The sequence below is a fragment of the Pseudopodoces humilis genome, chromosome 3, assembly GCF_049639895.1.
Source record: "Pseudopodoces humilis isolate 2021_Gansu_Grassland_sample_001 chromosome 3, ASM4963989v1, whole genome shotgun sequence".
NCBI classification, from domain to species: domain Eukaryota; kingdom Metazoa; phylum Chordata; class Aves; order Passeriformes; family Paridae; genus Pseudopodoces; species Pseudopodoces humilis.
The window spans coordinates 56,502,192-57,064,761 of record NC_142202.1 but is presented as its reverse complement, the minus strand read 5'-3'; the positions used below and the strand labels follow the sequence as shown (position 1 = coordinate 57,064,761).

At 40.3% G+C, this 562,570-nt stretch overlaps 8 protein-coding genes and 1 long non-coding RNA gene across 35 annotated transcripts; 6 read left to right on the top strand and 3 right to left on the bottom strand.

Annotated features, from left to right (window-relative positions):
- The first annotated feature begins 50,893 nt into the window (after window positions 1-50,893).
- Window positions 50,894-63,297, top strand: IYD (iodotyrosine deiodinase). The gene is made up of 5 exons (XM_005518397.3): window positions 50,894-51,185; window positions 57,292-57,486; window positions 59,498-59,657; window positions 60,876-61,032; window positions 62,730-63,297. The coding sequence occupies exons 1-5, from the start codon at window positions 51,005-51,007 to the stop codon at window positions 62,910-62,912; spliced, it is 876 nt and encodes a 291-aa protein (XP_005518454.1). The 5' UTR covers window positions 50,894-51,004; the 3' UTR covers window positions 62,913-63,297.
- A 62,351-nt stretch (window positions 63,298-125,648) lies between these two features.
- PLEKHG1 (pleckstrin homology and RhoGEF domain containing G1) lies at window positions 125,649-252,140 on the top strand. 5 transcript variants are annotated; one of them, XM_014263668.2, is made up of 20 exons: window positions 125,649-125,838; window positions 138,110-138,194; window positions 163,568-163,642; window positions 205,506-206,038; window positions 222,912-223,012; window positions 227,524-227,593; window positions 234,578-234,624; window positions 235,111-235,261; window positions 236,248-236,379; window positions 238,809-238,991; window positions 239,080-239,175; window positions 239,291-239,377; window positions 240,857-240,890; window positions 241,335-241,430; window positions 242,640-242,678; window positions 243,167-243,189; window positions 244,090-244,308; window positions 245,391-245,498; window positions 246,312-247,983; window positions 248,950-252,140. In XM_014263668.2, exons 3-20 carry the CDS (start codon window positions 163,594-163,596, stop codon window positions 250,050-250,052), a joined length of 4,743 nt encoding a protein of 1,580 aa, XP_014119143.2. In that variant the 5' UTR covers window positions 125,649-125,838; window positions 138,110-138,194; window positions 163,568-163,593; the 3' UTR covers window positions 250,053-252,140. The 5 variants fall into 5 exon arrangements, with proteins under 5 accessions (XP_014119143.2, XP_014119141.2, XP_014119142.2 ...); XM_014263666.2 differs by having other exon boundaries at window positions 125,770-125,838; window positions 138,110-138,178; XM_014263667.2 differs by lacking the exon at window positions 125,649-125,838 and adding an exon at window positions 126,136-126,166.
- Window positions 252,141-253,136: 996 nt separating this feature from the next.
- On the top strand, window positions 253,137-397,072 carry MTHFD1L (methylenetetrahydrofolate dehydrogenase (NADP+ dependent) 1 like). Of its 2 annotated transcripts, XM_005518641.3 has the most exons (28): window positions 253,137-253,205; window positions 253,648-253,732; window positions 256,404-256,454; window positions 256,549-256,602; window positions 259,207-259,331; window positions 260,444-260,544; window positions 261,456-261,580; window positions 268,727-268,838; window positions 273,466-273,545; window positions 274,271-274,368; window positions 278,166-278,339; window positions 286,045-286,181; window positions 287,419-287,465; window positions 288,307-288,414; window positions 289,316-289,390; window positions 290,747-290,849; window positions 294,043-294,119; window positions 298,868-299,008; window positions 305,554-305,622; window positions 312,795-312,906; window positions 332,718-332,857; window positions 334,543-334,584; window positions 335,605-335,705; window positions 336,122-336,299; window positions 349,018-349,125; window positions 350,505-350,657; window positions 390,326-390,434; window positions 394,099-397,072. In XM_005518641.3, exons 1-27 carry the CDS (start codon window positions 253,201-253,203, stop codon window positions 390,413-390,415), a joined length of 2,691 nt encoding a protein of 896 aa, XP_005518698.3. In that variant the 5' UTR covers window positions 253,137-253,200; the 3' UTR covers window positions 390,416-390,434; window positions 394,099-397,072. The 2 variants fall into 2 exon arrangements, with proteins under 2 accessions (XP_005518698.3, XP_087909334.1); XM_088053208.1 differs by lacking the exons at window positions 253,137-253,205; window positions 259,207-259,331 and having other exon boundaries at window positions 253,717-253,732.
- Window positions 395,556-402,170, bottom strand: LOC148184653 (uncharacterized). Of its 2 annotated transcripts, none has more exons than XR_015772181.1 (3): window positions 402,058-402,170; window positions 397,468-397,587; window positions 395,556-395,691 (listed from the first exon to the last, which is right to left on the bottom strand). It is a non-coding gene; the product is annotated as an uncharacterized LOC148184653 (long non-coding RNA). The 2 variants fall into 2 exon arrangements; XR_015772182.1 differs by having other exon boundaries at window positions 397,468-397,590; window positions 402,058-402,134.
- A 29,979-nt stretch (window positions 402,171-432,149) lies between these two features.
- On the top strand, window positions 432,150-462,454 carry AKAP12 (A-kinase anchoring protein 12). Of its 3 annotated transcripts, none has more exons than XM_088052700.1 (5): window positions 432,150-432,287; window positions 441,631-441,817; window positions 452,930-456,660; window positions 457,430-459,333; window positions 459,863-462,454. In XM_088052700.1, exons 1-4 carry the CDS (start codon window positions 432,150-432,152, stop codon window positions 459,329-459,331), a joined length of 5,958 nt encoding a protein of 1,985 aa, XP_087908826.1. In that variant the 3' UTR covers window positions 459,332-459,333; window positions 459,863-462,454. The 3 variants fall into 3 exon arrangements, with proteins under 3 accessions (XP_087908826.1, XP_087908827.1, XP_087908828.1); XM_088052701.1 differs by lacking the exon at window positions 432,150-432,287 and adding an exon at window positions 432,854-432,958; XM_088052702.1 differs by lacking the exons at window positions 432,150-432,287; window positions 441,631-441,817 and adding an exon at window positions 449,273-449,355.
- A 13,091-nt stretch (window positions 462,455-475,545) lies between these two features.
- ZBTB2 (zinc finger and BTB domain containing 2) lies at window positions 475,546-485,826 on the bottom strand. The gene is made up of 3 exons (XM_005518401.3): window positions 485,784-485,826; window positions 481,810-481,993; window positions 475,546-479,824 (listed from the first exon to the last, which is right to left on the bottom strand). The coding sequence occupies exons 2-3, from the start codon at window positions 481,980-481,982 to the stop codon at window positions 478,462-478,464; spliced, it is 1,536 nt and encodes a 511-aa protein (XP_005518458.1). The 5' UTR covers window positions 481,983-481,993; window positions 485,784-485,826; the 3' UTR covers window positions 475,546-478,461.
- A 7,284-nt stretch (window positions 485,827-493,110) lies between these two features.
- On the bottom strand, window positions 493,111-513,586 carry RMND1 (required for meiotic nuclear division 1 homolog). 5 transcript variants are annotated; one of them, XM_005518403.3, is made up of 12 exons: window positions 513,525-513,586; window positions 510,391-510,905; window positions 506,390-506,498; window positions 503,438-503,513; window positions 503,046-503,085; window positions 499,979-500,079; window positions 498,610-498,716; window positions 496,541-496,605; window positions 495,601-495,677; window positions 494,348-494,468; window positions 493,531-493,647; window positions 493,111-493,291 (listed from the first exon to the last, which is right to left on the bottom strand). In XM_005518403.3, exons 2-12 carry the CDS (start codon window positions 510,889-510,891, stop codon window positions 493,259-493,261), a joined length of 1,347 nt encoding a protein of 448 aa, XP_005518460.2. In that variant the 5' UTR covers window positions 510,892-510,905; window positions 513,525-513,586; the 3' UTR covers window positions 493,111-493,258. The 5 variants fall into 5 exon arrangements, with proteins under 5 accessions (XP_005518460.2, XP_014119183.2, XP_014119182.2 ...); XM_014263708.2 differs by lacking the exon at window positions 513,525-513,586 and adding an exon at window positions 512,277-512,411; XM_014263707.2 differs by lacking the exon at window positions 513,525-513,586 and adding an exon at window positions 512,073-512,228.
- DCPH1 (damage control phosphatase 1) lies at window positions 512,490-526,208 on the top strand. 3 transcript variants are annotated; one of them, XM_088052378.1, is made up of 7 exons: window positions 512,490-512,863; window positions 515,143-515,248; window positions 515,783-516,024; window positions 517,505-517,670; window positions 518,615-519,337; window positions 523,776-523,839; window positions 525,505-526,208. In XM_088052378.1, the coding sequence occupies exons 1-6, from the start codon at window positions 512,490-512,492 to the stop codon at window positions 523,821-523,823; spliced, it is 1,659 nt and encodes a 552-aa protein (XP_087908504.1). In that variant the 3' UTR covers window positions 523,824-523,839; window positions 525,505-526,208. The 3 variants fall into 3 exon arrangements, with proteins under 3 accessions (XP_087908504.1, XP_087908506.1, XP_005518462.1); XM_088052380.1 differs by lacking the exons at window positions 523,776-523,839; window positions 525,505-526,208 and having other exon boundaries at window positions 518,615-523,282; XM_005518405.3 differs by lacking the exons at window positions 512,490-512,863; window positions 523,776-523,839; window positions 525,505-526,208 and adding an exon at window positions 513,727-513,794 and having other exon boundaries at window positions 518,615-523,282.
- Window positions 526,209-526,328: 120 nt separating this feature from the next.
- On the top strand, window positions 526,329-561,926 carry CCDC170 (coiled-coil domain containing 170). Of its 13 annotated transcripts, none has more exons than XR_015772302.1 (14): window positions 526,329-526,479; window positions 526,565-526,699; window positions 530,095-530,143; window positions 533,486-533,617; window positions 536,552-536,808; window positions 540,371-540,515; window positions 542,259-542,444; window positions 548,685-549,002; window positions 551,760-551,960; window positions 553,190-553,363; window positions 554,146-554,388; window positions 555,284-555,520; window positions 559,265-559,748; window positions 561,549-561,926. XR_015772302.1 is itself a non-coding variant. In XM_088053759.1 (14 exons), exons 5-14 carry the CDS (start codon window positions 533,534-533,536, stop codon window positions 559,460-559,462), a joined length of 2,043 nt encoding a protein of 680 aa, XP_087909885.1. In that variant the 5' UTR covers window positions 526,329-526,479; window positions 526,565-526,699; window positions 530,095-530,143; window positions 533,029-533,147; window positions 533,486-533,533; the 3' UTR covers window positions 559,463-560,367. The 13 variants fall into 13 exon arrangements, 12 of the variants coding, with proteins under 12 accessions (XP_087909885.1, XP_087909883.1, XP_087909882.1 ...); XM_088053759.1 differs by lacking the exon at window positions 561,549-561,926 and adding an exon at window positions 533,029-533,147 and having other exon boundaries at window positions 559,265-560,367; XM_088053757.1 differs by lacking the exon at window positions 561,549-561,926 and having other exon boundaries at window positions 530,095-530,122; window positions 559,265-560,367.
- The last annotated feature ends 644 nt before the right edge of the window (window positions 561,927-562,570 follow it).

Below are 562,570 nucleotides of genomic sequence, written 5' to 3'. Positions count from 1 at the left end.
TGTACCTAAAAAGCAGGCCTTTTGAGTAAGTATAGCTGGCAGTGTCTGGTTTTGTGAGAAAATGAAGCTGTGCAATGCTCTATTTTTCTGAGCTAATTTAATTCATGCCTCCTAAACTCCAGTTAACCTTTTAATATAGGTTTCACAGTCATAAGGAAAGTTTCAGCAGCTTTGGGGAATTTTTCTACCGCTGGTTTAGACTTTAGAACCAGGCACAAAATGATTCAATATTGGAAAAAGGCTATAACTTCTTTTTAAAATTCCCCTCTTTAGAGTTGTCTTAAAGGTATTTCTGTTTCCATATCAACAATGTACCACAGTAGTGCTTGTTTTATAATGGTAAATCCTTAGAATTTTAATAATTTACCTCAAGTGTCTGCTCTTTCTTTTGTCCTCTGATGTGCCTTGGCCAAGAGCTGATACTTAAAGTATTATTTCTTCATCTATGAAGCTGTACATCCGGCTCAGCACTTAATCACTCTGAGGCTGGATTTTTTTGTGCTTGGCACAAGGACAATGTGTTTAAAAATATATGTCAACTCAAAATTAAAAATTTTAATGCCAGGGTTGAGTGAAGTGATAATTGTTTAACATTTTCTTCTCTTGTTTACCTTTGAAAACTGAAAAACCTGAGTGCTTCCTTATATTAGTATGATTTTTTCCAGTTCTAATCTTGTTGGCTTCTTCTTAATTCATTTAGTACTTGTATTTCTTACAGTTTTTATTTGTAGTAGCATTTAGTATCTGCTCTTAACAACTTCTCACCCTCCCTCAGAATTCTTCTCCTCTGCTTTCATCCTTTTGCAACAGAAATACAGGTATGTCAAAATTATGTGACATCTGCAGCACCAGCAAAGATAACTAGGCAGGGATTCAAGAGACATCAGATAAATCAGACTAACCCACAATATTGCAGTGTTTTCTTTGCTGGAGAAAGTTAGGCTATCATGCCCAGCCCACTCCTGAATTTCACTTCTCCTTCTCCCGCAAGCAGACTCTTCCCTAAGAGAGTGGTTTTTATTCTAAGCACCAAAAATTGGTGTTGTTTAAGCACCAAAAATAAAGCACTTAAAACTCTGGGATTTGGTTCAAAAATCCCAGATGGAACTAATTTTTGAGGTTGGGTTTAAAAAAAAATAAGTTTGGGGCTATCCTTGGTATCCAACCACTCAGTCTTGTTAATTAGAAATTGTGGATCAACTATCAAATATTCAGGGAGGCAGGGATCCCATATCAAACAGCAGACATGGAATATGCTGACCTTTCACTTCTTTTCAAGTTCCATCACTGTCTGAACCTTGCTCATCTCAAATGCTCAAGAATTACAAGGCAAGTAAAATAGGCACTCTGAGGCTGTGGAGTCCTGAATTTTTTATAATGCTTTGATTGTTCCTTGAGTTGCTTTCTCAGGGACCACTTGTAATTTGTTCATAGTGTTGATGGGGGACTGAAGCTTCCTTTCCCATCTCCAGCAATTTCAGGAGCAGTAAACCTCTGTTTTGAAAGATGCTGGGCTTGTGATAAAAGCATTAAAGTCAGAGACAATCGGAGAAATAACATCTGTAGATGCTGGAGCTGACCTTACTCTTGATCTGCTACAGTGCCCTTTTTGATGCATCTCGTGTAGCCCATGGAGCTCTCCCTGTGCTGGTAGAAGTTCAGGCCTGCTTGTGCCCAAAACCCTACGAGGCAGACAAGCTAAGTAAAATTAAAATAAGCTGGTGTCACTTGGTATTAGATGTAGTTGACTCTTTATCCATTTCAATGCACTCACTTCATTAGCTGGAAAGCCACCTTCATTAAAAGTAGGTTGGTGATGGGGGCTTTTGTATATCACTTCATCCCTGCTTTACGGCAGTACACAGGGACCCTGGTGGAAAAAAAGCTGTTCTTCAGTGAGTACTAGAAACAACCAGCTCTCTTTTTGGTATAAATCGTTGAGGACAGAGAAAAGAAAGCTCATTTTTAATATGTGTTTAGATTGAAAGTGAGTTGCAACACCCTGAGCAATTATACTTCCAAATTTTGCCCTTTGGGGACAGAAGAAGGCTGTCATATGCTGGGCTCCCTGCAAATCAAAAAAGTCTTTTGAGTTCTTTTCATTTTTAAAAGGGTCACTTACTGAGAGCAAACAACTCTAATAAATGAATAGTAGTTGGTGCTCAAAACTTGGCAGAAGGTTTTAGAGCTGTGTAATGGCATTTGGGAGATGGACACAAAGCTTTCTATATGCCACGTTTGTGGGGAGCTCCATAGGGGGAGCAAACTGAAATGACAACATTTTCATTATAGCCTTTTTCTGTAAATGACAGGTGAGGTGTGGGGCTCATTTATCCACAGGTCTTTCCATCAGGATCTGGGACTACAGCAGTGCTGAGGGGAAACAGATAACCAGTGGTTACTTTCTGTATAGAACTTTGGACAGGGATTATTTTACAAGATTTCTGTGAATGCTGTTGGGAGCTAGTCAAATGAAACTGTTCGTAGGAACCCCTCCCCCTGTTAGGGTAGTGCAGGGAATTGAAAGGGTTCCTAGAGAAAGACCAGTCTGCATGGAAGGGCAGGGGATCCCACCTGTTTGTCTGGTGCCAGACAACTTGAGGTTTAGCCAGAGGTAAGTGCATGAAAGACTTGAAGTTATTTACTTAGACATTGCAAATGACTGAGCTCTTGTATTTAAAGGCCACAAAATACTTTTCCCCCTATTGGTATTAATTAAACAGGATTTAGTTATTTACTTCATCTGTCATTCTGGTGCCTGCTAACCTGGTCAAGACTGAGATTTCTGTCCTATCCATCCTGTTACAACCTAAAAATCTCTTACTGTTTGCCATTTTGTCATCTGTCTCCTGTGCTGCAGATATTGGAGAAGTGTTTTCCACAAGAAGGTATAAGACAGCAGTTTGCATTAATCCACTGCCGTGAAACTGGATGTTAATTCCTACTACTTGTATTATCCCTACATGGATCATGGCAGTGTGTTTAGGGAAAGCGACTCCAGTGAGCTCAACCTGCCTACTGGCTCCAGTTGGGCTCAGGTGAAACACACAGGTTTTCATATGTTCACACCTAAAGTGGTGTCAGCAAGTCCCACGGCTGAACGCCCAGGCGCCTTGTGACGCCCTCCTACAGATCTCAGGTAGGCCTGTCACCAGTGGTGAGTCAGCAGCAGTGTCAGGGGCAAGGAGCAGCGCTTCCTCTCCTTCACAGAGCTGCTCTGGACAGTCAATGTGCCAAAAGCTTTGTGTAAGACAGTCTGCTGCCTTTAGGAAAATAAACACGTGAACTCTCCTGCATCTAATATTAGATCACATGGTCAAAACAACGATCAATCTCTTTGAAGGAAGGAAAGGAAATCCTGATGCCCCTCGTAAACTTCAATGGTAGTGCTTCTCAGGACAGGCATCTAATGGTATATCAGTATTTTTCCTTCCTTATTCCTGATTTCTAGTTCCCTAAAGGACTGGAGTTGGTCCTTTCAGCAGCTGACATGTCAAAAGCGTTCAGGAGGAAACTACAGGAACCTGGTAGTGACTTGGAAAAATGAAGCAAATCTGCAGGGAATCTCTTGGCTGATTCAGTGACTTTCTAACATCTTTCCCTTCCAGCTGGGCCTGCCTCCTGGTAGCAAAGGCCCTGTCTATGCTGAACACATCAGAGACAGCACACTGACCTCTTTAATTTCTGAGGATTAATGAGGTTTTACTGCTTAAGGTAAACACCTAAATTAATGCTGAGGAGCTTTGATCACATTTCTCTATCTTTTTCTGTCCTCCATCACCTCTCAGTTATGACTCACTGGAAGGAGTCATAAATAATCTAGTGTTTTTAATAACTCTGAAAAAATTGAACTGTGTTGTATAAGATCATTTGTGAAGGAGGAGCTGTGGCAGCTGTAACAAGTAGGAATCCTGCTGAGGCACTGTTGTTGTTTGGGTATATTTCAAAGGTTTAAATAGGATTAAGGTATTTATTATTATTAATGGGAAAATAATCTTTATCCCTCCAGAACATTAGAGATACACTTTTTTTTATGCCATGGAGGAATACTCTATGGGCAAATACAAGGTTCTTGTAGTCTAAATAGTCAGGCTTGAAGCTTACGCAGATTGAGGATTTTCTCTTACTAGCAATACACACTGCTCCATTCTGCTGCAACCTTGTTAAGGACAAAGGCTGAGGCATTCATAATAACTGGTGATTTGAAATGCCTTGATTTACTGGTGTTCCACATGGGGCACTTTAAAGGGACCTTCATTTTTAGGGGAATACTCTTCACAATGTTTCACACCTGGAGCACTATAAATTTGAGGCTCCCTGCTTGCTGCTTGTTCTTGAAAATCTTTGGAATATTGATGGATGAACAAATAGCATTTGCTTAGATAAGAAAGTCTGTGACTGCTTGGTGCTATAGCATTAAAAGTGGAAAAAAAAAGAAGATGATAGGCTTTATGGTTAAAGAAACTTCCATATTCTGACAGGATAATGCTAGTATCTGATTTGTAAGGCAGGCCAAAGGCTTTTTCCTCTATAGAAATCTTGGGTTAAATTAAAAAAAACACCCTCTCAAACTACCTTCTGCTACCTGAAGAACTCTTAAAAATTCAGTAGGTAGCATTATGTAAAATACTCATTTTACACTGGCCACTGCTTCTTCCTTTGTCCCAGGTGTGGGTGCAGCACTTTCTGCTATTTGAAGTGAGGAGAGGTGCTTTGGTGTGGTTGCCTGCCTCAATTCAGGACATATGAATATTTTTTGCTGCAGAGGATGCTCTTCCTGGTGTGTGGAGCAGAGCAAGGTCATCTGGAGCAGCCTAAGGAAGGGAATAAATCAATGAACCAAGCAAAGGCAGTAACTAGCTAAGAATAAAGAGTCAGTTCAGAGCAATGTTCACTATCAGCAAACAGAGCTTGAAATCCTTAAGCCAAATGTTGAATTTCTGAGCTCAGGACAGGCCTGGAGGAAGTGGAGTGGTTATTGGATCTCGGGATGCTGTGGTCTGAGAGAAGGTCAGCTTCAAACAGTGTCTGCTGACAAGTGCAATAGACAAGCTGCTGTGTGAGCTGGCTTTAATGGACTTGAATGAAATAAGAAACGTTGGACCCTGAGTGTTGTTAAAGGGTTTTGTGTATGAAGCCATTATGTCTTGGGTTTGTAGCCTCACTGTTTTTGCCTGGCTTGGAGATGGCAGAAAACCTTGTGTAGCTCTTTCTGACCTGCTGGTGGGTAAGAAGAGACCTGAGTGCCTGACTGCAAGGTTTCCAGCCCAGTGAGTAACCTGAAAAGAACTGTATTGTTCAAATGCACTATTAAAACCCTATAGATACTCTGGGAAGGAAGTAGTACATATGAGGTTTCTTGAGTGCTTAGTCTGGTTTTAGATTAATTTTTTCATTCTCTCATTTCAGTCTTTGATTAATTTAATTCTCTTTTATTTTAACTGGCTGCTCTGGTTAGGTAATGCTGCTTTGACACACTTGCTTTCAGATGTTGGTAGCATGCACTGGACCAGGGCTTGGTCCAGCTCAGCAGAAAAGTAAAATAAAATATTTCTGACTATTATAGAGAAAGTCTCAGATTGCTCCCTGCTGTGCTTGCCCCCATGGGGCATATGCCACTGTTTGTCCCTTTAGCCTTCAGGCTCAAGTGGCTGTCCTTGACATTCCTCACCCATCCCTGACCCTCCTGCTTTGGCAACTCTTCTTTGCTCACAGGGAAGGGAAACTGAACTGCCTCCTGCCTCGTCCCCCTCCTGCCCCCAGGGCTCTGTTCAACTGTAGCATCTCAGTGCTGTACAACACTGCGAGGAAGATGTGCAGGTCTCTGGCCCAGCTGAGAGCTGGTGCTTACAGCCAAGCAGCTGCACAGCATCCTCCTGTGAGGAATTACAGGGATCTCCCAAGCTATTACTGCTCTGATGCACCTGTGTGGTGTTCTGGGGATTTCCCGCTTGGCAGGGAGGAACTTGCAATACAAATGGGCTTTGGCTGCAATAAAGAAAAAAACCCGCACTTGGTAAAGGATATTATCTCATCAAACTGTGATTTAGGCTTGCTGTTCTGCCAGCAGTCTTCTGTGTGGCCTTATGAAAGTTGCTTCTGTGCATCAACCCCCCTTGCACTAATGGTCCAGGGCTGGTTTTGTCGCAGGGGTATTGTCAGGATAAATGCAGCTGAGGCCACAAAACATTGTGGTGGCATAAAACACTTCACTGTCTTGATTGACCAAATCCGATAAGCAGGATGTCTAAGTCAGCTGACTCACATCACAGAATGTCTCACTTTCACCTTGATGAAGTAGATTTTCTTAGTTTGCCTGGAAATTGTGTTGATATTCTAAAGCAGAAAGCAAAACCAACCCCAAAGTCCGGTGCATAGAGACAAGAAAGGTTATTTTTAACAGTGTGGGAAGTGCTGTGCTTACAAGGCTAATGCTACCCACGGGACGTGCCTTGCATTTTGCTGAACAGAAGCAGAGCCCTCTCAAGTTACGGAGCTGAAGGGAAATGGCAAGCTGGTGTGCTAATAATTCCCATGTTACTATTTTTGAAGTTCTGCCTGCCTTGTCTGTAGCATTGTTACCCAGCAGTGCCTCCTGATGCCAGGTTACTTCAGGCAAAGTTGGTGTTTGCTCTTATATCTGTATTAATTTACTTGCTTTTTGTTTGCTTCCCTTCCCCTCCTTATAGTCTTAGGCACTTGAACATAAAAAAAGAGATAAGCTTGTGGCTAGAAACTTGAATTTTACAAAATTCAAGTTTGTTGTCTTGTTCAAATTCTCAGAGCTGTATTAACAGAGTCCCAGCACCTTTAGTTGTGGGTACACGAAATGACTCCTGTGAATTTATTTTTTTTGCCTTGATGGCTCAATGCTTTCCTAGTCAGCTTGTCTGTGTAAACACCATTGAACGTGTTCAGACAAGCTGATGGGTCAAATAATTAGAGGTACAAAGCTCCTTTTCGCATGCCTGCAGTGGTCCCCAGTGGAGGCTCGCAGGGAGGCTTGGTCTGCTGCTGTGGGGCTTGGTGGAGCCTCTGCTCTGCTGGCAAAGCTGTCTGGGAAATGTGGTTCCCTTGCAAAGGCTCTGGTGATATGTACCACAGCTGTGAGGATGCCCCTGAAAGAACAGCTGCTGGGGAGCAAGGAAGGCAGTTATTAGCAATAAAAGCTGAAACGTTTGTGAGAGTCCCTCTGAAAGAAAGCACATTTTCTACAAGACTGTGGAAAGCCAAAGTACAGCTTGTCCTCTGCAGTAACGCTGTTTCTTACCCCTTCTATGCACAGGGAGACTCCAGCACATGCCTTGCCTGTCACCTGTTGGTGCTGTGATAAAGCATCGCTCACCTGGAGGCGGCAGGACTGCTGACTTCTGCCGTGTTCCTACAGTGACAGGCAGCCTTCCCTGGTGCGTGGAGCAAATAGGGAAAGGAGGCAGTTCATTTTTGGTGTCTCAGGGGCAGAAGGTGTGAGAGGGAGAGTAGGGAGGTGAGAACAGAGAAGTCCTTACTTACTGTTGAGCAGTCTTGCCGCAGCCTCTGAAGCCCCTTGCTGTAGTCTCCCATCTGCCAGCACACAGAGGTGTAATATAGAGGTTATACCAACGCACAATTCCAGGCTTCATTTTTATTCCACAGGGGCTTAAATTATTTATGTGCAGCACAGCAACAGCTGAACCTGCTGTTAGAAGGTACCTTGTAGGACCTTTTAAAATATTTAGTACTTACTAACAGAATGAAGCAAACAAGCAGGAGTAGCTAAAGTGTTGAGGATGCACTCAATTTTTAAACAGTTAAAACAAATTAGGCAACACTTCAGATGACAAGTGTGCAAAGGCCATTTGCCTCATACCAAGAGGTCTGCACAGTGACAAGAGACCATCTGTCTGATCTGGATTCTTATGTGGGGCTGACTGCTCAGTTAAATGGACAGTGCTCTTAGAATGATGATACTGTAGATTCAGCTGCTTAGCAGCTCCTGGATCATCTTTTGGTCAGCCACAATGTGAACCAGGCACTTTCCTTTATAAAGATGCATTTGCTGTGATCAAATCTCACTGTGGTATGTCCTTGTAGACCTGTGCTGGAGCTTTTGCTCTGCCAGCTTCCCTCTATTTTCCCTTCTGCGTGGGTGGATGTTGCCAAAGCGAACGGATAGTGATCGTGCTTCTTCCCCTGGGCAAAAAAAAAAAAAACATTCTCTGGCAGCTTTCTTGATTTCTTATTCCAGATTTGTGTTTATCTTATCAATATTCATGGTGCTCTGTCTATTCTCAGGGTATCTCATAGGCCAGTGTGAGACTAAGTAGCTTTAGGAAAGCTCTGTTCTCAGTGGGGGCTGTGAAGCAACTGGACTTGCCCAAGATAATGCTGAAAGTACAGGGCAGGGGGCTTTGTCTCCAAGTTTGCTGGATATGTTATTCTTCCTGGCTGCTGCCACAGGAGCTCAGCACAGTGTCCCTCCCACTGTTGGTGGTGGCATCTGGAAACAGGGGCAGCCGTCTCTGCGACTTTACAGCACCTGGGTGGGAGGAGTGGGTATGACTTACTGACCTCAATCTTCCAAGAAGATTTCTTGGACTTCCAATGGCTTTTGTAGAATGTAAAACAGTGATCTTGGGTCCGTGCTGGGAAGGAGGAAAAAACCAAACAAACTCAGCACCCAGCTCAGGGCTGGATGCAGGAACAGCCCTCTTTTTAGAGCATCTCTTGTCTGTCCACTGAAGCCAAGGGTCAGGAATATCTCTACCAGAGTCAGAAAAGATTGTTGGCTCTGTGGCTGGACTGAGGACATCTCTGCACCTGGGTCTGGACTGCCCAAAAACAGGCTGCCCAGGACAGCTGCCAGCCATAAGGATCAGGGATGAGGTTAGCACAGAGGACAAGGGGGAGAGCAAATGCGTCCAAGGGAAGCACTGCACTTGAGCTTGGCCTCTCCCCACAGCAGGAGGGAAGATAATGTGCAACACTGGATTGCTCTGGAATAAAATTATATGGACAAGAGTTTGTGTCAAGCCAGAAAAGCTGTGTCTGAGAAGGAAGATGAAGATAGGAACTGATTGTGTGAGAGAGGTGCAGAGGAGAAACAGGTGAGAACAGCTTGAGATGAAATGAAAAGAAAGTGGAACAGAGTTACAAGCAAATGATATCAGATGTAATAAAAATCTTAGCAAGGACTAGGAGGCATAAAATGAGGTGTGACTGAGGGAAAAGATATAAATATTAGAAATAAATTAAAAATGTCCCGGGCTGCAGAGACAGTGGAAGATAATACAATAACATTAAATAGAGCAAGCACTAGCACTCCTTTGGCAGGATAGATCAGTGCTATATTTATTTAAGTAATGAAAATACACTTCAGAGTTGCTTAAAAAGATTATATGGCCAGAGCATAGTGAGTATTGGCTGCAATAGCTGACAGTAAATAATTACAAGTGGGAGGGCTAGAGTTACTAATTATGGAAATTTCCTGACCTTGCTCATTATAAGATGTTCATTTTGGTTACTAGGCTGTATGACTGGGCTGTAATTTTTCATGCCAGCTGTCTGCCCCAGGCTGAATATGTCTGAAAAACAGCATTTCAAGACAACTGGGACGAGACTTGGGATCATGAAGAAGATGGAAGTGGGGACAGACAATAGGAGTATAAAAGCATCCCCTGTGTGCCTAAGGATGAAATCAAGAAGACAAAAGCCCAGCTGGAGCGAAGACTTGAGGCAGGCTTTTAAGACTAACAAAGAAGGAATCCTGCAGGTATGGTAGCTGCTAAAAGAAATTCAGGGTAAATATGGATCTGCTAACAGAGAGAGGAGGCAGCCATGTTTGACACAGAAAAATAGTTACAAGAGTGCAGGACCCAAATCTCTCCCCAGTATAGGGTCAGTGCCGAGGGGCAGTGACCACAGGCTGCACCATGGGGTGCTTGGGTTGGAACCAAGGTAAAAAGTGATGTGTACTGCATAGTAAAGCTACCCAAAGGGGTTTTGAAGGTTTTTGGGGCCGAGATATACAAAGCTGTGACTGACTTGATGTGGCTTTGCTGGTAGCCCTGTTGTGAGTGGGGTCTGGACTGCCTTTCAGCCAGCATCTCCTTGGTTGCTCTGAAGCTGTGGTGGAGAGCATTGCTGTGACTATGATGGTAAAAGGTAGGATGACTTTTTATTTGAGAAGATTTAGTGTCTCTGTATTTTCAATTAGAAAGGCAAAAGAGGTCAGGTTTTGGGTCATGGTAGAGGACCCAAAACTCTGTCCACCAAAGCAGCCTTTACTTATAAGTCTATGATGACAACCTGAGGTTTTCCTCTTTGACTCTTACTCTGCTGTCAGGAAGCATGTGGCATGGGCGAAATATCCCATCTTCCCTGGCACTGCAGATGGTAAAAGAAGCAAACCAGGTTGGGCTTTCAGTTGTGCTCTTCTTCCAAGTGGCAGCAGTCAGCTGCATATCTAAACTCTGGCAGGCTCTGCACGTATTTTTCCCCATTTGACATCTGAATGCTTCTGACACACTTGGAGACCTTGGAGGATGACAATCTTGAAAAACATTGGAGGAAGCAACTAATTCTTTCTCCAGATCAGGGATTAAGTCACACTTCATGCAGAAAAATAAAGGTGAAACCAAAATAACTGCAAAGTAAAACCCAACAGTTCTGTAGTAAATAAAAGGAAGTGTCCTTTGGAAAAAAAATATGTCACATAATAAAACCTGTGCAGTTTCAATTACCCAGGTTGTGGCTGGTGCCTGGCAGTCAGGTTTAAGTAGGAAAGATCTCTGCAGCAGTCTTGCACACCAGGCTCTAGTTTGCTCTGAAACCAGGAGAACAGCATCTTGGTAAAAACAGCACTGGTGTATTTGTAGACCCCCTTTTAACTTAGCAGGCCCTTGGCATGTGAGGAATGGGTGTAGGCAAACAGGAAATGTACCTGTATATCTTCTGTCTGTAGGGCAGAAATGTTACCAATGTAGTTACAGGAATTCAGAGATGTGGTTTCAATGTAGTGGGTCAGAGAAACAGAGCCCAGCCAACCAAGCTGAAGATCTGAATCTTAGCAAAAAGTAGAGGATATTGACTTGCTGCCTCCTGGAATATCACTCTTGGCCAACCCATAGAAGAGAAAATCCTTACGCAGGTTTAAAGTCAGGAACCAGGGCAGAAAAAAAATGTGCTGTTCTTGGATTAGAGAAAAATCACCAGAGGAGCTTGTGGGGTCTGTGCAGTTCAGCAGATTTCTATGTGACCTGGAAAAGGGGTTAGCAGTGAGCTGCCAACATTTGCTGATGGCATTAAATTGTTCAAATTAGTTAGAAGCAGAACCAGCTGTGAAGACATGTAGAAGAACCTTGTAATAGTGGGTGACTGAGCAAAAAAAAAAATAAATTGCATATGGCATTCAGCATAAATGAATGTTCAGGGATGCATGTAAGAACAGAACAGTTATGACTCCACATATAAAATGATAACAGCTGATAAAAGCTGAGGGAGCAGGGAGATATAAATCAGGAACTTGATCTGGGATTACATCAAACACCTGACACATTGGTAGTGATCAGTACTCTGTGATAACATGTTAGGGAACAAAACAGAGCATACTAGTTTTGGCAAAATAGCACTTTTGCTCTGACTTGACTAGATTGGTTTCCCAGGTTTTTTCTTGGAGACCAGACGATGAGTGCTCACAGCCTTTGGGCCATTCCCTTGTCTCAGAGAGAGAATGGGGAGAGCTGATAAAGGAGAAGTTTCTTCGTCTAGTATGTCATGTAAATTTTCCTTTGATATCAAGGATTTGTTCCTTGATTTGTTCCTCTGTCAAAAGAAGCCAATTTTGCAATGTGTGGATGAACATGAGCCCTCCAACAACTGCTGTCCTATTCTAGTTCATCTCACCTCAAAGGTTGAATGAAGGATCCCTGTTAAATGCAGTAAGGACAATACAGGTGAAAACTGATATTGGGGTGAGGTTATAGCTCAGGATTATCTTTAAAAAGTGGGAATCTTCAATAAGATGCAGTAAGGAGTTCTTGGAAGAACAGATGAATAACATTAGTGGAAGGAATACTTGGAGGTCATTTAATCTAACCAGTCTCTGAAAACAACATTTACCTCAACATCAAAATAGGTTGGTCAGGACCACTTGTGATGCAGTGACCATGTGGATCACTGTGTCTTGGCTAGGCTTGTGAAGTAATGAATCTTGCAGGGTCAGGGTTTTTTCTTGTATCTGCTCACCTTATCTGTTTTTCACTGGGGCTGTGATGTTGGCAGTTTATGCAGGATGTTGAGACAAAAGGACAAGTTAAGTTGCCAGCCTGGGCTGGGAGGGTTAATGGCAAATAACATGCTACAAGCATAGCACTTTAGGCTCTTGAGAGAGGAATGATTGGTAAGACTGACACCCAAGTGCACTGCACAAGGAAGGCTGAGGAAAATTATCAGCTTTTCCTGTCCATAAGGGCAAGTCCTTGCCCAGCTGTTGAGTGGCAGGGGGACCACTGATTGATTGTCTCGTGTGTTTTCTCTGGTTGCTCTGAGAGTACCTTTCCTAAGAGACATTATCTGTGGGCCTTGCTGTCTCCCAGAGAAGCTGAGCAGTATGTGGGCTTTAGGTGAAATTCCTTACTGGCTTGGAAAAGCCAGCTCTTGGTCCCTGTGGGTCATATGTTTTCAGCTTCCCTTACTGTTGTGTTGACCACTGCTCCCAAGGTAGTTTGTATTGGGAGTCAGGGTCAGCATGTGTGGGGATTGGGAGTGGTGTTCAAAGACAGTAGACATGTGATTATGTTTCAAGTACTTCTTTTGAGTGCCTTCTCCGTGGTTTGTTGAACAAGATGAAGAAGCACAAATGAAATTAAGTACCCTGTTTGTGTCATGTCCCTTCCTAGTCCGCTAGCTCAGCTTCCCTAGCCCAGATGTGCTCCTGCAGCTTCTTGCTGGTGAGCTCATGTGGCAAAATTAAGGCTGTGGATGACCTGGGGCTGAGGGCAGGATGGTGTCCCAGGAGCTGGGCACAGGGGGCAGCCAGCTGCCTGCTGCTCCCCAGCTGTGTTCTCTGCTGTGCCCAAACAAAGGCTCACGGGCTGGCTTTAATATGTGCAAACTTTCTGCCACCTGCTCACAGAAGAAAAAATTAATATGCTTATGCAATGACTAAATCATGCTGTACACTAATTCCTGAAGAAAATGTTGATAAGAGTGCTTTGAGAAAGGCTTTTAAATATCCTTCCCAAGTGACTAAAGGAATTCCAATTAGACCCTACATGTCATTTTCATTTCCCTTGTCATTGCTGTCTAATTCTGAAAAATGCTTCCATCTCTCCTACTTTCATGTATCATCTGCTTTTCTTATATGTCCACCCATAATCCTGGTGGCTGACATGACAGCTATTTCCATGGCAAGAGCATTACAGATTCTAAAATATCTTTCACTGAAGTAGCACTATTATCCCTGGTGGAGCTGTGCAAAATGAAGTTTTATATACATCATTTCATCACTTCATATGGTTTTCTAATCTCACATTGTGCGGTTCCTGGTTACCACATTTCACGTAACTTGCTGGGAAAAAAAACCCCACAACACTCCTTTTTTTTCCTTTGTGGTTTCAATCTAAAAAAAAATGTTTTTGGCTTGGAAGTATGATTTATTCAGGGTTTGGATTGGAAACAAAGCTATTCAGCATTTAAAAATGTTAAGAAAATGTCTCTATGTGCTAAAATAGGTTTATTTTGGTTTGTGTAACAGAAAGAAAAAACCCATCCAACCCCTCTGAGTTTTAGCTAGACAGCTTTGCATTTAATTACTTCTATCCCATGCATCTTTACTCTGAAAAGTAAAAATGAATTTTTGTGATGAAGATTTTTTATTAAATAATTGTTTTTTCTGCCATTGAAACGCATCTACTTTTTGCAAGGGGTGTGGCCAGTGCTGAGCACCGAGCTGCAACACTGTGCAGTAGCTGCTGGGATGCTGTGAAGGGAGCACAATGGCCAGGCATCAGGATAGAGAGGATTTGTATAGGCTGAATGTTAATGACTCAAACTGCAGTCTTTCCAAGGCACTAGGCTCAGCTTCTCTCAGGATGGAGGACAATGAACAAGAGATCTTCCTGGCCAAGTGTCATGGTTTTAGTTCAGCACAGATGTGGGGGGAAGGTTGCTGCTGAACACTAGCACTAGTTTGTTGGGTTTTTTGCAGTACCTGGGATTTCTTTGTCCTTGGTAATTAAAAACATGTCTGTGAAATGAAGGAATGATGAAAAATATATGATTACTTCTTTGGGTGTTGGCTTAGGACAAAAATGGTATTTCCTAGAATTGTCTAATAGTTCTGCTCTGTGACTGAATAAATATTGTTTAAATTGGATTACTACTGCTGCAGCCTCCTCTCGAGAGGAGAGAGGAACTAGAGTTCATTTGTTGGAACTCTGCTACATTTGTTCTTATACAGTACTGAGCTTACCCTTGGCTGGTTTCCTATTTAATTGCTGTTGTTCAGGAATAATTTCACTGAAGGCAGAAGACTGACACTGCAAAATAGAGCCAAAGAGAACTAAGTAATGCACAAGGACTAAAAGTCTCCTTATGCGTTACTTTATTAATATGCTTGAAAACTAAGAATATAATTTGAGTCAGTAAAATGTTCAGTGAGTCACTGTTTCATAGCCCCATCATATTGCCAGGGGTGGCTGTGCAATTTGTATTTTCCCCTGGAGAATCTGTGAGCTCAGTCATGCCCAAATCAGAAATACTTATGTATTTAGTCTATATTTGAGTTCATTTTTATTAATCCAAGGTTAAGTATGGATTGCCCTTTTACTCTGTGGCATTACATCACTTGAAGGAAAACTTTTACTTTTAGTTGTCCTACATTTTGCAATGTGTAGCCCCAAGTAAAGGGGGTATTTCACAAGCAGTAAGTACATGTTTTTTGTTAAGACATGCACAAAAGACATCAGTGAATGATGTTTGAAACCACTGAAATCTAAAGTGAGTACTCCATGAAATTCTGGGGGAAGTCACAGCATGACCTGTCTATTGCTCTTGCTGGCCTTGGATCCAGGGTGCAAAGAAAAACACGTGTCCAATGGTTTAAAGGAAAAGGAATTACACAATATATGAGGGCATGGCACAATGTACTGTGGCACTAGACAGTGTCCTTGGTCATGCAGACGAACATTTTTGTACAGGGGAAAAATGTTGCATTTTCAAATTCATATTGTATTTGAAAGAGACCTGCAGATATGGTAGCTGTGTGAAAAAGCAAAGCAAATTTGATTACATGTTCAGCATCGAGACTGCCTTCTTTTGATGCTTTTGTATAGATGCTGAATGCTCCCAAAAGCAGAGAAGTTATCCTACAAGGCCCTTAATCAGTATGCTGAAAGTTACGGGTTTGAAGAACTCCTAATTATGACTTTAGAGATAGTTATTACTGATATTTTTTTTGAGATGCCTTATTTTGTGCTTTAAATAACATACAATGAAAAAGTGCTACAAATCTAACTTTAGAGAACTTGTGACTAATATTAAAATATAGTAGATAACATCCTTGATCCCAGGGGTACAAAAACTTCTGGAAAAGATTGTCAGAGCTGTGATGTAAAGCCCCAGATTATTCTAGAATTCATCTAGATTTTTGTGAACTTTTTGCCTGCCCTTCACTGCTGCCCTGCTTAGAAAAGCTGATTTTGCCATGATGTGTGCACTAGGGGTAATCCAAAAGAAAACATCAGGCCCAGAACTTCTGGCTACTACTTCCATTTTCACTGCTACTTTAGAACTTTTTTTTTTTTTTAGTAGCAGCTGTGTCTAGAATCAAATTGATTGTCTCTGCTCTGGAAAAGTGGCTTTAATTCTTCCGTATTCTTCCTTTCCTCAGAGGAAGTACCATCTATTGTCTACTGTAACTAACTGTGCCAAAGCATCTCTGTTTCCAGTCTGGGATCCCTTCCCTGCTGTTCCAGGGCAAATCTCACATTCCTGAGCAGCTCAGTTTGGTTGGCTAAACAACAGATGTTTAAGTGCCTTGCAGTATCAGCAGAAGTGACACAGAGTCTGTGCATAGTCCATTCCCTACAGAGGAGCAGGGTATGCTAAACCCAGCATCTTAGGGGGACTGGGGAGAAGTTGTGGATGTCCCACCCCTGAAAGCATACAAAGCCAGCTTGGATGGGCCTCTGAGCAACCTGGTCTAGTGGAAGGTGTCCCTGCCCATGGTGGGGAACTTGGAAATACATGATTTTTCAAGTCCTGTCCAACTCAAACCATTCTACAAATCTATGATATTTAGATGGGAGAACTGGTCCCACCCTCTCATGATAGTATCCATCTGTGCCAGAGTCGAAATGAGGGGCACATGGATGGATGAACCTTGGCCTTCTAGCAGGATGCTTGCCTTGCAATTCCTGTTGGCAAAGAGCCTTCACAGGGGAGATGACGGAACAGAAAGGTAGGATTAAAGTGTTTTAGGAAATAAGGACACTTCTGGGACAAGAGGGACCTGTGCAGGCTATGCCATGGTTAAAATGAGGTCAGGCTGTGCCTCTGAAAAAGCTGAGAAGGAAATAAACAGATTGGAATGAACAAGGAAATGAGGCTGCCTGTGGTCCCTCTTGGCCAGCAATGCTCAGTGACAGAGCTAGGGAAAAACAAACCCCTGCTTTTACAGGAGCACTTAGTGTTTAAAAATTAGGATGGGAGAATGAGCATTCCTTGGCTCAAATGGGAACCCTGGCAGAGCACTCATCCCAGGGACACAGTGGGAGGAGTAATATCAGTGGGATATGGTGTTGCCAGGCTACCAATCTTACAGGAAAAGAAAGCAGGACATATTGGTGGGGGAGTGATGTTGTATTTGAAGGATAATATGAAGTGTAATGGCATAAAAATGTTCCAAGGAAAAGAGGCACGGAATGGAACCCCTAGTTAATGGTGGCATGGTACTGACAGGCCCCTGATTAAGGACAGGGACTGATCATCATAACAGGACTGGGCTATGTGAGGTGAGAGGAGCTGCAGTTTCAAAACAGGCAGCAAAGGGAGGGGGGTAGTTGTGCTGGGATTGATGCCTTTTCAGGGCAAGGTATGGAGGCAAAAAAATTTAACATACAGAGTTTCCTGCTGTGTAGAACAACTTGCAGGAGAAGGTACTGATCTCTGTTTGGACCCAAGTGGCTCATGAGACCTACTTCAGGAGGTAGCTGTCTCAACATGATTAGATTTCAGCAAAAGCAAGCCAAGTGAATTCAGAACATGAATATTCAATTTCAAGACAGGGTGCTCTGTGGAAATGAGGCAATTTGTCAAAAAAGAAAATAAAACAACCTTGAAGACACTAGTCTAGGAAGTGAGAAAATTGAAGCTTCTAAAAATTACAGTATTAGAAGTTGAGGTAAATTTTGCATTGCAATTAGAAAGAAAACATAAATCCAGTAAAATCCCTTCAAGGCTTAATAAAGAGATTGAGGCTATCACAAAAAGTGGATTGATATTTAAAAAATGGGAAAATTGTGCAAATTAAGTGAGTCCATAAATTATGACAAGTAAAGAAGAAATTAGGAGGACAGATAAAAACCCTGTGAAACTTGAAGAGTGCCTTGCTAATGATGCTTGAGTTGTTAGTGACAAGTTCTTCAAATGCATAAGAACTGGGCAACCAGACATGGGATCAATGGGACCACTTGCTGGCCAAAGGTGAAGGTGCTCTCAGCACATTATATCCAAGAACCTCACTCTATTTGCATGTGCCTTTGCTGCTGGGAAGATTCCTAAACCAAATTATTTTAATGATTTTTTTTTCACAGCAGGAAGGTCAAAGGATCCAGAGGAGGTTTGACTAAGGAGGTAGGTTAAGAAGTTCCTACGACTAGACGGCATCAAGACTGGACTTTGGAAGGATCTCCAAGGTGCAGTTACTGCTCTTCTGCTTGTGTGGCACACTTGTTACAAGTACCTGCCATGGCACCAGGCTGGTGGATCTCCCTTGTAATTCCTACCTCTCACCCTACCTTTGGGGCTGGAGAGGATCAAGGGACATATGGTGAATCTGACTTCCGCCCTTGGCCAGTTAGTGTTGGCAAAAAGAAGGTCACTGGAAGTGTGGATGAACAGAGCTGGCTTGGGAAGTCTCTGTCACTGCAGGGAGATACTGCCTTGCTGCTCTTCTCAAATTCTGTACATGCATCAAAGAAAAATGATAAAAAATTCTAGTTGGTGCACTGTAGCTTGGATCTTTCACGTTCAGAATGTCTAGAAGGACCATGGCTCTAACACAACAGGGTGATTCTAGTGCTCTCAGACGCAAGAGTTAAACCCTTGTAAACCTTTGCAAAAGAGAATGAGTTCTATGATGCAGGGCACTGTGCAAAGTGAAGAGCTGCTGCGGGCCGCTGCTATGGCGTTGCAGTCTTTCTCCTCTTGGAGTCTACCTGCTCGTTATGCAGATAAATAAAGCCTTCCTTTCTCCAATTTTGTCTGCACACTGGACAGAGGAAAAACTGTATCTGATCCCTGAGAACTTACATCTGGTTTGCCCAGACTGACAAATCACCAAATGCAGTTTGCTTGCTGTTAAGGATTGGCAGAGATGTCCCAGCAAAAATGAACTTACAGAATGCTTCAGAGCAGCATGTGTTGTTAATGAGAGTTTAATTACCTGGGCATTTGCTGAAAACAAACATGCCAGAACAGAGATGGTTCATCCAATTTTTAGTATACTGGTGGAGAATTGTGATACCAGGTGGTAAATGCAACTGGGAAGAAAAGTACTTAAAGTTTTATTTCTCACTAGAAGGAAGAGTTGAAAAGTTTATTCTAGAGAGAAATTAATATGATGATGATCATGAAATGATACAGTCTCTCATCCTCTGGATGAGGTGACAACAGTCAGGGTCCTGGACAACGAGAAAATTACAAGTGTGGTACTGATAATTAAAACAAGGGAAGCAGGTGAGTTATTTTTAACCTGTCGCTTCAGTTCTCTGATAAATTCTGAAGCAAATAATTATGTGATGTTTTGTAGGCACCCTTGAGATAACAAAAGATAACAAAATAAAGATTACTGTTATGAATTTGTCAAGAAAAAAACTGTTTAACCAGTCTTTCTTTTTTTTTTTTTTTCTTTCCTAAAACAGCAAACCCATTGAACCCATTGGCAGATAAGAAAGAATCAGCAGGAGCTGGCATTTGACACTCTTTCACATGTCCTTATAAGTAAACTACAGAAATATGGTCAAAATTAAATTGTTGAGGTGTAGAATCAAAATTTATACAGTACCCATTTTCTCAGGTGGCATCAAAGGTTTGTAGTCAAAGTGATAGGACAGATCCAGTAGGGGTTTGGGTAGTATATACTCATTTTTTTTTCTCCTTTTAGGATCCCAAAGCATTTTGCTAACTTGAAGGAATTGCTGGGAAATGGAGACTGTTCAATAGGAACAAGCTCAAGGTACTACTTGTGGGTAGTTAATAAATGGAAGCAGTCAATATTTGCCCTGAGGCAGTCTGCCAGAACACGCACCAGTCTCTGGAGCCATGAGAAGGGAGGTGAGTGCCTGCTACAAGAGGATCTGGGGCTTACAGAGAAGCACAGGATGAACTGATCACCAGCTCCATGTGCAGAAGGCCAGTGCTGCAGCTGGTGCAGGAAGGAAGGTGAAAACCCAGGAATCAACCAGATACCTGCTGTTGCTATTTCTGAATAGGCCAGGGCAAGAGCTTTGCACCTTATTTTGGGTGGTGAGAATGGAGAAAAATGAGGACTGCCTCAAAGGATGAATGTGTAGAAACAGTGAGAATGATTAGAGGGCTAGCAGGTATTACCCACTGGGGGAGTAGTGAGATTGGTTAATTTAAGGAAGCAGTCTTTGAATACGTGAAAGGCTCTTGAGACGAGGAGGAAAATAAAATATTTCCATAGTTATGGTAGTTGGGGCAAGGGGTAGGGTTATGACTCTACTGGATATGAGGCAGAGATGATTCAAATAAGACACAGAAAAACCTTTCTAAAAACAAAGCCCTAGAATAGATTCCAGAGTAGCCGTGTTTGTGATGCCTCATCACTACAAGAGGTTAGCCAAATCAGTCCTGGAAAAGATAGAGGTAAAAAGTGACCCTGCTGTGGGACAAAGTTATTCTGTTATTCATCCTATGTTGTCCTGACTTCTTAATTTTAAATTAAAAAAATTTCTGAACTGCATTCCCTTCCTCTGTGCTCTATTTTCTGTTCTCTTTGATGTGATATGTTCTTTGAATAGCGCTGCTGATTCTTTTCTGCTCATCTGTTTTACCCAATTCAAAAATCTTAGAAATTCTTTGCATGACACTTTTATTCCTAGTCTGCAATAACAACCTGATACTTGACACAATAATCACTGAAGAGCACAATTGCTTCAGTGCTTGATGAAAATCTCGGCAAATAGTTAAGGAATTAGAAATACCTCCCAGTGTTTTTCTGAGTATCCCTTGGCTTTTTTTTTTTTTGTAATTCTATCCTTTAAATATTTTATACTTCATCTCTTCTACCTCCACCTGTTTTATTCTGTTCTCCAAAGCCAGTAAGTTCATTAGGAAGGCATATCTTGTTCCCTTGTTCTTGTTCTGTACTTACACAGTCCCGTTCCCTCTTCAAGCACACTGCTTCCCTCAGTGTTGCCTGGGCTAAGTAAGGGAGGATTTAATGTAATTATTTAGTGAATTTGGAGAGAGCTTTACATTGTTGGTAACTGTGACTAGTTTAGTTGTTTGCTGTATGTCTGTGTGAGCAGAAGGAGTTAAACAGATAAAAGGCTGCTGTCTGTCTCCTGTGTGTGTTGTTTTACTCCCACGGCAATTTTTTACCTTTGTTGACAAGCATGTGCCCACCCATTCTTCCTGTCTCTCTTAGGAGAAGACAGAGCAGTGAGTCAACGTGTTTCTGTCTTCTGTTGGGAAGTATTAAACTTTCCACAAGGCTTCATGTTGTGAGATAGTCCGGTGAAGCATCTATTCCTGTCACCATGACCTGGAAGTTTTGTATGGAAAAATTGCTTCCAAATGTGTTCAGCCATTGAGTTCTGTTTCTGAAAAAACCCCACCTTTTAATCTGCAAGACACAAGGGACCTGTGTTGGAGCCACCTATTTTAAGCAGACTATTAAAAAGCTGTAGGAGGGTGTCTCACAACTCAGGTAGGGTGTTTCCAATTAAAGGATGAGACAGGAATGGGACTTGTGTGAGCAGGAGGCACAGTATCCTGTAGCAGGAACATCTGTGCCTCAGCCACCCCAGCTAAGCACCTGGATGAGTTGTGATGTGCGTTGCAGAGTGTGGTTGAGAAGATCTAAGGCACTGGTCTCCTCATCAGCCTTGGGAATGGCCAGCTGCAGCTGCACCTCTGTGCTGATGAAAGCTATAGAAGACAAAACAAGCTTGCAGAAAGGCAAATGGAAAGAGCAGAGTCTTAAAATATTTGCTCTTCCCTTCTGTCAGGATTTCTCACTTCTGGAAGTGAATGGGATATCCCTATGAGATTTGGCTTGTTTGCAGGAGGAAGTGAGTGTTGTGCTCTCTGCTGCATCCTGCACAAGGACAGCAGCTCAGGGGAGGACGAGAACACAGCTGAGCATAGAATAACCAGAAAAAAAATTTTGAACTGCTGAAAGCCATGAAAAATCTCGTGTCTGTCCTGAATGTTAAATTCACCAGTAAATCCCTCTGGGGCCATTGCAGGCAATTTGCCCTTGGGTTTGGTGTGGCTGGTCAGATTGGCCACTGCTGTCCTGCTAAGGCAGCTTTTCATGGAGGGGCACATGGGCTGGGAAAGGGTTTTATTCTCTGCTCAGTCCATTTGTTGCACAGCTACACTGAAGGCAGGCCCACGTAAGATTCAGTAGAGTGGCTTTGACTGGAAAAAGGGCTCTGCTGCAGATGGATGGGTGCATCTGTTCAGTCTTCACGCTGCAGTGGTAATGTTCATCAGGGGTGTGACCCACTCAGCAGATGTTGTTGTTTTGGAGTGAGCGTTAACATTGATGCCTTACTTATTGCTAGGTTTGATCAACGATTTCAGTAATCAGGGAGGAGTCAGTGCTTATCTATTGAGACTCCTCAGTAAAGCAAAGTATGACAGATGATAGACCTTGATGGGTAGTAACCCTTAGTGTCCTTAATAAGTGCAAATCAATCGTATTCCTTATCCAAAGGCAAACTAAACAGCTGCCAAAAGAAAGGATCCTTACACCCCAAAGTGTGCCAAAAACAGGTTGTACAGAGAGCACAAGCACTGGTGGGACCAGGGAATTGTAGTGTGCAGCCAGGATGGAGTGAGCATGTTGATTTCCAGCACAATGGGAGCACAGAAGCCAAATTGGTGTGAACTCCAGTAGAGAGAGGGAGATTTTTGATCACTTATTTTCCATGAGTCAGCTCTTCTGACTGTTTCTGTCTTGGAGGGTGAGGGGGAAGGATGGCTGTCAGAGGAAGCAGAAATTAAATTACAGCAGCTTGGGATAACACAGTAGCATTTGATGTGGATTCTGAGGCTGAGATTCTTATAGAGATCACAGCTGGCATCAAAATGTCTGAGCCTGGGGAAATGAAAATTATTTGTGTTGCTTAGTTCTTTGTGACAGGGAGTTTAGTTCCTCATATTCTAAAAATATGCAAGACCTCCCCCCACTTTTAACAGCATCATTTCAACATAAAATATTTCCCTCTACACAACCTTATTTCTCAATGGGTCCTCTTCTGTAGATGCTATTTTAACTTTACCGTACAAGAGACTTGTCAAAGCATTTCCCCCTCTAATATTCATTATTAAATATAATTTAAATTGACTTGAGAAACAGTTCTGTCAGCTCTTTAGCACTGAATTCTCCTGGTTTTAGGTTTATTTATTTTTTTTTTTTATTGAGGTCGTTTGTGTGTTATAACAAGATGCTCATTCAATTATTTCAGAGAAGCAAGTGTCTCCATTCTGGGGTTTTACTTTGATTAGCACCCACTACAATGCTTCTGTGAATTAATTCTTTTAGTCCTCAAGAATCTCACACTGTTCAGACACTGCTGTAGGAAAGAAATGGACCTCTTCTTTCAGTGTGTGCATTGAAGTATACAGCAGTGTTTTACAGAGTGCCTTAGAAAAAGCAAGAAGTCGGGGACTTTGTGAATTGCATTCATAAAACCACTGGACTGGCACTTTGTGATGCTCTCTTCTGGGTGACCTGTTGCAATTCCAGGCAATAATCCCTCCTGCTAAGAATGGCATTCAGTGTGATTTAACCAGATCTGTTCCCATGCAAGGCTTCCTTCCGCCTGTGTGAGAAGGGAACCAGGCGCAAGTGTTCAGATTCCAGGACAGAAGAGAGCAAGGGGCTGGTGCTGGATATGGGGCTCAGCCCATTCTGTAAGAGTGCAGAGCAGCAAGCCACTGTTGGGATCCAAGAGGGATGGGGGAGAGGGTGTGTGTGTGTGCAGGTGGATATGTAGGAAACAAGTACAGACTATGATTTTGCAGGAGGACTGCTGCATATCCACAACTTGCTGTATATTGACCTTGGGATGCACTGAAGGCTTCCCCTTCAGAAGAGATTGCACAGCCAAATACAGGAACAAGTTATACATTCTGTACCTGTTCCATCACATTCAGATGCATGAATGGGTGAGGTGTGCTCCAACCCCTGCAGCAGCTTCTGCCAGCTTAGTCCACAAGAAATGATACAGTGCTTGTATCACCTTGTTAGAAGCTTTTACCTTTTCCTATTTATGTTCCTGTATCTTACTTGTTTCTCTATCAAATGTGGTGCTGCATTTTCTAACCATGGTGGAAAATGCTCAGTGTGCTGTTCAGTCCTTCTTTTTTTCGTCACAAGAACGCTGCTTTAGACTTAAATATCTGCACTGAAGTAATGTGAGCTATATATTGAGTCAATGACTGCTAAATAAATGAGGCTGTAGTTCCCTCCACAGTAAGTGTGAATTATTCCAGATTTTGCAAGACCATCTGTATTCCAGACTTATAGCTGAACTTAGTGCAGAATATGCTTGATAGACAATAGTGTTATTAGATAAATCGAGTGTTAGCAATAGGCTGTATGCTTAATTATGGTAGCTGGCTGCTCCTAAAAAACAGTGAGTTGTTTGGGATGAAAGTGTCTGTGTGATAACCTTCTCCAACTTCTTGCAGATCTTGAAGTTGGTACAGCAAAGCAGGAAAATGCCCGCAGCAGAGCCCTGCTCAGATGCCTTATTTATAGGTCCCTATTAGGGTTTTATGTTTTGACACATGGAACAACCATTGACTGACTTGCAGGATGACCTCCACAGCCACTGAGCCACAGCTCTCTGAGAGGGCACTTAGAGATTCTCTGCTGTTCAGTTGGCTTGGCTGTTAGGTTTTTGTTTTCTTTTTATCAGCCAATTTGTATCAAGTGCCCTGTGTGTTAACATGAGGCTGAAACAGTGAGGAAGCAAGATGTGCATGAAGCATCCTGGAGATGTTTTAGGCTCTCTGTTGGTACTTGAAAAATACATTCATTCAAAAGTGAGCACGTGGCTTTTTTCATGGTCCTGTTCCTTGGGATTCACTTACTCCTACATTCACTTGCAACCCAGTCAAATCCTGTCTGCTTCTTCGCAGTCTCTTCCTGGTTTGCTTCAAGAGCCTGAGATGGAGATCAGCTTTCTGGTAGGAATAACTAGGTTCTGCAGTGAAGGCCGTCACCAACAGTGGGCTTCACAATAGGACTGGTAGTAGAAGGATATTACACAAGTGTTTTACATTCCAAAGCAACTATTAGAGTTTACTTTTAAATGATACCTGCATAATGTCATCTGTTGCATTTCAAGACTAGGGCTAAGAAACCGTCCAAGAGTCGCAAAACCTGACTGTAACAGGGTGCTGCACCCTGAGGACTGGGAATGAAACTGGAGGCTCCTTCAGGCAAAGTTCCACTGGGTGTGTTCAGGAAATGACCTTGTGCCAGCTTCTTGACTGGCTCTGCAGCTACATAACCAGGCTTTTCCCCCTGCTGAATTCTCCTGACAAACTTGTGTTCAATGGCAGTGAGCTATGCTGTCTCTCCCAAACAGCACTGACTGAAACCTCTGTCTCTTCATCTCATTTGCCCATTTATGTGAAAATATCAGGTTCCTCTGGCATTGGATTTCTTCCTCCTTCACTAATGTTTGTTACCATGGGGACTGCTAATAGGAAAAAAATCAGTGTAAAACAAGTAAAAGATGAAAACATTTCAATGTTATGTTCATGCTATGCACTGAACATTTAGTTTCCTGAAGGATGGAAATATGAGTGGTGATTGTTGTGTAAATGCTAAGTAAGGGGAGGTGTTGCTCTTGACTTCAATATATCTGTCATCATAAAAGAGTGTTCTGGTACTTTTGCTTCCATGTACCCTTTGCCATATAGTAGTGGGATTTCTCTATCGAATCGTATTTTTTCTCAGTTTCAAAATACTCATAAAGTGTGTGTCAGTTAGCTGTGACTGGCATTTTTAAGGTAACAAAAAAATTCTGCAAAGTTTCAAAGAGAAAGAATACTCAGATCTTAACCAATGACTTGATTTGATCTGAGGTGAGGCAAGAGTTCAGAAATCTGAAATAATTTTTTAAATTTTTTTTTTAAAGTAGAAGTTGTAGATGACTGAAAGAGATTTCAAGAGTGAAATTTCCACTTTTCATTATTGCATAAGATTCTCCTCCTTGGTGGTGGCTTTCCTACAGAGGAAAAATTAAACAGAAAGAAGAATCTGCTAGGAAAAATTTCAGAACAGACCAGCACCAAAGATTTGGTATTTTGCTGGGGCTGCTGGTAACTCTGCTAAAGAGTGTGGCTTCTGTAGCTCCTGTGTGATGTGAGGAAGGGATGCAGCTCTGGATCTTGCCTCTGCAGACCTGTGCCACACTGCCATGAGGCAAGGTAGTGACCACCCTCTGTCTTTGGTGCCAAGCTTGTTCAGACACTGATTTTGGGTTCTATACAGGCTTGGTGCATGCTGAGGGAGTTGAGGAGGAAATGGGAACATGTTGAAGTATTCTGGTTCAACCTTCAGCTTGCCCTTGGGATGTGTTAGGTGTGGGTTTCTGGTCTAAATTTAGCAAATGGTACTTACAAGGTTAAAAAATCCCCATGTCCATCTTCTCCCCCTGAAAAAAAAAAATACGCATACACATGTAGAAAAAAAGGGTGCAGTGGAGAATTTTTTTTTTTTTTTTAATGCCTGGTAAATACCTATATCTAAAAATGTGATTTAGAGCTCTGCTCTTTTCCAGCAAAGGAGAAAATGTATGTATGCTTTACCTGCTCAGCCCTGTTTCAGTTTTGTATAGAATTTCTTCCAGCTGACCTTTCCCAAGTTGACATTTATGTTTTGAGGGATTCTACATGAATCCCTCAGACTTATCCTGCCTCCTTCTGTCACTAACATCACAGTGAGATGGCTAAGCCAGCACAGAGTGCTTTTTCACCCTCAGACTAATGCAGAAGTAAAAGTTGGAAGTTAAATGCTGTTACCCAGATTGAAATTAGTGAAGACAAGGCCCCACATGCCAGGCTGTGTGGTTAACAATGACTGATTGAAGAAGGGCAGGGTTTCCAGATGGAAATCCCTGTTCTTGATCTGCCTACTTTTTCAGGGGGCTTGCAGGTGGGGCTGCAGAGTTCCTGCAGTGGATGTGTTCACTGGTGCAGGATGAGGTGCACTCCTGAGCTATTCTGTGGGGTTCCACCTAAGGCCTCTCACGTCTCCTTGCCCAATCCTTCAGCGAATGCTTCCAACTATAGTTCAGCCCGGGGAACCTTCACATCCAAAGAAAGTCATCCCAAGATCTAAAATATTTAATTTTCCCCTTTTCATAACAGGAAGTGAAAATATGCCCTTTTTCCAGTGTGGGTGGCGATGGAACGTATCCTGATCCAAGAGCACTTTTACAATCCCAGCTCTGCCCAGTGTAACTAGTTTGAATGGCTATTTCCAAAGAACTATGAGAAATGTTTATGGGTTTTTTTGTTATTTTTTTTTTCTAATTGCATCTGCTATAGAGAACCTTCTTGTTGCCTGCCTCTGTTATTGATATAAAGCTCTGTTAAGGTTTTTTAAATGTACGGTGTTTCACTTTTTATATAATAAGAATTAATTCTGATTGAATACTTTGCTTCACTGAGCTGCAGATAAGATGAATGGGGAGCTGCTGGCTAAGAAAAGGCTCTCACAATGTGTTTTAGACCTCTGTGTCCCTGAGCACTTGATCTATTGATGGGTTTTGTAAAGCTGTTTTCCTGCTGTTCTAGTTGCAGGATTTTACCTCATGCTGCAGAGTGCCTGCGGAAGAAAAAAGGGAGGAAGAAGTAGTGGTGACCCAGTTTTTCGCACGTGTGTGCACACGGAATGTCCTGGATGCCCTACAAGTCATTTTTGGTGAACAGTTTTCTTTGAACCGGGGTCAGCCTCAGTTTGTTGCTCCTGCTGATGTTCCTGAGGAAGAGAAGCAGTACAGAGTGGATGGTGTGCTCTGTGTTTGCAGCAGATCTTGTACATTTTTATTTTTTTTTTAAATATCCAGAGCTGTGGTCATGATACTACCTCGTAGCAGGTGAAATTGCGGTTTTAGGGCTGCTTTAGGTATGTCCTCAGATGTGTCTCTTGAGGCCTAATGCCCCTTGGTGTCAGCTCTGCAGAGTGAGGGAGAGAGTTAGTATTAACAGGGCTCTTCAAAAATATGTGGTGGCTAACCCTCAAAATCCCAATGCTGAAATTGCATTTATCCTCTTCCAAATGCTTTCTCAAACCATAAGCTTAATATTTGCTTGCAGGGCAACCAGAGATATTTTTAACTGGAAGAGACCAGGCTGCAGGGAAGGGGTGTTGAGCTCAGGACCAGCAGCATTTAGTGCTGCTTCTTGGCTCCAGCCTCCGTGAAGGGAATGAAAGGCAACTTATTTGCTTTGTCCTTGTACCATTGCAGCAGCTCAGTGCCAGTGACAGCCTCATGACCTCCTAGAGTTCTCCCAGTTTAAATATTTCTTTAAAACAGATACCTACAGGGCTAGATTCCAAGTAGTGTACCCCTTCTTATTAGATATACACCTGTATGGGTAATTTACATTTCAGGCAGTCTCATTATATATTATTCTTGACTGAGCAACTGATGGAAAATGCAAAATATTAATGATGAGCATGATATCCAAAATCTGTACAAATAGTGAATGTTTTGGTCTTATGAGAAATCTGTTCTAATGTGCTAGGCAGGGGCTATACTGATTTGGACCCCACTGTGCAACGTGTGTAGAAAATTATGCATGACTGGCCCAAAGTAAGGTCCTGTTCAGGTTCACAGCAATTGCCATTTATATCAGTGATGACAAAGTTGCAAGGTTGAGGCGTATCTCTCAGCATCTGTTGAAATTACTGGGGATTTTTTTGTCAGATATAAAGTGCAGTTGATATCTGCCTTGATGTCTTCAACATGTTTTCACAGCTGGCATGTAAATACACTTTTAACAATCCTTCCTGCTAACTGGCTGGTTGCCAAAGTAGCTGAATGCAGTCACTGCCCTCTTTGAATCTGGACACACATCTTGCAGCCTCTGAGATGCTAAATAAGTCATGAAGTGTTGCGAGAGTCAAACTAGTATTTAATCACTCTCTTAAAAAACAATTCTTGGAGTTCTTCAAAAATTCCCAGCACTCTGCTCGTGGGTTTCCTGTAGGGCTTCTTGCAGGGGGCAAAAGATCTCTACACAGTAATTCTGAGGTGGTCCTGTGAGAGACTTCGCTAATGTTTTAGATCAGGATCACTGCATTGGTTGCAAAGCTGCACATCATTATGGGTTTTGGTGGGGCTTTTTGGGTTTTTTTATTGCCTCAATAAATGGATGCTATCTGGTGTTAAGGTAGATGGCTAACAAGAGAGACCTGTCAGGAGTCACAGGCTTGCCTGGCCTTCCCTTCAGCAGCAATGGGCTAAGACATCTGGCTTTGGTGGGTCAGGACATTGAGGGAATTATATGATCTGCCTGGCTGTGTGCTCTTTAGGCAGAATTACTTACAACTAATATCAGACGATGAGGATGTCTGGGATAAGTCTCTGTCATAGGCATGACCTTTACATGTAGTAGCTGTCCTTGTTCCAGAGAATACAGTATGGATACTCTGTAGCACAAAAACAGATGTGTTTGAGCATGTTTCAAAGTTGATGTTTGCCAATATAGATGGTTCTTTCTGATCCAGACATCAGCCTTTGAAATTAAAAAGAGAGATGAATGAGCTTTTCTTGTAAATGGGGCAATTTTTACCTCCCTTCCTTGGGGCTTCCTGAGTTTCTAATTAAACTCACGTTAAGCTAGAGTAAGAAAAATGTCTCTTTTCTCTGTGGCTATTTATTGTGATTACCTATTTTCAAACAACTTGAAATAGATGAAAATTACTGAGACTGCATAAAGGCATTTTGCTCTTTTGTGAAATTTCACGGAATTTGGCCTGTAGGCTTAAGAAACCTGTAATGTGCACACAAACACACACACACACTGAAAATGCACTGGCTTTATTTCCACAGAAAAATTAGGCTAAGAAGGTCAAACTGTGTTTAGCCCTGAGGTCAAATATCACACTTCAGAAAATATGCCTCTGTTCTTGGTTTACTTCTAAATGAAAAATATTATTTGTTTCTAACTTCTAACAATTCCTAGCACTGCAGTGTTTCCCTACTTTATTTAAGGTTTTCTGCAATTAGAAGAAAATGAATAATGCAAAAATGGATTTGCAAATTAATAGGTTGAATTTATGGTGCTAAAAATGAGGCTGCATTATGAATTATTCATGTATACCTGAATGAGCACTATCTTTTCCTAAAACGTTTGTGAGGTCCATAAGATTGAGAATTTCTTTCCTCACTAAAATAGTCTTGTTTGGTAGCCAAAATAACAAAAAATTCCAAGATGAAATAGGTTTTATGAGTCATATTCATTAAATATGTAGAAACACAATGATCTGTTTTAAATACAGACTAAATTTGAAAGAAAATAATAGTCTAAATACTATACAAATCGATGTGGATGTTAGTCTTTGCAGAAAGGAGATGTTGTTAAAGGGTGGCATGAATTATTTGTTCAGAAACTTGCATTAGAAGATGTTTAAAAAAGCTCAGCATATTTTATAAAAGGGCAGAAAGCCTATTCCAGCACAACTTGCTGAATGAAATTGCCAAATTCAAGTGCCCTGAGGACATCTACTCAATATTCAGCTTCTGCAGCTCTTCACATTGTTGTCTTCGACCAGAGGCTCTGTAACCACAGGAAGACCTGGCAGAGGAGACATACTAAGTCTTGACTTCTATCCTTCAGATCTGAAAGGGAAAATATTTAGCACTACAAGAATGGGACACATGAATGTTGGTGTACTGACAGACCATCTTTATGTTTGTATTTAGCAGGAACCTCGTGTCTATTAGTCATGAGGCAAATCCAGAAGTGACCTGAGGTGCTCCCCTCTAGTTTCCTCTCTTTCAGGGCTCTGCACCTGAGTGATGTGGTGATGCTGTCTCTGCGAGCTCTTGGAGGAGGCAAAAGGCCTGGAGCTTTCTCCTGGTCTCATTTGCATGTGTGTGGAAGATTCCCAGATTTATTTCTAGACAGAAAAGTGGGCTCAAAGCCTGATGCTGTCCAAATCACCATTTAGGTTTCTCCTATTTAAAGCCAGATCAATCTTACAGCCCTTTTGGCAGCCTCTGCAGATGCTGGGCTTGTTCAAATTAGCTTCCTGAGAAGTGAAAATCCCAAATACACTATGAGTTTTCTTTGTAGTGTCTCCAGCTTCCCTTCCTCTGTAATCCCTTCCACTGGGGTAAAGTGACTCAGTACTGCTAGTGGTAATGAGCAGAGCATTTTGACTGATGAGCACTTCACACTGATTCTGTGATGCTGAGGGAAAGAGCACATAAAATTCCCAGAGTGCAGCCTAAAAATGTTCTTCACTCAAACCACTTTCTTATCATGCTGATAAAGGGAAGGGGAAAAAAATGGGTGTGAGGTTAAATACTGTTCTTCTTTCAGGTTCTGCCTTTTAAGTACATCCTTTCCATTAATAAATATCACTCTGTTTAAGCCATTATCTATGCAGTTAGAGCACACCAGGATTTTGTCAGTGCTGGGGTCCCAGTTTGCCAGGTGCTGGGCAGTGAATGCCAAATCGTTTAAAGCCTAGTGAAGCCAAGACACTATGAATGGACACAGAGCAAACTGCTGAAAAGAAAGGGGAAACGTGAGTGGAAAAAGTAGTTGTGGGAACAGATGTACATTTGCAGGCCAGAAGCAAATGTAATGAAGAGGCTTGGATTGCATACAAACATCATCTCTTTAACTTGCTTTTCTCTTTCTCCCTAGATCTCATCTGATGTGGCACGTCAGATGGACACTCAAGTAGAATTTTATATAAAAGGAATTAGAGGAAGATAAATATTCTATTTGTTACATCTGGGAGACTCTTTACATCTGTTTTTGCAAACACTCATTAAGAGGAGGTTTTCCAAGTGGGGAGAATTGGGTTGATGACAAGATATTGCTCTGTCAATATCACAGGATTTGAAGAAGAGCTGCTGGTTGTACTTGGAGCTAGAAGTAGGGGAGAGGAGCAGTGTAAGCTCTGGACTGGTAACTGCTGAGAAAAGCAATAATTTCTAAATCACTCTTTTTCTAAAATGTGGTGGCTTTGCACTGGGGACACTAACTCTGAAACATCTTGGTGACTTTTTTCCCTTTTGTAATGCTAACCCCTCTCTGAGACACTGGCTCTGGCTTCCTTCTCACTCCTCTCTCTCGTGATGTTTGTCAGTGCTTTTACAGCCTTTGGCTGCTTCCCAGCCAGAGCAGGTTCCCTGCCAACAGAGTCCCCTCATAGCAGCTCAGTTTATAAAGGCCTGACTGCTTTGATGGATGATAAGGCTAAGGAGAATGAAGGAACAAGGGATTTTTTTCATTTTTAAGGAAAAAATCCCCCTCACTTGCATCTGAAAGACACATTGCAGGTAGAGTCAGTCCAAACCTTGCAAGCTTTAATCAAGAGGGAACCCATCGGGGGTGAAAGCTGTTCTTGTGGTGCTCTATGTGTGATACTAGGGGTGGGAGGTGAGAACATGAATACAGGAAAGGTTAGGAAGTTAACAGGAGAGGAAATTAGAATTTTAGACTATGAGAGAAAAACAGTGAATGGAGAGAAGGGAAGAATAATCAGTCAAGGGAGAAAACTGGAACAAAGAAGGAAAGAAGTTGGAAAGCAAAAATAGAAACAAAAATGGTCTGGAAGCTGAAGAGAAGTGCTGGAAGAAAATGAGATTGGTATATATGCATCCATGTATGCACACTTAGTAGAGGAATAAGGAGGAGTTGAAGCCAGGATGAAAAATAAATAATTAGAAAAGACAAAAAAAATCTTTCTGCTGACCTCACTTCTCATCAGTCCAGCTGGTACCGTCTCAATGTCAAATTTAATATTTATGTTTAGTTCTGCAGGTGTCTGGTTGAGCCTCAGAGGCCTTGATTATAATCGTCTTGTGGAGATTTCCCTCAGTGCTCATAATTATTGTGGAACACAGAAGGAAATACATGTTTTGAATCAGTCCAGTGTTTCCTTCATTTTGCGTGTCCTGGCTGGACACTGATGTTAGCAACTACTCTAGCTTTTCCCACCTTACCCTACCTTACCTTATCTTACCTTAACACATCTGTTGTTTATCAGGTATTCACACCTTAAGAACCTCTAGTGCATTGTGAACATCTCCTGTGGATTATGTTTCACAGTCTCTGGCTGTAGAGAAACATGAAATGACACATTCCCTCAGTGTCCATATGATCTTTCCACAGCATCAATATGTCACTTCATTTTGCTCATTCTGACAAAAACCCTCATATGAGTGCGATTACTCAGGAGCATATAAACTGTAACTTATGGGAGAGACTTGTACAGATCTCTTGGCAGGAGTAAACCTGTCCTACATGCCTGTATGCTTGGGTAAAGCTCTCTTGGGTCTTAGTCCTGACTGGCTCGTTACAAACACTGCATTTACAACTGCCTTTTCCAGAGGCAACGTGCAGCATATTAATGGTTACATCATTAAGACTTATTCTATCTTTTTTGTTGCTGTTGTTTTTCTTTACCCCCAGCTGAGGAGGACTGCAGGATTACCATTAATTTAAGGTAACTCTTAAATGTCTATAAATGGGTTATTCTGCCTTTTGAACACCTTTCTTATTGACGCCTGTATCTCTTGGCGCATTCCTGTCCCATTCACCTTTACCGCGATAGCACAGACAAGCGCTCTCTGGAAATGATGCATCAAGTCTTCTCTAAATGTTCTGGCTGTCTTGGATACCACAGAGTTGTCTGTTTCCACACCAAGTCAGTGGTGTTGCCTATCTTCCTGCTGCAGGCTGTGCTGTGGAGGTTGGCACAGGCTCTGCTGCCTGCCTGCAGCCAGCAGGAATGGCCATGGGCCCTGCTCTGCTGGAGATGGCTGCGGCACAGGAAGGGAACAATTCCAGTAGGGAGGGATTGAGCTGGATTGAAGCAAGCTGTGCCTTTAAAGCACAGTGATGTTCTGAGTACTTGCGGTGAATCTGGAAAAAGGTCACATTTTTGCTGTTATCTTTTCCCCCCTTGTTTACTGGTTGCACAGACTGTTACAGTGATTAGATAATGTGTTTATATTAAACCTCAGCCTGGTTTGACTCTTGTTACCCCCTACCTTCAAGGCTCTGTCCCTGCTTCTGTCTTTGGTCTTTCCTAGTTTACAAACCAGTTTCCTTAGGATATAGACAGAACTTTTGAGGTTTAGGAGGCAGTTACCTGCTTAGTCACAGTTGAGGTTTTATGGGACATAAGCACTGGCCTGAACTCTGGATTTTTCAGAACCAGTCCTTGGATTCCAGTGAAGGTGGCAGGTACTCTCCATTCCATGTTGAAATGTAGGCATTCCAGCCTAAACTCTGAGTTGCAAATGCATGCAGATCCTTTCCCTCACTGCCTTGGTGCTGGAAGAATCATGTTTTATGGGATTATGCAGACTTCTGTTTCAATGGGTTTGATGTGAATATCTAATCTGACCTCCTACACTTCAGGCTTACTCCTATAGAGCAAGCCTGAAGGTCATGAAAATAATATGAGAGTTTAAAAAAATATGAGAGTAAAAGTGGAATAAATAAGTTAAGAACATTCTAAGAGTAAAAGTGAAATTCAGTGCATTCTGCCTGTGCTTATTTTGTGAATCTTTGCTTCCTCTATCAATCAAAAAGAGATTAAACTTCCTCACTTGCTTAATACTTGGTTAAACATTACACAGTCCATCAGCTGCAGATAAATGTGTCCCCAGTTACATGGGACTTTTACTAATAGAACTTGAGCTAAGGAGTAGTCATTAGAGTAAATCAAATACACCAGTAAAGTGGCTTCAGCTGAAGTTAGGTGCAGTGCAATCATGGCCCTCAGGGCATGTGGCTTGATTGCTTACAGCCTTGCATGTATGTTTCTATAAGTGCCATTTTCTAAATGAGAAATGTCTTCTTATTTTTTTTATTTTACTTTTTTTTTCCTGTGGATCCTTTCAATTTATAATAAAGGACCTCAAGTACTTTTTGAAGCCTCCTTGAGGGAATTCTATTTTTACTGGGATTTAAAACAAGGGGAATAAATGGGAAAACAGGGAGAATTACTGTGTTTTATCTTGCTCACCAAAATCTCACCTTGTTTGAACTCAGCAGTCAGAGTATTTTCAAACATCAAGGAAGCAGAAAGCGTTCAAGTTTGTGGAATAATAGCCTTAAAAAATTCACAGAGTGCTAAATATTGGATGAACAGCTGAATGAAAATTCCAGACCTAGAATGTGGAAAGATTAGTCAAACTTCCCAAAGGAAATGTAGCTTGAGCAGCTACATTGACTTTCTAAGCTGCCTATCTGTCCTCCCCATGGTGTAATTTTTGAACCCACCAGCCACTTGAGCAGATCTGATGGAAGCATGGGGTTTTAAAAGGCATGGAGTTGTTTCATGTTCTGTGAAGGTGGTTAGTTGGAAGGAGGAACAAAGAGGCTCTGCAGGAGGATAGAAGCTTCTCCATGCAGCTTCTCCATGGGGCTCAAACCCCTTTGTAGCAGGTGCTGCCCTCGGTTCAGCAGCCAACAGGGAGCAGGACAAGGGGGGGATGTGGAGAGAACCAGAGGTGTTTGGGGTGGTTCCAGGGGGCCACTGTGGTGGTGTGCTGAGATCAGGAGGGTGCATGGGATGTAGAACATTAATCATCAGGAGAACAGCTTCATTAATCCTGTTGGGAATGGGGCAACTTGTAGGTGCTGTGTGTAGGAAGGGAGAGGGGTAGTGAATATCTTTATATGAACAATTTTCACGTGTAGTTCAAGACTTCAAGAATGCAAGACATTACTTGAGCCCTCCTCAACCCCTTCCCTGATTCTGCTAATAAAGCAAGATGTCAGGAAGAAACTGGGCTGAGAGCAGAGCAGGCAGGACTGGGAAGGCACAACTGGGACTATGCAGGAGGCACCTAGGAGAAGCCTGGGCACTGCAGCTCAGTGTGAAGTGCCTCAGACACTGCCTGCACTGTGCTGGCCCTGTGGTGGCCACTGGTCAGCTGGCTACAGGGATCACCCAGCGCCACAAACAGAACCTACAACTACATCATGATTGGTTTTTTAGATCTCTTTTTCTGTGGTTGTTGGGGTTGTTTTTTATTGTTTTGTTTTGTTTGGGGGCTTGAGAGTTTTTTTTGGAGTTTGTTTTTTTTTTCAGGGCAAGAAGGTAGGATGCTTCTGCTGAGCAGGAGCAAGATGTCTTCCAGTTACAGCTGCTCCTGCAGAAGCTCTGTCTGGTGATGATTTGTTTATCTTGCTTGTGAGGATTGTGAGAAGGGAACTGAAAATACCAAGTGAGCTCTGCTTTAAGGGATAACCTCTATGATATCAACCTTTTGCATCAAAAATGTGCAAATAGAAAATGACAGCATTATTTTCCTTTCCCTCTTTTCTTGCTGCAGTATGCTTTCTCCCCTGCCTGGCATACTGATTTGCTCGAGAATCCAGGCAGCACTCTGGTGGAGAAAAAAAATCATTAAGTACACACAGGCTTTGCTCAGCACTGTATCATGACTGGACTCCTACTACAATCTAATAGTTTTTAGCCCAGATCTCAAAGTGTCCCATTTTAAAAAATTTCTTTCTTTTTTCAAGCTTTAAACAAAGAAGATGTTCGAAATCTATTTCACAAATCGTCTCATGGATGTCTTAGAGATCTTCCTTGTCCTCATATGTGTCACACAGCTCTTTCTCAAGCATTTTTACATACTTGAGACAGCATTTTGCATTGCCAGGATATTCTGGTTGCAAGGCCTTTCCTTATTTAAACTGAACTTTGGCAGCAGCAATAAAGCTTTATGAAAACCTTGAAATCATCAGGAGAGTAGCCTAGAAGTTGTAATTTAAATGAAAATTATGTTTTTGCTCTTTTGCATTGGGGCTCTTGTGAATCTGGGAGATCTAGTCAAGCTTGCCTCTGCTATGAAATTTTAAAAAGCATGCAATTCAGACAGAATTAGAAAATTTTTAGGGGAAGGAGCCAAGAAAAATGGTAGATTTGACACAGAACCCCAGAGATGAATCAATCCATAAAGAAAGATGTTGAAATTTCCTTATAAGAGAGAGAATTTAGTTATTTTAGAATATAACATTGGTGATGCAGACTCTGCTGACCCAAGGTTCACCCAGCCCAGAGTGCTATTTCTGACAGTATCCATAGGTGAAGACCTATGAGCAAGACAGGTATGTGTGGTACTTGATGTTCTCCCAGCTTTCATGTTTTTGAACTCAGAGACTTGGTGGTGAGATGTGGTCCCAGGGCAGTTGCCCTCTGTGAGGATATGTCCAGCCTTCCCTTGAAGCCACAAAAGCTTCCACCTTCTGTAGTGCCCTTTGTCAAGGAGCTCCTGCTGCCCTTTTTGCTGTTATTTTGGCTCCTTCAAGCTTCAACTGATGACCCCCTATTGCTGGTACTGTTAGAGAAGCAGACAATCAGTCTTTTGCAGACTTTTTTTGTATACACAGAAGTCATCTCTTTCACAGCCTGATATGTCCTACCTCACTCATTTGTTCTTGCACAGCAGCTTTCTCTACCTTTGATCTTCTCTTCTGCCTTTCTCTGAATATTTGCCAGTTCTGCTATAAAGCTTTTGAGGGGTTTTCTTGCTCAGTTGTATATGATTCCTCTGCAATTTTTCACAGCTGGTGCTAGTCCTTACTATCCTGAATAACTTAGTACTCTTGATAAGCTTTTTCACTTCACCCTTTACTAAATTTTCCATAAATACACTGAACAGCACAGACGCCCCCTTGAACTGTTCCTTACTCTTCATTGAGAAAATGTTTCTACTCTGTTTCCTAACTGGGCAAAGACCTTCCATGGATGCTTGGTTTCTTCTAATGCTTTGGGAGATGTTTTTGAAAATCAAGGCAGTCGGTGTCAACCAAATTACTCTTATCTTCAGATCTGTGGATCCCTTTGCAGCTCTCCAGGGAGAGCAACAAAGACCTTCTGATTATAAAAGCCCTACTGACTTCTTATACTCTGATCATCCCAAGTAGCTTGTGTTTCTCTAGTTGACCACTAATTTTTTTTACTATTACAATTCCTTCTAATTGTCTTGCTGCAAAGGCCAGGCTACTTTTCCTGTATCGCTTCTGGTGATTTTTTAGGAATTGGTGTCACTTTGGCCCACAGCCGTGACTGAATGTTGCAATGCAGCCTGGAGCTGAGGAGACGGTCTCCAGGAGCTCAGCACCCTGCTGGTGTCCTGGCCCCATCCTTGGCCAGTACACAGGACACATCACACTGTTCTAAGGTGAAAAACTGTGTGCTCAGAGCAAGAAAAAGTATTAAAGCATACACAGGTAAGACTGGCTGGGTGCTCACTCGGGCAGGGGTGTTCAGTCCCTGCTGTGCCACAGCTTAGTGCCTCTCTCCGTGCATGTGCTGTGGGCGTAGTGGTACTTTCCCAGCTCACAGGGTTAGGGCTGGATAAGCAGACTGGAGACAGGAAGAGCCTTATTTACTACTGGAATCTGTGCCATAGTAGAGCCAAAAATAGGTGGGTGAGTGTACTTACAGTACCAGTGGAGTGTCGCTAACCTTGTGTGACTGTGTGAGGGCTAACATGCTACAAATGTGTTGTGGAGAGGGAGTGGGAAAGCCCTGGTTGAGCACAGTAGGATCAACCTCTCCTCGTGGAAAAGGTGCTGGGTTCCCCTGTCAAAACATTATCTTAGGCAGGGCTTTTCAAACAGGGGATTTTTTGTCTGACTTGACCCTTTGTGAGCTTTTGAGCCCTGCTTAGGATTGTAAACCCATACCTTCAGACATGCTGGTGGTTCTTCATGGTCTGGAGATGAAACTGGGATGGCAGAAAGGGCCTTGTGAAACACAAACTGTCACCGAGGGGAATGTTGGCCACAAGTCTGCAAAGAGTAGTTCAAACTGGCCTAGAGTAGTTATTCCTTATGTTCCACTACACCTCCCATTTCTGTGTGGAAATTACTTTCAGTGGGTGGTGATTTGCAGAAAAAAAAAAAATATTTTTCTACTCGGTATTATGAGAGGTATCTCAGGCTGTCTGAGGCACATTGAACTTGTGCTCTCCCTGCTTCATGCATTGTGCATTAGTCCAGGCACACCTAACAGAGGCATTTGCATGAGTAATTAACTGCCATTTCCTGCAAATCAAATTACTTGGAATTAGAATTTAAAATTACTTTTCAATTACTGAGCCACACTTGTTAGTGAGAGCAATGTTTTTACTGTGCCACATTTAGAAAGGGCAGAGGCTCTTAACTCTTTCAAGAGAGCAATTATTTCTGAGAGGCACAGTGTGTCCAGGGATCCCAACCTTATTTGCTTCACACTGCTAACGACCCCTGGAGCTGGTGATGCTGTTCTCACAAGTGAGACAAATTAATTTGCTTCTTAAATTTTATGAGTGGAACAACATAAAATATCCTTTATTAGTATCATGTTTCAAGGATGGTTGTATGGGCTCCAGTACAATGTTGGTTTTTGTTTTTAAAGTATACAAGCATAATGGTTCAGAGCCTTTTCATGACGGGCTGTATAACTGTATGTGCAGATGCATATATAATTCTAAATGAGAATGTCCCTATTATCACTTAGAGTATCAAATTAAATCACCAATGGAAATGTTGCACTAGTATTAGAGAAGAGAATTTCCTAAAAATATTATTTGAAAATTTACAGACCATGAATTTCCTCATTGTGAAGAAATTCTTGTGTCTGATAGTGATCAGAAAAAATGTCTGTATTTCTGTCTGCCTGAAGCACAAATAAATAATAAAAGGGATTATGTAAAAATGATGCAGCTAGGACATCATATTTTCAAGTTTTGCTATGGGAACTTTGTCTGGCATCAATGCATTGAAGATAATAAATGTATTCATGTTTCTTGATTCCTGCAAACCAAGTCTTGCATGTAACTTAAATGACTTCAGGGTTATCTAGTGTGGTTTCACAGAGTCAAAGCCGTATTATTAATGTCTGCTTGAAGAACACAGTACCCTGTTAACCGTTAATAGGAGTCAATGAATCCTAATTGATTCAGTGGCCAGGGAATATTTGATGTTCAGGATCATAAAGTATTATGAGAACAGACATTAATTTTTGCTATCTGCTGCCTAGAAAAGGAATGGATTTAGTTAAAAGGAATACTAGAAGTACAACTTGTTTTGTCTGTATTATATATAAAGGCATAATGACATGGTGTAGCTAACTTGAACTGACAAGAACAATGAAATGTAAGGTTAAGATTCTTACTACCTTTAATCTTGCTGAGGCTGGAAGTACTGCAGTGCACTAAGCAATAACACTAAAGAAATAAAGAGACCAATTATAATTGTAAACAGGACCATGGAAAAAGGACAGCTTGACTCGTTTCTTATCAGATTTATTGGCAGACTGTTAGAATAATCATAGAATAATCCCTTCTGAAACCAATAGAGGTCTCCAAATTAACAGCAAAAAGAGAATTTGCTAAATTTGTTTCATCTCACCCTAAACGTCACCTTTAATTTAACCTGTCAAGCTGGGGCATGGGTTTAAGGAAGAGTGATGACAGGAGAGGAATTTAATTGGTGCTGCCTTCTTTCTTTTGCTCAGGCCAGATGGTTCTGCTCTGTGGAACCTGCAGTGATTTCTGGAGGGCAATCATAGTATGGGAGGTGATCGGTGAGGGTGAGCTCCTCTGCCAGCACCCAGACAACTTGAGTTAGGGTTTCACTGATTCTAATGTCCTAATTGTAAGGCAAGGCAGTATTTGTGCTGTTAAAGGGTGTTTGGACCTGTGATGGAGGCTGAAAAGGGAAGAGTGTTATGAAGTTGGACATGGGGAAATAAAAGTAGAGGGAAGAAGTGGGGGAAGTGAGAGGAGGATGAAGCAGATGAGCAGGCTGATGATAAATGAGCAGAGCTGTTTGCTGCCAAGCAGCTCCCAGAAGGCAACACTGGGGAAGAGACACTTGTCTCTGTGAGGCCTGAACTTACTGCCTCCTCCTGGGCTATGGCTGAGCTTCTCAGCTTGTGTCAGCATGTTTTCAGAGTGTCCACAGGAGGGTTTGATAAAAGGGTTATGAAGAGTGCAGAAAAGAAACCTTTCCTTAAGCCACCTACTAGCACAATAAGCCCAAAAACCAGAGGGTTATGGCAATTCAAGCCTTTGCCTTCTCAAGAGAAGGCTGACATACTTGCAGAGATCAGAGTGATCTGCCGGAACCATTGCCATGAAAGGACCTGGTTTTGAAAGAGATGAGGATTTAGCATCATCTGAGGTATTTTTTGCCACCATTGCCAGGATGCTGGAACAGCTGAACAGTTGCTTGGATCTGTCAGTCTGGTGTCTGTTCAGAGGCTCATCACACGGTATTGCTGGACAATTAGCACCCTCAACCTTTTCTAATAGAAATAATGCTGTATTAGAAACCAGACAGGACAGTGCTATGCAATATATTTAGACAGTTAAATGGTTAACAACAGAGCTCCTGTTGTGATTCCGTTGTGCCAGTAGCATAATGCCAGCTTCTGTCCTCATCTGACACTTTGATGCTGCTCGGAAGGAACCGCTGGGGAAATATGCTTTCACAGATTGTTAGTCGTACAGCCACAGCCCTCCGAGCCTTGCATAATAAGGCATTGGATGAGGAGGGGGAAATAACCAAGTGCTGGTCACATACCACCTCTATTTTTGCTATCAGCACAACCTCAAAGGCAGCTGATTCTGGGTGGGAGGTAAAGCTTCTCAGAGGTCACCTCAATTAACATCAGGGCTTGCACAGGGGCCCCGCCTGGTTTCATAGATAAAGCTTTGCTGCTTTTTCATTTACTGAGATGAACCTGACTAAAATGAGCAATTGGGTTCTCATGCTGCAAAAAGCCACTGGCAAAGCTCTAAAGCAGGATCCTCTGTGTATGTGTGCACCTGCTGGCAAAGCACAGGATGACAGACTACCTCACAGTTAGCAGGGGCAGGACCAATCTGTAGCACAGAGAAAGAAGTATATAGGTCCTAATTATTTTTTATTATGGAGTGAAATCACACTGAAAAGCAAACAGTTGCAGTCAATACTGAAAAAATGAGCTTATTTATCTTTTTGGACACAGAAGATGCTCCAGAATTGATTAACTGTAATGGACTGCAGGGCACTGATTGCAAGATAAGATATGATTGATCGCTGGTGGGAAGACACTTGGTATTGGGGCAGCACCTTGGCAACCTTTAAAAGAGGATCAGCCACATGTGCAGAACTGTCCCAAGCTGAACTCCACATGCAGTGAATAGGGACTCTCTTGTTGCTGCAAGATAATCTGGGAGCATCAGGCAGGGCAGAAGTCTGTTCTGTCACTGTACTGGTGACGAGGCAAGGTGAGGGCAAGGATGCTGGCAGAATGCCTGGATTTCTAAGCTCACTCGTTTATGGTGCAGATTGTATTTTCTAGAAATACCCATTCATAAGTTTTTAAGTAAAATAACTTCTGTGGAATCTAAGTTTCTTCTTCCTCATACCAATGGCTATAGTGATAATGTATCTGTGATGTGAAGAGTTTCACCGTGGATTTTGCCTATGTAGTTAGTCTGATCTTTCCAATGAATTTAGATCACAAAGACCTAGAGGAAGATTTCAGGTAAGCCCATTTCCAAGCTCTATATGCATAAATCAGATCTAACTCCACTGGAAGAAACCACATGCCAAGTTCCCTGTCTGGTAGAATAGCAAACTTCAAGAAGTTTAATTGTCCCACACTGTTGTATTTTTCAAACAGTCCACTAATATACAGTTTCAGTTTCAGAGAGCAATTGTCTGTAAAGAAGTGTTAGCTGAGTAAAGTGAATTGTTTAAACAGTGCTGGGATTTTGAACTGTCATTGTGAGAAAGGCTGGGATTTTTTGCCTTTTTTTGTTTGTTTGTTTGTGGTTTTTTGGGTTTGTTTTGGTTTTGGGGGTTTTTTTGTGTTTTTGGTTGGTTGGTTGGTTTTGGGTTTTTTTTTTGGTCTTTGGTGGGTTTTTCTGTTTTTTTTTTGTTTGGTGTTTTGTTTTGTTTTGGGTTTTTTCTGGACCAGCCAGGGGAAGCTGCAGCTTCTTTCTGCAGGAGGGAAGATGGTGAATATTAATCAGCCCTATCAGCCCTTGGCAGCCTGTCAAGTGGCGGGTTGTAACCCAAGAGAAGTGATTTGCTGGTTATCTGATGTGACTGGTTAATAAATAAATATTTACACATAGGGTAAAAGTAACAGTAGAGTTGGGCAAGAGATCTATATCTCCTGAGCTCTTAGGTCAGTGATTTGTGTGGGAAAAATGTTTTACTTTCTTGGGGAAAACAAGAGTGGAAATGTCTTTGTCAGGAAATATAATTTAAATTCTCTGTGTGCTTGGGATTTCTCTTTGAAAAGATCGTTCGAGAAAAGAACAAGGTTGGCAATTCTGAGTTCCTTGGCTGACTTTCCAGCCTTGGGTCTGCTGTGGCACATGCTGACCTGACCACCCAGCTATCTCACCCTCCCTGGATACCAAAATATTTGACATGATCAGACACTCTAAAAATTACTCTCATAGTATCTGATGTCTCTAGTTTATCTAAGAGCCGGATTAGGATTTGTGCTGTTCTGGATTTTGTGCGTTGCACGGGCATTTAATTCCCAGCCTCCCTTCACAAGCAACAAGTGGTGGAGCAAGGGAGTGGGAAATACTGAACGTCATCCTTGATGCAGGTGAAGCAGAGTGCCAGTGGCAGCTGATCCTTGGCCACTGATTCTACTGTGGGAAGGGAGGAAGAGTTTCTCTTGGAGGTAATTCCATGAGGCTGCAAAGTCCCCCTGGGGAGATGCTCTCTGTTAGGCTGGGTGAGGAGCCTATGTGGAAACTCCACTATCCAAGCCAACCCTATAGACAGCAAGGTGTGACTCCTGTGAAGGAGAGCAGTGGGACAGGGTAGAGTTAATGATGGACAGACCCACCTTAATGATGAGAGGAGGCTGTGGATGCCCTTGGCAGTAAGGACAGGCCTTCAGACTTGTGATAGATTTCTTCAGGGGGCTAGGAGACGAAACTCATTCAAAACATGTAAAGAGGAAGGAAATAAATTTGAAACAAGCAACCCAAAAAAACCCCAAACCCTTTGAACATTGCTATTTATGATTACGTAGGAATTCAAGGCTTCCTTCATGTTCGTAGCTAGAAACTGTTTTCCTAGATAAAGTTTTAGAGGCTTAGATGTAATCAGCTAAGGAACTCTTCAAATAAGCTAAGCTATGTTTTGATTTGGTGCAAATAAGAAGAGAAGTAATAGGAATAGCTATTCCTGGAACAGCTAAAGCTTTGAAATGCTGATTTAAAATGCTCCATGCTGCCATTCAGCTGTCCTGTCATAGCAGTATGGAATGAAAGACAGTTTTCCTCTCTGTGAACATACAAAAATAAGGATATATTAGCAATTGTAAATAAAAATCCAACTCTAAAAAATAGGGGAGATAATTTTTGTCCTCTTTTACCTTTTACTTTATATTTTTATTCTATATTCTTCTCCCTGTATTTGTTCTTAGTGTCAAAAAGACAATAGCAATGTTTCTTACATAAGTTGCAAAGGACATCCAGTTAGCATTTCTCTGCTGCCGTTACCTCACTTGACATCATGATCTGAAAAGTCTGATCATGTGGGGCACGACTATAAATTTGCTATAAACACTCATTCTCCTGCACCATGAGCTGACAGTGGAGATCTGGGATGATGGCTGTGCTGGAGTCAGAAGCCCAGGCAGAGCAGGTATGGGCTCTGTGACCCTGGGGATGAAGACTGGGAGCCACAGCTGCAGGGGTGCCAGCATGAGGAGCTGTCAGAGTCTTTGCCCAGATCATGGGTAAGCCTTTGGCACAGTGATACCTGTGCTGGCTCTGATAATGGAGCCGCTTTTGGTCTACCTATATAATGTTTCAGCCCCACACCTTGGACAGTATGGTCATACGGAATCTGCCTTTTGGATTTCTGTCCCTGCATTCTGCCCCTGCCTTCCCCTCTTTGGCACAAAATGCAGAGAATGTTTGCTGTGATATTTTATGTGAAAGAGGCTATTCTCAGCCTGCTGGCCCCTGGGAGGACACCATTGCTACTCCCCCTTCCTGTTCCCTAAACATCCCTATTCTGAAAAGGTTTTAACAGTCTCTATTAGGCTGTGTGCTCCCATGGGGCTACTCAGAAATGGTCTTTACTTTTCCCCATCAGCTGGTATCAAAGGTAACTCACAGAATAAAACAGATTTGAACATAGCCTATTATGAGTCTGTGCCTAAAAGAGATTGTGGAAAAATAACATTTTGTCTTTATTTTGCCCCAGATTGGGGCAAATATCTTCCGAGGTCTTGTTATCTGCAGACCCTTGGTGGTCTCCATCTAAGTTCAGGGAAGTTTTTGGGATCTTTGTTTAGAGTTCTGGTGAGTTCCTGAAAACTCAGCCATGCAGCTTTACTTCAGTGAGTAGCACAACTAAAGTCCACCAAATTCCTGCCATGTGGAAACTCACTCCTACAGCTTCATGGTGGTAACATTGGTATAGCAACAGCAAATTTCTTGTTATGCTGTGAATCTGGGGGTAAAGTAGTCTCTGGCTTATTTTCTGAAATCAGTTATAAGTTATTATAGCTTATATATAAGTTATATATAAGTTATCAGTTATAACATATATATATATATATATAAGTTATTTTCTGAAATCAGAAATAGTTTTAAGAGCACTGATCGTTCTGTTGAGAACAACCAAAGGTTTATCTGATAAGACAGGTCCTAATAAACGGATTGTTCTATTTAGAAAGATTCTAGTGAATCATGTCTATAATTAGGTTATTTCTTCTGCCTGTAATGCATAAACACAGGGAGTTTGCAAGTGAAGGGTGCTGTACTGAGGACAAATGGAAAGAATTCCTCTGTTTCATGGTGCTCTGTTGTCTTGTGTTTTTGTTGCTATGGGATGTAATTCTATTACCCACTGTACTGTTAGATTTCAAAAGGGTAGTTCATAAGCACTAATAACATTTGTGGCAATCTGAGCTAAGTAAATGAAAAAGATAATCAAATCTAATGCTCCAGGGCAAGATACCTGATATCTCCAGGGGTCATAAAGAGACCATACAGCTGTCTCAGGGCAAGGGCTGGTTGTATGTGTGAGTGCAAGAGGAAGCAAGAGGCAGCAGAAAAGTGAGGGTCACCTTGCTCAGAAGCACTGTGTGCTGGTCACTGGCAGAGGCAGGAGGGGATTGATAGATATGTCACAGAGATGGAGATGCTTATTAAGCTAATGATATTTTTAGTAATGCTGATACCTAATAGATAAGTTTCAGCTGATCCCAGACATTTGTCTCAATGTGTTGATTGGGAAATTGGATTAAGTAGCTTATGCTTAGCTCATAGTTCTGCCTTGCCCACAGCAGGCATATACTGAGTTGGGAGCTGACTAAGGATGGCAATGAAATAGCCCTTGGAACTTGTTTTTTGGCAAACACAAGCTTCAGTGTGAAACTCACATCTGAGGCAAATGTAGTATTTTATTACGTCTCTAGACAGAGAGACCCAGTGGCGACTTCTTCTTGCTTCTAACTATAAACACAGATTTTTTTGTAGACCCATTCATCACCACATATTGGTACATCGATTGAGGGTCCAAACAGATGCTTCGTGCTCCTTGTAGGTATGTAACTGATAATGTTCAGCAAAGGACATCTGCAATGGGAATTGTAGCCAGCACCCAAAACCATGTTTTCTCTCAGACTCATGCTGTATTTATTGCAAGTACTTCCTTCACCTCTTTCTGCACTTCTGTACTTTCACTGTGAACATTCTTCTATTTCTACAGTTCTCTTTAACACAGATCTGCTTTTCACTACAGTAAGAGTTGTGTCCTAGTTTTGGCCAAGGACAGGTTAATTTTTGGCAGTAGCCACGAGGTGGTAGAGCCTGGAGTTGTGTGCGTTTATCTAGGTTTCTACTCAATATCACGCACGCACTTCATCGGGGGATGCAGAAGTAAGGAACTCTCACTTCCAGGGAGGATGATGTGGCTTATTGACATTACCAATGTGTTTTTCTTCACTCCTCTGGCAGCAGAATGCAGGCCTCAGGTTGCTTTCCCTTGGAGAGGCTTGCAGTACATCTGGAATCGACTCCCCCAGGGGTGGAAGCGCAGCCCCACCATCTGCCATGGGCTGATCCAGGCTGCACAGGAAAACTGTGAGGCTCCAGAAGACTTGCAGTTCTTTGGCCACAAAAGGGGAGAAGGTAACCCAGATCCTCCTGAAGGTCGGTTCTGGCACAAAATAAAGTAAGATTAAAGGACTGCCCAGGAAATCCAGGTTTTTGCAGAAAAATGGCAAGATGAATGTTGTAACATTCTTATGGACGTGGTCAAAACCCAGCAAAATACCAACTGTGCTCCCACCAACAGGCAAGAAGGAAACACAGTTTTTTATCTCTTTTCTGTTTCCAGTAATTTTTTTCTTATCTCAGCTAAGGATATCTGCCCTTTGTTTGTCTCACTGGAGGCAGGGGGAGGAGGGGAGTGGGGGGTGGTTTTCATTTTAGTGGGAGCACTAAATTAGGTAATTCCATTCCTATACCACAACGACTTCTCACACCAAATCCTAGCCATGTGAGGACATCAGGTGCTATAGCCTGTGTGTGTATGGCCAAAGGTAGATGATTAGGAAAAACAAGAATGCTAAGGACTGCATGAAATGGTCCCTCTTTCTATACGTCTTCCTAAGCCTCAGAGACTTCCTAATTTATGTATTTTAACTACCATACTTGGCCTTTGATAGTTAATCAATTCTGAATAGATGTGTTGGATCCCTTTTTGAATGTCCAGGTCTTATGAATTTTCTGTAGCACCCAATAAGGAGTCCTAAGTGTTCTCCAAAAAAGACACTTCTCGAAGTAAAAATGTGTGATGAGCAGGTGTCATTTGCTGGCTTCAAGTGTCCTTGCAGCCTGTGATGGTGCATGGTGCCCACCACAGTCTTGTGCCCATGGGTGATCGTTGTGTGACTGTCCCACCATGGGTCCATCCACTACTGGCATTTGCTAATCACACAGTTTTACTTTGAGGGAAAAAAAAATAAAGGGCTATATTTGATACTAAAGTACTTTTTTTTTTTTTTTCCTTTCAGAAGAACAACAGGTATCCACAGAATTTAATGGGAGACATTAAAGAAAGTATTTTGGGACCAGAAGCTTTTAGTATGATGGTCTTTATCTTTTAGGAGTGGTTACATGTTTTTCATGCAGTAATAGTGGAGTACTTTGATATTTTCAATTGTTGCATTTCTCTCAACATTTTCTAACTTCTTTCTATGTTTGTCAGAAAAGCTCCATTAATTTCTAAGAATAGGGTTATTTGTAAGTTTCTCCTGACTTTTCTGAAACTAGAAAAGCCCCAAAAATTCAGAAAATAGTCTTAAGGGTTTACTATAGAACAGAAGAAACAATTGTAATACATTTTCTTGAATTTGTCATGATAATATTAATCGTATTTCAATAAAGCTTGGATTGAAAAAAAAAATTAACAGAAAAACTGATTGAAATCTGATGTACAAAAATTAACTACTTCCACCCACCCTTTCCCACAGTTCCTCAAGACATCACTATGTTTCTATTTTAAATGTCTACAATATAGAGTTATTTAAACTAATTCAGGTTTTAATTAAACAAGGCAGGCTGGGGTTTCTGTGGGGTTGAAGTTCAACCTAACAATTTTCAATATGTAACACCAAGTAAATTTTAAGTTAATACCAAAGGCACTTTTATTTAACTTTCTTTCTCTGTTCTGCAAAAGAAAAATTAATATCACCTCTAAGGAAGTCAAAGTTATTCTGGAACAGCGAGCTATGACAAACTTTCCAGCATTGCAAATAGAGGTAGTTATTTTAAACAACATCATTCACCCTTCTATAGTGCTTCTCTCTTCAGCACAGACTTGTCTCTTCATAGGATGGATTCTCAGCTGCAAAGCATCCAGGTCCTAATTTATGTGTACATGAATATTCAAGGTTAATATATTCCCTGTGGGAAAAACAGTCAGTGCCATTCAGACCACATTCTGTTTTCCTCCCTTGCCAGAGAGCAGGCTGTTGAAAATGCATCTGATGAAATTGCAGTTCCCTCTCTAGTCTCATTAATTAATTTAATGTTTTTAATTGGGATTAGGTGAAGTACCTCACCCCATGACTGGACAGCTATCAGGTGGGACAAACGAGTTTAAGTATCTACTCTGAATCTAAAAGGAGAGAGAGGATGAATTTACATATTTCCCCACATGATAATTGTTCTACTCCTATAGAGTGTACTGGTTTTGGAGCTTTTTATAAGTGCAGCCCAAGTCAATGACCCAAGCACATGTCCCAGGTCACAAGTTGACTGGAGAGTGGGAAAGACAAGAGTCATGGCTTGGATTTTCAAGCAAATTGTCCTCTTACCCAGAGGTAGATGGAAGTTTATTGCCAACATTACTAGATTAGATTAGATTAGATTAGATTAGATTAGATTAGGAACCTAAGCACAATTTTTGCATGTCCTCTTTATTACATCTCTGATGGATTTCTGCAGTCCCTTGGCTGGTTCTGGGGCCACCCTTCTTACACAAACTCCAAATATTACCTATAAGGACCAGTGCCTACATAAACTGGGGGCCTGTGTGTTGGAGTAGGATGCAGTACAACAGCAATAAATCATTTATTCTCAGTTGGGCAGCTGAGAAAGCCCAGCCTGTGTACAAGCTTTGAGGCAGTTTCATTTTACCTCTAAGCACTTCTGGACAATATGTGCACAGTTGTGCAATTTGCTTGACCTTGCCCTTTTAACACAAGGAACTTGTATTGAAAGAGGATACACGTCTGGACTGTCAGCCAAACTATCTTTGTGTGTGGCCAACCACTGTGGTCACACATTCCTCTTCTTGTCCAGCAACCTGGTCATTAATCTGTGCTTCCCAACACACAGACCAATCCTCAAGGCAGCTGGCAGCATCTGCTGGAGCATTGGAAGGCAGGGAGCCCTCGGAGTGACGGTGTCAAAAGGGGCCAGTAAGGGTGTTCCCAGTGCTGTGAAACTGGTGGGGTGAGTGGTAGGGTATGGACTGAGAACCTGTCAGGATGGAACCTGTACATACCCCAAATTCTCTCTTGTGTCCAGGACCCTTTGTGTCCTCATTTTCATGTTGAGGGAAGGGGACTGTAATGACCCCCTGCAGGTGCCAGCTGCAGTGCTGAGGTGCCCTGGGACTCACCATCTCCTGCTATGGCTACACTCACAGCTGCTCCCACTTATGCCAGGGGGTGCTTATTCAGAACACAGATTTATCTTGCCATGGATGCCAGGACATCAGAAATGGCCCTGTATGGCCTGAGATAAGGCTTGGCAAGGATGGTGCTTAGCAGGTGCTAAGAAGAGCTGATGACACTGGTGAGTGCATGCAGAGAGCACTCCTGCACCCTGCTCTCACGCACAGCACTCTCTGCCATCTGACATTTCCTTATGCAGTACGTCCCAACAGTCCCAGATAAAGAGAGCAAATCAGTGTTGCTGTGTTGGTTCAGTTCCCAAGCAGCTGGCTGAGGTAAAAATGGGTTAAGCATTTAGACATTGACCATTATTGAATTATACCAGGATCCTATCAGTTTTTAATCTTTGGTAAGATGCTGAAGCATGGCTTTTAAATTCACTTATTTTTTACTTTGAATCCTTGAATTCTTCTTGTCAGTTCCCCCAGAAGAACCAGGATGAATACGAGACTCTGTGAATTGCCTCACACAGGCTTTATACAGAGACAATGCTGCTTCTTCACTTATCTGTTCTATTGACCTGTTGACATAACTGAGGGTGGTGCTGTAAACTGATTTGCAATTGGTGATATTTTGAATTCCTGGGGTACGTGTAAGATGCTGACTTTATGAGTTAAACATCAAAGAGGTGCCATTAGGTTTTAAAAGTCATATTCCCAGTTGGCTCTTCTCATAATAACTGTTACAAGGAAGATAACTGGGATGACCCTAACTATAAAAATAAGAGGGGAGAAGTCTTTTGCTTTAGTTTAGAGTTTGAAATGACCTTGGGTTTCTTAAATTTATTTTGCACTGGACAGCATTTATGTGTGTGGTCAGTGCCTCTGCTTGCTGTTTATAAGATATTTCTTCTCAGAAAATATTTAAGCTTGGGCCTGGAGATTTTATAACTCTAGTAGCTGTTTATTAACAGCTGAGCCCATCCCAGATGAGATTGTGGGGGCGGTGTCTGAAAAATAGAAGCAAGATAGGGTGAAGGAATGAACCTTGAGTCCACCCCTTTTTGCTTACTGCTTTGCTGCTCTTCCCTCTTCAGCCTCTCCTTTTCATGAGAAACTACTGAAATTGGAAGAAAGGCTCCACATTTCCATAGTCATGGCACTCTTTTCTTCCCTCACACCAGTATTTATAGCCATTATATGTGTTTTGATTGGGGTAATAATGAAGAAGACTAATGGAGAGAAGGAAAAACGTGACACTAAAAGCAAGCATCCATCTCGCCCATGGGTGGATGAAGATTTAAAAGATGGCACTGACCATCCCTTAGAAGAAGAAGGTAAGAAAAATCTTATCCTAAACACTTTTGTTGTTTGAGTTTTATCTGCTGATATGAATAAAGGAGGTGCAGTCTTCTGGACTTCTCCACAGTCACAGCAATGCTCAGTGCAACACTGCTGCTGTGTCCTGAGCTTGTCAGCTCCCAGGAAGGAGGCAGTCCTCATGTCATGTCATTCTTAGTGTAAGTCTCTGTCCCCTCCAGACCCCATGGATCAGAGTGGAAAAAAAAAATTAATAATAATAAAAATAAATAAATTATATATATATATATTCCCAGAGACCCCTGTCTGATCCTCTGTACAGCAGATCCCAGACCTATGAGGGACTCTATGAACAGTGCAAGGAGAGACAGGAGATCCTGCTGAATTCCCCACAGTCCTTGTTAGTGTGAGCAAAGGGAAGACCTGAGCAGAGTGTTTCTATATGCAAGTCATCCCACTTTATCACTCAGTGCTATGTATTTGGTCTCAGCACAGCTAAAAAGTTAGAAATGGTTTTATTACAGTTTTTACAAAGGTCCTCTGTTTGTGGCTTCTGAGAATGTCAATGACAGCCTTTATGGCAGCTGTGTTGATCAAATATTTAAGAACAAAATGGGGTGGTGGTGATAATCTGTTCACTCAGCTGCATATTTGAACCTGTACAGAATGCCCTTTATTTTCATTAGCTTTTTCTGATTCACAGCTTGGACAAAAGTCCAAGCACAAAATGTACCCTTCCTTCTTCTTACTTCCTAACTATCCTCCATAAACTCACTTTATTTCTTTGTGAAATAAAAATCTACAGAGTTCTGTTCCTATCAGTTTTTTAAAGTTGTAGTTAATGCAGCTCTTTTTCTTTTCTTTTTTTTTTTCTCCTTCAAGCTGGTTTCAAAGGCTTTTTTAGGGGTCTCTCTGGGTTATTTTTCCCCATAATGACATTTTCCCTCAGTCTGCTTCTAGGAATCTTAAAACTTACAGTGTTCTTCTGCACATAGACCTATTGCTAAGAACCATTATAGTTCTCTTCTCAGTGTTTAGTGTACTTTGTGTTAGTGTTGTTTATCTGTCTCTGAAAATAGTTGATACCAGGAAGGGTTTAAACCCTATTGACTATTTTCCAAATATATAAAATTTCTTTACAAATCAGTTCATGTGTTGTATCCTCCTTTGTTCAATGCAAAGTAGATTCTGTATAAAATTATCCCATAATTTCTTTGTCACTAATGGCTTACTACTTCAGTTAAATTGCTGAAAATTAGAATTCCTGTGGTAGTTCAAATGATAATCGTCTTGGACTATAGCTGTTTCTATCAGTTAAAAAATGTAGATCCTCTGCATAAATAAACCTATTAGCTCTTATCAAGGAGTGTCACTGCCACAGTTCCATATATAAAATTTTAGTCTTTTATGTGTTAGTTGCTTTCCCTGTTATTCAGGGAAAATTCAAACTGTACTAGTTTAAAATTGCCTGCAAAAAATTTTTGACAGGCAGCCATGTTGGTCCTGTTACTAAGTTTCATGTGCTTTTAAATAAAACCTTTCTCAATATACCATGTCATCCAATATTAAATTTTCTTGCTATTTTGCTTTTAGTAACAAATAATGATCTTTCCCTTAATGGTGTGTTATTCAAACTAATTTCTTTGTAAAACAGACATGTCTTTTATCTCTAGAAATATTAAAATAATTGCATCATTCACAGGGAAATTTTTCTTCATCAGGGGAAAGCCCAGCTTAAGTGAGAAGAGTAACAATGAATAGAAGAAGAGTTAGTAAGGACCTGCTACTTTGCTAAAGCAAAATCCCTAATTAAGGATCAAAACATGTTAACCTTGTTGTCAATGTTAAGATTTTTACTGATTGCACTAGATGCTCGAATGGAAACATGGATGTAAAAAGAGATTTTTTTTTTTAATAGTAAGAATACCTGCTGTGTAAATTCTGCTATTTTATTAATGCATCTTACTTTATTACACAAGCTCAGTTCTACTTAAATGTCTCAGGCTGGCTTGTGTTTAAAGATTAAGTTCCTCTGAAGAGAATTTGAGGTAGGTAACATGAAACATTCGTAAGGCCTTGTCTAAAGCTAGACTCTAGGGCTGCCCCACGTGGAGAAGCTGAACTTTCAGTTACTTCCTGAACAGGAAGGGGTGGCTGAAGACCAAGTCTTTTGATTCTTGTTCCTGACCAAAGCAAAATCTATTTGCTGAGAGAGTGAAGCACTCTGCTAGAAAAACAGAAAAGCACTGACCTTACCTGTAGCCCCACAAGCCTTCCCTGAAGTGGAGCCCTCAGGGATGTTTTCTGTGAGAAGGACATAACTCTGAGCAGCAGAGCATTCAGTGTAAGTAGCTGAACTGCTTGGGCAGACTCAGTAGGGTCACTTCTTGGCAATGAAGCATAGAATGGTGAGGGCCAAGTGCTCCTGAGCTTGTCTGAGTTGTGTTTCTCAGCTGAAGAGATGGATGTTTCTTGAAGCAGCCAGAAACCCAGTTCTTTCGTTAAGTGCAAAGCACTCAGTCCATTTGTTTAATGCTTTAACTGGCAGTACTTCAGATTTGTTTGCATGCCCATATATCCTGTAACTTTCTTCTTCATTTATAAGATCCAGAATGAGAGATTGTTGCGCTGTGGGTTGGCAAGGACACTGATGGTACACTCTACTTAAGGACTACAATGCAACCCACAAGGTCCCAAATGTTCCATTTCTTCTGAAGATGCACTGCTAGTTGCTTGTGATACTTCTTATAATAGACCTGTGCCACTTAATTGCATTTCTCCTCTCCCCAATTTCAAAGACCTCCCATATCTTAATAATACTACTACTGACATGGATGAGGCAGTAGCAATTTAAACCTCCTTTTCAATGATAGTTCATGTTTTGTATCATTTCAGAACACAGGACTTAGAGGGACACAATGCATTACTGTGTATCTTCCTGTTATAGCAGATACATCTAGCCTTTCTCATCAGCTGAATGAACATGAAAACTGGACTTTTGTTACCCTTTTTCTTTAGCCTTGCTGAAAGGCTGGTCCAGAATTTCTTACCATGGGTTAAAAAACCTCCTCTACCTTTCTGCCTGCCCAAACTTACTTAATACTACTGTATACATATTAAATCTGTTCCATCCTCTTGATGTTAAAGGATTCACTTCCAGCCCTGGTATATACCCTCCTGTGGTTTATGGATAGAAACCAGATTACCTCTTAGTTTTCCTTATTCTAGTTTTTCTCTTTACATAACAGCCACTCTATTTCTCTTAAGATCATAAGAAACCTTCTGCAACTATATTTCAGTTGAGGTAATTTTCACAAGATTTTTATGCTGGGTTCTTTCTTCCAGGGTCTGTGCCTCTCCAACTTGCTGCTTCTTTTGCTTAAGATCCCTGACCCACTCTTGAGGTTTCTGGGATCAGCCTGCTAACCACTATTTATAACCCACTGCTAGGGTAATCCATCTCTTTTAGTTCCCTATTAGTCACACTCAGTTCAGGGCTGGATTCACTACTGGAATTCCTGCAGTGGTCCATTTTGCAGCAGTCTGCCGTTAATCAGAAAAAGAACCCACAAGCTCAGTTACTCAGCATTTAAGACCAAAGATGTGAAAACTTTCTTTATGTACATTGAATTTTTTTCCTATGCATCACGTCTTTACACTGGAAAAGAGAATTAGAGAGGAATTGTATGTTTAGGAAGAAATTCCCTAGAGAAGAAACTTTTTTGGAAAGCAAATGGAGTAGTTTTGACTGGAGCTTCTCAAGGATCAGTCTCAGGACCAATTGTCAATATTATCTTGAGTGGAAAGTGCAAAGTGGTCTTTGCATAAAACCAAGGAGAGTAAAAGGGAAATATCTTAATTTCATACAACTGGAAGCCAGCAACACAGAGAAGTATCAGTGTAGGTAAAATAAGTGGCCAACAGAAGTGAAATGACAGCTTATTGTTCTCAGTGTGAGTTTTTAATTAAGAACTCATGCTTCAAACTGAGTTAAAATTTATTACATCATTTGCAAACTGATTATAACCTCCCATATGGACTGCTGGGAAGAACATAGTCATCATCCTAAAATGTATCCAGAGAGGAATTTCTGGTAGAGATAGAAAAACGGTACTTTTAAAATGAGATTCCATTTGGGATGTCTGAGCCAAAACCATTCCAGATTTACTTAAAAAGCAGGAGGCTGGATGACTACTGTAAACGGGCAACAGAATTGATGGCAGTCTTGAGACTGTGGCTACCAAGGTGATAGACTTGCTAGCTGGATGTCTGTTGTCCATCAAGCAGTGGAATACAATGAGATATAAACAAGACACTTGTGGTATTGTATAACGTGACCGAACAAACAGGAGTATGTCTAAACACAGCAATCAGAGATATAGAGAGCATGCACTAGACAGATGGTGCTGATAATGATTTAAAGTCAGCATATGGATAATGTTAACTGCTAAGAAAGAATGGTAGACACATGGTGGAAGAGAATATATAATAGATTAATTTATTTAAAAAAAATAAATTTGCCAGGAAAGTTTTGGTTTTGTGTATCAGTGCCTGCACTGCTAGGTTTTTCTGCTTCAGCCAGTACTCTCATGTTGAGTGTACTGTGGTTTTCCATTCTCATTAGCCATCTCACCTCTGTCCCATGTTCAAAATCTTTGAAAGTGCATTTCTTTTTTCACTTTATTATTTAGTTGACCTATCTTGACAAAAAAGCAGCTTCACTTCTCTTTTACTTACACAGGAAAACCCCCCCACAACACAAAACAAGCAAGCACTCAACACTATTTTACTGAGTGTAAACCACAAAGGGAGCACTTTCAAGAGGCACCCTTTTACTTTTTGAGAGTGCAAGATGATCACAAAAATAATTTTTACAAGGGGTCACTGCTTTCCATTAACCTGGTGCCAGGTCCTTGTAGACTATGACCAAGAGTGCTTAACACAGGCATGAAACACTAAACGAAACAAATTCTCAGGGTGAATTCTTTGTACATGAAATGAAATGTGTGGGGACCAGAACCATTCCATTTAGATTCAATTTATGAAACTGGATTTATTTCACCCCTTTGCACAGGCTGAGCCACACTTGTGAATATTTCACTGCTTTTAAAATGAACAAAAAACCAGCCTCGTCTCTAAGGCAACTGCATAGTACTAAAACACCAAAGTAATTTCTGTTTGAATTTGTGCTGGAATAATAGCCTAATAGCTACAGAAGAAGACCTGGAATATTTTTTCCTGACTCAGCTCTATGTAGCAGATTGCTCAATACTATTGACTAGTCAAAATGTAGTATTTAAATGGCTTGAACTTCCACATCATAGCTGTAAAAAAAATGCTATTCGTGCCGATTCTAGGAATGTAGGAGAGAAAGGGGCCTCAGAGACAACAAAAGATTCATTTTGTGATACAATCAGAGAGATTTCAGTGAAACAGAGAATCCTTTTGAGTTCTTAAATTAAAGCCAAGAAACAAAATATCCTACATTTGATATGTTGTTATCCTAAGTATAGATGCCTGACATCCATCTCCTCTTGTGCTGAAAGTATCAGGAAACCAAAGAGCTTAACCACAAAGTCACATTTCTGCAGAGCCGAAGCTTGTAATGCTTCTGCTATGAAACATGAATATGGAAGAAGTTGACATTCAGCTCTTCCGAGAAGATTTTACACATATTGGTAGTTAAGCTCTCTCCTTAACTTCAGTAATTTAATTGATTTTTTTTCCTTATTAAACAGCTCAAGAAGGAACACACATGTTCACATTTACTTGCTGAGAAATGTGGTCTGGAAGCCTGTCCACTTTTTCAATGCTGTTTCAGCTTGTAACCCATTTTTACAGGCAGGCTTTCAAGCTGAAGTGGAGAAGGCAATGACTTTTTTGTGGACCCCACTTTCTATAGCCAGCCAGGACCCTCCTGCCTCTTGGTATTTAAACAAGGTGGAGCTAGGGATCAATGAGTTGTGTCAACTGGAACTTTAGACTTTGCCTTACTAGCGGTGTGTATGTGCAGTGCAGTGTATGCCACTGCAGGACAAGGTGCATTATGGTGTGAATGCCAAGGATATCAACAGCGTTCTCCAGGAAAAAAAAAAATCCCTAACCACTTGTATTTTCTTGCAGAGGGTGAGGAAGAGTGGCAAGGACTTGAAGAAAATGTTGCCCATGTCCCCTTCACTGGTGAGCGCTACTCTGAGGCTGAAATGATTAAAAGGTCACAGACATTTTACGAGCTTCTAAATAAGAGGCGATCAGTCAGGTTTCTCAGTGATGAGCCTGTCCCCAGGGAGGTTATCGATAATGTCATCAGAACAGCAGGTAAGTACTGAGTGGCTCAAGGTCTGGGGAAGAAAAAAAAGGATCAGCATTGCTGTTCAACTGTGTAACTGTGAAAAGGTGGTGTGAAAAAGCCAAGGGAACTGGAGTTTTGCTTATGGTTCTCCTAGATTCACTTGTAGCTGGAATGAATTAGTACTCATTGATTGACTGGAAATTACTCAGCTTGAACAACTGTATGTTGGAGACTGGTTTGGAGTACTCCCAATTCCTTTGTATTTGCAGTTTAGCCATAAGGGAAGAAGAGCATTTCAACGGCATGAAACAAATAACTTCCTTTGCAACCTTTAAAAGTTGGTATTTAAAATTAAATTTGTGTAACCACATCAAGACATCCTTCAAACAGAAATATTGAAGTGTTTTCTCGAAAATGTCAATCCATGTGTACTTCATATGCTTTAAAATTGAATGCATTATGATGATACTTATGTGTGGGTTTTGGTTTTTGGGGTCCTCTTACAAACAAATAGATTAAATTGTCTCAGCCATGCAAAATATTTCAGTTGACATAAATGGTTGGTGCTTAATAAAGAGAAAGAATTTCAGTCTATAACAAAAAACCTTTTCCAGTCCTTCCAAAAGTAGTGCCAGCCCCCTGTTGCATATGATTGGAGTGTTATGCTGAGGACCCTAATAGAGGTTATTTGACTGAATGTCAGAAATTGATTATCTTTTTTGTTGTTGAGAATTTATGTGTTTCCAACCATTACTGTCATGTCCTGCCTAATCTCATCTCTGCTTTAGTAACATCGACTTCAGCCAGGAGTGGTTTTGACCCTCATTATTTCTCTTATTCTATCAGCCAGCTGCTGCTGCTATAGAAAATATTCCCAAGCTGCCTTAGAGAAAAGTTCAGTAGCCTTTAGCAGGGTTAATAATCTAAAGAATCTCCACATTTGAGGTGCATTATTTTCCCTTTTAAATCAGTAAGCAGCTTTGTTACTGCACTGTAACAAGTCTTCATCTCCCTCTAATTAACTAGGAGTCATTAAAACACTGAGCATGTTCTGGCAAATGCAGCAAAGCAAACAAGCCTGGCCTGCAGATGAAGTACTTAGTAACCCTGAATGCTTTGGGCTGTGTAGAGAAAAAGAAAACCAAAGGAAGCATGAATGCTGTCAGTTTTTACTCAAATCTGAAGAGAGGCAAGGTTCACAATAAAAAAACATTTTCATATATCAAGAGAGTTCAAGCTGCTTATTCAGTGTTTCTTGAACAAAAATCAGTCCTTAGTATTGTATGCATTCAAGTTCTTCAAATATTTTTAAATGTGTATGAGGGACGAGAGATTTAAGCAGTCTTCTTAATCTATATAATACGTAAACCTATGTAGATATATATTCTTCAGCTTCTGGCTTTTAACCTCTAGGCAGTTAAAATATTTCTCCAGTGGTGTTGGTAGGTGAGCAAGTACAGATTTAACATGTGCACACCTAATAAACACCAGCTGTCTTTGGGACAAAAAACCCAAACCTGTACGCTCTATGGCAGATGTCTGTGTTGTACAGCTCCTTATCTTTGTCAGTCAGTGACAGGCTCCTTCAGGGGGTCACTTAGCCTTGTTTTCCTGAAAGCCATTATTTTCAGTCCTTAGCTAAAAACATGTGTCAGAGTTGGCTGTGTATTCAGACAGAGCTCTGCTTTTGGTACAACACGTTGTAATAACATTACTGTGTTCGTATGAATTGCACCATATTACTGCCTTGTCATAAGAACCACCAAAAAATGAATTTTTTACAAATCTTTAACTTCCTGGCTTCCTGTAAGATGGCAGTATGAAAGGACTAACCTCTGTTCTTCAATGGGTTTTCACATTCTTTGAGAAAGAAATTAACAGGATTGTCTGCCAGAACCTAGTCCTTTTCTTCCCATCTCATCCACTTGCTTTCCTATTGCTCAGTTGGTCAGCCTGAAAGCTCACGAGGAAGAGCTGATACCTTTCATTGCCCAACCTTCTTCTTGGGTTTTTACTTTTCCCTGTTTTTCCATGAAGGTACTTCACCTAGTGGAGCACACACTGAGCCCTGGACCTTTGTGGTAGTGCAAGATCCATATTTAAAACACAAGATTCGTGAAATTGTAGAAGAAGAAGAGGAAATCAACTACAAAAAAAGGATGGGAGACAGATGGGTTAATGACCTGAAAAGACTGAGGTATGAAAAGTTGATTACCTAAGGGGTGTGAAGAGAGACATTGTTTCAGTGTAGGAAAGATTTCTATAATTTTCGGTTTCTTCCTCCCTCTCACTTTTAATATTTTTCTAAAATCCATTTTTGGAAACAAAAACTTATAAATATGCGTAGAATTGTGCCTTGGTGGCTGGTTCATAAAACTGCTTCCAGTAAAAGGGATTACATGCTCTCTATTTTGAAAGTTTTCCAAGCACTTGGCTCCATCATTATTTTTTCCTGTGTGACCTCTGCGGCTGAAACTCTTGTCCCAGATTTTTTTGTTGCTTGCCAAACAGTCAAGCTCCCAAAGTCACTGGAAGCTTTGCTACCTACTGAGGAAGCCCCCAAGGCCTTTCCCTATCCAAGTGCTGAATTATGAAATATTCAATTGTTCCAAATACCCTCCAAAGTCTGACTTGCTCAGCTTCATACAATGGGAAGATATCTATTTAGTCTTGGCTTGTCAAATGGAGAATGTGCACAAAGCTTTGTAGGATTGACTTGCCCTACTTGCTCAATAATGTTACTATTATTCAGGTGCCCAGGTGCTGTGCAAATTTATGCCCTATGCAAACAACTAAATGCCAGAGGTTCTTATGTTTTGACTGAAAACAGTAGAAAGCACTCATTTTCTTGTCTAAATCGTGTATCATGATTTTAATCATGATTTTAAGACCATTTAAGAAATTTGGTATCAAATGAATTGTAACAGGGATGAAGGAACAGAATAACAGTTTTTGCCATTGGAATGTATTTAGGTTTAGACCTTTAGATAAAAAGTTTTGAAGTTTTCTGACAGGAGTCTTCCCTGCAATGACAAAAAAATTGGCACTGCTGGTAACAGGCAAATCTGCAAAATTCCAGGAATTAAATAATCTCCAAGGCAAGTGCTCATGAGGCCAGTTCATAGATAAGAGGTCAAGAACTATCTCTTATTTGTATGCAATTCCACTCTTCAGAGTGAGCACATCAGCTCCTCAGCCAAATTTGTTAAAACTGAGAACCCTATTCAAGCTTTTTTTCCTTTCTGAAATGTTTCTATTTAAGCTGATAATACTTAATCATTTGCAGTAAATGTTCTAAGGTTTAGTCTACTGCTATAATTGTCAGGTACCTTTAGTGCCCCTTTGCAGACAGTAAATGCAACTTACAGGAAAGTGAAAAGGTTGCAAAATAAATGTTTTAAACATGCTTTTGCAGAACAAATTGGATCAAAGAATACTTGGACACTGCTCCGTATCTGATCCTCATTTTCAAGCAGGTATATGGGAGGCTTCCAAATGGCAAAAAGAAGACCCACTACTACAATGAAATCAGTGTTTCCATTGCCTGTGGTATCCTTCTTGCTGCACTGCAGGTATGCTGACAGAACCAACATACTGTGAGTCAATACATTAGTTTGGATTACGTACCAAGACTGTTCTGCCTGAGTGAGGGTGGAACCCAGTCTAGATTTTAACATTTTGAGTCTCCAGGATGACTCCAATTCCTGGCAATATATCCCAGTTTCGAGTTTTAAAGTTATTCTACACAGGACTACATCTGAGAAGGTGATTCCTATCCTCAGTACTGGTCAACAGGAATTAAAATATAATGTAGCTTCCAGAGTTGTCACTCTTCTCTCGGCACAGGCTTCAGCCCCTGTGGTTTCTGCCTTATGCTAACAGGGTTGACAGGCTCTTCAGACTACCCAAGCACTACTGTGTGGTGTCACACTGGCCCCTGCTTTTCAGTAATCCCTATAAAACAGCTTGACACCAAACCGCTTTTAGTATACAATGCTGGAAAAAAAATAAATCAGGGACATATTCCACAGAACAGGCTGTGCTATTTCAGTCAGTCTTTTTGAGGCATTTCTGAAAGTGAACTGATCTCTAAAGCTCAGCATGTTTGACACCAGCCAGTTAGATTTTCTCAGTGGTTTCTCAGTGCTCAGTTCTGCTTCTTGTATCTGATGTACTCACACAAGTGTTAAATAGAGAAGCTATTCTGATAGTTAACCTGGCCTGCCAGCAAGATAACAGCAAGATGCCTCCTCTTATATTAGGCCAATTTCCTACCAGGCACTGCCATTTCTCCTCCATTCTGTTTTGAATGACACTTTCTTTCACGCATTGCTGCTCCTCAGGCACCATTCAGCAGCATCACTATTAGCTCTTCTCCTCTTGAGAAGATCGTAGAGATTACTTAACGAGACAGGTGTATTTCCTGGGCACCTATCCCTGCCTGACTTGTATCTCAAAGCCTCCCAAAATGCTTGCATTGTGTAGACAGAGACTGAAATCCACATGTGCAGCTCTCAGGAAGTGACTCAGCTGTGTGGTCATACCTTGAATGATGTCAGCTCTTTATTGTTTGCCCAGACTATTTAGAGTTTTTGTGAGATTTTGAATGAGAGGAAGCGTGATACATAGACTTATTTTGGGATTCTGATGTAATCCATAACAATGACCACTGTGAGAGATGCCAACAGACTCCTGTGAGAATTTCTGAGGCAGAGGCTGTGCCCCCATCCCTGTGAGGTACAGCTCTTGAGGAGGAGCTCAAGTGTTCACAAGGCTGTAAGGCATCTTCCTGCCAGCCATATGGAAGCAATTACTGAAACAGTTCACTGTATGAGCCAGATTGTAGAATTATGGAATAGTTTGGTTTGGAATGGATGTTTCAAGGTCATCTAGTTAAACCATCAGCACTATGGGATGACATTCCAATCATATCCCCACAACTGCCTCTCAGCTTCCCTGTGGCCATGGATTCCCCATCACACTGAGCACGGCAGGCAGGCTCTGGCTCTACAGCACACAGACATGGCAGGCAGACTGTGCTGTTGCTGTGGTGGAGAAATGTAATGCTCTTCTCTGTAAGCAGGGCAGGCATCTTTATGGTGCCATTGTGGCTGTCAGTAACTCAGGTGTTCTAAAGCCTGCAGTCAGTCTAATGAAGCGGCATTTCTGGACTAGTTGACAGAAGGATGTGCACAGGTGTGGTGGGAACAGCTGCTACAAATAAAGAGCACAGACCTCTGTCTCACTGTCGCTGTCTGTCTTGCTGCAGAATGCAGGTCTGTACACAGTGACCTCCACACCCCTGAACTGTGGCCCCCAGCTCCGGGTGCTGCTCCAGCGCCCAGCGAACGAGAAGCTCCTGTTGCTGCTCCCCGTTGGCTATCCCAAGAAAGATGCCACTGTGCCTGCACTGACCCGGAAGCCGCTGGAAGATATCATGGTGGTGGTGTGAGCCCAGTGCCAGGAGGAAGGAGAGCATCCCTGCTGACAGCTGAAGTTGTCACTGCTGTTTCTGTGCATCTTCCCCGCTGTGTCGCCGTTGCTCTGGCTGTTTATACCACTATTTCTTTTAGTGCTAGTTATCTACTAACAGCAGTGAGCAGCCAAGCACTGTGCCTTGGACAGCTGCTGTTACCTATCTGACCAGGGCATTGTTCCAGGGCATATGCACAATGGCATTTAAGTGACTTGATTTTTCTCATGCATTGTGGGGACAAATTTCTTCTTGAACTGGAATATATATTTTCTTTATACTTTTGTGATTGCCATTACACAGTTATTTTAACTTAAGATTTTTAATGAAGGTTGTATTAAAAGATACAAAGAAGTCAAAGTGAGCTGTCCTATCTTGGTCAGTGTGTGCTGTTTAAATGCCCCTTCCCTTTTACTGTGTTCAGCTGTGTGTAGGAAGATGCTATTTTCCTCCTATTCGGTAGGATTTCTCTGCTTGATTGATCTCAAAAACTTTCTCTACACCAGGCTTTCTTAAAATATTGTGGCTAGGAGTGTACTAGTTTGGGGGAAATTTAGTAGGAACAAGACATACAAGTAATTTGCTTGTTACCATTTATTTGTACATGTTACAGGCACAGTTAGATCATGTGGTAGCTATCAATCGTGCCCCCGGTACTTTGATGCTTCCACTGGATGCAGCTCAGAGGAAACTACTATTCTGGTTATCCTGTTCATACAGGATATTTACACACTGAAACTGCTTTGGAGCCCCTGACACTTGAGAGGCGCTTTCGGGGCTCCACTCAGGGATTTGGAAGGGTGAGCTCTGCCGATGTCTGGGCTGGCAGAGCCCCCTCGTGGGGCCGCGGGTCCCGCCGGCTCCGCCAGCGGCGAGAGCCAAACTCTGAAAGAGACGCGTCCTTCGTGCAGGGCTCCCTGTTCTGGGAAACCTTGCCCACCCTGATCTCTGCTGCAACGTCAGGCAAGCCCACGGAAAGGGATCTGGGGGTCCTGGTCCATGACAAGTTGAACACGAGCCAGCAGTGCCCTGGCAGCCAGGAGGGCCAACCCTGTCCTGGGGGACATCAGGCACAGCATCACAGCTGGGCAAGGGAGGGGATTGTCCTGCTCTGCTCCGAGCTGGGGTGGCCTCACCTCGAGTGCTGGGGCAGTTTTGGGTATCACAATATAAGACATATAGTTGTTTGAGACCGCCCAAAGGAGGAGCAATGAAGACATGAAAGGTCTTGAGGAGAAGCTGCATGAGGAGCAGCTGAGGTCACTTGTTCTGTTCAGCCTGGAGAAGAGGAGACTGAGAGGAGACCCCACTGCAGTTACAACTGGGGGGAAGAGAAGGGGCAGATGTCTGTGGTGCCCAGTGGCAGGACCCAATGTAATGGCCTGAAGCTGTGTCAGGGGAGGTTTAAGTTGGTGTTAGAAAAAGGTTCTCCACCCACAGAGCGTGGCTGAGCACTGGAACAGGCTCCCCAGGGAGGTGGGGACAGCACCAAGCCCATCTGAGTTCAAGAAGCATTTGGGCAATGTGTTCAGCCACCTGATGGGACTCTTGGGGTCAGTGCTGTGCATGGCCAGAAGCTGGACTTGATGATCCTTGGGGGTCCCTTCCAACTCAGGATATTCTGTGATTCTGAGTTAAGTCACTCCTTATCTGAAGTCTAACCTGGTCTAATGGAAGGCTTAGCAGGGGGATTGAAACTCCTTGATCTTTAAGGTTCCTTCCAATCCAAACCAAACCACTCTATGATTCTACAAGTCAAATCCCATTTACCATCACTTGTCAGCAAAGCAAGTGGAGGGGATAACATTTTGCAGAGGTACAAATTTTGGCCTCATAAATGCCTCTGTCAGCCAGTGGGAGAACTATTTTCCTCTTTGACAGAGCATTTTGCTGGTATTTAGCAGATATGACGATGTCTTCATCTGTTGTACTAGCCTGTTTCATGTTCTCAGTGGTAGAGCTATGGCAGCACTAGTCTGAGATCAGCTCTTGTAACTACAGTCAAATAAAATCTAAAAAATAAAAAAGAGAAAAAAGGTAGTCCTGGGTCTACACACTTTCAAGGTCTAAATTCTAGTAAGGGAGATAAGAATGGACTGAACCAAGAAGCCAAGGCTGATCAGCTGCAGGTGCCCAGTTATCAGGAACACACATTAAAGACTTTTCCTTCTGTGCAGGTGCTGCTCTGCCCCATCATATCCCTTCACAAGCAGTTTGTACCTGCTCATACTATTATGTTTGAATTCAGAGTGCATCAACAGAGGGAAGACTGAATCCCTGTCATGTTGATATCCTTCCTACAGAAATAAACTCTCAGCTACAGAAATAAATTGCTTCTGCCTGATCTCAGTCTGCAAAATAGATGACACTCAGAGAAACTTTACTAAATTAATTCAGCTTCAAACAGCAGGAGCTTGCACATATAAGGCTATTTCTAGTGTGGTTTCATAATTGAAAAAACAAAGAACTAAAGCAGTTTAAAAATACACAAAAAAATGTCACAATAACAGGCATTGGTATATACCAATATACCTCTTCAGGCCAAAGGATTAATGGTTGGTTCTTTTCTCTAGTTGTTTATTCTCGATGCTAAGATATGCAAAAACTTAAGCCCTCACACTTACTAGATGGAAAAGATTCTATCCAAAAAGTGTTTCTGGAATAATGAAATGTAAATAAAATAAGCTGTTTTGGTTTTTTTTTTCTTTTTCTCCTCTCTTAAAAATGCTTATTCAAATGGAAATACTTCAATAGTATTACTACTGCTGATGATACTGCAGAGTCTCCTGAAAATCATGCTAGTACTCCTGTTGTAGCAAGCCTACATGGAACTGCCACTGTTCTCTGGTAAGTGCACTGTCTTTACTTAAAACACAGTTAAAAAATAATAAATTTTGCCTTTCCATGCAGCACACTTGAATAAAACAAAGGTTAGCATTTAAATTGTTTTACATGTAACTAGGGATACGTGGTTGGCATTTGTTCAATTTCAAGGTAAAAAATGTTTTTTCTGCTATCTAAATGGACTTTCCCATCTTTTCACTAGTGTCCATTGCCTGTTGGCCTGGTGCCACCCATCTCCAAGTCTGACTTCATCTTCCCTATATCTTTCCATCAGCTGCAGACAGGAACTGTATCTCTCCATTTCTGGCATCTTTCTTCTTTGAACTGTGTGGACAAATTTGTGTGTATTCAAGGATTCTCATTGTCTGAAATTTGCCAGAAATCAGACGCAATAATATGGTGGGTTGCATTTTTCTCTTGAAATCAGGTGCAACACAGTGGGTTACATGACAATCCAGACAATTAAAAAAGTATCACATTGGTTGGAACCCTGGCCAACTGCCCATCTCCTCCTACTGCATGGCTGACTGACCTGGCGTTGGTTTCAGTCTGCCCTTGAACATGGAGCTGGAAGACACCGCAGCTGGTGTTCATTAGCAATCCAGCTGGCCATGCCATGAGGCAGGGAAGCATTACTTCTGGAGCAGCACCACCTTACCTGCTCCACTGTCTTCCTTTTAAGGTAGGTGAGCCAGAACCCAAATGATACTGCTAGAAAGTAATTTTTTATTTTGTTTTTTTTTAATCTTAGTGATTTAGAGTGCAAGGTCTGAGGACTCTGTTACTTACGCTGGTCTTTGTGCCCATCTCCTCCATAGCTATGTGATCAAGTTCAAGATTCCCACAAGTTAGCTGGGCTGTAGTAAGCATCTAAGTACTCTCTGCTTGATGGAAATAGCAAGTTGCCAGTATTTAGCTTATTTGCAAGTAGTTTAAGGCTAAGTGCTGTTATCTTGAATTTGACAGAAATAAGAGTTCCCAGGCACAGTTACTGGGTCTGAGCTGGTCCACAGCAATGTAACAGGCTGTAATTTATAAGCTGTGTGTCTGAGCATTTCTTACTATAGAAATTCACACCTGCACAATAAAAGTAAAGCAACTTCTGGGTGTGAGGAAGTATCAGCTTGGTGCTGTGAACCCCAGATGAACAAAAGCACACAATTCCCTACCTCAGGTTGTGGTTTTGCTCTGACTAAGATGCAGCACTTCAATGACATTTAAGCAAGTAGATGTGCAGTTAGCATCTGATTGATTTATTTCTTTAATTACAACATAGATCTCATGTGCCCATGAAAAATCAATCTTGAGAAATAATCTAGCTTGCACTCCAATGCAGGATTAGCTATACTTGAATGCCAGGTACTGACAAAAAATGAATCCATAGCACTAATAAACTGCTCCCAGCAAAAGACTTGAAAGAAATTAAAATGCAAATGCTAATTCTGCCAGCACATGCAAGTCCTAAGAAGTTTTTTACCAGAAGGGCTCAGCTTCGGCATCATGTTGTGTCACTGATAAGACCTCCATGGAGATCATTAAGAAGAGGTTGGGCTGTTATATTGTTTTTGAAGATCTCCACCCACCTGAGCTTAGTCAAAGTAGAACAGACGTTGTGCTCTTGACTTAGAACTCTCAAGGAATTTAATTATTTTTTTGGCTAACATTACCTATATCAGGCATCTACAAGAGCCAAGCCTTTTCCCATATAGATAGAACTCTGCTGTGCTTGTGGAGTGTAATGAGATCACTTAATCACATGAGAGCTGGGAAACAGCTCCATTCAAATTTAAGATGGAAGAGAGTCATTGAAGCTTGAATCAGTGCAGCAGCAAGTTACCAGTTAAATATCACATCCTGTTACAGGTTGTATATGTGCATTAACTTAGCTACAGGACTGGAACTGAGTTGAACTTGTTCTGATAGAAACAGCAAAGGCATTCCAAGACCCAGGTAACACAGTGTAAGACCTGGGAAAACAGTGCTGATCAGCAAGATGGATAATGACCCCAAGGCATCAGTTACCAAGTTTTATGAGACATAGATTTGAGAGATGAGATGTTTGAAGAACTTTTAAGAGAACTCTTGTAGTTTTTTATGAGGACCTGCCCTATGCCTGAGGGTAAATTCTTGTCTATTACTTGGGGATAGTATCTGGTAACTGAGATCACAAGTGACTCAGCTTGAAAGGGTGAGACCAGTGTCCAACAGTTTTGCCCTACAATGTGACAGCATTGGTGAAGTTAACCTGAGGAGCACCTCTTGCAAATACCAAGTTCAAAGTGTGAATACTGAGAGTCAGATAGACAAAAGCACAGTTGTGGAGACCCACAACAGTCACAGATATGCTTCAAAGAGGATCTGCTTTAACAGGCTGCCTTTTTTTCAGTTGTATATGCAGTAGGGACATGGGTCTGTAGATTATGCACTGGATTTTAACGAAGGTTTTGTGTCACTGTTTTTGTAGTGCAAATGGCCCAAATGTCAGAAGGCTTTTAACATCTTCAAACTATTCCTTTAGCTCACTCATAGGATAGCAATTATTCATTTATCTTGTAGAAGGCTGTCATAGCCAATTCTCTGTGGGAGTAATGCCAAGGTACCACTCTTGGGTAAAGAGAAATATGTTCCCTAGCAGCTTGCTGTGAGAGACATCTCTATGCAAGTAGCATTACCAAGTGGAAAGGTTAACAACAACCTGCTGGTTTTGCCTTCCTGGGGCAAAGAAATAAGAGACAGGAAAAAAGTCACCCCCTTTTCAGTGTGAAGATCTTAGTTTGCGTTCAGTACTAGCGTACCAGTAAACTTGTTCTTTGTGGTTTATGAATGAAGAAAAAAGAAACAGAGCAAGACAAACCACAAGTACCAGGCAATGCTAAGTGTCCACACAAAGGGGTCAAAGAGCTGAGGAGGAAAAGAGCTTTCCCACACTGGCCATTCTGTTTGTTCCTGCTTGTGAACTGGTATGCATTAAATTTAGATCTGACTAAATTTCAGGAGGCTAAGTGAGCCTTGAAAAATCTTTGTCACTCTTGAAATTATGTGTTAAAAGCTACTAATGAGTGATGACTTAGCTGCTGTCAAGGAGGACAGTTGTGGCACCACTCCTCTTTGGTACATGGCCTTTTATTTCTCAGGGTACTTTTTAGACTTAATACAATACAGCAGCTCATTCTTTAATATTGGTCTCCATTTCCCCTTTTGCTGGAAAATGGATATGAGGCACATAGTGGGAGAAGAATAATTTTAAATTCAGTGAAATATAACTATTGGTCAAAGCAAAAAGGTGGTGTAATCAAGAAACAAAGTGATGGAAATTATTTGTAGCTTTATAAATTTAAAAGTTAAGTAATCAAATGTTAAGTGAATAATGGTATGAAGTAAGAACATCCTCAACTTTAAACTAGGGTGAATTATCAATTAACTTTAGTAGCAGCTGATCCTGCAAAAGGAAGAAAAACTTCAAAATGAAATTTTTAAATAAGTTATCTATTTAGAAATCACAAGCCACTGACACTGACTCATTTTGATTAACTTTCAAGAAGCATGAAAAGAATTGTGAATATTTTCTTTCACTGCTTTGCAGACCAAAGCAGAATATGCAAGTTGATGCTTTTAAATCACTAAAAGAGATTTAGGATCTGTTTCATGCTGAACTGTATTTCAGACTGCTCTTGAAATGAGAAATTGTATTTCCAAACTGTTTGCTAGCCAGGATGTCAAGGAAACAACTGATCATCCCTATGTAGGATTCTAGATTGTGTTTCAGTAGGGATAAGTTATGCATTGAATGGGGCATGGTGGCTCATTTCAGTGGCTCAGTGAGATCTAAAAGACAAACATGATGCACAAACCTTAAATACATTGCTCCTCAAATGTCTGTGTTTGTTACAACAGCACCACAAATCAGAGTTGGTTGATGGATGATACCTGACAGGGAGATTTCTTGTTGTGACCACTAACTCTGGCTGTGCAGGTACACATGAGTGTCTAAGAGGTGTATGTATACATGTAAAGCATAGATAAGGACTGTGGCACAGCAGAGCTGTTCTTGCCTCATATGATACAGATTGGTGCTTCCTTACTGGCTGCAGTTTTGCCACTTTCCCAGGAAAAAAAAATCTTAGGCAAACACCAAACATTGCTGGTTTTAGAAGAAACAGAATTAAATCTTGGAAAAAAACACTAAGATCAGAAGGATTCCTAAAAAGTGTGTTGGTTCTTAGGAGAAGATAGGAATGTTTCATACAGGGTAACCTCTACCTATTGTTTCTCCCTGATACCTGGTACAATTTGAGTGCATTCATGATGAAGGAACAGGAGCAAAATAATATCTGCTTCTTGTTTATCTATTTTCTTATGGTTTTGACCTCAATTTCTTTTCTGTCCTTCAAGATTTCAAGTCTGTCACCTCAAAGTATATTTTTGCTATAGGTACTTTTTGGGCTTTGAGCATGGTGCTCCTATTCTTTAATAGAACAAGCAGGAGTACTATGCAAAGTGTGTTGAGCTGGCAGAAGACTCAGAAAAACAGCTGGCAAAGGTCAATAGCAAGATCTTTTACTGTGATTTTTTTTATCTATGTGGGTATAATACCTGAACTCTATTTGATATGTAGCAAAAAGTATTTCTGACTCCAAAGTTTGTCTTCCTTTTAGCTGGATTTGTTGCACTATCTGTTTATAATCAGATGACAAAACACAAGTATGAATGAGATAATAAACAAAGGTTAGAGCAAACTCCTGTCTACTGTTGTCTGTTTTAACTGCCAGGAGAAATCTGGCAGGCACCTTCTTTTCTGCAAATCAAAGTGAATAAACACTCTCTGTGAATATTACCTTCCCATTTAATTTAGTAAATTGTTGATGAACAAATTGCAAAGTTCGAGAGTGTAATTATTTGGGATTAGTAGAGAATTTCTTTAGCCTGTAATTGATATTCTGTGGATCATTTGATTAACAGCTGAAACCAGTTTGTAATTGATGCTGTAATTAGCCAGCACAGTGCTCACTCCATATGAGACTGCAGTGTTATAAATTTGGGTAGACCCAGAATACAGAGCAATGCAACTTGACTGCTAATTAACTTACACTGGACAAATGTCTTGTAGGAGACTACACTTTCACATGCAGGAATTGAATATGGAAGATTTGAAACCAGGCCTGAATCAAAAATTGCCTCAGAATTCACTTAGTTTAATTCTGTGCTGATGTCAGCTCTCTGTGGATTCCCACTTCGTGGTTTTTGCATCTCAGTGGTGGTTCAGGGCAGAATGGTCTAAATGTGACTGATTTCTGAAAATCTGCACGGAGAGTAGCCATGGATAGTGATGGATCCTCTGCATAAACGTTTATGTTTTACTATCCGTGGGGTGTTCCCTCAGAGCACGAGATTCCCTCTTGACTGGAGGCTCTGTATTTTCACCTGCACAATCGTGCAACAGACCTGTATTGTGAGAGGAACGTGTTTCCTTTCTGTCCCTTGGATCCAGGAGAGCAGAGTTCTTCTGTGGGCAGCTAAATGGGAAAATGCTATTTTCTGCATGGATTATTCAGCCTCAACTGATGTAATAGGATACAGTGTTGCCTGCAGGCCAATATCCCTGCCGAGAACTAAAATACCTTTTGTAAGAAAAGAGAAAATTATGTTTTAAATAATCTCTCTTTTTTTTCAGTTTGTTTATGAACAGCATAACTAACCTGGCACTCTTGTTCTACTCTCTAAGGTCTGGATACATAAATGTAATTATATTGTTTAGTTTCTCAGAGAAAGTCTATTTATATGGAAGGAGCTTTCCCCATACCTTTTGGAGATAAAATTTTTGTTTATCCCAGCTGCTCCTAATTGGCAGTAAAAGCGCAGGAAGTGCTCCGGTACATTTGCTACCATTACCTTTGTACCACTAGATGGCAATAGAACATCATTTAGGAAGAGGATGTTTGCCGGGAAATAAGTTTGATTCCTTAAGTCCTCTTACTCCAGTTACCTTTAACCACACTCTGTTACCCAAATCACAGATCTAGGAAAACGCATCCGAGAGATAAAAGCTGGAGTTTTATCTGTGATCAAAAAAGGACAGCACACAAAGACTGAATTTGTCGTGCACTTCAATAGCTTAAGAGCTGACTGTAAATGCAAAGGGTGAAACTCCATCCAAGTTCTGACAGGCTTGTATAGGTGGGGTTTTTCTTTGCTGCAGAAGGGACCCAGTTTTATCTAGTTACCTTTTCACATATTGCCATATGCTCTGCAGAGATACAGATGCAAAGTTTCTCATTAGTTGTTCAGCAGATTGTCAAGTTCACAGGTGTCTTCAAATAAGAATATGGTCATTAATTTTCAGCCATTTCCTTTCATTGATTTAATTTCCCATCTCTTTCCCTTCCTCCTCTGTTGGTCTTCATTTTGTTCTCCAGACCTCTGCAATCCTGGCTGGCCAGCAGCTAAGGCATGACACACAGACACTTGTCCCTTGAGAAACAGATCCAGCTCCAGTCTGCTCAAAGGCTCTTGCTTCCTCATGAGAAACACAAGGCATGGCTGTTCTTTGATTAGAGAGTGTAGACTTTTTTAGTTTCTGCTGTTTGTCTGAGAGAAAAAGGAGATTGTTCCTTCTTTTTTTTTTCCCTTCAGATATGGATGGATAAATCATGAGGGTATTATGTAACATAAAAACGAGAAAGCTGTGGAGAAAAAGCTTTCCCTCCCTCTTCTCCCATCTTATCTCTGAAATAAATCTTCATTTAATCTCTATTTAAAGGATTTTGGAACAAGCTGTGTATGAAAACTAGAACTCCCTCTATTTCCATGAGTGGTGGGAAAACTAAGCCTGGGATTTTAGATAACATATGAAGAAAGCACAAGTCACCTTTTAACATGAAGTGTAGTGACCTTAGAAACTTAATGGGAGCAGAGAAGGGCAAAAAGATCTGGGAGTAGAACACAGGTTTGAAGGCATGTCTGTAAGGCTGTGTCCAGGCTAGATCTGTTGTGTTACAACAAAAATTGTGTCCTGGAGGAAGGTAGGCTTGGATTTGCCTGCAGGTGTGGAGGAATTTCTTGGTTGCCTGAGCAATGAGTCAGTCAGATGCCAACATCAAGTGAAGGAACATTCTCCCTATGGAATATTCAGTCTGGTAGCTAACATACAAGACTGGAACTCCTGTCCATGTAACACTGGATAAATCACTTCCCATATTTTCTCTGTCAATGCATGAATGGTGGGATTTGTGCTGATAATCTACAAAGGAAATGAAGGGGGAAAATTACTAGAGCAGCCCCTGATAATCTTGGTGTGATAATCTCAAATTTGCTGCTTACATCAGTTTTCCAGATTTCATATTCAGCTTATCTGTGACTAAACCTTATCTGTACTCGATCATTAATCACGAATGTATTCTTCCTGTAATAGCTGTGGTTGCTGAAAGGGTACCAGGAAAGTAGGAGACCAAGAAAGGATAGATAAACACTGCAGAAATATTTTAACACTGGACAGGCTGGCAGCAATGAGCTTTGTGCACTTGAGGGAAGAAAACCTGATTTTATGCTTGAACTTAAAATTCATCTTGGATGCTGCTTTCAGCATTTCAGTTACTTCTGAGGAGAATGTAAACACTTCAAGGTGTCTACTTGAATATAGAAAGTGTTCACAGGCAGGGGGTTCTGTCTATATTCTGTGCTCCTGTACTCACAAAGAAGAAAATTTTTTGCAAAGGCAAGGCATTAGATGGAATATAGAGTGTTGGGATTTTTTTTAAGATATATTCATACAAGTTTAATGAGAGCCTCCTTACTATGTTGTTTGTATAATGGTTATATAGGTATGACTGAAATTTCTCCAATTAATGTGATTATTTTGTGTTTCCTTGCTGTGTAACCTCATGTACACTGCTTTGCACTTCGCTTTTTCACTAGAGGCAATACAGAGCAGCTGATGGAGAAACTGCCTTTGACAAAATACCTTTACTTTTTACCTTGAAAGGGTTGCTAAAGGGAAAAATTGAAGCAGAAGGAGTGCTGAGAACTAAACAAGGAGAAGGTCTTAAGAATTCATGGCATATGTGGTAGAGTGGTTACTGTTTTGCAGAACTGTGTTACATGAGAGATACAATTCCACAGCAATTTTACCACCTATTCTTTGGTGTTTTCATAAATCACAGCAACAGGAAATTATTAGCTGTACATGCCCTTGGCAGCCTCCCTGCATGCATACTGACTGCACCTGGAGCTGAGGAGCAAGCCTGCCTTGGGTAGTGTGGATGTGGTTAAAATGAAGGAGCAGAAATCAGAGCGATGCTAAGGACTGCAGGGCTGACCACCACCTCACCCAGACTAGCCCGTGGCTCTTGCTGAGCTTGCATGTGGTGGGTATTGGGCATCTATCAAAGCCTGTGGTGGTGCAAGGCAGAAGGAACAAGTTCTCCCACGTGAAGAAAGAAAAGTGTGTGGCTGAAGGAGGAAATAAAACACTGATCCCAAAGTCTTTAAAGATAAACTCCTATGCAAGACTGAAGCGTTGATTATTTTTAGTGGGGGAGAGCCTAAGGGGAGGGCTTGTCAAAGAGATTAAACCATTGTAAGGAGCAGAGCAGGATTCTCCTGCAGAACTTTCCATCACACCTGCATCCTGATGTGAAATAAAAAGCATATGCATGGAGGGGGGAGGGGGGAGGAATGTGGAGGAGGGAAAAGCTGCACTTGGGACAGCTGAAGTGGTGGCAGTTTGTGATGGAATAATTTCCTATCACTGCTTTTACCCTATTAGCTTATCTTATTCTGATTTCTTTCTGTTAATCCCCTGGATAGCCTCTCAGGGTTGTTTATCATCCTGGGGCAAAATGGTTCCAGCCTGCTCTCACCACTCTTTTTTCCTGCACACAGCGTTGCTGATGTGTCTAAGTATTCAGAAGAGCCTGAAGACAGAGTGGGAGGATATTTTCTCATGCTTGTAATCTCTCTGGGCCCATGACTTTTGCTCAGCACCATTCTGGTTCCCCCTGCTTCTCCCAGATACCCAGGTTGTGAGGAGCAGTGCTGTTATGCTGAAGCAAACAAGGTGCTGCACAGCTGCTGGACATTCATCCATGCTGGGCCAGGTGCTGTCTATCCTTCCTTTTGGAAACATGTGTTTGAGCACTGTTCAGAGCAGTCTGGTCACAGTGGGATGGCTTGGGTGTCCTGGACAGGGTGAGATATCATTCAATGCTGCCCTTTGCCAGCTAGGTTTTTACTAATTTCCTGGTTCTGCTCCATGACTTATCCCTCAGACAGAGGGAAAAAATGACTGGGAGAGTGTGTTTGCCCCAGAGAGAGAAGGTATTTGGGAGGACAGCTGGAGGTTCAGCCAGGTGTTGTGACAACAGAAAAACAGAAGCAAACTGGCTTTTTTTTATTATTATTATTTCTCTACAGATCCTCTGCCTTAGGGTCTTGGAATCTAGAAGAAGAGGCTTGTACATAAAACAGCACCATATATTTCCTAATAACTAAACTTTGGAGGAGAGGAATAAAAGACATATACAAGCAGATATTCCATGTACAGACCTGTTCTGCTTAGAAGCCTATCAACCAAAAAGTGGAATCTACTGGGACTCCCAGCTTTGAGTGGAGAGAAGGTGGAACTGAAGGCTATCTGCTCACTTAATAGTCTTTCTGAATACTTCAAGAAATGTGTCTCTAAATCTAGTCAGAAGATCCCTCCTCTACAGTTTTAACTTTGTGCATAGCAGGTTAATATGACTTTAGGAAGCTCTTTTACCATCACAAGAAAACATTTTTAAGCCTTGTCCTGGAGTATTTCCTCACCCTACTTTATAACCTGAAAAGAGGGATGAGACCCTCTCCATAACCTCTGAAGGGTCCAGTGATCCTAGGTGTAATAAACCCCTCCAGAAATGGTAGGTAAATGGCTGAGCTGTATGAAACTGAACTGTGTCCTTCCCTGTCCAATATAGGCAACTTCTTTTTAAATTTAATTCCATGTTTTTATACAGTAAATTGCTTTCCAACAATCAAGCAAGCATTTAAAAGATTATATATACAATTTCAGGCGTCTTCAAATCCATCACAGATATCCTTGGGGTTTCGTATGCTCAAGGGAAAGCTTTGGCTTTTAAAGATGGAAGAAACAGGAAGAGGATGAGAGATGAAAGGGGAGAGGCTAGTTGCTTTCAGAAATATGGGAATTATCAGACTGTGCCAGACTTAGACTGTGTGGTCTGGCTTGGATACATCAAGTGTAGAAGGGGACTCTAATTATCACTCAGCACACACTGGTGATGTCTTCTCGCTCAGTCATGTAAGCTTCTGGTGTCTGTATAGCTGAACCATCCCCCTTTGGAGCTGGGATCCCTGCAAGTAGAACTAGAACTTAATTACTCTGTTCCCCCTGGGAAGGGATCCACACTCTGACGTCTGATATCAGTCTGAGCTAAGGGAGGAGCAGGGAAAGAGGAGCTGTTGCCTTACTGTGGAACAGCTGCATTTTGGGCTCAGTGCCAAAAGTGGGGGAGGGAAAACTTCTGGAGGCCTGAAGAGATAAAGGCAAATCCCTCCAGGTCTTAGGCTTCAAGAGAGCAACGCTGTGTGTGGGCAGGAGCTGGGATGCTGTGTGGGAAAGATTTGCAGTTTCAGTAGGAGTTCCCTCCCAGGTCTTCATGCAAACCAAGTCCCCTAAATCCCAGGCTTTATCACAGATCTAGGCTAGTTCTCTGGGATGGGCTGCAGAGCTACAGCCTCCACCCCTTTCCACCCACTGGCACAAGATACTGGTAACCTCTGCACTTAAAGATGCACTGCTTTGGCACAGAGGGTCTCAGAGCTGGAGCCAGCAGTGTGGCCATCTGAACCCCTCCTCAGTAACATGAAGTAGCACATGGGAAGCTTATGCTCAGGGCACAGATCTTGGCAAGTCTGTGTAATGTAGCTGCCCCAGCTCTCAACCTTGCATGCTTTATGCTCTGTTGGATGCAAGACAAGGGCATTCCAGCAGGGCGAGCAAATTTAGGGTTCAGTAATACTGGCAGCTGGCTGCCTGCTATGAAGTGAGAGAACAAAGACCATGTATTGTGTTTATTTTAGGGTATTTGAGATCAGAAAAGCACTTTGCAACACTGCATACATGCCTGGGCTTCCAGTGACTTCATTTAGAAGTGTCCAGCCACACCTGGAGGGAGCTATAAAGTGTGAGTTGGGATGACAGCATTTTTTGTAAACAATGGGATTTCCTGGGTTTATGTTTGAATGGTTGGCTCTCTTGGAGGGGGGGAGAACATATTAGGTCTCTGACAAAGTGATGAGATGACTTTCTGTGTTAAGTAATTTATAAGGCCACTGGTTACCATTGAGTCAAAAACCTGCTTCAAATTGAATGGGTTAAGGTTATCCACATGGTACTGTTGAATAAATTCAAATCCCATGGGATAAAATTACATTAAAAGCTTTAGTCAGTTTAAACCATGTCTCTGCCATTTTTATTTTTAGTAAGCATAAAAATACCCTGTAGTGAAACCAGGTAACTGTGTGTTACTTGCAGGAATGTGTCATAGGATTATGTTGTGACCAATCTAAGTGCTTTTTCAATGCCTCACAGCTTTCTGATATATTCTCCATAAAACTTTTTTTCATTTTTTGCATTTAAAATTTATCCTGACTGTCTGATCAGGACAGTATAAATACATTTTAATGAACCCTACAATGAATATGAAGCTCACAAACAATTTAATTTTCATGAATCTCATTGTTAGAGGAATATATTTTTTATATTTATAAGCCACATCAGAAAATTTTGGGGTACAAGACATCACCTTTGCTATCTGAGCTGTATCTTTTATGGCATGGAATAGTAGAGATAAAAATCTTCTTTTCCAATATAGTGAAAGGAAGTATATTGCAGTTAAGGTTGGTATTGTCAGGAGACAACATTTGCTTGAAAATGGCGGTGTATTGTTCTAGCACAATATACTGTAATTTAAATCATTCACAATGCAATTTCTTCTGTGTTTCCAGTCTGTAAACTAAACCAGAAACTGACATTTTAACTGGTACATTCAGTTTCAAAGCATTGAATGCTACACATGCTGTAAGCAAGAATTCTAATTTTCTTGCTTCGTGTAATTTTCATAAGTAGTGGTGCCACACCCCTTTTCTTCTCCATCTGAATGATTTCTCTAACTTTTTTCCTTCATCACTCTGGAAACATATGGTAATATCACTCTAGAAAAATACTGTAATATTGTCACGTTCAATATATCTGTCTCAGTCTACCTGGTTTCACTGTGCCAGGAAGACAAATGAGTTAGAGTTTGTCTTCTGAGACAGAAGCTGCCTGAGGGAACTTGAAGCTCATTTCTTTGCTCTGTACCTAGATGTTCACTGAAGGGTACTTTTCTTCCCTGAAAGCATCTTGTTTAGCTGCACCAAATTAATCTTTGTCAGTTTTGCCTTAAGGTGTTATGCCCTTCCTCACTGCAAGTTTAAACTTGAGTGTGGGGACATGATAGCATAGTTCTATGAATCTGAGCATACCTGGAATGTGCAGGAGGCCTCTGAACATGGGCTTTCAGTCAGCAGAGGACATGCTCCTCAGGATGCAGAGGAGCTGGCCAGAATCCCTGCTTTTACTATTGGTTGGGAACTCACTGCAGAGAAAGACACTGTCTGTCTCCCTTCAGGTGAGATCACTGCCACTCAGTCCTGCCTTCCTGACATGGGACCATGGAGGCCAAATTCTCTTTCAGCTTATGCAAATCATGAGTCTGTTTGTTTGCTTCTCTGTGTAGGTTTTTCTTTCAGCCCCATCTGCTGTTCTTCTACCTCTTCCACTATCTTCCCCAATGTGTCATTCGTTCTTAGTGCCACCCGATTTGGATCTGGTGATTCATTTATACGCTTCCCTGCTGAGTAACCAGCACAAGGCAGGAAAGTCTACCTGATGACTAGTGATTGCTTCTTTCCTATTTTGCCTTTTCCAAAGTAGATTAAAGTCCAGCTTTTAATGGAGAGAAGGGAAAAGAGTTATGCAGTGCCACCAAATTGAATGCTACCTTTGCTCAGCTGTTCTGCAGGTTTTAAACAGTATTAGAAAATGAGACAGAAAACCTATCATGTTTAGACCATATCTAGAGGTTTTTCTCTAGATCTGAGTATCACTATTATAGTCCACATTAACAAACTTCATGATAACTTGTTCTGCTTGTTTTTTAAACCAAGGTTTAGCAGTGTTTTGTTTGTTTCCTGTGGTGACATTTGAGAGATTTCAACACATGGCTGCACCATCTGAAAAAGCCAAGGCTAAAATGGACCTCATGTCACAAAGTCTGTTCTGCTCAGTGCGCTGTACAATGGATTTTCTTAGTAATGATCGTGTGATGGTACAGGCTAGAATAAACCAGTTGGAAGACTGGAGAGTAACTCCCAAGTCTTGTGTAAGCAGCTCAGTTCAAGCTCTGTTTTGACTCCATTCACGAGCCAGCTTCCACATCTTTCTCTCCATGCTTAGGCTTTCAAGCTTCTAGAAATAAGCTGAAGCTAGTGAGCCTGAATGGGCTTTCAGCATGTTCCAGTCAGACAGTCATGAAGTCAAAACTAATGAACATGCCAAGTACAGCACCCACCCCAGAGACTAGATGTGGAAGCTATGTCTTTTTTTGCAAGAGGACTAAGTAATTCTTTACTTCAAAAGCAGAAACCTCAGGTCCCTTCTGAATGGCCTCCATCAGGGTTTGGGCAGGCACAAAAGATGGGAGCTGCTGTGCCTTCAGGGAGATGGCTGTGACTTCCAGACATGCTCTGCTCCTGAAAGATGGAAATTCCTGTTGTGAACTGAGGTAATGTACAGCTTTGAGCATATGGAAGGTGGGAGCTTCTTGCCTCTTTGAGGACCAGTACGTGATTTTTCTTTAGTTTGGTAGGGAAAAAAATTCTGGCATGTCTTTCTGGAAAGGTTGCTGGGCCCTGACCTCCTTTGACCTGATTTAATGGAGGATTTTGCCAAGCTTATTACATGGGATGTTCTTTGGCAGCACTGAGCAAACAAAGCAGGCTGATCACAAATTATCGTTTACACGTACACAGAATGAAATATAAAAATAGCTCTTTAAAAAAATAATTTCCTTTTCACTGACATATAATAACCTTCCTTTAGTAACCCATCACAGACCTCAAGATCAGTATGACAAAACATCTCAGCTTCCTCAATTTTATACCTTCCCAGACACATTATTAACACAAGGCTGAAGAATAATTTTAAAATGTGTATACCATTATTTTTATTTATTTTTTATTTATTTATTTTTAAACTACATTATTGGTTCTACAGATGTACCAATTTTGTGTCTGCCCACCAGTAATGTCAGCCAATATTTATTGATGCATCTGCTTTACCTTTTACATATTCCCACAAATGAAATACTTGGGACATGCTAACATATTTCCTCATGTTTCAGGAAAAAAATATCCATTGTATACACCAACCATTTGCTTTTGAAGTATTAAACCTCAGGATGTTGGCCTGACAGCTACTTGCAGGACAGTGCATTTCATGACATGAATGACTGAGACAACAGGATAGATTAAAAAGGATTACAGGTGAAATTACTTTTCCTTACTGTTTTTAGGCAAGATGTCATTTTTTTCAGAACATTATTCATTAAGTGAAAAGGTGGTTCCACACTTTGGGAAGTAATATTTTAAACTTCTCTATGAGAATGAAAACTATGTTATAACATAACTGGCCTTGGTTTTATTTGAAGAAGCAGTCTAGAAATTCTCCTATTGTAATTCACCACCTCCTTGACAATGTGTATGTTTCTGGACTTAGGACAGTCAATAAGAAAGCAAGTGACAGCAATTTCATTGATGCCATAACAATTAAAAAGTGATAAAATCTCACAGTGATATCTCCCTACTAATAAGAGTTTTTCCATGTTTGAAAGCTAACAAGACTAGAGATTTTTCACCTTTATGAAATATTCTTAGCTACAAGACTGAATAATTTGCCAAATCTGTGGAACAAAAAAACACTAGTGACTGAACAGCTCTTAAGGTTTATTGCAGGATTGACTTTAGTTTTCTTATTTAAGAGGTGTCTACTTCTGACCTAAGGTAACTGCATGCTGTATGTTGACATCAGTAGCATTCCTAAATGTCAGGAAAAGAGACTAAACCATAATTAATTAGCTGACAAAATTTCTAAAGACTTATATGTGAGCTGGTTATTTTCCCTTTACTGTCTTTTTTTTCCATCTCTTGTTTTCTGTTTGTCTGTTTCATGCTTATGTTATAGAAAGAAACAGACAAAGACTCACTTGCCTGGGATCAATGTACGATCCAAGAGATACAGAAATGCAAAAACTTCAGTGAATATGAGGCTTATGTATTATCTGTCAAGCTCTGCAATTTCACCAATAAGTTCTGAATTTCAACCAAATTCAGCAGAAGTGGAAACTTCTAAGATGCTAAGTCCCTAAAAAATATCATGAAAAAGAGGAAGAAGACATAAGAAAAGTTTGAGTTTAGCTCTTATCTTACTTCTATGATGTGCAAGTGTTGCTGTCAGCACTCAGGGTTCTAAATCAGCCACGACCTGTGCTGCGTCTTGCCCAGTCAAATGGTAACATGTGGCAGGGAAGTAGAAGTGTTGTGAGAATCCGGGCTAGGGCATGGAGTATGGGATACTGAGAAACTAGGATCATTGCTGCAGGAGAGATTCTGGGGATATAAGAGCAATCTAATGGTGCAGTGGGAGCTTTGATTATTATAATGGGAAAATAAAAGTCTTTAGTGACCATATGGGTATGCAGAAGACAAGTCCTGTCTGGATAGCAGCTTGGATCTGTAAAACTACTTTCTTCTTTATATCTTTACCCCCTTAATCACCCCATACCTTTATCTTTTTTCTCCCTCTTCTACCTGACAAGCTTCCTCACATCACAGCCAAGGCAGTCATAAGTCAGCTGAGAAATGAGGAATGAATAATTTCCTTCCTTTTGGGGCAGTAGCACGTCACTGCTATGAAACACTTAGGTCACCAGTCTTCCCAGCAAGAACACAGCAAGGACACTGTGTAACCCAACAACTTCAGCATGTCTCCTCCCTTTGGAAGAGCCACTATAGTGGCTGCAAGGTCAGGGGGTTTATATTCTTAGTGAGTGAGTTCCGTTAACTTTTACCTGCAAGATTTCTTTTTCAAGTCAAGTTTTCTCACAAACTTCATGTTTTCAGATACCTCTATAGAATCCTATACTTTTTTTCTGAAATGCTGCAACCCTTCTGAGCTGATACTTGCATAGACATTAGTTGTCAACAGCTCTAAAATGATTTTTAGAAAAAAAATCTAGTAAAAAAAAAGTTTTAGAAAAAAAATAAATTACAGAATCATGGAAGAGTTTTAAGGCAAAGTAAAAGGAGAGTTCTGAACAGAGCATAAAATCACAGTAAGGGTGGTAAATGTAAGGTTTGCATAGCAAACCTGGCCTTGAGATTTCATGACCCATCTTGGAGATGTCAGTTTGTCATTCTGTGCCCAGTTTCACCAGCCAGGAATGAGGTTAGTGCTCCTGTCTTTAGAAATGAAATGTTGCTGATTTACTTAATTTATCTTTTCAGAGCATTTTCACAGCTAGAAGGCACTGTAGAAATATAAATGACTGTTTGGGAATTAGTACAGTTCTGTTACCATCTATTCAGCTCCTCAGAGAGTGCACTAAGGTCTCTAAGAGAAAATGGAGTTCATGTCAGCAGTTGGATGAAACAAAGACAGGAGATAATGGCAGAGATGGATGAGGAGAAGAAGGAAGTATGTGCAGTATAAAGAAAAATATGGGTGAGTGACATCTGCCTGAGAGAAAGAAATTGGAGGTGAATGAGGGAGGGCAGTACAAATAGAAGGTCTGTGACCACCCAGCAGTACTGTCCTTGCTGGAATGCAAATGTGAAGTTGCATCTGAATGAAGAGATGGTGCCAGTCCTTGTCAGAGAGAGGAGGCTTCACGTTTATCAGCTACTGGCACCCTTGTGTGCTCCGTGGCTGACATGCAGCTCATGTGCCCTGAAATAAGAAAATTGTTTTACAGCCTTAGGCTGCTCCTATAACACACTGAACTTGACACAAATCTGTTCCAGTGTGACTAAGCTGGAGGAAGTAAGCAACAGCACTTGTTTTCCTGCCTCTGTAAACTCATCCTGCTTTCTCTCTCTGGCTTACCCAGTAGAAACAATATAGTTTAAAAATGGCCCTAAACTGTAGCCCTTGAGATTCATGACAGACCTTAACAGAATTTCCTCAAGTGTAAGCTGAGGTGATTTAGAGAGATTGCTTTTGCTTAGCTAAAAATGTTTTAAGAATGTGTTAACAGCACATAAATTAAAAAGGGATTGAAGGCTGAAGCTTTAACACTAATGCCACAGGAGAACAAGTCAGTGCAAGATCAAGCAGTTGTGGAAGTAAAATCAAAGTGATGTCAGACTGATTAAGAATAAACCACATCAGAAGTGCAACTGGTAAGAGCCTTAATCATTCAGAGTCAAATAAAGTAGGGAATATGGTATTTCTTAACTGCACTTCTTGGAGAGGTATTTCTGATCAGATTCAGAATAAAAAAAAAGGGCAGTACAATAGGTTGTGGTCCTCAGATAAAAGATGAAGACTGGACTTATGTGGGCTAAATGGGGACATATATGGGCTGTCTCGTGGCTGATACGATGTAGTTCACTCTTCTATAGAATATGTTCTTTCTTTTTTTGTTCTTTTTTTTTTTCATTTCTCCTTTGCATCTGTTGCAGGAAGTGTCTTAACTACAGCAGTGAACTAGATTGTATTTGTATTTTTCCTTTTTCATTCTATTCCATAGAGGGCTGTGTTGTCAAGGAGCTCTAAAACCTGTGCTCCACAGTTTTCAGTGTGGAGAACACTTCTATTTACTAGGCTGGCAGCTGCTGTGTAAGCTTTTCAGTCCTTTTTAATCACTCTGCCTCCTGTAGCAAGCTACTGTGAATTAGTTCTTTGGGGCTCATTATCCAGACTCCTTTACCACGCTTGAGAAGAAACAAGAGGTACTGAAGAAAGCCCAAGGGGATATCCTCTGCTTAATGAATCTCTGCTGTGCATGTAGAGCCACAGTGCCAAGAGGAGGATGGAAGGGTCATGGCTAGGCTGTATCATGTTCTGGATAATTGTGCATGAGAATGGATCAGAGCAGCCATGAAACTGCTTTGCAAGACACTGGAAGTCGAGTCAGCTCTGAATGATAGCAGGAAACAGAAGGATAAGGACACTGAAACCTTCCTTTACCCAAGTCCTCACTCAGGCTGAATGATCAGTAACTGGAAAGAGGAAGGAAAAAGTCCAGTATCTCCGGTTTTTCATAGTGTTTTCTCTGATTCCAGAGAATCTGACCTTAAGCAGCATGCCAAGGCAGGGAGGCAGGGCTCTTCACAAGCAGCAGTGACCCTAATTGACAGAAAAGAAATGTTATTGTATGCCCTTGTACTTCCATTGATGGATTTAACTTACCCAGATGCTGCAGATTTAGAGTTAAGAGCTATCAACTGAGATTTCGAATGAGGGTGTTTACCCCTCTTGCTCTGCAGATGTGGGAGCAACAAAGATCCTCAGCTTTACAGCACAGAAATAATTCTTCCCTGTTCTGCATTGTACTTGCTGCATGCTAATTGGAAACCCAGTGAGAAAAAGTTTTACAATATAATCTTCTCTCTCATTAACTGAATCATCTCAGGTGCAGAAATAGTAGGAAAAAAAGCACTTAAAATAAACGCTGAAGCTTCAAACTCAACACAAACTTCTCTGTAGACTGGAGGTGCATGCTATTATCCCAGGTTTTTACTTCATTAAAACTCCAGGGATTTTGACTCATTAAACTTGGTAATCCCAGGATTACTTTTTAATTGAAGTTTTAGCTCATCTGTTGTGCTGCCTGTTGCTCCATCAGAATTGTGTTCACAAGGAAAAGCATGAGAAAAGGAACCAACAGAAATTTGTTTCTGTGGTCAGTCACTGCCTGGAGCTCTCTCACTGGCTTTTAAGTATCTTGTGAAAGCATGACTGAGACTGAAACAGTTACAGCTGAATAGATTAGGCTGTGAACATCTTTATGAATATGGGGAGGTTCTGTTACAGTTACAGTGTGTTCTTGCAGCTAGCTGCATCAATATGAAGAGTGCAGAGAGGCACACCAGCTGTGCACAACTGCACCACATTCAGCAGCAGAGTGTTTGAATATGAACAGGCTCTCATTTTGGTCCCAGCTCTTTCCTTCTCTCCCTGTTGAATGAATAAATCTGCTTTGTTCCTGTTTATGTGATACAAGTCGGTGAGAATTAGCAGTTTGGAATTACTGGTTTGGGTTATTAACTTGGGCTCATGAATAAACAGAATGACTGCTGCCAGGGAATCATGCATTAATTATCCTTGAGCTATGCTGATGGAAGAGTGATAGAGAACCAGCAAATATACTATGAGCTTTTGACTGTTTTATTATTATTAGCATTAGTAAAAGGAGAAAATTGGAAAAAAATGCTTTTCCTGTCTGACTCAGGACTGTGCAGGGGGCTGCAATTCAAGCACCTCCTCTAGAATGTGAATGACAGATGTGTTATAGTTCTTATTTTTTTGTTGTGATCATTATTAGCCAGTTAGGGAAAGAACAGATCCCATTCTGATATCTCTTGCCCTGGACATCCACTTGGCTTCCATAAAGCTGCTAACTGTGGCTGTTCATCTTGGTGCCAGCTCTGGTAATGAAGTAGTTAAGTGAGACCTGAAGAAAACCCCATAGAAATGCACTGATTAAACACTTCAGTTTTATCTTCTACTGTTCTTCTTGCCTGGTCTTTTTCACCTTCTTCCGGACTCGGCAGTGCGTGTTCTTGTGTTTTTTTGAAAAAGCTGGATGGGAAATTATTTGGTTCAACATATGTTAAGGAAGTGGAAACAGCTGGGGGCCAAAGGCAGAATGTCGCTGGCAAGACAAGTTGTATTTTTATACAGAGCTGTTCAGTTGGGTCTCTTTGTGTAGAGATGTCATTCCACTTGGCCCAATTTTACCTTGATGCCTCCTATTAATCCTCTTGCCTTTGAGCATTTTGTCTTTGTAGTTTACACACCTGCATGTTTATGAATTGTGATCCATTGCAGCTCCTCCTTATCTCTCCTTTTCCTCAGCACTTCTCCTTTTCCTCTCCTACAGCAGTTGCCGCTCCTACAGATACCAGAGGCAGTGAGAGGGGTCTGTCAGTTTTGTCTGTCACCTTCCCAGCCCTTCCTCTTCCCAAGGGCAAGAGAGCCTAGGGTGAAAGCTGGTCTGAAGGAAAAGAGCCAGCCAGCATCTGTGAAGTTTGAAGAGACAGACCAAGGATGAGTTGAGAGGAAATTATTAGGCAAGAGAGAGGATGGGATTTCCATGGTGCTCTGGGAAATGGTCTAATTTAAGAAATTTGCATGAAATCATAATGAGACAGAACTTAAAACTTCAGTTGTATGGATGATTTTTTTTTCTGTATTATTATGTATAATTATATGTATGTATTACATTATTATATATTCTAGGGTGATAGGTTACAGAGCAGGAACTTATAACCACATATTTTGGTGCAGGAGGAAGCCTTAAATTATTCCTTTAAGCAAACAGATGTTACTCTTTTAGAAGAGGAAAAAAACAAAGTAGTAAGTGATGCTGTATCAGGGCAAAGAATAAAATGGTTTCCTCCTTTTTTCCTACCCTTTCTCTGTATGTTTCAAAAATTCCCCTTTGAATTTATTGCCACTTATTTCCAGTAATGAATTCAGCCAAGCAGACTGGCGCATTTTTGCCTGTCACATGGAGATCTTGCATAATGTGGGTGAAGCAAACAGATATACTTGGGCCTTGATTATACCAAGGCCACTTTATATGGCCACAGGGATCACTCTTGGTGTTTTCATTCAAGCATCAAGGACCAAGGCCATTCTGTTACTTCTTCCTGGTTTGCTAAGGAAAATGATTTAGTTGCAGAGCTCTTATTGCTGTTTTGTTACTGTTATGTACAAACCCTTATAGATACCTGGTAACTGAAAAACACTTCCAAGCAAAACATGATTTTGACTATTGGCTTTCATGTGAGAGCTTTGTAGCCTAATTTCTGTGTCAGAGGTCTCATAAGACATATTCAGCATGGAAAGAGTTAACTTTTTTTTTTGTATCATTGCCTCTGAAACAGGAGTTCAGGAGCCTTATGCAGAGGAGAAATAAGGCTCAGAGCCACCTCACCAAGTCCTGTCGCAGGAGTCTTTAAAACAGCCTTCTGATAACCTCCCTGACATAATTTCAAACTGTTCTATTAAGTCACTAACAGTTTTTCTCAGAATCCATCTTTATGTCTTCTAATAGTTTATTTGTTGAAATATATTTAGTATCTTCTAGAGTTCAGTAATGAAGTTTCTATTTTTATGCATTCTATGTGCAAGACAGGGTAGCCTTTTGGTTATGTAGTACCTTTAAGTGAACATAGGAATATTAAGCTTAATAGATATGGCAGTTGCTTTACCTGTTTGGTTTTTTTTATTAATGCTTTGGAGATGTTTATTTGTTATGTATTTATCATATGCAATAAAATATTCCAAGGGCAAAGAGAAAATGGGTTAAGCCAGTCTAATAAGTAAAGCTAGCTACAGTTAGCTTTCCATTGCTTTCTCCCATTAATCTGGCATGGATCTTAGCCCTGGCTGCTGCACCTTTTTTTTTTTTTTTTCCTAAAGGTCCTAAGTTGCAGCTATGCTTTTGTCTGTAATGATAAGCTGTTGATATTGAAGCCAGCTAATTGCTTAATTTCTTCAATCAGATGTTTTCCATTCTAGAATCCTTTGATTTCCTATCAGTCAGACAGTAAAAAGAGGAGAGAGGTTCTGCAATAAAACTTTCAAAGAGCAAACAGAAAATAAAATCTATTTAGAGTCTAACAACATAATTTTTGCCTCCTTTCTAGTTCAAAGGGACAAATTGTCAGCAGCCTCTGAAAAACCAGAACATGTACAAGACTTCATTATAGCCAAAGATTTCAGGAAATATTGACAGATCTAGTTCTGAGGCAGAATTTCCTGCTTCCTGACTTAATGGATAAAATACTGACACACACAAATTCATCTGTCCATTTTGAATATGTGCTGACAGAAGCAGTCTGACTTTCAGAACAGTATACACTCCAGGTGTATGCACTCGGGATGTCCCTGACTACACAGAGCAAGACTCTTGCATCCTGTTTGGCATCCCGGGGGATTTACAAGAGGAAAACATAAGCTGTCATGGACTTGTGATGGCAGAGGTATGAAGGTGACACCCAGTGTGCTTGCAGTGGAAGGAGCATTGTCTCCTGCCAGGCTTCAGCACATTTTTGTCTGCATGAAGAGAGGTTGGCTCAGTGGCTAAACTTTAATAGCAGTAGTTCTAAATGGTTTCTGTCACTTTCTTTATGTTTCTGTTCACTTGTTGCTAACTATCTCCATTCTTTTTGGTCTTCTTTCTGGAGAGACTACATGAAAACCTTTTGAAGGAAAAAAATTCTAAACCTGACTTGACTGTGGCAGCATAATATGCCTAAAATTTTTTTTTCCCTTTCTTTTTTTATTTTCTGTTGTAACTCAAATGGTTTCAACTAGTCCTAAAAATATTCAGCCAACTTTTAAGTACTATGTGATTTTGGGTTTTTCGGTAATTTGGAGCCAGTAGCATTGGTCACGCAAGACCATCTCACCCCAAGCTGTCACAACTTGCAGCAGTTACTGCATGTTGGAATGATGGACCTATTGGTGGAAACCCATGGTTAAAGCTGAACTCAATAGGCAAGGAGAGAGATCTCTTAGGAACATTTTCTGTCTGTAGACCTTTAGAAAAGCTTGATTTATAGGAAGCAATAAATTAGCATTTAAGCTGTCTAGATATAGGTGCCCACTTTGAATTAATTTTGATGGGAGTTATGCCCAGGGGAGCTTTCTAAGTGCCAAAATGCCATTAAAAACACACTAGGATTATCTTTTGGAGGACATTAAAATAAATAGTTTGTTCAGATACTGTGTTGACAAAGACTATTAAAAAAAAAAAAAACTAGAGAGATTTTGATAAAGTAAGATATAGCAAATGAAGTAGCATACATTAGGGGATTTCATGCTAGAGGAGGATAGTTCTAGTCATGACCATGGTGGGAGTGAAAACTTCTGTGAGAAGTTAACATTAAAGAAGCAGCAAAAGTTTGGGGTACGGCTGTGGCTGTTCCACATAACACACATCTAAGCTATGCATCTGAAAGCCATTCAAAAGGCCTAACTTGCATAAGAGTGCCAGGAAACACTACTTTATTTGACATCCTGGCAGCTGTTGTCAGACTACAAAGAAGAAGCAGAGAAGGCACAGAAAGGAAAAAGCCTAAATGTAGTGTATCATCTGGACTGAACAATCTGGCCACTTCTTCTGAAACACTGAAAGCTTAAGGAGTCTTCAAATAGCTAAAGAGCTGTAATTAGAGCCTTCTTCTGAAACATGCATTTGTTTCCCTGACACTGTGCAGCAGAGTTCCTGTTTTCCTGTTGTTTCCTGCAGCATAATCATTTATTTTAAATTTCTTTTGTCATCTGGGGAGATGTTGTCTGGTGGAGACGTGCTTGCATGTGACATTCTTCCTTCCCGCTGCTGTTTTTGTGGCCTCAAAGGTAAATGCAGGATATTCCTCTTCCAGTTCCTTCAGTGCCTCTGCTTATTCCAGTGTCGCTGATCAATTAATTTGCAGTGATGTCAGTTTCCAAAGAGCTGATATAGTTGCATGAAAGAAATGTAGAATAGACTGGCATTGAATTTCCTAGAAAAGGCTGAAACATTCTTCAAGCTTACAGAGCTTCAAGATTACAGAGGATTTGAACAATAACATAAGTATTCCAGGTACTGTACTATAAGTATGATTCAGTTGATACTAAAATGAGATGAGGATGAACATCAGATTGACATAGTTTATCTAGACCCCTTGGGGTCAAGAAGTTTGGCAAGACCCACAGAAGACTTTTTATCATTTGGGACAATCCAGATAAAATTTATCCTCTCTGTGCATGGCCCTGATCTGTACTATCTCTCAAGTCTTCCTTGCTGTACTTCTGTGACAATTATATGACTCAAGTTGCTTAGCGGGTGATATCCTGTATCAGCACTAAGAATTAGAAAGGTAGGAGACCTTCAATTAGCTGCCTGTGCACACCAATAATGATATTTAAGGTTCTTTATCACCTTCTGCACATCATTTCTCTATGGCTACACAGCAGTGATCTGGACTGAGCAGTCCAGTGGATAAGTTGTGCTTAACAAAGCATTAATGGGAAAAGTCTCATTGGTTTGTAAACTGGGAACTGCAGAGAGCCCATTTTAGAATTAGCACACAGGTGTGTTCCTACAAGAAGTGCTTGGCCTGATTTACCACATGACCTAATGACTCATGACCACATGGTTAAACACTGCTGGATAATCTAGCTTAACTTTTTAATAGTTGCAGTAAATCATTTAAGTAAACCTTCAGAAAGGCAGGTGTGAAGGAAGGAATTTCTTGGTTGAGACCCTTATAACATCAAAAACCATAAGACTTACACGAGGAATTCTGTCTTTTGAGATGACATGTAAAGTCTACTTTATTTAAGGTGCTTTCTGAAGGCTGTAACTGATAAAGAAGTTTATGTTCATCAGGACAGAAAATGGGAGGCAGGTGTGTGTGTACACTTTACTCTGAAGAAATGGGCAGGAATTATACTTAAAGATCATGTGGGTTATCTCCTACTAGGAATTCCATGGCACTAGTTGACCTCAGCCTTCATTCAGTAATGCTCTTTCTCCTCTAATGCTGTAAATGACTCTAAAATTGGTTTGCTTCAGCATCACGGGAAGGAGAGAAGGTAGAAAGAAAATATAACTAGTCAAGTCAATTGTGTAGCAAACAGAAAATACGTAGGACAGGTTTTAGGCATATGTGCCCATGATCAACTGAAAAGGATAAGATAAAAGGGCTAGTGGTCCAGTGATTTTTTATAAATGAATTTACCCCTATGGATAATTAACTTTTTTGTACAAAATCTATATTTCAATAGAAAGATATGCAGTCTGAAAAACAGTGAATTTTGTTTGTGATGCAATTGCAACCATTTACTCCACTACTGCATGAATACTGTGATTAGGAGGAAAGATTTTATCTTGTCTCAGTGAAGGTTTCAGTATATAGCTTTGGTTATTGGGAAACCAGCCTGTGAGATACCTGTGAAATGTTGGTAATTTTAGAAATCTGGCTTCTCCTCTCCTCAAGCAGCCTTTGCATATTCCCTTCCTCCTTTTGACCCTAGCATTGTCAACGTGTCAGCCTGCCATCCTAACTATGGAAATTTTCTTTGCGTCTCTCCCTATAAACCAGATCTTCTGTCCAGGTCAAGGACAGCTGATGTGATCACAAACCAACCATAAATATCATTGTCCATAAAGATCTTTTCTTAGGCCCTGTCATTCCTATAGCATTTATAGCAACTGGTAGGGGTTGGGTTTTTCAGTAGGGTCTGTTTTGGGGGAGGGTGTGGACACCAGGCTCTGGCAGAGGAGAGTAGGGAGTTGGAGGTGTGAGTGTGAGCAGAGGGGAGGAAAGGGCTGCCTGCTAGTCTGCAGGCTGATGCTACAACTCAAGGAGGAGAGGCAGGGGAGGCTGAAGTGGTTTTGGTGGTTGGGATGTCAGTGGGCTGTTTGATCAGGCAATACCACAGTACTTCCAAGCAAGGGCCCTTCAGTTGGACTAGGCCTGAGTATTGACAGCTGAAGTAAGACATAAATACAGTGTGGGTGTCAGCGCTCCTTGGTACTTGCCTGGTGCTTGCTTTCTTACTACCTGATAAATTCTATCTCTGTTTCAGTGATGATTCACTCTCCCTGAAGGATAATGTACGTTGTGCTTACTACAGAGAAGTGGCATGTAAATAAACAGTTAATGCAAAGTAGCTGGCATAAATGCACTACTACTTACAACCTGGAAAATGTGACTTTCCAGATGACTTAGTGTATTTTTCAAATTCTTACTCTTCTAGTTGAAAAGTCTCTTCCATTCCTTATGAGGCTTCTTTACCAGAAGCAGCAGGGTGTAGTTTTGCAGTGTGAAAGATGGATGTGGGAGGAGATTTAAGATGTCAATAAAATTCAGAGTAGGAAGGAAAATGGCATTATGAAAGAGTTTATCATTCTTGCTTCCATTACCAAGGCAGGTGAGTGTGCCATGAATCCATCAGGTGTCAGGTTCAAAACAAACAGGAGATAACAGGCTGCTTCACAAGCTACTGCATGTTTAAGTTATGCAATCTTTGGCCACAGCATATCTTGTGGTCCAGAAGTTCTCAGAGCTTCAGGAGCTGGCTTTGAAGGTTCACAGGTGAAAGATGGCTTGAGATTTAAAAGGCACGAATACACCTACCATGGCTTAAGGTGTCTGTCATACACAAATCCCTGGAAACCAAGTATGAAATCTTGCAGAATGTTAGTCTGAGCTTTTCATGCTAATTTGTTCCACCCTGATATCCACAGCTGGCCAGTGTCAAGCACAGTACATTGTGCTAGATGTAATTTTTGATCCATCCTGAATTTTTTCATGTTCATAATCATGCTGTTAGAGGGCACATTTGTACCAGTACTACTGCATCTATACTTGGAGAAGATGGGGATATCTTGTACTGCTTTAACTATTGTCAAAAGGATCTAGTCTTTCTGTGTGGATGAGGCAGCAAAAGGTATTTCAGTAACAGCATGTGGGCTGAACCAACAGTTTATCCTAAATTCTGAAGACAGAAATGCAGACAAAAGGTTTTTTTATACAATCTTCGATAAAAAGATAGAAGTCAGATGTTTAAATTCCAAATGACAAAGAATAATTTTTAGGCAGAATTGCCTTTTTGAGAGTTCAGTGACGTGTTTTGAGTAAAGAAAAACACTGTTTGGATTGTGAAAACAGGGGAGAAAACAGAGACATTCAAATTTGTTATAAGGAAATTTTTATTAGTCTGTGGATACCTGCTAAGTTAATTTAACTGGGACTTCATATCCTGTTTTCCCAGTTGTGTGATTAGGAAAATGACGCTGCTGTTTATAAAGACTGACTGGAAATGTATAACTTTGGCAGGAGATCCTAATGGTTTGCACACTGCAGACACCAGGCTGGAAGAAATTTGGGTGAAGGAGGGAGAGGGAGGAGAGGAGGTTTTCCAGTTACTTTAATTTCTGTAACTAAGAGGAAGTAGAATATTATCCTTTCTCTGATAATTAATGGGTTACAAGTCATTTGCTGTGCACAAGGAGTGGGTGAAGTTGCTCAGACTAACTTACTTGGATACTCTGTTGTGGTGCAAGCAAGAAAAATGGCAGATAAGTCTTTGATCATGTGATTGAGTCAGTTGTTGGCCACATCTGCCTTCAGGCTGGTCAGCAGGACAAGTGTAAACTGCACACAGTAAATCTCTAAGACAGGTTATTGAATATCTATGTCCATGCTATTAGTCAGCTAAAGAGGAAGAAGCCAGGGAAGTTTTCCTAGGCTCTAGAGACCTTCATACCTCCTGTCCAAGACTTTCAGAAACCTCCTTGCCTTATGCCTGTGTATCCTGTGTCCTAACAAGGACATGGAGTCCTAAGGAGGAAATTCAGCAAACCTGCACCCAGCACCTTCCCTAGTACCTTGATCTCCTTTCTTTTAACAGCTTCTCTAAATGGCTTCAAGGCCCCTTAGTGCCAAGATCCTGGAATGTGGTGTCCTGGTAATGACTTCTAACCACAAGAAAGAGCCTCCCTGTCTTAGGATGGTGGGAATAAGGTTCTACCTTTTTTTCACCTGCATAGGCAGCAGAGACAAACACAGCTGTCAGGAAGGCGGCCACAGATGCAGCAGTGATAGCTGAGATGGGGAGTTCAAGTGTCTCATTAGATTGGGAGTGCCATAGGAAGGCGAAGGCTGCACCATGGTCTCTTCAGCCCCAAGTCTAGAGGCAGCAGCCTTGTTTGGCTGAGATTTGAACCTATTTGCTCCTGTGCAACACCCAAAACCCACCAAAAAACACACCAAAACTAGAGTTTAGTGTCCTACCCATGACTCTCCTGCTGCTCCTGTTGTTCCCAAAGCTCTGGATGCAAGTATAAGAACCAGGACAACTGGAGTCAGGATGACACTGTTCAAGGCTGACAGTTTAGGGAACTGTGAGAGCAAGGGAGAGGAGGAGAAGGGGGTGACATGTAGAAGCTTTCCTACGTGCAAGGCTGCTAACATAGCCCTGGTGCAAATGCAATTATGATGTTCTCAAACCTTTTCTGCCTCTCTCTAGCTCAGCATATGGGTAGTTTGAGCACACAAGTATCTGCATTAACCTTGGCTGGGGCCATATGCTTTGAGCTGTCGAGTGAATTGGTGGTGAAGTAAGATAACAGAAAGCAGCAGTCTCTGATCTGGAGGCACAATTTCCACAACTGGGAAGGGGCTTGTGTGATACTCGTGATTCAGAGGAACCCTGACAGGAAACGTGCAGGTTTGGTAAACAAGCCAATAACACTAAGAAAACACCTGGCTACATGTCACCAGTTTTGACCAGTTTTTGAGGGAAACTGATTTCCAAAACATCATCATTCAGCTCAACTCTTAGAGGCTGTGCAGGTTTTGCTCAGTAAACATTGCCTTACTTAACAAAGGCTATTTCTAGGGAAGAAAGAAAAGGCTAGGTATACAGTTGCAGTGAAGTAAAAGCCTGCAGGCAGAATAGCTGACATTCACTTAAAACCCTATAATTCTGCTAGTGAAGAAAAGAAAATGCTCTCAACTGGCAGATGAAATGTACTCTTTTCCTTGTCTTCATGTAAAAGGTCAAACAAAAAAAATCAGGAGGTCAGAAATAAATCAGGAACAGTAAAAATAGTCCTTAAGACACTGCAGTGTTAACAGTGTTTTTCTTCCTGTAGCTTGATCTTGATGCAGAAAAAAAACCTGGAGAACCTGCCAAAGCATTAAAAGCAATACAATTGCATTTTGAAAGGCAATAAAAGCAGACTGTGTGGGTAAAGGGCTGTGCCGTTCACCTTTCATCTCTCTGATGGTCACCCAAGGACCTCCTTTGTGATTATAAAAGGTGCCATTTTAAGACCATTTATGTTGTTTGGGAGAGTTATTTGAACTGTCTCTATGCATTGCTGAGGTAACTTTAATTGGGTTGCTGTTTAGGTGATGCAATTAAACTGTTGACCTTCTGATAGCAAAATATCCAAATGAAATACTTTTGTTTGGGTAGGGGCTGTTAAAATGTATAGTGGCTTATTGACATACTTCAGGTTTATTGACCTAACCTTCTGAAATTACCTTTTGTAATGCAGAAAAGCTTCTCTGTGCCTTCCATTCATTTAACAGACTTTTTCCCCCCTGATTTGTCAGGGGCAATAGTTCAAAGCATCCTTTACTCACTGTTTAGTGAAAGTCCTCCTGGAATCTTGCATCTGCAAAGAAATTCAGTTCTTGAGTTGAACCTTGCCATAGGGTTTCAGTTCTAGCTTGCAGGAACCCAGGTCAGACACAGGGCATTTGATTCTCAGTTTTATGTAAAGAGTTAACATCATCTGCATTTTTTCCACACAGTAGACATGCGTAATTAGAATAGCTTTTCATGTCACCTTGCTAGTTTATGAACACAGAAGGATTTGTGCATTTATATTGGATTCTCTGATTAGACATAGATTGTTTTCTAATCATCTTCTGTTTGGAGCTAACCTCCAGGAAGAAGGGATAGACGGCTGAGACCTGGAATGCAACATCAGTGAGAAGAGGGTCTGTCACTTCATAGCTGTGACTGGCATAGATTAAGACAAATTAAATTAATTTACCTTTTCTTCCCTGGTAGCTGAGGGCAACTTTCCGTTCTCTGAATTTTGACTAGCTTTTTTTCATTACCACCCTGAAGATGATGTCTGTGTCTCTGAAACACACTACACAATCTAGTCTGCTTTCAACATCTATCTACTAGCACTTAATTCTCCATGGGTTGTATCTGTTAGCAACCTGATGGAGAGACTTCTCTTTATGGTATTCTGTCTGCCAGAGCAGTTTATCCTTTGTGGTTGAATTCTTTTCCTTTTCTTATCCTTGGGTTTTACTTTGGGGAAAAAAACCCAAAAAACTGGTAACAGATGGCAGTGGTTTTTCATACTTCAGATACTGACCATTTCTCTTGACCTGACCAACCAGTTTATTTCTTACCCCATTTTCCCTGCCCCTACCCAAAAAAACTTTTCTTGATAATTCAGGCTGCTTTCTGGCTTCTGGAGCATGCTTATTCCTTTTCTTGTGGGCCAATGAAAGCTGGTCCTGCCTGGTTGCTGTGAGTTGTCAGGATATAATTTCAAGTCCTACTCTGAAGAGCTCAATTATGGGAGCTATTTTTTTTCTTCCTCCACCCCCAAGATTTAGCATAAGCCAAAAGGGAAATTAATCTGATGGCCCTTAGAAACAAATTTGTAAATTTTTTATATCATACTTTTGTCACAACAGAGTTTCAAATCCTGTTTTTATGAAATCCATGGAAATTTCCAGCAGATCCAAGTCTGAGGTGGGTGTCTGTAAAGAGTCAGAAAACAAAATGTGGTATGAGTTAGAAACAGAGATCATATTAACTGTTTTCTTTCCAGTTTCCTCTCAACAGAAAGTTCTGTTGTCCCACACATTTCTTCTATGTCTTTTTTCCTGGAAAAAGTCTGGATGGGCAGTAGGTTAGCAGTTACTCATCCCTGTAAGTTCATGTTTTGTCAAATCATTATCTGTGAATGAGGTAAAAAATGTGTGCTTTTACAACTCTCCTGCAAAACTACCCGGGCTCAAGGCACCTCTTCACTGTGACATGTCCAGAGGCCAAAAGCGGTCACTGTAGTAGAAGACCTAACTGGGAGAATATGGACCATGAGATTAGAAGTTTTTTTGACTTAGTAACATGCCTAATTTCCCCTAAAAAGCTAAACAAGCACCAGGCTTGTTCAGATCATTCATCTTTTATGTGGTAATTTTTTTTTGCTTAATCTGTGAAAGTTATTACAGGTTGGAATACATATAATTTATACAATATGGTATTGGGACTCCAGGGAAAGGTACTACTGTTCAAAGAAGAAAAAGTGGGACATCTGGAAAAAATCAGATGAGGAAAACCAGAACACAAGTTGGTGGAATTGCCGCAAAAGTTTTATTTCGCTAAAATTCCTAGGGTGAGCTTGCGGCATTATTCATTTTTACATGCCAATTATCCTTGCCTTTGCATCTATTTATAGTTGCCATCTTATGGACGCCCAGACTGAGAAACATAGTTCTGAACTCCTTCCACGCTCTTGTTTCACAAACCCATTTCATGCTATTTTGGGATCAGACACCTGCAGCCAGAGCAGTGAAGGGACAGCGGAGAGGAGCAGGGCCTCAGAAAGAAAGGAACTAAAATAATTTCTGTACAACATTTCATAAGACTTTGACCATTTCCAAAATGGGATTAATCCATTTTCAGTAGGCCTGAAGAAATCACGTGGCTGGTGCCTGACCAGTTTAACCACAGACACTTGTCAGTGCAGGGGGAAGGCTAGGCCTTGACATCCAGAGTCAGAAAAGCAGCTCTGGCTGCAAGTGCTGCCATTTCCCTGAGCTCCAGCCGCTCCAGGGCAGGTGTACAGAGCATATCCCCCGGATAGCACCGGGCCCAGAGCTCTGGCCATCAGCTGGACAGTCAGAGAGGTCCTACCTGTGCTGCTGGGGTGAGCCCTGGGCCACGGCCCCCCACAGCCCCGCTGTCTGCCCTCCCAGAGCAGGGGCTCGCGGTATGCGCTTGGCGAGTCCAGAGGCTGTTTGGCACTGGAAGCAAACTAATGCAAAACACAGCCACAGTGCTTTCATGTGAGTTCCCGAGGAGAGGCCGGGACGGCTGTAAAGGATACGCACAGCCTTGGGTTTGTTTATGAGGAGAGAGAAAGAGCTGCTGTGGGAAATGGCTGCATCACTGTTCCTTGCGGTGTACTATATGTTGTTTATACAATACTGCCAGGTTGCAAGCACAAACACACTCGTGACAGAGTACCTCAGGAACTGCAGAGCCTCCTTTTGATCCTCTTCAAAACCTAAAAAAGGAGAGAGTTGTTTAAATTTGTGCTACTGTCACTGCTGCTCAGCTGTTTGAACCTTCTTTCCACCCACTTATGTTTACTTCTCTCTGTACCAGTGGGTTTCTAGAGCACATTAAAAACATCACAGGAATGCCAAAGTTTGAAATTGAACAGCTGAGGTCACTTGTTCAGCTTGGAGAAGGGGAGACTTGACAGGAGATCTTATGGTGGTCTACAGCTTCCTCATGAGGGGAAGTGGAGATGCAGACCAACCTCTTCTCTCTGGTGACCACTGACAGGACCTGAGGGAATGGCATGAAGCTGTTTGTGGAGGAGTTAGGTGGGATATTACAATATGGTTCTTCTCCCAAAGGGTGGTCAGACACTGGAACAGGCTCCCCAGGGAGGTCACCATAGCACCAAGCCTGCCAGAGTTCAAAAAGTGTTTGGACAATACTCTCAGGTACATAGTGTGACTCTTCAGGCTGTCCTGTACAGGGCCAGGAGTTAGACTTTGCTCAGCCTTGAGAGTCCCTTCCAACTCAGGATGTTTTGTGATTCTATGAAATCCATGCTTGTCTCTTTGGACGCATGTTTTATAACAGTGAAGATCTGGGTAGTGTGATCACAGTTGTATTTGTAGCAACCTCTGTTGTCTGCATCTTTCTCTCTTTTACTGACATGTTCGTAAGTGCTATTCCAGACTGAAATAAAAAATATTTCTGTTATTGTTTCATAGGATCTTAGCAAGTTTGGTACATTGTGTGAGTCCAGGAGTGTAAGAACTCCTGGCTTTTCTATCCATACTATGTGAATTTAATTTACATTTTCAGATTTGTTTTATTCCCTGTAGGTATTCCCTGGACTCCTCTGTGGTAATTATTTTTGATGACTCCACTAACGCCTACTTCTTAAGACAGAGATGATCTATTTCAGACTCCTCCGCTGAATGAATTTTGCCAGCAATCCACTCATGACTCTGGCAGATGTTTTTCTTTCTTTCCTTCAGGCCAGTAAAAACTTTATAAATCTTTCCTCTACCATTCCAGAAACGTGAGAGCTTCCCCCTTGACACCTGAAACACCTCACTGACCTTGTCTGCATACAGTAGACTACATTTGTACATACTGCAGACACATATTTAGTGTTCTAAAGGGTTGATCAAGATTAGACTAGTATCCACAAAACTAATATTTTCTAAAAAATAGTTACTCCTGGGGCTCATATACCCACAGATCAACAGCTGTCAACTTGATTACCAACTGTAGTAAGTTCAAATGTTTATGTTGGTTGCCCCTGTTTTTTATATAACAACACTGTGTCTCCCCTTCTAGTATGAACACGAGTAGCCATTAAATTAATGGGCTATTTCCACTCATCTCAGGAAACGTTAAGCCAAAGGTGTTTAGAAAATGCATGAGATGCTGCTCCAAATCAAGCCTGAGGCATGCTCATGACCATCTTTCCTGTGTCTGCATTTTGAGATGCTATCTCACTGGTCTGCTCTCCCATTGACGAAGACCTGAAAGTTCAAAGAAGCTACTTCAGACTCTCTTTCCATATGCCCTTTATGCTCTGTTTGGGTGGAACTGGAAAGCATTTGGATATGTTGATTATTTCCAGGGAAAGAGTGAGGTGAACTCACTGTTGTAGTCCATCTCTCCTGAGACTAGGGAACACACTATTTTTTGGAGCTAAGTTTTATTAAGAAGCCAAAGATTAATTGGTTATGAAGACTAAATTATCCTTTCACTTTGTAATTTATTGGAAATCTTCATGGTGTTGTGACCAGAGGCTTTTAGAAGCCTTCATGATGATGAATAATTATGACATGATGAGACATGTCTGAGGAGGATTTTTTGAAATCACTCTAATGTGAATAAATAAAATAGAGATTAATATTCCAGGGAAAATACATAAACTCACAAATCTGCAAATGAAGATTAGCATACAGTTTTGTGGTTTGGTGTTTTTTTAATTGTGAAGCTGCTGGAGTTTTTCCAAAGTAGTAGTATAAGAGGGGGTATTTTGTATCTCATTAACTCTGTGCTAATTGCAGCTTATTTACAACCACTTTAAAAGAAAATTCTCATCAGGGCAATACTCTATTTAGTTTTCTTCATAAAGGAGTGGTGTGGGGATCTCTCCCTTTTCATTCCTATCTAAGTGCCATTCTTTTTCTTCTGCTTCTCAATGAGCCTGCAAGTTGTCTATGTAGAATTTGCGATATTTGACTCTGACTCTGAGTATTTGTGTTGTATTCCTTGGACATGGTATCTCACACCTACCTGGGTGCTTTCTGTGCCTTCTCTACCACTGCAAATCCCAAATGCTTGCATCAGTTAAAAGTTAGTGTTAATGGATCTATGGGTTCTCTCAGGTTCTGTGCAGTGTTGAGGAACAGCCATTAGTGTAAAACTCACAGAAATGAGATAAAATTATGAGTATTTTATTCAAAATCCCACAAAAAAATTAAGAATAACTTGGTTAGGACAACTATAAAATTTGTGTTTCCATCCAACCACAACAGTAGAGTGTAATCAAAATGAAATTTTTTTCTTCCTTCTCTCCTTTTACCCTCTTTGAAAGAAAACATTTAGACCTGTGTCTTTCTGTAGGATTTACTGATAGTTCACATAAGCCAATGTCTGCATTCTGACTTTTGGATATAGTGAGTACCTGTAACTCAGTTTTTAACTGACAACAGGTATTGAAATGCCTGCTCTCGCACAGGAGGCAGTGTAAGTCAGGAGCTGCTTTGTAAAACCAATGCTGTTGTCCTGGTAGTGATGGAAGCAGTAGTAATTCAGGAGACAGCTGTAATGAGAGTGCCATTTGCTTATAAAATGCCAAAAGCTGGAAAAAAACATTACTTACTTACAATTGCACACTGCAACAGGGTGAGATAACGCTGTGTGCTTATTAACCTATTTTATTAATAAAATTGCTGTGAGCATTGTGTTTAAACTATCAATCCTTTATTAAGCCTGAGAGCAGACAGCCAAAGCTGTGGGGGGTGTTTCATGTTTTGCATGACAGTATGCCCAGTGGGGGACACCTGGGCAGCTAACAACCTTCAAATTGTCCACTCTGGATCACTTAACCATATGTCATGGCTGCCTTAACTCACCTCCTCAACAATAGCCTGACTACTTCCACCTGGAGTGGGTTCTCCTAGGAGCGATTTGCTGAATTTGAGAAATTTCATCCCATCTTGGCTTAGTGGGAGTTTTATCTCTGACACACATGAGGCAAGGTTGAGGTTTTGATGATGTGTGAGAAACAGTAACCTAGCTGTGTTGCCCATCTTTCTGGAATGGTCACCTAGAGAGGGCACAGGAGTTCTTGATGCAGAGAGCAGGTACACAATGAGAAAGTGCTGCTTCTTTGCGTCTGCTGTGGTGAGAACACTCCTCTAATCTTTTCAGACTTAGAAACAATGTGTTTACCAACAGCAGAAATAAGTCCAAACCGTTAATCGCTGCTCAGATTTTAGGCTGAATGTTTGGGGATCTCCTAAGCCTCTACAAGTGTTTTCTGCATTTGTCTGGCATAAGAAGAAAGTAGTATTCTACCATTAATACTGTTACTGTAATCCTGTATTATTTGTCCATGTTTTGCACAGTATTGTTCTGCTCCCTAAGGGCTAGGCTTTGGCCAGTGTTGCATTCTCATCACTGAAGGATGGCTTTTGCATCTGGGTTTTACATCAGAAACATGCTCTTCTGTGTGGAACTCATTCAGAAAAGTGACTGAACTGTTTTTCTAAAGCGGGATGCTGTAGTTTTATACCAGCGTGGCGCCAAAAGACTTAGGTTTATGTGTCCTTGTTTCTGGCTGCAGGAAAAGACATCAATACCGAGCACATATGAAATTCTGCCTGTGTAATGACAAATATTCTTTTGCTACACTGTTTACAGTGTAAACTACTGAACTTGCAAACACAAGTTGCATGGGAGATAAGCCAAGGTGATGAAGTCCAAGCAAGATGAGGAAGCACAGAGACTGTAAACATGTTATCTACTATTAAAGGAAACATGTGTTGTAAAGATATAGGGTCTTGTATTTTATTTTGGTAAGAATAAATTGTTTTCTTTCTGATACAGGTGGCAAATTTACCAAGGAAAACATCTGCCAGAGAGCAGAGGTAGAACACTTAACAAAAGCTTCATTATCTCTTGCTCTGCAAAGCAGAAGACTGAATGCTGGTCTCCTGAAGTTTCTGGCAAAACTAGCTTTTTCAATGGCTCAGGTATTTTGCTACCATAGTGACAGTCTTTTTCACATGTGTAGAGAGCAATTGGTTTAAATTAAGAACTGCTCTTATCAGGGTGCAGTTTTTGGAACCAAATTACAGTTACAGTTAAATGAATTAAATGCAAATATTATGAAAAATATTTCTCAGTACACCTTTTAGATGTAGACTAATACTTGGCAGGTTACTGCAGGCATCACTGCAATGCTAACAGATCGCAGTAAATACAGCAGAAGTGTATGTGATACAGATAAGTTTTACCTTCAGAAACTTATGTCATCTAAGCCCATAGAGCTAAGTGAGCACACTAAGAGGAACCAAATTGGGTGTATAAACCCACCTACCTATACCAATTGGGCGTGGGGCAAATCCCGAATAAATATACTCCTAGAAGAGTACTTTTGTTATGAAACTAGGCTAAGTATCATCCATGGCAGATATCCCTGTAGTTTCCTTCATGAAGAGATTGCATACAAAGGAAAACTGTTATGACCTCATATTGTGGGGGAATAGCCTAAGTTCTTCTTTGTGTACTGATTCAACAAGCACTAGTGATCTGTGTTGATCTTTTTCTTTAATGCTTTTCAGAAAAAGGATATCCTGAACTAATTTATACTCTTCATTTGAAACATTGATGGCTGGTATTGAGACTAAAGCAAGGAAGCTGGGAAAATTTGGGGGCTACTGGTGTCTTTGATATATTTCTAGCAATGCCTTTAATGAGAATTTTAATTCTTTGTGAATTTGAAAATAGAAGTGATAAACCAAGTAAGTATAATGAAAACTTGATATAAAAATGAAAAATTTAATTCAGAGATGATAATTTAGACTAATATAGGTTATTATATTAATTGTTTTATTGTCATGTCTAGCTCTTTTTCATTATACATAATACTGAGATCCTACAGCGTTACCGTCAACTTGTAAAGCCTATGGAAAGTGATATTTGCACTGATGCTGTTCAATTCAGCACATGAAAGCTACAGATGATGCCAAAATGAATTTTTGGGGTATCACAGACACATCATAGAATCACAGAATATTCTGATTTGGAAGGGACCCACAAAGATCATAGAGTCCAACGCCTAAGTGAATGGTCTATATGGGGATTGAACCCAAAACCTTTGTGTTACTAGCACCATGATCCCACCAACTGAGTTAATCATGTTTGCATCACCTTTTATTTATTATTATGGTCACTGGTATAAAATGGGCAATTATTTTTTTGAAGTGCAGTTTTTGTGAAGCAAATGAGTCTTATTGACACATCTGATGATCTGACAGATAAATTAGATTCACAGTGAATTTGCAGATGCCACTTGTGACTTTCCATTGCATTTACTGGGAACTGATTTTTAATTCTTTGTTACAGTTTGAAGCAGATAGTTTTATTTGTTTCAATTTTTAAATAAAACTGAGGTGTTTATATCTTTGAATATGTTTACTGCATCAGCTATGAAGCAATTCAAATGGTAACAGTTCTAGTGATCACACTGTGGTATCAAAAACACACAAAAAATTTTGAAATATCAATAAAGTTTTTTAAGCTCAAAAGTATCTACTTGATTCAAATCCCATGATGTGTGACTGTGATATCATTTAAAAAAATATCCAAAATGAGCCATCCCTCACCCTTCATACCAAAGGGGTGACATCATTTCTGCATATTGTATTGATAGTTTTTGTCATTCAGTACAGAGGTCAGACAAGTAAGCTGGGAAAGCAAATTATGTTCCAAAAGGCCACACCAAGTCCCAGCATGAGCTTTTTATCTTCTCTGAATGTAAGATCATAAGAAATTAACTTTTATTCTGTTTTGGCCACCTGTGTTTACTGTAGCTAAGGGACCTATTGCTTTTCTGTTTGGATTCTATTTATTTAAAAGCAAAATGAGAGCAGAAGAGAATAAGGGAAAGATCCTAATACGGCAAATTTGGCAAAAGGTGTCTGTACATTGCCACCCCACACAGTGGTATCTTCAGAGCAGACTGCTGATTGTTTGCTTGGCTGCTTTTATACTGTGCTTCCTACCTTAGGGTATGGCTCCTACAGCATCAGTCTCATTCTTTAGATGTTGTGGAAAATGGCATTTGCATTGAAGTCAGTGATAGTTGAGTGCATACACTGAAGAAAATAAACATAAACATTGCTTTCATTGTCTCTTCCTTCCTCTATTATGTATGCTAAACTTTTGCTATTGTTGTTTTTTTGCTTACAGAGATACCAGGAATACCACTGGAAATTGTGTCTTCCAGTTCCTTCCTTGAAGGAAGGACAAGGAATCAGTTTTTTATTTTTATGTTTTTAATAGTGGAAGAGAACCAAGTCACAACTCTGAAACTTGTTCTACTATGAAAATATCCCTGCTGAGAGCATAGCATGGCTTTGTTTTGCTATTCCACTGAAAAAATCAAGAAGCTGATGAGCAAATGGAAAAATATCTTGGAAAAAAATGATTTTTTCTTATAAAAATTTGCACTTTTATCATTAGAAACGTTTGCAAAAGGTAGATGTCTTTTGTTATGTCCTAGAACAACCTGTTCACTGAACAATATATAACAGTTGAGCTAAATACTGTTTGCTTTTACTAGAGTAGCAGCAGAACGGATGTGACAGTGCCTGTATTACTGTTTGCAAATTCAAGCTCATACTGCTTGCCAGACACAGAATATTCTCTGTATGGAGAGAGAAATTAGTTTCCATTTTTATGCAAATTTTTCTGCTTATTGCCTACAGAGCTCTTCTGTCATATTTGGAGGTACTGCATGTCAAGCATTGGAGAGGCTTTGCATTATTTCCAGAAATCCCACTGAGATATGAGGGGATATGTAAAGCAGTCAGAGAGGCAAATTAATGCTATTTCTTTCTGCCTCCTCTATATTTCATCATTGATTGAAGATGCAATGTGAGAAAAGAGATTTTGACATCTCTAGTTGAAATAGTGCATTTTTCAGACCACTGTTATTTATATAGCTTTGTATGTAAATGCGTTCATTGTTTTGTTGAGAAGACACAAAAGACCCAGCAGAGCCATCTCAGATTGCACTGTGTGGTACAGACTGTGACAGAATGATGAACGAAAGTTGTTGTGTTCAACATAGAATAAGTTCTTCGCTGTTGGAACATTTTATTTTTGGAAGTGGTAGAAGAGACAGGGAAAATAGGGCAAGGATAGAAAGTTTGGCTTTGAAAAGTCTATCAGAAGGATTTCCTGTTTATCTTACAGCTCATCTGTTGGAACACTGTCCTGGGATGTGAGTTTATGTTTCCTCTCCTGCTGAAGTGATTCTCCTCAGAGATGCCATCCCCTCCTAATGTTTCAGAGATGAGAGACTTTTTCAGGGTGTGGCAGATTTTTGAGTCCTGCCTACTGGAACTGCCCCATCAGTGCTGAGCAAGTGAGACCTCAGTTTTTGCCTGCTCCCTTGGGAAGCTGGACTGCCAGGTTCCATGTTGCATGTCCCACTTTGGATGGAGTATAATCCAAAAATTCAGATAACTGTGCTGTGTTACACCTGGGGTCTGAAGCCTCTCTTGAAATTTAGAAATATATTTTGTATTTTTTGTTTACCTGAAATACAGGTTGTCTCAAACAGAGGAAGGAACTAAACAGGTTTCCAGTACCTAGGAGACATCCTCAAATCAGTGGGGAGAAAGAAGTCATGTGCAGCAGTATGGTCCCATGATATTCCCTGGCTACTGTGCAGCCATGTAAGCATTGAATGGGAGACATGGAATGGGAATCTAGAGTTGTTTTTTCCTGCATGACTTTGCCACCTGAAAGCAATTACTGAGTATCATACCTCTAGTTTAATAAAGCTTGTGAGTTTATAATTATCATGGAGACTTTTAGCCTATGTTCATCTTGGACTGAAATGTTTCTATAGTCCCCCAAATATTTAGGAGTGGGAAATACAATTATGTATGCCTGGCTTTCTGAAAAAAAAACAAGAACCCTTTCTTCTACCTCTTCTACTTTTGTTGCTATAACTCTCTTGTTATTTTTAACAGGCCTTAAGCACTTTTGGGGTGAGGTGAGCATGGAGAAAGTATTTGGCTCTACTGTCCACAGGATTTTTAAAAAAGCTTCTTTCTTATTTTTAGAAAATATTTTTAAGTTGCCCATATAGTATGTGAACTCATGAATAGCATCACAAGATGACTATTTCACTGCAACGCAGAATTCCTCAGCTTTATTTGCATCTTCTTTTTTTGGCAGGTTTCCAACAAATGCATGACACTTAGGTATGTAATCCATGGAATTTATATCCTTGCTGTATTTTTGTAGTCTTTTTTTCCTTGTCTATTATTAGTGAATAAACTAATTTTGCTTTCTTAAACAAGTTCTACTACAGTAAAATTCTAAGATAGTTTCTAAGATATTGATGAAAACTCCCCAGGTGATTGGCTGGCTATACTAGAAACCACTCACCAATACTGTCCCTTTGTTAAATGTCTTTGGATTTCAATAGAGGTGCTTAATGGAGACTGCTTCAATGGCATCTGGAATTTTAATTTCTAAAAAATTTGAATGCTGGAAGACTTATAATATGTATAACATTAATTCTACATGACATAACACTTATACAATGTAGTTAAAATATTACCTGAGAGCTTATTATTCTGTGCACTGTATTTTTTTTTTCTTAGAATCTTAATTAAGAAATCCATTTGGTAAGTATATTTTTAATCACTCCACAATTTCATATGGTTGTTTTTCTAAATTTATTCTGAATGTAAAATAGATATAGAAACCATCCACCAGGTGGTTACTTTATATAAACCTAAATTTTTAAAAAATCTTGAGGTTTGGCAAAAAGTATGGTCCACTTCACTCCTTATTATCCTTTTATTGACATAATTACAATGAATTACATTTTCCTGCATTTTCAAATTATGATTTCCACCTGGCCATATTGATTGGTTTTTAGGGTTGTTTGTTTGTTTGTTTGTTTTGGGTTTTTTTCAGTTGGTTGGTTGTAGAGTTTTCTGGTAGCTTGAACTTTGCGTGCTAGAGTAGAGATGGCAGACTGTCCACCATTCCACAGAAATTGGCTCAGCATGTGTGGGAGATCTTAAGGTTCACGTCCTCATTAAATGTTCTCTCTTCTGAATTCTTTTCTATTTTTCACAGCAAATCTATTTTTCATTAGCTTTTCTCTCATTAATACCATAAAAAAGGTCAAACTGAACTTTTCATCTCATCCGGTTTTACTTTTGGTTTTTTGTTTGTGGGTTTGTTTTTTTTTTGCGAGATCAAAATTAGGGAGAAAGAATTTGTCTATCCTTAACTGAAAACCTCTTTTTAGTATCTACACTAAAAACACTGAGATGAAAAAATAGGTTGGAGAGAGTTTTAATCCTTAAAATGCATTATCAAGCAAAACAAGCACAATAATGTAGAAATAAAAAGAAAAGCAAGAGGAGTTTCTTGTCAATAGTTTTTGGTAACTGGAAAATTGTCAGAGCCCAGAAGAGCCATAAAGACTTCATTGTGTCTTTCAATTAAGTTTTAGAGCCAGATAGTTACAAGGCAAATTCATTCTTAATATACAGCCGCTGGAATGATGACCGTAGCATCCAATTAATCAGATGTGACCAAAATGTCAAGATCCTCATAAAGAAATCTTTCACTCATCTGAGTTATAATACCAAGAGATTTTTATTTTTTTGTATTTTTTTTGTGTCTGATAAATAAAGGGCATGGAAGGAATTGACTTATTTATAGTTTCTTCTTATTTCATAGTGATAGTGCTTGCCATCCCTCCCATACAGCTGCAGAGCTCCTTAGATGGGAAAGACATAGACTGAGTAATCATAATGGCTACTAAAAAGGAGAAACACAAAAGGGTTGGGTTCAAATCAAGATCCAAACCCAGCTCTGGTGCCCCTCACTCTCTGTGTAATGTGTTACAATTACTTCTTTTAAATGTAATGTTGAAACCCATTTAAACCCAGATGCTGTCACTGGAAACTCATAAAAACACTAGTTTAAGCAGTCCCACACCAGTTGAGCATCCCATTAGCCTGTCTCAGACAATGGCCAGCACCAACAGCTCAGGGGAAAGAACTTAAGAAACACAACAATGATCCATTCCTCTTTCCTTTCTTCTAGTGATCAGTGCTGCAGGCATTTCCTCCTCTTGATATCACATTAGGGCCATTGTTTAGTTATCCTCAATGGACCTTTCTCCAATTGACTTGCCTGATCCCATTTTGAACCTGCTAATATTTTTCACATCCAAACTTAATTTAGCAGTGAGTCATACAGCTCAATATCTTGTTGTGTGGAAAATTGTTCTCTTTGGTTTTAACTGTTTTTAAACCTGTCATTGGATAAATTATTTTGTTTATATGGCAAGGAATAATGAATAATTGTTCCTTATTCATCTTCTCTGTCCTAGTTTTGATTTTATAAACCTTCTCTCCCCTCATACACAAGCCATCCTGAGCTGAAGAAAGCTTGCCTGCTTAGCTTCAGCAGGTGCTGAGCCATACTTGCAGCCACCCTTGTCCCCCTTCAGAGTACTCCAAGTTCTACTGTATCCTTTCAGAGAGAGCATCACCAGAATTATACCAATACACTTGCCAGATGTGAAAAATGTGCAACAATGGAAGTACTCCAGGACATAAAATAACAGGACTTGTGGCTTGTGGAGTAACTGGTTTGGGAGTTTGATTGGTTTTATCTTGAATAGAAAAATGATGTTTTCATCTCTCTTTCTAAATGAGTTCAAGCTGCTTTACATTTGGACTAAGCAAGCTAGGACTTGCACCAGAATAGGAATGTTCACTCACAGAGGCAATCTACAGTAGCCTTCCATTTAAAAATTTTTCCCTATCCTGTTATACATCAATTTTCATCCATCAACAAACCCTCAGTCTCAGAGCTTTCTGCATTTCTTTCACAGGAGCACTGTGTGGATTAATTAATGCACACTGTTGGTTGAAACTAATTAGTGAAAAAATTTAATTACCTTCAACACCAGTTGACTCTTATCCACACATGTGCAAACTATAATTTCCCATTCCTTTGGGATACATTTCTCATATGGGCTGCACATGTTTCATAAACTGAAATGTGTTGGAGGTTCTCCTTATTCTGGGAAATTTTTGTGGTCTGCAAACCACAGACACAAGCAAGAGTCCAAAAGGCTTCAGTAGAACACAGTCTACTCAAGCACAGTAGATACACAGGTCAATAAACATGCAAGTACTGCACCTAAGTTGATACTAACTACTGTGTGTGCTATTTAGACAGTTAGATAGAGCAGAGAGATGAATTGCCTTCTAGTCTCACTCTGTTGAAGCATTAATATTGTCCATAGTTTTAACTCAGAAGAAGACAACTATTGTCCATTCAGTCCTGCATGAATCTGTAATGAGTTAAATGGCAAATACCACAGGTATTTCTAGCAATCAATATTTATGAGAAAACACTATGTTGTTGGAATCAAAATTGTCATTGTAACAAAACATTTTCTTAAACCAAACATCTAGTACGCATTTTAAGTTCATTTGAATGTTTTTTTCCGCAGCTTGTTGGAGTTGACTCTTGACCAATAACAGTTAAAAACTCTACAATATAAGATAGTGGAACTCTTACTAGGTTCAAGGCATTGAGGAAACAAGAGGGATCTACATGGTAGTGAGCCAGGACAGCCTCAAGAGACCTGGATTTGAGTGCTGATGACCTGAATTATAGACATGGTAATTTTTCACTTCTGATTTTATCTGGTTTGCTCAGCTGTAATGTATTTGCAGAAGACAGCTTTTTTACTACGTATTTGTAGTCAAGCACAATGCAGTCCTCCTGCTCTCTTGGATGTCTGCTAGTCAGATCCTCTGCTGCAAACCTAATAACACAGGGATTTCCTAAACTTTCCTGCAGAGTATCTTCATGCGCCTTGTAATTTCATTATATTAGTAACAATTAGTTAGCTGAAGTCAGCAGGAAGTATCTTTTTCAGCAGAGGAGGAGAGTCCTTACTCTTTGAGCCTTGTTATATTGTTACTTACTGAGCAGTGGTTCCTTGCACAGCTGCTCAATCTAATGACTCACAGATTCTAAGATACAGGAGTCTTGTTCTTGCTATCCTGACCATTTCTACTGATTTATTTCCAGGCTGAGGGCAGTCTAAGTGACTGGCCCAGCAGGATAAATAACTCAGCAGAAGAGCTGGGCAGTCTTCTACTAGGTTAGGGTAGCATCCAGAAGAGTCCAGATGTCAAATGTGTAGTGTAGAAGGGCAGGGGAGAAGAGAGGCCAGAAGAGGATTATACTTCCTCTTTGTTGGCCACCGTAGGAAACCAGGTTTGCTCAGTTGTCCATGGGGCTGCAGCTTAATAAACTATTAATTTGTCTCCAGTTGTGTATTGGAGGCCTAGAAGATTCTAAAACTCTAGGCTGGCCCAATTTCATTCTGAATTTATGCAGTATGATCACTTACTTCATTTACCAGAGGCTCTAATTCAAATGCTGTGTCTCTAATATATCTTGGTTAACAATGACACAGATTAGTAAACATGCTTCCCTGTTGGAGCGATGACTGTCTTCCGTAGCGGGGGAGCAGTCTGTTTTGGTGTTCTAGGAAACTGTTTTCATTTAATCAACAGACTTTGTTGTGCATAGCTGTATAACATGAGACAAAGTTGAACTAATGGTCAGGTTTAAGGTTACTACCAAGGATTTCAACTTTTCAACTACAAGGGAAAAGGTCTTACATTTTTTTTTCATCGCAATCTCTGTCAAAAATGTTTGAATCTGCCTAGAAAGAATTACTGTTTCCTAACTCAGTAAGACCTTCCAACAAATACAAAGAACTGCCTGGAGTTCTGACACCATGCAGATCTGTTTTGTTGTTGTTTATCTTGGTAAACCAGGAGTTTTGTTACAATAGGATGCATATTTTGGCTTTTCAAATGCAGCAAGGAGCACAGGAAATTATATGTGCTGACAAATGGATTCTGAACTTTTGTTAGGAGGAAACAATTTCAGAGCCTCCACTAGGAAAACTCCACCCATCTTGTTATATGGTGTTTGAACCACTAGCTGTTTAATGACTTCGATTATGAAGGACATGCAAGTTTTCTCTTAGAATAGGTTCTTATACTCAGCCCTGCTTGTACACAAAATTTCATGGCTTTCACTAGATAAAAATCACTTCGGTAAATGTTTCAGAAAAAAACCCTACTGTATTTAACTTCACTGTCGAGTTCTGTGTTCTTTCAACATAAAAAACTCCTCTTTCACTATGTAACTGAAACACTGCTGTTAGCTGAAGCTTCAAAGCAATGATAATGATTTCCATAATATATAACATGTGGGTCTCTCCCTGTAGCATCCTGTGACAAGGAGAGGGTCTTTTTCAAACAGGCTTAACATATGCTCTTACTATCTGTTTTTCTTGAAGTAATTTAAAGATGAAGGACAAGGCATTGCCAAGCACAGTGGAACAGAAGATTTGCTCTCCTGTGTGAAGGACGGTCAGGAAGGTTGGTGTCTCAGGGCTGGGATTTCCCATCCATGCTGCATACACTTGGCTGGGCCACTGGCCATTGTTTCAAGTGATATGCTGTGCTGGCTCCCACGCAAGGTGATTTTTTTCTATGTCACATTTACAGAACAAGCTCTTCTCACAGTTTCTGTGATACTGGCTCATTGTGGCTTCTGTGAATATGGGGGAAATTCCTGGCATATTCCTGGACCAAGACATTTGAAGGCCCCTCAATGACTGAAAATGGGACTGAACCTTTCTTAAAAGTACATGAACTGTGGATCTGAGAGTAAAATTTACTTTTTGCTATGGGAAAAAAAATAGTGCTGTCTTGGCTTTCTGCATGGTTTTTTCTTTAGGGCAATGTATATCACATGCATTCTTGTCTTTACACAGTAAAAGCATGGAATGATAGTGTCTGACATGGAGCTGTTGTTCCTTCAAGTTTTCCTTATTTTGGAGTTCCTGCTTTATTAAGGAAGCTGTACCAATCAGGGCACCCCTTCTAATGTTAGACCATGAAAAAGAAAGAAAGAGAAATGCATCAAGTGTTTTGGGACTGAGGCCTCTAGGGAAGAAGTATTAACTTTATTTTGCCAATCTTCTATTGTAGCATTGACTTTGTCTCTTTAAGTTCAGAATATTCTTTGCTGTACTCCAAGGAGAGAAACCTGTGTGACAGAAATGAAGAAAACAATAGAATAATGGATAAACAGTCTAACACTTTTGGTTTTAGAACATCATGTCTCATTTAATCTCCCCTCTAACCATCTTCTCTCTCTCTCTTTCTCCTTGCATGTCAGATAAACTCTTGGAGTCACATATGTCATCAGTCACACATTTTGGGGTGTTAATCTCCTAGGACAAGGAGGTCAAATATATAAGGTATAATACATTTGTCAATATAATGGTTGGCTGGTGAAGTTCAACAATTAATAAAAGCATTAAAACTAGAATCACTCTTTATTGCAAGAATGACACTTACATGGAATATAGTCTCCTTATATAAAGAGGGGACTGCCTCTTGACTTGTTTCCTACTTCCAGATTTCCCTTTTAACCATGGCAGGAAGACTGGGATTGTGACAAGAGGAAGGGGAAACACAGAAGAACAGTTAGTAGCAGTTAGTTTTCTCATGTTTAGAAATAGCCTCTGTGTGCAAAAACAATTGTCAGCAGCTTTCAGCAATTTCAGTGATGGGTTTTGTTTTCTCAAACCTGACCACCCCTTGTTCAACAGTCTTTTCACATGCATCAGTCATGAGTCTGAGTCTCTCAGCATCCCCATGCTGAGCTGTCATTAATCAGTCTGCACTCTGGAAACTGCTTATGAGTCTGCTTATGGCACAGTTTAGACAGCAGGGACCAGCTCTATTTCAGATTATTATAAGTCCAGTAAAGCTTTTCACTGTCCTGTATAAGAGGAAAGATAGAAATGTAAGCTCTCCCAGACCATTGGGAGAACCAATGGCAAGCTGGTGTCAGCCATTCCAGAGAAATGAGTAACAGAGGGTCAAGTCTGATGTACACAAAATTTCATGGTGTGTATACTCTTATCTGAAGTCAGATGCGACTTTTTAATTATTTTCATGTCTTATAACATCAATATAAGCTACTATGCAAGTTCACCAGTGGGGAACAGCATTATTCTGGTATGAAAACACATAGCTAAGATTTGAGACCAGTGCTCAAATTCCAGCCTCACTACACCACAAAATTCTAAGTTACAATTTTCTGTCATTAAACCTCTTCTATGGGTGGTGAAAGCTGAACAGCAGTGAAGACTCAAACCATTGTCACATACTGAGCCATGCTACACCAGGATAAAGTCAAACAATGGAATAGTAAACACTTCCAAATCCCATGTGTGTTACAATGTCAACCAGTGGGACTGCAACTGCACCATGGGATTCTGAATTGCAAGTCCTTTTATTTGAGGGCAAGGGACACACATCCTAAAGAACAGTATAATTTTATCACTTAGTTTATTACATCAGTCCCAAATGCTGTAGTGAATGTCTAGATCAGTTATGCTTTTTCATAACTGCCATTTTTTATAGGGTAGTGCTAAAAAATCTAGTACTTTGGTTTATTACATTCACATCAGAATGACCTACACCCTTCTCAGTTTGGGTGCATGAGAGTAACTGTAGGTGTCTGTTCATATTTTTTATGTTTCTTTGCAGAAGAATTGTTCTGCTCTGCACAGCCCTGTCCTGCACGAGGAGCCATCAATGATTTTGTTGTGGTTATTACATATGAAAATGGGAGAAAACAACAGCTTCTTTCACACTCAAATGTAAAGCAGAGGTGAAAGGAAAGGTTTAGTTTCAGTAACCTTTGCTGCTTCAGCTATTTGCACTAATGGGGGTAAGGTGCTTGGGTGCAACTGCTTTTGCTTTTGAAGACAGTGCCTCGTCCTGTCTCCCTTTGGGGCTGGGGACTGGGTAGAAGTCTTGCTCTGACTGCAGGGCATCTGTCTGCTTTCACCTGTAATCAAAAGACTGATGTACCACACCCAGGCCCTGATGAGGGCTGTCTTCCTTCAGTGCAGCAGACCCCAGGGAGGTGTGGATGGAGTTCTGACTGTCAGGTGGGAGAGAGGTCAGAGAGGTTATACCCAACCTAACCTGGTCTGTTACAAAGTTCTGGGCATGCTCTAACTTTGATTAATGAACTGTTCTGCCCCAAATATTTCTTGGATGTCTGCATTACCATTTTCAATTGTGCTAACTCAAACAAACCAGCAATCAATTAACTAGAATTACAAAACTCTAGGCTAAACAAAGCCATCGTGGAGAAACTGGCTTTCAGCCCAGTATCTGCTGATGATGGGATATGAAACAGCCTATTGATTCTGCAGCTCTTGAATTATTGTACAAAACTAAAAACAATGCTATTTGTCTTTTCAATAGGGAGAGAAAAAAAAAAAAATCCCATTTTATTCAGTACCTCCACTTAGAAAAAGCAAACTACATTACTGAGCCAATTTTTAGAAGGTTGTACAGAAAGAAGTACTTCCAGCACATTACAAAAACTTCATCTTAGAGTTATACAAACTCTAGAAGAAAGGCGAGAACACTAAATTTTAAATTAGATTTGTATGTCCACCTGTCAAAAATGCTGTGCAAACTTTTTGAGGTATTTTTATCTTTCATTGAGAATGCAATTTGAGAGGACAAAACAGCTCTTTCAAGTTTATGTGCTGGTGACTGTCAAGTTTATTGCTAATACTATGATATTTAGTGCTTTTCATCTGGTTTCAGATGACAGAACCCTAAAACGTAAGAAGATCTCAGCTTCTAGTATTCATGCTTTGGGGGAAAAACTTGGAAACTTGAAACAAACATACACAACAAAAATGGCTTAAATAAGAGGACAAGCAAAAACAACTGAAAACATCACTTTCCTAAACCTCTTCTTTTTAATTAATTCTCTGCTCTGGAGGAGCAGTTTCATGGTTTTTCAATATGTGAGGGTTGCCTGTACAAAAAGCATGTGGTAATTGTAAAAGTAACAACCAGTCCAGCTGCATTCCCTGTGCAGAAACTGAGAGGGACAACAAGCCATAAATAGTGGTGTCACCGCCACTCTTTGCCTCAGTTAAGGAGTATTATTATTCTAAACACAAAACAAACTATTGCTTGGGTTCCAACTGAAAGTTTCAAAGGCTCATAAATCTGCCAGGTCAAAGCAAATTTTCACTGGAATTTTTGAAGGGAACTTCTTGAGAGAAATATCCAGTGCTAATTTTAATTTCCTTTTACTACTGGTTTTAACAGCCTTGTCCAAACTCATTTACATTCAAATGTAAGAATACAAGTTTTCCTCTGATTCATCTCATCCTATGTATGCCTATAGCTCAGCACTAGTCTACCAGAGCAAACACAAGCAGAACATCTACAGTGAGTATATATTTTCCTTTAACCCAAAGCTGCTGAGAACTGTCTTTATGCAGAGATTGATGTGATAATGCTGTTAATTAATTAATTAATGATGATGTTAATTACTGATGGGCTTTAGGTAGAATACTGCTGCCTAAGCTGCTGTCTCCAGGGTCCCAGTCAAGGAAGGTGCTTTGACATCAGTGTAAAACTTTTTTAGGTTTGTTCAATAAAAAGTTTGAAAACTGCTGCCAATGAGGAGAGTTGCTGGCTCCAAACCACAAAGAGAAAGGTTTTGATTATTTTCTATTTTTTTAATAAAAAGGAAAAATCCTTCCATGAGAACTCAGCAGACATCTGAGGCAATTTTCAGAAAAATCTGCTCAAAAGGAAGGATGTGTGTATGTGCTTGCTCTCTGACTGCCCTTTCAATAATAATTTTTTCCACCAGTTTTTTCTGCTTCAGAGTATCTTCCCAGTTGGAGAGGCCAGCCTTCCTGAAAGGGAGAGTGGACAGGTCAGAAATTATGGCATTTTTCCTCCCTTTTCTTAAAAACTTTTTTCTTCTAGATCTACCCTCCTGCTATAACATTTAAATGTCTTCATGCATTGTATTCTACATAGAAAACCTGCTTTCAGCACAGTGATTTCTAGCCTTGGGATTTATTGTTATAATATATGGCATTACATGTTTGCTAATATGCAAAAGAAACAGGATGAACAATATAAGATAAAATCTGAGGTCTCTTTCTTTCTAGGGATATTTATTCCATTTTCATGAAATTTGGCTCCAAGCATCAATGAATGCAGTGATAGAATAGATGTGATTAGTCCAAGATCCCCACAAAGAACTTAAAAAATGAGTGGCTAAAGAGTAAGTTGTAGAGTGAGAGAGATTGATCAAGATATTTTGTATTGTGAGAAAATTCTCTTTTTTCCCCACTTGCTAAAACTTTTGCTCCAGAGAGGAATAACTGATCTAAACAAATATTTGGCTTAATTTTTTTATTTTTTAATTTTTTTATTTTTTAAATTTTTTTTGTGGAAGCATACAATAGGCCCATACCATACACTCAAGCCAGTCAAAACACATGGTCTTGGGCCTAAAGAAAGGCAACATAAAAGTATGTGGGTTTTTTCAATTAAAAGAAAGAAGGTAGTAAAAAGGACTACTTTACATAGTTCAAGCGATTAGGGTAGAACAGAAGAACATTCTGCCTCTAACATGGAATTAAATAAAGGTATTTCTTTGCTTGTTAGCTACTGTCAAAAGGGGTCTCATTCTGGGAAACATGCTGAAAGAGTTTTTCTTTGTACACCATGCATATCAGCTGCCTGGTAGACAAAGAAAAATTCTTTGTGACTCTTGTTTTTATACACAAAAGCAAATAACAGTGTCTGCATCTATAGGTATTGCTTTCCAGTGAAACAGTTTGATGTCATACCAGTCCACAAGAGTCAGAAAAATAATTGTTGGTCAGAAAAACAACTATTGTTGGCCATAATAACATGTGATTAAAAGAGATCTTCACCCTGCAGGTCAAAACCAAATATACAGGATTGTGAGCATGTTTTAGCTTTTTGCTTCTTTATTTTTGCTTCTCTGTTTTTCCCCAGGTTGATCCTGCACTTCTGGACTTCTTCCTCTACCAGAATATCTCTTAACCTTATTAACTTAGGCTCTTATTAAAGGGAGCTCTGTGCAGCAGTGTTCAACGCTGACGTGTTTGTCTTATGGAAAGCACAGCTGTGAGGATCTTCCTCCAGGAATGGCAAAACAGAGAGCTACTAACAATAAAAGCAAATTTAGGCTTCAGACACAAATGCTTCTTGCTTTTTTTTTTTTTTATGCCTTGATATTGTGCAAGCTATAGTGGGGTCTTGTAGGTGAAAAGAAATATGCAGCTGGAGGGTGTCAGAGCTTTTTCCATCAGTATCCTTGTCAATAAGACAGCCTGAAACTTTGTTTATAGTCTTTGCAGAGCCATCATAGGCTGAATTAGTCACAGCAGCAAAGCTATCTGCTCACCAGTAGGGAATCTTCATATTACAAACTTTTTGTATAAACCTCATGAGGTTTAATAGCAATTACTTTATACACTAGTAAAATCTATAGATTTTTACAGACTCTAGAGCTTGTTTTTACTCCTTCCAACACTTTGCAAAACTAAGCTGAGTTCCTCTGGCTCCTAGGCTCTTCTCTCTCAGTTTTCTCCGAGAGGCTGCTGCTAAATGTTCAGCATGCGTGTATGAGTCTGGAGGCTTGGCTGGAAGGCAACAGAAGTCTGGGGCTCAGGAATATTGCTGCCTTTCACTGAATCTCTCAGTGAACTTCCCAGAGTGACTGCTTCTTGTTTTGCCAGTGGTATGGTTATGATCCCATCAAATAATTGAACAAGAATGCAATTCCGTATAGTTTATGAATCTTTAGGAAGGTTGGTATTTTCAATCTGTTTCAAATTTGTGGACCCCCGTAAAGTGAATCTAAAGTCTACTGAAGCAAACTTTCTCAGTTATCTTTCCAGGTCTCCTAGTAGTAGACCACATGTTAAAGACCACTGATGTAGAAAAAGATACCTCCCTTCCAGCTGAAATTTAAGCTACGTTTACTCAAAGGTCCAGAACACTCTCAACATCACTTAGATTGTAAATTCCCTGTTATAGGGACCTTTTGTTTCTTTTTTACAAATGGTGCATTCAGTTCATTGGTCACTGTGCCTTGTGAGCATTATTGCAGTATAAATAAATGGCAGTTTTATCTGAGGGTCCTCAAAAATACCACTTTGTAAGAAAGTTTCTCATCACTGGATTTGGAATATTTGGAAATTATTACTCTTACATTTTCAGAAGCAGGATGTGTTTCGTGATGGTTGGTAGACTAGAGGTATGAGGTAAACATTGTCATAGCTGACTGAGTTTTTGTGGTTGCACCCTAAGTTGTACAGCTTTCATGAGAGAAGCCAAGACTGAAAGGAGACATGGGAGTTCATGGAGCACAATTACAGTTGTTTATTCAATTATTAGCCAGTCCTGAAATGACTCACAACACAGCTGCTTAGATTTACAGGCAGTTAACAGACTTAAGTGTTTGTTGGCTTTTTTGTTCAAAGTGATGCAGTGGGACACTGTCCTGGGACAGATGTACCACAGAGTTGAAGGCTTGAGGAAACAGAACAGACTTTTGTCTCTTTCTTACATCAGCCACTTTGTCAATGGCTGTGAGAGAGATACTATTAAAGTGATTTTATCTGTCATATCTTGAGATAGCAGAGTAATCTAATAACAGTATTCAGTGAAACTTGGGCACTATTGTCTCTGAGACACTCAGAGAATTCTGGGATTCTCTGATCTGCTATTTCCAAATATTCCAATTTTGATGTCACTTTAGTAACTCTTGCATCTGTAATAATAATACAGTGTGTTGGCTGCTTGACTGGTGTTTTTTTTTTCAAAACAGTGGTAATTGACATTCAGTCATGCCTCAATAATTTGGAACTGTTTTGGTTACATTTACATTCTAATTTCATACTTTTTATATAGAGAATTGCTTTGTGAACAGAGATAGAATAACCAGTAAGTACAGGCCATGTCATGACATATAAACAAGTATTTACAAAATGCTGCAACACATTGCCTTTTCTAAATGATAGTGTTTCTGATTTTAATTTGGGGTCATTCTCCTGTACTAGACTTGTACATTAAAAAAAAGGAGTTAACAACACTGACCATAACACCTTAGGAATTTTGGGTTTTATTTTTTACTTTCTTTTTTCATTTTCTTCTATTTTTCTTCCTTATTTCATTAGTTCACTGAGATATCTCTTCTGCTCTTAATATCCTTTGTCTGAGGTTGAGGTATCATCTTTTTCCTCTCTTCTGTTTAAAGTATTTTGTATTTTTATACTGCTATGTACAATCATTAAAAAAATCAAAAGCTTCTATCCCTACTGTAGGTAGCAGGATTTGTAAAAATTGTAGGAGATTCTCTGTCTTTTTGTCAATGACAGATCTTCATTTTAGGGCTTGCATCCTTCTTCTGGACAGGCACTGAGTTCAATGCAAGTTCCCATTTGGAGGTTAACAGCCTTCATTGTTACAAGCCCTGATAAAGCTTTAGAGTTCCTTTTCCACTGCCCTCTCTGCACTCATGTAGATAGGTGCAGAATGAAACTACAGTGAGTTTGCTACATCTTTGCTCTGTCTTGATAGGATCTGAAATATCACCTTCCCTTTACAAGTCTGCAGTGGCTGAGAGTGAGTTTTTGGGTGTTACTCAAACTTCCTGAGGGTTGTGATGAATTATGCCCACTGCCCATGGTCTGTTTGGCTTTTGCCACTCATAGAATTTACTAAGAGAGAAGAAAACCTTTTGCTGTGGTAGTAGCTTAGGAGAGCACAGGATGCAGCTTTGATGAGGATTGGGATGGCTGAACAGTGGCCGAACAGTTATCTGGTAGGTAATTTGGCCTGTGTGTTGCATTAGACAGCGATACAGCAAAGGAGATTACAGTCCTCTTAGCTCCGTCTTGGAAATTTGCCCCTTGGGATCCTCTCTGATCCATGACCACAGAACTGCCCTTGCAATCTGCCTGCTCTGCAGTCCTCACTCTCTGATGTGCAGCAAACCAAACTAAATGCAAGGAGGAACCCAGGGCCAGTTAAGTTTGAGAAAAATACTCCAGGGACTAGGTGGTGATCTTGGAGAAGTTAGGGGCTGAATTTAGTTTATTGCTTAAAAAAAAAGTCATGTTTATTACTTATTACTCAGAGGCTAGTTTAAAACAATTAGCCTAATTATCGTGGAGCATTGTGCTTTAAAAGCTACAGCTGAAAGTAGGGAACCACAAGATTTTCATTTTCAAGTAGTAAAAGTTTTTTAATAACCTAGATGAGTCAGAAGAAACCAGTGGTTATATGTTTGAAGGAGTTTCCTTGAAGCTGGAGTCCTGTAATCAGATGAGCTCATCTGCCATCTGAGCAACCTGTATAAGCAGTGTTGAAAAGTAACTCATAGCTGCTGCTTTAAGCAAGTCTAGTATACTCCTTGTTGTGCTCTGAAGACCTTGGACTTGATGCTGCTTTTTTGTACATGTAGACTCACCACAAAGCATGCAGCAAGAAAAAAACCCTTTAAAGAGCATGATTTTGAAGCCCCTAAATAAAACAAGATGCAGGGCTCCTTGTGAATAATCAACTTAAGCCAAAAAGGGGCAACTGCATTTTGAGAAACAAGCACCTCCTGTGTGCCCAGTAAGGCTGTTTGCTGTGCAAACAACTAAACAGAGAAGAGGAAGTGGCTGGAATCCTGCTCCAGCTTTATTTTGAGCTTTTGACTGTGCTGTCCAGAGAAAATGGGGTAAGCATCTTCCATTCTGGAGGGGTTGCAATGGTTCAGCCTTGACTAGTGGCTTTGTTATGAGGAGCATGGAACTAGTGGGCACTTTCTTCTAGAGCAAGATGGCTGAAGGCCAAAGTTTGAGATTAACAGCTCAATTCCAGACTTATAACCTAAAATACTCCAAAAAAAAAGTACTTGGGAAGAAGATGAGCCCTTTTACGACTGAAACATGTTTTTTGTTTGCAACGGTGCAGATGCAAATGTTTTCAGGAATCACACAAAAGAAAAACTTTCTGGAGAAGAACAGATGGGAAATGTAGACTGCTATTATTTATCACAATAAAAAATGCATCATGGTGGAGGTTGTGCTTAAGACCCAAGACTTGTGAGGAATTTGAGACCTGAGTTGACAACACAATCACGCTAGCTTTTGAATTTACCAGAAGCCTATTTCATGAAAACTGCAGCTGGTCTTTGTGCTTTTTTATGAAGTACAGTTGCATTTGTGGAAGATCCAAGCAGTGCTGCTATGTGGATAAGCAAATCTTCTCAAAGATGTTTACTTCTGCATGGAAATGTTTTCAGACAAAGGAGGAAAACCGTCTCCGTAGAAAGATCAAGTTCAGTCAATTCCTTCTGTACAATATTTTGTTATTTTCTTATGTTGACAGTCTTCATATTTGTAACCACTAAACTTCATGCTCCTACTCCCATTCTTTATGCACACTATCTGTTTCCCAAGGCAAGTGGCATGCAAAGTCATCTTGTATTTAAAGTACTTCAACTTAAACTTTACAGTAAGATTGAAAGTAAGATATTTTTGAACTTTGTGATTAAATGTTTTAGCAGCTGTTACTGTAAAGACTTAAATATGCTTCCATTTTTATTTTTTTTCCCACACAGGTATCTCATCAACTTGGAGGTAATGGAATACCTACAGGATACGGACATAAAATAAGTATGATAGCATTTTATTTGATATTAATGATTTTACTGGATCATATAATTACTGGAATGGTTATGTACTCCTTGGCATTAGTGCACATGGAAGAGTGTGTTCTATGAAACAGCAGCACAGCTCAAAAAACCCCCTACACTCAATCATCTTGCTTTGCAAAGCAAATGAGTGTACCTGTGCCTTCCAATTAAATTGTATTGTGGATGGAATAATTCAGACACAAGGCAAGGAGCACATTGCATATATTGTTGTTGTTAACAACTGTTGACTGGGGAGTGCCCAGGTTAATATTATATCTGTTTTTCCTGCTTTACACCCTTGTGCATGGCATAGATGCAGCAGTTTTCTTCTACAGATTCTCCCCCTCACCAAAAAATCAATTCTGGGATGTATCTTTATCTTTTAAGTGGGGGGGGGGGGGGGGGGTGTCTTTATAAGAAGCAGTTTTCTATTATTGTAGGGACAGGCTTTTTTCCCCAGCAGATTCTAACTCAGAACAGATAAACTTGTGCTTCTCCTCAACTGAATGCTGAAATTCATCATCAGTCAGCAAAACTGAAGTGACAGTGATTTCTGTACATTTAAAAGCATTGGTTACAGTTTTGCTGAGTCACAGCCAGAATGAGGAAAACATTAGTACAGTGACTGGTGCAGTTCAGAGCTGGAGATGTAAAGAAATGCTGTGATGTTGGAGAACATATGTATATGTACAAACTTATTGGTAGACCAATTGATATAAGCAGAACTTCTAGAAGGGAAATAATGTTAGGTTATGGATGCCCAAAATAGTAAGCAAATCACTTTCAAATAGTACAGGAAGGGAAGTCCTGGCCACCATTGTGAAAGACACCAACTCATTAGTGGCACAATTTTCTGACTGCCAGAGCAGAAGGAGGGATAGAGAAAAGCCAGTAGATGAAGCTAGATCTCATCTTATGTATGGGGGAAGGCAGAGATAGCCTGTGGTGTGAGAGTGTGAGAGATGCTGTGAGAGTGAGTAGAAAAAGATGTGTGTCAAAAAAGGTGGAGCTGGGGGCAACAGAGACTTGCTTCTTGCCTTCAACGTGCACAGGAGTGCTGCTGAGGGTGACTGACAACAACTGGTGCTCACCCCTGTGCCACTGACCTGGTGCCCAGGCAAAACCCAGGAGAAAGGTTTGCCTGCCTGCAGCTTCCTTGTCAGTCATGCCCTATTACCAGTAGTCAGGTGAATTACCTTTGAAGACAAGAGCTCCCACAATTTGTCCATGTATCTAATTTCTCCAAAAATGGTGGTTCTTCAGATACACTATTTTGTGTTACAGTGTTATAAAGTTTGATCTTTAAACCTCTCTCACTCTTTCTGTAACAATGATCCTACATTATCAGTCAGTTGCCTTAAAACTCAGGGTATTTTGTCAGTCCACTGTACTGTTATTTTTAGCACAAGCAAAGAGAAACCAGACAGACTCATGATCAGTCCTTTGGGGAAACGGAGGTAGAAGGATGAAGAGAGAGGAAGAGACTTCTCCTCTTGAAGATTTTTCCTGTTAGTCACAGCACTGAGGAAAAACAAACTCCATATGGAACAGATCATGTAAGGCCTTTAAAACATATTTGGAGAGACTGTACAGTTTCTTAAAGGAACTTGGAATAGTCTGTGGTTTGGGGGTTTTTCTGTATTTCCCATTTGGGGACGTGTGTGCCTTTTCATTTGTTTTAATCTGGACTGAGTTAAATGCATCAAGCAGTAGTTTGTTTTATTGCCATCTTTCAAAGATTTATTCATAAAGGAAAAACATTCTCTGATTCCCCAAATGAGAAAGAGTTACAAATACTTCACTCCCTGTAGTTTAATCAGAAATGTTTTGCTGGTTTTTTTTTTGCTTTTTCTTTTTGCTTTTCTTTTTGTTTGTTTTTTCACTTTTTTTTTTTTTTCTATTGACTTGCAAATGAAGGCTAACTTTTTGTACCCAGCACAAGGCCAGAGTGTAGTGTACTGAGGCAAGGATGTGTGCTCGGCTGGATGCTGAATTCAGATATGGAGTAGCTATGCAGTGCAGGAGATCACAACCAGTGGGCTGATTTTAGTGGAGCTACAAAACCTCATCTGAAATTGCCTTTTTCCCACTTGCTCTCCTGTCAAAGCAACTTTGTAGAATACCATTCCAGAGTATTAACTGTGGAGTCCAGCCTCCTTTGATCTGCCTTTTCTGCCTCATAGGACAGTGATGGCTCACAGGGAAATAGGAGTGGAGTGAGATTTACCCCTTGGTGATAAGGTTCCTCACCCAGAGGGTGTTAAGGCACTGGAACAGATTCCCCAGGGAAGTGCTCACAGCACCATCCTGACAGAGTTCAAGGAGCATTTGGACAATGCTCTCAGGCACAGGATGGGATTCCTGGGGCTGTGCTCTGCAGGACCAGCACTAGGACTTTATGATCCTTGAGAATCCCTTCCAACTCACAATATTCTGTGATTGTATGATAACTATGCTGTAATTCTGCAATGTCAATAAATGTCATGTGCAAGAATAGCTGTCCTTAAAACATTTGAGGTAATTTTTTTTCTTGAAAATGTAATATAGTCCCACTTATTAAACATAAACTTTTGTTTTGAAATGTGGCCAAATAAATGTGGTAATCTTTTAAAATTCAGCACTGGTCTGAAGACTATTTTGCGTGCATGTTGGGGAAGAGCTCTGGGTTTCTGAATCAGTGACAGAGAAACAGACTCTGACCAAGGTGTTTTGGTGTTTTTGGGTTTTTTTTTTTTAGTATTCCTGTGAGAACAGGTAAGATTAAAGCAAACACTGAAACTTCCTGCTTTTCTGAATTATTGCTGTAATTTCTTGTTTTGACATCTGTAAAGTATGAGCTGTTCTAACCTCCCAATTTTCCTTGCATTTCCCATGCTTTATATTAGCATGAGTAGATGGAGAACTTGTTGTAGAACAAAAACAATACAGCTTTACTAAATGTGAAATTCGGAATGAGGTTTTACAGGAAACCAAGAATTTTGTTAGAGCTCGGAGGACTAAGGAGCACCTAACAGGTATGAAGAATTCAGGCTTTATTTAAAACATTTTTTCTCTTTTGTGTGTGTCTTTTTAATTTATTCCTTTTAAATGCTGTGTAAGTTTAAATTCACCTTTCCAAAGAAGATGACCCAGAAGCCTGCAACGAGGCAGGTGGAGTCTCTATCTATAACCTCTTGGAATTTGCTTCTTACGGGTCTGTGTTTCGTCGTGGACTTGCTCCCTTCGCATTTTGTCAATTTGGCAACTCATTTTACAGAAGCTCTCTCAGACCTGTGAATTGAATTTCATACCTGTGGTGACGGAGAGGAGCCCGTGGGCAGCTCGGCGAGGCGGGGATGGGGCTCGCAGCCGGGCGGAGAGGCTGTGACCTGACACACGGGGAGGGCAGGACAGCCCAGCGCATTTCCCTGCGTGAAAGCAGTAGCGGATTTTTTTTTCCACCCCCCACCCCTTTCTTTTTTTTTTTTTTTTTTTCATCCCCCATTCCCTTTTCCTCCCTTCTTCCCGGGGCTGTAATCCAACTGCTCTCTTTGGCTCCATTCCAGAGACAAATCCGAATGGTTAATCTCTCTTCCCCCCCTTTTCCCAGCCTCGGGGGCTGGGGGCGGCGGAGTAGGGAGGGGAAGGAGAGCAAAGCAAGCCCCAGCCCAGAGCCGGGCCAGGCCGCCCCGGGGAGGGGCTGAGGCAGCGGCTGGGCTGCGGGAGCTGCATGGAGGAGGGGAGTTTCACAGACTCCTCTGCCCGGCCGGGAGGAGGAGGAAGTTTGGAGATTAAGCCGCTGCCCGGAGCTGGAGCGCACGGAGTGAGCCGGGGCGCGGCCGCGGGCGCTGTGAGGGGGACACCCGGCCGGCGCCGCTGAATGGGCTGCGCAGCGGGGTGACCTCCCGCACTCGGGCCCGCACCCCTGCGCCGGCTTCTCAGCGGGAGGAGGAGCGCTGGGCGAGGGCAGAAGACGGCGAGAGGCTGCCGGTGAGCGCTGCCGGGGGCTTTGTTCGGCGGGGCGCGCCGGGGGGGGGGCGGCGGCTCCCGGACCGGCTCGGCTCGGCTCGGCTCGGGGCGGGCGGGGACGCAGCCGGTGTCCCGCAGCCCCGAAAGCGCGGCGGGGGCTCGGCAGGGCAGCGGCGGGCGGTGAGCGCTGCCTTTGTGCGCGCCCGCCGCTGCCCGCCCGAGGCACCGGGCTCCCAGCGCGGCCGCCGCAGCGCTTTGTGCTCCGCCGGAGCCCGGGGCAGCCCGGCCGAGCTGCACCCGCTCAGCCCCAGCCCGGGGGTTTCGTCCGGTTTCTTCGGCGAGAGAGGAGGTACTTCTTTTAAAATATGATGGAATTCCATGGGGCCTCAGGTTTTATGGGGATGCTTTAGCAAATCCCCAAAACTCATCACCTAATTATTTTTTTTATGTTTTGAAGTTAATGAGATTGTGATAAGTATGGCCTAAAGAGGTTTAAAAATATGATTGATCTATTGTTAAGTAGCAGCAGCTTTGATTCTGTGGAGAGGCAGTGGGGCAGAGCTGCCTTATAGGACCCTGAATGCATTTCCCCATATTCTGCACTCGTCTTTTCCCTGCTTTGCAGGTCGTGTGTCCCGGTTCCTCTTGCTGAAGGGAAAGCCCTTCAGATCTCATCCTTCAGTTAGCACTGACAGACCTGAGACACTCGTTTCCTTCTTTCTTCACAAACCACACTGCTCCAAGTGTGAGGGAAACGGACCTGAAACAGACGAACGTTCAGCTGGTTTCCAATGCGATCTCTCTTTAGTTGGCTTTTTTCCTCCTTTGATTATTAATTGGCAGACACAGAAAGAGCTGTGGCCTTGCTTTTTTCTATTTAAAGTCTGCTGGTACTTCATCAGTTTAATAATTGTGCCTAGAGAACCTGATGACTTATAGGTGTTTTGAAAGCTGTGTAATAAGAGCCTACTAATAGTAATCTTTTGCTACTGTTTCATTCTTGGAGGGAGCAGTCTTTGCTGCTGGAGAGCTGCGGTTCAAATTTCCACACGCGTTTGTTGCCCGTGCCTCTAGCTAAATTTATAAAGGAATCCTGTTAGCTTGTGTGAAGCTAAATCTGGCTGTAGCAAATCCTGGCTGTACAATTCACTGTGGTTGGCAGTGCACAATATATAGCTTCCTTAATATTTATTTTTAGGCTTTTTTTCCCCCCCTGGTGTGTGTGGGGCACGTAGTTGTCATAATTTTGGGAACTCTTCACCAGTGTGTGTGTGGGTGCTTTGGGATGAAAACATAAGAGTTATGCTAAGGTTAGGAAATGTATTAATAGAGTTCTTGTCTTGAAAATATGAGAAGGCAGTTTGAGATTGGCCCCTTAATGAATATTGGTATTGTTCTCGGGTCCATGCAGATGCTTAGCTATTAAACTTGGACTCTACTTCTGTTCTGTGTTCTCAGTTGGCAAACTAGAAATGGTGCAAAAGATTCTGATAAAGGGTGCAGTTTTAAACGTGTTTATTTACGGGAATGCTTGCTGTCTCTCACAGACCTAGAGAGCCCTAAGCAAACAACGTCGACCTGTGGCCACACAACTGAGTGCATCTCTGCAAAGGCATGCTATGATTCTAACATTAGGTGTTAAGGTGTCATTTTTCTTATCGTTTTACTTTTGATTTTCCAAAAAAAAAAAAAAGAGGAAAAAAAATAGGTGTGTAGCCAAATAATTTTGTAATTTATAGTCTTACTTGATAACATCTTGCAAAGACAGCACTGACTTGGTTTTTAAGTGGAAATCTTCAAGTAGCAAACCTAGTGTGTTGGCAGCTCTCATCATTTCAGGACATCTGCTAATGTGTTCTTCCTTGGGCAGGATGTGAGACTACAAATTAACTGTCCAGAGGTGTACTTTGAGACTAAAGTGTTTGGTTGTGAGGCCATAGAAAAAGGTAGAAAGGGTTTGGAGTGAACTAACGGAACACTTGTTACCTTTTTGCATGGAGGTGGGGTGTTTTTGTCTAGCTGGGTTTTTTTATGGGGTTGTGTTTTGGGTTTCTTTATAGTTTTGTTTTGTTATTTTATTTTCAACCTTTGTTGTGACCTAAAACATTAAAGCTAGAAGGGAAGTGAAAATATCTGCCTACTTTTCTAATAAGTGGCAAGTAGTGAGTTTGTACTTTTTGCTACGTTATTTGTGTGGGTTGCTGTGTTTGAACCTTTCACTGACACAGTCTTTCATGTGGCACTAGTGATAGTATTTTTGTGAAGTCATTTAGAGCAGTATGCATGTTTGAAAGCCTCCTTGTGTGCATTTATTTGGATTGGGTTGTTGTATACCTGTTGTCCTCTGCCTTTCATATGCTTGTGATTTCTTGGCTCCCAGTCAGGAAAGGCTTTTTAAAGCCCTGCTAACTCTGCTACACATAGGGCTGTAACAACTGACAAAGGCATTTACTTGAAGTAGTGCTTTATTGTCTTTGAATGCAAACTCAGCAGTGCAAAGCTGGTCTATTTCTCTAACCACAGAACACTATCAGAACTGTAATTTGACATTGGCTTCTGTTACTTTTTCTTGTTTGGTGGTAGCATCACCCATATAACTTTTTGGTGAGTATTTTTGAGATCAACCCAAAAATGAGAAATCAAGAACACAGTTACAAAATCTGCTGTTAGTAATTTTGAAGTGTAGATCCACAGATTTGCCTGAGATACTGCTATTGAAAAAAAGTTTCTCTACAGAGATGTCATCTCTAAAATTGTCACTAAAAAAGGCCAATCCTAAACCAAAGCAATCTTAGGGAAGGATACTACAGAATGGATAGAACTTTTTTATCTCTCTTTTTTTTTTTTTTCTTTTAAGAAGTCCAAAATAACAGTATTTGAACAGATACTTAGCACATTTGTTAAAGTATGCCAAAGACCCATTCAACTGTTGATTTTTATTTATTTATTCATTTTCTTCATGCTTCTTCATTGCCATTCCAGCAATTGCTGGGCACCACTGAATTTCTACCAGCCAAGCCAGAGCTGCAGCTCTTGTTCTTGGGGAATGTTATGAGGAAGAGGGACCACATTTCTGGGTGGCAGCATGGCCCTGTCATGTACCCCAGCTCCATAGGGTCAGATGTGCTGGATCAGAAGATAATGGGAAGATCCAAGCTGATGAAAGGCATTGCCATTTGCAAGCTCCATTTAAAAGTGTTTCTCAGGTTAGATGTGTATAAAGCTGTGTCAGTTGTAAATTAGAACAAAGGAATTAATCTGATGTGCATTCCCTTTTGCATTCAGTTGTGTTGGGAAGGAAGGTTGCTGTGTTAAAGAAACATGTTTTATTGACACGTTAAATGAGTTATGGCTTTAAGTTACTTCGCCCTAAATTTCTTCTTAATCGCCAAATATAGTGCACAGATATTTAGCTAGAATACAATAGAAGATAGAATAATGAAATATGAAAAAATGCAAGTTAATAATGTAATGTCAACTGAAGACATTTGGAGAGATGGTAATCCTCTTATAATAAGCTGGATTTTTTTTTTTATTGAGGACAGTGAGGATGTCTTACCACTACTTACTCTAAACAACATTCTGCTTCTGTAGAGTTAAGAGGGGGAGGTGGGGGAAAAGAATTTTTGCAGCCCTCAGCAAGGTATGGAGTGACTGAAGGGCTTGCAGAACTGTTGCTGAATGGTTAATTTTGAGAACCTGCATTAATGTTACTGCACATAAAAAGTTTTAGCTAATAGGACTGTCAAAAAAGAGAAAAAAAATGGAAAAAAGTGTTATTCTTGTAAACTTAAAATGCAAGAGATGTGGAGCCTAGCTTTCGCCTCACTTTAGAAAAGCCTCACACCACACAGTGAGTGGTGGAACCACAAAGCTGGCCTGGGAACAGGAATAAAGGGAATGAAAAGTAAAGTCAGTCTTAGTGCACTGGCAATACTTAAAATTGTAAGTACAGGAGTCTTTTATATACATGGCTAATACAAGAGATGAATGTGAACAGATTGAATAATAATTAAAATATCAATATAGCATGCTTGTATTCACTAATTTTCAAAAAAGGTGTGACAGACTATCTCTTAGTGTTTAAAGTTTCTCAAATCACTTTACGGATATAACCTTTTTTTTTTTTTTCTTCAGTTATGGTTCTTGTGTTAAATAAGTTAGTCTACCCTGATTCACCAAAAGTTGAGTTTATATGAACTTGGTGTGAAATAGGTTTAGCCATGAACTTGATTACAGTACAGGAAATAGAATACAGGAAAAGAAACAGGCCTAGTCAGGGAGGACTGGGGAAGGAAATAGAGGGAAAAACTACTTATACTTATCAAGGAAGCCTGGAAGAAGCAGTTGTCTAAGCCGTATTAGAAACTGTTAAACCCACTGTCATCTGTTCACTGGGGTGCCTTCTGAAGTACCTGTGTGTGGGGGTGGTCACTACCTGTGTTTTTACTAATCAAAGTGCATAGCATGGCTGTGAAAATACAAAGCAAGGTGGCAGTTTGAAAATTTATCTGCTAGAGTGCCTTCCCTTCCCTTCCCTTCCCTTCCCTTCCCTTCCCTTCCCTTCCCTTCCCTTCCCTTCCCTTCCCTTCCCTTCCCTTCCCTTCCCCTTCCCTTCCCTTCCCTTCCCTTCCCTTCCCTTCCCTTCCCTTCCCTTCCCTTCCCTTCCCTTCCCTTCCCTTCCCCTTCCCTTCCCTTCCCTTCCCTTCCCTTCCCTTCCCTTCCCTTCCCTTCCCTTCCCTTCCCTTCCCTTCCCTTCCTTCCCTTCCCTTCCCTTCCCTTCCCTTCCCTTCCCTTCCCTTCCCTTCCCTTCCCTTCCCTTCCCTTCCCTTCCCTTCCCTTCCCTTCCCTTCCCTTCCCTTCCCTTCCCTTCCCTTCCCTTCCCTTCCCTTCCCTTCCCTTCCTTCCCTTCCCTTCCCTTCCCTTCCCTTCCCTTCCCTTCCCTTCCCTTTCCCTTCCCTTCCCTTCCCTTCCCTTCCCTTCCCTTCCCTTCCCATCCCTTCCCTTCCCTTCCCTTCCCTTCCCTTCCCTTCCCTTCCCTTCCCTTCCCTTCCCTTCCCTTCCCTTCCCTTCCCTTCCCTTCCCTTCCCTTCCCTTCCCTTCCCTTCCCTTCCCTTCCCTTCCCTTCCCTTCCCTTCCCTTCCCTTCCCTTCCCTTCCCTTCGTTTTTTCAAGATGTAGTGAACAGGTATAAATTGGGCTGGCAGCAGTTTCCCATGTCAACTTTTGACTGAAGCAGCGCTAATTAACTTTGAATCCTGTAAGTCTTGCTTGCCTGCTCGGATTTTCAGATTGCAAGTGGTGCCAAGCCTCTTCCTGTGAACTTACATTCTGTAGAAACTTGAATGTGAGCCCTGCCCAGATGTTTTAAAACCTAACTTAATGAGCGTTAACATTTAAATATTTGAACCTTCATATCCATTCAGCTCTTTCAGGATCACACTCCAAGCATTACTATCATTAACTACTCTTTTCTGCTGATAAGCTGTGTGCTTCTTTTCACTGTAAGTACAGAGCAGAGATATAAAGTGTGTCATGGGTACAGTGGTTGAATCACCAGCTCATTTGCTAGCTCACAGCCATAGTAGATAAAACCTTGGTACCTGTCTTGGGAAGGAGATGGCTGTTTGGGTTGTAGTAAGGAGCAGTGCTTGGGATAACGTAACAGCCAGTTTCTTTTCATGGTCATGGCTAACATCTTCCGGCATTGTCATCTGGGTGTGGGCTTCAAGGTCAGTTTCTGCCTTTTAATTAACCAACGTAAGAAGTCTCTAGCTCCTACATTTAGTGCGTAGGCTCTAGTGCTTGTACTTTCTCCCGTGTTTCCCCCTGTGTTATGCAAAGTTATCTGTAAACACAGGCAAGTTTTACTCCCTCACCCCCTGTAAACTCTGGTTTGTTAAAGTATTTACCAAGTTTTACCCTCATGTATGTTCCCTAAGATTAGATACACTATCTGCTGCAGCTTCACTGTGATTTCTACATACCAGAATCAATGTGCTGTTTGGGGATTTTCTTTTTGGTTTTGTTTCATTTTCTGTGTTTGCATTGCCTACCCCAGTGAGTCCAGATCCATAACTGAGGTCCCAACACATTTCAGAAAGGCAGAGGCAGAACAACTTGCTTTCTGCTGCTGCCACTGATCTGTGGTACTTCAGTGTAAAGTAAGATAGTGCTTTATGTCCTTGATGTCTGATATGGGGGAAAAAATGATAATTCCTTCTTTGTAAATAATTTTGAATGTAGGTGAGATGAAGAACTATTTATTTGCAATCCTTATCACTTCAGTATGCACAGAGCTTTCCACTTACTGTTTTAAACTGAAACCAAGTTAATAGCAGAAACCTCGGTTTGGCTTACAAGCAGTATTGGTGCTGCCAAGACGAGCATGCTTCATACTTAAGTGCTTATGAAGCTTTCTCACTGTTTGCAGTTCCTTCTTGCTGTCCTGATAAGGTGCCTCATGAGATTCCTTAGAGAGCTGTCACACCTTAGTGTCTGAGTGATGTCATCACAGACTTCACTTGCTTGTAGAAACACTAATTTCTCTGAAGAATCAGCAGTCTTAGCCTATTTGAATGGTAGACAAAGACATATTTAACAATAAATCACTATTGAATTTGGAGAGATACTTTGCCTTCCCTCATACTCCACCAGCATGTGGTTTGCAACATCTTTCTGTCAGTCTTTTCTGGTAACTGTCAGTCTTTCTCATGTTGGCTGAATCTGACGTCATAAATCTCTGATGTGCTTTATCTTGCTCATTCTGTGCTCCTCCTGCCTTGAGGTTGCTGTCTATGTCCTGCTGGCAGACAGGACCACTTAGCCCACTCCTCACTTGATACAGCCGCTGAGAATCCTTGCCTTATCAGGCTGGTTGTACTGTGAAGGCTTTTCTGCCTTATGGTATGAGGAGATTGCCTCCAGCATCTCCTTCTCCTGAGCTTGAACTCATTTAATCTTCTGAGTTTTTCCCAGATTTTTGGGATGAAGCTGCTGACTTACTTTCTTAAACTCTACTTGCAGTACCAAGCATCAGGCACAGTGTAGATGTTTTGGTAAACTACTCTAGAATACTGTGATCTGTTATTAAGTGAAAGCAAGTAATTTATGAGGGTATTAATGACCATTTAATCTCAAGGTTTCTTTTTGATATATAGGGCAGCATCTTGGCATGCTTGTGCTCCTGCATTGCTTTAGATGACATGATTCCTAAATTGGTATCAGAGATGTCTGTGCTAAGAAAGTCAGTGCTAGGCAGATTTCTCAGGGGAAAAGGACAGGTTTTATTCCCTTCAGGAATAGTTTTCCATTTTCTTAGAGTCTGCCAGCAGGGAAATGCAGACCAGAGCATTAAGAAAACCCCATTTTTCTCTTGATGCGAAGGACAGAGTGGTTTGCTAAGGTACAAGCTCTTCTGGGCGGATTTTAGAGCTGATTTCCTGCATTCTGATTCATCCTGATGATCTCACTTCACCTGCAGCAGTGCTCTCCTTAGCAGTGTGGCCTGTTCTCAACACAGGTGTGCCTCCTCATGGCTGTGCATGCTGACAGTGTCACTTGTGCTCTTCATCTTAGAGCTAGGCTGTCCTGCTGCTGCTGCCATGCACACTGCAGATCCAAAAGGAACCACGTTGAAGAAGTTCTTTCTGCAACCCTGCAGCAGAGGATCCTGCTGATAAACAACCTCTGTTCTCTGTGCTCTTGCACTCCTCAGGCCCCTTCAAAGCAGTTTGTTCATCCAAAGCACAGAATAGGTGCTGACTTAGACTCCCACAAGGCCAAAGCAAGGAGAAGAGGTGATTTTATTTTTTTTTCTGCCATGTTTTGGTGAAACACTGATGTGACTGGGACCTGTGATATGCACAGGTGGGGTATGGAGAAGGAAGGTTTTCTCCCAGACATCACTGCATGCTGTTTGGATAGGATAGGAGCTGTGTCTGCTTTTCAAGGAAGAATTCTGAAAAAACAAAACCATGATGATCTCATTTGCTCTCTTCAGAAGAAAAGATGGTCATCAGCCTTTGTGAGTCTCTTTCATCTCATATTGCTGGTAAACATACCTGACACATGCACTTGCTCACCCTGGTTGTGTGCATCATGCAGCTCTTGGAGCTTCTGCAGGGATCTGGATACTAGGGTAATCTGGATGTTTCTTCATTGCTGCTGTCTTGTAGCCATGAGGCGTCTGCCCGCTAAATGTTATGGGTTTTTTTCCCTTTTGCTCTTTAAATCAACATCAGTGTTGCACAAAGAGTTCTTTCAATATTTAATAGAGGATCTGTGATGCCCATCTGCTGATGATTTCAGGAAAATGTGCTGGGTTGGTTCCTTTTATTTGTTAATTATAAATATTGAGTCATATCAGGGGGTGATTAGTTCTGGTATCCGGATCACAGTTACTTGTCTATGCCCGTACTTGCCCAATGCTGACTTCTTTCCTGGGACAGTTTGAGGTCATACCAGGGATGGTCTGGAGTTCTGGCAAAGACTCACTCAGCTGTTGGCCTTGTCATGCAACTCACCTTTGTGCTGTTCATTGTTGTGAATGGGTAGAGTGAAAGAAACTCCAGGAGTGCTGCATGAACTTAGTCCATGAAATTAGCTTAATATGTCTGGGAAAGCTCTCAGCTGATTGCATGTGGAATAAATCCATTTGCTTGGGATGTGGCACATTTTCCATCTGTTAATCGGTTATGTCGTGCAATGAGAAGGTGCTACAGTATGTGGCCTTCCTGTAAAAGCAAGCTGCATTCCTCAGCCAGAAAAGTTAGGCTTTAGGAACTGGCACATAGCTCAGTAAACGTCATGTCAAATAACTTTTTACTTTAGTTCTCCTCCCTGGTGATTAAACTGGCACAATGGTTTGCTGTCTAGCACATGTGAACATCTACAAAGAATTTTATTCTGAGCTTTTCTTAGAAGGTCACTATGTGGATTTGTTTGGCAAGAATATTTGTTTTAAAATGCTACAGTATGTGCTGACACAATTTTGTTATGTCCAATACACAATATAATCCAAGTTGTAAGGATGGAGTTGTTTTGATGTGAGATGTGATTGGAGCCTAGGTGAGTGCAGGAATGTCAATGAATGGAATGAATGTCTTGATATCCTAGTTGAAATTGAAGCAAGTTCCCACCTGCAAGTTCGTGGAACACAATTGCATGTAGTTGGGTGGCTCTGGCTTACTGTGGTCATTTAGCCTAGCTGAGGCAGGATAAGGGAATTCTTTAAAAGCAGAGATTTCAAAGCTCAGACCTCATGATTTGAGGGAACCTGTAACTGGACTAAAGTGATAAGGTTAGCTTTCACCACGCAGAGAGTGTGTAGAACACAACGGTTATGTGTCATTTACACTTTCTAGGGAAACTGAGGTGAAGATAATCTCAATGACTCCTAAGGAATAAAGTAAAGCACCCATCCTCTTACTGAAAGTTATTTTGGTTGCCTCCCATGTAGAGCACACCTGAAAGGAGCACCTAAATTTTACTGCATTTTGAAAGGTATTTTTCAAGCCTCTGGGCTTTTAATTTAACATGATAGTATGAACTCCAAGTTCCAAACTGTTTTTCACAGGACAGCCAGACATTATGGTTCAAGTCAGTTTAAATATCTGAATGCAGGTTTCTTTGGTGCTTTTTTTTTAAGCTGCTACTTGCTTGATGCTTTAACCCTATATGTTTTCTAAAAGTGATTAAGAAGTAAAGCTTTTTGTTAATAACTGTGATATATTTCTAAACTAATTAAGACTATTTCAAATCATGCAAACTTTTTAAAGGTGAAATCTAAATTACAGGACAAATTACAGTATATTTGTTAAACACTTTATTGAAAGGAACATGCAACATCTTTTCTTCGTGATAGCTTTTCTAGTACAAAAGTCCATTTTCTCTCACTGATGGTTGAGAAATAAACCACTGAATTAAAAAAAAAATCACAGGATGAAAAATGCATTTTCCTTACAGATTATCCTGTTATGTAGTATGAAGATAGTGAAATCTGTAGAAAACCTTCTTGGAAAAGTTAAAGAGGGTTGGTAGAACATTCTGTAGCATCCAACAGCTTGTACTTTAGTCCATTTGGATATGACTGTAAGACCCTGTCTCAGATCATCAGTTGAAGGGTTTTGAAAGCCCATTGTATTCACTGGGGGTTAGAGAATATCTCAGCTTTTGGCAAATAATTTTGCCCTTGAACTAAGCAACTGTTACTGATGAAACTACTGTCAAATGAGAGTCTCAGTAAAAAGTTTAGGCTTCTTTGGGGTCATCTAGGTTCCTGATTTTCCTTTATTATATAATGTATATTTTATATATACATACATAAATACATACATATATACATACATACATATATATATATATATATATACACACACACACAAACGTGTGTATATTTAAATGGTTGTGGTTGTATTGCCAGTCTGTTTTTTCTAGGGTTCTTAAAGAAACTGGGTTCTCAAGCAGTTGAAATTGAGTCCTTTGACTGTGGAGGATTTGAGGCTAGGGAAACTTCCATGATAAGTGGAAAGTAGGATGGTAATTATAGGTCACTATTAATTTCTGTTTTGCTTAATTTACTATCTAAAGTACAGTCAGGTTAGGCATTTGAATGTTACAGCTGTTACAGTCTAATCACAGGAACTTGTTGAGACTACCATGTCTACAAAAATTTCCTTCTTCAGATCCCTAGAAATGTTAGTGGAGACTACTCTCTGTCTTCAGTTATTAAAAGGAAGAACTAAGTGAAGTAAATAAAATTGTCGCTGTAGTTGTCACTCAGTGGTACCAAAAGAAAAAAATACACTCTTTCAGTCTGTAAAATTGCCTGTAGTGTTAATTTATTGCTGTAAAGATAGTGTGGAGAAGGCAAATGTATGGATATTTTATTAAAAGAAAATTTCAGATGGAGTAGTTTTTTGTATTTAAAAAACATCTGTAGATGAGCATTATGCCCTGTCAGCAAGATTGAATTGATGGCATTACTGTTGAAGGTAGACCAGTATTTTTTAAATGGGTCTTTGAAATATAAAATTTTGCCTGTTTATGATTTGGTTTGCCTAGACCAAATTAACTTGGACAGTTAGCAGGGACTCTCATTTATTTTGGCATAAGAACAAGCCTTGGGCAGAGCTTCCTGGTCTCAAAAAACTGGTGATGGTAAGAGGCCTCCGTAGTGTTCCCAGCCAGCTGAATGCCTGAGGTATTTTGCCATACAGGAAATCAATTGCAGCTGAATGTGCACTGTTTCCACTTCAAGTATATAAACAGGCCTTATGATGATATAAAAAAGAAGAAAGATATTAAATAGTTTCTTGAAAGTTGAGAACAGGAACATTTGATGTTCAGTTTCTGTGGATTCTTCACTGTCAGCTTTGGCTCAGTCTGTGGCACAGAAATAGCACAGAAGGAGAGGTGAATTAATGTTGGATACTCTAGAAAAGGGTAACGTAAAGCAATGTCTTAGAGAAATGAAAATAATAAAAAAAAAGGTATCCTTGTTTAGCTCCAGTTGATATTCTGCTGAGGCTGGGAGGGGCTACAAGTTTAGCAGAGGGAATGAGTTCCCTGTTAAACTAAAAATCCACCATTTTTATACTTCAAGGCAGGCCAATAAATTTTGCGAGAAAAAGCTGCATCACAGTTCTACCTAAATAGCTGGTTTTTGTGAAGTGGCAGGAGAAACATTATTTTTCTTCGGATATTTATCACACTTTGTTGACCTTGTGAAAATACCTAGATTTGATGGAGGTACCAGGCAGATCACAGTGACCCATTCTCTGATGTACTTTATAGGGCACTGATGTTGCCAGGGAAGTGAGGGCTCATTTGGATAGAGGTTTCCAGGCATTAAAGATAATTAAGTTGAATATCAGCTCTAACAACTTCCAGAAGGAGTGTGGCCTGAAGTCCTTGGGGTTTAGGGCTTGGGAACTTAGCAGTTCTTCCTTGCTTCAGCACAGGCATACAGCACAACCATAGGCAAGCTGTCTGATCTAGATTTTTAAAGATATGTAGGTAGGCAGAGGTGGTAAAGGCTCTTAATGGGATTTTCAGAATCACATTAGTGTCTAATGCCTATTCAAAATCTGACTCCTTAGCTTGTCTGAACTGGATTCAGCCCGTGCTATGTTTTATTCAGCTGCTCTTTAGGTCAGAACGGGAGGCGTACATACGGCAAGCGTGACTTAGGGGGAATAAACTGAGGTGTGCCTAGACCCCTGCTGAGCTGCGCAGCTGAGCTCCCTTTTATCCTTTCTCTAATTCCGTAATTTCCACCCTTCTTTCTACAGAATGCCAGAGATTCAACGGAGGAAAGGAAAAGTGACTTCATTTTGCTCAGCCTAACAGTGATATATTTGGTGAGTGCTCTACCAGGTAAATTTTTTTACAATTATTTTAACTTCTGTTTTTTAAACTTTATTTTAAAAGTGGGATGATGTTTGCTGTTCCTCTGACTGAGAGGATTACTACTGGTATACGGTGAATGTGCCTCAGGTTAACCATGAGGCTGCTTAGTATGCAAATCCACAGTAGGTCACTGTGCTGAACGGGCCTGGCGTGTGGGTTAGCCAAGACAGGGTGTTCCTCATGTGCACGCTATGCTGATTAAATCAAATTTTTTGCTAAGTTAAATCGAGTTTTATGCTAATTAAATCAAATTTTAGGGGGACACCTAAGCATTTTGGGGAGCATAACTGTTCAGTTTTAGTCTTTGTTACTGAGACCAAGGTTTTGCTAAAGATCTGTAGCTGATATTTTGTTTGGTTGTTTGATTCTCTCCCTTTGGAAGTAGAAGTGCCACTTACATGGAGAAACAATGGTCTCCCTATGGGGGTGGGGAGATTCAGGACAACTTTTGTTCTCCTGAGATTTCCTATGTTAGTCTATGTAATTTTAGTTTATTTTTTACTGATTTAATTTTGTTTATATAATCTCACTGCCTGGAGGTCTTGGAGCATCCAGGGAACTTGGGAACGTAGGAAAAGCAGGTTGCATGCCATGGAAATGTAACCTGATTGCAATAACTGATTTCACTCATTTGATTATCTGAAACAAACTGACATTCCAGAAAACTTCACAACAGGGCTGGAAGGAGACTCTACAGAAAATATTAAATAAGAGAGCTTTAGGCAAGATCCCTTTCTCCTCATCTCCAACAAGAAAGACTCCTGGTGCCAACTTAAAGGAATCTTTTCTTCTCTCTGAAAAAAGCAGGTGTTCAGTGGCTAACACTCAGACACTGCTATTTGGAAAAACTTGATGCCTTACAGGTAATCTACTTCACTCCTTCCAGTGCTAATGTTGAAACCAGTGTAGCATAGATAAGTTCATAATTTTTTTAAAAAAGGTGCATTATGTTAATTGCCACTCTGGCTTCTGTGGCCTGCAGAGGGAATACTAATAGGCTATATTAGACCACTAATTAATAATATTATTATTTTACTCTACTGATAGTGGGGCTTGTAATAAAATTTTGTAGTGTATATTTTATGATCCAATTGTGTTCAAATGTTTATGAACTTTTAGGAGAATGGCAACTTTGACTCCAATGCTTTGAGATTGCATAACTGTAATAGAGAGACACTTGTGGGACTGCATAGCGTTAGATTGAAGCTTACATCTGACGAACATTAGTGAGATCTAACTTTCGTTTGGATACAAGGGAGAACAGTCTCTGTAAGTAGAAAAACATTTTGCAGAGGCTGCAAGAGGAAAGACCAGAAATTCCTCTTCAGTGTTTTCCAAAAATAGCAAGGTTTGAATTTGGTTGCATGTTTTAACATGCATTAGAGAAAAATAATTGGAATGACCTAAATTCAGTGCACTAGTTCTCTGTGTTATTTGCTGATAGTTAATTACTAGCATATTTTTTCATCCGCAAGTGTGGCGGGGCTGTACATTCCCATCTTCCACACAGGAAGTAATTTTATTTATTTAGCTTGAAGTTTGTGCCTATCCAAATGCACGCAAAGTATTTGCCTAGTGACCTTAGAATTAATTATTTGCACAACCTCTCCCCCTTCCCTGATCTCCATTTCATTTTGAGTGTGCTGCTTCGCCCTGGTTTTGAGTTGCAGGGATTTTATTGTGTTTTCACGATGAACAGAAAAGCTAACCAGCCCGTCAGACTCAAATAACCTCTTTTCCAAAAGCAGAGATAACATGGATTGTGCCTGTAGCCTGAGATGCAGAGGATTTCCTAAGATTCTTTGGGATCCCTGGCAGACAAGCATTCACTGTGAAGTGCTTCGAAAAATTGTTGTGTCAACAAAACCAGAGTGTGTGGGAATGTATCAACTACGGCATTCAAGGACTAGATGAAGTGCATATAGTAAAGAATTCATTTCGTGGGAAAAAGGAAGAAACACGAAGTATGAGGACTGATGGTCCATAAAAAAAAGAGCTTAATGGTTTAAGCAGATACAGCTTTGAGGGATGGGTGTCGAATCTTACCAAATAACCACCAATAATTTTGCCAGATCTGCTTTACATATCAGGTTTAAATCTGGAATTTCTAAGAATATTTTCACTCTGAAAAACATTTGGGGGCAGAGAGGGAAATGTTTTATAAAATTTGTTTTTATTTTGCTATTATACATTTGACTTATATAACAATATTGTATGTTTTTAATTGTTTCAATAATATGGTGGTTAGAATATCTTTAGAAGGATTAAAATGGGCTTCAGCATCTATTAAATCATAATATGTTGTAGCAGAGAAGGAAACATTAGATCAATATACTTTATTTTGGAAATTCTGCATGAGTTTTAATATGTAGTGTGTTTGTGCTAGAAGTCAATACTTAGAAAAAAACTCCTTGAGCATCTGTGCATCACTGAATGCTTTGTTTAGGTCATGCCTTTAGTGGTGTGAGAGCTTGCAAATCTGTGTGGGGGTGGAGAGGAATGATTCTATGCCCACGTATGAGCTTTTCTGTAAGTCGGGTCTATTTTTGGTATGCAGTGAGGCAGAGGTACAGAGTGAAAATAAGGGTTCAGTCGCAATCTGAAGGCCTGTAAAAGCTTTCCTATTGTGGGAAGTACCTACCAAGCTCTTAGAGCAGTTGCAGTAGTGTCCATGGGAATATTTGGGGTTTAATTTAGCATGCTAGATTAGGGCCTAATACCTTAATTAAGGCTAACATTTTCAATAAGTTTCCGGCAAACCCTTTGTGGCTGACTACAGTTGTGGAACAGACATAATATGAAGCCCATCTCTCCAGGGTTTTCAGTTGTTGGCAGTTTTATGAAAGCTGTCATTCTGTTTCAGAGTGATGAAGCTGACCAGCAAACGTAATCTTTAACAGAAGGATCCAGAGAGCTGACTAGACTTCTTAAAAATACTAATCTAAAGAATTTATGCCAGTGGTGTATTGAAATTCTATGTATCTAGTACATTTAGACTAATGTTTTTATAAAAATTATGGTAACTGTTTCAGAAAAGGCTTTGTTAATTGATAAAATAACTTTTCCAGATAGAAGCTGCTTAATTCTCTTGTCAGTTCCCATGTTTGGGATTTTCTGCTATGAAAAAGAGTAAATAAATTGTCTGAAAAAATTAAAAAAATATATAATTAGGATTTTTTGTAGTTTGTAGACAAAGTGATTTATGTTTTAAACATTTGTATATTAAAGTGTTGAACAAAAGTTCTTATTTTTATTTTTTAAAAAATCCAAAGAAACAAGCTCACTCATGCCTATCTGCTTTTTTCCCCCCTGCCACACTTGCTCAGAGCTGTCAGTCCTTTCCCGCTGCCCTCTCCTATTGTTGCGGTCAAATGACCAAGGAGAAGTGTATACTTCCTTTTGTGTCCTGTAGATAGGAGTTCTTAATTGATGACTGCTGCTTTCTTTCTGGCAGAAAGGAAATGAATGGACAGTAGTGATTATAGCACATCTGTTGTTTTCTGGTGAGCATCCTGTACAGCAGTGAAACTGTCTTGAAGAATACTACTTTTTTTTTGTTTGTTTGTTTTTGTTTTTTCATTTTTTTGGGGGGGAGTTTTTTTTTTTGTTTGTTTATTTGTTTTTGGGTAGGTTGGTTTTTTGTCCTGTTCAGGACTAGTTAATAGAGAGGGTACAGGTGGCAGTATTGTTCCTTTATCACAGGTATAGCTAGAGCAGAAAAACAAATTGCACACTGGAAGAAAATAACTTGCTTTTCAAACAAGTATATTTTACATGTGCAAGTGTGCACACACACACACACACACAATCTTACGAACTCTTCAGGGATGTGCTATGTATTGGTTGCAAGTGACTCCTGTCTGCATAGTTGACTGCACTGCAGATTCAATACTCCAAAATAAAGCCGGAAAAGGCTTCCTTTGGGAAAGGGGAGAAATTGTATAGCATTCATACCAAGGACCCAAAAGCTGAAACATTCACACAGCTTTTACTAAGATGCCATTTCTGAATCTGTGATACCATTGTCCAGCTCCTGCTTGAGCATCCACTGCTTGGTGTGTTGCAGCATACCTCTCAGAAGTGCTGAGGAACAAAGTGGGGAGCTCTGTAGTGTGCTCTTGCTCCCCCAGAGAGGAGGTTGGGCCTATATGGAGCTCCTTACTTGGCTTTAGAGATGACAGGGAAAGAAGTTCTGGGGACAGATGAATGGTAAACTATTGGTAAGTGTCTGGCCTGAGAGAAGAATGGGACTTGATGCTGAGGAGGACAAATGTCTGGAGAAATCACTGAGGGAGGCCAGTAAAGCAGTATAGGAGCCAGTAAAGAGGCTGGATGAAGAGGTTACGGTAGCAGAGTGTACCATAGCTTGTCCTTTCCATCATGCCAGCCATAATTTTTCCACAAGTTTTTCTTTTTAACTTTTGCATTGTAAAGGTGTGAAAGTGGTATGCACGCTAAGCAAACCCTGAGTGTGTCTTCATCATTTTGTTCTCTCTTGCCATGCAAGTACTTGAAAAACTACTGATTGAAAAAGCTCTGTAAGTCTCAATTCTTACCGCTTACTTAGTTGTTCTCTGTTCCAGTTCTTTCATCCTGTTTAGTTGTACCATTTCTTGTAAGCAAAGTGCCAGTGCTCTGCTTTTGCACAGACACATTGGTACTTAATGTAACAGAGTTTATGTTTGGCTTGGGTGCAACTGGCTAACCCAAGTCAGTGGACTGAGTAGTGCTGCCCACTTCCTTGGAGGTTTTTGATGTATATAGGATAAAATTGGGTTTTTTTCAGCCCTTTCTTTTGTCACTTGCAATCCTGAGAGCTGCTCTGTCCCTGGCCTCTTAGGAGAGGATCCCTTAACAAAGGGTATGTTGAGACGTACAACTTTCTCTCCATAGGATGCTGTTTAGCTGGCAGCTTACAGCCTTCCATAAGCTAAACAGGTTTTTCAAATAACAGATGCACCTGGCCACTGGAGATGGGAAAAGTGAGCGAGAGCATTCTGTGCTGTAAATGTACACCACCGTGGCCGAACACAAGATTCATAATACCATAAGTGAATGATGCTGCAGTTAATGTCCCAGGTTTGGTCATTCCTTGATCAGAACAAAATTCAGATTATGAAAAAGCAGGTGATATAACCCCAAATTTAAATTTAAATTGGGTGGGGTTTCCTTCTGCCTGTGATAAAACTGGGTTTTTTTACTCAAAGACTTATCTAAGAATAATTTAAGCATCTAAGTAATCCTTTTGATTTCTGAGTGAGGTACACAGAGACCCTGATATTGCCTCTGAAGCCTTTTAAACATTTAGCGTACCCCCATAGGATTTTGAAATTATCATGTATCTCTTGGCAAGCATTACGGTGTAGCTAAATATTAGTCATGGCAAAAGCCAAGTAATACAGGAAAAACCCACAAAATCATTCAAAATTTATTTGTTCAAGTTTTTGTAAATTCCATTTTATGGATCTCTTATTGAGCTTTATAAAGAGTCCATTATTAAGAAATATAGTATATTGTTAATTAGAGCTTTTTACAATTCTAAGCACTACATTGATAGATTATTCTGCACCACTTGAATTACTTGTGAGAAACACTTGAATATGTGTGTGACTTAATGTATTCAGATTACCATCTAGGAGTTTGCTAAGATATTTTTATTAAGGAATCTTGGCTTTGGGAACAGATGTGACTTCTTTTATCATGACTTTAAGATGCAACACGTGGCTTAAGAGCATCACTATAAATTATTTTTACAAATTATGAAATATTTTACAAAATTTTCAAAGACAGCTCTTTGAGTACATATGCATTGATGACTGTATGCACAAGCCAAAATCCTATTAAAAATTATAAATACTTCTTCCATTGAGGAAGATATTCATTAAAGATTGGTACATAGCTCTTCAGTAAAAGAAACTTCAACAAGACCTTCAACCTCTAAAAGAAAGATTAGCTACTGCTTTTATCAGCATGGACATCGCTTAGAAGAAGCTGAACATCTGGTTTCCTTCTGGGAGAATTATGTTCTGTCCACTTGACCCTCTGTAAAAGTAAATATTTTTGTTAGTTTTGTTATGTAGGAATTTGAAAAAAATATTTAATACACAAAAAAAGCCTTAACCTTTGCATATTTAGCTTCAGTTACAGAAGTGCAGTACATCAAATGATCATATGTTTTTGATTCATGAGTTTCTATTGTATTAAAAATTATACCAGTGTGAAATTTGATAAGAGACATAGCTATGACTTGACTTTTTCTGTTTTCCTTTTTTCTAAGAAAATATTTATTTTTCTCCCTTTCTCCCTTGTCCCCTCCCAGAATTATATTTGTCAAACCACAGATATTTCAGCCTTTGCTTCTTTCCTTCAGCTACAGCTGTAAACTGCAATTCCAGGCTAAATCCACCTGGATTATATTTGTTTACCAGCATAACAACATTTTTAATTTAAGCTTGTAAAGTTCCTTAATAAAGACAGTTGCATGATTTGACTGTGATCAAATAGAGGTTAAGGTGTATTGGAAATGTAGATTCTAATCCTGTTTTCAAGGTAGATTACAACAGACCTTAATATCATAGTTGTTATACTTGTTTCTTCTAAGTAGAAATAGATTTCTTAGGAAAAATGCCCTCCATGCATCACAGGTTTGAACACAAATGTTACTTGTTCTGTGCCGGTATGAGAGTGTGTGGATATCTTTTAAAATACACAATGAAGCCTTTTAACTAAGGAAAGGCATTGGAGTTAATGAAATGTTACACTCGAGAAATGATTTTACAAGTCAAACCAATTAGGAATTTTTCAGCCGAAACTATTTTGTTGGAAAACAACAATTTATTGGAAACAGAACATTTCACACAAGCAGTTTTCAACAAAACTATCAGCAAGGGAAGTTTTTCAGATACAGGATTGTAAGAAAGCCTGTTCCAGTTCCATGGAAAAATAACAATGTAACTTAAAACTCAAGTGAATACTATCTCTCAGGCAAATTCTGTCTCTATTTTTAATTATACTTTTCATTTGAATTAGTCCTTCAATGATCTCTACCTCTTTCTCAGAGGGAACATGGCTATTTTCAAAATTTTACTTTTTATTTTTCCATTAACAGGGAAAGATGGTTTCCTAGTTGATTCTAGACTACCAATGTTCATTTTTGCAAATTGTTCCTATGGAAAAGAGTCTTCTATTGTTTTAAAGCAAACTTGCTGACAAATGGCAGACATGACATGACTCAAGTAATGACAAATGATTCCCTCTGTTCCTTTTCATTCCCCATTTGACATGTATCAAAATCTGATGGTGACTTATCAGTGAAATTAAGACCTACTGCAAATTCTTATAAATTTAATTTGTCCCATTTTTTGTTACTATGATTGGTCTAAACTGTGTTGCTTATGTAATAGTCACTGTAAGTGCCTGTCTCTTTACTGGATGTGCCAGCATTGGCAGTTTATTAATCTTCAGGGTGAAGTAAAGCCTTTCAAAAGACTGTGCTATCAGAGTAGACAGATTTTGATCAAGTGGGTTGCAGTATAATTGAGCAATGCTTGTGCCAAATCTGTCTAGGATCTAAACCAAAAATACAGAATTTTTGTGTTTATTTTGGGAATAGGTTCATAGTTGCATGTTTGCCTTGTACAGCAATATTTATGAGAAATTACATTGAAGTGGACTTTAAACAGTACATTGTAATATAACATGTTACTGTGTCTCTGAAGCACATCTGGTAATGCAAGATGTAAAGCTATTAATTTGGTCAGGACAATGAGTTCTTTATGAATTGGGGCTAGCCCATTGAAATGAGTTTGCTCCTGAATTAATGATGATGGAGGGTGGGGAATTTGGAGTAATGACCATCTGCTGGGTTGCTGATGTCCAGCAGGCTTTAAGGGACAGAGTGACGCCTGCGCTAACATGCTTGGGCAAATCTTAATATCTCTATTGTTAACTAAGCATAGAATGAGGAAACAAAAGATGGATGAAACTATAAAATTTAGGTAATTTTTGCGTTAGTGAGGAGAGTCTTCCAAGGGTTGAAGCTTACTATTATCCTCTGTTCCTGAGAACAGCTTGATTTGATTCCCCCACAGGCCAGGAGAGATGAGAGGCAAAAAAACCCAAATGCTTTTTACTCTGGGGACTGGAGGAGCCCCACACAAGTGCTGTTGTGCTTCATCTCCTGTGGTGCAGCAGTGCATATGTGATAAACTATGAGTCCCCAGCTCTTTATCCCTGTTGCTACTCATTCCATGTACCTAAATTGATCCATGTACCAAGATGTAGTTTAACTGCCTGAAACTAATTCTCATGAAGCTCTTTAACAGCCTTTCAGCCCTGAGAGTGGTGTACATTTCTTGAGGTTGTCAAATCATATTTTGTCTTACCCATACCTTTATGAGACATAAAGATACTTGAGTAAATTCTGTAGTGTAAATAACTGTATAAATGAGGGAGGCATGAAATTCCCCTGCACAAGTAATTTCCTTCCCTGCTTTCTTGGATATTAGTCTTCAAGGTGAGTGGTGTAAGCCGCTGCATGCTTGCTGGAAATGAGATTAGTAGCTGCGGGTTTTCCTTAAAATGAACTGGCAGTACTGGCAGAAAAATGCATACTTCCTTCTGTGTATGTGGAAAGCATAATGTAAACACACATCTATTTATAAGTAGGCATCATACAAATATCTTAATATCTCTATAGTATCATGCTTCCTGCCATTGATCTTTATCATTGAAAGTAAACAAATATTTCTTTTCCTTGATGATTCTTGTATGTTAATCTAGGATTGCAAACCTCTACTTCCAAAAATGCTGCTCATGGCAGATATCTTGAAGATCACAGTGTCCGTGGTGTTCTGGTATGAATGGAATGGTGGAATATTTTTGAAGTGTATTTCATACTCTATATGAAGCACTAGTTTGGATATAGGGTTTTCCCTGCAGTCTACAGCAGCAGGCTCACACTTGGGAATATGTGAAGTGTAGTCTTCTTGGGGAAGGCACCAGTATCCCAGAGGAAAAGTGGAATGTAAAACACTACCCAATAATCAGGCACTGGAGGAACCATGTGCCATCTTCTTCAGGCTCTGAATATGTAGAGCATTCAAATGTTCTTCCTAATAGATTTATTTTCCTTTATTGCAGCTAAAAGTTTGAAAATCTTTTTTTTTATATTTGGTATTTTCTTATAATCTTGCTAAGTAAGCACTCCAATGCATCAGTTAAAGTAGATCTTTGACAGAGTTCTTGCAGGGTAGAAAAAAGAGCAAAACTGCAAAAAAAGCCCACAGAACATGTATGTAGTTGAAATGGACTTTATTATCTATTTCAATTTTAATACATGCTTGAATTGGTAAAAGAAAAATCTATTTTTGTAATTACTTCTCTGAAAAGTGGAGCAGTTCTTTTACTTCCTTAGAGAAATATGCTGAATCTTCAGCTTTAGATATTTGAGGTTGGAAGTTACAGGTTACCTGTTTTAGCTGGTAACTTTTGTACCAAATTAATTAGTCAAACGGTTGAGTTTCTGTGTAAAGTTTGCTGACAGTTAACTTTGGAAAAAAGACAAATCTAGACATACTATAAAAGTTATGTTAATTCAACCCATCAGAATTTACATGATTCAACCTCGTTTCTCAGCCTTGTAGTTTTGTTTTGGTGGGTTTTTTTACTTGTTTGTTAGTAAGAATAATTTGAAAGAAGTACTACCTAGTTTATGTGTTTTAAAATAGATCAAACTTTTCTTACATTTAGGTGTAAAGACTCAAAGATATCAAAAATAACAGGTAATTTTGAAGTTTGGTAGTTGCCTTAATGTTCAGTATTGTTGCTTTTATTAAGTGTCCTGGGTTCTTGTTTTCCTCAAATTGGGGTAGATGTTAAAATGACTAAACAGTTTTAAAGAAGTTTGGCCTTTGTTTTATAGCTACAGTTCATTGCAGCTTCTCCCCAAACTTTAATATCTTCTAAAATAATAGTTTTAAAATGTATTACAGTTGGAGCTAAAAAGAAAACCTGAAGCCCCCAAACCACAAAAAATTCCCTTCCATTAAGGATCTGCTTTACATTTCATGCTGTCATTAGCCTGGTGATACCACAGGGATGCCCAGACTTGAGCTTGTGTATGAAACAGCTGAAGAGGACTCTTCTTGCTCTGGGAGAGCTGGGCAACTGCCTCTGAACTCTCCTTGTGCAAAAGTCTCTTGCTCTAACATGGTGGAAGGAGGTTGGGTACACAGGAGCTGAAAGTTGCAGAGAAAGATTTCTGGAGGTAGAGAGACAGAAAATTATGCTCCTTTTTGAAAGGTTTCTATCTGGTCTGTTTTGAAGGTCAGGCCTGAAATGTATAAGCAAACCCTGCCAGTGCCAATGGCATATGCATAAAGGAAGAGTAGTTCAATTGCATGTAATTATACTTGCTCCTCTGCAGAGTATGGTTGTCTTTTTTTCTTTATTCTCTCTCTGTTCTGCTTTTTATGCCAGCATGTGTTTTTCTGTCTCTGTCTCCATTCAGAGTTCTTTAAATCTTTGAAGTGTGTAATAAGACTCAATTAAGAAAAAATTGTTCAAAACTATGTGTCAGCAAAGGTTTATTAGCACAGGTGGCCTGAGAGAAGAGTGCTGTAAGGTTACACCTGTGTAAGATTCAGATGGGCCTAGGAGTGTTCCCAGGCCTGGAGGATGGTCTATGATGGCCATGTTTGTTGGTGTGATGTTGGGAAGTGTTAGCCTTCTCCACAGACAGTTTCCAGGCACGACTCAGTCCCTAGTGCAGTTCAGCCATCACTTCTGAGAGGTGGCTTTAATGCACTCTGTTTTGGAGACTAGCATTATTCATTACCACAGATGTGTTATTCTGTCCCAGCTTGCTTTTGCAGCCGGGAGCACTTTTTAGGCACATCTAATGCATTAATTTAAGAATAGCCTTTGTTTTTCTAATGATGAAACCCTGCAACGTGACCTCAGCATTTATTCATCGTCACAGAATCTGCAGGTTGGTCCAGAAATCCCGTGAGTGTTTTCATTGTGGGAAACATCAAGGCTCACTTTTTATTTGATGTGAGCACATCTTCTCAGTCAGCATTTCTCTGCAGACTTTTTTAGTCCCTTGCTTGGGTAAGTTTGCTCTATAGAGCTGCTGTTGTTTATTTCAAAGTGAATTTCGAGATGGTTTGTTTTGTAGAGAGAAATGGAGGAGTTTGAACCCAGGAAAGAAGAGTTTGGAACTGACTTGGCACTTGTGAAATTGATATGCCCTGGTGGGTGAACCATTGGGGGAAAAGTGACAGTAGCTTGGTGGTATCTCTGGGAATACAGTACAGGCTGTGGGAACAGTGGCAGGATGAGAGGGAAATTGAGTAACTGACATCAAATTTCAAGGGAGCAAATGCTTATTCCCTCTACTCCTCTAGCTTAAATGCAGTAAGGCTCAGAGGGCTATAGGAACTCATTTGCTGCGTGAGAACCACTCAGATAGAGTGGTTCCCTGCTTTTTATGGTTATATACATAGCTCTGAGTGTGTGTTTGAAATACAACAGGGACTTTTTGTTTTTTTTCTGTAGCCCCACTGAATAGGCTGGCATAATCTCAGAGTGAGGCAGGGCCAGGTGGTTTCCTCGCCCTGCTGTGCCTCTTGCTGTGTTCAGTGGGAACCTGGTGTTTTTAGTATGCAGTCTGTGTGCCTGTGTTCCTCAGAGGACAAAATGTGGGCTAGGCAGCAAGAATGGAGGAGCTGGGATTTTTATGTGCTAAGGATGGTATTGCATAACTTGAAACGGCATTATTGGAATACCTCTGTGTTGTTTCAGTAGATCAGTACTTAATATTTGAATGAAACATTAAGGCTTATAAATGGTTAGTTGTGTGTCTTGGCAGTGCTTTAGGTTTGTTCCCCAGTTGCTAAACTCAGAAGGGTGTTTTGAAGAAAGTTCACGTAAGTTATTTCTTCCCTTTAAAGTAGAAGAAAAGGAACTTTCATCTGAATTCACCGGGCTTAGCTCTGAGAATTCAAAAGGCTTTGGAAACTGGCTGAAGGTCTTGGTACTAACTTGAGTAATATCCCTTTGAATATTTACTTTAATCAAGCCTATTTAGAGATTCCTCACACCCTGTCCTTATTTTTGTTGGTTTCCAGTACTAGATCAAATGACCAATGAAATACAAAGCTGTTTTCTTAAAAATAGGTTCTTCTGGAGTTGTCAGTGATATTTGCTGTATCTGGATTTTATGTTATTTTAGCACAAAATAGGTATGTATTTGCTTTTGTGTTTGAAAGATAAGTCTAAGTTATTTATTTTATTTTCTGACAAGGTGAATGAAGTATCAAAGTGCACAATAGCTCAGACTCCGTGCAGTTGTCGAGAATTACTTACAAACAACTGATTGATCTAACTGTGCCTCTTAGACTGATGTAGAAAGGAAAAAAAACCATTCAGCTGAGGGAAATCACCTTTCCAACTATAATAACTCATAAGTCATGTTATTTTTTACCCCATGTGTTTTTTCTGAATGGAAGTAGTATTTTGGTCAGGGGCCAGTGAAGGTCTGCCTTTGGCGATTCAGTGTTTACTAAGAAATTTGTCTCTTCGGAGCAAGAATAGTGGAGATAAGAAACTTTATATATTTATATAGAAGTGGTTTCCCTAGAAATGTGTAGAGAATACAGCAGTTTAACCCAAAATAAGTGTTTATACAACAGCTTGTCACATGCTTCTGTCAAAATGGTCATTCAAATTCCTTTGGAAATTCTGGCAGGTTAAAGATTGTTACCGTGAATGGTTTCCCTTTTACGAATTTTAGTCTCCTATACTTTCACTTGTGCTGATGATGGGTGAATGAAATAATTTCCTTTCCATTTCTATTCCTATTTCATCTAATATTCCTTATTTATAATAAATCTATTTAATGACTATATATGCATGTGCTCTGACAGAGATTAAACATGAATATAATTTGAAGCTGTTAGTTTCTCTGTGCTCTGCATATGCAATTCAGTGCCACAAAAGCCAGCTGGACTCTGCCTGCTGTTACAGAACTCTGAACTGGGGACACACTTTTCAAAGCTAATATACAGCAAGAGGGCTGTGGCTTCTCCATCCCAACTAGTTAGTGTTCTGTAGATGCCTGCAAATTTTGGCTCTAGAAAGCATGTTGTTTGCAAGCCACGCTTCAACAGTTGCACTCTGGAGTGGCTTGATAAATAGTGGAGTGTTTTTACAGGAAATGTCTCAATCTGAGTTATGAGGCCATTCATTTGGGTAAATTGCAAGGGAATGTACACAGTGCTGTTAGCTTGTCTGTTATTAATTTCCTCTTTTTTAACGTGTGTGCACAGTGTGCATATAAATATATATACATGTATACACATAGATGTATGTATTCCCAAAGCGGGGAGAAGAAGAAGCTGGAAGAGTGTGGAGGGGTCCTGCAGTCAGCAGCCTGAGCCAGGGCTGGGGGGCTGCCAGGTTTGGCAGCATTCAGAGACTGGAATATGTCAGGGCTCAGAAAGCTTTTACTGTTGACTCTTTTATGTGATTTGCTGTGTTGTTTCTTAATGTTGCATACTCTGTGATGAAAACAAAACCTCAGAACTTTCATTAATGATACTTCACTGCAGTCAGAAAGTTAGATGGACTTTTTCTGATGGCTGTGGGCAAAAAAACCCGCAACAAACGTGTTTCAGAGGGCATGCGTAAGTAGCTTTGTTATGCATGGCTGTACTTTGGCTAGCTGCTCAAATGACAATTTCTGGAAAAGCCAACTGAGTATTACTTGTCTAATAATTATAAAGTCTGTGTCTAAACCTCTCATTTCAGCAGTAATGCTGTACTCAGGAGATTGCAGTTGAAGGAAACACACAAATGGGCTTTGTAGGAGCCCATTCTCCTCATGGTGAATCTGTGTCTTAGTCTTTCCTTATAAGTGTAACGGTGTCACTGCGTGTCATGGAGACAAAACTAATGAAGGATCCACATATAAAGCGATAATTATCCATTATTCTGGTTTCAAGTAGTCTTCCCCTTCATGAATATTCCCCTTGTCAGCAATGCCAAACCAAACATTCCTTTGTATCTCCCCCCACCTCCTCCACTTTAACTCTCCAAAAGTTTACAGTTCAAGAGGAAAATATCATTCTTTCTTCTTTACTTGGAATTAACATTGTTTAGGAAAATTTTCAAGAAAGTAAATGGACTTTCTGGACAGTGCTGACATTTTTGTCTTTCATCTGTATGACCTTATTCTGAAAGTTCTGTGGTTTTCTTCTACAGTGAGGTCTGAAGTTATTTTTTTGAAAATTCCCAAGTGAATCCTAACATTTTACAAGTACTTTACAGAAGAGGTGTAGCAGCCTAATGGGAGTTGATGCATACTAATTTCTCTACTATTAGCCAAATTGGAAGAAAAACAACAGTGCTTTAAAAAAATATGCACATGAGAGAATAAAGTCGTGATTTTAGTTTGGTGCAGAGCAGCATTTTGTGGTTTGCTGTTTTTTGGTTTTTGTTTTTTTTTTTGTGGGGGTGATCTTTCAGAAATGTGCTTAAGTGTAGAGAAGAAATACCCCTGAACATATTCAAGTGCTATGACTTTGAATAGCCCTTTTCTGTGTTTATACTCTTGAAAAGCATTGGGCTGTTCTGTACTCTTGGAATATTTGCTTTTGGATGCACCTTATCTCTGTCAAGTTGTCAGGGTTTACATTGCATACTGGTTATGTGAGTTGAGAAAGATGTCATTCCCTATCTCACTGCCTTGACTTTGGCCCTACACAAAGTTAAAATACACACAAATTTCATTCTTCCCATAGATAATAGCTTTTTACTGACCTTAAATCTAAAGAATTTCTCTGTAGGAGGGTTATAGAGTTTTAATTTTAAATGGAACAAGCTCCAGAAAAACCTTCATTATTATCATAGTCCTTTCCATAGTGATTTCAAGAGAAACTACTCTGTGTAATAGGTGCAGCCTGGTGTCCTTACTAAGCAGATGCCAAGGTTGTTTCCTTTTTTTCTGACTAGTAAGTGTGACAAAGTTAGTGAACTTTAGTTTGGTGTCAAGAAATTTCCTGAAACAAATGAAAAATTCAAAAAGGAAATGTCAGAGGGTGAGATGCCTGCAGACATGGTAGGATTTTTTTCGTACCACCATTAGATCCAATTCTTCAGACGTATTGGAATTCATTGGTATATTATCTATCACTGTAATATTTATTCAGCACATAGGACTGGATTCAAATTAATTTAAGGCTTTGCATATTATAGTTTATTTTCATTGTTATTTGACTTATTTGCTGTAATTGGACTCCTTGGGCTTCAACAACTTTGCTTCCTTGCAGCCTGTTTTAATTTTATTTCTTCCACTGTTTGAGCCTATGGTGAGATGATGCATTTGCCCATCAGTGGTCTTTTCCAAGATGATGTTTAGTGATACCCCAAGCACAGGCATCAAGTAAAAAGAGAAGTGTCTTTTAAAGTGCTACACAACCTCTGCAACAGAAAAACAATTTGGAGGAGGCTTACAGCCTGTAAATGCGGGTACCAGGGGCTCTTTACTATATATGCCAGATGCAAGTCTGGAGGGTTTTTTTGGTTGTTTGTTTTCCTTGTTTTTTCTAGTATAAGAGAGAAATCGGAATAAAAGCTGACTCTTAGGATGCTTGCTGGGTTTGCTTGTTTGTTTTTTTTTAATATCTGTGAGTGGAGTGGAACAGCAGCAGCAGACCTTGTCTTTAACCAGAAATCTTAAAACTGTAGTTGCTGAGCACCAGAGGCTTGAATATGAAAAAGAGGGACAGAATGTGAAAAAGACTAAAAAAGGACTTTCTGCGTGTGTGCATCTCTCCAATTGTTTATTAGCCAAATCAGCATCTCTCCTAATTGTAGCAAAGTTCAGAGCTTTGAAAGGAATTTGAGTAATTCTGTGATAAACAATGCTGAAATTCTTTCCTCTTCAGTTTCCTTTTCTTAACCATGTGCACTGTAAAGCAGTCTGCTATTGAAGAAGCTTTACAGGTTTACATCCAGCTCTGGAATGTTTTGGAATTTTATTTTCTTCATGTATTAAGCCAAAACTTTTTGGCCCAGTAGTGAGATTTAAGCTCTGCAGTTCCCTAGAATGAAGTCATAGAATGGCTTTGTTTGGAAGAGATCTTAAAGATCATTTATTTCCAACCTCCCTGCCGTGGGCAGAGACACCCTCCACAAGACCAGGTTGCTCAGAGCTCCATCTAACCCGGCTTAAACACTTCCAGGAGGGATGTGGCATTCGCCACTTTTCAGGGTAACTCCTTCCAGTGCCTCCCCACCCACAATAATATATTCATCTAAACCTATTCCCTTTCCGTTTGAAGCCATTCTCTCTTGTCCTGTCACTACATACTCTTGTAAAAAAAATCCCTCTCCAGCTTTCTCATAGGCTCCCTTCATGTACTGGAAGGCCACAGTCAGGTCACCCTGAAGCCTTCTCTTCTCTGGGCTGAACAACCGCAATTGTCTCAGCCTTTCCTCCTAGGAGAGGTGCTCCATGGCCCTCATCATTTGTTTCTTCAACAAAACAAGACCTAATGCATTTGTATTTCTCTTGAGAAAGATGCAAGAAGTGGGGATGCTAGTGACCAGTCAAAATACCTAATGTGGATTTTAAAAGAAATACTTTAAACCCTTTTTTCCCGCAAAGTCTGAACAGTTACCTGGAGTGTGCAGTTGGAAGGGTGAATGGTGAGCAAGGCAGAAGTGCAGCTGTAAACCCAACATTCAGAGACTGTATTTAGGGTGACATGGTAAAATGACTGCGTAAATTCTGACAGTGTCAGAGAATTTGTTAAGGGGAAAGTGAAGCATTCTTTTCTGGCAACTGTCAGGGTTCTGGCCATGAGTTTGACTGTTATCACAATGTGAGGACTTGTACCCTAAAATCCTGTTGTCTCTTTAGTGCTGTAACTGGTGTATGTGCATAGTGCTTTCTGTGCCATTTCTGCACTTGGTGTATGCATCACAAATTAATGGTGCTGGAAATAAATTCTTGTAACAAAGAAAATGCTGTGAACTGTGCGTTCTTTTCTATGTTGAGGCATTTGGTTTATTTTTAAATAGGTTTGTTTCAAATTCAATTTTCTTTGTGTGGCCCTAATTAGCACTTAACAGTAGAAGTAGTATTATCTAAAAAATGAAATCAGAAAACAGTGTAAGGAAAGCTCAGTTAAAAGATTTTTATCTCTGTCTTTCTAAGTGTCAATAAAGAAAACTAAGCTGTTGGTTTTTGTGGGGTAACTACATGTAATGCATTATTACTTGGGGTTCTTTGCTCAGAAAATTCTTTGCTTAGAATACATTGTGTGCCTCACTGTATGCTTGTTGAGTAGCAGATTTCTTTGAGTAGATGACAACAGTATTTTGTGATAACGATAGCTGTTCTTGGCAGCTATGGCTTGCTACTGCTGTACTCACAATGATCTGTGCTGAGACTTGCCTCTGAGTCCCTAAATATCTTGGAACTGACCTGCTTATCCTGCTTTTCCTTGGTTTTCATCAGTGTACATCAGGCATGTCCTGTGCTGAGCCACTTTATCTAAGTCTGTCTGTTTTCTCAAGCTTAGATTCAAAAGAAAGTGTCTGAAGTTGCAGACCTTCTGTATGTAAGTGAAACATGATCTTCTGATGGATTTTTTTTTTCCTTTGTTCATGTGGGGTTTTTTAACATTAATGAAGACCTGGAAGAGCTGCTGAGATTAACTGCACTGTACAAAGGCGTGAGAGAAGCAATATGTGTATATAATTTGAAAAATACCCAGTGCTTTACAAAATAATTCTGTTCACTCTAGTTCTGGGGAGTTTTAAAATAAGCAAAAGGTGGTGTAGCAGCTTAACTGTCAGGCTGCCCAAGCCCAAGTCCAGACTTGAGTGATAAGCACGACAATTCAGAATGATTTTTAGCCCTCACCCAACACGCTGACCAGGAGAGAGAGACAGGTTCTGCTGCAAACACTCAGTTTTGTCTTCCCGCGGAGCAGCAGCGAGTGCCACCTGCGGGAGCCCTGCTGGAACCGATGCCTTACAGCTCCAAGAGGCAGCATCCCAGGAAAGCGCTGTGGCGGTTTCCCAGCACTACAGAGGGAAGCGTTGGGTTTGTTTTCTGTCATCTTTCTGTAGCACAGCGTGACTGCCCGTCGTTCTTGAGCAAAACTGCGTGTACAAAAGAGAACATGCTAAAAAACATTTTCAGAAATACTCATTAATGGTTCATTTTTACAGATAGAGAAATAACAATGGTTAATTATACTAAGGAATTTCCTACAAACTGTACTGAGATGACTTGAGTTTGAAAGACAGCACTTCTGCTGAGCTGAGAAACAACTGTGAACAGCACAGAGTTAATACATATATTCAGGAAATACATGCATTTCACCAATTAAAGCGGATGTCTTTCTTAGTCAAAGCTTAGGCTTTGAGCACATGTTTTACAAGGGTATTTGGGGAGTGTCAGTCAAGATTTTGATCACTCTTCCTCCTCCCACAAGACCCTGTGGGGAGTTTTCCTCTTTGTTTCACTTGGCATAGAGGCAGCATATGCTGTTTTAGGTAAGGAGCCTTGTGATGTAGTTGGACACAGACCAAATGTTGAGTATGGCTCATCTTTTCAAGAAGTTCTATTCAAAGTTTGAAGGAGAAAATACTGTGTCACATTCCCTTCTAGACCTCATATCCGGTGTTACTTTGTAAAAAATACACTGCCTTGCCGTGCAGACTGAAACATGGTGATTAGCTGCTGAACTTGATCTTTTAGTGGGTTTGGAAGACCATGACCAAAACCTTGGAATAGCACTGGGAATGGAATGGATTCAGAACTGTTGGAGAGATGGGAGGTGGGAGAGGATATACACATAGTGGTTAAACCACAGAGGAGCCAGACAGCTTATTCCTTACATTAGAACATTTATGATATTTTTCACATTCAAACATGGTGAATTACAGCAAACCAGAATGAAAGTGACAAAGGGATTCTGTGATTTGGTCTTTGCCTGCTGGCAAAAAGTTAAGTATTTTGGATTGGAGCCGCAGTATGGATGATTAGGCAGAAACTAGGCAGAGGATGCTGTAGATTAAGTATGTTTTGAAGTGGGCAGGGAGAGTGATGTTATTGTGGCTTTCATCCATTGGCATATGTATAAAGGGGGTTTTGCTCTTTCTTGCCAATGTAGATCAGAGGGTCTTGTTTGGACCAGCTCATTTCTTGCTGCATTTGTCTTAAGTGTCACAGTCACTGCCTTTCTGTGGAAAAGAAAGTGAAAGGATGACCTGGTTTGGGAATATCAGCAAAACGTGTAGCATCTTACCAAAAAAACCACCCCAAATCCAAACCCCAAAAGCTGGAACATTTTGGTATGTGTTGCTAATCTGGGGGGAAAGACTGGAAGAGTTTTGTGGGACATTGTTGTAGAAGGGAAGCTGTAACTCACACCCACATCCATAGTGCTGCTGGAAGGGAACGAAAGGAGCCATTAGAATTCTGTGCAATTCTGAAGGAATAACTATGAGCTTGAAATAACACTTGAATCAAACACTGGTACTGCCATATTACTTAGGAAGGCTGAGGGGTGGTGGTGAATATGAACAAAAATGAGGGCTTGGTTTATGTCCTCATAACTGCTATCCCTTAGGTCAATGTTATTTAGGTTTTCTTTCAGTGTCACTTCTTGGTTCATGTGAAAGAACTGTGTTAGTGTAACCATATAAACTTTCTTTTATGGTTTATGTGACCTGGGATCAAAACTATTCTCGTGGGGTTCAGAGCAGCAATATATCTGCTCCAGAAGGGATTTTTTAGGCAAACAAATGGCAAAAACCAGATCAGGGACAGATGTCCTTGTTCTCTAATAAAGATAATATGCAGTGTTTAACAGTGAAATGTCAAAGTCTAAGTGTGTTGATGTGAGTATGAATTTTACCGTAGCCATCCTTGGAGTTTGGAGTTCATCCTGAAACCTGAGAATGCGAATGCTGGTTTTGGGGTTCTGTGAGTTGTTTTGCATTCAGAAAAGCAACATCCAGTACCATTCATCCAAGAAGGGTGGCCATCTGTGCAGGCTGTCTCTGGGCATCCAATTGTCTTTATTTGTTTACAAAATATTTCATATAAAAAAAAATCTACCAATATGTATTTTGTTTCTACCCCTCTTGCACCTTTTTTTTCTCTGTTCTTGGTTTTTTTTTTTTTTTGTTTGTTTGTTTTTTGATTGCAGCAGGAAGAACTCATCTAGATACTGTTTAAAAATAAACCAACAGATAGCTTTTCTGTTAACAGCACAGTCTGCAATGCAGAATTTCAGTACTTCAGTTTTTTACATGTATTGATGTGTGTATAAGCACTGACTGTTTAATCTGTAAAAGGCTGCATTTAAAATTGTAGTAAAGTATTGTAAGGAAAGATGTATTTTGATTGTGAATAAAGTGATTACAGCACTATCTTTTATTAATGCTGACTGTGCCTGTGGAAGAAGGGGGAAAAGTGTAGTGTCTGTCATTGAAAAGTGACTGTATTTGACAAGTTTTTGAAGAAATCCAGCCAACTTTCTTAGCTCAATTCCAGCTATTTGGAACAAATGTAGACTAGGGGCCAAGGGTTTGTCACAAAGGAGGAGTTCCAGGTTAGATTTTGGTTAGTGATGATCGTTGTTCAACACAAATACATAGCTGGGCTCCATAGTTACATCTGCAAACAGTCCTGTGATGAACAATAGTCTCTTTCAAGTGCCTTGATGCTTTTTTGAGAATATAGCAATAAATTGCTGAAAGAACAAAAGTGAAACAGAAGTCTTCTCTCCAATGAAAATTTGTCCATTAAACTTTAAATGTGAAAATCGTGATTATTCGATTAACAGTGATTTTGAATATTTGGAAACCCTTACTTATGGTTTTCTTTTATTTGAGGTTTTTGGGTTTTTTTTCAAAGTACTGTTAATTAAAGAGGCTATTTGTCTGTGAAACACAAGTAATCCATATTTTTTGTGATCATGCTCTTTTAAAAGTATTTTTTATCCACCCATGTGCTATAAATTTGAACATTTTGCTAATTTACCTACACCACACTATTGATTTAGATGCTGTGTTTAAAGGATTTTATGTTTTTCATAACGCTAAAGCTGATTTGCAGTTTTTAGCAGCTCAGGATTTTAAAGGCAAATCAATCTCTGGAAAGAACAAAAAATTTATTGAACTAGGACCTCCCAGTATGCCTGTTTGGGTGGCCCTAACTGATTATGGCCCATGAAAATGCGTGGTCATATGTCTGACTGGTTTTGGTTGCTGTTAAAGAGTTTTGCTTAACTGAGAAATGTAAACAGTATAGCTGTGTTTATTCATAAATTATCAATGCATATGTATTGCAAGTTCTCTTCCTAGGATGTTCTGTGCTCTAAGCAATAGGTAGCAGTTTTGAGTGATGAATTCAAAAATACAAAGTACCTCATGGACTACTAGAATAGCTGACCCTGAGATTCAGAAACAGTTAAAACTATTTCAATAATTATATTGCAAGAGTATTTGGAAGGGTCTACCTGGAATGTTTTTATAAGGTTCTTAAAAACTTTAGGATATTACTGCTAATAAGATTGTCTAGATAAGTGGAAATTATTTGTATAGAAAGTGAGCATGCATTATTTCCTTTTACAATTACTAGCAAGCTTCTACCCCAAATGCTGCTTTTCTACTGGATTTTACATTAGTCCAGTTTGGCTTTACTACAGAGAGAAAGAGATTTAGTTTCCTTGTCTGATGAATAGTTTTTGTCAGAGATTTCCTTCCTAGATTAAAAGAAGGAACTTTTTAAATAAAGGAATGATCAACATTGTCTTCTGTTTTTTGAATAGTTCAAACCTTGGTGTGTTACAGAAAGCAACAGCAGAGTTCTGTATTTCTTTTTTTTTAAAGTTTTTAGTATATTCTGCAATTTCTAGCAATAGCATGGAACTGGTTTGCATTAATGAGACAGAAAGGGGGAAGGTTATTTTTTAAAATCTTTAGATTTGTGTAGTTTTTAAAGAAGTCATAAAATAGTGTTCTGTACCATGTTACTGGACCTCAGTTTTTAGATGCAATGTTTTCAATTGACAATGAATTGAAAAAGTGAAGACAATGAATTGAAAAAGTGAATAGTGCACCTGGTTGCACTATTCTGGTACAACTAAACTCCTGTAAGCTTTAAAAAAAGCGGCAAAAAAATTCAGAAGATTTCATTACTGAAAATCATTAGAGAAATAGTGACAAGAATATTTGGGGGAAAAAATTCTTCATGGGAAGGGTTTTTCAAGCATTGAACCTGGCTGGCCAGGGAAGAAGTGGAAGCATCATCTGTGGAGATATTTAAAAGACATGTAGATGTAGCATTTAGGGACATGGTTTAGGGGTGGACTTGGCAGTGTCAGTTTAACAGCTGGACTCGGAGATCTTGGAAGTCTGAGAGTTTCTAGACATTTTTCTGAAGGTGCCCTTTTCTAGGCACAGAGGCTGACTTTCTTTAACCTGTTGTAACTGTGTTAAGTTGCCCTTGCTATCACTCTTCGTAATGCAGAGCTGCTAAACTGGTACGTCTGTGGAAAACTATTAGTGGGACTGTAGTTTTTTTAAACTACCATGGATTATCCAAATGAGCTCTTGAAGCAGAGTTGTAGCTGTGGCAGGTCTGAACCTGTTCCATAAATACCTTGGTTTGTGTGCAGTAATTGAATGATCCAGCTTTCAAGTTACTATTCCATTATTAAAAATGACAAGGTCATTCAACGCCCATTTGAATCCTGCTTGGTTTTGTACTGAGAATGATAGGTCATGCTCCATAGGAAGGGATAAGCACAGGAACTCCATTAAACTCAGATAAATGACTGTTGGGGCATGTCTTACTTGCGGTAAAACTGCTTTCTGGTTTTGAGTTTTGATAACAGAAAAGCAAGGCTATCACTTCCTTAGAAGGCCAAGCAGAAACTTTAGACAAGAAAAACTTGACTTATGTAAATAAAAATCAGGGCAGAAGAGGCAACAAAATGTCATTTTTTTCTTACTTTTATTTAGCACCTCTAAAAATATCAGTAAAGAAGCCCAAAATTATTTCTGAAACTACTGATTTTATTTTTTTTTTGTCATTAACATGCCAGTGAGTGACTCTGTAAGCATTTTCATAGTGAAGTTTACTTAATATATTTATTTCAAGTCTTTGCAACTCCAACCAACCAAAACCAGAAAACAAATATGTGGATAATCATGTTTTTCCATTTTAAACATATTGTTTCCTGAATAAGTGATATGAGATTATTTATTTAAAGAGAAAAATTTAAAGAAAATGTTTTTTGTATTTTGAAATTAATCACAGAAAGTAAATATAGTATTTATTGATGAAAATTCTTGTTTCAAATACATTGTGTAATTAACTGGTTCCTATCAAATTTACTAGTAAATCACTGGGTAACTGGAATTTGATTCATAAACCGGTGCAATGTTCAAAGAATATGTAGTGCATCATTGAATGCAGAGCGTTAGACATGAGCTTGCCAAGTTTTAGAATTAGTTGGTGTATTTATTATAGCAAACTGCTTAGTGATGATAAGCATAGATAATTAAATTTGGGTAATCTGTTTGAAGAACAAATTTAATTTTTAATTGTCTTCTGGAGAGTGGGTTCTGTTTTACAGCAGATTTATAAAGGAGTTTGGAGACCCCTAGTTGTTTATAGTTGTTTAAATCTCTGTTGTGGGCACAGGTGTTTCTTCAGTTTGTGGCAGTGTCCAGCTGTGGTTTATGAACTCAAAAACCCAGACCTTCGCGTGGATGAGCATTACAACTATTAATTTGGGGGAGTTAGAGAAGGTGTTTAGCTAGCTCACAGTCTTCAGTAAATGTACTGTTGTGTGAATGAAACATTTATGTTAAGGACAAAGTAATGCCTGGCTAAGACAGGGTGGATTTTTTTCTTGAGTAGAGATGAATTGGCTGATCTAGAAAATCATATGTAGTAGAATTTCCATCAGCTATAAAAATTAATTTCTACCCTAAAATACACTAGTGGATTGTAGCTGCATGTGTGTCAAATGTTTCTAAGTATTTTACATTTTTGTGAATTAAATATGACAAATATATTTGCCCTGGATACACAACTGAAATACTACTTTATGACTTAAACAGCTTAAGAAATCCTACAAATTTTTTTACGGTTTGGTTGTAATGTAAACCTAAGCTCTGGTGGACACTAGGGCAGAAATGTTTTTGTTTTAAGTCTGAGGATAGGATTCAAAACAAGCTATATGAATTTAAAAGCAAAGTAATTTAAGAAGGGAGGAAAAAAGGACCATTTATTTGAGTTCAGCCTCAGTTCTGCTGCAGGGTTATCCAGGGAGGTCTCCCATAACTCTGGATCCAATGGCTGTCTTGAAAACTTCATGCCAAATCAACTCTTTACCTCAGTGTTGTTAGAGACGTTAGAGATGTTTCCTTCATTAGGAATCAAGGCTGTACTGTGAATACTTCCAATGCTGTGCACTCTGTACAGTGCTGTACGCAGCACTGAGCTGTGTGAATTGTCAGCTGAGGTGAAGTCCCTGTCTCACTTGGACCACAAACTCCTCCAGACAGAGAATCATCCTTGTTCTAATTTGTCTTGTCTTGGTGCATCCTGTATGATCCTGAGGCTTTCATTGTGTAAAATGGAGTGTCAGCTTTGCTGGTGATGGGAAAATACTCAAAGGTGCTAGAAAGGAGGACACAAAATCCTAGGCAATGTGTGGTGGCCACATGTTGACCATTGGCCAGTACCACAAAGGGTACATAAGGTTGCTGTAAGAGGAGACATGTTCACTGCCTTCCTGAGAAGCCTTTTCTTCTCTGCCTGCTGCTGTGCTGGAAGAAATATTGATGCTCTGCACTGTAGTAAAGCTTTAAATTAGTGGGTTTTTTTGTTTGATGCAGGCTGATGTGACCCTCTGGATGGTCACTCCATGGTTAATTCCAGCAGTACCTGAGTGTAAATAGCTCTTCCATCCCAGTTCATAGACCTCGCACTAGAAGTTAACTGAGGCAGGAAAATGTATGAAATCAAAGACAGAAGTTCACCAGATGTAATTAGTGCTTTCAGGTATGAGAGGGTCCTTTTGTGCCTGCCTACCTGGTAGTACATCCAACTGAGAGCCTGCTGAATGGTATTGCAGTTAATCCTGAGAGTTTTGTCTGTTTACACTTCTTACATACAAACACAGAAGCGATGAAAGCTGAAAACCCATCCTTCATTAGGGGCTGTGGAGCAGGGGAGTGCTTTACTGAAATGTGCTGGTTTTGATGGAGAACTCTTTCTTTGCTTTGTCCATTAGGTTTTACTAAGCCTGTGTCTGCAGAGATGCCAGATAAAACACCAGGTGCTACAGAGCCTGTGCCCAGAAGTGAAGGTTAGTAGTTCTCTTGCATTTTTTTGACTACTGAGGAAAAAAAAAAAAAAAAAAAAAAAAGAAAGAAGCATTGGGATTCTGTGAAGAATTTTTTGCAGTTAAAAACTGAGTTTCCCTTATTGGCCTTAAATTTAAGGGAGAGCTGAATTAGTATTATATATGCATATTTATCTAGATAACAGGAAATTTACACTTGTCTTTGAGTAACCTCTCTATCCCTCCCTAGTCCATCATCCATGATAGTACTAAAATTTATAATAATGGGAAAGGACCAGTGCACTGCTAGGATTTCAGCATTGGAGAAGATGTTTTGTCCCATTTGCTAAAGAGATATTGTTGACTGAAGCCAGTTTTTTGTATGGAATTCTTTAGTCTCACAGAACCAAAGCTGACATTTAAGATGTGGGTTGATTGATAAAAGGAGGAATTGTCCATGTGATTTTCACTAAATTTGTGGAATCTTGAAATGTCAGACCATTTTGTTTCCCCTCAAGTATCAAACATCTGAAGATTTGATACTTGGTTTCAGGGATAATTCATTCTTTGAAAACAATTGTAACACTGCTAATTTGATTCCTTCCCCAGAATCACTGCTGGATGTGTCATTAAAATATTTTATAAAAATTTGCTATTTCATGTGAAGATTGTGAGGTGTTTCTGATGGTATTGTGTCAAAACTATTGTAGCTCTTGTATATCCTTGCTTTCCAGATCATTTCTGCCCTCACACAAGGGCTATATTAATTAAAATGTGTAGTTTAGTTTGACTAAAGCTTACAGCTCAGGCTTGTTTATTCTATGCCTCAAGACAGATGTCTCAAAATTCAGTTGTAAATATTTTCATGGATTTTGAACCTCAGTTTTGGCATTTGAAAGGCATGGAGGAATGTGCAGCAGTAACAGTTTCAAGAAGTGCATCAATGATACTAAAGAAAGTAATTTCTCTTCATGTAAAGGGTATTAAATTATGCCAAACTGCAGAAGGCCTTTTTAAAATTCACTGTAAAGCTTAACATGTTACTGGGAGAACTCAACACAAGAGGAGAAGCAATTACAGCTTGTCTTTTAAAGACTGAGCTCTCTCTGATTCACATGTTGTGTGTCATCCTTATAAATAAATACTTATGCTAAATGCATTGGAGTGAGTCCACTCGAAGCAAAAGCCTTCAATAAAATATAGCTAATTAAAATGATGGGATTATTCTGAATCTTTCTTTTGAAATCACAGTTACCATTGTATTTTTTTGTGATCAGAGCCCATGAAGTTATTCAAGATTCTGTATAAAATATCCTTGCTCAGTTGGTTAGAGCAGGATGCTGATAATGCCAAGGTCAGCTTTGATCCCTCTATGGGCTTTTCACGTAAGGGTTGGACTTGGTGAAACTTGTGTGTCCCTTCCAACTCAGAATATTCCTTGTGATTCTGTGTGTGTGCTTTAACAAATGCAATGTTTACTGAAACAAAACTTGATTTAATCTGGATGCTTTGTTTTTAATTGCTCTTTAAAAAGTAAATTTTAGATGTTAAAAAGAAAGGTGATCTAATGAATAGTAATGAATCTCACTTAAGAGACCTGTTTTTATGTCTTGATGAAGATGCTCTACCATAGATAAAACATTCTAATGATATGAAGTCATGAGTGCTGGAAGTTAATGAGGGTTTATGTTGGTTTGCTGTAATAAATACATTCAAAGATGTTATGATAATGTTTACTAAAAAAAATGGTGAGACATATATTCTAGTAGCTGCTGCAGCTTGGATTTACAAGATAAACTTTCATAGTCTTTGATCATATACATCTCAATTTACTTAGCATTTATACAGCTAACTGGTATGTGGAAATGTTTTGCTGGTATGACTGAGTCAGAATTGAGAAGTGGGTCTTTTATTTCTCATGATTAAAATACTAATGCTCCTTATGTGCATAAAAATTTAGGTGAACTTTTGTAATTATTTCTAGAAATCATAACATCTTATTACTGCTTGTTTTTTTTTCCTAAAGAAATATTCTTGCAGTCATTGGTTAAAAGAAAAGAAAAAAGTGTATTTGTTGTTACAAATTTCTAACAATTAACCTCTTATGTTCATCAGGGTCAAGTTGGGTTGAGCAAAGTGTTGGCAAGTAACTGATTATCTGGAAATTTTGAAAAAGCCAGTGTTGCTTTAACCTAGCAGTGCCCCTCCCTGCCCCTGACCCACTGCTCCATATACTCCAGTTAAGCCATGAAGCACACAGGAGCAGACAATTGAGAAAGGAGTTTCCTGTAATTAAGTTACTGTAACTCAGTCCTTGACTCGAGGGTCCCCAGTGGGTGGGCAGACTGTTTGCTTTTCTGCCACCTCTTCTGTCAGACCTTTTAGAGTCAAGTTGTATTTATAAATGTCAGTGCTTGCTTTGTGCTATCGGGGGAAAAATCGCAGGACCTGAAGATTCGGTTGTTGCAAAGATGGAAGTGTGTGCATATCACACAGGGAAAAATATTTTTCAAGAAGTTTGTCTAGCTATCAAGGAGTGGTAGACAAACAAATTAAAACAAAAAACTCCTACCATGATCCACATATAACTATTTCATAACTGTTTTCCTTTGGCAAAGCTATTATATTCTATTTACAATGGATGCATTTAGAACAATGTGCTATGTCAATACCAGGAAGTGGATTGAGTGTATTTCTGTTTTAGCTTGCAAAGGAATTAGCATTTGTTCTGCTTGCGTTTGCTGAAAAGTCACTCTTAAACTTCTAGTATAGTTAACCACTGGAAATAAGGCTGTGACAGGAGTACCCCACCCACTGCACAAATTCCTCCTCTCTCCTTTAGAGAGGCCACTGTGATTCAGGATGGCTGCTCATGATGGTATCTGGAGCTGAGGAGTTATTTGCAAAAATATAGGGGAATGATTGTCGAATTCTTTCATTACAAATTATCTGTCTTATAGGATTAAAACTTTTTTTAGCTTAAAATTTTGACAATACTGAATATTTTTCATTTAAAATGTAGTGGATAGTGGATTAATAGTGGATTAATTTTTTGTCATGATACCTGTGAACAGCTATTCATAACATAGCTAGGCTTGCTTCAAAGAAACAAGATGAGGTCTGCCTTAGTATCTGTTTGGAAGATTCCCAGACTTAATTTTTTTGGGATATCAGTTAAGTGCTACCTTAACAGTAGCTTTATGCAAAACACTTAGAAAATGTAAATGGATGTGGGAACCTTTATTCAGTTTCTCCAGTCAACTTGACTGGTTGTTTTTCTGTGCCTTAAAAGTAGGCATATTTGAGGAAGACATCAGGAAGTTAAATTCCCACAAACTCTTCTTCCTTTCCCTCTTCCCACACCAACTTTTTCATTAAGTAAGGGGCATGACTTCCCGCAGCTGGATCCTCTCTTACTGGCTTCATGGCTCACACTTGCATCCTGAAGGAAAAAAATATTACACCTGGCCTTTATGAACAGCCACAGACAAATCCCTGTGGACAGCAAGCTTATGTCATTGTAAAATATCCTACAGCAACAGGCAGTGTTTTTTCTTGCATTGTGTACCTGGTGGCACTAGTGGGAGCCTACTAGCTGTTTCTGTTGCTGCTTGTGATAAGTCTTGTTGGGTTTTGTAACTCCTCTGACTTAGGTTTGTGTTCTGTTTCTGCTGTAATGTGCAACACTGCACAGGAAAAACGTGCAAGCACAGCCCAATGGATCATGCACTTCAAATGCAGTGAAGAAAATAGCATCAGTATTTCTACCTCCAAATTTTGCTGAGGCTGATTCTTTCATGGCAGGAATGCCAGGATATGTTCATATGGGTTAGTAAGTGCTGTGTGCTGCCTTTCATCCCAGTGCTGTGTGGGCTTTCTGTGCATCATGTTAATGTTGATCTCAGACTTTATTACTACTACACCCCTTTTAAAGAAGCACAGGAGTAGCTGGGAAAATGAAGCATCTTATCAAAAGCTTTCTCAGATCTTATGTGACTGTGAAGTTATAGGCAACTATGGTGATAGTGCGCTTGTAGGCTTAATGGTACATCACTAGGCAGGGATGGGTGTGAAAAAGCATGTGCTGACACTGAGTGAGAGAGATGGAACATAAAAGGCTTTGGATATTTTTGCAGGGGGTGGTGGACATTGTGAACTTCCCTGCAAAAGGATACTGTGAATTTTGAAAAATCATGAACTGAAGGGGAGACCAGAGAAAATAGCTCCAAATAAATGAGCCACTGTAAACTAAGGAAAGGCCTTTAGCTGAAAATACTTGGAAGCTAGAAAAATTATGGGGAAAACATAGTACATGATTTTTATATTCTCACTACCCCAGTAATTTAGTCTTCCTTTACCAGGTTTTTATTCCTTAATTACTATTCATAGCCTCAGCTATGAATAGTAGCAGCTTTTAATGCCCCCAAAATCATATCTTGATGGAGGAGGAAATCTCTGTATAAAGACAGTATCTGAAATTCTTATCCCTAGTGTTTAGAAAAGGAGGTGATGAAGCCTAAGTAGATTTGAAATGTGATTGGAAATGGGAGAAATGCGAAGCGGAATGAAATTGGATATGCACACTGCAAGAGGGTGGCACATCTTCCTTTGAGGAAGGGGCTGTAGGCTGTTGTCATAAGGCACAGTGACTCTTGTCATAACTCTAGACATCTGGGTGAGCCTCTGCAGAAGCTGAGCACTCGCAACAGCCGAAGTAAGCTGCTTTGCTACAGCCAGTCTGTGCGCAGCCCCTGTGGTGTGCAGCACAGCTCATGTTCTCTGCTAGTGCACGAGGCATTAAACCACAGCCTTGAATCATCTGGCTGTTTTCCTGAAAGCACTTTGATGAACTGCCTTAGTCACTGGACCACTCTGGCTGGGTCTCACTTTCCTTCTCAGTTGCCAACAGGCTGAAACTGGATGGGCTTCTAATCTTCCTCAGCTCAGTGAAGAGGAGGAAGAGGAGGAGGTGGCTGTCTTGATCTAGGGCAGTGAAGGGCAGTGAGAGGTAGACTGTTCTGGACGTTGTGAAATGTTTGAGTACAGTAAAGTCTGCTCCTCATCAGAAGTGAAGACGCAGTTGCTACAACTTAATGGCGATTAAGTCGCTGATTACAAAGGTTGGGCCATTAACAAGTAGAATAACTTGTTCTTCACATGCCAAGCTCTTTCCCTAGTGCCCTGACTGGCTGGTATCCTGCCAAAGATCAGTGTTCCAGTCATCCATGAATTATAAAAGATTTATATGGCCTGAACTGCTCAAACTTGAAGTTTGGAAAACTATGGAGGGGTTTCTTTATATCAGTGACCCTATTTTCAAAGAATTGCTTGAATTTTTCTGTTTCAATGGTAACTAATTTGTAGTTCTCAAGCAATTAAGAAGTGTAGCACTTGAGTTGGATGCATTTTTTTACTTTTGTATCAATAAATTGCACACAATGTAAAATTATGTGTATAATGTTTCACACATAACGTGCACATATTAAATAATCAGTTTGGGGTAGTTCAGCATAGGGAGGCTAAATGTGGCTTGCATGGAGCAGTCAAATATGATGCATCTGGATGGAAAACAGCTAGTTTCTTTAAAGCCCTTCTGAATCCTAATGATATTAATTTATTTCTAAGTGGATCTTTCAAATCAAGAGAAATCTAAAACAATTCAAACATTCCTGGAGGAGCAAAGGTTCCTTGCTAAAGAAAGAAGTGACGTACTAATTTTCTGTGTATTGAAGTGTAAAAATTCCTTTTCCTATCAGGAATGATAAACAGTGTCTAATTATTGATTTTATTAATTGTTTTGAGCTAAGTTGTATATATAAAATGCTTTGAAAAAAGATTGATTGAACCCTCCACCATAAATATTTTTTTTTAAATTTTTGTGTTATATTTAGCATATGTCTTGCTTACCACCTAAGAAATGTGACGCTGATCCTAAAAAGATTTATTGCAGGTTAAAATGATCTTTTTCTGTTTAAAAATCATTTTAGTACCGTAATGGTTTTTGGAGAGGGCCCCAACCTGAAGTTACGCTCTAATACTGGAGTCTTAGCTGTGTGTGACCTGGACTAAAAATATAAGTGTACTATGCTGTGATTATAAATGTTAGCAGTATGCTTTGCATCTGCTCATTCTAGGTTGGGATTGATAACCATTGCTTCTCTTGAGGTTTCTTTATGGGAAGACTTTGTCACCAAACAGAACAGTTATTGTTGTTAAAGCAGCTTCTAGGTGTTAAATTGCCGTTCTGCAGTAATTGGAACAGCCTAAAAAGACAGTTATAAAGAAAATTGTCCTGTTAGAAATGCTGATTTAAAGTAGTTTCCTTTGCCAGTTTCATGATGGCTTGTTTTCTTTTTTTGGTTGTTTTTTTTTAGTGGTGGTGGTGGTTTGAGGTGTTTTTCTTTGCTATCATATATTCCATGTTATTCTGTGGAAACGTGATCCAAATTGCTGGCAACTGCATAAGTTTAATGTACAGAAAATAAGTAATAGTAACAGTTAGTCTTTCAACAGTTTCTTAAATGTAAATCAGCTTTCATCCCAACAACTGTGCTTTTTTTTCCCCCCTTGAAATTTCTACTATATTTTGTCTTGCAGCTTTATTCAAGTGACAAGCCAGAAATCTGTTTTCAGATTCATTGATTTCAACTCCTTCCCAGCCATATTTCTTCCAAAATAACTTAAAAGACATGGAAGGATAAGAGACAAAAATGGATTACTTGCTACCAGTTAAAGTGAGTGGCAACTCTTAAGATAAATGAGAATATCAAGGTTACATTCTTCCATCTTGTGCTGACCATATCCTTAAAACCAAAAGGTAAAAATAAAGATACAAACACATTTTGCTGTTTGAGTTGCAGCAGCACAGGTGCCTCCTCATCATTGACCTCTTGATTCTGAAGAATTTTGACAGGTGCTATAGAGTTAGCAAATGTAAGCCTGCTAGTAGTAAATATCACTATTTATTGTTGGTTATTTACCGAGTTATATGTCTAGCAGTAATTTCAAACTCTGCCAGTGACATTAGAAGTGGGCTGAGAGGCCTCCATGTCCTAAATTTAAACTTGAGAGATTAATATACACAGGGGAAAGCTTAGTTGTTGTTTTGCTTTTTTAATTGGTTCCCTGTAGTTTTATTTAGCTTATAAAGGGGGGAAATGCTGCTTGCTGATAAACCAGAAAGGGAGGTAGCTTTGATGTTTTATGAGCAATAAAAAATTCTGAAGCAATGTGTCAAACTCCTGAAGTCAACTTCTTGAAGAGTCAGCAAGCTGAGGAGAGCGGGGAAGGGGAGTAAAGGTGGGAGGATGCTTCTGTTGTACTGTGCCCAGATCCATTAGTGGTGCAGGCAAAAGAGCACACAGGATACTTTAATTCTTTAAATTATATCCACATTAGTTTCTGGTTGTCTCTTTGGTCAGAATATGCTGCAATTGTGCAGTTCAAGGCATGAGAAGTTAACAAATTCTTAAAAAACCACATTTGTTCTTAGTTGTGGGTTTTGTGGAGTGGGTCTTAAAATAAATTCCATTACATACATCTTGGCAATTATTCCTGCAACATATATAATGTAGAATGATTTAAAATGGACTCAGCTTCCAGGTGAAGTAAACACTTGTTTTCCCATATGCACAAAATGTAGCCAGTGCTTCAAATGGTGGAATGACCAAAAAATTGATTAAGGTGGTATGTATTTGAGCTTAACCTTTCTCCTAGCAAATCTAGACAGGCAACCCAAATTATTTGGATTCTGTTATGTCTACTTTCTGTTGAGATAAGTTATAAACCACATGCTTGCTCTCAATATCTGTTTGTTAAGAACGGTGGTTATCAGTTTATATATTTGTACTTTTCACTGCATAAAAATTTCATGTTCATGGTTAAATCTTATCTCATGAGAGGGTATGTGTTTCACAATGGAAAGCAGTATTGGAAGAAACAAGTCATGTATGAGGCTAATTGTTAGGGAATTTTGCCTGATGTCTGGCCAGGAGATGGTTCTGTCTGGTCATATCCTAAGTAAGCCAGTGTTTCTAAAGATGGGATGTCCTGCTGTGAGTGTTTTGTGGTTTTGCCATACGAATACAAATTGTAGGCAACAAGAAATCCTTCAGGAAGATAAGACTCTGGTACAACTCTCCCAAAAAGCAAACAGCTGCATTCAAGGTTTGTCCACAGTTAGGATGACTACACTGTAAGTCTCTTGGTATTTGGATCCCAGTCCTAGGAGCTCTGTAGTCACTCAAAAAGGGACACAGAGAGCCTTCTTCACGCTGTAAGTATGATATGTATAAATTTTTCTCATGTCTGTAGTGATTTATTTTTTTTTCACAACTGAGTAGCAGTAAATACATTTTTTTGTTTGTTCGTTTAAAGGCTGTCTAAAATTTTTGAGGCTTTTCCCCTTCAAAGAAGTGGCAGTATTAACTAGGGTCACTGGTCTAATCTTACAGCATTTGGTGAATTTCAAATAGGAAGTTGAAGGAGCCCCAAAGCTGTCCTCCTCAACCCCACCACACAAATATTTTGTGACCTGATGAAACAGGCAAAGTATTTAAAGACCCATTCCATTGACAACTACAAGCTAGGAAATCCTTGTGACAGAAAGGAGACTTGACAGAAAGATGATTTTCTTGAGTATGAAGTCTGTCAGGAACTGGTTGCTCATTTCTCTCCTCAGAAATATTGATGACGAATGTCCTATTTTAAATCTGTATTAGTTATTAATGACTATTGGTTAGTTCTGCTGCTTGCCACCCCTTCTCATTTCAACCTCTTGAAGGAAAAACCTCACACCTGCGTCTTCTTATATACCTGGGCTCCACATCTTGAGGCTTCTCAGTCTTAAATGAGTGCTATAATCCTGGAGGGAGATGGGTTCTTGTAACTATGGAGTAATCCATGGGTGCAAGGAGCTATATGGGCAAGTTGTGTTGCAGCACTGAGGTTTCAGGTTACCTCTTGAAATGGTAATTTTAGGGTCTACAAATAAAAATATTTGGCTCGTTGCATATTTCTTGTCAATGTTGTGCATTTAATGAAGTGCTTAGAAATATTTTTAGTATTTCATAAGAGAAATGCTGAAGAAAAGTAATGTCTGCACTTCACGTGCTGAAAAAATCTAAGGCTGTTAAGAACCTGAGTTCCTGTATTTGTCACAGTTCTTCAGTTCTTACTGCAAGATGTGGCTACAAACAGGGTGACAGGGACTGATGGCTTTTGTGAGCAGGTCTTACATTAATGCCTAAGGTTTTCTAACAATAGAATTTATTTGCTCTCCAAGGCTTCAGGTGTACTGAAAGTACTGTTTTTTTGGCCAACACCCAAAGCTGAAGGGCTCATGATGACATGACAAGCTTCATTTGATTTGGAGAAACATCAGTGGGAATTCACAGTGCTTTATGCTTCTGGGGAACTTGCTCTGTACACTGCTTCCAGAAACTTCTATATCAAGTCAGAAAGCTAGACTTTCTGCTTTTGAATCAGAACAATTGATTCTATATACAGCTGGGCCTCTGCAATCTTCTGTTGTGACTTAAACTTTTGTATCATGTATGGATGCTGTGCATTCATCACAGACCATGACTTGCTCATCGCTTCAGGCCTGGCTGAAATCCACATTATCAATACAGCAGCTCCAGTCCATTTTGCTACACATCTTTCAGACAGATGGAGACGTGGATATGATTCAGATCATGGCTTTGGAGTAGTTTTGTGGTCTAAATCCAACTGTCCCAGCGTGTTCCTGTGCCCTGTGCTGCACTGAGGTCTCCTGGCCACCAGGGAGGAATGGTTCAGCCTCAGAGCTAGCATTGGCCCCAGCTTGGGGCTGTGTTTGTGTAATCAGGGTGCAGGAGAGTGAGCCAAAACCACCAGAATTGCAACACATTTTTAAGTGCTGAGCCCTCCTTTTGGTGAACAGCCTGAAGATAGTGGTTTAGACTTTGTTTGGATAGAGGTACATTTTTTTATGAGCCCTGATGGGCAGGATATGACCCTGCTTCATACATTTCTTTAGTGTTTTAAGAATGTAGTGTTTCTAAATGTTTTGGGGGTTTCTTTGGGTTGTTTTTGGATTTTTATTTTTTACTTCTTTGTGGGTGTTGAGCCTCAAAAATTTTCACATCTTTGGAACTGCTAGACTCTCTGGATGGCTGGCTTCTGTGGACCTTTTTCTTGAGAAGTGGGGAAATCAAAGTCTTACTAAGAATAAAAAATTACTGCACAAGCTTTTTAAGTTCACAAATTTAAAAGTCATGGAACTACTGCTGTGACTGAAGTGTACCATACCCAAAACCAAGTTTGCACTTACCTATTGTGGGAAAATGTCACTGCATTGTTGTCACTTCTGAATACAGACAAATAACTGCCTTTTATAAAATTGTCAGAGTTTATAGGCATATTTACTTTACAACTACTTTTATAAGTTACCCACACCCTTCTCTGCATGTGAATAAAAGAGCTGGAAAGGCCACACTGATAATGTCATACCAGGAAATCTTTAATGTGAAATACAGGGAACATGGGGAGGAGGGAAGATTGTGGGGCTGGAAAAATTACACTGAAAATAATGCGTGGAGGGAAAGAATACAGGTTTTACATCTATTCCTTTTTTTAAATTTTTAAATTTAAAGAAAAGAAATACAGGTTGTCTTTGACATAAACCAACAAATGTGTTTGTAAGCACTGATATACAGGAAGGCTTCTTGGTTCCAGGTTTAAGCCTTTTCAAGTTTCTCAAAAATTGAATGCATATTAAAAAGTAGAAAAGAAAAAAACAACCAGAAAACTGAGCAAACAACCAACCAACCAAAAAAAACCCTGAGTCTTGTAGAGCTAAAAATACTGCCTGTTGACCAGACTTGATCCTGCTTAATCTTTTTCTGACAAGTTAGACATTCTGGCAAGCTTCCTCAAGTCTGGATGTATTCAAATACTGTATTTGGCTGACTTAGTTTGTTACTTTGTAAAGATATATGAAAATCCCAGTTCAAACATTTCAGTCTATAGCTGTTTTTACAATCTGTCAAGAAGCACAACTAATTGATATTTCACTTTATACATCAGATATAATTTTTCTACCAGTACGTTATGTATTTGGAAGTATGTTTTCCACTTAAGCAAGTTCTGCTACTATGTATTTTATCTGAAACACTTCATAGTTTTACAGAACATGTGCTCTTTCTACTGGACAAGGTATAGTAACACTTGGCAAGTCACTAACTTTTTTCCACCTTTTTTCAAATTAGCAATGTCTTCCAGGTCTTGGCTTCTAAGTGTTTCATCTGGCTTTAATGCACAGTCTGTCCCCGAAGAGATGACATCTTTGTTGTCTTAACTTCGATTTTATGAAGAACCGCAAAACCATTACATATGAGACTTTCTGTATTTGAATACCTTTGATAGTTCTGTCCCTTGTATAAAGCTGAAATTTAAAATTATAAAAGTAAAACTAATCAGAACTGTATGGTTTGATTGTATATGTTAATTGATCTTTCTTCCAAGTCCAGTGCTGATTTTGGCAGTAATTCTGCTTGTCAATATATGTATTACCTATTGGATTTGCTGTATGAAGAAAAGTGGGCAATTTTGTCTTCAAATGAGTTTTGTGGATTTCCTGATGAAAACAATTAGCACAGAATCTGCACCTCTTGGAGAGGTATCTAGAAGTTTCTAAAGCCTGGAAGTACTGCAGTAGGCGTGTGAGCCCATCCCCTGCAAAAAGTGGTCTTTGGAAGCTGAAGACCTAAATTGCAAAGGTTTTGTTTCTGGGATCTCATACTGTTTAGGAAGAGATTTAGTCTTTTAAGCAAGAACTTATATTGTAGAATCAAACATGACAAAAAGATTTTTATCCCTAATTGTGCCATCAGTTCAGTCCTGTTTCTAGACTGAACATGTCTGTGTGTTTAGCTTAAACCATTAAACTTTTGTTTGAAGAAATGGTTGAAGACAGGTACCTCTTGACTGTGTAAATTGAACAGAATAAGCTTCTTTTGCCTGTTGTTACAGTTTAGGATTTCTGACAGCATATGTTTCTTATGCCTTATTTTGCAGTCTTTACAATACTTTTTGAAATGTAAGGGCTAGAGCTTGAGTGCATTGAAGTCCTGCACATCATTTTATTTGTCTAGAAGGCATTTTTTCCCTATTCCCACTCGATTAAGATGCTTAGGATTGTTTATAAATAGGGGAAAAGTGGTCCCCCGGTCATTCGTAATTAAAGTGTACAGGCAGAAACTTGGTGAAATGGAATATTGCTCTGTTCCTAAAATAATGTGGAAGACTTTGTAGGAAAAGTACTGTCTCGTTAGTAGACTACACAGGGTTAAACTTAGGCACAGAAATAAGCCAAAAGTTGATTTTCTTCATTTATTTCTCACAAGAAATTCACTTGAAACAGCAGTCCTTGTAATTGATGCAGATGTTCAGAATTCTTTTCTGCTGACATGGAAAAAAGGCTAATCCAGGTCAATCAGTACCTTGTAATTAATGCACATTCTTTCCCCCTTTTCTTTTTAAATCTCTCTTTTAATTTTTCTCTTTTTTTTTTTTTTTTTAACTTTTCTATTCTTTTTTCTCCTAGTAGGGAAAAAGGAGCAATCCCTGGTGCAGGGAGTTGAAAGGGTTAAGCAGAAAGGAAGATAAAAGCTACTTTGAGCTCACTTTGTTGCCTTGAACTTTGGATGCTGTTGAATATAGCAGTCATCTGTGATCACAGGTATCTTAGCAGCTGTATAATCAAAAACTATAAATGTCCAGATAGGAAATTATCCAGTAATTAGAGGAAACAGTATTGAACTGATGACTTAAAGTCACTTTCGTTCTTAAATCACACAGTTGTAGCTGTTAGACTTTATCCTGTGATCTTTTCTCAGTACCTTGGCAGAGTGCTTGAAAACCCTGATAATCAGATTGGCTGAGAGTTAGAAAGGAGAGAAAGACTGGAACTGCTTTTTGTAGCTCCTTGCCAAAGAAGCACCTCCTGATCTAGAGGAGTTGTTGCTTGAGAAGACTGGAAGGAAGCTAAGGGCTGGTCTCTCTCTTACCTAGATGCCTACCTTTCTTTCTTTGTGTGTGTCGTGTTGCAAATATTAATACAGACGCAAGGGAGGGCTCTAGGGTGATTTTGAGTATGTGCCACTGAAATCTCAACACTAATCAAAGCTTGAAAAAGAGCTCAGATTTTTAACTTGGATGGGTTTCAGGATTAAGGAAAAGAAATCTGTGGCCTACTTACTGAACAAATGGGAAATACGTTTTTAGTTCCTGTGTGTAATACAACCCTGAATGTTGGGGGTTTGTGGGTTCTTTTCTCTCCCATTTTTTTTCCTTAACAGAAGAACATTATGAAACATTCAAAAGTGAAATGGGTTGGTTTAAAAGAAAGTGAGATTTTGAAATTTAGGCTCAGAAGTTATCAGTGAAGGTTTTCCTAAAAGTCATGTAAGAGAACTCTGTTTTCAGAAACACAGAAAAATCCCCTACCTCTTGTGTGATGTTGAATAGTTGCTTAGTTATCTATGTATGTGCACACAATATTATCTGCTTCTTCAAAGTAGTCGAGTTGGGTTTTTGTGTATTATGTCTACTGACTTTGTACATGTGACTTGGAGAACAAAATAATGACTCCCAAATTTGCTTGTTGGCATGGTCCTAATTATGACTTACATTACTGAGAAATCCCTTGTCACCTCTTCAGATTCTCACAAGAGATTACTCTTGCTAAAATGCCAACAGTCCTCTTTATCAGTACTGAATACTGAAAACAGTACAGTGTCAAACAGCCTGATGCAAAATAAATTTAAATATTCAGTGATTCACTGGCTTTATTTACCACTGTGGTAAATAAACTGATGCACAGGTGATGGTTAAAAGTTCTAAGGATGCTGCATTTAATGCTAATTTTCTGCTTAAAATATGTTGCTTTTGAAACACTAGTATGTTTTGAAGAGGCGAGTAATCTAGGCTGATTTGTGGACTGCCAACTTTGAGAACAACAACAAAAAATCCCTGAAGAAGCTATGTCCTGAAGCAAATACACAGACACAGACAGAAAATCTGTTTGTTTTCTATTTTGGGTCATAGGTGGTTGGCTCACAGTCCAAGTTACTGTGCTGGTTCTTATAACTACAGAATAATTTTGATTAGTATCACAGAATAGTCTTCTGAAGTTTATTCAGTGTTCTTAAGATACTCTGAGACCTTCATGTCAAGATGTCATAACAATATTTTGTGTTTAAGTCAGGTATGGGGATGGCATGTCCGGAAAGCTTACATGTACTTTGAATGGCATTCCTCTGCTTAAAAACCAAAATAAGTTAGTTTTGAAACACCTCCTGTTTAGCATAGAAAAAGCACAACTTTAAAGTGCTTCTTGAATCAGAAATCAGTATATCTGGACTCAGTACTACAAAATTCTCAGAACAAGACATTTAAGCAAATGAGTAATTTTATATTAATGGAGGGTTTGTAGAGAAGTTGGCATGCTCCTTGGTAAGTACTCACATTAGAATGTCCATCTTGCAGGAAAAGAGCTGTGATTCCATGATACAGCTAAGCAGATTTATCAGTAGTATCATTAGAAAGAACAGTCCCATCCCATGTCTAGTTACATATTCACTTACCTCTTCTTGCTCTCACCCAGAATGCAAACCACAATGTTTCAGGAGCAAGACCAGCAGGAATGTAATTCCTTTTTCATTTGAGGGATTTTTTTGCATGTGAACTGGTTAACCATCCCTGAGCCCACTTACTGCTGGGCTTTGCTGCTAAATATCCATGTTACTTTTAAATACTTTGCAGGGTAAATCATACTTTTTACAGTGGATTTGCCCAGCTTTATTAAAATTGAAGGCTTAATTCAACATTATTCAGGCCTTAGTAAGATGTTCTGCTTCATGCATACTGAAAAAGTGACTGTAACTCATTTTCCCTTCTCTCTGGTGTTAATTCTGTGCTAATGAAATAATGGAACTTCTGGACTCAAGCAATAAAAAACATTACTTCTGAAGCAGATGAGGGGCTGTTTCTTATCCAGCCAGGGCAATTTGGTACTTTTAATGCCAAGCTGGGAAAGGATGTAATGGATAGCTTTACACAGAGCAACAGGCACAGCTTGCAGAGGGAAAGTGGCGTTTTTGTTGGCTCTGGGACAAGACTTTGAAATTTGGGTCTGTTTATTTCCTTGCCTGTAATACTTAAACAAGTCCCTGACTGCCTAAGGAACCTGATAGGAACTTGACAGTGTTCTAGGCAACCCGAAGGGAAGAATTTAATCTGTCATCTGAGGGGAATTTTCTCTTTTCCTCCTCCATGGTTAATAGTGTTTTACTCTGCCTAGCACACTTTGTTCCTATAGTCCCAGATCTTATCCTAAGGCAAGAAAGATGTTGCTGACAATCATATTTTTATAAAGTAATAACTATCCACCACTGTAAGGCTCTTTAATGCCTACTGGTCCTTTCATTACAGGAGATGCTTGCAGTTAGAAGTATGTTAAGTTCTGACTAGGACAGAAAACTGAGGTGTAGTGGCTGGCTCTTTTTCAGGTGAAGCTTCACCCATACTATAATGCAAGGAGCTTGTTGGCAGATTTTGTTGCGAGCTAAAATTAGAATGACAGCTAGTCTTTGGTTAAGGATTTACAGGAGATGGTTGTCATATACAAATATAATCTTTAAAATATTTTTACAGTTATAGTTGGAGACTACAGCTCTCAAGCTCTTACAGGTCTTTTCTACTCAAGCCAAAGGGAAGAAGCATCATGATTCTAGAATCCAGGAGGATCTCTGCTGAACTTCAGATTACAATCCAAAACATAAAGCATGAAATATACTCCTTAAAAAAAAATAAAAATCTCCATATCATGAGCAGGAGAAATGCAAGTGTCATGTTACTTACAGATTAAACTGTCCCAGTTTGGAGGGGTTAATGTGCACATAAACACCAAGAAGAATAAAAAAAGTATCTAGGGGTTTCCTCTGAAACTTCATCCCTTAAAGGTAGATGAAAGGAGACCTTATCCTTGAAGGATTGGAAAATGACGTAGGAAAGTGGACTTGCCTGCAAAATACACCACAAATGTCTGTGCTTTTCAGGAGTAAGTGCTAATTTTCAAAGTCCTGGGATTATATTTACCAGTGATTTGTATAATTACTTGGTTGTATTTAGAATGCAGTGCCCAGACTGGCTTATTCTTTGTACAATGATATTTAAATAAAGCCTATGATTATGATCTGTGCTCTCCAAATCTCTAATCTGTCTGAAGGAGAGCAAACAGGAGCTCTGATTTTAAGGTGTGTTTTTGGTGGGTTTTAATTTTTTTTTATAGTATTTGCTCAGTGGTTGGTATAATCCTGCTTAAAAGGTTTTTTTTTTTGCTTATTGGGCATGTTCCGTCTGGCTACCATTGTTTCATCCCTCATTCATAACTGAGTAACTTAATACTGAAATCAAACAAGTTAGAGTTTCAAACCCAGACAAGGTTTTTTTGTCATCCCATTTTCATTTTGTTTTGTGCAAACAGGTAGCACTTTTGTTGGCTGTTCTGCAGCTAGTGTCACATTGGAAACATTTGAAGCCCATTTTTGTACAGAGTAAACATCCTGTGGTTAGAAGGGCTTAATTAGCTCAGGTGCCTTTACTAGTGGCATATACCTCCTTATCTTGAAAGTAGTGTCTACCAACTAATCCTTTATTTATGTTGAGCTTTGGAATTTCCCTTGAAATGCCTTTTTGTAATCTCTCCCAGTAAAAATGGGAAGTGAACAAAGTGTCAGGTAAACAGTGAGGTTGCTGGTAAGAAAATTAATAATACACATGAATGTAAATTTCTTCTCACTGGTGGCAGGTTGGATGCCTGTGATTAACCTCGGTAGGAGTGCCAGTGATGTGCTTATGCCTGTGATATGGTTTGTTACCTTCTGTTGTACTGTTTTACAAAGGAATCTTTTTCCTTTGTTTATGCATGGGAGGACTGAATTTGTTAATCAAATGTCCAAGGCTATGTTTTCAGTGCTCCAAAAGGAGGAATTGTTCAATGACAATAGCTAATTTGCGATAGCAATCGCAATGTGAAATCCTAGTGAGCACTTGGGTGTCTTCGTCTAAAGCAAGCTGATATCACGGCATACTCTACAATTCAGCATGAACAAAACGGGAGCCTATTCCCATTTTACGATGATGGAACTAACTCAGCTTTACTCCCTTGGCAAAAAAAGGTATCATTTCAGTTTGGTTTTGGTAAATTCTTAGCCCCATTGTGAAATGGTCTTTCTGATTACAGGATTAAAGGTAATCCTAGAGAATCCTGATAGTGGTGGCTGAAAAAGAAAATCTGTAAAACTATTGTATTCTGATTCTCAGGTTTCTGGTTCTATAATAGTATATGATTGCACTGACAACTGGTTAATTGAGAGTATCCCATCACAGGAGGAGAACAAGGAGTATGGCAGAAGTTAATGCTTACTCCTGCCCCATACTGAGAGAAGGGTAGTACTGTAGGGAAGTTGAATTAGGCAGAAGTAAAGAAATCATAATTTTGGCTTTACTATACTCTGCATGGTAAAAGAAGCTTGTAGACATCATACTTGAAAAAGCTGCCTTCATATTCTTTTTTTTTTTAACCCAAGAGCCAGGTAGTTTTCCCATTTCAGATTAGGTCATGGTATAGGCCTTCCTTACAAGAAAAAAATTAATTCTAATCTGTTTTGAGTTTGTTTACTTGCTCTTATTCAAGATACTGCAGCAACAGCAATACTGCTGTTAGTGTAAAATGGAGTAAACTGGGCTAGACTGAGATGATGTATCTCCCTGGTGCAATGGAGGGTGTTTGTCTCTGTTTTTCTCTCTAATACTCCCTGCATACTCCCTGAAGGAAGGACTACATATGTCCATAGCTGAAAACTTTTTTGAGCTTTAGAGCGAGTTAGTGGGAATGGATCCTCAAGCAGTTGCCATGGCCATGGGCACAGGTGTTGGAACTGAAAGTGATCACCCAGGCTCCAGCTGGCAGAAGAGTGCAAGAAAAATGCTAGTTTAGACCCAATAAAAGCAAGTGCTCATGAATATGTTATTTCTGCTGCAAGTTTGACATGTAATGGTAGTACAGAATATGCCTGCTCAGAGGCATTTAACTTGGAATTCAGGGTTGACTTCTTCAGATCAAAGGGGGAATTCAACCAAAAATACTCAGATTTTGAGAGCTCAGCTTTAAAAACTTTTTTTATTGTTATTATTTTTTTTACTTTTTTTGGAATGTTAATAATCTGCACATCTGAATGTAATGCTGGGAAGACTTTAAGAGTGAGCAGGTTCCAGGGGAAAATCGAAAGCATAATAGCTTTTGGTATTCAGTCTCTTGTGGAATGGAGTTGGATCTTTGTTTTTTATCAGAGAAAGGGTCATAACCTCATCAGGCATTCCCTCCCTTCCTCATGACTCCCCAAAGGTGCAGCATTCTTAATTGTTTTTGGCAGATAAAAGCTATGAGGAAGTCGGGGAATATGTTTTATTTTATGTTACTGTCATTAGTCTGAACTAGTTCTTAATCTAAGACTACAAAGACATTGTTTATAAGGATATATCTAATGCAGTTTCTGTTTGTTTTTACTCCTCTAGGTTGTATAAAGCAAATCTTAGATCCTTAACTTACTGAAAATTTAAAATATTGTAAATGCTTAAACTTCAACGCTTGCCTCTTTCTTTACAAAATCATTGAGCTTCAATGTATGTTAGCCTGATACAATGGCTGTATCTATAGTCCTTATATAACACTGACTATTTTTCATATGTTTATACTTGCTAGGTCTATGTAAGAATAAATCATGAAGTGACATGAGGTGTTTCTAAGCAATATAGCAAGTGAACTAAAATGCAAAGCCTTGCTTAGCATTTGATCCTACTTGTGTAAAAAGACTTCTAAATCATACTATCAAGGTAGCAAATAATCTATACTGTATGCTTAGATTCTGTATCTAGACTATACTGACAGTGTATGTTTTATTCAGCATTGAATGTAATGCAACATTGATGGTGAGGACTTGGTGGTCCTGTGGCTGTTCCTCCTGTAAGTTGAGTAAAGTTAAAAGAGCTGGTAGCCCTTCTGCTGCTACATTTGCACCAGGATACAGTCAGTGCCTGCTCAGAAATCAGTAGCTAAGATGGTCATATGACTGTATCTGTCCTTTCCTTGGTGTAAGTGCTGCTTTTAATGTATTGGTCTCTGGTCTTTCTGTTTGTTTTAGGGAATCCCTTTCATGTTTTCACTCTAACATTACTCTGTAAAAATGCATATTTACAAAAAGAACTAAAATTTCTCTGTAGGATAATAACACTTCACAACATTGTCACAACATTGTCTAGGCAGGTTGTGTGATTGTGATGGAAGAGATTTTAATAAAAAAAAAAAAGAGTGGGAAATGCTTTGAGTGAATTCATGGACATATAATTTCTAAGTAAGATATGTTTAATATTTAAGTGAAGAACTCTGCTTAAGAGGACAAGTGAGATTGCTCTGACCTTCATTCTTTGCTCAGAAGAACAAAGTTAAGCATATGTGATAAAGATAAAAGTGCACATTGCTGTTTGGTGAATTGGGGAAACTATTAATATTTGAATGTGGTAGCCAAAGCCAAGCCTGTAAAAATGGGAAACTTAGAATCAAATCAAGTATTACCTGACAGAATAATACTTTTTGATTCATGCAGCTGAAAATCAAACCCTGCTTTCTCCAAGTTCTTCATGTGTATTAGAAAGGTGCATGAAATATATCAAATAACTTCATTTTTGAACACATGTGATATTAAAACCTCCAAATTCTTGTATGCTGATTACAGTAATGAAAGGAGCAAATCTGTTCCTGGTCACACAGAAAAGAGCTGAAAAGACAAACACTGTATTTACTCATGAATTTTTGTTCAGGAACATGTAGCTCATTTGCTTAGTGCTGCCTGAGGGAGGGAGCTGGAAGATGATTAAATCAGGTTTCTGTTTGTTTGTTCAGAGGCTTCAAGTGTTATCACTGGGTTGAGTTTATTTTTCTTTTTTGATCAAAGTTAGGTGCAGAACTGCAGTGTTAAAAATTGCTGTGCTGATGGTGAGAAACAAGCTGCCTTCTTTGCTCCTTCCTCTTTGCTATCCCATCTCCTTTCTCCCCCATCCAGCCCTAAAACCTTCAATAATTACTTTGATGATTGAAATTATGGAGATGTTCCCAGCGGTCCAGACCTGCCAGGACTAATTAAATCTCAGGATTTGACAGTCTTTTCAATTTAAAATTAAGCTTTGTAAAGCCTATCTGAAGAAATTATTTTCTTATCTCTAGGGGCCCTGACTCACTTCATACTTTAATATGATTTCTAGGGAGTAAACATACTTTAATTCACACAGCTGAAGTTTGAAAAGAATTAATGAAAAACCTTCATTAGTTAGTCTCTTTCCATCTGAGCTTCCTTGTTGCAAAATTTGGTCAGAACACTTGAAAGAAGGGACAAGTAGTTTCCCTGAAGCTTAAATGAGCAGTTTGTTGGCCCCCACCCATGATGTATTTTGCTTCTGTTTGTGGGGTGTATTTTAGTAAATGCTGGAAAGCATGTAGCTGCTGATGTGATACCTGCTGAAGTTAGGTTCTGGGAAATGTAGTGAACTTTCTTTTAAATTTATTGCTTGGCATGCACATAGGTGTTTGACACTGAAGGAGCATTCAATTGTAGCTGTTCAGCTTAGAACTTATTCAGTGTATGTATTGCCTCCAATACAGCTAGAACTTATCTCTTAATGCTAGGATGACTTCAAGTAATATTTTGACTCTTTATGAACACTTTACTGAGGTATGCATTGTACTACTGATAATACAAGCCATAGTGAACACAGCAAATGATAGTGAGCAATAATAGGTGTTTTAGAATATGTGGTAATTGCTCATCTGGCATGCCCTGCCCTTTGAACAGCTTCTAGGGCCTAAACTCTTGCGCTCTTTAAGGGCTAGAGTTGGCTGTTTAAATGTCAGTGTGGGTTCCATATTATGCACAGTGCTCTACCCTTTGATTATCTAACATTTTATATGTGTGAAACTGACCTCATGCAGTTAGCATGAGTGTGGCTTTGCTAGCAAGTGGTACCATATACCATTGGGAACTCCTCAGTTAATTTAGATCTCACTTTTGTTACAAACTTAACTCATTGCTTGAGATTTAGGTTCATATTTAATTATTTTTTTTCAAAATAATCTTAAAAAAAGAAAGACTCCTTCTTGCTTGCATAGGTGTATGGCAATGGTGTCTTTTCTTTTCCTGTTGTTTCCACTCTTTCTAATGATTTGCAGCTTTCAGTTTTGGATTAAGAAAAAATAATACTTACAAAAATTAATAATTAAAACTCCCCAAACAAACAAAATGGAAAACAACTCTCTGTTAGTCCATGACTGTTTTTGAAGAGAAGAAAATTTAGTGTTCATGCACACCATAGAAAAGAAGTTAGGCTGATACAATTTACTCTGTTTTCAGTAGAGGTGTCCACTGTGGCTTTGGTGATGCTTGGTAACTTCAGTAATTTAACCATGTGTGTAGAAGAGAGAATAAAGAAAGAGATGTTGTATATATAAAGATGTGCACTTCAGAAGTTTGAGAAGGTTCTGCTTTTGTCTTTAAGTTATTATAATTAATTAATTATAATAATTATAATAATTATAATAATTAATTTAATATACAACTAATTTATTTTCTTTTGGCAGAAAATAGAATTTTTCTTCCCATTTCTCATGCCAGATTAAGTGGGTCTAGGTTGGTGTTGTGGTATGTGCATGTGGTGGGGATGCTACTGTTTAAACAAGTCTTTTCTGTCAGTCTGTACAAGGAGTTTGAGTCCTAAACACAGTGTGAATTTATCAAGCAGCATTTCCCAGACAACTTACGGAAAGCAATCCTGGAGGACTCCCAGACTTAAATAACTGAAAGTTACTGCTTGCTGTGCCTGCAGCCCTCTGGAATTGGAATGTAAAACTGGCAGTGGAATAAACGCACTCCCCAAGGAGGCTGAAGATGCTGCAGAGCAGCAGACAGGGAAAAAGAACTTTCCCGAAAGAACGAAATACACTTTTCTTATTTATTTTTTTTCTTAGCCTTATGCCTCTTTGAGGCCTGCAGTGATGGCAGGTGTCCAGCTCAGTATCAAAACTGCGGTTTTAAAATTGGAATGAAAGTCTGGCTCTTAGCCACTCGTTAATCCTGTGCGGAAGGTCTCCAGGAGAGTAACCCGTTACTCAGCTTCACAAGTGCACAAGTAATCACGGTGGGGCGGGGCACAGGGCTCACTCTGCAAGTGTGTATCTGGACAATAACGTTTCTAGGATATTTGAGAAGCACAGCTCCTAATTACCTGCTATTTCTTGTCTAAATTGGGCTGTATGGTGTATATAAAGTTATGCTTCCAGAGAAAATGATTCTGCACTTGATGTAGGACGAGTTTTTTTGGGGTAAGCTTTTCCTATTTTTTTCATCTTTTCCATCTTTCTCTCTTTTGCCTGCTTACTCTAAGAGTTTCCACCAGTACTGAGAGTTCTTTTAAGATCTTAAAACCAGAACCTTTTCTAAAAATTCTGATAATGCTGTTCTGTAAAACTGTGCATGGCATTTTTTTTTTTGTTAATATTTTCTTTTAATGTACCAGTTATATAATGTAAGGCAATAAACATTGAGTGTTGAGTCATTTAAAACAGAAAATTTATTGTCATATTTCAGTCAGTTTCTAAGGTAAGCTAATTTCTAAGAATGAAGTAGCAAGAAAAATGACAAATAGTGACACCTTGTATTTTCATAACAAAATTTTGAGAGGAAGGTCATTCCTGAATTGGTCACTGAGTTGAGCATCGCTGGGATTACCAGTCACTGTGGCCATTGAATATTGTTCTTCTCTGCATGCATGTGTTCTGTCATCTCAGTCAAGCACTTGAATGTCTTTAATTCACTACCTGAGTGAGAAATGTTAAATGCTGTAGGGCCGATTTGATAATCTTGGTAACTGCAGTTTCATGGGTTGACACAGCTGTATAAGAACGAAAAGCTGTTTTACAACCCAAAATATGTTATTTCTGGATGCTTCATTTGCCATTTCTCTTGGGGATGGGGGAAAAGAAGCAGAAGATACAGAGATGTCCTAGTTTAGGGCAGACTAAAAATCGACAGACTTTGAGTGTTGTAGAGCTGCTTCATGATGTGTTTATGCATAAGCCATAGAAGTGCAAAGTCTTCTTTATTTTTATTCCTGTCAATCCTAATGTTGTTTTGTCTCTAGAGATTGATTTGTGGAAGCGTGATGCACAGATGTGAAAGCACAAGTAGTTGTCTTCAGTTAAAGGTTAAGGAGATCATTGCCTCACATACCATTCCAGTTTCCTTTTGTGATTGAAAGATTTGCTCTCTAAAAGTTGATAGCTGTAGAAAAAAAAGTTACTGATTAATTTTATTAAATCCTTTCCAGAAGAATTTTTCTGTTAGCTTGCTGACTCTCTCAGTTCAACACTTTGCCTTTCTATGGTTCAAAATAAGTCACTTGTAGGTCTTGGCCTCCATGTAAGTGATCTACAAAGGATGGATTGAAGTGAAGCTATACTTGTTGTGGGAGAATGTGGGAAGAAAGGAAAAGGATGCCTTTAACACTGCCCAAAGGAACTATCTGTAAAAGAGATGGGAAGTCCCAAAATGTACACCTGAAATCACTTAGGCTTACTGCAACTCAGTTTTTTGAATCAGCTGACATGAAGCGATGTCTGTCCAGAAACTAATGCATCATGTGTGCATTTCTTCACACACAGACACACGTGTTGTTACATTTCCAAATTCCAGTTAAATCAATGACACTGCGTGCCTGAACCTGAAGTCTGTATTTAAATGAGGATATAAGGAGGATATTGTCCGTCAGTCTGCCTGTCTGTCATCAGGTTCTTATGCTTTTTAATAACCCACAACACCTCCCCAGAGCTCCTTTGATAGTTAAGGGCATGGGCATGTTTTCTAGTTGAGCCTGCAATAACCGTCTGTCCAGACCTTGGGACAGCTCAGCCTGGTGGTTTTTCTGCAGCTCCAGAGTGCAGGTACCTTTGTTTTCCCCGAGGTTTCCAGACACTGGTGTGGTGACAGAGGGGATAATTCCTCCTCCCCCTGTAGCCCCTGGGCCGTGTACTCTGGTCACTCCCTCCCTATGGCAGGACAGTCCTGCAGCTGCCCAGCTTGATGCAGGTGAAAAGGGAGCTGAGTACCACAGGACCATTATTACTGGAGTGAGCTCTTAGTGGGCTTGGGGATATGTGGTCCAGAGTGAGAGGAGAGAAGCAGCCCCACCAGTGGGCTTACCAGGGATTTAAAGTGACTCCCTTAGAGTGCTCTGAGACTGAACTTGTCTTAAAATTAAAATCATAAATATATTTTTCTGTCAGTTATATCCTTATGTTAGCATTTAATCTTCTTGCAAGGATTTTAATTAGCTTATAAACCAGGTGACTGTTTAATTACAGCCTGTCAAAAGGAGTAAGAAAATATTTAAGGACTGTTTATTAAGAAAATATTTTTTAAAGATATTTTTCCTGTGTCTTTAGAGTACAGACAGAAAGACAGTAGATGGAAAATGCATTATATTATTGTTTCCTTCAGGGATGAAAATCTTGAATGAGAACAGCAAAAATTCTGGGGAGGTATGTTGTATGTGTATGGTGTGAATATTTTTGCAATGCATATAAATATACTTTAATCATGTTTGCTAGCAATGTCAAGATACTTTGTGCATTTCCAGAACCATGTCTGGGTTTTGGTTATAGTCTAGAGAATACATGTCCAGTTATTGTAATCTTGGACAGCTTTTTGTAATTCATTTATTTTTGTAACTTGAGGCTTTCCACTGCACTGAATACTTACTGACCTTTAATTTCATTTACTGGAGGGTGGGGAGGAAAGAGGAGAAAAGAAAGGCTTTAGGAAATCCCTTTTCCCACCCTGCAAAAGAAGGTAACTTTGTGTTTAAGTCTTGTTTGCGTTTAAAGGTTGTAAGCAGAGGAAAAAATACAGATCATTTTGCATCCTTCATAAAAGTCAAATGTTGAAAGCAAAGTATCAAATATTCAGGAGCATTACAAATTTGATACAACCTCTGGAATAGAGGAGTATTTGAGATTTATAAAATGTTTGTAGTCCCTGCAGAACAACCTTTATGCTGATACATGATTATTACTAATATGCTCTAGTTAATATTTCAACAATGCCCACTTAAGCTGGCTATTTTTTATGATGGATTTTGCTTTGGATTCATAATGTACACACCACATAATTAATCTCTTAAGATGCTTTTCTTCTTACTTAAAGATCATCTAGTTTTCTCAAACTGAAAATATTTCTTCATGCAGATGCTTACTTTTTTGCTAGATTAATTTAATCCTTTTATTTCCATGTTAAATCAATACCAGATATTTAGTATAGTAATATTTTTCTCCGGTGATCCAAAACGTTGAGTTGTCATCTACTTTTCTACAGCTGGAGAAAATCTATTTGTTCATTTCTTAACCTTTTGACATGTCTGTTTTTACAAGCCCTGCTGTTTGTGATGGGGGATTGAAGTATAGAATAACAACTACAGAAGGAAACATCTCTTGTTATGATCAGAGTGTAAACTGTGCCCAATGCAACAAGGGGGGAGTAGGTTTACACAAAGTTTTTGTGCACTAGAAAAAAAAAAAAGAAGAGCCCCTAGTCTTCCTTCACATGATCGTGTGTTGAATTTTCATATGATGTAGTAAAAAGTGAATTTTTAAAAGTTTTATTCACATCTCTCGGACATATGACTGTGAAATTGACTTGCAAATAGGTTAGACCACTGATTCTCCACTGTAAAAGCAGGCTCAGCAAAGTCACAACTGTCTCTTCCTTCTGTTCATGTGGCAAGTGAGATAGCTCTGAAAAGTCAAGACCACAGAGCCCTCTGTGAAGTTGCTGAAATGCCCTTGCCGATGTAACAAGCAGGGAAATGCAGGAGTTTCAAGTGTTTGGAAAGGAATCAGTTTTCAGGATCTGCACACTAAGTGTTTTCTGATGGCTGACCCCAGGCTCAGGAGTGTCCCAAGTCGATGGTGCATGTAGGTGCTGAAGAAGTAGTTCTGCCTTTTGTCTCAGGATATTAATCTATCAAACCTTCAGGCTTCAGCAGCTCAATGGCAGTCCTGCTTTAAACCCATTTGGAAAGCATAGCCATTATATCAAAACTACTTAACCTTGCTGTGGTTTTCCAGTAAGAGTGAAGGGTTGTAATAGTGACACCAGATCAAGCTCTGTCTTTCTTTCTCAAAATAAGTTTTAGCATCTGGCAATAGGTGATTATTATGCATGTATTTATGCCTTATATATAATTAATACAGGGTTGAAAGGTTTTTTCCTCTCCTTGTATCATAAAAACCATATCTGAATGTGTTGCAGTGCCAAAGACACCACAGTGATTACATGTGCTATAAGCACGTGTGAGATGGGTTCTGCACTAAACTGAGGAACAGTTAAGGGTCTATCTACAGCACCAAAAGTATCAGAATGGGCATAGTCCTGTTCTGCACCCTACAGATGCACTAGCTGAGGCTTCTGTTGCCAGTGGGACTGGGCAGCTGTGGTAGAGAGCCAGCCATGCCCTAATACAGGGCTGATGGCAGACACTGCAGCATCACCTTGGGGTTATGCAGACAAAACCAGCTTGTCTTCTAAACATTATTCTTGTGGGCTACTGATAACTAATTACTTTCCCCCCCATTTTAGTAGAGTGGCTATTTTAGCTTCTGATTTAAATATGGTAAATGTTTCCTTAAAACTCACATGGAAAAAGTCCATGTCTAAACACTTTTAAAATTTGAAAACCTTGACTTGCTGCATGCACATACCTTCTGTACTGCTTTGGTGAGTCTGAAGGTTTTTTCTTTTCTTTCCTTTTTTTGTTTCTCCTTAAAATGAATCTATTTCAGATGAGAATGTTGAATTGCATAGTGAATTACCTTTATTTGTGCAAAGTATAAGCTGTCACTGCCTACACCCATTCATCTCTGTAACAAAGGGGGTAAATGAAAGGAGCAAGTGGGAGTGCTAAGGAGGGATTCCTAGCTACATCACTATGTGTAGAGTAATATTACGGGCTCAAAGCAGAACCGGTATCAGCGATATGTTCCTAAACCAGCTATGTTAGCCTGAAAGGAGAAAAGCAAACATAAGAGAAAGGAATGTCAATATGGAGGGGGGAGGGAATGGTGGGCTCCAGTATAACGAACTCAGTGCATACTGCATAATTGTTTTGCTGTTTGCTAATGGTGACTATCAGGTCTTTTATCTTAAATATGCTTCTTGCCACCTTTGGATATGAGAGATAGTACTGACACAGTGAAGCTTGGAGTCTGAACTATCCTTTTCATAGTAAATAGAACTTGATGATGAAAAAACCTCATGGACCTTCCACTAACAAATCTGGCAAATCCCTATGATACTATTTTGCTCCCATCCCTGTATGTCAATGTTAGTGTGACTGCTAAGAAAATCAATAACATGGAAGACCACAACTCAGAATCTTACAAATTGGCAGTGGTTACTGGCTAACAGTATTGAGTGGCTAGGCATTTTGTTCTTGCTTTCCTAGGCTTTCATCCTCTCACATTTCTCCCTGTGCAGTATTCTTCCATTGAAGAGTTATTGGCAGATGCAAAAGTATTATCAATAAGTTATCAGCTGTATCAGGATTTTTTCTTGAATGTTCTTCTAACACAGAAAATCCTTTTTTCCCTGGGCATAAATGAATTCTAAATAAATCACATATCCAACGTATATTAATATATGTTAAATCTCGTGATCAAGCTGGGTTAAATTCTGTACAATCCTCTGGCAGATACATCTAGGAACCATTTGTGTCAATGCTGTTCATTGAATCCTGAAAATTACTTTATATTATTATGCCTTAAAGGGCAAAGGTGATTAAGCCTCTTGTTAATTTCAGTAAATCTGAGCTGTGCTTGTTGGGAGATGCTTTTTACCATTCTCTGGTGATTTTGCCATTGAAGATCTCTTACCCATGGTGATCCACTGGTAACTTCTCTTCTCCCCATCAATGTGCACGTTCATGTCGCAGTTTAGCTGTGGCACTCCTCATCTTTTGATGTTGCATTTTTCTGAGTCAAGATTATCTGTAACAATTGCCATACAAAAGGCAGCAATACGACCACGGCCAGTTTGACTGTTCTTGCTATGAAGTGTTCAGGCCTTCCATGCAAGATGCCTTTGTCATTTTTTTCAATGAACTTTGCTGTAATTTCATCAGGAGGGGAATGTTTCTCCCAGATTGTTTTTCTAACCTTCAAAATATTATGCAATGAATTTATAATTGGCAGGATCTGTGCATAGTTTAAAGGTTTGAAGTTTAAATGTTTCAAGTCCATTAATTTTACATTATAAAGAACATGTATTAACTGAAAAATCATTGGAGAAGGTATTTTAGTATCTTTTGGTGCTCTGTTAAGTGATACTGATCAATTGTAAAAGGGACTTTTACTCTCATGCTACTTGGCTTGGCAAAGAATCTAGCCATTCTTATGGTCTGTGGTATTAAGAGATACATGGTTTTGGATACAGAAATAATTATAGCTGATTTCATCCATGACTGTATTTAGAAATCAGTGCAAAAAAAAAAGAAAAATAGAGTAAACCCACTATCCTTCTCTTTTGCTGAATAAAGTTACTTGAACTGAATCAGCTTGCAAATAATTTCATCATCTTACTAAGTTGTTATGGCTGGTCATCTGTTTGCATTGTCTTACTGACTTAATTACAAAAGCTTCACAAATCTTTTGTCAAAGTCTTTGTTAAGGGAACACTTCAATAGTGACAGAATTTCTGTATAAATGTAAAAGCGATTGCTTCTTAATGAAATTCTGCCTATGTGAGTCATACATTTTAAGTAATGCCAAAGGGGGAAGAGCAGGGAATTGCCCAGCTAAACTTCTTTTAACCTGTGCCTCTTTGCAATAAAATAATGGTAGTCAGGGTTTCCAAAGAGATGAGGGTTTGAAAAGTGAGCACGCCAGCTAATAGCTGTGGTAAGAGGCTGAAGGCCCGTGGAACAATACCAGTGTAGTGGCCTCTCGGTGTGTCTCTGCGCCTCGCAGCTCAATAGTGAATGCGCAGCATTGTTCGGCTGTGAAAAGTCTCGGAGCGCTTGGGATGTCAGGGCAGACCGAGGGAAACTGATTTTCAGCTTGTGGCCTCCTTGTCAGAGGGCTGGGAGAAGCCTGGGGGCTGCTGGCCGTTCCTCACGGCTCCTCTGCTCTACCAGCTTCGTGCTTGTATGTGGCGAGTCTCCTGCAGGGATCTACCGCTCTGCAGTGTGCTCTCTGTGGGAGAGGATGAAAAAGAGGGGAAGGATTTCTTTCCCTCATGATGGGGTTCATGTTTGAATGTTAAGTGAGAGCTTTCCACGAGGGAAGTTAGAAGGCGACATTTGAATATAGGGAAAAGCGTGGACATAACAGAAGTTAATTGCATTGAGGATTTATGGCTTAATGGCCTAAATTTGATCACAGGTTTTGGAAGAAAACAAATGTTTAACTGTGTGGGGGTTTGGGTGTTTTATCAATAAAAAGAGACTCTAGATAAGTAATGAGAATAGTTCTTAAATGAATTTACCTTGTAAGTTCCCATGTGCATTCCCATGTACAGAGTTTTGGTGTTCTTTGCGTAAAGCTTTGATGTTCTCTGTATAAACAGACATAACAATTGTTTTTTACAAAAAAAAACCAAACAAAACAAAACAATTGTTTTTTAGTATGGCTTGTTGGGAAAATCCTGCAGTTCCACTACAGAGTTAATACATCCTCCCCTCCTCAGCCCCCACCCTCACTTGTTTTAGACCACAAAATTGACCTTTGTGGCCAAGTTTCTCCAAGTCTAGGGTGTGTGTTTTGGATTTGAGAATTTGATTTGGATTCTAGCTCTAATATTTTTAAAAGGAAGGATTTGCTACTTCTTTCTCATAGAAAACAGTCAAGTGGAAAACCCAAACAAGGAAAGTGGTGGAACTAAATGCCCCTATCTGGAAGAAAGACAGAGTGCAAAGGAAAAATCTGAGAAAAATGAATGCTTTAGCTGTACTATCTGGATTTAGATAGGAGTCTAAGTTTGTGTTTTCCCTGCCTCTGATCTAAAGATTCATCTGAGCTGTTTACTGAATACCAGTGGGTGTAGATATTATTTATTGTAGTTAACACAAACTCTGAAAACTGGCCAATATAGAAGTGCTTGAAGGCTGCAAAAGAGAAGTAAAATGGTACTGACTATGAAAGCCAGAAAAGCAGATGGATGGTAGCACAGTTGTTATCTACTGTCTTTTCATGAATGTTTTAAATTTCAGCTACCTTGCTGTGAACCACAGTGGTACATTTTTAAGAATTTTCATGCCCCTCTCTTGTTTTCATTTGTCAGGGATTTTTTTTTTCTTCAGATTGACAAAAAATTGCATAATAAATCCAACGGTCCCAGAAATATGAAGATACCTTTTTTTACTAACTTCCTTTGTATGGTGTTATATGTGAATAAAATTCAATTAATATGCCCCTGAATAGGAATGTTAGAGAATTTTAATTCTTCAGAGTCTGTAGGATTATTTTTCTGAAGCTGTTGGTAAGAAAGGCACAGGGACTCTGCAATATATACAGCTTTAATAAAATGACTGATTCAAATTAAGCTTTTTATTGCTCTGATAAGAAGGCACAGAGAAAGGCTTATGACTCAGGAAGTCAGTTGCTGTGAATTATGCACCAAATGTTCCCTGTAACCAAGTCTAGGCCTCTAATCTGTTTGCTTCTTGCCCTGTGGCTTCTGAAGTGTGATTGTTGTCACTGTTAATCTTGAATTCTGATATGTCAATAAGTGTTGCAGGCATTAACACCATCTGCATATGGGTGCAGAGTCTGCACTGCTCTGCACTCTGACTTTGCAGAGATAACAATCTCAATTCACACTTTGCTTCATGAATACAAAAACTCTGAAAGTATTGCTTGTTGGACTAGGAATTTTGCTCTCAGTGGTTTGTCTTCATGAAATAACAGCAAAGAAGTAGTAGGAAGTATTGTAGATAAGGGCCTTAGAGCAGCTCTGAAAGCATTGTGAAGACTTCTTCATCACAAACATGGATCTGTTGGAGTGGCTTTCCTAGGCATGACTGAAAAGCTGACACGGAAGGGAGGGGAAAGACAAGGAAGGGAAATTTCATTTTCATGTAGCCCTGTGTTTTCTTTGTATTGCAACAGGCAAGGACATTGAGAGGGGGGGTGTAAAACATGATGACCATAGTTTAAAAGTACAGATGTTCTCCCCCTGCTCCAAGGGGCAGTTTGGAAAGACCAAATCAAGGTAAATGGCAGTCCTGATGTGATAGGGTCATCAGTAGAAAATAAAAAAGGAAGAATTGGGGTGGCTGCATCTTTTTGGATCTGTTGTTTGTGGCAGCAACAAGACACCTTTGATTTTTCTGCTGTGACCAGTTATTTTGCTGCCATTTGGCAGTCTTAGTCTTCTTGACCTTATTTATGTAAAATTCCACACTTAGCTGTAGAAGCAATGCAGTGAGGAGACATTGTGTATGTTAAACTCCTTTGAACCTGCACATCTGCTTGGTTTCTTTTTATTTATTTACATTTAAAGGTTTTTGAGATGTCAAAGTACTGATTATTGAATTTTGTAAAAATCTGCTGCAGTCATTTATTTAATCCAGAGTCCTTTAACTGTCATTGCATATGTTCCTATCGAGCTGGGATTTTGAAAGAGCTGTGAGCTTACTGTTGTAATGCCACCTTAAAAATAAGACCTAATGTTCACATGCAGGAGGCTGAGCACAAGAAACTGACTTGAAAAGCCAGAGCCAGTCTGTGGTGCAGCCAGACCACCAATATGTCTTATTTCCAACCTTTGTAGAATTTAAGGATTCTTCTTCTCAAGACATAAACATGAATACCGCTTTCTACAACTTGTGTTTTTATTCAAGAGGGGAAACACAGAAGAAAGTTTTCATTTTATTGTAAATGTGAACATCTGTTAGGAGGAGCCTGCTGTTACTATTTCAGTTCTGTTTCAAAATTCTGGTTGCTGAACTTCCTGAGATGCAGAGGAGGTTCCAGTAAGTGGCTTTAGTTTGAAACCAATGGGAGAGATCATTTAGCTGTATTTAAAGAAAAACATCAATTATTTAAAGCTTCTGAAACTCACTTCTATTTGGCATCTAATATTGTCTGCTATATCAGTGCCTGTTATAAAATGTTTTGTTTCATGCAGGATTTTCATTGGAAAGTTTTTTAAGTCAACAGAGAATTTGGTGGCAGAAGCAAACAAAAAACTGTTAAAATGAGTTTAAAAGAACTAAGCTATTTGTGCTAGATATTGTAGTTACAAGTCATATTGAAATTGAAAGAGGTGAGTTGTACAAGGATGTCTTCTTTAGGGTCACAATTTAAGTTTTTCATTGGAACTATCAAGAATGATTCATAGATGCTACGTTTCCTTCTTCTGAAACAGTGTCTCACACTCTAAAGTTTATTTTACCTGCTTTAAAGTGGGAGACAGTTAATAATTTTTAGTCTTAAAAACCTCCAAATATTCTTGGTAAAGCAACAAATGTTGTGTGTTGTGTTGGCTGCCTAGTCAAGACCTCCTATGTGCTCATGGCATAGTGGGCTTTGAAAAGTTGTGAACTTCAGTGGCAACTTTAGCTTGCTTAGATGAAGTTGAAATAGTAGTGTGTTACATGTTGGCCTGGCAGAACATTTGCTGAGAGCAGAAGATTAGTCCAGGAAGAAGAGGAAACCAACCTGATGTCCAAGCACTGTTACAGTGATACAGCATAGAGTGGAAGGACACTAGTAACATGCCAGCAGCAAGGCCTTATCCTGTGTGGTGCTGGGTGGAAGGAAGGCTACACGTGGATTTTCATTCTGGCACAACTGTTTGAGTGTAAAAGTACTAAAACATTCAAGCAGCATCATGTTGAATGCACTTTTTACACTTCTTAATTAAATGCCAGTATGAGCAGAGAAGAAAAGGATGTAAAAGCTTTGACTGCTTGTCATCTAGAGTATTACTCCTTCTTGTCATCTAGGGTGTTATTCCTCCATATGCATTCATATTTACAAATCTTCACTAAATTTTTGTTTGCTCTGATTTATAAAAGAATTGAACTGTGCCTTTTTAAAATCCTTTTTAAAGACCAGAGAAGCAAGCCTTCAAAATTGCCAAGGAGATGGAAAACAATTCTTTTAAAAGGCCTATGAATGGAGGATTGGATCCATATGCTCTGTTTGTGTTGCAGTACATCAGCAGCATGTGATGGCTTGTTCCTTTTGTTAGGTGTCTCTGCAGCACTGTGTACAGATTAAACAGCTACTGCATTGCAGAGAGTTATTAATACATTACATTGCACTTCCAGGGAAGATGTCAGTGTGTCCTTTAGCCTGAATGTACCTTGTGGTTGAGTAAGGGTTGGTTTTTTAAAATTTAGCTGAGGATAACTTACTTTTTCAGTAAATCCTCAGCCAGCTGGCAACTGTGGAATAACATCATTCTTAACCTCTGTAAACTTCACTTATTGTTCAAGGTTAGAAAAGTCAAAGCCTTGTTCCAAAATAAAAACAGGTCATCCTTCTCAAATCTTAATACTGATACACTAAAAATGTGACCTTTAAACCACTGTACATACAATAGAATAAAGCAGGAGATGGGGCAGAGAAAGGTATGCAACTCCTGAAATATAATGTAGATAATCAAAATGCATGAAATACCAGAAAATGAGAAATGGGTCCAACCCATTATTTTTTTGGCATATCTGTGTACTGTTTCATTTGTGATGCACATCACTAAAACAGGAGCCTTTTTGGTTTCCAGTCTTCTGCCCTGGCAGCTCTCAGTGCTGTGCATGTTTAAAGTGATGGATGTTGATGGGGTTGGGGAAATTCTTATGTGTGGGGGAAACTTCTGCTGCCTTACACATGGGGATGGAAGGGAGAGCTATGGTCAGGTGTGGGTGTGCCAAGATGAAAGAGCAGGACAGAGCAAAGTAAGGATCTCAGCTCTGTTTCCCTCTTCCCTCCACCCACAGGAATGGTCATGAGAGCTCCCCGTGCCAGTTCAGACCAATGGCTGAAGTTCACACTGTGGTGCTGCAGCCCCTGCTTTTACCCAGCCCACTGAAAGAGATGTGGGATGCTTTCTGTCATTGAGATTTCAGGACTTCATTGAGTTCAGGAGCTTTGTGTCACCAGTAAATGATGAAGCTGCTGATATTACTTGTATGTCTTAGGACTTCACAGAATTGACCAAGCAGTGCTCTAAGTCTGGTTAATGCTCTACAGGTCTGTCCAGGAATTAGTTCAAACCTGACTTGGAGGTGATAAAAGCTTTGTAGGCAAGGTGGGCACAAGGTATGAGGAAGCCCAAGTCCAGAAAAGTGAATCATTAGCTCCCAACAGAACTATGCATGTGGAACATAGCAAACGTATGGTATATTTGCCATATTCAAGTGATTTGGGTACCTGGGTGCTGCACTGTGGATGGACTGAGAACTTTGGCAGTAGTGTTGGCTATTCTGTGCCTTTGCATGTGTCCAGGACTTACAGATATGTGGTACCTCACTCTAAGGTATTTTGCACAGATCTTGCAAAAAGATAATTTTATGTAAATATTTAAGTATTAAAAAAACCTTCAGAAGCTGCAGAAAAATCCAGATGAGAGCATATCTCAATGATCTGTGATGTCAGCATGGCAGGCTGTAAACACCTGATCTTTTAGCCTGGGTAAAAGGGACTTTCACCCCAAGAGTCCTGATGTTCAGGTCACAGCTTTGCCAGTGGTCTCAAGGCTGTCTTGTCTGGTTTCCTGCTGTAAGGTGTTGTTCAAGGACTGTGCTCTTTAGGAATACTCTGAATGAAGCCGAGGCCATGTCATGTGCAAGGACAGAGGCAGTGAATTTCAAGTGTAATTTCAAATATAGATTGCCTCTTTGTGGGCTGTGTTTGAGCATGCAGCTGTGAGAGCACACCTGCAAAGTGGTGCCAGCAGCTGGGAACTCTTCTGACTTCTTTTGCCTCCAAGCTCCAAGATGGAAATGCTACCACCCCATCCGCAGGCAAAGGAGATGTCAGCTTTCTCACGGGTTAGCACCAGCCTATATTCTTTCTTCTTCTTTAATTTTTTTCACCTTTTCTTTTCTCCTGCTTATCCTCTCACTGTCTCCTCTTTTTTTTTTTTTCCTTTTTTTTCTTTTTTTCTTTTTCCTTTTACTTGTCTTCATTGTGATTTAGCACTTGGATTTCATGTTTTCTTCTGAATTCATTTCTCTTGCCCTTAAAAAAACCCCAAACCACTGAAGCTTTGCAATTACTCTGCAAAAGCCTGTTCCTGTTTATATTAGGGCAGGATAAGATCCAGAATGCTTCTATTTCCCAGGATCATCCTATTATATTGCAAGTTCATGGAAATTTCTAACGTAAACACAGAAATTTCACAATACCAGCAAGTGATTTATTTGCTTTCTGTGCTTATCAATATTGTCTACAAATCAAGCAAACAAATGCTGTGGAAGTGGGGGCTCTATTTGATGTTTGATCAGTGTTGTGCTGAAAAAAATGGAAGCTAGTGGGTGTTGTTCAGTGAAGTGTGCATTTTAAAGTTACCCACAGGGATGCCCATTGTCCTGTCCCTGAATTGCATGATGTCATATGTCACTTAAAGATTGTAGTGATGCCGAAGACTGTTGGTGCGCTGGGAAAAAGGCGATGAGAAAGTTGTGAATCAGGTTTCTGTAAAGCCTTTGTGTTTAGGGTTTTGATAGATAAAAGCTGACTCATGCAATATTTCTGGCGAAGGAGCTGTACAGACTAGTAAGAGCTTCTCATTTTACCTGAGTGCCCAATGAGCTAATTCGGGAACAGCTGAAGTCAGAGCCCGCGCCGCTCCTCTGCCGCACAGGTAGGTCGCGGGCTCTTCGGAGAGGAGCGAAAAATAGAGAGGACTTGTTCAGCCCGTGTGCTAGGAGCCAGAGACATTCCTCAGTGGTGAGATACTGTCGCAGAGGATTTTCCCTTGCAATAATGTTCTCGGGTATTAGCGTGCTTGGTTGTGACAGAGGCTATTCTGCTTTAAATACTGCCGGGGGGGGGGGGGGGGGGGGCAGTAATTGGACCGATAGAAGCACCGTAGTTGGTGACTCTTTTCCCTTGTTGTGAGATTTCCAATAAATGGGATTTCTGTTCCTTAAAGTTCAGTTAAAATACTTGGCAGAGTATCATTTGTGACAGTCCAGACTATACATCTAAACCTGCAAATATTGCAGGATAGTGTGATATTTTTCACAGAGGGTGTTAGTTTTAGAACTGATATATATTCACATACAAAAAAATTTAGTGATTAAAAATCTGCTGACATTCACTTGGACAGGATTCAGAACAGAAGGTATAGGGAGTGTATTCAAGATCATTTGGGATTGGTAGTGGATGGATTTTAATCTTTCCCAGTCAGGAAGCTGTCGAGCGTTTTTGTTTCTCAAGTCCAGTGTTACATTTTGAATTTGATACTGAGTGTAGAAATTGTTCTAAACTACTTTGCTTAATTGTATCCACAGCATGAATGCTTTATTTGAAATATGAAGATATCTCAGGGAAAAAAAACACAGGAAATATATTTCTTGAATAGTCTCATCGCTTTTTTGTAGCTCAGCTCCAGAGGATATGAAGACTGTAATTTCTGGTAATGTTGACTTTGTAGATAACACCGAGGTTAGCACTGAGGTGCTCTTTTTCTTGCCAGGGGAAAGGCAACAGCAATGTTAATCATGAATATAAATTGGCTTTTGAGTTTTTACTTGTGCAGTATGTTGTAAAATTTCGTGTGCAGTAAACAACTTGGGGGAATAAACACCTATATTTAGATAGGACTTGGGGATCTGTAAGTCAGTTTTATATTTAAAGACAAAGCACTTTATCTCTCATCGTATGCTAATGTTCTAGCATAGCAAAAGCTGCAGAGATACTGGAAAACCATTTATCATTACCATGAATATAATTACAGGAAGGAGTATTTTCTTAAAGAAAAGCAAGTGATAGAAGAAGGTTTTGCATTTTTGCAAAATTTTTGGTGAGAACTTGTTTATGACTGCGCAATGAAAACCTGAGACACACCAAGATGGTTGTTTTGCATGTGCCTTGAGTCTTGTAACTAATATTCGAGTTGCCTGTTGGGATGAAACAGTAGTATTCCTTGCCCTTGTATGTCTGTGGAGTAGGGACATGTCATTGTTCTTGCTGGGGAGCGCCCTGGGGTCGTGCCGTGCCAGAGTGTGTGTGTGACACAGGAGCAGGGAGCTTTGCAGGGGCTGGGGAGGGGGAGAGAATAACTGAATTAATGCAAAGGCACAAACAAGAAATGACCTTGTTTGGGGAGCATGTTTCCTTGTGAGTAGGGACAAGTGGTAATTATCCTCCTTTCAGTGCTGAACTAACAAGTAATTACTGTTATTCCTTAATTAAAGTATGCAAATTGAAGATTTCTTTTTTTTTTCTCCCCAGACTGAGTTAAATGCTGTTATTCACAACTGACAAAAGTTCTCAATATTATTTTGGTTCATCCTTGAAAAGGTTCAGTAACCAAAAGAAAGCCTAACAAAAAAAGCAGTGAACCAGGCCAGACATGGGTCAGGGTATAGAAGACTTGCTCAGAGTCTGTGCCTCTGCAGGCTCTGGCAGTACCTTCAATTTCACACAGTGTTTGCAGCCTGAGTTTTGATGAATGCACCTACCCACTGGTGCTGCTGCTGAAGCTGGGAGGATGGGGTGGAGTGGGCTTGTAAATCAGTCTCACAGGGTATGGGACAAATTACTTTCTTTTTATAGTAAGTTTGTATGAAAGACAGAAATCTGTGAGAGATTACAGGGTTTGCAAAGGCACTGGGTCAGTTATGATTCATAGAGAGCAATCCTGGGGGAGCCTGTTTACTCTCTCGTCACTCTCATTAGTGCAGTTGTGAATTTCTCACCGGGCGTTTGCTACAGACCTTAGGTAGCTGGTGCAAGAGTGAAGTTACTTTGTGGTATAACTGCAGAGTAAAACTACTCTTCAGAGTTCTGAAAAGCCGAATACAGACCCTGACAAGAGAAAAGAGGATGGGCATGTGGCTGTGGCAATGAACTCCATTCAACTGCTCTCTGTCCTGATTGCACTTGTGACTACAGAAATCATCTAAAAGCTCTGTTCCTAATTTTAATGGCAAGGGTAATTGTAGAGGTTATTTTCCTACCTAAGTGTTTTAAGATGATCAAGTCCAACTGTTAGCCCAGTGGTTATGCCACGTCTACCACTAAACCATGTCACCAAGTGCCACATCTACACATCCTTTAAATACCTCTAGGGATGGTGACTCCATTTCTCTGTGCAGCCTGTTCCAGTCCTTAACAGCCCATTTGGTAAAGAAATATTTCCTAATATCCAATCTAATCTATCCCCTAGTGCAAATTGAGGCTGTTTCCTCTTGCTTGTCCAATCATTTGTTATTTGGGAGAAGAGGCCAGCCCCCACCTGGCTACAACCTCTGTTCAGGGAGTTATAGAGAGCAATAAGGTCTCCCTGAGCCTCCTTTTGTCCAAACTAAATACCCTCAGCTTCTCAAGATGCTCCCCATAAGACTTTTGCTCCAGACTCTTCCCCAGCTCTGTTGCTGGACACACTCCAGCACCTCAATGTCTTTCTTTCAGTGAGAGGCCCAAAACTGAGCATGGGATTTGAGGTGTGGCCTCACCACTGCCAAGTACAATGCTCAGATGATTTTCTGAAGACAAACTTGTGAAGCCTTGGGAGATTTACAGATCCTGCGTTATTGGGAAGGGCTATAGGTTTTTCACAGCTACCTATACCTGAGGCAGGAACTGAGAGCTGGGCAAAACCAGGGAATGCCCCCAAGCCCTGATTTCCAAGAGCAGGGTGCTTGTTGTAGGACTTGACAGCTGAGGAAAGGGAGCTGCTACCTGGTTCCATGCCATGGTCTGCTGTGCCCTGCCTTTCTTCCACGTGTGCCAGCTGTCTGGGTGCCTTCCTGCTCCTCTGCATGAACACTGGGCTTCTTTGCTGTCAGACTGCACCCTGAGAAACATATTTTACTGGTTGGAGACATAGTGGACAGAATTGTAACAGAACTCTCCACAGAGAAGCCATGACAATTTACATCTGGCTGGGAAAGGAGTGAAAATGAAGTAGAGAGTAACTTTTGAGATTAATAGTCAGGATAAGGCTTTGAGGACAAAACAGACCAAGTAGCAAATACCTAGTTTGGTGTAATTTATAGAGAAGCATATAGGAATAGCACTTTGTATAAAAAATAGAGGAACTTGAGTCAAACCTGTCGCATGCAATTAATTAGCCATGCCTTGCAGGTGCCTGGGGTTTGTGAAGGTCACTGGGAATGCAGGTGTTAAAGAGCAAGCCCATTTTAACTATTAAAACCAATCCTCAGCTTTTTTAATAAGCAAGGACACTGTCATTAAGCCAGAGAATAAGTGGGTTTGCTTTAGTTTTCTAAGGCATGTTAAGTTCTCCTAATGATTCTGGCTACAAGTGCTACGTAAAACCACTTTTAACATTTTTTCTGACTCCAATGTCATTGATGTGAACTGTGTTTTGTTTTTATTTTTTATATTAATGAAAAGTTTTGCAAAGCAAATACTACATATTAATGTCTTTGGGTTATTACTTGAGAGGCAGACCACATGTCAATGAAACAGGAAGAAAAGAATGTGGGGTAATGGAATTTTGTAAGAATCCTTTAATTCCCTCCTAAATGTAGCTAATCAGGTGTTTCTATGTCATGTAATTTTAGTAAAATATTTTGGAGTAAGTCAGCGGAAGTGTTACTCCTGTTATCTTGTTTATCCTGTGCATTTTTCAAGGGGGCATTTTTCATTCAGCAATGTTGTGCTTTCTAACTTGAATGTGAAAAATGATCCAAAGCTGATAACAAAAATACATTCTTTCTTATCAAAAATGTATACTTTCTTATCACAAGTAATAGCAAGTCACACATCACTTTCTGTACCCACATAGAAACAAGAGAATTTCACTGCATTTTTCTAATTTTTTTTTTCATTTTATTGCTTTTTATTTTATTTTGGAATTGGTACTTGATGTGGTTTATTCAAAAAGGATAAGAAAATACGCTTCTGTGCTTCAAAACTAGGGGAACCTGGAACAAAGAAAGGCTGTAGATTTTCAGACTACAAGATAAAACCAGAGGTACAGACCTGCTGAATTAGGTTTTTAATCTAATGGCCAATTTCTAACCCTTGTAAGGAGCAAATTACTCTCGGTGTTAATTCTATGCATCACCTTGAGGGCAATACTTCTCCTTAATAGAAAGCTAATCCCCAATGACTGAAATGGTGCTAATAATTATTCACAAATAAATGAAATCTTATGCATTCAAGATAGGCCAAATAAATAAAAATATTCTTCTCCGGTATTTTATTTCTGTTTGCTTTGGAATTATTTTGAAAAATGGGAGAGTTGCTTTCAGCTTTGGATTAAATCCTCCCCCTGCTCTGAAAGCTGCAGGAGCTGTGTGTCCAGGAGGTTTCTGCTTGTAATTGCATAGCAAGTCTGGCTCAGTTCAAGAAGGGCCACCTTAAAGGTTGGGTGAGTTTGATTTGCAGCTTTATGGTTTCTTTACTGAAACTGTTGTCGAGAGCTGTAATTACTGGTATGAATTTTTGAAAAGTTGTCACTGGACTAAAATAAGGACTAAGCTACTGCTCTGTAGGTGGCTTCAGTATTGCTTTTCTTCCTAAATTGTCACAAGTTTCCCTTTTTCACGGGACAGGCATTATGAAATTCCATGAGTTTGTGGCAAGGTTTTTTTTAGGAGGACATTTTTTACTGAAACACAGCTTTGAAGTGTTGAATTTACCTGCAGCTACTTTTGGAGATTCTCATGCTGCATCACACACAACTTGGCCAGAGACAAATCTGCATTGCATGGTGGACAGTGTCCTGCAGGACATTTTGGCGAGGAAAACAAAGCAGAATTGAAACGTGAACAGGAAGACAGACGTCTTATTTTATTGTTGCACTGATTTGAAAAACAGCTTTGGTTGTTTAGCAGGGGGTAATATTCTGACTCGAGCAGAACAGTTTTAGAAACACTTATTTTCCCAGTAGAAAACTGAATTATTTGGCAGCACTCTTTCCTGTGGGGACTCTTTCTTCAGAAACTACATTATTTTCTTTGGGAAATCATTCTGCTTTTAGTATTTTTGTACAAGCCACAGAGCTGGTAATTGATAACTGCTTTTAGTTTTTTTAAGACTGTCAGCTTTACAGGATTCAAAATGAAGGACACTTTCTGGTATCACTGTTACACTTTCTTGAGGTTTCCAAACCTCCCAAGCCAGGGTCAGGGTTCAGCTGGGAGATAGAAGGGATGGCTACCAGTAAAGTTGTGGGGATCTTTTATAACCTTAGGGAAAATGTTTTGAGTTCTGTTTTTCTCCAGTGCCAAGCCTGAGCAGTGGATGTGCTAGCAGCAAGCCCAGCAGACTGGCAGAAGAAGGATGTGCCAGAGATAGAAGTGTAAGCAGGAGGAATGTGGTGTTGTAGCCCTCATTGGGGGATCCACACAAGCTAAAAAGCATGAGAGTTACAGTAACCCCCAAACCATATTGTTCTGGCTGTCTTTTGACAGATTTGTCTTTTTTAAATAGTTTTGGCTTTCTATGCAAAAAGCTTTAAAAGTATCTGCCATCAGCTTCCGCATTACATGGAGCAACAACAATTAACCCACTTCTTCTGTTTGTTTGTTTGTTTAGATGACTTCCATTTACCTCTTGATGTTGTACCACCTGTGACAGAGGCCCTTGACTCCAAGAAGGAGGAAGATATACACAAGGGGAGCAGAACTTTCCACTATTGTGAAAAAACCACCATGGACCTGTCAGACAGTGACCGTCCTGTCAGCTTTAGTTCCACTTCTTCCTCTGCATCCTCCAGGGACAGCCACTGCTCCTTTGGAAGCAGAATGACCTTGGTTTCGAACAGCCACTTGGGTTTGTTTAACCAGGATAAAGAAATGGGTGCCATCAAACTAGAACTGGTCCCAGCCAGGCGGTTTTCCAGCAACAAGACACACAAAAACTCTGTGGAGCAAGAGGATCCTGAGGAAAGCCTTGAGAAAAGGCCAAGCATGCCAAGGAAAGCAGAACCAAAAGGAGCAAGCAAAAACTGTGCAATATCCCTGGTCACAGAGCCCACCAGTCCGAAGCTCCTCTACGTAGACAGAGTTGTCCAAGAGATTCTGGAGACAGAGAGGATGTATGTGCAGGATCTAAAAAGCATTGTCAAGGTAGGTGGCTTAGTTAAGACAGTGTTAACTGTTCCATAATGCCATTTTTTACATTGTTTGATTTCATAGTAGGACAGATGGACCTGAAAATGGAACCAGCATTTGCTGTTCTTTATAAATCAGTGTAACATTGTTGTTCAAGCGTGTTTCTAGTTTTTATTTGATTAGATAAACCTGAGATGTTACTATAGGTTCATGAAGAAATAACAGAAAAAACATCTTTCAGCTGGCAGCAGTAGTGAGCAAAGAGTGATAAATGCTTTGCAGTAAAAAAACTTATATTTTTATATTTACAAAAAAAAAAATAGATTGCTTTGTGTCCTAGAATGTACAGCAAGAATCAAGACAGCTTTAACTGCCTCTGCTTCTTCATATGCTTTATCTGAAGGGTCTAACTGATTTTTCCCGGCTCTCCCTGAGCCCTAGTCCTGCAAGGTTGTTTCCTGCCTTTTCCCTGTCCCTTTCATACAGCTCACAGCTGCAGTCTAGTCTCTCTGTGTCCTTGGCCTGTAGTATTGAATATGGCATACTTATCTGCTGGAAAATACTGTTGCTTGGCTTTAATATGAAAGAATTCTGTTTTCTTTGATACTAATTCTGAATAGGTGTGGCATTTATTAAGCAGCAGGTGAGTTTTTGTCCAATCCCTAGCCTAACAGTACCTCTCATTTCCTCTTTCTAGTACAGGGAAAAATGTAGATGAGTCCTGTGGATTGTTCTTTTCACTTGGCACTTGTGTCCATGCCATCAACATTGTTCTGCTTTGCATTTTTGATGATGTCAGTTGAGTCCCTTGGCTATTGTTTGTAGCCTACGTGTTTAACACACAAAGAAACGCTTGGTGTGTTGTTTGTAGAACTTGGAGCTCTGGGTAGGTGTATGTGGTCATCTGAGATGGGAGATACAAGCCAGCTGGAGACACTCTCCCCACCTGCAGCTCTAACCTGTGTGGACCACAATAGCAGGGGAAAAACGTGAAGGCTTTGGTAACTTAAATGCATGTTGTGATTAAAACACCAGTACCCCACCCCACAAAGTTCTCAGAAGGGTTGTTGTTTTGGCAAGATTTTACTGGTTTCTGTAGCTGTGGCTGTTTTACTACATTCAGCTGTTGCCCAAGTTTAATTTTGGAGTGTTTAAGGTTGTCAGATGCTGCAGAACCAAGTCAGCTTCTGTGCATAGTAACCACTCACTAGGCATGACTTCCATGGTTTTAGAAACCTTAGCCCTCACTCATCCTCTTATGCTGTAAACTGTACAACTTGAGAAACTGAAAACTAAAATGCGTATCTTGTAACAGATTTTCCAATTATAAGCAGGAATACCAGTAAATGCTTTCTAGAAAATACTTCAAGCATCACTACAGTAGGTGTAGAGTAAATAATACAAATGCATTTTTAGTTATGGAAGAACTGAAGGAATTGTAAATCTGTGAAATGCCTAAGTCTATTTTCTGCAGCAACTAATAATGAATCTAGAAAGCTTTGTCGGAAACTAGGCAGCTTATTTGAGACACTGAGTGGTTGGCAGTGGAGCTTTTCTTAGGTAGGTTCTGAGGATGCAAGGGCTTCAAAGGAGCTCCTTGCCAGATGGTGAAGACAGTGGGGAACCAGCTGCCTCAGCCTGTGTAGAATGTTCTCTTGGTTTCAGGGGAGGGAGGGGTGGCTGGGAGCAAACTTCTTCAGAAGAGCCCATTTTATATGTTTCTCAGGATGCCTTTCTCCATAAGTTACCTTAGCAGTGCTGCAGTAATTCACCCAAGCAAGGGTGGGGGGCTGTGAGAAGATTGGGAAGACTCCACAGAGATCTGTAGGAGTGCTCTAGCCTTATAGAGCTTGATTATCTGGGCCTCTCTGATTTGAGGCCATTCAGTTTGGCAGGCAGATAACCGGTGCTGAGCCAAACTAAGGTGAAGGGAAGCAGATTGATTTGTCTTATTTTCCAGATAAATATGGGTCAGATTTGGCAGCTTTTTGGGAAATGGGATGAGAATGGGAAAAGGGGAGCTGGAGGGAGGTCAAAGGACAACTGCTGCCCAAGAAGTGTGTGGGAACTGAAGAGATACGTGAAGGTGGGAGCTAGTGGAGTAAAGCATAAGCAAGTGAACCAGTGGTAGGTGGAGAGAGAGAAAATAGCAGGAAGACAATGTGAGGAAATGAGTGAAAACCCAGGAAGTGGAAAGTCAAAGTACAAGATTGGATGGAACTGGAGCTCTCTAGCGAGTTTTCAGCTGACAGTCAGTACCACTGGTGGGGTCATCTACTCCCCGCTCAAGCAGGGTTATCCCAGAACACATGGCACAGGACTGTGTCCAGATGGTCCTTGAATATCTCCAGTGAGGAGGACTCCAATACCTCTCTGGGCAATCTGTTCCAATGCTCAGTCACCCTTTCTCATATTCAGGTAGAGTTTCCTGTGCCTCAGTTTCTGCCTGTTGCCTCTCACCCTAGTTCTTGGCACCACAGAGAAGAGCCTGGGTGCATCCTCTTAACACTCTCCCTTCAGGTGCTTCATTGATGAGATTTCCCTCTGTCACCTCTTCTCAAGGCTGAACAGGCACGACTCTCTCAGCATTTCCTCCTAAGATAGATGCCCCAGTGCCCTAATAATATTCACTGTCCTCCACTGGACCCACCACAGGAGCTCCATGTCTCTGGTGGAGGAGCCCAGGACACAGCTGTCCAGGTGTGACCTCACCAGGGCTGAGCAGAAGGGCAGGATCACCTCCCTCAACCTTCTGGCAATGTTGTTCCTAGGGCACCCCAGAATACCATTGGTCATTTGTCCATGGGCCACCAAGGCCCACTGCTGGCCCATGGACAGCTTGTTGTCCACCAGGACCCCCAGAAGCTTATGTACACAGTCTAAAAGCAGTAAGGAGGGCCAGTTGTTTTTTGTTTCAGGGTGGGTTTGTTTTTTGAAGAGGGAGGGAAAAAGAGGAGGGGGGGCAACCTACATACTAAGAGCTGAAGGGGTGTCAGATTGAGGACAGCATAAGGACAAAAAGGGAAAAATCAATAGGTGCTATTTTAAGCACCCTCTACCCCTATCTGAGAATTATCAGTGGAGATGTTGTCTAATGCTTTTTGTCCTCTAGTAGTGGGGATTTGCTGATGCTACATTCCTTGTAAGCAGTAGAAACTTACTTTCTTGTTCCTGATTACCTCCTTGTCTTTAGTCTGCCAGGAACTGATTTCCAGGACTAGCTGAGCACAAATGACCTGTTAACATGGGTGATTGTGAAATTGCATGTAGGATCCTGGTACTAATCATAATGTCAAAAGTCAGCTCCTGAAGAGTTAGGTTAGCACAGTATTTTGGGCAGTGTCCTTTCCAACCTATGTTGTCCTTAGAACATGGAGTTGTCACGCCTGAAGTAAAATACTATGGAGGAATGGGGCAAAATGGAATTTTGTCCTTTTTTATGCTTGTATTGACCTAATGCTGTTAGGTCATTGGTAAGTAAATAAAGTAAAAAGTCATAACATCTGTTGCTTTTTGAGTATGGGTGATCTTAACAGTAACAAGTTGATAGACAGAAGTAGAAATAGATTTCATGGGATGTAGTTAATATGATTTTGAAATGATCCTGGAGAGCTGCTGAGGTTATTCAGTTTTCTTTCCAACTGCTGACAAGAAGTATTTGGGAGGCTTAGGATGAGTGAGAGGAAGCTGTACAGGTGCTATTTGGCACCTTTGCTCCAGGATAAGCATTAAAAAGCAACTTCTTTTCTAGCCAGTACAGCCATTTTGCCTGTGACCTGGAAGCACAGTTGGGTTAGGATTGTTATGAGGCACGCTGCTGTGATTCTTGCACAGGCAAGCATTGCAACAAGGATAGAGTGAACTTTTCCACCATTTGGTATGTTTTATCAGATGATCTGTTAAGGATAATTATAATTTTGAATGAGTGCAGATTGAAGCTTGTTTTGGGCAGGTTTGTGATGAGAAATTTGATACCTCTGCTTCCTGCTTGTGTCATGCTGACAGGTGTACTGGCCAGGGCAAAACTGACTGACCTTTTCCTCTTCAGGACCTAGCCTGACTTTCTCAAGTAGTAATGTCGTTAGAATAGACCTAAACTTCAATTAGAGTCACTTGCTGAAGGGATTTTTGTTTTCCCCCTGAGTAAAATGCTGTCCCTGAAGTTATAAAAAATCTGTGTTGCAATTTTTGCCGTTGCAATTCACAGGAGTTACAAACCCCCATTCATAATGTATAATGTATATAATGTGTAATAATGCATATAATGTATAATTTGTATAAATGCTTGTAACTGTAGAAAGACATAAAAAATTCTGTTTTACCTTTGCAAAATGAAAGAATATTGCAAATGCACTGTTACAATATTTGCATCTGCACTCCTATCAGTAGAATAATACAAGTAAAAGGTCATTGGTATCTATAGAATGACTAGAGGGGACTAAAGTGTGCGTTGTCAGTGTGTTTCACATATATATTTGATGTAAACAGAGGTTGAGCTTCAGAAATCTTGAACTCCATCTGAAATCTGGGAGACTTCGTTTATGTGAATTAATTCCTCTACCCTTTAATTCCAAATGTGACCTTTTTTTTAAAAAAAAAACCATCTCCACTGAAATAGTTGAAGTCTTTGTCCTATCTCCTCTCCAGATCTTTTGTCCCTGGCCCCCTCCTTTTATACTTAAGTCTTCTAATTTGAAAAAGTCCCATTGCCCTCTGCCCAGTCTCCTGCCCATGGTCTTGCTGCCTCTCTGTCCTGTCTTCTCTCAGAAAATCCCATCTGCATCCCATCAGTACTTTGTCTCATTTCCTTACGCCATCTTTTGCATTTTAGTATTAATCTTTCTCATATTCTTCATCTCTGCTGATTCCAGAGCTCTCTCCATAGTTCTCTCAGCAGGCTTGGGGACATATTCATCACCATTCCTTATTTTTATAAGTACACACTCTTAAGTACACAGAAGTCAAGAGGAGGGGTGTCTACCAAGCTTTCCTTGGTTCCCATTTTGTCCTTCCCATCTTTCAGTAGTACTCCTTTATGTCTCCTCTGCCCTGAAATTGTACAGCATGCTTTTCTATACTGTGTGTGGTTTGCAGAGAGTCACTGAGACATGGGAACAATCTTTTTCCATGTTCTTGCCTCAGAGGATCAGATCTGAGCCAGATGTTGCTCAGGCAGCACCTGAAAATGGCAGTTGTGGGTTAAGGCCTTGTGAATTCTGAGCTGAACCTTGCAAAGTACCATTGCTAGAAGTTCTTATTGAGGATATGTGAATTTGGAGTACCCTCCACCCCAGTATGGTCAAAAATAGGGGAATTTACATTAAGGCAGCAAAAGGCATACTCTCAGAAACAAAGTCTCCATTTTGCTTGAATCTGCTGCTATCTCTCCCAGAGACATGAGGATGTGGTTCATGTCCCTGCTAGTCAGCCTGGGGGTGCTTGTCTTCTCAGGGGGAAAGGTCACCAAAATTTTTCAACATGAGCAAAAAAGGGCATTCTTTCTCAAAAAGCCTTGGGGTAATGGCTTTGCTGAAATCTCCTAGAACAACTCATCAGGGAGGCAGGTTTCTGGCATGGAAAGCTTCACCTGAGGTGAACATGTCTGTTGAAGTTACATACCCCATGTGGGGTGGGGGCAAGCCTTGCAAGGGGAAATGTTGGATGTTTGAGGTAGATATGTGTTGGGGCACCAGTGATTAAGGGAAACCCTTCTGAGAGGAAGTCGGTGTTGGAATGTTATTGTTCCCCGTTTCCTGTCTCCGAGTGCTGCAGCTAGAGGACGTCTCCTTCTGTGTTTTAAGCAGTTAGTTAAAAAGATTGCTCTGAAGACTGTGGAGTGCACATTGTCACTTGTGATGCGTCAAGCATAAAAGCATAGCGGCTTGTGCTCTGGGTTTGCTGGATAGTGTTGCTCTGAAAGTTAATTCTCAAAACCTGGGAATTCCAATGTAGCTAAGGCATCCAAATATAGCTAAGGCAACCCATAATGTTTGTTCCCACATTGTAGCTAATTTCTACATGTGACCTTTTTTTCTATGTCTGCTAACCTGAGAAAGATACCTTTGGATTGCTGACATAAGTTGCATGTGAAAATTTAGATAAACAATTTAAATTCCATTAAAAATAAACATTATGTTTTGTATAAATGTAGTATGATTATGCAACAGTGATAAGTTTAACTGTGATTAATATTTGTTACATTTTTGAGCTGAACTTGCTCACTGCTTTTCTTTCTTCCATGAAGAAAGAGCAGCATCAAATTCCGATTGACCTTATTAGGGAAAGCTTGGCTTAAAAGCAAGGGAAGTTTTTTCCAGTAATATTGAGATATGACAGCTCAAACTGAAGCATCTCAGTACATGTCCAAGAGGTCTTGAAGTTTGTGAAGTTTGAACTTCAGAGTTACAGCAATATAAATCAGAGCAGGAATATGTTCCACTTAATTAATTTGTAACTTTATTAGAGAACAATAGTGTTGTGTTTTGTTTCTGGGGCTGCTGTTTACAAATCAGGACCAGTGCAGACTGCTGAGAAGGAAGGTGGTTAGGAACACCACAGGGTAAGTTACCAAATGGTGTAAATAGCTATTCTGGCTACCCTTAAAGAAATACCTAAAGTAAATCAGACTTCTTTCTTCTGATGCACTGTAGGGAAAGCTCAGTTTCCCCTGTGGATGTCTTCCTTAGCATGAGCCATGTTAAACATCTTTAAACAACCTGAAGTAGTGGAAGTATACACAAACTGGTTTTTGTGTTTGTGTAAAACAGTTTTGAATGTGGTTGTTTATGGAACTCCAAGATCTTGAACAAAAATGTTTTTCCAGCTATATATGCTGTAAGCTTCTCATCATATGTGCCCTTTAACGATACCTAACAAAAACAGAAGCAAAACCCAAACCTCATTTTGCTGGGCAGGATGGGAATGGCTCTGGGTTTTCGAAAAAGAGGTTTCATAGCTGTACAGTAGGAATATAATGTGTTGTGGACAACCAGAAGTAACCTTATAAACAATTTGTGTAGTGTAAGCATCTGCCTATGTTGCGGCACGAACAGAGAGCTGTTTGTAAACTAACTTCACAGGAAGTATGCAAAACCATGGTTAAATATACTGAAGCATGGTTTTTCTTACCTGCATCATCACTACTTCAGTCTTATTTCTGCTAGCAACATTCATAAATTTCTTTCATTCACCATGTTCCTGAGTACTTGAAACACACTGAATAAAATGTCATTGCTGCCTTCTGTTTCCTTCACCTGTATTTTGCATCCAGTTCTTATCTTACAGCTGCATTGTAGAAACTTGCTGGGACAGAGACTGTCTTTGTCAGGTGATTGCAGAGCTTCACTGGTTGACTGGGACTGCAAATGTTTTAAGACAGCACAAATGTATAGCCATAGCTTTGGGTTTGTTTTAAGGTCAGCTCTGTGTTTGGACAGCACAGAAGGGTGAGTTACACTGAAGTAATAAATGAGCTGTCTATTAATGTACAGTGAGCCTTTCTTAAGCTGTGGGTGGGAGAGAAGCAGCAGGGAGGGCTGCTGCTCTTCCAGGGAGCCACAGAATTGCCAAAGAGCCTGGCTGCTATTGCTCTTGTCCTCCCTTTTGTGGCAGCAGGGTGTAAATCATTCGACCGTGCTGTCTGCAACCTCCTACCCACTTGCTGAATGTGAATGAATATAGATAAGAGGATGAAAGTTAATCTTCTGTTCCAGAAAGCTTTATTCTTTTGGGAGCGGGGAGGCAAGGGGAAGATATAATTTAAATATGGAGTGTGCCATTTAGGAATGCTGGTGGTGGGCAGGGGGCTCCAGGATCGAAACGCCTTTCCTGTGACTGCACTGAGGCTGGAGTGGGAGGTTGTATCCCTGCCTAGGGGGACGCATAGAGCCCTTCTGGGATTCAGGAAGTAACAAAAGAGAGGTCTGTTCACCTCTGCCCTCCATCTTGTTGTTGCTTACTGGCCGTGGATAAGGAGCTCCACAGAAGAGAGCGGCAGCAGCTCTACAAAAGTTTGTAGAGTAGGCAGGAAAATTGTGAAGAGGTCTGAGAGTTGAGAGGCAGGGAGAGGAAGTATAGCTTATGCTGCAAAGCTTTCAGTAAACATTAGAATGGTTTAATGAGATTATATATTTTTTGCAGAATGATTGGGATTTTGTGTAAAGAAATTTCAACATGTGGAGCTGATATCTTAAAGGCAAAGGCATTTCTGTATTTTTAGCCAGGCCATAGTTTCTGGAATTTTCTTTGTGTATTATACCCATTTCCATTTTGGTCCATGGAAATATTTGGCTACTTTTAAAGTTGTTGTATCACTTGTATTAAATATTACTTGTCAGTGAACAGTGTTCTAAGAATCCATGACCTTTAAGCTTGAATGCTTAACAAACCACATAGTAGTCTCTCTTTTTTTCTGCTCTTACCACTCCTGCAAATTAAGGTATGGAGGTGGCTGCTGTTTTTCCTGGTTCCATGTGAAGACTATTTTGCAAATAAGAGACTTTAACAAAGTTTTTCCTTGCAAACCACCCACTGTAAAGTTCCATTTCATTGCTTTTCATATATTAATAAGAAAAGCCATCCAGAAGTCTCTGGTAATCATGTGTTTACTAAGGTTAAGGTAAACACGTGTTTAGGATGTGTGCAGATTTTCTCCATTTTGCTGGGTTTGCATTTTCATTCTTTGGAAAACAGACTCTTTCAGTTTCCTTTCTTGTGTTTTAAAATAAACATTTCTCTTCTGGAATGTCTCATTTAACTTGTAAGCATATTGAGATCTCTTTTAAAAAAATGTTAGCATTCATTTGCTTTACAAATTGGGGAAAGTTTATTTAACAGGGAAGTGTCTACACCACAAGGCTCAGGTTCTTTTCCTGGGTGATTTGTATATTGGAAGGCCAAATATGCCTTAATAATTCTCAGTGTTTTGTTTGATTATGGTTCAATAAGTTTATAATCAGACCAACTAAAGTGTGTTGTGAGAATTCATTAATAGATGTCCTGATGAACTTTATTTTTTTTTAATTTATAATTACTAAACACTTCCAGCTGATACTTTTTTGAGTACGACTGAGATTACTGAATGATGATGGTGATGATTGATACCAGTGAAGTAGATCTAGAAATCTTTACAGCGCTTCATCTGCCTAGCAACCTCAAACTATTTGACATCCTAATTACTATTAATTATTTTCATTTGGCTGTTTTCATTACTGTAGCTTATTTCTTCTGTGTTTCCTCTTAACTTCAGAAAGGCATTAGATGAGAGAGTCACATAATTCCTTAATGATAGTCAGTAAACTACTAGTAGCATTTGTAATTCCATGATCTCTACCTGTGCTCTGAACTTGCTTCTTACCACACCTCTGAGCAGCAATTTTGAGTTGAGTTTTGAGCTTCTGGGAAAGAAATCCTGTAGCTGTGATGTGGCAGTGGGTGCTGGCTGATAACTGAAGATAAACGTGGGACATGGTTTTAATCGGTGGGTTTCAACTTCAATAAGTTAGTGTGCTGAAGTGTCTGAGTGAGGTTTCATGTGAGTTTCTGTTCCTGGTGATTTACCCGTAATCATCTTTACAGATGATGAACTATTTACAGGACCTGTCTGTGTACAATCCATCAATCACAGTTTCAATTTGAGTGCTTTTAATACATCTCTGTCAAATTACAGTTGGATTTAATTGACAGCCTGCCTTCCAAGTTGTCTCTTTAAGATGGGAGATTTTAGCAGGGAATTCCTGCAGTTGAACAAAGGAATATTATTGAACACTGACTGTGTTTCATTAGAGCAAAAATTCACCATGACAAAGAAGGCAAAAATCCATGAGAGCAGTCCATCCAGACAGACTGACAGTTCAATGCTGGATGAGCTGGTGTCAGGTTTTGACCCACCTAGAGAGCTTTATAGGCACACAATTCATGCTAAAATGTCTCATGGGACACAAGAAGAAAGCATACACTGGCAAAAAGAAAGGACGTAAGACCCTGGACTGGTGGAGTAGGCATTGTAGGGCATGTGCGTCGTCCCACCCCAGTCCTAGAGGAGAGACGTGGCATAGTGCTGGAAATTGATACAGGCATCCTCTGACACTGGGGCAGGGGCAAGAGGATGTGCAGAGCTTGCTTTAAAGGCTCAGGCTCTAAAGCAGCGAGGGGAACTCACAGCTGAAGGAAGCTGTTCTGCTGTCTCCCAGCTATGCACGCTGGTAAGGCAGTTGTCCTTGCCTAGGGCCCCTACGAATGGATTTAGTGCAACAGTGTTGAGGGACCTCTCACTGACAGTTTTCCAGGGCAAATTCTTTAGTTCATTTCCTGAGATTAGCTGTGCTCTGATAGCTTGAAGTCCTGTGACAAGATCTCCTGACTGTTAAATTGTTGACATTGATGTGCCCTAGAAATTTCCAACTTTGTATATGACTGTGCCTGTGCTCATGTCTATATGGGCACAACTGTTCAAAGGCAGCCTAAACCAAAGAAAGTGTGTGTTTTCAAGGTGCAAGGCATAGTGTGAGGACTCAGGAATTCCTCACTGCTAATTTTGGCTGACACATAACTACCCCTGTGGCTTTCCATGCATGTGGATGAAGCCATGGGGACCTACTAGGGGTCACTACTTCCAGGCCTTAGTAGCTGCAAATGGGGCAGTGTTTTAACAGCCATAATATAGGTGAGGAAGACAATTATCAAATATCTGCCTCTCAGGAATAGCTACATAGAAAAAATTACTTTTTTTAAAAAATCTACTTCTCTAGGTAAAATTTAAGTTAATACTGTTAACTTATTTATGAACCCCTAATTGTGTGAAGCGTAGGGAGATCTCTGTCATAATCACCTTAGTCTGCAATGTTAAACAGTGGAAATAAAACCTACATGTGCTTCTCTATTTTTAGTCTTTCCTCATACCGTGTTCTCACAATTGCTCCCACCATCAATCTTTGCCCTTTCTACATGCAGTCAGTCAGCAGAGTATCGTCTTACTGTGTCACGCTTTATTGCCGCTACCCGCAGGCTGCGTGTGAGCCAGCTGCACGTGTAGATTTGCACTTCTGAGGAAGCTGGCTGGAAGCACAGGCGAGCTTGGTATGGATCCTCCACCATCTGCCCAGGGCCTGGGGAGAGGGCTGGTGCTGGCAAGGTGGCCTCCTGCCAGCTCAGAGACTCCACTCTTCTGTGGAGTGTGGGTAGTGAAGAGGAAAGAAATCAATCACAAACCACACCTAGTGTCAGACTGCGTAAAGCAGACGGGTTACTTTGGCTGCTCCCATTTGGAGGGTGACTGGCTGTCAGTGCTGGGAGGTCTTCTCCTTGTCCTTTTCCCCTGATGGCAGAGTTAGTGCTCTCCAGTCATGTCCTCTGACATGTAGGCGTGTCCCCCAAAGCCCACCTGCAAGCCTCCAAACACCCATTTCCCGCAAGGGCAGAGCTTTGCTGCTGCTGACAAGTGGCAGTCTTACATGCGAGGCACCGAGGGATACAGAGCAAATGGAAAAGATGAGGAGGAAGTACATGGAGCACAGGAGCTTTCTGCTCACACTACCGAAGGGAGTAGAGGCTGTGTCTCCAGGTCTGCCTTTTCCTCAGAAAGACCCTGGCTTAGGCTGCTGGTCAGTGACAGGACTGTGCCTTAGTGGGCATTGCCCCAGGTAAGGGCAGGTCATGAGGTTTTTCCAGCTTCAGGTGTCTATATTAATGTCTATATATATATGTCTACCCCCCACCAAATACCAGTAAAAGCAGGAAGTAGGAAGACGTGCTCACAGAAATTTTTTCTTTTATTTAGGTTTCTGGGTTTACATGTAGTCAGTGCAATCATTTTTAGGTTTCAATCCCTTGGACTCACATAGCCAAAGGAGCCAGAGCAAGATAGCAAAGTATGCTTAGTATACAAATGCACATTGCCTTTGCAGAGCACACCAGTACTTTAAATTATTGAAAAGAGCTCCAGTGAGTTACCCTGACCAAAATTCATCATCCTTGGCCACCTGTTGTGTGGATAACTTGCTATTCTTTGAAACACAAGGCATTCAGAGTCTGCTGCTATACATGCTGGATAAATTAATAAATAAAATAAATAATGGGGAAAAAAGAACAGGAAAAAAATCAGGCAGAAGGTGAATTGGTACATATTATAGTTATCTATGTAATTAGCAGAATAAGCACTGAGAAGCATTTTATAGTGTCTATTCTAGTGTACATCTGTTGCCCAGCTTTCTTAGTTTACAAGTGTGTGGCTAGTTCAGGCAGCATGGCTCGAGCTGGCAGGCTACAAACAGGATCCATTTCGTGGCATGGTTTCCTCTGGCCTGCATCCTTTTCCTCCAAGTGATGTGGAAGTGGTGCTTAGGTGGCTGAGGCTGCTGAGCTGTTTCAGAGGTTCTTCTTCTGCACAGCCATCTGATTTTGACCAAACACATCTGTGTTGGGTAGAGGGGAGTTGGGAAGAAAATATGGCCATTAGTATGGTGTATTACCTAAGAGTAAAAACTGCTTTACTAGTAGCACAAATCTGTGGAGTATCAGAAAACCGAGGATCTGAATGATGCTGTGGCACTGCCTGGGTGGTGTCCTGCTAGATTTAATATTACCTGTTCCTCCTCTGTCTGCAACACTACTAGAAGCCAGTGAAGTTTGGATAAATACCTGGTTCTAAATATTTTTGGGTCAGAGACTGAAGTTTTGTGATGTAAGTCCTCAGCTCTTGAACCCAGAGTGTTTTGCTGATATGAGAGACATAGGACAGCTTTACTTTCTCCTGCAGCTTACTTATGCATTAGGAAGCAAAGTTTCCTAGTGGGTAGAATCCTTTTTTGATTCTTTTTTGGTATTGATATTTAATCAAATTTTCAGTCTTGTGTGCCTGCCTCTTGGCAAAGGTGTACCTGTGCAACTACACTGCTCTTTTAACAATTTTGCTTATCTTCTGTGATATTTTTATATGCACACTCCTACCCTGTAAAGGGATTACTAAGAACTTGTATATATGTTTCTTGCAGAGCAGGATAAAATTTGATTCTTGTTTTACAAGGCAGTGTGGCTTTTACCCATTTTTTAAAAATTACTAAGTTAATATTAGCAATAATATTATTCATTTTAATGTGTAATTTTAACATTACCACAGTAATGACTGTCTTATACTATGGTCTAAACAACAATAGATAAAGTTTTGTAAGTTAAGTATGTGTATGTGTTCAAAGGAATACCAAGGTGGCTAGATGAAAATGTCCCACTGATTTGCATTTGATTTCTAAAGTTTGGTCATGGAAATCATTCATCAATGTGTGAAAATAATTTTGCTCATTTTGTGCTTTTCTTGACAATTTTCTCTCATTTCTGATTCATATAATTATTTTTTTTTAGCCTCTAAGGTTAGTGTTTTCATAATTTTATTCTTCTAGAGGTCTTTCTTTTTTGTCCTTTTTTTTTTTTGTTAGTGATTGTGGAGGAGGAGACCGTAGTTAGGATATGCAGCTTCTAGCAGACATTCCTTCTGATGGATTTGGCGCGATGAAAGACAAATGGGGAGAATGTCAAACCCAGCAAGAAAGGCAGGGCAATCTGGCAAGATTCTCCTAATTTTTGGAGAGTTTCAAGGAAAAGGGAGGAGAAAATTGTGCAACACCATGAGAGCAAACCATGGTAAATCAATCTAAGGTGATGGACATTTGTGAGGGTTTTTTTTTTCTCTCTATAAAGTAAGCTAAGTGTTTATGCCATAACTGCAGAGAAGCAATAAAAGGCAAAGGTTATAAACAAATCATTTGGTGCCGACAGAGGGTTCATAGATGCTGACAAGAAACAAATAAAGTGAATAAGGCCGGTACTCTGTTCTGATAAATTTCATTGATTTCTGCACCATGTCATTACGTTTGCAGCCTGCCCTGTTATCTTGTAGCTCCAAGACCTTTCATTATGGCTCCAAATGATAACAGCTGTTGATACACAGCAGTGACTACCATGGGGGTAAAGTACCATTTGCTAAGACATAATTAGGAAAACCCCCACGTCTGGGTAGCTTTGATCTGCCTGTGGTGTTGTCCTTGCAGAAGACGTTATATGCCAATGCTGCATCTGTTTCCTGGATGAGTTCATGAAGCCTTTATGAGAGCACACGTGCACTATAAAGCAGTATAATCAGACGGGTCCCACTGGCTGAGTCATTGCAAGCAGTGTGGGGCTGTGCAGGCCTGGTCTGCAGGACACCGATGTGGTAAGACTGTCCAAGGTCCACCTTTTTCACAAAAACTTGGATATCTGGGGATTTTTGCTGTGTGCCTACTTCAGGCATCTGCTTACACCAATAACAGCAACATAAACAAGTCTGTAGTCTTGAATCAATAATATTGACAAAGATAGAAAGCTGAACCAGGAAAGCAGTCCCTGAATTGTGTCATTTCCTAGCAGTGTGAGGTGAGGTATAAGGTGGTTCTGAATCCTAAGAGTTTTAAACCAGTTCTTTAAACTTGTTCTTACCCTAGGTAAGAACAAATACACCAAGTTGTTTCTGGTTTGTTTCTGATCTGAGGCTGAATGAGGAAGGGGTCCTGAAGCATGGTCCGAAGGGAGCATTTCTTATATTCCCATAGCAGAAGGGAGCACTGGCTGTGGGTGTGTGGTGTACATAGGCTGATACTGGCATATGTTACAGGAGTGCAGGAAAACTGCCAAAGCACCTGCTGGCTGCTGCTTGGCAGCAGCATTAGAAAGGTTACCTGGTTCCCTCTTTCTTACTAATAATTGGTAAAAGACTGAGAAGAGTACGTATGTGTGGAGGAAAATTACCTCAGGGTAAGAGGACAAAAGGAGTAGAAACCAGGTCATGCATATAACACTGTCTACAATACTAGAAATAACTGTGGACTGTTTGTTATTTTGAAGAAACCCAAGCTCCAGCTATGCTGAGATGAATGAATTGTAAAGGAACTCCTCTTTATTCATTAAACGTGCTGTGTGGAGTTACTTACTGTAAGATTTCCATTCCTCTGCAGCCTAACCTTGTCATATCAGTTCAGGGTACTGCAGTGTCCCTGCAGTGCTAAAATTGTTTTCAGAGGATTACAATTCCGCTGGAGCTTTTCTATTCTTTGCTTTTAAATGATGAAAGACATGTCTGTGGTCAGAAAAGCTTATTTGTTTAATACTATTACTGGAGTAGACCTGAATATATTATCTACTTCTGCCTTTGACCCAATGTAGTGCTTTGCTGCAGTCCTGTCTGCCTCACCATCCTGAACCTTTTCACTCTTCTGCAGCTTATGAGTACAAATAAAACACTGAAGTTTCGGGAGCCTGTGGTTGTGATTCCAAAGACTTCCTGCACAAATATATTTCAAGGTCAGGTGTGGGCTCTGAGGCTGTTGCCAGCCAGGAGGGAAGGTGGAGTAAGGTTGGATGCTATCACAGGAGATGACATAGCTCTCCAGGGACTTGTCTGCCTATTGCCACTCATTGCTCTTCTGAAAGACACTGAGATTGCCTTGGAATAGACCTACTTGCTTTCCCCCCCAGAAATACTGAGTTTTGGGGGTGAGGAGGGCTACCTTTAACTGGAGGTGATGACAGAGTGTGGATTACTGATAGGGGGAGGGGAAAGGAAGTTTTGCTGATACCTGAACCTGAATCTTGGTTACACCTCTGGCTTTGCTGACACTACTTCAGTTGAACAGAAGGAGGCTTAAATGCTGTAATTGTTCCTTATGAGGACATCTAGAAGCCAAAATTCAGATCCTTGGTTAATTCAAATCCTTTGTCTTCACAGAATTTACACAGAGAATAAATCTTGGCTGGTGTATATGTTCTATAATACCTTTTTCTATATGACTCTGGAACACAGTTATATCTCAGAAGTTTTCAAGGTCTTGTTGGCATTTTGCAGGGTTCTTTTCTTGCAGCACCCTGGAATGCTGTGTTGTTTTTGGGAGGTTGCCATACCACATTGTCTAGCCACAGGCTAAAGGATTTTATTTCTTTTTATTTCACATTGTTTCAGCTGTTTTCACTTTTATTTCCATATTCCAGCAGAATTTTTTCATGAATGTGGCAGTACATCAGGTTTCTTGTTTCATGAGCTGTAGTTAGTTAAATAGCTTGCTGAATTTGCTTGCCCTTATGTGAGAATTTTAATACCGTAGCAGCAACAGAAAAAAAGGTGACATTGAGCTCTTATCAAAGTGAGGGAAGAGGTGAGAAAGTTATTCTCCCAGAACACTGCTGATCTGAGCATTTTCTAGCTGTCATGTTCTTATTCAAAAAAAGTCCCTGGATGAGAGTCTGTCAAGACTGATGTCTTGTAAGTTCAAAATTAAATTTTTGCTAGATTATATAGCAATGCTATTTGCAGTGTAACTCTATGTGTGGTAAATTGCATGGACATAGATACATTGCGATCTGTCTTCTACATACTCTGCATTCTTCAGGAACCATGATTTTTTAAAAAGTAATTTTTTCAGTGGTTGCTTTTCCGAGCCTCTGTTGCTTGTGTGCTTTCTGTTCTTCATTATATAGTTTCTGTTACTAAGACTGCATTAAATGACATTCTTCATCTCTTTTACGTTTTATTTTGTCTTTGAGACAGCCAGATGATCAATTAAACTGTCACTGTGAATGAAATTTGAAAACATTTGTTTATCAGTAGCAGGAGAAACATTGGCAGTCCCATCTAAGAGGTATAACTTAGCTTTCAGTCTTTTGTTATTTTCTTGGTTTCAGGGAACAGATAAGTACTGTTACTGTTCATAATAGAGTGACTGTTCACAGAGGGGCTGCTGAAGGCTTTATTGTAATAATAAGGTGAAACTGATATTCAGAGTCTCATCTTGTACAATAAAACATAGCTCTGTTTACTGATCTAGGAAAGGAGGAAATGTCTGAAGACCTTCTTCTCTTTCTCTTGTAGGATTACCTTGACTGTATCACTGATCACACCAAGCTCTCCCTGGGAACAGAGGAGCGATCAGCCCTGTTTGGAAACATTCGGGATATCTACCATTTCAACAGGTAAATTCATTTTTAACTAAATGAAAACATTTCAATAGCCTGTGTTTAACGAGAGGGAGCAAACCAGCCAAATTCACTTTTATCACTTTAAAACAGCCAAGATCTATAAATCGAGAAATTACCTAATTTTAATTCTAAGCAAAGTTGGTTTGCTGACAGATTTTTTTGGCAGTTTATTTGATGCATCAAGAGTGGTCTCCCTGTACTTTTTTTCCTTTTATGCTGGGTATGTGCATGAATTTAAGCCTAATCTGCTCTGGGCTTTAACTGAGTTTTGTGCAAGACCACTGTAGAAGAAATTCTTGCCTTAATGAAGAGGTGATTTATTCCTACTATATTAGCTCTTTTTGTGTACCTATGTACATCACCCGGATCTGGCTTCTGTAGTGCTTTATGCTACTAGGTACTCCCTGAATTAATTTCTCAAAAATGTATTCAGGCACCTTTTCTTCATTGAAGTTTTTTGTTCAGTGTCTTTCCAGCCTTCTCTAAAATTCTGCAGATGGAATTCTAGTGTATGTTGGGAGCCTGAAGTAAAATGTCTTCCTTGCATAACTAGTGCCACATTGTATGGGATTTCAGTATCTGCAGTTTGAGGAGCATGCTACTGCTACTTTTCTCTGAATCCTCTCTTACTATAAAAATTACTAACTTAGTATTTAAGGAAAACATGACTATTCAACCAGGGCAGGACATATGTCAACTTTATTGACATAAAGTTCCCAAATCTTTTATATACCAATACTCCTGTAAAAGCTCTCTTAGGTTTACTATAGTTGACAAAACATCTCCCAAACTACTGTGTTCTTTGAAAAACAACAGATCATTTAATTGAATCAAAAGAGGATTCTGAAGTTGAGCACTTGTGTCAAAGATCATCTCCAATGTTTTTCCATCATCATGGGAAGTTACTTTTAAGGGCTTCAGCTGCTGGGATTACTGTTTCATGTCAAAGGAAAGAGTGAGAATGGATCTATTCAGCATTTATAGAAAAAGATGAAATCTAAAGTCTTTTCCTGAAGCTTAAAATAGCTACTGCAGGGTAATGGAAATATGCTTAACTAGAAAGCTGCTGTGTCCTGCTTCAGCTACAACAACTGACTTTACTGAATGTCTAACAGCTGGAAAATACATAGTGGGAGCATGCTAAAATAGGCTCATGGACAGTTTTAGAGCCATGAGACAATGAATGTGAGCTTACAGATTCCCAGAGGTCACAGAATGGAAAAAACCAGTCCTGGCCATTATATTTTCTGATCCTTCAAAAGCTAGAAAGACTTGATAGCTAGGATGCATTTCTGCCAGATTCATTGCAGATATTGCCTACTAAAAGTACTTTCAAGTATGATCAGTTGTTATACAGAATTACTGAGCTGTGCAAAAAAAATCACAGCAGTTAAAAAGAAAAAAAATTTTAGAGATAGTTATGTTAGAATGGTTAAAACTTACTGAAAAGTTGTCCAAAGCATCTAGTAAATTACTAATGTATTTCAGGCCACCTGATGTAAAGTTCTGCTTGGAAATTGTGAGTTCTTAAAACTGAACACTCACTGTAGATCCCAATATAGCTCCAAGGATTAATTTACTCCTGTGTGAAATTTGGCATGTAGCTTCTGAGTCCTAAACATACTCTAGAGGCTTTTTATTTATTCTTAGCTTCAGAAAAAGGTCCAGTTGGAAGTTCTATATTTGTAGTTTCAGATATATTTTGTGAGCATGATTATATAGATTTAGAATTGCCTTGTTTTTCTAAGCTTTGAATTTGACCATTAATCAATAATCAAAGGTTTCAGTCTTGGTTTTTTTTTCAGACTTGTAGATCTGAGAAATTTCATTTCAGTAAATGGGAATTTCTCTCAGCTAAACTACCTAGGTTTTCAAGTAGTGTGTTGAATGGCAAAAATAGTGGTCATTATGGTAACTGCTAGTCCTGTGATTATGATGTCTTTTTGAACAACTATTTCTTTCTGAGTTTCATGGTGGTAAGGTCTGGCTTCTTCTGAGGAGAAGCCATCATAAAACTTCATCAAAAAATCAATGCATCCTAAAAGGCACTGTAATAAGACTTTCATTCATTTGACTTGAAAAGATAACAAATGCACTGTATGCAAAACTATCAGTCTTTACGTTTCCCTCTCTCACCCCAAAGGGGTTAGCATTAACTCCCGATGATGTTTGTACAGATTCAGATTTTCCCAGCCCATTGTAACTCAAGCTATATAGTTCAGTATGTGGTCTTAACTGGCCCTAGCTCCTGTGTCCTGCTTCAGTCTGAATCTTGTTAGTGATCCAGCTGAAAGGGCAAGGAGTTCCTCCAGCAGTGCTCACTCCTGCTCCCTGCCTGCCTGGCACAAGCCAGTTGCAGAGGCCAAGAACTGCGACCAGCAGAAAACCTCTGGATATTCAGGTGAACAGGACCAACACTTTTCTCTATTGTTCTTTCTGCCTCCTGCCAGATACTTAAATGGAGCCTGTAATAATAGTCCTACTTTTTCACATCAGCTTGGTATTATAGGGATTTATTTAAGATTTTCAGGATGCCTGAGCATGACAGTTTTGCTGTTTTTACAGTGGCAGACTGCTCTTACTGATCCTGTTCTTACCATCCAGATGAGACAGAAGAGAGTGCAGTATAGGTAACAAACTCTTTCAAAAACAGCCCTTGCGCTATGGGCTTGTGCTGAAGACACAAACCACTAGTCTATTTAACACATACACAGGGACTCAATTGCATGAATATATAAAATCTTTAAGTGTTCCTCTTCTGTATCATGAAGGAGAAATTATGTGGGTTTTTTGGAGACCGGTAGGAATAAAATGTCAGTCCAGGTGCTACATACTTTAAGCCATCAGGAGAATGTCTGACTGCCATACAGCAGGAATCCTCTGAGCCTGTTGGGCATGTTTGATGTTACTTCCAAAACTTGTGTGTGGGATGCAGTCAGTCAGTATAACTAATGGCTGTGGTCACCATTGCTACAGCTTGTTTCTTTTGCTGATGTAAATGAGCTTCATGAGTGTGGGTTATCAAGCAAGGGTCATATTTTTATTCCTGTTTGAATGAAGGGAGAAATTGAGGTATAGAGGTTAAATTGTCACTGTACAAAGTGACTAAGTGACTGCTGAACTTAAGGTCTTTGCCTGTCTTTGTTCCTTGTGACTGCATGTTAATTTCTCCCTTTCCTTCCTCCAGTAATTAGAGAAGCAAAGAACAAGTCAGGAAACTCTTCTGGTTTACTGCTTTTTGTACATGCAGAGGGAAATTGTGTTTGCTTACAGGGGAAAAGGGTAGTTCCCTAGATACAGGCATAGGAACGCTTAGGTAAAACTTGTTCAGGAAACCAGCTGTGAATTGGGAGAAAAGTAGCCCTAAATGGAAAATTATCTGTGGGAGTGGGAGTGTATTGGGGGCGGGGGGGGAAGAGGGTGAGGAGGAGGAGAAGAAAATTCTTTTCAAAAACAATTTGTCAGAAAACTCAATTTCTTCTCTCCTTTTTCTGAGTATGTCTTTTATTAAGACTGAAAACTCTTTGGATCAAGGAGATACCTTTGAGGTCTTCTACTTGAATTCTTTCTTTCACTGAATTTGCTTTCAAAAACTGAGTTTAATTCAACAGCAAACAGGCTCCCTTATTGCTTTGCTCCTGTTCAATTGAATTAATTTTCTCTTTGGCATGCAAAAATTATAAAATTCTCTCATGTGTTGTTTTCATGCATATAGAATATAAATGTGTATAAATATTCCCATACAGAAAACTTTTTCCAGGCTAGCTATTTTATCAATGAAGAAACACACCAAAAGTAGACTGATTTTCCTGATTGAGTTTTGTAACATTCTTCATGTGTGAGAAATACATCCCCAGGTCTCACCAGTATTTTTCAGAGCAGTTCGTCATCTCCCTTGGTCAAGTAAACCTTGTAGAACATAAAAAGTCAAAAAAAACATAAAAGAACATATAGGACAGTGCTCGTGCTTCAGTAGCTTTTAATTAAAATTTTCTTAGTTTTATATCATGTTGGTTGATATACAAGCTACAGAACTGTCTGACTGCACCACTATGATTATTGTTAAAGGCCTGTCAGGTCACAGAGTTTTGGAATAGTTTGGGTTGGAAGGCACCTGTAAAGGTCATCTAGCCTGGCCTCCTTGCAATGAGCAGAGACATCTTCAATTAGATCAGAGCCCCATCCAACTTGGCCTTGAACATTTCTAGGGATGGGACATCTACCTAAAGGAAGGGGCTCAGCTTTGCTTAGCAGAACAACCATCCTGATGCCTGGAATTTTGAAATCATGGGAATACCATTTCCTTACAGTTCTCTTCTGCCTGCAAATAAACTCAGCTGTGGGGGGAAAAGGGGCATCAAAGGTGTTCTTGTTCCCTTTGTAGAACTCCCTGCATCAACAAGTGATGCCATGAATAGCACAACACTGTCTGGTTCTGAATATACAGGTGTGTCCATTCCAAAGTGTGCCATAATTGTCTTACTTTGTCCTGTTCTTTGTTTCAGTGAACTTCTGCAAGATTTGGAAAACTGTGAAAATGATCCTGTGGCTATAGCAGATTGTTTTGTTTCCAAGGTAAGTCTGCAGCACCAGTTGCAGAATGCTATGGGGGAAATAGGATTAATTGATTAGCTTTTGGGACCTAATCCTGATAGCTTGTGTAATGTTAACCAAGAAAAGTCAGCAAATCTGTGGTAAGAGAAGGAATTTCTCTTAGTAATTGATAGGGATATGACTCTGATTTTCATTTCTAAAAAATTAAGACAAAGGTGTCATTTTCTTCAATAAGTGTATCTGAGCTGGTGGAGCTGTTTATTGAGTTCATTTTCAGGGTTTGCTTTTTTTGTCAACCATTACAGAGGTTCTCTTTTTTACTTGCATCTATTAATGTAGGTGATCAAGTGGTACTCAAGTTACATGTTGTCAGCTTAAAAACAGCTAGAGAATAAAACTTGACTTCATTCCTAGAAAAGGCAATAACATTAACATAGGAAATGTGGCCATATTGTTTTCTGAGAATTTTTCCTGAAACACACAACTATACTTTTAATTTTCTTTTTAAATGGAAAGGCCCAAAGTCTTGCCCTAAGATTCAAATCCCATTCTCTCTGTAATGCTTTGGATTTTCTGAGCATTGATAGGATAGACATTTTGATTTTGTTGGCCAATACTTAAGCCAAAAATATAGAGTGTGTGAAGTTGTTAGGTGCAGCAGAAATAAGGGAAGAAGGTGACCTTCATTGCAGGAAACACAGAGAGCCAGTCAGGGAGAAGGGGAATGGCTATAATGAGTAGGACAACAAGAAATTAAATAATTTAGGCTACAGATGATGCTAGTTCACTGCAGACTTCACCAGAGAATCTGCATATATCTTGAATCTGTAAAGCCGTAATGAGTTAAAAAAATAATGCTATCTCTGTGGTATTTCTGGAGGAAGAGGGGTCATGTAGTAGTTTAAAATTGAATAATATCTGTATAGGTGTGTTTGCCTTTGTGTATTAACAAAAAAAAAAAAAAAAAAAACAAAATGAAAAAACAAACACCAAAAAAACTCCCAAAGAAACAAAAAAGCCAAAGCCTGTCATGTTTTATACTTTGTCCTGAACTCAGCATTGCTAGCACCAAGCACTCAATGTAGTAAGTCTAACACGTGGATTTAGGATTAACTGGACCATCCTCTCATTGTGGTCCAGTAATTTGTTTGGCACTGTTGTGACATAAGGGATTTTATAGTAAATTGGAGTGATGGTACCAGTTAAGTGCTGCTGTTTCACCAGATCTGTTGCTTCATCTGAGTTTGAGAAAGCTGTAATTTATCTAGTAACTGGTCTTTTGTTAAGTACTGAGAAACCTTAGTGTTGGCACCACTACTACAAAAGTAGGATGCATTTTTGCCCCATTGCAGTGGAGTTTATGGCATGTTGTTATTGCTACAAATAGCCTGAATTGAATTGAATGAGAGAGAGAGGGAATGGGATGACAGCAAGTGCAAAGTCCTGCTTCTGGAACAGAACAATCCTGTGTGCCCGCGGAGTCTGGCTGAGTAGAAAACAGCTTAACAGAAAGGATCCGGGGTCCTGGTGGGCAAGAAGTTGTGAGTAAGTCAGCAGAGTGCCTGTGCAATGAAGGCCAGCTGGGAGTCTTTCAGGGTATTTACAGATAAAACAGTTTGGAGCTGGTAGATATTTCTGCTGTATTGTTTACTTATAGCTGGGACCACTGGGACTGCTCCTGCTAGGATGCAGAACAGAGATGGTGCAACTGATGTCCAGGAAAAAATTGTGTTCTCATTCAAACTGGCCAGCTGAAAGGGTCTGTCTGGTAGACTTTCTGGCCATTAGTTCCAAAACCCATCTGCATATCATTGCTTGTGCCTTTTGTTCCCTTGTCAAATGCTTTTAGCATTTGTATTATTGGCAGGCAACTGCTTCATGGCTCAGAAATTGCTAGAGATTGCAGTACTAACAGGCATTTTTTAGCTTCATCCAGACAAGTGCAAACACTTAAAAGCAAAATCAAACAATACCAAAATACCCCACAGTTCTGGTTTTGGCCATGAGGATTTCATTACAACAACTGCTGACTGTCTTAACAAACTCCAGTTGTCCATTCTTGGTTGCTTGTGTCTTCCCAGCACCGAGAAGTGGAAATACAACTGCCTTTTTTGGCACCGTGTGCTTCTTCAAGTCTTATGGGACTTTGGCCATTTATTGTTTCATTCCTTCAAGTGTGTTAGATCTTCACTGTGAGTTAAGCACAGGGATATTATCATGCTGAAGTCATAGCTCACAGCCTTAGCTAATGGATGTAGCTGTGCTGGAGCTTCTTGAATGCTTCCAGTGGAGCTGTGCTTAGGTCACACAAGCTCTGGACCTAGTGCCATTTTTTCACCCAAGTGTGAATATTGTAGGTGTTGCAAATCTTAAGGTATAACATAGTTCTCACTGTAGTTACTATGTTTTCTTTTTTCACTCTTAAGAAGCTCAGTAACTGCATAGAACAAAAGTTGTTTCTTTCTTAGGGTTCCTGTGAAATCACATAAACTTGGTTTGCATGTATAACAGAGCAGTTATGGTTAAAGTAACTCTGGAGCTGGTTGTATAAAATGTTTTATATTTGTGAAGACGTGGGGAGCTTGATTTTTGAAGTTTAGGATCATTCTCTTTGGACTTTGTTATTTGGTTTTGCTCAATAAAATTTCTTGTATAGCATATTATACTTCTCTCACACAATCATACATGACTGTGTTTCCTGTGTATAACTTTCATACTTCAGTAGTAAAAAGCCTTGTAACTTTTAAGGGAAAGGATTATCAAAACACATTTCAGCATACTTTGAACAAAAACACATCATTGTGGATTTGAATCTTTATCTTAACATTTTTGTGCTGAGTGCCCAAAGTAAATAGCCCCTAAAATGGCAGCTTTGATTTTTTAACAGACTTTGGCAATGTTTTTAGTCTAAACTAGCCAGTAACATAAAACTCACTAATCAATAAAATAATGATTCAAAACTATGACTTTACGGAAATGTAAATATTTAATAGCAACTTACAATGTTATATTGAATCCCTCTGCTTCCAAATATTTCCAAATAACTCACAGGTAGATAGACACAAATGAAGAAAAGCATACTTACTTTAAAACCTGCTGTCCAATGATGAATTGCAGTCTTTCTCTTTTCTGCCTCAAGATGCAGATGGTGTGGATCAGTATTTGTTTAACAGTGTGAGATGGCTGTTGCATGGAAATAACCTGCCTCTGAGGGTAGTGTTGTACTAGTTCAGTTTATACCAGTTCTGATCCTCTCTCTTTGTCTAGAACTGTATTAACACTAGTATGTAAAAGTTCTTGGAGACATTGGTAACTAATTGGAGAATGATAAAAAGGTCCCAGTGCAAGCTTAGCTATGGCTTAGTTATTCACACAGAAGACTGTTTATAAGGTTTTTTTGCCAGTTCAGTCTTTCATTTTCATGGTAATGATGCCAGCATTTATTAGAAGATTGACTTCAGTATTCTATACATTTACATTTAAGTGTGTTGTTTTAAAGGAGAGCTGAATTCTGGCACATCACTCTTCTCACTCAGTACCCCAGAAATTCAGAACATATGTTTTCTGAAAGGCACACTAACAGTTTAACCAAGGGGAAAGGGAGAATTACTTTAATCTAGCATCTCATTAGTAAAGAGGAGATCCAGGCAATTGGCTTCAGTTTGCACACTGACTCCAATAATTTTCTCAGTCTCCATTTTCTTTTAAAGTACCTTTTATTGCTATAAAAAAGCACAGTGCACTAAGAGTTGATGGAAGATCTGGAATGTATGTGGAGGAGATGAGCAGTGAATTGATTCCAGTGCAAGGGACTCGTGTAAAGGACTCAAATAGCTGTGGTCTGCTCACACTTGGCTTTGCTCTTGAGAGGGACTCACAATCAGGTTTTTGCAGCTTCTACCACAACAGATTTGGTTGCCCAGATTTAAACTGATCTCTGGAGAAATTCCAGTCTCCATACAGAGATCAATTTTAATCTGGTCTGAAGACAGTTGATGTGAACAAAACTATTTTCAAGCTGAGTAAGTTTAAGAATATCTGAAGAAATACTGATGAGCATAGCTGGTGTTTTCCTTATGTTGTGAAAGTATCTGGAAAAATAATAAATCCATCTTAGTTCTTGTCTTTTCTTTTGCTCCTCTTCTGAGCAGTGCGGTTTTGTTCAGGATGAGAAAGAACTTTTCTTGGAAGTGGCTCTCTTGGCCACTTTCCCAACTTGTTCACATGAATCCGGCCAATACCTGGGCAAGGTGTATGATGTTGATTCACAAGAGATCTGCAAGTTTGAGTGCATATCAACAATCTCATCCTGGAGGCAAAACACATGTACTTGACTTTCTCTTGGCATTGTGCTCACATTGCTCAGTAAAACTAAATGCTCTCTGATGGTTCTGTGTGGTGAAATGAGCTGGAGCAAGTACACACATAAGTGCAGTACGGAATTTGATGTTTTGTCTGTTCAGAAAGCAGGGATGATAGTGAAACTATTCTCAAGGTTTAGAGGTATCAAGGGCATAAGAAACTATCTTTCTTTTTTTTTAATAGAAATTTGTTGCATTTAATAGCTAGACAAAAATTCTTTTAAAACAAACAAACAAAAAACCCATTAAAAGTAGTTCTGACCTTGTGTAAAAAAATCCCTAAACCAAAAATCATACCAAAGAGCGAAAGTGTGAAAAGGCTCCTGGGGATTTCAGACATGCTTTTGATTTTGAGGGGACTGTGCACTCAGCCTACTCTGTAACCCTGAAGTGTTTGGCCTTGTTTGTTTTACAGATAATACTTTCATTGGTTAAAATTTCACAACAGATACTCTTTTCCTTTTTGTTTGAAAAGCAGAATAATCATGTGATATGAGCAGAATAAAAGCATAAAAATAAATTGGCTCAAAATGTTCTTCACTCTGCTTATGGAGTAGTTCTGTAAATTGTATTATTCTGTTATCATAGCTATGGGAATATATTAAAATTTATACCAAAATCCCCTAAACGAAAACTTTGAATTAATATATGCATATGTAAAATAAATTACACTTTTTTTACCATACTGAATTTCACTTTAGTGTTCTCTCTTAAGCACCCTGGCTTATTATAAGTGATGGCTAGTTTGGTAGTGATTGCCAAATAAAATTACAGTGTAATATCTGCAGCTCTCTGAGGTTTTTTAATTCTTCATTTTAAATGGAGAAGGTTTGGAGCTGTGGCTGGGCTTCCAAGCATAGACATGAACTGGCTGTGACACAGGCTCATTTCCTCTTCATGTGGACATGGGGCCTAGGTAACACTGTCACAAAAACTAGCTGCGATGACAGAGTTAGTGCAAGTGTGAAAAACCCAAACTGTGTTTGTATCAAGACTACTTTTAGTTGGTTTCTTGGTTTCTAAGAGAAGAGAAGTTTAATAAGCTTACAGCCCACCAGTGAGCAAATGGGGATCACAATCCCCTGGGGAAACACTTACTAGAAGTTTGCTGGAGTTGTTTTTTTCAGAACAGTGAATACTGAAATCCAGTAAGACATACTGAAATGAATTGCAATGACTTGTACGCCTGCAGGGTAACATCTTACTTTATGCGGGGTCCTTATGGATCACTGCTCGGTGGAGAGATGAATGGCACAACCTGCTCTACCCCTGGGAGAGGGGGACGGCACCAGTGCTGTTGGAATTGGCAAAGGGCACTGCCCGATGTGGCTCTTTCTGATGAATGGCTGAACGAAAAACAACCAAACCCCAACCGTGAAAAAACAAAAGCCACAGCCTGTGTCAGCCCTCTCCCCAGGGGTGGTGCTCCTCAGAGCACTGTGCCTTCTGTGAATGCAGATGTTTGGTCTTGCCATTCACCAGCAATGACCTCTGGGAGACAGCCCCTCATGGGGCACAGCTATTGTGCTGCAGAATGCCAGAGCCCGTTCTGAGGATGCTTTGAGTGGAAGCTTGGGTCTTATTCACTGCTGGAAAATTGTGTTTTATCTGTCCAGAGCGTATGAAAGAAAAAGTGATTGATACGGGGAGCAATTTGCCATTCTGCAGTGCTTTCTTAGCCTTTAAGACTCCAGTAAGCTGCAGAAATTGTCTTGTTTGGGACAGAAGTTCATAGGCAGATGTGGACTCAGAGCACATGGGAATGTTTCTGGAAATCTGTTCTTACATAGAATTAAATAATGATTTTTAAGAAAAAATCTTAGGCCAGAAAAGAAAGGAGTGAAACTCAGACTTTCAAACACGAGAAGCTTATCAGCATTAAGTTTGAGTGATTTCAGTGTGACAGGCAAGTGTTGAAACCCACCCAGGTCTAGTTACAACTTGTTGGGGTAATAGCTGTCTGCTTTCACATAATTTACTTCTTAAAAAATTCGCTTTTGTGGCTTCTAATTTCACGCTTAGACTGTGCTCACATGTGAAAGTATTTATAATTGCTTGAAAAGGGCACACCAAACATAACCTGCAAAACTTATTTCTCCCAGTAAATACACCGGGTACATGGTGTGATTGTTGGGGTTGTCTTGTGCAAGGTCAGGAGCTGGTAGTGGGTCCCTTACCCAATTACAGGTAATCGTAGAATACCCTGAGAATACCAGCTCAGGGTATTCTACAATTCTGTTATATTTATGATATATGTGTGCTTCAGCACACAAAAAACACTACATAAGCCAGCTGTTTGAAGGATGTATGTGCAGTGGTGGTGTTTTTGTCATGTTTTGGGTTTTTTGAGGTTTTTTTTTGAGATGCATAGATTTTCATAGGATACCCTGGAGGCTTTGTTGCAAAGTCACTTGTTTTACCTCTGTGTTTGTTTTCTTGTTTTTTCTTTCAAGTAAAGGAAAAATCTCCCCCCCCAAAAAGATGAAATTAAATTCTGGTTGTGTTAGGACTGTCACAGTGAACATAGAGAATTCATTGATCAGGAACTGAAGGAGGTGTTGTCTTCACATCATCTTTATCTTGCACATGTTAGCTGCTAGTTTGACAAAATCTCAATATATGCAAACTTTTCCTCCCTGTGCAGAGTGAAGATTTCCACATATATACACAGTACTGCACCAACTACCCAAGGTAGGAATTATGGATTGCTTTTCTTCCTTTGTCCCTTGGCCAGTTTGTGTAATGCAAGTTAGACTCTATGACAAAAAAAAAAAAATTAAATTAAAAAAAATCAGCTTCTCCCCTTCCTAAATTGGAGGGAATTAGCCTTTTATGTAAAAAAGAAGGAAAACACATTTTATTTTTTTTTTAAATGCTTATCTGAAGTTTTGTTTAATCTGTTCTTGTGGTTCATTGCTTTACCCTTCTTTAGAAACTGGTGGTCTTATTCTGCAGTGCTGCTTATATAATTCCCAGTAAGAGAGACTAGTTGCATGCCAAGAGAGAGCATAGTTAAATTCACAAGATAAATTTAAAAAAAAAGCCAAACCAAACAACAGAAACAGCAGTTATTAGAATGGGAACCTGCTGCCCCTTTTTACAAGCTTAAAAGGAAGCAATTCTTTACCTGCAGACTTAGGGAAACAGTGTCTTAAAGCCGTACACTGATGTTTTCAGGTCCGTGGCTGTGCTGACAGAGTGCATGAGGAACAAGGCACTGGCCAAGTTCTTCAGAGAGCGGCAAGAAGCACTGCAGCATTCTCTGCCCCTGGGCTCTTACCTCTTGAAACCTGTCCAACGCATCCTCAAGTACCACCTGCTTTTGCACGTAAGAAATGTATTTAGTTTAGGGCTGCTGCACGTCGGAGTTCCTGCCTCTGGTACAAGGCTTGGTGGCTAGAAAGGTTCTGGTTTTCCTTAAATGCTCTTCATTTTGTGGGTATTTGATTTCAACATGTGGAGACTTTCTGGCTTTGTCACTTCACACCATATGCATCTATTTGGAGTAGGGAGTTTTTGATAGTTATTTTAGACACACTGCATCAGTCCTTGCATCCAAATAATTAGCACATGTTTTGAAAACTGGTCTGTAATTCTGAAGTTGTTTGGAAGATTCATGTCATGATTAAACATTTTGTACACAAATTTATTGTTCCAATGAAGAACAGTGTTTTTCCCACATGTTGCAATGCTGGGGGTGGTTGAAAGAAGGACTAAATACATATAAACACCCCGACTGCTAAGAATTTTTTGGAGAGGAATGATGGAGGGAGTGGGAACTCTTTCCACATTCAGTGAATTGAATTAAGCAAGTTTCGGAAATTCATGCTTTATTGTTAACATTTTCCACATATGTTTCCTATTAGAGAGTCATGTTCTAGTGAAGTGTAAAGACACTGATACTTATTTTAAATGCTTGGTGCTTTTCTGCTCTCCAACTGTAAAGCAATGCCTAGTGTAATTCCATCAGGGTTTTGTAAGTGTGTAGAAATGTTCTGTGTCGTAGGAAAGCCATTAAATGCTGTCTGAAAAATCTCCTGTCAGTGTGCTGCACTCTCTTTCTGTGGCTTGCTGCTCACGCTGGCTGCTTCAAGTGTACTTGCTGCTAAACTGACCCCAAAGACTTGACTTTGTTCATCATCTTGTGTTAATCAGATTGATAGCAACCTGCATTGGTAACAAGGGCAGGAATGTTGCCTTTGAGTGATTGCGATGCACAGACAAAACAGTACAGATAAAAACACAGTATTGCATTTGACTGGGGAAGTTCATTTATGAATGAGGGAACTCTGTTTTTTTTCTCCTTTGTCTTAGGAAATAGAAAACCACCTTGACAAGGACACTGAGGGCTATGATGTGGTGCTGGATGCCATAGATACCATGCAGAGAGTGGCATGGCATATAAATGACATGAAGAGGAAACATGAACACGCCATCAGGCTCCAGGTGAGTTCCCAGAGAGATTTTATGGGTGTTTGTGAGCTGATTTTGTCAATATATATGCAATGAACATTTTTGAGTTTATCTTTTCTTTTAATCTTAGTCAGTCATAATTTAGACTCCTGTTGAGCGTGCCTGTGGCTATTTGCTCTTGGAAACCATGGTCATAACTGCTGCAGGAAAATCTCAGACATCTCTAACCTACAAGCAGCATCCTGTAAAGCATTTATTTTGCAGTAATATGGAACTTAAGATAACTCTTCTTTCTTCCTTTCCCTCAATTGTACAGCACTGCTGTACAACCCTAGGGCATGGCTTTGTTCAGAAATCCCGTGGTTTCCGATTTCTTCCCTTTGTGCTGATTAATTTTGTTTTGAGGCATTTCTTTTGCAGATTCTTGTGTAAGTACTTTCCTCTTGGGTTTTAGAAGACTCATTATTAGTTGCTTCGTGAAAAGCATAAACCTAGAAACATGATACTCAGAAAAACTAACTTCACGTCAAATGAAGATTTTTTGAGGAGAAGAAACAAAAGCTACACCCTGAGTAATTTTTGGCATCAAGAGCAAGCTCTTTTGCAGAATTTTTGCTCTCATTCTGTTTTCAGGTTCCTAGTGAATCACACTTCTATGTTACATTTTCAATATTTATATCACTTCAAGAAAATTGGAGGGATTTCTTAGTTTATAAAAGGGAGTAATGAGCTTATCCCATTTCAGAAAGCCAGCCATATTGTGCTATTCTTTGCCCATTTCTTTTTAAAATACATTAAATTTATTCACCCTTTTTGTGGTTTTGTTCTTTTTTCTATTTTGGGTTATTTTTTAATGATTGTTTATTTTTTGTGCGGCTGTTGTTTATGTGCAAGGAAAATTTGACAACGTCTTGCCTGCAGCAGGGTAACCTTTGCCACACATTGCTGGAAATGCATGCTAATGACTTTTAACAACAGTCTGCTATAAATCTGAGTAATTATATTCATCAGTAAATAGGGGTTAAATGCTTTTGGATTAAAAAAAAACTTTTTTTTTTTTTTAATTTATTGAGCTCAGCTGGCAAATGTAAGGGGTTATGGAAAATGTTTATGTTCATAGTTCCCTTTAACAAAGTAAAACCTGTTTCTGCAGCCTTAGGGATAGGCCTTCTGTGGCCTCTCACACTGGTCTGCAAGTACTGCAGCAGCAGTTCCCTGCACAAAGTGTCCCTCAGCAGTGGTGGACTTGATCCCTGTGCTCTATCCTGACATATTGACAAGCTCCTGGGGAGATCTGATAAAATGCAACTTTTTAAAAATCTTTTTTTTCTTTTTTTTTTTTTTTAGCAACTGTCTGTATAGTCCAAAGCGGGCTGCTTTGGGGTTCCTGTGAATGCTTTAGCCTCCACTGGTGCTTCAAATGGACTGGGATGTTTTCTACCTCTTTTCTACATCACCTTTTCTACTATGGGCACTTTTCTACGTCAGAAAACATCTACATGTTTTCTGGGATGTTTTGAAAGCTCTATTATAGTCTAATGTCCTAGAGTGGCCAACTTAGGATGAGGCAATTTGTCCCTGCTTTGCTAATGCTGCCAGGTTTAAAGTCCGATGGACGTTTTTAAAGAGCGGCTTAGCTAAAAGTTCATCCTGCTTTTAGAATTTGATGTCCCATGCTTAAGTCCTGTGTCATTGCCATTGGCAGAAAACACAAGCAGCTTAAGGAAACAGAATAGCCATAGCTAAGTGACACAGTATTGCAAAGATGTTCTTAGATGTTTCTCCAACCTGTTTTTTTTTTCTTAAGTAATACACACTGTGAGAAATAGCTGTGGAGCTACACAAATCATTAATATACGAGCAAATACTCAGATGTTAAGTTGACTGAATCACTTGTGGTCCTTTAGTCTTGTGGGAATCATCTCTTCAATGCAAACACCTCACAGAAGTGTCTTCTGTGATGGGGCTATAGGACATGGACATTGCATTATAATTCATGCAGGGGGAGACCATGCAACTTCAGGAGGATACCCAGGGTGAGAGGGAAATGTTAAGAGGGTTGATTGTGGACATAGAAGAGAGTGTGAGAGAGACTGATGACTGAATTACAAAAGATATTCCGTCTCTGGGAGCAAGGGGAGCAGAGGTTGTGCTCTTTCATTACAGGCTGCCCCAGGGAGTTCAGGGCTCTTTGCTGGGTCCATGCAGAGGCAGTAACCAGGACTCAGGCAATGTTTTAGTTATGTTAGTTTAGTTAGAATGTGTAGGCTTTGCAGGGAGCCTCCAAGCACCTGGCTGCAATGTTACACATAACCTACCAGCCTCAGGATTGGTGCCTGGTGACTTTCTGCTGTTGGATGTGAAACATTAGGAGAGTGGGAATGGCCTCAGATCATTTGGGTCTTCTATTTCAACAAGATCTCTGGAACTAATTTTGGTGGTTTTTCTTTGATCTGTTGCAGGAGATACAGAGTTTGCTCACTAACTGGAAAGGGCCAGACCTCACGAGTTACGGGGAGCTGGTGTTAGAAGGAACGTTCCGCATTCAGCGAGCCAAAAATGAGCGCACGTTGTTCCTCTTTGACAAGATGCTGCTAATTACAAAAAAGAGAGATGAAATGTTTGCATACAAAGCTCACATCCTGGTAGGCCAGAGAGCAGGTGGTAATGTGCTGTCTGCAGGTCTCCCTAAAACTCCTCTGCGATTCACATTGTTTCCTCTTTTCCTTGCAGTGTGGGAACCTGATGCTTGTTGAAGTAATACCAAAGGAACCACTTAGTTTTAGTGTCTTCCACTACAAAAATCCCAAGATGCAACATACTGTCCAGGTATGACAGAAACCTCCCTGCCTACTGGGTAACCTGGCTCATTTCCATATGGTATTTATGACCCTGCATAGTGCAGGCATGAATTTTTCTCACGGTGCCCAATTTTTTTTATCAGGCAAAGTCACAGCAGGACAAGCGCCTTTGGATTCTTCATTTGAAGAGATTAATTCTAGAAAATCATCCTGCTAAAATTCCTGCCAAGGTAAAAAAAAAAAAACAAAAACAAAACCTAACCAACCAAACAAAAACCCAAGTGAAATCACAAGACACCTCCTTGTATGGGTACTAACTTAGAACAGTCTTGTTAGCTGCAATATACAGAAAGTTTAGACTCCAGGATGTTAATTAATGCATGTATCTTATATCTTTAAATGTATACCATAGCAGTGAAGCCATGGGCAGCACATACTTGGCTGCAACTACATAGCTATAATATCTTGGAATGAAGAAATCTCCTACTCTTATTTATGGAATCCAGTCTCAGAGCTTCAGGTGACACCTCCCAGTGTAACATACAGCACCTCTCAAAGGGGGTTAACTCTCGTTAGCCCTTGCCAGGACACAGCAGACGCTGACTTGTGTGGAAACAGGATATTTTTTCACACTGAGTCTGCTCTTGGTTTTTCAGTTTCCCTGACTGTGCTTTCACTCAGTTTTATGCTCTAATGGCTAGAAAATGTTACCTGTGACTGACATGCACCTTACTGTACTGACACGCATTTTCAACAGTGTAACAAAAAGAGACTTTTGGGAGAAAAAAGCTCTAGCAGGTCCTATTGCTAATTCTCTTCTCTTTTTGTTGACAAAGTCTATTGAAGGTATAATGTTTATGCTAGTATCTATACTTACACTGTAAATACTTACTTCAGTTTATTAGGTTGTTAAAAAAATTTACAGCATGATCTCAGCCTTTGTATCCATTTTTTTTCTTATTTCTTATTTGATTTTTATCTGTGGAAAAAAATGTGAAGAATATTTTCTTCTCAGAGATAAAATTTCACTTGAGAAAGTACAGGGAAATAAATCTTTGAAGTTATCTGTACATTTTTAGTTTTTTTTTTGCCTGTCAGAGCAGTAATTGCTGGTTGTGAGGCTTCTGTCGGCCGTTTCTGGAGAATGTAATAGTGACGCCTGGTGGAAAATTACCAAACAGCACCTGCACAAGGGGAAGCATCTTAGACAACATATTTCAGTTTAGATTATTTTCTTACTTAGTAGTTGATACGCCTCCTAAAACATCCGGATTTTTTTTCTATTAAAAAAAGGGACAAATTTTAAGCAATCAGGAGATTCTCTTTATCCTCCAGTCTTACTTAAAGCAAATCATGATCATTTTTTCTTTTGGCACACACTCTTTCTCTCCTTGCGCTGCCTGTGCACAGGTGGGCACACAAGACAAAGGTTCTGGGTGCAGTGAACAACAGGTTTGGTGTGCAGACCTGGAGATAAGCTCTGGTGAGTTCCTGCCACCAAAATTTTCCTCCCCATATGTAACATGTCCAATATACAGAGGAAAACAAAAATGCAAACAAAAAAACCAAATAATGCTGATAACCATGTTTATTAGCTCCCAAATTAAATTTGCTGTTATTTGCATATAAGCTCACTACTGTCTGTAATATGCAACTTGCCCTGCTACTAACAGCTTTAACTTCTTCATTTGCTACTTTTTCTCTTCCAGGCCAAGCAGGCAATTCTCGAAATGGATGCCATACGTAAGTTGGTTCTTTTTCACTTTTGTTCTAAAAATTAACAAAACCATCTTCAGAATTTTGGCTTTAGCTGTTGATGTCATACGAGATGGAAGAATGCCAGGCTTATGTCCCTTGAATTTTGACCCTGCTGAAAAAGGCAAAATTAGATGGAAATCCTGTAGAGTTTGTTGGGAAGGCCCTGACTGAGAAACTGGCAAACAAACATGATGGTGGTGGATAAAGGTTCCTGGGTTAGCCCTACATGGGTAAAGCATTCCCATGGCTGCCTGGGTAATCAGCTACCCTACAGCAGCATACCTTGCTTGTGTAGCTTCAGGCTCTGATGAGGTACAACTGTATTAGGCATAAAGGGATGATGGCACAGCCTCCAAAGAGAGCTGCCAAGGTGTGTGAAGTGCCATCCTTGTCGCTCTCTTATTCCCCATGCCTCTGCTTGTTCCACAGATCACCCAGGCTTCCACTATAGCCCTGAGGGAGAAATGAAATCATCATACCAACCTAAGGAAGGCACTACTCCTCACAGAGTGAGAAGGAAATCAGGTGAATAAACTCATTTATGCCCTAGATGTTAAAAAGGGAAAACAATCTGGGTTGTTTTAGGGGTGGATTAGGCTGGGCACATGGAATTGATTTTTAATCTGCACTCCAGGCAGATTTAACATGGCACAGTATCTCTCCAGTGTGGATGAAGTATCTCATTAACCATTTGCTATTTTGTAATTTATTTTTTTATCTACTGTTTGCATTTAAATTAAGGAATATACATTTGTAATGGTGGCTGTATAAAGAACAGTTGGCACTCTCTATAAATGCATATGCAGGAAAACCAGTCACATTATTTAAATCTGACTTCCCCCCTTACTGCAGTTATTGTCTCAGAAGTGATTCCATCCTGATTACAATAGGCTTATTATTTCAAAACATGACTACTATCTGTACTTTGTGTAATGTTTGCCATATGGATAATAGAAATTTCAGAGGTGGTTTTGCTGACTTTGGGCTTTTTTTTCCCTCCTAGATCATACATACATCCATAATTACTCTCAAAGACATTACCAATGTCTTTGTAGTTGGGTGACTTCCTATTACAGTCCTTGTGTTCCCCTCTTTGTCCCCTTAAAGACATTTCCAGTTTGGTGTGTAACTCTGTATATTGGGAATTACTTAAGGCTTATGAGAATATTGATGCAATGATTTAAGATACAGCAGCATTTGTAGTCAAGTTCTTATTATGTTTGAGGTATGTTCTCCTTTGTTTCTGAGGTGTCTGCACACCTTTCTTGCGTTGGTGCTGCTCTTTCTGTGAAAGGAAGAATACAAAATACTGATCAAAGGGCCTTCTATGTAATCTTCAGCTACTTACACTATCTAAGCCTATCTAAGACTTTGGTTCCTTATGTATATTTCTAATAGAAAACCTCTAACACTGTAGAGCAGTAACAGAGGTGACCAGGTCTTTTGAAAGCAGGAATCTCAGCATGGGATAAAAATTTATGTGTGTCTTGATGAATGGAGGACAACTGCTATTGCATTGAGAAACAAATATGTTCTTTGGTAACAGCTGTAGATTTAATACTTCAACAACTCTTCTGTGTGAGGAAATTTTGTAATAAAAAAATTAAAATCTGGCTTCACTGTGTGAGCTCAGAAGCTTAAAGTTTTACATACATATTATAAAAAAGTTGTCCAGGATGTCCACGGCTTTCTTTGGAATGCCACAGTGGGTAAACGTGTTGTTGTCTTTTTCAGAACCTTCATCTAGAGTCCATAAAGTTTTGAAGTCAAATGGTAAGATACTTTGTGTACTGTTTACCAACCTGGTGCTTCTGTGCTTTGTAGAACAACTGAAGACAGATTATTTTTTCTTGTAACTGTCCCTAAATACATCAGGGGGAAGAAGAGGAATTTGGGGGAAAAAAACAAAAAAAACCCAAGAAAAACCACCAACCCTAAAATGTTCATGTTTAAATTTAATACCTGCTTTCCCACACTTGGGGATTGGTCCTGTAAACATCTTAGGAAATGAACACACCAAGTCCTGGTGATTGTGAATGGTTCCTCAAGTCACAGCAGTGCTGCAAAATCAGGGCCTCAAGAAGAACTCTGGTAAAGCTGATGCTGTCTCTGTTTTATCAGAAGTCTTATACAGTCTGTTTGCTCAATCACTGCTGCATTCAACCCCCTTAGGGGAATTCATAATTGGGGTAGCATTGAAATGGGCATAGTTTGATTGATCACACCAGTTTGATTTTTCATTTATGTGTTTCTGTTTTCAGATGTAAGCCCAGATATGCAGAAGGTAAGACATTTCTTAAATTCCCTGTTTTAGCCCATTCATATGATATTAGAGCACAGTATTTACTGGAGAATCTGCATCTTCTTGGTTGTGTTGACCTTAACACATGACCTTAAGAATGAAAACAAATCCATAAATGTTATTGAGCATCTCAAATAAGATTACTGGAATGAAAGAAGTAGAAATACAGCTTACAATTTCGGGAATATTTTATAAAGAAAAAATCACTGATTCATATATGGTTCTGGTTTATAATGCAGTCCAATCAATTACTAGTGCTATAGGATACTTAAAGTACCAGTAGACTCAAGGAAGTGCAGTGCATAAAAATAGTGTTTATTCTTTGGATCATATTATCTTTGCATTTATTAAATAAGACTGTGAAGTTTCAACTTACTCTGATATATCATTATACATATATACATATACATATATATATGTAAAATGATATGTCACCAAACGGAGCATATGCAGCTTCAGCAGATTGTAATGAGCATTTCTAATTTTTACATTTTCTGTTAGAATTTGTATTGCAATTCCCAGTGCAGTTTGAAAGTCTCATTTTGAATTTTAGGTCTTAGGGTTTTATTTAGGATGGAATTTAAAAAGAGTGTGTGTGTGTGTGTGTGTTTGTGTTATAAATGGAGTACATTAGATATTACTTCATGCCATAATATCGAAGCTCAGGATTCAATGTGAATGGGGTCTTTTGCGTATATTTTTTCAGTTCTAAATATTATATGGAAAAGTACTAATTGTTGTACTTCTTTATAAATATCATTTCAATGCAGCTAACTGACTGTAGGTTAAACATTGCCTGTGAATCAGATCTAAGAGGATCTTAATAAAATATATAATCTCTATAAGCTTCTAATCAAAGTTTCGTGATTTGTTTTTTTCAAGCGGATGGGCATTGAAGGAGCCCTGTTATCTCAAGCCACCAAGCTGGGATCAAGTGAAACCCTGCTGAATTCTAGAAAAAAGGTTTCACTGGAATCCAGTGGGCTGGAAAGCCAGTTTCAAGAGTCTATTGAACCAGCCTACAGTAGTGATCATGATGAAACTCTTCAGACTTCTGCAGCAGAACTGATTGATGCTGATGATGAGGAAGAGTCTGAACAGGTAGGAAAAAGAGGGGAAAAAGTAAAATAATTTTTTTCCTGGGGAGAATGGAAGAAGGATTGAAATTGTATGCAAAACAGGCAGGAATGCATTGCAAATGTTGACAACTTTCTCTCCTTAGAAACATTTTTATTTAGGCTTTATAAAATACTCACTTGGATTTTAACAGAGAAGATATAAAAGCCCCTATACAGGGGGAGAAATTCCCACTACTTGGATTTTACTTAGTCCTTTGCAGTTCTCCAACCTAGCTGTTACAGAAAGGTTTTACCTGTTTCACACAACTGGCTTTTCCTTGCTTCTTCAGCTGATGCCATTAAAAAGCCTTTTTAGACTTCAGTCAGAGAAAGCAAGGACTTGAATATTAAGGTTCAGGCACAGCTGCATGTGATGGGATGTTTCTTGATCTGTGAGCCTCTGGCAGCAGCTACAAATAAATATGTGAACTTGAATATGAGAAGTTTTGAGTTGGATTTCTTAAAATGAGAGTCTTTATCTCTTACTACTGCACAGATGGTAGTTTTTCTTACTCAGTTATGATGTTTCCACTCATACATAGTACCTTTGAAAGACTAAAAATCCAACTTTGTATTAAAGAATCTAGATTTTTAGTTTACTTGGTTTAGTTGATACTGAAGCCATATCCTTGTGTGGTTCATTTATTTTGTGAATTATCTGAAACCAGTTATTGAAATTCTTTTTGAAGCTGACTGAATTTCCTCTTTGAAATTACACTATTTGCATTATAAGTACTTGACAAAATAGTATCTTGTACCAGTGTAGTGCAGTGTCTTGTAATTCTTCCTCTTGCCAAAATAAATAAGAGCAAAAGAATTAGTAAGCACAAAATACCACAAACAAAATTGATACTTAATGGTTACTACTAAATGTGGCAATGATACTTTTAGAGGTTTCATAAGCTCTGAATAATTCTTTTGGCAGTGCTGATGACTCATAAGTTGTTTCATCTCCCAGTATAGGTCCCTGACCTGTTCTAGATCCTAATAATTCCTCTGAACTAGACTCTACAAAGAACTGCAGATTTTATTACCCCTTCCATTTTTTTTTCTTTAAAATCACAGCAAAACTCACTGCAGAAATCAAAAGGGGGAAGAAAAAGACTTAATAGTCAAGCTGCTGAAAATGTTGAAAAACGGAGAAGTCTCAATCTCAATAAATGTGAAATGCAGGTAAGTAATTTTTATTTTTTACTTCTATTTTGCTGTGCATTGTATGCATGTCAAAGGAATCTGTCTTCCCTAGGTTGACAGATATATCATTTTCTGTTTATGTTATGTATCAATGTTCATATCATTAAAATATTCAAATCTATGACAAAAGACTTTGTTTTGGGGGGAAAAACAAGTAACTAACCAAACTAGTCAGAATTAATTGAAGACAAAAGGAATTATCTTTCCCTCTCTCCCCCAGACTCTGGCCAGCAATATCTAAAGCATCCTTTATGGTGGAATTAGTGAGCTCGTGGCCTTGCTGTAAATTAGATCTGGATGAAAACCTACACTAAAAAGAAAAAGAAATTTTTAGTGGCATGTGCTAGAGAGCGTAAGATTCTTTTCTGCTAGGGTTATAGGCAAGGAAAAGGAGAAGAACAAAACTTTTGGCATAAGCCCAGAGTCAGATTAGCTTAATTCAACTGTGAAACTGCAGAGTTAGCATAAAAGGTTTAATCTAACTCCAGCCAAACAAATTTGCCTTTAATTACTCATGCATTAACATAAGCTACTGTCTTGTATTTGAAGTAAGATGTTATTAAACACCCAGAGTGAACTTTGAGCCATGGTAAGGATTAGGAGGCAAAGTATTTTGGCACTGCCACCTTGGCTCCCTCACTCTCTGTTGAGAGAGAGCACTTGCCCTGCCCATCTCCACACGATTCTCTGCTGCAGGACACACTGGTGCTATGGCAGTCCTGTGAAAAGAGGGAATTGCTGTATTATTAGAGGGATATGCTAATGTTACCTGCAATTTTCAAATCTCCACAGAGCTCCAAGGACCCTTCAGATGAAGAGTCAATGCAGTTGAATACTGATCTTCCATTTTCCTGCACAGCTAGACAGCCACAGTCTGCTAGACAATTCAGCACACCCCAGAGCAACTCTCTGATCATGAATATCCTGGGGGGCAGTACCTCTGTCAGAAACATCTGGACGGACCATCAGATCAGGCAGGCATTGTTCCCCAGCCGGCGCCCACCTTATGAGAACGAAGACGATGAGGACGATTACCAGATGTTTGTACCATCGGCGTCTACATCCAGCACAAGTTCAGCTCCTGGTGGAGAAAGGAGGGGTTCTTCTGGGCGTCCTTGCAGCTGGCACTTGGGGCAAGTGCATCAAAACGAGACTTCCAGCCCCACTCGTCACAAAATTGTTAGACGGGCCAGTAGTGCTGGTGAAAGCAACACGTGTCCAGCCAGCACCAGGTATAAAGCAGGGGAGCGTGGTTCTCGAAGGGAAGTGAAGATAGCAGAGGGAAGCAGTAGGAATGCGTATCCTGAATCTTCAGAGGAGCTTACTATCGATGATATTGAGCATGTTTATGATAACATAAGCTATGAAGACTTAAAGCTCATGGGTCTGACAAGAAGGGAAGAGACACGCCGTGGTCCCCGGAGATCCGCTAGAGACTCTCTGTATGAGGCTGAAAACAAAAGCAGCTCAGATTCAACTTCCAAAAAGAAAACAGCAAATCAAAAGGGGACGACCTCCATTCATGCTAGTAGGGAGGAGATACTGCTCAGTAAAGAAGCACCAACTTCAAGTTTGGATGAGCTCAGAATTGTTGAAGACAACATCTATGACACCATACTGCTTCCAGAAGCATCTCTATTGAATTTTAAACATGACCCCTTAAAATCCTCTAAAAGGAGGAGTTTTTTGGAAAAAGACTTTGCGTATTGTGACAATCTACGACATTTTGTTTCCGAAGAGAGTCTCCAGTTCAGTGAAGATGAAAGTCCTTACCATCGTGTTCCCGTTGACAATGACTACTTGAGCTTAGTAGATAGCTCCTCCAACTCTGACTCTCTGTCACACAAGTCTGCAGCAGACAAGCTCTCAGAAGAAGTAGATGAGATTTGGAATGACCTGGAGAACTACATCAAGAAAAATGAGGAGAAAACGAGAGACCGTGTCCTTGCAGCCTTTCCTGTTTGTAAAGATGACATGCAGGAAAGGCTGCATGCTGGTAGCACACCTGAACTGAGTAAAGATGTAGAGTATTCACTCTCTACTCTCTCTCTGCCAGAAACTCCTATTTTCCCTAAAACTGTGAAGCCCAGGGCTGCCACCATAAGTGAGGCTAATCTCAGGCTTGAAGAGAGTACACCATGCAAGGAGAACTCTTTTTTGAGTTTGAACAGGTCTTCCTTCTCCAGTGAGATGCCTTTTGTAGATAGTCCATATGAGCCCTCCAGTAGTGTTCTGTCCAGCACACCTGCAGAGGGCATGGAAAATGACTTGGCTGTTATGGATAAAACAAAGAACAGAGTTTTTATGATGGCAAGGCAGTACAGTCAAAAAATTAAGAAGGCTAACCAGCTTTTGAAAGTTAAAAGTCCAGAGCAGGAACAGACAGCTAGCAGACAACAGAAAATGAAACACAAAGATCTTGCTGCTATTCTGGAGGAGAAGAAACAAGGAGGTCCTGCTATTGGTATGTTAAAAACATTTCTGTACAGATACTTTTCTTCAGTAACTTTCAGTGAACTTTGTGTTCTGAACTGGAAGATTATGAGTTTTCCTCACCTTGGTCATTGAGGATCAGGATTGTTTTTTTTCTGTGTTGCAACTGAAATGAATTTTCTCAGACTGCTTTAACATGAATGGTCCTTTATGTCTCATTTCTTGTTACTTGTTAACTTTGGGAAGAAGTAGCGGGGCAGTGTCAGGAAAGAGCAGTTCGACTGAGGCTGGAAGTAGAAATAATGCCTGGAGCATTACTGGCCTCCCTGCAGAAAAGCAGTTACTTCCTTTAATAGATCTTGAGAGTTTCACTCATTGGTTTCAATGTTGAATTTTCAAGTCGGTCTGCCTTCTAATGAGTCACATACATTTGCTTAGGTACCATTCAGAATCATACCCATAAACATAAGGAATGTTGTCAGATAAGAAAGAGCTGATAATCTTTCTGTGAGCTAATGAATGTGCAAAGTCATGGATATGCAGCAGCTCTGGAATTATGTTTGTCCATGATCAATTGAAACAGATGGAAGATGTGGAGCCAACAGACTCCATGCACCAGAGTGTCATTCTTGCCTTGTGATATTTTTAAAAGCCCCTAAATATCTTATTTACCAGGCCATTTTTAGAATGTTCTTTTCCATTTTGACATGAAACAAGCAGCGTATTATTGGAATCGTGTGCTGCATTGTGTCCTACATGACTGCTCACTGTAGCATGATATTTTATACCTCTTTTCCTCAAAAAGGTGTACTGAAATGTGCATCCAAAGGCCTTTCCAGCTTCCAATGTTTCACGTTACTTTGCAGAGGCCAAATTTATTGACACAACTGAAAGCTGTTCTCTACTGATATTAAGCGTTCTGAGATTTTTAAAATTTTACGTGATTCACTGAAATGCATTCCTTGTCTCCGCTAAGTTAGTTTTCTCTTCTTTCTAGGTGCCAGAATAGCTGAATATTCCCAGCTTTATGACCAAATTGTCTTCAGAGAGAGTACTGCTAAGGTCCACAAGGAAGCTGGGGCCACTCCTCAGGACCCATCAGCTGGGAGGTTTTCCACACCCATGGCCACATGTCCTCCCCGTTCCCAGCCTGCCAGTGAATGCCCAAGAGCAGAAGATTGGCTTTTGCATTCTACGTACAGTAACGGCGAGCTGGCCGACTTCTCTCCGTGTTCCGAATCCCAGGACCCAAAGTCCAAGAATTCATATACAGAAGCTGGTACAAAAAGCAGTTCGAAGCAGTTGCCCTCAGCTGGCTCGGTGCCTTCCCTTCAGATTTCCAACCGTTTGCATGTCCCAGCGCAGAGGTGGAGCGCCATTATAAGCCAACCAAACAAAGAAAACTTGCATCAAGATCACGTCTATAACTCACTGGGGAGGAGAGTAAGCAGTGTAAAACCACAGGCATACAGCAGGTCACAGTCCTCGTCCTCAATAGTGGTCAACAGGTCTGGAGAATCAATTGTATATAATAATGAAATTGATAAGAAAAGGCTTCATTTGAATAGGAACTTTCAATTCAACAGCCATCAAACTCCTGGAATTGCTTCAGGATGTACAGGGCTGGAGATGAGAAAGCAGATCTCTGAAAACTGTTCAGACATGATTCTTCAGGATTCTCAAAAGGTCCTGAGAGTGAACAGAGCCTCCCCTCTGACAGCACAGATGGCCACTCAGAACTATTTTTCTAATTTCAAAGATTCTGAAGGAGGAGAAGGGGATGATGATGATTACGTTGAAATAAAGTCTGAAGATGAGGGATCTGACTTGGAGACTTCTCCTAACCAAACAAGGAAATCCGATCCTAAACTGCGTAACGCTGATGCCGTTCCTTCTGAAACGTTTTGTGGCAAAACTGTCTCCTGTAGCCCTGCAAAGTCTGCCAGCAGCAAACACGCACTTACCCCGTATCTGACTGCATACAGTGATTCGGATAAACTGAATGACTACCTGTGGAGAGTACCATCTCCTAATCAGCAGAATATTGTCCAGTCTTTAAGGGAAAAGTTTCAGTGTCTCAGTTCAAGTAGCTTTGCTTGATGCTTTCAATAATTTCTAGCTGTACTACCTTATCATGACAGAGTATATACTAGGACAATCAGTACTGGCATCATGTATTTCCATAATATTACACTATCAGGCATTGTATTGCAATAGTGTTGTAAATAGATGCAAAATATATCTTTTAAAAATGGTTTGGAATCCTGGATGTGAAAAAGGCCACATGTGCACTGTCTGGGATCTCTCTATAGTGCATGTAAACTTCTCATCTCCTACTGAACCTTCACGTCTCTTCCTTTGTTAGGTGTGTTACCCCCTGATTCTTGCCATCGAACCAGGTGTGATGCCATTTGATGCTTGAACCATTTTATCATTTGGAAACCTTAGTATTTAGACTTTCCATTTGGTGTCCAGTGTTCTGCATCCAAAATACCTGTGTGATTACTCTGCTTACATACAGGAGCATTTGGCTGGGCAGCTTTCTGTCACTGTGCAGATTTCTGATCAGGGTTCTGGTGATTACACCAACAGGCTACATCTGCAATTGCACATACTTTTTTTGCATGTTATTTTTCATCAGACAGATTCCAAATGTGTGGGACCAATGCATATGTTACATTATTTTACAGCAAGCTTCTTAAGTTTTAAAGAAAATCTAGTCCTAGTACTTGTGCCAGGCAGATAGCTCTGTGTCTGAAGCCTCTTCTGCTTTCTGGAGCTGCATAAGAGGCAGAAGACAGGCGGTGGAGGCTTTTTATGAGAACCCGTGGCTATGACACGGTCCTTGCCTAGGGAATGGTTTTGGCATTAGAAGGGGAGCTGTCTGCTTGTCAAGAGGGCTACACCAGTTTTGGTACCTCCAGTGATGGTGGTGTTGGTGACACACAAACAAACTCTGAATAACTTGTAGCTCAGCACCCAGCAGTCAAAAGCTGCTGTGTAGAGTTTGAGACAAAGCCGTGTGTTGCACGCAGTGACCTGCTGGGCATTTGTTCAAGTCCCAGTAAGCCTGTGAGCGAATGAGGGCCAGATTCTTGGGTGAAATACTAAGTGTGGAGCACGTTCGGCCCATAGGGTGGTTCAGTGATACTGCTGGTTGAGTGACAAGCTGCAGCCCCCAGGGCATGCATCTCCCGTAGCAGGAAGTGACCCTTCCTGACAGAGAGGCATAAGAGATATATTTTGTAAATCAGTCAGGACTGACTCTAATCCAATGTATGTACAATAAAAAGCAGCTTAAAAATGAGAATACATTCCATTCTTTTGCAAATAATGCATAGACTAAATGCTGCCGTTTAGAGCAAGGAGAGGCTTTCCAATACCATCTATGCTTAATTGTCCTTCATCATCTTTGTTGCACAGTTTTGGATTCTGTTACTTGAAAACATTGTACCGAAAGGAAAGCCTAGATACATCTACACTGATCATCTTGTGTGACTGTTCTTTTTTGGTGCTTACATTTTTCAGATTACATGGATAAAGCCAGTACCAAGTTAAACATATCAGTAAACAAAGGAATTTCATTGGAATACTATTTTTACTAACCACGTATCCCCTCAGTTACAGAGCACTGTCCTTCCAGAACAGCTGATCATTTACTACACTGGTTACCATGAGGAAAACCAGTGTACAGCTCATTACTTGTAGACTAAGGTTTGAGGACTTGAATTTATTAGAACTGACTAAATTATTTACCACACGTATCTTGCATTGGCCAGGAATTGTTGTTTTGTGGGCTGGTTGGTCATGGTACTTACTAGCTCGTACCACAGGGATCACTTGTTACAGTCAGCACACCCCCTGTGATAGGACCCGTATCTATCTAGTAAAATCCGGCTGAGAAATAATGTTGTACATATTTAAGACGCCGAGGTGTAGCAGAGCCTATATTTATTTAATATAGCTTGTAAAGTATTGTAAATACGGATAGAAGGTAAATCTGTGGACGCACATCTAGATTTGTTTAAACGGCTTTAGGAGAATGTTTAACTCGCATCTCATGCAATCAGTGGAGTTGGGAGGGAGGGGAAAACAACCAACCAACCAGAAAAAGGGACTTGTGCTAGAATTGTAACTTCTCCCAGGGACCATTTCATACTATTTTTAATAAACGTTGAGTACGCAAAAGCTTTGGGTGCTTTTCATTGCGGGGGAGCGGAGGAAGGGATTTACTGGCTTCTTTCTGCCTGTCGGAGCTGACGTTTGGGGGTGACTTGGATGGGGAAAAAAAAAAAAAAAGCAAAAAAAAGCGGAAGCGAAAGCGGGGGGGGGCGGCGGGGGCGGGGAGCGGGGGGGGGCGGGGGTCCATCCCCCGCCCCCCCCCGGCCCCGCTCCCGCTCCTGCCCCGTGCCCGCCGCCGCGGCTGCCGGAGCGCACCGGAGGGATGCGGAGCGCGGCGCTGCGGCGCTGCCTGGCCCCGGCGCTCCCCGCCCCGCCGCTCCCCCCGCGCCGCGGGCTCAGCGCGCCCCTGCCCCGGGACAGCGCCGCGGCGGCGGCCGCCCGGGAAGAGGCGCACGTGGGGAGGCAGCGCCGGCTGATGCAACCGGGGGGTGCGATGGTGTGGGCATGGAGGGAGGAGGGGTGAGGGGGATTTGGGCGGTGCGCCCCCGCCGGGTGCGTCGGGTCGGTTGTCGAGGTGGGCTTTTTGGGGGACCTCGTAGGAAAATGCCCCCCGTTCCCGCAGCACCGCGCCGGGCTTTGGTTTCGGTGGCATTTTGAGGGCGAGCAGAGCTGCCGTCATGTGGCGGTGGCTCAGGTGAGGGGGTGCGCAGATGTGTGCCTGGAAAAAACTTGTCCCTGGTCGCCCTCCGCCCCTCCCCGTCCCGGTTCAGCCTTGGACGGGATCGTTTGCGACGGCATTGCATTGATGTGGTCATTGGCTTCTGCAAGGGTAGGAGCTATCAAAAGTCCATTCCAGGCTGTTCTCTGTTTGTCTTCCTTGCTGTGCGGGACAGACAGACGTATTTCAGGGGGTCTTCTCTTTGCCCAGCTGGGTGTCATCTGCACACGCAAAAGGTAACAGGAGAGCTGGCCGCTACTTACACAGAATTTTTTTTTCCAGAAAGCATTCCCAGTGCCTGGCTGTCACTGGTTTTTCCAAGAAGCAGTGTGGCAAACAGAGCTGCCTTGTCTCCCTTCTGCCAGTGGGTTTTGAAAGGCATCCGTGAAAGTGGCTGCTCTGCTGCTCATGGGGTTGGTGTAGCTTGTGTTAAGCTGTGGCAGCCCCAGCTGTAAAGGCCTCTGCATCTGTCACCTCCCTGGCCAAGGGTATGGAAACGAAGGGTGCACCTGACCCAAGAGCTGGCCAGACAGCTCAGGGTGGTGGTTCACTGCTGTGCTTCTCGTGGTGGGGCTGGACAGGCCTTCTCATGAATTAGCACAGCCTAGCTATAAAGTTTTGGGCATGTCAGAGCGATGCCCCACATACCTATCGGAAAAAAAAAAAATTGCCCTGTTAAGGTTTTCTGTACCTGCCTGCTGTACACCAGCCCTCAGTTCATATCCAACCATAATTTTGGGGATTAAAAAAGTACGTGCCCAAGCATTTTTGTTACATTGATGACTAACACAGGTGTCTGCCGACTAATGTTGGGAGGGTTATTTTGTTAAAGACTTGTTTGTCACTGTGTTGCAGCAAAGTCACTGAGAATGCAAAGAATTCCTTGGCCACTCTTAAGAGAGAAAACCCTCGGCTTGAGCCAACACTTGCCATTATTCAGGTAAAGTATGTCTGTGCACTCACTGGCTGTGAGAGATCTCCTTTGGTGCCATTACCTGTCTGAAACTTCATAAGCACACCACGCAGAAAGTAATTTTAATCCTTTTTTTTTTATAAAGAACGTTGTCTGCTTTATTATAAAGCAAAGCAATAGGATGGGGTTGTTCTATCAGATGGTAGATTGCCCTTCTTCAGGCCTGGAACAGTCACAGCAAGCTTCAGACTGGGACAGCTTTGCAAAGGAAAGGAACAGTTTTATCCCTTCTTCCTTTTGTTAATGTAGTCTTCCCCATTTTAAGTATGGATCACTTTTTCTCACAGCTTGTCGGAGTTGATTAATTTAATGGGTGAACTAAAGTAATGTTCTCAAACCTTTATTTAGGTTGAAGCTTTTTTTTGCAGTCCTGAGCAAAGTGCTTAAATGCCTGAAAATGTGGGCCTTCCTTCACTTCCCACCCCTGAAATAACAATGCCAGGATTAATGAAAGACCTTGTTGCTTCCTGTCAGACATGTTACCTTTGGTAACTACAGTTTATCAATGTCTTCCTGCTCTTCTGAGGAAAGGAAAACCACACTAAAAAGTCCCAGTCAGCTCAGAAGGGTCTGTGTGAAATAAGTGCCTTCTGTGAAGCGTAGAAGTAGCAGCTGTAGAAGTAGCAGCACTTTCTGATGTGAAGGAATCTTGCAGTAGTTGAGAACCATTTTTTTACTAATGCTGTGAAGAGCTTTCCATCCCAAATGATGGTCCCATTTTTGATAGGCAATTTTTGATAGGCAATCAAAATTGGAGATGAGGATTGCTATCCCTGCAAAGCTGGAAGTTTGGGATGAAAGTAGGGATGTTTATCAGAGGGGATCCAGAACCATGCTGGCAAAAATGTTATTGTCCTGTTTTCTAGGGTGGTGGAATTGGTTTTGAGTGGGCACACACTGAAACTCTGACCCAGTAGGTTTTAAGTTTAAAAGCCAGCTGGAAGTATTTTTTAAGTACTGATAGTGAATCTAAGTAATGCGTCAAGAGCTTTATTTTAGAAGGTCTTCTAGTGAGGCTATCTGTATAGGCTCTCCCATCTCTCACCCTCCCTTATAACTGCATTTCACAGAGCCCTCTATGGCTAAAGCTTAAGGACTGCTAGAAAAGCAGTGCCCTGCTTTTTCTCACTCTTGCTCATATCCATCCAGTTGCACCATGATCTGGACTAGGACTACTAGTGCTGCTACTTCTACAGCTGCTACTTCTACACTTCACAGAAGGCACTTATTTCACACAGACCCTTCTGCCTTTAGAGTGAGGGGTCCAAAGTGGCTTCCTTTCAACCACATTTGTCTCCTGGATCTGGTTTTCTGCATGGCCACATGCGTGTTTTACACTGGCACAATGGAAGGGATGTCCCTCTTGTCCCTGTTTACCCCACTTGGTCTGCCTCATGAGGTGGCTGTAGGAACATGTGGCTTAGATCCTTCTGGGTAAAATTCACCCCAGCCCTGTTCTCCAGCTGTCCAGTCACTCTAGCTCTGATTGTGAAGACTGAAGCAGAGCCCATTCTAAATGTGTATTTGTTGGTGCAAAGAAAACTTGCTTTGGTCTACCAGTAATGTGGGCAGAGCCCTAAGATTAAACTCCCCAAGTGCCACATCTGCCCAGAGGAGCAGAGGGAGGGCAGTGAAATTATCTCCTTTGCCAGTCACTCATGAGTAATGTTGGTCAGCATGACAGGGCACCCCGTCTTCGGCAGGTCTGGGAATGAGGAGTTGCAGACTGAACCTGCAGTGGAATGATTTTAGGATTGTCCTTTTCCTCTTGAGTCAACTGGATCTGAATCTATGCCATAATTGATACCTGTGTTGCTTATTGTCCATGTTGAACCTTGGTTGGAGCTGTGCAACAGCAAAAAATGTTTGGTGGGTTCTTCTTAATTTTTTTGATGCTGAAAAGTAAAATAAAGCATCAGAATCCTGCTTAACAGTGGAACTCTTGCCCACAAAGCTCAGCAAAGCACCACTGATTTCCCTGAACCTCCTGTCCTATCCTTGTGCTCTGCCAGCCTATGTGCTGAGCTCTGGCCCCACCTCTGCTGCTCAGTGGGTTTTGATAGAAACTGGTTTAGGGCAGGGACTTTCTGCACTCACACAAAGTAAGTGTTCATCTGCCAGTGCTGCAGCCTCAAGGACATTACAGGGGACAGTGTGGTACCCCCAGGTGCTCCATCCCAGTTAAGCTTCGTGAGCAGTCAGTGCGAGCAGTCCCACTTTTACTGTCACAGGGGAGAGGCTGCTGAGCTGTCCTAGACCTGTCTCTCCTTCCTTGGCACAGCGTGGGCTCTGCACAGTGTCCTCAGTGCAGCAGCTTCTCTGCTGCCACATTTGGGGAGTGGGATGCTGGCAGTGCAGGGAGGTGGGGAATAGAGGGCAAGCCCTCCTTCCCTAACAGGAGTTGCCCCTCTCCATGAAGCCTGTGCTTTTAAACGCTCTTTTTATCACTGTCAGCAGCCTTGAACTATTGGGATTAACAGGGATGGCCTTCTGCTTTTTACCTAGAACTGTTTCTTGTTAGTTTGAATATCTTTAGGCACAGACATTGTTACTGTGTTTCTTGCATAGACACGTGCATCAGTGTACTCATTTTTAAAATGTATTCTTTTAAAACTCAGTTACCGTTTTGTTCCCCAAGGCACGCAATGACCGGTTGATTCAAGAAGCAAACAAGAACTTTGCCAAAGAGGTAAGCTTTAGCTGATACATCTATTAATAATCACGAGCTACTTGCCTTTGGTAATTTTAAGTCTTTTTTTTTTTTTTTTTTTTTTTTTTAACAGATTGGTCTACGTGTTATTCATATCTGTCTTCCTGAAGGCAGCACCAAGGATGAGGTAACTGATGTACCTGAAAGAGTCCTTCTTTTCCATTTTTGTCATGAACTTTTATTTACTACTGGCATTCATTATTATTTTGACTAACCTCTAGTAACTCAAATTTTAGGATTGCCTTGGTTAAATAACAAATATTATCCCCTTACTGGCAAGAGTGAGAAAAAAGAGAATTAATGAGAATATCTGCTGTTCCCTGGCAAGCTGGGGCAGAATCAATAGAGTAATGTTTTGTTTTTGTGCTTGGTGTTTAATCCCAGCTCAGGTATCCTGTCTCCTGCAGTTGCTCTTGTGGCTGCACCTGATTATTGCCCAAATTACTCAGGGAAATTACAGATTACATAATTATGTGGGGAAGGGAGGGGGGTGTTGAATTTGTCTACTGATCTTCTAATGTTTCAATTATGTATTAAAAAACAAACATCCACCCCAAATCACTAGAGGCCTGAATTCTTTACCTCGTTGAAGGCACAGCACTTAAATATAGATAAACTTTTTTTTTTAGGTAACTTTTAAATATAGATAACCATGTGAAAGTTAAACCAGTGAAGGAATGTACAGTAAAAGATGACACTGTTCACAGCTGGCCTCCTTGTGCTTGGCAAGTTTGATAATCCTGCAGGCTTGAGAATTCTGTGTACTGTTTTGTTTTTCGGAATACTTTGTTCTTAAAATGTTACTGCCTTGCACTGTAACCTCAAGAACTGCTTCCAGATACACTGAAAGGAACTTTCTGTGAAGTTTTGTAGATTACAGATAGTCATCTACCCATTTAAGAAGAGTGGGTTTTTTAAATAAAAAACAAATACAATTTGTTGTTGGTAAATGTGTTTTATCTATTGGGTAACACCGTGAGAAATAGGTAAAATCTGGTGACTATGTGGCAGGAGTTGCAGTTACTTTGAAGCAATATCTTAGAAGTGGTCGAGCTCTGTATTTAAAGAGAAATTTGGGTTATTTCTGTTATTTAAAGGAAATTACTCCCAATAAAATTCATCATGGTTTGCTTACTTTCTTGCTTACTCACTATGACAGGTTTTTTCATCTACTAAAATCTACATCTCAGTTATGTTCCCTGGTGTGGGAAGGTGGGAGGGATTTCAATACCACGCACATCTGGGGTTTGCCATAACTTTCTGTGTACAATAAAGGCAAGTTAATAGTATGCTACTTTGCCCTGCATGAGTTATAAGTAATTTAAATGCTGTGATGATGGAAAGCTGAATTCAAGTAAGGTGCAATTAAAATGGAAAACCGAATTACTTTCCCAGGAGGCAGAAATACAGCTTGAAGTTTTAATTGCTCTGTAGACCCCCAGCATGTTGTAGCATATTAATGTTTTTTAAAGAAAAATGCAGATGTTTTCATGTCCATATACTGGTACATCATCCTTTCTAGTGCAATGTATATACCAGCCCTGTTGCTGTCGAGTGCCATAGGACCTTAAGAGAGATGCCTGGTTTTGCCTCAGGAGTCAGGAAACTGAAGAGGCATTTCTGTACCAGTGACATGCTTGTGTAATCTGTATTTAGCATGAAAATAGTAGGTTCTCTTGGTTCAGAGTTGCAGCTAATCTAACTCCTGCATAATTCCCCTAGTTTAATGCTGATTGCATATCAGGTGTTTGGGTAATCGAGTTCACAATTACAGTGAATAGTTTACAAGAAAAGTATTTTAAGAAGGCATGGTATTAGTTCAGGAAAAAAAGCAAACTACTTACAATCCTTTTTCTGTTGGATGTTAATCCAATTCTGTTATAAAGCTTTGTGATGTTTGCATACTGGTCTTATATTATAAGATGGCAAGACATGCTTGCATGACATTTCTCACCTAAAAAAAACTTGGACATGTTTTGTTCTATTCTATTCTTTCTGGGCACAGCAGAATAGCATGGATCAGCATTACACTTTAGAGAGGAAGGAATCAGAGGTAGGTAGTGCAGTCTCAGATGTCAGATATGACCAATTATAAACCACTTGAACTTGCATCTGGTTCAGTACTTGAAATTCATAAGCTTCCCTGTGGTGCCTTTTCAACATAATAGTTCTCCACAAGGCAATTGCCAGCTCTTAGTGTCAGGGTGTTTTGAGAAAAAAAATTGCTAACCATATATGCTGGTTTAATAAAATTTTTTTTTTTTTTTTTTTTTTTTTGTATAATTGTTCTTTCAAGTGTTACAACTTTTTGTCCCTGTATTGGGACGTGATCTGATCCTTTTTGGTTTTGCACTAAGTATTAACTAAGGCGTCCTGCTTCTAAAAACATCTTCCAAAGCTATTACAGTGAGCTATTAAAGCTATTACAAGCTTTTGCTGATGTTTGGAGCGGTGAAACACAAACTGCTTTTGGCAGCATAATGTCACATAATACATATTTACTTTGCAAGATGTTGAGAATAGAGTCAGGGTGGCTTAATTTGGTAAGCCACTGATAATAAACTGAGTAGAGCAGGTTATTGCTTTTTCATTTAGAATTTGCAGAAATAAGCAAGGGAAGCCAAGGTGGCCATAAAGTAATTGAAAAAAAATTACAGGTTTTACCTCATTCTAATCAGATTCTCCTTTTATCTGTTGTTCTAATCTTTAATGCTTTTTATTAACTCCCTAGATTGTCAGTGAAATCTTGAGACTTAATGAGGATCCTAACGTGCAGGGCCTTGCTCTTGACCTCCCAGAAAGCTTATATAGCAGTAAGGTATTAAATGCTGTGAAACCAGAGAAGGATGTGGATGGGTAAGTGGAACACTGAGAAATAGTATTAGCAGGCACATGCCTGATGGCTCTGTAAAATCAGTTTTCCCCTGTGCTTTTCATTAATGGATTCCTCAGTCAATGTGTCTAGCTGTGCTATTGAACAGTGATAAAATTGCCTCTGAATCAATGAGAAGTCATTTGCTGAAGTTTTGGTCATTATCTTTTCTTTTTTTTTTTTCTTTTTTTTTTTTTACATAATGTATATTTAGGGCAGAATTTTAAATTTTAAAGAAATTTAAAAATCTTGATTTACTGGTGATACTTAAGGTATTTCAGTACCTCAGTAATACAAGTGGTAGTCACAAAGTATTGTATTTTCACAAGGAGGATTGATGGAAAAATTGCAGAGACGGTTTTAACTTCCTTACAGCACTCTCTTGTGGTCAGAAAGTAAGCTATAATAGTTTGGACCCATTAGCACAGATTGTCAGTCAGTGTTGAGTTGTACTGCTCTCTGAAGAGACCGCTGGTGTAATTTAGTTTTGTGAGTTACCATTTTGCTGCTTTTGCAGCCTTCCTGCTCTTAGCTGCAGGCTGTTACCATTTTTTTTTGATCCCACTCTCTCTTTTTTTTTTTTCATGTCAGGGAAAAAAAAATCTAAAAATCCTTCAAGTTAGTTACCTTTCCATTATGTGGAATACAGGAGATTGTTAGAGAATGGAACATTTGGAGCATCCTTCTGTATGGGAGAGAGTGGAGTGCAGTGTGAAAACAGCTGGGTTGCCCCTCCTAAGCCAGCTTGGCTCTGGCAGCAGTGGTCTGGTCTCACTGTGGCCACTGAAGTGTTTGGGCCAGTGTGCTGTGGGTAGCCCAGTGTGACAAGCGAAGAGCTGCTGGTGTACTGTGGGATCGTGTCACTCATTGTAACTCAGATCCCTTTCCTGGCCTCTCTTGAGGCTCAGTGTTTGTCTAACTGGGGTGTGGGATGATAGAAATTAGCTGCAGTACATGACTATCAAAGGATTTGCTTTTGTGAGAGATGTTTGCTCTTGGGATTAGCTCTTAGCCATGTTACAAGCATTGCAGGGGATTTATGTTACACAAACTCTTTTTTTTTTTGTTGTTAAATTGCCATATTTTTCCGCTGCAGATTATCCAGTGTAAACCTAGGACGCTTGGTACATGGTGATGTCTATGACTGTCTAGTTCCTCCTACAGTGTGTGCTGTGATGGAGCTTCTTGAAGATGTAGGTGAGTCCTCCTCTCATAATCATTACATTAATTGTAGCTTAGCTATTTTACTCAGTTTTAATCCTGACTGGGAGCCAAATATAATCTGAAAAACCTTGTTGTGTTTTCTATTTTGTGTTGCTTTCCTACCTGACATGTGTTTGTCTCCTGCTAGTGAGGAGGACTCCTGCTCAGTGAGATCTGAATGCTGTATTTGTAGAAACAGGTCTCAGGCCTACAGATTTTGGGTATTAGGCAGGGGTTAGCAGCCATCAGCAGAATCACTTTCACTGAAGACACACAAAACACGTGAGTCTTCCAAACAGAAAATATAGGCATCACTTGGGGGTTTCACTTGACTATTTTAATTAGTGTGATCAGTTGGAGGAACCCAGGTTTGCCTGTCAATTGCTGCTGAGCATATCTTCTGGTTTGGATTGTGTCGTGTCAGTGCTGACACTGAAATGGCAGATTTAAACAAGCAGGTTTGCTGTGTGTGAAGACACTGTTGGTTTAAGGCAGTGTTTCACAAGTTGACTCTCTTACAGCGATTCATAATTGTTGAAACGAGGATTTCTGTAGCAGAACTGTAAACAGGAGGTGAAATGTACTTAGTAACAAACATGAATGAAAGGATTTGTGCAAAATACCAGAAAACCAGAAGAACAGTATTTGCTTACTAGAGTTTAGAGAGTCACCGGGAATCTCCTTAAGGCCTGTGGTTTGTGTCACTGCACGGGCTCCAGAAGAGCTGCCCGTGCTGGCACAGCTGCTGCGGTTGTGCAGGCACACGGCGCTGCTCTGTTCCGAGCCCCATTGCAGCCCCTTCCGCAGTGCTGCGGCCGTGGCTGGCCTGGGGGGAGCTCCATGCAGCTGCTGGGGCTTGTGCCCTGCACTGGGGGTGTCTGAATGACTTCCCTTGTGTCACACAGGTGGGAAGAAGGTTCTGCTGCTGGGAGCGCGCGGGGCAGAGGCTGCTGCCCTGCAGAGCGTGCTGCAGCGCGAGGGAGCCGCCGTCCTCAGCTGCCGCTGGAAAGCTCCGCAGCTGCAGAGTGAGGTGAGTGCTCTTCTGTCTGCCTGGGCTCATCTGCATCCCCACGGTCTGCTCATCCCTGCCAGCTGTCCACCTGACAATCCTGCCCTTCGCTGCCGTTCCCAAGAGGGAGGCAGCAGTCTCAGGTGGCACTGTGGGTTAGGGTCTTTTCTCCTTCCTGCTCGCTCAGAAATGGTGCAAACCATTTTGCATTGCATCTGGCCTTTACCAGAATATTGCATGTAACAGCAGCTGCTCTAACTTCATTATTTTACACCAAGAAAATAGAGGGAATCCAACAAACAAATGTGAGAGAAGGAATCAATCAAACAAATGTTTTAGCTCTCCTTTATGCTTTCTCTCTATGCAAGAGAAATGCCCTCTTTTTTCTCCCGTCCTGTGATACTGCCTCTGCATGAAATTACTTCCACTGGATTTGTGTCCTAAAGGTTTGCAAGTGTTGCTGCTCTTGGGAGAAATAAATTCCCAACCTTTATCTTTGGAGAGAACTGAAAAAGGATTCAAAGAAATCCAGGAGCCTTGAACCGAAGGATTTGCACGGTCTCCCTGGCTGCTTTTTGCAGAGCTTATAGACACAACTTAGAGGATGGAATGACTTCCTGTGAAGCTTAATGTTTGTTCCTTAGTCCCAGATTTCACAGAATGCTCCAGCTGGGGTTGCAGTGTCACTGGGGTACGTGCAGCAGGTCCAGGCTGTGGCAGTGCCCGGAGCTCCAGGGCCAGGCTGCCAGGCGGGGAGCGGTGCTGGGGACAGCTCTGGTGTTGGACAGCCCGTGCCACAGGGTGGCAGCCAAGGCAAAACCATGGCCTCCGGGCTCTGGAAGCGCAGACAGGAGCAGGAAACGAACTGGAGCAGCTGTGATAGAAAGTTCTCTGGCAAAGCCGTGTTTTCACAGCTGTGGATGTTTTTTGTCAGGCTTGTCTCAGCTCTGGGCTTTTAAGTGACTGACAGCACTTAGGAAACATATGGCTCTCTGGGAGATGGAGTGCTGTGAACTTGATCCTTGCCATGTCTCATTCCTCAGTTATTTCTCATTGCTTGGGGTTGTGCTAGGGAACTGCTCTGGTCTGGATGGGTGACAGGGTGGCCAGAGGTGTTTCCACTGGTTCACAGCAAAAAATCTAGATTGGGCCCAGAGCTGCTTGTGCAGTGCTGTCAATAGCTGGAGAGAGTTCTGTTTCCTTCCATCCAGATGCTTTCCCATAATCATGCTTTGCTTTTTGGCATTCCCCATGGCTTACCTCTTGGACCAGGCCACTGATGTGAAACAGAATGGGAGGCCCAAGTTTGAGGCTTTATGCACTTCAGTCTTCTCAGGTTCATTTTAACTTTTGGCAGTGAAATAGTTTGTACTTTGCTTGCGGGACTAATCATCAGAGCCCATAGGGAACCTACCTTCTCCCTCACCTGTGAGCCTGGAGCAGCATGTCACCAGTAATCCCAGAGCTGTGCTGAACTGTCTGGATGTCACTCTGATAGTAAACTCTAGCTCCTTGATAAAATCTAATTCCTGCAGGGAAAACTATCCTATTTCATATTCCCAGAAGCTGGAGAGTCAGAAACTGAGCACAAGTTTCTAACCAAACAATGAAGTACTCTGGCAACCTGTATTCGAACTACAATGTTGTTAGATAACATGATTATAGAATTTATATTTTTCTGCTTGTTTAAAATGCTGATTGTGAGAAACAGCTTTAGTGTTCAGCAGGTTTCTTCTCTTGATTTTTTTATTATTTGAACTTCAAGTAAGAAAATGTGCTAGTTGATGTTTAAGTTTTTCGAAGACTTGAAAGAATCAATTCATGTTTTGTTTTTCCTGCACAATACACTAACTTTTCCTTTCTCTGAATGGGACACCTCTACAGCGACAGTTTCTGTGCTGTTGTTTGGAAATGTAACCTATGATAGCATAGAAACTTCACTTAGGAAGTGAGGGATAAACTTACAGAGTATGATTTTTTCCACGAGGATGCATTTGTTTTGCAGCATATAACAGGAAAGGAGAATTTTATCTTGAGGGCAGGGGAATGTTATTTGTTGTAATCCATTGGCCTATTTGCATTGAAGCAATAACCCTGGCCTTAATGATGTAATGCCTTCCTGAAGTGGTTACTATATTACCTTAGATTAGCTCTGCTGATTTGTTCTTCTTTTTAAAAAGGACAGCATAACAAAAGTGTTTTCTTTAGAAATTCTTCTAATTTAAATGAGTTACACAACACTAAGTTTGTAGGTTTTTTGGATAAGGTTTTGTATTGCTATGGACTTGTTATTGCTTCTCACGCACTTTTGCAAAAATATTTTCAAAATGGTCAATCAAGAGGAAGTATGTTTTAGTCCACATTAGGAACAGTATAAAAATATAGGGGTAGCTCTCCTAACAAACAGCATAATGCTATCTACCATCTGACTTAGTGTGCTACTTAGTGTGCTCCTTTAAAGCCAGTCTGTTCAGTCTTATGTCAGGAAAATGGAATAAAATAAATAATGGTACATTTTCATTTCATTGCTTTGATCTGAAATAATGGACACAGATTCAATGTTCTTTTCCCGCCCCACTTCATGTTTTGTTAAGTTGAAAAGATTACTAATATTTCTTTTTTCTTCCATTTTGACTTCAGTTCTCATGGCACAACTGAGTCATGTCCTTCAGAACTGTTGAGCTTCCTGGGTTTTCAAATAATTAACACTTGCAATAATGCATTTTAGAAGGTTCTGACACATCTGTGCAAAGTTGTCATGAAGAAACATTGTTCTTTTTGCACTGATATGTTCAATGTAAAAGAAGTTACAAAGTGAGAGATAAAGACACAAACATATTAGAGGAAATACTTAAGATGTTACCATTCATGTGCTCTCCAATGCACATTCAGAGCATCGTGCCTGAAGAGCAACTTAGTGACATACTGTTAGGGACATCTCCCTTGTCATTTTAAATGTGACTCCCCGAAAGTCAGTTCAGTATTACATCTGAAGAATGGGAGCTGATGCATTTAATCCTTTCTTGTGTCAGAATTATGATTTCTAGTTTGAAGGGAGGTTGTCAAGTAGATTTGTATTGGGAAAAAATGGATTATTTTCTTGCCAAAACATGGGTAATACTTAGTGTCTGTAAGAAAACAGAATTTTGTTTCAGTCATCTAAATTCAGTCAATCATTATTTCAGCACGTCAACTTTAATGTAGTCCATGTGTGAACCACATCATGCCTGTTTTATGGGAGCTGCTATCCTATAATTTTATTGTAAAAGATGTGAGGTGTGTGCTGTCTAGGTGTAATTAGGAATAGAAAAGTTGTTTGCAAAAGCAAGGTTAAGAAGTGTGAGAGTGGTTCAGTTGGAGTGCTGAATAGGAGTTGCCTTTTCAGGTTGAAAAAGAACTTTTTTGCCATAGTGTGTTTTCCTTAGAGCCAACACTTGAGCTTCAAACTCTTAAACATCTCTTAGCTATTTGCTCTCCTAGTTTTGCTGTCTTGGTAAGACCAAGACTCTTGTTATGGGCAGAAAAATACACTTTGTATTGTAAGCATGAAAGAACAGGAGACGAGGCACACGGATTCTGTAAGAGGAGAGAATAGGGAAGCTGCATGAGCATTTCTAAAGATGATGATGCAGACAAAGTATTTCCATTTCAACATCTTATGCGCATCATCTCTGTTCCTTGTAATTTTGAAATGTATTCCCCTGTCTGTAAGGTAGAGGAGCACTTGCTAAAGTGTGGATCATAGTGGCAGGCTTGAGCCCACAGCAGAGGTGTGGGCTTGATTTTCTCGTGCACTGTGTAGGGCAAGTGCACTCAGGACGACGTGGCAGGGAAAGCTGGAAGAAACCATGTAATTAGTACATGCCTAGGTGGAAAAAGTACCTGAAACTAGTCATTGACTTAAAAAATTTTCAAGATTTCAGAAAGTAATTAGAATTGCTGTGGAACCTGATCTGTAAACTGATGTGCAAAGAGGTTTTTTTCATAAAGAGAGTTGTGAAAGAACTATTAATCAAATTCCTATTCCTCATTGCATCTCTTCAATTTTATACAGCCTAGCTTAATACCCAGGACTCTGGGGGCTTTTACAGTTCAATTGTTAATTTTAATTTTTATTTTGTTTGATCATGCCTTTAAAAATGGCTCTTGTAGCAGTCCATTTTAACTATGGGAAAATGAAAATTTTATGCAGACTTCACAGCAAAATGGAGTTTCAGTGATCTGTAATATACAGCTACTTTGTGTCATTATCATTTATTACTTGGCTGGAAAGTCTGTATTGTTGTTTTAACATTTGGTGTTCTGTCTTGGGAATGGGTGGTGCTTCTTAATCTGCTTCAACTAAAATCTTGGTGGAGAGGATCATATTTTATTATGAGGTAAGATTGCAGATTATTTATTGGCACAGCTCTTCCCAACTGAAAAAATATTTACCGGTGAGAAGGCAGGATACTACTGGACTTTTGTCTTACTTTGTCTCCAGCCTGTTGCCTAGCACATTAAGGAGGGTTTGGCCTGATGCTTGTCATTCCCTCCTCTAGCCAGCCTGATGGAATGGAGCCTTGTTGTCCAGGAAGCATGAGGCAAGCAGCCACATGTTCCCCCTCATGGGTATCTCCTTGACCTTCTGGCTATGGCTGCCTGTAGCACCTGGTTCCTGTCAGATGTGTCCTCTGTGTCCTCTGTCCAGGGGCTGTGGTGCATTTGCTGGGGGAAGTTAAATATGATTATTTCATAGGACTTTTCCATCTCTCACCTCTGTAATCAGTTTCTGATGTAGGAGTTGACCCTGAACACTCATCCGAAGGCTTGCTTCTTGCTTTAGTGATTAAACAGGCAGTCAAAAGGGTAGATTAGGGCAAGAGAGAAAAATCTAAAAGCAAAGGAGGCATGGGCACAGCTTCCTGTAAGTGAAACTAAAATTTCCTAATGGAGGTCACATAAATCTCTTCCAAGGATACGCAAAATTCTGTACATGAGTATTTTGCTTTAAGTGGACTTGCTCTCTGAAGTTTCTGGATATACTTTTTAAGAATACTCACAGGCAAAAAAAATTCTCAAAAACGTTTGTGATAGATACATTTTATTAACTCTGTCGGAACTTTTTCAATAGCTACACATAAAATATTTTTTTCTTTGTGAAATAAGGGAAAGGAAATTGCACTCAGGAAAGCTCTGAGAAATCAGTGTGTCTTTAACCTTTGGTACAACTCTTTGCTGCCATGTGATGCAACTTTTTTCATGGAGGAGGTAGGGCAGGGCAGCGAGATGACAGGTCCATCTGGTTTTCTGCTAAAATTTATGGGTATGTGCGATGCTAGCTATCCGAAACAGTGTTAATGTTGGCTACAAAAATAATTGTGTTCAGCTGTTAAAAACATTTTTCAGCATTAGGGTCGGTAGTCATAGAGATGAGTATTTGGTTCCATCAGTTGTTTTCTGACATTACAGTTACATTGAATCAATTCTGTCATAAGTATGTTGGCTGAACATTCATCAGAATTATTACTTGTTGCATACAGCTCTCAACTTGTTCATCAATTCACGATGCTAAGCGGTGTGCAAAGCTCTTAGTCCTTGTCCCAGAGGCTTTGCATGGAAAGGCATCTTGACTTACAGAATATGATTTATAACTGCTGCAAAAATATGAATTATTTTTTTCCTCGCAAAAAAAAAAAAAGCTGTGCTCACGTAACTGCGGAAAATCACTGTTTTTCTCTGTGTTGATGTTGACTGTTACAGCAGAGATTTCCTTCTTTTGCAGGGCAAAATGTGGCTTCAGCGTGGTATTTTTGGTACATGAGGCATTACAGCATCTTTTTATCCAGATTTCCTTGCAGATTTCTGAGTATAATTTGACCTGACACTGGTCAAGCATTGTGACTTGTGTGGCCTTCCAGGAGTGGTGTGTAAGCTGATACTTGCACCAGACTCAGGAGAGTGACCAGTTTGAAAAAGGCTGAATGACTGTGCACAGGCAATCACAGGAGTGTTGCTGGACATGTGACTGAAGCCTGAATCAGCTCATTGCATTAGTCATTTGTCAAGCAAGTGGATCTTCTCCCACACTTCTGGCTTTGTTTCCACATGGGGATCTCTAAGGAGAGTTAGGTCATCCTTGTGTCCTCTGAGGGGAAGATGGAGGTTTTTTACTTTTCTGCCTTTTCCGCAGCAGTTATGTTCTTCTCCCCTCCTGGATGCTCAGCTGTGCCAAAAACCTGCTATCCTGACAAGATTTGTAGCTGTTCTTTCTCGGCAAGAGTGTTGGGCAGGGTTGTGTCAAAGCACTTTTGGCCAAAAAGGAAGCTGGAATGCCTGTCAGTCACAAATCAATTCGGAGAGTGGCTCACTGAGTTTGTGACACTTGGAATTTATTTGCATTTGTCCAAAATATTACCAAAACTACTGCATTTCTGAAGTAATTTTTACAGTCAGGCTTAAGGCAATGCTGTGTCTGTGTTTTGGTTTTTTGGTGTATTTTAATATGTCTGCCTCTGATGCTGTCCCTTATCTCATGGTGATTCTAAAAGCTGGTAAAGGGCCCTGTTTCAGAGGAAGTGGGGAAAGAAAGGCACTTATGTCTTTGATTATAAGAATTTTTGTAGTAACCATTTTTGCTCCAACATCTACCAGGCTGAGCTAAATGAGGAGCAGTGATTAGCAGACATGAACTGAGAAGGGAGAAAATGCTTTAATTGGAATTCAAAGGCACTGATCTTCACAGGAGGGGTCATCCTGCATCCCTGTCAGCTGGCATGGTTTTCTGCTGTCAGGGAATCTGACTGTACTCTTTATAAATACCTATTTACTGTCTTCAACCCCTCTTTTTCTTAAGTTACTCCAAGTTATTTTGGACTTCAGGACAATGGTAGAACTTTATATTTGGAAGGATATAATCCCCATTAAATACTGATACTTACTTTGACCTCACTCACCTGATCTCACAATTTGTTTACCTAATTTAATTTTAAATGCTGTTCTTAAGTTTCGTGGCAGGAATCAAACTATCAGTGTGGATCTTTCTGTTTTGTTCTTGTTGTCTGTAAAAGCTTTGCTCAAAAGGCTATTGCTGTAGAAGTCTGAATATTTTTAGGATGCATATCCAAATGTGTATTTCTAAGATGAAATGCTTGTTTTGTTTCTGGGGGTGTTTTGGGCTGTCCCTAGCTCCGTCACGCAGACGTGGTGCTGTTCGGCAGTACGAAGCCCGATGATGTTCCTGTGAGCTGGATAAAGCCCGGGGCCACCGTTATCAACTGTGCTCACAGCCTTCTGTCAGGTAAGAGGTGATAAAAGGGAACAGTTCTTGCAAGTGGTGGACAGTGAGCCTTTGAGATGTGTGTGGCCTCTTGGTGACAGCCTAGTGTGGTTGAAAGCTGCATCTCTGCTGGAGGGCCTTTAAAGGTGTGGGTACAGGGCATGTGTGCACCTTTCTCTGATTTGTAAATAGGGAAAAGATGTTAGGTGAGAGAAGAAAGGTTGGAACTGATTCCTCACACCAGGGTGGTTAGATAAGTGGTGACCCAATGGATTCAGAGAGTTCAGAGGGAAGACTTTTGGGTCATCAGATGAGCTATTACATAGTGCTGGTTTGTACAGTGTCTTATCCTGTGACTTCTGTGGACTCACCCAGAATATAGGAAAAGGAGAAGGGAATAAATATCAACTGCAAAGTGCTGTGAAACTGTCTGCAGAGAGTGGTGCAGGGGGAGTACAGAAATCGTGTGTAGTTAAAAAGAGGCAGAATGTCTCCTGCAGTAACTATTCCTAAAAAAAAGGGTTTGGATTAATCTCCTTCCTTCTCCCCTAACTTGTTGTGGAGGGTGTATGTGCTCCATAATTTCTCAGTTGAAAAAATATTATAGAATTTTCTTATGAATAAAATTAAGAAGTTTTCCCAGAAGTTACTGTGCTGCTAGAATAACATGTAGTAATAATAATAACATGTAATTTTACATCTCTTAAGTTTCTTAAAATTCTGTGAAGGTCTTCGGATATTTTCTAGGTTTTTGGTGTGTATATGAACTTGACTGCTCAGCATCCCAATGAGATTATGCTGCAAATGAATAGGAAAATGAAGAAGTACATAGATATCATGACAGGTTAATCTGGGTTTTTTTCTTAATCTTATCACAAGTGTACTAGATTGACATCTATTGGTACAAAATAGTGGAAATGGGCATAAAGCTGAGAAAACCTAATTGCATGGGTTTTAAACTAGGGATATTCCCTAAGGGCAAATTAAGCAGACACTCTATGCAGAGCTGATGCAAAATCAGGATCATAATAAAGCAGCTGCTGTTCCCATGCAAAGCATGGCTTTAGCAATAGATTTCTTTCCTCGTCTTTCATGATATCCTCCTGACTTGAACAGACACTGTGGAGAACTGGGTTATTATTCACTTGATGGTCTGAAGGCATTTGGACATTCATTGTCCACCTCCCGAAGCAGATCTGTGATCCTACTGAGGATCCCAGGGGTGGGTACAGAGCCTTGTCCCTTCCTGATGCTGCACAGGTTGCCCAAAAATAATACATGTTTTCTTTTTCCTGGACTAGTGACTAGGAAACTCCTTGCATCTCTAATGCCCATTTGCTTCCCCTAGGGATTTTTGGATATAAATGTTAAGTAAATGTAAGGCAGGGCTTGGCACACAGGTCTCTTCAGCAGGTACCCAACCTGCTAGTATGACACAGCCTTACATGAAGGAGGAATGGGGGTGAAAAGGAAAGAAATAGAGAAGAGAGGGAGTGGTGGTACAGCAATCATACCTATAAATCAGTAAACCAAAAAGAATCTCCATTCTTCATTTTAATCTTGCAAGTAGAAACCTCTTACGTGGCAGACTTGGGGTGGTTCTGACAGGGTGGGATAAGCCATTCTGTGCAGCCTCAGTGGGCAGCAGGAGTGACTGGACTCTCCCAGCACTGTGTGCTGCCTGCTGAAAGTCCCACTTTCAGACACCTAATTCCCTCCATTGAGGAGTCTGAGCCTTCACAGATCTAAAAGTTAAACAGTATAATTGCATGCTACATCTTAAGACAAATATGTTCATGCCTTAGTTGCTCTAAAGAAGTTCTCTAAAAGAGTGTTAGAAGAACTGCATTACATACCACAGAATCATTCATTCCTAATGCAGGAAATGTAAGATTTGGCATAAGCATATACATTTGTTTGCATTTTTCAAGTTGTAGCAATGCGCTTTGTTTCCATTTTTTTTGGAAAGGCAGCATGAAATTTTTATCGAGATAATTTAAATGGAACTTATCTACCAAATGTCTGTCTGTCTTTATGGTTATGTTTTTGAGGTTGCCAGACCCTTGGAGAAACTCCAAAATTACAGCAGAAAGGCATTATACCAGCTGTAAAAATGTTGGTCTCAAGGCTTTCTAGAGAGGTACACGAAACACAGGTGTCTGACAGGAAGAATGCACTTAGTTTAATTGCAAGATGTTTGTGGAAAACCAACTGTGGAGTAGTTGTGACCTTGGAGAAACAACTGAATCTTACAACTGACTCTTGACTTCCATGGAATCTGGCTGAGGTGCTTGGAAATTGTTCTGGATTTTTTCTTGCTTTAGAAATGTCCGACTTGACATCTGTGGGGTCGCAGGAGCTAAATGAAGCCTGAAAGCAATAATGGTCATGAAGTAACTTTTGTTCTTGCTAGATGGTGGCTAGATTTCCAACTTGTGTGGGTGTACAGGTCATCTAACACACTGCATGGTTTAAAAGCAGTCAGAATTTGCAAGGATGTAGCTGAATGGGGAAATGTAATGTTGTAAATCAGGAGAGTAGAGATAAAAGTGCTCACTCCAAAGTGGCAATTCTTTTTAAAGTATATTTTTTTTTATCAAAAGTTTTTAAATTATCACAGTTTTAAATCATTCTGCAATTTTCTGGCAGTGCAACATCTGCTTCTGTTGCACTGACAATCTTGGAATCAGGTGAGTTGCAGGAATATATCCTTTATATGTAAATGTATAGAAATGAAAATAACTTTCTGAACAAAACTTAAGCATGCCAGAATTATTTAGGATTTGATGTCCAATTCCTTTGGCATCACTTGAAAGCTGAAGCCCACATGGTTTAAGTATGTTAGTGGGAAATTCAGTCATTTCCCCACCTCTTCTCTATTCTAAGCTGCCTGAGCAGACAGGTTGCACCTCACAGCAGCTCTCACTCATCTACCTGCACAATTGGGTATGAGTCTGAGGAGGGAGCACAGTGTCTGAAGTTCAGCTGATCTGACCATAGTCCAAAGCTGAGTGTGCTATTCCACCTTCCATCTGGAAAATTTATCCTAAGAGAGCTGTTGCAATCCTGTGATTGTCCTGCTAACTCTGTGCGTGCATGACTTTCACCTCTAGTTTCACCTTCACCCCTGTAAAAGCCTGGTTAGCCATTTGTGGGGTGACTGTGTAGCATAGGCAGTCTGAGAGAAATAGTTTATTGAAGGGAATTGTCTAATTCTGAAATGTATTTACACACATGCTAGCTCTGCCCTGATAAAAATAGTCATATTAAGCCAAATAACATAAAAAGTCAAAATGTTTCTGTAAAGCACAGCTGTCTGAAAGGGGGTTTTAAACTTCATTCTTCCTACTTCATTTGTCTGTTTGGCAGCTCTCCCAGCCTGGTCCCAAAGCAACAAGAGTCAGCTTATGACTGTAATAGACTATTCCAGTAAAACTCCTCTGTCTAAATCTAAAGCTGAGCATCTCCAGAAGAAATTGTTTGTTTGCTTGTTTGTTTGTTTGTTTGTTTTAATTGCAAGTGTTAATGCAAGTAGAAGGATTTTTCAGACACTTTCTTAATTAGAGTTTAATATGAGGATTGTATCCTTCAGCTGGGTTAACTTTGTCACTGATGTGTAGATGCCTGCTGGCAGGAAAGTTGGAGAAACACATGGAATGTGGCTGAGGGTGTCCGCAGAGATGGTCTCTTGCTCCCTCAGTGATGAGTGTGGGCTGTAGCTGCCACCCTGTCTCCAGTCTGAGTGTTCTGTGCCCTGCTGCTCTGGGACCCTTGTTGGGAGGGATGATTGTGCAAGGAAATGTGAACCTTTTATGACCAGTAGAGAAGGGGTGAACAGAGCAAGAGCCTGACCAGGTCAGGGTTTGCACTTCAGTTCCCCTGTGGCAGAAAGGTTAAAGCTGTCAGCATACAGTTGTTATTTTTCTATTACAGTTATGTCTACGCCCTTCAGAATCTGGCTATGGCCTTGATATGCCCACATAGGCTAGGATGTGAATTTTGGAGAAATTGTGCCTAGATAAAAGTCAATAAGCAACAACAGAAGAAAAAGCCAGAAGGATTACAGCAAAATTATAAAATACTGTGTTTAACTGGGGTAGTTAATGTATGATTTATCATTTGATATATTGCTACTAGAAAGAATTCTAACTGTCTCTGAAATTGAAGTCACTCTGAGTTGTGTAGAATGCCTACTTTCAATATCATGCTGATGAAGATAATTGTTGCTATTTAAAAGGATTTGCATATACTGTTTCCCAGTTATAATAATCCTGTATGGTATTTGTGATCATTTCATTGTTCTCGCTCACTGTAAGTCAAATGTGTATGTCAAAGAGAAGACAGTCTTTACCATGCTCATTTAAGTGTTCTGTTTAAGAATGTATGTAGCTTTTCAGAAACAGCTGTGTGAATTTTTTTTGTGTGAGTTTGTGTAATATGTTTCAGAGCATACAGTTACTCTCTGATTTTCATAGTATATTCATCCTTCTGGGTGATTTCATTTGAAGCCACCTATAATTTTGTCTGTAATATTGTTAAATTTCAAGTCAGCATTCAGAATTTTTTCATTTGGACGTAACTTTCAAATACATGTGCTCCCGCTCAAAAAGGATTTGTGATTTATTAGTGCAATACTTATATTTTTCAGAGAAACACAACTGTGGTCAGCAGAACAACCCTGCTGCTGAAAAGACTGTTGGTTCTCTTGTAGTAGCAATGAGAATGCAGGTTGGTGTACCTTTCATTGTTGTAGATTTGTTGTTCTTTCTGTAAATTGCAGAAATTTCTTCTACAGTTTATATTTTAACCTTTGTTTTGATCTTTCTAACATCTTATCTGACTTCCATTTTAATAGCAACTCTTAATCAGATAGAGTGATACCTATCTTATTTATTACATTTATCTGAATACAATTACATTTAATTAGAGAAAGATAAATTAAAAATCAGACGTCTCTTAATTCTGGTTAATACAGTAAAGCTTGGCAGAAGCACTTGTGTCAATAGGCTACTGTCACTCACTCTAGTAAGACTGTGAAAATTAATTGTATCTGTCTGCATTTTTGCATTATGATGGATAGAGAGTCCAAAAGTTTGTTATTTAATTTTGGAAACAACACGAGACAATCAATGAACAATCAGTATCTTCCGTTATTTTTAAGGCATGAGAGAATAGAAATTCTCCAACTTACCAGAATAAAATGTCCAATTGCCTAATTAGAGACTCTTCTCTGCATGTGTTAATGGAATTGTTTCTTCTTGAAATGTGGTCAAACAATAGAAAAGTGGCTCTTATTTTGTCCTAAAACCATGAAATGGAAAAATTTTCAGTTTCAGGGTTTTTTGTTAGCCTTTGCCATAGAAGTTATTTCAACGTACTCTAGAGATTGTTTGAAGTTAATGTTCAGCATTTATGATGCAGCTGTTGTCTGCTGTTTGCTTTTTTAAAATCAGAACATGGTAAAAAACATGGAGCGATGGATCCAGTCCCAGCAGTACAGGAAGTGGGACCTCCACTGCTTGAAACTGCAGCCCCTCTCCCCAGTGCCCAGGTAAGTGCTTTTTAAAGAAAAAATAATGAAAAATATTTTTAAAAAGAGGAAGCAAGTGTAACAATCTAAAAATATTCTGTGCAGTTTTTAATCTTACGTGGACTATATGTTGTGCTGTTCTCTTGTATGCTTCACCATGGCCATGTGCTTCTGTTTGCTGTCGATTTTTACTTTGATGATATGCATTGGAGCCAAGCTTTATTTTAAGAGGACCTAAAGGTGGAAGGTTTCATTGACAGAAGTAGGAGAAGCCTTGTGCAACACCAGCAGAAATACAAGACAAGAAGTTCCTAATGGCTAAACCCTGATGTAGGAAGGTGTTTAGTTAAGGCTCAGTAATTGCAATGGCATTTGAGTTTGTATTTATTTTCTTCCCTCAGTAGAAGTACTTTCCTCTGTATTAGACTTTTAAATTCCTGTGTGGGTGTGAAAAGCAGGAAGCATATTTATTCTCATAGCCAGAATCTTTTCAATCAGTTCCTGTCATTCACTTCCCAAGGCCCCTGTCTGGGCCTCAGGGATTTCAGGTCTGCCTTGGCACGATCGCTGACATCTCTGACATTTAAAGCAGCCTGAGCTCTTTACTGTGCTAAAGTGCTTTGCTGTGAGTTGGGTGACAGAGCAGGGAACCAACGGCTTGAAAGTGAGGAAAGTGTCAACATTTCTTTGTGCATGTTGGAACGCCTGCTTCTGCAGATGCCGAAGGAACCTCACACCAGAAGAAAGTCAGAGAGAGATGGAACTGCATAGTCTGGAGGAGAGGAGCATCTTACCATTGTGTCTAAATACAATGACACAAAGAGGAACAAAGCAGGCTCTTTCCAGTGGAAGCCAGTGACAGAACCATAGGCAGTGAGCACAAACTGACGGAAGCTCCAGGAAACTCCATCTGAACATCAGGAAATACTTCTTCACTGTGAGGGTGACCAAACATTGACACAGATTGTGCAGGGTGGTTGTGGAGTGTCCATCCTAGGAGATATTCAGAAGCCTCCTGGACATAGGCAACTAACTAGCTCTAGATGCCTCTGCATGAGCAGGGGAGTTGGACCGGATGACTTCCAGAGGTCCCTTCCAACCTCAGCCACTCTGTGATTCTGTAATTCTGAATCCTACTGGTGTCTTTTTGGAAAGCTGTGACAAAATGTTGTATTTTTTAAGCATTGCTTTTCACTGTCTCTTAAAACAGTTTAATGGGAATGGACACAAATGTGATTTACACCAGAGATGCCAAAACAATGAGTTTTCTTTTGTAAGCAGGGGAACAAGGGGACAGAAATGCTTGAGCTTTTTCTGGGCTAGCATGTAACATTTCTAGAACTGAAGCAAAAAAAAACCCTATCCTTAAATAATGCCATTAAAATATGCGATGTCATGAGTGTGATGGTAAAAAAAACTTTCAAAAAAGTATTCCCAACCCTCTCTATGACATTGTGTGTTTAGTACATAAATAATTACATAATTAATAAGTAACGGTGTGTGTATATATATACACACACCATATATATGTATAGTATAATATATATTATATAATTAGTAATAGAACTTGCATTTATCTGCTAACTCTATAGCTTTGTCTTTTTTTCTTTTAAATATAAAGAAACCCTTCAGATAGGAAGTATCCTGTAATAAAATGTAAGCTTGCAGCAATACACCATGTTGTGTAGAAACAGATGGAGTTTCATTGAAAGTGAGGCAAAGCTGCTTAAGCATTAAAACTAAGAACATCTGCTTTTTGATTTCTATGAGATCTGGGCTGAAGTATTTCCAAATATATTGGAAATGGGATGGAAAAATTTCTAACAGTAAGCAGCAAAAAAAATAAATATCAGGTGAGTAGATGTAGAACCTTCCTCCATCTCTTAAATTTTTCTGCATTTTGTAAATTATCACTTTGCATTGTCAGTGATGGACTTCTTGCTTAACAGTTTTCATTCATGCAGAAGAACCACTTTTGCACATCTCCTGCAATACTGAATAACTTAACATTGAATAATTCTGTTATTTCCAATACAGAGAATATATTGTCAGAGTAAAAGAGTCACTTACAAATACAGACTTCTAAGGTCCAGGTATAACCAAATCTTTAATTTCCTGTGTTTTTGGAAAGTAGATTAAGTAGGAGGAAAAAAAAAAACAAATTACCTTTATCATATTAGTCTACATCTTTCTCCTCTTGCTAAATGCATTGATTATTTTAGTAGGAGAATAGTCACCCTGAAAACTTCCCTTTCTTAGATCTTTAAGGGATCACACTGCCACCAACTCAGGAAGAATTTTTTGGGACTTGAGTTGTTTACGTATAGTAAGTTCTGAGTGAAAACTTCTGCTGGTCTTTGCTATGTGGTGTTTGTAAGCCACTCCATCTTGTCTTCTTGTTAAATTTTTATGGCTGTTTGAAGTCGCCCATAAGAAGCCAAAGGTGTATCCTTCTATGAAAGAGGATACACTTAGTATGTCTTTGAAAGAAAGCAGGTTCCAGGTTAGTTCTGTGATCGAGTAACTCCGTGTCCTGTAGTACTGGATTATGTTTGGGTGGATGGTTTTGGGTTTCACTTAGCAGCTGCAGGCTGCAAAAGGGGGACACTTGAGAACTATAAATGAATAATGGAGCCAGTTTAGGATTTTCTCAAAGAATTGCAAGAGATTAAGTTGGCACAGACTGATCATTTGCTGGTGGATGCAGAATGGCCAAAGTCCACACACAGGGCTGAGATCTGGTAGTAGTTTTATGTTCTCTGGATATTTAAGGTCTTACAGAATGTTTGAAAGATCAGGACATGAACTTTCATGCCATTGCCAGATTCTATCTTTAAAATACTGTGATAAACTGAAACTACAGGAAGAAATTTAGCCTGGTTAGGCTGAAAGTAATTTTTTAAGTTGTTTTTGTGGTAATGTGAGCAATTCAAAGCCCAAGGAGACAATTCTTCATATCCTGTTTGCCAGCCCCTAGGCTTCCATGCTGCAGGAGCTGCAGGAGCTGCTACACACTTATGTGGACCCAGTGGGCAACTAGGTCAAGCTCACAAAGGAAAAATCCATGATGGAATATTAAATCCAAAGACCTCAGGTTGTCCAGGTCAGGAATTGCAGATACAGTAGTGTCCCCTGCAGCCACATCCCCTTTGGTCATCTGTGCGCTGCTGCTCGCCCTTGCTGGAGATAGTTTGTAAGGCCACTGGATGTCTTGGCTGAGCCCCGTGCTTTAGACTCCTCCTCTGTGGCCATTCTTAGTTTAGCTGTGTTTTAGAAGTGCATGAGTTGGTCTTCAAATGCCTTGTTTCCTTTAGTGCCCTCATGGGGGAGTAGTGATGTTGGTGCTGCCCTCGGATGAAAGGCGCCGCATGCACGAGCTTTGGGTTCAGAGAATGTGTTTGAGTGACTGTTGGCCAAGGAATGCATGCACTTTTTAGTAAATTGTATGTGCTGAAATATGCTGTGAGGGAGGAGAACAAAAGGGAAAAACAAATCCAGAAACAGACATTCCAGTGGGACATGCTTGAGCATCCAGCAGACACGTTTCTAGCTCGATATGAAAGCATTATGTAATATTTGGAATCTGATTAAACAAGAGCTCTCTGTGAAATTGTAACAATTAACAAACACTGTACGTGATTTTCAATGTTATATTAGGTGTTAGCTAATATTTAGGTTTGGTTAATAAAATGTGAGAGAGAAATGAAAAACTCATTACAGTAACTCCATTGTTGGATTATTTGCTGTTGTTTAGTGCTCTGTCGTCGACCACCTAAGCTGAGAGAAATCTCCTGGCCCCTATTTGTTTTCTTTTCCAGTGATATTGAGATTTCCCGAGCACAGAGTCCAAAAGCTGTTGATGTACTTGCCAAGGAGATAGGATTGCTTACAGATGAAATTGAGATCTATGGCCAAACCAAAGCCAAAGTACGTTTGTCCCTGCTGGAAAGGTTAAAGGATCAACCAGATGGAAAATATGTTCTAGTTGCTGGGTAAGAATGCTATGTAATGTCATTAATGTCTGCTGTTTCCACTCTTATTAATATAAACATGCAACTTACATCTTTTTTATACCCTGCACAAGTAAGAATCTTGAATGTTTTCATCTGTATGTTGCTCTCTTCCGAAAGTGAGCAGGTTTTAAACTTTTTTGAAGCAACACAGCTTTTCTTCCAAACTCTTATTACCAAAGTAAAGTATATTTTATAAAAGGTAATTTGTTCTATGATTGTGTGAAATGTTGGTGAGTGGAGTTTTTCTTGCTGTTTTATCAGAATTTTAAATGTTTAACTTGGATATTTAAGGCTGCCTGTGTTGTGGCTGTTTATAAACAAACATTAACAGAAGCTACATGCTAATCTGTTGATATTAACAATAAATACTTTTTTTATTGAAGAACAGATTACAAAGTTTAAAAAGCCATGTTTTTTCTCTGAAATGTAGACATGTCTCCAGGCAGGCTTATCCTGCTTGCTTTTCCCACGATTACAGCAAATGCAATGCTCAGCAGGAATTATGCACTTCTCTTCTGAAGAGCTTCAGGTTTTTCTTGCATTCAGTGACACAACTTTTCTTTCACCCAGTTTACTAAGTGGAAACTTCTGCTTGTGAACAAACATGTGAAGGTTTTCATTAATATTTAAATTTCAGTGTGTTCTTTGTATTCTGAGTTACTCTATTGGCTGCTTCCTTTTAAATAAAACCACACGGGTTTAAAATGCAGTTTGGCTGATCCAGGAGAAAACTTGTTAACCACCTTGATCTACCAATTTCTCACCTTGGTTAGTGTTTCTCGAACTGCTTTACTGCCTTCCTCTGGGAGCAGCTGGATTTCTGGCACTGTCTGAGATGGAGCTGTTGTAGACTGAGACTCGATGTCACAAAACAAGGCAGGCAAGATATGAAGCTTTCCTCAAAGCTATGTGATAGAAGTCCAGCGTTAAAGATATTCCTGGAGGATGCTGGAGCAGTTAAGAGAAGGAAATAATAGCTGGTTGAGCTTGGTCTCCTTTGGCAGAGTTTTATTTTGGTTTTGGTTTTGTTGTGGCTTTGGAGAAACAAAAATAGGTTTGGTATTTGACTGAGTTTGAAGAAAGTTGCTGCTGTGTATTTTCATACTCATGATGTCAACAGCATCAGTTGATCATCATGCTGCAGACCAATCCAGACTTCCCTAGCAACAAACCTCTCACAGAAGAAGTGAAGATGTCTGGAGGTGCAAAGATAGCAAGTTTCAAAGCCCCATTTGGGTGGATTTTAGTTGTGTCAGATAGCATGCACTAGTGCTTACTTTTCTTCACACTGCTTTGTCTCACATTCTCTTCAAAGAGGGTATCTCAAGCAGTTGTGGCAGAAGGAAGTGCATCTACATGTGGAAGAAATGCAGTTGTTTTGACCAGAAAGATGAAAAGCTGGCAAAAGGTAGAAAATTGCATCCTCTCATAAGTTTACATAAAATGTACCAATACAGAATGGTGTTTCAGAAACAAAGGACTGGGCTTGGTAGCTACCCAACCTGATGATGCAATATGCTGTTATTTGTAACGTCTCTGAAAGTCACTGCATCTTGTGGGTTTAGTGCAAAGCCACATCTGCTGAGGAGTGCCTGGGCAAGGTCGCTACAACAGTGGGAACATTCTCTTCTGAGAGAGTTCAAAGCTTGACTTTGAAATATAGTACATATAAAATATACATTTAATGTGTGTTTATATGCTCTCAGCTGCTCTCCTTTGCTGAAATGGCTGTAGCAGATGACAATGATTTTAAGAAAAACAGGGAACTCTGTCTGATGGGGAAATGTTCAATGCAGTGAAAATCAAGTATCACTGAAGTGTGGAAATTGGGAGTGAAATAGGATCCTCATTTGCCTTCATTCTCTCCCTTTTCAAGGCCAGGTCAACCAGAGCCTGCCATTTGGATTATTATGTTTGCTCACAATAACTAAAGATACTTAAAAATTATTTTAGAATGATGCAGTATAGGTCTTCAGAATAAATATTTTCAGTGTTTCAGAGGAAACATTTAAGAGATTTGCTTATACTTATGGTTCTGGTGGAAATATTTGTAATGCATGATGAGAACTTCTTGTGTGTGTGTGTGTGTATTCAAGAAACTGCAGAATCTCCAACCTTTATCCATGATGCAGCCAGCAACATTTGTGCCTTTTATTGCACATTCAGATTTAAGTGTTTCACAATGTCTAGGAATTTATAAATATTTGCTGCAAATGCATGTCTAGTTTATTACTGATATGCTAAAGAACAATCTTCTTGTTCTGAACAGCAAAATGCAACTAAAATGTACCTTTTTATCTCTGAGGATAGTTGTATTTATGGCTCTTTAAAAAGTTGCTAACTGCAAAGTCTTTTTTGTTCTTCCTAAATGCAAACAAATATGGCTAAGTGTCTCATCCAATATAAACTTTGTATGCTGACATATTGCAGTTTGATTAACAGATCACGACACTCAAAAATAGGATGAAGACTGTTTCTTCATAAATTCCGTTTATTTCTATATGGAGACCATCCTTTTCTCTTTTTCTTTTTTTTTTTTTTTTGTTTTTCATTCTTACTTTTTTCTTTATTTTTCTTTGTCTGTGTTTGGCATGCTATGGGGCTTGTATTAAGACATTTTGGGGGCAGTTATCATGGAGTAATTGGTTCTTGGGCATCAACTGCCAGTAGACAGGATTTTAGTGTGCTGAATAGTATGTCCCAGGATCTGTTAACTCAAACTGCCTCCACTCATTGCCAGCTGAGAGCATGCAAATGAATGCAGCTTGTGCTTGACCTAGGAGCTAAGTTTAGTGTCCAGGGTAACCTAATCAAGCACTCAAGCATGTAGATGGAATATTCACAGGCACAATATGAAATTACAGCTGCAATTTGTTAGAATCTATGTCTCTGTGTGTGTATGTTTCAGCATCTTGTTTCTAAATGCTCCAGTGCTTTGGCTTTTAGTGGATAGTTCTGGAAACTTGTTCACGTCAAAAATGCAAGATGACGAAGAATAAAAAGTGGGAAAATTATGAAATCCAATGCTGCTTTTAACGAGAAATGTGGTGGATTTTTGAATGCTGGAGAATTTAAATCCTAACATTAATAGATTGGTCTGTGATGAACTACCTTTTCAAAAAGGTAAAAAATGGAGGAAAACAAAAATGGATTGTATTTCTTTTTACTGTGTCTCTTGGGCTGCAAGGTGCTTAAAAGCTAAGAAGAAAGGAAAACAAAAATTAGAGGAAAGATACAGGGAAGGATAAGAGGGGAAAATACCCCTGTGTTGATGCCCTGAATTGTCTGACAGTCCAAAGAAAAGTCATAGTTGAGACAGTTGTCATTTATTGGTCACGTCATTACACAGCTCCTGATTGGGATTGTCTTGTATGAGTCTGTAGGGGATTATGTTTGTAGTGGAGGATTCCTTAGTCTGTTCCTGTCTTTGCTCAGTCATTTTAGCTTCATAGTGATCTCTGTGCTTTTGTATTTGGAAGCTCCAGTCACAACCCATGGGTGCCACTGCAACATTGTCATAACCCCATCTCCATGAGGTGACAGCAGTTGCAACACTTCTGTGCTCAGAAATACATTTCTGACAGTTGTCATCTAGGATGGAAGATGTACATAGCTGCGAAATCAGTTGCCCATGGTGTCCATAGCCTGGCTGTGCAGGTTTCCGTGTGGATCACTGGAATTACAAACTCATTAAAATCTTTGACTCTGCTGATACCTAGGAGTTGAACATAGGAAATTTGAAAGAGAATTGTCACATATCCAGTAAAGTTCTTGCTGGAGTCACAGTGGCTGGTGTAGCTGTGAGGAGGTTACAGCTAGTGCAGTGTCTGTCTCCCTGTTTGTTTATTTTCTCTTTGGGAGACCTCATGTAGCTTTCCCACAGAAACAGCTCTGCTGTAAGCTAATGTGATGTATAACAAACAAACAAAAAGTCTGTGTATTCTTCTCTTTGTTTTGATATACATAAAGAGAGAAGGCTTTCCAATGTTATGGAGAACTTACTTTGCCAAGGAGCTGATGATTGCTTGGTAGGTGGCGAGGTTTAAGGCGGAAAATTATTGTGGGGTTTCTGTGTTTTGATTGAAAACATACTAAAGAAATTTGAAGAATAATGCAAATGGCTGTTAAAGTCTCTTGAAGTTCATTAAAATTTATTGCATTTTAAAGGAGGTTTTTCCTCAATTTGCATAAGGTTAAAACACAATTGAGCTAAAGTTAGCCATTGGCAGCTGTAATTTTATACCCATGTGAGCAAGTGACCTAAGCTGCAAGAGTGCAGTAGTGTAGCCAGCAAAAACAATTCAATGTCCACAAAACAGCTTAAGTGGATCATTTTATTTATAAAACCCAATCAAAGTAGAGCAGGTACAAAAGGAAAGATATTTAAAATGAGCTTTTGAAGGAAAATTATTGGAATAGAATTTTCTTTTCATTTCAGGCACTTTTTTTTCTTTTTCTTTTAACTGAAGTTTAAAGCTAAGATTTTGGTGACTGTTGAAACAAATAAATAACTGTTTAGCTCTTGAGGTTTCCTGCCAGTTTAATCAATGAGCAGGGGTGTGTTTCTCCTTTTGCTTTCTAGAAAAAGATCTATCTCATAGAAAACTCCCAGTGCTTTCTGGTTCGTATTGTGTAGTCATTCTAGAATAGGCCAGTCAAGTTACCAGAGAATTTTAGTAACGTCATACTTGATTGTGCGTTGTTTTCTTCTGTGACAGGCAAATATTCTTTATGCCACCAACATGCATTCAATTTGTCAATTGCAGTTCCCTTTCCTTTGCTGGATAGGAGGCTGCATCTTTGATTTTGCTGGTTTCATAAGAGTTGTAAAGAGTCCCTGTGCTGCTGTGTATGCCAGATCAGCCACCTGACACGTTTTGAGCTGAACCAAGTAAATAACTAGGGATGGTGTCTCTGAATTCTTATGAGTGCGAACTTCATATGTCTGATGCTCAAAAATAGAGGTAGCCACCAAGAGGATGACCTGCAAATGCAAATTTTTCTGTTACTGGTGGAGCCATTGTGTGCGCTGAATTTTTTGGGTCTGTGGAATTTTCTTTACTGGTAACTTCCAGTAAACAATTATGGGTGTCTCTTTCATAGTAGGATACTTTCCTTTTGGGTGTTTTGTTATTGTTTTTTCTTTTTGTTTTGTTGTTGTTATTTTTAAATAATAGCTTCAAGAGTTTTTACCTTGATAAGTCTTTGAACAGAGTAATGCCTCAGGATTACTCATATATTCCTTAAATCTGGTTTTAATGCACAGGAGTAAGAGGATCAAGTAAATGAGATTAGGACAAAAGACAAAAGTGAACAAGATAGCAGGAGAAAAAGGGGTAAGGAGAAGCCATGCTAAGAATTATTTGAATGGGTTTGGGGAAACCAGTGCTAGAACAGTAGTCAGAAGGTGAAACTGGTAGTAAAAGTGAGTTAGCCTAGCTGTGGTGCTCTGAAAGAAACACATTTGTACAAAAGTACAAAGAATCACAGGACAAAAAGGAGGCGAGAAAAAGAGTGGTGGGAAAAAAGGAAGCTATCCTTGTGGCAGCAGTAAAATCCTGAGGGCTCCCTGTCCTGACAATGTAGAGATTAAAAGTATCTTTTCTTCTAGGAACTGCAAACTTGAGAGTAAAAGGAATGAAGTAGCATTCTGTGCTCCTGCTGTAGATCAGAAGGAAATAACAAGGCCTAGTATGGATAAAAAAAGACAGTGACCAAAATTGCTTTTGAGAGTAGATAAAGGATATGCTCTAAATCTCCCACCTTTTTTTTGGCTCTACATAGATATTTTGCTAGAATTCTGTGAATTCCTTTTTAAGTCAAAGAAGTGCCATTCTAGGATAATGAAATAGTCTGAACAGTAAATTATTGATGATGTTTTAGAATCTGATGGTTGGTGAACACAATGTTACAAAATGTAGAAAATTGCTAAAACCAAGTGCCCAAAGTAAGTGGCCCATGGTCACATAAGAGTAGTTCAAAGCGTAGAATTCAGGGAATCTCTTACAGATGTGCTTAACCCTATTGATTTCACTGAGACTTTAGTTAAAAGACTACTTTTCTCAACTGTAAATTTTTTTTTAAACAGTATAAAAATGTTTTTTAACAGTATAAAAATGTTAATTTGACTTGCTTCCAAACTACACAAATTTTTCCAGACCTATCTATCCAGGACATCTTTTTTAAAGTAAAAGCCAAGGACCTGATGATGCTGTAAAAGATAGATTTGTGAAAAGTTAACATTTTTCATCTATTTTTTTTTTGTGGGACAAAGAAGTGGTTTAGCCAATCTGTGAACTGACTGAACTGAGCTGATTCTTACAATTACACTGTTTTTGTGCCATTTGAGGATAGCAATATCTTGGGAAAATTACTAGTTGGGGAAGGAAGTGTTTCTAATTAGATCTAGATGTTTCAGCTTGAGTTTTGAGGAGGTCACAGGATAATGGTTCCCCTTTGACGAGGAACCATGTGTATGCTTATATTTCCTTGGGAATGAATATTAGTTCTTAACATCAGCTCACTAAAATACTTCCCTGCAGGTAGAAAAGGTACCAAAGGTATGGTTATACTTTGTCAAAAAGGAAGATTTGTGTGAGAGGTGGTGTGAGCAGAAAAAAGACTGGGACTTTCTTCTTTTGCCAATCAGAAAAAGAAATGCTGCCTCAAAAGAATCATTCCAAGTGCATTTCGGAGCCATGAGATGTGTTCATACCTCAAGAAAGGAAAACAGAAAGAGAAGAAAAACCCTAGCACCCCCCTCACTTTTTTAAGGTGGATCATGAACAAATGTGCTGATGTTGAAAGCAGGGAGACAGTCATTTAAACTGAGGTGTCTCTCATTCACTGAAGGCTGGTGAAGTTCTCTACTTGCAGAATCAGCTGTATTGTCTCTTTATTAGAGGGGGACATATAGAATAGAGTCTCCTCTATGGACAAGAGTCAGAGGTTAGAGTCTCTGATTTGAGTTTGGAGGTCTTTTTAAAATTCTGTCCTGTTTCAGTCATGGTCTAAATATGGGAGCTGTAGCATGAGGTTTTTGAGCTTTTGTATGGACTATGATTGTCATTGTCCCCTATTGCCCTTAAATCTCTGAAACAAAAGCATACAATAAATCATGTTCAATTGAATATAGTGAATTTTGTGTCCTATTTTATTTAAAATGCTGTTGATGTGCCATTGTTGGGGGTTATGGTGACGTGGAAGCTGGAGAGGCATAGTTGAGTTCTACAAACAAAAGTGTTGGTTGTTTAAGTTAAAATATTCTATTATTTCATTCAAAGTTTGAGCAGTGGGAATAAAAGATCTCATGCATTACTGCAGAAAAATATTAATACATGCTTAGAGTATCATGATGGATGGTTTGTTAATGAAACTGGTGAGACTTTTGTGCTGTAATAAAAATGTCTAAATTCAATATATTCTTTTTAGAACTTTTGCCAAAATAATCTTCTCTTTTTCTGCTATCATAGTAAATTGCTTAAATAGAAGACACATGTATATCAGCATTCCAGCTTGAGCTAGGGGCTAACATTGTGGCAGTATTTTTGTGAAGATAAAGTAATCTTATTGAAATTTGCTGTACAAATATTCTTCATTGAAATCAAAAGCTCTAAGTTCTGATATCCTTAGCCAGGCTGACATCAGCAAAGAATTTGATTAATCTTTTTTCCTGTTTTGCTAGAATAACCCCTACACCCCTAGGAGAGGGGAAAAGCACAGTCACAGTTGGTCTCGTTCAGGCGCTTACTGCACACCTTAACATTAATTCCTTTGCTTGTCTGAGACAACCTTCTCAAGGACCTACTTTTGGAGTGAAAGGTACATAATATTTGCAGAATCTATGACCTCTTTCAAACTAAAAGGAAATACTGTTTTTTTGCCTTTTCTAATTTATTTATTCTTTTTTAATTTCTTAATTGCTTCACTCAGTGGATTGTCCCAGTAGTAGCATGTTTGATATTTTAATACATATGTAACTAAGAGATTAAGGCTTCTTGCACACAACTTCCTGTGCAAGGTTCATACCTATGTTCCTGCACTTAACATGTATTGATAATGTAGATAAAGCCTAAACATAATGAAAGGCAGAGGGATGTAATTAGCCATGAGGAATTTTGTGTGAGTACACACCCTTCCAGCCACCCCTCTTCTTGGAGACTCTTTAAATATGTTTCTAAATATTACTGTCTAATTTTTCCTTGGGAAAGGGCCCACGTTGGATATTTCCAAGCAATACAAGGAATTTAGCAGTTATGGTTCAGATGTGTCAGCAGCACACGTTTGGCTAGGTCTGAACCTCCTCTCTCTGTTCTCCTGAGCTGTTGCCTCTAATTGTGGGCTGCTGCCTTTTTGCCTAGAAACCCTATAAGAGCCTGAGGGCCAGGTAAGACCCAGACCAAGCCCATCTTCAATGCTGATAGGAAGTAATGCAATCTTTTTTTTACCATTTCTCAGCTGAAACTGTGCCTAACTGGGCAGGCACTCCCCATCCTCTCTGCTTTGCTTTGCTGAAGTTTAAGTTAACAAGTTTGGTTTCAGCTGGAAGGCTCCTGGTGCTTGGTGCTTCTCAGCTAAGACTGGTGCGTGTGAGTGCTTTAATCCCTCCACTCAGCTTGTGCATAGGCAACAGCAAATTTCTTTGCCTGTTCTGTGAGAGGTAGAGGGGAAGGAGTGCCCAGGCAAGGGTGTGAAGGTTTCATTTGGAAGCAGTGCTTGCTTGTGACTGCTTTGTCTTTCCACCCAGCAGCTGCATGTGCATGACTGTGTCCTAAATCTGGGCAGGAGCAGAGGGTAGCCCTTAGGTAGCCAGAGCCTGTACCACCCATCATGTGTAGGCTTTCATTTCATAGTAAGAATTCCCTTTTTACTACCTGCTGAAAAAAAAAAAATAAGCCAGCAAGATTAATGAAATCATGTTTATTTGGGTGCGTTGCTGATCTTCTAATAGACATCAAAAAGCCAAGAATGCATCATCATTGCTGTATGTTTCACTTTGTGTTTTTAAAGGTAGTTGTTTTTTTCCAAAACTGATGTGAGCATGTGCTTCCCTGTGCAGGTGGAGCAGCTGGAGGTGGATATGCTCAAGTGATCCCCATGGAGGAGGTGAGACAGCCTCAACTTGCAGTCTGTGATACAGCTTAATGGGCATGATGGTATTCAGTTGAAGATTTGACTTGATGATCTTGGAGGTTTTTTCCAACCTTAATGATTCTATGATATTCACAGTGCTTGTTTGGAAATCTGTGGCAGTTAGAGAGAGTCTAATTTAGACTTCAGCAAAATCTCTCCATGGCCAGAGTTGGTGAGGAACCACCTTGACCATGCACAGCTTGTCCAAGCAGGGTTCTAATGTCAGCCCTGAAGTGCCATTAAAACTGACCTTCCAACTCCTTCTGTCAGACACGTAAAAGATGCAGCACCTGTGTAACACAAGTCTTAATTCAAGATGCTCATTTAAGAGTTATCACAAAACTTTGTCAGACTTGGTATCAGCAAAGTTCATGTGAGGCTGTTCTCCTGCAGCTAACAGAAAGCTGGCATATGGCCCCAAAGCCAGGATGTATGCTGTGCTCTGGGGCAGATTCAGCAGTAGTCCACACCTCTGGTCCAGGTCAGTTAGTAGTTAGTAACACTAAACTGATTCAGTGTTAATGATGTAGAACTGTAACTCTTGGCTTCTTATTCTTGAATCATTTAGCAAAGAATGAAGGTGTTCTTGACTTTGTTTGGCTTCACTTAGAGTAGTTTACCATGTACTCAGATGAAAACAAGTCTTTCATATGGCCAAGTGTATTTCCACCTGGTAATCTTTAGCCTACCCTGACAGCTGACTAATCAAAGCTGCAATCTCAAGGAGATAGCAATGATTTGTGCTGCTAATTTGTCATAGTGAATTGAATTAAATATTTTCTTATAAAAAGATCTTGTTGTTTCCCCCTTCTAGTTCAATCTTCATTTAACTGGAGATATTCATGCTATAACTGCTGCAAATAATTTGCTGGCTGCTGCTATTGATGCTAGGATCTTGCATGAGAATACTCAATCTGATAAGGTGAGAGTTATTTTCTCCTATCCAGATGGTGTTTTTTATTTTCAGTTTTTCAATAAACTGCATTTCAGAGAAAAACATGTTGTTTATCATTTTATATTTTTACCATGTAAATAGTAACTTGCTGAAGCCATTTTATGTTCTGCTGGGAGATTTTCCATATACAATGTATTTTTCTAGCAAATAGCTATCAAAAGGTAGTCTTTAAGATAAGGATCTCATGCCCAGAACATTGACAAGTATTTCCTACTGTACTAAATAGTGTAACAAAGCATGTTTTCCCTACCCATAATCCTACTGTTTTCAGTAATTTGAAGACTCACTTTAAAGTTACAAATTGCATTTCAGATGTGTAGTTGGGTATGATATACCTTAAGAGGAAGGAATTATGGGGAAAATAAACTAGATCCTTGTCCCTCTGCTAAATATATTGTGACCTTAAACAAATCTTAACTTGGGGCTTTAAAGGAAAGGGAAAAGACCAAAGGAGCCTCTTCTTTCTGTCTGCAGTATTAACACTGAGCAGGGTTATCATATTCCCTTTGCTTGGTACACTTGTACACAATGTACAAGTGTGCATTTAGGCCAGTTTGGAAATTACAATTGTAGTTTAAATACTTTGGATCTTGGTTAAGGTTTTAAAAGGTTCCCAGTTTAAAAATTAATATATATTTTTTTGGTAAAACAGAGAAAACCAATAATTTCTGACAATTCAATTTTAGACTTTTAAATCATAGACATGGCTCAGAAGCCTGCCACCTTCTCAGAATTGTTTTTTAAGTCTCTAACCAGAAGTCCACAACCTATGTGGTTAGGAAATTTGTACTGAAATTAGGTGGAATAAATTAAAAAGACATTAGCTTTTTATAACTTTTTCTTTCAACTTCTTGTGTGTTTTTTCTAGTCTTTGTATAATAGGCTCGTTCCAGTAGTGAATGGCATGAGAGGATTTTCTGCTATTCAGCTTGCCCGTCTGAGAGTAAGTCATTAATTCTGTCTCTCCTCAATTATGGTGTCTCTTCATGAAATGTATTCTCTTACACAACTTGTTTGAAATTATTTGATGTATGGGACTGAGCTTATATAAACCCTCATGAATATATCAAGTCTAGGCTTTTTTCTGAAAGCATCATCCTTGGAGTAATAGGATCTGGGTCTGATATTATTATTATTATAACTAACATTTTTGCTATTCTTTTCTCCTGAAATAAACCAGTAATGTTTTTAAATGCTGTGTCTCTTCTGGTGAAATGTTAGAGTTTTTTAAATACTTTTCCAATTATGGTATAGTCACATTTGAAAGCTCACATTCTTTGGTTTTGCAATATTTTCTGATTTTGAAAGTTTAATATAGCATATATTTCTGGTGTTTTATTGATGTCAGTTTAATGGTGTTCTTCCTTCAAGGGGTACCTTTGTATGCTCAGTATATTTTTGCATCCCATCTTGCTCCCTGAATTCTTCCAGAAGAGCTTCCCGTGCAATTAATGTGTGAATAACATGTCTGGATTTGAGAGTGCCATTCTGATAAAAACCCAGAGAGGAGCACAGTCCACTAGTGTAGGAGAAAGAGAATATGAACCCCTCAAATATGACCCCTAAGGACAGCTCCAGCTCTTCTGTGGCCAGTTCTGTGTTTGCTGTTGGCCTGTGAGTCCTGGCTGATCATGTTTCAGTCATCGGATGGCAATGGACAGCTGCCAAGGGCACACTTGGAATTCGGGGGTGGAAAGAAGGATAGAGGTAGTGCCAGCTTCTGTTTTGGTGGGGGGAAAGGAGTTCTCATAACATTTTAAGCTTTTGTGCTGCTCAGTTGAATGTCAGTAAACTAAAATGAGGATGATGCCTGCTTGACTCTAAGGCAGAGTTAGGCTCAGAGATTGTTCCATCGGAATTTTGGGATATTTTCAGTTTACTCTTGTTTACACTGTTACAGATAACAGGTTAGAGAAAGAGGGGGATCGTTTGCTTTATTCATAGTATTCATATTCATTCATACCAAATGTCTCTATATTTGAATTGATTTTTCTCTCCACATGAGCTGCAACTGAGTAAATAAAAGTTTGGCTTTATAACTTTCAAATACATGAATCGTAATTTCCAATATAATTGAATTATTTTGCTGTGAATTATTCTCAGTGTAATGATTCCTTTTATCTAACAAGATGTCAACTGTAAGGAAATCACTATGGGATCAGGTTGCATTTTTCTTCAAACAGGATTACTAAGATTGAAACGCCTCACTTATATGTGTGGGGTTGATAAGCCAGAGCAGCTACACCATTTGAAACAAATAAGACATTTCATTGCACTTCTTGAACTTGTTTGTGTGTAGAGGCTGGGAATAAACAAGACTGATCCTGAGACTTTAACAGAAAAGGAAATCGGCAAGTTTGTGCGCCTTGACATTGACCCATCAACCATAACATGGCAAAGAGGTATGTAGTCAGAAAGTTTCACTTCATCTTGGATTTCATCACAATTTATCTCCTAATTTACTTAATTTTACCTGAATCAGAGCTGTTTCTGCTCTGACAGTAAGAATAACCAATTTGCAAGTGGGAAGTGTGGGTTCCTAACAAATACAGGTGCAGCATGTTGCTCTAAACTTGGTCAAGTATCTGCAATAGCTCAAGAGAGTTGGCTAAAATTCTGAAGGATAGGTCTCTTTGACTGTTTAAATACATCCCCAGTCGCTCTCACATTAGGTAATACCTCTCCAGCCATGTGAAAGTGTCTATTCTGTGCATTTTGCAAATCTTAGCCATTCTTTTCATAACTGTGTCTGTTATGGTTCTAGATTATTTGTATTTATTCTTTTTGATTTTGGTCCTCATCCTCCCAAGCTCAGCAGCCTGGGTAGCTCAAGAGACTTAATAGGCTTAAGGGATTATGTGTTTTTCTGATTTTTGAAGTCTCTTGAGTTGTTTGCTTCATTTGGAAAAAGAGATGAAAGATGTGGTACTGTTGCCAAGCAAACTGATATCCCCTCTGATGCCCTTAGACAACTCCCTTCTGTTTTTTCCAGCTCTAGTGCTGGGTCAAATTTCACTGTTTACCTCAATTTCTATACCTATCTTTTTCTTCTTTAGGGAAGTACACTCTGCATAAAGATTTGAGCTAAATACCACTGGATTTTATTTTCTTTCTTAGTTCTCAAACACTAAAGTTATCACTGTTAAATGGAATGTATTGTGATGCTTAGAAAAAAGGGTGAATCCATTGAGAAGGGAGGAGTCTTGGCCATGTTTATTGTGCCCTTTGTATGCATCTCAGACTTGGGATATTTTTCTCAAGATAATTCTGGGGATGTGGCATAAAATGTTTTTTATTAGTCACACAGTGTGTCTGGAAGAGACCTGTATTAGGATAAAGTAGTAATATAAATGTTTAGTGTAATATGACTCCTCTTTTTTATCAGCATGGGTTTGGGAGGAGGCAACATTGCTCAACAGCTGTTAACCTCAAGGGAGTTATTTAATTAATCTCAAACAATGTTAGTGAAATTTCTCTTCCACACAGCTCTATATGATGCACATACCTTAAACATTTTAGAAAAAAAACCCCTGGGTTTAGGAATGGTTTAGATAACTTGGAGGCTGTTTTATTTAGGACTGTTTCTGCAGTCCATATGTCTGTGAAGCTTGTTACATACCAGGGCATTTGTAGGGAAAAAGAGCTAAGCTATTGGATCTTCTGAAAATTAATTGTAGTCTGGACCTGTTTCCATAGAAGTATCACAAACTTTCAGTTCACTGTCAGCTTACACTAACTTGAAAATGTACAGTATACTGAAAAGTGGGAAAGCCTTTTTCTTTCCCTGATAGTCAGATTCTGTTTACATCTCTAGAGGATAAGGAAGTGGATACATTAAACCTAACACTTATTTGAACCTAAACCTTAGTGGAAGGTTTACTTTGGGTAAAGGAGGAGGGAAGATTTGGAGAAGGAAAAATTTATGGCAAAACCAGTTATTTCTTATTTTATTACTACTTAGTGCATCTATTGGAATCTTCTTGGACAGTGAGTGACCACAATGAGAAAGTAAGTATATGTCAGTAAGCAGGAGTTGCAGGAGCAGTTACAGTTTCATGGTGAGGGTGTTTAGGTTACATGATTTCACATGTCCAGATAAAAAAGCTGCTCACTGGCTGTCCAGGCTGGTGGGAAGGTAAGCTCCTGCCCTCAGGAGTGCCTGCACAGACAGGAGAGATTCAGCTCTGCTGAAGCTGTGTTGTGAGACTGAGCTTCCGAGGAAGAGAAGGGAGAAGTTTGTGCTGGAGAGATCAGCTTGCCATATGGCTTCATAGTGCCATGTGGCAGCACAGCTTGGTGCAAGACTACAGCTTCCATGTTCCAGGCTCTGCTCTGCAATTTCTGCCAATGGTGTAGTATTTTAGAGTATATATATAGAAACCAAAATGAGTTGGCCAAATCTGTGTTGCACCATCCCTTAAATGGAATTCCTGAAGAAATTAGGGGCCTAAAGACTGAGTAGAGGGAAGAAAGTATGTCTGGTATTTACAACAGCCCCAAGAGAAATGCCCAAGAGGGGGGAAGTGACTTAAATCTTGGTTTTCTCCCAGCTCACTCACAACCCTGAACTGGAGTTGTGGAACATGAGCATTCAGAGTCACTCTTGTTCTTGGGTAATTATGTCATCTTTTTCTGTACAGACAGAATTTTTTTTTAATCACCAAAAGCAGCAGGAAAAGTGGAAGGAGCTCACTTACCTTGAGTACTGACAGCTTCTCTGGAGGTTCCTGGACTCTCTGCTTATAAATGAACAAGACTCAAATCTACCAGAAGATTGAGTTCATTGCCAAGCTACAGGCTGAACTTATCAAGAGTCCTCTTGCACCCTTTATTTTAGGGTTGGTGCAAACTTGAGCATTTCTAGGACTACAGAGCCCGTAAGAAAAAGCGAGTCTATTTTTTCATTCTGTAGGAATTGACATGTCCCCTTCTCCTATCACTACACACTCCTGTAAAAAGTCTCTCTTTGGACCCTTTAGGTGCTGGAAGATGCTATAATGTCTCCCAAAAACCTTCTTTTCACTAGGCTGAACAGCTCCAGCTCTCTTAGCCTGTCTTCGTAACAGAGGTACTCCAGTCCCCTGATCATCCTCATGCTGTGCAGCTGAATGTGGTTAGTTAGTTTCTGTGACACATGTGAAAGATACTTGTCTGGAAAATCCAATCTGACATCATAATCATCCTTTAAAGAGGAACTGACCAAGTCCAACCAACATCATGCCATCTTAAAATCAATTCTTAACAAGTCAGTGATGAAACAGATGGTTTGAAGTAGACGTGGTACTTTGTGTCTACTAAGACTGATTTTTCTCATGTAGGTAAAATACTAAATTGTGTGTTAGAATACTAAGAATCTGTCAGCTTCGAATGCTGTTCAAATAAAGTGTATTTGATTTGTTTCAACCTGTCATCTAATGGTACCAACTGGAAGGGAGCAACCACGCCAGTGCCGGTGCTGAGATGCAGAAATGTGGCTGTCTGGTTACCCTGTTGGAGCAGTTGAATCTTATATATGTAACAACAGGTTTGTCTGGAAAAACCCATTTTCCAGAGTCCTTGTTAACATGTTTTGCTTTTGCTATTCCCTTATTTCAGTGGTGGATACAAATGACAGGTTCCTGCGCAAAATAACAGTTGGGCAGGCAAATACGGAGAAAGGATTTGTCCGTCAGGTATGTAAAAGCAGTTAATAAATCAAGTTCTGGACAGACTTTGCATTAGAGTCTGAGAGAGTTTTTTCAATTTGAATTGCCATATTGACGTCTGTTGCTGCTGTGTAGTGATCTTGCAGTGAAACTGATGGTGTTAATGAGTGACTGAATCTGAATTTCAGAAATAGAAACCAATGCATATTCTACAATGTGTTGAAAGCGCTTTAAAAAATTTCATGTGTCAGGGGTTTAACACTGTCCTGTGACAAGATGCCGTTATGCCCTCATAAAGTTAATTTGTATGACTTTTAATTTTTTTTAATCTCTGTAACAATTTATGTAGGATACATGTAATTCAAATTACATTTAAATTTAATTTCAAAAATTGTTTAAAAACAATCTTTGTATTCAGAGTTCTCATTTCCCTGTCATGCATGTCAACTTTGGAATCTGAACTGTAAGAACTTTGAGCATGTGCTTGCTTTTACTATGTGGGCTTGAAGGATAGTTCAGAAAATAAGTATATGTGTACTTTTCAGTGGTATGAAAAGCTAACCTGCATTACCATATGAGAGATTGTGGAAGTTTGTTAAGGAATTTACTGAAAAATTGAAAGCCAGACTTCCTCAACACCACCTGAACAAGTGTTCCTGGTGTAATGTAGATAAATTAATTTCTGAAACAACACAGCACGGAACAGCAGTGTCAGGAGGAGTAAATTTGTTTTGGTGATGTGGAGTTGCTCCTAATTTGGTGAAGATCTTGTAATCTAACATTCTGGATCATGAAATTCCTGAAGTTCTGACTATTTTGATGTGAACAGCTCTTGTAACAGAGATAAGGCTTTCACATTTTTGGAAATCCTAGCTGCAATTTTTCTTTATGATTTCTTTAACATTTTTAACATATGCCTAAATAAATAGACCTAAACATATTGCTGTATTTTTTGCAGCAGGTAAAGCAAAGTCAAAGAGAAATCATAAAATCCTAGAGCAGTTTGGGCTGGAAGGGATCTTAAAGATCATCTAGTTCCAACCCCTCTACCCTAAGCAGGGACTCCTTCCACTAGAAATGCTCACTTATTTTGGTTTTGAATGCACAAAATAGAAATTTGTGTCTGCAGCTCAAAGGAAATTCAATATTAGCTAATAGTCATTTCTGATAAAGGGCTGGGGCTACAAAAAATTATATTTGGTATGAGTTCCTTCAACACTTGAGACCTTTTCATGTGTTTAGATTTGTTCAGTGACTCAATATGATTATTCGTTTTAAGCTGGGTTCTGCCAGGCTTATTGTGTAGTGTTTTACCACTGTAATTGTACTGCTGAGTTAAATGTGGCTTATTTTATTATAGAGTAGTACTTGACAATATCACTGTCAAATGTTGCTTCTGTACGTTTTTGGGTAAAATTAATGTTTTCAGCATTGAGATGTTGGACTGATGCATATCCATTCACATTTTAATGTGGACTTAGTGACTCAAGAAATAGAGTTAGCAGTTAGGAAAACTCATTTCAGAGCCTAGCCAGAGATCCAGAGAAAACAGGACTTCATAGTTAACAGATGCATTTTATAAATATTTGGAGTGATGTTCTAGCACTCTTAAAATCAATGACACCTGTGTAAAACGGCAAAGCACAGCAGGCACAAAAGTCTGCATTTTAATGAACAGGGATGCTGTGGTTTCTGAAGAGTATTACATGACTGATGCCCTTGATCCTGCAATTGAATCCATGTGGGTGGATCCTTTCATCAATAGAAAACTGACTTTGCAGCTGAGACTTCTGTCAGCACTTCATAGGTGTATAAAGGTTATTAGAGTTAAAATAGCACCTGCTACTACAGTCTTTTGAGCCTGTTTCTTCAATTAAATTTTATGTCACTCTTTGAGCATCTACCTGGGACTGTTTTTCCCGTCCTTTTGGGTTTATATAGAAACAGTGATAAAAAGTTGGTTTTTTTCTGGTAAATTAGAAGTATTTTACATAAGGGTTGGACATAGATTTCTCAGGCTTATTTCTTGTCTTACATATGCTGCAATGACTTACTGAGGACATTCTCAAATTCATCTGCTTCCAAAGAGGACAGAAAATCTGTTTTGTAATTTCACCATTTCACTTGAATCTCTATGCTGAAAATCTCAGTTGCAGAATTATTTTTCTTTTCCTTGGTATGTAGGATTCTCTGCCTGTGTCCACAGCAGAAAAGTGCTCAGGTGTCTTCAGCAGTTTTGACTAAACAAGTGGGCACGTAGAGGTCAGCCTGAATAGGGCTGTAGCTGTCAAAAACTAAAAGCAGGAACATGGGTTAAAAAAGGGCAGAAGCTCTTAAAGTACCAGGCAAGTGCACAAGAGTAGTGGGGTGTATGTTTTCTGTAGATGTTTCTTAAAAACAGTCAAAGCTCTCAATATGAACAGATTCCTCGAGTATTAGTATGGGATACATCTGCCAGAGGTCTGAGAGAAGCAGCCCTGGGCTTTTTTTCTTACATAGATAGCAGTAGGATGTCAGTTACTAAACCTTATGTAGAATTTAATTGTTGGAGATAGAGAGATTACTAAAGAAATTGCGTTTCTTGATCACTGCCAACATTGCATTCTTATAACATAATACATTAGTGGCTTTTCTTTTCTTATCTGTTTATGTTCTGACAGCATGTGGCCCGAGCTTTACTAACAGTGAATTAGTACAAATGCTACTAATCCATGCTCTTAAAGAAAAGTAAAAACTATTGCTTACATTGTGCTGAAATGCTTCACAGTATGGATGTGTTTCTACAAGAGCAGTGGAACTGATGCCACATATAGTTCTTTGTGCTTTTTGACTTACATATTTGCTCTTTTAATTAAAAAAGAAAGAGGGGGGAAAAATATTTTTTACATTTTCATAGGTCAAGCACAAGACTTAACAGCATAGACACTAAATTTTGAGCTAAAGTAGAAAAAGAATGATCAAATGTAACAAGAATGATTTTGAAACCAGAATAAAAAGCTGTTGGAGGTCATTATAGAAAAAAAAAATTAAAAACCCTCCACAATGCAGTGTTCCTTTTCTCAGGCCAATAAAACTCAAAAGACATCTGGTGATTTTCAGTTTCTGCCACAGAAGAAAAAATCTTGATCCTTCAGGGAGCTTCTCTGAGGACAATGTGAGCCAAGGAACTAAGTCTGTAGCACTGGTCCTCAAATAAATGTAGTGTAATGGAGAATATTAATTGTTAAAGTCTGAGGCACAAAGTGTGCCCTTGTCTCTGATACCTAGCTCTGACATCCAAAAAAACCATTGAATTTCATATAACATCATAAAAACAATTATTAAAGTTAAATGAAAAAAACTAAAAGTGTGTAGATTAGAGAGTTTTCTTAAGTCACTAGGTGAAAAAGTTAAGAATGTAGAGTTTTTTTTAGTTTAGAAAACAAAAGACAAGATGGAAAATTTGGGGTGTTGTCTCTTACTTCTTTCTTCTTAATTTTCTTCTTTTAGAGATTTTTCAGTAGTAATAAGTGATTAAATAGAAAAATGCCACAGTGCAGCACACAGGTGTTGGGTCATTAGGTCACTAAAAAAAATGTTAATTGACTAAAAATAAATATAAAGATAAAAGAACTGTGTATTTCACGGCCATTTTGTGCTATTAAAGCCAACTTGAACCAAAGATGTGGTAGATTGAACTTGTGCAGAAAGTCTGGAAAAGACCTGCCAAGTCTTTTGATAATATATATTAATAAACATGAGAAACAAGAAACAAATGAACCTTTAGAGAATCTTTCCTGAAACAGAACTGAAATAAAAGAGACTCCCCGTGAGGGACTATCCCAGAGAAAACACAGCCCTGAGAAGAAACCGAAATGCCACAACAACAAGTAGTAGTAGTAGTAGTAATGCAACATTAATGAGGGATTATAAGGTGTTTGAAGTTCACAGAATCATACAATATCATGAGGTTAAAGGGATGCATCAAAGTCTGACTCTTGGCCCTGTGGAGGACCATCCCCAAGAGTCACACCCTATGCCTGAGAGCATTGTCTGAATGCTTCTTGAACTCTCTCAACCTTGATTCTGTGATCACTTCCCTGGAACTCTGTGCCCAGCCTTCCACCTCTGAGTGAAGAACCTTTTCCTAATATCCAATCTAAATCTCCCCTGACACAACCTCAAGCTATTTTCTTGGGTTCTGTCACGAGAGAATAGATCAGCGCCTGCCCCTCCTCTTTCCCTCATGAAGAAAGTGTAGACTACACTGAGGTCTCCTCCAGGCTGAACAGACCAGGTGACCTTAAGCTGCTTCTCATACAACTTCCCCTCAAGGTTGTCACCATTTTTGTAACCCTTCTTTGGATGCTTTCCAATATTTTTATGTTTTTCTTGTATCATGGCACCAAAACTGCCCCCAGCACTGAGGTGAGGCTGTCCCAGCTCAGAGCAGAGCGGGACACTCCCCTCCCTTGCCCAGCTGGCCATGCTGTGCCTGATGCCCCCCAGGACAGGGTTGGCCCTCCTGGCTGCCAGGGCACTGCTGGCTCGTGTTCAAGCCATGGACCAGGATCCCCAGGTTCCTTTTTGCAGCTCTGCTTTCCCACAGTTCATTGTCCAGTCTGTACATACAAGTTACTCTAGTCTTGAGTAATCTCAAAAGCTTTAAGTTACCATTTAGAAGTTGTTTGAATTCCAGTGTGAAATTTATCTTTCCTGAGTTTATTCCTAATGATCCCCTGTGAGTATTTCAGCTGACTTTGATTTGGTTCATGATTCTCATTTCTACTTTACAGGCTCAGTTTGATATTGCTGTTGCAAGTGAGATTATGGCCATCCTGGCACTTACCACCAGCCTTCAAGACATGAAAGAAAGACTGGGGAAAATGGTGGTGGCTAATGACCATAAAGGAGAACCAGTAACAGCAGAGGATTTGGTATGTTCAGTGCTGTAGAGACCTGTGAATAACCTCAGACATGTTTGTTTTGCCTTTCAAAGCATTAAAAAGGCAGGTGCATGCCAAGGATTTTGCTTTGAACAGCACAGTCAGATATCAAAGGAAGATCATCTTCTGGGCCAAAACCTGCTTGAGAATGAGAACAAGATGTAGAATTCATTTCCTCAACTCTGGTAACATCTGGTGGAGGAAACCTCTGGTCTCCATAACCTACTTGGATCATTTTCTGCAATTCTTAAGGCAAACAAATTCGGTGCTGGAGGGAGTCAAAGTGCGGGCCCTTATTTGAGAAAGCTGGTAATGTTTGCTACTGTGCTTTTAGAGTCTGCTCAGATCTTACAATGATAGTTACCACATGAATGCCTGTACCACTGAATCAGAATGGAAACAAGCTGTTCTTAATTCAAAGGTTGCTGATAGTGCTTGGGACAGGTTTATTTGTCATTAGATTTTTATGGGTTTTTTCCTCTTTACCTTCATTAGCTGCCGTTTCCTCATTCTCTACTTCAGCTTCTGAAAAAAGTCAGTATGTTTTTTCTTTAAATCACATTCTATCCCATGTATCCGGGCCGTGAGTCATTGAACAGTGGTTGGAAGCTCACACATGGCTGTGTATGGCAGGTTTTGGTGCAGCCAGAGGCTACCAGTTGATGCTGTATGCCAGGAGCAGTCTAATGCCAGCCCACTGGTGATGGCTGCCTGCGTCACACAGGCTCTGGATGTTTTCTCCTGTTTCTCCCTGTTTTGTGAACATCTGCTCAAACTACCTGAGTAATGAATGAGTAAAGCAATATCAAGGCAGTATCCTGCCTTGTCAGCAAAGATAGCAAATCCGCAAGTCAGGAACACCTTCACGGTCTTAGTGGATTTCTGTTTACTAAAGAAATGAAAACATGATATCTAGAATGCCTGGATTTAAGAATGAAATTAAGATAAGGTTGAAAATTTCTAAGTACAGTCATTAAAAATCAAAGTAAATCATCTACTCCCAATTATGCAGGAGACATGAAGTACTGCATTTAATATTCCAGCTACTGAAGTTTTGCTTTTGCTTTTCAATTGTATAACTTTGTCTTGGCCAAATGGAGGGGACTGGGAAATAAGTTACATTATAAGGCATATGCAAAAACTTTAAAATTATTTAGTGTTAGAATTAAAACTGCATTTGAAATACACAATTTTAATTTTGACACTACTTTTCTATGAAGGTACTTTTATTTATTAACACCATAAAATATTTGACCTGCTAACCACTTAATGCTAATTAGCTTGATGAACGAACGAAATGGCTTTTCCATAGGGGCAAAAGAATTTTAGGATTTTTCCACCATGTCCCTAAAATTAAAGTAGTGCTCAGCAAAATGTCTGTTACTAATACAGTTTTCTTTGGCCTTTTTTAAAACAAACTTCCTATGCTTAGTGTCTCAATCATTTGATAGTGTTGCTTGTACTGAACATGTGTTTCTAGTTGTTCTTTAAAGCAGTGTTTTGTATTATAGAAAAGAAAAACTGTCCAGAAAGGAAAAATCATCACAGCCTGAAGGACATGTGTTATGAGCATCTGCAGCTATGCTGCTGCATTGTTTTTCTTCTGGAGGTTCTCCATACCATGCACAGGAAAGACTTGGGTGCATGTCATGACTGGGAAGTGCAGAAACTTCTACCTCTTTTGTTGTGCAGTGTGTTAAAAATGTGTATGAGAACCATGGGAAAAAAGGGAATATGATTTCATGGTTAGGGATGTAAATCATCTCTTTGGAGAGTTCTATTCCTGTGTTTTTTGCAAAATTTTCATGTGGTGTTCTGTCCACACAAACTGATTCTTACTGTACATAAGGAGTTACACATTCCTCAGACTGGTTTAATGCTAGGGAGCTAAATAACAGAAATTTATGGAAAGTGTGAAACTCCATCAAAAACTTTGAACTAGGAGAAATTATTTTCTGTTGTCCCAGGCTGAGCATCCAAAATTGGTGAATATTTTTGTGCTTGATTCTTGTTTGTGCAGGTTTCTCTCTTGAAAAACAGGAACAATTTTTCCTCTCTGAAGACTTACTAATATTGAAGAAGAAGTCAGATGCTGTGGTGTGGGATTTTAAAAATGCCAAAAGAAATTCGCAGTGGGGTTTCTACAATTTCTGTATCAAATTAAATAATGCTTACTTTGTACGAGGGGAAGAGAATAATTATGAATAACCATACTGCACTGGTAAAAGTCTACTGTATAAAGTTGAATCCTGTGGAAACAACAGGAGAAGTATAATCAAAGACCATAACAAGTCATAATTTATATGTACAAAGAAGATAAATTTGTGTTCTATCACGTAGCATTTTATCTCTGTAGCTGGTTTCTTCCCACATGTCTGAGCTGCTTGCAACTAAACCTACCATTTCTAGATTTTAAATGCAGTCTCTACTCTTCCCTTCTTCCCCTGAAGCTTGTGGTGCCTCTGTTGATATAATCCAAGGATTATTTATTGTGAAAATTTTCGCACACATCAAGGAGTTTGATGTGAAGCCATTCTGCTCCTGAATTTCCATCCTCTTTTCAAGTCAGTCAGTGAAGAGGTAAAGCTTTGTAGTTCAGTAAGGAAAGATCTCAAGACAGCTGAACAAACCAAGAACACTGCAAGATTTTAGAACGCTCTCAATGCAGGTTCAATAATTTTGACTTCTATTTTTGTAAAACAAAATCAAGTTTGAAAGCTTGAATCTATCGTAGTCTGTTGACATGGAACGTTTTAGCCCAAAGAACTGCAATTGCATATAGTTCTAAAAAACTTTAAAGGCAACTTTATCATGAGAAATACCACACAATCTGAATAATGGGCCAGTTCTACCTATCACTGAAAAAAAATTCTTGGGTTCATGTTTATATGCTACACAGATTGAATTTATGCAAGTTTAAATATTTCACAGTAGTCTTTAGTTCTTTGAAATCTATGTGAGCCAAAACCACTAAACCTTTCTCTGTGATTTGTTTCCAGATGTACACACAAAATACTTCACAAAAATACAATTGCTCTTAATTTTGACTTTATATGCAATATATTTATCATAATACAATAGTAAAACCTAAAATACACATTGGCAGATATAAACCATATGCAGAGACAGGCTAGGAATAATAGAAAAAAGATAAATTGAATATTTCGTGAATTGAGAAGACTCTTTCCACAAGAGTAATGGATTAAATGTCTATCCTCTGTAATGGAATATGTTGAACTCTTTGCCAAAATGTGGTGCTCATTGTACAGTATTTTGAAGACTTAATTGCTTTTTGGCTTTTACAGTGAAGTAGAATTCTGATGGACACATACCATATTTTTATGTGAAGCTAAATCGGTATATGTGCCCTAGATCAGTATTTCAGCAGATATGAAAAATATTAAATAAATATGTCACTGTTTTTTTAAAATACAACTTCTTCTCAGCTTACTTGCTGTGCCATACCGTTAGCTTTCAGTAATTCCAGGACAAAAAAAAAAAAAAAAAAGAAATAGCTTCATATTTACTTATGTAAATGATCTGTCAGCTAGTGAGATTTTATTCTCTGGTTCATCAGAAACATTGTGAACAGTGTTCACTTCAAACGAAAGGAGTAGCAGTTCTTCTCAGATTATGATTTAAGGTTTTGTTTTTTTTACAGGACTGAAATTGCAGAAAGTATTATTATTTTGTTAGAGACTATAGTTTCAATTGAAGGGAAGTTACAAGTACTTTATTATTTTTCTTATAAAGTAAAGAGTTTTTCTCTGCCTTTCAGTCTGTGTAGCCTTTATTCATTTCACAGTAGTTACTTTCAATCACCTTCCTTGTCATCTGGTGCTGGCTTTCATTTCCAGTCTTGATAGACTTCAGAGACTGCTCCACTGGAATTTGCTTTGAAAGTATTTTGTATTTTCATCTAAGTTTGCCTTTCCTGTGTCACGTGTATAATTTATTTTATGCTCTGTGATCTGTGCTGTCCTGGGGAGCATATCTGCCCTGATGGCTGGTGGATAGATGGAAGGAGCATTATTTTCAGGAATACCTGTGATCAGTTCCAGGAAGGAACCCAGAAAAGTTGAACATATGTATACAATTGATTCAGAGCCCTGCTTCTTTCCTCTGACAGTGATCTAGTGGAAAGCCAATGATCTTTGGGCTCTCACAAGCTTAATTGGTGTCTAAGTGTCAAAGCCCCTAATTCTTTTATAAGAAGTTTATCTACCTCTTCTGAATTGGAAATAGGAACCTGATTCCTTAAATAGCTTTGTGAATCAGATCCAGGACTTGGAGTGAGCTGTAGGAATTGTGTATGAAATACATGGAGGATTGAGGATACAAAGAAATGAAAACTTCATTCTCACAGTCATGTCAGATAGGTATGAGAACCTTATTGTTTGTTTAGCTTCTAAGGGCTGCTCTTGACACCAAACCCGGTTAAGAGCCATGGGAGGCAGATAGACACAAGATATGCCTATTGGAGTATTTGGGTCTTTTTTTCTTTGCTTTCAGCTTCAGATAAAATGAGTTGTGTCCAGGAGGCATGTCTAATATTTCCCAAATAATGCATAAGTAATATCTCCCAAAAAGATAAAATGCAGAGGAAGTATTTTTTTTTACTTCACCATTTCTATCAGATTGGTGAAGACACCAGAAAACAAAGGAGATGGGATTTGAGCTATTATTATCTAGAAGAAGCAGGGGAAGAGGCTGGGGGAGAAGTGTCCTGCTTTTATTTTTCACTTCTTCCCCCAAGTCTTCTTTCCAGTAGGGCTGATCCGTGGCTGCTCAGGTAGTTATTCTTGCTGTTGAACACTTGAAAGACGGGATGTAAAGTTTTGCATTTGGCTGCTTTTTTTTTTTTCCCCTCTAGAAATGAGAATATTTGGCAATATAAGAACCAGGCTGTCTCTATGGAGGTTGTGGAGCCTCACCCATTTTTAAAAAGTTGGAGTGCTTATGTTTCCTTGCTTTTTAATCCTAGCTTCTAAAATGAACATCTTAAGAAACAGCAGTCTAATTCAGAAGATGAAAAACTGTGTTGTTTTGCTATCAGTTTCTCATATTATATCTTTGTGGATCCATTGGGTTTTGTAAATAGTGGGAAATGCAGAGTGCAAAGGAAAATATTTTCCTTCTCTCTCTCTCCCTCACAGTCCTCCAAGGAAACACTTGCTATGCATCAGTAGAAGCCAGTTTTACTATTTTGGTTTCAATTTGGTTTTATCTAAGGCCAAATATTTTGCGTCATTTTCCTCTGAAGTCTATGCTCAGATGTGATGCTCAGAAAGGGGAAAATTTAATTTTATAAAATACTGCACTTAATCACCACATACTTTTATGTCCCTTATCTGTTGCCGTCAAAATTTTCATGCAGACTTTGATTGCTCAAATTTGGATTAGTTGACAAAAGCTGTGTTGGGAATTATAAAGGCACTATTTTTATTGCCTTCCTTTATTTGAATATTACTGTTTGTCTCTTTATAGGCAACTTGGACATTGTACCCACATTTTTCAATCTTCATTTTAAACAATTCTCAGCAGCTAGGGTTTTTGTTTGGTTTTCATGTTTCTTTTCAATACAAAAAATATATTAAATTCTTTTTTTTTTGTGTTCTCTGGCAAGTCTATGAACCACTCTTTATAACACTACTGTGGTTTTTATGAACCATTATCTAGTTCTTTCAAAACACCATCTCAAAATTAAAGTAATTCAAGAATAAATTTGAACATATGCTGGTGGTTTCTAGATAGCACTCTTCATGTAGTCTGATAGTGTGATAGTGATGTGCACACTGTAGCCTTTTTTTTTCTAGAAAGAGCATTGAAATTTGGTGTAGAGGGCTGTCAAAACTTTTATTTATTTTAAGGTCAGTCAGTGTGAAATTTATGCTTCAGCAAAATTTTTAGGGAGGAGTAAGATTTTTTTACGACCAAAATGCAGCTATTTGCTTAGCTCTTTTTGTGCTCTCATCATCACAGTAAGGCACCTCTAACTTATGATGTATTCTTTACCTGCCCCTAATAAACTCTGTAGCTGCTTTCAGCCTGTATCTGTTATGTATATATTTGTACAAGTCTTGAAAAATACCCTTTCTGGTTGTTGCTAGCTATTGATTTATGCTGTTGATTCTGTAATAAAAGAAATACATCTGTCATTTCTTCGAGCAGTTTTAGCAAGCTATCACCTTCTTGATTTCTCAGGTCTCAGTGGCCTTTGGCACTTCATCTTTTGTTACCTTGAACATCCTCATGCTGATCACTTAATTCTGTTTCTGATCTCTCCATGAAATAGGACAAAGGAGTTACCTGTTGCCTTTTAAGGGTATTTGGAATAGAATCATTTTTGGTTTTGACACACTGTAAATACAGGATTTTAGAAGTCTTGAGGTAATATCTAAATCAATTCTTTATGCATCAGTGTAACACTTTGAACTGTAAGGGTTTTTTAACTATAAGTGTAACTTGGAAATGTTGCACCTTAGAACTGACTTCCTTAAAATGTCTCTTGTCTTAAAATGACCCTTGTCTTTTAGGGAGTAACTGGTGCTTTGGCAGTTTTGATGAAAGATGCAATTAAGCCCACACTAATGCAGACATTAGAGGTAAGTATGGCTTATGATGCCTGCCCTTCTCCAACTTTCAAATTCCATATTGTGCTGATCATGCTTCTCTTCAGCAACTGTGCTTGACTTTCAAAGTTCAAGTCAGGGTCCAATCCATAAAAGCATCCTAGCAAATGTTAATTTGTTTGTACTAACTATTCAACCCTATCTGCATTTATCTCTTTCTGGTGGTTTTCTTCCTTTTTGAGATCTGTCTATAGTCATAATTTTACCTAGTGTTGCAAACAAGCTGCAGTGCATTGTTGAGCTGCTTCTGAGCACAATGGAAGGCAGGTTTGTCTTCTAAGTCACAGATTTACTACTATTTCCCATGTTGCTCTTATAGGGAAATGTCCTTTTTGTGTGTTTCTTTTATATGGATGTTCTCATGATGATTCCCACAGCCCAGCGTTTTGTGTGAAAAAAAGGTGCTTTGCTGTGGCCATTCTAATCTGTTCTACTGTTTGTGCCATTCATAATCGCAGGAGGGTCCTTTCAGCTGTTTATACACTTTCAAAAGATGGCTCCCAGCCACCCTATCTTGCCACAGTGCCTTCGTGGACTAAATGAAGCTTTGAGAGGAATGTTTTACACCTTCCCGAAAGTGCTTTCTTCCAAAAGCTTAAAGAATGTAGAATTACTGCAAGCTAACTTTGTGCCTGGGCAGTCTGGTATTGATGTTTTGATGGGAAACTGATGAGCAACATTCAAGGGGAGGAGGAGAAAGAAAAATGAGGAAATAATGAAGCAGCTTTGAAAACAAATGCACTTGGAGAAAAAACAGTGTATTTTTTTTTTTTTTCATTTGACCATCAAAATTACATAGCTGGAATCTTTCACAATGATTCTTGATATGGTGAAAAGTTGAAGAATGCAGAAAGATACCAGTGCAATCACCAGTTGATAAAAATGTCTCATTTTCTACAACATGTTGAAGTGATAACTACCTTTTTGCTTTTGTGTTTAGATGGAGACAGCGTCCTAGTTTCTGAGAATATTAGAAAAACAGAATTGAAGTCTATGTTACTTTATTATAACCATCTTAATTATTTTCCCCTGCAAAGAAAACCTGTTCTTTCATGTGGCTGTGTGAAGAATGTATGTCTGTGTGTGATAATTTTAATATAACATCCAATAGCAGAAACTGGAGGTCACATAGGATCAAGAATGTCACGGTCAGAACTCAGTATTATAATCACCACTTAGATAACATTGTATGTGCTAGGCACCAGTGACAAGGTAGCTTTGATTCTGACTGTTTAGTCCCTCTATTGCACTTTGCATATCTGTTGGAAAAATGCTGTGGTTTTGTTGCAGTGTTGTGAAAGAAAATTATAAGTGTCAGAAGAGATACTTTTGATCGATAGGCATTTGGTTCTGGGACTTGCATGCATTTATTTTTTCCCTGCATTTCTTTATATTCACATTTCTATGCACAAAAATTCCTGCCTTTTATGTGGTAATCTTTTCTAGTCTAATCTCTGCTATGGCTGAAGCATCTGCCAACTTTCATCAAACACTATTGCTTGTTAGCAGGACCCTGACCACATTACCCAAAGATATATTTTTCCCCTAAATTCTTCTCACACAGTTATTTTTAAAACAGCAAACTAAAACAGAAGACTCTTTCATGCTCCACTCCTCCATTTTGAGTCTTAAAGATGAATTTTTGTCACCCTTCAGATACTTGCTGTCTTGCAGACTAATATGAGTCACCTATCCAGGAATGGAGACCCCCAGTTTATCTAAATATTTTCCAAGATAGTGCTGTGCTTTGGCTGATGTCCTTTTGGGCTGTGTCATGGCTCTCATGTAGAATCACAGACCTGCTGAGTTGGAAGTGACCCCCAAGGAACACCAAGTCCAGCTCCTGGCCCTGCACAGCTCCATCCCTGAGAGCATTGTCCAAACACTATTTGAACTCTTGGTTCAGGCTGGTGCTGAAACCTCTGCCCTGGGGAGCCTGTTCCAGTGCCCACCCTCTGTGTGAAAAAACTTTTCCTAGTATTCAACATAAGCCTCCCCTGGCTCAGCTTCAGGGCATTCCCTTGGGTCCTGTCACTGGTCACCCCAGAGAAGAGATCAGTGCCTGCCCCGTCTCTTACCCTCATGAGGAATTTGTAACTGCAGTGAGGTCTCCCCTCAGTCTCCTCCAGGCTGAACGGACCAAGTGACCTCACCACTCCTCCTGCAGCTTCCCCTCCAGGCTGTTCACCATCCTTATGACATTCCTTTGGACACTCTCTAACTTCTTTCTGACATTGTGGCACCCAGAGCTGCCCCCAGCACTGGAGGTGAGGCTGCCCCAGCTCAGAGCAGAGCAGGACAATCCCTGCCTTTGCCCGGCTGTGATGCTGTGCCTGATGCCCCCAGGACAGGGTTGGCCCTCCTGAGGATGTAGTGGCCTGCTCTATCATTGCCTGTGCTGTTGCTGCTCTTGAACTCTCTTCGTTATTTTTAATTCTTCATCTGAATGACTGTAAGAGGTGCTATTTTTAACAGCTTCAGTTTAAAAAAGAAAAAGGCAGGGAACAAGAGGATGTTGTGCCCTGCACACTTGAATAAGCTCTAGAGATCCACTTGTGAGTTTAGAGCCCTCTAGCATGATAGAGTGTAAGCCAAACTAATCCTAGTATACCCTGGGGTGATAGATGTAATAATAATATTTCTTCTGCTATAGTCATCTTTCTGATGAATGTGTGAATTTCAAATCAGAAATGAGGACAGCTGAAGCCTACATTACACTTGAAATAAACCTAATAAGTAGCACCTGAAAGTTAGCATCTTAAGTTTCCAAAGAAGTTACCAGTAATAAGTGGGCAACATAATCCTAATCCCTTCGGGGAGAATGAGTTCTTCATAAAAGTGTAAGGATTTTTAGCAACAGCACCACAATTTGACAACAGTAAAACTAGAAAAAAAATCCTGCAGCACATAGGTGGTGAAAAAACAGAATAGTAAGATTACAGAGAACACAAATATAGCTCAGAATGCACCGTGGACCTGTCTGGCAATTAGGGATACAACTATTCACTAAAGCAGGTCTTCCAGATGACTTTGGGGAGTGGCAAAAAGATTTTTGGGTGAGGGAGAGCAGGAGATCTGGATGGCTGACAGTTGATTTGGCATAATTTGTAAATCATAGTGTCTGTGGGTAGCAGTGACTGGAAGGAGGCATTGCAGAGATGGTAGCCAGTGCAGCTGCACTCCTCTGTGATCTGCCCATGAGCCAGGGGATGGGATGGGAATTTTGTTAAGCCATGGAAATCTGAGGAGTTGCTTCTAAGGGTCTGTGAAAAGGGACACTAACAACCAACTTTGTATGGATGTCTGCATGCACTGGAGAAGAGGCTTAGAAGGTCATAAATCAAAAATGACCAGATGTCAGTCCTGCATGGAACTGAACTGGCAACTTATGTCAGTCCTTTTTTTCATATGTGAATTGATGTGTGTTTTAATTTGCTGATTTTTAAAGAGGTTTCTTGGTGGGTTGCCTTCCGTCACAGTCCTGCTACTCTGACACCAGAAATTCTGCCTGAAAGTGTCAGTGATTGACAGTGTTTTATATGCAGGAATGACAGTAAAAATCTGAAAATGGGAGACACAGGGCACTCCATCTACAATATCTGCAGACTTCAGTGGAGCTTACTTATATCCAGTGCTGTAGAATTGAGATTACTTTGTTTGGAATGTGCATAATGATTTCATAGTGTTTATCCATGTTTCTCATGACAGATTTGTTCTCTTGTCGACTGATCCCTTAATGTTTAGCATTTATTTATACCATGCGTAACAGAGCAGCTGCTCTACGGGACAACCCTTTGTAGTTGCAGGCTGGCTGCTCTGGGGTGGTTTGTTGTGTTACTTTTGAAGTGCCACTCATAGTAAAGATGAGAGAAGGATGGTAATAAGTATTATAAACATCCTTCTGGCGGCCAGATAACTTCAGATATTTATTGACATTCTGGGTTTATTTTCTTTTACTGAAACTTGGACAGTAAAATTTTCTGTACTGCAAACAGTCAGCAGAATGCATCCCAGTGCCATTGCTTGGTTCTCCATATAGTTTGTTAAGAGTGTAGCAAAAATAAGTGGCAAAAATAAGAGGGACAGATGGACTGGCGCAGTCACTAAAGCTGACCTGAGAAGACATTGTTGTCCGTGTTCCAAGGTGTGCCTGAGGCTCCCAAGGTCCTGCTGGAGTTCGCTTTCCCCAGTACCTAAACTTTACTTTTCTTGCAGGATTGCTCTTGTAAAAAAACATTCCAATTGCTCCTCCTTTCCTTCAGAGCTCCAGGGGAGCATCTGTCTATGCCAGTGATTTAGTAGTATGTTTGGATTTCAAGTTAGTCGGAGCCTCTTGACTTCCAATATTTTGGATTTTGGATCCTGCAGTCCACACTCCCTTCCTATCCATGTTGTGTGGATGAACTCCTGGAAACTCAGTAGCACAGGGAATGTAGGAGGAGCCTTCCCCTTCTGGCACCTCTCTTTGCACAGCTGCTGCAGTGTGTGCTGGGCTGCCCAGTCACTGCCTGTGGGTCCCTGCATCACATCTGCCCAGTGTGTGCTCTGGCGTTTGATAAGACCAGCCCTGTGATTGCTTCCCACAAGAAATTAGGGTTTGGAAGAGTAAAATTAGTCTTACTGAGTAATAAAAGACAAATTGGAATAAATCTTATGGCTCTGAGTCTGGTAGCTGAAAATTTGTGGTCCCACTTATTTGAATGCCGGAAGCGTAAATACTGCATTAAAGGAGAAGTAAATCTTCAACTTAGTTTGGTGGAAGTTGTTTGCATTTGATTTTGTATGTTACAAGCTCTTTGGGATAGGTATAACATATTTTGCATAGCACCTATTAATGTGATGCCCAGATGAGAAGCTTTGAAGGCATATGTAGTTCATGTTAAGTTTTTGTGTGTCTGTGTAAAATCTCAATTGTTATTGCAGTACGTGTCCATTAGCAGATAGAAAACAAGAAAAAAAAGCTAACCCTAAGTAAGCACTGTGTGATGATTATAGTGATCTACATCAGTTCTTTTGTTACAGGGCATGATCTCTCCTTCATTTACTTTTTTGGCTCCTGTTTCTACTCTAACATGTACAAGGCAGAGTTTCCTGAGTTGTAGCTTAATTGTGTTGTTCATGGAGAATAGCACCCACCCATGTCTGTGCATGTGGCAGTGGCTAGAAAGTTACTTGTCTTTCCTCTGAGCAAAACAATTAATTATATGTTATTACTTCTAAAGGAAGCAATAAGAAGAGATGCTTTTTGTTGATAAATCATTTTTGTATATGATTTCCAGTCATCATCACTAAATTGTCCATGTTTTTGGTAAAACACAATTTAGAGTAGCTAAACAGAGATTTTTTCCTATGTAGCTTGTTTCCTTAAGACACTGGTGGCTGGGGGAGAGGAGGAAGAACCAACTTGTATTTTATGGTTAATAGTTTCCAAGCTGTGCTTCAGGGGACTATTAGATGTGCCCTGCAGCTGATCCATAGAACACTGTCCTCCTTAACTGGTGTTTCTGGTCAAAACTTGAAAGAGGTTGCCTGAAATTTTGAGGGTTGACAGTAGCTCCTAGTACAGAATGTGAGAATAACATTGATGGAAATGATGTGAAATTGTCTGCTTACCTTTTCTTTAACCAGCTGGGCACTTTAAGATGCATAAATGCAACAATGGGTATTTGTTTGCCTAAGTATTTTGTAGTAATACAGCTGAAGTGACATTCTTCTGTCTGATTGTGTATCCTGTTTTAGAGAAAAAATAGCAGTTAATGTAATCCCACCTAATCTTAATCCCTTTCTGAGGATGCTTATTTTCTGACTTCTCCTTTCCTTGGAGAAGTATGCAAAAAATATAAGAGGGAAGCTGAGAACTGCTTCCTACCTCACAAATTCCCTCTAGGTAGCTAATTTGCTTACCCCTTGCCTCTCCTTTCTCTGGTTTAGACTGGTTCATCTACAGAGTCAATTTTCCCTGTGTATTTGTATGGTGTCCAGTGCAGGAGAATTCAGCTCTGCACCTGGGTTGCCAGCAGCAGTGAATGCATTTTCCATTGTGTCAGTATCCCTGCTGCACCCCAGCACATCCCTTGCCATCTCCAGCTCCTTAACCCTTGACTCTGGTCCCTTGTAGCTTCTGCTGGCTCCTCTGCCTGCACAGGAATGGCTTTTGCAGCCAGTGAGGAGAACAGAAGCACACAGACCTGGAGTAGGGCTGGAGCTGGGCTCTGGTTTGTGTGTCTGCAGTGCTGCATTTAGGGCTTGTTACAGGGTGTGTGCCAGAATAGTACACCACAGTATCAGAGCTGTGGCACTGTGAAACATGAACTAGTGCAAGGAGGGGTGAGGAAGTTGTGTGCGTTTGCACTACTGTTTATTACCTTTCTAAGAATGAAGTAGGCAAATGAGGTCTCAAACACCTGAAATGTACCTGGAACCCCTGAGTTGTCTAATAGCACTTCCTTGCTATGTGTGCTTTGATTTATATGTGACTCTGATAAGTCCAAAAAATTACTGAGTTTCTTACATAGTGTGTTGGTTTGGCCTGGGGTAGGGTTAATTATCTTCACATCAGCTAGTATGGGGCTGTGTTTTGGATTTGTGCTGGAGACAGTGCTGATAACACAGGAATGTTTTTGTGATTGCTGAGCAGGGCTTGCACAGAGTCAAGGCCTTTTCTGCCTCTCACCCCACCAGCGAGCAGGCTGGGGCTGCACAAGATGTTGGGAGGGGCCACAGTCGGGACAGCTGACCCCAGCTGGCCCAAGGGGCATCCCAAGCCATATGGCATCGTGCTGAGCATACACTGGGAAGAAGTAGGGAGGGGGGACATTTGTAGTGATGGCATTTGTCTTCCCATGTAACCATTGCACATGGCACATGATGGAGCCCTGCTTTCCTGGGCTGAGCGCCTGCCTGCCCAAGAGAAACAGCAATTAATTCCTTGTTTTGTTTTGCTCATGTGTGTGCAGTCTTTTCTTTACCTATTAAGTTGTCTTTATCTCAAGCCATGACTATTCTTACTTTAACCCTTCTGATTTGCTCCCCCATCCCACTGGTAGAGGAGTGAGTATTCAGCTGCGTGGGGCTCGGTTGCTGGCTGGTGTTAAACCATGACGTCTATACACTGAATTACTTACATATATTTTTTTGTCATCCAGGGAACACCGGTATTTGTTCACGCTGGACCTTTTGCTAACATTGCACATGGAAATTCTTCTGTTTTGGCAGATAAAATTGCTCTTAAGTTAGTTGGAGAGAAAGGATTTGTAGGTAAGTAAATATTCAGTTTATTGTATTATGATCTGCAAATTGGCAGTGATGCAAATGAATGGGAAAATTAGCAATTAAAAGTAAGAATGCTACTTTATTACTAATATCAGTATTAAAAAATCTTAAAGTGAATGTGTAATAAGCCAAAAGCACTTCTTCCCTTACCCTGCCTTTTGTCACAAGTCCTGTCACCATAGTCCTGTCACCATCTTTGACTCACGAGTCAAACCTATTCACTCCACAAGGTGGCTGATCCAATCAAATGACTGGATTGCATTGAAAGAGGTATCCTGTCGTTCATTCTATACGTATTCATCTGGCCTCACTTGATTCACCAGCAGAAACCATTTTTTCTTTCCTGATGAATTATTTCTCTACCAGTTCTGTAAACTCAGCCAAATCAGAGGTCAGATGTCCCTCCCAGTGCAGAGGACTAGCAGAGACAAGGTGGTAGAAGAAGGATTAATAATGCCTCATCTTGGTGGCTGTGAGCCATCTGGTTGGTCCAGCTGCATTGTCAAACCTTACCATGAGGCCCTTTCGTTCCCATGAAAGCATTTGAGTGGGCAGACTCTTATATTAGGAATTCGGCCTGCACAAGCAACAATAGACACATAGAGCTTACAGTTGCAGGCAAAATAAACTTGTGGCTGAACGATGAACTAGCTTTTATAAAAATTGCTGTGAGTGTTTAAACCTTAGAATTAATTAGATAAAAGGAGCGTTGCAGCTCTGCAGTAGTGATGCCTTTGCACTGCTGAAGCCGTTCTTTCCTGAGTCCTGAACACCCAGGTTGGATTACATTAATCCTAAAGCTGAAGTTTGAGTACCTGTGTAACAATGCTCTTGAAAAGATGCAGCAATGTGAAACATGAGATTTCTTATGCTAGCACCCTTAAACTAATAGTGAAACATGTATGTATATTCTTATGTCACACCTACATACAGGAAAGGGTTGTTTTTTACAGTGTTGTAAAAAGCAATAAATAAAAACAGCTTAAAGGTCTGTTTATTTCCCTCTATTAATCAAACATTCACTCAGAAAAGAAAATTTTGCATTCTGAGTACATTTATTTAATGATAGTTGAATTCCTATTTCACTGGGCCATGTTTGTTGTTGCATGGCTTTGTGGAATGAAGAGCAGAAGAATTAAGGGTAGGTAACATTTTTCATAAGCGGTGTGAAGTGACTTTGTTTCTGCAGTGTGGAATCTTTTCAAGTGAGGAGTCAGTTGTGTATCAATTGAATGAAAGTGTGTTGGCAACAGTCTTAAGTCTTCATCCAGGTTTTGGAGCCCAAAGTGTATTGCCTTAGGTTTGGATTCCCTTCCATTGAGTGCATTCCTCAGGCACAGAGAGCATATCCTTGCATTTCTTGGGTTTTTTTCAGTCTTATCCACCTGTTTGTCTTTAACTCTCTTTTCTGCTTTGTTTGTCTTTGGCTCCAGTTTCTCTGTTGGGAGACAAAGCAGCATAGCTTCAATATAGGAAAACCTTTGTGTGTTGCCAGCTAAAGGCTCTTGTTCAGATTTTATTCCACAGAACACAAATCCCCATGAAACTGGCTTCAGAATAAGACTGCCTTTGCTCTGCAGAGCCAGGAACTTCAGCATGATTTGTAGCCCTTGTTAGATTATTAAAAGCAATAGTTCATAGAGTGGCCTACTTAAATAAACTTTGCAGATAGTTGCAAGTGTAAATATTTGTTCTAATGGCTGTAATTACCATAAGCTTTATGGTTTAAAAAAATACATTTTTTCTGGTAACTAGTCAGAGCACGTGGGCAGAGGCTACATGTTGCACCCACTGGTTTATTAAATGCTGTCCTATCCTACCCTACACAACTGAAGTCTAAAATGACAGCTACAAAGTGTGCACCAGTCCACACTGAGGTGACGTCCATACAGATGGAGGGCCCGGTGCCTTGTGAATCTGCACAGCAAAGCAGAGAGCAAGAAACTCCACTGCATTCCTGCTCACTGTGGAGCCCTCTGTGGCCATTGGAATTCCAAGGGAAAAGCTGATCCTGTAGTTAATTCAGACAGCCAGGGTGCAGGGCAGCTATGGTGCAGTTAGGTAAGTAGCTGAGTAAGTTTATTTACTCCTGCTAAAAGAAAAAGTTTTCACTGTTCCACATTCCCCTTTCGGGATGTTGTGCATTAGATCTGACACTCATTAAATCTTGTATGAGTGATTACAGTACAGTTCTGCCATGTAGGTTAGTTGCATAAGCTCAGGAAAGAGTTCAAAAGGTGCTAGGAATAGAATAAGGTATCTTGCAGAACCATGTGGCTGGGAGAGATATTTTAGGGACCACAGTCTATGAGATTACTCTCAGCTGCATCCAAAGCAGGAACATAAGAAATCTGTGATGTATTCTGAAATTAAATTACTTTCCTGAATATTAGAATAAATATCTTAATATACATACATTAGCTCACTCACCATGAGATGGGATGATGATATAAAATATATATAATTCATCTATTTATTGTTTTATATACTTAGTGCTTATATCTATTTCTTGCTTATTCTTTTTTTTTTTTACTTACACCATATATATTTTAGGGCAGAATTTCCTGTTAAATGTGTGGACAGTACTTGGGAGAATAGCATGGCTTGAATTTGCAATGCAGTTTTACAAACACAGACTGTTTTAACTCTCTGTCCTGGTTTAAGCACCCTCCTTCCTCCAGCTGCTTGTTTCCAGTCCTCTGTTTCACCAGCACACCTGTTCACAGAGCCATGTGACGAGCTAAGCTGGAGACTTGGTCTCCATTGAAAACAGCTACAATAAAAAAAAGCCCTTTCCTTCCCCCTCGACAGACAGTGTCTGGGCAAACAGCTTTGTGTGACAGGGGGAAGATGAGATAATGCCACATAAGATGGTGTTCTTGCTGAAATAAATATTTATAGTATTAAAGTCTCATTTGGAGCTTTCAAGTGCCAGTAAAGCTACTGTGGATGTACTAGCTGACCAGACTGAGCCTGCATTGCCAGGCCAGCTAAGCCTGTCTCCTTTCGCAGCCTGTGCTCAACTGCTTTTGCATGACATCCCAGCAGAAACCTATTGCCCTTTTTGTTGGCTTAGTTTTCTGCTGACTTAACACAGAAGCAGTTCAGCCCAGAGTCACAAAAACACCAGAGCTGGTGCAGGAGAGGGTGAGCTAGAACAGCCAGCAGTGAGAAACCAAACTGTTGTGTAGATCCAATTGCTTGTGTGACCATGTGCCATGGCCAAGGCAAAAAAAGAAAAAAAAAAAAAAAAAGAAACCCTCTCAAAGTGTTCTTTTAAAGTTTATTTTTTAAACCTTACTTTCTCTCTCTACCCTGCATTGCTTGCTTTTCAGCTGGAATGGCATCGTGCTGTGCCTTTTGAGTAGTGTCAGGTAACAGTGATGTAGACAGTCTGCTTTAAAAAAAGTATAAATGAAGTTTAACCATTGAGTCTTGTTGTGAACTCTCCCTAACTGAAGGCATTCCCTGCTTCATTTTCAGGTGAAATCACAGGCCTTCATTAGGTTTTAGATAGCTTAAGCTTTTTAGCTCATCTTTTCCTTTCTCTTTCCTGAGCCATGTTGCTATGCACCAATAACTCGGCCTTTTTGCCCTAATTTTGAGCTCTTGATACGATTTTTGCTACTGAACTTTAGGTGCAATCCTGCAGCTGCCACTGGCTGGTTTGCACTTGTTTTTCCTCTCAGCCTTTTAGCATTTCCCTGCAGATTCCCCCCGGCCTTGCTGTGAGCAAGAGTGGCCCACTGAGGATGGCTGCAGGCAGCTCCTGCGTGGGGAGCGCCCACGCTGTGGCACAATGAATGTACCCCTGCAGCTGTGGGTTTTGTGGCTCTCTGAACTCTGTGGGCTCTCCTGAGCTGTCAGAAATTATTCTGACACATCTCTTTAATCCCTTCGTGTTTCAGCTGAAGGAGAGGAGTTATTGTAAATCAGAAGACAAGTGAAGCATGAGTAGATCATTGGAATCCTAAAGCAAAGTTCTTCTCAAGTTTGTTTCTCAGGTTTGGACTTTGTTTGTTGATGGCTTTCTTTGCTAGTCCCGATAAGCATGTCACATTCAATGCTGAGAGCATGCTGTGCTGGTGTGTTTTGTCAGGGGACAAGAGAGGAATTATTGCAAACTCTTGCTGACTTAAAAGTTCACTTTCTGTTTCTTTCTCTAGTTGGTACACTTGATGTAATTGGAAAGGATTTGTAGATACAGTAAATTTTTATAAGCTAAGTGGTTGACTCTTTTTATTGCGTTGGTATTCTGTTGGTTAGTGGAAGCTAATGATGCTAGCTGTTCTAAGTATCTCTTCAGTACATACAAAGTTTTATTTCAAAGGCTATCCATTTACATACTCTCAGAGCAGACATTGTTTAACAAGTTTATACAGCACCTTATAAAATTGTATGTGTTTAATACACTAAGTGAATAATCTTCAGTAGATTTTTTTTGTCATAAAACACTTCAATACATTTTTTAGTGTACTCTTTTTCCAAAAAAGGAAATAAAGCCCAAATACTTTGGCTAAACTTCTTTTGGCACCACTAGTAATGTGATATTATTACATTTAAATGTCAAGTTCAAGGATTTATTTTTAATATTTTTTGCTTGATACCATTAGAAGGGGATTCCATGCAGTGACCCTCCTGAAAGCTTTAATTTTTAAGAATCTGCCCAGCATCTTTCTAGTTTGCATTATTTAATCTCTGACTTCCTCACTCTTACTTTCACAAAAAACCCCAAAATTTAGTGTGATTGCTTTCCAGTATTTTGTTCTCTGAACAATATGGCTGTTCTTGTTAAAGTGTTAAAGCAAAGCTAAGATTTCACAGTACAGGGTGGTTGAGAGCATTATCAGTGTAGGTGTTACTTGCCTGCTCTGATCAGTGTCTACTGTGAATGAGAAGAAGGATGTTCAGAGCTTTACAGTATTTTCTCTGACCCCATTCATGGTGCAGCTGCTCAAGCAGCTGTGCTGGGCACAGCTGTGACCGTGGGGAGGGGGCAGAGAAGGTGATACTGTGTTAGCTGGTATTGCTGTGAGGCTCTTAAAGTCATGGTCTAATAATATGAGTCTCAGTGGTACCACAAACTGCAAAACAAGGTACCATTACTGCCAGAAGATCTGTGAATCTGTGCTGTTCACTTGTGAGTGGTGGTGCCATTCACATCCAGGCTGCACTTTTTATTGCTTTCCTCACAACTGCTGTGGTAAAAGTAAATTCCCTTTCTTTCGCTTGTTGTAAAGTGGGAATAAAAAAATCGTCTCCTTCTTCATGCTTTTAAAATCTTATCAAATTTTCTTACTAAGTAAGCAGGAAAGTCTTCAGAGACGAGATGTAGTGTAATGTGTTTTTCTTCACTGGCATGAAGTCAGAGTTCCTGCAAGCTGAGTTTGCTTACTGCCTTGTCACAAATAATCTGGGTGCAAATCATGTTTGCATATAGTCTGATGCAACTGGAAGTCAGGTGACAGTGATTTAAACTACTGTCTACTTCTGTTGCAGAAAGTGCTTAAAACAGTCTTGAAATAATTTATGAATTATTAGGTGAAATGAGAGTCAAATCTTTTCTTATATTTTTGTGTGTTCAGAGTCCTTGAAAAAGTTTTGACTCCATCTTGTCACTGCAGATTTCTATACATTTTTTTCTTCTGCTCTTTAGCATACATTGCAATACCAAACTTTTCAGAAGAAAGATTGAATAGAAGAGAGCTGTCCTGAACATTTCTGTGTGTAAGGAAGCATTCTAGCATTGACTTCAGTATCGTATGTCACTGTATTTCAGAGCTGAATTAATTCAAAATCATATAAATTATGCAAAGCTGCACTCAAAACTGAAAGTTGGTATTGATCATGAACTATTAAATTATGTCTAACCAATATTACACTTGGCATAAAAAAGTGATTTTTGCCCAGTCAAGAGAGGTGGTGCTATTTTGAAGACAAAACCTCCTAAATTATGGACTGTCTTGTAGTGAGATTTTACCTTCTTCCCTTAAAAAACCAATAAAACTTAAAAAGCGTGTTGGAAATTGACTTAGTCTTTCCTTGCTACAAAGCATATTTGTGTTTGTTCCCAAATCTGCTGTTTATATCCAGAATTGCAAGGAGCAATTTACAGCAATAAAATAACATGTGATTATAAATCATCAGCCATTTAGCTGAGTTCTCTGTTTTATCTGACAAGCATATCAAGTGCTCTCCTTCATAAACTAACTTAGCTCCAGTTTGAAACCAGCTAGGATTTTTAGCTCCTGCCATGGCCAATTTGGACTCATTTGTTCTTTTTTTTTTTGTAATACTGTGTTACAGCTTAGTCCTCTCTTTCTCAAGTGACAATTTTAATAATACTGCCTCTAGCTATTTAAGCACACATTTTCCATTCATGACTGTGATTGACTTAATATTAATGCTAGGCTCCCAGACTCCTCCCTGATGTTTGCAAGTATGAAATTCCCAAATCATATGTCAGAGTTTTTGTCACCTTTCTCCAATGGCAGTAACTCTTTACCAATAGCTTTTGTTCTGTTTCTTTTCTTCATAAATTCACAGAAACTTTTTCCCATGTGATACATTTTCAAGCTTTGCTATTGCCAATAAACTCCATCAGTGCTCCTTTCTGCTGACATGGTTTAACAAATAGTAAATGGGAGCCCTGGGGCTGGTCCTCTCTCCTGTCCCACAGTTCTCATGTGGTGGCTGCTATTCTCCCCTTAATCATGAAATAATGTTCTTCTAGCCTAGTTTGCAGACCCCTATATGTTGCTGTAGTAGGTTCTTTTGTTCATCATAATTGATGAGATGTTGTCATATTTTCATCACTGGAGAAAGCTTTTAATCTGGCACAGCCTCCCTTTGGTAGACAAAGGTTATATTTCTTACTTATTTCAATTTTTTTTAAGTTATTCTCTTCTTAAAAATCAGCTACAAAACCATCAAGCCTGTAGTCACTCGGACTTTCCCCCCCTTACTTTAAGATAGGTTTTGATTCTTTTCAGGCATAAGGCACCAAAAGAAAAGGAACTTACTTAAGGTGTTGATACAAGTGTTGTGGTTTGTATTTTTCTTTTTCCTCCAGCATTTTGAAAACTCTGATTCACACTTTATTAAGAGCAGTGCATTTAGCTCTTGTGTGTTTCAGGTTTTTAATTCCACTTTTAATATATTGCAGTAACCTCATATCATTAGCTTCTGTGTTTTAATTTGTGGGACTGAAGACTCTTGTAATTTGTTCTCATTTCCTTTGCAGGTTCTGACACTTGTTCCCTAGCATAGCAGCTCACTCTGTCTTTGCCTCTCTTTTAGAGCTTATGTAATTAATAGTGACATTATCTTCTACTCAAGAAGTTAACCCTGCAGGATAGCAAAGCTGTTTATTTGACTGCCTTTCCTCCTAGTGACCAGAAGTTACCACTGTTCTCAGGCCAGATGTCATGTGAGAGACCAGGCATTTTAATTTGTACATTTAGAGAATTTTGAATTAATTGGTGATTTCAGTATGAAGAAAGATATTTTAATGGTCACATACTAGAAAATAATTAAGAGATAGCGTGGCCTTATCACAGTTATTTTCAATGGGGTTTTTATTGTTTCTGGGTGGATGGATGCTTCTCTGTGCCTCACTGGAAAAGGAATTAAATGGTTTTCTCACAGCCTAGGAGCTGTGAAGGAGCACATGGGTGTTGGTTGTGTGCTGAATGAAGTGTCACACCACAACAGAGCCAGCTGGGTCACAAACAAGTGGAGAACTGGGCACGTATAGCTTATTTGAGAAATCCATGGTTTTTTCCCTTGATAGAAGTTTTCAGAGTGAAAACTATCTCACTGCAGAGATGCCGTGAGGAAGATGGTGCCGTGAGGAAACCTGTCCTGTCTCCTCTTTCTGGCCCAGTGAAAGACAAGGAGACAAAGCTGCCGGTTCCATCACTTGCCACCAGCAGCACGCGGTCCCTGATGGAGATGTCCCGGTCTGTCATGTGGCTGTGGCACTGCAGTGCCTGACAGGAGCCATACATCTTATTCCCACTCCGTCCTTGACTGGCTTTGTGGCCTTAAGCAAGTAATTTCAGCCTCTGTGCCTGCACATATAATCCCATTCTTCCCGATGTGTTGTTTCCGTTTATGAACTTTCTTGGGGGCAAAACCTGTCTCGCCATAGCGATCAGGGAGATGACAAGCACTGCTATAACGTGAACTTTAAGGTAACAGGGCTTTTGTAGAGCCATGGCAGCTGCCAATACTTAAACATGCATCTGGAATTTACTTACAAGCTGACATGGTATTTTAATGTCCTGTATGCTGACCTCTTCTGCAACATGTTAGGGATTAACACAACTCTTTCCTCTGGCAGTGATATTCATAAACCAAATGGAGTGTACAACTGCTAAGGGCTATCCATTATTCTCAGTCTCAGGATAGTTACCCAGAGGTAAAAATAGATAGGATCTGTCATTCATTCAGAAAGTAGAGGCACTGCCCAGTTCCTCATAAATAAAATACCATTCTATGAGTAGAAACTGATGACATTGCAACTTCTGTTTATTTTCCCTTCCCTCCCCAACTTAGAAATCTTACCTAGTTTTAAAACTCACAACACATAAGAAGCAGTTCCTTTTGTTCTCTTGTTGCCCACTGATTGTATTCTTTTTATTTATAAGAAGAAAGGAACCAGGGGTTAAAAAAAATTGCAAACAGCAAAACATCATGTGTGCTAGGAAGTTCTCTTAATTCATCACTTGGTAAAGGAAATAAAAGAAGGCTCCCAGCTAACAGCGTTACTTTTGCTTAGGGTTATTTGGCAGAAAATCCATCATCCTCTCTCCATTTCTGAGTATTTCATATTGACTTACACCCTTTAGCAAGGGTCAGCAGGGCAGAGTATGCATAAAGAGTCCAAGTCCCATTTCAAAGGCTGAATTTTAATTTTAGTGGATGGTTTATTTTTAATATCAGTTGAAAATGTTAGTTCTTTATTAGATTTTTGTTTGGTTGGTTTACTGACCTTTTGATCTTGAAACCTAATGTTCTTTTTATGGACAACTTGTATAAGAATTAGGTTTCTTCAGATATTTACGTCATGTTGGAGAAACCAGTGTTTGCTTTTTATTTTCTGACTAGTTCTAAATCTGCAGGCAGAAGTGCTTTGTTTTCTGAAAGCTTTTATAATTAAAATTGTTTATAATGTGCAGATACTGAGGGGGCAGTGTTTGTTTATGTACTTTGTATATTTACTTTTGGAATGGCTGACTTAATTCTTCAAGGCTCCAGAGAAGTCAGTAAAAACATGGAATGTGAAAAAGACATAAATACATGTATTTCCATTTTTGATTACAGTAATTATAGTAGGCAAAGTTTCAATTCATCTAGTACAAATTTACATTTTGCAGAGTTGATTTTCTGCTTTCCGCTAGTATACCATAAGCTCAGGCGCACTGAGAGCTCTGTGTTTCAAAAACTATTGTTTAAAGCTACATTTTCTTATTCAGGATCAGAACTCTGACATGTTTTCTTCTCATCCTGTGCTGCCCTCTCTATGAGCCCAATTAAAATAATGTGGTTTGGGGAAAAGGTTAACATTATGTCTTTAGATGCTCCTGGAACAAAAGTGCAGATTCTAAGGGCTCCAAGTATTTTTATTTACAGATGTTTTGTTTTGCCTCAAAAATTAAGTACTCTATGGTAATACAATATAAAAGAAAAATAGTGTGATCTCTCTGAAAATATGCTAACTTTAAATTGTTATTTTGTTGGGTTTTTTTAGTTTCCAGGCAACAAAGTATATGTATTACTGTATGCTGGGTATTTTAACAGAAAATAATTACAGAAAAATAGTTATTTGTCTTTGAAAACAGAAAGTAGGTTTGTTTACATCTGATCTGATCACCTAATCGGATTAGCTTTAAAGAGGAGTTCAAGAATTCATGTCTAGAGATGTAAATTTGTTTCTAAACTATTTTTAATCATGTTAATGAGATTGCAAATAATGTTAGGTTATGTATGGCCAGTATGATTTGTTAATGGGAAGAGTGGTGTTTTGGCAAATAGCCAAAGTGCTTTTGAAGGTCAGATGTTGACAATATTTGAAAGTGTTCAAAGGCTGCTCTCTGATTCTATAAAATAATACATTAAAAGAAAAGATTAATACCTGAAATGGTATCTCAGGGTCAGTTTAATGCTCTGACATTGTAATTTAATTTTTGCAGCTTTATAAAACTGCAGTTTATTTAATTTCATTTGATTGAGAAAACAGATTAGATTTTACTACAATAAGAGAAAATGTAGGTTTCAGCCTTTTTTAAATGTTGGGTGGGCTACCTGTCTTTTATATGGTGGGCCTATTTCTTGGTCCCTTTATCGCTGGCTTTCTACGCTGGCAGCCTTATTGAAGCTACAATCTCGAGCTCTTCAGCTTTGCTACCTGCAGGAATCAGGCACATGCTTCTAATGTATTTTCAGCCTGGCACTGGCTGCAAGCCCTGAGTGGGAATGAAGCTTCAGGGACAAGCAAATGCTTTACATGCATGAGGACACGGTATCTTTGTGCTGCCTCCATCTACAGCATCTCAAACAGAGCTCCCGAGAGACTGAGTAACAGCTTCATAAATCAAGGGTTGCAGGTTCAGCCTTTCCAAAAGCCAATTAGGAATTCAGTGTACGTTTTGGGGTTCTTCACTGCACAAGGAGCAAGGAAGCACAAAAATGTGGGGGAGGGCTAAAGGATGATAGAGTAGATGACAAGATGATGGCAATTATGAAGAGGAATTGAAAAAAAAAAATTAATAATTTATAAGCTGTAGCAAGGAGGGACAACTAATAATGTAGAAATATTTCAGAAATGGTAATGGGTGGTTTGCAATGGCAGCTCTGTTGCCCTGATTACATGAATTGTGGTTAAGTGGATCAATTCACAATAGGCATTAAAAAATTAGTTTAGCCATGAGCAGTTGCAAGGATTTGTCATGTAAACCAGCAGAACTTTGGTTTTGACTGCATTTTTAATTGGGAATTCCATGTAGGAAGATGGGATATGTTGGTGTGTGACCTTAGTGGCTTCTCTCTCCTCAGTTTGTAATTCTTTCTGTAAGATAAATTACACATGACATCATATCATTTAACAGACACAGTTATTTTCCAGAGCAATTTTAACCATTTGAGTTCCTTTTCCTTATCAAAAAATTATCAGGAAAACAGCAAATATGTATTAATAAATTTATCACAGATCATCAGTGTTACACTTTGAGAAGAGGTTCAAATACCAGTTCTGTATATATTAATTTAAAAACACAGATGATTACAACCAAACTAACGCCCCTGCAAAAGGTATTGGAGAGCTTCCATGAAAAGCTTCCATGATTTCCATGATTCCATGAAGTGCTTCTGCTGCATTTCTCCATGTATGTGGCTATTGCATGAAGTCTGTGCAGCACAGTGGGCTTTACCTGCCTGCTTCTTTCACCCTCCTCTGCTCTTCTGTGGCTTATGTTTTACATTCCCACAAGCAGGCATTATTTCCTGTCTCCTAAAATACTACTAACAGTACCTGGTGTTCTCTGTCTCCATGGAACATCTTTCTGTTTATTGATATCTTAAATTCTGTGTGTGTTTAATACACATATTGCACTCTGTGTACAATAATTTCCATTCTCACAGAGCTCTCCAGCAAAGCTCTTGGGGTGGTCTTGTAGACTAATTTACAGTCTTTGCATCAGATGTTTCCCTGGGCCGTTTTTACATCAAGACAAACTGCTAGTGCAGAGGAATAATACTCTTCTTCCTGGGGATGCATAACTGGAGATGCCCTTTTCCATGAATTTCTAAAATATGTAGTTCTGCTGTCAAGAATAGTGTTATTGGTGTCCTCTCCCAGGCCAATCATGAAAGGAAGGCATTCTGTCTCCTAGCAAAACTTAAGTGGGATAAAACCAGAACCTGATTGTCCTTTTAGGAGAGGGATGCACTCCACGGGTACACAGAAAAGACGATGTCTAAGTCACATAAAGGGCAAAATCATTCTCATAACAAGCAAGTGCTCCCTGGATTTTAGAAGGGCAGGACAGAGAATGCTTCTCAAGGATGTGTCTCGCTGCAGAGTCAGGGGGAGTTCTGCCATGGCGGCTGCCCAGGGCGAAGAGCTGCCTGCACTGTGGGGTGGGCTTGCACGGTGGTGATGGATGGCTCCGTGCCTGGCGTGCCTTGGGTGACTGCACAAGTGACAGGAGCATTGATCATCATGATTCAGCGGCCCTTTGTTGTGTGGCACTCGCCGCAGCCTGGGCCATCACCACCCTTCTGCTGTCTGTGCACAGATGCTTTTTGTTCTGTGATGAGAACGAGGAGAAGCACAGAGTGATTTCCTGAGCTCTCCCCCTGTGCCAGCCATGCCCATCTGAAGGCATGCAAGGGCACCCACAGCCCAGCGTGTGCTGGGAAGAGCTGCTTGAATGGATTTTGTCTCTGAGTTGTGATAGGCTCTGATGGTAGCTTGTCTGGATGCAAAAATTCTGTGTTCCTCACTCACTACGTGTATCATCACTCATTGCCCGACTGTATTTCTGCTGCCTTTCCGGATGTCTTCTTCCAGGGCATGTGCTGAAATGGTGGTTTTTCTCAACAAGAGACAAACATCCCTTTGTATCCCTTCTTTCCTTTTCCACAAAACAGTACAATATTGGTGCTAAAGCATGTGCTGTTTCATAACCATTTGATGAAATGCTTAGAACTTTTCCAGGGAAGAAATTTTCAGGCTCTTTGCCTGCCCCTTGAAGTTAGTATTTTCCAGATGCTTGTAACATGAATTCTCAAAGCATGTTCAAAGTCCATTTCCAGTAGCATTTTTAAGGGGAGCGTAGAAGGACCAGAGAGCCCAACAGAAAGCAGTTTCACTCTGATGAAAGGTGTATTGGTGTCAGGAGCTTCAGCCAACTGCATCTGTTAAAAGTGGAAGTAAATGAAAGTCTGGCAGTGAGATATGCATTGACTAACATGGTTTAAGTCAATGAAGTTTACTTTAAGCCCTTTGGGAAATACTGTGGGTACCATAAGTTATACTTACATATACTCCTTGCAGAATTGTAGAAGAATGGCCTTAAATGAAGAGCCATCAGTGCTGCTGTTAATTATTCCTTCCGTGCAACTCCAAATAAAGAAGTGGTGAGGTTTTAATTTTGTAATTACCCGAAGACTAATAATTCTTTTGCCAAAGTCCATGGTGATCTTTAAAGTATGTAATGTAATTGCCTTATTCCTGTGCCATTAATTGTACTCCAAACGTGGTCATCTGTCTTATGAGCAAATGTTACGCTGTTACCTCAAAGAAAACGTGCTATGAATAGTGAAAGCATGCAACCTAAAATTCACAGTTCTTTTGTTTGAATTTTTCTGGTTAATGTTGTAACAGAAGGAGGTTATAAAAGAGGGAACTGTGTATGTTTGGTTAGTGTATTCAGCTATGCATTGCAATTCATGTCAGGGCCCAGCACTTAGCCTAAGAGTTACAGATCTTTACATGAGTATAGGACACAGAAATTAAGAGAGAGTGACTGTAAAACCCAGCAGAGGGATTCAAAGAAACGTGTAATCCATGAAGCCACATTCAGCTCGCTTAATTTCTATTAGAATGAATTGTTTGTGACTTGAAAGGCATCTTCTGTTTTTAATCTCTAGTAATAAATCTAAATAATGAGCTCATTACTATAGTGAGCTGCAAGAAAATGTCAAATTTTACATTCGAAGTATGGGAGTATGGTTTGACAAGGTGGCTAGGGAAGAATTAAGTTTTCCACTGCTGAAATGTATCTTCCTTCCTTCTCTTGTTTCTGGTGCTTGTTTGAACACGTTCAGATGCTTGTCTGGTCTTACTTCAACTAATTCAAATACAGCCTGACAATTTTTTGGTGCTGTTTTTTTTTGTATGTTTTTGTTTCTGTTTAGCAAATTGTAAGTTTACCTTCCAATTAAATGAATGCCAAAAAAGTCTGGGTAGCAGGGATAGAGCAGGAGAGAAAGGTAGAAGACTTAAGAATGAACAAGAATTACCCTTTCAGCAAGGCAGGGTGCTCATTTGGTTCAGCCACGGGGTAAAACCATGCCCTAAATTGGTGGTTTGGAGGCAGGGGTCGCTGCAGTTGCACTTCTGTATATTTTCAAGATGGGGAGGCAAGCAGAGCTGTGGAGATGTGCAGAGCATGCTTTCTGTCACACAGTGCTACTCTTGCCAGCTCCTGGAGTTTTCAGTTTGGTTCCCACCCTGAATTTAAAATCCAACATCTGCAGCATCCATACATAAACAGGCCTTTAACACCCACAAAAAGGAATTGTATCCTTAATTGTCAGAGGACTGAGGTTTGAGGGTTTTCTTCACCTGTCTGGCTTGGAATAAATAAATGAACTTTCTGTAATTCTTTTTTGTCTATAATGTGGGAATGATCTGTACGAGTCATTGTGCCTATTCTTTTGTTTAATGTATGGGATGATCTTGGAAAGTTAACAGCAATTGATATTAAAAGTGAGTAACTGTGAGAGGTTATGAGGTAACCTTTAGTTTCTCATTTAAAGCTGCCCTGCATTTCAATGGCAAAATCGCTTTCTTATGGAAAAATAAATGTTTCTGAGGAAAAGATTGAAATAGCTTGTTATGGAGTCCCAAGGGAATCAGCACTTAATTTAAGTGTATTCCTGGGAGCCAAGTTTCCTATGCAGCCCTTGCTGCCAGCAGGCAGTGACTGTTAGCCAAGGCCTGAGACTGAGCCAAAGAAGATAATAAATCTCCTTAGAAGGATGGCAGAATGAATTGCCATATCTGCTGCTTCGTCAAAAGCATGGATTGGGTGTCAACACTCAGAAACCTCCAGTGCCCTGACCTCGGCAGGGCAAATCCTGCCCTGGCATCTTTCTTTAGCAAAAGATGGGAAGTACAGATTACATCCAATTAGCTTATGGTCAGTTAAACTTAAGGGAAAATATTTTTCCTAACACCTTTTCTTTTAGACTTCACAACAGCAACATAAAATTCTGTCAACCAATGCAAAGTATTCTCTTCATGGCATGGAAAATGTTCAGGCTTAACATATTCATGTGTAGTGTTCAGCAGTGGTAGCAGTGAGTTCCTGTGTTCCATGGCATCTGAGAATGCGTGGAAAGAAAAATGAACAGGAAAACTCCCTCTGTTGGGGGGATGGGGAGGGGGAGAAAAAAGTATTTGTTACTTTCCAAAATCCGTCATAATAATGGAAGTTCACATCAAATAATTGCTAGAGTCAGAATGGACAAACATCTGGCTTATTCATCCCTAGCTATACTAACAAAAGTATGATATCCTGTTAGAGAAATCACCGATCATCCTGGTTTATTTTGGCGATTGCACACCTTGGTATTTTTCACTTTAAAAAGAACATGTCAGTACTTTATAGCCAGCATATCTCTAGTTCCAGGTTCACAGTTCATGTGCTTCTGTGCCTTTGAGCTATTCCTTTCCTGAGTTTACCAGCAGACAGCTGCAGCAGAACAGATATGTTTACATGTAGGGAGTAAATGGCAACTTGCAGCTCAGAGTTTCCATTTCCTTTTACATTGTTCAGGAATCCAGGAATCCACAATTCGTCCTCAAGCTTCACCTCGTGTGTGTGCATCTGACTTGGCCCTTTATAGTACAAATGCTTTATTTTGACATTGATTTGTTGATACAAGGGGCTGACTAGGGAAAAGATACTTTCACTAGAAATTACCCTCAGTACATATGAAGTTAAATTGTGGGTGAAATAGCTTTTTGAAAAATATTCTAAACATCACTTTCTGCAAGGCTTTTAAGCACTATATCAGTGTAAGACTAATGTGGAACCACTTTATGCAGCTTTAGCAAGATAGATGTATTTTTAGATGGAGAAAAATTACATTTTGTATTAAGAATGATGGTGAAATCTGATTAGCTGCTTAACACACAACACTGTCTATTTAAGCTATTGTCACATGTAGGTGATTCCCAGATGTCCTTGGTAAGGCAGTAATTACATGAAGGAGGTTATGATAATTATAAACCTGAAACAAAACCATCAGAGTGATTTGTTCATCTGAACCCTGAAGCAGAATTAAAGACTCCAGTGAGGAGTTTGTTCTGACTTTACACCACCCAACAGACTTACCTCTATTGTGTAATTTCACCTCTATGGGCTTCTCCTTCCCCTTTTCCCCCTTACCTAACTTTGATATTTTGGGTTCTTGCTCTGAAAGAAAACTATGGTTTATTGATGATTTTGGTAGCAGGAGTGGGTGAAGTAGATGTCACTCAAATCATCTCTAGAAAAATTTGTAGTAAATGTGTATTGTGTTTTGCCTACTGGCTTTTTGAACCAAGGTCCCACAGTTACCCTGATGTGTTAAAATTAGCTGCTTTTGGTCACACTCGCGTGGATGTTTTACGAGAACAAATTAATTGACCTTATTTGACCATTTTGATGAAGTTTATTTCTGATATACATGTAAATTAATTGCTAGGTTTGACATATAGCCCACTCTTAACAGTACTGCAATGATAGTGCACTGCTGATACATGAAATTTTAATTTTTAATCCTCATTCCAATGTTGTTTATGATGCTTAGTCTCTAAAACTGAAGCATAAAATCAAACAACAGGTTTGCACTTTAGGTTTTGCTCTTTATATGACCACACAGAGTCTAGAGAACTGTACTGACTGAAAATTGCACCCAGAAGGGAATCTTTTAGCACTTGTCCAGCTCATCATTGGGTCTTGTCAGTGCAAGGATAGGATCCAGAAGGCAAAACAAGGCCTGGGACTGTAGTAACACCGATCTAGGTCAGTATGTGTTTGCCATGGAGTTGTGTTCTCAGCCTGGAAGTGCAAATACCTGTGTGTTTTCTGTGAGCTTGCTGAAGGCAAATCATCTACCTCTTTACTTTCATTAAAACCACATCAGAACTATGTTTGTGGCCTGGAAATCAAAGCAAGCAGTTAACACCATGCTGGTACCTCTCACAAACCCCCTTTCAAGGCAGCAGCCCGGGTAGCCATGATTCATGGAGTTGGGAAATAATGGCTTGTCAGGGCACGGGATGAACGGGCATCTGGGGGGGAGCTGAAGCTGGGCAGAAATGGATAGGCAGGTAGTAGTGCTTGTGTCATAAACTTTCCTTCAGTACAGCAGAACACAACTACTAAAGTACTTGTCTGTTGCCCAAAATATTATGTGAATTCGCCTGTAATTCTCTTCTATTGACAAACTGTGTATGAGAAATTATTATCAAAATGAATGGACCTGCGTATTACTTTAATTTTCTTTTGTTACATGCAAAGTGATTAGCTTGTCACGTACTGCTTTCAATTTCTGTTGTTACATTTAAAGTGATTAGCTGGTTTATCTCATGATCATTAAATGTAGAGTAGTTTGAAACTTCCCAGTCTGTGTTTTTCATCTACGCTTTCATTTGAAAGCAGGAAACAATCTTAAAGTAATTGTATTAAGTGTTTCAGCACAAAGATTCTAAAATATAATAGCTTGGCATGTTATTCTATCTTCTTACTATTCCTTGGAGGAAATAAAATGGAGTTGCAACTTTCATCCAGGAAGCTTTTCTACTACATCCTGTTTCCTTCCGCACACTGGAGAAAGCACTGACGTTTGTCTCCCTTTCCTCCACTTCCAATGAAGAAATCCCGGTCTCCATGTTGTAGCTCACTCCGGTGAACTCTGATACAGTATTTGGGTTGCTCAGGCAAATGTGAATTTTGTTGTCCATATCCAAGGGAAGATTGCAGAGATCAGAGGAGTGAGCACAGCCCTGGCTGCCCGCACTGCCCCAAGGGTGGCTCGCTGTGTGAGCAGTTGCTGTGGAAGGCTGACATCTCTTCTTCTCTCCCAATGAAAGGCAGACTTGCAATCCCCCCTTTCTCAGAGTGAAACTGACCCTTGGAAAGGCTTGGCATGAAATGGATTAACTCCCTGGAAACTTTGTTTGGGAATGTTAGGAGACTGCTATGTATATGTGCTGGCAATCTCTGTAAGAGACAAATTATTTTCCCACCCTCTCAAGCACTTGGTAGTTTATCTGTTGTTTATATTAAAGATTGATTGTGGTTATATATTCCTAATTCAGGGTTCCCATTAATCACCCTATGCCACATAAGACACTGGAGAAGAGGAATGAGGGTTACTGGAAAGCAGAAATGTGATCCCTGGCTCTGCTTTCAATGTGACTTATCCTGGCATTAGCTTTGCTCCTATGAATTACTGCGTTTGTGTAAACATCTTTTTTTTTTTTTTTTTTTCCCATGTTTGGTATGTCTGTTTTTCTCAGGGCTCTTTAGAAAAAGATGATATAGTTATTACAGTGATCGAGGAGAACATAAATCTTGACACTTGCCATGTTACTATTTCAAGAGGTCCCTGCTCCCCCCAGCAGGCCCACCCCCTTGTTTGCTACTACTTGCTTCCTCTCCCAGCCCCAGCAGCCATTTCCTCCCTCAGAGCAGATCCAGGCAATTGTTTCAGCCTGTGCAAAATGAAGAAGAGGTGGAAAAGGACCAGTGGGGTTAGGACAAATGCACAAAGGCTGGGACTTCCTAAAGTGCACTGGCTGCCAACAGTGAGATGCTTTCTGCCACAGCAACAGAGCAGATCTGCATGTCCTCCTCCTTGACCCTGCTGAAGGTTGCCAATCCTGAAATGTTCAATCAGCCATTTGTGGTCCCTTCACCTCCTAAGTATGAGAAACAAAGCTGCTGGCAAGAGGGAAAGAGAAGGGAATGTACGAGTTTTTACAAGTTGATTTGGGCTGTGACAACATGTTACCAGCCCTGCTTGGAGTCGGGTCCAGAAACCTCTGGAGCAAGCTGTTTTCCCACCCTGACTTGTCTGCCTGACAGTCCCTTCACATCTTTGAGAGGTGTGCATTGAGCCCAGCTCTTTAATATGTTCTGGTGGAAAATCGTTACATCAGTAAATTTTCAACCAACTGGAGATTTAATCCCTTTAATTTTTTTTATTTGCCAAGTCCTTGTCTTTGTCTAATATAAAGAATTTACTTGGATTTTAAAAGAAGCAATTGAAATAATTTCTATTGGATAAATTAGAACAAATTTGCTCAGAAGAGACTGGCATTTAATATAGATTATCTTCTCTCTATTTGTAGCTTCACTAAACATACTTTGCCAGGGGCATCCTAATTCTGCACAGATTTTTCTTTTGAGTCACGTTACATTCATGTCTGCCTTCTTTGGTGCAAAATCCCATTATTAAATTTGTTATTTAACAGCATATTCAACACAGAAATGTGACTGTAACTTCTAGTTTGTGTTTATTACTCATGATCCTCTCCAAAAAAGAAGGAGATCACCACAAGTTCTGCAAACCTAGGAGAATTTAGGTCCATTAATTGTGATGAAAGCACATCTTCAGTAAAATCAAAGGAGGAGGAATAACATAGGAAAGTCTTATGTATGAGAATTTGCAATCATTTTACACATAATTGCACAGAAACAGTGAATTTAGAGGACTAGTTATTTTTTAAATACTGTGGTTCAAACTAATTTAGATTGCTTGGTTTTTCCCCCCATGTAACTACCTTTGATGGCATATTGTACATATAAGAATAAGAGAATTTATTTTTGAGTTGGGAATAGGTTTTTAATCAGACTCAGTAATGTAAATAGACCTCTGTTTAAAAGTTCATTCAAAACTGAGTACTGGTGTGTATTTAAGTGCACTGTATGCTGAAGTAGAAATATCCCCCAGTGTTTAACCAAAAGCATGTTTAATGTGTGGTTTTGTTTTGTTTTTTTAATGTTTAACAGTAACTGAAGCTGGCTTTGGTGCTGACATTGGGATGGAGAAATTCTTCAACATCAAATGCAGAGCATCTGGCTTGGTTCCCAGTGTGGTTGTACTTGTTGCTACAGTGAGGGCTTTGAAGATGCATGGAGGTGGGCCAAATGTAAGTTTTTGCACCTTTCTTGGAAAAATCAAATTGTTGCTAATATTTGAAATAAGTAAAATACCTTGATTTAAGAAATATTTGGGGTAGTCTATGGGGCAGTATTTAGATAACCCTTCTGAAATACCTCATTGTATAGATATTATCACTAAAGTTAATGCTATCTCTAAAATTAGGCTACAAATGAAAGAAGAGGGAGGAAAGAGCTCTGAAAAAGTACTATATCTTGCAGAGCAAGGGAAGTTTTGCTGCACTAAAAAAAAACAAAACTGTAAGAGATAGATATAGATATGTAGATATTCTTTTCCCTGCCTTTTGAAATAGCATTTGTAAGTGCACTGAAGTCATCACAGGCTGGGAAATTTGAGAGCTGAGGAGGAATGAGACGAGTTCAAGTTGCAGTATGAGTGGAAGCAGAGAACGTTGTAATGAAGGTTTTGAGATTTCTTTCACTCCAGTAATGGGTACCCCTTATGTCTTTTTATTTTGCTCAGATTAATTCCCTCGGGGATGCTGAAGTAACTGATGAAATTTTGCAAGTGTTTTCCTGGTGTACCAAGAGTCACCAGTGTATCATTTTTTGCTGTCTAAGCCACAAAGAGATTTTACAGATTACTCATTGTAGAAATGCTCCCTGAATGTGCAATCAGATCAGACTCTGCTAGCCTAGCAGACAGACACTTAACTCCTTGGAACACTTTCATCTGCCCAGCAGCATTCTAGAGAGTGATGCTACCAGGGAAACAGTTGCACTGGGGGAAAATACCAGAGCTGTTTCCACAGCCACAAAATTTTAGAATGCATGGTTTCCCTTTAAGCTAATCTTCTCTAAGAGTTAAAGCTGAGCTACCCTTTTTCAGTCTTTCAGGTTGATATAATGATATAAATTTCTATCACTTCTAATGCATGTTTTCTTTATTTTGAATTATATTTCTCCATCCCTATCGAGGCAAGTATATTTTCACATGTGTTATCACTCAATCTAGCAAAAATAGGACTTAAATATGTCTTAATAACTGTCTCTATTTTTGTCTCACTTGTCTCCTTAGAAGTTTAAAGGTTTCATTTGTTTACAAATGTGATGCATTCATCACTGAGGCATATAGAGTACCAGATACTTTTACTGGGAGGTTAACTATAAAAAGGACTAATGCTAGAGACAAAAGTGAGTAAGTCTGGTGCCTGGGATTGACATTATGTAGTCCTTGGAGATTCAGTACGGTACCCCAGTACCCTGGTGATGCACTTTGCATGTATACCTTTGTGCTTTCCAACAAATTACTTGCATGCAGTTCCTTGCCATGGGCAGTAATTAAAGGACATCAAAGATGATGTTCTTCTGTGTTGCTGTTATTCAGCTGTTGGAAGTTGCTGCCTATTGTCTTTGCACTGCTGGTGTGCTGTAACAACATGTAGAATGAGATCCAGCTGCCTCCCCTAGTAGTCTTTTGCAACTAATTGCTGAGGCACTACCTGTGTCTTGCTACCCAAACACGATAGGAAGCATTGCTATCGTTTGTGTGCTGGTGCAGCTTGGGATCAAACACAAGCTGCAGTCAGGCTATGATGCTGTGTGCACTGGTATGGGTTACCTGGCAGTACAGAAAGCAAGTAAAATTGCACTTCAGACCCTTTAGGGTTATGACAAGTATCAATCTGTGATGACTTTGTTTATTATTACCCAGGTGACTGCTGGTGCTCCCTTGAAGAAAGAATACACGGAAGAGGTAAGAGGAACTGTTATAAAACTTTAAAGAGGTTTTTGTCTAAAGGAACCAAATAATATGGTGTACAGAGAATCAGAACTGCTTCTTGCTCCGGCTGGACAGTGTGCAGCCTCAGGTTTGACAATAGCATGCTCTAATGCTGACATTCAGTGAACATCTCCAACAGGCATTGCCAACAAGTAAAACCACCTCATCTTCCCTCAGCCCCTTTGTGTTACCCCTCTTAGGTGTATGATGTGTGTGACTGCATGATGGATCATAATAAGGAACTGAAATGGCTGAAAAATAACCTTCTTTCAATGGTTTTTCCAGGACTGCTAGGTTTTCAGACTGATCAACATACAGGCATTTATAGAAGCACAAGAGCAGAGTGGTGCAGGGGTCAAGGACACTCCCTGAAATTAATGATAGCAAAACCTGTTAATTAAACAAGTTTAATATGTTTATGCTTTGCATTTGGGGTAGGATGTCACTCTTCAAACAAAGAGTGAATTCTGCTGGTTTGTTTTCTTTGTCACTTCACTCCAGACAAATTCTGGTCTTCTGCTTGTGTGAGGCTAAGGATATGTGTTTTGTTACAACAAAGACAAGGCCTACAAAGTGTGAGGTAAAAGAGTAAATAAGGAAATTATTGTGCTCTGCATCTAACACATCTGTGTGTCAAGCCCCACCCCACTACTGCAGTCTGTTTATAAACTTTGCAAACAGCAGACTAACATCCCTTTCACAATCATGACAAGCAACCAGTCATCAGCTGCACCATCTTCCTGTGTCTCAGAAGAAAGCAATGGGCTCATGTACAAATTCTGGACACTGCTTATTTACTTTAAAATGTCTGATGCTTATTAATTGGAATGAGAATTAATAAGTGTCAGAATACTTTTGTCTGGAAGAATTTCACTTGCCTGCAATTGTCATGATCAGCCCTGTTTATGTTCACTTAAATTTATGGAAAATTCTTTGGCTGGAGAAGACTTTATGTATCTTACCATTTCCATTATTTTTTATTTAATTACACAGAACCTCCAGCTGGTAGCTGATGGCTGCTGTAATCTACAGAAACAGATTCAAATTACTCAGCTCTTTGGAGTTCCTGTTGTGGTTGCTCTGAACGTCTTCAAGTAAGTCTGTTCTTTCATTACTCTTGTGAGTAATACACAGTTCAAATTCCTCATTTTCTTGGTTTTTAAATTATTCAATTTGGCATGAACAAAGAAGCTCTTAAAGAATTTCCTTTCTTCATCATGGATATAAAAATATTTACGTTCTTAGCTTGTTCTTGAGGCTTTAAAACCAACAAGAAAAAGTATATGCTATTGTGGAGCTGATAATCTTCCACGTTAATTAGCTATAACAATTAAAAAATTTTCTTGAAGCATGTAAATGCAGATGCTGCATATAACTGCATTATGTATATTTCACAATTTCTATATATACCTTCTTTACCACTGCTGATGGTAAAATAAGGCTAAGTTTATAAGGTTGTAAAAGAAAACTTATCGAACAAAATAATGAGATGGGGCTGTTTGGTTGGCAGAACTGACTCTCCAGCTGAGGTTGATCTGGTGTGTAAGATTGCAAAGGAGTCTGGAGCATTTGATGCTGTACCCTGCAATCACTGGTCGGCTGGTGGTAGAGGAGCAGTAAAATTAGCTCAAGCTGTGGAAAAGGCAGCCAATCAAAAAAAAAGTTTCAAATATCTCTACAGCTTGGAGGTAAGATTTTTCTTTTTTTTTTTTTTTTTTAAATGAATCCTTTCTGCATCAGAGTTGGGTTTAAAACAAGAAGAACATTGAGAACATTGAAACAAAGTTATCTAAAGTACTTGGAAAGGAACTTGCCTTGGTTTAAAATTATAAAAACTGGAGAGAACAAGCAATCTGTGGCTTGTCTAATCAGGGAGCAGGCTACTTGCTGGTAATGATCATTACTTACTGCATTGAATGATACATCTGATACTTTCATGTTTAACAGAAAAGTATGTATGCAGATGGAACACTCATCAGTTATTCTGGGAGACTTCTCCAAAGATCTCACAGTCACAGTATTCATCCTGCTGGTCAGATAAAAGGAGGTATAGTTGCTGTCTCACAGTCACAGGTATTGCACCAAGTTGTGGCTCCCTGAAGCATTCGCTGTCTGTATGAGAAGGATGTGATACCTAGCATGTCCATGCTCATCCCGCACATCTGGCCAGCCCAGCCAGGGCAACACAGAGAGGAAGCACTGCCCTTACCTGCACCCTCCTGCACAGTGCAGCTCTCAGGTGAACACAAAGGCACAGGTGACCCAGTCCTCTTCCTTCTCTCCTGATGACCAGGTTGCAGTCTGCCAGTACAATATGGCACACACAGTATGTGGGTCACCGCTGCTGCTGCTGGCCCCAGGTCCTCAGTCTATTCAGGAGCAGCCCCCAGGGCTTCTGTCCTGCTCCAGCTGATGGCACCAGAGTCCACAAGCCGCTGGGGTTCGCAGCTCACTACAGATGCTGGGCACAGCCCTTCCCTCACACTCTCTGTCCTCATATGCACACATTTAGAGCAGAGAGCAGTCAGAAACCAGATTTAATAAGAATAGAGAGATCCTCAAGCTCATAGCTCAGTTACCCAGCCTACTGACTGGCCAGACACTTTTATGCACAGCTGACCTCTTCTTCCTCTATTCTCTCATTTTCTTCCCACATTTGTTCCTTTTCAATCCACTTTTCAATCCACATTCTTTTTCCATCTTTGCTCCTTCCACTAAACAATCTTTTCACGTTCTCACAGTCCTCTTTGAAAATCCCATCATAAGGTTCACACGATCCCAAAATCTGCTTTTTCATACATCCCATAGAGTCCCGTGCTGCTGTACAAAATCACTTCCTTTCATTTGCGAAGTTTTCTGATCAAAGAGCTTCCCCATTGACCAACCTTGGTGCATTTCACACCAAGGACAATGGTCTCATCTTCCCCTTGGATTGTAATAGGAAACAGGCAATTCAGTGTGCTCTTAATTTTCACTGATTAGGTTTTTCCAGTGATTACTTTACAGAGGGTTTCTCCACCTATCATTGTTCCTCTAATCCTTGTTGAGGCTTTGGAGCTAATTTGCTTAGCCCTTAGATAACCTAACAAAGGACAGTGTGGTCCAAGTTTCAATCCTATGTCTGCCAGAGTTAGTGACTCTTTTTCCATGCCTTGGAGACTGTTACTGCAGTTCTCTGCAAGGTAACATCACAGCACTGTGGGCTATCAAGAGGGGCTTGGACCCCTGGGAGCACTGGAGGTGCTGGGGTACCCCTGTGTTGGCAGAACATTTGGAGGGACGTATTGCCAAGAAGGTTATACAAATGATTTCTCAAGGCCTTCCTGGCTATCCAAAAGTGGGTGGGTTTAAATCTGAGCAGCCAAACAGACTTCTCTGGCTCCATGGAAGCCCTTGTCAAGTTTCAGATCCTGTGCCCGTGCTACTTAAGTTTCTTTAGAAAATGTTTGAATGCTGTTTTTTTGCAACAGAACCTCAGCTTCGTTCTTTTAAATGGCTGGAAGTTCCTGTTTTGATTCTTCTCTCCAGAAAAAAGTTCAGCCTAAGGTAGAGATGCCCTACAGTCATCTATCGTTCTCTCTTCTCCTTGCTGCGCACCCTGTATCTGTTGCACCCGTTTTATATTTTCTTTCCACCTCCCCTGCTGTTTTGCAAAATGTCAGTAATCCAGCCAACCCATATCTGTATTATTCCCTGCCCTGACAGAATAGATGGAAATATTTTGGAAATATTAGAGCTTCAGCATGTATTCAAGGCGTTTTGCCCATGCAACAATTTTACTGCTGAAAAATGGACAATGTATAAGCCTTTCTAAATTTTTCTCCACTGAGATGCTCTGAAAACTGAGGCTGTCATCTTATGGGGCTTGTGTAATAAAATGGGGGGGGAAAGTTCTTTGAGAAATACATGTGATAGTTTTCCCCATTGGACACTTGTGTTACAGGGATAGCACATTAGCCTTTGATGAGGCTCACACTTAAACTCTGATGTAACTATTCACTGTGCAGCTTACAATCTGGTGGTACAAGTGAGTGAAAAGGATTGGTAGGGGTGTACTCTGCCTATGAAAAAAATCAGCTTGATTTCTACTTTAATGTCTTTCCCAGACACATTGTTTCATGCTGTGTTGCATAAGCAGCATGATTCTTAAGCACAAAGGGAATGAATCACATCTTTACATCAACTTAGTATCCCATAACTTCACACAAGTATTGTAAGCCTCAAAAATACATTGAAGGGCTTTTATAAAAACATATAAAGATTTTTAAATACTGCAGAAAAGTACATTCAGGCCAACAAAAACAGTGAAGTGTAAAGTTCAGGCTTCTGTTTCATCCTTACTGTGCAAAGGATGGGGACTGAAGCAGCTGGAAGCAGGAGAGTGAAACAGCAATGCTGTCATTTTTACAGTATGTAGGTCAATTGGTTACTAGGCTCTCAGAGAAGTGAAGGAAAGCCACCTCTCCCAAATAAGCCTGCCCTGATTTTTTTTGTTGTTGTAGCAATTTTGAGGTGTGGTTTCTGCTGTTCAAAGGGGTAAAACTAAGAAATTTAAGGAAGAAGCAGTTAAATGGGATTCAGACAGATAATTTCTCCCCCTCATTGTGCCAAAAGGGGGTGTAAGTGAAAGGACATAGTTCCATCCCTTACCTGATTGTCAGATTTGTCCAGTTACTTGAATAATATTAAGTCCTGATTGCCTCAAGTTTCACAGGATTTACTGTGATTCGGGCTTTTTTCTGTTTTCTTTCCTTTTGGAAGGTAAAAGAGGGGAAACACTTTGCTTAAAATCACTTCCACTTCATTCATTTATCTGTCTGTCTTCATGAGATTGCTCTACTGTTTCCTTTACTCCACGTCCCCATTTAATCCTTTGATGTCTATGCACCTTGTTTTCATCAGAAAATTTGCTTCCAGAGCTGGCTATAATTAGAAAAATTTCCAACAGCACAGACCACTGTAGCTGTAATAGGTTCATTCAATATTTTGATCTTTTGTTAGAAAGCATCACCCAGGGTATTCAGAAAAAAAAGCTTCAAACCCTTATATGCAAAATTGGTTTATGTCCTTCCTTTCTTTCTTTAGAACAAACTTTGAGCAAACTGTATTATTAGTGTGCAGTCAGACACATAATTAGAGGATAGCCCAGGTCAAGTGGGCTCTCTTTGTTTTTTTTTCCAAATGCATTCATCTCTGTAGCGCTTTATGTAATTTCCAAATATATCTTTGAAAACAAAAGCTTCCTTGAAGGAAGTTTGCAAATCTGTATAATGTGAGAACACTAGAAGAAAGTCTTTTCTAGATCTGTCAAATGCTGGCTAAAAGCTGAGAATCAGCTGTTTTTTTCTGATGTATGTTTATACATTTATACCATCTTGTCCAGTCATACCTGAACATACACAAAATGAGAAATTTTAGACATTGGACACAACACAGTTGTGTCAGTTCAGGACTCAGGCTCTGCTGTTCAGTATCATAGCAAGCTAGTCTAATTAGAAAACTGCTAATTTTATTCCTTGAAGCATCTAATATAGATTTAGAATGCACCCACTTCCTTGGGTGTCATTCCATGACACACTCTTCTATAGTCCCACTTTTAGATGGCTTTTTTGGGTTCTCTTCATTTATTTCTCTAAGCAGGCAATATTTTGTTTTTATCCTAGTGGCTGCTGCTTGTAGCTTGACTTTTTTTCAGTCTTGATTATAGCAAGGGATTGTTTGACATTTGGTATAAGATGAGCAAATATTTTTTGCAGGATTGAGAACAGAATAGCTCATGTGTAGTAAATACGGCACCATTTGCTGTAAAAGTGTAAGTGTAAAGGACAGAAACAGATAGACAGCGTACCCTGAAATGCTTACAATATTAGGAATTACACAGGTCGGGGGGGGATGGTTCAGGAGCAAGGATGAGTTTTCATATCATAGACTTCAGAGTTTATAACACAGCTTAAAATGCTATTGGCAGTAATTGAAGTAAATACTACAGTATTGTGTGGTTTTAGTATGGATTTTTGCCCCCTGTGCACAGTAACCTCTATTAAGTTACTGTTGAGTTGGTTTCTTGCAGAGTGTTTCTCTTCAGTGTTTGAAGGATGAGATTGTTTAAAAGGCCTCCTGAACTCTTTGTGAAATCATCTGTGGCGATTTATTTTAATATATATTCTTGCTACATATGGAAAATATCAAAGTATCAATCCTCTTATCGCAGTTGACTTCCCTTCTGGGTTCAGTTTTCTTGAAGTATGGGTCTTTAAGTTGTAGCAGAAAGCTATTACTCAAAATAAAGTTGACTGAACCATTAAAAATAAGTTTAGATAACTAGGGGGAGGAAAGGAGAGGATGGAAACGCATCCCATTCCCAAATTTCCCTGGCTTCAGTGCCTGTTCTTGATCAGGAGAACGTGGGAAGCTATATTCCTCACTAGTGCACGCCTGTTGAGCGACCTGCCTTCACTATCCTGGTCTCCTCTCTTCTGCTATGATGAACTCTCCCTTGACTTAGAGCAGCTCTCCTTGACCTGGGGCAGGAAGCATAGGTCTGAAGAAGGCAGGCATTAGGTTTTAAGAGATATATTTCCCCTTCCTGCAAGCACCTGCAGTGGAGATAGAAGGAGAAGGACAGGCATTTGGCATGGGGCAGCATCAGCATGTCTAGTCAGTTAGCACTGTCCCCTTAAAAGAACGACATGATAACCTGACAAATATTGTTGAAGAGCCTCAAATCACCGGATTTATGTTGCACTGGAAAACTAAATTGAAGACTGTAAAGGTCACAAATTGGAGGGAAAAGAAGGGGTTGTTCCAGCCTTTCAAATTTTTCAGACGACAACTTTTTTTGACAGTGCTATGCTTTTAGGTAGTATCATGACAAATGAAAATATTTCCAGGTTATACAGTGAAAGTTGATTGCACAAATATTTTGGCAGAGTGCAGTGCATTGCCTGGCCAGCCTGCAGAACAAAGGAGAGCGTTCTCAGCTTGTGACCATCCACTGGGAGCGAGGTTGAGTAGCAGCACTTCTCAGAGACGCATTCAAGCAGTTAGCAGCCTCGGCCCTGGTATTTTTCTTCCCCTGCTGGGAGCATAATAATAGTTTGGGCAAATCTGGAGCATCTAAGTCCAGGGTTTTGTCTGCCCCTGCCTCTGTTTTGCTGTGGCAGTATGGTGTGGGCTGTCACTTATCTCATTCCCTCCAGTCTTCGCTTCAGCTGTCACAGACAATGGGTCACTCAGAGGGGTCTGAGGGTAGCATCGAAACAGAGAAAACTCTACCAGCAGCAGTTCTCTATGCATGATTTTCTCTTCCATCCATGGTTTCCCAAAGCAAGAATGAGCTGTGAGTGATGAAGGAGGAAGAGCCCCATCAGTGGAGGAGAAGGCTCCTTGGTGCATGTACTGGGAGAAGAGGAGCAGGTGGAAGAGGAAGGCACAGTCAAGTAGGGCTTATGGGGTCTGGGTTTGAGGATGCCAACCTCCAGGGGAGTGTCCCAAGGCAGAGTGTTTGCAAACTTCTCGTCTTTTCAATCCCAGTGATTGAGTGGGAGGTGTGGGGGGCTGCCAGGGGTATTTTCTGTTTCCTCCACTAATACCATGAAGTCACTAAGCCATGAAAGCCATCCATCGTGTGTCTGCTGTCACAGCAGCCCAGCATACCTCTGCTCATTTGTCTAGGAAGCAAATAGCTTCTGTTTTGTTCTCTATGCAGCATGGAGTTCAGTCATGTGTGGACCTAATGGAAAGTCTTTAAGTGCTGCTGGGGTGGGAATAAATAAAGTTATGTATGGTCCTTACTGAAACTTTTTCTAGTAATTGATGGTGATCATTTCTCATCCTGAAATGCCAGCAATGCTGCCCTGCAGCGTATGCTGGGCTTTAAACTATTTCCCCCTCCCCTCTACTGCCAATGTAGCAGTGAAGCCACATTAAACAGGAATTCCATAGGGCTGTACCAGCCACTCCTCCCACTCCCATCAAAGAGATTTCTGTGGAGTCTGGACACTTGTTTCACTGAATTGGGTGTTCTAGGGTTGGAAGCTATCTTTCTGCCACTCCATCTCTTTATTTGTGGAGGTAGGCTCTTGACGGCACTGTACTTTTATGTTTGTTTTCATTATCTCCCTATTCTTTGCATAGAACAATTTCCTTAGGCACAGCTGGGGTTTCAAAGTTGGAGAAATGGAAAATAAGTCTCTAAGGCCACAGGCTTAGGTGTTGATTCACAAATTGTTTAGCTTGACTGAAAATGCTTTTCCACAAATTAAAAAACAAACTCTTGTCCCATGCCAGCAAAGGAAGAGGAGTGTTAAAGACTTTGAAATCCTTTTGTCAGCCACAGATCTTCTGGAACCAGAACATACAGATACTTTAATAAATGCGTTTTTATTTTATCCAAGGGAAAAGCTAGAAGTAGGAGTTTGAATGTGCAGAGTCAGCTATTATTTTAGCACTGCACTCTGTCACCCCACACAGCACCTTCAGCCATACTCCCATCATGTTTTCATTTGGCAGCCTTCCCAAGAAGAGGAATGAGTGATGTCTGCATACTGTTTCACTTAGCCAGCCAGCGGTTCTTCTTTATTGCTTTCAGTGAATGTGCAAGTTTAAAAAAAAGTGCCACTGCCTTGAATTTTGAATTATATTAAGAATTTCTGCTAAAACACAAGCAGCTTAGTAACAGTAAGCCCAGAGGTTGTCACCTTATAATTAAACTGGTGATGTCATAATTAAAAAAAATTAAGACTAAAAAAATTGAGACTAAAGTGAATGTTTAAAGTATTTGAAGTATTAAATGTGTAAGTTACAAGTAAATAGTGCTTTTGTGTATTCTCTGGTTAAAGGCATGGGGTTTTTTTCAACAGAATCATAGTTTTGTTGGAGAATAAAGTAGTTTTAAGTATTTATGTTGTATAACTGTGAAGGGATCCTGTCACACAGTGCTGCACTGATGGGCATTCATTTATAGTATTCAATTTAAACTAGATAATACCAGGGCTTCTCTTAGAAATGGGACTTAGCTGCAGCCTAGTGGAATGTAGTATGACTAGGGACTTACTGCTGTTGTCTCTGGCTCTGCAGATGTGTTCTGTTGGTGAGGAAGTCAGGGGGATGTTTAAAGAAGAAGAAATAAAGGAGGAAGAGAACAGGGATTGTTTTCAGCAGTCTCAGGGATTGGCTGTGGGGAGTTAAAAAGATTAACTCCTTTCTCCAGTAGCTGAAGAGCTTAAAAAGTCAGGTGTCCAAATTAGGATGCAAAAGATGGAAATCTTAAGCATAGTCTCAGACCAGATTCCTGGTAATAGGCATGCTTTGTTTCACTTAATACTGACTTTTGGCAGCGAGGCTGATTTTAGGAATCAAAGCCAAGGAGTGTGTCCCTGCCCCAACTGTTTTTTTCTCCTGGTACATTTCAGTGCTCAGATTTGAACAGTTTGAGCAATTCTTCCTGCTTTGCACAGGCTTTGCCTTTATGATGAGGTGGATGTGTGAACTGATATGGGTTGCAATAGGTTTTTTTTCCCCTGGGATGTGTTTTAGCCTGGATGAGTTTCTCTGGTATGTGCAGCTGCACAAACAGCGGTGCTGCCTCAGTTGCACTGGCACAGGGGTGGGTGAGTGTGAGCAACAGAGGAAACAAGGATGAAAGGAAGATCTGTTGTAGCTGGTCCACTGTCCATGGAAATCCTTATCAAGCCCTACATGAAAAAAAGATAATCTGAAGTCAGCTGTTAGAAGTGAAGTAAGAGATGAAGAGTGAAGGAAATGTGAGAAAATGTTAGAAGAAATTAAGCACTATTAAATTACGTTTCAGTTAAAACATTGCTGTCGATAGTTAGGGAGGAAAGAAGATTGTGTAATAAACAGGACCACTTGGCACTAGTATCATGTCTTGCAGGTGAGATGGACTGGAAGTGGGAGTATGGCTGGATGATAACACTGGTATGATTTGGTTTAGATAATCAATACAATCTTGGGAATGACAGGCTCTCACCTTTATCAGTGTGATTTTGTGGTTAAATCATTCTCCATCAAGTAACGAAATGTGCAGCTACTGTTTTTGTGAAAGCAGTTTGTGCTTTAGCATTTATTGTGCTTTAGCCTAAGAGATAATCCTATTTATGGTGTGGGTGCTTGGCAGTGTGTGTGTGTTTGTTCTTGCCTCAGAAGCAGCATATGGCTTTGGTAGCTCTAAATGTGTGAAATTTCAGAAGTGAACATTCTCTCTGGCAGGACTGGCAAGATTGTTTTTTTCTGAGAGAACCCTAATGAGTTGTCAGCAGATATTTGTATTGTGTGGCCCTGTAGCATCTTCTCATATTCAAAGTAAATTTATATTAACTATTTTATGTCAACATTTTCTCAGGAAGCTGACAGTGAATTTGGAACGAATTCTCTGAAGCTGCCATAATTCCTTCAGCAGAAGTACTAATACAGAGTTGCATATCTATAAAAATCAGGTTTTATCCAAATCCATAGTGTCTATTGTCTATCCGTCACCTAATCTTCGCTTAAATGTACTTAGTTGTGCAACAGTCACAACTTTACATAAGGGAACTGAGAAGAGGGATAGCTTTTATTGTTGATCATAAATCTTTCATGCTTTTGACACCCTGAGCATTTTACAACTTTCCTTCTCACCCTAGCTTTCCAGGTGGCAAAAATGCTGTGGAATCAAGTTGCTGTTGATAGGGGTGCATCAACACTCCCCATTCAGATGAGACTTTTCATCCTCCTTTCCTTAAGACTTGGACATTTCGGTGCTGGCCTGCAAACAGTTGCATCAGCACAGCTAAGGGTACAGCACTGGAGTTTGCTAGTGGGAATGAATAACTGGTACAGGAAATTCCTAAGGCCATTGTAAAAAATTCTCAGTCAAAAGAAGAAGTGAGAGATGTTGTCCTGCATCTGGCTTGGACAAGGTTGATTTTTGCAGCAGCTGGAAGGGGGCATGGCCAGGAGGTTATTCTATACCATGTCACATCATGGGGGCAAGAGGGACAAGGAGGTGCTTCCTGGGAGAAGGCATTCCTGGAGGGTATTGGTGGGGACAATGAGCTGGAGAGTACCATTCCCAAACCACAGCAGATGTGAAGTTACTTTTTTAAGCATCTGAGATATGTGGTTTCTGCTGGAGGCATTTGACCAAAGTGTATAAGGCACAAACAGGTAGTTCACGTGGTTTTTTAGGTTTTTTCCCTAGGTAAGTCTGGTATCAGCTGATGCAGAAATACAGCTTAAAATCCCCTAATGATATATTATTTGTGCAATAGGAGTCTTTTTTTCAACCCACTTCTTCATGTGAATTAGCATTGTTGCTACATATGGTGGATGTCTTTGCCCATCGGTGAGACTACTTTGATAGTGAAGTGCTGAATAATCAACAGTTTTGTTGAAAACCTAAAGCTAAACAAGTGTCTTGTAAACATCCAGGTTTCTGCTATGTAAAATGTCTCTTGAATTAGTAGAACTTCTTTTCTGTTAAATACCATGATGGCACTTTCAAGCAAAATGAATTTTTATTTCTCATGTAAAGCACTAGGTGGTTTTAGTTTGGAAAACGTTTCTTTAAATTAAAGTGAAGTTTCCTGGCAGTATTACTTGATAACTGAAACACAGGAAACTTTTTAGTTTGAAATGACCTGTTACACTGTGATTCTAAATAGATAATGCCTTGAAAGTCCCACTAAATACTAGGAAACAGGTGGATCCTTAGGATGGTGGAGTGTACTCCTTTCCCTATTCCTGACACTTCAGGAAGGAAGCATATCTGAGAGTGTGTATGTGCATGGGCTGTGTTAATGTCCACAGCACATCTGTACCTTCCTGCTGGTTTCTGTCTGAGTTTGGCTCAGCCAGGACTCATCTTGCCTCTGCTGAGATTAAATAAGCTCAAACTCTCCTCTGATACCATGCACACATTGCCTCACCTGTTTGTGTGCACATGCCTGGCAAAAACATGACAGGCTCAGGAAACCACTTTATTTTGCCATTCACACTCCCACAACTCCTTCCACAATGGTGATTCTTCTGAGGTTACATCTGCAAAATTTGAGGTGTGGGTACCAACCCAAAAAGTATCTGAAATTCTGGTGAAAGAAAAAACAAGCCAGGAAAAAACTACAAACCATGAATCCATAGGGATATGGTTTGACTGTCCAGCTTGGATTCAGTCATGCAACACACTGCACATGTTCCAGGAGAAGCAGAGTGCCACCAGTGTCATTAAAGCATTCTCCTCTGATGTTAGCCAGAGCCCTGCTGGGTTTCTTTTGGAAAATAGGGCTATGGTCATTGGAAGGGGGCTGAAGGCGCAGTAGTTATACAGCTGTCAAATTAGTTTGAAATGTTTTGACACAAATGCAAGTTGAATCTAAACGTCCATCTCCATCTCAATGAATTTACTGAGGTTTAAGCAGAAAGCTGTTAGTTTCAATGTTGGCTCTCTGACAACAGGGAATGGAATTCCTTTTGCCTTTCCATTTGCCATTGCTGTTAGTCCTTTAGTGCAAACAAACAGCACCCAAAAGGCAAATTAGCAGACATGTTTTGCATTTCTCCCACTGTGTTGAAAACTGCCATGGATATGAACATATTTAATAATCACCCTGAGACAAGTTTCATCTCGTGATGGCTGTCCATGACACTAAGTATTCCATTCAGCTTACTGCTGCCAGGAATTATACCCAGGATATTTGCACTGTGCTATCTCCAGTCCTGATTAGATTTTTTTGCGCTGCTTGGATTCCTGTAAAAAGCCTGATGTTGGGAATGTGACATTATTCCACCCAATTAAGGTGCAGTAATTCTATTGTGAGCATGTTCAGAAAGTGTCTTGTGAAGCTTCTTTAAACTTGTCTTTGAAATTTCAGATCTGAGGGGGAATTTTATCTGAGCCTTAGTAGCTTTTAACTGCCTTACATTTAAGGTACTTGGAAGTCTGGAGAGATTCTTTTCTTGTGATGCCTCTGTTACTGGAGTTCTTTATTGATGTAAGCTTTAATTTTTCTAAAATTCAATCATAAATACAGGGGTATTTATAGCATAATACTAGGCTGACAGGGTCAGCCTGACATAAACCCTTCAACTGATGTATCTTTGCAGAAAAAGAGCTATTTCCAGCCAGGCATTGCAAAAATGTGGTTAACTGTGGAGCTTCCTATAAATGCACCAGATAGAGTTTGTTATTTACAAATTACTTTCTTGCCTTTGTTAGAATAAAATGATTCACTTCTATTTTGTGTTCTGGTGCTTTTTGTATTGCTTGAGATTACCAAACCTTCTTCCCCAAGTGGTTATCTCTCTGAATTTTGTTTAGCACTTATTCCACATGTGTTGTTAATTAAATATGCTACAAGTTACTGATGAGAGATTGCACACATCTCTGGCCATCTATTCAGCTAATAGGCAGCACTGAATTAGCTGAACTCGTGGTAAGATCCCTCTTCCATCATCCTGTTCTATTGAAAGAAGTTAGAGAATGGCTTGTTTAAAATAGGCCAGAGGAGTCACAATCGCTGTCTTCTTGGTCATTGAAAACAAAAGGAAAGAGAAAAAGCAAATAGGAAAGAGTTGTTTACTCTAAATACACAAAAATTATGGCACAAAAAGTAAATGCCTGATCTGACCACAAAAAACTGTTTCCTGAAAATTTGTTAAGGGTTTTCTAACAGATTGAATGTGAGAGTCTGCCTCTGCCTTCAAATAGAAGCTGTGAAAGTATCACTTGTTCAGTTTGAGCTGAATAACATGAGGTGAATACTCTTGGAGACTGGGATTGAATTTACTGACTTGAGGTTTCAAAATGAATTCTAGAATGCTTTATTTTTTGTTTTTTTAAGTGTCCAAAGTGCTTTACAATATCAAAGCTACAATTAAAAATATGCAAGTTGCAAAGGATATGAGATAAGAATAATAATAAATAATAAAAGAAAATCACAATCAAAGGAGCAGTGACGGGTCAGGAATTTTCTGCTACAATTCCTTGCTTCTCAGGGGAACCTTCCCTGGCTGCCTCCTACCTTGCCTTGTCCACTTTTGAAATGAAACTTTTTTGTCTAGTGATCCCTGTCAAGCCAGTGGAGATTGTGCTGTAGGTTATCTCTTCATTCTTATAACTAGATGGCAGCAATTTTCTCCCCCTGCTTCAGGTGAGCGTAAGCTCACATTGTCAACTCTGTAATGCACAGATTGTGCAGCTTCCAAATGACAGAGTAGCTGAAATCACAGCTGTTCATGTACCTGTAGCTGCGTATCATATCCATCACCAGTGCTCTCTGTCTCACGCTTTAGCAAGCCAGTTTAACAAGGATGAATCTAAATGAGAGATTCAGAGACCTCACTCAGCAAACAAAATCCTGGTTTCTCTTGGCTAATGTTCATCCTTGTATTGTTTCCTTGTCTCTGCAGCTTCCTATTGTTGAAAAAATAAGGATCATTGCTCAGAAGGTGTATGGAGCTCAGGATATAGAGTTGTCTCCTGTTGCGCAGTCTCAAGTTGATCGCTACACCCGGCAGGTAAGAGCACCAGGGAATTATGCAGGCTGCTGGATGTGAGTCTTGGGAAGGATCAGGCTTTAAAATGTTCTCAGACTGGAGTGTCAAGCTTTGCTGAAAGGCATGAGCTTACCCATGGTGGTAAATGGTGGACAAATGGATTGGTTTAGATTCGATAGAACAGAATGGTTTTAACATTGAGTGATCTCCTGTGAGATATGAACAGTGCTCAGAATACTTCTGAGATTGTCCATGAAACTCTACTTTCTATGCAGTTTGGGTTACTCTCTTAGACCTGACAACTGCATATCTGCAAAAGTTGCTGCTAGCAAATGTAACCAATTTTAGCAGAAGTGTGTTCATCTGTACCTGCAAAAAAGAGTTTGCAAGCACAGTAAGACCTGTACACAGCTAGGCACATTGGTAATTGGTCCCAATATTTGTAAAATCTTTTGGTCTCTTTCTGTTCCTGTTGCTTTCAAGGAGTTATAGATACTAGAACATGAAATAGATCACCTATCCTAAAGCATGTAGGAGCATGTTACAGTTAGAAAAGTTCTGAAACCATGTGGAAAGGTGAATGTGTATTTTGTAGTGGAATGGCTTCAGGACATAAATGCGGCTGGAGCCTTTCTGTCAGAAAGTAGAAACAATATGTCCAGGAAAAATTCCTGAGTAAACTTCAGCAGCTTGGTCAGACAAGCAGAAGTCCTTGGTCAGACAGGTAGACAGCCATCTTCCCTATAATGCAAACTTCCTGAGAATTAATTTGAATTTTCTAAATAGAAAAGCAGTTTACTTAGTGTACTTGAAGCAAAATAATCCATGCCTTTATTTTTTCCTGCTGTGATTCTCTGATCCATTTTTTAGTCTAAATGTTAATATATTAGGAAATATTTTCACAACTTCACTAAAGAATTGTCAGCACTGGGCTGCAGAAACAATTCCCTGAAGTGCCGCCTCTCCTCCTGGCCCTGTTTGTCAAAGAATTGAACAGAAGAGTGGAAGGTGCCTGACTCAAGATTAATCAATAACTTGGAGACAAATAATGGGTGGAGGGAGCTGCTGAGGCACTTTTCCTGATTTTCTCCCACATTTTCAGGAACTAGTGCACTGGCATTAGTGAAGGGGGTGCCATCACCTCATGCAGGTTTTGTCTTGTTTAAAAACAAAGGAAAGCATCATCTGTGTTTATCCCCAAGAAGACATTATACCCTTCAAAAATTTTGGACTCTGAATCCTGGTCTCAAGTTGGTGTCAAGCTAGGTCATAAGAGCCCAAAGGGAACTGCTGTACGAGAGGTTTCTAGAAGATACTGATAACAAAACAAAAACATAATGTGCCTTTACTGCAATTTTGTAATCGTTTTTCTTTTATTTTGTTTCCCTTTTTTTTGTCAGGGATTTGGAAACCTTCCCATTTGTATGGCAAAAACTCACCTATCCCTCTCCCATCAGCCTGAGAGGAAGGGTGTTCCCACTGGTTTCATTTTGCCGATTACCGAAGTGCGAGCCAGCATTGGAGCTGGATTCATCTACCCTCTGGTAGGAACGGTGAGTGCAAAGTACTCAACTCGGTAACTCCCCTTTCACCCAGCTTGACAGGGAAGTGCATTTCCTGTTTGCCTCTAAAAATAATGTGTAGAGCCACGTGAGTTCTTGTTTTTGTATAATAATCTTATCCTCAAAGTTTTTGTGTCTCTACTTCTATAGGAAAAGATAATCAAGAAAATGCAATATCATATTAGAGCTCTGACTGTCAGGACTGAGAGAATGGCTCTTGCTGTTGTTTCTGTTGCTGTTCTTTTTAGGTTAGTCTAGGGTATTTGGGCACCCTAATGCTGCAGAAAAATTAATTTACTTGTTGTTGTCTTTTCTTATTCAAATTGCAGCCTGTAAATAACTAGTTAGATATTATTCCAAATTTTAAATCTTTTATCCATCATTACAAACCATTTAAATGTACTTTGATTAAAGGAATTGTGTTGGGGAATAGGGTATGCTTATAATAATTGCTCTTCAGCTGATGGGCCTGATCTACTCCCAGTCTCTGTGAACATCACTACTAAAAGTCAGTTATGGTGGGAAGGGGTAGATTTTTACTGCAGAAGTAATAGCACGTTCCTTCTCCTTTTTTAGAGATTTAAACAATGAGGTGCTAAAAGAGGCAATCGTCATCCATTCTTCCTACCTTTCCTTACAAATACTGACTCAGATTAGGAAGCTCCTGATACTCTTCCCCTACAGGCTTACCGAAGTAGCTGAGAAGTGAGTTGGCTCATGCCTTTTGCCAACCATGCACATCTTAATCAAAACAGCAGTGGAATGGCATCTGACATCTCACACTCAGGGTTATTACTTACATGTAGCTGATTCATGGGATGGTGCTAGAGAAGGGATGCAAAAGCCATCGCATTTCCGGAAAGAGTACTCTCCCAGTGTTATCTCATCTTCCCAGAGCACGGGCCGATTTCCTTGTGTAGCAGTACACTTAGGAAAGGTTGAAAGTTTCTAATCTATTGTTTTGAATTCCCTCTGAAACAATCAAGTGTTTGAAACAAGGAAGGAAGTACTTTCTGACCAGGAGGGTTCCTGGAGTTCAGGAAACTGTGTCACTTCAAGTCACTGGACTTGGGGATATGCTTTCCTTCCGCATGACCACATTGTGCACATCCACCAGAAGCAGAGCGCAGCTGTGTATTTAAATTGTGTACGACCAAATTCCGATTACTGGTGACAGGGGTAGAATTTGTCAGAGCCTCTAGTATCTCCTTCATGGCCTGGATTCAAGTTTGCACTGCAAGTTATGTGTCATGAAGTTATGAGAAGGAGTGCATGTGAGTAATGGGCAGCAACTAATTCAAATCCATGAGGGAGTTATTCTGTTGGATGTCAGAATGAAATATTCTCGGGTTGAGCTTTCTGAATGAGTCACACCCTGCATGCTTTGCTATAAACTAGCTGCAGTTCAGTGTCATAAATCCATAGAAACTGTCCATAGGAGCAGTATAAACCAAACAAGTTCAAGGATTACCTCTTTCTGTTTCCATTTAGAACCAAAAAATGCAGTTCTTTTGAAGGGCATTTTGTATATGAGATTTCTTTTTGGAGGAGAGTGTAAAAAATATGTCTGAGTTAGTTAGCCTGACTTTGGTGAGGGGCAGTATTAGCTGTAGAACTTCTCCCACATCCTGAGCAGGGAAGGCAGTGTATGTATTCCAAGAGAGGTTGTAGGCGAGGTACTGTATAAACATAAGATCCCCAAGAGGTAAAAATGTAAATACATGGACATCGATCATTGGTTGTTTGGAAAAATATTGCTAATGCTCAGGAATGTGGGACAGAACACTTCTTGGAACCATCACAATTGCTGCATGTCAGAATGAATTAATGAATATGAATGTATTTCTAACACTGTTACCACATGGTTCTGTCTTTAGAATTAAATTTGTAGCAAGAGGTCCAGTTTGCTCTTTTCAGAGTGGAGAGTTGTGATCATCATAAAACAAACTTTTATAGTCTAATTGCACCACAACTTTTGAAATCACTTTTCTAATTTGTCACCTCCAGATTTTTGTGCATGTTTTTGTCAGCAACTAGGTCTTAGGGTTATTGTTACTTTTTAAGTTGTGCAAGAAGAAATACTTTCGATGTCTAGTTTCAAAACTGAAAGCCTTCCTTTGGCAGTTCTCTTACCAGTAAAGCTATCTGAAAATGTCTGCAGGAACAAAGCAAGTATAAAAGGGCATGTCCTGAAGGCTTAAAGTGGCTGGAAGTCAATGCAATGAGTAGAGGGATTACAGAAATCCCAGTGACAGCATATGGTGAAAACATCCAGTCATGACAGTGGATTAGATTTCTTTACATACGGAAAAAAAGAAGGAGCAGCATATATAAATTTTTTTCTCTTCCACTGCTTGCTGGCTAACTGTATTAATGGAGAGGTCCCTTAATACCTAAAATACTCAGAACCTTCTTACAGCTAAGGTTTTTTCTGATGGCAGGAAAAAATGCTATTTTTCATTAAAATAGTAGTGATAATTCTGATGCTAATTAAATGTCAAACTCCTCGTATTCTAACCTGTCAGAATTTATCAGTAAAGCAGGTTTTTAGAGTTCTGCTCCAATGTAATTGGAAAGAGCATTACAAATGAGAGAGGTAAGTACTGCTGAAACATAATAAACTATCTGCAGTAACGAGCATTTGTAGTTTAGCCTTGTCACTAGTACATGCAAAGTGATGAGATTTGTATTAACCCAGCTCTGATACACAGATTTTTTAAGTGATTTTATTTTTTTTTTTAAACTAAATATTTAGCACATTGTCTTCATATTCTCTAAGCAATATTTGGTTTGTGTTATGGTTGGCTCCAGTTCCCATACAACATGGAAGTCTTTCCAGGAAAAATGAGCTGAGCCTTATCAGAGGAAATCAGCAGTGAAACAAGAGGTGCATTTAATTAACACTGGCACAGTTTTTATCCAAGTTCTCTGAGACCATGACCCAGAGGGCTACATCACTCTCACAGGTGGACTGTTGACATCATTGCTTGGCTTAACAGAGTGATGGCAGGAAAGCTGCTGGAGTATATGTAGGAAACCAGTGAGGTCATTCACTAGCAATGCTTGGGTGGGGAGTTATTAGATCTTTTGTAGTATGTGTGTTTCTCTCCACACCCACCCAAAAAGCCGTAGCAGTTCAGTGCTTTCTCACATTCAGCCACGTTTCCATTGTTCTTTTTCATGTGAGTTGCAAGAATGCAGGAAGGTCACAGAAGTAAAACCTGTTGCCTTTAGTCTTTGGGAAGTGATGCTACCAAATCACTGGTGCAGGAAATAAATCTGTGTTTGAATCACAGTGAGATTTTAAAGAATGTATTACTCTTCCCCAGCCATGCACTTTCATTTCAATGGGTTAAAATTACAGGCAAGGTCACTCTGAAAATATGTGGAGCTTTTGGAGTCATGCCAGCTTCCAAATTCTCACAATGAACTGACATCCTTCAGATATCAACATATCTGAAGAAAAGTCAAGCTATTACAGAAATACTTTTCTCCTCATAGAGGAAGAAGTTGAAGTCTCTGGAACTAGTGCTGAAACTATATCCCCTTGGAATGAACTTTTGTTGTGACCCAGTGTAGCTTGAAATCAGTGTATGGGAGGAACAAAGCTCTAGTTCACTTGTGGGTGAGAACTAGGACTGTCCTGCCAAAATATTACCTGGATGTTGTAAGAGGGAAAAGACCTCACAAGTAAATATTTTTATTAATACTTTCAGAAGGAAAATATTGTTCCTCATTGAACAGATTTCTTCTTTCCTAGTGGTTAAGAGCTTAGCAAGTTTTTAGAGTGTCTCTTGAATATAAGCTGGAGTCCAGGCCACCTGAAGGGAAATTGCAGTTTTTCAGAGGTGCATGATGCTCAGTTTGTCTCCAAACTGTCATTTTGTCACTCTTCTCAGGTGTTTTAATGGGACAGATGAATAATAACTGTTTGATTGCTCAGCTCATCCTGGTGATCTGTGTAACACAGGGTAACATTTCAAAAACGTAAATGATGGTGAGGTCTATATTTGCTTTGTTAAACATTTAGCTTACAGTTCAATTTTATAGTGTTCACAAAGGATTTAAACTCTGCTAGTCAAAAAAATGTCTCTGGGGATGTGGCACTTGGCACCTGCTTTTGGTGTTGTATAGTTGCTGTGTTGTATCAGTGCTCAGAACAGCTAGTTGTGAAAGCTAGGTGCTCACAGACTCTGTGGGCTGGGTTTGTGATAACTGCAAGAAGTGTGTAAGCAATAAGCGTAAAGGGAAGCCATGAAGTTCAACTCACATAGGAAAGTAGGTCAACAATTGTTTAGTTCTAAATTGAAAATTGGTAACAGGAATAGAAAAGCTGCCCTCTGTTCAGTGATGTGCCTTTGTATCTATTACAGTAGGTGTCATCCCAGCAAGGGAGAGAGGTTTTCTGAATTACAAAGGGCGCATCATTCCTGTACAGTGACCAGCTGGGCACACATGGAAATGCTGAATGATGTTATACTTGGTGGAAGGCTGATAAATTATTCAGGATAGGGTTGATGGGCTGGGGGTGACCAGATAGGTATGATTGATGGCTGGAAGTGAGGGTGAGGACAAACAGCTTCAGTTTGTTGTGTCTAAAAGCTGAGAGGTTAGTTAGTAGGCTGAGGCTAGAGTAATAACAGGAAATCCACTTCTGGCCCTTGGTGGATTGCATGATGTGGTTGTGATGGCATTGGGTTGGCGTGAGAGGGGAGGCTCTCTCTAGATGAGGCAGAAATATTCCTAAGTGAATGGTTTAGCTGAAGGGCTGAGGAAAAAGTTGTAGATTATAATGGAATGGTTTGCCTTTGCAAACATCCCAGGTGTGTGGACTTTGAGGTAGTTAAGATTCAAGGATGGCTGTGGCCATTTGTGGTTAGAAGATGGAAGTAGAAGATTGAGGGCAGGATTGGAAAGATGGGATTGGCTGGAAAGGAAAAAACTAGGAGTTGTACCGATGGGAGGAGATGCCTGTGAAAGATTTGAAGACACATCCAAGATATACATGGATAACTGGAAGAGGACACTGACATAAAATCCACAAGGGTTAAAGAGCTTTGAAGATGTTCCAAAAGCCTTAGTTAAAACAATTACATGACCTAAGATCTGGGCAGGAAGGAGTCATGTAAGTAATGAATGTAGTTACAGGAGAGCAGAACATGACTTGCTGATGACTAAGGATTTCTTTAAAATTTAAGAGGAAAAGAGTAGTGTTTAGCTGGCTTGAAAATATTATTAACATTTCTGTAACTTTTGAAAGTGAATAGAAAAGAATGTATTTAAATGACAGAATTCCCATATAGTCTGTGCATTTACTGTTTAATTCACCTGTTTTACACTGATGTGGATAAGCCAGTGCTTGTGGGAAATACAGAGTAAATATACTTTTCTTTGGATCCTTCATGCCATGGCTATGACAGAGGCATATGGTAAGATACTCACAACCTGAAACAACACCCCAAAAACCCCACAAACCAGCCTCTCTTCCACCTCTGCCATATCCTGACAGATAATAAAGGCAAGACACTCTCTTATATTCTGTATAGTTCATGCTGTCACTCTTGACAGCTGTTTGCTAGTAAGCATTATTTAACCTACATCATAATAATGTACCATATATTTTGTAATAATGTACCATATATGCCTCTTCTGAATGAAAGACCATGTCCCATTGCTGGCCAGATTAAATTTGTAGTTTATTATTGCTTTATTCCACCTAACCTTACGTTCCTTGAGGGCCAGCACTTTTCACTAACTTGTAGTTAAAGAAATCAGTTAATGGTTTTGATTTGTTTTCTACTGAGAAGAAAAAGGAAGTTTTGTAGGCGTGTGCTATTCAGTGAACTGAATTGTTGAAGAAAAACCTGGTTTTTTGGGACAGGATGAAATCACTAGATAACATATCGAAGAAGAAAATAGAACCTGTGGTTTGGTAAGCTATTTAATGTTTAATTTTGATGAGACTTTTTCTTACTGTGACCTCCATTATAAGCAATTTCAGTATGACTCTTGTGAAATTATTTCTTTGCATCTGGTGTCCACTATTTTCCAAAATTATTTTCCCGTCTTACCATATTTTAAACCTTGTCAGAGAATTTTTTCTATGCAAATGTTTAAATTTGGTTTTAAATAAAAAGAACATTTTAGTGACAATAATGAACCAAGTGTATTTCTTGTATCAATCAGGTTTCCTTGGTCATCTTTTCCAGGTATATTTATATTAAGTATATCCATAAAAATGTAACATTATGTTCAATCTCTTAGGTCAGTGTTAACCTAAAGTAGTCTATCTGAACAGGTAAAGTTAAAACTTATTTACAAGTACAAGAGGTGACTTTCTTGTTTCACTTTAGCCAGAAAAAGTTTCAGACTGATTCCCTGAAAATGCATTTTGATAGTCTCCCATCTCTTGAGGGAATTTTACCTAGCCTCCTTTGCTTTGCATGTGAAAGGGCATGGAAGGTATGGTGGATCCGAGCAGCTGCAGAGGGATTTCCCAGGCTGGTGTGCCAGGATCACAAGGGCTTGAGCACATGTTTTCAGTTAGGATGAGCTGACTCAACACACCAGCCCCTGCAGTACGGATTCCCTGAGCACGGGCAGTGCCTGGCTAGTGCGGACAAGTTTAAGCGATGCTGGAACCAAGAGAACTCGTTATGCTCTGGAACAGTTTAGTTCATTGTGGTTATGAATGTCTTGCCCTCATCAGAGCTGAGAGGTTGTATGTAATGAACTCAGTGCAGCTGTCTTGGGATTGCAGATGCCATCAGTGTAGGCAAATGGGAATCACCTGGAGTGCATGTGGAGCCAAAGGCGCGTCTCTGGGAAAGCGTCCTTTGCTCAAGGCCTTCAGCGAGCCTGGGGGTCATTAGGGTCCTTGCTCTCTGTTCCAGGGAGACCTGCTTGTGATCATAACCAGTTTGGGTATGTCTTCTATCTGTTTCATTCCCTTGTCTCAGATTTACAGTCCATGATCCCCAATAAGAAAGTATATGGCGGCATCAGTTAAGAAAGGAAAAAACAAGAGACTGATATTCCATATGGAGAGTAGGGCTTTTTAAATGATGTACCTTAGCTTATTTGCTTGGGGCTTGCTTTTTGCAAAGATGTATCAGTTAAAAGTGGGAAGTGCAATTTGGACAGAATCCAGCACCAGTTTTGGACAACTGCCCTTGGATTTTATGCATGACTTCAGACAAGAAATAGGGATGTTGCAGTGGAAATGCAGGCACGCGCAAGTTTGAGCAGTTAGTGAATGCCTCTTGCTGAGTGTTCTGCAGGGCAAAGAGGGAAGCAGGTGGGTGAATCACGGCAGCTTCTCTGTGCTGCAGCAGTGCTGCCTGCCCACCCTGTCACTTCCAGCCTTCTGCTGTTCCTCTGTATAGGGAAAAATTGAAATTATGTTTCATGCTCCCTATTTTTGTTTGTTCGGCCTGATAATCTTCCTCAGTTGAAGAAATTGCAATTTCTGAAAAGGTTCTCTATGGCTCAAATGGGAAATTCAGCGATTCAGGCATTCATTAAGGAAGGAATTTAAAATTTTTTTTAAAACTCCTGTCTACATGCAATTTTTTGAGAGGCTATGCTCACCTAAAGGAAAAAAACATTGTTCTTTCAACATTCTTACAGATGTATTTTTCAAATGCTGATTTGCAAATTTTGAAAGTTTTATTTCCTTGATAACAGAAAAAAAACTTTACAGTTTGGATCAAGTGAGTGAAATTTTTCCAGACTGTCCAGTAAGACAAACTATCTAGCAGATGTAGATAGCTGTATATTTGAGCTTGGCAACTTACTGTTACTGAAACTCTAAAAATGATTTAAGGCTAATAGCAGGAACCTAGCTGGAGGCTGCAAGTCTGTGACTGAACAGTTTTATTGAGTTCCGGATAAATAAGGTGAAAGATGTTTTGAACATAATAATGTTCCCAGCAACTTGCTTTCTTTCACTGAATTGTGAAATATAAAATAAATAGTATGTTAATTAAGTTTAAAGAGGAACGAGTATTTGTGCCTTCTGGTCAAGGGATTATCCTTTTTAAAACAGGAAATGGACTCTGATTTCCTCTTTTTAAGTATTTTCTCCATGAACTTTGTATGACAATGTGAGGTTAAAAATGGGTTATACTTTTACACAGTAAAATATATATCTATTATTAGTTAAGGAATAGTTTTTGCAGGGAAGGAAGGACATTTTCCAGATTGTTTTATATTGAAATAAATGCATCCTGCATTTGTTACACAAAAATGAGAAATTAGAAACTGAGCTTCTCTAATTTATTTTGTCGTGACATGGACTACAGAAGCTATAATACTTAACATTTACTCTTTGTATTAGCAATTTTCTAGACAAGCAAAATTTTGACTTTTTTTTTTTTTTTTTTTTTTTTTTTTAAATATGGAGTCCAGAGGTACAAACTGTAAAGTCTCCCTGACAATTCTGGGACAGGACCATGGATAAAATTCACGATTTCTTGGCCTACAAAATCATGAGATGTTTATGTCTAAGAATGTGAAGAATTAGCATGGGGTATTTCCATTGGAATAGGCTGACCTACATTCTTTGCACAATGCTAAAAGATAAAGTTATGTTGCTACTCCTCCTCTACTCCACCCACCCGCCCACATAAAAGTCCTGAAGTATTTCCTGAGATATTCCTCATATGTCCTTATTTAAAAAAATACAAAAGGTACAAATGCTGGCATACTGAATTTTGGTTTTGTTAAGTGGTAATGGGTTTGCTTTGAAGAGAACAATCTTTCTTCACTTATGAAATGATGAAATGCCATGAACAGAGTGTCACCTCAGCCTCACCTCAAGTCCTGTGTGCAGTTTTGGATGCCTCACAAAAAAAAATGGATACAAAGCTATTAGAGGGCATCCAGAGGAGGGTTATGAAGATGGTGATGGGTGTGGAGCAGAAACCTTGAAGTGCAGCTGAAATAGCTTGGTTTCTGAAATGAACAGAAGAGGAGACTGAGGGGAAGACCTCACTGCAGTCTGCAACTTCCTTTCCTCTGGTGGCCAGTGACAGGACCCAAGGGAATGGCATGAAGCCATGTCAGGAGAGTATTCCCAATGAAACACTCCAAACAGTGGGACAGCTGCAAAAGATCCGAGATGTGGCACCAGACGGGTGAATATTCACTTTTACAGCAAAGTTTGGCTGCTTTGAGATAGTTTTGACTCTTACCTTCATAACCATCCAGTGGATGATAATCCCATTCTAGCTATACCAGTGCTTGACACTTTATAGGTTAGTGCCTGGCAGCTGGACATTCAGTTTTTCTTGAAGTCATATAAAAATGCCTGATACAAATGGAACATTCTTTTTAACTGGTTTCACATTTTTAATAATGTTTTAATAACACGTCAAAATTTGGAGCTAGTAGGCTAAACAGTTTCTCTCTAGGGACTCCATATTTTCAGAAGATAAAATTCTATAATTGCATGATATTTTAGGCTGGAGTGCCTGACCTCGGCATCTTCGTTTAATAACCATGTTTCTTTAGACAACATAAGGAGCTGGGCTTTAGACTTAGTAAGAAAAGGTAGTGACATGAAGAAATTCAGAATGAGCTATGCAGTCATATATAGGAAAGCTGCAATTGGAAAGAAAGTATTTTAGAAATGTTCAAGTTCTGCACAAGCTGTCCTAATTCAACCTCAGCAATGCTCTGAAGACTTTGAGTCTAAAGTTAACCTCAGAGTACATGCTTTCAGGAAAAGTAGTGAGAATTAGGTAATCAGGTCATGGTTCCTTTTCTGCACAGCTGCTCAGGGGCTATTTTTTCATGACACTTTTTTACAGGTTTTTACTTCACTTTTTTTAATTGGAGAATACATGTCTATAGCAGTTTTAAAAGGGTACTTGAGTCCAAATCAACTGTTTCTTGTTTTTACAAACATGCAAAATGGCATAAAGATACTAAGTTTCAATCATCATTTAGCAACCAACACATCAGTGAGTAAACGTGATAGTGTTCAGTGAGTTCAGATAGTGATCAGTGATCAGTGAGTTTGTGATAGTCACACAAGTATCATATCTATCCCCTGCAATCTTCACAAAATCTTGCTCTGCTTCTCCTTAAACTCTGGTTTTACAGTCAAAAGCAGTCTAGAGAGGAACACTGGGTATGTGCCAATGAGAAAGCTGCATTGTTGCATGGGAAAGGATTGCATAATAACACTGCATAATAACTTCTCAATGAAGTGGCAAATCTTCTGTATCTTGTCAGGCACCTACCACGCTAACACCCTAAAAATACTGAATATCAAGTGTGTCTTGAGGTAGCCTTCTGGTTTCACTCTTGCAATCAAACGAGCGTTCCATAAGTGAAAGCAGCAGAGAAATGTAGAAAATGTGTTTGCCTTTTAGTAAATCATCAGTAAGCTCTTATGCTGAGATGATCTGTTTTTGTTACTTGCTCACTCAATAAAAACAACCAGTAGACTGAGGCTGGAAGAACTATGACAATTTGTCACCTGTAGAAACTGTTGTACTGTTTCTAGTCTTTTTTAAGTTTAACTTAGGTAAGTGAAAATAAATCTTCTGGCTTGATTTTACTTTTCACTTATATTTTTTCACAAAACAGCATGAAATTCAACACCACTTAAGAGTTCCTGCTTGGCTTCTTATTTTCAGTCTGCTTTGAGGGGCAGAAGTACTACTGGAGAAGTGAACTTTGTGACACCTGAGACAGTGGAATCTCAGTGATGTTAATTTATATTACACTTCTTTTTCTTCTAGGCAATGCCATCCATAACATAATATGACAAATGCACCCCAAAAAAGAAGTAGTAAACGTCACATAGGTGGTACCACTGAGTTGTTTTTCCCAGTTGCATTTGCAGCACTTGCCTCTTGCTGCTCAGAAGTTACTGCATTTGCACAGCTCTCAAAATCTGCTGGGGCTAAGAAGTGAACTCTGCTAATCTGAGAGTTTGTTCAAGGAAGCTGTATGACAAAAGCTGTGACTTTTTACCTTTCTTCAGTCCATGAAATAGCCCAAAATACAGGGGTCTGTGGTTATTTTGCTGGAAAACAAAGGCTAGTTTGGTATCTTACATGCGGTGCTGTTCATATTATGAGATTATAGATGCCTGACTTCCCTGCTCACAGTGGAGCTCCCTTGTGAGCATCTCCAGGCTTCGTTCAGCCAGTGGTTGTTCAGAAGGCCATCCTGCAGATTTTTTTCACCATCCAGCTCATGGTTTTGGCCCAGATCCAATTTCAGGTTTCCAAGAGTGTTACTACTATGCAGGATATGTGTCTGTTTGAAAGGACATTGATACATAAATAGTGCTCCTGCTCTCCTGTATTTTTACTCTTTCCATAGAATCACACGGCACTTGGCCTTGTTGAACCTTCTGAAATGTCCATTCAAATGCAGCCTCAACAGGGAGTATTCCTGCTCTTGTATGCACTGGATCAGTATCCAGAGGAAATGTATTTGCTATACAGATCAGTTCCTATCCATCTTTGCCATTGACCAACATTTTTTGAGTGGTATCTCTTTCTTGAAAGTGTTTTAAGGATTTCTGTGTATTTATGTTGAAAAGGCATTTTTCCGTCCATCGGTCTATACATGTTTGACTTACTTCATAATGTTATTACTGGAGATGGAGTGCAATGAATGGAGCAATCATCGTGTGAGGTATGAAGAATTTCCTTATAAGTGCAGTAAAATGTAAATTGTGGGAATGAATTTGTTGATAGAAGGGTGCTTTTAGTTTGATCATCAGATATTTCTCTGTAAGTGGAGAGATTTCTGCTGACAGCTGAGAATATTAGGAATCATCATCCTGTTTATCCACATTTTATTTGGATTGTGGACTGCACTGAAAATGTATGCATTTTATAACCCATTAAATCACGCCTTTGTTGTATTCAGTTTTAGTACACATCATTGCAGCAAATTGATATGATTTCATAGATGACCATCATATCTTTATTATAGTGGTCAAAAAATCTTTTTCTTCCTTTTGTTTTTTCAACCTTTTCCACCTCTTCCTTCTCTTTTGTTTTTTGTTGGTTTTTTTTCTCCTTTATTTTTCTCTTTTTTCCTTCTGGGAGCTGTTTTGGCATCTGGAGGCAGTTTTTATTTTGACAAGTTTGATATAAAGGATGGAATGTGTCCAGTTTGGGAAGCAGAAAAGCTAGTGGACACAAAAAAAAAATTGAATCATTGCATTGCAGAAATTAAGACTATTCTTTCTGGTCCTTCAAATAGAAATAGTTTTAAGCTCAGGATATGCATGAGAATAAATTGCAATTAAAAGGCTTCATTTAAATGGAGAGAAATTAGCTATGTTGTTGGCACCATAAAACTTACAGCAAACGAGATTATGGCATACATTAAACATAGAATGTGTAATTTACAACTTCAAGGATCCAGCCAAGAGGAAGTTGTATATTAAAAAAAAAACTAAAAAAAAAAAATAAAAACCCAACAAAACCAACCAATAACCACATACTTGCTGCTCTCAGGATCCTGGACTGAAAAGCAAATGTATCAAAATGTGGGATTTTTCTGTGTGGTCAGAACTTCAAAATGTGCATGCCAATACTCCTGAGTTCATCTGAAGAACGGAGATGTTTCCATGTGCCAGCAACATCTGTGCAGAGGAGCAGGAGCGTGAATACCCTCAAAGTGTGTGTTGTTACCTCCTTTCTTCTGCCTGTTGCTGGCCTTGTCTCTGTGTCACTCAAATCCATGTTTTACTCCTTGAGTATGAAGTGTTCCATCCCTTTGCATTAGTGTCACTGTGTCTTGTTCTTCCAGGCTTGTCGAAAAGGATAGAGGGTGGGGAGGGAGGTCAATTAGAAGTCTTCTGGCTTCTTCCAGGCATGAGTGAGCCAGGGAATGTACTGAGTGAAAGGTGTGTTCTTAATGGTACTTGCTTGAGCAATAAGTAGCTTTTACATCCTAAATTCAATCTCAGGAAGTCCTGAACTTTTCATGATCTTCAGCTCTCTGCTCCAGCTCTCCTTCACATATTGTGTTACTGTTTATGGGCTGGTGTTGCTGGCTCTCTTAATTCAGACGTAACCTCTGGAAACCAAGGCAGTCTGCTGTATTAAGAGTCCTGCCAAATATGATTCTTGGAAGACATAATTTAGCCTTCGCTGCAAAATGAGCTTCCACTTTTTAAAATTGTTTTGGTAAATTGTACTTTGCCCTCCAGTAAAGTTTATTCTGTAGTTTAGTGAAAACCAACAAAAAGAAAGTAGTAAAGCAATTTGTGTGAAGCCTTAAGGAATTTCTTGTGGGTAAATTACTTGAAAAAGTTGATGAATTAAAAGAAAGTTTGGAGGAAAGGTTGCCAAGTGCATAAAATATGTTTGCTTTAATTGTAAAATGAATTCAAACCTTCACCTAACTCCATTTTAACTGGAGATATTTACATATCTCTTTTGTTTGAGCCAGTGCTGTTGGCTGTGTCACATTAGTGTGTCATTTTGCATGAGGTAAAATTACCTACAGGACCACATTAAATGAAATTGCTACACTCATTTGTAAATTGAGGAGAACCTCCAGGTACTCAGAGGAAGAAAATCTGAATCTGTTCTCTTTTTGATGCCATGATCAGGTCTGCTTTTCTAAATAGATGAGTTAGTGTGTTCATCACTAGTGCAGGTCATGGGGAAGCATTGCCAAATAGTTTCTATTAGTTTTGTTCCATGTGTGTAATAAGTCTGATGCAACTTGCTGCAGTGAGAACTTCAAAAGATAAATCTACTGAGGAAGTGTTAAAAACAGCTGCTGTAGGACAGCAGTTTCGTACAAATGATGAATTAAGTTGCAGAAGCTGTTTTAAACCAATAAAAAAACAACAAAACTTAAAGGATTTTTGTAGTTTTATGGAAAAGACTAAGTTAAGAACTAATTGACTATTTTGCGTTCAAAGATAAAATGGGAAAGGACATGCCTGTTTCAGATAAATGCATTTTGGACCCATTCTTTTTCTGTTTTGTGTGTCCTGTGATGAAATTAAGTCCAACTGTGAAAGAATCTATAGGAGGAATAGACTTTCAGAGGAAATCAGCTGCTGAAATTTAATTTTTGTTTAAATCTGTAGAAATAATTAGAGAAAACAATTCCCAAAAAAGAGGGGGGAAAAGCAATCAGGTATTTCTGCCTTTTCACAACCTCTAAATAATGTTATTTTCAGCCCTATGTAATTCTAACAGCGGTATATAATTTGCATGGAAGAAAATATTAATTACATTTAAAATTATCTGGCTTTGAATGCAATGGTGTATTGATTCTTAATTCCATTGAGAATGGGTTTTTAGATGCATATGATAAATTCTTAGTGAGTAGTTCTTTACTGCTGCTTTAAAAATGCAGTTTTCATAAACCCTCAACATCTTTATATTCCCTTCCTTGTTTGCTTTGGCTCTTTAGACTTAGAGATCTTCAAAATGGGAATTTCTCCTAGTTCAGGCACCACAGCAGAATTGTTCCTGAAGTTCAGACTACTGAGATGGATCTTGTTTATACTACATTAGAGATTGTATTTGTTCTCAGGCCTCAGAGAGATATTAGGACTCTATAATATCATTACTGCTGCTTCATTGTTTCTCTCTTTTAGCAATTATCTCCTGAAGTCATGTGCCTCTGGTCTTTGCATTTTGCTGGTTCAATCTCTTGGTTCAGCTAGTGATTTTCTCTGCTTCCTGCTATGTTTTCCCAAGTGGCTTTGGTACCATCCCTTTTTGCACAGGACATATTTCCCCCTTTTTTTTCCAGTCCCTCTCATTCACCTCTCAACACTCTTCTTTTCCTTGTACTGTTTTCCCACATGTCCTTCAAGGAATAGATAGCTTTCCTAGATATAAAAAATAATGTTGCAGCAGTGCAGCAAATCTTGAGGCAAAATTAGGATGAGAAAATAAACTAATTTTCAGCCACTCTGGCGGTCATTGCTGCATACTCCCATGCACCAAGACACACCTGTGCAGGTCACCTCCAGCATCCAGGAATCAAGACAGGTGCTCAGAGCTGGCACCAAGTGTTGGTTCTAGATGTGCTGGTTTATTTTATATCCTTCGGCAGCAGGTAACAAATAATCTTTTGGCTCTCCATCCTGTTGGCATCTGAGAGTTGCTGTGATTCACAGCATCTGGTTGTTTCTCTTGCTGTGAAGGGCCCCTACCTTACTTGCCCATTTTGCATATCATTTCATAGGTAGCATATTATTTATTATCTTGCCTCCAAAGCCATGTTATCAATGTTGGTGTTTCCTTCCAGCTGATAGATTGTAAAAGTTTTGATTTTTCTATTTAATAATTCTGTTTTACATCTCCATTAACCAAAATACGTAATAATTTTCCAAGCAATGTCTCAGTTCTTTTCCAAAAGAAGTTTTTGTATTCATTTGAATGCTACATGCACACAGCTATTTTCCAGTCTTTCTCATGCATTCTCTTTGGATCAAAAATATCTGACTAATGCCTTCAGCTGATAGCCAGGAATCAAGGATATTAACTGCAATTTGCAGACTCAATTACCTAATTGTAAAAGTGGTTGTTGATGTCTTAGTGTACCTACTTATACCTTGAGGCATTCATGAAAGATAAATAAGGTACATCAGAAATGACCTTACATTAAGGAGACTGGTTTAGGGGCCCTGCATATTTTGAAGAGTTTATTTAACTTACATTACAAGTTGCTTCACATACCCTTAGATAAAGGCTGCAAAAAGTGTATTTTAGAAGTTGTTCATTAATGGATGCAAATCTGTTGTCACTGGCAGACAAGCGAGATGTTAGGCAATAGATGTTTACTGTGAAATGGATGTCCTTAGCAACTCCCAAATATGCTATTCAAAATCAATCTGCAGTGCCATTCTTCCCATTTGATAGGCTATCATGTGATATATTTGCAGTAACACACTGTGTCTTTCATAGTGCTTTTCATCACTAATTTTCTGTCGCGTCGCAGAGGACGCACAAGTTAGGTACAGTCCTTGTACTCCGAGGAGAAGGAAATTGTCCATCAAAAGCCACACCACTGGGAAATTATCCGACTTCTGTGGAAATCTAGTACTGCTAGCAGTAGTATGTGCCACTTGAGGCCTTGTTTGAATGATAGTGCAACCCAAATTCTAAAATCCTTTGAGATGTTGAAGCTTTTTATATTTATTCCAAAACATTTCCATAGTCCACTTAATACGCAGGGTGCATTTAGTGATCCACATGTTAACTGGCAGATGCCACAAATGTGCAGATATTAGAAAGCTGCTGACCTGAGTGAGTGTACAAATTCAAACTTATCACATCAGAGAAGGGTGGCCAGTCCCAAGTTAGCTTGGTCTTGAACATAGGAATGGTATAAGTTGTTGGTTTGGGTTTTCACTTATTTTTAGTAAAATAATAAAAATTTATGGTAACTAGAAAGAAGAAGCCCATAAACAGCTAAAAAAATTCCACCTTAAATGTTGTAACTTAAATTTTAGCTGCTTAGCTGCAATCCTTTGGAGGGATCTGTCAATCTCTTAACAAAACTGAAAACAAAATCTTTTTATTTTCCAGCAGAAATTTTCAGTAGCATCTGAGGTATTTGTTTTGCTTTCATTTTGTGTACTAATCCCATGATACACCCTCCAGGCCAAGCAGCTGCAAAGCCTGTTTTTGAAATAGTTTATGAAATGTTGCTACAGTGTAGATGATGCATTAGAGCATAATGATACTCATGGAATCAAGGAGTCATCCTCTGACTCCTTGCCACTTATTTAGCAAAAACTAGGCCTTTTTCAGGCCTTTGTTTCATCTCTTGAAGGTTGTCCTCTATGGGTGATCAAAAGGTAAAGGTAGCCACTGATTCAGCACTGTAGGTAATATCTCAGAATATTATTCATATCTCTTAAGCAAAAAGAAATTTTTTTGTTATTTTTCATCTGTTTTGGAAGTGTTTGGAGTGGCACCTTTCCCACCTTAGCAACAGAGTATTTGCAGAAGGAAAAGTGGATTCACTTCTCCTAGTAGATCTTTAGCATTTACTTTTCAAATCAAAAAGTTGCCAGTAACATGCTCAGAGGGTTTGGTCCTGTACTGATAACTCAATGGAGAATGGAGCCAGTGTAAATAAAGAGTTATGGATACAGCTGAATTCCTGTTTGAGTATCAAAATGGGAGATATTTGCTCACTGACTCCAGCTGCCTTAAGAGCAAGGATAGAGAAGTATGAAGTCTGGAGAAGCACAGGTAAACTGAAACATGCATGCATTTGCATAAAACATCATTTAAAGAAAAATACTGCATCCGTTCATTTTCAGGACTAATTAAATGGGCCTTAAAGCTTCTGCCAATAGATGAGGCATTCCTTTCTAATTCCAAATATTAATTCTTCTTGAAAACTTGATTAGAATTTCAACAAACCCCAACTGCCAGCAAAGCTCACTGTTTTAATAAAGTACACATATTTCATTTTGCATTGTCAGTTTTATCTCTGCCAAAGCACCTATCACCTCATGTTGCCAATCCATTTTGGTGCTGGAAACATTTGGAAAGCTTTGATTTATAGTAAAAACTTGCCCTTCCTTCTAAAATGCCTGTATCATGTTTCCTGTCTTCATGACTATTCATCCAGTCATTCTTGTTCCATTTCATTTCAATAACCGTCGGCTTTTGAGAGACGTGATGAACCTTTTCTTTTGGGGAGAAAACCTTCTGAAGAAAGTTGAGACAGAAAGAAAAAGCAAACATTTTGTTGGGTATGACAGCACGTGGAAAAGACTAGTCAGTGTTTTCTGGTTTCAACACTGCTTGGATGATTTGATTGGATTACACAGTTGTTTTTCCTGGGTGCATTGCCCACATTGAGAGTTTGGTGTTGTACTGCTGTAGAATATGCTCTTTCTTAACAGAAAGAGGATAAGGGCAGAGGGAAATTGAGAGTTCTGCAATGGTAAGGAGGTTGAGTTTGCAAGCTGGATCGTGATGTTGAGATGTCATATAGACCAGGTCATTTATATTTAATAGACCATAAATCAGAGAGTCTGTTCCTTGGGCTGCTGTTTGAAAAACTTGGTTCAGGTAGAAGAGCCCTAGTGCCAGCAGAGTCTCATCAAGTTTCTTTATGAGTTACTGGGGAATGAAGAAGCATGCAGCAGGTGCTGCTTCCATTTGCCCACACACGAGCCACCGCACGTCCATTGCCGATATGCGAGGAGTAATCAAAGATGTTTGTACCGTGAGTAAGCAAAGGCTTACCCAAGTGGTGCCAGTGATGAAGATAGATGCAGCTTCCAGTTGTAGTGCAAGCTGTTGAGGGATTCTGAATGTGGCTTAATCAGTCCATGGTAAAATCTTCATTGCTAGTGTTGCACCTGTTGTGTTAAAGTTCACATGTGTGTGCCTGCATGCTCATGGTAGGTGTTGGGTATGAGTTACCTCCTCAGTTTTGCCATGTAGGTCTGTCTTCTACTACTTTTAAGTAGAAATCTGGAGTTAGCAATTTTGTCCAATCAACACCTTTGGCAAATGTGAGATTGATTGCATTTTTTACGTATTTTTTTCCAAATATGTAATGTCTTATGCTGAAAGCAATGCATTTTCTTCTTTGCTCTGTGTAAGCTGCCTTTTCTATATCGAATTTGCTTTTATACAGCCTTACTTCTTTTTTAGAGGTTTGTGTTTAGTCTGTCATTGGTGCTATATTTAAGATTAATGTTTGTAATGTTGCTGGCATTAACTTGTAAGTTTAAGCTGGCAAAGGAAAGCATTTGCTCCCATCCATTTCAGACAGTGTCAGAGGATTTATTTAAAGTGTTCTTTCCAGCCCTACTCACTTGCTTCTTGGCAATAAACCTGGATCCAAGCTGGATTATCAGTACCAATGTGAAGGACCATGCTTGACTTCCATAAAATTTCTCTTTCTTAATATTTATTCTTCTGCCTTGCCCTGGAGATTACACCATTGAAGCTAAATGTAACTTACAATAGCGAGCACAATAGTACTATCTGTCTTTCTGCACAATAACTGTTTGTTATCTTTCCAAAAAATGTGTGGTGACTAGCCAGACAGCAAGCAAATGCCATTTCATACACCTGTGTGCCAGATGTTTTACAGCTGTGCACATACTGCTGCTGCTGAACCTCCAGCAAGTGTCATGGGACAACTGATTCAAGGAAAGTATGAATTTTTCTCTTGGGATGGGTTGAAATGGCAGGAAAGGGGATGGCTGCCAGTCAAAGGAACTGCATAGCACAATTAAGAAGCAAATCTTTTGGCATCTTGTTTGGGGATATTGCTAACATTGAGAGTTAGCAAAATTTCCTCTGACTTCTTCAGAGCTAAAATATTTTTCATAGCCCCTCAGAGTCTAATGAAATTAAAGTAGGTATTACTGAAATTTGATTTGGTAGCATACAGGTGAACTGATTCTTGTTATGAGCAGCTTAGGAAGAGTCATGTGTTACAAAGCTAGGTAGGAATTAAAGACTAAAAAATTCAAATTGGTTCTGAGGGTAGCTAGGTATCTGAATGTCACAAAGCATGGAAAATCATCTTGTTCAATGTTGGGGTTTTATTCCTGGAATGGGCCTTTCTATTTCTTAGTTCTTATGACTATGGGCCAGTGTGACAAAGGAAGTGGTCCTATCACCACAATCTCCATCCATTTTCTTTCTTTATGACTCCTACAATGGTTCTCCTTTACAAAGTACTTTGCAGCATTCATTTGAAGCTTGCAAAATTCTGTAAGGAAGGAGGTTGGTTTTACTATTGTGTAATCTTTTATTCATCTAGCTATCATAACTCACTGCTTTGTATGTCAGAATGAAAGTTCCAGCAACTGATATGCTGCACATGGTTTTTGTAGCCAAATCTCAGTGTAGTTGCAGCTGGATTCTGTGTCACATCTTTAAAGAGTGGAAGGAGGATATCACACACTGCTCTGGAAATGGGGCCAAGATATTAGAACAAAAGTGGGCAGGCATATGTGCCTTTATGGGGAGAACAGGGAGAGAAGGAGTGTGGTCCTGGAAGTCTGATAGGCATGGACATATTCTGGTTGCTTCAGAAGCTGACTCAAATTTTGGATTAACATCTGTAGTCACTGACCCAAAGCTTCTAATGCTCTTGAAAGTCTGTTTTTAAGGTGATAGTTTCAAGAATTTGTTTACTAGTGTCCTTCCAGTTTGGCAATGAAACAGTTTTTCCTTTGGTTTCTCATTTGGTTTCCCAGCTCATGGAGTGGGACTGCAAGTATGTGATGTGAGAAAGAGAACTATAGCCATTGCTATGATATTGACTTTGGCATGCAGAATTGAGGAAAAGTTCTGTCAAATTAGCATCATGGTAACTCAGTGTGAGAGACATCAATGGTTTGAAAAGAGAAGGCCAAAATTTTATCACTAAAGTACAAACTTCTCCAAAGCTCTATTTAGGCTCTTTTAACTCTTTCCTTCTTTTAACTTTTCCATGCTTTTGAGAAGTGTTGAAGGTAGTACTTTACTAGGATGTGGAGTGGGAGGAGCCCCTGGCTGTGCTGTGCAGTGTGGAGATCTGTGATGGTACAATGGATGGAACAGCAGGCATGGGAAGGACTGCCTGTGGTTCCAAAGTTGGTAGGATGGCCATGAGCAGGGCACTGTGCTTAATGAACACCCTTTGACACATTCAACTACATATATATAGATATATCTACATATCTCTATCTGTATATGTACACATATACAACTAGCTTTTGCTTCTAAAGATCCCGTGGATGTGCTTTGCTTTCATCATTAGTTATTTGTTTCATATGACAAGTCTGTGAAGCACAGAGGATTATTGAAAGCTATAAAATTTGTGTGAGCTGTTTCCTGCATCATGATCAAAATGATCTCAGTTGTGTCTCAGTGGGTTTGATCATATAAATTTATTGCTGGTTACCCACAGTAAACCAGCAAGCTGCAGCTGTGTGACTAGAACTCAAATGAAATTATCCATTTACACTCAAAGTGGATCAGGGAAAAACCAGCTGTAAAATAAGTGCTTTAGTTGTTTTAGTAATTGTTTTAGTAACAATTGCTTTGCTTACAGTGGTTCTGTGATTTTTTTGTAGTTACTACTGTCCGTAACTTTTAGTCAGTGTTAGTAACATTAGGTTACAACTTGATATAATCCTTTTTCTAACCCAAATTACAAAAATGTTGATACCCAATACTGGTCTGTAGTGAAGTGGGAAAGGAACTGTGGTAGAACAGTGTGCTACTAATAGCACCTGATGAACTAGCATGAAGTATGATATTATTAATTTATTTAATGAGTCCTTAGATCCTATGATACTTGAAAGAAGGTTAATTGGTTTCTTACAACATAACTGTACTGGACTGCATTTAAATACATTATTTGATTATCGTTTTCTTGAAATAGCCAGTTCTGAGATTTTTCAGTCCCACTTCACTCCTCAACCCTGAATTTGTAGTTCCTTTTGCTCTGAATCATTTTAAGAGCAGTAGCTCAAAGCACAGTGTTTCTTCCTTTTTCATCCCTTGGGTTAGGTGTGAATGGGTGCTGTGCTGGGCACAGTCCTCGAGCGAAGCAGAATCATGGCTGGCTGACAATTTTGGTGGCAGGTAATGCTGAAAGGTGCTTGTCTGAAGTGCATGATCAACTCTAATTGGTTTGGCACATTTACATTCCATATTAGTTTCCCCTTTTTTCTATAGACCGTATGAAGAGTGGCATGGAATTGTCAGAATTTATCAGTTTTCATTGAACTCTACAATAAAGTTGTTTTCATCACTTGAGAGGACAAGTGGCAGAGGGGGTAGATCAACTTCCCTGCAAGGCTGTGCTGGACACAGCTCTGCCTGACAGGTTACATTACTGCAGTTGGATGCTCTGGAAGGCCCTGCCATAAAGGGAAATGTGGCTGCTGAAATAGTCCTGCTGTAAGTCTCAGGAAGGCAGGCTGGGGCAAACTCAGCCCACATGCTGTTCCCAGTGCTAATTCTCTGCAGAGCGCCTGAGCAAGCTCACCCAAGGTTCCTGTCCTAACAAGACAAAGTACTGTATTGTATATGAAAGGGAAAGTTTTAAGCTGTTTGGCTGCATCCCCAAATTCAATTAATAGTGCTGGAACCTAGAGGTGGGGCATGCATGGGCTTTGCAGCGCACACTGTGACTAATGCACTGTGAAACGCAGGTGAGCAAGCCAGGAATGGTGGGAGCATTTCAACCTAGTCAACCCTGTCAATTTAGCCTCTCACTCATTATTTTGCTTTGGGATAACTGGTTTCAAAAAGAAAGAAATAAACTAGAAGTTTCATATACATTAAAATCATAAACTGAGGCTTATGTGAACAAGGTGGGAAAACTTCACAGAAAATTTTGAATAAAAACAGCAATACCATTATTTTTAACTAGCTTCCTTTTGACAAGAAACCTTTTCATTCACAGGCATTCAGAATAGTGGGAATACCTGCCCACACATACAGTCATGCCCACCTGCCTACACACTACACACCTTTAGTAAACAATTAAGAATGTTTCCACTTCTAGATTTGCATATTCAGGAGAAAATAAGTAGTTAAAATCAAATTTCAGAAACCTTCACAAGTAGGTTACATTGTCAAAAATCTTTGCCTTGCTTTGACTACAGTAAGAAGCAACTGGTAAGCATTAATGGGGATGAAATTCCTCTGTGTATCCTCACATTCATTTTGTTTGGCAAATAAGTTATTTATCCTTCACAATGGCTCCCTTCCTGATTATAAGGGTATCTTTCATCTTTCCTCCTCCTTTCATCTCTTTTCCCAGTATATTGGATGTGTGCTGGAATAGAATCAAATAAAAAAGTTGTATCAATACACAGGGTAATGCGCTTTAGGATTTTTGCATCTTTGCTGGAAAACAAAACACTTTGGACAGTTGGAGAATTATTTCTTTGATGAAATGTTGCAGATTCATTTATTTGGTTGCTTGTTAATTATTTTGATCCTTCTTTGGGTGTTTTCATCCATAGTCTTTCTTAACCCTCCCCTGTATATTTTACACCCTTGTTTCTCAAAAAAATGCTGAGCATTATTTTCATCAGGAATAAGGAGAAGACATCCAGGATTCATCCATTTTACCTTTCTGCTTGCTTTATTTTTAGCTTCCCTTGTGCCTCATTTAGAAAGCAGCATCTGTTTTGCATTCTGTATCACATGACATCCTTTATAACAAGCCACTTTAGAGCATCCTTCCTTAAGTATTTTGAGGGAGGCAGAAGAGACTCATCAGTACTTTGCTGCTTCTTTCTCATTGCACTGTCATGAACTGGTAATATGTCATTTATGTGGTGCTGCTCTGTATTGTCAGAGGACTCATTTAATTAATTTTTATTAACAGTCCCTTAACTGAGTTTTTGAAAGACAGATAAAATTACAAACACAGCACAGGAAGGGCATAGGAAGAATGTCTGGCAGATCTATACAAATAGATGTATTGCTTCAAATATTCCCTGTGCTGCTGAACAAGACATGTAATCTGTAAAGGATTATGTGTAAGAGAGAGAAGGATACTCAGAGTAATACTGAAGCTTGTTCAAGTGGTCAAAGCCAGTAGAAATGGAAAAAAATAAAGTCAGACACATGAAATCACATGAGTGCCTCCAAAGTGCCTCACCCAGACACTCAATCAAAAATAAAATAAAAATTGTCCTAATGACTGTACTCTGGAAGAGAGAGAAGGCTCCTTCAGGAGAAATAGCCAACAACCCACAAATCCCTAAGAGATGGGCATAAAAAAGTGGGAGACCACAAGCAAATAAGGTGTCCTAATAGCTTCAGGTGCTCAGTAACACAAAATGCCCATGTTGCATAAGGATCATCAAGTCCCACAGCTGCATTTCCACTCAATTGGAGACTTATTGGTATTCCTGAGTTACCACTTTGAATTCCTTTTGAATCTGTTTCCAGATAACTTGCTGGTAGGATACGCTGAAATAATACAATTAAAAAATACCTTTTAGTGAATGTGGCCTGTCTTCCAGAGCTCCCATCCCTTGGCTTAATCAGCAGGTTATCCTAATTTGGATGTAGAAAGTCCACCTGCCACAAGAAAGCTGTTAGCTGAGCCAGCTGCATCAGTCAGTGACCACAGTTCCTTATATTACTGATAAATGTGCTGCTGCAGAGTCTTTAGTAAGAACAGATTATTTCACCTTTTTCTGAAGGAAATGTCAGCAATCATTTCAAATTATTTAAATACCATTTCCTAATGTTTTACATGCACTTTACAAAAAGCTACAATTGAGAGACTTGCTTTACTCCCCATCTCTCCTTTACGCAGGAGAACCACGATGGGAGATCTGATGAATACAGACACCTACCACATACATGCACGTGTCATGCTGGAATGAGGTACCTTCAAAATTCAAACAGAATGGCTGCAAGCATTTTTATTCCAGGATAGAAATGGTGTTTTCTATGTAAACTGAATCTGCTCTGAAATGCTAGCTCAGCCTATGCTTACTTTTGTGACTGGGAAACACTTAAAATCACATTTTCTAAAAGGAAAACAACTTTTTTCTTTCCTTGGGTTGTTTAGGCCAAGTGGACCATTGCATTAAAGATATGTTCTAAATTCTGTTTCACTGACACAAAAGCCATGATAATCCAAAAATGTACCTTCTTGTAGGCCTTTCAATATGATTTCCAATAAAGTTTAAAAAAAAATAGTAGTATATGAGATGAATCCCAGATATCTGCAGTTAATGTCTAGTGGTTTCATTTTCCAGGGATATACTCATAAAAGTCCATTTTTAGGGGTCTAAAGTAATCTTCATTTTATGGGGCAATTAAAGACTTCTGTTTTGATGTTGTCTGCTGTTCTCTGTGGGATTGATTCAGAATCGAATACATACTGTAGAGGAAAATTCAGCATGACAGTTTGCTGCTGGCATTTTTCACGGAGAATTGCAGTATTCTCCCAGATGGAAAAGAAACTTACAAGGGAGTTTTATTTTTTTAAAGGTCTGTATTATAGCTAACCATTCCTCTACTTATCACTCCAGGTACATGGAACACTGCCTGGTTTTGGAGTCTTTCCACTTTATAAAGTACAAGTTATGTTAATATTTTTTGACACTTTGAATAAGAAAAATTCTTACATTTTATCAAATTCAAGACAACTGACTGCCCTTTGATTATTTCCAGACCCACATAATAATCAGTCACAAAGGTAATACAGTATGAGATTTAGGGTTTGACAGACGTGTCTACAAATGAAAATCATATTGCTGGAGCTGTATCAGCCCCTGTCTCTCTGAGGGATGGCAGTGCCCTGAGTGCAGGAACATCTTATTTGCTTGTGAATCAGCTCCACAGTGGTTACAGTTTGCTATATTTAGTGTTTTGTAGGTAAGCCTCTGGTATTTTCACTTTGCTTTATATCACTCTAAAAAAACAGAAGTGACTGTCCAGAAGCTGGGTTGAGAAGTGACCGAGGTATTTGGGCAACGAGAGCTAAGGGAGGGATGGCAGGAGCATCTGTCTCAGCTCTTGCTCCAAGTCTTGCTGTCCTTGCTGGTAGCCAGTCCTAAAGCTGGTGTGGTCCCTTGGTGGACTGGGGAGTGGCCAAACAGGCTCCCTCTTGGCAGCAATTTGGGTGTAGTTGCTTGTGCTCTGGAAGCTGTAACTCACTGCTGCCCTGGGGAGGAGCCTGGGCTCCCAGCCCTGCCTGTCTCAGCCCTCTCCGAAAGAACAGCAGCGTCAAGGGCTGCCTTTGTTTCCTTTTAAAGGGGTCTTCACCCCTTAGCAAAGAGACCATGAGCCTTAAGCCTCAGGATAAGGTAGTCAAGGGTCAAAATCTTATGAGAGGAAATGAGTAATAAGGACGTCACAGACCATCTCCTGCGTTATTTGGAGTTGTGCCCTGGGTATGTCATCGTTTTCCCTTCTCTCTCACTGAATCTTCTTTTTTTATAGATATTTTTAATAGTAGTCTCAATGACAGTGAAATGAATGAGTGCAGTACCTGTAAAATGCCATCTTCCCCTTGGAATGGCATCCATCTGTAAATGCACTTAGAACAAACATCTGCTCCCAGAAATAACTTTCTGGTCTGTGCTGGCTTTTTCAGTGTCTGCCAGGCTTTTCATCACCTTCCCCAGTAATCCCAGCAGGTCCACAAAAAAGTAAAGATCCATATTTGTGTGACATTGCAGCCACTTCAGCTGCCTTGTTAACACTCAAAAGTTATAACTGGAGGAGCAATGCAACCCTATTCACAAGAAAGAGAAACTTTTCTGTTGTGAAGGTTATCACTTGTTAGTCACACATAATCCAGGTTACTTCTACTTTATAATCTGGATCCCACAAAAATTAAAATTCATGTAAAGTACCTTTTTCAGCTAAAATTTGAATTGGTGGGTAAGTATCTAGTCAGTAATCTTGAATAGCAGAATGTTACAGAGACTGTCCTACAGCTGCACATTAATATGTGGCTGTTGCCTTCTGAACACAAAATACTGAACTGGGTTTTAAATATCAGCTTGCACACAGTAGTATTTTGCATAGGCTTGCTGACTTAAAATATGTGTTTAGAGCTGATTGATGTTATCAGAGCTCTGCTGTTATCCCTAAATCAGTTTGGCAGACGGTTCATATTCTTTAGCAACTTGACCACTTTCTTTCTCTCCATTTAATTAAAATTTCTTGGATCATTTTTCACAGGAACAGTTTTAAGATTCTTTACATGTTACCATGTTTCTAATATTTGAAGTACTGAGAAGGGCAAGAATCTTTAAGTTGTCATGTTCATATAGAATTTGTATCTGTAAATCCGAAGTCTTGTCTCTTGAATTTATCAAGAATTTCAGACTTGTATTTATACCTGTATTATGTCCCTGTGGTGTCATGCATAATTTAAAAGTTATCTGAAGCTGTCTCCATACTGCCTAGAAACTAGTTTTTCTTTAAAAATATTTTCAGTCAGTGAAGAGATGCTGCCAGGCATTTATATTAATACTTCTATAAAAGAAGGAAGTACTTTCTCACATGTGATTAAAATGTGGAAGTCATTAACGCAGGAAAGCCATTGAGTCCAAGAATTTAACAGGACTTCTGGAAGGTTGTAGCCATCAACAATATACAGGGTAGTAATTAATACAAGGAAGTAATTTGGAAAAAATGCTAAGCATAGCGCTCAAGGATTCAGTTGGTCTTCAGCTATCAGCTCCCAGTTGGACAGAGATTGCTTTGTCAACCTCCATAGTTTCAGCTTTTCCCCGTACAGCACCAGCCCGTGCGCGAGACAAAGCCCTGGGACACGCACATTTGCTGTGACATGGGACAAACACGCTCCCTTCTGCCTGCCTTCTGGCTGATTTAAAGCGTGCAGCCTCTGTAGCCATTGATCACACTGCGCCAGCTTTCTGTGCGTATACAACACCCCGCTGCTCCGTGCACGTAGGAAGCAAGGCACTGGGAGCTTTTATTACTAGACTGAGCCAAATGGAAAGATGATGTTCACAAACAAATAAAGCAAAGTAGATGTAGATACTCCCCTCCTTCTTCTAGCTTTGACAGCTCTTTCTCATTCCTGTGTTTCAGCTGTGGCCAGGCACGTGCTCTGCACTATCCTGCAGGGTCAGGCACAGTTGCAGCAAAGCAGCAGGAAAAGGAAGAACATGCAGTGGTGCACAGGGATGAGAGTAAAGCCTTTTCTGTATGCACCAGAGAGAAATATCACACTGCTGGCACTGCATATCTCAGATTTGCTTTGTGTCTGAGACCCTGAATGAGCTGTGCTGACTGGAGAGCTCTGCTCCAGACTGTAGGAAAGAACATCAATGCCATTGTATTTGGCACCTGTAGTAAAGATGTGATGCAGAGAGTAGACATGGAAAATAAGCGTGCTGCAGGTAATTCGTCCAGAATGGGATCAAGGAATGCTTGTGACAGCACAAATAAGCTCCCTCTGAGTTTGTGAAGCTCTTTGTCTCTTTAATTTTCTCAGGGAAAAAAGAAAAAGCTGAATTTCTTGATAAATTTCACAGAAATAAAATCAATTTAAAAATAGCTTTGCTGACAGTATTTATTCTCACAGTCTGAGAAAGGTAATGTGGAAGATAGATAAAGCAGGAGGAAGATAAAGCAGCCTTTTCCTACAAATAAACAACAAGTAACTTTTAAATGAGAATGACTATATGAATTCCAGTTGCTGGAGGGGATACTGCTGATGAGATTGCTGCAGGATCCGTGGCTGCATTCAAGGGAAAAGCACTCTTGCTCACCAGCAGCCTCTGTTCAAGGAAAGTGCCCAGACAGGTGGGTAGCAACAAACTGCTGAGGCACTGCAGCCCTTCAGGTGAGTTTGGTGCCATCTTAGGGGGATGTGTTTTCATGGGAATGCCTACAGACATGCCGGGAGGGAAGGAAGAAGGCTGGACATTAGCGGATGTGTTAGGGGTTGTGTTCGTTGTGCCTTGGCTGAGCAGTGGAGTTGTAAATGATTTCTTTGCCAAAAAGGAAAGTTCATTACAGACTGCCCTTGTTTTGATTAGGAAGAGTTGGGGGGATGTACCAGAAGAGTAAATAAAGCTTATGGCTTTGCCTGCTAGTTTGTTCACTTTGGCATTAGAGGGTAACTATGTTACCATTCTTTTGTTTTTAGTCTTTTTTAGGATTTACTCTGGATGTGCACGAAAACCTTTCCATGATGGTTTCCATTGTGAAAGGTTTCCACTTTTACAATTTTTCTAGTGCTTGAAATGAAGTTCCCATAGACTGTGTCTGTACTAGATGTTTGTCAGAATAAAAAAAAGCGTTGTGCTAACTTGTGTTGGGATGCAGAAATTCATTACCTACCTTTTTTTTTCTTTTTCTTTTTTTTTCCTTTCATATACTTCATTTGGGAAAAATACTATGCACAAAACATCTGTTTGGCGGTTGGTTTGTTCTTCAAACTGAAAGAATGGGTTTCCAAATGGAGCTGATTTTAATTAGATGGTTTAGCAACATTTTGTTACTTTTGTGAATATACTGTTATCCCTTGTTTTATTGCGGGAACTGTGGTTAGGGAAGTGATTTACTGCAAGTTCATAGAGAACAAATTATGAGAAATGGCAAAAGCTGTATAAAAATGCTGAAACAGCATTCATTATGTAATAGAAAAAGGTGTTGCATGCAGTGTTATTTTTGAATTTCAGTTATATGAGACTAAGATAAGAATCAGTTACCAATTTCAAGTTCCATTATCCTGGCAGCACCTCAGCTCCTTTTGGCAAATCATTTAACCTTCTCTGCTTCCTATCTAACAATTTAAAGGGGTGATCTTATTTTATTTATTTCTCAGATGTACTTGAAGTATTTCATTCATATGTGTAAGTACTTTAAGAAGAATTATATTTATAAATAAAAAAATACACGTCTTTATTATATTATGTAAGGATACACATTTGTAGGAGAAAGATTGTGCTCTCCATCAGTTAACAAAATTTTATTTGATTTCCTTTGACAATTAAATCTGTCTTGACAACTTGTTAATTCGTGGTTGGTTCCCTCTCATGAACAGAAATTAGGGTTCTTAGAGAAACTCCAAAAATCAGTACAGCCATAAGAAAGTTAAGTCCCACATTCATGGCTAGAATTTTTTCCTTACAGCTATTAGTGCTGTTAAGATGGCTTACAAAGCAGCTGGCTCTTCTGAACACTTGAGTTCATCACAAGTCAGTAGCTTTTAGCCTTTTTCAAAGTATTTCTATGTTCCTCCATTTTCCAGGAGAGGTGTGAGCTCCAGCACAGGTTATTCAAGGCTTGCTTTTCTTAGCAGCCTTGTGAAGACTTCTTAAAATAGTGGTTCAATAGACTACAGGAGGAAAATTGCTGATCTAAGTAATATCCTTCTTTTTTCAATTTTGTTCCTCGTCGAAAGGGACTGCAGTACATTCTGGTATGATCCTAGAGGAGGACACACTATATTCAAGTGTGTAATGCCAGAGTTCTGCGGTGGAATTGTGACTCAGAATATCTGATTTAAGCAGCCAGTTTAACAATTTGGCATCCTTGTCTCCATCCAAGCTGGGTTAGGAACAAAAAGAAAGGAAAATGTTTTGAATTCCTCAGTGCAGCTAAGATGGCATTGACCAAGTATATCAAAACAGTAATTTCTCTGGAGAGCACAATTGTGTAGGGTTAGAAAGCACCCATACCCAAAATTACAATATAAAATGCTTCTTTGTCATTGTCTATTTCTTGTTTGCTTCAGTCTGTCATGAAATAGTGTGTGTTAAGTAAGTTTAATTTGTAAAGAGCAAATAATTTAAATTGTTTATGCAAACAAGAAGTGACTTGAGAAAGTAGGTATAGGAACTTGAATTAACGAGGTTAGAGATGCTTACAAGTCAAGGTTTGCACATGATGGCAGTACAATGATAGTGACTGATGCTCTTGGTGCCCACCATGCTTGATCATTCTTTGGAGACAAGCTTCCCAGGCTCTTCTTTCTGACGCTTCCCGTGATACCTACAGACCAGAAAGCAGAACTGCACCTGTGATGTGTACATCCTAGCTCTTATTGTTTCCCAGTCCTGAAAACTCGGTCATGTCTACTTAGATGGGACTAGCAAAGCATAGTCACCTCTTCTACCACTTTTTTTCACTTCTGTTGTTTTGAGGTGGTTTCCAAAAATGTAATACCCTTTAGCGCCACAAAAGTCATCACTGGCACTTAGTTTAAATCAAGTAATGAGACCAAGCCAGTTTGGCAATTTAACAGTTAAAAAGAATTAATTTTAAGGAGTCCTTTGCTATAATTCCGTTACGTCCTTTAGAAGAATTCTTCCCATATATGTACGCTGACACACTCACACATGCACATACATCATCTTTGCCTGACAGATGTTTCCTAGGAAACTTTACTTACTCAGGTATCAGTGGATCCAGTTAATTGTAACCAAAAGGGCAGCTGTTTAGTTAACAGTTATACAATCTTTTTTGATTTTTCCACGTTGTAATTTGCAATGAAGTGACTGGATGATGCTCCTCATGCTCTTCTAGTATGGTGTGCTGAGAAGGGTAAAATTTGTTGCGTGTCAAGCACACACATTTGCTTCACATAGTCTACTGCTGCCACCATCTTCAGCTTCTGGGCTGTAATTGAGGCTTTCTCAAAGTTATGAAGATTTTAACCAAAATGTCGTAGCGAAGATCAGCAGCACAAAGTGCGACTTGCTCCGAGAGTTTGCAGAACAGCACTTCTAAAGAAACACTTGCTACAAAATAAACAGGTTTCAGAGGAAATGAGGGGTGCTCAGTCCCTGAGCAAATACAAGGCAGCTGAGATGGGTCATCCAAGATCTCTCCCGTCCAAATACCACAAAACTTGTTCTGTTTTCAGCAGAAACTGAGCTGCTGGCACAGTTTGGACACCTCCTCTTTACCAGGAGACCCAAACACAGGAGAATTATGTACACATGAACATCAGATTCTTTAAATATTCTTTAAATATTCTTTAAATATTCTTTAAATATTCTTTAAATATTCCCGTTGCTGAAGCAGCACTTGAGTAAAATGCCTTTATCCTCTGGAATATTCCTTCAGAGGCCCATTTCCAGCTCTGTATGATATACTGGACACTTTTCAAGAATGGGAACAGCCCTGGGAACGTCTGACATCAGGGCTGAGCTGCAGGGAAGGATTTCTTCTGGATGAGGAGGTGATTTTGTGCAAGAGGCCGTGATCAAGAGTCCTCTGCCAGGGATTCAGTCTAAAGCCCAAGAGGGAAAGGAAAATCAGGATGTAGGCCTTGGTCAAGGGAGCAATTACTTCTGGAAATGGATTTGAGTGGGCTGGGATGAAGGAAGTGTTCTGGAACAAGTCACCTGGAGTTTTTAGTCCTTATTTTTTTCTCACCCCCTTCATTTCCTTCATGAATGTTTGTTTTTCTGAGGGGTTGTTTGGTTAAGTTGGGTTTTGTAGTTTTCATTTTGGTAGTATTTTGTTTATCAATTAGCCTGTGTAGGGCAGAGTAGTCTGTGAAACATGGTGTGGATTGTATAGAATATGGTACTCTCAACTAACACCATCTATCGTGCTACCTCAGAGAGGTGTGTTTTTCAATTCAAATTTAATATATTGTTTCCATTGTGGTGTTATAACGGGGACCATTTTCTTCTACTTCAAGTGTGGTTTTATAAATTCTAAGATGAAAATGAGTTGAGAGAATTCTGCCAAGAGGAACTGCTGTCATGTATGTGAGTCATAAATATTTTACTTAATTGGGGAAATTGCTCATTCTGTTACAGATTATATCTATTCCTAAATATTTTATTTAATAGCTAGAAAAATGTCCTTTCTGGGTCTTTGGTGCCTCAGCACATCACTAAGAGCAGCATTTGAGTTCCAGTGGTATTACACTGACTGATTCACCAAGAAATCCCTTGCTTCCTTTGGGATATGCACCCACAGATCTCCAAAAGCTGTACTGGACAGATGTGGACTATTGTGTGTGTTTTGTTTATTCCCTAGGGTGCCCAGGAGATCACTTTTGGGTTCAGATCATTTCCATTCAAGATGAGTAATTTGTTGGATCCTGGTAATCCTTCAGAGGATATAGCAGGGCAAAAGTTGCTTCTGCCTAACTTAAGCACCTGGCAGCAAGGCCAATTCAGATTCTCTAATCAATATTCAGTACTTTTAAAACTTCATCCAGATGCTGGGAGCAGAGAAGCAATGTCCATGCATTTTGTTATTGTAGATCCTTTCACAAAAATCGAACAATTGCCAAGAATGTGTAAAACATCAGAGGCAATTATAATACAATAATTGATGCCAGATGGACTCCTGCACCTGATATCAGTCAACATGCCAATGAAAACGAGCCATTTACTGCAAGGAATACTACAGCATATGTTGGGGTAGCATCAGCATCTTTTCAAATACTATTTTAACCATTTTGAAAGCTGATAATGTGTTGAGTTTCTTGCTGTGGTTATTCTTAGATATTGCAGCAAGATCCCTTTTTGTTAAAGATTTCCTGAGAAGGAAATACGATCTTCGCTCTGCCTAACTCTAGTGGCCATTGTCAGGTTTGGCAAATTTTCCTTAAAACTAAAAAGTAAACCATTATTTAAACACTAACTAAAGATCATTGGTTAGCTGCTTTCAGAAAGCAGCTTGTTATCTTCAGGCAATGAAAATAGTGAGATGATATTTTCTTAAACATTATGTAGTTATTAAAGTAATTTTTTAAAAAATATTGCCATTTCCAAAATTTATTAGTTTGTAAAGGTTGATATTAGTTGTAAAGGTTGATATTTTTTGAAGGAAGCATGAACTTGCCTCCACTATGTATCTGCTTTTCCTAATACGGGATTTGGAGGTTTGTTTGCTTTTAAGAGGTGGTGAAAGGTCACTTGAGTATCACTTCAGGCTTTGCTATGGTATCATTCCCCTCTGTAATATGTGGTGGGTGCATGAGATGAAGACAGTATTGTGCATTTTTTTGTTTTGGCCATTTTGTTCTGATGTTCTTCTTGTAATTATTGGGGTGGGGGTGAGAGTGCTGTTTTCTTAACTATTCCCTTTTTTTATTTTCATGTAATTTTTTTTTTTTTCTGTCATTCAAACCTGAGCTATCTTTAAAGTGCTAGAGCTCTGCAGGCTGGAGGAGTTTTCAAGTTCTGTGGAAAAAACTTCAAGCTGATCCTGGAAATACTTAGTATATGCTGCCTAATCTTTCTGTACCCTTTCCACACTGAGTGCCTCTGTGTGCTGTAGGACAGTCCAGTTTGAAGATGAAGTAAGTGACTGTCCGCTGGAAGTGTTTGCACAGTCGCATGCTTCAGGGTGCTGCGGTCCTACCCACCACCCTTGCTGCATGGACAGAGTCTCATGAAGTATTTCCAAGTGTAGGTTTGAAATGGAGAGTGCAGGGACCATGAAGGATCCAGTAAAGAGATCTGCAAACACTTCTCTGGCCATGCAGCACAGTGAGGTGCCTGTTAATCTCTCTCTCCTGCTCCATGGACTGCAGTTCCCCTGGTGCCAGCTTCCAGTGCGTGGCCAGCACCACATGTGCCTGTGGGAGTCATTGGCACTCAAAGCACACCTCAGGGCAGGCAGGACTGGAGACCTGCCAGGATTTCTTCAGAAAGTTATTCCATTCACCTTTGCCTGCCCTGAGACTGACAGATGCAGTGAAGTTGAGCAAATTCCTGGTGGTGGATCTGTCTTCCAGAGCTCTAACTCACACTAGGAAACGTTATTGAAACCCTGAAGCATAGCTCCTTCGTGCTGTGCCTCAGGATTCCAACAAGTTCTGGCACGTTGACCATAATGCATACAGGTTTATATGACTATTTATAAATCTCTTGAGTTTCCTCTTGTATTGTTTCTTGTTTCTGAGGGAGTGTGGGATATGCAATTCATCCCATCAGATTTTATTGAGGAGTTATCCGCAGTCATGTGCATGCTGGATTCTCTTGAGAAACAACATCTGTTTTCTGCAGTATTTCATGTTTGAAATGGTTGTGAGTTGTCGTAGCTTGTTTAATTAACAAAAGGATACAATTAAAAAATGGGAATTACTCATATTTCTTGTCAAACACAATGTTAACTCCATAAGCCACAGAGAAGGGAGGTTTCCTCAATAAGCTATTTGCTGATTTTTCAGTATTTTCTAATGAGTTGTTTGACGTTATTTATGTAAGTACAGATTCCTCTGGTTTTCTTTCTCTATTCAACAGAAACCATGTTATGCCTGTAAAACAGACACTTCTTGTCTTATAGGTGAAAAAGACACTAAACATGAGTTGGATGTGGTCTTTGGGACCATCTGTTTTGCAAATTGTGCCATTGTGCTAACCCTGTTAATAAGGCAGTCTCAAGTTCTGTTAGGATCTTTGCATATAGATAAATGAAAAAAATATAGATACATATATGGATGAATACACGCTCAAATGCAGGATGTCAGCCACTGATAGGCATTTGTATGATAAAAAGAGGAAGCTAAGCAGCATAGCTCCTCGTGGAACAACAACAAACCTGGCTAGCAGAGTCTTGGTGCTTGACTGTATATAACTGTTATGTAGATCTCATGGCCAACTCAAATTACAGGTCAACACATAACTGTAATTTAAATGAAACCTAGTTACTCTTTCAGTAACTTTGGATGCGTTTGTGGAGAGGATGTGGAGCAACACTTTCATATGGCTGTCTTGAAAATAACTGGCATTCTCCATTTGTAAGGAAGCTCATTATGGTGTTTTTGTTCAATCATGTAAGTAAAATTCTGGAGGATCATAAATGCCTAATATAACAGTAGCCTTCAGCCATTCTTAACTGAAATTGTATTTTATCTTCCATCAGCTGCGCATTTCCAGTGGAGTAAATGATCCTTAGGATAAGCTGACTGTAAGACTTGCTGCTCTTGCCTCCTAAACACAGAGAGCCACAGTAACAAGTAGCATTGTATTTTTCACATCATCTTTCTGGAGTTGATTCGCTCTCATGGGCGTACAGACAGTTGCAGAGTTTGTTGAGAAAATGGTCTGTTCCCAGAAAACTAGTTCCTATTCATTCCTAAATTATTTATATAACTTTTTTTCTTTTTTTTATCCCCTATGTGAAGCATTCATATGAATTGCATTAAGCTTTAAGGTACCAAGCTTATGCCTTATATTTTCCTCCTCCCAGGAAAAGTGTGATAGTAGCAGTTTTGTTTAAATTAAGTACTGACTATTTCACCCATCTGAATCCAGTTTGTGATTTTCAGTGAATAATGTGTTGTCATTCTCTGCCTCTTATCCTGTTCTTTTCTCACAGCCTGGCTGTGTGATGTTGCATAGCTACCACTCTACAACCCAAATGTTGTTATATTAGAGTGGAGAGTTGTGCTGCTCTCTGGGCAATATATAGAGGATGTATATTTTATGAGATGCCAAGCAAGCTGCTGTATGACTATAAATTTCTGTGGGTTTTTCTCATGCTGTACACACCTGCTGATTACCAAAGTGATTTATGTTTTCAGCATATTTTCTCTTGTGTTGCTCGTTCTGCTTTTTTCAAGTTCTAAAACTAAAGTAATTTTAGTAATTAGCTATTTCAGGAAGCCTTGGAGAGGTGGAGATAGTCTTCTGGGCACTGTGCAGGTACAGAATGTGCTACAGCCTGGGGGTGGTTGTCTTTCCCCCTCTGTGCACAAAAATGTGGATCCCTTAGGTCAGGGAGAGGGATCCCCCTGGATCATGCCTGCTGGGGTAAAGACCAGCTCTCTTATTAATGCCTTCATTCAGCATGATGGAAAATAGTGAGAGGGAAGAGGATCATCCTGAGCCTGCAGCCATGTGGAAAGCCAGTCAGGTGAAGCCTCACTGCAACCTTGCAGCAGACTGAGCCCTCTTTTCTTTCCTGCCTTTGTGGTTGAAGGAGAGAAATAGAAGGCTGGAGAGGGAGTAATTGGTAGTACTTTCCTCAGGCAGCCATCTCCGGTTGACCTTGAAGTAATGAAAAAGGGATAGAATCTTCTGCATGTTACCTCTGTGTGTACAGATAATGAGAACAGAGAGTAATGACCATAAATCTACTTGGCTTTGCCTGTTTGAAAGTCTGGGCCATGGGAAAAATGACAGAACATATTTTATTTTCAGTCTGTAATTCACATAAGTATTTGTCCCAAAGTGTTTCTTCTGGAGGGTTTTGGGGTTTTTTTGCCTTGTACTTCATTTTATGCGGCAATGGTTTTAATTAGAATAAATCTATTCCCTTTTGTTGACTTCAGTTTTCAACATGAGAATAGTTGTATTTCCCAAACCAGCAATAAACTGGTTTGATATTTGCATTCTTTTAGAATTTTTTTATATAACTTCATTAGTTAATACAGTAGAGTAATACTGGTGTTGAACTGGGCCTATGAAAGAAAAAAGCAAGTCCTAAATATAAAATACATATGTAGGACTTCTATTTAATATTAACAACAACAATAACAAAAAAAAAAAAAAAAAAGGAAAACTCTTCTAAATTAGCTACAGTTTAAAAAAAAATACAGCTTTGAATTTGGGAGTTTGCTTTCAGATGTTGAACCACAATACACAAAGTAACCAGAAAGTTGTCTTTGGCAGTTTGTTCATTCCCCTCCCAGTGAGATGTAATTCATTAAGGCAGTTCCTTGTCAAACATTAACTCAGAAACTAGAAGGAATCTGAGACAGAAAATAATTAAGTAACCCTAATGATGTAGTAGTCCAACTACCGTGGCCAATGGATAAAGAGTAGTAGCAAGGTGTTTTCGTACTTAGCTAAGATGCCAAAGCAATGTCAGCCAACAAATGATGTCATGCAGTCAGAGGCAGGGTTTGGTCAACGCAAACTAACAGTTTTGTCTTTTAATCTTACTACATAAAATAACAAAACATCAGGAAGGACTATATTTAAAAACAGAGGAAATGTACTGAGCCGCTAGAAGAACTTGTTGTTGCATTGTTTTTCCTCTGAGCTAGATCTCAAGTGAGATGGTGGCTGCGCCAGTACTGAGCTCCTGAGGCGCCTTTCCCCTCCCTCAGTATAGGATTAACCTCTGGAACAGCAGCAGCATTTACTCTCTGGAGTAAATGGGACTGTGCTGGGGAGGTCTTATATTTTACTTGTATTCCCATGATGGAGTCATTACATGAGTGTTTGGACAAAGTTGAAGCATAAGGGAGATCCTGACCCCTTCACTGAATATGCAGCAGGTCAGGTTGAGAGAGTGAAACGCACAGTATGACCCAGAGCATGGGGGGCCTGTACGTCTGGCACTCTGGAGCAGCTAGGATGGTGGTCATAAGTTTTCCCTCTTTCCAGGCCAACTATCCTGTTAGGGCTTGCCTTTGGCCAGAGAAAACACTGTAGCTGAGCTGTGCTTGTTGGGGAATTAGGGAGGATAGAGGGAGGAGGTTGCCTGGCTTTGAGCTCTCTGCTGGAGAGCTGGAGGTGATGGCTGGCCACAGTGTCCTCTGGCTGCTCCTCTGGCGCAGCCTGGGGCCTGGTGGTCATCTGGCCATGTGATTTAGTTCATCAGCCAACCAACCCTGGCCACAAAAACATGTATTGACATCTGTGTGTTGAAAAAGGTTGGTTGCAGTGAGTGTCAGAGCCAGCTCCAAGGGGGGGAACATTCCAGAGGTTCCCAGAGTGAAACTTCCCTCTTCCAGCAAGCTGTTTCAGCTCACTCATGAAGACATACCCTAATCTGACCCTTTCTGTAGGTTACTGTGCTTGGAGTGTTACTGGTACTCAAGCCAGTATAATTCTTTTTTCTACACAGCCGTGTTTGTAGGTTTCCTCCTCTGGTCAGGTTAACCACCAGTCTTCATGAACTCTGCTGACTTACTCTGGTGAAAAGTTTGTTCCTCAAAATTTAGCAAATAAGTTTTAATGCTTGAGGACTCACAGCCAACAAGCAGTCAAGCAAAGTTGAATTCCAGGTTTGTTTTGAGAGATCGTAAGGTCTTTCATCAATTTAGGTATTAATATAGGGCCTATTATAGGAGGGGCATTCTCCACTTCCTCCACTTAGGAGGTTAAAATATCCTAAGGGTTTAAGGAGTCATTAAGCCCAAAGGCTGTTTTTAGAGTTCCCTGAATTAGTGGAAATATAGTGAGATATTCAGGGTGTTAATCCAAAGTGACCCAAGTGTATCCAAACTGGTCCTGTTTTAAAACTGTCACACAGGCTCAGCCTTAACACTGTGCCAGTGGTGGCACTGGGAGTGGGGAAGCCCTTTCTGGATGAAGGGTCTGAAACAGAAGAAAACTAAGCAGATCAGAAAACAGCATTATTCTGCCAAACCTGCTCTCCAGACATCTTTGCAAGGGAGAAGAGAGGAGTCCTGAGGCAGGGAGTTGGGAAACAGGGGAACTCTGATTTAAAGGGTCTTAAGCTGTTGTGGGGTACCTCAAGATTTCCACATTAGTCATGTGCCTTTAATTGCTGCTAAAAATGTCAATTTCCAATAATAGTATAAGTAGCCTGAGCAGAGATGTAGTTAACTGTGTAATTTAAATCCATGAAACTATTGACATGTTTAAAAGTATGCAGATGCTAGTGTCTTATGCTAGATCAGGATCTTAATTATGCATAGTTTGAGATAATTGGGTTGCTTTAGCTTCATATCTCAACCTGTTAATTCTAACTACTAAATTAGGATTCAGCTGTAATTCCTGGATGCTTAGTAGAATTATTTCAATTTGCTCCTGACATTAGGTAAGTGTTGTGATTAATTCTGCTTCTCTATTCTGGTTTTCTGTGGGAGAGGTCTGAGTTCAAATTATTATCACCTGGTGATAATAATATCACCAGGTAAATTCAGACAATTACATCTTTGCCCTTTGCTTTGTGATTTTTTTTTTTTTCAGGAGATATAAATGGATAAATGTTCTGGATAAACATTTTGAAGAACAAGCAAGTTCCAATTAGTTATAGAAATTGTTCTTAGGTTGCTGTGCTAACAAAACCTATTTTGTGGCTTTTGATTTCTCTTTCTTGTCTTTTAGAAGCTTATACTTAAAAATCTTTTTAAAAAGTACCTAGTTTGACTTTTTCACCAGAAACAAAAAATATGGTAAAGATCATATCTGTGGTTGAGCCTGTGTTGAACAATCCAACCTTTCTCTTAATCTAAGGTTTACATGTGAGGGTAGACTGATTATCTGCTTACAGGTGCAGGAATATAACTGAATGTCATTGTTCCCACAGATGAGCACCATGCCAGGACTGCCCACAAGGCCATGCTTCTATGACATTGACCTTGATCCCATCACAGAGCAAGTGAAAGGATTGTTTTGAGAGTGACATCCAAATTCAGGTCAGTCAACAGCCTGTATTTTCCTGTTCCAGCTTGGGGGAGGATGTTTGTGCCTAGTATGTGTGTAAGAAAGGTTCTCAGGAGTTTATCTAGATTCAAGAAGGATTTCAGACACTTTAGGGGTGTATTTCATAATGTGCAATTTACCACATGGGTTTCTCATTTGCTGAACGGTGACCAGCACTTTGCTGTTCTCCACTAATGGTGCCTTTTGGATTTCCTGGCTCTGCCAGTTTGGCATCAGGAGGAGCGAGCTCTGCAACTGCACCACTCTTGGCTGTGGAAAAAGCCAGTCTGAAGAAACCATGTCATCTTACCTCAAAAGAAATACTCTTTGATACCACACTCACATGGCAGCGTGTGTCTGTCATTACCTAGATATCATGGAAGATATTTCTCCGTTTGTTCATGAGCTCTGCTTTGTTTCTTCATGTTGTGTTTTCATAGCTGCTGTCATCTCTCTTAAATGGTAATAAGCATTTCAGGAACACAAAGCTGTCCTCTTAGCCTGTTTTTCATGCTGGATTCTCTCCCTTTTCCTCGAAGGTTGCAGTTCCCTCACCACCTCCTCCCTTTCTCTAAGTACTTAATCTTCTCGGTGTCCTGCTTTAATTTTGTGCAGCACATGTTCCTCACTTAAAAATACAAGATGTTATGAAAATATTTCATGCTACTCCATTTTAACCTTTTAACATAGTAAGTGGAGTAAGAGAGAATGTAACCCTGACTGAAACAAACCATGTGTGCCTGTCATGGGATTCTCTCCTTTCATCACTTAGCTCTCTCCCCCAACAGATTGGTCTGGACAGCAAAAGGGTTTTTCTTTTTTAAGACAGAACAACACTGTTACTATGAGCTAATAGGACTGTGATGGGATCCCAGATCAGCCACAGCTTTGAGGTGGATGTGCCCAGGTGCTTCAGCCCTGCTTTAGCAGTCCTTTCTTACTATGGATTGAGTGAAAGGGCTTTCATTTTCTATTTCTGTGTTTTGATGGATTGTTCAGAGGAGGGGAGGGGTTTGCACAGCCCAGCCAGACCAAGTGAACACTTGCCCACGCATTCACGTGAATGCCACAATATTCATGTAACATCTGGTGAGAGCAGATTCTGCCACTTTGTGTGTGCCAGTCAAGACAAGTAAAAAGCACCTAGCTCAAAAGTTAGCCTACATGCACAGGTAATTACCTGTATGCAAGCCACATTCTGACTATTCTGTGGCTAGGTAGTGTTGCACATACCACTCCTTGGCATATATCCCATTTTTGTTACTGATACTCATGATATGTCTGACAGCTTCATGCATACATATTGATTCATCATGTGTCAGCCATGTAATTGCTTCTGAATCATTTGGAATGACTGTAGAATCCTAATGTAAAATCTCTATGCAGATTCACATAATCTGCTTAATTGGGTGTTTACTGCCTAGTCTTACACAAATCCATCCAAACCAGGGACTGATGAGTTTGGAAGAACAACAGTAATTAAGCGGAGAAAATACTCCATTCCAACTGTGAAGGCCTTTCATTGGAAGCTGTGCATGAAATGGAAATGTTAAACTTGGCTTTTAGTCAGTGATGGTGTTTTGTCAGAAGTAAAAAGAAATGCTAACGAAGTCACAAAAACATATTGTTAGGAAATAACATATATAACCAACTGTTAAGAAATTATTTTAATGTCATTATGGAGGTATTGTTGGCATCTGACAATGAATGATTCATTAAGTTTAAGCCTTTTAAAGAAACAAAGAGCTTGATTATATATATTTTTCATCAGTATAAGCACATGTTCATCTGTGTTCCTACCTTTAACAATCTAAATAAATGCTATGAGAGTATGGTAATATCCACTGAGCACCACACAAGACAGTCAAGTGTTCATTAGCTCTAAAATTTATCTGGTTCATGTGCTAGATTTGTACATTGCTAATTTTGGAAGAAGAGAGAAATAATATTCCCATGTAGTCTTTGCTCCCAACTTTTGTGAAGAAGTCTAGTAGCATCCTCTGTTTTCACATATTCACTGAAGTGAACCCACACTGTAGGTGATACTATGCTTTGAGGTCTTTGTGGGTTTGTTTCTGTGATGTCAGATAAAGGTTGGTTTTTTTTTAATTTGATTTGAATTCTTCGGCATTTTAGTGTATGGTGTAATATTACTAATAATATGATGTTTTGCCAGCTCATTAGGGCTGATTCAGATCTCTAAGACATTTTAATTGAAAAATATTTAGAAATTTATGGAAGAGCTGCAGATGTTTCACTATAAACATGCCTGCAGAGCTGAGAACAGTTGTTCTAGTGTGCAGTTAATATCCTCCTCTGCAATGCATATCTTCATCAGACCTGTGACAGAGATACAGGCAGAGGTTCCTCCTTCTCAGGATGCTGTGTGAGGCTCTGGCTGAGCTGAAACACTGGGTGTCATTTTTCACTCTGATTTTTCTCTACCATTTCACCAGTCATTTGAACATGCTCTAAAAAGTCATAGAAGCAAAAACCTTATCATAAAAGTCAACTCTGTTTTTCTTTGTTGACAAATAGGCAGTACTTGGACACACAATATTGCAGGCTCTCTGCAGGAGCAATGTGATCTATCAAAAAATGAAACATTAATAAATATACAAAAATGAAAAACCCAAAGGAATCTGGCTAGTCCTTCATCACTGGCCACTGTCCTATTTAAATTATACCGCCCAGCTCATACACTAAGAAAGTTGAAATTGTTTCCCTAGGAGCTGTCTGTAGAGAGCACCAGTCAGAGTAAGATTTACATGGAGATAAGTCTGCCAATAGGAAGAAATTTAAAAAAAAAAAAAAAAAGATAAAAAGAAAAGTAATATTTGCTCAGTGAGGGGAAGTCACAAACTGGACTTGCACAAGTAGAGTTTGTTTAAGGATCCTTGTGAGCTCTAAGGATCACTCTAATTTAATCAGTGGCAGTAGGTGCCTGCTCTTACTGTGCAGGCTTTGAGTGTCTGGGTTGATGGCAGCAGGGGGAAATTGTTCTCCTCAGCTGGTTGTGACTTCATAAGGCTGCCACTGTCCACAGTGTCTGATGTATTCTCACAGTCTTCAAAACTGGCAGAGCATCAGAATTATTTTAGTACCCAGAATGGATACTTTAGCTCTCAGAGATTTTCTGAACTTGAGAGGAATCCCAGCGCTCTGCCTGTGAGCATCTTCATGGCCATGAAGAAGTCCATAAGAGCAGGAGGCCAAAACTGGTGTTCTGAAATTGCAAACTATTTGTTAGATGTTTTCATCTTAATTTATTCAGATATGAATAGAAAGACCTTTCCCTTACATCCACAAAACTGAGCCTATAAACAAAAGAATTACTTCTTTTAGTCTCATTCCACAGCATTAGCTTTCAGTCACCAACAGTTACTACAGTGATGTGCAGTCTGAAGTCTGTATCATGTACGAGTACATGCATCTGTATGAGTACATATTTTTGTTTCTCACCTAGAAGGGCTATACAGATGAAAAATACGAGGTGCATATGGCATAATTATACATTTTTGTTTATTATGGTGAAGGTGAAAATATCCCATTTCACTGAAGCATTCATTTTAGGTTGTGAAGAGCTTTTTTTTTTCCTTTAAAGAAAGCGAAGATATCTTGTTTCAATGTATAAATTTCTTATCTTTGTCATTTCAGAAGCCTGAAAATTAAGAACTGCAGCTTTCCTGTTTCCTGCAAGTAGGAGACAAAAAGTGAATCTGAAATATTCCTGTTATTTGTCTCTGGAGGAATGTCAAGGTAGACCAAAGAGCAAAAGTTTACTCTTTCTTCAAACTAGTTTTTATGATGAAATATAGCTGTAAGGTTAAAAAAAAACAAAACAAAACAAAAACCAAAAAAAAAACCCAAAACAAGCCAGCAAGCTAAAGTTTTACTCGCTGTAACACAGGAAGCTCTCTACTGGGGCTTACGCTTGTTAGTGGATAAAATGACATTGAAAAACAGCAGTTTTTCAACTCAGAGTTTTTGTCTTTTCTCAGAGGAGTATACAGAAGTATTTCCTTTATCTTGGCTATCTACTAAAAACTTGCATAAACATGATTATGCTGTGTGACCAAGCCTATTTCTCTCTGAAAAGTACACTTTTGCTCCTGGCATTCAAGAGCTGAAACTACACACAGATTAACTGCACATTTTTGAGTTATCATCAAGCGTTGCTCTGGATGCGTTTGGGCAACAGCCAAGCTTCAAGCTAGGAAGACATTAAACAGAGGAAGAACAGAGCATGTATTTTGTAAAAGGTTTTTAATGTATAATTTGTTTCCTTGTTGGGCAAAGATCTTTTGAAACACTTAAGCCATAGCTGTCTTGTATGCATAGGTCTGTCTTTATCCAAAGCGTGTGTTACAGGCTGTCCAGCTGATTATGTGCTTGTTGTGGTGAAGCTGGTTGTTCAGACAGGGCACTGCTCCTTCTGAAGCGCTGTTTTGCTCCTGTTCATGGCTAATGAAGCCTCCTGCTGTGCTGGCTCCCGACCTAGAGTTTTTCCCTGGCAGTATACAAGGGCCCAGTAACAACAGAGGAGCGTCCATCAAGCAGGGATGCGGACAGGGCACAGCTTTTTTCTGCTTCATTTTGCAGGTTTTAACGACCACACTTGTAAAAGTGGAGGGCATTTCCATTTGAAGGGGTATTCAAACAAGTTGAATTGCAAACCATGTGCTTAAATTTGTCTCAGTAACTTTACTTTCCTGGTTTTTCCTAAAACCTATATCAAAAAGCAAGCCTTAGGCACAGGATACAGCATTTAACTTTCCAAGCTGCTACTCCTCAGGAAACTCTCGCTGACTGACTGTTGGTTCCTTCAATAACAAAAAATATGACAGAACAATAGGGTGAATCGAGACAATAGGCCATTGTTTTTTTTAGGTAAAAAGCGGTGAAATAATGATGAGAGAGTTTATTTTCCTGATGACGTTTTCCATCCTGTCGCTTTGCTCTGCTTACGCACATCTGCATGTTATGGGCTTTTGCAGTGTAGCCTTGGTTCCCTTCTGCAGAGCCCCATTTGGAGACTTAATTATCTCAGGAACTCTGTAGTAATTGAGGGGTTTGTTTTGGTTCTTAAAATCAAGCTCCGTTATTTATAAACTCAAAACTATAATTATGGACAGTAGAGCAAACTGGGGACAATTAATTGTCTCTGCCTTTCCTGGAGCAGCACGGAAATATCTGCTGACTGCATTTCAGTGCTATTCATAGCATGGTCCTCCAGCACCACAGGGATTGCTGTGAAGATAAATTTAAATGTAAAAACTAGAGCAATTTAATATTTTATCTGTACTAGACAACAGAGCTCTTAACAGCCTAGACTCTGGGTGCTTTAATTACACTGGGGCATGACAAACATGATGAGTAGAAAGTCAGATTCAAGCTCTCAGAGCTGCTGGGAAGAGAGATTTCTTATATTCTCTATTAAATTGTGCCACAAAACAGAACTCGATGCTATTCATATACAACAGTGCTGTAAATCAGTCCTGCACACACTCATCTATTCAGCCAAGAAATTTTTAGCCAAAATGTTTTGGAAGAAAGTATGTGTGGTTTCAAAACATAGTTTTCCTAGTAGCTTCCTTACAAGAAAAATAAACAACATTTTTCTCCATTTTGTCCAGAGAAATTCAGAAAATACATAATTGTGCCTTTCTAGGAGTCACTGTGGTTCCACTGCAGGTGCACTGGAATTGTCCCCATGCAGTGTAGGATACTATATGTGGCACTGGCTGATTGCCTGTGAAGCTTCTGTGAGGATGTGGATGTTTGAGCAACAACTTTTATAAGTCATCTCAAGCTACTGTTTGACACTTTCTATAGTGTTGTCTCCATCTCATCCCTTCAGGCCACACATGCTGGGACCATTTATCTGACCCATCAGTCTCTCCCTAAAACACCATTCCAGCTCATTTAGTTGAGAGCTGACAAACATCCTGTAATTTTTCTACCATAGTGTGCACAGGACTTGTTATATTGTTTAGATAGCTTCAGTAATTCAAGGAAAGCTGAAATGGCCCACTTGTCTTTTGTTGTAGATTTACCCCCACCCCATCTAGTTAACTAGCTCCAAAATCTCTCAAGCTATTGCATTTTTGGTCCTTTGTCATGATCCAAATGGATTGAGCTACTGGCCACCAGCTGAGCTGCAGAAACTGGCACAGTATGTTCCCTGGGACCACCCTGATTCTGAGGCCTTGCTCCAGAAGAGTTTAACACGAAAACTTTTTAAGATCAGTCTTATTGGTATATGTGTCACTTGTTACATGGCCATGACTGTGGGACTCCTGTTTTTTTTTTGCATCTACTCTGAGCAGCGTTGTCACATGGCAGAACCACAGCTTTATTAAGGCAGCTTGCCAAGCTTATCCCTGCGTTTGCTGAAGTGTGTTTAGCACCATGCGGTTGTTTATAATCAGAAGATCTGCTTTCTGTAGTGACTGAATACTTTGTTATTGCTACTGCTGAACTAATTCTGCAATGGCATTGAAATACTTCAGAATACATGCAACAGGTTTCTTCATTTGTAGTTTGAAATTCAAGCTCCCAGAATTTCAGTTGCCATGAACATGAAAATAAAGTCTGTGTGCTAAGGTTTAGTTTGCACAAGTGGTGCCTGTCTGAATTCATTAATAAATACATCCATTATTTAATATTGTTCTCTCTCTCTCTCTCTATGATCTTGTCTACATAAATAGTGACTTCTTTTTTTTTTTAATTCCTCATAAGCCACTTAGTCTTTGTCATGCCCATGTCTCCAGTTAAACACAACTATGCCAAGGAAGGAGAGGAGCTCAGCCATACTGTGGTGAAGTGCCACAGTATGTGAGCAAAGTCTGGGACTCTTACCTGGCTTCCTAGAACCTAGGAAAGTGTTTGGTGCCTGGCTGTTGCCACAAAGGGCCCTGCACTAGAGGATTGTCCACAGTACAGTTCTTTTGAAGTTGGTTTGTGCTTGGGGAAGGGCACATTAGGCTAACATCCTGTTCTGGTCCCAAAATATCTTGCTGTTACCTTTGGTCCTTGATATGAAGGTCTGGGTCAGATGTAAGGGTCAGATGGACATTTTCCACTTCTCAGTTGTCAGCTGGATTTGTGTGAAGCAGTGTCAGGTACAGGAATATTGTCTGTGGGCTTCTCAAAATGGGAATCAAACACAAGCAATGCAAAAGTTTCAGGAATTATGGGTGCTAAATCATTAGGCCATAATAGAGCAGAAAGCATCCTGGTAGCACGAATTAATGAAATGGGGGAGGTGGGGGAAGAAATAGAGCATTGCAGGCACATAGTGGACAGTGCTCCTGTTTTCTAAATAGCTAAATGAGGTCCTAGCCATGTGATTTGCATTAGTACTGGGTTTTTAATATGCTTCTCATGGCTAGATTTCCAAACAGCTTCTCTGCAATGTTTCAACCAGGATCTTACCCATATGGAACAGGTCTCAAGCAGTAGGTTTGTTCTTGGTGGCCCCTGGGTCTGCCCTCCTGACAGCCACCCAATCAACCAGGAGTGAGTGTAGGAGGCATGTGCTAACTCTCCCCTCCACTGAATTAGTAGGGTGGTGAGGGAAGGTGTTACCCCTTAAAACATGCAGGTTTTTATAGGATTTTCTTCAGAGAAAATATTTTAGAGAAAAAATTTAAGGCCAAGGTATGACCCCTGCTTCAGAGGGTTGGAATGGTAACACTAAAAGCCCCTTCAGACATTTGTCCTGAGTATAGGATTGCTGTGCTATACATGTTACCATTCGCTGCAGATTTAAGGCCAGAGTGTTTACGTAAGGTAAGCTAAATTCAAATATTTTCACAAGTGTGGTCATAATAACAGTTCCCTACTCCATGTGGTTGAGTGTAATGTATTACATACACAAAAGCATGAGCAAGAATCAATTCATGCATACAGCTTTTACCTAAAGTCTTCAATATTTTCTTCCCCAGTGAAATTTTTAACTTAAATCTTTTGTGTAATGATTGGGAGGAGCTAAACTGCTACATACCAGCGCAGGCTCAACTGAGCTAGACCCTGACTAACCTTTTTAAATCAGCTCTGCACTGGATGATCTCCAGGTAAACTGTTCTGTGCTCCTATGAGCTAAGATGTTAGCAGAAAAAGTTAGGACTGAGGAAGCCCAGAGCTGGAATACACCCCCCCCCACACGCCACAGGCACCTTAAGAACTTCACTTTGCAGAGTACTAATAAAAAAGAGGATGTATCAAATACAAGTCATGCCCACTTCTATGCAATACACTAAATCAAGGTTTAAGTTATGACATTTTAAAAGCTAAATTGTTTCCCACTGGGCAATTTCCATCATGCTCTTTCAACTCAATTACCATCAACATCTGGTCAAAGTTACGTTCTTAATGCCAAAGAAAAGTTTCAGCTTTTCGGGATACAGCCTGTTAGCTGCCCATATAGTGCAGCCCCTGCATGTTCTTATCACACACAGAGCTTATATTTCTCCTCCAGAAAAATACAATTATGGCTGTACTTGTACAAAACATGTATTATGTACATGACATGTAGCTACATCACTATATGAACTCCAGGATATTTCCTTCCATTTTCTTTTTTGAGGAAAGGCTGAAGGGAAGAACAGAGAGGAGGGTGTCTGGGACAGCAGACCAGCCCCTACACAGCTTTCAACCAGACAGAATCTCTGCAAGGACACAAAGTCCCTTTATTCACTGGTTCTGTGCTTGGGTGCTACACTATTCCCACACAGCTCCAGCTCATCTCGATCACCTTGGTGCCTCCCTTGCGGTCAGAAAAAGTTATATTTGCCAACCTGTTGGTTTTTTTCAAATGTTTGAGGTAAGTGAACTCTCCCTGAGGGAGCTTTCTGGGGAGAGCAATCTACTCTTTACGACATTAGCTTGAGGTGACTGTTTAATGAGCCAAGCCCTTCGCATCAGTGCCATACAGAGGTTGATTTTTTCCCCTACGTTTAGAAAGCTCAACTGCTGTCAATCAGCATCAGACATTAATACCTGGCAAAAGCTTGTTCATCCAGGATGAAACCTGTGTCTAATTCTGCTTCTTGATCTACTGAAAGTCAGGCAGACTTTAAATCTCAGTCTGTCAGTAATAACCAAGTATCCAAGTTACTTAATTCTCAGTAGTATGGGGAAAATGAAAAATAATAAAAGAAGAAAAACAATGAAGATGGTAAATGAAGGAACAAAGCATAGGAATTAAGTTCACTCTTTTGGGATAGATTTATATGAAAGCAGTTGTAAATCAAGGTGAATCTGAAAAGTAATTTCACTAAATCTCACATAAAAAGTTCCTTTAAGTGGAGCAGTATATAACTTAACACCAACAGTTCTGAAGAAGGCTATATATAAAACAAAAGTACATTTCAAATTGCTGCTGAAAAGGGAACTTTTAAAAATAATTTGATATTAAAGAGATACACTAAATCAACACAATGTATTGAAGTGTAACTAAGAAATAGTAGATAAAGAGATGACCAGCAAGTGAAAAATGTCATCATTTTAAATGATGCTAAAAAAAAAAAAAAAAAGTCTAAAATAGCTTCTGAGATAATACACTTGGAAAATTCATGCTGCTGGAGATGACCAAGAGCCAGCTGCAACCAATAGCAAGGTGCTGTGAGCTGTTTCCCATCAATTCTTCCTCACAGTATGGATTAGCAGATCCCCAGAGACAGGAAGAAGATCTTGCATTGAGCTTGTGCCTGGCATCACCTATAGCAACTGCAGGGGATCAGAAGGGTGGCAGCAATTGCCATGGAGCCCAGAGAGGGGGGAGGCTCCAGGCTCAGATTCCTGTATTTACTGAGTCCTCCTCATACGTGCCTCCTCTGTGGAGGGTCACTGTGACAGATAACCTCACCTTGGCTAAATTTGGACATCTCTATTCCACAACTGCAGTTACTCAGCAACAAACAAACCACACACCAGCCTGGAAGCAGAAATGGGAGAGTTATACCCAGTGTGATTTAAACACGTCTGGGAGCTGTGCAGACAACCTGCAATTATCAAACCAAGAGTTTCAAAAGCTGTTTAAAAGACAGATGGTTTATTTTTCTAACCCTTTGGAAAGGACCAACTGCATCTTCATCCAACACCGTGCTTGGGGAAGGAGTACTTGAGTGCAAAAACTGTTCCCTAAAACATTGCTTTTCTGCTGGTATTAGAGTTTTGTCTCCTTAAGCTCTGACAAAAGAAAAAAGTCCCAAAACCTCACTTTCTTGCAGTGAGAGGATCCCATCAAATATATTTGTATATCTGCAAATGGATTCTTACCCCAAACATCTCTGATGTTCAGGTTTTTCCACTGTTTAAAGACAAGTGGTAGGAACAAACTGACAGGAGAATTAATACACTGTTTAATCCTGTATAAGGGATGGTGAAGTGAACCTACAAAGCCAAATCCAAACATTTAGAGAGACAAGCCTGGATGCACAGGAGCAATTAGGCTTGCATACTTGGAATAACATGTTTGGGGGGGACCTTTTTCATAACTCCTGTGAAGGGGCTGTGATACCCAGCTGTGTCAGGGAGACATGCTGGAAGAGCCATACCTTGCTTAGTGCAACTGAAATGGAAACAGTCCAAGTAACCATTTGTTCATCTACATAAACGAATCTTAAATTTAGCAGCATTTCACCTTTTGACCTAGAATTTCACGTTGCCTCAACCAGCTAGAGTTGAGCCTGAACAGCTACAGAAATGTTTACAGCCATCTGCTGCAGCAGGATAGAAGAAAACCTCGCCTGCATCTAGAAACCAGTGTCTGGGGAACTGTTCAGACACAATCAGCACTGGATCCAGTTGGACTCACTGCAGACATTTGCCATCATGCCACCAAGGCCAAGGGTTGGGCAGAGAACCCCACAGCACCCCAACCTACAAATAGGGTAAATCCTCCTCCCTGCTGCGCACCACCAGGTGAAGATGTATGCGTGAACTATGTGGAAAGATGTGCATGACAGATGTAAAAAAAACCCCAAAAAACTCTCACAACATTTATAAACTTAAAAATGGACTTAAAAATTCAAGTACATGCTTTGAATTCTACACGCTTTATTTAAATGCCAGTGCCCAGCAGGCAAATAGATTTTTTTTTAAAATATTTTCAGTAGAGGTGAGGACTCCAGTATAGAGTCAGCAGGTTATAAGTCTATATTTTTTCTAATAAAAATATTTTAGGATTTAAATATTCACCTAAACCATCCACTCAGATCTGGTACAGATGCTGGCCATATCCACACTGCTTACACAGAACCACTCAGGATGGAAAGGACCTCTGTAGTTCACCAGGTCCCACCACATGCTCAACGTATTTATTTAAATTTCTTAAAATTTATAAGAAATTTCTTAAATAATAATAAATTTCTTAAAATTTCTTTAAGCAAATTTGTGGTTTCATGTACAGATTTAGGGACTAGGTCACACTCTGTAGGGTTGCTTAACATCTGTAAGTTGAAAGGCTTGCTTATTCATGCAATGTGCTGAAAAAGCAAAGGCTTGCTGCAAAGGTAGGATGGCCAGAACCAAACAATCCCCTGGACTGTGGAAGCATGGCACAGCTATTCCCCTACAACCCCTCAAAGGGGCCACATTAAGACCACTAACCTGCTCATTCTCTTGGATGAGTTGTCATAGTCCAAGTCACATCCTGCAGACTTTCAGAGCACTGGCTTAATCTCGTTTCAAAGCACTTGAGGGGAAAAACAAGAAGAAAAAGCCTGAACGCCCAAAAGAAACATCTCTCACTCCAGCCCCCCAGCCCTCAGGTGTTTTAAGTTTCTCTATAACAACGAGGTCTGGCAGGTGCAAGTGCTGCCTACCCCACATCACACCAGGCCCTAAGCTGGGAGTTTTGGTCTCGTGGTGTTTGATGGACTTAGGTGTTTGGATCAGTGGCCAGAGTTACCCTCACCCCAGTGAAGGCAGCAAGGCTGCAGCCCCTTCACAGCCCCCCCCTGTGAAAGCAGACGGATGGGTTTAAACCACCAGCTCTGGGTACCTCAGCCCATGCAGGCAGTCTTGCCCCAGAGCAGGTGGGACAGTGCCTGCAGGAACAACTCCATTGCTAATGAAAGTGGTGGGAATGGCTGAATTGAGCTGGTATGGCTGAATCCTGCCTGCTGTGCCAGCTGTCCCGGCACTGCCTGGCACCATGGAGTCATGGCACCACATGTACCCTGAGGCAAATCATCCCTTAGCCCAGCCTGGGCACAGCTGTCCTCTGTGTCTCTGGGGAAATGCCTGCTGCTCCTGAGGAGGTGGACGGTACCTGGGACTCTGGATGGTGTTCAGGAATGGGTGTCAGGCCTTAGAAATCTGCATGCAGCCACAAAATACCGTGACCTGGCACACAGGTGTTTGTGAGCCCACAGCGGGACTCACGTACCACCTGCCTGCTTTACAAGCACAGCGAGTGCTGCTATTTCCATCCCACTTGCAGCCTGCTGGATAAGCCAGTAGTGCTCTCACCAGCCCATGGTAAGCTTTCCTCAGGGCTCTCAAGCTAAGGAGAAGGAGCAAGGGAAGGGGAAGAAAACTGTAATTTACTCAACAGTAGAGTGCTTTTCCTCTGAAATCGTTATCCTGCTGGAAACTCCCTTGGCATTCAGAAAGTATCTGTGTTTAATCCCTGATCTTGTTCAAAATGCAAAGTACCTTGCCTTGAGACTGATAATTTAATCTCTTTCGGATAATTGCTACCAACTAGACTAACAGCTGACAAAGGTCAAGTCATTGGTTATTCAAAGCAGGATTTCCCCCATTTTACAAAAAAACTTCTACTTGATCTTTGACTTGTCAGCTGCAGCATGTGATTGCTTTCAGCACTGGTAATCACTGCTGGGGCTGCGTGCACGTGTGTGCATCTGTGTGCACACATTTCACACACATAAATGCAAACTGGAAATGGCCTGCTCACTCAAACCTCTGTGTGATACCATAGATCACTTCCAATTAATGTTCAATAAAATTTACATCCTCCACAGCACTTTGTATACATTTGCATATATTAAATTATCCCAAGGTTTACTAAGTGGCGAAGGGAGCTTCTTAGCCTTATTTTTTTTCCTTCTCAAGGAAATTGATTTTATGTGATTGTAGTATTTTTGCATTTTTGTCCATCCCATAACACTGAATCAGTCCCTAAGCAGTAAATTGATAGACAAGTAAATGAATATAGATTTCATGAAAGCAGGGAGATGAAGAAATTAAATGGACACAGGAGAGAGATAAGATTTTTTCCATGGTGATATAGAAATTTATGAGGAATAAACTTTCCAATTTCACTTCTTGCCAGGCTATGCTTTCATTACATGTGATATTTTAACTAACTCATAATTCTGGTTGCAATTCAGTTGCTGTATTTTAGAATCAGGCGTCATACTCATTTAAGTTTGTAAATTAGTTGCAAGGCAATATAATGTGCATAAAAGCCTAAATTGCTACAATCTTACATGTGAAGGCCCTACTCAGCCCTAAAAGTGGGTCTATGAACATGGGATAAACCCAGTGCTCCTTATTGCATCTTATCAATAGAAAATCCTCAAAACAGGGCAAACTGACTTTATTTATTATTTTTAAAACTGTACAGACTGAAAAAAAAATGAGTTTAGAGGAGAAAATAAGCTCAGGACCTCAATGCTGCTCTGATACTCAAATCCCATCAACTTTATTTTAGCAAGGAAAGTTCTCCATCAAAGTCTGAACAATGTACAGCAAAAGTCTCCCTTTCTATGCCAGTTTTCCATACTGGCAGGAGAAATTCAGGACTTCTCTTGCAAGCCCTTGGAGAGACACTGAGAAACTCCAGTTTCCTGGAACAGTAAGAAAAATTAATCTTGGCATCGTTTTTCACATCACTGTTTCCCCAGCACTGTCAGGGGCCTGCCAAAGCCCAGCCACAGAGATTTGACTCTCACCTTCGCAGACCTGCATCCTTGTGCTATCCCCAGGGCTGGTCCCTCTTGTGTGCCCATAGGGATCTCCCTGGTTCCCTATGGTTTCTCCATGGGAGCTGGCCACCAGACACAGACTTTCACTCCTGGTCACTGCCTTCTCTTTGTGGCCAGGATAAGACTTCCACAGTATTTCAGTGGTGCAAGGCAGCTGCAGCGGGAAAGGTGTAAAATCAAAGGGATAATTCACACACTGAATGTGTTATAGAAGTAAAATACCAAATAAATCACCCCTTGTCCTCTCTGAGGAGATGAGGTTAATAATTACATTACTTTTCTTGGCATGTAAGAGAAGATCCATCCTTGCTTATCTGCTCTGTGGTGACTGGGAAAGGAAAGCTGGTGTTATTGCTTGCTGGCCTCTGCCCCACCCATGTCCTGTGCATTCCCTGTGCCCCTGGAGGAACTGGGCAGCTCCAGGGACACATACCCCTGCAGGACTCATGGATCCCCCTTTCTGGGGAGGGAGCACCTTGGTCTGATGCAACAGGAAAGTGCTTCTATTGTGTAAGAGAATAATTTATAAACAGCATCCCAGCCTGAGTGTTTTAATCACGGGAATGTGTGTAATTAGCAATCTTTTACCCGTGATCAATACGTGGACACTATTAGGGCATAATGCAAGAGCTTCTTAGAGCTCTGGGTGAATGCTGCCCGGCAGTTCAAGAGCTGCAGTGGTGAGAAATGCCTCGGCTGCCTCTGGTGAAAGGCTCAGAAGCTGTTTTTTAAAGAGAAGCCAGATTGCCTCTGCACCTGTGGGTGTGCAAAGTGTCAGCTCTTCAGTGCATACTTGTGTCTTTCACTTAAACCATCCCAGATCTTCATTATTGCTACTGCTGCTGCTATAGAAAAATGTTGCTGTATACAAGCTGTACACACAGAAAAGTAGGAAAAGGCAGATCCATCACACAACTTCAAGCTTGGAAAATCATGTTTGTGTGGTTGTTTGAGGTGTGCTGCGTAGCTCTACACTGACCTACAGCATTGCTATTACTTTACTGAGGACACAGAGGAGGGAAAATATTTTCATCTTAATTACAGTCCTGATGTTTATTGCAGAACCATTTAGTGACTGTAAAAGCCAGCTTGACAAACACTTACTGCTCACTGGATTGAAGGACTGAGGAGACAGAAGAGTGAAGAATTAGGCCCAGGAGAATTGCAGGAGGAGACAAAACGCAGCAGCTATTTCTATGTGGTGGGAAGATGAGAGGCACAGTGGGGGCAGGTTGATGTCTCTGTGTGTACCAAGCAATGCCAGGCAAAATAATGGCTCATTTCAGTTGCCTGTTGAAATTGCTGAGAGTAAGAGGAATTTGTCAGTCACCTTCCTGTAGTTCTATGTCTTTGTTGGAGCACAGTTTGAGAAATGAGAGAAAAATTAAAGTAATGACACAATAATTTGCAAAATTCTTCAGCAGAGGTGAAGCAAGAGAACAGTGGGAAAAGAGACAGCAGGCTAAATGAGATGTGCACCATCATCAGTGGAAACAGATACATTCAGATTACAGAAGTTTACACATCTGATTTTTCAGTTAAAAAAATCATAAGGCGGTACTTCTAATTGGCTCAAGGCTGTTTGAAATAGTTTAAACTATATAAAATACTCTGGTGAATTGAAAAACATGTGTGTAAACTTTGAAAATTTGAAATTAGTCTATTTTTAAAATATTTTAAATTTAAAAAGTACATTTCAAAACCATGCAGTGTAGGATAAAACACAGTTATATCTCAAATACTGAAATGCAAAGGTAAATTGAAGTTTTGGCTGACATTTTCAGACTGAAATAAAAATACAAAAGGGTAAAATATGTGTATCTTTTTCCTATTTGCCTAGTCTTGTAAGAAAGCTGGCTTGAACACACCCTAGATATTACCTAAAATCTTTTACTACGGCCCTGTAATCACCTATAGCCTGATCCAAAGTCTATTGATCCGTTTGGAGCCCTTCCCTTGACACCCAGCCAGCCCTGCCGGATCAGGGGAAGAAAGGAAGGTGGGACTACAGACAAGATGCTTAAAGATAAAATCAATGGCAAGGTTACCAGGAATGAGGTCTTTTGTTTGAACATAGAGCTTGTTGGCAGGGATAGACACTGTCACAACTCATGGTCTTTCATCCTTCTGCTTAGATTTTGTCCCAAATCCCTTTTCAGTTCTTGATCAGTGCTTTGATAAAATGTATAGGCTTGATAAAAGACTTATGTCAATTTTATCCTATTGATCCAAGACTCTAAGATAAGATAAAAAATATATTGTTCTTGAAAGATGGGAATGATTCCTTTCCAAGAGATTCCTCAGTCACTGCTGGTAGGTAAGAGGTCTTCATTATCAAAGGCACGTAAGAAGCACTGCTGCTGCACAGGATGTGTCAAATATTTGAGGGGGTTTTATTTAGAGAAAATGTGTGACTCAAGCAAAAGCATCTGGCAGACAGGACAAAACATTTCAGAAATTTATTTTTCAAGATGAAAAATGGAAATAAATAGATCTTCAAATGTTCATTTCAGAACAGGGGAGGATTTATTTTCTCAGCTTTTTATGTTTCCCACAGGGAAATTATAGGAAATGGTTGGATTTCTATCACTTTTTGAATACTCTTAAAAACATTTTCCTGCCTGACATTAATAGACAAATAATCGAACAAGATAAAAAAAAAAACCCTAAAATTCACAATGAAGCCAAATGTCAGGACTCAAGCACTTAGACTTTAATTTTTACTTCAAAATCAGGAAGGATTTAAATATCCACGGTGTAGCAAAACCCAATCCTTTTCCTCAGAAAAGGTATGACGAGAGTTCCCATCAACAGCAGTGGGCAGGAGGACACGGGGGTGAGGGCAGCTCTCTGGAGGAACACAGCTCAGGCCAGGGACTCCGGGTGATGCTCCATCCTGCTGCATCGCCACCTCCAGGCACCCAGTGAGCCCTCAACACAGGAAATGTGAACAAAGGAAAAGCAACTTTCACTGAGCTCAGCAGTCCTGGGAAGGGTCTTGGTGCAGACCTGTTCTGCCCTCTTTACAGACTCAAAGTCTGGTAAAAAGAAAAGTCAAGAAGATCCACCATCCCCTGCCATGCTTGGTGAGACCTTATCGCCTCCTGCCACTCTCAGCAGAGGCAGATTTTTACCCAGAAATATTATTGAACTTTAATTTGAGAGCAACCTCCAGTGAGTCCTGAAGCACTGCTGTTCAGTGATCAGAAGTACAGAAATTTTTAATAGAAAAGCCATCTCTTGGATTGTTCAATGAATGTAATCCACATACTTCACCCTTCAGCTCTGAAGGCCACAGAAGGGTTCTTTCTGCCTTGCTATGGAGTAGCTGCAATGCTTCTGCTTTCCATCACTGAAAACCTGAATTTACAGGTTCCTGCTATTTATAGTCCCTAAAATACCTGACCAACGGTTCTTTTCGTAAGCAATGCCGTCATACGAAGCTTAATTTGCTGAATATGATGTTTCCTTTCCTTTGTCATATTGAATTACCAGCAATTATGGCTTTAGCCTAATGTAATATGAAACTAAGGCCACATAATAATTTACCCAATGAGCTGCACCAACACTGTATGAGCTGTATCTGCAGTCCTGCATCCGAAGCTTAAGTCAGGCTGGGACTTCCTAAAAATGTAAGTAACAAAAAGATACTATATGTGATGGAAAAGCAGATTTAAAGGTCACAGTTTTCATATGCAGCTAAAAAAAGGGAGTATGAAAAATGTAAGCCAATGGGAATATAAATAAGTAAGCCAAACTTCAGCTCATTGTGAGAGGCACCTCTTAATTCCAGCCTAATATTATAGAGATATTTCCTTAGGAGATTCTCAAAAATACTGAATAAAACCTTGAAATCTTTCTGAACAAGGGACTCCAAACATCTGGTATCCCATTTGAAATACCACTTGTTTTTCCAATCACTGAGAGGGGAAAAAAAAAAAAGATAAATGGATTATTATTCTTGCTCACAATAAATACCCTAAGTGAAGAGTCACTCAGCATTTTTCTCTCTCTGGTATTTTCCCCCACCCTTTTATTTACTACCACCAAAAATATTTCAGAACAATGTAAGGGAGGAGGAAGATCCACAGAACCTGTGGCTGCAGCATCTCCAGAGCTGGCCCAGGACCCATGGTGGTACACAACCTCCACAAGACCCAAAGAGCCTGGCAGGCTGCTAATGGAAGCACTGCTTAAGTTGCTATATCATGGGAGTGAATTATTATTTCTATCTTGAAAATAGCTTGCACTTTGGCTTAATGTTCTCTGACAGAGTGACAGCCCATATTCCAGTTCTGGCAAGCTTCTAAAGGCCCAGAAGGTTGACTGAGGACATGAATTTTTAAATACCTACACAAACTTCTTCCGAAAGCAGAGGGCTCTAAGCACATTCCAGTTTTTTCCAATGTCAAAAGTATCCCTTGAGTGAACTCTCACACCAAGTTCCCTTAAATTTGCGCCAGATTTCCAAAGTGCAAAGACTCACAAATAAATGATGGCAGTTAAACATTATAGTTTTGAGTCTTTTTTCAAGTTTGGGTAAAGATTTAGAATTTCTTGCCCCTTCATTCTGCCTTACTCAGGTAACAGAGAGCACATTGCTGCAGTGAAAGAAAAAGGCAAATAAAAAAAGATGTTTCTGTTGTCCCTGTACAGAAGGGAATTAATGTCACAAATGCTTGTTCCCCTTTTGCACAGACTACTGATTTGATACTTGAGTGAACATTGTGAACTTGAATTTTCAGGACTGAAGCAACTCACTTTCTCAGCAAGATGTGCCAGGAAGCCCAATTACAAAAGGACAAGTGATTCATTTAACAGGAGTTTTCATCATGTTGCCACACTGCCTGACCTCCAAATGTGCCAAGATGCTACAATATCATTTAAATTGGGAAAGAATGCCCCTGTATTATCAGGCACCAGATTCACGAGGGTCCCATTATAGCTGTATTGTTAAAAAACCCCAACCAATACATAAAATAACATAAATACCACATACATAAAATAACAGTCTAACTTGAGCAGCCATTATGTTCAATCATATAAACACAGCATTTAAAGACAAACGAAGTACACGCTCATATGAAAAATTATTACACTTCATAAGGAAAATTTGGGTTCAAAAATCAAGATTAAAACCTTGCTGATGCTGATAGCTGTGTGCATGCAAGAGTGGTGGGATTTAGAAGGGAGAATGATATCACCCATTCTAGGTCCACATCACCACAGCCCTCCAAACTGAAGTAGTTTTTTGCTGTGTTAAATTTAACTTAAATCACGTTCTCCCCTCACTGCAGGATCGCTCCTGCTGGAAAGGATGGCCCTGCCCACTCCTTCTCCCTTCCTTCTCCTGACAGCATCTCCCATTTTCTCTCTGCTGCACCTCTCTCGCTGCAGTCTGTCTGGTGCTCTTTTCCATAAACCACTGCCTCTCAGAAGCAGTAAACTGTCAGCCAGAAGAAAGAAGAAGTATTTACTATTACATTTTTTTCCCCAAGGTTAGCTTTCCTTGGGAGAGTGAAATAAATCTCACTGAGGCAGTGAACTCCAGCTCCATCCCTTACCATTTCACTGCTGCTCTTGGGTGACTGGCTTTGTTTCTCAGCTGCTGTGTCACCGGATGAGATTTGTGCATTAGAACCATTTGTTGTGGCCTGCCTTTCGTTTCTTTTCCCATTTAAATTAAATATTAACAAATCCCAGGGGTGCTACCAGTTTTAAACAAAGCCTAAAGACTAAGAAAAGCCAGACCTGCAGCAAAGATATTTTTTACCTGATTAGCTACATCTGGAAATAAAAGGATTCTCAGCTCAATAATTCAGCCTCTTCCTCACCTGCAACAGTAGAAGAACAAACCTTTCTCCTGTCTAAGGAGCTATGCACTGAGTCACCTCAGCTATGCACTGTCCAGTGCAAAAGCTATAGCTTGGTTTTACAGTCGGCAAAGTGTCTAACAATTCCCACAGGGCAGGCTGGCAGGATCGGGATGCTTCTTATCTCACGAGGAACAAAGGAAAGAAGGACCTTTTTTCTCAAGACGGTTAATCAGTATTGATCACAGGGACTTTATGCAAAGATGCTCGGGCAGGGAGCAAGAACAAAGAGCAGGCAGCACCCTCACATCCTGCCTTAAAACAGACAGAAAAGCTTAGAGTTCCCACCCCCCATTTCTCTCCAGGCCAACTGGAGTTTGGACTCCAGACTGTTCCCCTTTGCCCCACGAGGAGGAATGGCAGGAGAGGGGCTGTCGGCAGGCAGCAGCTCTGTCTCCTGCTCCCTTTGGGCTTTTGGCACCAGCCCCACTGAGCTCACCGTTCAACCACAAATGCTGGGATGGTATTTAATTTCCACTGAAGCCTTCACAATGAAGTTTTAAATCCTCCAGCCAAGAGGACCTTGTCCTTAGGCAATCCTTTAACAACACTGACAATCCTGAAGCACTTTTCAGCTTATCCTCTCAGAGCATCTCACACAGTTGTGTTTAACAGTGTATCTAAGACCAGAAAAAATTCCCATATTCCCTTTTTGCTGTGGCAGCAAGCAAGAACAAAAGGGTAAATGCATTGCTTAAGGCTGTACAACAAGTCCTCACCAGCTGAGAATCAATCACCACTTCTCACTTGGCTTTATAACCAAATCTCCTGCCTCAACACAGCAAAGATAGGTAACTATCTCACCTCAGTGAGAAAAAGTCGCCACCATGTCACTCTTTTCCTTCTTTTCAAGCCAGCAGTACTTGCTTGCTTGCTTGCTTGCTTGCTGCACCATGTGATGAGCCTGCTCTACATCATCCCAGGACATGAAAAAGATTATTAGTTTAGTGCTCAGTTACCTAAGGTTGCTATGCTAGCCATACAGACAGACAGCATCCCCATCTCCTGCTGCTAGTGGCACAGATCTCTGCACCACAGCCTCTATAAAATACGCACAACAGCCTAATAAAACACAGGCGTAGCTGTAAGCAGACACAAAGAACCATATCTGTAAAACGGAGCAAGCTTGATTTGTACCAATAAAAGCCACAGGATGCTGCATTTACAGGGAAAGGTACACATGTACTTGATAGCACTGAACGGGAAGGGATGCCTGCAGATGTAACCTTACCAATAGGCTGGAGTAATCACTTGTCTGTAAGGCACATGCATCTTTAGATATGAGATTAAAGAAGTCCCTCTGTGTCTCCTTCTATATTCTGTTTTTCCTCCCTGCTCTCACCATAATGCCTTATAAGAAGTCTTCATAAATCTCCACCTTTCTGCTGCCTTCTTTCCTCCCACTGCCCTTTTTATAACCAGACTTTCAGGTCTTTATTATTCTTTGTGGCATTTCTAACACCAGTTTCTGCAGAGTGACCTCAGACTTTGCTATTTTTAAATAAGTGTAGATGTGATTATCACTTAACCTCCTGATCGTGAGCCATATTTTGACCACCTTGTGCTATGCCACTGGGACAAACCACTCCCACACTCGGTGCCTGCAGCTCCTTCAGAGCCTCTCTGGTCTCAGACACCTTGGGTTTCAGTAACACGTAACAGCGTCCTTAGGTCTGCAGGAGTGGTAATTTCACTTTTGTGGTGCCTTCTCTCCCTTCACTTCTGGCTAGAGATACAGATATGTTCTTTCATATATCCTTTAATGTTCATTCCTGCTTGCTTTTAAATGCAAAAAGTCAAAATATAAATATGGTTTTCAATCTCATTATTGAAAAGGTTTTGGTTAGGATAATGATCTGTATTTCCACAGAAAGGCAGCCAACTACAGAATATGAATCTGTTTAGTATTTTCTCAGCTTGGCTCTCGATTTCATTTAGCAGGGTATTTTCAAACCTCAAACAGCTGTAAACAACACAAGCAGGCTGATAAAGTGCTGCAGACCCATAGTACCCCAGGCAGTAAGTGGGAGTGGGTGTGTCAGACACTGCTTCAGAGTATTCCCAAAGGGTGAAGGACTCAGTATGATGGCTATCATCCCTTAAATCTGCATATTGCAGACTCAGGGTAAGTGTTGCCAGGGAGGCTGTGGATGCAATCCTGCTTTGCCAATAGCTGAGTGAAGGAAGGTATTAACCACCACTCCCCTGATCCTGGATTTCGGTGGGGTCCCACCACCGACCTCTGTGGCCTGTGTTTGTAAAGCAGGTCCGAACATGGGCCCACCGTGCTTCAGTCATTACCTCCCTTCACTGTCGGGTCACCTGGATGTGCAGACTTTACTGGCATCGCATTTCTGTCACACTGGAGCACGTGGTGTTTATGCTGGGTTTGGCTCTCCATCAGCTCCTGCGGGCAATGCACCGTGCAGCAAAAAGCCTGCCCGCCACCCCTCGGAGAAAGCTCTGGAAGAAGGCTGAGCTGGCAGCACCAAGAGGCACCAGCCCAGGGCCCTGCACCACGACACTGCCGGTGTTTGACCCAGCACCAGCTGTTCCAAAACCAGATGAACCTCCTGATGGGGCTGCGGCAGGAGGCCTCTGCTGCACCACCTTTGGAGAGAAGCAGGCAGAGGGGAGCCTGGAGATGGCCAGCCTTGGCAAACCTCCCACCAGGGAGGGCACTGAGGGATGCATCCTCCCTCCTTTAGATTTTAGTCCCTGCTCTACGTGCTTGTGGATAAAGGCAGAAAAGGCACAGCAACAGCAGGGAAGAAGGCAGGATGGTGCTCAGTCCTTACATGAATCCTTATCCAGCAGTGTTTGGAAGTGACTCCCCTGGACACAGAGTTTAAAGAAAGTTTTAACACAGAATATTTCATCTGCAGTGGTGGGTGGCTGAGATACAGGCTGAGGGAAACAAGGAAATCCTCTGGTCTCTAGTACAGATGGTGAAGAATGCTGCCATAAACCAAATCCAGATGGGCTGAATGATGAGTAAAGGCCAGCTTTACCTCTTATCTCTCCAGCTTTGTGTTTCACCATCATGCTAAGTGGCCCCTACCCTTGCAAGTAGCCTAATGATTACTTTCTCCAAAGGGTTTAGGTGTGATTCAGAAACAGAAAGGTGACTCCTCACATCAGATTGAGTTACTGGTCTGAGTCTCTCACACACACACTCACACACTAGGGCCACTGACACCCCACCAGAACCTGTATGTGCACACTGCCCCTGCAGATAAAATGCTGACAAGCATGATAATGCCTTGAAATTGTTTTCCTCTCAGAATCGCATTTTACTTTTTATTTATATAAAAGTATGTGTCACTTTGGAATGCTAGAAGTGTAATGCTTTCATGTAGAAATGTTAGACATCTCCACTACATGCATTAAAAAGCAGTTTCATGTCAAAGCCAAGCAGGTTGTGCAGAGAACCATTAAGTGCCACCATTTCATGTGTGGATGGTTTAGTCAAGAGCAAGAAATTGGAGCTGTCAGTAGGGATGAGCTGCTGGCACTCAGCAGAACCAGGGCCACAGCTGCAGTGTGGTGGGGGGAGGAGAGGAGTATTTGCCACCCATTTATCTCTGCTAATTTAGTCCCCATGATGAATGCAGAATGAGGGGGGGATAAAAAAAGACATCTTTGAATCAGGACAACACCTTGGCTTCCAGAGCATAGCAGGTAGAAACATTTCAGCATAGCTCATATCTGTGAAACCTTTCAAAGCTGTGAACAAGATGCTAAATAGATTTAATAGCATTGCCCCCTCAGGATGCAATAATTTATCTGCTTACAGGTTTTATTACTCACATACAGCACTGCTGAGAGGCCAGCCCCTTCTCTGACAGCACTGTTGCCCTGCTAAGAGCCCAACATACCCCCAGGAAAAAGGGAGGCACATCGTCACAGTACCTGTGCAGACCCTCCCTCTGCTAGCAGACCTGGAGTCTGCACAGACAAGCCCACTTATCCCCAGAGGGTGCTCCTGCCAGTGTCTGGACTCAGGGCTTTGTCACTGGAAGTCTCCAATGGCCACCATACCTGTGGATGTGGCCCTCCTGTCCCTGAGCAGAGGAATCTGTTATCTTCCCATCAGCAACAGCTCCATGGCAGCTAAGACATCCACATATGGATGTCATGGAGCTGCCAGAAATTGATGCCTCTGTGGCATGAGGTCATGCAGCCACAACTCTGCTTGGGGATATTGCACTCTATGGCAGGACAAGCCAAGTACACAGTTAATTATCAGCAACATTTTCCAGCTACTTTATTTGAAAAATGTTAACTACATCTTCTCTCTCACGTGCATGCACACACACACATGTGCATATACACTCCCATGTTCTTTCCAGGAGAGGGGAGAAAATAGGCCAGGCAACATGAATAATGAAAATGATGGCACTCCCTGGGGCCATATTCTCATACAGCTGTGATCCTTGAAGCTCCATTATGAAAGTATCACCTTCTGAATTCAGACATGTTGAAACCCTTTTAAACTGAACTGCAAATTTATGTTTAAATCAAATGTCAGTGCTCTTTCAATTGTGAAAATAGTGTTGTGTCATTAGGCTGGACTATCATTTCCCAGGCTGAGGGATCCCCATGTCATCTACAGGACAGATTGCTGATTCTGCAGCACTCTCCTGATACTCTCTCCTCTGCTATGCTGTGGCCCAGGAACCCGCTCTGCTGCCAAAAGGAGACCAAAGAGATCAGGAGGCAGACACGCCACATGGCCCCTACTCTAGATGAACAAAAATTCAGCTGAAGAAATATTTTATAAAGCTTCTTCTTTTTCTCATTTCCAGTGGGGAGTATTGGCTGGCCTGGCAGCAGGGTTGCTCTGAGGTCAAGATGGAGAGATCAAAGGCAGGCACTTTGGTCTGCAGCGCCTGGGTCTTTGGGACACTGCCAGGACCAGGGCAGGCCCTTGGGAAAGCTCCCGTGGGAGAACAAGGGTGTGCTTGCCTTCCCCCCTCCTCTTAGATGCTGTACCAAATGGGCTGTCCCTTTCCACCACTTGGTTGCAGTGAGAAGGGAGGAGGGAAGGGAACGTCACACGGGAATTTCACGTTTTTCCCGTAGTAGGGAATTAACCTTGCTTATTTGCATGATAAAGAGTGAGATTTCATTTCTTTAATGTGGTAGGCAGTACTTGCAGCTGCTGGGAGGGACACAGCTCCTCTGAGCTGGGCCACCTTCGTCCTGGGCATTGCTGCAGGGAACACTGTGATGGCTGCAACAGCTGTGTGCAAAGAGCAGGAGCAGCAATGCATCACAAGGATAAGCCAACAAATGTGTATGTCTCACTTTGGGAACGAACTGCATCCAGCCTGGAGAGACCAGGCTCCTCCTCACTAAGAGTTCATGCTGTCAGTGATGCTCTTAAGAGGAGAGTGATTATGGTTCTGATGTCTCAGCAGTGACACAGCTATGAGTGAGCTAAAATCACATGCTAAATCAATTTAAGTAGATCAATGTTAAATTGTGAGAGCACACGCACAGGACTCCTCCATATACTGATATGCTTCCAATTGGAGTGCTTTGCCAGGACAGGAATGTTTTAAATCCCTGGCAGCTTCGCTCCCAAAGCTGCTTTAGCTTTGAACGTTTTCTTAAATCATGCATGCCATTGTGGGTAAAACAACCAGCCCTTCCCCAGGATGAAGAAACTACCCCAGTAAATATGATCATCTGGCAGCGTGGCTGATCTGCGTGAGATGCTTCTGCCGACACAGGGATGTTGATGTGGGTTCACAGCTCCTCACACCCCTTGGCTGCCACAGCCATCATCCCCCATGTCTGCAGGGCAGATGTAGCTTTCACAGGGCCAGATATGGCTGAAAGTGAATGCTGCTCCTTTATCAGTTCCAGGGGCAAAGCACGTGGTAAGAGAGCAGAGGGCAGTGGCAGCTCCCTACACCTCCTCTCGGGTCAGTAAATCCTGATCTGGGCACTGTATCTGCGCTGCCAGAGTAGGGCAGTGCCAGGGACAGAGGTTGCAGGTGGAGAGGAGTGTTGGGTTAGCACAGCCACCACCAGGAGCACATCACGGTGTGCCTGCTCACATCTGCAAGAAAGCTTGTATGAAAACGGGTATCTTGGCAAAAGGGAAATCAAGACCCACTAACCAAAGCAGTTATATTGTTAGGACACCCATGTGAAAGCCGATGAGAGTGATTTCTTTCAGCTTAAATCAACATCTACCTGAACCTGTCCAAATCAAGTAAGTCCATTTCAAAGGAGGTATCACAACAATTTTGCTCTGTCTTAATTAAGTAGTTTCAGGTCAAACTGACAATTGAATCAGTGCAAGATGTAAGATAGGCATGAGAATATTATAACCATAAACATGTAAGAAACAGAAGTAAATATTTTATCTTGTCAACATGGGTCATAAAACAATTACCAGAGCTGAAGTGAAACATTTAACTGCAAATAGCATTTTAATTTAAAAAATCATGTAGCTCTGAAGAGGAGCTTATATGATGAAAGACCGGCTTAGACTAATGAAATTGTACTTACGTCCTTCAACCCACAGTTTACTTAAACTCTTAAATCTGTCATGGCTATATCATAAAAACCACTACACACCATACAAGAGTGTAACAATGTATGTAAAATAATAGCATAAGTTAATATTTATCTGGGCAAGCTAATAAAAGTAAACTGACCAATAGACAGATACTTATAATATGGAAAGACAGGGCTGAAGGATATCTGCAAAATCATATAATAATCCTCCTCATACATCTCAAAGTGTTGCCTGAAACTAGCTGTAGAAACACTCATGCCCCCTTCTGCCCCTATACTTGTCCCTCTGTTCACCTTTTCAGAAGATTTCTTTTTTCTAGTTTATTTTTTGTGAACCACAGGTGATTATTTTCAAGTTTGTGCAAAAGCTCTCTCAGACCAAGATGTAAGACCTAACATTTCCAGCTTCACAAGATCATCATGCTTTGCCTGGAATGCCAGATTGATCTCATGTAATTAATATTCCAGATACCTTCAAATATATTCCCTGATTTGGTTAAACTATTGACACATGTAATGCTCTTCTGAGTTTCTGGATTGCAGCAGTACATTCCTGAGTAGAGAAGGTGCCAGATTAAAGACTCTGTTAAAAAGCTTTATGTTATTGGACTATTAAAAGTGAATTAAGCTGATAGTTTAATTGCTACTTCATAATACTCTGCATTTACTTTTTGTATTTTGCCTAGATTCTGTAAACAGACATCAGGTAAACTTTTATTTGTAGCTGAACTTTTTGCAGTCCCTGCCAATTCTGGCTCTCTTGTCCCGACAGAGTATTTCAGTGTGAGCATTTGCAAGCACAACAACACTTGTTGAAACCTGAACAAACAGAACTAAATTAAACAAACAAACAAACAAACAAACCAAAAACTCCAAACCTTTGGGCTTTGGGCTCTTTTTTAATCATACTGATATTAAATTTTATGTGGCACTCCTTTACCATGTTTGTTTATACAAGACAGAAAAATGAGTAAGAAAATATCCAGAAACTGATGGTCACTCAAGAAAAATTACACAGAACAATATTTATTCTGTGCATTCAGAGTTCAATTTTCCTCTTTGGTTTCTGTAACAATTGGGTCAGAGCTTATGAAGGGTTTTTTCTCTGAAAAACGCACAGCATTATAAAATCAGAGCTCTTAGAGGCACTAATCAAATCCTTGCACTGAAGATTAACAGCATTGTAGTAACCCCACATTATCTCATGTCTCTACAGCCTCCAGAGATCCTACCCCACAGCAATGGAAATACTTTAAAAAAATTATGAAGTTTATAATGACCAGGAAGAATAGGTTATCAAGAGCCTAAAAATTTAAGAGGATTAAGACTGCTTTTGCAGAGATCCTCCTGAACAATGCCTTTTATTCATATTACATATCTGTAGCAGAGCACTACGATTTGCTGGAATTCTTCTTGGCTGCATATTTTTATCTAATGAAATGCTCCAAAGTATTTCCTCCCTGGATAGATACCACAGAACGTTACACTGGGACATCACACTGTAACTGAGGATGTCCCGTGAAAAACAGGGTACTCAGCTGTTTGGTTTCTCACCATTTTACTAGCATCTTGCATCAGGTTTCAATAGCCAACAACTAAATTATTCATCTGCTTCATGTGCTCAAGCACAGAGTCATGGATACTCCTATTAAGTCTAGGCATACTGGAAAAATGGTGCAAACTGAGAAAACATTTGCTGAATCCACCCTGATTTCTGTCTCATACAACGCAGGGGCTGAAGAGTGAAGTGATATAAAAATAAACATTTATGTTAACCCATCCATTAGCTTCTGTCACCTGTGCAACTCCTCTAGCTATGCTGCAGTTGTTATTCAGAAGAGCAGGGACATGCCTAATGCATGTAAAGCACCTTGGAATATTTCATTTCAAGCAGAAAATTTTGTGTTATTAAAAAAAAAATCTTTATTGTTTTGATAATCTCTGACTAAACCCATTTGTTTCTGATCAGGGATAGCCAAATGTCTCCCATCCAGGATACCTGGAAAACGAGCAAGAAAGACATTGTAGAAAAATTTTCAGACCTGGAACATGATGGCGTTGAAAGTAAAACCAGCAAAGGGAAAATAAATTTTACTTCACAATTTGAGGTGACCTTGTGTACTGCATTAGCAACACGATGTTCCCTCAGTTTGGATAAGAAAATTATGTGTGATTCACAAAGAAACATTTTGAGCATAGTTGTGCTCGCTAGTCTCTGGCAGCTCTTCCACTGTAAACACCAATACTGAGGATCAGATCTCTGCTGTGAAACACTCCTACAGAACAAAACATCACCAGAAAGCACCACAGGCAGGGTTTGAGGGCAGTACTTTTTCTCACTTTACTAAAACTGTCTAAGTTAGTTCTGCTGTTTGTAAGGTTATGCAAAGTTCAACAGAAAGAGAAAAAATTACAAATTTGGGTACTCAGAAATACGTCAATGATTTTGAGTTGCTATGATCAAGGTTCATTTAAGGTATTCTTAATAATGTGTTGCTTCATGACACAGACTAGAATCCTTTGTAAGAGATCTGAAGTGATTTTATTGAGGCTGAGGCTCAGACTGATCAGATTGTACAGGTGCATGGGGAAGGAGTCCATGAAGCACAAGTGTAGGGGCATTTTGGAACACTGGATGAAGAGTAACAATATCTCTGGAATATTCCAATAAAGACCAGTTGCTCTTGGTTACCTAATGAGAAACATTAGAGTCCTTTCCATGACCATTTGCCCTGGCAGCAAACGCAGTGAAATCCCTCCAACCATCCTTCTCTGCACACCATTCCCTTCTCCTGCTCCTGTCCCTATTTGCCACTGGCCAGGGGAATTGCAGGTGTTTTCCTTATGCAGGTGGTCTCAGGGATCCAGTTCACATCACAGTCATGACAGAAAGCTGAGGGAGAGCAGTACATCATCCTGTGGAGGTCTAACAGGAGAGATCAGGTGAAGGAGGAGAGTGAAAGCTATGAACAGGAGTGGTGGTGCTGTCTTGTAACAGAAAACCTTTTTACTCCCTTTCTCTAAAGCTCTCCGCAGAGCCTGGGGCAGATCCCTGGCCTCCCATGGAAGTGGATGCTGTGCTGTGGAAGGGGTGCTGTGCAAGTTCCAGGCTCCACTGTGGAGTGTGGAGAGATTATTTTAGGAAACTGAAATGTTTCCATCTCTGGAGGTCTTTGAGAACCGGACGGATGAGCAGCGGTCAAGAATAGCTCAGTTACAGCTGATCCTCCCTTGGGCCAGAGAGGCAAAGTTGGTGATTTTATATGATTTTTTCCACTCCTATGATTCCATGGTTGAAGCAGGTCCAAGGTTCAGCAGGGCACCATCATTAACTAACATCTCATAACCAACACTACACACAGTTAACCATCATATGCATCTCTTTTGCTCTTTCATGCAGTATTTCCCTGTATTTGTACGTCTACAAAGTTATCAAATAACCAAACTTCTCTTTCATAGTCAAAAAGCAGTCCTTACAAAAGCTAGGGGCACTTCTTCCCCCACATAAAAATTCCCAGAACTAAAAACTTATGTTTCCAAGCCTTGCAGGGACAATGCAAGAGAATTAACACATTTATATGAGAATACTTTATATACTGAAAGTGCCACTGATGCTGCAGGTACTTCTGTCATGGAGAATAGGAACAGGAGAGAAGGGAATCCTTTTGCCAGCGCTATCCTACGTGCAGGGAATTTCTGCCTCTGCACCACCATCCATCCCTGGAAAAAAAATATTTTTATTGCTGATAGATGGGAAGCCTGCAGCATCCATATAAAGTCTGATACAATTTCTGATCCACTGAGGGGAATAGAAGCCTGTGTCTTTTGGGGAATCTGCAGAAATATGGTTCTGATCAGCTTTACATTGCCTTTGGGACTGATGCACACACCCTGTTTGATTGAAAGGGGTCAGATAATCATGGGAAAAACCCCTTGGGACAGAGGAGTAATCTGAATATCTGTTTGATACTGCAGTGTGGATGTTCAGACAAAAAAATATTGCTTATACTCCTATTTCACATTACTTTTGAGATATGGCAGGTAGTACCTTGGGGTAATGATCAATGAACTTGAAATTAAAGTAATGTTCAAGGTAGTTTAATCAGATGTAGTGGTCACTGAAATAGAGATTAAAATGAAAAAAACCAAAACATAGTATTAGATGGAGGGTGGTTAAAACCTTAGAAAATATTATCACTTTTTCCACTGCCATGTTTATTTCCAGACACCACAAAGACACAATCTGGGGTAGTTTCCAAATATATGCATTGTTTCTGGAAATCAGACTTAAAATACACGTATGTAGGGGAGATAAAAAAATAAAAGCAACCTAGTGATTCTGTCAGCCACTACATAACAGAGCTTAGCAAAACCATACCCTATGAAATAGAGAGCAATTTCATAAACATTCATTGGGAGATCTTTTCCCCTGTAGTAATCTGGTATTGAACAGCATCAGTGTCACAGTGTGGAAATGAAGATAATTTGGTCTGATCCAGGCAAACAGTGCCTCTGCTGTCATCGCTCCTGACTTCACAGTCTCAAGCTGACAGAGGAGTTGGCTTTAACCTGTAATTTTAGTCACATTGGTTGATCCCTGTCTGTAGCTCCGTGGCACACAGTCACACTGAGGCTCACAGGTATCATTTAAATACAGGGCTCAGCCCACGGTGTGAGGGCCCAGCTTGGTACTGAAAAGATGTACAAAATTAAAAAACCCCATGTAAATATAGCTTATCATCTCTGACTTTCTGGTGTGCCCAGCACTTCAGACCTGAAAAGAGTAATTACAAGTTTTAATAATAACTTATTTCAATATAGGTTGGGTAACTTTAGCACAGAGAAGAGACTGCCAATGAATGAAGGAGGCACTAAGTTCCCAGCCTCCAGCTAGAAGGACCACTTGGACCTGTGCTGGTGCTGGTGGAGAGGGGACCTTCCCAGGTGACAGGGACAGCTCTGCCCACACAGGGAATGGACTTGAGAAGACCCACTGCTCCACTGATAGGCTTCCATGTCATGTGTGCACCCATTTGTGAAGAGCTCGTGCTAAGAAACATCTGCCAGGCACATACCATGTCTCTAATGCAGCTGAGAGTCCTCTGGGAATGCTCCAGTCCCACAGTCAGCTTTTGTGGGAAGGAATTCAGTTCAGGACTGATTGTTTTTGAGAGCAAACTTTGGTGAAGTCCAGTGGAGTTTTGTTACCGTGTAGTGTCCATGTTAACTGCTCTTACTCTTAGTGTAGCAGTTTGCACACTGTTGGAGAGAATGGCCAAATGAATTTACTGAGCTTCTGCATGATGCCACTTAAATCTGAGGACAGGTCTGAAAAAGAGAAAAATCATACAAAAGGACTGCTTTTAAGTTTTGCAAGAGGGTTCATATTATGCTGTCAAGACTGTTATTTTATGCTACCATCACAGGATGAGACTCAAACCAGTACTGACAATTGCAGCGGTGATTTTACAACTTCTAATTCAATGAGATACATGCTACAGTCTAGCACCCATGCTGGTACCTGGTCTGGCTTTCCTCAGAGGGCTGCTGCCATGCCTGGAACAGGCATCACTTCTATGCAGGAGAAATATTTCTCTGAGATATCTCTGGTCCCCAAGTCATTGTCTCTTCAGCATCAGATGGAAGTTATTTATGAACCACTTGACGGACAAAGCCCCCTTCTGCTTCGCAGTCTTGGCTTTTGCCAGCACCCACTCCTCAATGGGGTCAGAGAAACAGCTGATGCTCCTCCCCATGGCCTGGATAGACTTGCCTGCTTTAGAGTTCTATGTGTTTTGAGGGACTGAGTCCTTTTAGGATAAACCACCCTGCATGCTCCAAACTGTCTTGCTGGTTCCTGGAAGGGCATCTTGAAATGGTTAATTGTGTTTTGTGAAGACCTATCACCTTTAAGGAGTATCTTCAGCTTGTTTAGTCTTGCAGCCAGAGCCAGGCCAGATAAAGAGGGGCTCATTTCCGTCAGCATTATCTCCATCCCTCCCCACCACCACACATGGGCAGGCACAGAGGGAGGGGTCAGCTCACCAACCCAGCAAAGGGCTATGGGTACACTGATGTGGCAATAATAACTCCTGGTTTTGTCAAAAAAATGTTTCTTGATATGATATCAGCTTAGGTTAAAACTCTTGTGGCTATTTTGCATTCAGTTTTCAACCAAACACTGTATTTTTGAAAAAATTGTTTCCCTTGCCCTCATTCCTTTATCCTCCTTGCTGTCTCTGGGTCTCACTGATTTTCATTGCTTCCTCCTACCTGCCCTTTGCTGTCTTTGGAGTCCATAACCATCATCCATTTGTCTTTTTTGATTTCTTCCGCTCCTGACTTTTTTGCTTCTCTTTTCTCCTTGCTTTCTCTTTATCTTCTCTTTCTTAATTTCTCCTTCCTTCCTGGTTCTGAGATGCACAAAGATTGTTTTCCAGCCAAGCGAGGCATCAGACGCAGGGAAACTAAACCAGGGAAATATTTCTTCTGAATTATTCTGAGCAGCTCCTCTCACTGATGTAAACTATCATTTAGGCAGAGAAAAAAAGGTGTGCAAGCTCACCTTCATCAAGTTAACACTGATCTTCAGAAATTTGTGGTCACCTGCTGACTACTACAGCCTCCTTCCTTTTCTGGTACTGAAATCTTCTCCAGACATTTTTCTCAGAAAACCCTCTTACTCTGCCAGTCTGCTCTAAAGACTTTATACAATTGTCTCCCTTTTGTTTTCACATTGTGTTTTCTCAGCCCTGTGTCCTTTAGTTCTGTACTGAAAAAAACTTCAGCATTCTGGCATCCAATGACTAATTCTAGTGGAGCTAGACATTTTTTATAAACATGGCTGAACGATGCATGTTGTTCTTCGTTCAGGCTCCTTTATGACCTCTGGCAAGCTGCTCATCCAGTGTACCTTGGTCTCATCACATCAGGACTTCCAGATTTTCTTACACTTTATTTTACGGAACCGAAGTTTTAAAAGATAAGGGAGAAATACAGTACTATTATTTTTATCCATTGCCTGCCCCTGTGTTTTTTCTGCTGCCTAGCTTCCATGCAGCTGTTGAACATTTAAGAAAAACATGTCTCCCACTGAGCAAGTTCCCTACAAATGTGAATTGAGCTCCAGGCAAGAGGAAATGTGAGTCCTGAGGTCACTCCTGAAATCAAACTCTTGCCTGGCTGCACATAATTCTGCTGTTGTATTTTAAGGGTGATTTAGAAAAATGTAGTATATATTTCCCACAAAGAGCATGAAAAGAAACAAATACTGGTGATCATGAGATGATCATATGATCCTTCAATTCTCATTGTTTTTCTGGTATTTTCAGTCGTGCTTTTCAAGTCTGCAGCTCAGATCCAAGCAGAGAGGGGGAGAATGTGTGATTATGGAGAGAAGATGACCCGCTGGTGCTGACCAGAGTTAATATTGGGAGGCCCCTGTGCACTCTACATTGATGACTGGAGAAGACTGAACTTTTCTTTCCACTTAAAGATGCTGGAGCTACACCCCCTTGTTCACCAGGGAGTAGTATTTCTGTCAGATATGAAAGCAGCTTCTAATCTGCTCTGACCTTGGCAAGAAATTCAAGTCCAAATGTAGTAACATAGAAGCTGACAGGTCAGCCTGAAGAATTTGAAGTGGGGGAGGCCTCCTTGCCTTCCTTCTTCCCTCCTTTCGTTTGAAATCTTATCAAGGATCACTTCAAGTGTAATGGCAGCCTGACCAGCCCTAGAAATGACATGAGCTGGGTCACTGTCCCTCCTGTTACAGCAGAGGTGCAGAGACCATTTACTGTCTGGGCTGAATCTCTGCTACTATTGTTGTAAATTAAGATATATAAAGGTGGAGACCCATGAAGAAAAGCATTTTACCTTTAAAAATTGGAAAAGTTGATCTATATTTTACATCAGGGCATAGTGCCTTACTGAAAGACTCCTCTCTTCACGCCAGAGGCTCTCTACTTTTTGTCTTCCAAGGCACAGACTCACAGAGGTTGAAGATGGTTCTCACTTGCTCTCAGTGCTGCTGAAGATTTCTGCCTGTCAGGTGTGCTAATGCTGTCTTCTACAAACTACAAAAAAATCAGGACTATAGAAATAACCTATGCTTGCTCTACTCCTTTGCATCCTTTCTGCATCTCTAAGATTTTTCAATGTGCCTCAACAACAAAGGGGCTAAAAATACTTTGAGCTCAAGTCCCAATTTAGGTATTATTTAGAAGTCTGAATGATGATGGTTATCTTTCTGGCTATCTTTCTTCTTGATGTTTTTCTGGGAATGAGCTAATTTTTGATCATATTGGCAGAAAGTTAAAAACTTCTGGTTAAAAGTTTAGGTGCTGCTCGACTTTGTCAGTCAGGTGATCAGACTAGAATTACTATGGACTGCTCACAACAAAAATTATAAATTATGAATGACCAAGGGTATTTAGTGTTTGTATTACTTCAGAAACAGGCTTTTTGAGCCACACCAGGCCCCCTTATATTTGTCATTATATTGGCCAGAACAAAAGCACTTTCCTCCCATCTGAAAATTTACAATCCCATTACAAAGTAGTGTAAACAGCACATCTTGTGGCTTCCCTCAATCCAGTGGATGCATGCACCAGTCCAGGAAAGGGAGGAGGCATTGCCCAGCAGGGGACCACCCTGCACCCCTGGACATGGGGGGCTTACCAGTGAAACCCCTCCACTGACAGGGACACTGGACCACTCTGCCTGGACACCCCCTGCCAGCCTGGGCTGACATGCAGGCGAGGGGTTAAGGAAAAAGAGCTGACTCTCAGAGGTGAAACCTGACGTGTCTGCAATAGATAGCCACGGGGCCCATGAAGGGATACAGGGAAATAAGAAAATAATGTTGCTGAGTAATCAGTAATCACAGGTCAGCCCCACTGCTACCTATCTGCTGTCCCATTTTCTGTAGATGACATGTCAAAGGCATGATTTAATGAAGATTCTGAAGGACATTGCCTCCAGGCATCAGGAGAGGCATAGGGCACAGCACAGATGCTCCTGTTTGAATATCTCAAAAGCAAATTAAAGATGTGGGTAGTCGTGACCACTGCCAGTACTGAAAGATAATTTATAAATACGATGGGTTTAGATGGGAAAGCCAAAGATAAGAAAATAATGTCTGGTAGAGATCCAGAGGTAAGCTGCAAAGAGACAAGTCAAGAGGTAATGGGCTAGGGAAATTATTCTGGGTGAGTACTATCAGAGCAGGACAGTGCTTGCTCAGGCCAGAGGAGGAATGCGACAGTACTGAGACGCAATCTCAGTGGTCTGTGTTTCTTTTTAAACATTTTGCCATTTCCTACCTGCAGCTATAAAGGTCTCCCAAGTGGATTGACCCTGCTTGGGGTAGAAGGAGGAAGAAAGGGCTTCATGGCTTATGCAGTTTCACACTGCAAATGTCTCCTGGCTCAGCCAGGAGCCACAAAACATGATGAGAAACTGCCAGAGGGGCGGGTCTGGAGGGCACACAGAGCAGCTTCACATCCTGGTTCCCATTTATGAGACAGGGCTCCTGAGGGGGATGTGTCTGTCCATGTAGGCAGAGCCGGGTGCCTTCTGGGGTGGCTGTGGGTGTCTGCCCTTGGGGAGATAACAGCCTGCTTGTGCCACCAAGCCTTTGGGAGAGCAGATGGGAATACAGAAGCTTGGCAGAGATTTCAGGCAAAGGGTGGGCATCTCAGGGTGACAGCCAAGCTTGTGAGGGATGGGGATCCCTCAGCAGCAGCGACTGGAAGCATTTTGCTGCTGGTGACAGAGACATATAAAAACATATAAACAATAAAAAATAAAAACATAAATATATATAAATATATATATATAAAGACATATAAAACAATACCTTGTTTTCTTTACCTACTGTACTTACATGTGCACATGTGGGGCAGGCACTGGGCAGTAGGAACAAGAGCTCACTTGAACAAAGCCCTAAGCAACCTCACTTAAGCCTGCTGCTCACCCTGTTTTGAGCAAGAGATTGGACTAGATGATCTCTGGAGGATCCCCCCCAATCTAAATTACTCTCTAAGTCCACTCCAGATTCCAGTTTAATTTTCAGGGTGGTGTTTCAACACCTGCTGTCTCTGAACCCTGCCATTCTTGTTAACATCAGTAGTGCCAAGGTATTTCTAAACAGTCAGTGGGCTCAGTCCCAAGCCACAGGGGTTTCCTCCTGAAGACAAAAGAGCCTCACTCACCTGCTGCTGGGACAATGGGGTAATGGAATTAGGGGGACCTTCTGTGCCTCTTTATCTCTCTTCTCTGGGCATTCCTCCCTTGATGAGGAATTTCCTCAGAGCAGGCCTGAAAAGCTTTTTGGGTGAGACGCATTTATCTTAGCAGCAGATAAAACACTGCAGTGGAGGTCACATTCTTCCATCTTTTCCACTGTGACTAAGCTTGCCTGTAAGCTGGTGTCCCCTGACACCTGCACACCATATTATTTATTCTCCTATTACACTGCATGACTATTATACTGATAACATGAAACTACACTACAACTTGACTGTATCTTTCCCCTCCTTAGCTTGGCATTACAGGGGAATGATGAAACACAGCCTTTTGAGCTTATTCCTTCTTTTCTTATGAAAAGAGAACTCATGTAGAATACTTCCCCTTACCCCCTTCTTTATAAAGCCAAATTTTACTTTTCTTCCTCATTTAAGAAGAAATTTTCATCCAGTGTCACCTTCAAGCTTGAACACTCAAACATTGTCTCCTGGAAACACCAATATATTTATACGGAGGGATCAGAGCCTGTCCAATAATCAGAACTCTTACAGGTTTGAGACGGGACTATCTGGGCTGTGCCCAGGACATGCTGTGAATTTCTTCAGCCAAGCTCCCAATGGGATGAACCTTTGCAGTCTCTTGTGCTGTCCCATGCCCCCGTGAAGAACTGTCCATGGGCAGGTGACAACAGTTAGACTCCTGAAGCTTAACTTATCTGTCCAACACCTCCTGGGAAGAACAGGACAAGTGAAGAACTGGTGAGGAGAGAAACCACAGGGATACTACAGAGAAACCACAGGCTGAGTAGTAGAGAGAGTAGTAGAGACAGATCGGTATTAGAGAAAACTACAGGCTGGGTCTCTCTCCTGAAACAGCTCTGGGTTGTCCAACAAGGGTCTCTGGGTGCTGCAGTAGTGTGCAGCTACTCACTAAATGACACACTTTCCACACAAATATGTGGCCTTTACTGAAATAACCATCAAATCCAAGACCAAAGTAAATTTCTGCTACTAACATTATTTTTAAATTGCACAGTGTGAGGAGCCAATTTAGTTTTGTTATGTGCGACACACAGACGTGTGTCTTTATCCATTAATAGGTCTTTTCTGATACAGATCACCTCTGTGATGTGAACCTATTAGATGTAAAAGTTCTGTTCACTTTATCTGTCACTGTGATTTTTCTGGGATATGTGAGCTCCTGGGAAGTAAAGAAACAGTCTTCTACCAGCAACATTTATTCCTTTTTCATTATTTCTTACTATGATATTATCAATGCTGCTTGAAAGACAACTATTTTTACACAGCTATTTTTGTAACTTTCTTCTTTTTACACTCATCAGTATTTTGTTTAGCTGATACATATTAGCTCCTTAGGCATATCCATATATTTCTAACAGCATCCTAGAATTTCCTATCATAACTGGTCAAGAGAGAGGGGGGAAAAGTTGAAGATTGCAGTAAATACAGCTGAGGTGAAGTCAGAGCACTATATTCTCTATCCAGATCTAAGGTATGTTCTCGAGAGTTTCCCATTTTGAGAACACTCACACGATATGTTCCCACTTAGCTTTTATGCCAAAAATATCCCCATGCAGCTCTGCCACTGATAAAGGAAGCAAGAGCCTTCATGTAAACAGGGTTCCAGGCAGCTGCCAGTGCTCCCAGACACTGTCTCACACAAACCTGTGAAGAGCCAGCCTGGATGGGATATGGAGGAGGCCCTGGCATGCCGGCTGGGCAGGCTGCCCTGTTCCCCATCAGGGGTGCTGGGGACAAGCCCTCCCATGCCCACCTTGCTGCTGACTCCCCATCCACCCTGCCGCTCCTCAGGATCACCCAGAGCGGCCAAGAGCAGCAAAGCTTGTGGCCACTTGCAGGGACCAACAGAGTCAAGGCTGGAAGGGATGCATGGGGAAAATCATGGATCGGGCAGAAGACAGCAGGAAAACATTTCATCAACACAGGCTCACAGACTGAGACATGTGCTTCATCTCTTCTGTACAAAAGCATCAGCAGCGGTTAAATCAATCATAAATGCTTTTGGAAATGAAGCAATTTTAAAAGTAAGTAAATTAAGCCCTGTCCACAGACTCTGCATTATAAATACCATTATGAAAGTTATCCAGCTTTCAGGGGAGTTTTAAAACACTCATGTGCAAGCTGCAACACTGAAAGATTGTCCTGCCATTTGGAAGGTCTGCACCTGCACCTCTTAGAAGGAGTTTCCTCAAAGAGGTTTCACTGGAAATAGCTCTAGATTACATGCCAGTAGAGCTTTAACTATTATCTTTCTTGATTCCTTGGATTCATCCTAAGAACTGCGCATGAATACTTCTGTCAATAGCTTGAATGTCCTCGCCTCAGCACCAACACTTGGTGGCTTTGGAAGAGGACCAGCAGAAACTTGTGTGACTGCACTTCACTGGAAAGGCTGTCAAGAGAAACAGACGTAGCACCTGAACAACACTTCAATTCAGCATGAGGCTGTTCCTGCACTCAGGGTAAAGGTCTGGGCAATAATGACCCCAGCACACAGGCAGAAGGCAGGGAAACACAGGCTGACAAATGCCAGAGTCAGACCTGTAATTCATCGTGATTCCTTCTGTACAGGCAGGGTACAGACCATCAAAAAAGGCAAATTGGGAACCAATCACCCTTTGGACAAGACTGGAGATGTCAGGTATCTCTCTTAAAACTTCCTATGCTAGATGTACGCCAGGAAGGAAAACAAAAGCAAACATATAGATGCAAGGGGAAAGGAGACAGAAGCTGTGCCCATATCAGGGATTATACAGTGACAGACAACAGCTCAAGGCTGTCTGCATCATAAGTTTGCATAAATGTGGTGGTTCAAAGTGGGGAGAAGTTATGAGTGTACACACAAGCCATCCTGTGCTGCTCGACCTTATCACCAGAAAGCCATCCCCAGCACATTTTATTTCACTGAATAGATGTAGCCAAAGACTTCCAGCCTAAAGAAAGTAATTTGTGTTCAGAAAATGATCCAGTGAATGGGCATTGAGGGCCATCTCTGTCAGCTGCAGTGCTTGCAGCATCTTTGCTCTGAGACCGCTGGGTATGGAGCTGGTGCTGCCAGGCACAAGCAGAAGGACTAAAGAGCAAGTTTAGATGGGAGGATGGAGGCAATGCTCTAGCTGCTTGCAGAGAAAGCATTTTATGGTCAATGAGCAATGAAAAGAGAAATGATGTGGCATGTGGCACAGGCCTTGAATTATGGCACATTTCCCTTCTTGAGAAACTCCCTGGCAAAACCCTGATCTCCCTGTGGCACACACTGTTCCAACCCCCGCGTGCCACTGAGCCCCACGTCTGGCTCGCCCCTCTCCAAAGCCCAGGAATCCTCTGTGTCTATGCCTAGGGTCCATGGCTGAAGGGAAGCCCAAGATAGCCCTGCAGCAGTTGGGCTGGCCTGTTCTCAGCTGCACCTGCAAAGGAGCAGCTGAAGGCAGGGAGAAAGGCAGATTTGGTGGGGAATGGGAGGTGATGCTGGCTCTTTCTCCACCAGAGACACAGATGAAAGGATGACAGCCAGGATGGCTGGGAACAGGCTCCTTGCTCCCTATTGTGTGTGCTTGCTGATGGGTGATCCAGAGGTACTGGGTGGCAATGGGTAAGTTCTACTACAGAGGCTCATGCACTACTTAAAGCTCAGACCTGTATCTCCTCTCTCTCCTGAAAATGAGGAAGACTAAGCAGAAAGGGGGAGATGTTGATCCCAACTCTGTGATCACAACATCAGTTTTGTTTTGCTAAACACAAACAATTCCAGTAGGTTCTTGTGTTAGCTAAGGTGAGATGATGAAAATGCTTTTTCAGCCATTGACTTGATGTGTGTTGATTTTTTTAGGGAAAAAAACTGATCAGCATGTGAAGATTAGGCCATTTATAGAATGGAATTTTAACAGAATGGTTTTTTTTCTGAATGAAACAGTGTTTTGGTGGGTGAGGACTGGTTTAAACATTCTAAAGAAAATTGTGTATGTACTCTGAATTCTTCAGACAATTCCTGATTTTAACCATGAACTCTTTAGAGGACAGGTACGTGCATATGCTTAGAAAAAAAAAATTATACATATGGTGAAGAACAGTTAATGGATCCATTTCCTGCCCGTTTGGCACGTTGTGGTTAGTTTAATTTAATGTGTACGCTACTTCGCTGCTGATACCTTTGGAAGAACCAGGTAAGAGTGTGCCTACATACATGCTGGTCCTGCTTTTGTGGCATGGGAAAGATGCTTTGTGTATTGTGGGCTAAGAGAGAAACTACCCTGTTCTTGGCTTTGCTTGCTTATGCCGTGATCTGGCATGAATTGATAACAGGGAACCTATCCTGCACGACAATGAAAACAAACAAACCAACAAACCAAAAAAACAAAAAGACGGTTTGATTTTTTTGTTTCTCTAAAGTTCCTTAAGACATGGGACCTCATATTTCTGCACCAGCTGAAACCTGGACGTCCTTCTCTCAGGCAGGCCCAGCATGACTGAGGTCGGAGCCCGGCGCTGCAGGCTGGTGGCCGCGGAGCCGATCTCCCGGGGCAGGCGGCGGCGGGAGCCCCGCGGGGGGCGAGGGGCGCAGCCCCTGGGCCGGAGCCCCGAGGGTGCCGGCGGGCGGGCGCTCGTCCCGGCCCCCGGAGGGCGGCGAGGGGCCCGAAGAGCTGAGTCAGCGCCGCGGAGGGCCGGGGGCCGGGCGGCGCCCCCGCCCCGGCTGTGCCCGGGAGGGGCGGGGAGAGGCGGCGGCGGCGGCGGGCAGGGCGCTGCCCCCCTTGGCCGCTCCTTATCAGCCCGGTTTGATGCTGCAAGGCGTGTCCGGGGATCTGCTCATGTGATGGAGCAAGAGGCAGGCAGGCGGGGGGACCAGGGGAGGAGGTGATTTTTCCTAGCAGCTCTTTTTTTTTTTTTCCTTCCCCCCCCCCCCCCCCACCTTTTTTTTTTTTTTTTTTAATTTCCCCACTGTCGCGCCCTAAAGGAGTTTGCGGAGAGCCGGGCTCCCTCATTCCCGGCTGTGCCGCTGCCGCCGCCCACCGCCAGCCCCCACCCGTGGCTCCGCACGGCCGCGGGGCAGCGCCATGGGCGCCGGCAGCCCCACCGAGCCGGCCGCCCCACAGGACGGGGACGGGGCCGCCGCCGAGCCCCCCCGCACCCCCCCGGAGCCGCTGCCGGCAGAAGACGCGGCGGAGCCCCAGCCACCGGCGGAGCCCGCCAAGGTAAGGCAGGGGCGGCGGTGTGGCGGAGGGGGGAACGGGGGCGGCGGCTCCCGCCGCACCCCCGGTCCGGGGAAACTTTCCCGCCGCGGCTGTGGCCACCTGCCGTAGCCCTGGGCACCCTCCGGGCCGGGCGCGGAGCCGGGGCGCGGCGGGGCCGGGACTGCGCCACGGCCGGCGCCGCAGTCATAAAACTCCCGCCGGCGGCAGCAGCGGCGGGGCGGGGGGGGAGGGCGGCCGCGGGGGCGCCGCCGCTTTTGTGTGCGGCTGGGGCCGGGGCGAGAGGAGCCGCACCCCCCCGCGGCGAGGCCTGCGCCAAGGAGCCTCCTGACTGCGGTCCTGCGGCCGGATCGCCGCGGCTCTCCGCAGCCCCCCCGCTCCATCCTCTCCCCTCCCGAGGGAGCAGGTGGGAGGCGCGTCGGGGCGCGGCCGGGCGGGCGGCTCGGCGGTGCCTTTGGCTGGGCGCCGGCCGAGCTGTGCCCCCCTTCCTTTCCCGGCCCGGCCCGGCCCGCACCTCCGGGCTCGGGCTCACCTGAGCCGCCGCCGCCACGGGAAGGGGCGGCGGTGCCGGCGGCGAAGGTTGAAGCTTCGGTGCGGCCCGCTGTGGTACCGCATAGGGGGCGAGGGGGAGGGACTCCCGAACTCCCAGCCCGTGGGGAGAGAAGGAGCTCTAGGTATGTGTGATTTAAAATAAAGACGTTGAAGAATTGAAAGGAATTCTTTTACAACATGTCTGGTGTTCAAAAATAGATTATGAATGAACCCATTTATCCCTCTGGAATAGGCGCGTTTAGGGGATTTTGGGACTGAAAGGGAGGTTATGTGCATTTGTGTGTTTACATGGCGTGGCTTTGGGGAGATCGTGAGGGGAGAAGTAATACCACGTTCTGCCGAGATCCCCTTCTTTGGGCTCTTTGGGTTTGGGTGCTCAGAGAGGGAGACTCCAAAGTTTCTGTGACTGATGCGTGGGTGTACTAGAGCTTGAGAACCAGTTATGACTTTGTTTCTTTGACCTTGTGGTTCAGATTTAACTTTCAAGTTGAATTTCCCATAGTTCCTGGCTGCCACTAGACCTCCTTATGCGTGTTTTGACAGATTTGAAAACCACACTGCGAATGAACTTTAAATTAACTAAGATTTGTTTTATTTTCTTTTTAACCAAATAAGCGTTGGGGATTGGTGTTGGTTAACAAAATATTTAGCAGTTGTGTTGGGCAATTTTAGAATTCAGATGATGATGTTTAGAAAAGAAGGAATATATATCGGGCAAGCATTTGGTTACTGTGGTTGTTTAAAATTTAAGATAATGCGACTTTGAAGAAGGGACGTAATATTCATAGCCGTGTTCATCCAGTGATGGGAACTAAGACTCTCTAAAAAAAGAGAATCACGTTAATACTGTTCTCAAGTACAGATTATTATTGATACTGTGTTTTATATCTTCTAAGCTTTAGGAAAAATGCTTTCTACTAGATTTTTTCCTGATTATTCAAGTAGAACTGTTTAAAATTGGGGAAGGTCTATTACCATTTTGCTGCTATAAGGAGTTGTATTACTGCTGTTCTCCTAAAACAGCTGGTTTTGCCTTCCATTACATTGCATAAAGAGAAAAATAATTTTTAATGAAGTTTAGTCATACTTTTTTGTGTCTCATGTAGTCTGTCTTACTAAAGTAAAGTAACTTTATGCAGATTTGTGATGCAGTTTTTCATCATTATTCCTTTGAATATTGAAATATTGAAAAAGCTCTTTGAATTTGAAAATTACCAGGTCTTGCAATGCCCCTGGAGAAATCTGTCAGCTCATTTGTTTGTGGAAGATACAATGGGAATATTTTAGAGGGTGGTCTTCTTTCTTGTGTTTTCCAAATTAAAATGCTTATTACAACACGTTTTGAAGAAAAATTTTGGAAACTGACTTCAGTGGAATCCAACTTGAGTGAGCCTTGGCAAGGCAATGGCGAATAAAGTGCCTAAGCAACTAGTCTTATACAGGCTAGAAAATCTCAGAGAAGCTGTGCTTTCTTTTCTGATGTGAAATCCTTGAAATATTTAATTAAATTTCTTTCATGACGTAATTGCATTTTTTACAAGATTAAAACATCTTCGCCTTTTCTTCTAGAAAGGAACAAATTTATGGTCATTGAGCTGTTTTGTTATTCACATGTGACTCTTTGGCCAGACACCAGTTTTTGGGTGTCCTGGTTACTGAAAGGGAAGGGTGTATGTTTCGGTGCTGCTCACGTCTACAGCCCAGGGACCCTGGAGAGCACTTGGCCTACAGAGCAAGGGATATTTAGGGGTCTTTGGGCGCTGGCTTGTGAACACGGTGGGTTAAATGTGGGCTGGTGTGTTGAGTACCTCAGCTGTTGACCCCATCTTCTCAAAAGTTCCTGGTGAATTACACATAGAGCAGCTCCAGAGTTTCCAGCCTACTACAGTACTAGGATTCAAAACCGGTGGATTTCTGTACTGTAGACTTAAACTCTGGCAGTGGAGGAGCTGCTCCGTCCTTATCCTGCACAGTCACCTACTGTGGGAAGCCCCCTCTGCAGGGAAGTGTGAGACATCCTGATGGTACTAATCCATTCAGTTGCCTGAACTGAATTAATCAGATCTGTGAATTGACACCCGAGGTCCCGTTGAAACCAAGGGGGCAGGGTGTGGTTCTGCAGAAGGCTGATCTTTGTGATGGAGTTACCTCCTTGCTGTTTGAGCAGCAATGCTCTTTTCCCCCTCCTTTTCTTCCTCCCCTCTTCTTCCTTGTTTTGCTTCAGATGACGCAGTCTCACTTGGCTGAGTTATGTCCTAACTTTCCCTTTCTGTAAGCAGGTTAAAATCACTAACCCTTCAGGAAACTGAAATTTCTTCTTGCTGGACCATTTTCCTGATCAGCCTGTGAGTTCATTTGACTCCTATGTTGTGGAGGTGAGATCAAGAGCCAGGATAAGGGCAAGCATTTCTAGCAGGGCAGGAGGGGAAATTAAAAAGCTTCTCCTATTGGTAGCAATGAGCTGGTAAAAACTAATTGAAACTTGATGGGCAGACTGTCCCGAGGATCACGGAGGCCTGAAGCTTGGCCTGAGAAGGATTTACCAGATTTCAATAGTGCTAGAAGTAGGAACAAGATCTTCTTGGTCTTGAAGAAGACCAGACAAACCTTTGGTGTCCTGAACTGACAAAACCCATCAAGATGTCTGGTGAGGTGATTCATATGCTCCTGCCTCCTCCCCAGAGAACTTGCAGCTTCTCCTTTATTGTACATGGCACTGTGCAAGCTCGTTCAAGGAGCTAAGCCCCTGGAAAACTGTTCCAGTTCTTTGGCAAGGTCATTCTCTGCTGATTGAGCAAGATGTGTTGGCTTCTGGGACGCAGCAAAAGCTGTAGGTAAAGGGAAGCAGACAGGGTTTTGTGTCCGGAGTTGGACAGGAAACTGTGTGACACTTCTGTTGGTGGCAGCATGTGACTGGATTGGTTTGGGCATCTCCAATTTGTGAGCGCCCTCTCTGCTTGTAGTAGAGATACGGTTCTCACCAGCTTCCAATTTTGATGCTAAGCATTGGAGATACGGAAAAAAATGCCAGTGGTGCCCTCCTATGGGGTGGAAGGTGACTTCAAGCTGTGTGGGCAGTGGCAGGATAGCTGTGTCATCCTACCATCATTGCAGCTAACAGTGACAATCACACACATGCCACTTTTATTTTATTTAGAAGTTCGAGGTGCCAGCTTTAATACAGGTTTCTTTCTGTGGCTCTGTGGAAGGAATTGAGCTCTGTTGGAACAGCTACCTGAATGAAACAGTGTAAGGAAACTTCCAGAGAGAGAACTTGGAAAAATATGGGCATGCTAATAAGCTGTTCTTGCACCAAAATCTAGGTTTGTCAGAGTTAATATTTTAATGGAGATTGATGACTTGAAAATGTGGTGTGGTGGATTCCTGGCTCACTGGCATGCAAGGGCCCCACTTTAGCAGCAAGTCATTCTGTGTTTTCGGGATGGTTCCCATTTCTGAGTAGTAACCTGATTATGCTACCTGTGTTGTAATGAGAGCAAGTGTTTGCTAGACAGTAAATATTTGGAACTGTCTCTCCTAAAGAGGTTACCAGCTGAGATGTCAGGGTGTCTTATTGTGCCTGACAAATAACAGCTGGGGCAGACTTACATCTGCTGTTTAAACAACTGCGTGCTGATGAGGGAATTGAGTCAGCCTGAAAGTACTATGTTAGCAATGGTGAAACTAAGCTTATTCCAGGAAGGTCCCTAGACTGTCTCTGGGAGCCCTTGCTTGAGACGCTTGGTCTAAGGCTGCAGGGTTCCCCTGGTTCAGCAGGGTCTGATTCCCATTAGATAACTTCTCTTCCACCTGGGGAGGAAGAGACTGGTACAATTCAGTGGTAAGGTTTGGAGGGCTGACCATACCTGTGGAATGGCTGGGGTGAAAGCATAAAAATGTGTTCCTGAAAAAATGCACGGTGGAAATTGGTGTCATAGCGGCACCAAAAGCGTGAAATAACCCCCTAATCATATAGGAGATAAGAGGGAGGTGGTAGAGGGAGTGGCCGGGCACTTTGAAAGCCGAGGCAATTAGCTTGCGTTTGATGTGGTAGAGGCTAAAGAGATGCAAAGAGGAGCGTCGGGGCTTTGAAAGTCCTCCAGGTTGGAAATGCAAGCCTGGGTGTGGTTGCTGAGAGGAGAGGAACGTGCTTTGTGCTCAGCCCTTGTTCTGACTGGTCCTTAGAGCCTGGCTGAGCTGTACCTCTGAAATGCTTCCATAAGGTGGTGTCTGAAAGAGCTGAAAGGTATTGAGCCCTGGGAAGGAGCTCAGCTTGGATCAGGCTTCAGAATAGCAGGTTGGGGATAGCGCTTCTTTCACAGGTTGCAAAAAGAGATGGTATAAATGAATTGGGTGTAGAAACTTCTTGGTGCTTTGGGTGTTCTGTTTTATCCATTTGGATTTCGAGGGTAGTCATCCATAAGGAGGTGTCACAGTGAAGTCAGGCTGAGAATTGGGAGAGAAGAGGGGAGGTGAAAGGTGTGGAGAAAGTTCTTGGCTTTTTTGCAGGAGACAGAAATAAGGTAACGAAATTAAGTGCGCTGTTATGTTTCTTGCAGAGGAAGGGCCTTGTGTTTTCTTCACGTGGAACTTGCAGTATCCCACGAACTTCTCTAATGTTTAGCTCATGCAAAACAAGACAAACTGCTGTGAACAAAGAGTTGGAATGATCCAATTTTTTTCTTTTCCCATGTGTTGGTGTTTGAAGTTCTTTTTAATTAAGCAGCATGTGCTAAGAGCAGACCCCCTGAACACACCAACAGGTCTTTTCCAGAGTTTCAAAATCAAACTTCAGGAAAAATGTTAGAGACCATTATGTTAGTTTGCTCAGTTGTTCAGACAGCTGGATCTGGCTATTTTAGTAATCTAAAGTAGAATCAGTTCAGCAGGATTAACAGAATGAGGCAAAATTAACTCCGGTACGTTTGGGCCTGGTGTGAGGAATCCCTGGAATGATTTGGGTCTGGTACAAGGAATGTTGGGAATGATGGTGATTGCTGGTGGGGGAAGAGGCTGGATGCTGCTAACCCCTCAGGAACAGTGCCTGAAGGAAGCGTCCACTAATGTACAGTGAGATCAGGGACCTGCAGTTCATCCACATCTCATGCAATTTGTCATGTTAATTTATCCATTTTCAATTTTGTATGCATTTAATGGAGTCTAACAGTTGGGCCCACTGCTATATGCAAGATGGAGCAGAAGCTGCTCTTGGTTAGAGTGACTTGGGCAACAAGCACTGTGGATTTTAGTGTCATTAGATTTAGTGTCAAGTGTCTGCCCTTGCTTCCATCTTTGTGGTGAATGTGAGGCAAATATTAAATACATGCAGGATGTGTAGTAATGGCGTGACAGAAGCTGGAGTGTTGCTTTGCTAATGGCCCTTTGTTTTGGGAAGAAAAGCTGAAAGATCAGTGAACTGGATAACCAGTTCTCCTTGGCTTCTCCCCTATTTATGAGACAACACATTCATAAATTAATAATCAAAGGACTGTAATGAATGTGTTCCACAAAAAACTGATAAGTGTTGGTAAACCTGCCAAATGTAGTGTCTCATTACTTGTAGATAAATGCATAAAGATGTACAGAGAGATTCCTAATACTGTTAATTTTTGTCTTTTTAAATTTTGTTTTCACCCATCTCTCTAAACTCTGATGTTGTATTTGTCTAAGCTTTACAACTATTCTCAATGGAATTAAGAGCACTCCTCACCAAATTAGATATAATTGGGCTAAACTGCAGTTTAGATCCCTAAAGAGAAATGAAGCAGTTAATGTGAAGGAAAACTGAAATTAGTTTCTTTTGAGGACTAATACAGTGGGACAGACTGCAATGACCCTCATAAAGAGCCTGAGCAACTTTTTTTAGAACACAAAACATTTTTCTCCTTTTTTTTAAACTAATGATAGTGTTATGTCTCCTTTCACTTTACAAACTCCCCAAAGGTTTCTTCTCCTTTGCACATGTTTTAATTTGGAAAAAATACTATTGTTTTATAAGTTTTGATTATTCAATTATTTAAAGCAGAACACTTGATTTGAAAATCTAAGTTTGCCTTCCCAAGGCCAAGAATCACATCAAACTCTTTCCCAAGAGACTGGTGTAAAAAGGTAGGGTTATACTGCAGGTCTGGTCAGATTTGAAAATACTGAAGTTTTCCATATATTTACATTTTTTACTCTGTTGTGACTGATGGACACTGCTTCCAAAACTGAATTTATGTGCTGAGTGAACAGGGATTATAATTATACTGGCTGGTTGTAAAAACTGCTTAAAATCTTACATTTAGTGATGTTTTATATTCTACTTTTCATACTGGAAGGTATTGCAGATTTAACTCATCCAAAAGGTTATCTGCTAAACCCAGTGACTTCTGAATTTTGGTCTGAAATCAAAAATCTTTAGGATTATATAAAGTCACTGTTTTCCTGAATGCACCAAAACTATAGAATAAATTCAGAGCTGGGGTAATAGTAAGTACTACCATTGTTAATACTTTATTTTAACAGTCTGTGCTCAATTTAAAAAGGAGACAAGCTGTACTGCATTGAGGTACCGAGTACCTTTGTATTCCGGTTCTTTGCAGAGTCCATTGGTGTTTATTAGGCAAATGGTTGACTGTGTCTGTACATGGGACTAGCTATAAAATGGTGTGCTGCCCAAGGGAGGTTTGGAAAGGAAGGCAAAGAAATCTTTGAATAATGTGAGGAATGCTAAGATATTCAGTGCTCTTGTCTTTCTTGTGACTTGAAAGAATTGTTGGTGGTAATTCTGAGAGTGTCATCCTGGAATAGTTATCCATGGCTTTTTCTTCAGATAGCCAAGTTCCCTGAGAGCCAGTCAAGTTAAGATTGTTCTTGTGTTTGCAGGGCTAGAAGTTGTCTTTCAAGAATGAATCAGTAAAACTTACGATTATTAAAAAAATAGTAATGGTTCTCTAACTAGCACTAAATTTGTACTGGAGAATCTTAAAGCCCTTTCAGAATTAGGTTGTTGTTTTCTGTTTGATTTTTAGGCTTGTCTTTAATTGGTTACTGCCATTCAGCTAATGCTGTGTGCAACTGCAGAGGAGCTTCCCAGGGTTTATGTGCCTTTGTTCGGTAGTGTGGTGTCTTTATCCCTCCTGAGTTCCTGTGTTTTAGATTTATGGGAAGGATGATGTGAGAAGTGGGAATGTAATCTGAGTGTTGAGCCATTCCGTATTTCTTCTATTTAATATCTGGTCTCAGCATGTGAAAACTCTGAAGCCAAATTATTCCATCTGTGGTATTGGCAGTGGAGCAGAATGGGATCCTTTTTCATGAGGTGGATTATGTGGCTGTGAAAGACAGCTTTGAGGAGTGCAACAACGCTGGGTGGAAACAATTTGGCTTAATTAAGGGCTTCTGAACTGAAAATTTGGAACCTGAACGCACATACTTCATTGCCTGTGGAAGTGGGGTACGGGTACTGATTCTCCCAGATCTCACCCAGCATGTGAAAAGAGTCTGATGATTAAGAGGAAAGCCCTTTTCCTGGTGCTCTGTCTGTTAATTTGTCTGTTGATTTGAAATTCTATTGCAGCAGGCTAATTACTAACAAAAATAAGTAAATAGATTCCCCCATTCAGAAGGTTTATTCAGAAGGTTTAGGGGGGAGGGGCTTGGGGGAGAATCGTCAGGGATGTGGCATCTTCCTGGTCTCAGTTTGGTGCTTCAGGTGTGTGGTTCTTAGATCCCATCTTTAAGTGTATTGTATCTGTGATACATTTGATTAATTAACAGGGCTCCAATGGCAGTATTTTGGGAGTACAGAAGAGTCATAAGACAATACATAATTAAGGTTTGCTGTTCCACCAGAGGAACTTCAAATCTTTGCTTCAGGAATAATGGTTAATTAGTTGAAATGGATTCTGTTGAAAGATAATAGAATCGGTTGGAGAGTTAGTTCATTAAATAAAGGGTAATCAATAAATTAAAGGGTAATTATGGTATAATGACCACAACACATTCCATACTTCTAAAATAAAAACAGGCTTGTAAAAGTATATTTCTTCTTATAGGGCAAGCCAGTACAAATTCTGAAAATAATTAAACTGTATCAAGTGTGGAAGCTGAAAAACAGATTCTTCTCTTTGCACATGTTAGCAGATCTAGAAAAAGTATTTCAAATGCTATAGGGCAGAGTCCCAAAGAATTGCAAAGCTCTTTCCTCCTGTAAGAATAGTTTCTGCTTAATAATAGAGGTCCAAAAATTCTAGTTTTAATCTCAATTTCACTGCATTTCCTCAGGGGAAATCCATATGTATTCTGCTTTCTGTCCTGAATAATTCAGTTTCTTTGTAGTTGTATTGTTGATGATGATAAGATAAGCACGTCAGTAGAGAAGCAATACCAAAGGCTATAGAGAGGATTCATTCATATATCAGAGCAGTTGTGCCAGACACTTTGAATGAATAATTTCTTTCCATCAGCTAGATTCATATTATCCTGGAGTTTTCCTTCATGGAAGAAACCAATTTCTACACAAGGTTATAGGCCATTGTCTGTAAGACCTGCTTCTTCCACTTATTTCATATGGGAGAGCAGAAAGATAAATAGTCCCAGATTATGTATTCTGTTTTTTTTTTTTCCTCACAGAAGTACTCTTATTTAATAAAGTTAAAATTGCTTGCATGTATATATTCAAAATGAGAATGAAAGAACAATATTCTGTGGGGGCTGGGGGGTGGAATTCAGCCTTATATTGATGTTTTCTTTTTCTTTCCTTCTCTGTCTTTCCCTACTACCATCCTTCAATCAATATTTGACCATGCAGGCTTTAAACGCAAGTTTAGCAGTACCTGATGTTAGTGAAGATAGTGTGGAGCATGATGCCTCACCACAGGAGCCACTGCAGCTGGGAGCTGGTACAGCATCTAAGGAACTCGGTGAGCAGCAGTCAGAGGTGGCTTCACCGCTCCAAGAACCAACCAGCGAGCAAACAGAGTCTGCTGGAACAAATGGTGAGTAAAAACGTGTGTTCCATGGACGTGTCCTGGAGGTCTGCGTGCTAAATGGGATGAGAAGTAGAAATGGGGCTCGACTAGCTGCCTGCTACTGAGCAGGTATTACTCAAGTGATCTCTTGTTGCTCAGGTGCTTCTGTGGCACTGTTTTGTGTGATATGTTTTCTCTGTAGGAGAGAGTTCAGATGACAAAAGGCTTGTGGTGTCAGTGGTGATGCCCACCTGTTCCTCCCTTAGGGGTCACTCAGCTCTGGGTGCATGTGTCTGCTGGCCATCCGCCTGTTAGGAACAGCTCAGTTTCTACTTCTCCTGTTAGTTCCTGCTGCATGAGCCTGTCCTTTCCTTCATAAGACAGAAATCCTTTTATGTTAATTCATTAGTGATATTAATGAAAAATTATTTTGAACTCGCAGGAAGGGACAGGCTGCTAATCCATTTGTTTTACCTTGATGAAAATTCATTTTCCTACAGCTTTTTATTGTATTTGCTTTTGGACCACAAACCTTTCTCATCATAGGCATCCCTGTGTGTTCTGTCTTGGGAACATCTCCTTTGCCTTGCTGCACAGTCAGGAATGTGCTGTTCTTTGTCCTGTGTAATCTGGCAGCCCACCTTTCCTGCTCTCATCAGCATCTTCTTGCTTCTCTCTGTTCCTGTTCACAGGCGTGCGTTGAGAGATCTGCTTCAGCAGTCCTGCTGCCTGCTGACTTTTTTGGCAGGATGGCAAGAGGGAGGGCTGGTTTACAGTCAGAGCAGGCATCTAATGCTGGTGGTGGAGAGCGGGAAAGGCATGGGGACAGGGTAGATGAGGCACTATCTTCAGTGTCAGCCTGCAGAGTAGCTTAAGGCATGTGTGTAATCCTTGGTGTACTCTAGGGTTTGAATCCTGGTAAAAGCAATGCTTCATCACATCTGTAGATTAATTGCCATAATGCTGTTATCCCAATAGAAGGCTACCATATTTTATCTTGAGCTTTTGTGCTTTTTATTTTTAATTTTTAATTGTACCAGTAGGGGCTTTTGACACTACAAAAATGGGATGCAACTTGTTTTATCTTTCATGAAACTCCACTTCTCTAAAATTTTACTCTTAAGTGGACAGGGACTGGGGAGGATACTTGCTAAACAGTCATAAAGGAAGAGAAAATACCTGATGTTTGGAAGTCGTGTCAGAAGATCTCATGTTGGTATTCAGCTTCTGGATCAAGTTAAAGAAAAGGCCATTAAAAGGGCATGAGTTTCAAGTTAATAGTCAATCAAATACTCTGTTTGAATAATCCTGGGTTGTATGGAAATCACATTCCTAGGATATGTAATGAAGAGATGAGAAGCTCCCTCTGAGTGCAGGTAATCACGTGTAACCGGCTGCATGGCATGATGTGAACGTACACAGCATTAGGAATTTGGATTTGACTAGAGTAACTGAAAAACCTTGGCTTCGTTTCGAGAATCATCTCTCCTGTAGTTGTATGATATTCCTATTGTAATCCTGTCTTGTAAGACAAAATCTTGTAATTTCGCCTCTGTTGTCAGTGGAGCCAAGTCTACATGGTAGCATTATTTATGTGAAAGGGAAAGCAGTTCTGTGTGTTTGCTCTTAAGTAAAACATCCTTTTATGAAGGTGATGCAGCACGTATTTGCTGGTAACGATAGCTGAAAATGGCATCATCTATAGAGACAAATAAAACTTGCCCAGTTGAGCACTAAGAAGAGTTCTTTAAGTAAAGGTTATATTCAGATGTTTGCGTCCACTCCTCTGGACCTGGTCCACCTCATCTGTCCTTAGGCAGATGAATGAAGGTGGAGAAGTATCTCTTAGTTGCTTCATGCAGAGAAATCCTTTCACATAGAAAAGTGTTCCATTTTAGTGCTACACTTCATGTTCTCCACTCATTGTTTATTTCACGTTGCTTGCAAGTCCAAACTCAGAAGTAAAGCATTGTGGCACCAAGCACTGAAACAATACAAGTGTTTATCTACAGTGAAGGAGTGTTTATGATTAAAAGTTTTTTGAGTTGGTTGGTTCTCATCATCATCATTATTTGAACTTTGCATTTAGAAGACCACTTGAAAGATGACCTAGACTCATTAAAGCTGCCACTATAAAATTAAATTAGCCAGATATTCTAGTAAATTGGCTAGGAAGTTGGCTCTGACAGTCAGAGAGATGAAGGCTCAAAGTATCACCAGAACTTTGGAGATACTCAACATAATCAATTATAATCAAAATTAAATACTGTCACTATGGTAGGAGGACACCTGTATTAGATACTGAGCCTTTACGTTTTATTTTATCATATTGCATCCCTTCTTTACTATCAGTAGGAGCATTAAATTATTATGCTACAGCTATCTGGAGTAAAATGTTTATGAAACTCTTAATAGAAGAATTTGAAGCAATTTATAAGTAATTAGGTTGTAGAGAATTCTAATTAAAAAACCCTCCAGACAAATGAAAACAAAACAAAAAAAAACCCAAACCAACCCCACAGTAAGAGGCGAAGGAGCAAATATTTTAGTGTGGAAAACCAGAAGTGTTTTGTATGGTTTTGTTTATGAGGAACAAAATCCATGGGGCTTTTAAGCGGCATCTCTTGAGGTTGGGTGGAGGATGCTTTGCGGGAAGCAGCATCGGGAAGGCGTTAGAGCAGCGGGAACAGAAGCGGGCGGCTGGTCCTTCCCTCCGGGGCAGAGGGAGATGGGGGCTCGCAGCGGCAGCTCCCACACGGACCCTGTGAGGAGGCGGCACCACGGCCGGCGCTGGGAAGAGCCGGGCGGGCGGGGGGCGGTCCCGGGCGGGGCCCGGGGCTGTCCGGGACGAGGGGGAGCGGCCGTGGGACTCGGGGGAGAGCCCAGCCCTCCGACAGGCAGACTTCCATCATCAGGCAGCCTCTCCGTCAGGCGTCTCTCCGTCCGGCCAGCCGGGTGCCGGGGTGGAAGCGCCGCTGCCGCCCGGCCGCCTCCCTCTCGCTGCCGTCGGCTGGGGCTGCCCCGCGGCCCTGGGAGGAACCTCGGAGCGGGGGTTGGTGGTGTCAGTGCTGCTTCAGCCATGCTGGGGACAGTGACGATGGCGGGTAAGGCGGTGTGGCGCTGCCGGCACACGCGGTTTGCTCCCTGCGCTCCGTAGCGCCTGGGCTGTGCGGGCGGCAGCAGCATCCCGGGAGAGCCTCGGAGCCCCCAGGGTTACCCACTCTGGATTTCCTAGTAGGGAAGGAGTTAGGAGTTAAAAGGTCTGGCTTAAGTATTTTTATCTCAGTGAGATTCCAGGCTAAGGTTGCTGAAACTTCAGGAAGTGTCCTGTGGCCTCGATCGGACGGACATACGATGTGGTACCTGTGATACGAGGCTCTATGAACGTGGAGGTGATAACTGCGTGTTTTTCTGCAGGATGGGGCTATGACCTGCTATCTGAAAGTGGGGAATAGAAAGAAAAGGTAGTTATCGCACTTGATGGTGCTATTTTACATCAAGCAATAAGGCAGTAAAATACTTTTAAAAGCTAAATTTGGTGAAATTGGAGGAAATAACGGAAGCTTGCATCGTTTGTGTTGTAAAAATACTTTCATGAGAGAAATGAAGCTGTTACTCTGTTGCTGTTTTATCTTAACAAAGCAAAATTCAGAGGGGATTAGCGCCGTGGCAAGGGTGTGTTTGTGTGCATGTATGGGGAGCAGCGGGATCCCAGCCTGCAGTACCAAAAACTCGATGCTGTGTGCGCTGAACTCCGCACATCTTACTTAAGGAATTAGCACGCAAGCCACTGAAGCTGAGCTAACACCGTAAACTAATTGGGCTTTCTGAAAAGATGAGTTTTGGAGGAGTGAAGGATTAAAAGAAAGAACATTATCAAACTGCTGGGTTTGCACAAACTTAGGTCCTTCTCTGGGAGACAAAGTGCTATTATGAAATTTAAATAAACAAACCCCTTTTTTTGTGATTTTTTTTTTTCCTAAAGATAGTTAATTTGCATCGGAATTTCTCTCAGATTGATGATGTATGGCTCTAGCTATCTAGGAAATCTTTATTTCATTGTATTGCTAATTACTCTCTTGTATATTGTTTGCTAGGGCCAGTGAATGAGTTCAACAAATAGGGAGAGTTGATTCATGCAAAATACTTCAACTTTACAATACCTATCGACAACAAAGCCTGTAGAAGTGCGGCTCCATTTGGAGCTGGCCCTGGGGAGGACTGTACGTGATTTGAATCAGTGAGTAGTGGAGGAGGTATCCTACTGCTGTTTACAATAGGGTTTTCATTAAACTTGATGTTTAATGAGCTTATCACATGCTGAGTCTTTTTCCTCAAGGGTTCTCTATTTTTTTTATTTCCTTCTATTGTTAGCAATTAAAGGTTAAACTGCTTTTCAAAAGCAATGTCTTTATAGGTTTGCACAGTTTTGATCGTTTGAGGCTTTCCTTATTTAATAATTCCTGTGGAAGAACCTTGGATTTTCATTGCAGCACATCTGCTTCTATAGTACATATTGTAAGAACTGCATTTAGCTTGTAGTATGTGTTACCATTTCTTGGAAGGAGCAGAGTATTGGTATAAGCTCTGCTTATTGGTATGCAGGAGTGTATGAAGCTGTCATGTGTCTAATTAGTGCAGATGCAGTTTCATCTCCTTTGTGGTGAGTTTGTGATGTTTACATTAGTCTTTATGTGGTCGTTTTGATAAAAAATTTCAATCTGCTTTTCATTGTTCATTAATCATTAGGGGTTCTCAAAAACATCCTAGGGTTTATTGGCTTGTATTGCTTATCCCATCCTTGTTGCTAATGGAGCCATGAATTTTTTTCCCTCTCAAATACCCGAGTGCTAGAGTTGCATCTATCTTACGCTTGGTGAATAAATTTCATTTTAAGAAGCAGAGCTAAGTCACTGAATGTGAGATGTGGACAGCATGTCTAACCATGAAATTTCATAAATATTTGTAGCATGCTGGTTTGGTTCCCAAACAGAACAGCTGTGCTGTTCTGAGAGCAGTTTATTATTGTGAGCATATTTAATGAAGAATTTTTAACTACAGCAACTTTATCCAAGCCATAGCTAATGACCCTTCTGGCTTTAAGTCTTCTGTTTGTTTTAAAGAAAAACTATACTGTTATCTGACTTTTAGGGCTGTTTCTTGAAACACTGAAATGAAAAAAGAAATATCTTCATCTTGAATAAATGAAATGCATAACTTTTCCTGCTGGAATCTGAGAAGCTGGTCTCAGAATTGGAATTTGAGAAGCTCTGGGTTGGAGCAGACAAGTACAGCTAAATCAAAATCTTCTAAAAATAAATATTTTTGAGGAATGTTAGAATGTTACAGCATCACAGCGGAAATGATTGTGTGTTTGGGGGAGGTTTTGTTACTTTTCTGTGATGTCGTTTTCTGCGGATGCTGCTTTTGCTTTCTGAAGGAGCTCTAAGCCATGAAAAACTACAGATATTTTGCAGCTTGTTCCTTTTTTCCATTTTTAAAAATGAACACAAAAGTATGTGAGATTTTTAAACCTAACTCTTCAGTTGCCACTGAAGTACCAGAGAACTGAAGACTAAATAGTACTTGTTTCAAAAGCTTTGAAGTAACAACATGGTTGAAAAGCTCATGAATTGCATGGATGCAGGGTGAGATTTGGCATGCAAAAATCTGTGTAAATCCTCCCTCATTATTTAATTAATCTGAAAGAACTTGCTCCCTGCAATGAACATGGCAAGTCAGTCCTTAGAAAACTGAGTGAATAGAAGGGAGAAGGCCATAGTATGTGCTTTCTATGGAAGAACTGTTTGTACATTGAAGTGAAAATGTTTATGGTGTGTAGCAGGCAAAGGAAGGAAGAATTTGTGAAAAATACATTGTTAAGAAACAGCACTGTCACAGTTGTAGTTAAAAAAATTAAATTGTTAGAACGATAACACGTAATCGTATTTCTGTGTTATTTTGTTACTGCAAAGTGAGTAGTGTGTTTGATTTATTAAACCCAACCTTCTGAAACTTGTGATTAAAAGAATCTGAATCTATGGTATAATGAACAGTTAGTACACTCTGCAGTGGAAACTTTTTTTTTTGTTTGTTTATTTTACTTTTTTGGTTTATGCTAAAGTGCTCAATTTCACAAATAATTCCAAAAATACACTTTATTCTAAATAAATCTGTTCAGGGTATGTTTCATAGGTACTATAATTTCAAGAAGTGTTTTGGTTTTTAATTACTCACTTGTATCAATTTTTATCCCTTATTGTCATTAATGTTTCTAATGATAATTAGAAGAATTGTGTCCTTAAGAGAACCGCATTTGATAAATACAAGCTTGGTTCAGATTTTTATGTGCCTTCTGTTTGTCTCATAGATGTTTTAGAGCAGTATCTGGAGATTTGTTGTTTGTTTGTGTTTTTTTTTCTTTTACAAGTTGTATTTGTAGCAAATCCGGACACAACGGTGACAAATGATTGTAAATGACACCTCATGGCTGTAGCATTTGCTTTTGCTCATGTGAACCTAGCGAGAGACTTGTGTATGTGACCAAAAGCACGATTTGGCCCTAAACACTGAATAAATGGAAACAGCACAAAGTCCTCTGGAGCCTTGCAGTGGCCAGAGGAGTTTGTGAGGTGGGCGCTGGGTGTGTGTCACATCCATCTGAGAGATTGAGAATGCAGGGAATTCATGGAAAAAATCCAGCGCCGTGCTGCAAATCCTTAGGGGGAAAAGTCAACCAACTCCAGATGTTGACAGGGCTGACTTCGAGCTCATGAAGTGCTGTGGATTTAACTCTTGCAGTCAGAGTGCTTTTTGTTAACTCTTTGGCAGCTACCAGGGGAGAAACACATTTTCACTTCTGGAGAGAGGGAGCAGTTAAGTTGCACTGCTGACAGTGTCTGTTGGTCTACAAAAAGAAGAGTTTATTCATTTTTTTTTTTAAATGGGATGAGACAGGAATTCTGTTGTGTTGGAAATACTAATTGTCCAACAGCTGATTAGCATGCTCCTGATAAAATGGAAATAACTGCTTACAGTGGACTAAGTATCTATGAAATGGTGAGATCAAGCACCTTTGAGTCCTCAAAACTATCAGTTTAGAAAGTTTCTTTCAGAATAAAACTTGCAGTTATTAAAGCATGAGCAGCACCTTGATTCAATGAAAAATATTTGAAAGGTTAATTGGTATGTAAGTAGTTAAAATAGAATTTCAGTGTTGGTCCTTAGCCATGGTGGATTTAAACAGCAAAGTGTATCAATTATATGATATCACCCCTGATCCTCATCACCTCCTCTAAGTATATTTTTATTGTATTCTCTTTCTTGGCTAGCACATAGCTGGTAAAGTACAGCCCCATTCAGGAGAGACCTAAGGGAATGTTATTCATATCAGTATTTTACTGTATTTGTTTTGTTTTGTTTTCTGGTAGCTGTTTGGATGAGCCTGTCTGGTGTTTCTTAAAGGTGCTTTCAAAACCACTGAATTAATTCAGAAAGTGCTGGTTGTCTTGCCAGAATACCTGTGGTAGTGACATGCTACAGAACTCTGACCAGCAATGCCTTGTGTAAGTAACTTCTAAGCCTTTCTGCATTCAGAATTATACTGAAAGTGTTTGGGCACTGAAGTGTCATTAATAAAAGCATCACTGTAGAGTCCAACTGCTAAATATAAAGTTCCAGGTGTATGCTTGGATATTCGTGGCGCTTTATCACACAACAGTGGCAGCCTCCTGGCAACATGCAGGCAACATTTCCTGAATGGCACCTCTTTCTTCAGACACTGAGGAAGGGCATCAGAAATTCAGTTTTAAAGAATCTTCCAGGGTTTTAAAATGTTAAAGAGGGAGGCAAAGCAGAGACCGGGTGCAACAGCAGCAGGTCACTTAACAGGTGACAGCGGAATGTTATCTATGTATTCTGGACAGGTTAACTCCTTTGGTGGAATTGAAGGGGTGATGCTTGGGCTATCTGTCTGTAAGTATATCACCTATGCACCATGAGGGAGAGATGGAAGTGTGATGTGTTGTAGCATAACTGTGACATTTCAGACTGGTATTAATAAGATCAATATCAATAATCAATATTTCTGTTAGTTTTCCTTTTGCACTGTTTAGTGAAATATTGCAAGGTAATGTGTCTGCTGGACAGACTCACAAGGAAGACCTAATTGCTGTCAGCTCGATTTAACAGCTTGAAAGCTTATCACTGCCTCTAAGCTCTGTGTTCTCTATTTTTATGATTGCATTTTCTATCTCAATGCATACCCACCCATACCTTGAGATTTTGTAATAGTCACAGCTCTTTTCACCTGCAAAACATTTTACAGAGACATAGTCTTTATCTTAGGGTGTTATAAACACATCATTTTATAAACAGAATAAGCAAAACCCTTTTGAATGCATATCTTAAATACGAAGAGACGCCTTTTATATGCTGGTTTTACATCTTATCTCTCTTTGGAAATGGAATGCCTCATTTATTCATATTCTTTATCTTCCACTCTTACAGTAATTCCATTTATCTGTAACACCTGAAACTCATCTTAAACTAAACTCCTGTGCTCATTTGGGACGAATTTGGAAGGAAACTTCCAAGGGGATGTTTCCTTAAGGGAGTTAGGGAAAATTTAGGAATAAATAAGAAAACAAATGTAACCTTTTTACAATTCTTTTGAAACCTCAGAATTTTCAAGGATGAAGGACATGCATTCCCAGGGAGCGTTTGCAAGAGGAAAGGCAAGTCCATAGAAATCCATGTTGCTGGCTGCTCAGGAGTCCCAAGTGCCTTCTGACCTTTCCACTCCCTTCTGACATCCTGCACTTCTGGTCATTCCCACTTAGACGCAGAATTCCCTACTGGTTCTCAGCCCTGTATTTCAGTCTGCCTTCATCTAACTTGTGTCAGATGGAGATTTTCATGTCTAAGAGCAAGCATGTTGGCATTAATGCAGGGCTGGGACAAACAGGAAGACTCTATAGACCTTGTTTCCAGCAGAGATTCTAAGAGGCCTGTTCCTGAGCAAATTTTTATTCAATGTTGAATGATCAGCATTTAGCTTCATAGCTGGTTAAGCCAAGAGTCATTCTTAGTGTAAACATGCTTAAGAATATATTGAAGTACCTGTTACTAAATAATTATATATGATGATTTGAAGATAGTCTCTGAATAGTGCCTCTAACTTTCTGAATTCCCTTTAAGCCTTTGACAATTTTCTGTTAAATGACACAATTTTATGGAAATGACAAGGACTTCATTTCCAGATGTAGGAATAGATGAACACAGACACAAAAGTGGTTCCTTGACTTTATCCTTGTATAGTCTCAACATACAACTAAATAAACAAAATGTAATGTTTGATAAGAGTTATTTCACTTGTGGATTGTTAAGGTATTTGCAAGAGGCACATTACCAATAGACCAAAAATTCTGGCTTCTTCAAAATGTCTCTTTTGTCTTATCCTTCTCCCTCAAAAATTGCTCGGTTCAAACATCTCTGGTCTAAAATGTTCAGGGAGTTAGCATGTTAGCAGAGGTCAGGCTTTTAATTAAATTAGGAGTTAACAATTGAGGTAAATAATATTAAACTGTTAGATAAAATAAAAACAAAAAGCTTTGCTTATGTTGACTTAAAAACAACAACCAGTAGGCTGCTGATTATGGAAACATAATTTGCCCTCTACATAGCAGTTAGAAGCCAGTATCCTTGTAGATTTTGTTTTACTTATTGTGTAGTTAGTTCCAGCCTTACCTGGATTCTGCAGTGTGTGTGTGCTTCCGAAGGAGCAGCCCTTCAAAGTGGGAACCAGGCAAGAGGTTGTGAGGGCCCTCTGAAGATCAGGTGTTCCAGCAAAGCAGGGCCAGCTGCAGAGTTGGAGACAACTTCAAGGTGGCTCAAGTAAAAACCACATCCTTTTGGGGAAGTTGATGATCACATGCTTTGTAAAGCTGTCTCCTCCTGCCTCTGGACATTGAATTAGCACATGTACAGCTTAAAAGAAAGGGACCATGCCTTCTTCTTCTAGGATGTTGCTGTTCAACATTGAATATTTTAATTTTTTTTTTCATCTTGACACTTCTAACAGGTTTGGTCAGAGAGAAGAGCATGTTCCTTTGTGGCCTTGCATTTTCACCTGTTGCACAAAATCTAGGGCCAAGAACAATATTAAACTGAAATCCTGGCAGCATCCAAGGCCAAGAATCTTTTGGTGTCTTGAATATGCTGTAGTTCTCATCTACAGGCCAGTCTCTGAACTTGAGTTGTCCAGAGGAGCAATAATACTTAAATTATCCCAGCAAGACTTAGAGGGGGGTTGCCAGTGACCTGAAGGAAAAACACAAACTCTCCTCAAAGAAAAGATAATGCAAACAGACACATGAGCAGTGGAGAATTTTACCTTCTTACATGGTAACAACTTCATTCATTTTAAGTAACGTGGAACTGCGGTAGATGTTGATATATTGCATGCATACATGTATGGGAGAATTCCAAAGATTCATGATCTTCAAAGCAATGTATTGTTGTTACACAGATGTTTTGTAGGGGTTATAAGTTTTCAGAAAAACAGGTAACTTCCCATGGGCATTTTCACATCTTACTGTTCTTTTGGGACAGAGCTGTAAAATAAGCTTTCTTTTTTTGTCATCATTTTAGGTCATAAGGCTTTTTTTAAGTTTTGTTTTGTTTGTTTGCAGGTTTTTTCTGTTGAGTTTCTAATGATGTGTCTGTCTGCACTGGAAATGTTTATTGAGCTTTGTTTCAGGAATAATTGCATATATTATTCTGTATAGTCTGTGATAGAAATATTTTTTTTTACTTTATTTTTTTTTTTTACTTTAAGGTAAACTTAGTCACAAACCACACAAAAAGAACTGCAAAATCAGGGTATAGAATTAGCTTGAAAGGTGCATTTGCAAATAAACTTTGGAAAGAATTGTACAATGATATGAAGAAGAAAAATAATTATAGTAATGACAGAACAAAAACTAATTCTTAAAAATGTACTATTAGCATATAGAAAAGGTACACAGATAATAATGCAAATATGTTTATGAATTTATAATAATGAAAAAATAAATAAAGGTGTATTACAACATTAAATTTAGAAAGAACTTAACTAGGGTTTTGTTGTTGTTTTAACAGTTGGACAAACAGAACATTCCAGTGTAACTTTGACGGAAGACACTGAAACTATGGCGACAAATCCATCTGACTTGGGCACCAAGGACGGTGTAGATGCTGAGAAGGAGGATGCTCATTCAATTAAGCAGTTGCCAGCTTTGGAAGAAGTTGCAGAAGATCAGGGGGCAGAGCCACAGTCTTATGATCTGGGTTTTAAAAAGGTTTTTAAATTTGTTGGGTTCAGATTCACAGTGAAGAAGGAAAAGACAGGAAAATCGGAACCAGTTCAGCTGCTTACTGTAAAAAAGGACACACAGGTCCCTGAAGGAGCTGATGATCAAAAAGAAGTCAGCTCAGAAGAAACAGCAGTGCCTGAGGATGTACTCTCAGCAGAAGACCATACCAAAGACATATTGAATAACGAAAAAACAGAAGACGAATCTCCTAAAATACCAGAAACAAATGAGGTTTGTTCTCAGCCAGCTGCCTTAGCCACTGAAACTGCATCACCATTAAGAAAACTTTTTACTCAAGGATGGACTGGATTTAGAAAAAAGAAGAGTTTTAGGAAGACTAAAGAAGATGAACAACAGTCTCCTGTGAAAGAAGAGGAGAAAGAAAAGGAGGGGACATTACCATCTGAAATCAGTGAAAAGGAGGAGAAACCTGGGTCTGAAAAGCAAGATGAAGAGAGGACTGTGACAGCAGTAACTATTGAAGCACAGGAAAAGGAGAAAACTGAAGGTGAAACACAGGAGTCAGAAAAGACTCTGGCAGCCATAGGAGTAGAAGGAAGTGAAAAGAAAGAGGTAGTCAAGCATGATGAGCAGGGACAAAAAGAGGATCTGGCAGCAACAGCTGTAAAAGAAAGTGAAGAGGGAAAAAAAGATGAAGATGATCAAGAAAGGAAACTGGTGGAAGTTTCAGAAAATCTTAGTAAAGAGGAAGAAAAAACTGAAGAAGGAGAGAAAGAAGCTGAGGTGACAGAGAAACCACTAAAAACAAAGTCAGAGGTACCTCTTGTCACTGACAGTGTGAACGGAGAGTTGGAAACATCCTCAGAAGTCCTACCTGTGGGAGAAAAACTGGAGTCAATGGAGAAGTGTGAAACAGATGACAGAACTGAAATAGCCTCTGAAGAGACATTTGAAACAGGATCTGTGGCACTGGAAATTTCTAGTGATCAGCTTAAAAAATCTGAAGGAAGAGAAGGAAGTAAACCTTCTCTACTTGGGAAAGAGACATTAGATGAAAAAACAGAGGAAGCAGAATTGAAAATGTCACCCACAGCAGAAGATGTTGCACAGGGAGAAGCTCTGGATGGAACCTCAGAGAAGAAAGAAAGCAAAGAGTATGAAACAAAGTCAGCTCTGAGTGCTCCTGAATCAAAGTCCTTTTCTACTTCTGAACATTCAGTTGACACAGAGGATAATCAACAGTCAGTCAAACCCACCAATGAAGGACTACAGGGAAAACCTGGCACAGATGCGACTGACCCTGTCAAACCAGATGAAACAACCGCGGAAATAACTTCTGAAGAGGCAGCTGGAAAGAGGCCTCCAGAAGGTATCACAAATGAAGTGGAACTCCTGTCTTCTCAAGAAAAGACTAAACCACAAGGCAGCCCTTTAAAGAAACTCTTTACAGGTACTGGGTTGAAAAAGCTGTCTGGAAAGAAGCAAAAAAGTAGAAGAGAAGAATCTAAGTTAGGGGAACAGGGTGAACCAATTCAGCACTTGTCAGATTCCCCAGATAGCCCAGAGGAACAAAAGGGGGAGAGTTCTGCTTCCTCTCCTGAGGAGATAAATGAAATTCCCTCTTTGGAAAAATCTGCAGATGGAATGCAAGTCACTGAAAGTGAAGATGCCACAATTCCAGATGTGGAGCGAAAAAGAGAAACTGTTACGCCTTGGGCATCTTTTAAAAAGATGGTGACTCCCAAGAAACGTGTCAGAAGGTCTTCTGAAAGCGATAAAGAAGAAGAAATTGATAAGACAAAGGGTGTTGCAGTATCTGCAACTGAAAATGTTGTTGATGAAAATCAGGGAGAAATAAAAGAAAATGGGATTGACCAGAAACCAGAGAAAATTACAGAAGAGCCCAAAAGAAAAGTTGATGCCTCTGTGTCCTGGGAAACTTTTATATGTGTAGGTTCTTCAAAGAAAAGAGCCAGGAAGTCATCATCATCTGATGAAGAAAGCCAAAAAGTAGAAGAGTCTGGACAGAGCAAAGAAACAGCAACAGATGTAGTTCTTACTAGCTCTCAGGAGAGTGATCAAGGACAAGGGAATTCTTCCCCAGAACAAGCTGGAAGCCCATCTGAAAGTGAAGGTATTTCAACATGGGAATCATTCAAAAGGTTAGTTACTCCAAGAAGGAGATCCAAAACCAGAATGGAAGAGAGAACTGAAGACTCTGTTGTGGGATCTAGCCTGGAGCATTCAACATCGGATGGTGAGCCTGGAAAAGATGATTCGTGGGTTCCATTTAGAAAACTGATGCCTGGGCGTAGGAAGAAAAAGTCAGATGGAAAGCCAGAACCAGCTCATCTTAAACAAGCAAGAGAAGACATGGCAGAAACAGCTGAAGAAGATTCTGATATTCCAGCTGTTGTTCCTTTATCTGAATATGAAGCAGCAGAACAGGAGAAAATGGAAGCCCAACGTGCAAAAGATGCTGAAGCGATGAGAGAACGAATCTCAGAGGAAGAGAGAGCAGAAAAGTTAGAGGAGACCCTAAGGATGGAGCAAGGATCTGACGGGCTGGTGCATGCAGTTGCTGTTACTGTTGTGGAAGAAGAAAGGGCAGTGACCAGCATTGAGGAAAGGTCACCATCGTGGATATCTGCTGCTCTGACGGAGTGCATTGAGCAGGCAGGAGAGGAGGAAGAGAAAGAGGCCCATACAACAGCTGAACCGGGTGTTACTGTGGAGGATGCAGTGGTAGCTGCTAAGACAGTGCCAGAGGCCAGAAAGGATGTAAGTGATGACACCGCAGCAAGCGAGCTGGAGCTAACCTCCGAAGCAGTGACTGCTCTGGAGACAGCAGAAGCTTCCTGTGCTGAAGAAACAATGGAAGTGTCCCTTGCCGAGGAGACAACTGAGATGGTTTCTGCTGTTTCACAGTTGTTAGAAACTCCAGATACTACAGAGGAAGCTACACCAGTTCAAGAAGTAGAGGCCACTGAACAAAATTTGAAGGAATTGGACAAACAGACTCAAAAAGTTCTTCATGAAGTTGCTGAGAGAGTAAAGTCAGATGTAACACAGCTGGTTAGTGAAAGAGCTGTGTCAGAAACTGTAATTACAACAGTACAGGGACTTGAGTCAGAACTGAAAGGTGGTGCTAAAGATGTTGTAGGCCAGGAAACTGTTCTGCTTGAACAGTCCTTGGAAAAAGAACACAAAGAGGAAGGCCCCCAGCGAAGTGCAGGGAGCATTCCAGGCCAAAACAGAGTTGAAGAGAGTGTTTTACCTGAAGGTTCAGAGAAAAGTGAAATACTTGCTGCGATGGAAGAAAGCATGGAAGGATGTCAAGGATATGTAGAAGACCATAAAGAGGTAAATGAAGTGCGGAGGACAACAGAGGAAGAAACTTTATCACATGACAAAGAGCTTCACAGCATCGAAGCCATCGCTCCCAAGGAAGAGCTGTTTGCAAAGCAGGAGCCTTCAGAACAAGAGAAACTACCCATAACACAGTTGACGCTGGATGAAACAAGAGATGAACGTGCTCCAGAAGGAAAGCTTGCAGTAAGTATTGCATATAACACAAAGGGTGATTTGTCAAAGAAAAAATCAGCAAGTGGTAGGTACTATTGTTTAGAACCAGGTTGTGGGTATATTACTGTCAAGGATCTTCCTTGTGAAGCCTGAGATAACTGTGTCTCTCACTGGAAATGAGCTTCAGAGATGTTTAGAAGCAGCAGACACTGAAGCTTGTGTGCAGGGTGAGTGGATGCAGTGCCTACAGAAATGGAGTGGGAGATGGTGTGCACAGATGCAGAGGTACTGAAATGATTGCCATTAGGGCTCCTGCACTGCACAAAGTTACTGAAAATGATACATGAACACCTGAGATACCATCCACTGTGAATGGTGTCACATGGATCACATCTGCATCTTCAGTTGTAGACAGAAATGCAGGTGAAGCTGAGGTACCTCTGCAAAGGGAGGACATGAAACACCACCACTATCTCCGGCTTTAAATGCTGTAGTTACTGTGGCTGGCACATTCCTGCCTTCTTCCCCACCTCCTCATCTTCTGGCTTAGTCTTCGTTTCAAGTGCTGCCAGCTGTCCCTTCCTTTAAATCAGTTTTAAGGCTGCCCTTTGTTTAATGAGCTAGACATCCTCAGAAACAACACAAGCTGGCATTTTGGTGAGCTGCTAATCCCCATGTCATCACCTTAGGCTCTTCCATAACTCTTGTCTTTTTTGGGTGTTGCGGTTTTTCACCTAGAACATTGCTGGTCACTCCCTGCTTGTACCGTTTTTCAGAGATGTGTTGCAATTCTCCACAGGTTCAGGACAACACAGAGGATGAAACCTCATCCTTGGGGCTTACAGCTGAAAAGCCTGTGGAGCTTGAAGGAGAGGGCACTGTGGGACCAGAGGGTGCAGGAGCAGTTGTCACTGTGGTCTCTGTTAGAACTGAAAAACAAGATGGAGTTCCTGACTCAGAAGAGCAAGTTTGTACTAAAGGAGGTCCTAGCAGAACACCTGCCCTGAGAGAGGAAGATGATGCTGTGCTCAACAGAGTAGAAAGCACAGAAGTCGCTGTTCCTGTGATTCTGCTGCAGAGCAAGGGAAAAACCTCTGTCCTTCCTTCAAAAACAGTTGGCTCAGAAGCAGCTGCAGCTGCTGAGCAGAGTGTGAGCAATGGGTCTGACCAGGACATTGCAGCAGAAGATTCTGTGCCCATCACAGAGTCACAGTGCAGAGACAAAACAACTGAAAGCCCCTCCAAGAGTGATGAAGCCAAAGGTGGCAAAGTGGAAGGTGCTGTGCTCAAATCTGAAACGTGTTTGGAGAGCACTTCCATTGTTGCTGAGGCTCCCATGCAGATTGAAGCAGATGGGGCATCTGATTTAGCATCAGCATGCCCTGAGATTGTTGAAAATGGAAGTGCTGTTATCGCTGATATAAGTCCTAAGAAATGTGAAACACCCAGCAGCTTGGCTGGAGAAGAGACTGTGGGAAAAGGACAAGAACTTGTAGAAACCTTGAACTGTCAAAGCTTCCAAAAAGAAGACAAGAAAAACGAGCAATTGCTGGAAGGAGCCAAAGAAGTATTTCAGTATGGAAAACAGGAAGCTGTGAGACATGATGAATGCTCAACTGCTGTCCAGCAAGAGGAAGGCTCTGATTCAGCCTTTCCACAGGCTGAAAGCTTGGGGGCTCTGAAAACACCTGTGGCTCTAGCAGCTGCAGCAGGGGGAGAGCATGTCATAGCAGAAATTGTGACATGCACAGACATGACAGCCAAAACTGTACAGCGCTTGGCAACCACAGCAGAGCAAATGGCTTCGGAAGAGGTTCCAGTTTCTAATATTGACTGTTTAGGCTGTGGGACTGCAGAGCTTGGGAGTGTGGAGGCACCCAAGCCTGGAGGAACTTGCGCTTCCATGAACGGAGTGTCAGAGGAGCAAGAGTGGCCCCAGAGCATAGGGCAAGCCGAACTCAATGGTATTCCTTCCAGTCACAGTCTGTCTCCCAGCCACGCGGAATTTCAGCAGCGTGTTGTTGAGTCTGTGATCATAGAGTCCCAGAGTACAAAAATTGTACTGAATGCCATCCAGTCGGCTGTTGACAAACTTGCAGAAACAGAAGAGTCAGCTGCCTTTGAGCCAGAGCAGAGCACTAGGTATGTAGGGAAAAGCCCATCAGATACAATTGTACCTGAACTTCTGGGAAGTACGCAGGTAGATCAACAGCTTCCAGTAAAAGAGGAAGAGATGCGAAGTAAAGAACAAGAGCTCAAGCAACCAGGAATAGTGAAAACTCCTGCCTTAACTGACACAGAAATTCATGGAAATGTGGAAACAACAAAGGACATGCCTTTAACTTCTGAGATGCTGAAAGATGGACAAAGTCAGAATTCTTTAACAGTCATGACAAGCCCTGAAGACATTTCAAGGGAAAGTGTGAGACTTCAGAAATCAACCCTAGAGCAATGTACTTCAGAAGATTCAACCAAAGACATCCTAGACATACACACACCAAAATTAAGGGAAAAAGAGGTTGGGTACGTAATGGAAATCTCAGAGCAACATCAAGGACAGCAAACATGCAGAGAAAGTGAGGAACAACCCTATCACCTACCAGTGGAAGATGGGAAAACGCAAATGTGGGAGGATGACAGTTGTCAAGAAGGAACATCTTGTGATAGACAAAGTCAGAACTCAGTGGCTCTGACGCCTTGAATGTAAGTACCATTTTTAGCCAGTAATTTATTTCTTTTATGAAGATAGTTGTGAGGATCTCTGAATTGTTCTCTCTAATGTGGTGTGGTGGTTTGTTTTGTTTTTAATTGTTTTGCTGAAGGGCTGTCCTCACTTCAGTGGCCTTGGACTTGGCCTATATTTTGGTGTGGTATTTCTGGGAGGTAGTAAATGTATTTTCCAGTTTTCCTGGGTAGGGGAACTCGCAAGACACATTTAACATATGCAATTTAATATCCAAACACACTCTCTAACAAAGCTCTTTTTAAAATCCTAAATGATGTGAATATTGCCTTCCTTGGTAGACCTGGAGTGCCTCACGTACAAAGCTCTTTGCACTTCAGAGGAATTTGAATCAGAAATTACAAGTACCGTTTCTCCCTAGGATATATACCGCACTTGCTTCACTAAGTCATAAGACCTTTATCTCTGAGAGCTGCTTGGGAAAATAGCATATTCTTGGGAAAGTAAGTTGTCATTACTAAAGCTTTTTTACTTTTATCTTTCTTTCAGATGTGCTAAGCATCCATGTGGCATTTGGAGTGATGCCAGTCCTAGAGAACAACTGACAATCCTGCCACAGAACCAGGAGCTTTACTCACTACCCTTTATTCTTGGATGTTAACATCTGTTCATTTGAAGACCTCACCTTGCCATTTTTGTTAGAAAAACAATGCCTTTAATATTGGCTGTATCCATACCTGTGTTCCATTTGAAGGTTATTTGTCTCTGCCCAAAATAATCTATTGAGACTGGAGATGCACCACTGAGTGACTGGGCGGACCACTAGAATTTTTGCCATGGTTATTACTGTCCCCTCATTTAATGTGTGTCCTGTCTGTCCAATCTCCTCGAATCCCTTCACTTGTCCCTGAGTCTCCCTTACCCCTCACATCTTTCCTAGCTGCCTTGATCTGACCTGTGAGTGGCCATAGGTGCTGCTCAGCTTGTGTGTGAGGGGGAAGAGGAGGGCTGACTGATGGGAACACATGAGACTTCTGGATACATCTGTCAAACAGCAGGAACTGGATCACGCACAAATTTTTGAGCAAGGTGCTCAAGTTTGCTGCCTTTCAGTCCCATTCAGGTATCTCTGTCCATCTTTCAGTTGTATTTGTGCAGGCCTGATTTAGTCAGAAATTATTTCTACAGTGTAGCTCGAAAAGAGATGGAAAATACCCTTCCTCTGTTGTTCCAGACTTCAGGTCTCAGGACTGGACTGTAATGTATTGAATATTTATATGTATGTCTTAAACCCAGTTCTGATTTTAATGTAGAGCAATGATACTTCTGTACTGTTTAGGCATTCCCTTAAATGAATATTGTAGAGTAGCCTGGAGAGGAAATTGATACTATTGGAGCAGAAATTGATAACATGTAGTTTCCTATTTATTGTTCCAGGTTTTTCCCCCTGTAAAATCTCAAAAAAATTTGGCTGTCTTGCTTTGAATATTTATATGTATATCCTAAACCCGGTTCTGATTTTAATGTAAAACTGTGATATTTCCAATGACAAAAGGAGAGCCTTGACATGACCCACTTCTCACTTCACTCTACTTCCAACCCTCCCTGCTTTCTGAGAACCCTCCAGACACTTTCGTATCTCACCCCTCTCATACCAAGCTCTGCTAATTTCTGGTCACTGCCCCATCCAACCCAAAGCCTTTCCTTGCCCTGTAATGTCTAACATCTTTCCTGCATACACACTTTCTTCTTCCCCAAGCCCTGCCTGGACTGTTTTCCCTCCACACCATTTTCTGAAATTCTTCCCACTCCGGACAATTCTCTGTCTATTCTGAGGCAGGAGTGGGAAGGAGGAAAAAAGGGACTTGTTGGTAATGAGTTCTGCCTTGAATTGCAAAAAGCTGATGAGATCTTGGGGTTACTGAGCTCTCAAAAAGCTTCATGAAAGGTGGATTGGACTGACAACAGCTGAGACCAGAATGGGTAGGGTGATATAAAGATACTTAGAAGCCCCAAGACTTCTGGGAGTCCTGGGATGTCTGTCCCCAACAGGAATTGGTCCTCTCCTTTGTTGTTTACATTAAAATCAAACAAGGGGTACAAGTCAGTACTTTCAGCTCTGATTTCCAAAGTGAAGGTTACATATCGCACGTTGTGAAACCAATGCCCATCAAGTTGAACAATAGCTCACTCTCATTCCTGTATAGTAATTTATTTTAAAATCAACTTTAGTGTACAAATGCTCTTGTTACGGCAGGTGCTGGCCTCTCCTCGAGGCTGCACGTCCAGCAAGCGATGTGACTGATTGCACTGGTGCGATTGTACCATCTGGTGCTGCCCTGCGTGGAAGCATCAAAAGATTTTTCCTTACCTCAGAGCGAATTATATAAATATTTAAAGCCAAACAAGGTGGTTTCAAACAATCCAGTCTATTCCTGTCCTTTGTTAGCGGCAGCTTTCCCCTTTAGCTTTGGGCAATTCCAAAAACCTCGGTTGATTTCCACATGTTTAGGTTGGCTTGCAAGGTAATGATGCTCTTAATAACACCTCACAAGTGCAAACTTGGCTGAATTTGTACAAACTGTATACTTATGTACCTTAAGCCATATTGCAATAACTGCAGCAGGTAAAACAAAATAACAAAAGCATGACCTGTGTAATCCTGATTCTTACGTTTGTAGCTCCAAAGCTGTTAATAATATGTAAAGTTACTTCTTGTCTGAACGTCATTTAAATAAAGCTAGCTTTACCACAATGTAAATTGTCTGTTGGTAGTAATTGGGCAGGCAAGGGCTTTTAACTTGCCTGTTTTCTCCATTTATCCAGGGCCTAGGTAAGCAATGTAACAAACCTAACTATAAAACAAATACAAAAGCTTCTTTTTATAACTGACAGCTAAAAAACCTGCTGTGCCCAAAACCATGCTAATGGTGCAGGGAGCATGTCTCCACAAAAAGATACCACTTTGTTCCAGTGTATTGCTTTGGCCTCTGAAACTCTCCTCGAGACTGTGACTTACGGCTTGTGCATCAAAGCTTGAAGCTTTCAATAATCCAATGTATGGGGTTACCAAATTTGGTTTTGTGTTTTTAAGGTAGATTTTCATTAATTAAATAAAATGCAACTACAAATTTGTTCTAACCTGTGTATGTGGTGGGTTTTTTTTTTTTTCACTTTGCTTAGTGTAAATTATTTCCTGATGGTTGCTTCATCTTCAGGAAGTTAGATTTGTTCTTGAGAATTCACATTCAGGTTTTGATGTGAATTAAAGAAGCAAATTACAGAATTAAACTGTGATTTGGCTCTAAGTTTCAATAAAATATGCATATTTCAGAAGAAATAAGAACCGGGTACTCCAGCAGACTGAAGTAGTTTTATTAAATTCAAGCTAGAAAACAGTGTTCAGTGAGCCGGAATGAAAAATTAGTAAATCATATGCCTTGCTGGTGTGACTAAAGTATAAAAAACTCCAACAAAGCAACAACATAAGCGTCCACAAAACCTTTGTGTTACAGACTAGCAGATTAAGGATTTTAGGCCCAGAACTGGTATCTTCTAGGCTTCTGCAGCTCTGCTTAGCGAGGGTATAGTCATGGCACCAAAAATCTAGGTGTTGGTTATTTATCTTAGCAGACCTTGGACTTCAGACATGAATTTTTTCCAGCTGTTCATGTTCTGTGGCTGAGGCTGATTAGCAGTGTTTGTATCTCAAGACACATTCACACCTGAGCCAGTTTTGTGATAATTGGTGCCTTCCTATCCTCAGCTAAAATGCTAAATCCCCTATCTGCAAATACTTTGCTGTACTGGTTGCAGCAAGTGCAGAGATATTGGAACACTGCACGCAGCCTGTCCCTCATCTTGCTTTGGCATGGTGTCAGGGGACTCACACTGCAGGGGACTGTTCTCACTGTCTGCCTTTGGCATCTGGAGGTGCAGATTGAACCAGAATCTTCTGCCAGACATTGTACTCAAGGTGTACACAGCCTCTGCTGCTCCTTTTACAAGGTCTGTGCATTTATACTGGTTAGTATCCAGTATCCCTGGACAGGCATCTAACTAGGGATTGGAGTCCAAGCCTCTTGCATCCCGAGGAAGTTTGTGTGCTGTTTCCTCTTGTAGGGCTGTTTTATTGGCAACAGCTCAAGTATCCTGCCTGTTAGCTCAGACTATGGAAGTGGATCTGGCTTTCCCATGCAATCCAGAGCATATGGGAGGCAGCTGTGCTCATTGAGGAACCTGCACAGCTTGGATACAGCAAGTGCTTGGGGATGGGCAGGAGGCTTGCCAAAAGCAGAGAGGATTCCTGAGATGTTCATGTCTGGATGGTGAACACTGGATGTTTGTCATTCGCAGCTGCCACATGGGAAGGGAGCAGGCCTGAGGAAGCTGATGGTCTCACAAGGAAGGATGTGGCTTGGAATGAGGAACAATGTGGAGTCGAAGGCCAGTGGAATTGGCAGTATAGGGTTTGGAGTTCTAATTTGGCAGGGGGATGATGTGATAAAGGAGGGTGACTTAGTTCTGTGAACGTTTTGAGATACCCCTAACAAAGCAGACAACAATTCCAACAACAAAACAAAGCCACAACAATGCTCACACCTGGTGTAGGGCTGGTATCATCTCTAGTTAGGCACTGTGCAGTCCTTACAACAGTAAGAATTAAAGATAGGGGTCTAGTAAAGGCACGTGTCTGTTCTGCTTCAACATCCTCTTGAAAAAATACTATTAACTTCTTAAAATTTAGGAAGCATCTCCTATTCCCCCATGAAAATGACATCCACTTCCAGAGCTTGAAAAGGCTACGTATAAAGATAGAATGATTTGGGATGAATGGGACCTTGAAGACCATCTGGTTCCAGCCCCCATGCAACGGGCAGGGCAAGCAGTGATGATACAATGAAAGGAGGGGAGCAGAAGCCTGATATGTCCCGGGAGCTGTCCCCTGGGGATGGCCTCTGTGTCAGTTTGACCCTGTCCTCATCAACTGTTCTACAGATAGGCCTCTGTCCCTCCTACAAGGGCACAGACTAGGAAGGATAACCAGCACGATGCCTTTTCTCTAAGCAGCTAGACAAGAGGGAATTGTGGAAAACTGCAAGGCATTTGCAAGCCAGTTACTGCCCTGGAAGGCACATCCCAGCCTGGGAGCAATCCCTGCCTTCTCCCCGGTGCAACTGTTCCCCTGGGAGACTCTTCTGTGCCCCCTCTGCCTTGCAGTACTATGGCCTCCTCTCCCCTGCCCGAGCTAGCTGTCTCTACTTTGTAAGCTGGTTCCTTGTGAACTTTTAAATTAATTTCTGGGAGATTTTCATCAGACAGTCCCAGAGGCAGCATGGCAGTCAGTGGTGCCTGTGATTTGCCATAAAAGCAGCTGTATGAAGCAGAAATCCTGACACACAACCGCTTGTACCAACACGTTTCCCTTTAACCATGCCAGGGTAGCCACGAGGGTAACAAAAAGACAGAGGAAGGTGATGCTCAGCTGTTTGTCCAGGGCCAAAAAGAAGTAAAGTTTTCAGGACTGGTTCACTAATGTAGAGGAGGCTGGGAGGTTACATCTCCAAGGAAAGTCTGCTAGGTGAAGATGGGGCACAGGGGAAGCATTATTTATTCAGAGGAAGTTTTCTTAGCCCAATTACATTTGTCTTTTAATCTCACAAATATTGTTTTCACTATAATTTCATGAGCATGATTAAGAATCACAAGAACAAATATGATCTGTCCATTATCCTGGAGCTGACATGAACTCTTCTAAACTAGAATATTTGCTGAATAATCTTGAAAACAGCATTATTTTCTTTGGCATAAGTCTCCCTGCTGGGGAAATGCTTTTATTGGATTTTTGCATAATCTGTCTTGATCCTGCAATTGGATTCTAGCTAATACATCCTCTCTCCTCCCCACAGTAGAGCCAGTTAATGCCTCGCAGATGCAAGGCGGGAACCTGCATCAGTATGAGTGATGTGGCAGAGGCTGGGCATATTGCTTACAGTTCCTCATACAAAAGCATACTTAACTTAAAAATTCCAAACAAACAGACAAACCCCTTGAGCCATTATTGGCACCAGTCAGTAGAAGCAGGCTCATATTCTTTATGGGCTCATATTAATCATGGCAGTGTATTGACTATGTTGGAATTACTGTTTTCTTTCACTCATAGGCAATAGTTGCTTATGAAGAGAACAGATACTTCTTTCTGTAAATATTCTTTAATGTGTCCCAAGGCTCTGGACATTCCTGTTATTAGTTGCTTATTTTTCCAATAGAAGAGGCATCATGGGTTTTTTTTTTCTCTTTCTGATAGGAAGCTTGGATCACTTGGGTAGCATTAAACCTTACAATCTAAGCAGATTAGATGATTTTGCTTAAAATGTCTCAAAATCCTACTTTTAGTTTTGACTAATGTATAGGAACACAGTGGTGATGTTCTATTACAAAGCAACCTGCTGTACTTTTATATTATACCATAGAAAACAGGAACCTTGGCATATCACTGAAAAAACAATACTTGAATTTTGAATTGTAAACTAGGGAAGGTGACAATTAATTTTTCCTATTGAGAGACAAAGTAAAATTGGCAGGAAAGTGGTGGTGGGTGGCACTGACAACAAGCAGAGAAGCAGAAGAGCACAGCTGGAGGACTGTAGGAGCAGAGACCAACATGCATCAAGTGATGTAAAATTGCTGCTACTGGAAACAGAATGTTTATTATGACAAACTTGGCATTAGGAAAAGAAATAAATCAGAGAGGGTCCACAATCTGCAAATCAAGAAAAATATTTAAATGAGTTGAAAAACAATGAGTGCTTTTATTGAACATGAATTTGTGACCTGTTTGCAGGAATGCACATAATATGGCCAACTGTGCCTTCTCAGGGATTAATTGCTCTTTAAATATGTTCAAGCACACATATGAACATTTGAAGTAAGAGTATCTTCACTTTAAAGATAAGCTCTTAGCTTTAAGGTAACACTTAGCAGTGAACCAAAGATAGTGTGAAGATATTGCTTTCCTTTCTGCAAGAGGAACGACAGGTAAGAGAGCTTTTTAAAAATTGCTAAAACCAAGAAACATGAAAGTGTATGGTTAACTAATAATGATCTTTGAAGTGTAAAGCTCAGTTTTCCTGCTTATTACCCGTTTTCTTTAGGGAGTCACCAAAACCCTCTACCCGTCTCCTGCTCTAAATATAGCACACAGACCAAAGTTCAGAAGGTTATGTTTGAATTTTGAATGGGCTAAACTGAAATGTTAATGATTCCTCAGCTTAGAAGAGCCTAAAATAGATTGTCAAGTGGGCAGTGCTGAGGTTAGACTGTTTCAATGTCCTGGTGAAAGATCTGCAGCTCTTTCTAATTCTGTTGTGATCTCAGAAGCTAACCAAACGATGAGAACAGTGTCCGTAAAGTGAGAAGATACTCTGGTTTTTAAGCAGAGAGGAGGAAGACTAAACAGAGGGAGTATTACTGGTGATGTTTGCAGATTTAATATTTTTCAGCCCTTCCAAAGCAGCTCTCTGGGCTGGAGGAGCAGATGGATGTTTGTGTACTTCGTGTGCGTGCACACACGTGGGTGCATATGTGCACCCTCTCTCTGGCAAGGACGTGCTCTGTCCCCTCCCTGGACCTGGGGACAGGGCACTTCAGCAGCTGCACTGAAGCTCAAACAATTGCTTCCCCTTGGCCTTGCACTTCCCTGGCGCAGCTGGAACATGATGTGTAGGGAAGTGCCGCTGTTTCCGCTGCGATGAAATTTCTCTGCCACCTGCTTATCGGCTCACGGGTCTCTCCTGGCAGCGCCGCTGCTGTGTGGAGGATGCAAAATATCCTCTCGAGTCATATTTTCCCTGGTGTACCTGCCCCTGCCAGCCTCAGGATTCGGTGCCTTTGAGTGCTCTGCAGCTCACCATGCAAAGGGCTCTGCTCTCCGGGACGAGCCCGCTGCGGGACAGGGCTGCCAGAGTCCCTCCTGCCCCTTTCTTTGGCTTTCCAGTGCAGCTGCTGGGTACGGGGATGCTGCTGGGGGATGCTGCCGGGGAATCCTGCTGGGATGCTGCTGGGGGTGTTGCCGGGGGATGCTGCTGGGGATGCTGCTGGGGATGCTGCCGGGGATGCTGCTGGGGATGCTGCTGGGGATGCTGCCGGGGATGCTGCTGGGGATGCTGCCGGGGCTCGCAGCGGCTGTCCCCGCGGAGGGCCCGGGTGGCTGCACTGGTGTGACGGCACCATCTAGTGCCGTCCCTTCACACCGCCGCTGGATGCTCGGCCCGAAGGAGGCTCAGCTGGGGCGTCTCTCAAACAGAAACCAGAAGGAAAAATCGACCCGGGTTGCACGTTCAGTGTGCATAGAAGCGCATCTCCTGCTTCACAACACCCCCAAAGGTGGAGAACTTGATGTGGCAAAGGCAGAAACCTCTAGCTGTTTTCTTCCCTGCTAGCTGAAATTGCATCCAGCTGTGGCAGCTGACAATGAGCAAAAAGCAGGACAGAGTGTTGACTCGCATTAGTGATGTATGTGCACAAAACACACATGTGAAATGATGAGCTGCTTTAGTGGGCTCTGAAGGGAAAATACAAGTTCAGCTCTAGATCGCTGGTGTATTTGGAGCCTGAAAGTCTTCAGAGTGAGCTGCAAGCCACAGGAAAGGTGCAGACCAGGCTTCTGAGGCGGGAGGCAGGGATATACCAGTTTACCCCAAAAGCCTTTATCAGCAGATCCAGCAGAAAATGGGCTGCTGAGGCTCTCCTGCTTGGTGGGGTGATGCAGGGGACCCCTGCAGTGTGATGCAAAGGAAGCTGAGCGAGTCATTAGCCAGGGCTAAGTGGCAATGCCTTCCAGGAGGTTCTCCAGCCTGTTTGCAGAAACACCCAGTAAATACCACAAATGGTAAAAACCAGAGGAAAACCTCAACGAAGAAAATGGAAAAGAAAAAGAGCCAGCCTGCCTCTATGTGCAGGGGAGAAAGCAAAATGGGGAAACAGAGAAACACTACTAAGCGGTTGTGGAAAATGTACTTTGACAAAGAGCGAACTGTAAGTCAGTTAATGTACAGACAACACCTGTTTCACATCAATTAGCTGAGTTTCTCTCTTCATAATGATCCTCTGGGATCCATACCCAGGGGTTGTGGTGACAAAGTACAACTTCAAAAAATGTAATGACCAAGGCAGAGGGTTTTAGGGATGTGGTCTCCCACATGGCAAGTGGCAACTAACAGCAGATTATGGAGGCCCAACAGCTGCTGCCAAACCACTCACTGCATCTGTTCCCAGAATAGCTGATACAGTCAGTTCTCTTAATGACTGATGGCAACTATCAGCGTGAAAGAAATGTTTTTCATGACCCCAGCACTGGGGGTAGATCAGATGAGGTTTGCTTTCATCTGTCAGGGACTTCACTACACATTTACTTGTCTATTCCAAAGCTTAAACTGTCGTTTTAGCATATGTGTAGGTTCACGTTCATGCTACATTCCCTGAAGAGCTGGAAATGTTAAAATTTCCACAAGAGGTCACTGTGAGGCAGTGCATCACTGATGGAGGAAGAGGATGCTGCTTCACAAAACCTGCAAAGACTATGGACACTTCTGACAACACAGGCACAGTCAGCTGGGGTAGAGATACCAGCAGAACAGGAACAAGGGCCCAGTCACGAGTTCATCTTTTGGGGAGTCAGATGTACAGGTGGGAGAAAAACAGGTGCTACAAGAAACCCAAAGGTTATCCCTCTCCCAGAATAAGAAATTGGTTATGAGCTGTGCCAGATACTTTAAGATCTTGGAGGGGCATATTCCAGGATTAAGTATATTAATCTGACTAGTCCAGATTTTACTAAAGAAAAATGCAATCTGGGAATGGACCCCACAACTTAAGAAGGCCCTAGCGCTGTTAAAGAAAATCATCAATGTGTTTCAGTCACTGGGACTCATCTGCCCTATGTGGCCCCTCTCACTATATATCCAGATGGGATAGAAGGGATATGGCTGGGGACTAGAGCAAGAACAACTGCCTGGACTCATACAACATCAAGCCACTTTGGGTTCCAAATAGAATTTAAGAATGCAGTCATATGTAATAATAAGATTGCTATAAAATAATTATGAAAAGAAAAAATATTTTGAATAGGAAGCCAAAGATTATGACTTTAGAGGAAGGTCATGAAGCTGGGCAGTGGGGTCATCATGAAGGCAATTGCACTCCCCCTCTAATAAAGCTTTTTGAAAAACGAAGAGCATGAGTGTTTATTTCTGTGGTAAGCAAGGACGGCCTCATCACAAAGCTTTTTACACTTCAGTGAAATCTGCATCAGAGAAGATGGTGGGTGTAGCCTCTCCCTAGACCACTTCCTGCATTTGCTTCACTGAGACCTTTTTATCTCCATCTCTAAGAACTGCTTGGGAAAATAAGATAATCTTGAGAGAGAAGTAGTTGTTGATAAAACTTTCACAATTCTTTCTGTCAGATACATTGGGCATCCATGTGCTGTTTAAAGAGATGCCAGTCTTCAGGAGCTTTATCCATGAGGTTTAATTCAGGGGTGCTGACAGTTACTCTTTGAAGACCTTACCTTTTTATCATGGTCATAAAAAGCAATGCCTTTAATGCTCAGCGTAGCTACACGTGTGCTCCGTGTCAAGTTTTGCACAACAAAGCCAAGATCATGGAAGATATCTCAACCCACTCCCTTCATGGAGGACATCAAGGATTCCTCTGCCTCCCTTTTCCTACCATGGGACAGGGACAGAAACAGGGGTGTGTCCTGCACATGCTCTCAAGTGAAAGGGAAAACTGAAACTGAAATGAAGGAAGATTGAGTGAGAGGGGGAGAAAATCACATTCTGTTTAGTGGCTGCAGTGGCTGAAATATTTGTTTGGTGTCATTCCAGCTGAACAGGCAGTGTCTCACGCCTGCACTCTCCACCAGTTGTTACACTGGCTTTCTACAGCCTCCCTCTTCCTTTGGCAGCTCTTTTGCAGCCCCTGGTTGAGGTGAGAGGTTACCACTCCATTTCTCCCAATCCTAACCCTGATCCTTGTTCTGGTTCTGTCTGGGATAGAGTTAATTGCCTCCCTAGCAGCTGGTACAGTGCCTTGTGTTCGCACTCAATGTAAGAATAATGTTGATAACACGGTGGTGATGTAGCTGTTGCTGAATAGGGCTTACCCCGCTCCAAGGACATTCCAGCTTCCCTCGCTCTGCCGGAGAGGAGGAGCACGAGAAGCACGAGAAGGGGAGCATGGCCAGGACATGAACTGGTCTGGGAGTGCTGGGGTTGTGGCCTTCTTGACATGCCCAGCATGGCTCCTGCAGCAAGTGACTTTGCCACCAAAGTCCCTGTCACAGGCAGTGCCATCCCTGCACCTAACCATTGCTTCAGCAGGTGCTGGAATTCCCTGGGATCTCCTTTGGGATTCTGAGAGCTGGAGCAACTCACCCGTGTAATCTTAACACATTTCTTGCTGCAGGACGATACCAAGAAATGCATCTTCTTGGTCCCATCAGACACTGAAGAGGAATTTTGCCACCCAGCCGGTAGGTTTTAAACACAGACTGAGGAGCTGCCCTTGCCAATAGGACTTTTCAAGCTGGCACCTCTGCAAAACTGCCTGCTTCACTTCAGGCAGAGCGGCTCAGCTCTGTCCAGGAAACCTCTTGAAGCCTGGAGTGTTACTACTTTGGAAACCTTGGTTATGCTCAGTGGCAGAGACATCTGTGCTAAGTGCCACTGTCATTGTATCTCTATTTCCCAGCTCTCAGAGCCGTGTTTAATCACGTTCCTTGACAGCAATAGGAAATAGATGTGCTCATTCCTCATGTAAGAGTCACCACGAAGGTGTGGCTCTGCAAGGGAGTACTGCTGCTGGCAGCTACATGACAGAGCAAATAAATCCTCTTGGCAGCAGCAGCTGCACTTTTTCCCTCTCACCATGCAAAACCTCAGCATCCTGTAGGCACTTAGAGGGAGCCCACCAGCATGGCCAGATGTAGAGTAAACCATCAGCTCACACTCCTGTGCAGTAGTATCAGAAGCAGGGAAATGTTTTCTATGGCCTTGCAATGCTAGATGACTTTCTCATGGGCCTACCAGGGATACAGGAATTGATGACTTTTAATTTCTGTAGGTCAACTTCTTTTTAGAGCACAATGTCCTTTAGGAGAAAGAGGGTCTGTCTGTGGTGGGGGGAAGGGCAGAAAAAACATTAATATAGCCATCATTTCCAAATTCCTAGTGTGCTCTTCTCTTTTAAGACACAGATGCAAATCCCAAGCTAAGATATGTATGACCCTGGAGCTAATGAGAACAGAAGGTAGTGTTCCCCTTCCCTGGGACAAGTGTACCACTCTCCTAAGAGAAAATAGCTAATATAATGTGAAAAACCCCAAAGCAAAACAAAAAAACTCAAACCCCACCCCAAAACAGGAAAGGTGGTGTCCTTGCAGGCATGATCACAGCTTCACGGTTTTTAGGTGGCTGCTTCCTGAGTAACTGCTCAGTTCTTGCAGACTCTCCCCACTTAGTTTGAGCTGCTGTGTCACCACGTTAGCTTTCCACTCTGTGCAGCACAGCGCTGCACACAGATGAAATCTGATCCGTATTTCAGCTGATTCCTTCTGCTGATTCTTGCTTTTGCTTCACTTGCAGCAGATAGGAAAAACTGGTGACATTGTGGCCCTTTGATCTGAGACATTTCCTATATGGCAGAAGAGTGAAGCACAGCAACACTTAAATCCTTCAAGTCATGCCTGTAGTACTTTTTAAAATGAATTATCACACTAGTTTTATTAAAAAGGGCATGAAAATTTTGAATGCTAATGAACTCAGTGAACAAGGATGAAGTTTCTACATATCTTCTTTTTCAGTTCTTCAAAACTGCAGATTCAGCACAAATCAGGACCTGTTCTGAGTCCCATTCTGTTATCAATATCACAATAGTGCATCAAAATGAGATTTAAAAAATTTAATTCTGCACAAGAATGCAAACATATAAAAGAATAAGATTATTATTCTTGAACAACTATTACTGTATATTCTGTGTATATATCTGTCTGTGGACAACTGTGTACCAGCAGCTGGAGTAGTGCTGGTTTGGCAATGGGCCATCGCCTTCCTTTCCTCATCAGCTGCCAATCACATGCTTTGAGTGACTATTTCCCTTCACATCCTTCAAGCACTGCCTTTGGGGTGGAAGGACCTGACTTTACCCCTCTATAGGAAACTCAGAAATGTCCTGCTCCTGCTGGGATGGGAAGTTCATCCTGGCAGCATAGCACCAACAGAGAGGCTGTGGCCGGTGTCCATATTCAGGGCTGCCCAGGAGCCTGTGCTTGTCCTTATCTCGTGCTGTGCTTGCAGCAGAGCTCTAGATCGCTGCTGTACCTGCTGCCACACTGACTCAAGTCAGGAGATGAGAGGGCAGCAGCAGAACCAGGGCCCAGGCCCAGAGCACTGCTGGCTTGGCTCCTGCTCGCTGCTGCCCAAGGCACAGCCCCTGCCAAGGCCCGGCCGTGCCGGCAGAAGTGCCCCTGGCTGCAGGACTGCAGGAACAGCGGCCGTGACTGCTCAGCAGCTTCTGGTGAGCCTGAAAGTCTTCAGAGTGAGCCACAGGAAAGGTGTAGACCAGGCTTCCGAGCTGGGAGGCAGGAATACACCAGCTTACCCAAAAAGCCTTTGGCAGCAGATGTAGCAGAAGCCAGACTGCTGAGGCTCTCCTGCTTCCTGGAGTGACAGAGGGGATGCCTACAGTGTGATGTAAAAGAGGGATGAGCACCCTCACCCTCAGCCAGGCAGCTCTCTTGCTCATAACCATGAGCTTTAGTCAGTTCCTGAGTTAATGAACGTGTGAATTGTTGAAGCAACACATTAGAAAATTGAAAGGTCAGACTAGTTTGTCAAAAGGGAATTGAACCCTGGTTTGATTTTTACCTAATAAGCTCATGAAATAAAGCTTGATTGACAGAGTACATTGTTCTGTGAATTTGAGAGACCCAAATAAACAATAGCAATATGCAAAATAATTCACTGCTGAAACTGGAACTGCACAACACAGTAGTAACAAAATAGAAAATGCTTTAACCGTGTCGTTGAGAGATTAAGGATATAAGGAAACAATGGATTGATCAGAAAGCTCCCTCAAAAAGCATATGAGCTGCTTCAAAATGAGTCCTGACACTGTCAGCAGGTTGGGTACAGGCTGTGGATCTGTGCCGAGGCATGCTGGAGTGCTGGGTACCTCCTCCACAGTCCACAGAGCACTACAATAACTGAACATTTGTGTTAACTTTCATTTTGTGGCTCTGCTTCTCTCCCTCCTGAGCAGATTTCCTAATGTTCCAGGAAGGAACATTCAGTTTTGGCCAAGGCAATAGGCATGGACTGAATATGAGGAAGTCCTGCTGGCAGCTCCTTTGGCACAAGGGCTAAGACACCTGCACCTCAAGGAATGATGACAGTCATTGTCAGCCCCTCTGAGGCCACACTGAGCTCTTGCATCTTGGCACATGTGGCCTGTTCAAAAGCATGGATGCAGCAACATCACAGCACCAGGGCTGTACTGCAGAGGAAATGTGTTATGTGGTTTTGGCTCAATTTAATCTAAATATGTCCTTCTTAATAGCAGGCTTGATAGAAGCCCATATTTAAGGACAGTGAGTTTTTCTAATTTCTAGAGATGATCACAGATCATTTGGCAAATACACACTAAGAAAGGGTGTTGCAAAAGAACTTCTTGCTTCTTTCTGTTTTGTTCTACTTTTGGTATGCATGGGATACCCAGTGGCATTGGGAATTTCTACAAAGGAAAACAAATGAAACGAGCTCTAGAAATGGAAACACTCTGTCTCAGGTAGAGTAACAGCCAGCCTCCATCACAAATGGTAGTCTGTCACCTAGATTTCATAAACCAAAGTATGCTTCTGTAATTAACAGTGTCACATTTACAGTGTTGAAGTAGGAATGTAATTGGTATTAAATTTTATTTTTTTAAAGTAACATGATTACTTCTAATTATTCATAGCTATGAAGTACCTTAAAACATTTACTGACTTTTGGGAAGCAATAAATACGATTCAATGACAGAACTGCAAAATTACTTCCCTTATTTGTGTTTACTTTTTAAGATTTAAAGGTGTGGAAATATAATCAAGGAAAACTAACTTGGTTAAGGATTAATCAATTTGATCTTTAAGTGCTTGGGATGAAGATATCTAAAGAACTATATTACTCTCCAAAAAGGCAAAATACCCAAGGAAGGTAATCCTGCTGTTAGGCAGATTGGGAAAAAAACATTGAGAGATTGTGATGCCACCAGGCACCATAGCACTTGCTCAAGTCTGACCAGGTCTCCTTTAATTAATGTAAAAGGTGTTCCAATGTCAAATAAGTTATTTAAAGTAAACAGCATGAAATAAATATATTTTTTTCTCTTGCAAGTGACAACTTTTTTATGACTGAGGCTATTATTTTATGGGATTTGGAGCTGAAGAGCCAGCCAGATTTTCTAAATAATCAAGACAGCAACTGAAGGCTCTGCAGTGTAAACAGGTACACAATTTTAGGTATTCAATGTTTGCAACACGAGTGTCTTCTGATAAATTCTCCCCCTGCTGAAGCGGAATGATTATCAGACCAGTGAAGGAGAAGTAACGATACAAAAATATTGACAGAAATGGACTGCAAACTTCACTTTCAGAAGGGATACTCCTCTGTTGGAGCAGAGAGATTTGTAGGTGTTTGGTACTTTTTAAGTCAAGGCAGAGATGTCAAGTGACATGCCTAGGAAATTAACTTTGAAGATACTCCTTCGGAAAAACATGGGGCTGAGGTTCCAGCCCACGGCCTTGAATGATGGCAGATTTTCACTGACAGTTCCTGTCAAGATGTCTGCTTTCATTTGGTAGAAAATTCACAGCTTCAGCAAGTGAGCAGTGAATGATCAATGAGCAACTCAGTCACAAATCTCCAAGTCAAACACAGGAATATAAACCCTGAAGTTGTCTCTGACTGTAATAATAATTCAGAGGGTTTAAAGAAATAAGCTTGGAAAAAACCTGCATTTGTGCTGCAATTTCCCAAATTCTTGATGCAGCTGTTAACAACCAGAATATGCTGTTTCTAATTCAATCCAAAGGAACAAAACTGCTTATGAAGTTGAAAGGCAATGAGTTAACATCCCTGTGGAGCATCAGATAATAAAGGGTATTTAAAAGAAACCATTATCATAGCTCAACACATATTAAAAGTCTCTTTATTGTGTTTTTTTTTCTCTTTACCCGACAGTTATTTCAAGAATAAATATCAACAGGTGAAAGTATCTCTGCTGAGCCTGCAATTTCACGTTCCTTGTAACAGCAGGACAGTCATAACCAACTCCTTCCATGACTTCCATGGCTGCTTGCTCCCTGCCCTACCCTGCTCCTTCTTGCTGGGCAGCACACCGGCCTGCAAGGCCACACTGCCCTCCAGAGGAGCTACCTGCCCCAACTGGGAGTCACCACTTCCCATCTTCTACATCCTGGATGTTGCCAGCAGCAACACTGGCTTCAGTGAGGCTCTTCCCGGCTCATCTCCGTCTTTGCACAATCTGTGAGTTATTCAAAACCTTCTGCAGAGCTAAAATAAGGAACAGGTTTGACAGAAAAATAACATTTTTTAAAGACTGGTTGTTATTTGCTTGAGTCCATTTAATTTGTAAGTTAGCAAACATCATGATGTCCAAACAGTGTAGAAGGAGAGGTGAGAGCAAGAATAATGTCTCACAATAAATGGTGTGGCCATGTGCACCCTGACACAAACAGCCACCTGGGGAGTTGAACTGTTGTACTTTTTGCCCTAGAGCAGAACTGGAGCTCTGGAATTAAAAAAAAAAAAAAAAAAAAAGCATCTAAGCAGTAACTAACAGCTGAGGTGGTAGCACCTTTAGCAGCTTCAGTCATTTTGGAAATGAACTTGTGACTATCCCCTAAACCACAGATACCTCCAAAGCTGACATTATCCTGAACTAGAAAAGCTTTATTCTTTTGTTTTTCTACTCTTGAGAGCATTTTGGACTAAGAAAGATGAAATAAAACCCACATTTAAGGAAACTATACTGGTAGACGAAGATCCTAAAGAAGTTTTAAAATGGGCAGCACTAAAATAATTCTGTAAAATGTTATTTTTGTACCTCAAAAGACTTCTATACTTTGAAGTCAATTGATTTAAAACCTATTACTCTAATACAAGAGAGATAATAAAATCAATATCAGTTACAATAAACTTTACAATAATGGTCACATTATAATAAACTGGGAAAAAAATCTAGTACATTGAGACTTTTTGTGCTAAATCCACTCTTAGTAAGCTCATTGTTCACCTGTGTGATGGAGGTTTTAGTCTGATAAACAGAATACATTGCTTGGCTTTTAAACCGATTCAGCAAGAGCTCATCCAGGAAGACCGAATACCAACAACCTTTCACCTTCAACTCAATAAATCATATCCCATTTAATTCAGTTTTTATTCAATGAATGATGTATAAAAACTTACAAATCTGAGAACTTAACTATACACAAAAAGATGATATTCAGTTTAAACGTATACACAGAGAAGAGCTGTGGTTTGTGACTTGCCCTCTCCCACCCCTCCCCCCAAACACACACTGTCTCCATTTATGATGGGGCACTTTTTCTGTCCACTTACACCTTCTGTTGGCCCAGTAATTGCTCAGTGAGCTTCACTGCTGCTGTCAGTTTTGGCTTTTAGGCTACCAGCAAAAAATCTGGGCATCTATATAAAATAATAAAATTCAACAACTTGATTTTTAACACAAAGATGCAGTACTACCATCAGCAGTAACTAAAACTACAGAATTCACCCTTTCAGTTTTTGCAGGCTTTGTCTTGGCTTTCAAAATAACAGGACTCTCATAGAGCAGAATTTCCCAGCCAGCACTACAGATTCATTTTAAAACAACCATGATCCCCTGTTGCTAGAACACTGCTTTTCCTACCTCTTAACTCATGCCATTAGACCAAATGAAATCATGGACATTCCTTGCCTGAGTAAGGGAATAAAGCTTTTCTCTCTCCTTTCATCCAGAGTGACTCAAACCTCTATATGGCTAACAACACATGCATGTGCTGCACTAATGATGGTGCAGTGCTCACCAGTATGCCACTTCTCTAGTTTCCTTGGTAGCTTGGGTGACAACACTTACCTATTGGCTTCTCTTCAACAGGTCAATAAAAATGCACACAGCTCAGGACCTTTCAAATTTGGTTAAAAGTAACCTGTGCAATGACTAACTTTGTCAAACAACTAAAAGACATTCCAGGCTGAATCTGAGAGTAGACGGCCAGTTACTTAAAAAGGATGTGTGCATTTATTTACCTGTACCAAATATACACACAGACACTTTATATATATATAAATCTTTATACATATACAGTATTTTTATATATATATATATATAAAGATTGCCATCACATTACTATTACAGCTACTTAATCAAAATTTGACTAAGTAACGACTTTGCCTGACTCTGCAACAGATACCCAAAGGCATACTTGAAGGAAAACATACAGCTAAAAGAAAACCAACACCCTCAGCTCTTTTTAACTCAATAAACAGAGATTTTTGCATTCCTTGAGAAAAGTTCTGAGGACTTAGGTTATAACCTTAATCAACGTGCATGCGGACTTGTAGAGAGCATGGTGTTTAATCTGCCAGATCTCAAAATGCCTTCTACCAGGGAAACTAAAATACATATATCCTTTGCTTACGAAACTGATACTCTGTTTCTTGTTACACTCATCATTGTATCTAAATCCACTTTTAAACAATCTAAATTTTGTTTAAAATCTATTAAATTTGGAATAACTAATACTATCAACATAGTTAGCTGGATTGCTTTTTCACATGTTCCTTTGTATTAAAATCAATTTTGTTGTGGTTTGATGCAAGAGCTTTTTTGTTTGTTTTGGTGGGAGAGGCAAAGTCCAATTTCCTAATGTGCCAGTACAGTTCTGGTTGCTGAAGACAAAAGGTGGGAAGGAGGTTGCTGGAAAAGATGGCAGGGGTAAGTGAGGTAAGAGGTAGGGGGAGGAAAAAATTGATTTAATAAAAAATGAGTAAAGAAACTTTAAAAAATTGATATAGGTTTCACATTCAGTCTAACAACACTGCTTCCTGCTCCTTTTTGATGGAGGCTAACACTGCGTTATCAGTCTCTGTGGCTTCTGTGTCCCCACCACCTAGCAGAATGGAGCGATCTTCCTCTAGTGTAAAGACAGAGTTTTGATTTTGGCACGAATGTTTGACTACTTCATTGGGAGTTGAAAAAGTTTTGTCACACAAGTTACATTTGTAGGGCTTGTTGGTCTGTACTAACATGTTGTCCATTTGACTGCCTTCCTCAAAAGTACAGAGCTCCAGAGTCTGTTTATCCACCATCGTGTATGTGTCCATGCTCTGGTTTAGGCACACGTGTCTGGCAGCCTGGTTAGCCCTACAAAAGCTTTTGTCACAAGTGCTGCATTTGAAGGGCTTGCCCGTGTGTATGTACATGTGCTCCCTCCAGTGGCTTTTCTGAATAAATTTGCGACCACAGATGGAACATTCGTATTTCCGTCTCTTTACCTCCCTCTCTTGATCTGCCTGCTCCAGATTGTCAATGTCTGCGATATCGGAGGGGGGAGGTGTCTCTGACTGCTGCTGCCCATCAATTATTGGGGAGTCTGAGATCTGCTGCAGCTCGCTGTCACTAATCATCCCTGCTTCAGGCACTTCCATGGCATCTTTATCAGCTGTGTTGTTACAGAGAGACAAAGAAATATTACTTTCTCCCTGCTGGCTAGATGTGAAGGGAACTCCCGTGTGGATCTGCAGGTGCTCCCGCAAACTGCTGCGCAGGTTGAACCGGCGACCGCAGAGGTGACAGGCATAGTATTTTGGGAAGCTTCCATTCCTTTTCATAATGCTTGGCTTGACATGTGCTATTGTGAGAGAGGCAGGCTGTTCATCTGAAGAAGATGCTTCCATATTGGCCTCTTCTCCTGAAGGTGAATTATTACCAGCAGCAGATACCAATTCTGGAGATAGAGAAGATGGCAGTGGGTCAGAAGCAGACATACTTGTCCGGGTCACTTGTGGCAGATTCGCACCCAACTGCGAGAGCTGTGAGCCTTCAGAAGCCTGCTCTTGGTTCATCCGCGATGTCTGAGGCCGTGGTTCTCGCCCAAGTTTGTCGGCTGCTGACGTAACCTTAGTGGGATGTCTTATCTGGTGATCTGCAATCTGAATGCCATATAATGAAGATGCTAATGGAAAGACTTGATCGGGGTGAGAAAAGGTTCCCTGACTTGCAAGGCTGGCCTCTTGAATTAGTGGATATGCATGCAGAAACTTTATTCCCTGTTCTAGTCGAACTGGGTCAATGAGTTGTGGTGCCATCTTCCCAGTGTACATCAAATGCAAGAGATAACTGAAGATATCTGGCTGTATGTCAGTCGCTTTCAAACGGACACATTCACTGAAAGGTGAAACAAAATTATAAATAAGACAGAAGGAAAATATTTTTTTCCAGTTCTAGGTTATTCAAGCTTTGATAAAAATAGGAGGTTTCTACTTAAATTCAAAAGATAGAATCTGCAATAAATATTAAGGGAAATGCTTTACTATAAAAGAGCTAATTTTAGGAGCCACTTGAAAGATGACTTCTTTCCTCAATGAAGTAACTGGCTTGAAACAAAAGCTGTCCCATTGCAATCTATACCATTTTAAACTGCTGTTATGTTGTAAATGTGTTGTCACATATTAATATATTTTGTAAACTGCAGACATTTCCCCCTTTTTCTTGGCTGGATTCAAACACATCTGTAGCTAAATTAAAACCTGCTAGCACGGGACTCTAAATTCACAATCCAATAAACTCTTCTCAGTATTTAGCCCGGAAAACACTTAAAATTCATCTGGCACTTGCCTGCTGGGCTTCTATGTCCTACTAGGGTTTACAGCTACAGGTCTGCAAATGTGTGGTATCACATTGTCCCAAGTGCACTATGATCCAGAAACCATGCAGGACAGGCTGTGAATCCCCCTGGGGATCTGACGCAAGAGGGGTAACCCGTGGAGTCCAGGTTCCTTACACAGCAGAACAGCAGCTTTTGTCCTTAAATAGGGAGGGAGATAGAGCAGCACCAGTGGACTGCCTGGTCAGCCTAGCAGTCCCTTGATTAGAGCACTCAAAAGGAGATGCTCTGGCTGTGATGCCCTCTTCAGCCCAGCAGGACTGAAACCAACACCACCCTCCAGCTCAGAGTGTGCCCTCTGTATCAACCTTTACTGGTTGCTCTGGACTGAGACAGCTACCACTGCTCTAGCTAAAGCTGTGTCTCTGTGCAGAAAGTAAGGCAAGGTTCACAGAAGACGACAAAACAGGGAACATCTTTGTGAGGTCAGTTAGCTGACAGGAGAGGAACCGGGATTCTAATTATTTTTCGTAAGTATTTGCAGCTCCTCTATTAAAAACAGACATAAATAAACCACAAAAATTCAGAAATGGACATGATTGCATGCTATGGTCTGAATGCTCTAAATGCAGTAGGCTACCAAGCTGAGGAGAAAATTATAGTAAATTCTTCCATTTCTTGAGGTGCACCATTCTTGAGCTCTCTCTGGGACTACTTCTGAGTTTAGATATATGACTCAAAAATAAACTTTGCAATGCTATCTTCCAAAGATAACTGTGTGTTCTTGATGGAGCATCAAGACTGATAACATCTGCCTGCAATCCTGTCTCAGAAGTGCAAATGCACTTCTGACATAGCAGTTCATTTCTGGCTAAGAACTCTTAGCCAAAGAGTTAAGTGTGAATCACTTCACCTGAACTTTGTGAGTTAGTTCAAATATTTTGGAAAAAGACAAAAAAATCTTTAAAGTGGTCTAACACTTTGGTGATCTTTTCAATCTCCTCAATATAAGCCTGTGGTACAAAAAAAAAAATCAAAACAACAAAAACCCACGGAAAGAAAAGTACCACAAACCCCCTTATTTTCCACCATTACGTTGTATTTTATTATTTAATTGACGATAAACTGGAAAAAAATGAAACACACCTCTTTCGTAAGTTTATTTCTCACAACCTCCCAGCAAGTACTTATTGGATTATATATAACATTACACAAATGTCAAGAACAGTGTCATGACAGAGTAGAAGATAGTGAGTGGGGGAAGGAAAGTGACTGAGAAAAGAGAGGATCCTTGAAGTATTCAATTGTAGAAATTCAATTTTCTATGCTTTTTTAAGGATAAAGAACTTGTGCTACATTATAAAATTAGCATTAATGAATCACAGTTCAACTTTAACATGTTTTTAAGTGAGGTTCTAGTTTGCAGTTAAGACTGGATTCCACGCTCTTTATGTCCCAACAAGAAGCAAAAAGAACATTTTGTTGCTAGGCTTCTTTAGCTTAGTTAACTGAACAACATTTAAATGGTGAACCTTTTTAGAGTTACCTGGTTTGATGAACAAACAACATCTTGAAGTAGTTGGAGAAAGAAGCGAGGACAGATTTGTGTGCCTTGAAGTAGACATCCCCAATGGCAACTGTGCAGTCACACAGGAAACCAAACTCTCTCTGAGCATTTAGCTGCTGCAGCAGAATAAGTCCATGGTTGGCCAAATCCATTTTTTTACACTCTGAAAAGCAAATGACTTTCATGTAAAACTTAACAGTAGATGCACAGATGCAACAGTAGCTGTCTCTTAACAGATATTTTCTCCAATATTCAGATGCCATACTTTAATATCACATCTTAATCCCAAGTTACTGAATAAAAGATACCTTACACAGAGGCAAGGATTTCTCTTTCATGATGGGCAATGCCATTCACAAAGGTATAAGTAATTTGCCAAGGCTTAAAGAGCAAAGGGGAGCCAGGGCTAAAGTGTTCTGAAAAGGCATGGTGGGGGTACTTGGATACAGAAATATAAATAGCTAAGGAAGAGGAAGATATATTAACAAGTAGTAAAAACATCTATACAGAGTGGGAAAATGTTTTGGTTGCCACTTGTGTGCTCAAATAGGAAAACTGATTTTCCTTTCTGATGTCAGTCTCACCTACACTGGTATGAGTGATACAAACCAATAAAAGACAAGTTAGATACTTTTAACCTGGATTTTCAGCGTCTCTGTATATTTTTCCCTAAAAGTTATGGGTCTACCCAGCTGAATCCAAGCCCAACATTAAAAAACCAAATATTTGTGATGCTTATCTCTCTCTTGGGAAATAACAGATACATACTTGAATCTTCCCAGGCTCAAACAGTGAATTCATTCGCGGTATTGGCAAGCCCTCTGGACTATCAATACAGGAGGGGCCAATCTTTTCCCCTAGTAACTTAGTAGTTATTGAGACCAGCCACAACAGCATTTCATGTCTACCTAGCAAATCAAGAAACTCAAAGGGTGAGAGGTGCAGTTCTGTCCATGGCTAGCCATTGGCACCAGGCAGGATAACAAACAGTGAAATGTGGCACTGACCTGAGACTCCCTAAGCCAGGGCTTCCACAGCCCCTCACCCTCCTGCTGGGCACCTCCTTGTAGCAGCTGCTGGAGGCTGCCCACAGAGAACTACCTAAGAGCTATAAACTTTTTCCCAAGGCTTCAAGGACAGTCTTGGAAGCAAAAATTGGTAACTTTGGGGAAAAAAAACAGACAGGAAAACACATTAGGACAGTTACCCATGGCTGGTTGGTTGGATGGAGGGATGGATGGATGGATGGATGGATGGATGGATGGATGGATGGATATAGGGCTAGTAAGATCAGTGTGGAAACAAATCTAATCAAAGCAAATAGAGCTTTGGGCAAAAAAAAGTGAAAGTATGAAGCAGTGTGTACATAAACATACAAAACAACTAGAGAAGCCAACAAAATTCCTGGCCATGTAATGCCCAGAACAGAAGAGAACAGAAAGAGAATGTGAAACTAGAAGTGGACCAAAAGGTTTATAAAAAGTCTTGGGTGTTTTCCCCTCTAAACTTAACAGCAAGTTATCAAAATTTTAAGTCAGGTTCAAGCAGCTAGTTTCTTTTATAAAGTAAGAGCATGGCTTTTTGGGAAAGAGAACAGAAGTGTATTCCATATATGCCAGTATGTTTAGTCACAGGAGAAGCAAGTATTTCTACTTGCTGGACAGGGAAGAATTCCCTCGTACTTAAAGCAATAACCAGGCTGACCAAATGCATTCCTTTCCATTTGCATGAGATCAGAACTCAGTGGAGACAGGGGTGTAAAAACAAAGAAAGAAATACAGTGTAAGATATAGCTGACTATTTTCTTACAGTTAATAAGAGAAAAAGAAGTTAGGTTTCAGCTCTCTTTACATACATATTCTACTCCCTAAACTGATGTTTGGATAACTAAGTTTGTACATATAATATGGTGTGTTTCTCTCCCTCTCTCCACAAGAGGGAATACTTGCTGTCAGACGGAACAAAAATCATGCTTGGTGTTATCTAATTCTGCAAGATGCCCCATGCAAGTGATGTTACAGAAAATACAGTTTTTTGTTGATTTTTTTTAACCTTTATTTAGATTATTAATGTGTTCTACAGTTTTTAAATTCAGTCTGGTTTGCACTTGGACAACAAAACTTGCCGAGCAGAGCAAACCACCGATGTGAGGGCACTCCAAGCCAGACAAGCATTATTTTCTAGTTATTACCGTCTTTAGTGTGTTTAGTTTGGAGTTACACTCTTACCCCAAACAGCAAGCCCTTCCTTAGAGACCTGAATTGATCTTTTAAAAAATGATACATGTGAACAACATTGTGTTTTGCATGTATCTGGATGATATTTAAATGCACTAGCACTACAGTAATTACACTCTGAGGTAATGACAGGGCAGATGAAAAGAGCGAAGAAAGCACTTTCTATATTATAGCAATGCGTGTGCTCAGGAATTTTACCCTTAGCTAAATAAAATGGTGATTAACACCAGCAAGGCTGTTTCAACGCTGACCGATTCAACATGTGTGTGAAATACTTGTGCCCTGAAACCCGTGGGGACAGTCCTCCCCCGGCCCGGCCCCGCTCTGCCGCGGCTTTGGAGATTACCCAATCTGTTCAGCGCTGGGTGAGAAGCCACGCGGGGGCGAGCCCGTTCGGGAAGGGTGCTCGCTTCGGAGCCCCCGCAGGGAAAAAGGGGCGGCACAAGCCCAGGGTAACACCGGGGAAGCGCCGGTACCACACCGCGGGAGTGCGCGGGGCACGGGGGCCAACCGGGCTGGCAGGGAACAGGTCGGGCACGGCGCTTCCCGGTCTGCCCCTCGCACCCCGGGCACCGAACCTCGACAGCACCGAGCCCGCGGCGCTGCTCCGGCTCCGACGACAGGGGGCACCGGCCCGGCCCCGACCGCTCACAGGCGCGCCGCACCTCCCGCAGCGGCGGCGGCCGCACGGTCGGCCTTCGCCTCCCCCCGGCGCGGCGGGCGGGGACCCGTGATGGGCCCCGGCCCGGCCCGGCCCTGCCCTGCCCGCCGGGAAGGGACGGGAGGGCGCCCCTTCCCTGCCTCCCACCCCCCGCCGGGGCTCTCCCGCCTTGTCCGGGCCGGGGGCGTGTCCGGCCGCGCGCCCGCTCCATGCCCGGAGCACGCCCGGCCCCAGTGCGGGAGCGGACGGCGCGCTCCCATTGGCCGCCGGGGCGGAAGGCCGGGCGGCCGCGCGCCGTTCTCACTGGCTGCGCCCCGCCCCGCCCTCCTCCCGCTGGCCCCTCCCGCCGCCCCCCCCCCCGCGCACGCCACGCGCGCACGGACGGGACGGAGACGGCGCGCGAGACGGAGCGCGAGCGGAGCCGCCAGGGCGCGCGGGACGGGAAGAGCCGCCGCCGCCGCCGCCAGGGCCGGCCCATCCCAACCCGCCGAGGGGGGGGACGGGGGACAGGCGGGGCCGCCCCGCCCCGCGCGCGCCGGATCCCGCTGCTGCTGCTGCTGCCGCCGCCGCCGCCGCCGAAGGGGGCGGGAGGGAGGGGGCGCGGGCCTCAACCGGCCGAGCCGAGCCGAGCCGAGCCGATCCCCGCGCCGGGCGGCACCGGCCCCCCCGGCCCTCTCCCTCTCTCCCTCCCTCTCCGCGACCCACCCACTCCCCTCCGGCTCGGTCCGGCCCTCTCCTCGGTGCTCACCCATCCCCCCCCCCGTACCGTGTCCCGGATGGAGCCGCCCGGCCGAGTCCGGCCCGGCCCGGCCCGGCGGGGATTCACCGGGCAGTTCCACCTCCCGCCCCGCGCCCCCTCGGCCCGCTCGGACCCGGCGGGGCTCGGGGCGCCCCTCGCACACAATGCGGAGGTAGGGCCGAGCAGGCCCCGCCGCGCCCCCGCCGCCGCCGCCTCAGCCCGGGCCGCGGCCGGCGCGACGGGGCCGGGCGCACGTGGGGGCGGCGGGGCCGGGCTGCCCCGCGGGGCGGGCGCGGCGCGGCCGGTGCTCGCTCACCTGGGGGGCGTGGGGGCCGCCGGGTGGCGCCGCGGGGGGCCCCCCCCCGTCCCCGCGCCCGGCAGCAGCAACAACGGAGTCAGCGCGGCGGCGGCGGCGGCGGCTTTTCCTGTCCGGTTACGTTCGGGTCACATGACCGGGAGCGGAGCACAGAGGCTGCGGCGAGGAGCCCCCGCCGTGGGGGAGGGGAGGCGGCGAGCGCTGTGGCGGCAGCGGGAGACACCCAGCCCCCGCCCCTCCCTCCGCGCCCGCCCCACCACCGGGAACGGGAGCGGCCCTCCCGCCCTGCGGGCGCCCTCGGAGCGAAGCCGCTGCTCCCGTCCTAGCGAGGCGCGCTGTCCCTTTAAAACTCCCGGGCGGCGGAGGCCGGTGTGGCCCCCCTGCACCCCCCTCCGCATCCAGAGCTGCGGGATAACGGGGATCGTGGCGGCGTGCGGGGCCGGGATGCGATGGGATGGGATGGGGTGGTACTGTGCCGTGCGGTGCCGCGCCCGCTGCCGCCTCCCCGGCGCCCGTCCGGCCCCGCCGTGGCGGCAGCGGCTGCTCGGTGCCGCCGCCGGGGGGCACCGAGCGGCTCCCGCCGGGCGGTGCTTGGAGGAGGGATGGATGGATGGATGGGTGCCGGCGGGTGCTGCCCTGGCGCTCGCTGCCGGGGAGGAGTGGCGGGCGCAGGTGCGTCCCTGCGCTCCCCGCGGAGTCGCCGGGGATGTGGGAGATGGGGACGGGCCGGCAGCGGCGGGACGCGGTGTTCCGGGCCAACTATGAGAGCCGGTGCCCTCCTCCGCTTCACCCTGGCTGCTCTCCAGGTGTCATTTATAGCAAGTCTCGGTCCGGTGCGCCGGGAAGGGGCGGCGTGGGACCGGTCTCTGTGAAACTGCCCTGGGCACGCCGTGGCTGAACTGTCAGATGGGAGGTTAGAAGTTCAGTTGTCAAAAGGAGTGATTCAGCGTACAAAAGTGGAAAGGTTGGGTCTGCTTGCGGTCTGTTCAGCTGGACGCAGGTTATTTGAAGTGGGTAATCTTAACTTGCCTTTTTAAGGGATGATACAGCTGCCATATGTGAAAATCACATCTGCAACTTCCCACAGTGGCAGATCTGTTTGTGGTGGAGTGTGGAGGGAAGGTGGCTGTAGCAAGGCCTCTGCTGTAGAATAATCCCGTGGTTGCTTATAAAACTGCATAAAGAAATGCACCAACAGACATGTTGGTATGTACCTGGAAACACATGTATGTCCATGATACATGGAAAAAATTGTCAGTATTGCAGAAGTTATTAAGTCAGAGCTGTTAGCATGGAGCAGGGATGCTGTCTTCTACAAGAATCCGGGAGGCCCTTGGATTGGATGTGATTTCTCCAGGCAGGGAATCAGTCCAGGGACAGCCCAAATACATCTGCTAAGCAGAGCAATGGCATTTTCAGAGAGAAATGTTGTCATCATTGAAGACCTTATGGGAAGTTGTTTGGGCAGAAATAGTTAAAGGGGGTTCCTTTGCACCCCCTGCCCTAGAGCCCTGCTCCTGCTGTTCTCCAGTGTGCTTTTTGTTGTTCATGGGGAACAGCATATGCTCCAATGCCAACTGTCTGAATTAGGTACAGATGATTATTACCTTTTTTAAGGTACTTATTTAAGGGGCCTAGCTGTACCCAGGATGTTGTTTCCATGGTAATTAAATAAGATACACTATGGAAAAAAAGGCCCAAACTTTGAACTTCGCGTCTTGACAGCAGGTGTGCTGTTGGGGAGGAGGAATCTTGTATCTTGCACAGATGATTGCAGCCATCGCAGGCTATTTAGATCCTTTTACAGGATCTAAATTGATAAAGGATTAGACCAGTTTTATGTGAGTTTGACTAAGCCGTCTCCCACTGAAATTAATGGATGTCTTGATAGGCACAGCTTGAGTCTTTGCATCAAATAGTTCATGAATATTAATTTATTTACCCAAGTTAAACTGTATTGGAAAAGTGCAGGTTTTTGAGACTAGTGAAGTCTTAAAAAAACCCAACAAACCAACCCCAAAACCCAGCAACTTTTTATTTCAATGAAGCTGAAAGCTGACCGTCTGCTGCTGTTCCAATACTTAGAATAAAGCAGCTGAACAGAACTTAACCTTTAAGACCCATCTTGAATAGCTGAGATTTTAAAAACATGTCCATTGTAGTTCAGCACAATTCTCTGAGTTCTGTTATGTGAGCATGTGGCAGAAAGTTTATAGAGTGTATTTAACCAGTCTACTTGGCAATTTTTTCCCCTCAATGGTTGCCCTTGCACTTCAGTTTTGGAAACTAAATACAAAGTAAAGAGAGTACATGGGCTTTTGAGCTGAAGTCAGTGTTTGATGATCTGTCTCATTCTCCTGGTAGATACTGAAAAAGTGATATAATTTTTAATTTAATTGAGTGGTCTACTTAGGAAAACCAGTGTGTTTCTGTCAGATATCTGGCAGGCTTTTTGGCCTCTTTTTCTATTTTGTGCTGCACTTGCTTACTTGTGTGTTGGCATTCATGTGGGATTTTCCTCTGTGCTGTCTCTGAAACTGGAGAAAAATTAACTTAGCTATGGTTTATTTGTATTATTAACAGCTCATAATTCAGCTTCAAATCACCTTTTTTTGGACTGCAATACTTGAATCCAGCAATAATGCAGTTTCTAATCTTGTTGGAATCTGTAGAAAGAGGGCTGTGTTGAGTGTAAAGTTGCCAAACTTCAGACCTTCAGTACTGACTGACACCTGAGACGTCACCTGTGTCGCAGGGAGTGATAAGCATTCACCTGATGCATTTGGGACACCCAACTTACCATGTGAATCTAAAATATTACTTTTATCTCTTCTACAGAGTTTTGGGTTTGTTTGTTTTTTAGGTTACAATCCATGCACCTGAAATTGTAATAAAAATTTATCCATGTCTCATTAAATGGCATTACTATGCTTTTAGTTTTGACGTGCTTGGTTTTTTCTCCTGAGTTTCTAGAGGTACTTGATTAGGATTTCTTTCCCACTTTTATGACTTTCTGAAAGGACTGTTCAGACTATTTGAGATAGTGCTACACACATCTGAGCACATTCTAGGTGTGATGATGTTGATGACAGGCTCAGTCCCTAGCTTTTGGGGTTTACTTTGGTCTGCATGTACTTGGATTAGAGGCAGCATTTTGTCTGATAAGATTGTATTTTACATTGTAAATGAGCATACTGCTGATGATGTAAGTGTTAATAGGATGACGGAAGTGTCTGCTAATCTGAGTAAAAAGTCACTTGAGCAGTGGGAGGAACTTGATCCAGTCTCAAGTCCTGTAAGCATATCTTCTTGGATGAGTTCAGTTGAAATCTGGAGTGGAATAGCAGATTTTTTTATTGCTATAGTCAAAACCTCAACAGCTCTAGTGATGTTAATTAGGCTCAAAGTGCTAAGATTTTGTGAGTTTTCAAATTTCTCATCATTTTTGAAAAGTAAGAGACCATAGTCGCTGTTCTGGAGAGCTCTTTGCTCACTGCTCCCTGTAACACTGCTGATGCACTCCTAGAGGAGTGGAAACCACGGGGATCTGGGAGTTGCATGTCCTAGGCAATGTGGGAACTGTTCCCCAAAGGTGTGAGACCCTATTTCACATAGGTACAACTGTAGTAAAACATGAGTTTATGTCAATGCTATAAATCTTTTATTAGCACAGCTGCCATTTCTAACACTTGCACTTTTGATTTATGCTGGCAAGAAGGCTTGGTGGCAAATGTGACAGCTGCAGTAGCTTCTTGCTAGAACATTGTACCTCTGAGAGTCTCCAAGCTTTTCATCCAGCACTCTGTCCTCCCCTTGTTAGAACTGTGCACACAGTTGTCCAAGTCTCACCTGTCTTTCAAACAGCATTGTAGGAATGTTGAAGTGACCCCTGGGAAAACTGATATAAGGGCCCAGCAGCAATAGTGGAATGGCTCTGCTTTTTCTTGCCTTGGCTTCCGTGCTTCTCCTTGCCTTGCTGGTGGGGTATGTTTGTGATAGGTGATAGTGATCCCCAAGGAGATCTGAGCTTTCAGTTTTGTTGCCAGTAGGGCTGGTGGTCTGAGAGGTGAAGGAGATCCATGGTGTGTGAGCCACCTTTTGTGTGGGTTGTATGAGGTAAAAAGATGAAGAAATGGATCTTTGTTGTTCTGTAGGCTAAGCTGGTTTTCTGGTATCGGACAAATAGACACCAGAATTGTTTCTACACCTAGTGAACAAAACTAGTTGAGTAGCTGCAGTATAGACCAGGGGAAATAACTATAACCATCCTTTTGTCAGTACAATGTATGTCATTTAAGGAAATGGTTCAACTGTGTGTATAGTTTTTCTTGTTAGGAGACTCATCTCTGTCAGGAATTTTTAGTGTAACCCAACTAACACAGTTCTTGCATTAGCCATCCATTTAGTGCCTTTGGCTTAGTCCGAAATTAACCATGCCCACTTTTAACAGGTGAAGTTCAAATGTGACAATGTCCTCTTGGCTGGAGTGACATTTTTAGTGAAACTTGACTATAAAGTTACAGTAATGTATGTACTTGCATGTTGTTTTCCTTAGAAAAAAAAGGATTCAAACTGCAGTGGTTCCCAAGTGCATTTTTAATATCCACACAGGTAAGGTATTCCAGAGGAAGCAGGTCTCAGTGACAGAGCTCCAGGGATGTGTGTGTATCCATCCAGAAAGCAGAGCTGATGTGAACAGTGCAGCAGAGAGCAGGGATTGACTCTACTCATGAGTGCTGTCACCCCAGAAAAACAGGTCTGGAATTGAGTCACAGCTCTCAGCATTCCTTGCTGCTTTGCAAATAGCTACTCTTGTGACAACTTCCCAGCAGATCTGCCAAAGAAAATCATGTATAAGTTATCCTTTACCTTACCTGACAGAAAAACCACACATAAAAGCAGTTTGCACAATTGGGATCCTTGTAACAAATGATGTAACAAGGCTCCATATGAAGAGATTTTTACCGTTAAGTCTTAATTTTGTTAAAAAGGTTAAAATTTCTGAGTTCTGGATATTTTAGGATTCCTCTGTGGTCTTCCTTGCATATTCTGTATTTATTGCTATTACATCTTCCTTTTTTTTTCCTCCTGTGACCCTTACTGGTTAGAGTACCCATTTTGGTAAAGACTCAAAATGTGCTAACTGTAGTGATGAAGGTTGTTTTCAGCTACACCAGGAGAGCATGTGGTGGGTGAGGCAGGCAAAAGATGGGTGTGTTCTCACAAATAAGGCAATTTAATGTTGCTTCTGATGAGCTTGAGTCTCATCCTGCCCCTGCCATAAAACTTTTTCCTGATCAGGCCATGTGTACATGTGCACAGGCTCCCTAAGGGATCTCTGGCTTGAAGAAACAGGGACTGCGAGCAGGGAGAATTTCCCACGTGCTGTGTGGTCACAGAGGGCTCTATTCCCTGGTATATTGTGCTGTGAAAGCTCAAGTTACCTTCTTGGTGCACTCAATTCCCAGCTTGGTTCTCTATGTGTAATATAGCAAGAGGATTCTCTATAGAGTTAGCTGCTAAAACAAAAACCCCTCAGGCTTGGATGCAGCTGTCAGTGTATACACCATGAAAAAACCAAAGTTTTAAAGGTCTGTTATGGCTTAACTGAAGCTTTTGCGTTTTTTTTTAAACTGTGACTAGCCACTCAATCAATGGAGTAAGCAGGGTTGGGGGCTTGACAAGGAGCACAGTATGACTTTATGCCTGTGATTTGTGCCAAGATAAACTGATTTACAATTTCAAAAGTAAATGTGCTTCTTTTGTTTTGAGGTCTTGGTAACTCTTACAGTCCTGAGACAGAATACTTCAGATAATCAAGACTGGGCACTTCATGCTTTTAGAGAGCATTTAGGAGTCCTCCAATGACTTTGTTAAAACCACTTTTCTTAGTGATGCAGTTGGTCTGCATATTTATATTTTAGCAATTTAACTGAAATACTGAAACATTAAATGTGAGATGAATGGGAACTAATGTCCTTGAGCGTAAGTATTGCCTCAGAGTGGGGGAAGGGAGAAGCCTGAAAAATATTTGCTGGAAAAATGATAATTAAATTGTAAACTAATTTTCTGCTATTGGAATTAAGTGGTGCTTGTAAGTTTTCGTGCTGCATAAACGATGTAATATTCTGTTATTTAACAATGCTGTGCAAGTCAGGCTACTGATGCAGAGCAGTTCCGCAGTGACAAGTCTTTGTCACCGAGCTGTTCTGACCAGTTCACTTCCCTGAGCAAGGGCTATTCCAGAACCAAGACCTCCGGTTACAATATGTTCTGATTCCAATGGAGAAAGCCTACTCTTAGGAGCAGCAGAGGCACCCATGGCAGTGCATTGTAATTTGTGGTAAAAGGATGGGTTTGCAGTCAGACGTTTCTGCTAGCTATGCCTGACTTTATTTTCTCCATTATGTCTGTTTGATGTATTCAGCAGGAGTCCAGTACTGCACTCAGAAATAATACTCTCAGGTGAAGAGAGAACAGTAAGCTACTGCAACTGTAGTTGCATTTTCAGCCAGAATTTAGTCATCATGGCTTGTTAATGATGCTCCAGGAGAAGAGCTTTTAACAGAAACTTTAGGTTCCATTCCTTATTGAATACAGTGAACTAAAGTGAAACAGGTGATAAAACAGCAGTTGTGTACCAGTTTCTGAAAATATATTTAGCAAAAGAAGTTGTAAGAAAAAAAATCTGTGCATCCTCTTGAGTAAGTAAAACTCTGTAGATTAGGAATAGATTAAAAATGAAAAAGAAGAAACTTTTACCTTAGAGGATATTTAAGACATCTTACTCTAATGCTAAGTCACTCCTTGCAACTTATACTGATAAAAATCAGATAGCATGGTAAGGTGGACAGAGAAATTCTGTAAATATTTCTTTAGTTTACTATTTTGCTACAGGTCCCTGTGACCTCTGAGATCAACTAATCCCCCTTCTTTGTGAATACTAAATGTAAAAAAATTATGTAAATAGTACTGCATCTCAATAAATGTATTCCCATACAGGTATATAAACACCACTTTCTGGTGGGATGGAATGTAGTATTAAATATATCTGCCACATAAATTAAAATCATGCCAGGAGAACAAATAGTAATGCCATCTCCAAGCTTGGGACAGTGTCGCAGCTCTCCAAGAATGAGCTGGTAAACATGAGGGAAAACATAATCAGAAATACACAAAGTAGCAAAGTATTCAGCATCATTTTAAGTGTTACGGGAGAAAGCAGTAGAGTCCTTCACCAAAAACAGTCAGCATGGATGAGATTCATCCATAAGTTAGGCCCTCTCTAACATTATTAGTACAGTGGTTGGGAATAATGTTCACAGACTGATTTTTATTTTTTTTTATTTGAGTAGAATATTTAAAGATTTATCAAGATACACAATTTCATGATTCTCCAGAAGTGTATGATCGGAATTTTTCAGGTCTTGTGTTCTCTATTGTTTTGTCTGTTTTCTTCTTCCTGAGTTCTGTCATCAGAAAACTACCCTTGCAAGTTCAAACAGAACCTGTGGAACAGCAAACACACTGATAAGAATTTTTATTTTATTTAAAAACCATTAAACCAGTTTACACTATAAATCAGGTAATCTGAAAAGTAACTGTAGCTACCATTTGAAAGTTGCAAAGAACAAATACTAATTCCCCATGTACATCACATTAATGCAGTAATCTTAATTCTCAAATTATGAAGTGCAGAAAATGTTTGTTATTGTGTTCTTAATACTGGAAAAAAAGCCCCACCAACCTCTATGGTGATTAGTATTACTATCATCCACTCAAGACGCAGCGCGTGCTTTTCATTCAGGTGATTTCGCATTAGGTCTGTCAGCTCCATGCAGTGCTGGAGCTTTTCATTCATTACCTGCAAGCAATTACAAACATCACAAATCTGGACTCAAGAAATGGAATCAGATCACTGAACAGGGAAACACACTCTACAGAACTAGAAAGGGGTTAACACCTATGCAAAATAGAACAGAAAATTAAGAACAGAAAATTCTCTTAAGACAAAATGCAGAAGCAACAAGCTTCAGTATAAATGGACCTGTTATTTCAATAGGTTCCCCAAAAGAATATGAATTTTGATATGCATATACAGGTATTGAAGTGTTTCTGGGCGATACCTACTCATGAAAACAGTCACAAGCAAAAGTAGATACAGCTTTCTGGAATGCCTCAAAATTAAATATTTATGATTGCTGTACCACCAGGCAAGGTAGTTTTGGTGCTACTTACTCTGGTTCAGCAGTAAACTTTATGTCACCCTTCAAGAACTGACATGAATTACCACGTCAGTAAGAAGAATCCACTTCTCAGTTCTTCTAACTATTTAAAGCCTAATTTAGTGGCTCAGGAAATAAACCATTCATGTGAGGCAGGTTAACTTAAACCAGGTAAAGGTGTGAGTGGGCTAAGAACACTTAGAGAATAGGGAGAGTGTATAAAATCGTATTATTTATTTCCTTTCTGCAATTAAAGCACATTCATGGAGCAATTTGTGACCCTGCTGAGCTAAAGACAATTGATGTGAGTGTGGAAGGTTCTCACAATAAAACACTCACCTTAACTCTGCGATTAATGTTGAGAAACTGGCAAGTCTTGTCATAAAGCTCTTCCAGTTTTTCTCTATCCCAGTAGAAGTCCGGTGTTATTAGCAGGTCTGAGCTCAGATTTATACGGTGTCTAAAAAGAATGGGTACTACTGTAGTTCAGGCTTCCTCTTGGTGAATATGAGCCAATATTTACATGCAGTTAAATGAAGTAAGAAAATTTTCCTGTAATTCTACATAGAATATGAAAAGAATCTCCTTTCATAGTAAAAATACAATTGGAGTGATTATTTAAAATTGGTCATATCTCCTGAAACTTTTCTGGGAGTACTCTACTGTGGAACTGTTTTGAACATAAGTGACTTTTGCCTTATGCCAATACTGCCTCCTCAACCTGTCGCCTTCCTTAATTTTCAATACCTGTAGAAAGGTCCCTGACCATGCCAGCAGCTCACTGTAGCAGTACACAAAATAAAAATACAGAACTCCTAAATGTGACTGGTACTGCATGCTGGATGTGTGAGGACAGGACACCCCTCAGAATCAGGCTATGGTGTAAGCTTCATAAAAGCTAAAACCTAACATCTTGTGCCTTCCTCATATTGCTGTCATAAACCTTTGGATACTTGGAACGTCATTGCTGATTAGTGATCAGTCCTTCAAGTAAGGATATAAACCTCAGCGTTTGAAATAGAAATTGCTTTTTTAATTTTACATTGGAGATTGCGGTAGCATTTTTTCCTTCTTTTTTTTTTTTTTTTTTTTTTTAAGTGTTTAATAGTTGTATTGTCAAAGGCCAAATTTCACTTGAGGCAGGAAAAAATATTGCATCCAGTAACTTAGCAGTGGTTTCTGAGTAAGTCAAGGGAAGAACAGAAATCACAAAATATTTTTACCAACTCTAGGTTGTAGTTAGCAGTTTTACCTACCCACCTGTCTCCTGGTATCCTTTACATGCTTTAGTATCTACCATAATTACTAGTTAAGAGACATGTTGCTGGACTCAGGAAGGGAAAAGGGGGTGGTATTTGGTCATTTATGATATACTGCCTCTTAATGGCTGCAGCTGAAATGCCAGTGTGAGTGGTGAGCCAGTGGTTCCCCTTACTAATGTAAATAGCACACAGTCTTCAGTCAAAAGAGGGAATTCTCCCACCCTATCTCACTCTGCTCTATTTAGTGTGTATTCTGCTCTTTGTATCATGCACAATGTAATTTTTACATTCTCTCTAATACAATGTCTTGGGTGTAACCAAAAAAGTTACCTTAGTGCAAAGAGTTCTCCAATTTTCTGCATCACATCTGCATGAGAGAGTTTTATCTTCCTTCGTGACTTTAGAATCTGAAAAGTAGGAAGTCTTCACTGCTTGATCAAGTAACACATACTAGGAGTTAAAAAGTCCAGAGTTCTACAGCCTGAAGTATCTTAGAATCTAAATGCATACTGTACTTACTAACATTTTACGGTTTTTTGCTTAGTGCCTTGCTTCTCTAGCTTTCTAAGAATATCACCATGCAACTGGTTCATCCAGGCTTCTCAATAAATCACTGACTATGTCATCAGTAGCTACAGAAATACTGGGGCATTTTCTATAAATGATTTCCTGAACAAGAGATCATTTGTTTTTCCTTCCTGCTGTTTTTATTTTAAAGTCATGACAGTGTTCTTTTACCTTGTCACTCCTTAGCCTTTTTACAGACTTTCTCCTTACAACAATCAATGTTTTACCATTTATTTCCTTCATATAAAAGTAATAAACCCAACGTTTTCTCTTTTGAAACCTACAAATGTAATTTTTATATACAACATCATATGGGCTTTTACTGTAATTAAGTCCCATGAAAAACTTCTAAGTAATTCACTCAAACTCTTCATTATATTCAAGTCAAAGCACATTATTTTCAGTCCAAGTTAGCACACACTGTGTTTGGCCAGGTTTTTAAATGCTGCTTGTCCTGTTACATGTACATTTCACCAGTAGCAAGTGACAGTGGCATAACATGGGAAATGCTACTACTATGCAGAACCCTACTCCCCAGCCCTTTAAAGGCTGGTGATTTCTTGACCAACCACTTTGCAGGTGTTCTGAGCTTCTCTACACTGATGGATTTACCATCAAATGCTTCTTCCCTCTCCTCAGCTAAATCTGGACTGATCTTTCACAAGTATAGGAGAAAAGGACGAGAGAGTTACAAATAACTCACCTCAGGAATTGATTGGATAGATTCCACAAAATTATCCAGTAATGATTCCCAAATAGCCAGCTTTACTGCAACACAGAGATGACAAAGCAGATGATTGTGAGAGGTACAAATGCTTTCAAGTAATTAAATCTGCCAACAGGCTGCTTCAGGACATGTCAATGCTTACAGACATTATTTGCAGCAAGTTACAGTTTGTACTATATAATCACTGTTCATGTACCAGTGGAGAGATTTGGGCTGGGCACTGACACAGCTCTGCACACAGAACCAGCTTCACCATGAGCGCAGCTGTCTTCTCCAAGTGATCAGTTCAGATCCTGGAGATTTTTTGCTTCAGCTCAGAAGTTGTGTGTCCAAGTGCTCTACTGGATGTGTGAGCCCTCTGCAAACTACATTCCAAGGAGGCTGAAGATAATGAGCTATGCTGGCATCAGGCTGACTTCATGTGGTACCTCAAGAGCCTCCACTGCACTTCCAGTGTCCTGCACAGCTCTCATTCTCCATTAGTGCAGTATTGATGCACTGCTCCAACCACAGAGAGTTAGCTTGTATAGATACACCACCTGTTCCTGTTGAAGTTCAATTCAAACTTGAGCAATCTCCTGTTTTTAGGTGAGTGTACTGTTACTGAAGATACTGACTTCTGATCTAAGGAAGCCTGAGTTCAGCACTGGCATTGGCCACACAACTTCTGCTATGCCTCAGCTTGAACCTAGAAAAATGTTTCTACAAGATGATAATATAACTTGGGGTTTGTTCTTTAGTCCACAGATTACCAGACAAGAATGAAGTAGTAACAGATCAAAAGTTAACCCCATTCAACCAGAAAAAATTAATCAGGGAAGATTTAATTGTCAAAATGATCTCTTCTATGGTAGTAATCAATAGTATAATCTGGTTAGGACACTGCCAGTAAACCCAATGCTGAGTATTTTGCACACTCATCTTTTGAATACAGAGGCCTAATCCAAGTCACTGACTTAAATGACTTATATTAGTCCCTGAAAAAAAAAACCAGCCAGTAAGCATTTCATCTGTCACCCGTTATTTGACAGAGGTTGGTTTCTGCTGTTCATAAATCTATCGAAGGACTATACTTGCATCCTTTGTTTTTTCTGAACATTATCTCCTGGGAATAAATCCCTTGCTTGCTTTTAGGAAGTGCTACTCTTCCATACAGTGGCTTTATGAATAAGAAAACTATAGAGAACAATATGCTTTTTCCTCAACAGCTCTTCCTTCAACAGTCAGGAACCATTTAGTTACACTGCACTCCTTGATCGAATGGTGTAGCACTTCAAAAATGTGCATTCTGGTTCTCTCCTGTGTAAAGGTGCACTTCCCCAAAATATTACTGTAATCCTGGAATTTGCCCTAAAGGCAGTAGAGGTAGACAGACCAGACTTCCCTTAAAGGCTTTGAGGACAACCTTACTGCTGCTAGTTCTTAACTCCCACTTTCTACATCATTCAAGGTCTGAAGCAGGTGTTACTTGCCCAAGCAGCAGCATGACTGGTGAGCCTGACTGCTTCACAGTGCCTCCCACTGTCTGCTACCATGGCTAATAAGCCTGCAAACATTATCTGTGACTCTGGTCCACATATGTGTCACTGATACACCTCCCCAGCTGGGAATAGCTGCTCTGTATCACTTCTTTAGCTGGCATCTAGCTGCTTCTGTCAGAGGAAATGATATCAGTATGAATTACCCAAGATTACTGAGTGGTTTCTAATACTGAACTCTATGCTCATTGTTACCCTAGGATAGTTCTCAAGGGTGGGGAACAGGATGCTCAGTAGAATCTGTATCTTTTGCGAAGCATGTTTGTTAATATGCTTTGTTCAGCTTTAAAATAGTTTACATTGAAAAAGGCAATTCCAATTTACAGAAAACACAGTAAAAGCATTGAAAACAAAATCCTCTCAATCTGAAGCACAATCACTCTTTACACAGTTTGTCTAAACCAGATACCAAGTCTTTTCCAGCCTGTCACTATACAAGTCCCACTTATAATGACATTTCACAAAATCTGTAGCATAGACTACACAGTATGAACAACATTAACTTACCAGAAAGACAAAGAGCATTTGAAAAGGCAAATTTCTGCAGAACAACTTCATCACTATCCAACTCAGAATTTAACAAGATTTGTCCTTTATGGAGCTTTGACTGACCTCTGTTAAGACAAGATTGAAGCACCTTCATTGACCGAGCCACTAGTATAGGAACATAAAAGAATAATCGACAGTGCAAGAAAGGCTGGTTGTTTATTTAGATAAGCCATGCCATATCTGTATGGGTATCATCCCCATCCTTGCATTTTATTCATGTTCAACTTGATGATGTTCACAACAAATCACTGAAAATTAGTTCCTCAGTCTAAAATAAGTATTATGGCCAAATTTTCTAGGTGTAAATGCAAGTGCAGCAAGCTGTGATGGTAACTGTAGCATTGCTGCATACACACAGATAATTCAGAGTAAGCAGGCTGCTGGCCTCTCTCCCACTCTTTAGCTCCTCTGTTAATCTTTCTGTTGTCATTTTCTGCTGTCACTCTTATCAACCTTACTCCTTCCCTCCCTCCTCACTATGATGTTACTTTCCCTGAAACCTCTATTGCATAGGGGGCAAGGAGCAAAGAAAAGGTGACAAAAGACTTGTTCAATTTTTCATGTCAATCTCACAATGAAACATGCATAAGCACAATGGAGCATGTCAAGAATCACAAATTGTACAACTAAATAGTACATGCAGTTTTCAAATGGTGAGGAAAAACCAAACACCTGTCTCCTTATCCGGTTACCTAAAATAAGCTGAACCTCATTAGTTCAGTTCCTAGTATTAACAGTATCCTGTCTAGGGGCTGCTTTCTGGTGCTGTTGGAAAATTACAGGTAATTTATATAATAATTTTCATTGTGAAATATTTCTATAGAGATAATTTTCTTTTCATGATGAAAAAACTTTATTTAACAAGGAAAGTTAACTTGCCAGGTTTATCATCACACAATAATCAAGTTGTAACTTTACTAGGAAATGAAGTACATGCAGAAATTACAACTTTGTGTATGAACCTCAAGGATACACAGAGAAAGCTTGTATAGAGCATCCTCTTTAAAATCAGACTCCTCTCAATAATGCTCATTAGTTTTTTTGCTGTGACATACATAGTTTCTATTTGGCATTGCTGAAGAGTTGTGTGGGCAGGGAGCTTCTTATTTACAAGATCTATTGTATAAGCGAATCCCAAAGGCCACTACCTGCAAGTTTACCAAGACAGCAACATTTTCAACTCAAGATTTACTGTTCTCTTTTTTTTATTTTACTAGTTTGGAAAAAAAGTAAGGACAAGTATATTTTTACTATCTGAATTATTTTTGCTTGAATTTGGTTTAGGTGTCTGTTAGCTTTTATATACAGAATGCCTGAAGATACTTACTCCCCTATTCTATAATTCAGCTCTTCATTCTCCCAATGGACCAGTGCAACTTCATATGGCTGAATTTCATGCTGCTCTAGCACTCGCATGATATTCTTCATCTAAGGAGACAATTGCAGCAATAGTTACCATGCAGTAAATTAGTACTCTGCAAAAACCTTGCATAGGGCAGGCTGATGAATGCAACCTTCATGCTGAAGTTATTTACCTAACAATGAAGAGGTGTGATAAATAATGAAGTTATTATTAACATAATTTACTTCTGAAACTAGTTGTGGTTTGAGAAGAATTTGTAGCTATGAACAACTGCAAGGAATCTGGGAAAACTGAAATGTCACTTTATATGTGCACACATGGAACAGGGTAAGGATTAATCACAGCAGCACTAAGGACAACATGGGTGTATTCAGTATTATAACAATGAGCTGTACTAGATTTTGGCAGATGTCCAAGTGTGGGAATCAATCTTTAGAAGTACATTAGGTGGTTGTTTCTGATAAAATTACTAGTTTGCTGCTAAATCAGTAGTTTTGTTTTTAATTGCTCCTGAAATCAGTAGTCATTTCAGCTACCAGAGGTCAGTTATATTACAGAAACCCTTTACCACTATAAAAATCTGGAAAAATTGTTTCCGCTGCCACATTCACCCCTGTAAATAGTTAAATGTGCAATTTTACTTGCAGAAGTAATCTCACTGCTCCTTTATTCTCCAGCACACTAAAACCTGATGCAGGAAGAAAAGAGCCCTTTTCTCTCACAAAAACTTTCTCCTCTGACACCTGACTTAGGATCCTTGTTCCTTTTTATATGCTACAAGGCTCCCCTCAAAAAAATCATCTGCAATTAGAAAAAATTCTGAACTAAAAAAACCACTCACCTACAAGTTTTTAAAAGGCATTTAGCTACCCAACAGCCAGTAAAAAACCAAACCACAAAACCACAATAGACTTTTGATGCCTAAATTCTTTAAAGAGTTCAATTTCTACAAAGTCATACTTAAAACGCACTCACTTTTTAAAATAAAGATCATAGTTAAATCTTTTAGCACGAAACTGTACCCTATACATTTTTCATAAAGCATATTCTCCAGGGTAAGTACTCTAAAAAAATCTGTTGGATCACCTGCAAGAAGGATTTTCTTTGCACTGCTAGCTTTCTTCACTGCTTTCAAGAATTTTGGTGATACTATCTATCTAGGTAACACAGTAACATTTTTCACTGAAAAAAAACCCCCCTCAACCATACCGCTGAAACTGCTTCTTTTATAATCCTCAATTCAGTATTAGCATGACTAAGACTTGCCAAAAAATTCAAGTCTTGTGACAAAAAAGGAAGGTCTGCTCTGAGACCAGTCACCTCTGCCAAACAGCAGCGTCCAGGGACAGTTCAGCAGTGCAAACCTTGCATTGCTTCTAGGTCCAGCCTAATTTTATAGAAGGGACTAGTTGTGACACAATAAAATTTATTACAAGAGATGTTCTGGAGTCACTAGCTGCAAACTCTTGCTATTATGGGCACTTACGTCACACAATTTCCTTTTAAAAAAACCCTCAAAGCTGGTTTTTCTTTTAGCCCTTGCTATTTTGGTAAGGAAGCTGCTGTGTAACCTTCCTACTCAGGTGTTTGAAATTGCTATTTTGTATTTTAATTTTCTTTTTGTGATCAGTCTGTTACAGTTAAATGTTTGTTAATTTAAAATAGGTTTTTTTTCTCCTACTAGTCTTTCTGGGGTACTTTTGTCCAGCAATACTCTACATTCTGTTTTACTGAATTACTTTCAGTTTCTGTTCTACAGACCAGTTTAGGGTTTTTCTCCTTTCATTTCAGTTCATTAAAGCATATCCAGAAAACTACTGCTTCTATTTGAGGAAGTCGTTTGACTGTGATTTCAACAAGAAGAAAGAGGCATTTTTCCTCCTCTTTTATGAATAAAGCTAGCAAGGGACCAACTACTGATAGTAGTATTGACCAGGAAAACAAGGTATCAAATTTTCAAAGGTATTTAAGCATGTACAACAAAAGGAGAATTTTCAAACTACTCTGGTGGGCTGAGGTGTCCAACTCAAAGGTCATCGGGAGTTAAGTCAGCCATTCTTCAGTAATACTTGTGAATCAGTAGTGCAGTTACAGCCATAGCATCCTAAGTGTGCTACAGGCAAGGTTTGAAGGGAGAGCTGGTATCTTTTTGTAGGACACCTGATACACTGACACCGCCCAAAACATACAGGAAATCAGGAACATTCCAGTTCTGAAACAAAAAGTGAACTTGAATCCAGAAATTGTTCACATCTGTAAACAACTGCTCTGTGTTTTCATTTACCCCAATGAAAATCCTCCTGTGAATTTCTATGCATCTTACACCATTAAATTTCACATACTCTGCCTACAGATAAGGTCAATACTTTCTCTATCTAGAATCCAGTTCAACCACAGTGATAAAAATGCATTTAAAACATTAAAAAACTATAAATATATTCATTAAAATAGACATGCCTCTGGCATACTCTTCTAGGTCAGCAAAATATAATATATCAGCAGCATATTTAGTAATTATACCAACCAATAAAATCTTCCTTCAGGAAAATTGCTGGCTGGTAAAAACACTGAACAGTATTAAAGAGTTCCTAATACTTATTTTTTCTCTTTCAAAGTTATACAAACATAAGTCTTTAATAGTCTTGACTTAAAATGCAATAGAATAGAATGATCCTTTTCTTCTAATGTTTTTTTTATTACATTAGTGCTTTTCAAACAATCATTCACAAGTAGATTTTTCTGATCTACTTTTTCAGGATGTAGAGCTGCAAGATTTTTTTTTTTGTCAGTCTCACAAGATGAAGGTTTCAGATTTTTGTCTTAAGTAGGTGAGTTTCAAAAGTGATGTATCAGCAGCCCACACACTTGAGGGCAGTAGCAGGCAAGAACCTGCACTCATTAGAGAAGAATCAATCCTTTTTTTTCCTTCATAGAAAGATCAATCTCCCAAACAAACCTCTAGCATGCTGAGCTTCGTGAGACTGACAAAACACCTGCTTATGCAGTTTTAACCAAGTTTCACTTTACTTACACTTGTCTCTTCCACATTCCAAAATACAACAGCCCCTTCCCTGTGAATTCAAGGAAAAACTGAGTGTAATCATACTCTTTTAAATGTATTTTAATGGAATACTCAAATTGTACAGTGGCAACTTTTGTCATTGTGAATAAAAAAAACCTTAAAACTATCTTCACAGAAATTACATACTAGTTGCTTTTTAAGCATACTTCAATGAAAAACCACGAGAAGATGTTTTTTAACCATTTAAATAATTCTGATTTTTTTCTTTTAATCATTCTGACTGAACAGTTATTCCTTGAGTTTCATGAGGTAGTATAAGACAATGATCTAGCAAGCTGTACTATTTCCTTCACACCATTACTGTTAATAACATAATGTTTTGAGCATGATTTATAGCTTACCTGAAGAAAAAAATAATGCCAGGATCATCCTCTTTTGCAGATTTCTCAGTACTGACCACCAAAACATTTGCAGCATCTGGTTTGAAATAGTGTAAAAAGTAATTAGTAATTAGTCAAACTTCTAAACATGTCAGATGATAACTGTAAGCGTGTAATTCAACAGTTGCATACGGATACATTAGCCAGTCCCACATTTTATTTTTCTGATGGAAATGCTTGCCAGGGACCAACTACTGTATTGAACTACACTGCTTCTCCAAACTCTCACACTCTAGACCAAATGGGCCTCTACTGGGAACTTCACCAGAATCTTCAGTTAATGAAAGGTAGCAGCTTTGAAGAACAAAAAGACTTAGGAGAAAACTATGCAGACATTGTAAATAACCAGGAACAGAATACAGAAGTGGACATGCAATGTGAGACAAGTATGGAAGTTGTGCACAGCTGCAGAGAAATTGCCATTCAAATCTGTTTGCCCAGAAGCTCTTCTTCTTTTCTATACACTAAGGTATTAATCTGCACTCAAATTGTGCTGACTTTGCTTTGCCAGTCAGAAACTTGAAACAGTGTACCCCCAAGACAGGAGAGCCTACACCTGCGTTTTCCTGCACATCAGAAGTATGCTTTTGAAAAAGATCTTCCACCCACCCTCCTCTACCACCCTTCTGATGTGCACTGCACAACAGTACATAAAATATGAGAGGTTTTGCATTAAATTAAAATGAAAGAAAAGCTCAAAAAATGCTCCTGTGGTACTCCAACCACTAATGGGACATTTGTTACAAAGGATTAGACCAGAGCTAGTCCAAGTAGAATACCCCCAAACTTACAGAATGTGGTTGCTGGGTTTTCAAAACAAGGGTTTGATTTCTCCTCTATAAATCTTCTCCACTGTGCCACTCACTAATACAGATAAAGTTTTAGAAGTCCTGATGTGGTTTCAAACCAGCATGACTCCTTTTGTTGCAGCACTAGTGGAAGCTAGACCAGAAAAGCCCCCTACTTCTAGTTAAAGTGAGACTTCACAAAGATTTTGCAGGGCCTAACAGCTAGGCCTTAAAAATTGAAATGCCTTTGCAGGAAAATCTCAAGTCAAGTGACAGGGTACCAAGTGTTGTTACTTTTGCCTGTGTACAAATTCTACTTTCTGCTTTAGTGCTCAGGCCATAGAGGCCAGGTAGACTGAGGCAGCAGAGAGTCATGACCAAGTATCAGATACACTTTTGCTAATATATGGTTTGGGACCACACAGTTGATCTGAATGATCCCTTAAAAGACTTCTCTTCCACTTGATATTCCAGTTCAGAAACATTGGATGAATAAACAGAGCAGTTTTAGGTGTGAAGTTTGACTTCATCATGGAAGTAACATTTGCCTACATGCTCTCATTTGCCTTTTCAAATACCAGCCATGTCTTTATTTATCCATTCCAGCCAAAACACACACAACTGATGAGAATTTGGTCTGCTTTAAGTGGAAATGCAGGATCTGCCTCTAAAATGTTTTTAAAGAGGTCAAAAACAAGAATAATGCTTTGGAAAAACACTACAAAGCAACAAATTCACACAGTAACTGCTGTTTTAGATTTCTGTGTGGTAATATTTTTGAAAATTATTTTCCCAGATTCAGTGTTTGGCTTTGTAACCAACCACTGCTACATGTACATGCCAACCATCACAACACTTCAGATCTGCTGGCACAATCCAATATCCTTTCATCATTACTTCCTCCAAACCTTTGATAAACAGTACTCATTATGAGTCAAAAACACCATGAAGAAATAAAAGGAACAGGCAAAACCGACACTCCCAGCATAAAATAACAACACTAATGTTTAATTCATGGTCATGCTGGGGGTTGTACAAAGTTTCTATCCCAAAGCTGTGAAACCAGGGTTAGTTTTAATACAAAGAAATTACAAAGGAACATGAAGCCTGTATTCTAGTGGGTATTGTCTTTCCTGTTCATCTTCCAGAACAAGACAATCATTAGTAAATCTCATGCTTGAAAGAGACCCACTGGAGTATTACTGCACTTAGATTATTATTTGAGAGGCAGACAGGCTTTTCATAAGCCCTACTGAAATGCCCATGAACTGCCTGTCCTCCTCCTAGCTTCATATAATCTGTTCTTCCAAAGAAAGAAAGAAAAGGCATTCTACTACTGACATAAGAAAATCACAGCTGTTCCAGAGCATAAGGTTCCTTAAGCTATAATAAGATCCATTCGTTTTTCTTTTGTAATATACTGCAGCTATTTCCAAGCCATACTTTCCAGGTCTTCAGAGATACTTTATATGGAAACCAGAATCAATTATTTTGCTGAAGCCTACCTAAGTGAAGCACTCAACAATTTCTTGGATATACTTGGCCCCATAAAAAAGTATCAACAGCATTCTCTTTACTAGAACTAAATATTTATTTGTGTATCTTTTTCATTTCACTTAGTCAGCAAAGCTCTCTCTTGAATGCTGTCCTCTCCAACTCTGTGATTTACATTAATAGAAATATGGGTACAGAAAGAAGATGCAACACTCAACACTTCAAATTACAAGATCGTTTTGATACTGCACTACCTCACTATTGAAAGATTAATTAAAAGCAAAAAGCAACAGTTAGTGAATGTCTATAGAAATTCTCTGTATCAGTCAATTTCCAAAGTTATTTTTCATGCATGCATATGATTTTTCTATACTTCTGGTATTAATTGTTATGTTGGGAAAAATTATCAAAGGGTAAGAGCAAGAGCCGCTCATATTGCTATTCTGAAAGGTTCTGTTGTGGGGATTTTTAGGCAAATAGAATCTTTAAGCAAAGCAATAATTTTACAGGCAGTATGATATATTCCAGGATATTATCAGAATAAGAATACATAAAGTTATAAAAATTATATCCCTCACCCCTATTTTATTTCCCAAGATATAAGATTGCATTTAATGTTTCAAAAATCTACCTCTAGGCAAACTTGTTATTTCAACATATCCATGTGAAGTCAGGTCATGACAGAGATTACCAAGATGATATTCATCTGCTGTTGCAAAGGCTGTGCACTGCATCAGATTCTGTGCCAAAGGAATAGAGATTTGAGTTAGGGCAAGGCTGAAGCAAGATGGTAATAAAACAACTGTTTGCTTCAAATTTATTAAGACAGTGACAATTTCCATTTGTGTACTGTTCTGTGGTATCATTGCCATGATGTCCATGGTGTACATACACTAACAGGCACACTTGCTCCTCATTAAGTGGGAAAGCAAATCACACACTGAGAATAAGCCAGGTGGCACGAGTGAAGTCAAGACAAAAAACTCTGTGACAGAGCCACAAACATAACCCTTCTTCCCCAAATGCCAATCAAATAACTGAACAGTAGAGCTGCACTTGCTGCTGCTCTCCCATCCCACGGCTTATGACATACTTGGCTGACCACTGAAACCAGAGGCAAGACACCCCTAACAGCAGATTTAACACCCGTGTTTTAAAGATAAATGGCGTTTGACTACTCCAGTCTGTTTATCAAGCAGAAGCTCCAACCACAAACATCGTGTTCTGCCATGCACCAAGCTACTTCTGAGGGCTGAGCCAGTGCAGCACAGAAGGTCACCGACCTTCCGGGCCAGCTGCAGGTGCCGCACATCCACAGCGTCCCTCCCCTGACCTGAGCTGCATCCTGCACCAACTGTGCGGTCTCCACTGACACCACAGTCAGACAGTACACCATGGCCAGCTTGTCCCACTAGCCCACAATCTCAAGCAACTGAAATGTCATATCCAAAGAAATAACTCGAAAAATGATTCTTACTTGCGAAGGGATGTGAGATTTTCTTGATTAATCAAACAAGTCACAATAAACTGATTTGCAAATTCTACTACTCATTTGAAGTGTATTTCTTTGTTCTGATGCCACTTATAACCTACAAAATTGTTTTTCAGTGCAATGTAGTGGAAGATATCCAGAAAGCAATGTCTCACTGTGGATCAGTCACTTCCCAGTTTTTTGTAACTAATACAAATGGAGATGTAACTAACAACAAATGAACAAAAGAACTGTGCTCATCTTCAGGGATTCAGGCCCACAATACACTTCCACCTAAAATCCAAGTTACACTGTCAAATAGCAAGGCTTCAGGAGGGGTTCTGCTCCCTGCAGAGGGCCTGTCATCAATCATTAGAATCACCACCTCACATTTGAACTTTTCTTCTTTAATGTCAACATTCTACTCTCACATCCAAAGCTTTGCTTACACGTCATCTTAATTCAGCAACCACGAGCAGAAAATAAGCTTTCAAAGTAATTATAATATTCAGAGATCAGTTTTGTAGGCATATTCCCACAACTCTGCTAGAAGGCTGAATTAACAATGGAACAGAACTGTGTTTTCAGTTCCCTTGAAGTATCAAGTTTCATTATCACAATTTCAACTGTATAAATCCATTCTCAATCACTAAATAATCAGTGCCAATTATACATCTGAATCTGAAGATTCTTCCAAAAAGCTCTGGTTACTGTAAGTACACATGCTCTGCCATGAAACTCTTCTATCAAGAGTTAGGGAGCAAATTCTCATCTTGTAGTTAGTGTACAATTGGAAAACCTCTATCCTGCTCTCTTGTGCTTCCCACAGTTTATTACTTGGGCTATTCTTCATATCAAGGCAAATGCACTACAGGATTGACCTTCTGTCTTACAGCTGCAATTTTAGTTTCAATGGCTACATTTCTCTTTTAGTTACAACCAGAGGTTTTCCACTAAGCTACATGCCTGAAACAGCATTTTGGATATGAACTACTTTTGGGTTTGGTTACAAAGTGACTTTCACTTACATATTTGCAAAAATCTTGTTTGATAGGGAACATTCGGCTTAGGCATAATTTGTGATTAAGACACCTAAAATATGTGTCCATGGGTGCCAGTGGAGATACAGAGAAAAAAAATCTACTCTAATCATGTGACTCAGCTAATCCTAAAATAGACATGTTTAATGTCTCATCAAACTTAATGCCGTGTTTTCTGCTACATCACTTTCACCTGCAAACTTCAAAAACCACCTGTATTGGTGGTGCTAGAAGGGAACTCGAGCTACTCACCCCCTCCTCCTTTCTGCCTACAGCATTATTGAGATTCTATTCAGAGCAGCACACAGGACGGGTACTCCTAAGGACAGCTAAGTACGTTGACAACTCATTTTCTGTATCATCGTGCCCTCAAGAACTGTACAGGCTCATGGAATCGTAACTCTCCTTAGTTCCTCTCTTCCACTTTTAACATACAAAAAATTTTAAGAAAAAAAACCTGCAGGATGAACTTTAGTCCTCATATCACCACAGGAATCAATCTTCATCTGAAGTGTAGTAAATACTATGTCTTTGCCTGGATTTCAATCTATTTCTATGCTAGATGGCTGTAGTGTTAAGAATTAGCTCAGAGGCTTTTTCCTGCCATCAGATCATACCAGGTTATCCAAGTAGTGGTACCATTCATTGATGGACTGACTAAACCACTTAATTGCTTTCAAGAACTCCTCTATCTATCCTGAAAAACTCGTTGTACAACAATTTATCACTGCTGGTGCCCAGCACTCTGCCCGTAAAAACACATGAAGACCAGTGCTGGGAGGATGGGAAGGACCTCACTCACCAGGAGCTCTGCAAAAGGAAGGTGTCAGGCCCAGACAGAAAACACCACAGATCGCAGGGTTCTCTAACTGAGAATCTCAGGATTGGGCCTGCAACTGCTGTCTCCAGAGGCAGGAGAAGATGGCAAGGAGATGTCCCTTAGGCAATGCCCTTGGCATTAGGGCCTGCAATACTAGAGGCAATTTCTGGCTCAGCATTTTGCCATGCAGAAGCTTCCTCGGGCAGTATATTATTATTTCAGTGTATCAGGCAGTATTTTCTCAATTTCTTCACAATGGAAAAAAATTAAAAATAGCACTGCATATTACTTGCACATATATATGAAAATGTCAAACAAACTGTTTACATCCTATGCTGTCATTTCACAGCCTCAAAAATGTTGTTACTTCGCCCAAAACCAAGAAACCAAGAAGAATCAAACTCTAAATGTAATGTCATAGCATGACTAAAAAGCTAGAAACATTACATAATGTTTCAGGACTTTTTTTCACTTTCCTCTTCCAAAGCAACATAAAAATGTGAGTGGGAACTAAATTGTCCACAACTACCTCTTTATGTTACACTAAAGCATACCCTCTGCTTATCACACAAAATACTTATCAGAAGCTTAGCTATGAGAAGGCAAGCAGTAAAACTTTTTTCTGCTCACATTCAGCAGACCACATAACAGATATATTTTGCAGTGTGGAAGCTATTATTGAAGGCACAATGCTTGTTTTAGTCTCATCCATCATACTACTTTACTAAGAACACCCTGGAACTCTGTTGTTTTAGACTGAGAACAGTAATGCATCTGACACCAAGATTTGCTGTGGAAATCCTATATTCAAGTGTATTTAAGGCATGGCTTGGCTAAGAGCTAACTTAAGGAGATATGGCTACAAATATGCACTGTTCTTCCTCATCGTACCCCACAGTATCTGAAACAGTACGTTGCTGCCTCTCCTCTACAGACCTCAGTCTGATAATCAAGGTGCTATTTCTACACATGGAATGATCTTTCTCAGGTAACACAGGCTACACTTGCACATTCATTTCCCATTTGAAACCTAATCTGAATATAAACTTTTATTTCTGCTTCACTCAAACCTTAAAACTAGGTAGATCTGGATAAGCAAAGAAATGCAGAGAAAGTTAAATTCATTTCTATCAGGTTTTCACTAGTGTTGCAAAGCTCCAACACTAGTGTAAATAATGAAGTCCTTCTCACCAAATAATTACGCTAATTTCATTAAAATGTTCATCTAAACCCAAATCTGAATGTAAATTAAATTGATACACTCCCTTAATGTCACATAAAGTATAAATGTTATACTTCACCTTCATGTCTGAGAGCGGCAGGTTCGTTCTGGATGGCTGCTTGGTCCTCGGTGCCTTTGGTGGCCTCTTAACTGGCTGGTTATTGGGTTTGGGGACAATTTTACCAGCTGATACAACTGCATAAAATCTTGATGATGTGTTCCTAAGCTTTATGATCCACTCTCTATTGAGCCTGTAGTTTTCCATCATCGACACACCCAAACGTCTCCAGGATGAGAAAAAACCCTCCCCACTCTGATAATAAGTATTTCTTTCCAAAGTGGACAGAAATCCTTGGAGAAAATGCCAATTCCTGACTTGCACATACTGACTTGTCAACCAAGGGAACGCAGGTTTCAGTGCATACAAATTGCAAGACTTTGCTGTTCTGTGAGCCGCTCTTTCAACTTCATTATCCGGTTTTAATAGTAGACATCCAGTTTTGTTAAAGCTTTGGCATTGACATATTGTTGTTAAAGTGTGGAAAGATCTCGTCTGAAGGTGCAGAAGTTTCAGTCTCATTTCTTCCCTCTGAACTGTATTTAAAACAAACAAACAAAATCATCCATCAACATTTTGGAAAAAAATAATACTATTTCTCTTATCTAAAAGGTGGTCCATATTACTTTTGCATGTGTTAGTACTCCTCAGCACATCACACTGGTGGAAATAAAAGGATTTTTTTGATCCTATTGAAATACTCTGAGATCAAAACACATCTATGTGCCTGCAGCAGGTGGTGAAAAAACAGAACTGATTGCTGTGTCAATATACAAGCGGGCATCTTTTCCTTTGGCTGCTCATTCTGTGCAGCAGCCTGCACATTTAGTAACCCCACTGCTTGTGAGCAAGCAAGCACACACGTTAAAGACGTGTGAACCACTGTGATATGTAATAAAACAATTAGATTACTACGTGGTTGTATGGGAATGTCACCTACAAAACACACACACTGCTCAGCATCAGCTCCAGCTGCTGTGCCATGAACAGCTGATCACACACCCAGCCCCAGCCACCTGTTCTGACCACAGCGAGAACGGAGCCAGCTCACAGCCTTGCTCCTGCCAGAACATCCTGCTGCTACAGGGACCACCAGGCCTGCCTGCAGAGCCATCGTGCAGCCTGAAACACAACAGTGTCCTTATTCTGGCAGCTCAGACTAAGAGCAGCCCTACTATACTTACGGTACGTTGTGTGAGCTAATAAAACAAAAATATTCAGATTCAGTACCTCAGTGCATGTGTTTCAGTTGCTGAAAAAACTCAGTGACAAGTCCCTGCCCTCATCTGGTTTCCTTAATCAAGAACATTTCCCTTATGACACAAAATCCATCCTCAGCAAATTATTAACAAAAAGTCATTAAGCTGTCTAGTTCAAAACCCTGCCCCTTTGTGAACATTCTTCAAAAACTGAAAAAGAATCTTCAATACTTAAAAATATATTTAACACAATAGTTCAAATAAACATTCGATTTAAAGAGCAAATCATGGTGTGTGCTGTGGAACAAGCCCTCTGTCCTGACAAGGATACCTAGATGAACTGATATTTGGATTAATTTTGTATCTTTACATGCTCTTCACTTGCACGTTTTTGCCCAATTTAGAAGCCTGTTGTTGGCACACTTACTGGGACCAACTACTATTTTAATTTTAAACTTGTTCTGTATTTAAAAAGCGACCCTATCCAGGACAAGGCTTATTTACCTTTTTAAAGGGGCTGATAACTCTTGGATAAAAAAAGAGCCGACAGAAACTATGTAACCCAGGTGGTGGAGAGCTGGGGCAAGGGGTAAAGTCTCCAGGAGTGTGTGGTAAGTGGCAGAAAGAGACTCTAAATGCTTTTGCTGGCTTTCCCAGCCAAAAAAACCTCATCATACCAGAAATTATTTTTCAACTGTACAGCCTTACAGGAAGTTGCAAGGAAAGAGAGCTCATATAGACTGAATTCCAGCGAGGGGCCTGAGCGTCGGACCTGTGGCACCACAGGCACCAAGGCAGAACGAGCGGAACACAGCAATCCACGAAGAAAGCAGGACTAAGGGCGACCACAACGGAACAGGAGGCGCCACCTCCGAGCAGCCGGCATGGAGCTGGGGATTTATTTTCCAACGTCTCCTCGGCATGCGGCACACTTTAGCCACGCCCCATGCCTCCCCGGCCCGGCTTGCTGCGCCACAGCCACCGACACGTACGGATAGGACGGGCCCGCTCCGCCGGCGGGCGGACGGGACCGGCACAGACCAGCCGGCGAGCCCTGCCCTGCCCACGCAGTCCAGATGCTTCCAGCTGCCCCTGGAGCCCGCCAGCCCCGGGCGCCGGGACACTCCGCCTCTTCCCTGCCCCCGCACTGCCGCCCTTTGCTCCAAGGAAAACAGCGGCAGCACCGCCCCCGGCGGCGCCGCGGGGGAAGGGAAGCGAGGATCGAGGGCTCCACTCCTATTGGCTGCGTGCCGGGAGGGGCGGGCACAGCGGGCCGACAGCCGACCAATCGGAAGGTGAGGCCGCCCCACCCGCGCGGGCAGAGCGAGGCCGCCGGGGCCGCCCCCACCGTGCGCGCCTGACGGGCGCCCCTGGCGGGCGCGGAGAGCAGCGCCGCCAGCTCGCGGGGGGCCGCCCCCCCTCGGGCCCGCGGCCTCCACCGCTGCTGCGTCACCCCCGCGCAGCGATACCCGAACACGGGGGGTGTGGGGGGCGCCCGGCAGCCGCCCCGCTCCGGCCGCCATGAGCGGCACCCTGGGGTGGGGGGAAGCACGGGGTTGGGAATCGCCCCACAAACCCACAGGCAGGGCTCGTGGCTCGCCCCAAAACTGCGCCCTCCTCGTGAGGAGCGTCGCGGGGCGCTCCCGCTCGCGGCAGGATCGGAACTGTCCCGCAAGGCGGGCGAGGCCGACTCGGCTGCCCAGACGCCTCTCGCGGCCGCTGCGGCAGGCCCCACCGCCCCGGGATTGTCCCGGGAAGGGCTGCGCACCGCTCCCGTGCCGCAGCGCGGGCTCCGCCGCAGCTCCGGCCGACGCGCGGGGCCGCCAAGGGCACCCGCTGCGCCGCCGGCCCGGCCCTCCTTCCCCTCCCTTCCCCCGCCCCGCGCGCGCGCCCGTCGCCGCCGCCGCGGCGGGAGGGGCGGGGCGGTTCCCGCCGCCGCCGCGCGCCAGCACTGACCTGGGGGAGGGGGCGCGCCGCTCTCCGCCGCGCGTGCCGCGGCCCCGCCCACCGCCCGCCGGGCCCCGCCCGGGGCGGGGGGCCCGACCCCCCCCGCCCGCCCGCCCCCGCGGGGGGGGCCCCGGCCCGCGCGCCAATAACGTCCGGCTGCCGCTCGGGCCCGCTTCCGGGAGGGGGCAGGGGAAGGGCGGCGCGCCGGCTCGCGGGGGGGCGGAGCAAGATGGCGGCGGTACCGGCTCTCCCGGTGTCCCTGTCGGGCAGGTTTAAGGGGTCCGTCACGGCCTGGCGTGCTCCTCACCGGCAGCGAGGCGGGGGGCGGGAGGGAGCTGAGGTGCTGTCTGGCGCCCCGCCGCCGGGGAGCGGAGGTTTTCGGGTGCCGGGCGGGGCCGGGGGGCGGCTCTTGGCCCGGGGGGGCGGGCGGGGACAGCAGCGCCGGCGGCGCGCGGGGCCCGCAGGCGGCGCTGTGGGCGCGGCGCTGCCGCCGCCGCGGTCACCGGCGCGGCCCGGCTGTGGGGTGGTGCCGGTGCTGTGCTCGGCTCCGCGGCTCCAACCCACCGGGTGGAGATCTCACAGTAAAAATCGTCCTGCAGGCCGGGTATGCGCTCTCCGTGGGGCTGGCCTCGTTCTGCTCGTTGTCCTCGTACATAAGCAGCGTTTGGAGAAAATGTAAATCAAGTCTATAATGAAGAGTGCGTTTCTTGTTGATGTGCGATACGTGATAAACTTTGAATAGATAGCTGTGCTCTTGGTTTTACATTTCCCAAGTTTTGCATCTGGGTATCTTAGCGATGGAGGTCGCGTTTTAACCTCGAATTAACAGCAATTTTTCGCTGTTCTGGCAGGGCCAGTAATTTAGCTTTTTCTTGAAAAGACTGCTGTTTATAATCTGCAAAAGCAGGCACAAGAACCTGACCGGTTTGAAATTTTTTTCCTTTTTGTTTTGGTTTTGTTTTTTATTGCTGTCCATAGCTTCAAGGGCATGTAAAGCTACTTCTAATACTGTTGTGTTATAACCCCAGTTGGAAGCAAAGCACCACACAGCTCAGCAGAGTGGGGAGAAGTGAATGAGAAGGGTAAAAATGAGAAAACTTGTAAGGCTGAAGTAAGAGCAGTTTAATAATTGAAATGAGAATAAATCGTAATGAAAGGAGGGAAGAGAAATAGAACCCAAGAAAACCAAGTGAGGCAAATGAAAGCAGTTGCTCATCACGAACTGACTGATGCCCAAGCAGTGGCTCCCTGGCCAACTTTTCCTCTTGGTTTCCACCGCTGAGCATGATGCCATATGGTCTGGAATAGCCTCTGGGTCAGTTAGGGTTAGCTGTCCTTGCTGTGTCCCCTCCCAAGACCCTGTGCGCCCTCAGCCTCCTTGCTGCTGGGGTGGGGTAAGGCAGAAAAGGCCTCTGTGCGAGCCCTGCTCAGCAATACGGAAAATACCCCTCTGTTGTGAACGCTGTCTCCAGCACAAATCTAAAACACAGCCCCCATACCAGCTGCTGTGAAGAAAATTAACTCTACCCCAGCCCAAATTAGCACAAAGACCTTGCATTTGTTTTTAAAAATTGAAGCCATTTCATTATTGCTGACAATAATAAAATATTGATCATCTCTTTTTTAGATCCTTTGCATATTTTACAATTAAAGACAGACTTCCCCAGATCCTCACAAGAGTTATTGATACTTTGCATCGACATAAGAATGAATTTTTTGAAGAACATGGTGAGGTAAGAATAAGGTCCCTATTTTCCCTGATGTTTGTTCCCCTCTAGCCCTTGATACCCCTTCTCTCCCTTGTTTTTACTGATGAGACTTGTTTGTCTCAATCCTTTTGCCTGATTTTTTTAAAAATAATTTTCTTTCTAGTAGCTATTTTCGATTAATTCTGTAAAACACCTTTCTGTCTAACCTTTTCCTTCTGATCTGTCACTTCTGCAACTGCATTACTTACTTGGGATTTTGTGTTGGTGCAGTGTTTGATAGACAGTAACACCTTCTGAACATGACTGTGTTTCAATACTCTCTTCACCTCAAATAAGCAAAAAGTCCAATCTAAAAAGAAGTTCCATAGGGAATTCATCTTAGGATCTTGGATAGGATCTTTGATCTTAGGATCAAAATAAATTTTGTTGAATCAAGCTGTGATTTGTCAGGGACTCTCATAAGGCAGTTAAAAAAACACACATTCCATGAACAGTTGATCTGTGTCTCTACAGGAATAAATGTACAGAATAGGAACTTTTGTTCTCCACTTCTTTCAGAAGGGTGTTGAAGCAGAGAAGAGAGCTATATCTTTCCTCTCCAAACTGCGGAATGAGCTGCAAACGGACAAGCCAGTGACCCCTTTGGAAGATGAGTTGCCTGATGCTGCATTGTGGAACCAATACTTGGACTACCAACGAAATTTACCAAATAGCAATGGAGAACCAAGTTGGTTTCAGTCCCCTTGGCTGTATGTAGAGTGTTACATGTATCGAAGAATCCATGCAGCATTAGCACAGAAGTAAGTATTTGCTGGCTTGGTGTATTATTTCGCAAAATGTTGCTCTTCCCCATTTTTATTTTGGGAAAAAGAAAGACATGTGAGGAGTGAGATAAAGGAAGATCTTAAGCTTTTACCATTTTCCTCATCTTGCACCTCAGATTTAACATTAATACTTCTTAACATTCCCCTGAATTTGAAGCTTATTAATTTTTTTATGCTTCAGTTTTGCTGAGTTGGTTTACAAGAAAACTCTTGAGCTTGGCTGTATAGCTTAACCTTGCAGACTAATGTGAATTGAGATATGAAAATCACCTAGCATTTCTACAAGGTTTGTTGTAGACAATTTTTCTAGAATTTCTAGAATAAGGCTTTCTCTTAAGCCTTAAACAATATGAGAGCCACAAATCTGTTTGGAATTCTAACTTGTTTTGCCGCTTGCAATCAGAAGTTACCATTTGAGAACTGTTTCTTACAGCAGTAGACCTATCTTAACCAGTCCCTGTTGTTCATTCTACACCAGTTTCTTAGTTACAGCAGTGCTTGCAGACCATGTGTTGCATTGAACTTTGGGAGCTGATACTGGTTAAAAATAACTGGGCAGGAAAAACTTGTTATGCTGGTACCATGGAGATGTGCCAGTACAACGTCATGGGATAGGAATGAACAGTTTAAGATCCTGTTGCTGCCAAAAAAATTTGAAAACTTCGCAAGTACTGGATTTACCCTTAGTGTTGTGGAGATGCAAACACAGTACTGGGACTCAGTTTCTACTGGTATGTTATGTAATTTGAACTCTTGTACCAAAAGCTTCAAATATGAGGTTGATCTGCTGGATTGCACTTTAAAAGCTGAGCAGATACTTTTCATTATTAACTTTTAAGTTTCTTGATCTCTGTTATTTAGTTGCTCTTAAGCAACTAAATCTATCAACTTGGATGGAAGTTCAATCATTTGTTGAAAGGTCGTTGTGGAAATATGTCTCATAAGAGATTGGTCTATAATTTTTATATATTACAACATTCTAATTTGTCATGGTAATTTTCTGAAATCATAGTAAAGACTTTCATAGGAATAACTTCCTATCAGTGGAACAGAATTCGGTATGGGAAGTACATTCCAGCACACACAAACATGTTTAAAATCAGGCCAGCTTTTCTTTACTGTAGTTCACTTATATGTTACAATTTTAATTCTCTTGTCTGAAGGTTGGAGTTCAAGATGATCACTGCATGTGCAGTTCCCAGAGTTGCTGTGATTGAATACTTGTTCACATTCAGAATATATTGCTATATAAAGATGCCTTGAATAGTGTCTGTTTTAGCAAGATGCAATATTAGGCAGTTATGAAGATGTGTGAAAATCTAGTATAACAAATTAGAAGTGGAAAATCTAACTAGGGTCTGTACAGTCTAAAAAAGCTGACCTTTGAGGTTCCTCTGCATGTGTTGTAATGGAGAATGTGGGAAGTATATCAACATATTTGTTCTTTTCTTTTTAGCCCACCTATTGACAACTTTGATGTATTTAAAGAAGGAAAGGCTCAAAATTTCTTTGAATCCCAAGAAGCTGTTATTGCCTTATGCACTTACTTTCAGGAACTTCTTAAGAACATCAAGGATCTAGATGAAAAGCAGCTTCAGGAGGAACTGTTTAAGCTATTGCAGGTAAACTGGTAGTACTTAACACAAGAATTGAAAACAAAGAATTTGAACTTCATGTAGAAATTAAGATATAGATCTTTGGTTTGTAAAAGTGTGATGAAGTCCTGATAGCCCTACTGTATTGCTGCTATTCTGAAAATATTTATATTTTGGGTACTTGTATTAAATGTGACACTCTTTTATTAACTGCTGGTCTTCATTGTGTATATGGAAACCCAGCAATTCTTCCTTCAAAATCTCTCAAACATTTTAAGTTAAATTCCAGATGACCTTTTTGAAGTTACCTATAATTTCTTAAAACAGTTAATTTTAGTTGGCACTTTAAATGTTTTTGGAGAAAAAATTAGAAGTCAGTCTGGGTCAGAAGTGGTTTAAAAGCTTTATAATAGCATTATTCTTGGAATATAGTGCCTGTGGATAGAAACCCCAAACTACTGTAGGGTTACAAATAAGTCCATTAGCTGGCAACAGTGTTCGCACAGTATTTGATGAATCTTTACAAAGGGCTCATTAGTAAGTACTTAAAATACATAGATCTAAAATACTTATTTGGGTGCATGTAGTAAAAAAATTATTCTGCTTTTATTATTTCTTTTTCTGTGTTACCACTGATACTTTTTGGAATTGCAGTATGGAGAATATTTCTGTTCCGAGCTTTGTGATCAGTGTGTTTATGTTCATCTAAATCTTCCATCTTTGTCACCTTTGATGCCTGTGTAAATACAGAGCTTTGTTCAGTTTCTTCCACAAAATCTTGTCTATGTTGAGATACCAAGAACAAGAAGTTGAGTTTTATTAAAGCTTGGAAGAATATGTGGAATTAGAACCTTTATTACCTAAAACAAAAAAAAAAGGTAACAAAATCTTCAGTGTATGTGAAATTGAGAATGTAACTACAGTGAGACTTAGTAAATGATGGTTTTGTTTTTTCTTCTTTTTCCTTCTAGGTGTCATTGTGGGGCAATAAGTGTGACCTTTCTTTTTCAGCTGGTGAAGACAGCTCTCAGAAATCTAGTCCCTTGCAATCCCTGGAAAACATGGTACCTTACATCTTAGTGAATGATATGGAAAAAGTTTGGTCACTTCTTGTAAATGCCAAAAAAAATAGAACAGAAAGAAGTAATGTTAGAGTTGACATAATCCTGGATAATGCTGGATTTGAACTTGTAAGTGATCTTGTGTTGGCTGATTTCTTGTTATCATCAAAGCTAGCTGATGAAGTCTATTTTCATGGAAAAAGTATTCCATGGTATGTATCAGATACCACAAAGCATGATTTTAACTGGACTATTAAACAGCTGGGGTCAGCTAATCATATGTGGATGTCTAGATGTGGGATAAACTGGGAGGGCAATTTGAAAAAGGGAGTTTGGGTTTTCCGTGACCACATGTTTTGGACTTTACCACATGATTTTTCCAGTACGAGTGAAGTTGCTCCTGACTTATATGCTGAGCTACAGAAGTCAAACTTGCTCCTTTTCAAAGGCGATCTAAACTATAGAAAATTGACAGGAGATAGAAAATGGGAATACAGTGTCACATTTCATCAAGCCTTGAATAAGTTTCATCCTGCGCCTCTCTGTAGTTTGAGAACACTGAAATCTGACACTCAGGTTGGCCTGAAACCTGGACAAGGTGAACAAATTCAGGCTTCTGAACCTGACTGGATGGTAAGTGGAAAATATGGGGTAATTCAGTTTGATGCTGGTCTCTAGTCAAATAATATGTAATATTCTGAAAGAGAGATTAAGTCTGACTTTAATTGGCTTTCTCTGTTCCACGCTTGACTTCAGTAGAGATTTTTTTTGTGCTTTTTCTTCCCAAGTGATTAGTTCTTTTTGTCCTGTGAAAGACTTTAATGTTGTGCAAAAACTTATAAACTGTCTTTGTATACGTAAATTAATGTGCATTTCAATACATTTTGTTTTCCTAATGTCCAATGTCAGAAGATCTTTAAGATGAATATTTAGTTGTCCTTATTATTTTTTCCTCATCAGTGAGTGAGTTTAATGAGTGAAAGCTTAACAAGTGAAAAATTTGCTTCAGAAACAATTTCCCCAGTGCCACATTAGCGTGAATTTACTTATTTCAGAATAATTTGTGCTCCACGTCATTCCATGCATTGCATTAAAGTTACTATTTTAGAGAATTCAGAAATTAATTACAGACAGATTCTTTTGATGTTTTGAGTGTAGTTTGTGTTACATTAAGTGATAAGTTATTGGGTGACAGCTTGTAAATATTCATGTAGAATTGGAAATTGAATTTCAATTTTAAAGCACAAGTGAATGTTAGCCAGTTTGCCTGAGGGAGAGTTGTCCCATCTGGTACAAAGGTTAGTGGGAGACAGGACAATCTCATTTTAAGAATATTGAACATACTGTCTATTTACAAAGCTCTACCAAAAAAGAAGCACACAGAAAAGCCTTCCCAAACAGAAAATTAATGAGAGCCAAGCAGTTGCATTAATTGGATTTTAGATTTAATGCAGACTTGATCTGCAGGTGGCCTGTCAGCAGTGTATGTATGAGATTCAAGCACTGCTGCTTCCTTCTGTTGAGGTATTTATTTTTATTTTTCAAATGTATTTGCTTGGGGGGTTTTTGTTTGTTTGTTTTTTGAGAAGGTTGCCTTAATTTTCAGGGAGGATATACAGCCCCATTTGCACAGAGAAGTACAGGGTAGAAAAGCATATGGCATACAGGTTAACTGGAGTTGTTAGGTGCCCATTTCTACTCTTCTACCCTGGTCTCAAAAGCTGCTGCTCGTTATGTTCATACAACAGAGATCTATACAGTGGAAAAATATGTTCCAAATGCTGATGACTTTTATTATTTGTGTTTATTTTCTTCTTAAATCTGGAAGGGTATTTTAAGGTTCCAAGGTCAAGCATTCAAAAACAAAGATGCAAGGATTTTTATGAGGCAGTTGTAGGGAGGGTTATAATTTTGAGACCGGGGTTTACTGCTCTCATCTCCTTTGTATCCTTGACTTAATGCTCCTACAGGGTGAATTCATCCTCATCCTTAGGCACCTGACTGAACTGCAGAAATTAGAAATCCAGTCAAGAAAGCTGAAGGTCAGACTGCTGAAGGTTTCTCTGACCAGAGAGAGCTCAGCAGCACTCCAGCTTTAGTGCTTTGATCAAATGTGTAAAGGACACTATGAATCTGTGCATTGGAACCTTAGTGTCCCACCTCTGAAAATGCTGTTAAATTGTTTCAAGTGCATTTTGAAGCAAAAGCTTTGGGTCAAAAACTGAGAGATGGAAGTTGTGGAGTAAGAACACCATACCTTGCTCAGAGAGACAAAATTGAGGACAAAATCTGCTTTGCCTGCACTCAGATTGTTTGTAAGGTGTTGACTTAATTTGCTGGAGAGGTTTAAAAGTGTATAATGGACAAGAAGAGAAAGTCACTGTTGAGGCCACCTTTGACAAATAGATTTGCCTCTTACACAATCCTTACGCATGCTAAGAAACTTGATTTAGTTTTTTACTAGTTGTTAATGTGTCCCTGTGCCCAGGGCACTTTCAGGCTGTTACTTCTGAGACCTCATAATGCAGACCAGAGAAAATTAATAGCATGAAGTTACGATAAATACAGTCCTACAAAATACAAAATCTATTAGGAGATGCAGTGGCGTTTGCTCAGTATTACTGAATTATAAAGATTACTACAAGACATGTAATTCTTAGCTTAGCATGTGAATGCTAATGTATGACATGATGTCATGCTGAAAAAAAATAGTTCTATTCTCCAGCTGATTAAAAGTGCACTTTCCATCTTTTGCCCCTCACAAAGAGAAGTTTGTGGCAATACACAGTTGTGACTATGTGGTTGTGTAAGGAATGCCCAGCCATAGCTTCCAAATGCTTGACTTCTATAGCTGTAATTGCAAAGTGCTGTCTCTAGGCAGAACTAAATATGCAGCATGCTTTTATGTTTGTTGGCTATATTTTTGTAAAATTTTGATTGATTATATGAAAAAAAGAAAATAATAACATCAATGTTGCTGTAAATGCAGTGTTACAGTCCCCCATGACACCACAAGGTTGTGAAGACATATTCCAGTGAGGCACAGTGCTCTGCTGATGGGTTTGCTACAGTTTACTTGAAAATAGGAAATGCTTTTGTAGCTATTCAGTGTTAATTACTCTTTGTAATACAGCTTCATGAAATGGCAGCATGAACCTATTGCTTTTAGGTGGAATTTAAAAAGACAACCTGAAGCATTTGTTAGAACAATAGCATGTGCTATAATACATTTTTATTTACTTGAGTATTTGAGAAAGTTCCTTCTGTATATCTGTGTTACAACTGATTGCCCAAAATGCTTCTACACTGTAACTCAGGAGCTACTGATTTGTACATCCAAATTTTTGAGATTTTAATTTCATATGCCGTTTGAATATTTATGGCAAAATCCAAAGGCATTTTCAGTAATTCTGAGGACCACAACAAAAAAATGTTTTTTACTTTTTATTTTTGTCTTCTACCTTTTGAACAACTGTATTTGTAAGTCAGTTTCATTGTTGATGAAATAGGAGGAAAGTAATGTCACAGGCAGAGTGAAAGGCAGTACACACATCTGTCTGAATACTTGATAAGTTACCATGTAAGATATCTACAATAATTTCTTATGTATATAAGGTTTCTTAAAATAAATTGTTTGATGTGGAAAATAAATTGATTGTATAATTAGAGGCTTGTAAGAATATTGAAATAAATTATATAATTTTGTGCAAGACAGATGTTATACTATTTTAGTGGCTGGTGAAGCCATCTTAAAATAATTCAGGTCTTAGTTTCTGATTTTTTTTTTCTTTGAAACAGAATTTATGCCTAAACAGTTTTTATGCCTAAACCTGTAAAGCATATTTATTCAGTGAGGTTTTGGAAGATACAGATGCAAGAGATAGGTATCATAAAATGTTCTTCTGTAACAAGACAGGACAATAATAAGGAATTTTCTAATATTTACTCTACTTGTACTCTGGTTAAAATTTCAAAACCTTAAAAATAATTGACAATCTCTTAAATGTATCTGGTAATTAATTACTAAGGTTGGTGCAGGTGATGGTGTCATTTCCAGAATCACTTCTAGAACTGATAGGTGCTCCATGTCTTGTCAGCAAAAATGGAAATATTTTGGTGTTACTCTTGCTGCAACTAAAATATTTCCAAAACACTTCGGTTTACACACCTTGCTGGTGTCCCATGAACCATAACTGTTGTTGTTGAAATAGTTTCTTTAAAGTTCATAGTGTTATTTGCATTCATGGTTAACAGCTTGTTCATGTGAACATTTATCTCCTGTGCTGTCAAACAGCATAGGAAAAAAGTTTACTCTGTTGCATGAAAATTACTCTATGAAATGGTTTTAATCTAAAAAGAAACCCTTAATTGTGTCTAAAATAAAAATTCAAAAATGGAATCTTGTACAGAACTGTTGGGTTTTTTTCACTAAAGTTTGTTTGCTTACCAGCTTTCTGTTTACCCAAAATTACAGAACAAAAGCTTGTAATTATTTTTATTTAAGGCAAAATGTAAGTTGAAATTCACCTAACACTTATCTAAGGATTTTAAAATAAAACTCAGAATGTGCTGGTTAAAGTGGTCCTTTTCTTTCCATGTGCTAGTGGCAGAACACATGTGAGGGAAAACATCCTATAACATGGACTGTTTGTTTTCTTGTTTGTTTCTGTTTTGGTTTTTTTTCCCCTAAAAAAGGTTTTGAAAACTTCTGTACATTTTTATTCTTGTTGATATGCTTCTATTCCTTACAGCCTGCAAATAAAAAGTCCACTTATGTGTATTTTTTACATGAATTAAGAATTAGTTTATGGATTAATCCATATTCTGCCTCAGCTTTGCAGTTGTGAATTCTGCAGACATTGTGAGAAGGGGTTTTATTTACAGTGCTTTTTTGAGGTTTAGTTCATCCGGCTTTGTTTCACAGTGGAAATACAAAATGTCCTCTTACAATGACTTAGAGTGAATAAACATATTCAGTACTTGTGTGCTGCTTCAGTTGTATCACTTTTCAGTAAGTGACATAATCATAATCTTTTAGACTCCATTTGAAGAAAAATTTTCATCCTTGCAGAAATTTATTTTTTGTGGGATTCCACTTCTTCCAAGTCTAATGAAGTAAAAGATTAAAAGCTGAGGTAAGATACATCAAGATATATACTATGGGCTTTTTATTTGCTTTCTTTAATGTTAACTAAATGATTGGTCTCACACTACCGTGGTAAGGCTGATGCTTTCCAAGTGACTCTGATGAAGGGTGTGATGATACATTTCATGCGGTTGCATTTGGAATAGATTTAATGTCTTATCTCCCACTTTCCAAAAAAGTATCACTAATTGTCATAGGTCAGGAAGTGCGCTGAGTTTTGGTCCTAGAGGGTTTATATATACACATAATTGTTAATTTTAGTCTAGGATCTGTGTAAAAGGCAGAATAATTCAGAAAAAAGAGTTAGGGTCCAGGAGTGCTCCCTCAAGCTAGCTGAAGGGTTTTTCCACCTACTTTTCCTTCTGTCCAGGGATTCTTGTGTTATCTGCACAGTGGTCCTATTTCCACTCAATGAGTATGTCTGCCCCTGGGCTAAGGTTAGAGAATTTGGAGACAGGTAAATTACTCCAGAGAGAGAAGGGCCTACAACTTGCAGTGAGAGCTTGAGTGTCTTTATGTGAACAAACAGCATCCCCATTTTTCTGTAGTTGATTGTATTCTTGTTTTCAGGTAATCTTGAATTCGAGCAACACTTGAGTGCCTTCATCATGTATTGGATACACAGCTTTGACTGTTACCATAATGTTAGATTGGCCCTTGGAAGTTTTGCTGCTACTTTGCTGGATTGTGATGGGGAAGCAGTAACAGGAACTAGTTGACTGGGGCAAATCAGGGAGTTTTCATACATACATGGAAACCTAAGATCCACATACAGAGGATTTTCAAAATAGCTGCATGGGTTGAGTTTGGACTTTCAAGGACTCTGTGTCTGATTTAAGTTCCTCAAACTGAAAATGATCTAATACAGCAGCAGCAGCAGCTTTCATTTACATGGATTTCTACTTTTTTCCCAAGCCTGATTACTTTCCCCATATATGTATTGCATTTTCACCACCTCCTTTGTCCAGGGTGGGGAAGTCCAGGGTTGTAAAACCAGGTTATTTCCTTCAGAAGATTGCCGATCCCACCACATGTGCTTGTCACAGGGACATCACCACATGACTTCTGGCTTTGACATTTTTTGTACACATCCATTCTCGTTTAGACACCTGCAGAATATCAGCTGGTACTGATTTTTGAGTGTACTAGGTACTGGAATTGGAGTTTCATAACACTGATCAATTTTAGCATCTTTTCTCAACACTGAGCATTTTCATGGAAAGGAAAGTTTGTAGTAATTTTAAAATTATTTTTTCTTTCAAAAATTAGTGTGGTTTTATTAGGTACCTACATTCAAGAGATTTGCATCATTCTCAGGGCTGAGAACATCCTTTCCATGTACTTTATCAAATACATCATGAAGAATTTGATTAATGAAAATGATTCCCTGAAATTATTTAGAATTAAAAAATCTGAAATTAACCCTTCCTGAATTGTTTCCTGTCCCTGTTGAGGAAAAAGAAACATGAAATTTTTTGCAGAACTATACTTTTAAATACTAGTGAACAAGAGTAAAACATTTTAAAGTGTGAGTATTGTGTAATAAGGTAGTTTTTCCTCAGTCAAATGGCTTGAAGAGTGGGTATTAGTTCTCTCAGAGTGTTACACATTTTTATTTTTCTTCATTTTTTTTTTTTTTTTTATTTTGTTGCAGTTCGTCAGAATAAAGTGTGTTTTTTAAGGGCAAATAACTTGATAGATCTGCCGTAAAATACAGCTGTATGAGGACTCTCTCCCCATCACCAAGCGTTCAGAAGCAGCTGAAGTGTAACTCCCGAACCAGCCGTGGCACTGCAGGACTAGGGATGGGGAAGTGCTCGAGCACATTTCCAGGGAAGTTAGCACAAAGTTTCCCAATCACTTAATCCTGCCTCTGCACTCCACTCCCGTAGTAGGACGGATTAGGCTGTAGTCGAATGCTGGACAAATCCAGGATGATATTTTTGTTCAGATTTGCAGTGGATAGTAAAACGTGCCAGATTTCCTCTGGGTTTATGTGAGACAGTCTGTACAAATTTAACCCGTCAAAAATACTTAATAGATTGGGATTGCAGAATGAGGTTATGCTGGAGCAGCATGATCCACGCCGGCAAAACCCTCTGCCTGGGGGCTTTCTGTGTCTTCGGCAACAGCAGTGAAACGCTATCAGGCACATAAGGACAAAAAAAATTAGTACTCCCCCTAGCTTCTGCATTTGCTTCTCTGGAAAACGTGATTAAGTCAGCATTCCTGAGAAAGGTGAAGTACTTTTCGACCTTTGAGTTCAGAAATGGTGCGCGATGGCACTGTCCCCACATGCTGATTAAAGCTCACAGGGTCTTCAGAGAAAATGACGTGCAGCCCCCATACACCCGCAGGTCTAACTTTCTTTTACCGTATACAACCTTCGGTTCCTCTCTTCCCATATTTATCCACTTTAGTTGGATGAAAGGTGAGGAGGAAGAGGAGGAGGTGCTCTTTCACCTGGAGGCAGTTCAGCAGCCATCAAGGAAGGCTGCTTTGGCGGGGGTGCTCCTTTGGTAGGCTCTGGCGGGGGAAGAAAAGCCTCTCTGGGTAATAGGAGCCGCTTCTCAAGTGCCACCTGCTCCGCTCGCCTCTTCTGACTGTGTTTTGAGGTGAATTTTCTCAGGTAAATGATTATTTCAAGTGAAAACAGAGACAACAAACCCCGGCGTTTCTGTGAGCTTCCCCTTGTGACTACTGCTCACTTGCAGGCACCGAGGAGCGTCCCCCTTGCCCGGCAGGGCCCTCTCTCCGTCCCGTCCCTCCCCGGGACGCGTTGCCAGGGGCGCGGCTGCGGCCCTCAGCGGCTCCAGGCCTGGCGGCGGCAGCGGCGCGGCCGAACCGCGGTAACCCAGGGACGGGGCAAGGCGGGAAGGGCTAGGGGATTGGTTTGCTTAGGTCTTGGGGCTTTTTTGGCAGTTCCCCTATTACGGAATAAAGTCTTGACTTTGGAAATATGCCCCCTTTCCTTCCCCCGCTTCTGTCGGTGTTGCTGTAGGGGCTGACACAGGCTGGCTGTGTCATCTTTGTAATACTCAATTTTGTATATATTTTGTAATACCCCCCTTTGTAAGTCATCTTTGCAATACTCAATTTAATGTCGCCTTTAAACACCACCCCACCCCCCCCAAAAAAAAAAAAATTCCCCAAAAAACCAGCCAGACAAAATAAAAACCAACCAACCAAAACTCCAAAGCAAACAAAAAACCCCAACCCCAAAACAGAACTCCTGCAGGTGCAGAGCTGTACCCGGTGGTCTGTGCGTGGTGCAATTGAAGCCCCATGAACTTCAGCTGATCATTATAGCTTATCTTTACAAGTTCAAGGCCAGAAAGATTGTTCTTACTAAGTACTGCAGAAGGGAGTAGCTTTGCACAGATCAAGAATTTATAGTTATCTAAGAATTTCTTCTTTGGATCTCTTCCTCCTTTGAAACTGGTTTGCTGGCTTTGATGTGAATTTAAGGGAGACAGTAGGGGATATTGCTTAGAAGGATCAAACTCTTGTACTAGAGTTATAATACGAACCTTGTAAAAGCTTTGTGTTCCAAAGGATAAACAATTTATTTGTGTGAACAGATTATTATCTCCTGAATAATTAACATCAATTCTGTAATGAAGCTATATTGTTCTGAGACAAAAAAATACGGAATTTTGGTAGTTTGTGGTGGCAAAAACAACGGCCATTATATTAAATACAACTGTTATGACCCAATTACAAACTTTTTGCTAGCACTGCTTAGTGACAGAGTTGACAGCAACCTGCTCCACATTTTAACCAACCTGAAGTCAAATAGTTTGTGAGTGTTGATTTTGGGGCTCAAAAACATGCTGGAAATTACATGTTTATAAAATGTAAGTTACAACTGGTAAATCAAACTACAGCACTAATAAGTTTTTAGTTGTGTATATACCAATATAGTAAAGTATTTCTAGAATATTTGCATTCCGTTGGCTGCGCTAAAGTATAGTAGGCGTTGTAGGAAAACTGCAGCTGTTGGCATTGCATGATGGTCTGTTTTTTAAATCTACTATTTAAGTAGTTCTGTTACAGAAGTTATTTAACTCTATTTACCACTGACAAAGTAAAAACACTAGAACGAATTGTTTGCACAAATCCCTGCATAAGCACTTAATTATGTCTTAGCAATTACCCTTTTTATTGTTTAGGGAATAAATACAGCAGCTCCTTGTTAATCATTTTGAAAAAGCTGTGAGAGAAAGTGTCAGGGGAATTCCAAATTCCTTAATTTGTCCATACAGACAAAGGATGAAGTCAACCAGAAAGCATGTTAAGTAATGTTTAGAGAGGTGATGTGTCTCTCTAATTGCCTCCTGATGACTGTTGTCTTTCATCACATTAAATGCATTTATTATATTTAGATGCAAAGTCACCTCATCCTAAGAGAAAAACAAAAGATGAAAATGCTTTAACTGCTTCTTGTAATAATAGCAGTAGGTAACACTGAAACTTTGCTTGTAATGAAGCTTTGATTTGGGCCCATTAATCAAGCTTGAAATTGGCCTGTTCAGCAGATGAACAGCAGGAGAGATTTTTATCTCTTCAGTAATACCTTTCAATGATTACTGCAAAGGGAGGAGGGTAGAGCTGAGCAGTACCCTTCTGAAAGGAATTTAGAAAATATCTTTGGTAATTTATTTGAGCTGCTGAGAACACTTAAGTTAGTTTTACATGTTTCTGGAACATTATACTAATGCAGAAAAACTCCATAGATGTATAACAATAAAAAAAACCAAACTACTGTGTGTTTCTGGCACTTTACAATGTGCAAGAGCAAGTGACAGAACTGAAATAGTTGTGAAATATTACTTGCAAATTTTGATTTATGTCAATATGTAATTATCAGTACACTTTTTGATCCCTGATAGGCAAACTGGGAAAAGTATTATCTATAAAGAAGGCCCAAAATATACACACAAGATGGCTAATTTGTGAACCCTTTTTTTCCCACCCCCTGATGTGACTCTAGTTGAGGAGTCAGCCTATTCCAGCTAACCAGTGTCAGGACAAGAGGGCACCGTCTTAACCTCTGCCAACGGAAGTTATAGGTTGGGCATTAGGAGGAACATATTTACAGAAAGGATGGTTAGATACGGGAATGGACTGCCCAGGGAGGTGATGGAGTCACTATCCCTGGAGATGTTTAAGGAGTGACTGGAGATGACAGTGCCATGGTCTGTTTGACATGGTGGTGTTTGGTCATTGGTTGGACTTGATGTTCTCTGAAGTCCTTTCCAACCTCATCAATTACGTGATCCATTTTAGTCTGTTTTTGTATGAGTTAACAAAATCTGTGTCACTGTGGAATAGTGTCTGAACCTTCTCATGCTCATTGTTGTGTGTAGCCGTTGTGGTTTTCTGAAGTGATGTTGGCTGGCTGCTGCTACCAAGAAAAATCTGCGGTAGCCAAGTGTGAAAATTTTTCAGCTACCCATTCTTTCCGCTAAGTATTTCATGCTGGATGTCATCTTCTTTCTGGTTGCAGTAAATAATAATAATTAATGATAATAATCATCATCATCAACATCAACTCTGCTGCTGCATTGTATTTTCAGAAGGTAGAGCAATTTCACACACATATACACTCATGAATATTGAATTTGTCTTAAGAAAAAACACTGCAGATTTGGGATATCTCATTTTGCTTGATTTCAGAATATGAACATTTATCACACTAGGATTTATAAAAATCATTGAACAGCCCACTGAGTCCAACCACTGTACCAAGTCCTGTACAAACATAGAGGTAAAAGGGGCCCGCTGGTTACCTTAACCTCCGAGGGGGGAAAAAAATATGTATTTCAGTTAAGATAGACCCTGTGTTATCACTCGGATCCTCTTTAAAGATATCAGTGTAGAAGAGATGCAGGACAAAAGGAGAGGTGAAATAAAAATGTGGAGCACCTGAAAAGCCATGGTGAAGGAAGCGATCATTGCGTGAAGGCTGACTGTGTAGTAGTGCATGTATCCTGGACAAGTCAACGTGAAGGTGCCTGTTCTGGTTAGATGTATGTTTGAATACTGTGGAGACTGTCACAGCTCCTAGGCTACTAGAGAAACTTTCCCATGGTGTTCTGCTTTCATGCCCAGCTTTGCTGATGGTAACCTATGATACAGTTCAGAAAAGCATATCCGTGAAAAAATAATGTCATGTGCCATTGTATTACAAAACTATTTAATTTTCAACCTTTCTTCCCTCTTCCCCCCATTTGTTCTGTAGAAGCAAAGGAAGAATGAAGTCAACAAAGGTTTGTGAGTCATCGTTTTTGGTATGTCAACCCCAATGTCTTTAGGTACTTTGGGAATGGGAAGAAGAAATCCCTGCCCTGAGTAGAGTCTGTGGCAGTGCACTGACAAGTCAGGGTGGTGATGGGTGCTGAAATGTCTGCTGCGGGCTTTCTGTTTCAAAAAAGATATTTTAAAATTTTATGTTTTGGGAAAGGGGTCTGGGCTGTGTGCAGGCAATGGCAGTGATAGTGGCATTTGGCAGCACTGAAATAAGAAACACAACAGGAAATAAAAGAGAAGCTGCCAAAAGCAGAATGGGAGTGAGTGACTTTAACAGTCGGCTGATTTCAAAGTACATGGATAGGTATAAAACCACTGAATGTTATGTAGTTTTGTTGTTTCTGAATCAAATGAAGTTTTCCAAGTAAGGGCTGGATTCCAGGGAGATAAAGGCAGTTATTTTGTAAAAACATCAAAACAAAAATGGTAAACAATAACAAAAATCATATATTGTTGATCTTCTAAAGAACACCGATTACTAATAAAACTGAAGGTCCAAGGAGATACTGCTCTTAACTACTGTAAATACAGGCTTAGCTTCTGTTTAGCATATGAAGTTATATGAAAGCTTCATTTTCTTGCAGGTAAGAGGAAAGAGATCAAAAAAATTAATAATGTGAGTGGGAGAAACACACAAAACCTAGGTTATTTAGAGCTGATTGAGCGTTAATGTACTAAGACTTCTTCTGTCTACTCTCTCTAATTCTTTTAACACTTTATTAATTCTATTTTCCTAACAAAAATCAGTATAGATTACATAATACTTATGAAACATTAAAAATCTGTTTTTTTCCATAAATTGAAGAGTGCCACATCTGCATTACAAATTCTACCCCTATAGTAAAGTCATGCCAATTTAATTGAGTTGTCTGATTAAAGATCAGACTTGAGACTGGCTGATGGCAACCCACAGAAACATAAAAAAATACTAATTTTAGAGCATGCATGTTTCCTGCTAAAAGTATGATGATAATACCAACTTTCCTAGCGTGGTACCACCATGATTAGTTTTATATTTACTAAGGCACTGGAGGATGCAGAGATCAGCCTCTGTAAATCTCACAAAGACTGTAGATGAGTCGAACAGTAATTCCCATTGACTTTGGCACCTGGCTTCATTTAAACTTCTTTTAAATCCTCTGGATGTGTAGCTGCATCTTTAAAGTGCTCATCATTTAAAAATCTAATATGTATGAAAAACATAGATTTTGGAAGTTTCAGCTCTAAAGCTGTTACAGTGATTGTTGCTGCTGAATAGGGGCTTCTTTTCTTGAGCTATGCTCTGAAATGTATTTATTTCACCAGTTTTGAGATGTACTCCTTCTTTCTGTGAAGTCATAAATTGTGTTTTTTTTAGGGAAGAAAAGGAAAAAATCTGCAATCATGCAGTACTACAAACGTAATAACATACATAATGAGCATACCCAGTGTTATTGTTTGCAATCTCCATCCATGGTTTTGGAGCCCTGGTGTATTACAGAATGAGAAAAATGCTGTCTACATTAAAGAATTTCATGTGGTTGTACATGTGAAACAAGCAGAGTGAAGAAAAAGTAAGACAAAAGCAGCGAGGAGATGGCACATACTTTCCTTCACTCCCTCAGAACAGTGATAAAGTGTTGAGAAAATTAGCAGCCCTTTTATCTTCAAGATTATGTGCTGTGTTCTATGTGGCTGTGAGTTTTCTGCATCTGTCAGTCTGGCTTGATGAGAGTGGCCACTCCTTTGTGGAAGAGCACAGCTGAGTGTCTTTGAAGGAGATGAATGCAATTAAACTCGATGGGTCTAATCTAGTGTCAACTAGCACAGGGAACAAAGATTAGAGTTGGTTGTATTACAGCAACTAATCCAAGGTGATTTATCTTCTGCTGCAGTCTAAACTACTAGTTTTTCCTTATTCCTCAGGGATTTCTTTATGTGTTGCATAGTAAATGCTTATTTTACTACATGTTCACCTAGTTGGAAAGCTCCTCAGGTTTTTATTTTTCTCCTATTTGGAATGGGTAGGGGCTGAACTTGTAATTGATCTCAGCCTGGAAATTGATGCTGATATAGAAAAACATGAAGAGAAGATGTCTATGTGTCCATCGCAATACCTTTTTCCAACACCAGTCATTATCTGTAATTTTGTAATTCATACCCAAATGTACCAGGGTTGCAGTTTTGTTTCAGTCCTGTGTGAGAGCTGATGGAGTACAAATCTCATGTTCAGTTCTCTGCCATGTGTGCTCCCAGCATAACCTAAACTTAGGTCTGTTCTGAAGAGGTTGCATTTCATCATTTTTAGTTACTATTGATTGGGGGAAAAAAAAGAAAGCAAAAAAAAAAGCTCTGTCTAGTGAAACTCTACCAAGACTTCAGGTCTGAATTTTCATCTTGAAAGACTTAAGTAATAAAGGCCAAGAAATCCAGCACATTCCTGCTCTACTGTAGAAGAGCAGAACACCACAAAAAGGAGAAAGCTTACTATAGAATCTAAAGGGCACAGCTAAAAGGGTTGTACAAGTGGTGTGAAGGAGACTGTACTAGAAAGACAGAGGCAGTGCTTGTCATGGAATCAGGACTTGAAAAAGAATGAAAGGAAGTCATTATGGTGATGGCTGGGGATGAAAAAGCATCAGTCAGGAAGCTGAAGTTGTGTCCAAGTGAGTTCAGCAGGACCTCTAACCTTGAAAGGTTAGAAGTAAAAAAGCAAATGGCAAGCCAAAAAGTGACTTGGAGGAGCAGACAGAAGTGTCTGAATAGGTATGGGCTCTTCAGCCTGATAGAGACACTGTGGAGGTGAGATATGATAGAAATCTGAAAAATCGTGAGTGGCACAGAGAAGATGGATAGCCATTGCCTTTTTTCAACATTTCTTCTGAAGGAAAAATGAGGGGATGTGCAGTATAACTGAAGACTAAAAACCAAAGTGATTCTTTGCATAGGAGACACCTGAGGGACTCCCTTTCGGTTAAAGCTTACACAGGTTGAAAGAGTGACTGGGTAAGTTTGTAAAAAAGGGACCTTTTGAATGTTACTAAATATATAGAAGCTGCTGGAAATAGCCAGGGCTGAAAACAGTGGGAGGTCATGGGATTGTTGAGGGGGACTGTCTTACCTTAGCACTTGTGTTGGTGGCTGAACTTGGAGATGAAAGTGGAGACTTGTAGAAAAGTGACTGTTTAACCTATTTTTCAGTAAGTGTGTGTTACTCTGGGAATAATACTGTGGAACATTTGGAGTAATGTCCTTGAGCAGCTTAATCAAACAAAAAAGCACTGAAGCAAAAGTGTTAAAAAAATGTGGTGTCTAATGGTTTTGTCTTCATCTTGTCTTCACAGGAATCTCATGATCACATTCTTTTGGATATTCCTGTCTCTAGAGAGCAGATGAATCACTATCGAGCTGCAGCTGAAACTGCTCAAAGTGAACTTGCAGCACTTTCAGTGAAGTATGACTGTGCCCAGTCAGAGGTACATCTAAAAATAATTTCAAATCCTTCTCCAAACGTGAGGATATTTTGCAGTCACCTTATGTAGAGAATAGAAAGCTTGCAGAAAGTCCAAAACTTGCTTTTGCTACAGAACTTTGGGGGTTTTGTTTTTAGAATGTCTGTGTGATTTTTACTTTGCTTCATTCTGTGATCAAGAACTGATATAAATTTGTATTTGGAAGATTTGAAGCAGTGTATCTTTCTGTCATCATTATCTAAGTGCAATATTTTTATATTAAACCTGAAAATTAATTAAATTGTGGTTGTATAAACATTTAGATAGCTATCCTCCTCTTCTTGCTAGTGAATTAAGATCTAGCTGCTCATCTTTACTTACTTCTCCCTTTAATTCAAGTTATAGCTCCCTAAATTTGCTCTGCTTTCATCACCAGTGAAATTGTGTTTGTGCTAATGAGTTGATTGTAGCTAGAGAGGCTGAAGAACACATACACATACTTTTCTACTCTTCCTGCTGTGTAGATGGTGTTTCTCATGAGAGGATTTATTACAGGATAATTTTTAGATTTGTGATATTTTCACAAGTAATTTTTTTTAACATATAACTGGTTAAAGTTGATTTGATTGAAGTTATCAATGTGGGTTTGGTCAGTTTTAAAGTGGAGTAAAGTTTGCCTCTAAAAGACATGTAATGCTTGCATTTGTTTACATACAGAACTACAGGCATAAGTGTCCATTGGCTGATGTCTAATTTGATCAGTTGGTCCTGAAGTTACTGCAGGGTTCTCCTACATTTAACATTTATCCAGAACTGGTGCTTTAAATTTAAATTTTAAGAAGCCATACAGAATCTAATGTTCTCAAACAAAAGAATTTATTACTGGAAATGTTGAATGGCTTTATTGCCAGAAAGTCTGACTGATTTATAGATTTTTCAAGACAGTGCTTGCAAAAGCATAGTCAAAAAAGCAGCTGTTCATGCTCTTGTTAATAAAGCCCTTCATGACCCAGCTAAGGTCAGAGCCTTGTTCTGCTGAGTGCTCTGTAAAACTCACAGTATGGAATTATTCTTGCTTTTTCTGCTGTTGGAACTGACCACAAAGACAATGGAGAGACAAAAAAATACCACATGGGGAGTTGAACCACAGAGAAATTTTAAGGTTATGAACACTCTAAGATACCATAGCTTGGTCCAGCTGCCAAGCAAAGCAATGCTATTGTTCCTTCAGCTGCTCATTTCCTTCCCCACACTGCCCCACCCCTTGTGCTTGTGTAGTTTTTACGGTGCATTGTTGTGTGGATGCAACTGAAAAATAGTTCCTCTCCTTCTAAGTTGCTTTTTAACCAGATCAGTTTCCCAATCTTATTTCACCTTGTAGCCATGTAAGTGCTTCTTCTAGCACAAAAAGGAGGGTGGAGTATGGGAATGAAGCCCATGAACCAAGAAAGAAAGAAAGAAAGCCAAGCAGCTTTTCTCAAACTCAGTGCTGCTCTCGAGTGTCTGATAAAGCAGCGCTTGCACGTGAAGCATAAGCTTCCTGGCCGCTGTGCTGCTGCTTCAAGGGTGATCCTTGTCCTTGATTTCTCAGCATTAGCCTTTGTTCTGTGATTCTCTTTCTCCTCTGCGAGAGAAAAAGTGAACTATTTTCTATCAGTTGTTATTTAAGTTGTTTGTGAGGGAATCAGACAAACACAGAGGTGGTGTGAGAGAGAGGACAGGCGTGTGTGACTGGAAAGAGGAGAAGCAGGACCTACCTTTTCCAAGGTAGTTGCTGTTCTGGTGGCTCACCAGCCTCTCAAATTTCTCTGAGTATCTTGGGTTTGGTCATACTGAAGGACTCCAACAGAGATGTGAATTTCCCATTGTCCTGGATTGCAGGTTAATGTCTTAAATATTTTTGCCTTAAAATGTTTGCCACAATGTAGAAGTTCCATCACTCATCATAAAGAGCAGTTAATTTGGCTTAATTATTTGCCAGTTAATTTTATGTGATAGGACAGAAGTCCTTCAGATTGCATCTTGCTGCTTTTAATTGGAATTGTCAGGAAAGCTGAAACATGCCTTAATGTTTCTTGAGACAAAAATGTCCACTTTAAATTACAGTTAATAATTTCCTTTCCTAATAACAGAAAAAAAAGAAAATTTTGTTTGCCTGGTGAGTCTCCCTCAAGCACAGTCTCCTAGAGAGAGACTGCAGCTTCTAGCAGAAATGGTTCAATGGAAAATGGTGTTTTTAATAAAAAGAGAGAGGAAAATTTAGTGAACTCCATGAACTCTCGGAAAACTCTAGCATCATCCCTGTAAGAGGTCTTTAATATATGAGGGTGATTTTCCTCCTCCTACCCTTCCTTAAAAGGCTCTATTGCTGTTTCTGTGTAAATAGAGCTATATTTAATTGGATTATCATACCCAAAAATAACTATTTGCATAAGATGAGAAGAGGGTGCCTACCACATAGTCCTTCAAAAATGTACTTGCTTCTGGATATGCCTCAAACCATTGAAAAGCTCCACTTTCATACAGAAGGACACTTTACAACTCCATGCAGTTCTAGATTATATGTGGAACTGAGCACCAAATTTGGAAGCAGGCATATAGCAGACAAAAAAGAAGGAATAGTGGTGTTAATAACTTGGCTGTAATCCAGATACATAGGAGACATGAGTTAAGGTTGTGCAGCAGAACTTAAGTTAGAGTTCTCCTAAATTCTGAATTAGGAAATAAACTTACCTTCCTGTAAGATGTATCTTGAAAAGTTGTATTGCAACAATAGCTTTTGTTTTTACGAACGTCTTCCATTGCTTTTTTCTAGTCACACAAAAGTAAAGTCGTGTCCCTCTACTCAGTCTTGTAGTGATAGAAATGTGTTGTCACATTACTAAGCTTGTAGAAGAGGCATGTTATTTCAGGCTGGGAAAACTATTCTTCATTGATTTTCTCCTTTTCCATCTATAGCTTCTTAAACTCAGGTCGAGCATCATCTCTAAAGAAGCTTCTTTTCAAGAACTGAAGGCTGAAGCTGAAAGTTATAAGGAAAACAATGCTAGACTGATGTCTCGCCTCCTGTCTTTGCAAACACGAATCCAGGAGATGGAGGAAGAGCTGTGTGTGCTCGCCACTTCTAAAAACCAGGCTGAGCTGACAGCTCAGGTGGCATATAAGGAAAATTTGGAGCTGAAGGATGAGCTTCATGAGAAAAGTACCAAACTTAAGTAAGAGTCATGTGAGATAAGAAAAAAACTTTTTCTGGGGGTATGATGGAATGGTATAGTTGTCAATACAGAAAAAATAAGTTGGTGGATAGACATTTTTTGCAGTTCTGAATTCTGTTACAGTGCCTGAGTGTGTGGAAGGTGTTAAAATTTGAATTTTGTTTTGAGTTGTTAGTCCATTCATAGAGGTTTGAATGTTTTGTACTTTGAAGGTAAAATGCATTAAACTATAAAGGATAGTATCCTTTAACTGTACTGTTCTTAGCACAGTGTATCAGAGCACTGATCTGTCAGCTCTATCTAATCGCTCATGTTTTGGGTCTGTAGGATGGAGACTTGTAGCAAAATTGATTGGTGTGAAAATATTCCGAACTTTTAAATTCCAAAATCAGTGTCAGTCATATTAATAGACACCTAGACTTTTATAATGGGTTTTTCTGTCCATTATCAGACCAATATTTGTGACTCTGTCAATACTGTCTAGTCAAGAGAGAAGTGAGTGTTTACCAGACACTTTTATTTCTCAAATCAGTATTTTGCACAGCTCTGCCAGGTTTTATGCATTAAAAGTAAATAATTAAGTAATTTTAAAACTTGGAGAAAACAATTCCAGTGCACTTGTTTATTAACAGCTGATTTGCCAGAAGCCCTGCCTGCAGAGTTCAGTCTTACATAATGGCTGTTAAGATTCTTTAAAGTGCTACTTCTGGTAGGAAAAAAAGAAAAGAAGAAGTAAAAGGAAGAAAAAGCTTGTATCCTACTTGCTTGCCTGACTCACTGGGAGAAAACTTCTGAAAAACTGTGTTTCATACTCGCCTGTCATTGTAGTGGTACAATCATTTTTATGGGCATTAATCTCTGCTGTCACTCCCAGAGCAGTGCTGGCTGCTCTCTTTGGCATACAGCACTTGTGTAATCTGTTCTGTTTGTGTTGATGTGTGGTGATCAAGACCAGGGAACTGATCCAAGAGAGAAGTGAGCAAAATAAAAAGCTCTATTTCCACCTCTATGAATCCCAGCTCTGCTTTACTGCGCACCTGGAGTCCAGTGCCACTGGACTTCTGGGAAAAGAGAAGAGATACAGGGATAGTGAGTCTGCTCATTTGGAAGGAACAAACATGTTGGATTGCTGGTGAACGTGCAGTATTTGCTTCCAAAGCTTTTTGTTGTCCTGAGCTAACACATGTCACTTTACACTAACCAGTGTGTTGACTCAGTGAATTTCAGTCACTTAGTCTGGCCACCCTGGTAGTACTTGGTGCATGACTAGTCCTAATTAGGTGTGCAAAAAAGATTTTCACTGAAAACCACTAATGAAAGGGAGAAGAGCAAGCCAGCACACACGAAGTGCATATTTACATTCTATACCTTGGGGATATAGTAAGAAATGTTTGGTGACTTCTATGATTCGCTTCCAGGATGTGCAGCTCTCCTATTGAAATTGGTGCTTTTCTACTCGACATGTCTATTGCCATGGTATTTTTAAAGTGTGAACTGTCAAAAGCTTTTTTTCTTCTTTTTTCTCCTTCCCTTCTCTTTGCTCATTAGTTCTGAAGAGCTAGCAAAACTGTGAAAAAGATGTGTTCTACTTTTTTGTACCTGACTGCCTATTTTCTAGGTGCTCACACCTTTACGGCCCTACTGCAGGTAATTAGATTATTCGTAAAGTTATCAAGTGAGTGCTTTGTACTTCAGATTCGTTATTTTTAGCAGCAGGCATGGTTTTGTGAGTGGATACCTCAATTTTTTAGAGCCACAGAGCAGTTGTGGGGTTGGTGGTCAATCTTATGTAATATTCTGACATATAGGTATGCATATATGGCATGTCTGAGCCTAAAACATTTTCACTTCTGACATATCCGTCCTCACAACAACAGTTTAGCAATCATCTCATGGTTCAGTTTTGTTTGGGCTACAGAGGAAAGGAAGGTGCCCAGAGGTGAGGAAGCTGTGAGGGTGCTTGTGTTCTGCAGAAGGCAGAGCTCTTTTGGCTTGTGGTGTGTGCTGTGCAGCACAATGTCCAAAGCAATAATGAATGTTTACCATTCTTCTCCGTTATTATGCCACTCTCTTTCACTTTGCAGCATTTTCAGCAGCTGTGTTGATCTCCCTCCTAAGGTCATGTGTTATATCTTTTCATAGACTGTTTTGCTTATTGATTTATAAGCATTCAATGTACTGTGTTTGCGCTCACTGTGCATCTCCTGTTGGAGTTTCATGCAGCTCTTTGGTTACGATGCTCTGTTTGATTGCCAGCCTAGAGAGGAAGAAGTCAGAAATGGAAAAGAATGAGTCCAGCAATGACTGTGCCCACCTTGAAAACTGAGAATAGTGCTATGCTCGGATAAGCAAATGAGTTTCAATAAAATATTTGCTCTAGACATGCATTTGATTACCTGTCAGGTCTTGATTTATTATAGAGGGAAGAAGTTTCTTTAGAAAGAACTTTGCTTTTCAAATGGAAGCTCAATTGCTTGTCTTGCAAATTTACCACTACCAATCTACCATGTCTTGAACTCTACCCCTAAGTACCTCACTTGTGGGTGTTCCTGAGAGGCACTGGAGTTGACATTTGGATTACACTAGTAGTTGTTTTGAGCTCTGTTTGGTTGGCTGGTTTTGCTAACCTGTTTCTCTGTAGTTTTCCATAAGTGATATGAGTTTCAGCATCATGAGCAAGATTTTTTTCTGTATTTCCTACTGAATCAGACTGTGTGGTTCTTGTTTGCTGGACCCATCTTTGTCCCTGGCAAGGGAAGGAATGTAAAGACATTTCTACTAATGAGTTAAATTCACTGGTATTTTATTTGGTTGGTTGTTCTTGTAGAACGCTTACAAACTGACGCCTGCTCTTAAGGCTGACAACATGTTTCATGTGGGATATGCATTGCATGGTAGGCACCTGTTGAGTGATGAAATTACTGACTCCCTTTTCTTCATATCTTTGTGGTAGCCCCTAGATGCTGTCTTTTTAAATGCATCCACTTCATGAGTAGTGCTTCAGAGTACTGTGCAGGAAAGAAGTGTCTCTCATCTCTGCTTCTGCTGGCAAACTTCCCTTCACAGCTACTCTGGATGTCTCAGACTTCCATTGGTCCAGAAAGGCTTCTCTTTACTTGAAGTTTGTTAATCATCTCTGTCAGCTTCTTTAAAGAGGGGATGTGAAGTGCTTTTCACATATTTTTGCTAAGAGTTGATGGCTTTCTCCCCTCCACTTACTTTTTTTAGGCTTTTGCTGACACTTTCCAGTTGTAGTATCTTGAGGGCACTATTTATTTGTGTCACTTGGTTCTTGTGTTTTATTCAAATTTGGTGGATGAGATTGGGATCATTGAAGATTTTTTGAAGTGTTAATCAAAAGCAAAGATGAAGAAATGTTTGCACATAAGGCAGTAGTAAAAGTTATATGTTTTACATAACGTATAGAGAATTAAATGTAATTTTTAAAGTTCATTCGGTGGTATGCAGAAGCCAGCAATAGTTTTGGGACAATGTATTTTGCCTAGAATTCTTTTTCAGGGAACATTCATCCCTATGTGTACATTTTTTTCTGTCTGATTAGTAAATATTTGAATGAGTGTGAGGAAGACATGACTCAAGCTTCTAAAATCAGCAAAAACTATGAAGAACTCCTTACACATCTTTCTGGATTCTTGGACATAGACATCAGAGAAAAAGAGAAACCACAGGAACATTTAACATCAAAGGTGATTGTGTAGGCAAATGTTTTTCTACAGTGATTTAACAGAAAAATACCTGGTTGTCACAGAAGGAAATGATAGAGATCTTTGAATTTAATTATGGTTTGAATACAGTGCTATCATTTAAAGACAGATTTTTTTTTGTACTGGGCTAATTTTCAAAGGTGCTGCACACTAATAGGCCTCAGTGAACTCAGTCTGCTCTTATCTGCATAAATAATTTATCAGCCTGCAGTTTCCACATACAACCCTGATCAGATACTTGGTTAAAAGCTTTCCTTAAAAGATTAACATGGAGGTCAACAGGTGATGTGTAAACTGTAACACTGGGTCTTAACTTTATCTTGAGCTGACATACCATTAAATACAAACATCTGAAATGGCATGCCCTAAAATAACCCCTACAGTGTCCTGTAATAAAATGCTGTAAATAACTTTGTGGTGTTTCTGAGATTTAATAATAAAAATTTATTATTTCACTTCAGAATACTTCTGAAGTTTGAAAAACTAAGCTTCCATTTAGGAAGAGAAAATTGTCTGTATATTCCTTTAAGATCTATCAATGCTGCTGAAAGACATTTTATTCTAATTTTATGCATTTCACTCATCTTCTGTCTACTCTTTGATCTCTATTTTTCTTCACTTTGGAGCACAATAGGTATTTGGGGAAATTCTGTTTCATTATGTTCTTGTCATTGTAAGATTACAGTCTTAATAAATCAAGATTATCTGGGTATATATCATCCAGTGGGTGTACACCCTCATAATATTACATAGTATTGCAAGCACATTGAAATTTTAATAGATGCTCTAAAAAACGTCACACAAGATGTACTCTTGCATACTTTAACAATTAATAAGTTAATAATTAGAGCTTAAAACCATATCTTCATGTCTTTTAACAATGTAGTAGTAAATCTAGCTGCAAATCTAGCTAGCAAATCTAATTTGTGCTGAAAGCTGTGCCTTAGGAAATCTTAGCAACTAGTTTTTCTGGGGTTTTGGCACATCTATTTAGCTTCTTTTCCACATTATGGTTTTATTTAAGACAGAATTGATCCTGTTTTAGTCTTAACAAACGTCTTGCCAGTAAGAATCAAGGGTACGTTTTTTGCTCACTCTTTGAAGTGCCCATATTCATCTATTCCACTGATTGGAAATAGCATAGCGTACCAAAACAGCCCTAGAATCCTCCTGGAAAGGACTCTGTTTTTCCAAAGTGTTGGCTGCTCATAATGCCAGCTCACCAGGTATTTGGACCTGTCCTTGAATGTGCTTATGAAATAAGTTACTAACTCAAACCTCTCATGCTTAAAAAGTTTTGGGCATGAATTGCAGCTTTCTTGTTCCAAATGAAAGGCACACATCTTAAAAAGCTGGGCTGAAATGGTTTGCTTTTCACATGAAGTAGCTGCATGGTCTGTTTTCTGACCTGCTGCATGTCAAGCATGGATATGCAGCAGCAGTAGCTCTCCACCTGTTTAATACATCATAAGATCTGTGTGGGAGCGAATCTGAGTCACATTATGCGAAGGTGGGGGTTTATAGTGAGAATATGATTCTATGATTTTAACTGTCTTTCTATTCTTTTTCTAAAGGAATGGTAGAATGCAATTATAAATCTGACTTAGGGGTCACCACAAACACTGAGTCTTCATTGGCATGATTAGGAGCAAGTATAATGGGGGTGAATATTTTTAATTGTTAAGAACTTTTTAGAAGCTGCTAATATTTAATTTATTTCTCAAGGTCTCTGAAATATGTAATGAAAATGTGACACTAAAAGACCAAGTTGCTGCTCTTCAAGAAGCTGTGAATGTCCATGAGATGGAGTCTAAAGCTAACAGAGAAACTATCATGAGACTAGTTTCAGAAGTGGCCAAGGAGCAGAAAAAGGCATCAGGATACTACCAAGACATGGAAAAACTTAGTAAGGTACATAATTGCAAGGCTTGTATGCTTGTCTGGTTTTCAAATGTTTTCTTGAAATTTCAGATTAATTTTCAATAGGTATTACATGAGAAATGATGGTTCTGGAAAAATTATGTTGATTATGGTCTTTTCTAAAAAGGACATTTTCCTAAGTTTATTTTCAACTTCTTGAAAGTGAGATATGAAAATTAAACAATAACATTTTGTGAAACAGATCTGAGGCAGATGTGATGTCTTTCAATGCTGTTTGCAAATTTCTATTTTTGCTTTCTTCTTAGTGCTTTCTTCTTAGCCTTTGTGCTTGCACAGTCATGTAAATAAATGAATGTGTATATTGTTAATATCTGAGGCACAAGCGTTCAGTGGTGAAAAAACACTCTTAAATAACATTTATCTGCTACTGCAAGTTTCCTGAGTTTTTTTCTACTCAGTTTTTAAAAAATTCTAATGAGAAATTGAAATGAATTGATAGGACATTATACTTTCTCTTAAGGGACTGGACAGTAAAGTGTCTTGGCTTCCATACACCCTAGATTATCTTTTCACTGCATTATAAATTTGTATTTCCTAACCATTGGCTCATTCCCAAAAAGTTGTAGGCAGTAGGATAGCTCTTGCAGGAAAGCACTGTTTCACTGTTGGGAAGTCTTAAGAGAAAATCTGTGCAGCAGGAAGGATGGTCAGATGAGAAATATAAGTTAAGTTTTAAGTCAAATATTCACCAAATTCACCTAACTATGATTTGTGAAGGAAAAGATGTAAGGATTGAATTGCTCCAGGAGAACTTCCTGTTAAGAATTTGCATATTTCAAAGGATGGATGAACAAAGTGCATTTCTGTAGCAGTTTTCCTTACTGGTTTGCACTTTGAGTGATGGAAGATGGAGTCTGTGGAAAGGAAACAGTTCACTGAAGCCAGAATGAAGATTCCTGCAGGTGAAACAGTATGGTTAAAGCTGATGGCTGGAACGTGAGAAGATAAGAGAAGAAACTTAGACTGCCAAATATGTATCTGAGTTGTGATTGAGTTGGTAGGAATTTTTAACACAAAGGCAACCTTGTGCAAGTGAGTTTTCCAAAGTAATACAGTGTTTTCCCCACTCCTGACATTCTTTTCCTGAAGAAGAGACGCCCACCATACACTTTAAAGGATATAGTGTTCTGCTTTGGTTGTAAGCAAAATACTTAGGAGATGAGAAATAGCTGGCAGTGTGCTCTGGAATAGAAAGAATTTGTGGGGAAGATAAATGTACGTACCACAAGGGTCATAAATTTTACTTACTGCTGAAAATAGTTCTTACCAAGCTGTGCACAATTTTCTAAGACTCAGTTGAACTGAGAGAGAACCTGTACCAAAATCTTAAACAGGTCCTTTTTGAGAACATTTTGTTTTCATGCTTCACTTCAAACACAGGTGTGTAAGGAAGAACAGAGTGTAGTTTACTCAGCGAGCCAGAATCAGGAGATGTTTTAAACCAAGATCAGGGCTCCATTTATGGCTTGTTTTTCAAATTTGCTCTAACTGCCAAAACATTTACCAAGCTGAGCTGGTTTTCTGAAAAATATTTTCCTATCATTATTTTGCATGTGCCAAATACATAATTTATTTAAGCAATTTTACAGAAAAAGCCCTGTCTGCATAGAGGCTGCATATTCCTCCAGTGCAATTTCAGTTTAGCCACTTATATTTGCAGACACTGAGCAAATCTGTTGATGAGGTTTTGTGTTTACAAAACATATGAAGAAGTTCAGTATTGAAAAAGGAAGCAAAAAACAAAAAATGCTTTATGTCCTCACATGTGAAGTGTGGGATTCCCTGTTCCCTTGATGGGTGTCTGACTTGGTTACAGGAGGGGTACCAGTGGCATAAGTCAGTCTGACTTCACCATGTCCTTCATGCTGCACAGCTGAAGCACGTGAATGGAGTTGCGTGTGTTGTGACATGTTCCCCTGTCAAGATGAGAAGCAGAGATCCATGCTGTTCTGTGCCAGAAGACTCATACTTGGCTATGTGTTTCTGGGCTGTTTTCTGGACTTAATGGAATGGCCTGTAGCTGAATTTATCCAGCAAAGGCTGAGTAGTGACTCTTGTCTACATGTGCCTACAGCTCTCAGGGCCAAACATTTTGGCCATCTTCAGTATTACAGTTTGAGATGGCAGCCCATTTCCACCAGTTTTCTCTTAAAATTCTTCCTAGGTGTATGGAGACTATCACACTGTTCTGTCAGTCATCTCCACCAAGATTTGGCCACCACACTGTTCCCTGCCCCCCCTTGGAATAATTGCCCATTTTAATTGCCAGGTAGTTCTCCACTCCCGTTCTTTAGGACTTCTATGAATTCCTTCTCTTGATCACGTGCCTTTTTTTATGTCCCAGGAGGAGGTAGCTGCCTCAGAATTCGAAAAATTATTACTGAATAAAATGAAAGCCAGTTAATTATGTTTTAAGGTTAAAAGACTATTTAAAATAGTCTTTAGCATGTTTGCTACTTGAGTATTTGTTGCAGTTAGCTGGGCTTTATTTGAGGAACATTAACTAAGTGAACAGTAATTTTATCTGTTCTCTTCATCTCACTGCATGACAATATTAAGCAGCAAAGAATAAAAAACAGTAATTCTTGAAACTAATAAAAGTAAAAAAAGCAATGCAAGAAGATTTTTTTTCTAATCTATTATTTTTATTTATTTCTGAATACACTCTTCTATTTATTTCTGAATTGCTCATATTTCTGATAGAATATTGCAAGATTTTGCTTCTGGAAATTTGTAAATATTGTGCCATTATTATGGCTGCACTGGATATCAAATTTACATTTGATGAAAACAACTTCTAAATCCTGCCCAGATTTTTAGACTGAGAAGCAGAATACCTGAACTTTCTTTCTGTATTTCCAGAGAGTGTTTACTGATTATGATAATCATAATTGGAGAATTGTAACAGTCTTTGAGAGTGTCTGTAATGTCTTATTTACTCCAACCAAGTTTCTTTTTAACATTTAATAAATTCCTGTATGGTGTTTATCTAAGGTATAGGAAAGGATGCATATATTCTTCCAGATTAATTTAAATACAGCATTACCACTGATGATCCACGAGAACTAGTGAACTGTCTTGCTCTGTTTCACATCTTTGCTGACAATTCAGTCTGGAAATATTTGTGATTTCCTTCTGAAGTATTATTTTAAACATCTGTTTTGCAAAGATGTGCACCATGCAAAATCTTTAAAGAACATACTTGAAGTGTAAGCAAGCAATTTTAATTAGTACAAATTTATCTGTATGTACTACTGATGCAAAATTAACCAAGAAAATATTCTTCAGTATTGGTTTATATTGTTATGTTAATGAACAAAATGGATCTAAGTAGTTTCTAATCAATATAAATTTATTAAAATAAATCAATTGTATGAAAAGGGTTAATTAAAATATGAAAACATTTAAGGAACTTGATTGAACTTGAGAAATATGGCTACATTTTTGAATATATCCAAATACTTAGATTGTAGGAGAGACAGCCACATGATTTTAGGTTTTTCTTGTCCCAACAGATAAATCCAGGAATGAGTTTCTCAGAACCTGGATTTTTTGTTTTGTTTTTGTTTATAAGATGTCATTAAGAAAATACATATTAGAGACAGGTTTCAGCAGGCATCAGAGATATTTCCAGATTGAATCATTTGAGAAGATGGGAGATAAGAGCAAACTAGTTTTACAATCCTTATGGTATAACAGTAGTAACTGGAGGTGCAGCTGGTGTAAGAATTCATCTGGAAAATACCTGTATTGTCTTTAATCCCATCTTATTCATGTAATGTGGGCTCTTTTTTGTATATGTGTAGTTGTCCTCGGTCCATTGAGACCATGCTGCTGATAGGAGTGTCAGTAGAACCATGGAATTACTTAGGTTGGGAAAGACCTGCAAGTTCATGGAGTCCAACTGTTAACCCAGGACTGCCAAACCCACCACTCAACCTGTTCCTAAGTACCCATATGCAAGTCTTTCAGTACCTCCAGGGGTGGTGGCTCCACCACTTCCCTGGGCAGCCTGTTCCAGTGCTTCATAGCCCTTCTGATGAATTTTTTCCTAATAACAAATTTCTTCTGCCACAATCTGAGGCCATTTCCTGTGTTTCTGAACTGGGAGAAGAAACAGACCCCCATCTGACTCCAACCTCCTTTCAGGCAGCTGTAGAGAGTGATAAGGTCTCCTTTGAGCCTCCTCTTCTCCAGATTAAACACCCCCAGCTCCCTCAGATGCTGCTCATCAGACTTCTGCTCCAGACCCTTCACCAGCTCTGCTACCCTTCCCTGGACGCCAGAGCACCTCAATGTTCTTCCTGAACTGAGGGGCCCAGAATTGAACACAGCACTCCAGATGTCACTCACCAGTGTGAATGCAGGGGACAATCCCTGCCCTGCTCCTGCTGGCCACACTCTTGGTGGTCCAGGCCAGGATGCCATTGGCCTTCTTGGCCACCTGGACACGTGTCTCATGTTCAGCCACTGTCAGCCAGCACTCCCAGGTCCTTTTCTGCCAGGCAGTTTCCCAGCCGTTGTTTGGTGGCTTTCACTTCCTTATTTTATACCTTGATCTTTTGAATAAACTATGTTTTCAGATGTTCACAATTTAGCAAGATGGTGATTAGGTGAGCTCCCTGGTATTGGCAAACCATTTTAGCACTGCCTTTCTGAAAGGAAAAATACGCACTGCTGAAAATTGTAATTGAAATAAATGACTCTGTTCTTTGCTGTAATTACCATAATGTAGTTCTGAGCACTACTGAGGTGGGAATTTTCTATTAATAGAACTTGTCTAGAATTAAAAAGAGAAATTGGAAAGGAATCAGGCCAACATTTGTTTGTAAAACAATTCTAAAAATACTTCAGAAAGGTATAAAAACAAATTATTTCCTAAATGTTGTTATTTATGTTTTTGTATGTTTGCCTTTTCACCGCTATTAAAAATTTTAGTATTTTTAGTATAATATTTTTATATTTTATTTTCTAAAGGTGCCCTGCAAACTCCTTTTTTTTGGCCACCCTCCCTGCTGATCTACAGAAATGCTCCCAGATTTAACTGCTTGATTGGCAGGTATTCCATTAATACAAATGACATGCTGCACTCCACAGCAAGCATACATAGACCCTGAGAGACCCTTGAGTAATCACCATATTAATAACTGCTTCAGGAACAGTTGTTTAACTCCAGTGTGCATAATCTTAACTCATATCAGTCCACTTACTGACCCTCTACTTACCACTGAGACCTCCCGAAGAATCCAGTCCCTCTCTGTAAATATTCCATACTCTAGCAATTTTGTGTCATGGGCAAAATATTACTCTTTCTTTTTGTGTCATGTGTGAAATAATACACTTTCCCATTTGTTCTTACCAATCAGAAAATGCCCTGAGAACTGAAGACTTAGTCTTTGCTGTACTTTTAGTTGGTCTTGGTGCAAATATTTTTCTTGTATATGTATGTGTAAGCACTCTTAATATTGGTATTGTGGGGAGAGACACACAATACTTTATTTCTTTATGTTTAGATGGTTATTTTTCTTTATTTTTTCTGTCATTATTTGTTTTGGTGTCATGGGTCAGGATGCACAATTCTTTCTGTCTGCTCTGACCTGTTAGGTTAGTATTTCTGTACAACTGATATAGATACATATGTATGGCTATATTTTATTCCTTCCCAACCAAGGGATTGTCTTGTCCCTCACTTCTCATTTCTGTGAATAATAATCTCGGGATCTTTTGTTGCAGTCAGATAAACTGATCTCAGAGATCACTGTATTCAGGGAGATTGTGTCTATTGTTTTGGTCAGCTCTGAATTGTCAGGCAGTTGGAGTTGATCATCACTGCATGTCCCTTCCAACTGAAATAATCTATTCTATCTTACCCTATCATGTCCTTTCCCCTCTCAGTTGTAGTACTTTGGCTTTATGTGTGATACCTCTTTTTCACTGCTTGTTTTCAGGTCATACTATCTGGAGGGAAAAGTAAGATTGCAGTAGTTCTATAATAAAAAATTTGGTTTCATTCACCTCAAAATTTTATTTATGTATTCTTTTTTGCAAACAAATATAAGAGTTTAGTCTTGAATGTGATTACAGCAGACTTCAGGTTTTCATCAATTTCTGTCTGCAGTACCTCCTCATGAGTTATTCCTTAATTTGTGTGTGGTGGAGAGGGTTTATAACTAATTTTAAAAATCTTGTTTAATTCTTCATGCACTTTAGGATCTTGACAGTGCTATAATAAAGAGACAGAGTTTAGAGCTGGAGATCAGAAACCTCCAAGAGAAACTGACAGTTAACCAGAAAGCTTTGGACACCTCAAAGCAGGAACTGCACAATCTGAAGAAATCTTCCAGGGAGTTAGATGCAAGCTTGAAGAGTAGCAGAGAAGAGGCCAGGACTGCTCAGGACTCTTTAGAAGCTTTTAAAGAAGAAATTGCTACCCTGCTCAGCTGTGGATCTGAAATAGTTAAACCTTCTGAGAAGACCATTTTGGAGAGGATCCAAGAAATAAATTGCAAAGAGGAGAAAAAAGAAATAGTAAGTCAGCAACTACTGCACTTGTCCAATGTGTGCATTTATTCTCCTTGGGTTCTGTTTCATTTTATTCATCTGGTAGAGTGTTAATTCTTTTCTGCTTAGGTTTTGAAATTACAGAAACCTTTAATTTTGTTGTCTATTGATTTAAGGTAATAGTGGAAAAGCATCTATGTTTTACTAAACAGAAAGAGTTCAGAAATGAAATTAATAATAGATGCTGTTAGGAAGAAAAGACTCGGAGTGGTCTTTCAGTTACAACATTAAAATTTGGTTTCTGTGCCAGCAGACATCAAAGGTGGCTGTTTGGTTGCTATGATTTAGTGAAACCTGTGAACAAGTATGGATTTACTGCTACAATGGTGACTTCAAAAACTGACTTCTTTCTCACAGCAGATATAATTGATGAGTTGCCACAGGCAACTTCTTTCACTTCAATCCTCAAACCTGCACCTAAAGATAAAGATGTGTTTTTACACTTACAGCTAAACATTCAGCATCCGAAGAAGGTAAAAGGAAGGCTCTGGCTTGAGGTATTTGGTCTGGTAGTGTTTGCAAAGGTGTATTTGAATGTATAGGTAGAGAAGGGACAGTTCAGGAGGAAGGTGAATCAGAATGCAACCTGACCAATGTCAGTATCCCAACGCTGCACTGAAGTGTCTCGCTTACAATTTATTAATTTTGTCAGTGAGGACTATTTATGTTGTTAAAAGTCACACACTAAATCAAAAGCTGCTTTCAGTGAGTCACTGAAAACCAGCTGTGATATTCTTGCCAGATTTTAAAATTCTAACATCTCCTGCTGATGTGATAGTTTTTAATGACAACAAATAGTTTTGTATTCTGTCCAAGGCTGGAAAATATCCTGTGCATTTTGATGAAGTATTTAAAAAAAAACAAAAGAACAAACCCATGCCATTGGCCTTCTTGCCCACCTGGGCACATTTCTGGCTCAGTTTGAGCCAGCTATTGACCAGCATCCCCACATCCTTTTCCACCACATAGTTTCCCAGCCACTCTGCCCAGCCTGTAGCAATGTTGTGACCCGAGGGCAGGACCACTTTGCCTTGTTGAACTTCAAACACTGGTGTCAGCCTATTGATGCAGCCTGCCCAGGTCCCTCTGCAGAGCCTTCCTTCCATCCAGCAGATCCATGCTCTGACCCTACTTTGTGTCATATGTAAAATGGTTGTAGTTTGAAATTATCTAATAGCCACACTAAAGCAAAAAGTAGAAAGGGGGTTTTTATTTTGTAGGCTGGCTGATCAAGGTGCATGAGTCATAGGAATGAGAAGTTGTGGAGGTCAGAACTGCAGGACCAAAAATGCAGCCTTTGTTAAGACGATGGATCAGGCATGGGTGGGTAACAGGTGGAACCTTGTTTTAGGAAATACCTGTCTTGTGGGTAGTCCCTAAGCCAAGGATGAAAGTTACACCAGGATGCCCCAGGCTGTTAAAATGACAGCTTCTGCTCTGCTTCTGTGGTATAGGCCTTCACTTTCTCGTGTTTATGGGTCTTTGAAGCCTCTAAAATCCCCTTGCAGCCACTCTGCAACCTCATAAAGGGGCTGTAGGTTCTCTGGCAGCAACACATATCTGGGGGAACAAGTTACTGAAACTCCTGTTCCTGATGGGTGATGTGAGATGTAAAAAAAGCATAAAATATGTTTGTGGGTTCTTGCAGATTTATTATTGTTTAGTGTTGGCTACTGTATGAGCAGCAGTGTTTTTTAGGGAAGTTGGGGGAAAACTGGATTTAACTGCAGTTTGAGTTGGAAACCTTTCAGTGCCATTAAAATTAATGAGAGTTCCGTGTACTTCTGTTCATTTTATTAACAGGAACCAACAAGATGTTTAAAATGAAGAGACTGCTTGGAGATGAGTGTCTGAACACTGAGTTACAAATGCAATATAATTAATTATGTAACCAAATAATTACATGACAGTAAGAAAGAGACAGAGGGAAACAAGCAACTTGGTGTATAGAACTGCCTTTCAGTATTTGGCAGTAGTTTAACCCGATACTTTCAAGCATTTAATTTATAAATAGTTTACAACTTAAATGCCATTACACTATATGCAGGTGTTGGAAAGTTAACAGTGAAGAATTAGAAATGTTCTAGTTGCATGTTTTGAGGTTTTATCCTTTTATCCTTGGGCTCTGGCTAGATTACAGAAATTATTATTATTATTATTATTATTATTATTATTATTATTATTGTTATTGTTATTGCTATTATTATTGCTGTTATTTTAAGCACAGTCTTTTAAACACTGCTTAACAGTTACCAATTTGGAACACTCCTCTGAGACTTAATTATCCATGTCTACATTCTCTCCTACATGCTGCATGTATTTTGTAAATAACTTCTATGCTTTTTCTAATCAACTCCACAAAAGAATAGTAATTTCCTTGGCTTATTTTAAGGAATGATAGTTGACTGCCAGGTATTGCTGCTGTGGCCACATCTTTGGAAATTTTGTGTCTGAATTATTTTGCCTTGATTTTTTAATATATAGCAATACCTTTTAGTTGCTTGACTCATCTTATTTATAATACCTGCTGTTCACTTTTGGGTGTCTCCATTTCTACAGTTTTTTTGCTGGTGGTTAAAGACTTTTCTTTTTGACTTCTTAAATGCATATATTTTAAAGATAGCTATTTTGTCCTGTTTTTAACAATTTGTTGATATATCTTTCATATCTTTCCAGCATTTCCCACTTAACCCCGTATGCTTTGTTGGTTTGCTTGCTCCCTAGATGGTATCTCAGCTTGAAACACAATTAGTTAAATTGACTAAAGCCTTGGAGAATCAGACCAGATTGTACCAGGAAGCCCTGGAGAGGACCAGGAAAGCTGAAAAATGTTCTGAGAATTTCCACAATCAAGTGAAGCACTTGGAAGAAGAATTATTAACTGGAGACCTGATGCAAGATGGTTTGAAGCTTGAGAAACAAAAAGTAGTTGCACACATTATTTACTTTTGAATAGAAGTCACTAAAAGCAGAGACACAGCTCATTGTATTGCTTTGGTCTCCTGGAGCACTGGTCTGCAATCTTTCAAGATCTTGTAGTCTTTGATTCCTTTATATTATTAGATAATCGTGGCTACTAGGTTTTTTTGTCTGATTGTATGAATGAAGACACTGTTAACCTGTAATCCATTCACATACCAAAGAGTTTGAAAAATGACATAGTACCTGGAAAGCCAAACACTACAGCTACGAAAAGCAAAGTTGTAGCATGTTGCTAGGCCAGGATTAATGCTTAGAGAAATCAACAATTTTGTGCTATTTGTTTTGCCTTAGACTATGATAAAATAATCTTTTTGAATGAAGCATCCATCACACCGGGAGAAAACCAGAAAAAAGAGCTGTTTTTTCCATTCTGCTTCCTCTGTTAGTAACATGTGGCCCTAGATTCTTAAATTATTCTCTAGATTTTGCTGCAATTAAGAGATCTTTTTAACGATTTTTTTTTCTGTCAATGAATAACTGCAGCGCTTTCTTCTGCTGCTGCTGTTTTTAATTTTTTTCTATCAGAAGTATCATGAAACAAAGAGGTATTCTTGCTAATGAACAAATGGTGAAACTGGTTTGTTGTTGGCTTTTTTATTTTTATTTATTTTGTTGGTTCTTTGCAGAGATAATGGTTTGCACCAGAACTAAGAGGAAGCAAATGGAAACAGTTCTTAGTGAGAAGGAGGGTTTTGGATTTTGCAAGAGAAGCTAACTGAGAGCAAGAGACAAATCAATTTTTGAAGAGCTGGTAGGGCAGAATGAAAGACGGAAAAATTGGATTGAATTGTATTTTATATCTGTATGTGTTCACATCAGTAAACCATACGGAGATGCAAATAAAATAAAGCAATGTGTAAACCAGTAACTTATCTCTAAACCTTGCTGTTCCTAAGAAGGGCTGAAGGCTGGCCATGTTAACATTCCTGCATCTCCTCAGACTACATCATATGTCATAGATCTAGGGGGTTATGGACAAACTAAGTGTTGAATAAAAAAACAACATTTGGAGAATTTGCAGTTGTGTCAGGAGTGTGCCCAGTATATTATTTCTTGTAGCGTACCTGGCTGCAAATTGTTGGCTGTCATTTTAGTGGGGATTGCTTTTAAATTGTACTTCATGGCTTTTAATGAAACTTTATTATTCTTCTGCCCACTTTTCCAAATCTTAGTATCTTAAATTTCTGGAGCAACTTAATGAGAAGATGAAGCTGGATAGTCTATCAGCAGAGGTTGGATTTGATATGACTATGGATGTGATTCTGGCCCGGGTAGAGCAGTTGGTGAAACTGGAAGGTGACGCGGTGGTTGAGAACAAGACTGTGGCATACAGCCTCCGAAGGAAGGTATGCAAAAAACATGTACCATTCAAAGGTTAATGTATGGCTGTGTTTTCTGTAGTGGCTTGCTAGAGGCAGCAGACTGTATATGTGTAAGGAATTTCAAAGATGTCCATGACGTAAAAAGAAGATAGTGTTTGCAAACTGCACAAAAATACTGCATATTGAAATAGCTAAACCCAGCCAGTTGGTTGAACATGATACTGCTTTTCACAACTTCTTAAGAAAAAAACTATAAAGTTATGGATGTTTGTATCTAAATATTTGTCTACTTTTTAATACACATTTATAGTTCTGTAAGCAACTTCCATGAATGAATTTAATGTCTTAAATCTAAAGGGATCTGCCAAGGAGGGAGGCATATTACACAAACTTTTCTAGAAACTAGTAGGGTGTTGGTTGTACTTCACCAAGAATTGAAATGTTTCCAAAAGGAACCGTTCCTTCCTTCAGTTGTTCCTACGGGAACAAGTATGTTCAAATTTGGTCAAACAACTCTCTGTCATCCTGTTATGACATAGGGAAATCTTTTGGGTTTAGGCTTGTCAGACTGGTATAGAGCTGGGAATTGGGTCTGTTTAAGGTTTAAAACAATAGAGAAGCACAATCAATTGGTAATACAAGGAGTATCAAGTTAGGGTATATATGTTGATACTTCTTCACAAAGTTTTCAAGAGAGGAAAAGGAGTTCAGGTTATAGAAGCAACACAAGGATTAAATTTGTGGTTATGTAATACCACAGTCTTTCACATTTACTTTTTCAAATGTCCTTGTGTTTGGAAATCAAGTTGAAGGCTCAGAAAGAAAAACTTGAAAGCAGAGAGCTGCACATGAACCTTCTGCGGCAGAAAATAACCCAGCTGGAAGAAGAGAAGCAAGTAAGGACTGCCTTAGCTGTGGAAAGGGATGAGGCCAATCTCACTGTCAGAAAGTTGCATAAGATGATAGAGAGGCTACAGCAGCAGCTTGATCTGGCAAGGGAAACAAATACGGATCTCAAGGCCAAGCTGTCTGAAACCAGTGAGCTTAAGGTGAGTTAGAAGATTACATTTGTACTTCTATCCATTTTTCTATTCCAGTTGGATACAGGTGGACTTCATTTAAAATAAATGTGTTCTTGGAGAACTGCTCAAATCTAGATGGCAAAAGCAAATACAATATTACAATGTTTTGGATATATTACAATTTGTCCTGATATGCTAAGTAGCATCTGCACAGCACAATGTAAATTTTCAGGCTATTATAAGAAAAATACAATATATGCATTCCTTTCTTTCCTGTTGGTATGGCTGTCATGTATTTTCCCGTGCATTACTCACAGAAGGTCTATTCTGAGAGGTGTGGAGGGAATATGACAGGCAAGATTCTAAATTTTAATTGTTTCTATGTTTCATTACATTGCAGTAGTAATACATTACCTGCTTTTGCTTAGGTGAATACAAGTAGTTTGCAGCCATTGATAGCTTGCCACCACTAAGAGAAGGGGAGATTGATTTTATGTGACTTTGTGTCTTGTAGCTGATGGAGTGAAATAGACAACTTTCCATGTGTTTCCACTGAACCGTTTTTACCAGCAAAACATTTGGCAACTCTTTTTCTACTATTTTTCCAGGGGCTGGAAGAGAGCAAACCCTTGCTGTGGATTTTCTTTTATGTCCAAATACCTCTTTTCACAAAACCTGTAGAGAATTAGGAAAAGTAACTTTGTCTTTGAAGGAAAAATCTTTTTGTTCATTGTGTTGAAATAGGCCAGTCTCCTTTAGTTACTTTTCAGTTCAGTTCATCATGTACATGTGATGACTCAATGAAGAACCCAAAAGAAACCACACTAAAGTGCTTATTTTCGATCGCTCCTGATATTTTTATTACTTGCTCAAGTTAGATGAAAAAGAATGACAAATTTAACACTTTCTTACCCTATTGCAGATCAAAACTCTGGAGCAGAACAAAACAATAGAGGAACTCAGTAAGTCTCAAGGCAAATTGGAAAGAATGAAAGAAAAAGCTGAGAAACAACTCAGGTCTGCCAAATCAGAACTTCTTTTAAAGGAGCATAAAGCTACTGAAGATAAAGAAAAAAACAAAAATATGTTAGAAGCAGTTACCAGTGAGGTGAAGGTGCTTAAAACAACCCTTGCAGAACTAGCAAAAAGAGAGAGACAGGTAGGTGTCTAGGGATTTGACAAGTGCTAGGTGTCCCTTAGAGTGCCTGAAAATGGTTTAGGTGGAACAGCTATCCAGCTGTGCTTAAAATTGCTCCAAATATTATCAAACAAGGAAATTTTAGCTCACACTTGTGAGCCACAGTGACAGTTGTGATTGCAAAGCTATTCTGCAAATTAAGTTTTGCAAGAGAATAATAAATATAGGCATTATTTTCTTTGCTCATCACAAAATATTACCTCAGCTTTTAGAGAAGTATTAAAATGCTATAAAATCCTAGCATCTCTCTTAAGGTATGGCTTTTTTCAAATATCTTAGGTATAAAACTTACCTACTTCTCACCTTTTTACTTTTGTTTCTCACACATCCATCTCTTGCACTTTCTCTTTGCCAGTTGTAAGAGATTCAATAAGACAAATGACAGGATGGAAGAAAGCAGCCTCAAGTTGTGCTCTGGGGGTTTAGATTGGATATTAGGCAAAATTTGTTCTCTGAAAGGGTAGTCAGGAATTCAAAGTTGCCCAGGGGAGTAGTTGAGACACCAGTATTAAAGGTATTTAAAAGACACCTAGGCATGGTTTAGTGATGGACTTTGCAATGCAGGTTAGGAGTTGGATTTGATAATCTTAAAGGGTTTTGTCAACCTAAATGATTTAATGAGCCAGTGTTACTCTGTATAGGCCATAAATTCAAAGAATGTTGGAGCATACAAGGAACAGCCCCCCAACCCCCCCACCCCCCAATTTAATATTGAATGGAATTATTTTGGATCAATTTGTGACATAAAACTTTGTTTAAGTTTAGATCAGAAAAATTTTTGTGGTAACTCACAAGGAGGGTATAAGTAGTTTGTGGGAAACACGTTAGTAAATGTGTTCCATCCTAATTGAAAAAAAATTTGTGAAGTATGTATGTTATTGCCCTGCATGATGTGTTTTTTAGCAATGTTATAGATGGCATAATTGTTGAAAGCAAATGAGATGTTTCTTTAAAGTAAAAAAATTGTAATTTTAAATTTATTTCAGCTGCCTAGAACTTTATATTAGAGTTCCCAGCTAAAAATTTTATGGTATATGTTTGCCTTAACAATGACTCTGGATTAAATTTAAGAATGCTATTTCAGAAATTAGTCTAGAAAAATATTTTGTTTACATGCAGAGAAGTCAAACAACCTGGGAATCTTTTTTTCCTGGAAACCTTTAGCACTGTTTTGTTTTATAATGAAGGTTAGAAATTTGGCAGGAAGATTTAATTTCTTCATACATCTCATGAGGAAACAAAGCATCTGACACAGAGAAGAAGATATTAATTATATGCAGGAACTTATTCCATGGAGTCATACATTGAGTTTTTGCTAGAAGCACACAAACGTTGACTTTTTACTATCTGAATGCAAGGGGTTTCAAACCACTTAGATATTGTTTCAATATTCTTTGGACTTTTATTTTTGTTTTGTTTCTGTTGGAATAAGACGCCTTCTAATTTCCTGTCGTTACAGAGTGAAAATAAAATATAGTGTCTGCTTTTTACATCCTCAAACCCCAATATCTTGGGTTAATGCTCTAAGTTGCATTAATTTGTTGGATTTTATTTCTGATAATTTTACTCACTGAATGGAAGGTACAAAGAAAATTTAGCAGGAGTGTTGTTGTTTGCAGCATACTTTCGTGTTTGAGTCTTTAATGATGTTTATCCTTCATTATTTCTCTACTTCATCCAAAGCCTGTATCTTTGCAGAGGGCTGCCTTGAGCTTTCAATGTAAAGTCTGTATGGAAACAAATTCTAGCTTTGCTGCCTCCTTATCCTGTTTGTGATCCAGATTTTAAAAGAAAAACTCTTCAGCTTCTGCTAAATAGGGCTTGTCTAGCACCCTTCCAGAGCCCTGCATCTGTGACCTCCTGAACTAGTGTAGAAGATAATGCATGGGAACTTTGGGGTTTTGGTGTAACAAGATGTTTGTTCCAATGTTTGATCCAAGACATCACACTGCCTTGGTAATACAGATAGCTGGGACTGAATTCTCAAATCCCAGAATCATGGAATGGGTTGGGTTGGAAGTGACGTTAAAGATAATCTAGTTCCAGCACGCCTGCTGTGGGTAGGGACACCTTCCACTAGACCAGATTGTTCAAATCTCCATTCAGCCTGGCCTTGAACACTTCCAGGAATGGGACAGCACAAGTTCCCTGGGCAAACCTGTTCCAGTGTCTCACCACCCTCCCAGTAAAAAATTTCTTCCTAATATCTAATCTAAATCTCTCCTCTTCTAATTAAAAACCCTTCTCCCTTTTCCTATCACTATATGCCTGTGTGAAGTGTTGTTCTTCCTGTTTTATTTTTGGAAAGCCCCCTTTAAGTACTGTGAGACTGTTATAAGGTTTCCCTGGAAGCTGCTCTTCTCCAGGATGAACAACCCTAGCTCTCTCAGCCTGACTTCACAGAAGTTCTTTAACCCTCTTATCATCTCTGTAGCTCTCCTTGGGACTGTTCTAACAGGTGCATGTCTGTCTTGTGCTGAGGACTCCAGACCTCAGCTCTGTTCTTTATTGGTTTCCATATATTTGTGTTTCTGAGCTGATGGCAGCTCCTCAGGGTTTGAAACAAACTGCCTTTTGCAAAGTCTTGGCAACTGAGACCTTGTTTTCAGGAAAGCTGCAAACCCCTTTACTCACAGACTTAGCTGCTTTAGAATTCTGTGCAGTGTTCTTGGGGTTGGTTGGAGACATGTCAGGACTGTCTGTCTCCTCCTTATCCTTAGCCCTTGGCAGTATCGGTGGAGTGAGGATGCTGCCACATCAGAACATGAATCCAGTTTCTTGGTGGTTTTGATGATTTTTGTGGCATTTTGAGTCTCTTTCATGCTTGGGAATGGGGATCTCAGCATTCAAATAGAGAGCAAGAAAATAATACTTCCTCAGATAGTAAAGTTTTCCTCTTTTTATGTGTTGATGATAAAGGGGTATTAAGGCATTTGTCATTTTGGCTGTGTATGTTATTGCCTCTTCAAGAAGCTTTGAACTTTGACTGATAATGATACATATTCTGAGTTAAGAAGAGTAAATCAGCAGTGATGACAACTACTTGTGGATATCTGTCCATTTGGAGCAGCAGAGAGAAAGCTGATGTCTTTAACTAATTGCTTTACCAAATACTATTCCTATGACATTTTCAGCAGCTATGCACAGAAGAAAAACAAGCAATTTCTTAAGCTGCGTCTTGAATTTGGGCTGTATCCTGATTCAAATCAAAGTCAGACCGCAGGATGTGCCAAGAACTTCCACCTTTCTTCTAACTTCCTCCTTTCTTTTTTCTCAAGAAAGTGAAGGCTGGAGGGGAGCGTGGTAGATAGTGATCAAGGAGAAGGAACAAGCTCTGCTCTGGGAAGTGCCCACCAGAGTTTCCAGTTTGTATCTGGGTCAAGTAAAAGTGTATTTTCCTCAGTTTTTGGGTTGAGTCAGCAGAGAAGATATGCCTGTGAGAGATACTAAAGAAACAGTTGAAAACTGTGTTTTGTGTTTGCGATCCTTGACATCTCAGCTGTTTGTGTTTTGTGATTTGATGTATGTCCCAAAGGGCTGTTTGTGTCCTCTTCTGCTCTCTGTACTGAGCAACAGCTGATATGCCTATATTTAGCACTGATAAATACAAGTGCTTGTGTTTGTATGTGTGCCTATATGTACATGCTTTCCCTGACATCTTCTTTGCTTCCTATTTAATTTATTCCCTTGTGTTTGCTCCCGCAGCTGGCAGATTTCCGAGAGGTGGTCTCGCGGATGCTGGGCCTCGACACTGCCAGCCTGGCTCTTCCTGACTATGAAATCATTACACGCCTTGACGGGCTGATTCACTCCCATCAGCACCATTTCTTCCCCTGTGTCTGCCTCAAAGACATGGCAAGGACCCCAGAGGAGCAGCAAAGGAATGTCCAGCTTCTTCACTGAATGGAGATGGAACAAAGTGAAATTTTCTGTTTGCTTCCTTGCCTGCTGGACCTCCACAGAAAACATCTCTGTTTCTGTTTCCTACCCTAGAGACACCAACTAGGGCTGATTTTTAGAACTTCAACAGAGAGACTGATAGGAATGGGTAGAGTAAATCCAGCAGCCTGGAGATGGCAAACAGAAAATCCCTGGGCAGCTTAATACTTCAATTATGAAAATGATGGGAAACACATCAATGAAGCCCTCGAGTTTCAGTGCAGAGGCATTGAAGTCATGGGTCACCAAGGTCAGTTCACAGTTTTGAGAAGTTACTGGATGTCTGCTTCAGTGGCATTCCTTGTGTTTTACCTCTAGTTGACAAGGCTGAAATCAAGTAGGGGTTGTCCTGCTGATGTTCTTCTTGCCACCTGGGAACATCTCGGCATTTTTACACTTAAGGGCTTTAGATAATTGTCTGCAAGTTAGAGGATTATCTCAATTTTGGAACAAGAGGGTTTTTTTTTTTCTTCTGTTGGTTTCTTTTGTCTGCTCGTATGGCAAAACAAAAAATTACATTTTTGCAGCAAAGGCTTTCTCACAGGGTCCCATCACGTGCCTCATATAGATATATTTGGTAAAACTGAGTGTTGGCCTTGGTCATGATGTCTTGAAAATTTTGCTTCCAGCTGCTGTATTCCTTGGGTAATTAATCCACAGTGGCAATTCTTCTGAGTTAATGAAAAATTATTTTAGAATTCTTGTTCACTACAGAAAATAGTTGAACTACTTAAGTGTTTATTTTCAGAGAACTGATGATGATGAGGTGTACAAAACTACCTCTTAGTCATAAAAACTGCTTTCTGAGTGTTGTTAAACTTCATGTATTTTTAAAAAGAAATGTGGACAATAAATCTGTTTTAATAGCACATTCAAACTTCATTATGTGGTTTTAGTTTTCCCATTATAAGTTTTGTATGGTTGTGTAGAACAGTAAAGACAATTTACATAATTGTGTCTGACCATTTATGGGCTTTCCACAGTATCTCAGCAAACGATGACCCCCCCAGTAAAACTGAACACACTATTTTAAGAAGAATTACACTTTTTTGAGTAAGAGTGGTAATTTCGATATCTGGCTGAGGACTCAAAACATGTTTTTATTTAATTTGCTTCTGAAGAATTGTTTCTCAGTGACTTGCTGTAAAATAAAAAATAAACAATCAAGCTTTTTTATTCTCAAGCATTTTACAAATGACTGTAAAATCAGTCACTTGAGAAGACAGAAATATTTCTTGCATAAATTCTTACTCTCCTCTGGCTAACTGGATTAAAATCAGCTTAATTTTTTGTTTTATAATGTAACATTGTTTTGGGGGGGATGATTTCAAACTGAAAGAGAGCTGGTTGAGATTAGATATCTATAGAAAAAAAATTATTTCTTGTGTGGGTAGTGAGGCACAGGTTGCACAGAGAAGTTGTGGATGCTCCATCCTTAGAAGTGTTCCAGGCTGGATAAAATGTAATTTTTAGGCATGATAAGTTGCTTGGGGATTTAGAGGGTGAAAAAGGATGCAATAATTTTCTAATTCTTTGTGAGATAATACAAGTAGTTTCACTTTGTATTTTGTTTGTTTTATAGACACTTCTCTTTGATTTATTACTAAAGAACAAAACCCATCTTCTTCATCCACATTTTATAAATATAATATGAAACATGATTTACCACATTTTGAAAGTTAAGTAAATTGCATTACAAATTTAGGTCCACTCAACCCAGACAATACATTCATAACATTAAAAAGTAGTCTCTGAGAGTGGCAATTACAAAGTAAGTTTGCATTGTGAAATGATTTCCTGATGTCTGCCAGGAGACTTGAAGTCTCCTGTCAGGCTCATTAGTCCTGTCCCCTGCCACCCTGTGACCAACCCTGGCACCAGCAGTGAAGTTCCAGACCCACAGAAGCCACCACCAGAATGGTTCTCTAAATTATTTAAAAGGAGGCAGATTTTCACATGAAGTTCACAGCAATGCTTGATTAGTGGCTTGCATATTAAGCCAGAAGAAAGAATAAAGGTTTTCTAATGCCTTTTTTTTTTCTCTTTTTAGCACAGTAGATCTGCTGTAGTACATTTTCTGAAGTACTAATAATCACCGTGTTCACAAAGGATTACGACCTGACAACTAATATTCCCTGTATTTGCTTTACTTTTGGAAGAGTACTGCCATATTTTTCCATTTAGCCAAAGCAAATAAATAAATAAGAAGCAATTTGTTTTGAACAAAGTTCTGGTGATTTTTATATAATTTAAGTAAGCTTATATAATTTAAGTAAGCCTTGAAAAAACTGACTCTCAATTTTTTTTAAGGCTTGTTTCATACAGCATTGAAATAAATCTTTCTTCTGGGAGAAAAAATAGAAGAGGCTTATGAATGCTTTCAACATTTGTTTCAAATGTTTTCTTTTTTAAACCAAGATGTGTTCAACACAAGACAGGCGTTGCAAGTGTATATCCGGGTTGTGTCAGCAGGCACATGCCTTCTTCCCCTGTGTTATTTTCACTAGGTTTGTCTATATTAATAAAAGGTGTGCAATTAAGAGTTTGCTGTCTGTTCATAATTACTCTTTTATTGTGGTAAGTGATCCTTGATCAGAATACATACTAAAATAATGTAAATAATCTAAAGAAGTGCAATGTGTTAACTCACAGAACAGTACAGCTACAGAACTCCTTTTTTTTCTCTCCAAATAACAGCTGAACCAGCTCCACTGAAAATAACTTTGCTAAGTGGTAAGGCAAAACTCAACAAATTAAAATGTTGCAATTGTAGATATTAAAGTGAAATTACATACATGTTATAAACACTGTAGTAATAAAATCACAAAGGAGATAGAAAAATGAGTGTTAGTGTTAAGAGTTTATTGAAGTACGTGGAACTGAATTTTTTGCCTATGCATTGTATTATTGATAATAGACTATTTGCAACACAGCAGAACCAAGCATCAGAATATTAATGTAGTAGAACCAGGATTCCTCAAAGAAATTAAGTGCAAAAATATTCAATGTACTTTGCTAAATTAGAATTAAGATGCATTAAGGCAGATATCACATTAAATTACTCTTTGACTT

What these genes read in the sequence shown, in the direction of transcription:
- IYD (XM_005518397.3), top strand. Translation starts at nt 51,005, where the DNA reads ATGGCACTCTTTTCTTCCCTCACACCAGTATTTATAGCCATTATATGT. An exon ending in CCATCCCTTAGAAGAAGAAG is followed by an intron (nt 51,186 to 57,291) that starts GTAAGAAAAATC and finishes ATTTTCTTGCAG; the next exon opens with AGGGTGAGGAAGAGTGGCAA. An exon ending in TCCTTCTTGCTGCACTGCAG is followed by an intron (nt 61,033 to 62,729) that starts GTATGCTGACAG and finishes GTCTTGCTGCAG; the next exon opens with AATGCAGGTCTGTACACAGT.
- PLEKHG1 (XM_014263668.2), top strand. Translation starts at nt 163,594, where the DNA reads ATGCCAGATAAAACACCAGGTGCTACAGAGCCTGTGCCCAGAAGTGAA. An exon ending in ATCTAAAAAGCATTGTCAAG is followed by an intron (nt 206,039 to 222,911) that starts GTAGGTGGCTTA and finishes TTTCTCTTGTAG; the next exon opens with GATTACCTTGACTGTATCAC. An exon ending in TCAATAAATGTGAAATGCAG is followed by an intron (nt 245,499 to 246,311) that starts GTAAGTAATTTT and finishes AAATCTCCACAG; the next exon opens with AGCTCCAAGGACCCTTCAGA.
- MTHFD1L (XM_005518641.3), top strand. An exon ending in ACCTACTTTTGGAGTGAAAG is followed by an intron (nt 286,182 to 287,418) that starts GTACATAATATT and finishes TTCCCTGTGCAG; the next exon opens with GTGGAGCAGCTGGAGGTGGA. An exon ending in GTTGCTCTGAACGTCTTCAA is followed by an intron (nt 335,706 to 336,121) that starts GTAAGTCTGTTC and finishes TTTGGTTGGCAG; the next exon opens with AACTGACTCTCCAGCTGAGG.
- AKAP12 (XM_088052700.1), top strand. Translation starts at nt 432,150, where the DNA reads ATGGGCGCCGGCAGCCCCACCGAGCCGGCCGCCCCACAGGACGGGGAC. An exon ending in CACCGGCGGAGCCCGCCAAG is followed by an intron (nt 432,288 to 441,630) that starts GTAAGGCAGGGG and finishes TTGACCATGCAG; the next exon opens with GCTTTAAACGCAAGTTTAGC. An exon ending in CTCCAGAAGGAAAGCTTGCA is followed by an intron (nt 456,661 to 457,429) that starts GTAAGTATTGCA and finishes AATTCTCCACAG; the next exon opens with GTTCAGGACAACACAGAGGA.
- ZBTB2 (XM_005518401.3), bottom strand. Translation starts at nt 481,982, where the DNA reads ATGGATTTGGCCAACCATGGACTTATTCTGCTGCAGCAGCTAAATGCT. An exon ending in TTGTTTGTTCATCAAACCAG is followed by an intron (nt 479,825 to 481,809) that starts GTAACTCTAAAA and finishes TTCACCTTTCAG; the next exon opens with TGAATGTGTCCGTTTGAAAG.
- RMND1 (XM_005518403.3), bottom strand. Translation starts at nt 510,891, where the DNA reads ATGAGACTGAAACTTCTGCACCTTCAGACGAGATCTTTCCACACTTTA. An exon ending in AAATGCTCTTTGTCTTTCTG is followed by an intron (nt 496,606 to 498,609) that starts GTAAGTTAATGT and finishes TCTGTGTTGCAG; the next exon opens with TAAAGCTGGCTATTTGGGAA. An exon ending in CTATCCAATCAATTCCTGAG is followed by an intron (nt 495,678 to 496,540) that starts GTGAGTTATTTG and finishes CCTACTTTTCAG; the next exon opens with ATTCTAAAGTCACGAAGGAA.
- DCPH1 (XM_088052378.1), top strand. Translation starts at nt 512,490, where the DNA reads ATGCGGCACACTTTAGCCACGCCCCATGCCTCCCCGGCCCGGCTTGCT. An exon ending in CATGCAGCATTAGCACAGAA is followed by an intron (nt 516,025 to 517,504) that starts GTAAGTATTTGC and finishes TTTTCTTTTTAG; the next exon opens with CCCACCTATTGACAACTTTG. An exon ending in AACTGTTTAAGCTATTGCAG is followed by an intron (nt 517,671 to 518,614) that starts GTAAACTGGTAG and finishes TTTTCCTTCTAG; the next exon opens with GTGTCATTGTGGGGCAATAA.
- CCDC170 (XM_088053756.1), top strand. Translation starts at nt 530,108, where the DNA reads ATGAAGTCAACAAAGGTTTGTGAGTCATCGTTTTTG. An exon ending in TTTGTGAGTCATCGTTTTTG is followed by an intron (nt 530,144 to 533,485) that starts GTATGTCAACCC and finishes TTGTCTTCACAG; the next exon opens with GAATCTCATGATCACATTCT. An exon ending in ACATGGAAAAACTTAGTAAG is followed by an intron (nt 542,445 to 548,684) that starts GTACATAATTGC and finishes CATGCACTTTAG; the next exon opens with GATCTTGACAGTGCTATAAT.